Source organism: Urocitellus parryii, chromosome 4 (assembly GCF_045843805.1).
Source record: "Urocitellus parryii isolate mUroPar1 chromosome 4, mUroPar1.hap1, whole genome shotgun sequence".
NCBI classification, from domain to species: domain Eukaryota; kingdom Metazoa; phylum Chordata; class Mammalia; order Rodentia; family Sciuridae; genus Urocitellus; species Urocitellus parryii.
The window spans coordinates 184244625-184821340 of NC_135534.1; the positions used below are offsets into that span (position 1 = coordinate 184244625).

At 37.6% G+C, this 576716-nt stretch overlaps 4 protein-coding genes, 1 long non-coding RNA gene and 2 other non-coding genes across 23 annotated transcripts; 4 read left to right on the forward strand and 3 right to left on the reverse strand.

Annotated features, from left to right (window-relative positions):
• Positions 1-54114: 54114 nt before the first annotated feature.
• On the reverse strand, positions 54115-54185 carry Trnaa-ugc (transfer RNA alanine (anticodon UGC)). Its single transcript has one exon. It is a non-coding gene; the product is annotated as a tRNA-Ala (tRNA).
• Positions 54186-73378: 19193 nt separating this feature from the next.
• On the reverse strand, positions 73379-111642 carry LOC113175517 (uncharacterized). Of its 5 annotated transcripts, XR_003299984.2 has the most exons (5): positions 111531-111642; positions 91561-91720; positions 77376-77519; positions 76314-76443; positions 73379-73611 (listed from the first exon to the last, which is right to left on the reverse strand). It is a non-coding gene; the product is annotated as an uncharacterized LOC113175517 (long non-coding RNA). The 5 variants fall into 5 exon arrangements; XR_003299983.2 differs by lacking the exon at positions 91561-91720; XR_003299986.2 differs by lacking the exon at positions 91561-91720 and having other exon boundaries at positions 111527-111642.
• A 79920-nt stretch (positions 111643-191562) lies between these two features.
• Slc44a1 (solute carrier family 44 member 1) lies at positions 191563-377122 on the forward strand. Of its 3 annotated transcripts, none has more exons than XM_026415006.2 (16): positions 191563-191834; positions 239302-239391; positions 249688-249830; positions 277822-277958; positions 289637-289730; positions 296503-296672; positions 298614-298703; positions 302084-302223; positions 303542-303728; positions 304776-304941; positions 305677-305833; positions 307437-307520; positions 315515-315652; positions 322693-322929; positions 324651-324731; positions 327295-330199. In XM_026415006.2, the coding sequence occupies exons 1-16, from the start codon at positions 191799-191801 to the stop codon at positions 327316-327318; spliced, it is 1974 nt and encodes a 657-aa protein (XP_026270791.1). In that variant the 5' UTR covers positions 191563-191798; the 3' UTR covers positions 327319-330199. The 3 variants fall into 3 exon arrangements, with proteins under 3 accessions (XP_026270791.1, XP_026270782.1, XP_026270802.1); XM_026415017.2 differs by lacking the exon at positions 327295-330199 and adding an exon at positions 375557-377122 and having other exon boundaries at positions 191564-191834; XM_026414997.2 differs by lacking the exon at positions 327295-330199 and having other exon boundaries at positions 324651-324941.
• Positions 377123-383514: 6392 nt separating this feature from the next.
• Positions 383515-453758, forward strand: Fsd1l (fibronectin type III and SPRY domain containing 1 like). Of its 4 annotated transcripts, none has more exons than XM_026380364.2 (14): positions 383515-383629; positions 399587-399682; positions 404246-404377; positions 407362-407463; positions 413591-413613; positions 417999-418120; positions 424435-424644; positions 425850-425948; positions 429731-429860; positions 430503-430535; positions 437541-437641; positions 438110-438361; positions 440942-441030; positions 447765-453758. In XM_026380364.2, the coding sequence occupies exons 1-14, from the start codon at positions 383615-383617 to the stop codon at positions 447885-447887; spliced, it is 1527 nt and encodes a 508-aa protein (XP_026236149.1). In that variant the 5' UTR covers positions 383515-383614; the 3' UTR covers positions 447888-453758. The 4 variants fall into 4 exon arrangements, with proteins under 4 accessions (XP_026236149.1, XP_026236156.1, XP_077653195.1 ...); XM_026380371.2 differs by having other exon boundaries at positions 437544-437641; XM_077797069.1 differs by lacking the exons at positions 399587-399682; positions 404246-404377; positions 407362-407463; positions 413591-413613 and having other exon boundaries at positions 383536-383629.
• A 3316-nt stretch (positions 453759-457074) lies between these two features.
• Positions 457075-556539, forward strand: Fktn (fukutin). Of its 8 annotated transcripts, none has more exons than XR_003303105.2 (12): positions 457106-457359; positions 463438-463550; positions 467129-467312; positions 476086-476145; positions 480189-480392; positions 487741-488018; positions 490794-490926; positions 496696-496825; positions 499267-499400; positions 501108-501235; positions 522416-522898; positions 523317-528662. XR_003303105.2 is itself a non-coding variant. In XM_026414596.2 (12 exons), exons 3-12 carry the CDS (start codon positions 467208-467210, stop codon positions 556466-556468), a joined length of 1284 nt encoding a protein of 427 aa, XP_026270381.1. In that variant the 5' UTR covers positions 457106-457359; positions 463438-463550; positions 467129-467207; the 3' UTR covers positions 556469-556539. The 8 variants fall into 8 exon arrangements, 7 of the variants coding, with proteins under 7 accessions (XP_026270357.1, XP_026270381.1, XP_026270374.1 ...); XM_026414596.2 differs by lacking the exon at positions 523317-528662 and adding an exon at positions 556455-556539 and having other exon boundaries at positions 522416-522513; XM_026414589.2 differs by having other exon boundaries at positions 522416-522513.
• Positions 499639-499741, reverse strand: LOC113176012 (U6 spliceosomal RNA). The gene has a single exon (XR_003300029.1). It is a non-coding gene; the product is annotated as a U6 spliceosomal RNA (small nuclear RNA).
• On the forward strand, positions 556465-559689 carry Tal2 (TAL bHLH transcription factor 2). Its single transcript, XM_026414624.2, has one exon. The coding sequence runs from the start codon at positions 556465-556467 to the stop codon at positions 556789-556791; it is 327 nt and encodes a 108-aa protein (XP_026270409.1). The 3' UTR covers positions 556792-559689.
• Positions 559690-576716: the final 17027 nt, after the last annotated feature.

A 576716-nucleotide genomic window follows, 5' to 3' on the forward strand; every position in this document is an offset into this window, starting at 1 on the left:
AGCGAATGAATTATATGATTTGTTTACATGTCTCCCTCCCACTTTATTATTAAGTCAGTATTAGGAATATTGCCTTGTATATATCTTATTCTGAATATCTAGTGTAGTGTCTGGCATATCGCAGGCATCCAACAAATATTTTTATTAAATGAACAAATGGATAAATAAATAAATAAATAAAGCCTTTTGTGATATCTCTGACCTGACTTTATGCTTTCCCTCCTTTGGAAGCCTGAGGACCTTTCTTGTGTTTCTCCTGTGACATTTTCTTTAGCTTATACTTTTTATTGCCTCATTCCCCTTTTTGACATCAGCGCCTGGAGGACATGTGTTGGGCCTTATTTCCCTTGGTGTCCCCTGAGGCTCTGCCACAGTGCCAGACTTATCACGGGTGCTCAAAGTTGAATTTTTCTGAGAAAGCTGAAAGTCTCCATCCCTCAGAGCCCCTGCTTCAACGATGAGTGTCCACATGCAGGAACTACTGAAGCAGGCCAGAGACCCCCACTCATAATTAAGCTTCTCTTCTCCTCAGAAAAGATTTTTAAAAAGAGTATCAGCAGGTGGGATATCTGTGGAGGGAATTGTGGTTGGTAGTTTCCCCTTTCTGTACATGCCAGGTTTGCACACAAAAGCTGTCACCGAGAGTCTGGAAGCTTGTTGTGCAAAAAGATATTATCTCTGTTTTCTTGGTAAAGACTTATAAGACCTGTGTCTGGCCTAAAAAGCACTTTCTGGGAACTCAAAGGAAAAAAATAAATTATTTTTCTGTAAACCTCCAAGCCCCTCCTCCCACTGGGTATAAAATTCAAAGAATTTCTAGACTCATTGTCCAGAGAATGTTTTAGGCTATCCAATAGCCCTCTGGACCGACTGCAGTCAATAAACCTGCTTCCTGAAAATTCTTTGGGTGTCCAGCCTCTTCTGTGCCACAGCCCTCCAGGTACTGATTCTCCACACACTACTTCACCTCGTGCATGCTCAATGCTGCCAACGCCCAGATGATAGGAAGGCAGAGTGGAAAAGACCGTTTTATTTCATACGTGTGTTCGCTGTAGTGCTCTGAGGTAGCCAATGCCCAGTAAATGTCATTTTCAAATTAATAAAGGCTATGAAATCCACTAAAAAATGGATGAGTCCAAAGATACCAAAGAACAGCAGAAAGATGAAAACCACATTAGCCCCTGAGGAGAAATAGAAAGGCAGCTCAGCAAATTCCCCTTTAGGAATTGAAAAATGTGTTTTCCCCCATAAAAGATCAAGTGTAAACATATACTTTCAGCTTCAGAATGTGAAGGTCCCATCTCTTAACAGCTGTGGAGATTTTTCATGCTTGTTTTTTGCCTGAGTAAACATTACTCCATTTTCTTTCTCTCTTCCATTTTCTTTTTCCTTTCTTCTTTGTTTATTATTTTCTTCCACTCAGTACATCTTCCTTGAGCATTAACTACAGCTATGTGCTTGATACTTATTTTTCTAAGTGCTTCACACGTCACCCTTGCAACAATGCTATGGTATAGATACTAGCATCTTTACTTACAGTGTGCCACAACCCCGGGGGCTCAGATTCAAAAGGATGCCTGAAGCCACAGCCACCCAATGCTGGCATCATATCTGAACCCCGTTCTCACAAACTCCAAACTTTATTTGTTGTGACTTACATTATAATGCTTTACTATACAGATCAATGGTTTTTCTTTTATACAACTTATATGGAGTTGGGATAAACAAGTGTGTCAGGGGTTACCTAAAGGATGAACCAGACAAGGTCTTTTATGTTAGAGGGAGGTTAAGGATCTCTTGAATTGAAGTTCAAAGCATAAATGGGAGTTTTCTGGATCTAGACAGGAACCTCATCTGGACAGAGGTGCAATGAGTACAAAGCCTTGGGGGTTGGAAGAAGCCCAACATATTCAAGGAACAGTAAGTATTTCTTTGGGTAAAAATCTTAGTCATTCTGTGTATTAGCTTTTTATGACCATAACAAAATACCTGAGATAATCAACTTAATATGGGAAAAAGTTTATTTTGGCTCACAATTTCAAAGGTTCAGTCCATGGTCTCTTGGCCCTCATTCTTTGGCCCTGCGGCAGAGGAAGCCTGTTCACCTCATGGTGGGCAGAAAGCAAAAGAGAGAGGAAGAGGAGGGGTCAGGTCCCAATATCCCCTTCTAGGGCATTTCCCCAATTACCAATATGTCCCACCTCCTAAAGATTTCACCACCTCCCAGTGGCAACATGGCCTGGGGTCAAAGCCTTCAACACATTTGCTTTTGGAGGGACATTAAAGATCTGACTATAGTATTCTGTTTTCAAATCTTTTATTTATTTATTTACTTTTATAGCTTACCCTGGCTAATTGTCTTTACTTTTATCCAAAAGTGCTTAAGTGTAAGGATGGATAGTCATTGAAGTGAACTAAGGTCTTTCGTGTTGATTCTGAATGCTCTTGAAGGGATAGTGCATTTTGATATCCAAATAACGTGGTGAAGTGGCCAACACCACATGTCCTGTTGTTTGGAGTTCAGATAGCTGTGAAAACACACATTTGGATCTTCTTTTAGAGACTAGAAAATACAAAATCGCGTAGGCTCATATTGTTCTTCTTTTAAAAAGGAGTCATCATTACCATTTCCATAAGATATATTAAATATAAGTCATTTTATTAGGATGATATCAGTCATGAAAGATGAAGTTAATGTAAAGAGGAATGGTTTTACTAGTTATCCCAAACACCCAAATTGTATTAAAATCTATAAGGTGGTGGTTCCATGGGAATTCATTACACTATTTTCTCTAATTTTGTATAAGTTTAAAATTCTCCATAATTATTTTCTTTTATTTTAACATACCTTATTTTTAAGAGCATCTTTGGGTTCACAGCAAAATTGAGCAAGATATACGGAAAGCTCTTATAAGCCTGATTCCCAGACATGCATGGCCTCCCTCACTATCAGCATCTAGTACCATAATAGGTTTTTTTGTAAATCTAGTCTTTAAATCAGATATAGGTTGGTTCTACAGATTCAGTGCAGTCTTTATCAAAATACCAAGGATATTCACAGAACTAGAAAAAACAATCCTAAAGTTCATATAGAAGGAACAAAAAACTCAGATAGCCAAAGCAATTCTGAGCAAAAAGAACAATCCTGGAGGCATCCCATTACCTGGTTACAAATTACTACAGAGCTAAAGTAACTAAAACAGCATGATATTGGCATTAAAACAGAAGACACAAAGACAACCCCACACAGCTATAGTCATCTGTTTCTTAACAAAAGTTCCAGTAAAGTACATTGGCGAAAAGATAGCCTCTTTAACAAATGGTGCTGGGAAAACTGGATATCCATATATAGGAAATTGCAACAAGATCCTTATCTCTTACCCTACATGAAAGTAAACTCAAAATGGATCAAAATCCTAACTGGAAGACCAGAAACTTTGCAACTGTTAGAAGAAAAAATAGGGGAAACACTTCAACATTTATGTGCAGGAAAAGACTTCTGGAATAACATTCCTATAGCTCAAGAAATACATTATCAATAAATTGTATTGGATTAAAAAGCTTCTGCATAGCAAAGGAAATAATTGACATACTGAAGAGATAATGGAGAGAAAGGGAGAAAGTCTTCGTGAGTTAGTCTTCCAACAGAGGACTAATAGCCATAATATAAAAAGAACTCAAAACACTCAACATTAAAGAAACCAAATAACCCAATCAATAAATGGGAAAATGAACTGAACAGATGCTTTTCAAAATAAGTATAAATAAGCACAATTATTTGAAAAAAGTGTTCAGTATCTTTAGCCATCAGGGAAATGCAAATCAAAACAATGATGAGATTCCATCTTATTCCAGTCAGAATGACAATCATCAAGAATACAAATAACAATAAATGCTGGCAAGATGTGGAGAAAAAGAAATTCCTACACTCTGTTGATTGGAATGTAAATTAGTGCAGCCACCATGGAAATCAGTATAAAGATTCCTTAAGAAGTTAAAAATATGATCCAGCTATTCCATTTCTTAGTGTTTATCCAAAATAAGTAAGATCAACATAGACTCTAAAGAGATACATGTATTCCCATGTTGATGGCAACACAATCCACGATAGCCAAGTTAAGGAATCGGCCTAGGTGTCCATCAACAGATAAATAGATAAAAACCAAAAAAAAAATGTACACACACACACACACACACACACTGGAGTTTAATTCAGCCATAAAGAAGGAAATTATGTCATTTTGAGGAAAATAGGTGGAAAAGGAGATCATAATTTTGAGGACCAACATCAACAACAACAACAAATAGGGGTGTGTGTAGATTCATGAAATTAGATTGGAATATAGTGAGGTGGAGGAAGAGGATCAGGGGAAGGAAGAAAAGAGGGTGGAGAGTTTCTGGCAAACAAAATTGATCAAATTATGTTTTATCTATGCACGAATATGCCACAAGAAAACACACCATTCTGTATAATTAATATGCACCAATAAAATAACTAAATAAATCAGATATAGGTTATATATGTTTTTTATTTCTATTAGTTATTGATGGACCTTTATTCATTTATTTGTTTATATGCGGTGCTGAGAATCGAACTCAGTGCCTTACACACTCTAGGCAAGTGTTCTACCACTGAGCCACAACCCCAGCCCCTGCCCCCTATATATCTTTTTTATACCTAACAAATATATAGTACTTCACAATTTGCCTGGAATTTTCCTAGGTCTTAGGGCCATAATAGTGAGCAAAATGAACCTGGTTTGTACCCTTATGTTGTTTATAGTCTAATAGTAGAGAGATCCAATAAAGAAAGAATTAACCAACAACAACAAAAAAAATTACAAACTGTGATGAAGGAAAGCAGAATTATAATGGATTAGAATGGTCAGGAAAGTAACTGCCAAAGAAAACCAACAGGTAAACTGAGATCTGAAGGATAAGTAGGAATTAACTGGGCAAGATGTCAAGAGAACATGTTTAGGCAGATGAAATAGTGCATGCAAAGACCTGAGGTGGGAAGGAGGCCCGCATATTTTAGGAGCCCAAAGATATCAGACAAAGACAGAAAAATAGGCTGGAGCATCAGGTGAAGGCTGGAGCCCATGAATGCTGTAGATAGGCTGTGTTGAGGTGTTCTCTTTGTCTTTATCCAAAGTGCTGCGAAATAGCAAATGGGTTTTACATAGGAAGTGACATCAATGGATTTCATTTTAAAACAATGGTCCTGAATGCATGAAGAGCATTAGATGTGAGTGTGGTGGGAGCAGAATTGAGAAGACTTGTTAAGAAATGATTGGAATAGACTCAGAAATGATGGAGGTATAATGAAGTGGTGGTATTGGAGAGGCAGAGAAGTGAACGGGTGCCATAAACACTTACGAGGTGGAATAACAAGAGCTGATGTTTGTTTCAAAAAGTAGGAGAGTGACAAGTCTCTAGGTTTGCAGAAATGGATAGATTATGGTCTGTTTACTGAAAAAGGAGTAGAGGTGAAGGTAGATCAGAAATGTACAAATAATTATAGCTATTTATGTTTAAAATAATAACTACCCTGTGCAATAAGGTAACATACTAGATAATTCACATCCAATATCATAGACATCCTCCTCTCTGATACTACAGAAACTGGCTGTTGATTCCCATCTTACCAAATAACAAATTAAAAGATCGTATTTAATATCCTGTTATAATTTCAAGAGCATGTTGTTTATGACCTAGGTACAACCCATAGGTGTATGAACACCTCAAGCTCTAAGTATTGCTTCCAGCTCCTCTTACAATTATCTTTTTATGACTCACTGGGCTACTCCTACAGGGTTTTTCTTCTCTCTCTAACAGGTTTAACAAGTATACCTAGGCATATTCCCCCAAACACCGTGGGCAGTTTAAAGTCATATTGATTAGGTCAGGTGGTCACTGGTCAAGAATGTTCTCAAACCATTCATAGTGAACATTCATCTTCTTTGATTCATTATCCCTAGTCCTCCTTCCCACTAAACATTATGAGTTCCATTGTTTCCTGACCTCACTTACCTTCCTGAGGTGCTGTAGTAGTTTGTCCACTGTTATTCCTAGAACATCTCCAGATTCTCACCTTGCATTTCAGAGTTCTTATCAGAACAGACTATGGCATTATTTCCATCTTCTCTTTTTAAACTGCCTCCTGTATTTCTCTGATGCCCTTGTGTTATTGGTTCTCTTTCATACAAATCAAGAGGGTCCTAAGTGTTTTCATATATGATGTCCAACTTAAAATTCACCTCATCTCCCTAGTTCCTTTCTCCATGCTTGGCATATAGTAGTTATCTAAATATTTGCTAATTAATAAATGAACAGCGGAGCTGGGTAGGCAAAGGATGCCTTGGAGAAAAAATCGCTCTCTAATTCTTGTTTTATTTTGTTTTTTTTTTTTTTAGATAAACCTTAATTTTTAAGAAGTTTTCATAAATAACAGCCCACTTATGAACTATACTAATTTTAACTGTTTGTTTTTAATAATGTAGTTGATTCTATATGGATGTACTATTGAGTGTGAATCTGCCATTCCCCAGTGAATTATTGTTTAAATTAGAGATAACGTTATGCTAAAACACAAGAAAAAATTAAAATGAAAAATTAAAATTATTTATTATCTGATGGTGTCTCAAAAGACCAGATCCAGTTTTTAGCTTTGGCTGTACACTGAACATAGCTAGATGGCTATGCTTCAGTACTTCTTCTAGAGTTGCCTTGGACAGCATGTTTTAGCCTAGGTGGTGCCATATTATTGTTCTATGCATTTTTGTAGTACTTTATATTTGAAAAAATGCATAACAATCATATTCATTGGTATTTCTGCAAAGCTCTCCTGTGAGGTAGCTCAGCATTACTGAAGCCAAGCATAAAAATCAGTGTGCACTTATCAAGAAGATGCTGATAGCATCTAAATGAAATGTCAATGAACTAATGTGAAATATTCAGAGGGGTGGTTTCTCCACATACATTGCAGCAAAGCTTTCTGTTTCATTTGACTTTCCAACCTTATAAATGAATCCCGATTTTCAAAGAAATAAGTAATTATTATATGAGATCTTACTTTTGGTGTCAGGGTTCATGCTACCATTTAAAACTTAAGTACACAGAAGTCTAAGTCTATAAAAGGCAAAATGTTTTAATCAGGATTTCATATGTAGCCAGGAAGTTTTTCTAAAAATCAGATTAAGGTAAAAATTAGATTCTCTTATAGCAGAGAATCAGAATCACTCCATTAAATGGACTTGTTATGGCCTCAAATTGCCTGGAATTTATTATATTTAAGCTCAAATTTTAGTTAGCCAGCCAAAGACACTCACCTGTCCTTACCTATGCGTAGACCAACACAGCCTAAGAATCTGTTCTAATGGAAGAGAGATCCCCAGTCCATAGAAAACTCCAAGAAAGATACAAACAAGCAGAAGTAACTGAATTGACATTCTTACTATCAATTTGGGATTGAATTTAGCTGCATAAACAGAAACTCAACTACAAAGGCGTATTCAAATGCCTGCTTCTTCCTCTCACATAACCAGGGACTGCATGGGCCCTTGGGTTGGGATGGAGGATCCATGATGCCACCAAATTCTGAGGTTCTCCCTCTGTTTTCAGAGGCTATTATGGTCCCTGATCAACCCCTGACTGCAGGAAACTTGGACCCTGACAGACACCAGGGGAAAGCACGCAAAGAGGAAAGACCATGGGAGGACATAGCAAGCAGGAGGTCATCTTCAAGGTGGCCTCTGAAGGGATCGAGCCTACGGACACATCCATCTTGGATTTTAGAACTATGAGAAAATAGATTACTGTTATTTAAGCCACCCTCTCTGTGGTATTTGTTATGGCCGCCTTAGCAAACAGATACCTCCTGTCTTTTTGCTTTGACAGACTCCACAGTTATTCTCAGTCTCGTGGTTTAAGGTGAGGGCTCTACCTTTAGCTTCCCATCCTTATTTCAGAGAGAAAAAAAAGAAAATACATTAAGAAGAAAAGCCAACTCACAGGTTATGAGGGGAAAAAAGCTTTTCAGGCTCTCCCCAGCAGAATTCTATGTAGCTTCACCTGCAAAGCTCCAAGTCCCCCCCCACCCAGAAACAGAAAAGGGGGAGTAATGTGTTCTTTGTATCTTTTTACTTTCTTTTTTTCTTTTTTTTTTTTTTTTAAACTGAACATATTGCTATCCCAAGCAAAACTAAAATTCTGGTAATAATGAAAAAAGGGTGAATGGATATTATATCGACAACTACAGTATCTACTATGCCAGTTGTTGAAATGTGAATCATGGAGACACACAAAGGTGTGGTAAGAGAAAGAACATGACAATTGGTGAGAAGAACAATGAGAGGAAGAAGAGCTGATGCTGGGGAGATTTGGTGGAGTCTACCCCCCTTGATGCAGCATGGGCTGTGGGAGGGCAAAACACTCAGACCCCAGAATCCTGGCTTCAGGTTCTTCCATTTCCCTGTTAATTGACTTTGGCACTTGACATTTTTCAGCCTCTATTTACTTCCCTGGAAAAATGGGGGTAAACAGACCTTCTCTGAGTTGATGGTCAAGGCTACAATAAGACTTCCAGATGGAAGCATGTATATAATGTGCCTGAGGTGATGGCACACACATCACGTTTACCTCCTTTACTATGTAAAGTGTATTTAAAATGTTTCAAGTCTGCACAGGGAACTATATGTTCATTCTGACACTATCCACAGTTGTTAAAATCTGGGAGGGAAACCATCAATGGAAGAACAGATACATTTTGGTTTATTCATTTGCTGTGGAATATTTGGTAACAGGTAAAATAAGTGAAAATTGACAAAGCTAAGGGTAGGTACCAAAGAATTTGTTATGCTGCTCTCATTTTATTTTTCTCTAGGATCAAAATATGTTGTGAATTTACATATTAGGTGGGGGAGAAGAAAGCAAGCTTTGGGCAGTGTTTCTCAATATTTGGTTCACAGACCACCTGCATCCAAATCAGTCAGATGAATTCATGTTAAAACGCAGATTCTGAGCACTCCTCTCAGACCTAGACCAGACAGACTGTGATCTGTATTTGAAACAAAGCCACCAGTGATTCCTACAGGACCACTGACACAGAGTCGGGCCTGAGAAAGCAGTTCAGTGGGAAACAAAATGATAACACCTCTGAGTTGGGGAAACAACTAATGTGGAGCCCTGGATAAGGTGGACACTGTTATACCCCTCCAATACTGGGTGGAACACATGACCAGCTGCCACTCAGCACAGACATGGACAGGAATCCGTCAGGGAGCAGCATCTATTAGGATTAAACCAGGAGAAACGAAGAACTCCAAATATCAATGGCTTAAACAATCAAGACTTGCATTTACCACTCATGAAAGAAGTCTGGATAGTCAGGGCTATGATGTAAATGTCCTCACCAAAACTGATGTTGAAACTTAATCTCCACTGTGAGGTATTGAGAGACTAGAAGTTTGATCTGCCTATGATATTTTGAGGCTGGGCCTTTAGGAGGTAATTGGAATCAATGAGGCCATAAAGGTGGGTCCCCAAGCTGATGGGACTGTGGCTTCATTAAAAGGAGAGAGCTGAGCTAGGATGCTCAGTTTGTCTTGCTATCTGATGTGCTGTGCTGCCTTGGGACTCAGTAGAGTCCCCATCAGCAAGAAAAGACCTCACCAGATACTGTTATCTGATCTTGCCTTGCTGGCCATCTGAACCAGGAGTTCAATAAACCTTTATTCTTTATAAATTACTCAGTCTGGGGTGTTAAATTATAGCAACAGAAGACAGAGTAAGCCATCCGGCTTGTTCCACATTGTTGCTTCTGCATGCCTTGCCTGCCTCATGGCCTGAAATGACTGTTGAGCATCAGCCACCATATTTTGGTTTGGAACAATAGGAAGAAGGAAAGGGAAATAAAAGTTCTCTCCTCTCCCTCTAAGGATACTTCCTGAAAGCATTGCAAATCACTTCTGCTTATATCCATAATGCAGTCACATGAGCATAGCTAGCCAGAATGGAGATTGGGACATTTTATTTTTATTCCAAAGGGTTGGGTGGCTATCTAGAAATGGGGGATGGATCGCTTCTCGGCCTTTTGGCTAAGATCAAGTGTAGAAATGGGGGATGGAGAGGTTCTATCATCATGGAGAATAAACTAGAATCAGGAGGCAGGGAGTAGTTTCTGTCACACTGGACAGGGGGGCTTGAGGGTTGTAAAGGTCTGTGAAACTGCTTTGAAGACTACAGGATCATCACAGTGTAGGCCAGATGATTTCTGGAGTAACACACAGGCTAGATTCTCACTTCTCAAAGTGTGGTCCATGGGCCGGCAACAGCATCATCTTGGAAGCTGGTTAGAAATGAAAAATATGGCCCAAACCCATGGCTGTTAAATCAGAAACTGCATTTTAACAAAAATCTTCAGCTTAGATCCCCTGTGGAAATGGATGCAGATTGGGCCACAGAGCCAAGTGTTCGGACGTGACTCAGGGATGTGTGGAAGACACTAACAGTAAAGGAGAACTAGGAACAGGAGGAAGAGAGGCACCTGAAAAACTTGCAGGGAACATGGCCTTGAATACAAAATTTGAAAGAGTATCAGTGAAATAAAGATTCAACTACCCTTCATTGTGAACCAAGGGGCCCTTAATCTTCACATATCCTTGAGTGGCAGGAACTAGGAGTCCTCTCCAGGTGATGAAACTAAACTTCAGAATTGGTGGCTTGCCAAGATCACATGTTAAATATTGACATAGCTCACAATCATACCTCCCAGCGATACAACCCCTTTCTGAAGCACTATTATATGCATTATCTGATTTAAACCTCACAATCACACTGTGAAGCAAACAGAATGTTGCTATTATTTTAATTTTGCATGTAAGGAATTCCAGGACTTTTGAGTGTCCCTCCAATATTTTATTTTCTTTATTTTTGTTACCCAATTTCCTGTCATAGGATGATAATGAAGAAGGAATGGGGGTGTGGGGCTCAATCAAACCTGAACTTAACCATGAGAAACCAGCCCAGCAAAAGACACATAATAAATACTGCAGTGGTAACTGATATTGTTGTATGATTACAACTACTGGTCTTGTTCAAGAAAGCAATAAAATAATTTATTAGAGTAAGTAGTATAGAAGCCAAATATGGAGGGGAAGTGTGAACATACTGTGTTATAAACAGGGAGAAGCTCTAAACAATACTTCAGAGCCTCCAAGTAGACTTGCTGGTCCTGCTACTTACTGGAGTGTGGTATCAGACAAGGTGGTTAACATTCCTCTTGCCTCCACTTCCTCATCTTCAAGGTTGGGACTTCACTGGATAATATTATGAGGACTACATGAGAACAAGTATATAAGATGCTAGATAAATGCTCAGAATAAAATAAATGTTCAATAACTGTATCTATCATTAAATGTGGTTATGAATGATAGGATGGAGTTGGTAGAAGTCAAAGCAGCAGAAATATCAGGAATCAAATAACCAACATTCACTGCTTCAAGAGTTTATTAGTTTATCCGGGCATGGTGCTGCACACCTGTAATCCCAGTGACTCCTGAGGCTGAAGCAGGAGGATCAGGAGTTCAAAGTCAGTCTCAGCAAAAGCAAGGCACTAAGCAACTCAATGAGACCCTGTCTCTAAATAAAATACAAAATAAGGCTGGTTGAATGCCCCTGAGTTCAATCCCCAGTACCTGCTCCCCACCCAAAAAAAGAGTTTATTAGTTTACATTCTTTATTGATGTTGTATCAGCTTTAAATCTAAGAAGAATCATCCTTCCTCTTAAGCCCCACAGTCTTTACATGCTAATGATGCCTTTGGATGATGCTATATTAGTGGCTGATGTTTCCGAGTTATGGACTTTTAAAATCTTATCTTTCTCATAAATGTATTTGGTCACTCTGAATCTAGCAAATGAATACAAAACAATGTCCTTTATCTTTAATGTTTATGAAGTGAAAGAGATCATAAACTGATGGACTCTTATTGTCTCATTTATGAGAAGCTTTGGCACCATTTATGAAGGTGACAGATGATCTGCTTCCTAGAACCTTTTTGTTCCACCCCGAAAAAATCTATATTTTCCTTTAGCACATTGATTTCTTGTTATAGAGCGGGAACGACTCTTAAATATCTTTATTTGGGAGCTTAGGGGTACCAAAATATGAGAGGAAAAATTAGTCAATACCTAAAGAGAGTTGATTGGGCTGGTAGAGGGGGCCCAGGAGAAGGTAATCTGTATCCGGGAAATGATGTGCAATCTGACCCAAGGACAGAGAGACTTGCCAGAGGAGGAAAAGGGGAGCAAATGAGAAAAGCATCCAGTGGCGGGTAAGCCCTGTGATGGATGAGGGAGATGTGCTAATGGATGAGAAGGCACTTTCCCCTGTGGCCAGCTGGCTCGTCTCATTTCTCTTTTTGGCTTATAGAGCAGTGGAAAGATTCAGTGTGACAAATTATGGAATATCTGCTAGTGAGCAAGCTAATGCAAACTAATAACAAATTGAAGTGTTCTTTTTTGTTGTTTTGATGAGGGGACACTGATTTCTCTTTGGGGGTTGGATTTTTCACTACAAAATGTAGCTGGAAAATGGAGTGGACTGATCATGAACAATGTTCCAAACACCATTTTTTTTCTCAGCAATGCAAATGACATTCCTGTAGTGTATTTATAGTTTCAAAGCATGCTCACCTGCATCGTCGCATTTTATATTATAAATACCTCTGTGACATAGGTGTCATTTGCCTCATTTTGTACTTGAGAAAACTGAGGCTTAGAGAAGTTCATTTACAACAGCATCCAAACCTGCATCTGTTTTACCTTACTGCCTTTGGGGGTTCTTCCAGTAAATGTCAATCTGTGGCCACAGCTCCCACAAAGGATTTGGCATGAATAATAATGCCAATTCCGGTTAAAGGGACCAAAATTGTTGCTAGGTAGAATGCAGATTTGCCTGGCTGTACCACTTGCTTGTTGTGGTACTCAGGGTACATATCTTTGAAATAGGGTAATGAATATACATATGGGTTAGGAGGATTAAAAGTGCTTTATAAGTATATAAAGTACTTAGAATGGTTTCTATCGCACAGAAAAAGCTACATAATGATCGGATACATTGAATTTGAAAAATAATCAACATTTAAAATTTAAATCTACATTTAAAGCTTTATATATAGAAACTATATGCCAGCCTCTTGACATCTGAAGCTGGGATGTCAGATGGAGCTGTCCTAACTCTTTAGATGGACATAGAAAGAAGTTTAGACTTCCCCTTCCATGGAGACTAGAAAACCTAATAATCTCCCCGCAAGAGTTCTTTCAATTCCAAAGATAGTCTTGCATTTCTGGATAGCTCAGTCTTCAAATTTTTCAGAATTATTCTGTTTAGAGATAATTTTCCCTTTCCCAGAGTGTGTTATAGATGTTTAAGATCAATAACCACACCAAACTGCCAAGACATTCATGTGTGTAGCAACCTTTACTGGGCTTTTTGGTAAAGAGAGGGTCTATGTTACAACAACCCAATATTGATTTAAATTGATTTAAGTTCAATATCAGTCATACCTATTCTTTACAAGGCCTTTGCCCACGTCTCCATCTCCTGCTGGATTCCTTAGTTCTCCCCTCACTTCCTTTTCCTCACTGTCTCTAGTCATTTGTAATACTACCACAAAATACCTTAGGCTAGCTAACTTATAAACAATAGGAATATATTTCTAACAGTTCTGGAAGCTGGGAAGTCCAAGATCAAGGTACCAGCAGGTGTCTGGTGAGAATTCTTTACTCTAGATGGTGCTTTCTATGAGTTCTCTCATGGCAGAAGGGGCAAGTGAGCTTCCTCAAGTCTTCTTATAAGGGCACTAATTTTTACAACAGAATCCACACATGACCTCTGTATTAATCACTAGCTGCTTTTCATTGCTGTGACAATTACCTGAGAAAAACTTAAAGTAGAAAGGAATTTTTGTGGCTCAGTTTCAGAAGTTTCAATCCTCTGATGAGGTAGAGCCCTCGTGATTGATCATTTTCTAAAAGCCCCAATTCTGAACTTTGCTGCTTTGGGGACCAAGCCTTCAAACACATGAGCTTTGGAGGAACATTCCAGATCCAAACCATATCACTTTTCAAAGGTGTTACTTCTTAATACTACTGCATTGGGAATAAGTTTCATGGATTTCAACATATGAATTAGGGAGGGGGGGTACACATCGAGACCATAGGATCTACTATCTCTCCTCTTCTCCGATTGGCTGGGACTCCTCTTGTAGTGCATATGAATCCTTTATGTTCTAGGAAGCCCACAACTGTTTAAAAACCTAGCTCAACTCTTAAAGGCCACCACTTCAGGCACACAACAACCTTGCTGAAGATTTGAAATGATACTTCTTAAATTATTAGCCAAAGCTTAAACTGGTTCTCCCACCAGTGTTTTGTAGGGAATGGGAGGGATAGGAAACAGGAAATGGAAGATTATTAAACATACCTTATTTTAATTAGTTCTCATAGTAATGCTACAAGGTAGCTCTGATTCTTCTCGTTTTAAACTGGGAAAACAGGTTGAAGGAAGTTAAGGACTATACCCAAGATGATCTAGTTGGGAAAGGGTGGGAAGAGTCAAGGCCAGAGACCACATCAGTCTGAATTTAAGTCCCTCACAATTTTCACTACAGCCCACTGACTCATTTTGTTATACTTAATCTTGGGAACCTAAAGTGTCCCAGAGTGGTTGCAGGGATCTGAGAAGGCAAATGCAGCTGCTCCCGAGATCCTTCATCTAGGACAATGCTCAGTTGTGCTCCTGGCTGCCATCTAAGTATCCATGTCTTCATTTGTGGTAAGCAAACATGAGTCCAATCTTCCAGGTGGGATCTGGCCAGCACACAGGAGAGAAGGTCCCTGCCCTCTTCATTCTTAACTCTGGATTTCTAGTCACCCAACCCAAGGCCCCTATGGCTCTTTGAACCCAAATTGCACTTCTGATTTATCCCCAGTCTTCAGTCAACAGAAATCCTAAAAAACAAAGCTCTTCCCTGAGTTCTAGAGTCAGTCCCAAGGTGAATCCTTGCTTCACAAGTTCTAGTGAGAATGTGGACAACTCATGCCTTTTAAAAGTCCCAGTCGCCTTGGTTCTCTAAAAGAGACACTATTGTCTACCTCATAAAGCTGTTAGAATAATTAAATGAATTAATGCATACAAGATGCCACCTATACTAGCAACATTATAAAGTTCAATAAATATTAGCTGTAATAATAACAAATGCCCATTCTCTCCCTCGCCTCCAGATAAATCTGATCTCTCTACTGTGCCACTCTATACCCCAAACCTAATATTGGAAAGCAATCTCCTACAACAGAGGCCTGGCCTCAGAAACCTGGCTTCAGTTCTACTGCCTGCCCAATGTGTTACCTGGAGCAAGATGCTCATAAAATGGAAAACATAATTTTTTATTCACCTAACTCACAGCATTATCATGAAGATTACACAAGATAGAAATGCAAATAAGTCCCATTTCCATTCCCCTCATAAAGGTGCTCATGAATTTTTTAAAGTGCAGGACTTCTTACCAATCTGTGCTAAAATGCATAGATTTATTTAGCATTTATCAGATTAAGGTTGCTCCCAAATGCGTCTCTGTTCAGTTTTCCCACTTCATTCCCTCAAGAGACATATTTATCTGTTCATGTGTTTTTAAAAAATCTATTTATATTAAAATGGAAACACAAGACTCCTTCCCTTGCTAGTCACAAATTTTTCTTTATTCATTAAAGAGTGAATCCACACCAGGTGGCTGCATTATACATTGTACTGGGACAACAATAAAGTCAAAAAATATAAGGCTGTATGTCCTGAGTCTGTAAGTCCTTTGGGAAAATGACCTACATACTTAACCCTAATTGTAAATGTTTTGAAACAGTTATGTAACCTTTCAAAGAATCCTACAAAACCTCACAATGTCCACCCATGGAACCCACTTATAACTTTGATGGTAATTCTCCTTAACGACATTCCTTGGGAACCTGTCTATAATGAAGGAGACCTGACATTTTGGAACTGGAAAATCTTAGGGGTTCTCACCTAACTTGAATGCTGAAGGGCCAGGGCATCATCCTGACTAATCCTCTCCATTTTACAGTTGGTGGAGTGGGAAAAGAACTTATCTAAATCCCCATCTGTGGCAGAGCCCGGATCAATCCAGTCATCCTGCCTTCACTCGTTTGGAATTATTGCTGGACGTCAGGGATCTGAAGCAGGTGGAGAGGGAGACAGGCCATTGCAAGAAAAGGTATTTTGCAGGAGCCTGGTTCTGACTGATCCCTCCCCCAATGGGAGGGGGGACCTCAAGAGAGGAAGGATCCCTGAAGCAGAAGGGCTAACAGGGACTCCTGAAAATCATCATTGAGGGTGTTGTGGCTGGGAACTTAAAACCTCTGCAGACTGTTAGAAGCGTTTCTGCGACTGTGGTCTCGAAGACCGAGGAAGTCCTTCCCTGCGGCGGCGCACGCCCCGCCCGCCCAGTGCCCGAGAGTAACCCCGAGGCGCGCGGCAGCCTCGGCTGTCTTCCACGTAGCCTTTTAGGAAGAGACAAATAAGACTGTGCTCCTTCTTGTTTGAAATCTGGTGGTTAGGTCCAGCCCCTTGCTGGTAGAAACAGGAGCGTTAAGTTTGCGCCACGTGGCTGTTTCGCTGGCGTGTGCTCCTTTCCGGAGTGAGCGGGGTCTCCTTTTGGTGGGGGAGATATGGGGAGAGGGGCAGAGCTGCACTGTGACCAGCTGTGGGAGACCTGGGAGGGTAAAGATGACAGACAGGGTGTGTGTGGGGGGGGGGGGGGGACGAGAGCTAATCGTTGTCGGGCTGGATCACAGTTGAGGGGCCTGGGTCGCCCCGCCAGATTTGAGATTGTGCTCAGCCCAGCCAGAACCCAGAAATGAGGGCACGTCCGCAAGCCCACACTCTTCGTTTCAAAACGGAATCGAAACCACACAAAAAATAAACGCTCAAGATGCCCAGCTGCAGCCGGCAGCCAGCGCGCGCAGGCGCACGGGGTTCCGAATTCGACCTCGAGTTACCCCGAGCGGCGAGTCGTGTCGAACTAGGTGAAAGGTAACTAGCAGGCGCTGCTCGGGGCGACCGCAGAGGCGCGCGTGCGCCGGCTAGGTTGCTGGTTGTGGCCTTCCAAGTTTCTGCAAGTCTGCACTTCGTTTAACTGTGAGTGTGGCCTGGAGCAGTGCGTGATCAAGGGGTATGGGATTCCAGCAGATTTGGAAAATTCTTGTCACCCAGTCCTCAATGGGAAATGAGGTCCAGGCACAGTGCAGGGGAGAGGACCACTTACTCAGCATCATCGTGCTCCTTGTGTGGTACTGGGCACATCACATATGCTCTTTTAATTCTCATACCTTTTGAAGGAAGTAACTTGACCTCTTGTTTTAACTAAGAAAACAAGGAGATTCAGGGAGTTCTTTTAACTGCCTGAGGTCAGCCAGTCGGTAAGGGACTATGTTCCCTGAGTGAGGTTTGAGTCAAAGTGTCCTAGGTTAAACAACTAGTATATGTAGTGCATCTGCAGGCATCCACATAGGCATTATGCTCCTCTATCCTTCCCTGAAACCTGTAAGGTGGGTAGGGTACCCTGTGATCATTTCCCTTTTGTAGAGGGAGAAAGTGAGATCAAGGAAGTTATTCTAGACTCACACAGAGACTAGCAGAGCTGAGATTTTCTGCCCCATTTAAGAGGGATAAAAAGTTCAAGCTCAAGGTCACTTCCACTCCCAGCCTGCATGCCCACAAGACCATCCATCTTGTGACCTGGGCCACATCATCCATCAGATGAGTGGCCCCGGTCACAAAGAAATCAAGAAGTTCTCGTTATTGGAGTTTTCCTTTGATTGCAGGTTTTTAGTTTAGAATTATCTGGTGACTAGCTTTTCTAGGAGGTAGTGGGTTGTTAGTTTATTGAGGAAGGGACAGACTACCCTACTTTCAGTTGTTGAAGTTGATGTTTATTGGGTGAGCTTGTAACTGAATGGACACATTTGCAACCCTAGACTATCCTGAGGGAAGCTGCAACTGTGTCTGGCAATGGGTGAAGTGACTGCTTGTTTATGGCTTTTCCCACTTAAGAGCCCTTGCATTCATTCAACAAACACTTAGCATCTACTCTGTGATGTGCACATAACTGGAAAACAGGATGGGCACGCAGGGCAAGAATTCCTTGCTTTTCCTGAAAATTCTGTTCTGAGTCTTTGTGCTAGTCTGCTCAGCCTGCTATATAACAAAATGCCATTGATGGTTATTTCTCAGAGTTCTGGAGGCTGGAAGTTCAAATTCAAGGTACTAGCTGATTGCTTTCTGGCAAAGGCTCCCTTCCTGGCATGCAAATAGCCGTTTTCTCATTGTATGCTCATATGGCAAAGACAGAGATCTCTTTCTAGTGTCTTGTCTCATAAGGGTCCTAATCATAAAGACTTCATCCTCATCTAAATCCAAAAGGCCCCACCTCCTAACTGTCATACTGGGCTTCAACATAGGGATCTGTAGCAGCGCACTCAGTCCACAACAGTCTTGGTCATCTGGGAGTTTGTCCACCTTCATGCATGGTGGAAGATTTTTATTCCCCCTCCTCCATCAGAGTTTCCTGTGAAGCAAGAAGTACATCACTCAGGGAGGGCTCAGGAGCCCAATCCCCCCCCCCACTTCTGTTTACCCACTTGGTGCCCCAGCTATTCCTCAAAATCACAAAGATCAGGAAACAAGTAGTTCTCCTCCTTTTCTGAAAAGACATTGGAAACAGAGGCAACTACTCAAAGAGAAATGTCTGGGAAACAAAATGTTGAAGAAAAGGGGGTCAGCCCCCTCCAAACTCTTCTGTTTCCAAGAAATCCCATTCCTTGAGTGTCCTGTCAGGGAATTGGAATGTCATTGCCTTGTGCCCCAACTGTGTTGCTGCTCACAGTGATTAAGACAAAGAATGCAATTGGAGTGTCTTTGCCCTAAGGTAACCCTGCCTTGCAGCCTCCCTAAGTTCACCATGGAAGATCATATGTGGCTCAGTGCTGTCTAGATGCCTCTGTGAGCTGCCTGCCTGGTGGTGTTACCAGAAATAAGGCTTCTTGGGGACTTACATCATTGCCCTGTTGAAAGTCTCATGTGCTGAGAACTTTGACCACCCAGGACTCTGTGCTAGACAATAGTACTTGAATTCTCAAGGAATCCTCCACTGTCCTATGTAGTAAGTGGTGTGATTCCCATTTTGCAGGGAATAAAACTGAGACTCCGAGGAGCTTAAGTGATTCCTCTCATCACTCAATCAGTAAAAGGCATGGCTGAGACTCAATTCATTTCGCTGTTTTGTATTGAGACCTAAAACACCAGTAGGACAGATTCTTGGAGCTAGTTGGGAAAATTATCCCTAGGTTTTTCCCTTTATTCTTTAATTGTCCCAGAAGATTTCAATAGAAGTGTAGAACAAGTGAAAGTCCATGCCTTACAAATGGTTAAATGATTGAGTGAGTTTGTAAAGGAATGAATGAAAGAAGGTAGAGAATGGAATTGGATCAAGTGCCTAGCATTGTGCTTGGCTCATGTTACATGCTCAAAAAATAGTTCCCAAATACTTGAGAAAAGAAAGAAAAATAAATCAAAGTCTGAGCGATGGGAGAATTTCTACATGAGCTGCAAATATATTAGGAAAATCATTTTCCAATCTTAAGCTGACAGAGTTTATAGTCCTATTGAAGTTTGAAATTTTTCTTTTTGAACAATTGATGGAAAGTTTACTAATCCTGGCAGGTTATTGGCAAACAATATTGTGGATCAGGCAGCAAAACCCTGGTCCACATCCATTCCCTGTTGAATTGCTGCTCTTGGGGTTTCTTGTGTATGATTTGTGTGGCTAGCTTAGGAAAGGACCTTCATTCATTCTATAAAACCTTGCACTCTTTATGAGGTACAAAGGAGGGTGGTGAATAAGATATGGTTCTTGCTCCCACGTGAGGCAAACATATGATATGGAGTCTGAGGTCCTAGATTTGAGTTTCTGCTTTTGTACTTTATTTAACCTAAGCAATCCTCATTTCCCCATGGATAAAATGGGTATGAAATTCCTTCCTGGAGTAATTTTAAGAATATCAAGAAAATTAAGTAATATAGAATATGTAAAAGAGGGGGGAGTTTATAAGTAGCTAATATTTTTGATTTAATTTAATTTATAATTCCAAGATAATATGGGGAGGTTTGTCTTACCTAGGCACCGAGCCTAGTCCTCTCGAGGAAAAGTGGAATGGGCTGCTGTACAGTCAATACCTCAGAAGGATGCGGGCCTAGAAGTTTTCCAGCTAGTGTGAAGTATGGCAGGACATAGAGTTTCACTGCCCAGGGACAGTGGAGGAACTTAGCAGGGCCTGCTGGGTCTCGTGCCTGAACCTTGAGTCTATCTTCCTCTTTTGTACTGAGATATGGATGTGTCACTTGATTCCAGTGGCTGCAGGAGGAAGGAGCATCCCAGAGCAGCTATATTCAGTGGGAACTCTGCCATCTCAGTCTTACTGTGCTCAAGTCTGTCACAGTGGCCAGCATTTACTGAGCCTTATTGGATGCCCGGCCCTAAAATTCAGAGTGGGCCTGACAGTGGATGCTTGTAAAATCTACAAACATAGTAAAGTCTACAAACAGAATGATCAAAGGATTTAAGAGCAAAGGAGCCTCACTGATGAGAAATTCCCCAATGAGATGCCTTTGGCTGGGGTGCAAAAGATGAAGCCTATTTTGTCTAGGACAAACAAACAAACAAAAAGAAAGAAAGAATGAATGTAAAGAAAAATAAATAAATCCACAAACTCGGGCTTATACCTATGTGCAACAAAACAAAACAAACCCAAATGGAATCCCACCTTGGCCACACAAAATACTTTCTTTGTTTTGCCCCAAGACTTTTAGAGAGCTGGAAAGAGAAAACACGAGGAGATGCCTTTTGATCATTTTGCAAGAAAGTTAGGAGCCAGGCTTTACTGCACAGGGTTGTTAAACAGCTCTATGGCCTTAGGGCATCATCTTCTCTTTGTTTATAAAATAAGGACTCTCATACCTTCTTCACAACATGTTGTGGGATTGGACAAGAAAAAAAAAAGAGGTAAAGATGTCAGGAAGGGGAGAAACTCTAGAGAAATGGCAGCTTCTTCCTCCTTCCCCATTCTGAGTCAATGCCAGATCAGAGGTCAGAACCCAACAAAGCTGACCTCATTCATTTGCATTTAGCTACACAGCTTCTTCTAAATGTATAGGTCCAAGAAAACTTCAGAGCCTCCTAGTAGACTCAAAAATGTCTTCTTCTTCTTCCTCCGCCCCCCCGCCCCCCGCCTTATCCACAGAGAAACCTGTACAAGTGTTGGCCCCTTGGGAAAAAAACAACTCTGTTAATTAAGCATAACCCCATTCTGTCTGAAGACTGTAATTACCCTTCTGTGTAGATGTCATGCCTTGAGACTTCCCCTGCTCCCAGGGGTAGCCTGTCAGATTCCAGCCTTTTTAGGGTGGAGATGCAGAAGGACTGGGATCTTAAAAACTGTCCATGGAGGACAACTCTGGTCTCCCTGGAAAGTTGCTGTAAATAATTAGCACGAGCCCCATTTCTTCCTTGAGCCTTGTGGCAATTCCAAGGACAATTACTCTGAGGAAAGCCAAGCCTCTAAAGCATTTCCTAAATAATCCAAATTGTTGAAGTGTCAAGGAAACGTCCAAGTTCAACCCTATCTGCTCTTTATCCCTCTTCACATTTGAATTCACTGCCATGAGTGTATCAAAGTCATTTCATTTCCCTTCTCTGAGCTTTTTTCGTAACTGTAAACTGAGAGATGTGGATTAGTCACTCCTTACATGCTCTTTTAATTATTGATCACCTCTGGAATGGACTTGTAGATACACTGCTTACCTCCAAAGGAAAGGAGAATTTTAAATCTAAAAGTAGAGTTTTCAAAAACTTCCAGTAAGACTTGAAAAATGCTGATATGTACTGAAATTTGAGCACAAAACCCCACAAACATCAGTCATAATCCAGTAACAAAATCTACTTCAGGAAAAATATGTATTTGAGAACAATGAGGATATTATTTAGTTTCATTGCCAATAATTAAACTAAATTAATTTTTTTTGCTAAATTTGTTTTACTTATGTTTCTGTGTATTGAGTTTGTGTTTTAAAGGTAAGAAGCAAACATAATATTGTGCCAAGTTTTATTAGTTAGGGGAAACAACGAATTTGTTTGCTTCCCTCACAAGTATATATAATAGATAAGGAATGAGGACTTTAAAATCAGTAGCTAGGAAAGAACAATGAGTACATTTATGAATGAGCTTTTTTATATGGATAAAACTAGGAAATGGTTGAGCTGGTATAGTGGACACTGTTGGTTCCCTGCCCAGATTTCCTGTAGACCAGGCATCTGTTTGGCCCTCAGCTGCTTCGAGTATTCACTGTTAATGGTTCACAATGGCTCCCTTTTCCAGAAATTACCCTCTGTAGAATGGGAGCTGATTCCCTGAGGAGGTTATATTCCCCACTGACTGATAGGAGGTTGGGTATCTGGTACCTCTCCTTAGGGTGGGACCAACTTGGCAGTGTGATTTATGCTCCCAAGCTCCCTTGGGTCAGGTCAGGACTGGACTTGACCTGAAGCGACATCTTTGTCTGACTCTCGTCCTGCCCAATCCTGCTTTCCTCATTCCTTACAGGATTCTTTGGCCAGCACTTTCTCAATAAATATACCCAAGTCCCCATCTCAGGGTCTGTTTCTAGGACAAGAATGCATCGTTACTATGAGTGGCCAGTAATGAAACCTATGTTTGAATTTCATTCGTTCATTTATCCATTCATTTATTTAATCAATACTTACTGAATTACCTTTTATGAAGCCGATTCTGTTTCAGAGACTTGAAGAAATTTGCAATGAACAAGAGGATATCGCCTCTGCAATAAACTATAAATTATTTGTATTATAGTGGCAAGACACATGAGGATAAACAAAACAACCAAAATAATATTTAAGTAAAAATAAACTAGGTATTTAGAATTATTATATTTGAGGCTTCTTAAAAACTGTATATCTGGACCATTTGCTATAATTAGATAAACTTTAAATTTTATGCATATAATTTTTTGTTATGTAAATAAGCCTTTGACCCAGTGATTTTAAATCAAAGAATTTATTGCACAGATACCTAGGCCTATATGTAAAGAAAACATACAAGTTTGCTTGTTGTAACATTGCTTATAGTAGCAAAAGATAGAAAACAGTTTACATGTCTTAAACAACTTAAATAGAGTTTAAAGGGTTTAAACAGATGAAATAAAACAATATTACACTCATATTAAAGAATACTATACTGTCATTAAGAATAATAAGGTACGATACTAGTATACATGTATTGAAAAACCACATGGAACCCATAGATATGTACAATTTTTATATATTAAATTAAAAATAAATCAATTTAAATATAAAATAATGGGCTTGCTGTATACTTGTTCGTGTGGAACAATTTCCAAGATGTATTACTAAGAGAAATAAAAATGAAGTGTAAAACAGTGCTTGTGAAATTCTTCCATTGGTGTAAGAATTAATGTTAACCCATACACACACACACACATACACAGACACACAATTCTATAATACAGAATCTTTGGATTTTTAATTGTATTATATAGTTTAGAAACTGTATAACATACAGAAAAATAAACATCATTTAAAATTCCACCTCTTAAATGTACCATTATTTACATTTTGGTCTATTTCCTTTCTGTCTTCCTTTTACTTGAGGACACAAAATATTTTACAAATGTGTTCATAATGTACATGTATAGGTTTGTATTCTAAGTTTTTTATTCAATGTTAGATCCTAAATATTTCTTCCCAATAATGAACTTTTTCTAAAATATCATCTCTAACAGCTGTTTAGTTTTCTAGTATATAAACATACAATAATTTTTAATCACTTTACTGCTGATGGCAATTAAGATTGTGTTGTTGTTGTTGTTGTTTTAATTTTGCTTTTGTCCAGTGCTGGTAGGTAGTTGTTTTATTCCTTTGGGCATGGTTCTATTTTTTCCCCTAAAATAGACTTCTACATGTGTATTTACTGGTCAAAGTAAATGAATAGTTTTAAGACTTATTATAGTATTACATTGCCTTTCCCATAGTTTGTATCCATTTTCAGTCCCACCAGCAATATAAACAAGTATTAATGAGTCCTCATCAGCACTGAGTTATAGACTGTTGGCATTTGGGAGTTTATCATTCCCAGATTTCTACCGCTCAGGAACTTCACAGAAGGTTCCTGACATGTGGTACTTGGTAATTGGTTGAGACAGGACTAGGAAACTGTCAAGACTGCTCTGAGGACATCACTTAGCACCTGTGAGTCTAGCTGGGGGCTCAGAGTGTGCATTCACAGTAGAAGCTTAGAGGGACTCACTGGCTCCTCTTGCAGCAAATTGCTGGTTCCTCAGCCCTGCCTCCACCCCAGTGCAGTCCTGGGCATACGCAGTTGTCAGCTCTCATCATCATCATTTTTGCACATTCAGGTAAGCTCATCGTTTGCTTTATTTCAGTAATGATATTATGGTCAGTTTTATATCTGTAACAGAATACATTTTAAAAGCCTTATAAATGACCTTAATAATTAGAGACTTATTAAGGGTCTTTGGGGGTAACTTCCAATTTCACAGTTATTTTTTGATACATTTTTCTGGAGGAAGTTGATTTGGCTCAGTGACATTGGACACTTTGGAATTTCCAAATTCTGGACATATAGTCCTTACAGATGTCAAGAGTCTTCTGTTATTCTAAATGAAATGGAATTTCAACTCTTGAGTGCTTTCAGAATCCTTGACAATGAGTTAGTGCTCTCTCTCTCTCTCTTTTTGTATTTATTTATTTAGCAGCACAGGGGATTGAATCCAGGGGCATTCTACCACTGAGATACATCCCAGCCCCTTTTATTTTTTATTTTGAGACAGGGTCTTGCTAATTGCCCAGGATGACCTCAAACTTGTGATTCTTCTCCTTAGCCTCTCAAGTTGTTAGGATTACAGGGATGTGCCAGAGTGCCCAGTGCTTCTAACATCTTTATTCTGTGTCTGATCCTGGTGCGTTTGTGACCTCTGAGGACAGACTTCTAATTAGTGTAATAAATGCACAATCCTACATCCTGGAGGTTCTAGGGTCTAGGGCTGGTTCTGGCACTGACTAGCTGAGTGTCCTCGGGCAAATCACGCCTCTAGGTTTCCAAAATTCCTTGTCTTGAGAAGTTTATTCTCAAACAACGATTCCTGGAATCTTAAAATATCTTTGGAGTCTTGTGAGGTAGTAATGAGTTTTCATGAGCTAAAATATTGTTAAAGTTTTAGAAACCCTAGTGAAAAATGTGCATTTATCCTACATTAGGTTTGACAGGACCATAAGTGGAACTTTTTTCTTTGTTTGGACTGTGATAATTCAGGAGCCCTCACAACTCTATGATGCATGTCCTGTTGTTATCACTAATATATAAAGAAACTGAGGCACAGAGAGTTTGTGAACTTTGTCAAGATTATACAGCTAGTTAGTGGTGGAGGGAGGATTCAACTTCTGGTAATCAGACTCCAGAATCAACAGCTACACTATCTGCTGGGAAATCTCATTACCTTTTACCGATTGATTAGTAGTGTGTCTTTAATGAAATTGAGAAGATGAAATGTTAGTAATTAGTAATTAAATACAATTTATTTGATAAGTAAAGGTCTTCTAGGACCTCAATCTACAAAAAAGGGAGGATTTTCAAAGATTATGAAAAGAATGGAAATGTTTACCAGCATTGGATTAGAAGGTGCCTGAATTCCATCCTAGTTCTAAGGTTCTGTGAGTTTGAGAAGAAAATATGGATATCAAAATAGAAAAATCACACAGAATGGTGCATTTATAGTTTAAGAGTAATCAAAACACTATTTCTTTGTTAAATGGTGCAAACAGGTTTAATCTTAAAAACCAATAATCAAAAGAGATTCATTGGAGTTGACTATTAAGAAATTTTAAAGTCGAAAGCAAGAGGGGCCTTAGAAATGCAATTTCATGGTTGATTTTTAACACTTAATATTGTGCTGGAGAAGAGTCACATAAAGTTCTTACATAATACCTGTCAAAACATCTGAACTGCTTTACAAACATTCTCTACATTCCTTGTAGCAATCTGCATGTTTGATGACCAGGATAAATATAGTCAATGGAGAGTATTTAATAACAAGAAAGAAAAAATAAGGGCAAGGACAGTCTTATTTATCTCTCTATCAGCAATTCCTAGCATAATGTTGGCACATGGTAAAAGGTCAGTAAACTTTGGTGAGTGGATGAAAAATTTACCGATTTGCTATTGGACCCTGGGAAAAATCTCTATTCACCTGCTCTATAACCACTATGTAACTTTAATAGAATGTAATGCCAACCTATGCAATTAATCTTAAGAGTCATGTGTGGTAGTCCAATTTAATTGCTGCTAAGGTGAGACAACTTTACTTAAACTCTGTACCTATGGGAACTACAATGCTATTATTGTATCTCAATTTTATTTTATCTTTTCATCAACTCTACTAATCCTCAGCCTACTAAGAGTTTGTATTATATTTTGCACATATCTAATGGCTTAGATTTTTATCCTGGCATTCTCAGTGAAATAGAAAGGCCCAGATTTGAAGTTGTGTCATGAATTAATTTCTGTAAAGTGTCTTTTATCTGGAGGTAGGTGAATGACTCCTAATAACCCTGGCTGGTTTTAACATAGGGAACAGCCCCACCCTCCTCATTGTGCAACCGGGAAGTGGTTTGCTGAGCAGGCCTACACAAAAAAGGTCAAAACCGTATTGTACATTACATGTGTGAGTCATATCCCTTGCTCCTTGCTCAAGAAGAATTATATCCTAAACAAATGAGGGAATGCATGGGCCAGACACTGCTGGGGCCTCCAGGATGAATAGGATGAATTTCCAGCCATCATATGACTGAGACTGTGTGAGGCAGTGGGAGGGTGAATTAAAAAGAAAAGGAGGAAAAAAAAAGCTTACAAATAACTATGATTCCAGACACAATGCAGTCAGAGCACTCTGAGCTCCCACCAGAGGGAAAAAATTATTTCTAGTTAAAGGACCGAAAAATCATGAGAGAAGGATCACAAAGGCTGGAATTCCCACTTTCTATAAGCATTTGTTGATTTCTGCTGCTTGATAGACTCTGCCAGGCACTGGCATATTTGCACTCAGGGAAAAAGCTCTCATCCCAGCCAGAGAAGAGAAACTTATTAAAAGAAAAAACTCAACTCACTCTGGCAAATACTCTTAAGAAAAAAGAAAAAGAAAAAGTTACTAGGGCACCAAGGATAAAGCAACTAGTTCTGACTGGAGATCCTGTAAAGACTTCTCAGAAAAAGGATAAATCAGAGTTTGCAAGAGAACTGAATTTGGCCATTCACAGTGAAGCACGCGCTGTGCTTGGGGGCCCTTCAAGTATTGCCTCCTTGATTCTCATAACAACCACAGTAAGATACTTAGCATTTCCCCCAACTTACCAAGGGGAAAACTAGAGCTCAGAGGCGCAATAGTCTGGAAATCGCCTGAAGTGGTAGAGAGCTAATAAACAAAGAAGAATGAGAATTGAATTCCAAGTTCTGCTGACTCTCTCCAGCTACTCAAAAGGAAAGGGAAGAAAGCTAAAGAGAATTTGGAGCCTGGGGATATAGCTCACTGTTGGGGCTCTTGCTTAACTTGTGTGAGGACCTGGGTTCAAACCACAGCATAGAAAAGAAAGAAGAAAAGGAAGGAATTTCTTCTAATAGCTTGATCACAGACCAGGAAGCAGGATAGCCAAATTCTGTTTGGGGGACAATACACAGTACGATGGTTTAAATATGACTCAGCTCTGTCCCCCGCAAAGTTTCATGTATTGTTGGCTTGTTTCCCAAGGTGGTCCTGTTGGTATGGAACCTGGGGTCTAGTACTTGTGCAACCTTTCAATTCTCAGGAAAGTGTTGTTATAAAAGGAGTAACCTTGGCCCTGCCTTTTCTCTCTACTTCTGGTTCAAGATATAATCACTTGCTTATTCCCACATACACTGCCACCATTACTCTCTACATGGTGAGGTAAGGCACCCAAAGGGTGATTCTTTGGAGCCTGAACCATGCCATTTGGACTTTATCTCCACAACTGTTCGCTGAATAAACCTATTTCCTTCAGAAGTATCTTTATGATATTATCAGGTATCTCATTATAATGATGAAAAGCTGACTAATACACTATATAGATTTTCTAGCTGTGGACTGCCTAATAGTTCAGAATATAGTGATATATATATATATAAAACATAGATGCATGTATATATGTATATATTATACATATACTATATATCATTATAAATATATTTACACATATATACACACATCCAACAGATTTTATGTTGTGTATATACATATATACACATATATGTCATTATATGCCAATCTTGATATTGGAAGTTTGATTGTTTCCAAAATGCCAATTAAAAACAGCTAACACCATTAACACAGAAAAGGGGGAATAGGAAATGACTGGAAAGAGGAGGGTGGCTAATTTAAATGTAGTAATAAAAATCTCCCTCTGAAGAGGGGAATGGGCATTTAAAATTACATTAATGTTTATAGCAGCTTAATTCACAATAGCTAAACTGTGGAAGCAACCTAGATGCCCTTCAATAGACGAATGGATAAAGAAACTGCGTAGTATACATACACAATGGAATATTACTCAGCATTAAAAGAGAATAAAATCATGGCATTTTCAGGTAAATGGATGGAGTTAGAGAATATCATGCTGAGTGAAGTAAGTCAATCCCCACACACCAAAGGCTGAATGTTCTCTCTGATAAGAGAACGCTGACCCACAATGGGGAGGACAGGGGAAAATGGAGGAACTTTGATGGGGCAAATGGAGAAAGGGGTGGGGATGGGGCTTGGGAGCAGGAAAGGTGGTGGAATGAGTGGACATCTTTACCCTAGGTACATGTATGACTGAACATATGGTGCGATGCTACATCATGAAAAACAGTACAAATGTAAAGTTGTGTTGCAATTGTGTATAATGAATCAAAATACATTCTGCTGTCATATATACCTAATTAAAATAAATAAATAAATCTAGGATTTTTGTTTGTTTGTTTGCAGTATCAGAGATTCCACCCAGGGCCTCACGCATGTTAGACAAGCACTCTACCACTGAGCTACATCTCCAGCCTTTTTCTTTTTCTTTTTTTTTTTTATTTTGAGACAGGGATTTGCTAAGTTTCCCAGGGTGCCCTCAAACTTGCAATCCTCTTGCCTTGGCCTCCCAAGCAGCTGGGATTGCAGGTATGAACTACCACACCTAACAGGTATTGGGTTTTACTGGAAGTGTGATAGGAAGTCATACTTTAAATATAAATAAGAACATTTAAAAATAACTCACAAACTTTAATGAGGCCTAACCCTTCCATTTTTTCCTGTGTATGTAAATAAATCTTTTTAATGTTTTACTCTTTCAAACTTATGATCATATGGAGCAGGGATTTGTATCCCATTTCTATCTTAATACAATCTCCATTGATGAGTTTCAAGATAGTACAAAGAATCCTCGTATACCCTTTACCGAATACATTTTGCCTAACCTAATCCATCATTTTAACTATTTATGTATCTATCTAGGCTATTACTGTGTACAAGCCAAGAGAGTAAGTTGGGGACATCAGTGAATGTTTCCTAAGAATAAGGGTATTCATTCTTTATACAACTACAGAACAGCTCCCCCAAATCAGAAAACTTGATATTTATACAATTCATAGTCCACAATCTAAGTTTGAATTTTATCAGCCATTACATCAATTTCCTTTATGGATTTTTCTCCCTTGGTTTAAGATTTAAAAAATCTTAGGTTCAACTATTCTATTTAATTCTCACATCTTTTTAATCTCTCTCCATTTGAAACAGTTCCTCCTCACCTGTTTTTTGGGCTTCTTGACCTTGACATTTTTGAAGAGTAAAGCCATTTAGTTTGCACAATGTCCATAAATTTGCATTTGTTTGATTAGATTCAGGTTTTGCCTTTTTGGCAGAAATACCACCAAAGTCATACTGTACCCTTCTCAATGGATCTCATCAAGAGAAAAATGACATTGGTTTGTTAGATTTGACCACTTGGCTAAAGTAGAGTCTGCCAATTTTCTCCAGTCTAACATCACTGAGACTCCCTTTAAAATTAATAAGTGATATATGAAGAGATACTTTGGGACTATGTAAATATTCACTTGCTCATTAGATCTTCACCTGTTTTAACATCCATTATTGATTTTCCATCTGTATCATTCTATCCATATTTATTTGTTGGCATCCTACTCAAAAAAAAAAACCCATTCTTCCCAGCTCATTTTTTAACTTACTTTTATTTATTTTATCTATATTTGAATTTATATCAGTATGATCTCATAGATTTTAATTTTATTTAATGGATTATAAATCATTGTTATCATTATTTATGTTGATGCACAAATTATTCCATATTTGGCCAGTGGAAATTCTTCAAGTTGCCTTTGTTGTCCTTTTAATATGTCCTCTCTGTCCTTTAAGAAACTCCTTACTTTCCAGTATAAGATAACGTAGGCTCATCTTGCACTTCCCTGAACTGGCTCAGGAATCAGTTATTTCTCCAGTAAGCCTTATTTCTTTTTATTGGAAAATAGGATTCAGAAACTAAGTTCTGGGTGCAAGGTGTGAATCCAAGAGAAAACCTTAATGAAACTTCTAGCTTCACTTGCTTTTAGTTACTTGCTTTAAGTTGACTTTAAAACATCACTAATTCTGGAGGTCATACAGCTGAGCAATATATGGTCAGTCTCCCATTAGCTTTGCTGTAGATGACCCTCAGATCGTGCCAATATCACCATTTTCTGAATATGCATCCTATAAAAGTATAAAGTTGATTGTACACTCACAGACTACTGATTACTTCAACTCCAATTACCTTTCCCCATGACTTACATCACCTTGCTGGGAGGCAGAGTTGAGATCTGGTCTCCCATCTCCTCATGTTTGGCTGCCTTGTAAATAAACTCTTTATCACTAGCAAATCATTGCTTCAGTGATTGGCATACTGTGCAACAGGCAAAAACAGGCCTGGGTGTGTAACAGGTGTGCTCATAGTTACTACTTAGTCATTGCTTCCAGGTCCTCTCAGCAGAAAGCTAGGAAATATCTCTATCTATCTATAAAAATTACTTCTGTCTGTATGTTTATGCTCTTTCCATACTCATTTATCCATACTTACAATATATATTAAATACACACATATTAAAAGAGCACAAATTCAACTAATACCTCCAGTTCCAATCCAACCCTTTCAAGTTCACTCTAAACTTCCACCTATTCATGTTGGTAGCTCCCTTTCTCAACAACAGAAAAAAATGGCTTCCATTATTTTTACTTTATCTACTCACCTGCTTAAGCCTGGAATACACAGAAAATTTCAGAATTGCTAAATCATGCCACTGTATTAACTAGAATTGAATGTTGGTTTGTCGCTCTTTTTTTAGATGTGTCCTGTGTATGACATACAGGCAATGAAGTGCACAAGTCTCACATGTTCAATGTAATAAGTTCTGACAACTCCTGGATCCTATTTTCAACCCAATACAAGCAATTTCCTGTGGCATAAAACATGAATTATTTTAACTGGTAATTATTCTATAGTACGGATGAATTGTAATTGATTTTGCTTTTTCCTATAATTAATTATGTCTTCTATTAAAAGCAGTGTTGCAATGAATATTGTATTTACGCTATTTTTAAAAGAATGTAATATCACTATTAAGCTACAGTTCTGCAGTCATTCCTTTGCTGAAAAGATATATTCTGTTGAATAAATTAATAAAACATTCAATATTTTAACACATTCATATTGTTATTCCTACAACTAAATTGGTTCTGGTCCAGGGTATTAATTTTCTAAGATGACTTTAATAAATTACCACAATCCAGGTGGCTTCAAACACTAGAAATTTGTTCTCTCACAGTTCAGAAGTGCAGAAGTCTGAAACCAAGGGGTTAGTACAGTCGTTTCCTTCTGGAAGCACTCCCATCCCCTCTCCTAGCATCTGGTAGTCGCTGGCAGTCCTTGACTTTCCTTGGCTTGTATATGCATCACTCCAATGTCTGATCCCACCATCATGTGCCTTTGTTCTCCATGTATTTGCTTACAAGTACATCAAGCCATTAGATTTAGGGCTCACCCTAATCCAATATAACCTCATTTTAGTTTAACTAATTATATCTATGTAGATCTTATTTTCAATAATGTCACATGCTAAGGCTTTTCAACCTGCTGTATTCAGTAAGTGAAGACCCCCCTTTGGAACTTTATAATTCCCTTAGGTGAATTCTTGGGGCCTAGTTAGTTTAGGTTCAGATTTTCAAAAGGAAATGTCATGTATTTACTATTTATACACAACACTCCAGTAAGGTCTGGAAAAACACTCAGGCACACTACTGTTTTTGCAGTGAAGTGTGTGTGTATGTATTCATGGCAAGTGAGATAAAGATGATAGTTTTACATCATTGTATGTCCAGGTTGGCTGCCAAATAAAAATAAAATTGTGTTCTTTGAGGATTTCAGCATTGCAGACTCAGTGGTCTTGAATGAAGGCTTATTTTCATGTGTCAATGTTTAAAGCCCGAGTCAGAATGCCACCTATAAAGCAAATACTCCAGGTAACACCAACCTGTAAATATAAATGTGCAACCTCACCTTCAATCAGTCTCTCCAATCCTCACCATCCCCCACTTTATCAGAAATGTTCTGTTGAATAGAAAGTAAAGCAGCATAATCCGCCAGTCAAAATCTATGAAAATTTTATTAAGATTCTCTTCAAGATGGAATTGAGGAGGATCTTTAGCTCTTTCAAACAATACAGAATAACAAATATCACTTTTCAAACACTTTCTAAATTACAATTGGCACTCACAAAAACCTCATTAAATATATAGGTCAAGAATATCATACCTATGTAATGGTTAGGGACATGGAGATTTTGAAACATAAAGTCTCCTTATCAAGGTTATATTGTTAACAATCCATTCTTTCAAATGATGAAGAGCCAAAGGAAAAAGAGTTCCCACAAAAAGTGTCAGATTATGAAATCATAAAATATATAAATTATAGGTTATATATATTAATTATAATCTATAATAAAATAGGCCTATGAATGTGCTTATGTTAGCAGTGCACATGTAACACAGGAAAACCTTAAAACAATTAAAAAACTAGAAAAATGTCATTAGAACCCATAATTTGTTCTTCCTCTTCCTAGTCCCCCACCCTTCTCAAACCCTAGCTAACCCTAGCACCTTGCTGTAATCTTGCCCTTTAGCTACTGAGAATCCTTCTAGAATGACTCTGTCAAATGTAATATGCGAGCCACATATGTAATTTTTAATTTTTCAGGTTCCACATCTTAAAAAGCAAAAAAAAATTCATTTTCATAATTCCTTAACCTAATACATCCAAAATATTGTCAACTTGACCGTAAACAACATTAAAATCTCTAATGAAATATTTCCATTTTCATTTCATTGTGTTTCATTTAATCCAGTATATGTTTTATATTTATGGCACATGTTGATTTCAAATACTCCAGAGCCACATTCGGCTAACAACTACCATACAGGTTATTGCAATTCTAGAACCCCAAATATTCCAATCTTCTCTGTGATAACAGAGAAAAATGGTGCTGACCTCTTTCTTTTTCCCAGTGAAACCTCGAATTGGGATATAGGGAGAAAAAGGAAATACAAGAAAATGGACCTTGTGGACATATGCTAAGTATAATTAGCCAGACACAGAATGACGAGTGCTATGTGGTTGCACTTACATGTCTAAAGCAGTCATACAGACACAGAGAGTATAATGGTGGGTGCCAGGGGCTGGGAGAAGGGGTGATGGGGGAGTTGTTATTCAATATGTTTTAAGTTTTGATTATGCAAGATGAAAATGTTGTAACGATCTCCAGTACAACATTGTGCTTAGAGTTAGCAATAATATACTGTACATTTAAATATTTAAGAAGGTAGAAGTCATATTGCTTTTTTTTTCTTTTTAGATGAAGAAGAGGAAGAAACAGCAGTAAAAGAGGTTGGGAGTTGTATATTTGAAAACTCCAGAGCAATTTTGAGGTCTAATAGAACTGGGAGATGGAGGAAAAGGATTTTTGAGAAGTGCATTTCTGGGCTAGAAATTAGATCTGTTTCAATATTCCATAAAAGACTTGAATTTTAAAAGTGACTTCATTTTTAATAACTTCGGGAAAACTCTTGTTTCTTCTTTAAATGTGGTTGTGGATAGAATGAGCTGCATGAACTTCAGGGACTTCTTAAGCTACGTAGATTATGTCCTATCTAGAATTAGCATGGTGGGGGGCAGGTGGTGGTGGCAGTGGACAGCTTCTAAGTCAAGTGGTTTAGGATGTAAATGCCCCTGACTCTTACTAGGTCTGCGACTTTGAGCAAGTCCTTGGAACTTCGTTTCTTCAACTATAACCTCGGGGTCATAACACCTACCACATAAGGTTGTTAGGAGTACCTGCTATGAATGAGAATACATATATGATAGCATCTGTAGGGAGACTGACAGATGATAGATACTTACTAATTATGGTTACTTTTAGAATGAACCCACACCAGAGAACCTAATAGGGGTGCAAGATTCCAAACTTCAGAAATCATTCTAGAATGATTCGGAATCCTAAAACGATACTGAATGAAAATGGACTACATTAACTGTTTTGCAAGAACGGAAAACAAGAAAAGGCTCAAACTCTCCAAGTTCCACAATCTCATCCTGTTTCTCAAATCCCTAAAGTTTGTCAAGTTTAAAAGTTCCTCTGTACAAATTAAAATTCCAATGAGTTACTATTTATTCACCCATCAGATTGGCAAAGATGAAAAAGGCTAGTAACAGATCATAGGCAAGAGTGTGGAAAAATACTTTTATAGATGCTGAAGGCAAAGTAAAGCAGAACAGTTCTGTGAAGGGTAATTTGACAAGAACTATCAGAATTTTAAATATATATTTCCTTTTACCAACAAGCTTGTTTCTAGTAATTCAGCTTACCACGTTAAAATAATATATGTATTAGGATATTTACTGCAGCATTGTTTATAATAACAAAAGCTCATAAACAACACATATGCCAGTCAAAATGAAAGTGGTCAAATAATGTATAGCACATCCAGACAGTGGACTCCATGTAACATATAGTCAATGAGACTGCTCTGTGCATATTGAGGAGGAAAGATCTCCAAAATGAGTTCCTTTAAGAAAATCAAGGTGCTGTGTATGAATACTAAGTTACCATCCACTGGGAGAAGGGCAGGAAATACCTCTGTCTGAGTTTGAGAATGCATGGCCATCTCTGAAAGGACACAACTCAAATAGATAAATGGGCAGAGGGGAAATCAGGGTAGGGTACAGAGCAAATGCTTTTCATCCACTGTACTTGTTGAATTTTGCCCCTGGTGTATGATTACCTATTTAAAAATAGGATAACATCTTTAACAAAGAAAACACAATATAGAAGAACACACCATTTGAATTAGAGTGCTAGGTCTGGCTGCTGTTGACTGCCTGGATGACCCCAGTTATTTTTCTTCTCTGAATCTCTGTTTCTTTGGGGGGGGGGGAAATAGAAGAATAACATAATATTTGGGGGAGGACACTTGAGATATTGAATATAAGATTGCTTATAAGAAATAAATTGTTTCCATGTGTTTGTCTAAGCACAAAGCATTGGAAAACCCAAGTGTCCGCAGATTAAGACATTACTTGGACTGAAACCTGTGTCTTATGTTTCAGGTGTTTGTCACCAAGGGTCTTGAAAGTTTAAAAACAAAACACAGATATTGCAGGGGTTTCAAACTTTGCTGGTTTCAAACACAGTAAAATCAAATGTGGAGCTTTTTGAGAAACTCTGTCCCCCTCCTATTCAGATTAAGGAGTCTGCAGGAAGGCTGGGTGTTGTGAATGTGCATCCAGGTCTGGAGGTCACTAACCTAGTGAAAGGAGCCTTTCACAGGTAATCTCGGCACATTGGGTCATAACGTGGCTCTTGCACAAGATGTATGAATTTAGGTAAGTTAATTTACATTCCTGGGCTTTAGAACTCTTCGTCGGCATAAGTAACAGGTTAAACGTACCTAGCCCATTGCCTGATGTGATCTCTGAATAGCCTTATGGTTTTGAAAGTCCTCATAAGTGCCCCGCCTTGTGAAAACCCTCCCCCACCAAACACTCCCTAGTCCCAAGTAACAGAAGAAGGTCACACATGAAGAGGTACTCATCAGTGACCCTGACCCAACTAAAACCAGCCATCAGCCACTCTAATCAACACAGAAATTTTGATCATTTATGTCTTTTTTTAGGTCCACTGAACTTCAACTCTTGCTGATTTGTGTGAATGTGACAAGATGCACACAGCCCACAGTCCAGAAGAGGCTGCTTTTCCAAACAACAGAGGCGCCCACCTGTCTGAGACCCACATATCTTCCCTTGAAAAACCTTATGAAAGATTTTCCCTTAGGGCAAGGGGTCAGACGGTCTCTGAGGGTGAGACCAACTGCTTCCAACAATGTTGTCGTGTTGCTTCCTCCATCGATCTGCCTTTGGACTGATTCTCTTGGGTGGCAGCAAACTGAACCTTGTGTGGCTACTGTTTCAATGTCCTTGTAGTCACATTCCTGTCAGTTGGCACCACCCGCAAAGAAGCCCCTGGACAAAACTGCTGGGAGTCCTCAGAGAGACAGAGATGTGTGCTGGCAGGGAAAATAGAAATGCTCCCTAAACTCGGGCCCGTATCTGAGATGCTATTTTGACAAACAGTAGTGGCAGCTGTGAGCCATTTTTTTGGCACTAGATGGAACTTTGCATTTCAATTCACCTGAATCTGATTCTGCCTAGAATTCTTAACAGTTGGGGCCATCTTATTAAATGCCCTGGGTTTATCTAAACCCCGGTCTATTCTGGGTTAATGATCTAATCTTTAAGATTCTGGCTCTGAAACTGAATTGATTAAGGACACGACACCATCAACTCATTCACTTATTTACTTAATATTTCATACCTAAATATATGTTGAGCACTTACCAATTTTTCAGCTACATGTGTCCATGCCCACAAGGAATTAGAGGAGTGAATAATATTCTCCACTCATCAAAAGTAAGATGAATCTGATTTGTATTTGATTCTTTTGGTGAGAACCATTGCTTTGGGCTGTGAAAAAAAAAAAAAAAAAACAGAGAGTTGAGAGAGATTCAAGAGAAGCCTGCAACGTCTACAGGTAAACCCAGGAGCTCAAACAATGTCCATGTGCTCCCTGTCTTTCCAGCTCTCAGCTTTTCTTCCCTGTGCATTTGGCCAGATTTTCTGCGAGGCAAGTTCCTGCTCAGTGGCTTCCAACAGCTGGTGCTTACATCATCCACTCAGTTTGCACCTCAGAGGAAGAATCTTTCCTGATCCTCCCTAGAAACAAAGCTCCCATTGGGCACATGCCTGCCCCCGAACCAATCCTAGTGGCCAAGGACATGATTGGCCAGGTTGGCTGCTGGGGGTGAGCTAAGTAAACCCTACTTAGGGGAACCAGAGAGCTGTGTGCTGTTAATAGACAGGCTGAATGAGGAAGAGGAGGTAGATGAGGAATAGCGACTTGGACCAGGAGAAAGCAACCAGGTAGAGTCAGGTTGAGGGAAAGAAAAAGACACAACCCTGGGTCTGGAAATGGATCTCAGAGCTGAACGAAAAGATCACTGTGGCTCTGTGACAGCTGTTAGCACCACACACTTTAAATCCAGCAGATAATCTTCCAGAGCATCTAAGGCGGTACCCAGAGCACAACTGTGGACTACTCTGGGCACCAACAGGGATGGACTGAGCAATCTTTCTCAAACAGACAAAAGCTATCTCCTCTTTTGCTTCAGACTCTGAGTCCTAAACACTATTTGCCATCTCTTAAACCACTGAGGGCTTCTCAAAAAAATCTCTCTGGCCAGCATATCTGAAGGAAACGATACACTCCACTCTATAAAGTGGGCATTTAGATATCAGTGATTTGAGTGGCAGAGGGTGGTGGCATTTTTCAGAGGGAAAGGCATGCTCCAGGCTGCCCTGGCAGGGAATATTAGAATGCTGAGAGTAAGGTAGGGTGAATGTTTCCTGAGAGCCCTTGAAGGTCTTGCTGGACTGCCTTAGGAAGGCACTCATCCCTCTCCCCTGTGCTGCCAGTCAGAATCAATATTGTTCTAAATACAGAATGTTAACACTGCGGATCATCCAGCGGGACATTACTCATCCATTCACGGTCATTGACAAGGCGGCCACTCACAACAGTCTAAATCACAGTACTTCCAACATGTCTCGTGGGGACACTTAGAAACATCATGTTAAATTCTTAATATTACACTTACCCTCTGACCTGGTAAGTCTGCTTCTGGGCATTGACTCGAAAAGAAATGGAAATAATCTGTGCAAGAACAAGCTTTATCGACAAACATTTTCATTGAGGAATAACACATAATAATAAAAAAATGAAATAGATGACATTCATAGGAAGGAAATGATGAGCACTGTCCTGTGCATAGTAACTCATCTGACCCACTTGATGCCCCCAGCAAATCAGTGAATTGGTATTGCTTTTATTCTATGTATGTATTGTTTTACAATTAGTAATTCAAGGTTCATAGTAGCCAATACAGAATGGCAGTGTAATGCACTGATTAAATACAATAATTATGAAGAGCTTGTAATAACAGAAAAATTATTAATAGCAATACTAATTGGAAAAGTAAATAGATGGTATAATATTGAATTATAAAATATGCATTGAAAAGGACTTAAAACATATTAAATTGTTACCAACAGCTGTCCAGGGATGATGAATCACTTTTTTCTTTCTCATTTTCTATATGCTCTTTTTAAAAAATTTAATTAATTTTAATTGGTGCATAATAATTACATATAGTAGTAGAATTCATTATGGCATATTCCTACATACACACAAGAGACTTTGGTCAAGTTCATTCCTCAGTACCTGCCCTCTCATTTCCTCTTGGTCTCTTTCCTCTCTTCTACTGGTGTTCCTTCTATTTTCATGACATTCCCCACTCCTCTTTTTTTTTTTTTTTTCTGTTTTCTCTCCAGTCTCCATATGTGAGAGAAAAGACATGATTCTTGACTTTCTGAGTATGGCTTATTTCCCTTAATATAATGCTCTCAAGTTTCATCCATTTTCTTGCAGATGGCATAATTTTGCTCTTCTTTATGGCTGAACAAAACTCCATTGTGTATATGCACACCACATTTTCTGTATCCATTCATCTGTTGATGAACAGATAGGCAGATGCTATACTTGACTATGGTGAACAGGAGTGCTATAAACATGAGTATGCATGTATCATTGACTTTAATTCTTTTGGATAAATACCAAGGAACATTATAGCTGGGTCACAGGGTGGTCCTTTGTAGTCTAATGTACAATACCACCAGTGAATGTTTCATTTATTTTCTCTACATGGTGGACCTCAGTTTCAATGAGGACGACAGGAATATTTTTTTTTTCAAATTTTTTCATTTGTTCTTTTTAGATATACTTAGCTATAGAGTGTATTTTGACATATTACACCTACATGGAGTATATAACTTCCCTTTATTGTGGTTGTACATGATGTGGAGCTACACTGGTCACATATTCATATATGAACATAGGAAAATTATGTCTGAGTCATTCTACTATCTTTTCTATTCCCATCCCTTCATCTGTTGAAGTGCACCTAGGTTTGTTCCATATTAACTATTGTGAATTGTGTTGCTATAAACATTGATATGGCTATGTCACTATAGTATGCTGATTTTAAGTCCTTTGGGTGTATGCTCAGGAGTGGAACAACTGGATCAAATGATGGTTCCATTCCAATTTTTCTGAGGAATCTCCACACTGCTTTCCAGAGGGGTTGCCCCAATTTGTAGTTCCACCAGCGATTATGAGTGTCCCTTTTCTCCCACATTCTTGCCAACATTTATTTTTACATGTTTTCTTGATAATTGCCATTCTGACTGGAGTGAAATGAAAGCAGGGAATTTTTTTCTATACTCTCTAAACTATCTATAATGAGCATGATTTCTTCCTTTCTTTTATTCTTTCTTTCTTTTAACAATCCAGGGCATCACACGTGATAGGCACACTCTCTACTACTGAGCTACACTCCCAGTCCTAGCACAATTGATTTCTCATGTTAATAAGAATAAAACAAATTGTTTAAAACTTATCTTTATATTCAATATGAGTCATATACATTACATTACAAGTCATATATATTATAAGTCATTATAGTGGATATCCCTGAGTGAGTTTTGTTCTTTGTATAGTGTCTTATTTTCCAGTAATAAATATTCATTGTTTTTGAGAAAAGGCAAAAAATAATAAAAGAAACATATTTTAAAAAGGAAAAATAAGAAATGTCACATTGGACCATACAAAACCAATAATTCATTCAAAGCATTTTGGTCTCCTTCCCTACTTCTTCGCTACCCAACTCTTTGTAACTTAAAATAATAGCCCATTATCAGATTTGCCTCATAGAAAGTCATCCCTTGCAGCCTTGTAAGCCACAAGCAGCAGGAAGTCACATTCACTGAGCTCTGCATTTGCAAAATGTATGAAGTCAGGAGTCGTGTGAGCAATGTTCCTCCAAGAGAGAACAATATGCCTAACCCCCATCTGCAGAAATGTTTCAGCAGTGCATCATAAATGTGGGCTGATGTCACCGAGGACAAAAGAAATCTTCAGGTCCTAGGAAAGAAAAGAGTATTCAACTTTCAGAAACCAACATAGAAGGTTCAGTTTTTTCAGAAATAAGAATCTTCCATAAGATTTCACCATGTCCAGCCAGTAAGGTATAATTTTACAGCACAAGAAAGAGGAAAGATCGTGGAGGGTCACAGTCCTATCATTTATACCACCAAAAAGCAAGTAGATCAAAAGAAAAAGAGAGTCAGCAAGACATAGAGCAAGAGAGGAGGAAGGGAGAGAGGGAAGAGGGAGGGAGACAGATCTGGACTTCCCTCCCTCCTCAATAGAACCATCTGAACCCCAGTCCTCATCATCCCTAACCCGATTTATTGACATGTCAGCCTTGCTATCTCAACACTTCCACTCTTCCCTCTCTCTTTAACCTTTTCTTTACAGAAAGGTCAAAGTGATTATTTAAGCCATAAATAAGAACATTTTCTCCCATTTGAAACCCTTGAAGACTGTCTCATTCCATGGCAAATAAAATGTATATACTTCTTCATAGTCTAGAAAAAATCCCTTAGGGTCTTAGAGCTGCTATCGCCCCACCCTCCTCTCTGGCCTTTCCTGCAGCCACATGGAAATCCTTTTGGTTTCCCAAGTATGCCAAGCCCCATCCCCCTCCCCATTTCAGAGCCTTGGAACTAGCCATAGACTCTGCCTGGAAGAACTCCGCCTTCTCTTTTCATGGATTCAGCAGAAAGCCAACTTCTTTGAAAAGCCTCTCTGGCCATCCAGCCTGAGCATCTCTAACAGCACCCTCAGTCATTTCCTTTTCAGCACTGTCACAGTTTATAATGGTGCATTTCTACCTTTGCTTACTTGTTTGTGTCTGTTATATAGGGTATGGGATTTAGACCTGGTTTATTTGTCACTGTATTACTTACCAATGTGACTGGCATAATGGATGGTGCTAAGTATGTGCAAAACAAGTTTTTTTTTTTAATTTTTTTGAGTGAATGAACAAACTCAGTTCTACAATTTATTCTTTATGTGTCCATGCAAAAGTTACATAATTCTCTAGTGCTGTTTCTTTCTCTGTGTTTTGAGAATACTAGTTCCCTATCTACGGATAAGTGCATATAAAATGTCTAGCACAATTGCTGGCACAGAACAGGCCCTCTTGAAATTATAGTTCTCATGATGAAGGATATTAAGGACTGGGCAGTTGATACAAAATTCCCATTTGCATTTTGTGAGCTGATAGGAGAGGCTGCTCTTCTAACTAGTTATGTAAAAAGCACAAGGTCAGGCACATAATGGATTTTTGATAGGTATCTGATCAATGACTCAATTGTCAATTAAAAACTTCTAGCCATTAAAAATATTCACTATGTACATTCTTTATAATACTAAAGACTGAATAAACTTTAAATGTCAATCAATAGAAAAGCAGGTAAATAAGTCTAATACAGCCACACAAGGGAATTTTATCCCTACATAGATTAGGGTATAAAAACTTAATTTGTAGCCAGGCATGGTGGTGCACGCCTGTAATCCCAGCCTCTTGGGAGGCTGAGGCAGAAGGATAGCGATTTCAAAGCTAGCCTCAGCAAAAGCGAGGTGCTAAGCAACTCAGTGAGACCCTGTCTTTAAATAAAATACAAAATAGGGCTGGGATGTGGCTCAGTGGTCGTGTGCCTCTGAGTTAAATTCCCAGTACTTAAACAAACAAAAAAAAAAACAAAACTTAGTTTGTGACAACTATAGAAAAAAATCAGCAAGACACAAGGAAAAAAGAAACTTGACTGTTGCTATGGTTTGACTGTGGCTTCCACGGGCTCATGTGCTAGAAGCTTGGTACCCATGGCAGTGCTGAGATGACGGAACCTTTAAGTGGTGGGTCTTATGGAAGGTATTGCGGTAACTGGGGCACCATTCTCAGAAGCAACTGACTGATGCTGGTCTTAGGAAGTAGATTAGTTCTTACTAGAATTGGTTGTTATAAAGCAAGTTTGATTGTCTCAGCTTGGTTCTTGTCTTTCTCTCTCCCTCTCTCCTTCTCTCTCACTCCTCCTCTCCTCCTCTCTCTCTTCCTGTCTTGCCATTCAATCTCTTCTGCATGCATTTTCATCATTGTGATGCCATCCACTCTGAATTCCTCACCAGAGCCAAGCAGATGCCAGTGCCAGGCTCTTGAATCTGCAGAACTATGAGCTAAATCAATTTCTTTCCTTTATAAAGTACCCATCTTCAGATATTTTGGTATAGCAACACAAAATGTGATACCAAAAGCTTGGTTCTTGTCCTGATGCAGATCCCATAATGAAGACAAGGTTTTGAGAAAAGAAAGGAGAAGAAGTTTTTTATTGATTTGTTGGCAAATGAGAAAATGCAGCAGACTCATGTCTCAAAGGCTGCAATTCTAACTGCCAAGGGAAATAGATGGCTTTTAAAGTGGGGGAATACAAGGGCTATTCTAAGTATTCTTATCTGTATATCTAATTAATGTTCAACTTATACCCTTGAGTGAGCTGTTTTTCTAGTTTCTAGGTTCAGAGTTTCTTTATCCTGTGGACAGTGAGCACAAGGACAGATAACTTGGCTTAGGAAAGGAAGAACGTTAATCTTGCTTCCCCCACAATTAGGAAGAAAAAGAGGAAGAAGAGGAGGGGGAAAAACACACCAGCATTAAAATAAGGTGCAACAAGTCAAACCACAAGGTTTATAAAGCATTAAGTGGACCCCACTACATGAAAGAGACTATGAATGGGCTAATGGAACAATAAACAAGTGAATTTACTTAATTTTTTTAAAATACACTTTTGTCCTGATGTGTCCAGATTGACGGTGAACTACCATCATATTCTTGAAGGTAGCTTAGAGTAAATTGAGCATTATTCTAAGTTAAGGCCTGGCTTCTCTATCCTGGCTCTGGTATTAAGTAACTTCTTGACATTTGCGTTGGTCTGTAGATTCTGCAGATTCCTGAGAGATCATGCCTTCATTCTCTATTCACAGCCCTCATTGCCAAACTTCCTAACTAATGAGAATGGCTTATCTACTCACTTACCTACTTCGTTCAACTGCAGGAGATCATCACCCCTACTCTATCAGGTGGTGGAGTAACCCAAGTGGAATCTATAAATGTTGCACATGAGGAATTACTATACCATCCTAATTCTTTATAACCCCAAATTCATATTTGTAATCTAGAACACGAGCTCAAATGACTGTGTATTGGATGCTCCCAAACTTGGAAACCTTAAAATTTCCAGGTTCATACTCTACAGAATAGTAATTCACCAAATAATTGCCAGTTCTGACCAAGGACTTTACTTGATGATCTTATTACTCTAACGTATCTAATAATTGACTAGTACTCAGATCATGACATGTAACTTGTATCAGTAAAACATGGTAGCTTCCATGTCAATCAGACTTGGGTTCAAAACCCAGCTCAGCCCTTTGTTGCTGCAAGATCTTTGGAAACTTCCTTCACTTCATGAGCTTGTTTACCATAGAATGAAAATAAGAAAATCTCTCTCATACAATGAATGGGATTATATTAGGTGATATTTATAATATCAGGCACTAGCATTATTATCTGGTATTTAGTTTTCTTTTATTGTTACAAAACTGGGCTCTGCTATGGTTTCCATTTGTGGAAAGATAGATGGAAGCTCAAAGTAATGGTGACCCTACCCCTGTTACAAGGCAATTCCAGGGACAATGCCAACCTTTCCTGGTTCTAAGTCTTGGTAGAGAGCCATGGTAGGTTCACACTCATGCTTCATGACAAGGTATTCATCATTCTAACACTTCTGAGCACTTACCCTAGTCCAATCACTAATCTGACTGTTAGGGATTAGATGAGAAGTAAGGTACACTCCTTTGATAAGGCCACATGCCAGTGAGGTCACACTACAAAACAAACAATAAAAAACCCACAAACAAATAAAACCTCAACGTGATAGATCATATAAATAGAGACAGAAACAGTATCTGGGGAGCATCAATTCCTGCCTGAGAATTTTAGAAAGGCCTCATGGAAGAAAGGGCATTAATGCCTCTTTGGGGATAAATAGGAACTCACTGCATAAAGAAGAGAATCCTAGGCAGAGAAATAATATCCTCAAGGCCACAAAAGCTCTAGTGACTCAAATTGGGCAGAGACTAGTACAGAGAATGCTGGGAGGTACTGAAAAGGTATGTGTTGAAGCCAGATCACGTCTTTAAAATAACTAGTTGGCACAAGTGTTTCCAGAATAGGAGAAGGAGGAGCTATACCAGAAAATAGTTCTGATCCAGGCCCAAAACAGGTCTGCATGACAGAATTGGCAGCAGGAATGGAGAGGGGAAAATGGATTCAAGAATCATTTAAAGAAACTGAACAAAAAGGATTTGTATCTGAGTATATTTTGGTTGCCTGTTTGCTTCTTTTGCCAAATTGAGCTGCTTATATCCCAGGTCATGTCTTAATCAGCATGTCGTATGTTATGGAACAGTATCTGACAGTGTTACGCAGTAAATATTGAGTAAGTATTTACTGAATGAATGGTACTGGGTGAAGGAGAAGGATTTGTTGAGGATGGTTGCAGATTTTTCAGCTTGGGTACTCAGATGGTTGATTAAACTGAGTGTGAAATATAATAGGAAGAGCAGCTTAGGGTGGAGGAAAATGATTTGAGTTAGGTTTGGGTCCTGTGGAAGTGGTGTGGGACAACCATGTAGCTGCTGGATATCTAGAGTTGGGGTTCTAGACAGAGGTGTGGGCTAGAAATCAGGTTTGAAAATAATGGAGGAAAAGTTGATGCTGGGGAGAATGGGGTGTAGAGGTCAGCCCTCCCATGTGTAGAGAGAAATTTGGGATTCTTTTCATAGATTTTCCAATCCTTTCTCTTTTTACTACTTATCTTTGCTCTTCTCCCTCTCCTTATCCAAACACCAGCTCTAACCTCCTTGGATATCATCAGACTCAAATTGCCATGGTGGATTTCATGGAAAGCACCCCAGTTAATTCTGCAAGGACTCTATAACTTCCTCCACTTGCTCATGGTCCCATTGCTATAAAATCTAGATTTTAGAGAAGACTTATAGCCATCAATTCCACCATTCCTCTGCATCTTTAGCACTCTCTGTTTTCCAGTTGATTGAGAAACTCACAAGAGTAATGTAAGAAAGAGAACTGGAAGACCCAATGCTACAAGAGTAAAAAAAAATCATAATTTGCCCCCCAAAAACAAAATATGCATTCTAAAACTTCCTGTACAGAGGCAGGAAAACTAATATCTAATGAAAATGTTAGATCAATGGTGGATCACTACCTTGCTCTCCCAGATAAATAAGAAATTAGTCTACCACTTCAAACACTCTCAGAGATCTCAATTTTGATATAAAAAAATGAGATGGTTTAACCTTGTCAATTATAGATTTCCATATGATTCTCTAGCTCATAAAAATAATATGACCTTTCATTTAGTAGAGGCCATTTTATTTCAGCAAAAATCAAATTGCTTTAATAAATTTATTCCACTGTGCCTCCAATTTTCCCTTGACGGCAAAATGAAGGCCTGGGTAGTAATACCTTAATTTTGTTGAACAAACCTAGCCACAGAGTTATCAAATCATGGTCACAGTGATACAAGGTTGCATATTGAGACCACACAAAATTAATATTTCAAAATTCAAGCTAGAGACTGAAAACCTGGTTCAATCTTTGCCTGTTAGGCTGGGCTGCCTTTCAATCTTCTGGTATTCCAATTAACTGCCATCTCAAAAAATAATCTTACAAGAGCCTTTTGATTCAAAAGAATACAAAAAGATCTTTTAAGAATCTTGAAGTAGGAAAAATCATCTAAACCATCTCTGATTAGGAAACTGAGGCCCAGGGAGATTAAGTGACTTGCCTACAGTCATACAGATATTGAGAAGCAGAACTGGGTACAAGTCCAGAACTCTTTAATTCATTTTGTAAACATTGTGGCTCTTGCTATTTTTTACAAAAATAGTGATAATGCATAACATTTACTATTTGGATTAAATTGTCAAACACCATTCTAAACATTTCCATGCATTAGTTGATTTAATCCTACCATTCTGTTCATTCTATCAGTAAAGACACTCAGTGTTCAAAAGGGTAAATAATTTGCTAAAAGCTACATAGCTAGTTGAGTAAAAGAGCCAGAATTTGAATCCAGGTCTATACGGTTAAGTTCAAGTTCTTTGCCATCATACAGTGTTGCCCAGAATATCACAGAATTTCAGAATTTGAAGAAACCTTATTGAACATGCTTCTCCCTCCTCGTCTCTGATACATAAATAATCAAGGCTTTGCTTGACTAGCAAGTGACAGAAATTTTACTAAGAAGGCAACTCCTCTTATTTTAGGGCAGCTAAGACTCAATTCTTTGAGCCTTCTACTTGCTGGTACAAGTTCAGGATAATAATGGAGCAATGTCCCCAAGGACATAAGAAGAGTGGGGAGGAAATCTGGCAACTTCAAGAACAGTCATTTATGTGGTCAATATGCAAACAGATGTAACCTTTCTAGTTTCACTTTTTTTTTCTGATCTCATGGAGATTTTAATCCAGCAAAAATTCAAAGAAGATATTCCAACGTGTAAGGATAGCTTTGAATTTCTCAGAACCAAGATGTAAAATATCAGTCAGCACCTGTGCTGCAAAAAATCCACAAACCCTGAATGACTATCCAGGTACATGCAGAAGCTCTCAGGAGAGGGCATCCGTAAGAGCTTTCCTGCCACTCTCTGAGAAGACCACGTGACTAAAGCCTCCAAAATCTCCAAAGTTCACCAACTGATTGTATTTTTGAAAGACATTTGGCTTAATTTGAAAGTTAACTGAACTCTGATGATGGGAGTAGACAAATTCTGGGGACTGATAATCACAAGATCCAAACTAAACCCCAACACTTTTCTTCTCCTCTTTCTTCTCAGACTTTCTTTAGAGCCATGAATGTGCCCAAGATGGGACTCAGAACAATGCTCAGAGTGTGTGGAAATGAGGACACATCAGGTTTCTTCCACTTGGGGCCTGAGGGTCTTTGAAAGGTTTTGTCTAAAATAGAATAATTACTAGTGTGTTAACGTTAAGTGGGTACTTCATAGTTCTAGAATTTCTCTTTGGGGATAATAGAAAAAAAAAAGTTTTAAATTCTGGCAATGGTCGTAAAACATTGTGAATGTAATAAATGCCATGGAATCATACACTTAAAAATGGTTAAAATGACAGATTTTGTTATATATTTTACCACAACTTTGAAAAATGGAATATATTAAAATCCACTGAATTGTATACTATAAATGGGCAAATTATATGGTATGTTTATTATATATCACTAAATATACTTTTAAAAAACCTCTATATGAAACCTCAGGAATTACGTAGTCACCAAACTTCATTTTATAGTTGAGAAAATAGAGGCCTCCAGAAAGGGGTAGGACTCCACAAAAGTTGTGCACTTTTTTCCTATTAAAAATACTTCACTTTAATTTGATGTTCACGTATACTTTACCACAATAAGAAAGAAATACTTCATTTTGTATTTTGCCATGAGACTTGTAGAAATTCATTGCATCTTAATGAATCTCAGTGAATAAAATTGTAAGCTGTGACTGACTTATTGAGATTTTCCTGATGCCTAGACTGCTGAAGATATCTTAAATGAAATGTAGCTGAATAATTTCTCTTTAATAATAAGCTGTGAGACAACTGGAACTCCACGACCAAGGAGAGAAAGCACAGTTCCCCAGGAAGAAAGAAAAAAAAATACCCACCTATACCCTAACTCACACAGTCTTTTGGGGACCATCACAAAAGAACTCTGAGGTTTTTGGCCTTTGGACCTTTGCCAAAAATGAATGTCACTAGACCCCCATATGGTGTTGGCCAAAAAGAAGTCAATCACATCCTACGAACCATTTACATAATCAATTGTGAGTCAGAAACTAAAGAGCTTATGGACCAAGTGAAGAATTTAGAAAACTTCCTCTATAATTCAAGCTAAAAATAAATGTTCCACCACTATAGAAATCAGTATGGAATTTCCTCAAAACACTAAAAAATAAAACTGCCATATGATCCAGCTATTCTACTCCTTGGTGTATACCTGAAGGAATTAAAGTCAGCCTACTACAGAAATACCTGTATGTCCATGTTTATTATGGCACAATTCCCAATAACCAAATTATGGAATCAGTCCAGATGCCTATCAATAGATGATAAAGAAAATGTGGTGTCTAATAGACACAGTGGAGCAGTATTCAGCCCTAAAGAATAATTAAATCATGTCATTTGCAAGAAAATGGAACTAGAGATCATTGTGTTAAGTGAAACAAAGGAGACTCACAAAAACAAGATCGCATGTTTTCTCTTATAGGTGGAATCTGGAAGAAAAGATGACATAAAGTAGAAGACTCTTAAAGAAGAGAAAAGAGATGGGGGAGGAGTGGGTGGAGTAAAAGAGAAATAAAGGAGTTGAAATATGATCAAAGTGTGTTATATGCATCTATAAATATGCTACAATGAAACATTATTCTGTGCAAATCAATATGCATTAATAAAAATATGTTTAAAAATAAATGTTTATTTTATCGTTGATTTTCAGTTTCATTCCATTATGATCAGATAAGATGCATGGTATTATCTCTACTCCTTTATATTGTCTAAGATTTGCCCTGTGACATAATATATGATCTATTTTTGAGAAGGATCCATGTGCTGCTGAGAAAAAAGTGTAACTTCTTGATGTTGGGTGGTATATTCTATATATGTCAATTAAGTCTAGGTTATTAATTGTGTTATTGAGTTCTATAGTTTCCTTATTCAACTTTTGTTTGGAAGATCTGTCCAGTGGTGAGAGAGGTGTGTTGAAGTCTCCCATAATTATTGTATGGTGGTCTATTAGACTCTTGAACTTGAGAAGAGTTTGCTTGATGAACATAGCTGCACCGTTGTTTGGGGCATATATATTTATGATTGTTATGTCTTGTTGGTGTATGGTTCCCTTGAGCAGTATGTAGTGTACCTCTTTATCCCTTTTGATTAACTTTGGCTTGAAATCTATTTTATTTGTATGAGTATGGACACTCCTGCTTGTTTCCGCAGTCCATATGAGTGATATGATTTTTCCCAACCTTTCACCTTCAGTCTATGTATATCTTTTCCTATCAAATGCGTCTCCTATAGGCAGCATATTGTTGGGTCTTGTTTTGTGAGTTTAATTGGTGAGTTTAAGCCATTAACATTTAGGGTTATTATTGAGATATGGTTTGTTCTTCCAGCCATATTTGTTTATTTATGTTACTAAACATGGTTTGTTTTCCTCTTTATTTTCCCTCCTTTACTGTCCTACCTCCCACTGTTGGTTTTCATTGTTATTTTCCATTTCCTCTTCCTGTAATGTTTTGCCAAGGATGTTTTGAAGAGATGATTTTCTAGCTGCAAATTCTTTTAACTTTTGTTTATCGTGGAAGGTTTTAATTTCATCTTCCATCCTGAAGCTTAATTTCGCTGGATACACGATTCTTGGTTGGAACCCATTTTCTTTCAGTGTTTGAAATATGTTATTCCAGGATCTTCTAGCTTTCAGAGTCTGTGTTGAAAGATCAGCTGTTATCCTGATTGGTTTACCCCTAAATGTAATCTGCTTCCTTTCTCTTGTAGCTTTTAAAATTCTCTCCTTATTCTGCATGCTGGGCATCAAAATCATAGAATTTGGAGGGAAATGGATGGCATTAGAGCAGATTATGCTAAGTGAAGCCAGCCAATCCCTAAAAAACAAATGCCAAATGTCTTCTTTGATATAAGGAGAGTAACTAAGAACAGAGTAGGGACGAAGAGCATGAGAAGAAAATTAACATTAAACAGGGATAAGAGGTGGGAGGGAAAGCGAGAGAGAAGGGAAATTGCATGGAAATGGAAGGAGACCCTCAGGGTTATACAAAATTACATACAAGAGGAAGTGAGGGGAAAGGGAAAAATAATACAAGGGGGAGAAATGAATTACAGTAGAGGGGGTAGAGAGAGAAGAGGGGAGGGGAGGGGAGGGGAGAAGGGATAGTAGAGGATAGGAAAGGCAGCAGAATACAACAGACACTAGTATGGCAATATGTAAATCAATGGAAGTGTAACTGATGTGATTCTGCAATCTGTATACGGGGTAAAAATGGGAGTTCATAACCCACTTGAATCAAAGTGTGAAATATGATATATCAAGAACTATGTAATGTTTTGAACAACCAACAATAAAAAAATAAAATAAAAATAAATGTTTATGTGGGAGAATAAAACAAAAAGTTTAACTAAAATTCCTGAGTTCCTTGACTAACCCCAAAATTCTCAAAAGAAGTGTCCTCATACACTTGAGCATAGAGGTCAATTGAAAGATGTCTCAGTTTATTCAAAATTATTAGTGTGTCAATGTTTGAGTTCTTTTCTTAAAAACAAAATATTCCAATGATATTGACAAAAAAAACTGAGTCAACCCATGACCCAGCCTCTACTGGGAGCTGCATTAAAATGATCTAATATAAACACGGCAGAATGGAAGTTATATTTATGTCCACTCCCTTCTAGAACCCAAATGAAATGACATTCAAGGAATAAAAAAGACTTTCCAAAAACCACAAGAATAAAGGCAACAGGTAAGATAAGGAAAGGATGATGGATATCACAGAATTTTGGAAAGATAGAAAGCAAGTAGAAATTACACATAAGAGGTTGTGAGGGGAACGGGAAAATAAACAAGGAGAAAAATGAAATACAGTAGATGGGGTAGAGAGAGAAGATGGGAGGGGAGGGGGGAATAGTAGAGGATAGGAAAGGTAGCAGAATACAACAGTCACTAATAGGGCATTATGTAAAAATGTGGATGTGTAACAGATGTGATTCTGCAATCTGTATTTGGGGTAAAAATGGGAGTTCATAACCCACTTGAATCTAATGTATGAAACATGATATGTCAAGAGCTTTGTAATGTTTTGAACAACCAATAATAATAAAAAAAAGCAAGTAGAGATGATTTTTCCTTAGTGACTTAGCAAACTGGGGAGTTTCCAAAGTTCCTGGAGAGGGTATAAAGATAACCTATGAATTGAATTTTCCAATGGCTTCCCCCGCCCCCGGCCCCCAGAAAAGCCTCAGGACTTGGAAATGGCTGCCCAATACTAGAGGAATTTGAAGTCTGGGGTGCATTGATGGGAATGGTAACAACGAAATCCTAGTGTTCTTAGGAAGAAATCCACTGCCATTTCTTGTTCCTGACCACTTGCACACAGAGCTCCTTCTCCTCCTCCTTCCTCCTTCCTCCTCCTCCTCCTCCTCCTCCTCCTCCTCCTCCTCCTCCTCCTCCTTTTCCTTCTCCTTCACTTCTAGAATCCTCTTTAATCCTGATGATGCAAAGTTTCACAGTAGGGTGTCTTTGTTGGACCTTTTCTCCCTTATTGTTTTGGGTTGCTAATGGATCTTTCAATCTGGAAACTCTTACCCTTCAGTTCTAGAAATTTTTCTTCTGTGGCATCTTTTGTATTTTGCTTCCATCCACTCCACCCAAAGGAAGCCTTTGCTAGACTCCTCCTGATTCTGCCTGACATGACTCTCCTTTGCTGATCCTGCTGTGTGTCCTTTCTGTGTAATAGATCACAGCCATGATCACAACTGTCTCTGAAAATGGAGTCCTGGAGAACATGTGGGTAGCCATGAGAACAACTCAAAATTTTTACTTCTTTCTTTCTTTCTTTCTTTCTTTCTTTCTTTCTTTCTTTCTTTCTTTCTTTCTTTCTTTCTTTCTTCTTTCTTTCTTGTTGTAGATGGACACAATACCTTTATTTTATTGGTTTATTTTTATGTGATGCCAGGGATCGAACCCAGTGCCTCACTCATGCTAGGCAAGCACTCTACCACTGAGCCACAACCCCAGCCCCTACCATGTCTTTTTAAATTTTCCTAAGTTCTGTTTTGTTTTCTTACTGTACCTCTTTTTTAAAAAGTGCAGAAATCTTATTTAAGGCATGCATATATTTTCTTTCTTCTTGGAAAATATGGCTCCATCTATTCTCTTATCAACCTCCACCCCCAGTTTGGTTTAGTCTCTCTTTTAATGTTGGAGATAATGATGTCTGACTGTCCATGCATGGCTAATGATGAGGAACTGAAAGTCTGATGGAAACTGTTTGCTCAGGTAGGACTTGTTGAATGGCAGGTTTGACTGCCAGGTTCAGCTGGCTTTCTTCATTTGGGGTGTTAGTACCGTTGGCTTTGTGAGTCCATGCCTTCTTCTTGGATTGAAGTGAAGGTTGAAAATATTTGCAAAAAAAAATTTTGTCCATATTGAACACGTACCGACTTATCTTTCTTGTCCGTATTCCCTAAGTGAAACTGTTGAACATGACCTACATAGCTTTTACAGTGTGGGAAGTATTATAAGTAATCTAGGGATGAGTTAAAGTATACAGTAGGATGTATGTAAGTTATAGGCAAACTCCATGCCATTTTATTTAAGAGACTTGAGCAACTGTGGATTTTTGGTATCTGCAGGGTATTCTGAACCCAATCTCCTGTGACACCAAGGCACATACAAGCCTGCCTGGAAACAGTTTCTCCAGAGAAGAATCCTTTAACTTTTTCCTTGTGAATTTTTGTGGGGCTGTTGGATTTTCGTGACTGGACTTCATGGTGGCTTTCAAAAAATCTGGAATAATGTATATGGGCCTCTTCCTCTGGAGTCGGCAAATATTTAGGGTAGGCCTGATGCTCAGGTATCTTGTCCCAAATTCCTAGCTCCTGGAAGGTAGGCTTCCTCACATGTAATAGATCACAGCCATGATCACAACTGCCACTGAGAATGGAGTCCTGGAGAACGTGTGGGTAGCCATGAGAACAACCCAAATTTTTAACAACCATGGAAGGCCATTCCACCCTAATTAGACCCAGCCCTGTGCTCTTTCTCAAGGACCCAGGGATTGCCTGCTTCCAACTCTGCCCCAAGAGGGCTGCCTCAGGCAGGTTACAGGACAAAATGCCATTTCCTTTGCTTCCTCCAAACAAGCTCATAATTCTCATAAATATTACTGCTAATCAAGTCTGGGAAACAGAAAAAAATGGCAAAAATAACAAATATGAGGTTTCTGAATTCATATGGTTTTTAAAATTATTGCCCTTAATTTTTGGTTCTTAATTTTTTTTTTGCCTCCACCCATATCTTGCTACCTCCTCCATCCCATACATACTATTTATTTATTTTTGGTCATGCTGGGGATTGAACCCAGGGCCTTGTGCATGCAAGGCAAGCACTCTACCAACTGAGCTATGTCCCCAGCCCCATCCCATACATACTGTACTCTAAAAGGCAAGAATAAAAACCCTTCTTCTCATTACACAGTAATAGAGTCATAGTGGAAAATCGCACATACCTTTCCCTTTCCCCACCCCTCCACAAGCTCAAAAGAAAATTAAACCACTCATAATCCCACCACCTACCATTGTTAACATGTTGGTGTGTTTCTTTTCATGCTTTCTTCCATTCAAGAATGTTGGAATATATACATCATGCTTTGCAAAATTGTGACCAAAATGTGCATATATTTTTGCGACTTCCCTTTTCTTTAATAAATAATGCATATTTGCTCAGCTGAATAGAGTTCATAAGTCCATTTTAATTGATTATTTTATTTATTTAGATTTACTATAATCTCTTCAACTAATATCGTATAGGTGGACACCAAGGTGTCTTGCATTATAAGCTGTTATAAATACTACAGGGCTTAGCACACTTCCACATGTATCTGTATGCATTTGTCCAATCTTAGGCATGGAAATCCAAGGTCTAAGGTGATGTGTACAAATTTGTATCCATAATGGTGGCCCATTTTGCCACATCACTGCTAGCATTGCTTATTAGTATGCTTTAAGTTTTTGATCACCTAGGCAAGAGTTGCAAAAATTACACTTGTTCATATTTGCATTTTTATATTTAATATGTTTCCACATGTTTATTGATCACTTATTCTTTTTTTCACTTGCCTATTCATTTACAAATAGGGCTGGGGATGCGGCTCAGTGGTTGAGTGCCCTTGAGTTCAATTCCCAGTACCCAAAACAAAAGGAGAAAAAAAAAAAAAAAAAGACCTTCACTACCTCCCATCCCTGCCAAAATATTTACCAGTATTTCCTTCCAGCACTTTGATCCTTTTATTTATGTTTAAATCTTTAATCCATCTGAATTTATTCTGTTTTGTGGTGCGGTGGTTTAGGGTTCTCTATAGAAACAGGACTAACAATGGGTGTATATGCAGGGGTGGGAGAAGGGGAAGGAGAGAAATTGATTTAAGGAATTGGCATATAAAATTTGGGAAGTGGCAACTGCAAAACCTGCAAAGCAGGAAAGCAGGCCAGAGATCCGGGGGGAAAACCATGTTGTAGCTTGAGCTCAAGGGCAGCCGAGAGCCAGATTTCCCTTTTACTCAGGATACCTCAGTAATTTTTCTGTCATGGCCTTCAACTGATTGAATGAAGCCCACTCACATCATAAAGGGTAATTTGCTTTACTCAAAGTCTACTGATGCAAATGTCTTATCTAAAAAACAAACAAACAAACAACTCTCATCCCACCCCCCACGGCAACCTCCCCAAAAAAACTTTCACAGAGATACTCTGACTAATGTTCAAATCTCTGGTTATGGTAGCCTGTCCAAGTTGACACATAAAACAGCCATTGCAGTGGGGATCAGGGGTTGGGGAGCTAGCTTTATCCCTTTTCTACCCTTTTTTTCGGAAAGTGGGACCCATAAAGCCCTGATACCCTCACATTTATTCTGAGGGGGTTAAAAGCAGGAATTCAACAATCTCCTTCCTCTCCCTCAGCCCAGTCTTTCCTGTCCAGGTGCTGCAGATGTCTTTCCAGGATAGGGAACAGTTGATACGATCTGATGCTCTCTTGTCCTCAAAAGCTGGGAGTTTGAACCACAGCAAAGGCATGCTTCACCTTGATCCCTGGGAGAACGTTGGTCTATAACCGCTTCCTCTTACTGATCCTGAAGAAATCGGCACACGCACATGAAGTTTCTACGTACCTCCATATGATAGAAGCCCCCATTATCCCTTGTTTCTGCAGAATCCAAGAACTGCAGAGTTTTGTAGCCAGGGCATTGCAAGGACATGGAGCCTACAATGAATGATATACTCACACATATGATATTGTTAGTAAAAGGCATTAACCATTAAGTACTTTGAGAGATTGCCAGTATGTCACATAAGGATTATAAGTGCCTAAGTATTTTGTGCTTGCCTTGTGATGAAAACAGAAATCTGTATATACACACTATTAAGAAATTCAGATGCCTCTTTAAAGTTGTTCAATTAGGTCTGCTTTTTCTTGAGACCTGATCACACTAATGATTTATATCTTGATCTGTCTGCCCCAGAAGCCCAGGCCTTTGTCCCCTGGTTTGGCAGAATCTGCATGTGAGGCCAGTCTTGGACCTCTGTATTAAGGGTCACCAGTGGGGCATCATCCCCTGCATTTTGGAGGGTGCTAAATGACAGCTCACATTGCCTGGGGAACAGAGTGGACTTGGGAGCATTGGTGGCAGGCCAAGATACCCAGCTTCCAGTCAGCATTGTAGCCAACCTGCAACAAACGCTGCCTGGTCTTGCTATTGAGAACGGAATAATTGGCACGGACCTAAATGCCTGCTGACTTGCATTTGGTGCCCCTGTTTGAATTTTAATTATTTCATTAGACCACAAAGCATCCTTTTTAAAGGTTCAGATCCCATGATAATTAGCATCTTCCTATAGCACCTTAAAGACTGAATTATTCTTGAGACTTTCCTGATCTGGTTGCATTTAAACAAGGTGGTACTTTCTGGGACAATTAGAAGAGAAGGGATAGGAAGAGTGAATCTTGATTCCCTTTTCAATAAAAGGACAGACAACAGCTCTGAAAAGGCCTCCTGCTGTCCAGATCACATGGATGTGTCTTCTTGGAGGATATAGGAGAGAAGCCTTGAAAAATTGGCCTTTTGGTGTGTGTTTCCCAGTGAACTAGGGCACTAACAGCCCCGGGAAGCTCTGTAAGGTTTTGGCAGGATGGTTTGTGTGTGCCAGGAGGGAGTTCTGCCGGTTTCAATGCATCCATAAGCCCTTATTGAGACAGCAGGTGACTAGAAGGGAAAGGGCTGTTTAATGTATTAAAAAAAAATCCTTTAGGAAGCTGGATCAGGCTACATGGAAATGTAATTGTGATTCTCAGCAGGCTGAGACTTAGCAACAAAGAGCCAGAATAATGGGGTTTTCTACAAGGCATTCATTCATTCATTTTTATTCATTTATTCTTTTACTGAGTACCCCTGTTAAGTGCCAGGCTCTGAGTAGGATCTGGTGTCTATCCTCAATGAGCTGAAATCATTTATATGGGAAGAGTGGTGGGTGTAGACAGCACAGGGCGGGGGAGACAGACAAGAAAATGGGTTATTAATATCGTGGGATAGTAGGTACTAGCACCAAAATTCAAATGGAAAAGAATATATTCGGAATGTCGTAGGGAATGGGTCGGAAAGAAAGGAAAGTCTTGACAGAGGACAGGAAGCTTCAGCTGAGTCTTGAATGATGAGGAGAAGCTTGTCAGGTGGATCAAGCAGGCAGAAAAGAAAGAACATTCCAGTCAGAGAGAGAAAACAGTACAAAATATAGGGAGAAGAAGACAGCATGGTGGGAGCACAGTCGTATAAACTGAGGTGGCTAAACACTGGGATTACGGGGAAGCAGGTAGCAAAAGTGAGACTAAAGGGGTAGTCATGGACCAGATCTGGAAGGGTCTTCAATACCTTGGAATACATTCCAGCAGCCCTGGAATTTGGAGTCACTTGGTACAAATGATGGCTGCCTATATCTATCCCTTTATCTGCGAATGATAATCAATGGACCAAGGAGCTCCCCAAAGAATAGAAAGTATGGTACATCCGTTGCTTGACCTGATTAGTATGCTAATAAATTGTGGACAAGCTCAGGCTCAGGTCCAAAGCCCTGCAGTAGCCACCAGGGATCTGCTTCCCTATCACTGACATTGGTTAATTGGTAACCACAGGGCGTAACTGTGAAGCCAGTGCTCAATTCCTGCATCCAGCCTGTCTTTCCACATTTGCCTTCAATGATGTCAAAAGAGTCATGTCTTGCTGTCATCTGAATATACTGTGCTTTCTTCCCGTATCTGCTCAGCCAGTCTAATGGCCTTAATCAAAAAAGGAAATTAGATTACTCTGGCATGACCTGTTTTACTGAAATGCTACTGGCTTAGAGGGATTGATGCTTAATTTGTAAGCTCTCATAAGCCATTAGTAGAATAATCTTTTATGGAGTTTTGCCTAGGACTGGTGCCAAGCTCACCAATCTATAGTTGATGGAGGAAGGAGGGGAAAATTAAATTAATTGTATTTCCTGAAAATCCAGGCATTTGCCCTTTCTTGGTCTTCTGATATGATTTGTATTTTCCATGAATCTGTCAGATAATCAATCGTGGTTCTATGATCTTACCAGCAGATCTCCTGATAACTTGAACACTGAATTGCTCAGGCCAAGAGACATGAACCATTTTAAGACAGCTCTTGCCTCACTTCTTCCGTCTCATGATCTTTCATGCCATTTATCAGTTTGTTCCAGTCCTTTCAGTCAGTGTATCCTTAACCTTGACAGAGAAAAAGCTGCAAAATTGGAGTTATCTATCTTTCTGATGCTTTCTTTCATCCCGTCTCTTGAACAGTTGTTATGTGTTCTTGGTGAGTGTAAATTTTTTTTTCATATGTTGACTTGCTAAGACAATAAATTCTCACATTCCATATATTTTGTTTCATTATTTGCTATTCCCCAACATCCAAGTACACAGGGCAAGTGCATCCAAAGAGACAACTGATGGTCTCTGAATCCACACACTTGAACTTGGTCTGAGTCACATGGGGGAATTTATTTGCTTCAGGAATCCTCTCAGAGATAATACATCAGGAGGAAATCTGCAGGAGCAAGAGTCTTGCAAATCAACCTTGACAGAAGAAAGCCCTTGAACTCATTCATTTCTGTAAAATTCCACTTCGATACATCTCTTTTGCATTACTTAAGTCCAAGATAGACTTAGAGTTGAGAAGACAAATGAGCTCTATGACCCTCAATCTCTTAATTTATAAAGTGAAGAATTCTGATGAGATAATTGTTATGGATCTTTCCAACCAGAAAGTTCTACAGCTGCAGAAAACTGAAGACAAGAAGAATTAAAATGGATGGAACAGGCATTCTACTAAACTCATAATACCTCATTTAATGCAGATAAAAGTCTGAGGAGCTGACTCCATTTGACAATGTAGGAAGGTGAAATTTAGAGATATTGCATACTTTGTCCAGGATCACAGAACTGTTCCTCATAAGTAAGGGTCAGTATAGGAATTCAAATATTAATCCATGTACATCATTGACTCTCAATCAGGTCGAGCAATGGATTTACCATACTCTCTCCAGTAAATGTTTAGCAATGCCTGAAGATATTTTGGGTTGTCACACCAGGACGTAGCTACTGGCATCTAATGAGTAGAGGTCCAGGATGTTGCTAAATATCTTCTAATGCCCAAGACAGCCCCTACAATAAGAAATGACCTGGTAGAAAATGTTAGTATTGCTGAGTCTGAGAAACCCTAATCTGGATAACAGAACCAAGAAATATGCAGATACTCTAACTTGTCCAATTCAGAAAATATGAATTAGTTGTTGCTATACATAGTTTTCTATATCCCCCAACTGAAAATGGCTTTTGCCCAAGTCTGGGAATTTTGCACTGTGTTCCCCAACATACCCACATTATGTAACAGAGGGCAGGATTTTCAAAGGCTTCCCTCCCAAATCTTTGGAAAAAACTCTTGGCCCTAGAAGACTCATATGCTTTTTTTGTGGTTTCACTTATCGAATGACTCATCATTTATAAGCCCCATGAATGTGGGAGTCCCACCTTGAAAAGCATGGCTTTGTGTGTTAGGGAATATAGCTAAGTCATTTGGTAAAAGTAGCCATTTCTAGAAGGCCTTTGACAGAAAAAATTATAGTTCTGAATGTGAAAGTGTTACAAAAGAGAGAAAAGTGAGTGGAGGGGCTGAGGTTGTAGCTAAGGTTGTAGGCTAAGGTAGAGCGCTTGCCTAGCACAGGCAAGGCGCTGGGTTCGATCCACAGCACCACATAAAAATTTTTAAAAAATAAATAAAAATAAAGGTATGTGTCCAACTACAGCCAAAAAAAATTTTTTTTTTAAATGAGTGGAAAGTGAGGACAAACCTCAAAATCATCTTTGATGGCCATCTCATTCTAGAGATATGGAAGCCAAGGCCTGGAAAAGTTACATGACTGCCAGAAATACACAGAAATTAATGGTCAGGTCCAAAGATTATGCAAACACTCAGTGCTAATTAAAAATAATCCCTTCGGAAAATCATTGAATCCTACCAGACCAGAATCAGCTTTAAGGCAGGACCTTGTCTGTCACATATCCCACAGTTAACATTCACACACCCCCTTCCTTGATACAGAGCCTTCTTTTCAGGCTTTAGATAAACAGCAAAGTGCTCAGAGAAGATTGAACTCTTCTCCGGGTAACAGACTATCTAAGCTAGACAGGGTGAGTCCTGTGACCATTATAGGTGAGTCCATAAAATAGCCATGGCCAGTGAAACCTAAAATAGTGAAAGCCTTGACTGAAAAGGAGGCTCCCTTTTGCTGTCCTACCCAACTTGCCACTTGAATGATATGAGAAAGCAGTTTTGAAAGGTCACAATGCCCAAGGCTATCAAGGGCCACCATCATCTTAGCCTGAAGCTAAAAACTCAACAAACTGTGCAGGAAGATTCAAAAGATAGAAAAGCCTGGGTCTATGATAACATGGAGTTACTTAACCAGACTTGGAACTAACTGCCTGCCTCCTGCTTTCTTGATAAATGACAAAACAAATACAAAAAGATGGTGGAATGAGATGAATTTCATTACCCTAAGTATATGTATGAAGACAAGAATGGTGTGAATATATTTTGTATACAACCAGAGAAATAAATAAATAAATTCCTTTGGATGAATAAGAAAAAAAATACCTATAAGATTCAAAACAGTGCTAATTGAAGTTTTTATTGCTTGCATCCCAGAGCATGTAGTACAGCCTGGCTGCCAGAAAGAAGAATATCTTCTTGCACCATTTAATCTTTAAAATTTAGTTCAGCTGGGTGTGGCAGCACATGCTTATAATCCCAGCTATTCGGAGAGCTGAAGAAAGAGGATTGCAAGTTTGAGGTCAGCCTCAGCAACTTAGCAAAGAGACTATCTTTAAAAAAAAAAAAATAGAAAATAAAAAGGGCTGGGGATGTAGCTTAATGGCATAGTGCTCATCTAACAGACACCATAAATAAATAGATAAAAAGTAAATAAATAAATAAATAAATAAATAAGCAATTATTTCAGAAGCTACTTCACTTCACCATGTAACTGCTAATCATTTTCCATTTGTTGGAAGTGTGTGCGTGGGCTCTCTCTTGTCCAGTGAGGAGGTCCACAGAACAGGGAGAGGAGAGTGTGGCTTTGGAGTCGCCAATCAAGACCTCCGGAGACCAAGCAGGAAGCAGGTCTGATTTTATTTCGCAGTTACCATGTATATATATATATATATATATATATATATATATATATATATATATATATTCAGGCAGTAGCTAAGCAGATTACAGGCAGCCACCAATACAATTTCTGGCCAACTGTCCTTGCAGCCAGCAATGGAGGAGCCAGCCATGCAGCAAGCACAGGAACTGCAACATGCAGCCTCACACCCAGGGCTGTGCCTTCGGGGTAAGTGGTTTGCTGCGCATATGCCTAGCATGGGGGAATGGTTTGCCACTCAGATGTCCTTAAAGTAAGTCATGTATGCAGTACTCCATGCACTGGGGATAGAGGAAATCAAATTCAGAATGTAAACTGGGCTGGATGACCTATAAGGCGGTACAAATCACAAGCTTCTCTAACACCAAGACAGTGTAGGGTAGTTATTTTGAGCATCAGGTTTGGAGTCAGACTGTCAGCTTCAAGCAGCTACTGCAACACTTGCTGGCTGGGATACTTCAGCTTCCATTTCCTCATTAATACAGTTGGGACGGGTTGTACAAGAAATGAGTGAAGTGTGAATCCCTTAGGAGAGTGCCTTGTACAGCATAAAGGTTACTATATATTTGTAATTACTCTGCGGCCATTGTGTGCCCTTTTGAGGTAACTAGTTACCTATTTAAAATCGGAACTATCAGAGAGGAGTGGTCTATCAGTCAGAAATTTAATGGCAAACAAAATCACTTGACCTAGTGTAAGCAGAAAAGAGATTAATTAAAGTCTGTTTAGAAACCCATAGAAGGCCTGAGAGGACTAAATACTATAACTCTCGGAAGAACCCCCAGTCACACCATGGAGCTGCGTAGGGTGACATCATTATTCCATGGCTGGGCAAAGACACAAGCTAACCTCATGGGAGTCATCTCTAATACGTCTGCCTTTGATACCACTAGGAAAAATGCCCCTCCAACCACCATTACCAGAGTGGATTTTAGGACACCCTTTCTTGGTGCCACTAACCTTAAAAAAATTCTAGTGTCTGATTAATGGTCTCTTGATAATAGAGTTCTATGTCTGGGTCCCAGCTGCAAGGAAAGATGAAAAGACAAGTTTCAGGTCTTTCTCTTCGGTTGCATGGGACCAAAAGAGAATTCTCCAAACTGGGTTAAGTGTGTATATTAAGGATGTCTAAACTTTAAAAAAATTAAATTAATTTAATTATCATCTTGATGTCAGGAAAGAGTGAAAAAGAAGGAAGTACAATTTGAGAGCCCCACTGTTTGCCTAGTTACTCAAGCAAGAACCTTCAATGCTACCTGGTCTTCTCTCCACTGCTATGTGAAGTCCTGCCAATTCTATTCTTCAAGCTTCTCTGCTGCCGGATTCCCTCCATCCTCTCTGCCCTGGTTTAGGCCCTTGCCCTGGTTTAGGCCCTTATCATTTCTCACCTGGACTGCTAAAATGGTAACCTACCTTGTCTTCTCACTGTAGTTTGTGTTCTGATATCATTCAAGAATGATGGCTGTGAAACACAAGTCTGATCATGTCACTTCCCTACTCAGGGGTTTGATAACAGAATAGTGTGCAAATCCCTCCATTACATGACCCTGCCACCTTTCCAGTTTCATCTCCCACCACATTCTTTATTATACATCTGGTGTTGAGGGCAAACATCCTAATCAAGAATCCAGAATCTATTATGATATTTTGGGCTTACCTGGCTTTTCTTTTATTCTTTTTCCAGACTACCTGCTCTGTCTCTGGAGAAATCCTTTTCTCATTGATGACCAGACTGAGTGACATCTCCTCTGGGCAGCTGTTACCAAATTCCTCCAGAGAAGGTTTGTCATTTCTTCCTCTGTGCATCATTAGCACTTTGCATATAAGTCTCCTGTAAGACCCATCTTGATATGTGCTTCTGGCTTTTGATTCCACAGCTGTTCCTTCTCCAGACCATGAGTATCTTAGGAGCATGAATCTGAAGGAGTTATAGCAAAACAGATAGAAACTTGGATTTGATCTAACTTCCCTTCATAGACTATTCTGGTTTTAAGATGAAGGTTTTAAAATTCAACTTTTCACACTAACTCCTTTTATGCAAATACAAAATCCATGACCTTAACCTTTCAGGGAAACTAGAGTGTTGACTTCACTCTGTTATCAGGTGGATATGCACCCATTACCTGGAAGCAACTTACCTAAGAAGTCCTTTAGAGAGTTTTGAGTTTAGAGAGAGAGTATCCCCAAAGGCAGGTGGAGTGAGGATGATTAGAATTAAAATTGTGGTTGCATAAATGCTACCTAATGCTCAGGATCTTCATTAGCTACACTCTACAAATACAGGATCATTGGGAGCAGTTATGTCTGCCTGATTTGTTCAAGGATACATCCCAAGTGCATATGTAGCAGCATGGTACATAGAAGGCCCTTGGTCAATATTTATTGAATCAGTGAATGAACAAAGAGTTGGCATTCAAGATTGAAACTTCCTCTAACTTCATTGAACTCAACATAACTTTACATGCATTAAAATCCAGGAATAGAATTCCCAGGACTAGCAGGAACCAAAGAAGAGGGGCGAGGATTGTAATAGTTCGGCTGATGAAAGCCTGGCACAGGTGGGGATTTTGAACAGATACTTGAATTATGTTTGGGAGCATGTGAACCATGAGCTTCAGGGAGAAGTGTCCAGTTCCCCTCCCGCTCCTGCAGACTGCTGCTCTAGCAGCTAAATTATTAAGACAGCAAAATGTATCTTATTGCATCCAGAGCAGCCCTCAAGTTTTGCCTCAATTTCTCGTTAGTTAGGCATCCGTGGGTATTGATGCTCCTCCAGTTATGATGATCTCAAACTCCTCACTTAATTGTTCTGTGGCAGTTCAAAGACCTCCCTTCTATACCCCTCTGGGGGCTTACAACACTCCTAGAGTCACTCCTAGATCTACATCTTATTTCCGCATACCTGTCGTCTCCAAGTTGACCCAGGTATCCAATAAGACTTCTTCAAAACCTACCCCCCTCATGGGCTCAAGTAAATAAATCCATTAAACCAATGATTTGTACATATTTCAGACTTCACTGAATATTGAGAAATTGGGGGGAGAGAAGGTTGAAGTTGTTTGCCTCCATTAAGAAGGAACAAACAAACTTGATGTTAAACATGTGGCCTTGTCTATTTAAATGGATTTTTGCCCAATCCTCCCCAGGGGATTCTTCACTGCCCTTCACCCTACAGGGTCCTTTGTTCCATATTCAGGGCTTCTCTCACTTCCCTCTGCCCCTCTCTCTCTTCCTCTTCTTCTTATCTGGACAGAGTATTTTGCCCGGCATAGTTTACTGCCTTGATTAATGTTCTGTGGGCTCACATTCCACCCAGACAGAATCTCAAGGCATTTCTATGAAAGGAACAAACTAGTGGTACCAGCTGCATGATCAACTTTTCCATTTATTCGTACATGGGGACAGGCAAATACAATATCAGTTATACTGTAGGGGATCCCTGATCAGTTATACAGAGGATCCCTGAGGAGGTGTCCAGAGCCAGGCTTTGCAAAGAAGGTAACATCTGAAGAGGAAACAGGAGTTAGCAAGGCAAGAAAGGAGATGGTGCAACCATGGATCTTGATCAATTTAGCATCTGATAGAGCAAAACATGCACATGGAAAGGTGAAACCAGAGAGCAAGCAGGGGCCAGCCCGAGAAAAATGTAATGCATCAGCTACAGAGTTTTAATTGCATCCAGAAAGCATTGTGGAGCCATCAAAAGATTTTGAAAAGTATTACAAATAGAATTGCACTTACTTTTTTTTTTCCCTTTCTAAAAATATGCCTGCAAAGACTCCCTTAGAGATGGATATATTGGAAGAGGGAGGACAGCCTGGAAGCAGAGTGCCCAGGGACCTGAAAAAGGAATCACAAGTCCAGAGTGCTGGCCTTGGAAATGGAGAGGAGGGTACTGACCAGGGAGCTGTGCAGGAGCTATGCTGGAGGTAGACAGGGCAAGGGGTGGGGGTGACATTGAGATGAGAGGAGACAGGGATTGTGGTGAGGATTCCAGGTTAAAGACTGCAGAAGGTTCCAGCTGGGCAGCGGGTGGCTGGTGTGGCCCTCTGCTGGGAGGTGGAACATAGGAAGAACCACAGACAGGCAGGTCTGGTAGAACCGGTAGGTGGGTTCCCACTAATCCTCCTGTGTGGCCCATCGTTGACTCAATGGACTCCCCACCCTGCAGGGCATGTGCTCCTCCCACATCCTTGTCAGCTGCAGGAGGGACTCCCCCATCCTCTGCCCCACTCTGTGCCAGCTGCAGCTGGGCGTCTGTTGAGCACTTCCTCTCCTGGCTGATGGCTGGTGGTTTGTGGCCTCCCCACAGAGATGGGAGACTGGAACAGCTGGGGCTCCAGCCAGACAGAGAGGCAGCTGAGCAGAGAAAAAGACACAGAAGGTACTGAGAGGAACTCTGAGCCGCTTAATGGCTGTGTGACTCCAGACAGTTCCATCATTCTCTCTCGGATTCTCTACCTACAACTTAGTGACAGGGAAGAATACTTCAGACAGGTGTTTTGAGGATTTCCCATAATGCCCACAGAAATGACTCTCAGCACGTAAAATCCTGTGAGAGGAGTGAAGGGAACTAATATTTGTGGTTGAATGAACTGAGATTCTCCACCTGCCCCCAGCTTCTCTCAGGGAAGATGCAGGGGTCACAGACATGGTATTTAGGGATGTTACAGTCCATTTGAATCGACTCAGGGTCCCTTTGTAGTGAAAAATAGGCCCCAAAATGGAATGTAGTAATCACAATAATGTCAAGGTTAATATTTCATAACATGTTTAGGGTCAAAGAAATTTTAATCGGAGTAATTTCATGTCATACTGGGCTATGCAGTCTTCATAAGAAGGTGGCTCTTGTACAGATATTTGCCTTAAGACTAATTGGGAAGAAAAAGTGTTTGGTCGCTACTGACAGAAGCCAAGCTGAAGTCCAGCTTTGACCCCCTTACACACACACTCCCACCCCACCCCCTTTCCCATGGTGAGAAACTCTGCTCTCCCTTTATGGACAAAGAGGCTCAGAGGACAGTTCCCCACAAGATGAGCAACATCTGATTCAGCCAGTCTGTGAGAGAGCAAGGAATCATGTCCATCTGGGTAAGAAGCCCAGGTCCTTCCTGCCACACCAGCAGGACTCTTGATTCCTTCTCAGGCTGGGATAACCACCTGTTCTGTTTCCCCCTAAACCACACACAACACCCAATCTCCAGTCCAACAACTGAGCAGGGCCTTCCCTCAGGAAAGGTGACAATCCTGACTCCTTTCCTGACCCTGCCTAGTGCTACCTTAGGAGAGGAGAGATCCTGAGCTGCCCACATCAGAAAAGCTCCCAGTATGAAGGCAAGATAGTTCTACAGGCATGTGACAGTGACCTCCCTTAGATGCACCAAGGGTCCTAGGACCCTCCAAAAAGACCCAACAGTTCTCCCCTACTCCATCCTGGCAAGTGGATTCCTGGGAAGAGAGCATGTTCCCAGGAATTCCTGGAATATCACACCTAAAACTCCCTGTGGGAGTGGTGTATGTCAGAAGCACTAAGGAGGAGTGGGAATAAATGATCCCTCATGCCCTGTTATCTCCACTCCACCAGGAGCCTTGGGTCCCTTTGCCCCTGCCTGGCTGCCTGGCTGCCTGCTGTCCTGGGGGCTAGCTGAGGCTCAGCCCTGGAGATGGTAATGCGGCTGGAGGAAGACTGGATGGTGACCGCTAGTAACCCAGCTGCACATGACGGTGGCCAGCTGCCAGCTGGCTCCCTCCTGAAGCCTCCCAGCTGGCAACAGCTCTGAAGTCAGACAAGCCATGGCTCCTGGGCTGTCCCAAGGGCATGGTAAACTCAGGACCTACACACAAAGCTGGCTTCTAACACCCACCCAGATGACAAGCTAGGTCCAGGCAGGACTTCCTAAAGGCCTCTGGGTCTCAGGCCAGCTGGTGCATCTAGACTAGAAAAAAAAAAAATAGAGCATGCAAAGCTTATTCACCACCCCTCCCCAGCTAAAGTACAGGGACAATAGTTCACAAAGCTGTTTCCCATCCATTATGTCACTTCGTCTGTCTTGTAAGCCAAGAGAACCAGCTCTGCCCACTCGGACCCTGGGCACACTGCTTAGCCTTTCTGTGCCTCAGTTATTTTCTTGGTAAAATGGGAAGATTAAGAGCATCTATGTCACTTTCTAGCTGTGTGTCCTTGGACAAAGTATTTTAATTTAATGGTCCTTCAATTTTCTCACTCATCAAATGAGGTTAAAAATAGAACCAACCTCATGAAATAGGTAGGGAAATTAAACATGTTAATTTACTTAGAAGCACTTAGAACAATGGCTGGCTACACAGAGAGTGTTCAGTAAATGCTAGCAACTATTACTGCTTCTGTTGTTTTTATTAATTATAGGATTGTTGGGAGGATTAAAAAAATAGTAGCAACTGGCATTTATTACATATTGACCATGTTTCTGGCACTGGGCTCAGTCTTTTATAAGAATTACCTCATGGATAATGTTGAGTACATGCTGAGTGAGGACCTAACACATGGATAGCTGCTATCATTATGATTCCCTGTCTCCCCGATTCTTCAGAGGAGAAAACAGCTCAGAGGTTTAATGGGTGCCCAAGGACTTATACTTAATTCCAGATCTTCTGGGAGATAGATCTCCATGATCCTGCAATGCTTACCTTCTTCTCATCTCTCCTCCTGTCTCTCAGCATTTACTACATAACTAAAACTGGCTTCCTTTCAAGGAATTTTCCAGGGACACATCTGCTTTTCAGTTGTAATATGCCTGGGCTGCTCTGCACATGACTATTTTCAGCCCCTACACTGGGCCAAGCTTGCCTCCTAATGGATTTCACCTTCAGGAGATAGGAACCAGGCTCCAGCAGGCACAGATAGGAGTAAGAGAATGAGATGGGATTACAGGGAGGAGACTTGACTTCAACTCTATCTCCACCTTCTACAGGAAAGAGATGGGGTCAGAGATGCTTAGGGGCTCACAGCTGACCTCAACTCCATCTCTGTTCTTCTATTTGAATGTTCCTCTGCTGAGATCCTGTGATGGAGTCCTTGCAGAAAAGAGCTCCAGATCCTCCCTAAATTGAATAAACCCAGTCTACAACTAACAGCAGCCAGCTGAGGGGTAGAGGTGTTTGCCCGCGCTTTGCATATCAAAGGCAGCATGTCCCTGAAGAGGTGACTTCTGGGATGCAGGCAAGTCACTTCCCCTCTCTGAACCACAGTTTCCTCCTCTGAAATAGCAAGACTCATCTAGAAGGGTTGTTCCAAGACTGAATGAAAGAATAATGTCAGCGCATAAAGATCTGGCGAGAGGAGTTAGCCAGCTCACAGTTAAAATTCGACAGCCTGGAGCACGGAGGCAGCTCACAGTAAAGTGAGCATGCATGCACATGAAGGACAGAGAATATGGAGATGTGGGAACCTAGATTCTCACCGAGGAATGAAAGCACGTGCCTAACCTGGTAGCTCTGATCCAGAGAAGGACATTTGTCCAGAAAGCTTACAAAAGAAGATGGAGAAGCTATGTGACAGAAAACCCAAAAAAGTAGCCATGGGGAGGTCTCAGTGGGGAGCTGTCTTTACATTTGATGCCCAGGTAGTCATGGCATAAGCTGGACCTTGTCAAGAAACAGGCACACACTGAGAAGGACCCAGGAGCAGTAGTGTGCTGGAGTTGCCATGTTCCTACTCATGAGAAACAATAGGTAAATGAACAGAACTATTGCAAACTAGTTGTTAAACGTTGACATTGTTAAAAATAAATTAATTAAATCATATTAAAATCAATGACAAGCACGAAGAAATCACCACTTCTTATTTATTTTACTATATATGACTACCATCTATGCTTATGAAGTTGTTCATCTCTAGTTTATGTGTGTGGTGGCAATACTGTATCATGATGTGCTACTGCACATCTCTTCTCAAGACCATGTTCAGTGGTGTCACATTTTAACTCATTTCCACCACAGAAATGGGAAACCTTACAAAATCTCCCTGCCCTGAAGAGCCCGTTGTTAAACATTTACCAGCACACCACTGACAACCTCTCCACTGTTCTAATGCCTCCAAAGGAGTGGGATTTTTATGAGATTTTGAGCCAGGCTGTGTTTAAGGCTGAGGCTATACTTCCTCTGTTGATTAAATCTCTTACCACAACTTTGTACTAAGAGGGCTTATGGAGCATCCAGTGAGGACTAATAATCCCAGGAGTGGTGAAAGGGCACAAGTGTGCAAAGCTTCATGATGCATGCAGCTACAGGGAAGTTGCCGCAGTCTGGCTGGGCACAAATCACGAGCCACTGAAGCAGGAACAAACTTTATTTCTGAACCCCACCAGCACATTCCACACACGCTCCCGGGGGAAAAAATGCCGAACCACGCATCTCCCAGGATACACTCCTCCAACAGGAAATCCCTCCTCCAGAATTCCCTCCTACCGCATTTCCCCAACCAATGGGAACTCTCCTGGATTCCCAGGAGAGCTCCAAAGTAGCTGGCCTAGGCAGACAGCAGGGGTCTAATCTCCAAACCAATGCAGATCTTAACATAATCATTATCATCTCAATGGCTTTCTGGGGTCACCTTTCAACCAAAAATGCCATGCGGTCATTCCTACTTGGCTATGGCTCTCAGCAGGAAGTTATACAGGAAGAGACTAAAACAGAAATGCAAACCCAGAGTCTTTTCTTGTCCTCTTCAGTCTTCACAATGTTCCTGCAAGAATTCAGCTCAATTAAGAGTTGGCCTGATGGACCACAGTGGATCTCAGACAGTCCCCAGGAGTTTGGAGAGCACCTATTACTCAAGGCCCATTCAAGGCCTAGACTTGGGGGGCATGATTTGATACAAGACACAGAGTAACTCCATCCAACAGAATGTTAATTCTCAGCTGTCATTTGACTCTGCTTCTGGTTAATAACTTCCCATCCTGATGATTATGACTTCTTGATGCCTGGCCTGCCTGCTTACCACCAGAAGAAGCAAGATGGACCTGCGAGAACAAATTAAATAAATCTGCATTATCATTCCGGAGAGGAAATGACTTGAGTTTCAGTGGTAACAGGGATATTACCAACTTTCAGCTGCATCTCATTATTCTTCTTTGCCTTTCTCAGCCACCTAACAATGAGGAATGAAAGCACGTGCCCAACCTGGCAGCTCTGATCCAGAGAAAGACATTTTTTTCCAGAAACCTTACAAAACCCTGCTGGTCTCCTCACCTCAAAACCAATTAGCTCCCAAGACCCCTATCACCAGACACCTGAATGATTTAGAAATAATAATGCAGGGCTGGGACTGTGGCTCAGTGGTAGTGCACTTGCCTTGCATGTGTGAGGCACTGGGTTGGATTCTCAGCACCATGTATAAATAAATAAAATAAAGGTCTATCAACAATTAAGGGAAACATATTTTTAAAAAAGAAATAATAATGCGGACTCTGGAGTTAGAGAGATTTGGAGTTAAATTCCTGCTCTGCCACTTGACCTTGCATAGGGTCAAGTGTATCAGTTCAGTTGGGACAGGAAAGTCAACAATGTGGGGGGAAAAAAAGATCTTCAGCAACTTAAAATAAGAAATATTTAGTTCTCATCACAAAATACACATCCCACAGTTTAGTGGAAAGCAGTGCTCTGTGTAGTCACTCAACAACCCAGGCTGGAGGAGGTTTCAGCTTATAATGTCATTAACATGTAATCCTCAGGGATACAGAGACAAGGGGAAGAGTGGAAGGGTCAGGTTTAGGCTGTTAGCCATTCATCCCATAAGTAGCTCAATGGCATTCCTGTTTGTGTTCTGTTAGCCAGAACTAGTCATATAGCCCTGCCTACGGTTTAGGAATCATAGCTTTCCATATTATCAGGAAGTAAGGGAGACCTGAATATGGGTAAATACATCTACTACATCCAGGCTCTCAGGGATACTACTGTGTAGTACTGTGTTTTTCTAGGTTCTTGCAGGTCCAAGAGACTATGGATCCATTAAATGAGGAGAAAGCCCTACAGTTTGTGTAACCACTCATCAATAGGCTTTATTCTACTCTCTCTCTCACCCTCAATGCTGTCCACAATGAACTGGGTCAGTTCACCAGCCTGTATTTATGCCCAGGGCCCTTCATTCTGGTTATTTTTGCCCTATTGTCTTGCCTGATTTTCTGCCATCCGTCTCCAAGCTTGATCCCTAAGAAGGGATTACTCTGAAAAGAAGGACCAGAAATTTTGTTTCTTGTCAGCCCTTATCAGTTCCCCTTAAGACCAGTTAATTAATGTGTTTAGCAGCTAAGTCATCTTAGATCCTCAAGCTTCTTAGGTGCCAAAGGATAAAAAATTTCATAGCCATGATAAATTTACTGGTGAAGATAAAATAAATTTAAGCTGAGCTATGTAGAGAAATACTATGTACAAAGATGCTTATTGGAGCATTGCTTCTAATAGCAAAACATTGGGAATAACCTAAATGTCCAGCAAAGGAGAATGTTTATAAATATGAATCATCTATCTGATGGATGTGTTCGTTCTGCCTGTCAAGTTCATCAGGGTTAAAGAGAGAGAGAGAGAGAGAGAGAGAGAGAGAGAGAGAGAGAGAGAGAGAGAGAGAGAGAGAGAATGCACACAACAAAGCCAGATTACTTACTGTGAAGTTCACTGAGAGCTCTCCTGGCCCTGTAGGTCACAATGTAACCTTCTCTTATTTTGCTTGCTCTGCAATTAGTCTTTCCCAAGTGGATTTTATTGCCTCTTTTGGGCCCACACTTACAGAGAGCATATTTCTTGGGCAGCCAGTGCCCAGCTCATTCATAACTGGGTAGTTTTTGCTAGTGTATTGGTCCCTAGTCTAATTTTTTGTCATTAGAAAGCAACAGGCTCTCCTCCCAGTTAGAGGTTGTTTTGGTTTCTAATGAATCCCTCTTCAGTCAGTCAAAGTCAATGGAATATTATGCAGGCTTTAAAAATTGTATTTGCCAGAAGTTTTTTAAAGACATAGATACAGATGAAATATTGCTATGTTCTAAGAAATTATAAAATTGAATCTATGGTATGACACATGCTATAAATAAATGAACCTTTAAGACATTATGCTAATTGAAATAAGCCTATCAAAAGGGGCAAATATTGGGTTGGAGGTTGGAGCTCAGTGGTAGAGTGCTTGCCTCTTACACTTGTGAGGCACTGAGTTCAATCCTCAGCACCACATAAAAATAAATAAATAAAAATAAAGGTAAAAGAAAGGGCAAATATTGTATGATTCCACTTATATGATTTCATTTATATGAGGTATCTATGGTAGTCAAGTTCACAGACAGAGGAGAATGGTGGTTGCTAGGCGCTGGGGTAGTTATTGTTTTGTGAACCTAGAACTTCAGGTTTTTAAGATGAATCAAGTTCTAGAGATGGATGGTGGTGATAATTGCACAACATGAACATACTCAACACTATTGAACTGTACACTTAAAATGGTTAAAATGATAAATTTTGGCATGCATATTTTACCATTGTTTTAAAAACTAAATCTATGGTGTCACTTCAGATGTGTAATTGTGCATGTGTGTGTGAGTGTGCATGTATGTGTGCATGTTTCGAGGGGGGATATTCTGCCTTCAGCAAGGGGGGGAAATATACTACAATTTCTTCCCAAATATTCTTCCATTATCAGGTAAATTCCATTAGCAAACTATGGCTCTTCAGCCTATTCCTGCTTCCCATCTCTTTCATAAAAATAAAATTTGCTTTACTGGAATGTAGCCATGCCTGTTCATTTGTGCATTCCCTGTGTTTGCTTTGTGCAACATTGACAGGTGGAGTGGTTGTTATGGTTCATTCAAAGCCTGATATATTGACTATATGACCCTTTGCTGAGTCCTGCTTTAGTGCATTGAGAACATACACAAAGACCAGAAGAATGGGCAAAACTTTACTGTGGGTTCCAAATCCCATATTTCAAACTAAACAGACTCCGTAGTCTTGGAGATTCCAGAGTTGGCATCGATTCTCTATTCAATTGTTCTCCAACTTTTCAACAGGCTCAAAGTCTCATTCTAGACATGCAAGACACTCAACAGGGACTCTGCAGATGAGGAAGACAAAATGAAAAAAGTGTTCGCATTGTGAGTCTCTTTCTGGATTAGCATTGCCCAAGACCATCCTCTATTACCTGAAACTTGGAATGTACTAGACAAAGGAGAAATGGAACAACATGTCACATTTGCAAACATAGACATATTTTTTTTTAATCTGGAAGGCAATATACCAATAAAATCACTGTGATATCTTTAAATCATGGTACCATGAGTATTTTTATATTCTTCTGAACAAAATTTTATGTTTTATGATGTTATAGATGGCCTCACTTTTATAACAAAATAAAATTACTTTAGTAGTTTTATAAAACTAGTGTTTTAAAAAGATGGTGGATTGAAACTGAGGAAGAATCACATGAAGACATTTTAGAGGGGTCAGAAGTCTGGGTAACCCTTCACCCATCTAAGTTTGTTTTCTTGTCTGAAATGCTTCTCAGAAAGAGCTGAAATCTGGCAAGCCCAACCTCTGAGCCACATGACCCATAAATTTCATTTGTCCTGGCACTGTCTGCTCCCCTGGGAATGCCTGCGCCCTCTAAAAACAGCCTCTAAGCTGCCGCATACTTTTTCTCTCCACTTGATCACAGGTTCTCTTTTCAAAGGACACTGGCATTAATTCCGCAGAGCAGGAAAAGTCAGACCTGGATTAGGATCCGCTGCTGAGCTGAGCGGGGATGAATTGTGGAATCTCTCATCTATAAAAGGGAGCTAATCCTACCTTCGGGAGAAGAGGAAATTTTCTGCTGTTCTGCCCACTTCCCTTCCTCCTTTTCCCAAGAAAGACTAAATGTTAATCCGAATTGCACACAGTGACTGAGTCTTCTTGTTCATGGTGGGGACTCTGGGTTCCAAGCTCAAGTAGACTGATGATTCCACCTTCCCCTCATTTGCTGGGGCGAGAGGATCCTTCCTCCATACAGAAAGAGGCAAAGCCACCTTGCACTCATTCCTTTGATTTCCTGCCAAGTAGCTGATCAGAGCGTAGTGACATTCTAAGGTTTGAATTTAAGGAGAGGGGAAAAAAAGGACTTTCAAGTCTTTATCTTACCTGTGTCACAGGGATATGTACTAGGTTTTTGGCATAAGCCTAGATATTTTCTTCATATTACAAAACCAAGCCACGCTTCCTACAACATTAAGACAGAGTCACTACTCTTATAATACTTACCTCACAGAAGTCTAGAGAAGACTCACTGATACTAAATGAAACAAAGGAGCTAATAGACAGGCAGGTGCACTATAGCATCTTAAATCATAGACCTTTTTATTTTCTTCTCCTCTTGCTCTTCTTCGTTTTGATCTCAGGGTTCCTTCTTCTAATCACAATAGCATTTATCATACTTAACTGTAAACCACGTATTTACTAAACTATGTATGCCTAGGAGGACCAAGTTCTTAATCACCATATAATTCCCAGAGCCAAACACAATGCCTGATAGTTACTTATTTAATATTTGATTAATTGAAAGAATGAATATATGATAAAATAGTGACTTTACGCTTATTGATTCTCTAAACCTGTTCCTCTCCTAGCCCAATTAATAGCAACTTAATCTTTCCAGTTGCTTAGGCCACAAAATATGTTCAGACTCTCTTCCTCTAACAATTCATATCTCATCCATTAGCCAAATTCAGTTGGTTCAGTTTACTGCTATCATAAAGGCCAAAGCCATCATCTTCCATGAGCCTATTTTTAATATAAGAGTGATCTTTTATAAAGATTGGTCAATCCAGTTACTTTTCAGCTCTGGCTTCTCATTTTGCACACAAGACAAAACAAATTTTTTACCATAACCCCCCCAACACTCCTTTTATCTCCCCCTCCCTCACTACTCTGACTTCACCTCCTACTTCTCAGGAACAGGCCTACTCTGCTCCAGCCATGTCTGCCTCCTGATTGCGGCTAAAACACACCAGACATTCTCACCTCAGCCCTCTGCAATGTACAGGTCCTCAGCCTAGAATGCTCTCCCCTACATATCAGCCTGTTTCACCTCTTTCAGGCCTCTATACTCAGACCCTCTACAAGTTGTTCTTCTAGGCAAATCCCACCTCCTGGTAGCAGAGTCAGCCCCAACCCTCACCTATCAAAATGTTCTCCAAAGGTTTGCAGGCTGGGAGTGTAACTCAGTGGCAGAGCACTTGCCTAGCACGTGTGAGGCCCTAGGTTCAATCCCCAGCATCACAAAAGGTCTGGATATTTTCAACTCATAAATGGTCACTTGGTCCTTTTGGGGATACATAGGTAGAATATTTATCAAATGTGATTAAAATGGCATGGTAGGATTTCTCCTTATTAAATAAGTTCTGGCTTAAACCTGGAAAATGGGTTTAGAGATAATTTTCCTTTTGACAATTGTAGTTGATCTTGCTCAACAGCTCTTGATTTTTCTCTTTTCTCATTATGGAAGTGAAACAATATCATAGGCATTGTTTATCTATCTTTGCCTCTAAGGCTTAAGTGCCTCTAACTTCAAGGAGTCCCATCAGACCAATTGATTACAGGGATCCCTATCTATGGCAGCATCTCCCTGTAACCTCAGGCCATAGAGGACCCTCATCACTCAGCCTTTTGATGGTGCCAATGATCCACTTGCAATGCCTTAGGTGATACAGGTATCTCTGGGCCCTGAGGGAGAACATAGTCTGCTGGTAGTCCCACATAATAACTCCCTTCTAACACACCCACCTTCTTAGAACTTCTGGCACTTTTCTTAGTTCTTTGCCAAGGAAGTTTGAGCTTCCCCACGTCATTTATTATGTGCTGTCTTCATTTAGAAGCCACTCCAGCAGGGTAATGAAGTCAGCTCCAGTTGTCCCTGGTAGGATATTAATCACCAAGTCATGAGATAGTGCTCCCACATCAACAAATTCTCCTGCTACCCTTATATTCTACTTCCTCCTGATGCAATATTCCCCAAGACCCTTTCCATAGAGGTCACGTTGGCTCTAGTTAACCAGCTCCTGCAGTTCTTTTGTAAGCACATTATTTCCTCATGAAGAAAGCATTATTTTTCCATTTGGGTTTGGGTGCAGCTTGTCCCTAGTTTGAGGGCTAAGGACAATGACCACCAGGAAGAGCAGATCTTAAGAAGTACAGGTATCATCATGCACGGGACTTGTCTATGGAAAAAATTTTGCCAGGCTCCAATCAAAGGGAGATTGCTTTCTTCTAAAAAGGGTAAAGAGGCTGCTTCTATTACCTTCAGTGTTGATAGGAAGCTGTAAATGCAAGATTCTTAGTCCAATACCCCATATGTTCCCTCCAAGGTGTTGCTTCTTACTCCCTTCCTATCAGAACTCCTATCCGTGAGGAGTTCACTGTGTTCACTATGCGTGAACATAGGGAAGCTAGCTTTACATTCTGACTTTTCTGGAGCTCTGCCACTCTTGAATCCTGGGTCTGATTTTCACTACAGTCTGATCTGAGGCTACAGGAGTTGAGGTTCTCCCTAAAGCTGCCATGGAGTCCCTTTGACTTTCATAACATATTTTGACTTGATTGTTAGCTGACCAAAGTCTATCATTTGCTTTTGTCAGAGTTTCTTTAAAAAGGCAAATCCAACTCGACAATCCTTATAATAAGAAAAAACAGTCCTATTACCCCCATGCCGTTCAGAGTCTCAGCTAAGCTAATAATCCAATGCTTTACCTTCTGCATGTACCTCCTCCTAATCTACCACTAATCTACTACTAGTGAAAGTTTCAGCAATTGTGAGGCCCCAGAATGCCAGGATTACCACTATCATACCTACTACCAGCTAAGGATGATTGGCAAGTGAACCAGTTCTGGAATCCAGCCTGAGAGTCAGCTTTCTGGAGTCACTCCTGTCTCAGCCTGGGCTCCCTCTCCAAAGCAGAGCCTGCAACAAGAGCTCTCAGCAACAGCAAAGAACTACAGGGAAAGAAACAGAGTTTAAACCTACCAGGACCTTTTGAAGAGGCATATAGACAGCAACCCAGAATTATCTGCAAGGGCATAGAGGGAAGCAGGGAGGCTTTCATCCATCACTCCCACTCTTCACTGTCACGGGTTGCCCTCAAGGCTGTTAAGGAATTCACATCTCTATGCTGCACATGTGTGAGTGTCAAGTGGACTTCCATGGAGGCAGGCAGGGGGAAGAAAGCAAGGCATGTTTAGTACATCTGAGGCCAGATGCTGTCAGATTACACCTGTGTAGAGCTGGTTGTCAAAGCAATGGCATACATGGTGGGCCAAGTCTGCAAACTTTCCCTGAAAAAAGGTCAGATAGTAAATATTTTAAATTTTGCAGGCTACATATGGTCTCTGTCATATCTTTATTATTTGAAAATCCTTTACAAATGGGAAAATATGTTCCTAGTTGGTGGCCTTGGAAAGACAGACCTCTGCCAGATTTGTCTGGTGGGCTGCACTTTTCATGGAAGGATGGAGACCTCTCCTGTGCAGAAGCCCTCCCTGACCACTTTATTAATAAATGTGCCTGCCCTTCATAGCTCCCAATCTCCCTTTTCCTGTCTCTCTTCAGCATTTATCACTTTCTAAATATTATATAATTTACATATTTATTTAGTTTATTGTCTGGATACTTCAATAGAATGTCAGCTCTGTACAGGAAAGGATTTGTCATCTGGTTCATTCATTGCCTATTTCCGCATGGAGAGAGTGCATAACCTATAGAAACCTTTTGATATATTTTTGTTAAACAAATTAAAATTACACAATAGCGTGCTTTGCATTTAGCTCTTTACAAATGCCATGTATATTTGACACGCATTTTAATATTCATTTTTTTGTTATGTCTAACAATCACTTTTTTCAGGTAGGCAAAGCAGGTGCTTGCATAAACTGCATACTCTCTCTGTAATCAGTTCCTTATCAGTGAAATGGATATAATAATATTTGCTTTATAGGGCAATGTGAAGATTAAATGAAGCAATATACTGGCAGAGGTGATAGTAGAATCCAGTACAGAGGTTGTCAATTGGCAGCCTTTGGGGAGGGTGAGGGAAGGGGTTGGAGCACAGTGCTTATCTCTTTGGGTTCCATTCCATAAGAAAGTGGTGAACAGCCACATCAATGTTTATTGCAGCACAATTCACAATAGCTAAACTGTGGATCCAACCTAGATCCAACCATCTGATATAAGGATGCTGATTGATAATGGAATGGTGGGGAGCATGGGAGGAATAGACGAATTTTAGATAGGGCAAAGGGGAGGGAGGGGAAGGTGGGGTATGGGGGTAGGAAAGATGGCAGAATGAGACAGACATCATTATCCTAAGTACGTGTATGAAAACACGAATGGTATGACTCTACTTTGTGTTCAACCAGAAACATGAAAAATTAAGCTCATTTGTGTAATATGAATTGAATTTCATTCTGCTGTCATATATAACTAATTAGAATAAATAAAATTTTAAAAATTAAATAAAAGAAAGTGGTGAAAACCCCAGTCTTTGCAAATTCTAGCCCCACTGATAAGAAGAAAAGGCAGAACCCCATCTGTACCATCCACAGGCACCATTCACACCATCTACAATACCGCCTTCAGTCTGGGTTTTGTTTTAACCCCATGCATGTTCAAAGGTAGTTTTTTAGGTAGGTGCTGCTTAGTTGCAATATAAAATGCTTCTTGCCAGTTGTGTTTAGTTTGACACATTTATTAGTCTTCTCTGAACTGTAGACATGTTGAGTAATGTACCCCTGGCTTAGAGATAAAAGGTTTTGGTAGAAGTCAGGCCTAGGTTTGAATCCACTACTAACTGAAACATTGTGAACCTTGTTTTGTTCATTTATATGAAACTGGGATACTTTTGCCTCCTTAATTGCCTGCCATGTGTTCCAAAGTATAACACTTAAGACCCCAGATTTACATGTCTCCCAGGTCAGTCCCTTTTCTGATTTTCCAAAAGGACTTCAACCTGCAGAAATGTGGATGAAAGGAAGAATCACTTGTTTGTTCTCAAGACTATTGTCTTATCTACACTAGAACCTCTATATTCCAAAGAGATACCTCCAATCCTTGTTGCTGCCTCTACTGATGCCAAAATAATCACCCTAAGCTCAGGATGGTTGTTAGTCTCCAAACATGGTCTCCCAACAATACTTGGTACTAGATATTCACTCCCTCTCCTTAAATTTAGGCACACCTAGACTAACTTTAGACAAATGAATGTGGCCAAAGTGTTACTGTATGACTTGCACAGTTAGAATAAATGATGCAACTTCCATCGGGTCCCCTTAGAAAATGAATTTGGGGGGAATCTAGACTTCATGTTAGAATTCCAACTACTCTATGAAGTCCAAGATACAGAATTATTCCCTATGGAAGAAAATCAAGCCCCTGGTTAATAGCTTCAGTTCTGCTCCTATTTAATAGCCAGCACCAACTTTCTGGAATAAGAATGAAGAAGCCACTTGAAGTAGAAATAATCTAACTTATTCCTATTTCAGAAGACCCCAGCTCCACTACCATCTGATTGCAATTGCATGATAGATCACAGACAAGAACCTTCTTGCTGAGCTCAGAACAATCCTACAGCACAATGAAAGGTAATAAAATTGCTATTGTTTAAGCCACCCTGCTTTAGGAACATTCAACATGCAACAACAGATTATAGGTAGAGGATGGTATATACCATCATGGTCAGGTACATCTGAAGCCACATGGTTGGGGCCAAAATTTGCTTCCCATTGCTGCCAGTGTGACTGGTGGAAATTCTTACCCAGAAAACCCTGTTCCTCAAAGGCAAGGGAGGATAATTCCTCTCTCTGCATCATACTTGGACAAGGTTGTCCCATGGCAAAACTTGAGCTTCCAATGTTACAATTCCCTCAAACTAGTCCTTCAAACACTTTTACAGGCCATAAGCCTGGCACAAAGATGGCTGGGTTAGGACAGATTCTAGAGTCCACTGTCAAAGAGATGTATCACAAAATTATAAGAGGTTATGAGGGGCAAGGGGGAGGGGGAAAAAGGGAGAGATTTGAACAACAGCAGAGGAGGTAGAGGGGGAAGATGGGAGGGGAGGGGAGGGGGGATAGTAGGGGATAGGAAAGGTAGCAGAATACAACAGTCACTAATATGCCATTATGTAAAAATGTGAGTATGTAACAGATGTGATTCTGCAATCTGTATTTGGGGTAGAAATGGGAGTTCAAAACCCAATTGAGTCAAATGTCTGAAAGATGATATATCATGAGCTCTGTAATGTTTTGAACAATCAATAAAAAAAAAGTTTACACAAAAACCTAAAAGAATACTATTAGATTGTAATTCAGTGAAAAAAAAATCTTTCAGTAACAATCTTCATAAAAGAAAAAGATCTGCTTCAAAAAATAAGACCAAAATAGGGCTGGGGTTGTGGGTAGTGGTAGAGTGCTTGCCTAGCATGCATGAGGCACTGGGTTCAATCCCTGGCATCACAAAATAAAAGTTTTTAAAAAGAGGCCAAAATATTTAGTTCTTTTCTTCCAGGTACTGATATGAACTAAAACATGTAAGAAAGAGAAAATAAAGAACTTTCTTAAAATATTTTAAAAAAAGAGATGTATCAAAAAGGATCACAATAGGAAAGAGATGGTGCTTTCAGATTAGAATAATTTGAGATCTTAATAAAGAATATTTTATAAGAAATGCATAAAAAAGGACCCATAAGGGATAGTGAAGTAACTTGAACCTACTAAGTGGAATGTTACTACCTTTATGCCTACAACCATGAGAGAAAGGACAGCTACGAAAAACTTACAGAGACAGTCGAACAGATAATACTATCTTAAAAGGAACTATGCCCTTCAGTCTAGCAACATATTCAGTCCTAGGTAACACTGCAGGAAATGAGCAAGAGAAATAAATGTCCAGACCTCCTTCCCATGTCCTTCCTCTTATTTCCTGCTGGAGCTTTTCATTTGCCAAAATCAAGGAGAAGTGAGAAGCAAGAAAGCCTGCTGAGGTCTTATATTTTTTTCCCATAGATAAATCTCCTGGGGCTGAAGTCAGGGTGGTCAAAGGGCAAATGAAAAATATCTGTCACATAGACTCAGAGCATCATTACTTACCACAATCAGCCCCCAAATCCATCTCTTTCTCTCCTGATGGAGATTTTATCCTGTGAGTGTTGATGTCCTTCCCTGTCAATCAGGTGCAACCAAATTGATTTCAACAATTTTAACTTTGGATAGGTCTTGAGGCATTTTGAGAGAACAGGACTGGAAGGTGGGCTGCATCTCAGAGCTACCAGAGCAGTTAACGGCATAGGGTCAAGAGAGCGCACAATGGGTGGGGTTCAGTAGGGATGACAGGAAATGGCATCCATGTGTGTATTCTTGGAACAGCAAGGTCACAGGTATCAGACTGGGGAGCAGGCAGTCTCCAGATTTGGGGCAGTCAGATAAGCAGGGAAGCAAAATCCAAAGCGAAGGAGTCATGGCTTCTGGGGTATCATAGGATCCCAGGAAGATCATGGACACCTTCAGATCTGAAAGAGAAAAACCAAGCTTCTTTTCTCTTGTTCAGACTGGCCTGGACAAGCTGAGCCTTCAAATATAATGATGAATGACAAGCTGTCAGAAGCCGAGAATGAAACGGAAGCTCAAACACCAGGTCTCTAGTCATGCTTCTCCAGGAACACCTCCTCACTATACCACCGCCCATATCTTTCACATATTTATAAGCTAGTTCCTAGCCTCTCTAACAGAAAGCCAATGGAACATGATTTACTTCTCTGCTAAACCTCCAATTATCCTGCCCTGTACTTCCCAGGGAACATGTCACATTATACCTTTCATTTGCAGTCACGATTTTGCCTCTATGTTATAGGTATCTGGGGGACAGTGATTACTAACATTTTAATGGATTTTCATCCCATATCTGCAAAGAGCTTCATAAAGCTCAACAGCTCCTTAGCCTTTTGGAACCCAGTTCCTCATCTGTAAATAAGCCCAGCAAAACCTATCTGCCACTCTACATAGAGGCAAGGAGTGGGAGGGAAGAGAGGGGGCATGGGGGTAGGAAAGACGGTGGAATGAGATGGACATCATTACCCTAAGTACATGTATGAAGACACAGATGGTGTGAATGTACTTTGTGCACAACCAGAGATATGAAAAATCGTTCTCTATATGTGTAATATGAATTGTAGTGCATTCTGCTGTCATGTATAACAAATTAGAATAAAAAATTTTAAAAAACAGATATTATTGGTTAGGCATCAAGAATGCAAAGATACATAAAGAGAAGAAAATTAAAGAGTAAAATCAAAATGCAAAAATAAAAATGAACACTAAATAGTAGATAACCAAGACTATTAATTCTTAATCAGTTATTTTGATGTTACCTGGTAAACCAGCAAAGATAGATTTCTATTCACTTTCATTGAAGAACATATAATTTAGGCTTTTTGTAAAATTCAAGGAGGAACATAGAAAAGAATTGTTACTCATAAGTGGGGTAATATCAGAGGGAAAAATGGAATATGAGTTATGAAAATCAAATAATTCCTGATATATAGTTATTCGCAGGGAAAATAGTTTGTTTTTAGCCTTTATTGTATTTTCCTCATTTTATAAATTAAAAAATAATGACTTAATATTCTTTTAAGTGAGAAGTTAAAGGTAATATCTTATATTGTGTCAACTTCAAGTTCATAACTTACTAAAGTTAAAGGAAAAAGAAAAACCCACCCTGCCTATTCCTCTCAAGGCTGTTCTGCAGAGCCACCAAAGCCAAACTTACTAATATACTTTATAAATGTTGACGTGTTTGGCAAACATGACAACAGAAGGGAACACAGAGACGCCAAAAATGTTTAAGGAATTTCTTTACTAGGTCTTGATAAAATCATGGCAGGATTACAGGGAGACTACCCATCTGACTCCCACCTCTGCTTCTCTAAAGAACAAAATAAAGAACATGGACTCAAGAGCGCTGCACTCCTTATAAGCTCAGCAAACCTGGGACAAGTTATTGAGCTCTTCCTCCAGTACTATTTACTATTCACTTTTACATCTCCAGGTGCATAATTGACATCCAGTGTTAAGGGGCCAGAGCAATGTCTGAAGAAGCAGAGGGCAGTCAACTATCAGCTGCTATCATGGGCATGACACCTGACCTCTCTAGGAGACTTCCTCGAGTTACACCTCAAGGCCTGGAGCTAGATTAGCTGCTTTCAAATTCTCCTATGTAATACTTTAAATTTCTTGTAATAAATCATTCTTAAAGATCTGTTTTATTCTTTATACTGGAGACTATAATTTCAGTTTTTAAAAATGAATTTAGTGCGTGTTAAGTATGTTTGAAGAGCAAAAATCTTGCTTGGCCTCTTACTAGCTTCATGAACTTGACCAAATATTAAACTCTCGGGTTCAGTTTACTCCTTGGTAGCTTTGTCATAGAATTGTCATGAGGATTAAATATTTAAAGCACCTAATACCGTTAACAGCACATGATAAATGCCTAATAAATTAAAGCCACAGAGCCAAACAATAATTACAATTTAGCTCTAAAAATTACCTTTAAAAATAGATTTTTAAAAGCTTGAAATCAGTCTTCATAAACCAAACAGGTTGAAATGCCAGTCATTCACATTTACATTACCAGCCACCAAGAATTTACCACCCACTAGGGATCCATTCCTCTTTAACTCTTTGTGTTTCTCTTTCCTCTGGAATAACTTTCCTATTCTCCGCACCTGACGAATTCCGGTTCTTCCTTTAATGCCCAGATAAAATGTCATTTATTCCAGTGTGTTCCTCACTCTCCTGGATAAGTAGAAGTTCCCAGTACCCCCACATTTCTATGACAACAGCCATCATTTATCATGTGAAATGCCATATTTATTTATTTATTTATTTTTATATGGTGCTGAGGATCTAACCCAGGGCCTCACACATGCTAGGCAAGCGCTCTACCACTGAGCTCAGCCCCAGCCCCAAATGCTGTATATCTTAATGGCCACGTGCTCTACTAGACCATGACTCTCTCAAGAATAAGGCTAAGCACAGGGCCTGGCACACAGTTGACACTCAATACTTAATATGTTTTTATTGTTTGAATGAATTAAAGCAAAAAAAAATTTTGTTACTTTTAGCTTAAATTTAGTAAATTTAGTCATTACTTATAAGAAAATAGAGCCAATTGAAGGCCTGGTAGTAACTACAGGTTCAGGTGGAAGTTAAAAAGAAAAAAGAACTAATCAGAACTTTTAGAAATTCAGTCTCACACAGATATGGGAATGAGTTCAGTGATTGTTACTCACTGCCTCACAACCAGAAACATCCTAAAATAGACACTTTCTGTGCTGCTTTATTGAAAGCATCAGAAAAGCTTCCAAACTCTTGGAAATCACATGGCTCATCTTTTCAAGTCAAAGCAAAGGTGAGAACAAATAAATCCAGGATTTAGCACACTATAACTACTGCCCCCGACAGGATTTAAGTTTCAACAACTTTGGTGGAAAACCAAAGTTTTCAGTCATTTCAGTCATTTTTTTTTCCCAAAGAAAATCATAACTCTTGCTTTCAATTATGGACATTGAAATCTCAAGCTGAATCACACACATTTATATTTTGGGACCTATTTACCCAATATGTGAGGAGTTCAGTTCAGATATAGCAGGTTTATAACTATCACTAATTACCATGGAAAGTTAGTATAAGTTACTTTATCTTTCTGGATATTAGTTTTATTCATTGAAGAAAAGAGAACATTGGAATAAATAATTTTCAACATCTATATGACTTTCAGCAAAGTTGCAGAAAAAGAAGAAGCAAAGGGGTGTCATTTGGAATAAGCAGAATTGGCATCTGCTGATATAATATTTTTTTTAAAGAAGGAAGAACCTCCATCCAAAAATATCTCTGGCACAGTAGCTGAGGACCAAACCCCACAAGTGAAGTGGTAGCAAACCTTGCAAGACACAGACACTTTGAATCAGCTAAATCAGCTAAATCTCCAATCACATTCTAACACTAACTTTCTGTCAGCAAACAGATCTTTCTGAGCCTTGGTTTTCTCCCCTGGAAAGTAGCCATGTTCAGGGTTACGTTCTACTATTTAGGGTGCATCCGTGGCAGTAAAAGTGCAGCTGAGGTCCAAGAAAGGCAGCCCTTCCTCCCAGCCTGCAGTAAAGAAGGAAGGAGCTCAGATCACCATGCTCTGCTCCAACAAGGGACAGGATGAGAAGGAACCACTCACTGTCTCTGAGCTTCCCTGGATGTATGATCTTATTCTGGCCTCACCCAAACCCCAGGCTCACTGAAAAATGAACCCTTCCAACTCTAGTCCACCCTACAATTACAGTTAATCCTCTCCAAATCATGGAGGGTTGACTGTAATATTTGTTTTAACTGTAGTTTGTGGTTCTTCTGAACCTGACATTTCCATCCTTACCTGCTAACATCCCTGCTGAATTGAAAGTTGATGACTACAGTATATATGAAGAGGTGATTTTATGGATTATTTTCTTTTTGTTCAATGAATGACACAGAAATTGCCTTAATACTTTTTTGGAGCCTGGGAGACTAAAGCCCAGTTTTCGAGTAGCAATTTTAGAGTGGTAGAGGGATTCCGACAAGCCCCAAAAGCATCTGGGGAAATCTGCCAGGTGGGGAGAAAATGGAAACACAGCGGTGCCATCCTTCCCACATATGATTTTGGACAGGATAAAATGAGAGAATTTTTGCAACACATCTCACGTGACATCTCTTAGGTTTTAGGAGCAACATCAAGTGGCAGTTACCATTATTAATCACAGCTGATCTGTGTGGCTCCTGAACGCACTGATGTTCTGCTGTGCATATTGCCTCTCTATCCTAAATGATGCTCTCCAGAGTTTTGGGATAATATATCACCATGATTTTTTTTTTTTTAGTTTCAGTATACATACTCCAATCTATACATATCTATTTATATAATATACATGTGCTATTTTACATGTTAAAATTCACACATGGAAACATTTACATAGCAAGAAAGTAAGAAATAAATAAAACCTTTAAATTATCCTTGTTCTGTTAATTTCTTGAACAACAAAAAAGCCTTTGAACAGTATGTTTAAATATGTTTTATCATTCTTTTTAGAATCTTGGTTTAAAGATTAGTGACACAGCAATTTGAAGGTCTGCCGTCTAAATTTAGTTCACAGCAACACTTAATGGTTGACTAGAAAAAGAACCTCACCCAGAGGCTTCAAAAGGAACCCAGTGGAAGAAGTTGCTTACTTGGCTGCTTTGCTAAATCATAATACCCCTTTTTAAAAACTCTGTCCTCGGTTTAGAATTTTTGGTTGAAGTTTGGCTAATAAATTTCCATCTTTGTGGGGGGGGGGTACATACTGAAGATTGAACTCAGAGAAACACTGAGCCACATCTCCAGCCCTATTTTGTATTTTATTTAGAGACAAGATCTCACTGAGTTGCTTAGGGCCTTGCTGAGGCTGGCTTTGAACTCGTGATCCTCCTGCCTCAGCCTCCCTAACTGCTGGGATTACAGGCGTGAGCCACCGTGCCCAACATTTCCATGATTTTTGTTGCTAAAAATGTTATCACTACAAATTAGAAGGGAACGTATATTTACATTTTTTAACAAATAAAAAATTATCACTACAGATTAGAAGGGAATGTATACTTATATTCTTTAACCAATGAAATCAAAACCCACTAATATTCTTTGGGAGATTATTAAATATATTAGAAAATTCTTTTTTTACAATTATTAAGTATAATGGAAACAGACATATATAATTTCCACAACTAAGCACTGTAATAATGGACACATTCTCCCAGAGCCTTTTTTTTTTTTTTAGAATGCCCCCTGGGTTTCTTTGAAAAAGCAGTTTGTTTCTCACCATTGTCACTTTCACTTTAAAGAAATGAGCTATTTAATCTGTGTTGTTGTTGTTGTTGTTGTTGTTGTTGTTGTTTTATCTGCAAGGTGGCATACTACTGACAACTACTTGTCATCATATGAGGGATCAATAAATTGCAAATTTGTCCTTGAATTCAACAATCTTTTTAAATGCTTTGTTAAAATATAAACAGTAAACCTCTGTGTTTATGGTGACCCCTATCTCATTAATAAAGGGGTCAGCAAACTATGGCCCTTGAATTAAATCCATTATACCGCTAATAAAAACAGGAGTAGAATGAATTTGATTCAAGGGCCGAAGTTTTGGGGGGTTTGTTTTTGTTTTTGTTTTGAACACTGACACATTTATTTCCATATTTCCTGTGGTTGTTTTCACCTAACAACAGCAGTGTGGAACAGTTGTGATAGAGATCACATGACCTGCAAAGTCTAAAATATTAATTCTCTTTCTCTGTTATGGTTTAGATATGAGGTATTCTCCTGAAAGCTCATGTGTGAGGAAAAGGCAAGAAAATTTACAGGTGAAACAACTGGGTTCTGAGAGCTTTAATCTAATCAGTGCATTAATTCATTTGAATGGATTAACTGGGTGGTAACTGGAGGCAGGCAGGGTGTGGCTGGAGGAAGTAGTGGGTTTATGGGGTGGGGGGCACATGTCTTTGGAGTGTATGTTTTGTCCCTGTTGAGTGGAACAGTCTGTTTCCTGATTCTCATGTCCTGAGCTGCTTTCCTCTGCTGCACCCTTCCATCATAATGTTCTCCCTCATTTCAGGCACACAGTAATGGACTTGGCCATCTATGGACCGAGACCTCTGAAACCACGAGATCCAAATAAACTTTTCCTCCTCTAAAAGTATTCTCGTCAGGTCTTTGGTCACAGCAGCAAAAAAAGCTGACTAAAACATCCTCTTTACAGAGAAAGTCTTCCAATCCTTGCTATAAATCATTAAAGTATTAAAAATTAAAGACTCTGTTTTCACAAATTTCACCATATCTATATTCTGGGAATTTTAACTCCCTATAGCTTTGAACTTTTTCCTTCAATAGCTGCCTATGAATGATGTAGTCATTAAATTTCACTGTGCTTCAGTTCCTCTTGCCTTACCCCTTATTTTATTTAGGAAATCATTAATACATTTATAATTAATCTAGCCCTTCCCAGATGTATTTTCCTTAGTTGAAGTTAGTTGAAGGAAATAGAAAGAATTCTTTTTCAGGTATTTCATTTTTGAAAAAAAAATAATCTAGCAGATATCATAAACTGAGACAAGTCAGACACATCTGTACTTTCATCCAACCCTATGGGAACTTTCCCACAATGTCAACTCTAACCTGCTTCAGACATGGCAAACCATCCATCCCACTTGAATTAGTTCAGATAGATGGGTCATGATCAGAAAAAAAAATTTTTTTTGGCTTCCCAGAGCTTATTCTCCTGTGCTAATAGCATTTCAATTTCCTTTTGAGTAACTATCTCTCCCCCATTTTGAGATAAGGAACCAAGGGGAAACTACAGGGTCAAAGGCACCATCAATCGGGGCAAATGTAGCCTCTGCAGAGAAAAGAAAAATCCAAATAGAAACCAAGATAAAAGAAGAAAAGCTCTTATAAAAATAACAGCCTTATTTCTTTATTTTCTCTTTTACATTCCCTCTTAGGCTCAAATGTACTTCACGTCTTCTACCTCAATGTCTACAGCATTGTCTCCTTGTACAGGATATTGGTTGTTGTAGCAATACAGATAAACAGGCCATTTTACTTGAGCTAATTCAAGGGACTTTCCTTCCTAGCAACTAAACAGTTCAAATGGAGAATACTTTGAGCCCAGAAAGAGAGGTTGCAAACAAGGAACACTCAGAGGAAATCAGGAATGATGGCTACAGCAGAACTGTGATGCTCTCCTCCCTCCCTATACTACCCTCACCTTAGAGGGGAAGCTGGAGTAGAGAACCAGCTGTTTAAACTTTTACTTCCAGTCTCCAACTCTGTGCAACTTTAGCCAAAGAGTAGAAACAAAACTCAGTTCTAGATTGCCGGGCTTGAAACAGATTGGGAATAAAGAGAACATCTGGGGACGCATCCATTCATTCCTATCCCAGTTTGGCCACCTGGAGGGCTTAGCAAACTCATTTAAGTACAGGTACAGAAATTCATGCCCATTATTTCTTTGACAGCCTAGGGATTCCCTTTATCAAAACAATTCTGGTAGAAACACTCACAGGTACTTAACCACTGGCAGAAGCAGTCTTATGGTATAGGGTAGGCATTATTTCTGCTGGAAAGGAAACTGCTGAGGACAATGGATATATAATGAGCAAGGTTCCATGAAGATGAACACTAGCTCTTCAGATGCCCTGGGAAGAGGGAATGTAAGGTTTTCAATCCTATGAAAACTGCATAGTCATCAAACAAGGTTTCAGGCCCAATGTGACTCCAGGGCACAAAGACAAGGCTCCTAACCGAAGGTTCTGTCAATTCACTTTGTCTAGGTTTTCAGGTGGTGGCCCCAACCTTGAAGCCACTTCAATGGCCCTTCTTACTTTATTCCTAGGTTCCTTTCATTCCTTCTCTTCATCCTCAAAGTGTTCAATGGATGGGCCAGAAACTTCAGAAAAAAACTTTGATGGACATTAAAAAAATCAAAGCAGTGTTAAGAAAGGCAAACAACCAAGAACCCTTTACTTAAGAGCATGGACGAGCTTTTGAAAATAATAGTATTTAAAATACTATGGCCTAAATTTCCACTTCCTGTACAGGAAGGAAGATTAAATAGATAACTAATTGATTGATAGGTTTGTAGGTAGACAAATAGGGGGAGAGAGAGAGAGAGAGAGAGAGAGAGAGAGAGAGAGAGAGAGACTCTTAGTGCATTTTGTATTGCTGTAATAAAATGCCCAAGACTGGATAATTTATAAACAACAAAAAATTACTTTCTCACCATTCTGAAGGCTAAAGAGTCTGAAATAAAGGTTAGTGGATTCAATTGTGTGGTGAAGGCTTCTTTTCACTTCCAAGATTAGGTCTTGTTGATGCATCCTCTGAAGGGAAGAAATCCTGTGTCCTTACATGGAGAAAGGCAGAAGGACAAGTGAACCAAACACTATGTGAAGCTTCTTGTACAAGGGTCATAATCCTATTCATGGAGGGAGACACTCTCATAACCTAATCGCCTCTTGAAGATCCCACATTGGCCACTGAGTTTTAAAACCTGAATTTCAAAGAGGACATATTCAAAATACAGCATAGATTCTATTCTGGATAAGAGCCACTAAAATGAGTTAAATGATGTTTCCAACTTAAAATAGTAATAAGACAGTCTGGGTTTCCATTCTAGTACAAATTAAACATCAAACCAAAAAATTACAAATCTGTCATTGCAAAGCCCTTTCTGCCTGCAGATCGTGTGTTAAGTGCCCCTGGTAAGAAGGCTTCTGTTGAAAAGGACTGGGGGTCTAGGTTTTGGAATGAGGGTATCTGAGAGAAAGCAGAGGGCCTGAGAAGCTTGACCCCTAGGCCTTTCACAAGGACATCACTTTGGCAAGATTCCTTCAAGTGGGGAGAACCTGAGGCTGCTGCACTCTGCGTCTACGAAATTCAATCTTTCACCAAAGAAGTGGTTCTTTGCAATCCCTGTTTAGCAGGAGGTAATGTTTGTGATAGAAAAATTACCACTGTATGTTTTGCTGTGTTTCCTTTTTTTCTCTTTGAAATTGAAGTTTTTCACTGTGAATATTCTATTCCTTAATTAGACAAGAGTTAGTGAACAAAGAGAAGCCACACTCAAAATAGTTTAAGAAGGAGAAAGACCCTGCTCCCCCAATTTTACCTTCATTTGGTAAAGATTTCAAATGGTTTTGCTTGGGGAAGGGGTCCATATATTTTAGGTCTCTGTATGATGGCTGGGCTCTTTTAGCCTGGAACTTTCTTGGGATACTATTTATGGGGGAATTTTGTTAGACTAGGCAGTCAAGGGGCAGGCTCTAGTAGGTATGGTAATTTATATTTCCTTCCAGGAAGCTTTCACAGATCTCTTCTATTAAGAAATTCCACTACCCTGGCCACATATGGGGCAGATGATCCACGTCTCACCATTTTTCCTGGCAATAGCAGTGGTTCACGATACAGCATGGGACATAATCAGAAGCAATCAGGATCCTTCATCAGGACTGAAACAGAGACTTAGGGGGAAAAGATTTTTTTTTTTCTTCTTCCTGGGTTTCCTCAGCTAGGACAGCCCGCAGCCTGGTCCCTATGGAGAAATAGGAGAGAAGAACACCAACATGAAAATGGGAGTAAATATGAACAGAGATGATAATGAGAGCCAGAGAAAGTGTGTCCTGGAGTTCTGGCCCCCGAGGCCGTGGTTCTTCCTTCAGTTCTGTGAACTGCTCCTTCCCTGCTTAGTAAGCCACCCATCTTTTGTCTCTGTGATCCAGTGAGCCACCCCCACCTCATGCTGCCCCTTTTCTGCAGACACCTGTTTACACTGAGTTCCCATCACTAAGGAGCCCTGGGAATACACACCATTATGGTGGGGGACTCAGAGATAATTCAACAAAAGTTTAAGGGGGTTTGTTATTGATGTTTTAGGCTATAATACATGCCTAGGGCAAAAATTTGAACAGCACACAGAGGAATATTATGTAATAATAAAATAAGTCTTCCTAGTACCATCCCCAGAAGCCCTCTGCATAGAAAACAAAAACAGAGAACTGTTAACAGCTTCTTCTATATCCTTTTAGTTTTCTTGAATTAACTTTATAGCACTCTAAAGGAACAAAAAAGAGAATGAGCCTGGTGAGATGTATTATTCTCAGATCTACCTCAGCAAAACAGGGATGTATCAAAATTACACCAATCTTTCCCCTTTTAAAATTATACTGGGTTTAAATTCGCAGTTGTAAGATTGCCTTACCATGAACTTCTACATTTCATATTTTATAAAGTGAAATCCCAACAGGGAAGCACTCGCTAATGAGTTTTGTTTTGTCATCATGTAGGATTTTTACAGCATACTTTAAGACATCCAACATCTTGAAACAATTAGCAAAACCATTGAAATTTTTTTTAAGGTTTACAAACATAGAGGGATTTATTTTTAACTTCATGTCTAGGCTGGCTTGTTTGAAATTTCATTTCTGCAAAGTACTCAGAGGTTAGACAATGTATTCTGTCACTGTGTGCTCTCTCTCTCTCTCTCTCTCTCTCTCTCTCTCTCTCTCTCTTTAAACTTAAGGGGCAAAGGAAATCACTGAAGACTATATCTAAATGATACAACTGATGTTGACGTATTTTGGAAACATCTGCACAATGTAGGTATGGTAATTTATATATGACCAAAACCAGATGCTATACGACACCGTAAATGTACTAAATGCTTCACTTTAAAATGGTGAATTTTCTGTTAAATGAATCTCACCTCAATAATATTTTTTAAAGGTGGCATTTAAGAAAGTTCTACCTTTTGCAATACAAATGTACATTAAAAATTTTTTGAAGACATCATCTCTAACAAAAACAACAATAAATCTTTGTTAACAGTCTAATCCAGGAAGGACACTGGGCTGAAAGTTTTCCAATAAATAGTAGACACATTAAGTAAATCATTGTAATATGTTAAAAGGTGAGAATTACTATAACAAATGAAGTAGAATAAAATGAGAAGAATCAGAAGAAACAGTAAGGTAGGAAGTAGAATTTAAAATGATGGCCCTGGTTGGCCTCATTGAGAAGATAACACTCAAGAACAGATCATAAGCATAAGAGAGAGTTGGTTAAGCTCAGGAATGTCAGATTCCTGAGGGAAGAAATCTAGAAGAGGGAAGAAGGAAGAACGGTGCAAAGGCCCTGAGGCACAGTCATCCTAGTGTTTAAGGAATAGCAAGGCCAGCATGGTTAGAATGGAGTAAACAAAGAAAGATGAGATCTGGTGAGTAACTTAGAGCGGGAAGCTGTAGAAGGCCATAATCAGGGTTTTGCCTTTATTCTGAGTAAATTGGGGAGCCATAGCAGACTTTGGGACTCATGGCCACAGCAGAAGACTGTACTGAGAATAAAATGGAAGGAGGAAAGAGAAGAGGTGTCAATGGTAAACACAGAGAGACCTATCTATCAGGAGGCTGTTTCCACACCTTTAGTAAAAGATAAGGATAGTGATAATCAGGGAAATAACCATGCAGACGGTGGGGAATGGTCAGCTCCTCAGTGTATTTTGAACACGGAGCTCACAGAATGCCTGACAGATTGGATCTCAGGTGTGAAAGAAACAGAAGATCCACAGAGTGGCTTAAGGTCTGGGCTTGAACAACTGCAAGGAGAGAGCTGGCATGCACAGAAGTGAAGATGGCTTTGAGTGAAGCAGGTTGGAGAGAGGAAAGGGGAGAGAGGAGACGGCGGTGATGATCCAAAGTTCAGTTCTGTGGACCACTTGAGATGTCTATTAGAAAACCTCCTGCAGATACCTCACAGGACTGAGGTGGTTTTGGAGGTGCTGAGCCATCCAGCTCATGCAGTGGAGGTGAGTTTGAGCTATCCAGCCTCTTGGCCTCCCTAAGCAATAACATCAAGCCCAGGAGTGATACTGGTCAAGCTCAGTGCTTCCTTGTTCCCTGAAGTGTCGTGTCCTTACCTTGGCCCATTGTCAAGTTATAACAGTGTTCCTCTCTACCTCCCCTTGCACCCTCACCTGTTTTCCAGATGGGAATGTTGTTTTACTTCAGCCAATGTGCTATTAAAAAAAAAGATGCTGTTATTTTAAGAAATCTACTGTTATTTTAAGAAAGCTGTAACAAAATATTTTCTAACAATTATATTGAATCCACAAATGGTGACGGTCAAGATGCATTTTCCCAGACCAGTGTGACACCTCTCAAAAGCAACCTGGGCCCTTGTGCCACAATATACCTGAGATAGATAGATGATAGATAGATAGACAGACAGACAGACAGACAACCTGTATCCATTTCCTAGGGCTGACATAACAAAGAAGCAACAGAAAATTATTCCTTCACAGTTCTGGAAACTATAAGTCTAAAATCAAGATCTCATCATGGGTATGTTCACATTCATCTCCTCCCCCCATCTCTCTCTCCTCTCTCTCTTTCTCTCTCCTGTATCTCCTTGTCTTCACATGGAATTCTTCTCTTTGTATGTCTGTGTCCAAATTTCCCTCATCTTACAAGAGCACTAGTCATTGGGACCCACCCTAATCCAGCCCAACTTCATTTTAACCTCCTTACATCTACAAAGACCCTATTTCCAAAAAAAGGTCACATTCACAGGTACCAGGGATTAAGACATCAACCCATCTTTGGGGGTTGGGGGACAATTCAACCCCAAACAACACTGAATATCAATCATTCATTCATTCATTGTTTCATTCATTTACTGGGAACCTTCTCTGTGCTTGGTACACTTATAGGCTCTGGAAATACAGGAACAAACAAGATAACACAGTCTTTGTCTTCAAAGAGACGATGGTCTGTGGGAGACAAATACTTTCAGTACAGTTTTGCAAAAGAAAACTAAGTAACATGGGAATTTGAAGAAGAGGCACTTAGACTGGAACATCAGAGAAATGCTACCTGGAACAAGTGACGTCCAAACCAAGACCTCGATGATAGAATGGGAAAGAGGATCCCAGCTGAAGTTTTTGTCCAATTCCAGGTGTCAAAGAAATCATGCTTCCCCCTGGGACCCTTGTAGTGCTGAGTGGTGATAATGATCACAGGAAATAAGGATGGACATATACACAGTGGTTGGTCATGAAGTCCTCTGTACACATATTAAGGCTGGGACTTTGCCCTTCAGTGTGATTCCCCAAAGAGTATCCTGTCACTCTGAGGTCATTTGTCACTACAGCAGTAAAGCACTTTTGCCAGTAGTCTGTTTCCTATATAAGTTAGATCAGATTCTATGATGCACCTACAATTCCCATCATTTGCCTTCACTTGTTTTACAATCGTGAAGAAAAGGAGGGGATGTTTCAACCATCATGCAGGAAATGTGCATAGTGTGGTGTGCCCATAATGTGTTCTGAACTTGAATATCCTCCTTCAGATATGGGCCATAGGAGGTTGTGAACGACGTCGCTAGGAAGTGGGACATTACTGAAAGACATCTGATGGAGGGGTGCCGTGATCAGATCATTCAAGTGGCCTTTTAAACTTTGGTTTGGAGAAAGTGGGGTTTAGAGAGCAAATGAAGGACTATGGTTATGCCCCAGGTAAGAAGTAATGGCGGCCTAAACAAAAGTACTAGAGAGACACAAATGGATTTTAAGGTATTAAGAAGGCAATATTCATAATACAATTAAATATGGGAAGAAAAACTAGTCATGGGAGGGACAGAATAAATCAATAAAAATTCTCCCATCCATCAGTCCTTTTTTATCCAATTAGTGTCAAACTTTCACACCAAACCTCTTAAAGAGCATGTTAAGATGAAACCAAATGGATTTCTAGCTTTGGCATGCACACAACACTACAGGCATCTCCCAGCCATGCAGAGCAGACAGAGACGAGGCGACAAAACAAATCCTGGCCTTGTGTGTACACAGCCAAGCCTTTAGCAAAAGGAATAAGCTCAGCTGCGAAGGCAAATATCAGAATGGTAGCCAGATGGGTGAGGCAAAATGGCCAAAGGACACAGCAAGCCCAGGGGTGATTGAAGGAACTGGTCCAATCAAATGTGTGGAACGCAGTGGAGAGGAATCCAAGTGTCCTGTCTGCCCTCCCCACCCTGGCAGGCAGGCAGGCAGGAGGTTATTTGTAGACAAATTGTCCAGGGGCCACAATGGCCTGGTATAAAGATCCAGGTTCCTGTCCCAGGGAGAAGGGTTGGTGACAGCTATATAATGTCAGGGCCTGATCTCAAGCTAAGTTCAGGGTCTGCGTCTAGTCCTTAAAGGAGACTATGCCTTTAGGGGTGATTGAAAGCCAGAGATCAAATAGAAGCCAGATTTGTGGGTTAGACCAACAATGGTCAAGAGAAAAGACAGATGTCACTTGAGGAAATGTGAGTATCAGACTATGTTGATAGATCATCACACCCAAGTTCAAGTGGATGACTGGCCATCAAGTCCCAGCAGAGGCACTGAGGTGGTCAAACTACTTCTTGCCTGAATTGATTTGGGCTCAGAAATATCAGAGGGTCAAGGAGGCAGCTGAGAGTGAGGTATATCCTCAGACCAAAGTGGGGCGACTGGGCAACATAAAGGCATGGAAATTGAGGCAAGAGGCCAACAGGTTTAAGTTTATTCTGCTTGATGGCACGACGCCCACCCTCTGATGGATGTACTCATGGGAAAGAAATGGCTACCACTGAATTACCCACTTGGAAGTCTAAAGGGGTGGCATTAAGAAAGTTGTCTTAATTACGCTGACATTAATCGAGCGCCTATCGTATTCACTCCATGCAAAGATGCCAAAGACATGGTCTCTGCCTCCAAGTATCTTACTATAAAGCAAGCATGATAAGAGACTCAAAAGTAACAGTGTGAGAAGTCCTGGTCAAATGCTGTGGAGTGTAATGGAAAAATGAAGAACAGCAAAAAATGACAGGAGTCTGTAAGCCTCTTGAGAAGAGACCGTGGCTATTTTTGCCTGAAGGACGAAACTCTAGCCATTTTTCCAGCAGAGATTCAGTCACCTCTCAGTGCTACCAGCTGCCTGTAACTCCAAGTGAGAAATCACAGCCATTGTTACTTTATCCATGTTTCCCTCAACTATCTAAGTCTTATAGGAGAGGGGGGCACCTCTTATAGCCAGGACTGGAAATCTCTAGCTCTATTCTTACGGAACAATTAGCCATCTCTGCATTTCCTAACCTCCATGAACTTCAGTTCCCAGACAATGAGAACAAAGACATGCTTGCTTCAAAGAGGTGTTGCAAAGATTAAGTAAAGTAATCCACATGAATGGGTCTTATAAACTTTAGAGAACTGAAAATACATTTATTATTTCAGTGGTGCCCTAACTTGAGCCTCAACTGGATTTCAGCCATTCCTGGGTGGGTTTGATGAACTGGCACTCGGGGCATCAGGGAGGATGGGGAAGTGGTTTTGCTTACATAACAAGAGAAAAAGACCCATGGGCAGCAAGTGGGAGGCTTCAGATATCCATGCCCAGCTCAGCCCCACTGCTAGGAGTCAGAATTCAGAGAAAGGAGCGACATGTAGGAGCTGGAAGAACTTCTTTACCAAGGGGACATTACCACTGCCACCTTAGGACCTATTGACAAACCAAGATGCAGAAAGGGGTGAATGGGGTGCTCTTTCCAGCATAGGGAAAGCTTCAAAGCAAAGATGCTATTTAATCACCCAGTTTCTTTATAGGGAAAAGTGTTTTGATCCAGATACCATATAAGGCATCTGCTACCCCTCACCCTCAAGCTGCCTGGGGACTTATAGACATTGTCTGCATAGAAGGAGAAAAGGAGAATAAGAGGAAAAACTGTGAGTGGCCATGTGAGTGCCTGGGGTTGGCAAGAGTCAGCAAAGATAGGAAATTTCCTCACATCTGACCCCAAGAATGATACTCACAGGTGGGTGAGCCCTGAGAAACTCGAGTCACAATTAAGTCAGGATGAGTGTTAGATGCCACATGAGTCCAGGTACCATAGCTGCTGTTTCTAGTCATTTCAATTGTTTCATTTTTTTTCCCTAGGGGGCTGCGGAAAAAGATGTGTTACCCAGCAAAACCAGAAGCCCCTCTGATGAAGACCACCCAGAAGTTTTTGCCAAGCATCTGCCTGTGCTCTCTGCAAATGCTGTTCAGATCAGCTGCCGTGTCCAGTAAACAACTTCTTTTGGATTTCATCTCCGGTGTTTTCCAAGTCTGGGAGAAAAGGGAAGGGCAAGGGGAAGGATGTGTAAGATTATAACATGGGAACTGCAGGGTGAGGTGGGAAAGGCGGAGAGAGGAACAGCAACTGTACAACAAGAAATTGCAAAACATCCCTTTTAAGTGGAAATGGGGCAAAGGTGGGCCAAAGACAGCATGTAAAAATAGGATAGGAAGTCTGGCCTGAGGTGGAAACATTGGATTTTTTTTTTCTCTTTCTCTGCATCCCACCACCATTAAATCAAGAATTTTCACCCAAGTGTCTTAAGAGGAGCTTCAGACATGTCCAGTATTACCACACAGACGCCTGCATTCCCTCAACAAGGAGAGAGCAAATAATTCACCCACGGTCTGCCAAGACAGCTCTCTGGCTCCATAAAGCTCTCTGAGGTTGAAGGTTGGTGCATGCCAGACAAGGCGGAGCCCAGCAAACAACAGGGGTCTCCTTAGCAGTTTGGAACTTTCACACAAATGCCAGCTTGCAGGCGACTCTGACCCGTTCAGCGGTGGCCCAGGCCCCTGCAGTAAGCCTCAGTTCAGCTTCATCCAGCAAATCCTGCCTCTGACAGAATCTGACGCCTATTTCCCCAGCCCATACTGGGTGGCAACCATGATTCTGAGTCAACACGACCTGGCCCCTGACTGCCACGGAGAAGCTCAGACTTAAGATGGACGGGGTAGGAAGGTAGTTGACCCCTAGATCCCAAAATGGATAGTGAGCAGCTGATGGGTGAGTGGGTTTGGTGTGGGTTTGGGGAGTGTGGCTTTCCCAAGATGTGGAGTTATTTTAGCACAGTTTTAAATAGTAAGTAGGAGTTTCCTAGGCCAGACCAGAAGGGAAAGAGGAATAGCTAATTTTGTTAGAGCTCAGCGTGTGCCAGGCAGAGTGTAAAGTATATTTCAGGGAGAAAGAACAACAGCAGATCCAAAGTCTCAGCAATGTGAAAGTGCTTGATGTCTGTTATCAAAGGCGAATTCTGTGTGGAGAAAGTGTAGCGCACTGCAGGACTCGTCAAATTATAAGTCTAGAAAGGCAAGACGCGACAAGGCCTTGAAATCTAATATATGTATATTAGATTTCTATACACAAGCACACACAAATGTCTAGCCAGGTATCTAATATATATGTATATCTAATAAATATTATATATGTATAGATGGATATCTGTGTGTGTGCATGTATTAGATATAGTGATGAAGATTCTGATGTATTTCTATTTTATACTTTGTGTATCTATATTTTCTTTCTTCCCACCAACAGAAAGAAAAGAGGCTGAGATGAACACCATTTGGAAAGCGTGTGCTTCATTCAGCACATACTGAGGAGCCACTGACAATTCTTAAGCAGAAGACTAAGGTAGCCAAGTGTGAGCCAGGGAGAACTGCTTAGGTAGGAGGTCTTCCCTCAGTGACTCCCTTCCTTTCTGTTTCTCCAAGATCATATTCCTGGTGCCACCTGCAGACCCAGAAGTCAAGCTGGTGGGATTAGACCTCTCAGTCCATGGGCTGGGAAGCTGCCAGCCATGAGCACAGAGGCACGGCCAGTGAGTACATTTCTCTGCCTACTCGGAGCCCCCAGAACTTGACAGCAGGCACAAAACAACCTGGCTCTGCCCCAAGCCCAAACACAGGGGGGAAAGGACAGGTGGCGAAGCACTTACAAAGGCTGAAAAAGAAGGCAGATTTTTTTTCCCCCTACCATGTAGGAGCTTTTATTACTAGAAAAATAAAATCCTGACTGAGCAAATGCCAGGAAAACGATTAAGGGCTCAATTCAGATCGGGAGGTTCGGCTGGGCACTGCTGAGCAGGGAGCTAAACAATGTCAGCCCCTCTCTCAGTGCACATCACGTTTGGGGTGAGCGGCCCAAGCCCCAGCCAGGCCTCTTGCCGCCAGTTTTGCAGAATCACAGTTAAGCTTTGGCCACTTGGTTTCAGTTGAAAGAATTGTGTGGAAGAAGGAATAAAAGGTTCTTGCATGCACACCAGCTCTTGCCTCCAAGGACTAAGAAGAAATGCAGCGGGGACGGTGCCAGGCCCTAGAGAAATGCTTCTTCCTTATGGTTCTCAGGCTCCCCAACCTGACCCAGGAAGGGCATGAGATGGTAGAGGAGCAGGGCTGGCTTGGGAGCCCCTTTATACTGCCTGTGGGGACTTTAGGCAAGATTTTAATTTCTCTGAGTCTCAGTGTCTTCATCTATTAAGTGGAGATAATAATGCACAGGGTTATTATGGGGATAAAATGACATACTATATGTAGAGTACCCATAAAGTAGACATTTAGTATTTGGTAACTTCTTCCTATTATTATTATTATTATTATTATTATTATTATTATTATTATTTGCCAGGGCCTCCTAACCTCCTAAATCAAAGAATTGTGGCCAGAGGTATATGATTAGAGATTGGGAAACTAATGTTTCAGTCCTAATTCAGCTACTAACGAGCTGTGCAATCTTATGTGAGTCACTCAGTCTTCCTGAGCTTCACTTTCCCCTCTTAAAAATGGGGATATTGGGGTAAATAATCTCTAAGGGCCCCTTGTATCTCTGACTTTCAATATTAATTATAATGACCCCTATGAAGCAGTTGTTTATGAGTGAGGATGCCCAGCAATGCACATGTGTTACCTATTCAAGTATTACTATCCTTCATCATTATACTTCATTTTACAAGTGAAGAAAATAAAGTTTACAGAAGCTTAGAAACATGTCCCTGATTGCATTACTAGTAACAGCATGTTAGGAAGTTTTTGCCCTGACTTTTTTTTTTTTTTTAACGAATTAGTCTTTGCTCCAGGGTTCCAAGGCGTTATTCTAAACAGGTAATAAAGTTAAACTATTCTACAAGTTCTAGGTCAGGTTTAAACAGCTATCAGTTCTTGAAACTAAAATTGGAGTTTCAAGCCTGAGAGATACTGATCCCACTTTAGCAGTGTGAAATGGGCCCCACAGAGAAGAAAGTCTCTCATCAGGAGGGAGGACAAATTTACTAGAAATGACCACTCCTGGGGCTTTCAATCCTGGCAGACACAGAGCATTGTGCTTGGACCCAGGGAGCCAGGCAGACAGTCCACAGCAAGGGGGTCAGCACAAGGATGCTAGAACAGGCCTCTCCTTGGGGATACACCACTGTGGAGGAGATGCAGAAGAGAAAGAACTGTGACTTTGCAGAGAGTTGCTACCTCTAGGGATACAGGCCTGCGTCTGACTAACAACAAGGAGACACTGGAAGAAGTATCAAAGCCCAGTTCTCTTGGCCATAGAGCCCTGGAACGGGAAAGTCAATGGTTGCTAAGCCTTATATCAACTGTCTATTGTTTTATGACAAACAATAATTCAATTGTTTAAAACAACAGAGATGCATTATTTTACACAATTTTTAGTTGGCTGAGCTCAATTTGGGCAGTTATTCAGCTCCATGTGATATCAACTGGATTTGTTCCTGTGGCTGCATTCAGCTAGGAACTCCACTGAGCTAGAACATGAAAATGGCTTTTCTCATATGTCTGGCAGTTGGTACTGACTACCAGCTGGGACACATCAGTTGTCTGCCACATGGACTTTCATCTTCCAGGGCCTCTCTCCACATGGTCTCTCCACCTGCCTATCCTGGACATGTCAACATAGCAGGTGGCTTCCAAGAAGGAAAAGTCAGAATCAGGTCAATAGACAAATAATTAAATGTATTTCTTTACACTAGCTATGAACAATATGAAATTGAAGTTTGAAAAAGAAAAACAGTGCCATTGACAATTCCAAAGCATTAAACACTTGGGTATTAACTAAAACTACAAAATACAGATAAAAGAAATTTTTAAATAATAAAATAAATGGAAGGATATACCATGTTCATGGATTAGAAGACTCCATATTGTTAGCACACCACTTCTCCCCAAATTTATCTGTAGATTTATGAAAATCTAAACATGCCAATCAGTAGAGTGACTTTTATAGATATTTACAAACTGATTTTTAAAAAGGCAAAGGAACAGAATAACCAAACCAACTTTTATAAGGAACAGGAAATGAGTGGTTAAACAAACTCTGGTACATCCCTACAATGAAATAGTAGTGAACAATAAAACTGAACAAAATATTGAAGTACACAATGACTCAGATAAATCTTCAAAGTATTCATTATTCTTTCCAAAGCATTCATTACTCTAAGTGAAAGAAGCTAGACTCAAATTTTATATACTATATGACACCATTTACAGCTCATTCTGGATTAGACAAATATAGGGACTTACTCAAGAAAATGTAATATTGGGTATAAGACAGATAAATAGGTCAATGAAACAGAATAAAGAGAGCAGAAACAGACCTGCACACATATGATCAATTGATTATTTGACATAGGTGTGAAGGCAATTAAATAGAATAAGGATAGACTTTTTGGCAAAGGTTTCTGGAACATTGGATGCCCACATACAAAAATGTGAATTTTGACCTACAACTCACACCTTGTACAAAATTTAATAAAATGGATTAAAGACCTAAGAGTAAAAAGTAAAATTAGAAATTTTAGAAGAAAACAAGAGAGCCAGGTTCAGAGATACAAGCCTGTAATCCCAGCAGCTCAGGAGTCTGAGACAGGAGGATTGCAAGTTCAAAGCCAGCTTCAACAACTTAGGAGGCCCTAAGCAACTTAGCAAGGCTCTTTCTCTGAATAAAATAAAAAATAGGGCTGGGGATGTGGTTCAGTGGTTAAATGCCCCTGGGTTCAATCCCTGGTACCAAGAAAGAAAGAGAAAAAGAGTGTGTGGGGGGGGGGAGGGAGGGAGGAAGGGGGGAGAAAGGGAGGGGGAGAAAATTCATGATCTTGGATTAGGAAAAGAGTTTTCAGTACAACAATAAGAGCACAATACACTTAAGAAAAATACTGATAAATTTGATTTAATTTCTTTTTCCATTAAAATACATATCATTCTAGAAAATACAAAAATATAAAGACATAGACTACATCAGTGGTTACCAGGGACCAAAGGTTGGCAGAGGGTTTGACTACAAAGAGGGAATTTGAGGGACCTTTTATATTCTGATTTTATCAGTGGTTACACAATTCTATGTATATGTCAAAAAGCACAACACTATACAATGAATACAAATTTCACTGTACTGAAATTTAAAAGTAAATAACAAAATCCATCCCCCCAAATAGCAAGCTAGTTAATTAGTATTCCTTCAGACCCACTTTGGAGAAGACACCATATATTCTCTCCATGGCAAACCAACAAATATTTTTAAATCGTCAACCTTCCCATAAATAAAAAATAAATAAACATTTAATCAAAGAAATGTCATTTTTGCCTCTCTCCTGTATTTATAAAAACTTTTAATACTCTCTAGTAATGGCAATGGTTTGACAAAGCGGGCAAAATCAACAACAGTGAGTGTGCATGTGTATCAGCACAACTTTTTTGGAAAGCAATATGGCAATATGTGTCAGTCAAAAGCCTTCAGAGTTCTTTTCCCCTTGGAAAAATAAACCCACTTCTAGGAGTCAATACTCAGGAAATAATCAGAGATTCTGATGAATATCATTAGCTTATCTACATTGAAATGCTATCTTCCTATCACAGAGACAGACGTGCAATGAGTCCAAACAAATGTTGCTGACTCTCTGGATGCTGACTGACTTCCATAAAACATCTGCTTCCAGCCAGGAACCTGGTGGAAAGAGAAGACTTCTACCTCTTGGGCCCATTTAGTCAGGATGCTGCCTTCTGTGTAACAGTGTTCAATGACTGACTACACTTGCTGTGGCTGACGAAAGTGATGGATGTATTCCCAGGGAGTTAGCAAGTGTACCCCTTTCCATGCACATAGAGACCACAGGGGTTCCCCATCCAGACTGCTGACTTCATGAGAGGCAAACCTAGGAGACCAGATGGAAGGCAATCAAAGAGGCAAGAGAGTCAGCTTAGTAGACACTGAGGACTGCTGAGAAAGCCAGGGAATTCTGGGCAGTTGCTGCTCATCCTAAGCCCAGGCTACGTCAGCAGATTTAGACAAGAGCTGACATCTAGGGTGGCCAGAGAATTCAAGAAAACATCTCAGCTTGGCTCAGCATTCAACAGAGAAAAGAAACATCTTGTTCATCATCCAGAGAGAAGAGTCTCAGCTGAGAAATGTCAGGCACTGGCTTGTGAACCATGAACTATTCTCTTGATCTCAGCTAATGTTGCATTTATTCGCTGCTCTGCATTATTATTTGGATGCTGCAATGCCATTTCCCAGCCCTCGCTGTTAATACAGCTGCCTCTGCTCTGAACTTGGTGCTCCAGAGACCCTTTCAGTCCTGATACCCAAGCCCACTCCCTACCCCAGGTTCCTCTAGCCCCCACCCCACCTGCCATCTGCACGGTGTGCGTGCGGGCGTGCTTGCGTGCGCGCGTACACACACACACACACACACACACACACACACACACATACCTACACCATGAGAGATTACAGCAGACACTGTGTGGGCTTAGTTTATGGGACCAAGTTATTAAGGAAGCAAGAAATCATTCCATAATGGTGTATTTTTAAATTGGAGGACACATAATTCAGTAACGCTAAGTAATGTTTCCAGGACAATGGGGCTAATAAGCTAACCAAAGACATAACTTTGAACTCATCCATTTACCAAGTGCTGTATTTATGAGTACCTGTCATGTGCCACTCATTATTACGCAAGATGCAAACATTAGTCTACAGTGGGGAACAAGACAGACTCAGTCTCTGCCCTCAAGAAAACCACTGTCTATCTGGGGAAAAACACAGGCTCTGTTGCTACCCCAACTGGCCACAGAAACAAGATTAAACTTGTGTTTCCTACACCAAGCTCAGAGCCACAGCACTGTCTGCTTCTTACTAGAAGCAGCCCCCCCCCCCCACTGTAGGAAGAACAAAGTCTTAGAAGTTCTCTGGGAGAAGTCAAGCTGCATACCTGTGTAACCAGGTATGAATATTGAGCAGATGCTGGCTGGAGGTGATGATGCTTTGAACCAAATTACTGGACTCATCAACCCTTTTCAAGACTGTTCCCAGGACACATTCTCAATAAGGACACTCTGACCACTTGCCTCCTATCTGCAAGGTCAACCTTCTGTCCCTACAAACTCTTTTTCATCCTGCTTATGACCTTCCTGAATGGCATATTGTTTATTGACTATGCCTATTGTTTAGCGTCCACGTCTTCACATTCTAAGTTTCCCCAAGGGCAGGGAATCCTTATGTGTTTTGTTCATTGATGTGTTCCCAGTGCCTGGACAACCTGGTACACAAAAGTACTCAGTAATTATTTTTTTTGTGAAAAATCAATGAACATGAAGATTACGTATTGGGTTAAGCAGACAGAGGGTTCTAATCAGATAGGAGGAGCGGACAGAAAAGGGGGAACCGAGCTGGGAACTAAGTTCCCAGTCTGTAGGATAGGGGTCAAGTCTTGGCAGCTAAGAGAAGTGTGCTGTGAGAACTAGAAGGGGGTGGCCAAGCAGGTCCCAGCCTAGAAACAGAAGACCCTGCAGGAGGCAGAGTGTCTATTCTTTTCTGTGCTCAGAAGCAGGTCAGATGTCTGACAGCCAGGAAGCCAGGGTGGGTCAGGAAGCGTACGGCCATCTGTGTTCTGCAAGGTCCAGGGAGTCCAGGGGTGAGATGAGAGTCAGGGGTTGGGGATCAAAGCCAGGAAAGGCTGAAATTCAGGAAATCTGAGAGAACAAGATAATGGTACCCATGCACCACAACACTGAGAAAGCCCAGTCCTGAGGCAGGAACAGTGGGAACCAAGATTTCTTTCAAGCTTCTCCAAGAGGTGTGTGGTCCCTGAGGCCGCAGGAGTGAGCAGGGCAGAGGGCATGGTTTAGAGGTCTCCTCCCTACCCCCAGTGTGGTGGCTTCGTGTTTGTAGCTTGAAACTGGCCATGGCAAACATATTTACAGCATGGAAACAGGAAAATGCTATAAATCAGGGATCATTGGCTTGTTTGTTGGGCAACTGGTTGTTAAACATTTAACAACACATCCCTGACAGAGTTAATTATAAAACTAGGACTGCAGGGAGATCCTGTTCTTGGCTAAAACAACGGGCTGGAATTAGAGGTAGGCACTCAGTATAGTGAAGTATACCCCATGGAAAGATCCTGTGCCCTTGAGTAATACAGGTAAAGCAGAACAAGATTTATGGAATCCTTCTAACTAGGAGTCTTCTATTCACTACAGAATCTACATAGGGATTCTGTCTTTTAAACTGGTAATCCAGAGACTCATTGAATCCTTTTATCCATTCACTCATTCAACAAGTACTAAGAGAAGATCTATCCTGGCCAGCCTAGCAGCTAGAACACAGGTAACGAAAGACTCACTCCTGCCTTCCTGGAACTTGTGACCTAATACAGGTTTCCACAAATGATGGCCTGAGTACCAAACGTAGCACCTGACCTCTTTTAGTTCAACCCTCTAGTTAAGGATGGTTTTTACAAATTTAAAGGCTTGTAAAGATGAATAAAGAAGAAAGAGGGAAAGAAGAAGCAAGAAGGGATGACAGAGCCGGGCACGGTGGCACATGCCGGTAACCCTAGCAGCTCAGGTGGCTGAGACAGGAGAATTGCGAGTTCAAAGCCAGCCTCAGCAATGGCAAGGTGCTAAGCAACTCAGTGAGAGCCTGTCTCTAAATAAAATACAAAATGTGGCTCAGTGGTTGAGTGTCCCAGAAGAAGGAAAAGGAGGAGAAGGAGAAGTCCCTGTGTAGCTGGCAAATCCTAAAATATTTACTCTCTGGGTCTTCACAGAAAACGTTTGATTTGCTTGGTCTCGCAAAGCAGATGAACCTTGCTCCTTTACAGCCACCCTGTCTGACTATTAAAAGGGAAAGGTTTGGGTTAAGACTGGGCCTGAGGAAAGAACCAGAAGCAGGCAAGGTGATTCTTACAGATCATGAGGCTGGGAGTTTCTGGGCTACAGTTGAGTTGCCAGTTAGAAATGTGTTATTTGCAATTCTTTGGCTGAGTGCCAGAGGATGACACTGAGGACTAAACACTGAGTGCAAGGAGAGGGCAGGTCAGGGGTTAGCCCAGGAATGCAAGAGGGAACAAAGTCAGAGGACACTTGCTGGAGTAAATAGTGAAGATGGAGAGCAAGAACCTCGTCAAAGTCCTCTAGAATGCCGGCACTGCACACACACTCACATCTAAGGAAAGACTGGTCCTATTGTCATTCCCATTTGACAGATGAGGAAGTGAGACACAGAACAGTAAAATAACTTACCAATAATCACACAGCTAGTAAGTAGAGAAGTCAGGACTTAAAACCAGAGAGGCTGATTTTAGGATCCATGCCCTTAACCACTACTCATCTGGTAGGGGAAGAAAGGAAGGCAGATGGAAAAGAAGGACAGAAAAGAACGTGGAGATCCGGTTGTATCCCAACCCAAGGGGTGAGCAGAGGAAAGCAGGACTCGGGCCCCAGTCAGTCAACAGAGAATGTCCCCCAACCCCATGACAAATGTGTCTGAGCCTTCTCTGTGCCAGGTTCTCTGCTTGATGCTTCAGGTTAGGAAATAAATGGACTACACTCTGTCTCGAGGGGATTAAACAGGCCATGCCAATACGGTCCAGATTAGGATCTGTAGAGACCATTGGGGTTCATGGAGAAAACAGCTCCACTCCGAAGGCAGCTGACCTATAAGTTTGGAGTCAGGTGCAAGGGAAGGATGTGGAGCTTGGGCTGCTTGGCATCACCTGGATGAACCACTTTCTGGTTTAGGTAACAGAAAAGGCTCAAAGGACAATTCAAGGAGCCAACAAACATCAATGTGCAGAAGAGAGATGCCAAAGCACACATCCTGACGAAAGGCCAAGCAGCTGGTAGAGAGGGATGCCCTTAGGAATTCAGGTCACCTGGCAGATCACCTGGCAGAAGATGGTGCAAACAGAAATGGAGCAAAGGGATCAAGACACATTTTTCAGGTCTTTGTCACACCATCATCCGCACCTCACAGGTTTTTTTTGCTTCCTCTTATTTCCTAAAAGCCAACTCTCCCTCTACTATATGATCTTGCAAATTACTGTCATTAGCGCCCCCTAGTGCTGGGGAAGACCTGGGCGGCACTGGGCACTTGATGCTCAAGCTCCTCCTGCCCTCCTCCCCAGCCAATTGACCTTCCCAGAATGAGCTCTCGGGGCCTTCCTCTAAAATAGTGACAGACTCCTTTTCTTAAATTTCTCCCCATCAACACTCCAAGCACAGCATGAGGTTGCTGGGAACCTGTGCTGGCATTGGTGACTTCACCTTTCTCCCTCTGGGAAATGAAGCCACGCTGTAGTCACCAAGGCCATGATAACAGTGCAGGTCATCAGCAGTTCTCGGCAGAGCAGAGAAATGTCAAGGTTGTTGGATGTCTGAACGGAGCTGGAGGTCCTAGGGTTAATGTAGCAGAAAAAAAAATGACAGTGTTCAGAGTCACAGGCTATTCCAACAATTGTCAAGTCCTCAGGAACCACTCTCATTAAAAACAGACTCTTTGTCTGACAACAGGGAGGGCGGTGCACTAGGCTACAGTTCTTTTCTGGTTTTTAACATATAGATGGATGTGCCTGTGATGAGCATTACCGTGGGCACAGTTGCTGCTGGGCCACCATATTGGACAATCATGGGACTGTTGACCCAGAATTCCCTCCACTGAAGAATTACTCACCCCAACCCCGTTCATGTGACTGGGTGTTTTTGTGGCCTTGTCATTCCTGCCGTGCTTGATCGGTTAAATTTCAGTACTTAACCAACATGGGCCAATCAGGGCTCTTGCTTGGGTTTCTCCCTTCTGGAATTAGAGGGTCAGTCTCTTTGGTGGTAGAAGTTGGACGATGTAAGCGTCAGGAACTTTGAGTAGCTGCATAGACAGCCACAGGAAGGAAGACTGTCTACAGTGGGAGAAGATGCAAATGAAGATATCAAGCAGAGATGAGTGAGGTGAAAAAGAGCCTTGGCAGCACACAAGTCTGGGGATCCAGTTGTTCCTGAGGCCAACTTGCAATCGTGTCACCTGCAATTTGGCAGTCCATTGTTCCCTGGATTCCATAAGCAGGGAAATCAATGTATTTTTCCTGTTCTGCTTCCAGCTTGAGTTTCTTTTACTTGGTTGTAATCAGCATCTGAATCCTCCTGTACGTCTGGTGACACTGACTGTACGGTGGCATGGGAAAAAGTAAGAGTTCTTGGGAATGTCCTTGCTTTGCTCTCACAGTTGGGGTTCCAGTGTGCAGTGACCGTCAGCCCCTAGCCCAGGGGAACACACAAGTCCATCCAACAGCCACACCTCCCCGTGTTTGCCCATACCCTGCCTGCTTTAGCTTCTATCTAGTTCTCATTTGCCCCGTCCCTCCAACCCAAGTCTGCTTGGGCAATCTCCCTGGACCTGAGCCCACTGCTTCATTCCTAGCTGTTTCTTCTCTTTCAGCATGAGAGGTATTCAAACCCTCCAGCCCACAACCTAAGTTTGCCTTGATCATTCAGTATCGAGGGCCAAACCCCACACAAGCACAGTGAATCACTTAATGTTAAAATGGGATGGTATAGACCAGAATGTTCATAGGAGGCCAGAAAGGGGGGGAATGAGTGTGGAAAACAAATCGCTTTAATCTGGAGCAACAGAAAAGATATTTCAACCTGGAAAAAATAGAGAGAGAGACAAAGGCATTGAAACAGAAAAGAGCTTAGGGGACAAGAGCACTACAAACAAGAAATAAACCAGGCTAGAGTACAGTGTTCTCAGAAAGGGACCAGCATTAGGTAAATCTGAGAGGTAAAATAAAGTCAGATTACATAGGGTCTTAATAATCAAGCAGAGGAGGTTAGTCTTAATATGCATGAATGCATCACGGTAGGTTTTTGTTCAAAGAAATTTCATGCAGAAAATGATTTTTTTAACTATGTCTTTTTCACAGAAGACAAGAAAGATATCCCTGATTTACACCAAAGATATGAGAAAAGATAATGCTTATTCCCATATTCCCACTGCCGAAACTATTCTTCACTTTCTTAAAGGTCTCATTTTTGGTTTAGGAGTGCTTTTTCTCTTTTGGAGTGCTATTTTAAAAGTTGAATGTGTTCGATGCAAATTTTTGAAAATACAGACAAGCAAATGTAAAAAAAAAAAAAAGAAAGATTTGCCCCCAAAATTCACACGCAAAATAAGCATTAAGACAAAGTTTGTTTACATCATCCTATAATGATTTATAATAGACCAAAAATTATTTGTCTTATAAAATTCTTTCTCTCAGATTTAGTAATATATTTTCCATTGGTTGCTTTTGAGCTAACAAATCCCTCCTGTTATAATTAAAATATTATTTGATTCATAAAAATTAAAATTACATTTACCTTTTCTTGAAAATATTTTTAGTTGCCAATAAACATTTATTTAATTCATTAATTATTTATATGTGGTGCTGAGAATTGAACTCAGTGCCTCACATGACAGGTGAGTGCCCTACCACTGAGCCACAACCCCAGCCCATACACTTACCTTTTTTAGAATTCTAACCCGTAGCTCGAATAAACATTTTCCTACATTTGTTCTGTGATACGGTTAGAGTTACAAGATATTCAGCCCCAAATAAGGGGGTTAGGTTTAGGAAAGGTCTCATTCTTTGTAGAAATCAAAGATTTCTAAATGTTCTAGAATTGAATGATCAAACCTAAGTGAAATTTGCTCCGAGAAATGCCTTTTCAATGAAAATTCATTAATTTTAGAATTGTATAATTCTAATTGAAATAAATATATTCAAAAACAAAGAGCTGAAAACACGGTCCTGGCCCAAATGTCCTACACCCCTGGAATTTATAGAACAAAGCCCCATTCCATAAGAAAGTCATGGTCTCCTGTCACCCAGTGAGTCCAGTAGTGGCCACATGGCCACTTTAAGAGGGCATGGAGACTAGAATTCAAGCATCTGCTTGAGGTTGGATGCATAATTATTAAGATCTCTTTCAACCCTGAGAACCTGAATTTTAATTGAGAGCATTTAATTAAAAAAAAAAATTCCCATTTCAGATTCAATCACTCATTTGCCAGCCTGGAGCAAGCCATATCCCCTCTAGATCTCTGTTTTTTCATCCATGAAATAAAAGGACTTTTTTTTTTTTTTTTTTTTTGGATGAGGCCAGAGCTGTCATCTGACACTAAGCCACAATCTCTACATTTCCTCAGGGTCCTTTCCAACGGGACATACTCACGTCCCTGCTCCCTTGACTTCCAGGGCCTCACGGAACACCTCTGTTCTTCCTCAACATAGAGGAAGAAATGGTGTAAGCAAACAAAATCATCAAGGGTTGCTCACTTGTGCACACAGAGCACGCACCCAACAGCTGGAAAACAAAGAAAGTAGGTGAAAGGTGAAGTTGTTTGGCTGAATGGGTGTCAGAGGTTGGCTCACAAATTCACAGGGAGGCCTGGAGCTCTACTAAAGCCAGCCTTGCTGTGAAAAGTCTTTATATCCCAGCAGCCCAGCATCTAGTTCCCTCCCAGGCTTCTTCCGAAAGACCTAGAAGCAAGGAAAGCCTTCTTTGGAGGGGGTGGTGGCTGTTTTGTTTTGTTGATTTCTCAGAAAAATAAATAGAATTTTTTTTTCTTTTAAGGCTGAGGTTCAGTCAGAGACCCTTCCTCTTCCTAAGGGGGAAAAAAAAAAAAAAAAGCCCTTCCACTGTTTCAGCACAGCCCCAGAGCCCCTCGTGATTTGGCTTCTCTGACCCCTAGGAGAAGTCTTGTTGTTTTGTGAGCTTCTCAGAGTCCAAAGAAAACCAATTCCAGGCCTCTTTTTTCTTCTTGGTGTTGAACAAGAACAAGGGGAAGATAAAGAGTATTTATTTCATCTGGGATACTTTGCAACGGGGAATGAAATATCTTTGAGTTGTGGTCACTTGTGGAGATGAACTTCTACCCATCCTCCAAGCAAAATATCACAAAGACCAACAAATCCTGGATCTAATTAAGTCTGAGAAAGGCACAGAGTCTGATTCCCTGGCTGAACCCAACACTCCTGAGACAAGCACCCTGATTTAAAACCCTTGGGGCTCCTCCCTATGCAGAAGTGTTACCAGTCTTGCAGTTATACCACTCTGCGTGTTACCAGCTCACCCCTGGGTGCTTTTGCTCAGCTTGAGATAGAATCCAAAAAAATGCAAGCAAGCAATACCATCTAACAGGGCTCTGCTAGGGTTTATGCTCAAGCATAAGGGAAACACTGCATGGGTGAGTGATCCCCAGACTGGTTCTCCAAGGATGTGAGGAGTAAAGCATAAAAAGACAAAAAGCAGTCTGATGCAGATGCACAGTAGCTGTTGCACATGGCCCCAGGACTTTTGCACACATCTTGTCACTTCTTGCTTTGGGCACTAGGATTTGCACTTGATGTGGTGACCTTCTCAAGCACATTGAGTCTTGATGTGCCCCATTCACAAAAGATGATGGAGACTCTCCTCAACATGTATCAGTCAAGTTCAGGCATATTGTGCATGTGGAAGGCACTGGAAAGCTTAGGGAGATATCATTCTTGACTGGTCAATGATGGAAACAATTTTTGAAAGCAGGTTGTGTTAGGCAAGAAAAGAATTGGGGCTTTCCCTCCCTGCTCTGTCTCAGAACCAGGCCCCTTATTTGTGTCTGCATGCAGTATATACACTCAATAAGCAGTCTAATATTTTTAGTGCAGTGCCCAAGGTCTAGTGTTCCCTTGGTCCTGTGTCTCTATCCTTAGAGGCTGTCATCTGAATTTACTTCAAGGTTGGTTGGTCCTGTGTCCATAATTACCTGTGTTCACTTTAGAGAGAACTTATCATGCTTAGTTATTTATGCCTAAGACAGAAAAGGGGTCTTCCCCAAAGTCTCAAGACCAGCTGGAGGACTGTCCTGTTGTCCTCAAGAACCTGCTGGCTCATTCATAACTCTAACAGATTTTTGTCAGGACGTCACTTGATACAAAGGTTGTAAGCAAGGGGACGTACACCAGAGGTAGGGTCCCCAGGACTTTTCCAGTTTTAGCACTGAAGTTCCCATGTCCCCGGAAGCTCAATAACATCAGGCAAACTAGAAAGCTGGCCATCTTCATATCTACTAAAAGACTCTAACCACTGCCAAGTATCAAATCAGCTGGAGTCGGTACGAGACATCTCATGACCCTTTTACAGACTTAACTTTCCAACAAGGAGCAAAGGAAAGATGGGATCTAGAGTTTTCTACTCAAAGTATGGTCCACAGATCAAGAGGATCCATATCGCCCCGGAGGTTGTTAGAAATGTAAGAACTCAGGCCCCATCTCAGACCCACTGAATCCAAGTCTGCAGTTTAACAGGGCCTCAAAGTGAGTCTCAGCACAAGGGCTCCAAGCACATTGAGGTGCCAGGACCTCACTGAGTAAATGACAGCTGGATCCTGAAGTCAGTGGGAGTCAGTAGGCGGAGAGGGGTGGGAGGAGGCACAGGGAACTGGAAAACAAGGGCAGAAAGGCGAAGAAAATAACAATGTGTTCATTAACCCTGAGTCATTTGTTGTTTCTGGGTGTGAGAGATGGAAAATAACTTGGGAAGACAGGTGGGGAAGATGGTGGAAGTCCTGGACCATCCCACTGGGCTATGGCTCTGTATCTTCCCTGCTGTACCAAGGTTCAGTGAGCTACAAACTGTTTATGTTCTGAAAACTAGAGCCCGTCCCTTCCCCTGGCCCAGACTGGCAGCTGCTGGATTCCCAATCTGCCAGCAGAGAAGGTCAAAACAGGCCCAGGAGCTGCGTTCAGGTTTAGGGTCTTCTCTTCAGGGTCCTTTGAAGGTCAGAGCCCTGAGTTCCTTAGGGAACTGACTCCCTAGCTGACCATTAAAGGCATGCAAACCCAAGCCCTCCATTTCCAAATGAAAAGTTAACAAAATGAAGAAGAATGAGGAGTCTTGAGGAACGTCTCTTTTATTCTGACACATAATATGGAGTAATGATTGCTAACTACTCTGTTTCCGTTTCTTAAATCACAAAAAAGAATAACGCTTGGGCTAACCTCGTGAGTTAAGTTTCACTGAATTATGCATGCAAAGTTTTTAGAACAATACCTATGTAGGTCCTACTAGGAGCTCCCTAGAAAGCAAGTCCCCAATTAAATCATTGCCTTTATCATAGCAGAAGTTTAGAGACGTGGCTTTTTGAGTAGGGGGACTCTGGGGGCGACTGCCAGCCTCCAAGTTGAACTCCAATCATCCCCTTCTGCTGGTATTCATACCCTTGTGCAGTTCACTCCCACTGTGTTCCAGAGTTGGCCCGTGGGACCAATAGCACTTGATAAAACTGATAATATATCACTTCTGAGATTAGGTCATAAAAGACTATGGATTCCAACCTGGGCTCTCTCATATCACTCACTTTCAGCGAAGCCAGCCACCGTGTTGTAAGCTGCTCTGTGGAGAAGCCCACATAATGAGAAATCCAGAGAAACTCCAGCCAACAGCCAGTGAGAAACTGAGGCCTCCAAAAGCCAGGTGAGTGAGCTGAGAAATAAATTCTCCAGACCACATCCAGCCTTGACATGACTACAGTCCAGACCAATAGCTCAACAGCAACCTCAGGAGAGATCTTAGCCAGGATCACTCAGCTAAACCTCTCCCACATGCTTGACCCACAGAAAATGTATATAATAATAAATGCTTGTTGTTTTAAGCTGATTAGCTTAGGGATAATTGTTGTGCAGCAATAAATAATTAAAGCATCGGGCTTGATGAAATATATGCACATCACCATTGAGAAGAGACTAAGGAAATTAGCTCAAATACGCCAGGGCTTACTCCAGAGGGACCGCCACGAAGTCCAGAATCTGTCTGAAAACAGCAGTCTTGAACAAAATTCAAGAAGTGGACAATTTTGCTCAACACAGTTTTTACCAGGTGGCCAATGGTCAGGTATAGACATTCCAACCTAGTATCACTACTCAGAATCCAGGAAAGGGACCATTGACACCCCAAAAGAACTTTCCAGAGCGACTGTTCTAGTTCTAGAATTAAGTCTGGCCCAATTGTGCAAGGTATTAGAGTTCTGGTCTGTGCACTGAGGCCCAGTCCAAGATTTCTACCTTAAACCTGGAAATAAAGCACAGTGACCAAGGGATAGATGAGTTCTGCAGGCTGAGCCAAGCCAGGTGGCCACCAAAGTTAGGATAAACATTTACATTCAACAAATCAAATCTTTCAACATCAAAATAAAATTCAGCATGCCACAATTATTAACAAGATATTTTTAAGATCTATTTTTAAATTAATTTATAGTGCATTGTTGCTAGAATAATAAGAACTTGTGCAATGGAACACGAGTTTATAGTTGGATAATGAATGTCATCTTCTTAGCCTCTGTCTCTTTGTGTATAACCACAATTGGAAATAACACCAAATGTCTAAATTTAAGGTCTTCTATGAAGAAGAATCCACCACCACCATCTAATAATCTCTGGGAAGGAGGGCTAGAAAAGATGCCTCTGGGCTATATGATATTGAGAAAAGGAGTGTGTTAGATTAAAAAAAAAAAGAATTGGATTCATAGCAAAGGAAATGCAGAGACAATGTAGAAGCCCAGTTATTAGGACTGATTCTGAGCATGTCACCCAGTTCTAAGTCCTTAATGGAGGGATGTTAAGCTCAGAACCAGGCACCTCCCAGGGAGGGAGATGTCAGGCAGAGATCGGAGATCCAAGAAGGTGACTGACAATTGGTGAAGAAGGAACCTAGCTATAGATGGTTGTATTTAAAATCTTTCAGAAACTTCACATACCCTATTGTCTCCCCCCACCCCTGCCATGATGGAAAGAGGTTTAAAACTTTGGACTCTAAGTTTCCATGGGAGTGAGTTTCCAGAGGTTTCCCAGGTCCTCAGCAGCCCAGGTCTTCCGTTTCCAAGATGGTCAACTGGGTCAACCTCGTGTTACGTTGGCTCTCGGGGCTCCAGGTCCTCCATGACATTTCCCATTCCTGGGGCCAGTCTCTCCACTCCACCAGCACTTCTCCTAACACTGCAGAAAAACAGAGCAGAACTTCAGCTTCCACGCTGAACCTCAAGTGCCGATCAACCCCTCTGACACATCTGGGGCTGCTCCCTCCCAGTCATATAAGTAATCCTCTTCACCCACCCTTCCCTCCACTGCAGGAAGAAGAAAGAGTGACACAGTGCCAAGTAAAAACTGGGGTCAGGGCACCCACACCACTGGGACTGGCTTCCTCAAACCACAAGAAACCTTAGTACATCCCTCTTTGCCTAGTCCCTCTGTCCCCTTTGAAATAACAACGTTAATAGTAATAATAATAATAATAATAATAATAATAATAAAGCTAGTTGCTCAAAAAAATTAAAGATAGAATGGCCATATGACCCAGCACCTCCACTTCTGGGTATACACCCCAAGGAATTGAAAGCTGAGGCTCAGTCAGATATTTCCACACTTTCATAGCAGCATTATTCACGTTAGTCATAAGACTGAGCAACTCAAGGGTCCATGGATGAAGAAAAGGATAATGAAAACGGGGCACAGACACACAATGAAATATTATTCAGCTTTAAAAAGGAATGAAATCCTAACACATGCCACAACATGAATGAGCCTTATTAAAGATGTTATGCTAAGGGGTGGGGATCTAGCTCTGTGGCAGGCCTTGTCTGGCCAGCACAAAGCCCTGGTGCCTCGGATTCCATCCCCCAGGAGAAAAAAAAAGTAAAATAAAAGATATGGTAAGTAAAATAAGCTAGAACAAAAGAGTAAATACCGTATGGTTCCATTTATGAGGTTCCTTGAATATATAAACTCATAGAGACAGAAAGAATGGTGATTTTCAGAGGCTTACGGTGAGAAAAGGAGAAAAATGAGGAGATACTGTCTAATAGGTACAGAGTTTCAGTTTGGAAAGATGAAAGTTCTAGAAGGGGAGGGAATGGTAATGATGGTAACACAACAATGTGAATGTGTACTTCATACCACAGAAATGTAGCCTTATTGGTTAAAGTGGCAATTTCCATGTTGTATGTATTTTACAATTTAAAAAATGGAAGCTTATTGAGTGTTCACAGTGTACTGGGAAATATGCTAACGTGACACACATTGTATCATGCAATCCTCACAGCAACGTTATGAGAGCAGTATGACCGGCACCAATGTCCTTTATAGCCCAATAGAGCTCTGAGGAACCATCACGTGCTAATGGAGGGGAAGGACAAATGGGGAGAGGATCATTTCCCCAGTCCCAGTCCTATTTGTCACTCATGTTTCTCAAATGTGCATTCTCCAAACCATTCAGGACCTCTGGCTTTCCAGAGTGTCCTGGGATTTGGTTCCGATGCGGCTGGCTCAGGAAAAGAGGGGAGAATAAAAAAATGGGGTGACCCCTCCAGGAAAAGCAATACTAGAACTTGCCCCTCGAGAGCTTCCCAGAGCCACCTCTGTAGACACTGGCATTTGCAAATTCATTATTGCTTGCTACTTAACGTGATCAAACATGGAATGGTACTCAATCAAACGCAGGGTGACCTGAGACCAACCATCTGTACCAGCCAGGGATCCATCGGAGAAACAGAGCCCTGAGGAGCAATGCAGAAAAAAGGATTAGACCTTAAGTTAGATGGAAATAGTAGAAATCCACCACACTGTGTACCCCTAGCACAGATCAGCCATTTTGAGAATCTCACCCCCCACCCTCACCCCTCAAAAAACCTCTTATTCCTTGTACTAACGTCTTTCCAGTGAGCCTTTGCTTTGGTCCCTTGCTCTTGGGATGCAGTCATCTGTGCACCTCTGTAATAGAACCTGTATTACTATTACTGGTGTCCACCTCCTCCTGGACTCTATAAGCTCCTTCAAACCAGAAACTATGTTTCATCTCTGCATCTCCTGCTCCTGGCATGATGCCTGTCATATGTTGGATGGAGTTTGTGAAATTGATACTCTTTTATCATCTTTAGTCCACAAAAAAGAGAGGGGGAAAGCTATTTCATAAACTTCAGGTAATGGAAAGCTTGGGCAAATGTTTGCTAAATAAATGAACATAGGACAATCAAAACCACCCACAAATTCTGGTCAAACATCAAAGAAAGAAGGCACTTCACTGTATTCTTGGCCTCCTCCTCACATGCCTCAGTTATCTCTGGGTTCTTCATTGTGGAGGTGCCATGAGTGATCCCACACAGTGTTTGTACCCTTTTCCTGTTTTGGAGGCTGACTGTGTCTCCACACAGAGGACAAGCAGCCCAACAGGTCTGATGCATGGTCCCCTGCCCTGTTTTCAAGTTCTGAGAGGCTGGCCGCATCTCCACACGGCTGAGAAGTGGCAGACTCCGATGGATGGGATGAACGTCGGAGATGGCAAACGTCCAGGCTGACTCAGAAGCAGCTGCCAAACTCGGCTGACTTTCCGGCCCAGCATCACAGGGCGGCAAGGAGCCACAGAGGTCACGGATCTCAACCATCTATCACTTGGAACTGAAATTGAGCAAAATCATTTTTTAAAAAAAAATCAAGATGTGTCAGTAAAGGCGATATTTAAAACAAAAAGAAAATGAAAAGGGAAAGAGGCAGCTGGTGACAGACTCTTTAGTAGCAGGCTGAGGCACCTGCCAGATGCAGCTCTGGGCTTCACTCTACCTGGCCTGCACTGTACGAGGTCTAAAGTGAAGTAGAGGTGTGTCAGGCTCCACCAGCCAAATAGACCCAGGAGCCACCATTTGAGTGCTGGAAAGACCTGAGTGAGTGGAAGGAAAGTCATTCTGGAACTTCAAAATTAATTAATTAATTAATTAACAGTTCCAGAGAAATTCTATCCAGACAGACATGCATCTGTCTTGCCCAGCCCTGCAGTCCCCTGGGTTCTGGTCCCTCTCCCTTCCCTTCCTGCTCATTCGTCCCAAGTACCCCGACCTTCCCATCCCTTTGCCTGATGACCCATCCTTGCACCTCCACTCTGGGCCCTGCCTCTTAATCCCACCGGAGGGATGGAAACAGGGAAAATGAGATAAGAAGAGCTGGCTGCTTTGTATATGCTACCTCACTTCATTTCACTCCTACAGTGCGGTGAGGCAGGAATTATTAACCTTCTTTTAAAGATGAAGAAACAGCCAATCAGGGAAGTTAGGTAACTTGCCTGGTGTCACAGACTTGCTAAGGAATCAAAACGCAGGTATGTCACACTCCCAAGAGCACCCTCTCCAGCAGGCTACCCTGCCTCTCCAGGCTTCCTTTCCTCCTTCTCTGAGGCTCACTTGCATATCCCCCATCCCTAACATGATTCATCCCTTCCCCTTCAGCAACTCCCCTTCTTCCTGGACTCTGCCCAACTCAAAGTGTCTTCTAAAATAGAAGAGCTGCCCACTATTTGTAATCCAAAAATGAAATGAGGGTACCCCTGATCTCACCTCGCCTGCCCTCCAGGAGTCTTCCCTGCTCTAGGCAAGAATTCGAATATCACAGCATGACATAAATGTCATCTCCAATGTGACCTTTACAGTTCCCTCTGGTCTCACCTCTCACCTGGCCCTTCTCTCTTCTTTTTTCACCAGATTTCAACCACACTAAATTTCCTACCTGAACAAGCCTACCACAAAACTAAGCAGCCAGCATTTCGGTCTACAGTATTTATTGTAATAACACGGAGAGCTTTGTGTTACCTTGGCATCTGTTGCTAGAATTTCTCTTTGGGCAGAAACATGTTACTGGGAAATTTTTTGAGAACCTCCATTGCTGCCATAAGTTAAGGCCATAAGGGTTCCAAGTGCGGGTAGTTTGCAGGTCGTGTCTCCAGAAATGGGTTTGAGGCATTTGTTGTTGCTATTTTTATTTTGCAGTTCTGGGGATCAAACCCAGGGCCTTGCCATACTTTGGGTAACACTCTACCAAGAGCTATACCCCCAGCCCCAAGATGTTTATTATTAACCCAAGAGTATATCAACCAGTGGATGGATAAACAAAATTAGAATCTGAATATATATCACATTTTGGAATATTATTCATTCATAAAAAGGAATGAAGTACTTGTTAGGTGCAGGACAGGCTGAACTAAGTTGTCTGCAGGGCAGGCTGAATGAATGTTAGCTGCAGGATAACCCACGCACTCAAACCCCCCTCTGTCTTGACCTTTATCACCTGTTTGCCTCAAGTCTGAACACTCAACCCGTCTCAAGCTGAACACTTGACCCCCACCAGAATGGTGCAACAGAAACCCACATCTGACCCCTGCCCCATCTGCCTGAAGGCAGAAGATGACACCCTTAGCAACTACTGTATGATCCAATCACTGTACGCCAACAAGGCAGCTTGCAGACCCAGAGACCTCATTAGATTTAGGCTATAAAAACTCCCTCCTGCCAGGCCCCTTTCTCTTGCTGTCTCTGCTCCCTCTCTTGCTTTCGTTCTCCCTTGCGCTCGCTCTCTCTCTCTCTCTCTCTCTCTCTCTTTTCTCCTCTTTTGCAGTGCTGCAATAAAGATCTCTTGGTTGCTCCGAGTGTTGTGGTCACTTTCCTTTCAGTACTGATACATGCTACAATATGGATAAACCTTGAAACCACTATGTTAAGTGAATGAAGCAGGCCACATATTATATGATTTCATTCATAAGAAACATCCAGAATAGACAAATCTATAGGGATAGAAAGTAGATTAATGGCTTTCAAGGGCTAAGAGAGGAGGGAATGGGGTATGACTGCTAATGGGTATGGAGTTTCTAAGAGTCATGAAAATGTTTTGGAATTAGTGGTGACAATGACACAACTTTGTAAACATTAACATCACGAAGTTGCTCTTTAACAGAGAAAATTTTATGGCATTTAAATTTTATGATGTACAAATCTCAATAAAGCTGTTATTTTTAAATGCTTTTTAAAATGTATTTATTAGAGATTAGTATCTATAAAAGAAAAAAAGAGGAAGCAAGATTAGGCAGAAGAATGTGACTGGTTATACTGTCCCAAAGAAGCCTCCACTAGCCCTGCTGGGAACAACCAAGAAGTGGCACCCATCAGAGTATCTCACATCAGATGGAAACAGTGCAGCCTCTCCACCCTCACCCTGCCCAGTCACCCCGAGGTGAGATGGGACAGACCCTGAAGAGCTGACGATGGGTGTGGGCTGACTCACTGCCTGGTGATGGGCAGCAAGTTCTTCTTAGAAGAGAGTCTGGGATTAGACATCCTGCAGGCCACCAGGGAAGGAATGTGACAGTGTTCCAGAAAGGAAAGGAAAGAGAAAAGTCAGTGAGTAGGACAGAGCCAGGGAGATACCAGGAAGCTGCACCCCATGCAGTAGGATCCCACTTTAAAATACCTCGTCTTCAGTGAAGTATAGAACAGACTCTCGGCATTTTGTCAAATAATAATTCAATTCTAATGCTCTATTCCCTCTTATGCTCTCATTTCTTCTAGCATCTCAAAGAGCAGGAGCCTGCATTCAGTGAAATTTCTTTAAATTTTGCGGGGTAAATGAAGTCCTCTTTTCTTTCTCCCTCGTCTTCACAAACATGTTAAGAGAGAGTAACATAAAAGTGTGCTTTATGAATTAGGGCTCATATTATGCTTAAGTCCTATATGGAGAATAAGAAGAGTGGTGAAGGGGAAAATGAGAGGGATTAAACCAATGAAATCAAGTGGATTTGGAATCAGGTGTTTGGTCTCTGAGTTTTTTATAAAAAGCACACCTTCATGCTGCAAGAAAGACCGAATTTCATACACTACACCTAGTCAAGGCGAAAGCAGTAGGGAAACCAGTGGGGAAAACTGAAAATCCAGAGATCTAATAGTGATGTTTTGCAAAAGTATTTTCCATAAATCATCCAAGTTGAGCCTTCCAACAACTCCATAAAGTAGAGAAGACAAAATTATCATAATCTTCATTTTGTAGTTGAGTCAGCTGACATTCAGAATCTTAAGTGATTGGCTCAAGGTGACATAGCAACTAAGCAATTGAGCAGAACTTGTACCCAGTCCTCGTGACTTCCAATGCCGTGATCCTTCCATGACTACACCAAGCCCAAACAGTACCACCTACCAACTCTTTATGGCCAGAGAGGTAACCACAAGAGAACAGAGAGGAATCTGTTCAGCAATCCAAATACATTTCCCATGAGGTAATGACCCTTTGAGAATTAACTTTTTAGAGGAAATATTTCATCAGCAAGTATGGCTTTCAGCCAACAAATAGAATGAATGAAATTACCTCAATATACCCCAGAGAGGAGAGAACTCAGTTGGGTATAGTCCTTGGGAAGATTAAAGAGGAAAGCTCCACACAGCGACCATTTTTAACCACAGTGCTGACAGCAAGAGGGATTTCAGAAGGCAAGATAGAGGGGAAAATTATTAAATGAAGGACCTTCATAGGACAAAGTAGCATGCAGCCCCAGGGTTTCTCTTCTCAAAAAAGGTCACTACAACACCTTTTTGTAATCAAAGACACTCATAAAGAGTGACTGGGGACATTTTTACAGAACTGGAGCAAAGCATTGATGTCAGTTGTACAATTAACAATGAAGAGACAAGATCCCTTGGAAAAAAAATCATGTTTGAGAAACTGTGATTCAACCAAGTTAAATGGATTTCCTGCTCCAGGACTTCCCAAGAGGGGAATAGCTTATGCAGTGATTTAAGAAATGGCGAGTTAGAGCAATAACATACAGTTGATGTCGTTTGTAACAATAGCAGAGGTGTGACAAGTACGTGGTGGGTTTGCCTTCATTCCCCCCCCACCTGCTTCTGTGGCAGGCATGACTGATCACCACACTTGTGGCCACTGACTCCAGACACAGCTGCCATGGTCTTTAAAACAGCACTCCATGAACCCCACCCCACCCTGGCTAATCGTAAGTGCATGATCAGGTTTGAAACACAAAAAAAGGCTGGCATACACCTGTGTGGGGTGAAGAAACAGATGCCATATTCCTCGGGCACAACAAATGAAGAAAGACCTGCTACTTAACTTCCAAAGGAGGAATTAAGGGTTGGGGACCAGATCCCATTTGTCATTGTTTCTTCAGCCCCTAGCACAGCATTTGGTGAACCAATAAGTTAACACCCAAATCACATGGCTTCTACACAGTCCAGTCTATGTAGGTGTGTTTGTGAGTGTATCTGTATGTATAATTCCATGTAACTATTCCCTAGTATGCACTTGGTTTCTTTTTCAGCTATTTTTTTTCTATCTTTATTATGATCCCCAGAAAAGAATCTCATCCATGGTTCACATGGATTTTAAAAAGACCAGGAGGGGCTGGTGTGGTAGCTCAGTGGTACAGTACTTGCCTAGCATGTGTGTGGCACTGGGTTCAATCCTCAACACCCCATAAACAAGTAGATCAATAAAATAAAGGTATTATGTCATCTATAACTAAAAATAAAATTAAAAATAAATAAAAGGACCAGGAACTACAGAGAATAACACAAATGAATCTTGATTTGAATCTGGGCCCTAAAATTTGCTATATGGGCTTGGGAAAATGACTTAATCTCTCCAAGGCTCAGGATCCACATTTCTAAAGACAGGATAATATCTTCCTTGTAGGGTTGTGCTATGATTTGAATGTTTGTAACATCCCAAAATTCTTTACGTTCAAATTCAATCTTCAATATGATGGTTTTAAGAGTGGGGTTTTGATTTTTTTTTGGTTGTCTATTGTATTTTAATTCAGTAATGTTTCATGATTAATACAAAACCACTTCACTTAATTAGCTTGAAGCACTTACAGTAACAAAGTTAATGGCTTTTGTTTCTTTTGTTAGAGGTGTTGACTAATAACAGAGAACTGGCGGCAGCCTTCTGTAAAAAATTTTGAATTAGAAAATTTGGGTTCCATTTCATACAGGTCCTACCCAAACAGTTCCCTAAGAAGGTACCTAAGAAGATGTCAAAGAGCAATAATTACCAGATGGAAAAAGAAATTGTTGTATACATACACAATGAAATACTATTCAGCATTAAAAGAGAATAAAATTATGGCATTTGCAGGTAAATGGTTGCAGTTAGAGAATATCATGCTAATGAAGTAAACCAGCCCCCCCCAAATCAAAGGCTGAATGTTTCCTCTGATAAGTGGATGCTGACCCATAATGAGGGTGGGCACGGGCAGAATGGAGGAACTTTGGATATGGGAAAGGGGGGGATAAGGAGGAGGTATGGGGGGAGGAATGATGGTGGAATGAGAGATATGGACATCATTACCCTGAGTACCTGTATGAAGACACAAATGGTGTGACTCTACTTTGTGTACAACCAGAGAAATGAAAAATTGTGTTCCACTTGTGTACTATGAACTGAAATACATTCTGCTGTCATGTATAACAAATTAGAACAAATAAATTAATTAAAAAAAAAGAGTGGGGTTTTGAGAAATGATTAGGCCACCTCCCAGGTGGATTAATGCCCTTATTAAAGAACCCACAGGAAGGTTGATGGCCATTCCACCATGTGAGGACACATAGCAAGTGCCATCATCCTTTAAGTCCTCATCAAGGGACCAGTCCTATCACCCAGTAAGCATAATATAAAACTTTAAAATTTAAAACAGTATAGTATAGGTTGCCACAGTCTGGCTGGGCATAATTAGGAGCCACTTGTCAAAAGAAACGAACTTTATTTTTAGAACCACACACGCCAAACAAAACAGCTCCTCAGGAAAAACCTTCAGAGCCCAACTGCCACCTCCGGTTTCCCACAAGCCTCTCAACCTCCCCCACTTCTCCTGCTCTTGAGGCCGATTGGCTGGGTTGCATGGGCGGAGCCAAAAAAAGTCCCCCAATGAGCAGCTCCGTAGTCTGAAAGGGCTGGGAAACAGCCCAATGAGCATCACCGCAGAGGAGCCAATCAGCTAGAAGTTGCTGGGGCCGCTGTGAGCCAATCATCAGCTGGCAGTCTGAAAGTTTGCTGGGGCCCCTTCGGCTGTGGCTCTCAACAATAGGTGCCTGGACAGACAGACCAATAGAACAGAATAGAATGTCCAAAAGAAATTTTAGTATGTGATAAAGTTGTGTAGTTTTGTGCATGAAGTACCTGATGAAGTTTATTACATGATAAAGTTACAAGATTTTGAAAGCATCACATACAGATATAGCAACTAAGGCACAGAGAGGTTAAATAACTTGCACTTACACTACATTACAGATCTGGGATTTGAATGCAGACATTCTGATTCCATAGTCTATTTTATCAATTAGTAATTGATAATATCAGGTTTAAAGAGAAAAAAAAAAAAACAGAGTACACACCAGTAAGTATAATATGCTACCTTTGGGAAGAAAAAGTTATTTATGTTTACTCAGATATGCATACAAATTCTGGAAGAACACACAAGAAACTAATAGCAGCTATCTTTGGAGAGCATAGGGATTGGAGAAAATATATATTTTATGAATTATGTATAATTTATAAAATTGAACTATATGTATGTATAACCTGATTCAAAATTAAAATAAATACAGACACAGAAAGCAAATGCCCTTCCTGGGCAAACCTTTTCTGCCTACCCCTCACATAATAAGCCCATAATCCTTCTTCAGTGTTCCCATATTGCCTGTGCCTGCACTTTTCTGGCCCTTATGTTGTACCACCCTCATTTATGTTCTCCTCCCCAACTCACCTGGGTCCCCAGGCACCTCTGAGCTCTTCAAAAGCAGGGTTCTGTTTCTTTCATTCTTGTACACCCAGCCCCTGACAATGCCATGAGCATCCAGGACATGGGGAATAAGAGTGGGGAAAGAGAAGAAGCAGTTGGGCCCACCAACCCACTTTGTGGTATTTGCATTCTAGAAAGGGGAATTGATTGGGACCGTCATATAACAGTGGGAGTCTGAGGAGGAAGTCAGAAGAGAGGACAATACAGCAGCACTTCCAACCCAGCTAAGGAAAGGATGGAAGAGGTTCGTGGCCAGTGCTAATCAGGGGGAAATGAGAAAGGCCAGCACCCAGCCAAGGAAATGAGCGCTGACCCTGGCTCTGGAAGGGTGAGAAATGGAGCATGAAACTAAGACCCCAGAAGAGAGGGCTCAACTGTGTACTCTGCACCTCTCTGATGACTGAAAATGGAGTAGAGGTTGTGTGAAAGAATGGGCATTGAAGGAGATTCTTGGCTTGCCTCTGCCATCCACATGGTTGGTCTGTTACTTTCTGTTCATGGAAACTTTTTGTATATAATCATCTGAGGACAGAAGGGAAACCCACACTTGGTCAGGGACACATTTTGCCCAACTGAATAAATTTCAGATTCTATAGGCAGGAAATCTGGTCAGACCACACACACACAAACACTCACACACACAATGCTGTGCTTCTGTGGGTAATCGTGCATATATCCTCACTATGATGCACAGAAATCAGCAATTTCAAAATGTTCTATTATTTTATTGTGTTGATCATGAAAACTGCACGGTAGTTCTTATTTTAGAGATTCACACTGGAATAGCTATAAGTGAAGTGGAAAAATATTGGATTTGTTTCAAAATAACCTAGACCAGCCGGGAGAAGGGATGGCATGCATTGATGAAATAAGATTGGTCGTGTATTGATACTTTTTGAAACTAGATGTGGATATCAGGTTTGATATGAAGTTCTCTCCACTTTTTTGCATATGCTTTAATTTTGCTATAATAAAATATTAATAAAAACAGCCTGCATCATAAGCACTGACCTAAGGCTTCAAGTAGCCAAGGATTATATTTTATGGGGCATATATTTATCTATGTGGGTTTTAAGAATTTTGCATCATCAACTTGATAAGAGTATACCTCCTTTTAATTGATCTGTCTGGATAATGGGATTTCTATTTTTTCTTCTTTATACATTTCTGTATTTTCAGAATGTTTCAAATGAGTATCTATTTTCTTCATAATTAAGAAGATCAATAAAGCTGTTTATCATCCATATGAATTCATGGATTTTTATTCTATGAAATGAATTATCACATTATGTATTATAATAAGATTATCTGAAATTTTACAGATGACAGGAGGCTATTTATTTCTGTCCTCCGAAGAGTAACAAAATCATATGTAAAAATAAGAAGCTTGGGTTGTCCAAACAGTGGTCATTAGGAAGAAAATGTGCTGTGTATTAAGGATGTTTCCTTCTAAGAGGCAGGCCAGTTAAATAAAAAAGTAAAATCCTGGATAAATATAGGAAGTGTTTGCAGAAGAAAATTTTTATTTCCTTGCCTCAGCCCCAAATGGCATTAGCAAATATTGCCAAGTAATGAAAGAGGTCATTAAGAAGGATCTAGAAATGACTTCCAATGTTATGAAAGAAATGCTGACATCTTAATTATATTCTGCCACCTAGTGACAAAGGGAGATTAACATACTTGTTTAGCCAGGTTGCAGCAGCAGAGGGAACTGTCCTCCACCACCGGATACCAAAGTTCTGGCCTGACCACTCTGCAATAAGCCTGATCCTGCAAGCACTGGGGACACAGCCTTCAGTTGCTGCTACAATTATATGGATGTTGCACATAAGGGTCAAAAGCCACAGAAACTGTTCAATCTGTGGTTGGACTCATGGAGCAAGGTCCCCCCTCTCCCACCTACACGGCACACAGCCCACACACTACCATTTCTCCTTGCTAAAGGCTTCCAGGAAAAAAAGAAAACGAAAGGTTAAAAGGGCATAGCTCACGGTGGACATGTCAATGCTGAAGTTCCACTGGAAGAACAAAGAGCAAATACGGTGATACCCTTCTTATCCAGTGGAATCCATTTTATTCACACGTCTTTGAGATCTCACAAGATTAGGAGCACAAACTCCTACTAACTCCCCAATATAAATAGAAGAAGTGAATGTTTTTCAAGCCATGCCGGGGCAGTGACACAGCGCTCCCCCGACTTCCCGGAGGGAGGCAGGGGACTCCAGGGCCTTGCAATGAGGTCAGCTGATGGAGCAGAGCCAGGGCTGGAATTGGGAGATGGTCCATCTGACCTCTGGGGACCTGAGGTTTCTGTGCAATAACCAAAGAATCATCATGCTTCGTCACAGGCTTTTGGGGTTCTCCTTTGTCATTCAGTTCACAGTTTCAGCCCATTTGTAAAGGAACTGTGGTGTTACAGCAGTAGCATTTTAAAAAGAACTGGATCCTGTGCAGAAACTTCATGGATGAGATCAAAGAATACAAATCCGAGAGAATGGCATCTGGAGGACCTTTTGATACTGGCCAGAGTATCACAAAAGCTTGGAAAGGAGCTTTTTGAACTTAAGTAGGTATATGATGGCATCAGAATAAAGCCTTGTCCATCCAAGACAGCGTCTGGGATGGGTCTAAGTCTGCAAATTTATCACCCCACTTTGGAAATAAAGTTTTATTGGACTGAAGACATGCTCATTCCTGCAAGTATTGTCTGTGGATGTCCACACACTTTAACAGCAGAGATTAGTAGTTGCAACAGAGACCAAAATATTTACTCTCTTACCCCTTACAGAAAAAGTTTGCCAACCCATAATCTATATGAATTTCTCGGGATAGAATATTGCTATCAGTCTTTCAAGAACATCAATTCTCCCAGCCGACTCCTAATAAGAATTAGAAATTATACAGTGCTGAGGTGTTAAGAATTCACTCTGGGGGTTAGTGGCTAATAAACCGGAACTCAATAAAAGGGAGGGCAGCAGGCCGGCCAGGCTTATAATGTCTGCCAACTTCTAAAGTCTAAGTCAGGATTTCTCAACCTTGACATTATTTTGCTGTTGGGGGGTTGGGAGAGGTCACTGTCCTTTGCATTAGAGGATATTAAGTAGCATCCCTGGCTTCTTCCCACTAGATGTCAGCAGCCACACCCCAGTTCTGATCACAAAATATGTTCCCTTGGGAGCAAAAATGTCCCTCACTGAGAATCACTGGTATAAATACTCCCTCAATGACCAATTTCAAGCTACCAGTTCCACAACACTAAACACAGATATATGTGGGAAAATGGGTAGCACATCACTACATCAGAACACACTTGCACACCTAGTAATGGTGTTGCCCTATTTTAAAACTGAGGCACCTAACCATGATCCACATAGAGATGAACCCACCCGCAAAGCTTATTTCTTATTCAGGAAGTGGCCTGGATCCCTCCGCACAAAGCTATGCTCCACAAAGCCCTGTTGATATTATTCTGAACTAGAAAATATCCAAAGCAGATGTTAGCAGTAACCTCCATGGTTATTAAAAACAGTCAATAATATATCAGTGAATCACAAAGCTTTCCACTGGGTTTGACAGGATGAACTCATCCCCAGAAAACTGAATGGCTGTACTTGGCAGATGGATTTGCATTCTGCTTTATTGGGATTGTTAATTTGGTTTTGTTTTGTTATTTATTAAAATCAGTTGAATTTGGGGAAATGTCTGACTACCATAACATTAGCTTTGGAGTACTTTTCATTAAAAGCACTGACAATGGTTAATTACTCAGAACCAATTACTGAGGCCATTCTTGGACCTTGACATTAAAACCACTTCCTCAGCTCTCAGGAGGATAGTTGCCCTCCTGGAACAGCCATCTATTTTTATCTACAGTTTCAGATCATTAGGACACAAGACTATTTCTATCAATCCTGAATACTTGAAGCCTATTAAAATGAAAGTTTTGTAAGAACATCGATAATGTAGTATCTATATTGAGCTCATGCTACATAGAGTCGCAGGCCAATAGAAGGTCAATAAAGGCTATGGTCCTCTCATTCTTGCCCAATTTCTGCACAAGATCATTCTGCACAATGATCAATAGTGTGACCACTTCTGGGATATCCTTACCCTAACCAGCTGTGACCTCTCTGAGTTCCTTGGAGAATGAACCCAAAGAAAGCCTGGCTTATAGAATCATAAGAATTTTATCAACTTTTCTCAACAGTGAGAACCATGCTTGTAGTCCCAGCTACTTCGGAGGCTGAAGCAGGAGGATCATTTGAGTCCGGGAATTGAAGACTAGTGTGGGAAAGACGTTGTCTCAAAATTTAAAAAAGAAAAAAAAAAAAACTTATCAACTTTTTAGCTTTCAGTATTGTGATTGACAATGTAACCTCTCCAGCTGGGCACTCCAGTCAATTTGAGATGTATACACACATACTGAATCACAGACAAATTTGAGCTTCACCTCCCAGCTAGAGCCATTAGTTTTCCAGGATCTTGTTTGTTTGCTTCATCTTCTTATAGGATCCTGTTGTCTTGTGACAAATTGTTAACACCTGCTCACAAGCATTTCAAAAGTGCTCAGGTGAATCATGCTTCCAACATCCTGGCATCAAGATATACTTAAATATATCTTGTAACTCAGTGGTAGAACATTTGTTTAGTACGCATGAAGCCCTGGGTTTCATCCCCAGTACCAGAAAATTCTCTCTCAGTAATAAATAAGATGAATACCAAAATCTGTATGTCAAATTTGAGGAAATTGAAGAATCCCAACTTGAATTACCTAGACAGTCCAACTACTAGAAACAGGGAAATCGTACTTATTCTAAGGTGACTCTATGAAGTGATTTTTACATACACACATGTAGGATATAAAAGTTACGGATGCCCTGTACATCAGGATATTATTGCAGATATTTGCCTCTCATGCTGGGTGAGCACAATTGCCCCCATATCCATTGTAAATGTGTGTGTGTGTGTGTGTGTGTGTGTGTGTGTGTGTGTGTGTGTAACTGGGGATTGAACCCAGAAGCTCTACCTCTGAGCTACATCCCCAGCAATTTTTATTTTATTTTTTTATTTTGAGACAAGGCCTTGCCCAGACTGGCCTCAAACTTGCAAACCTTCTGCCTCAGCTTCCCAGGTAACTGAGATTACAGGTGTATGTGCCACTGCACCTGAATTCATTGGAAATCTTATTTGTGTAGTTCACCTCCAACAAATAGTGTAGTAACTATACCTAAAGCCCATTTGCTCTGCAAGTAAAATTCTGGCCTAAAAATCCAGATAAGCAGTTTCTTAAGAATGAGGCTGGCATAGAGATGGAAGAAAAATACAGCAAACCACCGCAAATAAAAATGTAGTTTCGAGAGCTGGGAGATTTCTCTTAATGAAAATCTAGTGTCCTGTGTTTTGAGTGTGTCCAAATTTAATTGTACTTGAAAAAAGTTTGATAAGGATCAGAGGTCATCAACAATAATAGGCTTTGAAAAAATGAACCAAAATAAGATATTATTGAAGGTTTTAAAATGGACTTGAAAGGAGTAATAAATACTAATAAAGTAATGCAAGATCTACAAAATCTGAAGTGGTTGGGAGAATGATTCTTCTACACATCAGTTGATAATCTTTATTTCCATACTCCCCATTATTATAGATTCACAAGTACAAAAGTTGAAGTTTTCCAGAACTTAAAATACGTTTTTTAAAAAATTTTGGTGGTTGTATCAATCAGGATAGGACAGGCTTCGTGGTGATAACAAGCAACTCCCAAATTTTAGTGACTTAACAAATATTTATTTCTCACCCACACCACCAAAGTGGTTTGGCGGTGGGTCTCTGAGCCTATTGTCATAAAAGTGACAGAAGCTTCATCTCAACAGGTGTTTCCACTATCCCCAGGGCAACAAGAATGGAACATGCAAATTGCACACTAGATCTCAAAGGTTCTGGCCAGAAGAAGCTTGTTTCACTTCCACTAGCATCCTATTTGTCAAAGCAAGTCATATGCCTATGTCCAGTGTCAAGGAGAAAGGTGACAGGAGTAATGGCAAGCAGCTCTCATGACTACCACAGTGACACTTAAGACATATATTGAGTGTGATAACACCTTGAGTCACCTCCCATTCCTTCCCCTTCAGCTAGGTAGCGTTCTATGTGTAAACAGAGACTGAAATTCTAAATTTCATAAAATGACATCTACCTCCCCAGTCCAGTGATTCCAGTGTGCTGCCAGCAAAGACAAAATGTCACATGGCCTAGGGACTCCAACACTGAAGAAGAGGATATTATTCAGGATTCTTTCCGTTCCCAATGAAAGAAATCCAGCTTGAACTAGCATGGGTAAAAACATAACCAAGTTCAAAAAGAGCTGTGGCCAACCAGGCTTCAAAGTGAGACTGGATTTAGGGACTTAAATGCTATCAGCCCTCTTTTCCGTCATCTCTTTCCTGCCCCTCTGTTGTGCATCTTCGCTGCTCCCTGCTTTGTCAGCATCTCCCTCTCAAACCAGCCTCTTCCAGCAGGGGAACAGAAAGAAAATATGACTCCAGGGAGCCCTAGACTTGCAATCAAAAAGGAACTGAGGGCTTTCCTTCACCCATTTGTCTTACAAAGATCATGGGAAAGGTACTGAAGTTGCAACACGACCAGATTTGTGTTTTTAAAAGAACTCCCTGGCTGCTGTTTGGAGAATAGATTGGACAGAGGGAAAAGTGGAATCCTCACTTGACCCCGTTGGCCAGTTCCTTAACAAAATCTTCTCCTCTCTTGCTTTCTGTGACACAGAAATATTACAGGATCTGGGAGAGGCTAAAAAGCCCTGTAGGCTCATTTCTATGGTTACAGAACATTTGTTGGGTACTTCATGAGCTACAAACCCTGGGACAGGAATCTAGAGGGCACTATTCTGACCCCCAGGCTGGAACTCAAGAGGAGAATTTGTTCAGACTGACCCTAGGTATCTCTCCTTTTCATATGTAAATCCAAACCACACTATACCAACCTACGTTTCTCCTGAGCCTGTGGTCAATCCTTGGCTCAGATACATCCATGGCTTCTCAAGTTCACTAACTTAAATATAAGCTTCTCAGGTTCTCCACAGTTCTGCTTTGACTTACTTTTCCAAGCAGTTTCTCCATTTTGATTACCCAAATATAGAAGACTCAAATTTCAAAGCATACAGAGGAAAGAAAAGGTGGCAGCTCTCCTTTAGCTTTCCCCATTTCTTTCTCCAGAAGTAACCACTCACCACACTTTGGCAGGTATCTTTCTAGTCTGCTTTCAATACAATATGCATGAGTGAAAATGTTTATAAATCTCTTCATAAATGTAAACAGATCATGTAATAGGTATTATTTGGTAGACTGTCAAGAATCATTACATATATGGTTCATTACTTAGTATCATGCCTTAATATTCCCTTTCAGTATGTATAGATCTATCTCATTCTTTTTAAAGACAAACTAATGTATGTAAAGTTGATGTATTATAATAAACACTCACAATCCTTTATATGCAATTCCAGGATCCAAAACACTTTGAAACTGAAAGTGTCTGAGAAGTTTACACCAACATTAGTAGACAGGAAAAACTGACCTGAACTGAAATGAAACTTTCTAGAATATGTATTTATTCCACTTAGTGAATATTCATAATGGGCTAGACAAAAATTATAATGTGTTTCGTGAGTGAGGTTTGTTCCAGCCATCACTAGTATTGCTGTATAATATACAACTAAACATTCTGTATTATGAAACATGTTTTCCCCAAGGGTTTCAAATAAATGACTGGGAACCTGTAGTGTAGTGTCTTGTGGTGTGTGTTTGTGTGTTTACCATTTCTTAAGAAAAGTTCATGAAATGTGGAAGATTCACCACTAATAATAATAACTAATACTTATCAAATGCTTATTACATACAATATTATTCCAATATTTCCATAAACCAATTAGTGCAATATTCACAGCAATACTATGAATTAAATATCACTTGATCAACAATTTGCAGATAAGAAAAACTGAGTCATGGGGAGACTAAGTTGTATGGTTTCTGCAGTTGATAATTCAAACAACCAAAATTGGTCTAAACCAGAATATGTGCAATCAGCCCATCATGCCATTTTTGCCTTTATGTCCTCTGGGAATAATACAAAAAGCACCAAGTAAGATCTTGTTATTTTGCCCCTTTTTCTTGACATCTTTTTTAAAAAAATAAAACCTTACAAATATAGTAGAAATCCGTATGTGTCCCAATCCAGTCTCTTTTTCTTTCTTTCCCAGGGGTAATCACTCTGATAGCAGAGTGTGAAAGCTTTGCTGGCTTAAAGTATCTGAGAATTACTTTTGTCCAATTCATCAGCCAAACTGCTAAACTACACAAGCATTGGGGAGATCACTAGGGATCCCGACTTTAAAAAACTGAACAGAGACATCAGTGACTAAATTCTCTGGGGAGATGTATTCCACAGTTTAAGTCCAGGAAGGTTAATTTCCTACCTCCAAATAACCCCAAAACATTCAGAAAAACTAGGTTATCTAAAAATGTACTATCTACAATATTGGTTTTCAACCAACAATGGCTAGATATGCAAAAAACAAGAAAATGTGACCCACCTGCAGGAAAAAATATAAATAGAAATTGACTTTCAGTGAACCCAAATTTAGGAGACAAGGCGTTCAACATAGTTGTTATAAATATGTTGAAAGTATTAAGGGAAAATATAATTGAGGAACTAATCGAAAATGTGCTCATTATGAGCAAATAGAGAACTTCAACAGATAAAAGGAAACTATTTTTAAAAGGAACCAAATGTGAAGTATAAAGCTGAAAAGTACGGTGACTGTAACAACAAGATTCGCTAGATGGGATCAATAGCAGATTTGAAATGGCACAATTAATGAACTTAAAGAAAGATCAATCAAGTTGCAATGGCCTGAAAGTTGATGTCACTGAAAAAAAAATCATCTGATAAAATCGTCATCTCTAAGGTAATAATAGTAGGAGATGGGGCCCTTGGAAGTGATTAAGTCATAGGAACAGAGCCTTCATGAATGAGATTAGTGCCCTTATAAAAGAGGCCCAAGAGAGTGACAAGGTGGGCCCTTGTCACTTTCTATGAGAAAGACACTAGATCTGCTGGTTTCTTGATCTTGGATTCCTAGCCTTCAGATTTGTGACAAATAAATTTCTTTTGTTGATAAGTCACCTAGATTGTATATTTTGTTAATAGCAGCCTGGCTGGACTAAGACAGAAATTATCCGATCCAAATAACAGAAAGAAAAAAAAATGAAGAAAACTTGATCAAAGCCTCTGAAATTTGTGGGACAATGCCAAATATTTCAATATACCTATAAGCAGAGTCCCAGAAAGTGAGGAAAGAAAGAAAGGGGCATATGATGGTCAATTTTATGTGTCAACTCAGCTGGGTTATGGTACTCAGTTATTCAATCCAGGTGTTACTATAAAGGTATTCTGTAGATATAATTAGCATTTTTGTTTGTTTGTTTTGCAGGACTGGGGATTGAACCTAAGGCTTAGCATCTGATAGGTATGCACACTACATTGAGTTCTGTCTCTGGATCATAATTATCATTTACAATAAGTTGACTTATTTACAATAAATTGACTTCACATACATTATTTTGGATAATCTGGGAGGTTTTTTTTAATCCAATTTGTAGAAAGGGCTTCAGAACAGAACTCATCCTTCCCTAGAGGAAGAAGATATTTCACCTGTGGACTACAGCATCAGTTCCTGCCCAAGATTTTTTAGTCTGCTCTTCTAGACATATGGCTCTATGGATTTCAGACTTGCCTAGTCAACCCCCACAATGATGTGAGCCAAATCCTTGAAATAAATCTTTTTACACACACATGCACACACATGTCATCTATCCTAATCACCTCCAAGGGCCCCATCTCCCATAACCATTACCTTAGAGGTGACGATTTTATCAGATGGTTTTTTTCAGTGACATCAACTTTCAGGCCATTGCAACTTTTTTGGATCTTTCTTTTAGTTCATTAATTGTGCCATCTCAAATCTGCTACTGATCCCTTCTAGTGAATCTTTTTGTTACAGTTACCATACTTTTCAGCTTCATACTTCACATTGGGTTCCTTTTAAAAATAATTTCCTTTTATCTGTTGAAGTTCTGTATCATAATATCATCTATTCTGGTCCTCTGATGGATACAGGAAAGAAAGAAAACTATTTGAAGATAATATCCCAAAACATTCCGAAATTTGGTGGAAAACATTGTTTTACAGATCCATGATTCTTTTTTAAAATTTTTTTTTAGTTTTAGGTGGACACAATATCTTTATTTTATTTTTATGTGGTCCTGAAAATCAAACCCAATGCCTCATGCATGCTAGGTGAGCATGCTACCACTTGAGCCACATCCCCAGCTCCCAGATCCATGATTCTTAATAAAACCAAAATAGGATAGACACAAGGAATACCATATTAACAGTGTTTTAAAACAAAAATAAAGAAACACTTTGGCGAATCACATTGATGAGACAGAAAAGTATCACCCTTGGAGTGAGTGCATCTTCAACTGTTCTATAGGATCTGAAGTGGCAAGCCCACTGGAGAGTCTTGCAGAAAACACACAGTATTGGTCTAATTTAAGTGATCTAAACTTAAAGAGGTAATTGGATCTAGGAGTAAGTTCATCAGGGATAAAGTGGTAGGTTCACCTTAAAAGAAAAAAAAATGGAAAAAAAGATCTAGACAGCAAAAGTTTAAAGAATGAAACATGTTTAAGGCAGGATCAACAGTAGGAACTGGTACTTAGTGCTCTTGCCAGTACTTTTCCACAGACCCTACTCACCCAGGCAAAGAGAGAGAGCTGGACAACCACAGCTCTTCTCTGTCCTACCCCACCCACAGGTTTACTTTGTGAGGAAGACTGGAGGATCATGCATGCACTCCCCATGGTCTACATACAGTTCAGGGAGAGAGGCCAAAAGGTGCTGAGCCACTTTGTTCAATCCATTTTTCCAAGCGCCATCATTTAAGTTACTCCTTCTCTCTTGGGAAAAATGAGAAAAGAAACAAAGAAACATTCTATCTTGGTTTTGTAGGATAGAAATGTCTTCCCCAGTATAGAAACATGGAGGGTAAGGAGTAAATTGGTCTGATCTCCCAAGTAGCTTTTACATTTCTTAAAAGTCAGTAAACTGGAGCTGGGGATATAGCTCAGTTGGTAGAGTGCTTGCGTCATATGCACCACCCCTCACCAAAAAAAAGAGTCAGTAAACTGTGGCTTATATAATCTTCCACATCAATCACAGTCCTAAGCAAAAAGCTAGGCATAAAATAGACAGTGAGCCAATATGTATCCAAATGTCTATCAATCATTTGTATTAATAAGGGTCCTCCAAAGAGACAGAACCAATGAGATATATAGATAAATTACTTTTTAAAAATGGCTACACAGTTAAACAGTCTGAGAAGTCCCAAGAGCTGCAGTTGGAAAGCTGAACACCCAGGAGAACTAATGATATGGTTCCAGACTAAGCCTGAAGGACTGAAGGAGAGGCCAATGGTCAAAGTTCCAGTTCAAAAGCCAGTAGGCTCCATACCTAAGAAGAACCAATTGTTTAGTTTGAGTAGAAAGGCAGGGAAAGACTTGCATCCCAGCTCAGTCAGGCAGGGGGAGTTCCCTCTCATTCTGCCATTTTGTTCCATTCAGGTCTCGTGAAGTTTGCAGACAATCTTCTTTACTCAATCTACCAATTCAGTGTTCATCTCATCTATAACACTCTCACAGACACATTCAGAATAATGTTTGACCAAATGTCTAGGCATCCATGGCCCAATCAAACTGACACATAAAATTAACTATCACATCATTCTATACTGTGTATGGGCATGCACGCACATGCCTGTGTGCTATAATGACTAAAAGTAATTTTAATATATTCTAATAATACCTGACATTTGAGCAGTGCTTTGCAGCATATAAAACTCTTCCCTGTGCACTATCTCATTCAGTCTCCACAACAACAAATATTATGAGTGAGGAAAATGTGGCTCAGAGGGTGACATAACTTACTCAAAGACACACAGCTAATAAGCAGAATGAAGACCCAAATCCACTTGACCTGACTCAGATCCAATTTCGTCTTCATCATCCTGTGGCTTCTTTATTATTGCTATTTGTTTGTTAAGCATTTTGACCTCCTTTAAGAATAAAAGGCTGTTACACACGAAGTCTGAGGCAGCAGCTGTATCCCCAGCTGTCTGAAAAGCCTCCACCAGGTTTGGCAACAGCTGTCTCAGTTTGACATCTCACTGGGTTCCTGTCAGAGCCCCACCTTAGGGAATGACAAGTTTAATGAAGAAAAATCCAACCTTCCACCTGCACTCCCAGCTTTGCAAACACAACTGACATCTGACAGGTTTTGAGGCTCTCGCTGCAGGGAATGGGGTGACCCCCAGCCTCTCTGCTCATAGATTATATGTTTGGCAGCCTTCACTGCAATTGGCTGGCAACATTTGTGCCCTCTCTGGATTTTACTCTCTAGTCCCAATGCTAATTTAGATGCAATTCAAACAAACACTATTTCCTATGTGCCAGGCACTGGAGATATATAAAAAGATGAGTAACATAACATTTCTGCCTTGGGGGCACTCAAAGTCCTACAGAAGGGTTAGAAACTTTCCACTGCCAGTATTTCTATGGAGACCATGCTCACTGCTATTGGCAAATGGGCCCCTTTTGAACAGAGAAACTCTAATGAGATTGCTCAAAAAATTAAATACCATGTTGACTATTTCCTTTGGCAGCAACAATGAATTCAAAATGCCTACAAGAATCTCAGAAGGGCGCAGGAGATTCAAGCTGTGGAAGGGACACTTTAAAACTTGTATCTGAGAACCAGAACCTTATACTTTTTTTTAATCTAAAAAAATACAAGATAGTAATCAACATGTCAAAAGGCTACAGTGGGAACCAACTGGCAGGGCGGACCATACATTTTGGAGAACAGAGTACTAGGAGGGCACTGCCAGGAGGTGAGATTAGAAGGGAAAATAGTGAAAGGGCGTCAGCATCACACCAGAATGTTCAGAATATATTCTGAATGGAGCCAGGGAAGATTGATAAATTGGGCTGAAGATAGCATGATGAGATGTAATTTAGAAAAATGATGCCAGTACTTAGGAGAGGAAACAGCACTAAGAGACTGGCCAGAAAGAATACTAGAATATCCCAGGTAAGAGATGCTGAGGGTCGAAACCTAGAAGGTCAAAATGGAAACAAAAAGAATAGACTGGAAAGATCATTCCAGAGCGGAATAGTTAGATCTGGGTCAAAGAGAGGCATAAGATCTGTAGTTATCCAATTGGGCCGGGAGGAATGTATGGACTGAGATGGAGAACCCAGAAAAAGAGAAGATTTAAGGAGAAGTCACTGCGTTTTGTTTGGACTGGACAGGCTCAAGGGGAAGAGCATGCAAACCTATAAGCACAGACATTTGCTGAGCAGATGGAAAGGAAAGGGAAGTGGAGATGCTCACAGGTTATGACATGGGAATGGATGGAGTCCCAGGAAGACAGCAGAGAGAGTAGGAAAGTGCAGGAAGGACAAGGCCCGCAGGGACACTGACATTTAGAATCCAGGTTGGGAATCCAAATGGCACAGTCACAAGAGATAAAAGGAGAAGCAGAAGACAGCAATGGCAGAGAAGGAAGAGTGAGCAATAGAAACAAATGCTACCGAAAGATCACAGAAGATTACAGGACAATGGAACCTCTGGATTCCTCTGGAAATTGAAAGGTCATTAGGTTTAGAGAGACAGGAGTGGTATGTGGGCCTCAGCTTTCAGCTGTTGCGTCCACTGAGCGTGACTCTTCTTTGCAGGTCAAGCTCTGGTCTGTTCACATGTGTTCCTTCTGAGGCAGAGATTGAAGAGGCACCGTTGCCCAGAGTTTCCAGAGGCACACAGATGATGTGACAGAAGATGTGACACTTCTTAAGGTCTGGGCTTGAAACTTGCCTAGACGATTGGGTACCCTCACAGTTCTTGACCAAAGCAAGTCATAGAACCAAGCCCAAGGGCAGAGGGCAGTAGTACACTTCTCCTTTTATAAGAGCAACTGTGAACTCACACTCAGGTAAAAAGCATACAATAGCAAAGAAATAGAGCTGACCATTAAATCTCCAGCACACTTTGGAAGCCACAGGAAGGAACCCGTAGCAGAATCCAGAGTCACAAGGACAGGACCCCTTGAGAGAAGCTCTGATATTCCATCTGATAGAACCTGATGAGATCCCACAGGGAGGACATCAGGGAAATAAATGTTCTTACCTCCCACACACCTTCTGCCTGGGATGCTCACTGGCTGACCCCAACCAGAAACCAGAACGCAAAGGAGCACTTTCCTTTGCTGGGGTCCAAAAAGGTCAACCTTTCAGGGCAGATAGAAGTATGGGGAAAAGTGAATTTGAGTCTACAGGGACTAAAAGAGAAACTGGACTCAGTATTGGTCAGTGACTAAAGGAGGATACAGTGAAGGGGTGGGCAGGATCATCAGAGAGGCTCAGCACATGAACAAGACACTCAGCTAGGTGGGGTGGGCACACCTGTAATCTCAGCAGCTTAGGGGGTGAGTCAGGAGGATTGTGAGTTCAAAGCCAGCCTCAGCAACTTAGTGAGGCCCTAAACAACTTCATGAGACCCTGTCTCAAATTTTAAAAATAAAAAGGGTGGGGAATGTGGCTCTATTGGTCAGGGTTCTCTAGAGGAACAGAATCAGCAGGAAGTATAAAAGAGGACTTATTATAAAAGAGTATTAAAAGAGGACTTATTAGGTTGGCTTATGCCACCAGAAGCTGGATAGTCCACAATGGTCATTTACAGGCTGGAGAGGTGGGAGAACAAGAAGCCGTGCTGTCCAAGAGGCTGAAGCCCCAGAACAAGAGGTATCAACAGTGCTACCCTAGTATGAGACCAAAGGCTTCTGGAGAATCACGGGCAGAGTCCGCTTTGGAAGAGTGAAAAAGTGAGAATCCGATACTCTCAGAGGACGGCAGCAGCAATCAAGAACCCATTCAAGAAGAACCGAGCTTGAATCTGCAGGTGCTTTCTTGTTCTTCCAACTTTTATTCCATCCACGGCAACATCCTATGAAATGGTGCTGCTCCATCTCAATTGGCTATCTCACATGCCAATCATTCCTAAACACACCCTCACTGATACATCCATAATCTTTTAATCCTCATCATCTATTAATCCAATCAAGTCGACAATTCAAATTGACTGTTACAGCGGCTCAGTAGTTAAATGTCCAGGGTTCAATCCCTGGTACCAAAATAATAATAACTAAAACAAAACCAAAAAAAAAAAAAAACCCTCATCTTCCAACAGGCTCATCCCAGGAAAATGGAGAACCTCTAAGATCAGAAGTTACAGAAAACCCTATACATGGCCTGCGCTGCCATCCTGGGCATCTAATCCAGTCAGGCACCAAAAAGGCTTTCCCTCACACACAGAAGAGTCACAGCTGGAGGTGGAAAACTGCAATTAAGTCTGATTGTCTGACTCAGCAGTAAAATGAGGCTGCAACAGCTATTGATAGCCAAGAGCAGGCAAGTTGCTGGTAAGAGCAAGGCAGGCAATCAGTGCAGAGATTGACGCTTGAGAGGATTGGGGAGTAGTTTCTGTGTCCAAGGGCTCTAGGGAGTCACTTCCCAAAAGGAAATCTTTTGCTGAGATCCACCAACATTTCCCTGATAGGATATAAGGAAACTATTAACATTTGTTCTGATTGTTTCGGGATAAGTTAATATCAAATTATCCAATGTAATAATATCAGCAGCAATTTTAAAAACAATCAATTGTTGTTCTATAAGCAAAGAATTCTTCCTATGAGGGTGGGGGAAATGAGCCCCTAAAACTAAGTTCTAAGTATTGTATGTCCAGAGCCTACATTCAAAGCTCACTTGCTTTACTGGGCCCCTAAAGTTGAAGTAGTCCTCCAATCAGGGATTAGAAAGGTGAGGGTTATACTGTAGTCTTCAAGAACATTGGATACTGAGCCAGATTCAAATTTCAGCAGATCTGCTTACACTGTGTGAGCTCAGGCAAACTCCTTAACTCTATATCCTTGGTTTCCCCACCTGGAAAATGGAGGTGAGGTACAGCCTAGACTTGTGAATGTGGTGAGTTAATGGATGTGAGCCCTTCCAAGGCTGTTGGGCATGTAGTTAATGATATTTGAAGGTTAGTTCTCATCATCATTGGCCGCACCAAGCAGATTCAGGGGCAATCTCTGCCCCATCCAGATGGGTGGGTTCCATTCCACTCACCCGCTGAGCCCAGTTATCCTTGCTCTCAGTCCAGCCCACAATGCCTGAAGGGATGGAATGGGATTTCCTTTCCCAGTGAGGGCTCTGGCCGTCTCATCCAGCAGTGACTCAAGGCAGATGAGAACAGTCACGGAACTATGAAGAGGTATTAGCCACAAAAGGAAATTGGCATTTTCATGAATGACATAACAGAACTACCAGAAGGACTTCAGTCCAAGGTAAACGACGGGTCTTCCAAAGTGTAGCTCTGTACACAGTGCTTTAAGAGCTGCTGAGTGTCCCTGTCCTCTGAAGCTTTCTGTCCCTCTGTTTTCACAGTAAAGACTCTCTCACCTTCTCTCCTCCCTGTCTCTCCCTCTTGCTCTCACTCACGTTCTTTCTTCTTCTTCTTCTTCACTTTTCCTCTATCCAGTCTAAGCTTCCGCTCTCTGTCTTTGTAAGCCTGTTTCGTGTCAGTGTTTACATGTATTCTGCCCTTGGTTGTCCGTGCATCCAAGTTCTCAGTACCCACAAATATTATTTTTCTTTCAATCAGAACACCCGGGGTCTATTTCACTAGCTCTCTCACTAACCCACTGTAGGATGGTCAGCAATAATAATAGCAATTAGTATGTTACAATTAGTGTGTGTCACTCACACTTCTAAGTGCTTGAGCATATGGTTAGCTCATTTAGTTGTCATGGCAACCTATAAGGTAGGGACTTTTACTATCATTGTCATCACCTGCGGTAAACTAGATTGCTATTAATCTAGTACTTAATCAGTACTTCTGCCTGTAAGTGGTTTAAACGCCCCCACCACGTTGAATACAGGAGTGAGTTCGTGACTTTCTTTGACCAATGAAGGTCAGAAAGGGTTATTTGCAGAAAAAAAAAAAAACTTTAAAAATCATTGTGAGCTTTGCTATTGCTATGATTTGGATCTTAATGTTCCCCCAAAGTCTCACGTGTTAAAGGTTTGTTTCCCAGCGGATGGTACCATTGGGAGCTGGTGGAACATTTAAAAAGTGGAGACTGGTAGAAGGAAGTCAGGTCACTGGGGCTGAACTCCTGAAGGTAATATTGGAACGTTGGCCCCTGGTCCCCTTTCTCTCTCTCTCCTTCTCTCTACTTCCCAGCCACACCATGAGGTGAGCAGCTTTACTCTACCATGTGCTCCTCACTGAGATGTTCTCCCTCACCACAGGCCCAAAGTGACACTGCTAAGCATCCATGCCCTGAAACCTCTGAAACTGAACCAAAATAAAATCTGTCTTCCCTTTAAGTCAATTTCCTCAGGTGTTCCCTCCCCCCCCAGCAATGGAAAGCTGACTAACATAGTCATTTTCTCATTCCACTGTGCCATGATGACCAGAAGTGCTCCAGAAAGTGGCTGCCTTGCCCACTGGGATCTGAGGCTGAAGCAGAGCCATAGCTAATTCATGGAGGACAAGAGGTATGAACAAGAAGTAAACATCTCGGGGAGGGGGTAATCAATTCTTTTTGTTTGTTTGCTTTTCCACAATGTCAGAATTTATTGAACAATAATTAATTAACAGGCTGCACCACTTTAATTTCTTATTGCAGCATAACTTAGCTTATCCTGACTAAACCCCCACTTTCAGGTAAGAAATCTGAAGCATATTCAGAGAGTGTCTAGCTCCAGAATCTGAGCTCCTTGTCCCTGCTCTGTGTTACATCTATGAGCCTCAGTTCCTGGTATATGAAGTGAAGTCATCTGTACCCTAGTGGAAATCAGTGAATGCTATGGGTCTTTCAGTCCAACCCTTCTGATTCTCACTTCTTCCTCTGCCTGCTTTCTTTGTAGTTTTAAATATGCCAGGCAAGTTTTATTTTACAGCTTATGCTGGTTAGTCTCAAGGCGACTAACCTGTTCCTGCCTATGGATACTCCCAACAATTTCCCAGCTCAGGACACCATAAAGGAAAGAATTCCCAAACAACCACTTCTCCTTTCCAGGCCTCCTATCTTTGGTGTTTTTAGAGAGATGCTATCGTTTATCAAGGATCTGCTCTGTTTCAACAAGTTTGCAAACATTATTCTTTATTCTTAAGGTCTTACTACAAAGCAGGTATTTTTTGCATTCTCCTTGATGAGGAAACTGAGACCCAATAACACTAAATAATATGTGGAAAGCACACATCTAGCATGCCTGGGCTCCACGTTTCATTTCAGAGCCATTCAGCAATAAAGCTTGTGTTCTTTACACCAGACTGCTTGCTGTAGAAAGCCAATATTGTTCCCACTTGTCTTCTGGTACAGTCATTTTTATTATTTGTGACCTTGGAGGTATCTGAGTTTTTCAGGATATTCTATGCCAAATAATGTTAAAATGCTCCAAGGAATATAAAGAAGAGTTTTCTGAAGAAGAAAGCAGAGGAACAGAGAGGCAGAGAGGTAGATCTAGGCGAATTCCAAAAAAAAAAAAAAAAAGCCTTTATGTAACAGAAAAAGAGAGGCTAGAAAAAGAAACAGACTTAAGTAGTATGTGGTTCTTATTTAAATGAGAAGGCCAAGAACAGCGCTGAGGAGTCTCACTCAAAGCTTCCTGAGTTCTCAACCAAGCATTAATGAATCAAACTTCCAAGGGAGTATCCCAATTAGCCCTGTTTTCCAGATGATCAGTCCAGGACCCTGAAGCCCGATTCCTGTCCCTGGTCCTCATCTTGGAACAAAATTATCCCTGTTGAGAAGCTGTGCACCAAATAACTGCCTGATTTTCACAACAGGCTTACATCTTAGGACTCCTTTGCTGCCACTTTAGGATAATGAGCCTATTGATCATTGCTGTGTTTCGATAAATATTTTTTTCCTGATAATGAACCAATTTATAATCTAAAGTCAGACGATGTCAGCCTTTGGATTTTCTTTTATTTTTTAACATATCATCATAATTATTATTATTTGGTATTACCATTTGGGTTACATCTTAAAAAATAAAAGGCCTTTCTATGCTTATGAAAGCTACTTCTTCTGGGGTATTGTGTCCTTGAGACATGTCCCCCTCCTCACACACACACACAGCACGGCCTCACAAATGCTGAGTCATTCCCCTGTAGCCTTCTCAAAACGCTCTCCTGCATGATCCCATTTCTAACAAAACCCCCAACTCCTAATACCCACTTTATAATTGTGCGGCTGCTGTTCCCAAAGTGCCTATAATACGCCAGGCCTAATGCCAGATGCAGTGGAGAATGCAAAGTTTCACAAGGCTCAGCCGGGCCCTCAACACTCAGTCTAAAGGGCATTAAATAAAAATTAGTATGATTACATGAGGTTAGAATATAGGAACCATGTAGGGTATCTTGCTCTCCCAAGGGAAATCAAGGATCTATCCACTCTGCCAAGCCTCATTCTGCATCATAGCCAAGGAAAAGGGTGTTGATATGAGCTGATCAGGTTTAATTTTGCTTGGGCCACTGGGCCAGAAAGTGGTGCTTTTGGTGTGAAAAAGAAAAGAAGCCAAAGTTCAAGGCTCCCTGGAGCTCTTTACAGACCTCCCTTTTAATATCTCCTTACTATCTTCTCTTCCTCCCTGATTTCTGAAGTAAGAGAGGCCTGGGGATACCCACCCCCAAGAAAGGACTTTCTGTTCCTTTAAGTGGAATCAGAGTGGACCTGGAGGAGGCCTCTCTGCCTACCTAGGCAAGCAAAATGCTTTCTTATAGTTCTACAGGGGATGCCGTCAGGTGTAAGGGGGTAAGAAAATTTTTCCCAAACACTGCAAGTTCAAGAGACTGCAAACTGTTTTTTCAGTGTCGTTATGGTTTGGATGGCCCCCAAAAGCTGCTGTGTTCATGCAGGAATGTTCAGAAGTAAACAATTAGATTTTAAGAGCTATGACCGAATCAGTCCATTCTTTGAATGAACTGACCTGGTGATAACTATAGGCAGGTGGGGTGTGGCTGGAGGAGATGGTTCCCTGGAGGGGTGCCTGAAAGATCACAGGTCATCTTCCCTGTGATCTTTTCCCCCTTCTGCTCTCCTCTCTCTCTGCTTCCGGGCTGCCATGAATGAAGCAGTGCCCTTCCACCATGATGTGCTGTTTCACCAGGAGCCCAAAATAATGCCCCTCAGCCCACTAGGAACTGAACCTCTGGAAGTGTGAGCCAAAATGAACTTCGCCTCTTCTAAGTTGTTCTTGTCAGGTGTTTTGATCACAGCGACACCAAGGTGACGAAAACAAAGGCCATACTAAACTTCTGTTTAAAACATCCATCCAAGAAGTATTTAATTTCCAGTGAGAAGGTTCCATCTCTGACCTTGCTATTTACTATTAATTAAAGCTCAGAATCAGTGACATTGCTTATTAACATGGGTTTGTGACCAGTAGAGAAGCAAATGATTTCTGACAAATAGATAATCCCACAGGTTGTGGTTTTATTGCCCCGTAGCATATTAACAAGTTTCATATCTAACCTAGAAACCTCATACCGAAGTTCCTTTTATAAAATTGCCAAAAGTTATCCCATTCTTCAAACATTCTATGAGTAAGATTTGTCATCTGGGACGTTTAATTTTACGTGTCAATTTTCTTGGCTATGGTACCCAAATACATAAGCAAATATTATTCTGGATGTTTCTGTGAGTTTGGGGATGAGATTAACATGGAAATTGGTAGACTTTGAGGAAAGAAGATTATCCTCCATAATGTGGATGGGCCTCATCCAGTCAATTGAAGGTCTAACTAAAACAAAAGACCTCCTCCAAGCAAGAGAGAATTATATAGATGACCTTTTAACCTTGAACTACATTATCAGTTCCCTCTTGAGTCTCCAGCCTGCCAGCCTATCCTATAGATTTGGGTCTTGCCAGCTTACATAACTGTGTGGAACAATTCCTTAAAATCTCTACCCTCCCCACTCCAGTTTGTACATCTTAGTGGTTCTGTTTATTTAGAGAACCCTAACTAATATACCAGTTTACTGATTCCCTCACTAATGAATGTGTTAAATAACATCTTTGACACACGCTTATTCTATGGCTTTAAAGAGTCTTATTTTCATTTCACTTTAGGAATTTATTATTTGACAGAGGACAGAGACTGATGCAGAGATGAGGAAAGTTCCTTTGCCTGGCCTTGTCCCAGCCTGCATTTCTATAGAAAGCTTCCAAAGCAGGGAGTGGCTGTGGCAGGAAAGGATCCCAGTGTCTGAGAGCTTATGGCAACTCACGTCATCTCATCAAGACCACAAGAAACATATTGTGAAAAATAGAAATTCAAAATAAAATTATATGCAAAAAATTAATAAATGAGTTTTTAATTATAATCCAACATATAGAATAAATACACATGCAATCATACTGAGAGAAATAGATGATTCAATAAATGAGAAAACCCTCCCATGCAGAGAGGAATTCCAAATACTTTATGTATATTCTCTGCACTTTCAGAGGTGGAGTGGAGCTCCCCATTTCTTTAATGTGGGCTGCACACTGTGGCTGACTTTCAAAGAGTACAGTATGAAAAGAAGGGGAAAAGAGAAACTTCACAGTGGAGAAAACTGACAATACTAACTCATCCAGGTGACAAGGACAACAGCCACTGTGAGAGCATGTACCCTTGATTTGATGTAATCACAATGGCATCTTATCTCTGGCTTTGTTCCCCAAAATACATCACCCAAATTAATCATGAGAAAAGCATTAGACATGTCCCAACTGAGAGACATTCTGCAAAAGGCCTGACGAGTACTCCTCTCAAAACTTTCAAAGCCATTAAGAATAAGAAAAAGTCTGAGAAAGGGTCAAAAATTTCAAGGTCATCAAAAACAAGGAAAGTGCTCTTCAGAGAGCACTGAGATGCTGACTAAATGAAATGTGGTGTCCCCCATGAGATCTTAGAACAGAGGGGAAACCAAAGAAATCTGAGTAAAGTATGGGCTTTAGTTAACATTAATGTGTCACTATGGGTTTATTAACTTAAGTGCACCAGGCTAATGGCAGATATCAATAATAGAAGAAACTGAATGTGGGTACATAGGAACTCTCTGTATTATTTTTTCATATTTTTCTGAAAATCTAAAGCTATTCTAAAGTAAAAGTTTATTTAAATAATACCATCTGCAAATTTTAAAAATAAAATCAACCTGATTTGAATCCCAATCCCCCCATTTATTGACTGTGGTCTTGGACAAGTCTTTGAATCTTCCTTAGCCTGGCCCTATGCTATGATATTGTTGACAACCTCACAAGGTCATCATGAAGATGACATACAGAAGCACCAGGTCCCCTTTCAGTTTGACTTTAGGGCTATTAAGAGCAGTTGAAACCGGGCGCAATGGCACATGCCTGTAATCCCAGTGGCTTGTGAGGCTGAGGCAGGAGGATCACGAGTTCAAAGCCAGCCTCAATGAAAGTGAGACACTAAGCAAGTCACTGAGACCCTGTCTCTAATAAAATACAAAATAGGGCTGGGGATGTGGCTCAGCAGTCAATTACCCTTAAATTCAATCCCAGGTACCAAAAAAAAAAAGCAGTTGAGTGAACCGAGAGACATGCACTTTATTTTACCTAGAAATATATCTCCTTTGCACCTTTATTCCTGAAACACTCCTGAGTAGGGCCAGGTACAGGGCCTACCCAGGACAGTGGGCTGAAAAAATATAACCTCAATAATTCCCAAAATACAGCTCTTAGTGCCTCCCAATCTCCAGGGTTCTGGGCCTATAGTGTGCAAAGATATGGTTGAGCCTCCCTGGGCTACAGGGGAGAACAAAACCTGAGTGTTCTATGTGTGGGTACTGTCCTCACTTAGAATAAGCCTAACTTTGAGGAGTGACCTGCTAGGACACTGAGACCAGCTTACCAGGATCTTCTGCTTGGATGTGGGAGTCAAAGAGCACTCGCAGGGCCTAGAGTTATCTGGGAGGAGGCTCCTGGAACAGGTGCCCATCTTAACCCATGGACTGAGCAGTAGGAACGTGTCAGTCTTTGATACACTGTCCCTCCTAAGCGGTCCCTTTTCCTTTTCCATTGTTGCTCATGTTGGGTTACTGCGTGCAATCAATTTTTTTCTGCACATTTCAGGGGACTTTGGGTGGGGTGGGACTGGTCAGCTGAGTCTGCTTGCCTCTAAAGAGAAGAGACCCCTGTACGAGGTTGGCATCCCTATTTGTACAGCCTCATTAGTCAGGATTCAGACAACCAGATCCTTTCTCAGAAAAAGTGTTGAGCTCACAGATGCCCTTTATCAGAATCCACAGCAGAGGGCAGTGTGGGTGCTCCATTCTGGGACACCCTCTCCCAGAGCTACAGCTGAGTAATGGGTCTTCTGCTGTTTTCCCCAGAAATAAACGGGAAAGTAGGAGTGTGTGTTTTCTATTACAGCATGGCAAATAGCCACAAAGGTCACCACAGACTGTGTGGCTTGAAGCAACACCCATCTGTTAACTCAGAATCTCATAGGTCAGTAGTCTGTGCTTTCATGCTTACATCCAGAGGACAACAGTGGGTGTGGCTGGCCGGAAGGAGTGATCCAGGAAATAAGGCCCCTTTGCACTGGAACCATAAACTTGACCTGCTGACTCTCTAGGGCTATGGCCACATCTGTCAAGAAAAGAAGAAAAGGATAGGATTCGAAGTCATTTGGAAGTGTGTAAAGGAGCAGCCAGATTGGGATTTTGCCTGGTTTGCAAACTTTTCTGAGTGTTCCTGAAACTTCATTTCAGATGACAATTCCATTTCCAGGGGTTGTGGATGAAGCTCCATGGTGGAGCACTTGCTTAGCATGTGTGAGACTCTGGATTCAATCCCCAGCTTGCTCGCTCTCGCTCTCTCTCTCTCTCTCTCTCTCTCTCTCTCTCTCTCTCTATATATATATATATATATATATATATGTATATATATGTGTGTATATATATATATATATATATATATACACACACACACACACACACAAGATAACTGAGACTACTGGACTCATCAGCACACTGAAGTTTGTCTGTCTCCAAAAAAAAAACTCCTGCCTCTAGAACTTTTCTTCTGTTGGTCTGGCCCCTCAGGCTGCTCTTTATTCTCTTTTCCAAGTACTCATGAAGAAAAATGGAAACCTTAGAACTTCAGAATGCAAAAGCAACCCAAATCCCTCCCTTCCACTGCTGTTGCTATGGATCTATCTTCAGGCTTTACCTAGACTTAAAAGCAAGTCCCCGAGCAGAAACAGAGTTGATTTTACTATTCCAGCTTATAAGCCAGAGAACCTGGCAGCAGCCTTCCTCTTCTTACTTTCTCTAACCTGCTGTGCTCTCAGTTTTAAAGAATAGAGGCAGATGAAGACAGATCTATGTTCTTTCTTGGTTTGAAACACTATTGACAACCAGTTCGGAAGCTTTTAAAATGAACACATTTAAAGTGTGCTCAAATTTGAAGAGCAATCATGGGCATTGAAGTCATGTGTTTGGTCCAAGATATCAGGAAACGGTCTGTTACCTTGGATCCTTGGGATTTAAGATTCCCAAGGAGTCACAAGAAGAGGAATGTGTGAACAGATTATTCCAAGAGAAGCAGCAAATGATTCTCTCTTTGCCTCTCCTGGTGATAGTCCCACATAAAGGATACAGTTGTTAGTCTTCTACAGGCTGGGGGATGCTAAATCTGGTGAAGAGTGAAGATATTACAATTAGGAAAAAGGAATTAACCTATAAAGTCCCTGGGGGAAAGGCTTATTACTTTGAGTTGACTTTGAGGCATTTCATTGTCTACTTCTGCGCCACCAACTGGCTTCACCAGGGCCCTAAACTCACCACACATACTCAGCACAGAATTATTGTTTGTCTTCAGTAACTTACCCTGGTGAGCCCAGGTGGGACAAGATACAGTTCCAGGACAGACACCGAGCCACTTACTGAAGTGTGTCAAGTTGTCATAAATAGATGGTTACCCACAGCTTCCTTTTGGGTAGTCTCCCCAGTGGTTATGGCTGCTCCCTACTTCCCTACCAAATCTGATTTTGTCTTTCCAAGTCTGATTAGCATATTCCCATTCAGCAACCAAGGAATCCCAGACCAAGAGCACAGTCTCCATATGACCAGCTTGTAGTAGCAAGGACTTAAAATTCATTAATTGAATCCAAGACTTTCTCCTTTACTTCCAAATGAGGCTGTTCTCTCATCTGGATCGGACTTACTCCTTAGACCAGATGTTATTCTCAGCCTCTACTCAGATTGACCATATGAATAAGGAAGACAAACTGTCTTTACTTTCAAAGGCACTGCTGCACCTAGGTGTCACATACCTGAAAAGACCTTAGGCACTTAGTTTATTAAACCCACCTTGAGAACAGTTGTGTTTAAATGGTGGTTGTTCCCTGGTTCCAAAGGCTATTTAGGCCCTTTCTGACAAGTACATTGTCAAAGCATGTGGCTGTTTTCTATATTGACAGCACAACCTTTCCCTTCAGGTTGACACCAGAGAAAACATTATAAACTTTCAAGTGTACGATCTTTATCCAAGTTCCGGTTGCAGGAACTAATATTTATGAAGAATTGCCTAAAGGGTGTGTAGTTCACCCATTCCTCTGAGCCGTCAAAATGTTACCTTTCGATCAAGTGAAACCGTCAGAAAAAAATTGATTTGTCTTTTGCTAGTTGTGTCTGGTGTTTTGACATTAACCTATGAGGAGGGAGATCATTTTTAAGAGGCCATAAAAATTTTGTTTGGTAGCCTTTTATAGACATGTTGTCAAAGGCTGTCACAAAGAATTTTCTTGCAGATTACACAGGAGCAAATTTCTCTCCATTCTTGGTTCCAGGAATTTGATTTTATCTTATGTACATTGTGAATGAGGCCTCTTTGCAGTCCTTGCTAGGAAACTCAATGTTAAATGGGTGGCCCACCTTTAGCAAATGTATGGGACCTCAGAATCTTGTGTACTAATCTTACCTTAGCTTTTTAAATAATTTTGCTGCTCTTATTTTTTTTTTTCTATTTGCTTGGATATCCCCACTTAATCTTATACTCAATTTTACTTACTGTATTTTTATTAACTGCCACAAATTCTTTGGAGAAAAGGTAAACATAGATATATTTCAATTTTTATTAATCCAAAGATCCATGTAGATCAGGCTCAAAATGACATTATTTTCAAATAACATTGTAGATTCTTCAAAGCTGACTAAAAGGAAATTCCATTTTTCACCTCCCATTTTTGAAAACACAGTATAGGGTATAGCACAGTTTGCTAAAATTTCATTTCCTCCATTACCCATATTTCTCAGGCTTCTCTAGTCTTTTCTTTCCTACTCCATCAGACTGACCAACATCTCATTTCCAACAACTACCTTCTTTCTCTGCTCATTCTCTCGGCTCCATCCATTTATTATGTGATCTTTCTTCATCAAGCAAGATTCCTTTCGTTTTTGGACAAGGGGAAATTTAAAAAAAAAAAAAAAAAGGCTGGCTACTAGAGGATTCTCTTTATTTTTCTTCCCTGTGGTACTAAGATTAAACCCAGGTAGGCCCTATCATCAAGCTACATCTCTGGCCCTTTTTATTTTTAATTTTGAGACAGGGTCTTTACTAAGTTGCTAAGGCTGTCCTTAACTTGCGGTCATCCTGCCTCAGCCTCCCAAGTCACTAGGATTGCAGATGTGTGCCACCAGGCCTGGCCCAGAAAATCCCTTTTGACAGGAAGAAGAGAATAAGGAAAACAATAACACTCCTGGGTTAATAATTTGTCTCAGTGCAAGTAAATTAAGTTTATCAATTACTAGATCTTTATTAAATCTTACTTAATAAATCGCATCCCCAAAAGTCAGTAAGCACCTCTGATTATGTAAGAACCTTGAGTTCTCAGGAAGAGAAAGAGCCCTTCCTAAGAGTTTCCTTTCTTTCCAAAAATAAAAGTAAAATGGAAAAAAAAAAAGAGAGACCATACCGAGAAACAACACCGAAAGCAGGAAAATTCCACGTGCAAGAAAATATTCTTGACATTCTTATCTTTAAAAATTAGTACAACAGGGCTGGGGTTGAGGCTTGGTGTTAGAGTGCTCACCTAGCATGTGTGAGGCACTAGGTTTGATCCTCAGCACCATATTAAAATAAAATAAAAATAAAATAAAGATATTGTGTGTCCACCTACAACTAAAAAATAAATATAAAAAGATGGTACAACATAAACATCCAATATTAGAGGAATAATTAGGTAAATTATAACCTATTCATGTAATGGGTTATTGTGCAGACATTAAATGTTTATACTGAAGAATATTTCACAACAAAGAAAAAAGTTCATGCAATGATAACTGAAAAAAAAAAAAAGAGAGAAACAGCAAATCACATTGTGCCGTAATCTAAGGATCAATGTGTGTTCGCACCTCATGAGGGAACAGTAAAGGGTAAAGGAGGGGTGAGTCACCACAAGATAGAACTCTGAAGAACACTGACATTTTATGGAATGTTCCAGAAAAAAAAAATACCTTGAAAGGAGACAGGAAGATATAGCAAAGAAGCACAAGAAGGAGTGAACAGAGAGCATAGCATCACATTTATTTCTTACCACATTTAGTCCTTATAACAGTCCTAGTGGGAAAACCTATGATATACCCATTTTGCTATTTGTTAGATTTCAAGAGATTAAGCCAGAGGTCAGGGGGTGGGGGCAACAGAGATGGTGCAGGCCTTCAATTCCAGGTACTTGGAGAAATGGAATGTGAGCTGAGGTCTGCCTCTAGGCACCACCCAAGCTCTTTGCTTTCCCTGACACACAAGAAATCACTTCTAGATGTGGATGAGTTTGTGGGCTAGGTGGGATCAATCAGTAGTATTTCTTACTCAAGAAGTACAGTTGTGATGCAATGACAGAAGAGGGGAGGAAGGGTAGGAGAATGGACCCCAGGGTGAGGCATTGTATGGGGAATGCTAACTCCACTCCCTACAGGGCAGTCAAGGTAAAAGGGGAGGAGATGTGGCAACTCGGAGCACACCCACTGTCTGCTGGGGACAGAGTAGGAATATGACTCAGTGTCCTCACATGTTCCAGTTTGCTTACAGAGGCACAAACTCTGGATTGGATCTTTCTTTGTAAATGTTTTGATTTTTTTGATCTTGGGAGCTAATGGAAAGCATTTTTAAATACTGTGTAGACTAAATCTGTGGTGTAGAGAGAGCCTCATTGTAGAGCCCAGCTACCACCTCCACTGGTGGTCATTTGTCTTCAGGAACCACACCCTCCGCAGTGTGGACCCTAGGCAGTGCCAATCCCCAGGCAAAGAAGAAACTCCTAGGCTGAAGGTAGGAATCCAGCAGGCCTGGCTCTGGGCGCTTATTCTTCCATCTTCCTTCCCCCGTTCGTCTTATTGGCCCATCATTCAGCCTCCCCTGATGAATGCTTTGTTGGGTTCTGTTCCATGGAGTTAAAGGAGCATGGAGTGTCTCTCATCACAAGCCTTTTCTAGGAAAATAAATGGCCAGCTCCCTGGAGTTGGGGATTTTTTTATGCAATGACTTTCCTCTATGAGATTTATTGCAGCAGCTTTGTGAGAGATTTGTAGTAAGTAGTGTTCAGGCTGTAGGTCTTAAATCCTCAATGCCACAGTCATAACTCTCCTGGAAGGAAATGATAGAAGATCACAGTAGCTAATATTGCATTATGATGATACTGTCTCCGCAGAAATGATTGCACTCTCACAGCTACTGTCTTACTTAGGAGACGGGAACGCTTCAAATGTGCTTGAGATATCTGTCCTGGCAGTATTCTCTGAGATCCAGGACCTATGGACTGTGGAAAAAGAGCTAACATTTACCCAGCACTACCACCCACTTTTTACACATGAGGAGATAGAGGCTCAGGATAGTTAAGTCATTTTCCCAAGCTACAAAACTGCAGATTCCAAAGCAAGGCTTATCTAACATGCCACCTAGAACACATTTTAATTTTAACATATAAAAGAAGAATGTTTAGTTAATCAAAATGGACAGAAGTGAATGGTGAAATATTTTTATCATTTTAGGTTTAAACTGAAATGATTTCATTTTTAGATTTAGTCTACAGAATTCAATAAAACTGCTGAAATGACACCGTGAGGAAACACTGAGACACACCCAGGCGATAGCATAATGATAATCTGAGTCTCTTCAAAAAGTCAACATCTGGGGGTGGGGGGAAGTCAGCCTGCAGTTTTAGATTTTAAAAGATTGAAAAGGCAAAATAACCAAATGCAATAATACATAAACCTTAATTGGATCCAGGTTCCAAAATGGCACACATATAAGATATTTTAGGAACAATTGAGGAAATGTGAATGTAGACTGGATGCTAGATGATATTAGGGAGCTATTATTAGTCATTTTAGGATAATGGAATTGTGGTGGTGGAGGAAAACTCTATTCTTCAGAGATAGATGCTGAAGTACTTAGGAGTGAAGTGTTGTGACGTCTGCTCTTAATTTCAAATGTTCTAGAGAAAAATTATGCATGTGTGTATCTGTAAGATATAGCCAAATGTTATCCAATGCTGAGTGTAGGTCATGAGTATTTAGGTGTTTTTTTATATTATTCTTTCAACTTTTCCATGCATTTAAATTTTTTTTAGGGAAAATAAGCAAATAATATTTGATTTGATGAAATCACCTTAGAATCATAGGGGAGGGGCTGAACCAAACAGGATAAAAAAAATTTTGAAATTCCTGTAGAAGAGCAAACCTCTGAGATAGCTGGAAATATGTGTTCATTATGGTATATATAAAAATATTTTAAAGGATATGGACACATATTTTCATTCATGTGAAAATGTATTTGTAGGTAGATAAACACTTCTATAACTGTATCTGTTTATTAATGGAACTATAAATAATATTTTTTCAAAATTACTTTTGGGTGTTTTTTGTTTGTCCTGTTTTGTGGTACTAGGGATTGAACCCAGGGCATTGCACATGGTAGGCAAATGTTTTACCACCAAGCTACATCTTCAGCATTTTATTTTAAAGTAAGGTCTTGACAAGTTGCTCAGGTAGGCCTTGAATTTGTGATCCTCCTGCCTTAGCTTCCCAAGTAACTGGGATTACAGATGTGCACTACTGTACCTGGCCAAAATTAGTCTTGTTATACCACCTTTTCTATTAACATAATAATCAAAAAGTATGTTCGTGGACCAAAACAGAAAAATATTATAATAACTTTTGCTGTGTTGTGGGATTACAGTAAATATTTTTTAAATCCATTCTAGAAATCCACTCTAAAGAAATCTTCTATATTTTTATAACCAGTAAATGCATTGAATATATTGCATTACTAAAAAACAAATCATGTGGGCATTCCAGCCCCATGATTCTAGCATGCTTAATAAGATCAGGGGAAAATAAGAAGTGAAAAATTAAATAATATTTTAAGTAGCCTCAGAAAGTTAGAACTTTGGTTCATAAGTGCTCAAATAGTTCTAAATAAATTATAAGAACAACTGGCTGAAATGCCTCAGCAAACACAGGCCAGGTGCATATTTTTGTAAATAAAGTTTTATTGGGACACAGCCACTCATTTATTTACATATTCCCTGTGGCTGCCTTCAGGCAGTAATGTAGAGTTGAAGAGTTTTTAATAGAGACATATGTGACATGAAAGCCTAAAATATTACTATATAGTCTTTCAAGAAAAAGTTTGCTACACCTAGTCTAAAAGTTTTTATGTATATGGAAAATGTATATATACACATTTTTATGTATATATACATATATTTTAAAATAAAATAAAATAAAATGGTGGTGAGAATACATAGTGCATACTTATAGAAACGTGACCTGGAAAATTCTCATTCTCAGAATTGAGCCAGAGAAAATAATCAGAAAGGCAAGGGAAAGTTAAAAAGGTAGCTCATTATAACAACAGTGGAAATAATAGGGGCAACCACTAAATAAATGATAAGCATTTACATTTGTATATGATGGAATATTACACAACCATAAAAATGATACTTTTTTTAAAAAAGTACTTATTACTTTTGTAATCAGGAAAAAAATGAGATTTTTAAAGAATAAAAATGAGATTTTAAAGTATCCACTTATATAACATTTATGATGGTATTTAACAAAAATAAATTAAGGAATACTATTTACAGACCTTACATAAACTTATAAATGTAAAGAACAATGTCTGGAAAGACATAAACAATACCATCAACAGTGGTTCAGGAGGACTTTTCCTTTCTGCCTAATATAATCCTAGAGTATTTCGCTTTTTTACAATGAGTATGTATACCAAGAGAAGTATGTGTTATATATATATATATATACGTGTATATATATATATATATGTGTGTATATATATATATACGTATATATATATATATATATACTCACACACACACACACACACACACACACACATATATATATATATATATATATATATATATATATATATATTCACACACACATATATCTCCATCTGTAAAAATAATTCTTATTAGAAGTCTTATTAGAAGTCTTTAAATGACTTAGTAAAATGTTTATGAAAAGCTGAATGCAAAATTACAGAACTAGTTTGATATGAACTTCAGGAAGAAAATGCACACAGGAAAGGTACTGAGAAAAATGTCAAAATATTTAGTGACTGATATTCACCTCAAGCCTGTGATGCACATAACAACAGTTTGGGGGAAGACGTTGGCTTTCACCATCTCCCAGGATTCGTATTCTCCCTTCAGCACCTTGCTGTAAAGTCTCAGGGAGAAGATACTTCTCATTTCTGCTCCTATCTCCACCTGAGGACCCAAGAATTTTAGGCTGGCCATACCTACTCTGTCCTATAGAGAGGGAACAAACTGTTGATCTCTGAAGCTTATCATTTCAAATGAGTCTCCCTCAGCTTGGGTGGTGGGTTAGATTTTTGCAACCCAAACTACTACTAGTAGTAGAAAAGCTCCATCTCCACAAAGAAATAACGGTCTCCAGGTAGAGAAAGTCAGTCTTGCTTACTTTTCCTGTTTCATTGATATCTTTTGACCTCTCTTAGTCCCTTTATGCCTTCATCAACTAGCTCAAATGTTCTATTAATTGGGCTGGGGTGTCACTCTATGGTGGAGCACCTGCTTAGCATGCACAAGGCCCTGAGTTCAATTCTTAGTGCGTGCATGCATGCACAACACACACACACACACACACATACACACACACACTCCATCATGAAATGTTCTGGGTTTGAATAGCATGAGCTCTTAATTTTAGGAGACAGCATTTATAATGTGTTTATCTATCTGTATATATACTGAGCGTGTCATATGCCTCTGAGTACATGTGTTCTATGCATACCTTTATATGTTTTGTGTGTATCTGTATGTTTATTGTATATATCTGTATATCTGCATATGCCTCATACGTATGTATATTTTTATGTATGTAGGCTTCCTATGTTTTATTTGTGTGTTTATCATTTGTTCATGTGTGTTGAATGTATCTGTATTGTTATATGTGCTTGTGTGTTTATCTGTATGTGTGTTGTGTCTGTCTTACGTATGTGTGTGCTTGTGCATGCATCTAGCTTCACTAGTCTGAGATTCATATGACTTCCCTCCATGAGGACACCTAAAATACAACTAACTGATTCTTCATTTTCATGACCACACCATGATCAAAGGTACTAGACTAGGGGAAAGAGAGAAGGGTATATAAGAACTCTTCTGTAAATCTAGAATGTTTCAAAGACAGAAGAATGGATAATGAAAATGTATGTGTACACCATGGAACATTATTCAGCCACCAAAAAAAAAAGAATGAAATTCTGTCATTTGTAGCAACATAGATGGAACAAGAGGACATTAAGTGAAATGAGTTAGATAAAGAAAGACAATTACTGCCCTTTCTCATTTACATGTGAAAGCTAAAGTTGCTCTCAAAGAAGTGGAGAATAGAATAGTGGTTACCAAAGCCTGGGAAGGGAGTTGGAGAAGGAAGGATAGAGCAAGGATGGTTAATGGGTACGGGGTGCAGTTGGACAGAAGGAATAACTTCTGATGTTCTGGAGTGCCGTATGGTGCCTGTGGTCGACAACCATTAATTGAGCATTTCAAAATAGCTAGTAGAGAGGATTTTGAATGTCCCTATCACAAAGAAATGACATATGTCTGAGGTGATAGTTAGGCCAATTACCTTGATCTGATAGTTACACGTTGTGTACATGTATTGAAATGCCACACTGTAACTCTCCCCCCTTACTATATGTCAATTAAAAATGGAAATATATTAATTTTTAAAACTGCCCAGATTATCAGATAATGATATCAGATTATCATTTCCTCTTCCTTGGTGCTTAAACTTCTCATGGATACTTAGCTTTTGTTCCAAGACACCATCAAAATTGTGAATTCCTGACCAGAAGAATTAGAGTCAAGCCTGGTAGCTCCACAACCACAGACCCGAAGGCCAGCTCCCTAACTTGACAAATTGCCATTCCTATTGGCTCCCCTACAGTGTGATCATCTGTGATCCAAGTCCCCTTTCATATGTGTGTCCTGAAGCATTTAAAAGAACATAGAAATAAAGAAACTCAAGGTGAAGCACTGGTGGCTAATTTAGGGCAGAACTGTACTTTGAAGGGACTGGGGGAGAGGGATATGGGTGCTGGGCCTGACTGAGTCTCAGCTTGAGGGTGGGCTAGGAGGAGGGTCTGGAGAACAAGAAGCAAAAAGCCGCCTGGTTAGGGAACTTTGGTCTTAGATATTCGAATCCTCCCTTGGACTGTGTGTTGCCATGGGCTCACATTTTACAGATGGCGACTGTGGATTTAAATATTCTTCCCTCTTCATCCCTCCCAACAAGTCAATTAAGACTTCTTTGGAGAGGAGTGGATCTGCCCTGCCCTGCTTCCTGCTAGGCTGGAAGCAAAGTGCTCAGCTCCTGGAGGGCGAGTGGTCTGTCCTTGCTCTCAGCTCACTAAGCAACCTGTTGACGAGCTTATAATTACCAGAACTGTGTGCCACACAATGAATGCTCTTGGGGATTTTAATGATCGAAGTGAATGAACATGCTTCAACATTTGGAAACGTGCTTGAGAAGAGTAATTGCTTTAAAGTGTTTCACAAATTGTTGCTAGGAGACCACACCAAGATGGGGGCCCTTTTTTACTTACAACTCGAAGTTCAACTGGCAGGAAATTCTCATTCAAAATATAGACAAGCAAATGGAACAATTCAAAAAAAGGAAGAATGAGAGAGAATCCTACTAGCTATTAGAGAAAATCTTCCGCTGGGAACAAAATGGAGAACGGGAGGCAAGAACGATACTGATGACCATTATGGACTTGCATCTCTGTTCTGGTTGGTCATGTGATCTTGGAGAGTTCTTTCCATGTCTTTAATTCTCAGTTTTCTCTTTTACAAAATGGCAATATCAATAGCTCCCTCAAAATATTGGAGATACCAAACATGCAGATGTACCTAGCATATAATGCTCAATATTGTAGTTATTTAATTATTTATACACATTTTTTTTCCAAAATATAACTAGCAGAATTATTTTCTGTCTTAATTTGGATCATTTCAAAATGATCACCTGACACAAGGAATTGGGTATATATATATATATATAAGTGGCCTGTTTTGGAAGATGATTCCTGCAAACTAAAGTGAGATGGTAGAAGAAAGTTAGACTGGAAGAGGAGAAAAGTTGTATTAATGAGCAGGAAAGTTCGCTATGGAGAGGTCTTGCTAGGAACTCTCTGAAGGATCAAGAAGGACCAACCTTGGTACTGTTCCACTAAATGGTGGGGAAGCTGAGGTATTTATCCACTGATTCTCATCTCTCTGTGGCTGAGGGTTTCCCGGGGGGTATCTGCAGTTCCCAACACCTCCAAGTGTCCAACAGTAATTTCTGGTGGAATAAAAGAAAACCTTCAGAAAGAAAAGCAAAGAACCACCAGCACATGAGGCAAAAATTTGCCTGTGTACCCAGGACTGTCCTGTTACAACTGCATATAAACTCAAAGGTAGACCAGAGGACTGTGGGGTGAGGCATTAACAGTATCTGCAACACTTGGGATTCAAGAAAAAATTAGTTGAAGAAATTGAGGTAAAATAGAAACAGATGCTTTGTAGATATAGCTGAATCTTTTTTTAAACATTATTTTGTAGGAAGGTTGACAGTGATGACTAGCAATATTTTTTTCTTCTTTTCTAGACTTCCAATCAATAAAATTTAGCCTGGAATTTGGTCAAGGATTTCATATTTGTTGGGAAATATATGGTTGAGCAAATCCTTTATATATGAAATTCCCTTGTCAACCAAGGTCTAAGGGATCTGGAAAATGCTTATGGGCTTCAACTATGGCTGAACTTCAGGCCTCAAGCACTACGTGAGAACTTTGGGCACCAACTGTATTTGGCAATCGCATTCTCCTTCTGCATGGGTCAGGAAGGAAATACTTCAGCTACTTCCCTACCTAGTCATCCCTCCCCACCTAACAGCTGTTCACCATCTGGATTACTAGCAAGCCAGGCAGGGCTCAAACTTGGTGCTCCCTCGTGTGAAAGAGCAAAAGCAGTTGAATGTTTCCCACCAAAGTTTTCTCAACATGTCTTTTCCCCACCCACCCCTAGGAAGCACTTGAGCATTACCATGATGTCCCCATGCTGATGGTTCTGATAGGAAACAGGGGATAAGATAGGACAATACCTTGGGCCGGAGCAGAAAGACTGGCTGCCCTCCCAACCCCAATCCCAACCTCTCTACTTCCCTTCCAGGAACCATAAAGATGAGATATGGAAGTCTGAAAAGGAGCAAATGAAAAAACAAGCAAGAAAGAGACAATCAGACATTATATGCCCTGGATGGAAGAGCACAACACCACTTGTGAAGAAGTATAGCTGAAAGTTGAACCTGATACTTATCAAGACTCTAGTTTTAGGTGCCAGGGTACAGGTAATGGAATACCATGTTGAAGGCCACCCCCAGGAAAGAGTAAAACCCAGACGGTGGGAAACTCTACAGAATAACCAACTAGATTTCTCCAACAAATAAAGAGAAACCTATAGATTATAAGAGACTTAAAGTTATATTAACTAATTGCAATGTGTGACTCTTATTTACATAATAAGGATTATTTCAGTCATCAGTCAAATGTAAGTTTATGAGAAAGGGAATTTTATTGGCTTAATATTATAATATTATGAGTAATACTATGATATTGGTAACACAGGAGGTGGGGTGAATGGGCAAGTTTCCACATGGGTTGATGAGGAACACCTGGAATTCTTGAATTATTTTTGTCTACTTTTGTGTATATTTGAGGTTTTCCACATTAAAAATTTTAAGATAGTCAAGCACAGTGGCATAGGCTGTAATCTCAGCAGCTCAGGAGGCTAAGGCAGGAGGATTACAAGTTCAAAGCCAGCCTCAGCCATTTAGCAAGATCCTAAGCAACTTAGTGAGTCCCTGTTGCAAAATAAAAAATAAAAAGGTCTGGGGATGTAGCTCAGTTAAGTGCCCCTGGGTTCAATAAAATAAACAACAACAACAACAAAGGTAAAAATAAAAAGCAAAACCACAGACTCAACAGAGAGGTGTGGCTATCTTCAGGGCTGGCCAGGAGGCAGTGAATCCTATTTCAGCAGGAGGTGTATTTTGGATCTGAGGAAGTAGGTACTCTGTGTGAGGAAGCTTTGGTTCTCCAACTCCAAGAAGGATCAGAGCGAGGTCTGGAGTAGAAGGAGCAAGAAGCTTCTCAGATTGACACTTGATCTTATGGATCCAGCCCCTTGCCATGAATTCCTCTCTGCACCTTGAGGGGACCTGCCTACCATTTTTCATTAAAACAGTTCTTCTACCTCTGACGTGGGAGACACACATAGCTGGTGTGGCTACAGTCGTGATTGTGAATGACGAGGAATAGAATCAATTAAAGAATTTTGATCCATTTAAGTTTCATTACACTACATCGTGAAGCTAAAAGACTTATCACTTAAAATAATACTAATAATAGCAACTAACGGTTATTGAGATCTGACTTTAGGTCAGGCAAGAAACTACGCGCTTTTTACGTATCATTGAATTGTCACAACATAGCTTTGGTAACTGTCCCTGTTTTACAGATAAAGGAAAGTGAAACTCTGCCAGGGTGACAGAGCTGAGATGTGGCCACGCTGGAGTTCAGACGCACTGTACTAGTTTTCTAAGGCTGCCTTAACAGATTACAACAGACTGAGTGGCCTGAAAAATAAAAAATTTATCCTCCCACAGTTCTGGAGGCAGAAGTCTGAGATCACAGTGCTAGTAGGGAGGGTTCCCTCTAAAAGCTGAGGGAAGGAGCCATCCCAGAGCCTTCTTCTTGACTTGGAGATGGTCTTCTCCCTTTACCTTCAGGTGGTCTTCCCTCTTTAGGGGTCTGTGCCCACATTTCCTCTTCTCATTAGGTCATCAGTCATTGCAGATTCGAGTTCATTCACCTTAATGACCTTAAATATAAGTAAATATCATTTTCTAAGGTACCGGGGGTTAGGACATAGGAATTTTGAGATGACACACTATAATCCCTTTGTAGCCAGATTCCAGAATCCACACTTTCTCTCCTCTCCAAGTTGCCTCCCATAAACAGACACTGGCCTGGGTAAACCCAAAGACACTCAACTCATATTTCAAGCTGTTCGTGTATGCCAAGTGTGACCCTCAGTGCACTGTTGCAATCCACCAGAAGTCCTTGGCTTACAGCTGCAAGACAGAGAACATTAAACTTGCTTAAGCAAATAAAAAAAGGTACTGTGAGTTTATGAAACTGAAAACTCCAGAGGTATTCACCTCAGTCCAGATGCGAAACCAACCTCTTCATCAATACCCACAAGATAATCACCCCTTCTAAACATTTCATTGATTGCGTCTGTTTTGCCAAAGTTGTGCACATAGACACCAAGTTTATGTGGGGCAAATGGTCTCTCTGCTGTCACATGGGAAGCCTCCTCCATCCCTCCATCTCCTATCTTAGGGACAACATGATTCCTCTCCTGTTAATGCAAAAGTTTAGCAGACACCTTATCTTGATGGAGAAGGGCTTTTTGACTTCCCCTACCACCCCAAATGTCATTTCGAAGTATTTCTTCTCATCAAGTAAAAAATTCACCTTCAGAGGATTCTGGCAAGCAACATTTTCCCCACATCTTTGCTTGCAACTCCTCACAGTTCTGACATTTGGATGTGGGTAAAGCTTATACCCCGGGTCTCAAATAAGAAGTGTTGACATTTTGTAGAATACAGGGCTTACACACAGGAAATCAGCCCTTGGATGAGGAGCCCAACCTGTTCATCCCACTGAGTCACCACAGGGCAACACATGATGCATATTTGACACTGTTTGTGGAATACAGAGTAGTTTGTGTGATTAATCAGCATTTCTTATGAGGCAGGAAAAGATGTCACATAGCACTTGAAGAAAGAGAGGCCAGGCAAGATGTGAGAGGAGGCAAATCAGCCTTTAGGCAGGAAGTTTGCTACTCCTGGAAAACATGTTCAATTCTCTGCATTAAGTGTCTTCGGTAACTGTATATCTTTTTTGTATTTTTGTGCTATGGTCTGAATGTTTATGCTCCTTACCCCCAAAATCATGGTATAAAATTTAATCCCCAATGTTGTTGATATGAAGAGGAGAGGTGATTAGATCACAAAGGCGTTGCCCTTGTGAATGAGATTAGTGACCTTATAAAAGGGAGTGTCTCTCCCCTTCCTCCACATGAGGACACAGCAAGAAAGAACCATTTATGAAGCAGGGAGCCCTCACCAGACACTGAATCTCCTGGTGTCTTGGTGTTAAACTTACCAGTCTTTAGAACTGTGAGCAATTAAATTTCTGTTGCTTATAAATTACCCCATCTAAGGTATTTTGTTATAGCAACTCAAGATTAAGAAACTTAGTTTTTTCATTTTGTTCTTTTTGGAAATGTAAATCTATGAGAGATATTTTATAGGGAATCAAGATACTGTGAACTGGTTGAAGTTAATTTGGTCAGTCAGCAACTGCCAAGCTCCTTGAGGAATATTATGGTTTGTATCTGGAATGTCCCCCCAAAAAGTTCATGTGTTGAAACCATGGTCCCCAATGCAGCAAGGTTCAGAGGTAGGGATTTTAGGCAATGATTGGATCATGATGGCTTTGACCCCATAGGTGTGTTAATCCATTTGATGGATTAATCCATTGATAACTGAATGGATTACGGAAAAGTGAGACCAAGTGGGAAGAAGTGGGCCACTGGAGGTGTGACCTGGAAGGGTTTATTGTGTCCTTGCTTACTGGTTCATGCCTATTCTCTCTCTCCCTCTGTTCCCTGCTACTGTGAGCAGAGCAGCATTCCTCCGCCACGCCCTTTGCCATGTGGTTTTCCTCAGCCAGAACAATGGAACTGAATCCTCTGAAACTATGAGTCAAAATAATTTTTTCCTCTTCTAACCTTGTTCTTGTCAGGAATTCTGATCATGGTGACAAAAAACTCATTAGTTACAGGTAAATATTAGTAGCGTGTAGTAGTTATTAGTGAGTGGTATCATACATTCTCTACCTTACAATTTCCACACCAGGTGAGGTCTTAGATGATGTTCTGCCAAGGCTACAAAACTTTCCTAGCCAGTAGGTACATGGACAGTCTGACAACTGGTTATTGATTTTTTGTGGAAGACCCATTCTCTGCCTGAGGCACTACAAGTAATATTGGCATGATAAGGTGGACATGAGGATAGTCTGAGGATTATGGCAGGACCAACCAGCCTTTTGCACCGTCAAATCACAGACTTCATTTACCAGTGACAACAAGGCCTTGAGTACCAAAAATATGACCAGTAACTTGGACCCGTATACCTCATTTATGCAAGAGCAGGGGAGCCTCAGTCTTTCTAACCAATCATATGTCTTGAACCACGTTCATATACTTTTTCAAGAATATCTCTACCATTTCTTATGCTAATTAAAAAAAAACTCTCGTGTGAGATTTTGATAAAGATATTTGAAGTGCTATTTAACCATCTTTGGGGTTTTTGTTCCTGATGAGAGAATTTTCAATGCTAACTACCTGTCCCGTGATATATATTATAGTTTATTTGAAAAAAAAAATATATATATATATACACACACACATACACATATATATTCACTGAATATGTATACATATATATGTATATACATACACACATACATACACATATATATATGTATGTGTGTATGTACATATACATATATATTACTATGTACTAAAAATACTTGTAAATATCACAAAAATTATTTTTATTTCATAATGGGACAAAATTTATAGAGGTATAAGAAGAATCTTGGGGAAAGGAGGTATAAGGTATAAGGAGAATCTTGGGAGAAAGAAAATAACACATGATAAGGCTGGCAGGTCAATTGATAATTCAAAACTTTCCTCTGCTTAAACATGAAATGACTTGTGTTTGTTTTCCTGTTAGAGGATGTTCCACCATGGCTAGACTTGCAAGAGCTAATTTCAACCCTCCTTTTATAGCTCCCCATTTTAGAAAGGGTAGTTTATTTTCCTGCTGTCAGCACAAATGTAAAAATTAGGAACACATCTGATTGCACCTGTAGTTACCCACTTGCAGCCACAATTAGCCATAAGCATCCTCCAAAAATGGCAAAAGCTGTTAAGCATGCCTGCAATTAAGTAATTGTGGGCATCATTAGTTGCATCGTTAGTCGCATGAGTAACTTTTATGGTCGCCATGGCTACCTCATGATACAAAATTACCCACCCAACCAGGGAGCAGTAGAGCTGAAACTGACCCCCCCCCCTTCTTTTCCCATTTTGTGAAAATTGTGTGCTTTTCTCTGGTTATTTCACACAAGTGAATAGGGAATGTTTGCAAATATGAACTGTGTAAAAAAAAAAAATTGTCACCCTGGGTCCCGTGTGTTATCTGTTTTTGTTTTTGTTGTTAATTTTAAATTTTTTTTCTTTGGGTATTTTGACATATGACAAAGTGAACCAAGCCTCTCTCCCCCCCAAGAGACTAACTCACTTGTAGTATCTAGGTGACAGCATAATGTTTCATCTATATATTCTGTCCAATAAAGAAAGTTTATTTCATACCATTGTGAATAGTTCCCAATTTGAATATCTACTACAAATTTTCAACTGGAGAGCTTTACTTCCTGTTAGAATTGAAATGTTTAGCTCTTTCTCTCAGAGAATTTTAATCTGGAAGGGAAATGGGTCCAGAGACCTATTAGATAGTTCCTGCTTAGAGAATAGAATTATGATCTGTGGAAATGTCATTGAAAAATGTATGCTTAAGGAATCTACAGCCTGAGAATGAAACATAAGATTCTTCTAAATCTTTAGAAATATATACTCACAGTAGAATAGGGAGATGCATATTTTAATTTATATCTATTTATATCATGTGTTCAAAGGGCTTTATTGAACAACAGGTGAATCATCCCTAAGTAGCAAACACATTTCTGATTTACCCATCCCAGAAATGAGAAGCTAGGCTATCAGTTCCATGTAAGGGTTTAGAAAGTATAGAATAGGGAAGGTGACTCAATAGCTCAGTCTGCCATCTCTCCATTGGCCTCATTTCCCACTTGAAGAGACATAAGATCTTATCAGACTTTCTGACCCTACCGTGGACAAAAAGAAATCTCCCTCTAGAGCCCAGCCATCCAGTAGAACTTCTAGCAATGATGGAAATATGTGCATTGTCCAATACAGTACTCATTAGTCACATGTGCCAAGTGAGTACTGGGAATGGGACTAGTATGGCTAAAGAAAAAATTTTAATTTGATGTGATTTTACTTAATTTTAATAGCCAAATTAAGTTAGTAGCTACAATATCATGTAATGCAACTCTAAAATATATGGCTACAGCCAAAAAAGGGAGATCCAAGTGTGATCAAAAGTGTGATAAATGAATGGAAAGTATTTATTTATTGTTTTTGGTACTAGGATTTAACCCAGGGGTGCTTAACCACCGAGCAATAGTCCCAGCCCATTTTTTAATTTTATTTTTCGACAGTATCCTGCTAAGTTGCCTAGAACCTCACTAAGTTGCTGAGGCTATCCTTGAACTTGCAATACTCTTGCCTCAGTCTCCTGAGCCACTGGGATTGTAGGCATGCGCCACCACACCCAGCAAAAGTATTTAGATCCAAAATCATAGGACATGGTCTTGAGGCTTCTCCAACTATTGGCAATATGTTTGTAAATAAAATGCTTCTCTCTTACCCCACACTGCATTCAAAGAGATGAACCTGGTGGTAGCATGGAGATTGGAGAGCAATCAGAGGGCATCTCAGTGAATCACATTGTCTTCCTGTCACCTGGGGGGCTATACTCTATACTATATAAAACTGGGGAAAACACAGAAGAAGTGAGAGGAAAGCTGTTCTTGTACAAGTTAGGACCCTCCTGACTGTGACCAACAGGGAACCCAACCTACATCATACAAGCATACTATGAAAAACCCAAAGCTAGTACTGACTCCAGGCAAATGGATTCAGGCTTCAATGCGAGTCACCTGGATTTCGTTTTTCTCCAGTTGCTTGGCTCTGACTTCTTACCTGTTAGTTTCTGTGGTGAGTTCCAAGTGGTAGCAAGAAAGCAGCAATTGGCCAAGTCCCTACAAACTCTCAAGTCTACCTTCACAGTAAACAGGCCTCTCTGGAGTCCTTTGGCTTCTGGGAGGAAGGTGAATTGAAGCACTGTAGAAAAAAAATAACAGATGTCCTCTAGCATCCTGCTTTCCACTTTGAAAGACAAGAGCATTGACCCTTTGAGTAATCACAGAAGAATGAATCTAATTCAATTCAAGTCAACTCTTTTCAGCAAACACACCCTAAGACTCCCTAGGAGACTTCTGTTTCTAACCAGATGCTTGTGATTACCATAAAAAGGCATCTCATTTTGGAATTGCATCTGGCCATCAACCTTCATACATGATATTGCTTATACAACAGATCAGAGTTAATCATTTCTACCAACGGGTTCTGAGATGTTTGCATCCTTTAGGATTGTGCTAAGAATGGACAATAGTTCTTCACAGATTCAATTTCCACTTGATTGAATAACTTGAGTGGCAGAAGACTCAAAGTTCATTCATTCGTGCTGATAATACTGTTTGGAAACCCCAAATACATTCTGCTGGTTTTCTTTCTTTATGCTGCTATTCTAGAGGGAAAAGAATTGAGCAATAGAGTGGATATTATTTGTTTATTCAGTCAACAACAATTATAACACTACTATATGTCAGGAATGGTGCTTGGTGCAGAAAGAGTCCATCAAGAAAGTCAGATACTGCTAGGCATGGTGGCACACACCTATCATTCCAGCTGCTCAGGAGGCTGAGGCAGGAAGATCGCAAGTTCAAAGCCAGTCTCAGCAAAAAAGCAAGGCACTAAGCAATTCAGTGAGACCCTGTCTCTAAATAAAATACAAAATAGGGCTGGGGATGTGGCTCAGTGGTCAAGTGCCCCTGAGTTCAATCCCCAGTACCCCCCCCCAAAAAAAGAAAATTAGATACCATGCAGAGTGATGTGGTACAGTAAAAGCAGTGGGCTTTCTGTCAGGCTTGAGTTCGAATTGTGACTTTGGCAGTAATTATAACTAAGATTTGGAGCCACGGGCTTCATTTGAAAGATTTCTAAAAACCCTTGAGCTGCGAAAATCTCTGATTCCATGAAAGGTTACATCCTATCAGCATGAGTAAGGCCTGCTGCCTGACCTTTGAGAACTAACCAGCAAGCAGAAAAACACGCCTTCACCCTCAGAATTCAGCACACACATCTCTTTTGGGATTTAAGCTGAGAGGATCAAATTAAAGCAAGAGACACAAAAGGAGCTTTTCATTAACTCTTAGAAGCTGTTTTTCTTCTTGGGACCAACTTAGTATAAAAGAATCCCCAGGAGCCTGGACACACCCCTGCTGCAAGTTTGGATTCAGAGAAAGAAAGGAAACTGGGCAGGAACTCACCAGCTAAAAGGGCAGGGAGAAGGGCATAGCGAGCTAGGCATGGGGCAAGCAGGATGCAGTGGGAGGCCAAAGGCAGGAGTGGTTCACCTGGAGTGAAAGAGGAGTGGCTCCCCAGAAGTAACCCAAGTGGACTTTGCAAATCTGCAGTTTCAAAAGCTCTGCTCCAGAACCTGTGTCCAACTGCTTACCTAAAATCATGGTTGGAGGTTTCAATGGCATCTCAAATTCAACAATTCCAAACTGAACTCATGATCTAACCCCATGACCATCAGTAGCAACCTGATTTTTCTCCAGTGCCCTCTCTCTTAATAAGTGGAACCACTGTTTTCAGTCAGGCAAGTCAGAAACCTAGCATTCCATTCACTAACCACTGTCCTTTCCTCTCTGATTTTACCTCTTAAATTGGTCTACTTCACACCTGACCTGGTCTGAACAAGTTGATCACCTCTCCTCTCCAATACTACAAAGACTTCCTGATTGGTCTCCTTGCGTCCATGATAAGGAGTGTCCTCTAGTTTCTAAAAGTGCAGCTAGAGTGATATTTTGAACATGCTAATCAGGCTATGCCATTCCTCTGATAAAACCTTTGAATGACTTCCATTCCTCTTACGAGGTTAATCTAAAGCAACACACACACACACACACACACACACACACACATACACACACCCTACACTCTTCTTGTCCTTATAGAATTTACAATTTAGTGGCTCTAACCAAGTACACCAGTTCAGGTAATATGCAAAGAACTGAGTTCAATCCCAAGACTGCAAAATTAATTGACTCATGAAGAAGCTGAGAGATGCATAGCAGTATGTAGCAGCTTACCTAGGCAGGGAGGGGAGGGAAGGCTTCCCAGAGGAAGCAAAGTTTAAGCTGAGATGTAAGGTAAGATTTAATTAGATAAAGAGTTGAGAGAGGGTTCCAGACAGATGAAGTAATATGTTTAAAGGGTCTGTGGCAGGAGGAAACAGGCTGAAAGCATGCCATCCTGATCCTGTTTCCAAGGGAAATATGGTTTAAGAAAAAGCAGAGGGGAGCAACATGTGGTGGGCATACATTTGTAATCCTAGCAACTCTGGAGACTGAGGCAGGAGGATTGCCAGTCAGAGGCCAACCTCAACTACTTACCCAGACCCTGTCTTGAAATAAAAAAGGAAAAAAATGGGGGGTGGCACTGGAGATATAGCTCAGTGATAGAGCACCCCTGGGTTTCATCCCCAATAGTGAAAAGGAAAAAAAAAAAAAGCAAGGGGGCAGGGAGGAGGAAGAGGAGGAGGAGGAGAGGCAGGCAGGCTGTATATGTCTACCATGTTACCATTTTGACTCCTTTTTTTTTTTTTTTTTGGTACTGGGGATTGAACCCAGGGCCACTTTACCATCAAGCTACATTCCCAGCCCATTTTTTAATTTTTAATTTTTATTTCAAAACAGGGTCTTGTTAAGTTGCTTAGGCTCTCACTAAATTGCTGAGGCTGGCCTTGAACTTGTGATGTTCCTGCCTTAGCCTCCTGAATTCCTGGGATTACAGGCATTCACCACTGCATCTGGCTTTGACTCTATCCTAAAGTAATTGGAAGATACTGAAGAGTTTTTCCAGATATAATATTTTTGATTGGCAGTTTTTATTCATTCCCACTTTGAATATTTTGTTCCACTGCCTTCTGACTTCCAAAAAAAAAAAATCAGCTTTTAATCTTATGAGAGTGCCCTTGTATGTGATGAGTCATTTTTTTCTTCTTGCTTTCAAATTTTTCTCTTTGAAAATTTCTCTTGCAACATTTTTATTCTGATGTGTCTGGATATGGATCTCTTTGCCTCCCATCCTTCTTGGAACTGTTGAATCTCTTGGATTTGAGATTTCTCTGTGCCTTGGTAGACTTTTTTTTCATTCTTTCTTTCCTATTTTTTAGTCATACAATTTTTTATCAATTTGTCTTCACATTTGCTAATTCTTTCTTCTTCCAGTTCAAATCTACCCTTCTAGTGCGCTGTTAAATCTCGTTAATGAAATTCTAATTTCAGTTATTGGACTTTCCAAATCCAGAACTCCAATTTTCTATTTAGTTCTTTTTAATAATTTCTGTCTCTTTATCGATATTTTCTATTTGATGATACTTTGTCATCAGACCTTTCTTTACTTCATTAAGCATGATTTTCTTTAATTCTTTGAACATATTTATAATGTCTCCCTTGAATATTTTGTCCATCAAAATTGACATCTATGTCAGTTTCCTCTGGGCAATTTCTATTTCTTGTTTTGTTTTCCTTTATTTCCTTTGTGTATAGATCATACACTCCTGTTTACTTGTAGGTCCTTGTGCAGATCTTTTGAGTAATATGTTGTAAAATTCAGGATATTGATTCTCCCCACCACCCCACCCTAGAGCTTGTTTTTGTTAGTTTGCTTATTTATTGGTTTAGTGACTTCCCTGGATTATTTTAATGAAGCCTATTTCCCTGGCAATGTGAGACCTCTGATGTGGCTCCTCAAAGAACATACAGAGCTTGGACTTGGGCGGCCACCATGGATGACAATAGTTTTAGCACGAGTGTTTTGTCTCTTTCCCTGATCTCTCTGTGAAGCTGCCTTGCTTTGTTAGACTCCAATCATTGCCGGCTGATGGCTTTATTGTTTTTGACAATGCCCTGTAACTTAGATGGCTTCATAATCTGATCCAATTAAATTTCATCCCCAGAGGTATTTTTGAGAAAGTCTTTGAGGTTTGTTCTGACCCCAGGAACATTCTTCTTAGCTGTGTCTTTCCCTGATTATCTCTGGTAAACTAATTGGCCTATAGGTTAACTTATCACCATATGGATCTACCCACTTTCTCTTCTGCTTCCCACCAAAATTTCAATTGTTTTTGAGATCATCTTTACACTTAAATTTCTCTACAGTCTTCTTCAAATAAAGTAACTATCTTTGGGGGAGAGCTTCAGAGGTCTCTATTCTTATGGACTTTCGCTTCCCCAAAGCAAAATCTCTGAGCCACTACCATCCAGGGATGGTAGTTCTTTCTCTTACATGGACCTGCCTACTTTACACACAAGGTACAAGCAGCAGGTAGTAGCCTCAGGTATAGTTTTGTCTCTTCTGATATGAAATCTTCACCCTACAAGTGAGCTGGAGCAAGTGAGTTGCCATCTTTGAAATTAAATTACTGGGACCCCCTGTATTCTTGGCCTACTATATCTAGAATAGAACCTCCATTTGTAAGTGGGAGCTGGTTGGAAGAAGGGAGCCTATAACCTCTGGAGTCTGGGCAAATCAGAACTACCCCTTCTAGAGTGGTACCACATCCCTTGACTGAGCACAGAGGGGAAAGGAGTTCTGTTTTCTTGGTGATGTTTGACAAGATTAGAGCTTCTGTCATCAAGATGAGATGGGAAGGAGGAGGAAGAGAGTAATTTATGTCAAAGACTTGCTGTTCTTCCCAAAATCCAGTAGATTTTCTTTAATAAGTGTTTCTTCATGTGCTATATGCTCTTTGAACAATTCCCAGGAATTAAATAACTAAGATACTGTTTTTGTAGATTGTTCACCTAGTTAAGGCTGTTTCTCTGGGGAGTGGTTTATTCCAAGAAACTTCTCAACACTACTGTTCCAGAAGTGGAAATCCTGAGAAGTTTAAGGAGGAGTTTTAAGCACAATCAAAAGAGCCTTCTGGCTGTTGGGTAGAGAATATATCAAAGGGAGATGAGGGTGTGAGCAGAAATGTCAGTTACAAGATACACAGAGTTGTGCAAAACATTGACTGACGTTGTGGTGTGAAAGCGATGAAATAGACAGGTGCCACATATTTCATTCATTATTGTCATTCCAAATCTTAGCACATGGCAGGCACGTACGAAATATTGTTGGGTGAAAGAATGAGTGGCCACTGCCATTTTTGAAATTAAACCTACCCATCATCTATCTTCTCATCATTGACTTCTCTTCTCTCTGATCCTAGATTATGGCAAGTCTTGTTTTGGGGAAAGATTGGGGAATTACAGTAGGAATTCTAGTATTCCAAAAAGCCTTGTGAATGCTGAGATGGATCACCTCATCTGAGCCAGGAAAGTTTCACAGAAGAGAAAACATTTGATCAGGGCTTGAAGGATAGTATTGGTGATGCTGCAGAGGAAAAGGGAAGCTATCTCAGCTCTGCAAACAACTGTTATTTTTAAGACAAAAGCAGCATTTTAATTACCAGAAAGTCTCTGGAATATTAGCTACATTTATAATCCTAACAAATTCATCTTTGTCCTTTCTTTGATATCCTTAAATATAAATAAAGGAGGTTGAATGAGCCCATCTCTATAGATCCAACTAGTTCTGACATCCTAGATCTGTGCACCTCTGAATGGAAATATGCAAGGAATAATTTATGAAAGGAACAAAATGCTCTTCCTACTGGTTGCTAAACTTGAACCAGAACCAATGCATTTAATTTGGATTATGTGTTTTTTCCTTCTTACCCTTGAGCTCCACACATATGAAACTTTGGAACAGAACAGAGAAAAACATGGTTTCCTTGAGCATATAATCGTTAGTTTGGTCAATGGTTTTGGTCATTTCTGAATTTAAAAATTCAGAAACATCTAAATGAATAAACAGTAGCTCATTCTTCTTCCCCATTCCTTACTTGTTTGATTTTAACTAATCATTTCCAGTCTCAAATATTATAAAAAAAAATTTGGTTTCAATCTTTTCAAAATGTTACATATATGGTACCTCTTTACATGCACAAAGAAAATGCACATATTCACAAATAACCAAGTAAATTGAAGAAGTTCCCCCAAGCCTTAAGGGCCCAAGATTCCAAAATTGTGATTTATAACTTACAAAGAGCATTTTGTATTTTAAAACCTATACTCTGACATATGAAGAAATTAGACCTTGGAGCTGTTTATTACTCATCTTTTTCCAGGAAGGCAAGAGAAAACACTAAAGCTATTTTCTTTTTTCTCAGAATGTTGTTAGCTTACCGTGGCAATAAGGAAGGAAATCAAAGCCCATGCCCTGCCCAAGAATGACTCCTTAAGGAGAGACCCACTAATTCCAAGGAAGCTGGGGCACCAGAGTTATGCCCCTTCCTAACCCCAGAGGCTACAAAAACACTGCCTTGTTGCTGAGTCACAAAAAGAGCAGGGGATGAAGTTTTAACTGTTACTCAAATTTGCAGCCTACCTTCATATCACTGAATTTGGTTAAAAAAAATGCAACTGCCGAATTTATTTTCAAATGATCCTGAGTGGTCAATATTTTGGAACAACTGACATAATCAAGTATATATCCTTTCTAGAGGAAAATGTCTTCATTCTATATCATAAAGGATTTTATACATAATTTTTCAAGTAAATTAGTAGCACACAGAAATAAGAAAGCATACAAACAAGGTACCATGAACAAGAAACTTTAAAAACCGTAGAACAAATATAACCAGAATTTCACAGATTTCTGATGTTGGAATCATGAGATCCAGGCTATACAACAATCATACTTAACTAGTTTTTTTTTTTTTTTTGTATTGTGTGTGTGTGTGTGTGTGTGTGTGTGTGTGTGTTTGTCAAAAGCTAGGAAATGGAGCCTTTAGGGGAAAAAAAATCCTGGAGAAAGCTCACTTTGGATTGGAGAGGGAAAAAAAGGAACAAGAAAGTATAAAAAGTAATCTAACATATTTTAAAAAGAACTGAAAAGAATGTCCATAAATAAAAATTAAGATCAAATTAAACACTCAATAATATGTTAAATATAACTGAAGACAGAATAAATGAGCTAAAAATAGATTAGACAAAATTACTCAGAATGTCACATGAGAGATAAAAATACAGAAAATATGAGCATTAGGAGACATGAAAACAGAATGAAAAGGTTCTACGGATACTCTGCTGAAGCTATGTAAGAAAGGCACAGGGGCTAGGGCTATAGCTCAGTGGTGGAGCACTTGACCCATACTTGTGAGGCACTGGATTTGATCCTCAGCACAACATAAAAATAAGTAAAATAAAAGTATTGTGTCCATCTACAGCTAAAATTGTAAAAATAAAGTAAAAAAATAAGTGGGCAGAATGACTTCAGGCATGGTGATACATGCCTGTAATCCCAGCAATTTGAGATGATAAGGCAGGAGAATCACTAGTTCAAGTTCAGCCTTGGAAACTCAGTGAGATCCTACCTGAAAAAATATATATATAAAGGGCTGGGTATGTGAGTGTGGCCCAGTTGTAGAGCACACCTGGGTTTGATCTCCAGCACTGCATAAAAAAAAAAAAAAAAAAAAAAAAAAAAAAAAAAAAAAAAAAACGGTGGTGGTGGTGGTAGTTGTTTTTCCCTTTATATCTACTTTTATTGTAAAATTATTCAAGCATACCTGCAAGAAAAAAAATTAGAGAATACCTCTATAAACCTCATATGTCCATTTCTTAGAGTTCAGTTACAAGATTTTACCATATTTGTTCATTTTCTTTCTCTTTATTTCTGTCTTTGTTGATATATTCTAACACCATTCTCAGAGATCATATCATTTTGCCATTAGAGGTAGTATTTGATTATTGAATTGCTGGGACTTAAAACCAATAAAAGATACTATCCATGTAGATTAAAAAATTCCAAACATTTCCAATCAGGAAAAGCAAAAATAAATGCATATATGACACTTTGCACAGAAACCTCAGAATACCAAGACAAAGAAGTTTGCAAAGCAGACAGGGGTTTTCTAACTTGCTCCAGTTCAAGTACCAAATAAATGGTGGTCATACCTCCTCTGGGGGTTAGTTAGGTCTGAGCTCAGCATCTTCCCTCAATATTGCACGGAAACTCTGTACGGCAGCCCCTTGCTCAGGTGCCATTAAGAGAATTTTTACACATCTTCCTTCACAATTAGGACCAGAAGGAAGAACTAACACCCAGTTAGTCTGTTCTGTTTTTACCTAAGGATTAAGATGAGGCAGGGACTTTACAGCTCAATGACTAAATCTTCATTTTACAGACGAGGAAATTAGGTCCTAAGTGAAGAGACTTACTGAAGATAACTACTAACAACATATTATTACATGGATAATCCAGAAAGCTTATGCTTATGTTAGAAACTCCCAGCCATGTTCAAAATTTCTGGAGAAATCTAGTTACAAAGAAGATGATTTTAAAAGATGGTAAATAAGGGCTGGGGTTGTGGCTAAGTGGTAGAGCGCTTATCTTGCACATGCAAGACCCTGGATTTGGTCCTCAGCACCACATAAAAATAAATAAGTGAAATAAAGGTATTGTGCCCAAGCTAGAGAGCCCAAGCTTATGAGTGGCAAAACTGAGATTCAAACACAGCTCTGTTTGACTAAAAGCCTAATCTCTTAACAACTCTGCTATTTCATAACAATTCTGTGTTCCCTGCTGACCATTATTAATATTTTGGTGTTTTTCCTTTCAGTTTCTTTACTATACATGATGTGTGTTCTTTAGATATGTATGTGGTATTTTGAACAAAATTGAGATCCTGTTGTGTATAATGTTTCCTATCATACTTTTTAAACCCAATGTTACATTGTAAGCTTTTTCTGCACCATTACATAGGCTTCCAAAGTATGATTTTCAATGACTGCGTAATAGTCCATCATGTGCTCTACCATCACTCAATGAACAAATCCCATAGCATTGGACTCCATGATGTTTTTACATTAAAACAAGTTCTTAGAAACATAAATTGTTACAGCCTTTCTGAGTGTCAGTTGAGTAATATATCATGAACTTTACAAAGTTCTTACCTTTATAATCTCACCTCTAGAAATTTTTTCAGAGGAAACAAACAGAATTGTGGTCAAAGATTTATGAATGAGGATATTTATTACAGTAGTTGTAAAAACTTACTCTAAGTGCATGGAAGAAAGGGGAGACGGAAGCAATAATACATTAACTGTGGCTAACTCTCACTGAGTTATAGATTTTTATTGCCTACATTTTTAAGTCTTTTCTGAAATTCCTACAAGCATGTGTAACTTCTGAAATTTTGAAAAAGGAGTTATTTGAAAAAAATTTTGGGAACTTTTTGATAAACCCTCAATTGTTGAGTCCTTATCTTCCATAAGAATTTGGATTAAAATGTTCTGTTTGGCTCACACTTCAGCTTGGGCTACATGTATAACTTCTCTAGGTCTCTGTTATCTCCTTTGAAGACAAAGGAAGGAAGGAGGAAAAGGCAAGGCAGGAAGGAGGGCAAAAACGAAAAAGATGAAAAATGTAAAAAATGAAAATATTTCATAGATTCATGGTAAGGATTAAAGTAATGGAAATTAATATAGAGCTCCTGCGGTACAGCAAATGATCAATAAGTGATTGTCATTATTTGTTGTCTTTTGTATACATTTAAAAAACTTTTGTATATTATCTAAGTTAAAAAGCAACAATTGCTGGGCTGGGGTTGTGGCTCAGTGGTAGAATGCTTGCCTAGAATGCATGAATACTGGATTCAATCCCCTGACTCACATTAAAAAAAAAAAAAACCTAAATAAACAAAAGTATTGTGCCCATTGACAACTAAAAAACATTAAAAAAAAAAAACATTGCTATTATCACAGAAAAAAAAAGTGGTTTTAAAAAGTAAATTATTGGGTCTGGGGTTGTGGCTCAGTGGTAGAGCGCTTGCCTAGCATGTGTGAGGCCCTGGGTTCCATCCTCAGCACCACATATGAACAAACAAAGTAAAAAATCCATTGGCAACTAAAAAATATTTTTTTTTAAAAAAGTGAATTTTGTGTGTGTGTGTATTTTCACTTCTTTGTTTCTCTTTCTTCAAAAACCAAAGTACAACCCTAGGGATCTCTCTGGTTTTAAAAGTCTTGCAGTGAAGTAATGCCAGGAACCATGCAGTGGTATGCCCAACCCAGTACAGCAGTGGGGGGTGTGTTGCCTGCAGAGAATCTAACAACAAAATAAAAAAATAAAAAAGTCCATCTGTCTGGTTTTGTTTTGGTTTTTAGAGATATCATGAAGCCTTTTTAAATTTTATTTTTTATTTTTTGTGATGCTGGAGATTGAACCCAGGCCTTGTGCATGCAAGGCAAGCACTCTACCAACTGAGCTATATCCCCAGCCTCTGTTTTTTTTATCATTATCATTTGCCCACAATTTTAAACGATGTCAGTGACAATATACTCTTCTCTTCAAAACCTTTGGTTGGTTTATCTTTAAAACTGTCAAGTTTTCATGGGGGTATACTTATAAATATACAAGTTTATTACATAATATGCATATATAATGCATAATATACATACATAGATGCTTCAAATTAGTTAGTGTTCATTTCTTATCTCTTAATTAGCACTTTATTCTCCATGGAAATTAACCCAGGCAGCCCCTAGTTACATAGTCAACCCTGACTCATGTGGACATACTACATGAGTTTGCTTCAAGGGTAAGGTTACTCTTTTGAGTAATGGTTAAGCATTACTCAAGTTTACTGAGGGCATTTCTCATATCTCCAATTCCTGTAGTATGGCATAATTCTATATTTAAACAATAGGTACAAATAAATGATGGTAGTATGGTGGTTCTAAACATGAAGAAACAAAACCAGATTAACTTAATAAATCATTCATTGTGACAATTTGAATTGTCACTTAGGTTTAAAACTTAAAAGCAGTGAAAATGTAAACTGTGACAGCCAATGCTTAATTTTAGTAAATGTAATTTTTAGTTCCTATGAAACATACATTATCATTTTTAAAAATTGAAATGTATTCTTTTATTTATTCATTTATTTTGCAGTGTGGCTGTCTAACCCAGGTCTTCCCCTATAAGAGCTTTACCACTGAGATACGGCCCCAGCCTGATATGTATTCTTTAAAATTATTAGTTTCTTTGAAACTAAAACATATGTAAAGCAATTGATTGTTACTGAAAATAATTTTGTCATCTAGAGCAGTGAATTAAAAATGATCTGTTCCAGGTCAAACAAGCCAGGTCATTTCGAGTATTTACAGAACTCACACAAGGTCCTACAGCTAAAAATCTGCAGAACTGGTTATCAAATTCACATCTGTCTGACTCCAGAGCCCAAAAACTGAGACAGTGTGTCAGGATGTTTGGTTTGCTAACAAGAAAGGCAAAAGGAGGAATAGAGATTGTTGAGCTTCCAGCTCCTTGAAAGGAGACTTGCTTGGGGAAGTTCATTACTTTTGCCATGAACCTTGGCTCCTAGATTGTAAATTATCTGCACCAGTACTCTCCTGAGCGAGTTTACCCTGGGGCCTGAAAGAGTTTGTGCATCCTTTCCTGGTAAGTAATTTGCTTTGCTTTTCCACAGGAAGAGGGGAGCAGGAATAAGCCCATTTGGTTTCTGAACATTCAAAACATTTTTCTTCTTTTACTTAGTCACTTTAATTGACATTTAATTTTTTTCTAAATCATATTAAAATAATACAGAGGTCCTATTTTTGGAAATTGGAAGAGAATGCGATGAAGAACCAAAGAGGCTGACACCTGAAGGCATGGGTGCTCACTCTACATTACACAAGCCTTGACATTTACTTGCTAGAGACGCTCCAACATTTACAGTGTTTTTAAATGTGAGTCGGCTCTCAAGCCACAACTTTTAATTCCACAGTGACATTATTGTTTTCTTTTCCCTGAAGTCATGAATGAGTTGTGCTTGGCAACAAATAAAGAAAATTGCTGATATCAGGAAAAGGACCAGTAATAGAATCAAAACCTGAATACCCAGAGAGTTGGGAGAGGTAACTAAAGTCTTTCCTCTGATGAAATTTCAACTGGAACTTTTAACAAGTTTTCACTATGGAAGCCTGTACTTTTCTAGGATGACATTTGTAGGACAGAAAGAGGGGTAGGAAAAAGAAATGATGAGAATTCAGACTTAAACCTTTATGAGGGTGTGCTGTTTCCTACTTTCAACTTCTCAATGACTAATGAGAATTTTCTTCATCCCTACTTTATAAATGGGGAAGTTGCTTTTAGCAGAAAGGCCAAGGGACTTGTCCAAGATCTCAAAACCAGTAAGTGGCAAAATGGGTACATAAACTCACTTGTATTGAGTCCAGGACTCTTTCCCCCACATGACAGCTGCCTCCCCACACCATGTCCACTTCTGTCCTCAAAGCAGCTTTATGAAGTTGAGAAGGGAAACTGCAGTGGTTAAGGACCTGAGCTCTGGAGTCAGACAGATTAGGTTTGGATGCCAGTCCTGCCCCCTGCTAGCTGCTGCACACTAGGCAAATGATTACCTATTAGAGCAGTGACAGTCACAACATAGCTTCCCAAATAATCCATTTCTCCTTCTTAGATCATGTGAGGACATGTGACTAAAATTAACTAATAAAATGCAATCAAAAGTAATGTGTGTCATTTTGGGACTGATGTAGTAAAAAAATACATATATCCATAGATAATTTTTTTGAGCTTTTAACTTTCCATTTATGTGGCAAATTGTTTTCATGGTTTTTTAAAAATACTTATTTATTTATTATTGATTTTATTTTTTAAAATACATAACAGTGGAATGCATTACAATTCTTATTACACATATAGAGCACAATTTTTCATATCTTTGTATATAAAGTATGTTCACACCAATTCATGTCTTTATACATGTACTTTGTTTTTTTGGGGTTTTTTTTGGGTTTTGGGTTTGGTTTTTTTTTTTTTTTTTGCATTATCCATAGATAATTACCTAATCATTTCTTCCACCTGAGAAGTTGGAAAACCTCTAGTTATACAGAAAGCAGCTAAATATCTTAGATCCTCCATAAGCCTGGGTACCCAAATGACTCTGTGGAATAGACACTACCAACCCCTCTAACCTTACCTCTCCCCAGGTAGGCCAACTGTAGTGTCATACATACTGCAGGGAAGAAAGGATAATTTATTCCTAAAAATATTTTATTCAGTAAGATATTTCATTTTATTAATCCACCTAGATTGAGTGTGATTTCATTATAACAGCATAATCCAGCCTATCTAGACCATTTTTACACCCCATTTTACTATCTAAAATAGTGATAATAATTTTTACTTAATAGAATTACCATGAAGATGAAATGAGACTTTTATGTGTCATACCTGAATAGGTTATCAAACTAGCAAGAAGCAAGAAGAAAGTATTGAATATATGGCAATCTTGGTGAATTGTTCTCTCTTTCCCACACCCACACAGAAGTAAAAGACAATGAACTGCATGATCTTCAAAGATTCCTTGCCACTAACTGCAATGATCTGCTACTCTATCTCCAAATTTCTCTCTGATTTTAGGAGTTTCCACTGTTCAACTAAGATTTATTGGTGGCTATTGTGTGTCAAATGTCTTGGTGGGAATTGATTTAAAAGACAAGCCATAAATAGGGGCAATGTGGATTTTCTCTTAATCGAAACTGAGGACAGGCACACATTTTCTGGGAATGCAGAGAAGATGGTCTGGAGAAACTTGACATAGTTTCTTTTTTTCCACTTTTAAAGAAACCATAAATGAAACTCTCCAGGAAGGAGCCTAGGGAGGTTGGTGACAGTCATGAGCAGGCCCTTCGGGAGGGGAACAGCATGTCATTTTTGCTTTAGTACTCTTTTTAAATGTCTTTCTACATCCCTACAACTAGCTGAGGGGGAGTAAGAGAGCAAAGCTGTCAGACCAGCAGCATCTTAATTATGGAGATTAGAAATATTTTATGCAATTGACATAGCCTCTTCTAAATTACATAGTATTAGGGAAAACGACTCTGTCTAACACCAATGAGAAAGGAAGAAAGGAGCTCTGAGAGAAAGAATAGGTGGGTTTTGACAGTTTGTCCAATAAAATAATAATAGTTAGGGAAAGAAACTTAAAAAACCAGGCTCATGCTACAATTTTCATTGCCTGACACAAATCTCTTAACAGGACTTGAAGGAAGCAGGGAATGACTGTAGCTAAGCTTCAAAGTGCTAGTCCAGCCAGACAGACCTCCCAGCGTCCCCAACCCTTTCCTCCATTTTGTTCTTCAGCTCTACACTGGAGCACTTGAGAAGTGAGAGAGTTTGAGGTGAAGTCAGACGGACCTGTCAGGGAGTCTGTGTTCTTCGCTGAGTGGGAGAATATCAGTTAGTATCCCTGAAGTGATACCTCAGTATGTATTCTTGAAAAGTTCAATTACTACCCACGGCCTAGTAATTTCCTGCCCAGGCATAGGAGCATCTGGTTCTGCAAGAATTGAGGCCCATTGAGAGCATTCCAAAGTCTGAATGCTTTAGTAAAGAATATGAAGGCCTCCATCAATCACACTTAAGCATCATTTTGCTGTATCAAGCAGGAGAGTTGATGAGTAGGGGTAGAGCTTTGGCACCCACTGTTTTTATTATTTAATCTCTCCTCCCTCTAGTCCACCCTGTAAGTTATCATCATAGAGATCTTTTTGAAGCAAAAAGCTCAGTCTGTTACCACTTTCTTCAAAATCTTCTGGTTCTTCTTCTCTGTAGGGAGTGCAAATTCCAAGGCCTATGGATGCCAGGAGATAACATATATGGGAGAAACTGGCCTTTCTTGGTCAAGACTTCAAAGAGTGTTGAGAACTATGGCAAACAAGAGCCTATGCCATGACCTCCCATCTCATGTGTTTTTCTTACAGGGTGAAAACTGATATTTCTTCCATCAAGGGTGGAAGCTGGGAGCAATCTATGATACTTCCCTTGAATTTGTGACTATAGCAAAATTGATGATATATGCTTTCTGAGGCAAGGTTATAAAAGGTGATGCAGGATTAGGGATGTAGCTCAATAGTAGAAAACTTGCCAGGCATATGTGAGGCCCTGAGTTTGATCCTCAGCACTGAAAAACAAAAATAAAAGTATTAGCCTGGTCCTTTTGTGATACTCACGCTTGGAGCCCAGCCACCATGCTGCAAGTACACCCAGGTCACATGGGGGGCCCCAAGTAGATATTCTGGCTGACAGCCCACAGCCAGCATCAACTGCCAGGTACATGAGTGAGGAAACTTTAAGATAACTCCTGCCTCATCCACTATCTAACTATAGCTATAAGACAGCCACCCAAGTGAGAAATGCCTAGATGAGCCAGAACTGTGAGAGATGTTCAGGAATGATTGTTCCTGTTGTAAGTCATCAAAGTTTAGTTTGATCTGTGAGGCAACAATTTACAACTGGAACATTCAGTAGATCTTGTTCATTTCTTAGCCTCACCTTTGCTTAAGTCATTTTACACCCAAGAGTCCTGTTTCTCCCCCATCTTCACTTCTTCAAAGCTACCTGTTGTCCATGGACCAATTGAAATACCACTTCTTCCACATAGCCTTTCCTAATCATCAACCTTAATTTTGATCTGTTTTTGTTCTAATCTGCACACTTGCATATTTTTTCCATGACTGATAAGTCATTCAGGGAGACCCTTTATCTACATAGTGATATTATTGAAATATTCTAATATAGTTTAATTTTTTTATAATTGTAGATGGACAGCATGCCTTTGTTTTCTTTTTTATGCGGTGCTAAGGATCAAACCCAGTGCCTCACACATGCTAGGCAAGCGCTCTGCCACTGAGCCCCAGCCCCAGCCCATCTAATACAGTTTTAAAAAACAGTACATGTCCTTGTCAAAACTGCAATGAAAAGTCTATAATTCACAAAGTGTCTGTTTGTCTTCCTTCTTGCTCTGCCTTGTCTTAATTTACCTCTTTATGGACTGAATGTGTCCCCACTGGGTTGGAAACGTAATCTCCAGTGCAACAGTGTTTGGAGGTGGGGCCTTTTGGGAGGTGTCTAAGTCACAAATAGATTAATGCCATTATAAAAAGAGCTTTGTGCTAGTGGGTTCGGTTTCTTCTGCTCTTCTGCCATGTGAGACACAGTGTTCTTTCACATTTTGCCTGGTTGCCTTCCATCACATAAGACATGGCAAGAAGACCAAACCCAGGATCTCTCATGTGCCAGGTAAGTATTCTACCACTGAGCCACATCCTTAGCTCAGTGCCAGTGCCACCGCCGTCGTCCTCCTCCTCCTCCTCCTCCTCCTCCTCCTCTTCCTCCTCCTCCTCCTCCTCCTCCTCCTCCTCCTCCTCCTCCTCCTCCTCGTCTTCCTCCTCCTCCTTCTTCTTTGTTACAGTTGGGCACAATACCTTTATTTTATTTGTTTATTTATATGTGGTGCTGAGGATTGAACCCAGTGCTAGGCGAATGCTCAACCACTGAGCCACAAACCCAGCCCCTGATCTTGGACTTCTTAGCCTCCAAAACTGTGAAAAATAAATGTCTGTTCTTTATTAATTATCCAATCTCAGGTTTTTTTTTTTTTTTTTTTTTGGTACCAGGGATTAAACCCAGAGGCGTTTAACCACTGAGCCACATCCTCAGCCCCCCCTTTTTTCATATTTTATTTAGAGACAGGATCTTTCTTAGCTTCTTAGAGGTTTGCTATGTGGCTGAGGCTGGCTTTGAACTTGTAATCCTCCTGCATCAGGCTCCCAAACTGCTGGGATTACAGGCATGTGCCACTGTGCCTGTTTCAGTATTTTATTAATAGCAGCACAAAACAGAATAATAGGACCCCCATCACCTCTCCAAAGACATCTGCTGTTAACAGATTGGTATATATTCCTCAAAACCTCTTCTGCATGTATATGTGTGCACACATGCAATTTATATAAATAGGGCTCCATCATAATACCAATTTAAAAATTGCTTTATGTAGTTGAGTATACACTGTAATAATACAGTATACATGTCAGGAATACAGATTAACTCATATTTCTAAGTACGTGTATAGTATTTCCTATTATTTAGCCAATTACTTAACTAATGTACCTGTGGAAATTTAGGTTTTCCTCCACTTTTCCTCATTAAAAACAAGAATATATTGCTATGGGACATTCCCAAGAGAATTGCTTGGTTAAAAGAAATACACCTTTTTTGAGACAAGTTCTTAAGTTCCTGTCCAGGAAAAGGGTAACTATTTATATCCCCATCAATAGTAAAGTGAGAACTGTGATCTTTCCTGACAATAGTTGCTATTAAGCTTTTAAATCTTTGCCAATTTGTAAAGTAAGAAATGATGGCCCCTAATTTTTAACTTACAGTTTTATTATTATTGAGGTTGAGCAGCATTGCACATTTTTATTAGTCTTTGTATTTCTTTAACTGCAGAGTTTTTTGTTGTTGTTGTTGTTGTTAAATGGGAGATTCATGTGTATTGGGTAAACCTTTCATATAGACTTTACAAATATTATCTGTCTGTTTGTTCTTTGAATTTTTGTGGTATCTTTGCATCCAGGAGTTTTGAAATGGTCATATAGTTAATCCTATCTGTATTTTGTTGAAGTGTTAGGCTATATTGTCATCCAAGAAAAGCTTTCTATTTAAAAATAAACATTTTATTTCAGAAGTTTTATAGGAAAAATCATGCATTTTTAAAAAGGTAATCTAATATTTCAAAAATACTTTCCTTTGAGACATTCTAGGCATTTACAAATATAAATTCCTACAGACTCATTGACAAAATGTATTTATTCATTGAAGAAATATTTATGAAACATTTCTGGATACCAAGTTCCTTTTTTTTTTCTTGGCATTTGGTACACAATGGGAATTTGTCTAGAGGAGGGCAGACTATACGGATAAACAGGAAAAAAGGTAATGTATCATGTTAAATAAACAAAATAAATTGGTCTCTGTAGACCTCCTTTCAGCTTCCATAGCATATGGACTCATTTCTCTTGTTATATTTAAACTATACTCTGATTCTTGGTTTAAATTTCTTTCTACTCAACTGGGTGTGATAGTGCACACCCACCTTTAATCCCAGTAGCTAGGTAGGTTGAGGCAGGAGGCTTGCAAGTTCGAGGTCAGCCTCAGCAATTTAGCAAGTCCTGTCTCAAAATGGAAAATAAAAAGGACTGCGGATGTAACTCAGTGGTAGAGCTGCCCTGGGTCCAATCCCCAGTACGCAAATACATAAATAAATTTCCTTCTACTTCACTAGAATGTAAGCTGCTTAAGGACAAAAAACATACCTTACTCATCTTTGAATTCCACATATCTAAGTAGGCATGTGGTCTGTTATAATGTCTCAAGAAATACACTCTTAAGTAAATGGATTCCCCAACTTTACAAATTGCCTCCTATCTAATCAAATTAATACTCATAACCTGCCTCGTTTTTTCCTTCCCTATTCAGCCCACCACCCCAAAATAAAAACCAACACTAGTTTTAGGTTGGAATCAACTCAATTCCCCAAGGACTGATGTTTGAGCACATGTTACTTCATCCAAATCAAGCATGCCGAGTTCATAGGAAGGAAGGAATTTAAAAAATATATGGAATGACTTGAATGTCTTCAATTTTTAAAGTCATTCAGTGTCGAAAGCCATCAATGGGCTGTGTGTGGGCCACTGTGTATTGAGCCTAGTAGACTGGAACATCTGGTGTCTGGGAATGACCAGTAGACATTTCTGGTTAATTGCCCTGACACATTGTGAATTTCTATCCTGCTCTGCCTTGTCCCACAGAACACCTGAGATAGGTGTGACCTGCCAAGATGCCAATCAACCTGCTAACTGCAAGACATCAGGAAGCAAGACTCTGTCCTTGAAACCTTATCCCTGCCTTTGATGTACCCCCTTAAATAAACCACTGAAGCCATCTTTTCTTTGTGTGGTTCCAGCTCTTGTGTAGACTGGATCTATCAGGGGCTCAGCTTTTGTATATACATTTCTGACCCTTTGTCTTTTGTTCTTCACTATTTTAGACTTTAAGTTCTCAGGTGGCTTACACCCTCCTCAGCAGGAAGAAAAACCCACCAGTGAGACGCTGGCCATTCTTCCCTATAATTCAGAAAAGTAATAGGTAATAGGGGAAATATTACCCCCCCCCCAAAAAAAATAAGTTTACTGCCAGCATTTTGAGATAACTTATAAGTTGTCTGATCTTGCAACAAAAATCCAAGTTAAGCCATAAATAAAAGAGTTAATAATTAACATGGGAAAAAACATCAACTTACAAGTGTGGGCAGAAGCAAAGTTGCAGAGCTAGGATTTATGAATCTCTCCAAAGTTTTGCTGGGAACAATGTTGTCTTTTTTCTGTTAACATGCTTGAATTCAGGCAAGATCTTTTCAGGTGGGTCCCTAACTTCTGAGCTTAGCTGGGAGGCTGAAATACATCTGTAAAGTTTCAAATAGAGACCTGCTCTTGCCTCTTGGTATGAATGAACAGTCACAACCCTTGGTTACAATTAGTTTTCCCTTTTGGAGCATCTCCCAGGGGCAACATGTGAATGCTCTGAGGAGGAGGTTGTGAGGCGGTTCTGGAAGCTGGAAGAAAATGTGCTCTTGTGGGATGAGGCTGTGAACACAGCATGTGCTAAAATGTAAATAACACAGCTACGGCACCAAATGCCATGGTTTTGAATTAGAGGACTATTCTGAGCAGTTACAGATATACATACACACATTTCTATGCATATATGAATCTATATTTCTATTGCCCAAAAAACTGAACAATGAATCAATCTTTATTAAAATCATTGGAAAGACCATTAGTTTTCCATCAGTGAATGACCAGCACCAAGCATCCCTATCTGAAGCTGGAAACCCCAGAATTCACACAGTCAATTATGCAATACTAGACCACTGGGAAGCATTTCTGGCTGGCTCAGCTGGTGATCCGATTTTACCCTGCAGCCCCAAGATTGATAGACCTTATAATTTTATCCTGGTTAGTGCAGATGTTCTTCTTACATAAGTTTTTTTTTCCTTTTATGTTTTAAACCCCTTTTCCCAAAAGATGAAGAAAACTAACTAAGTCTTTCCTAAGGGGCTTGCCCTGATGCCATCCCAAGTTGGTGAGATTACTACTGATTACTGGCTAGGGGGGAAGAAAATCTTTCTGAACTTGCTGTAGTTAAATTTCATTGAATGTTTTGTATACTTGTTTATGAGAAAGAATGATTTGCCTCCAAGTCACTCTTTTTCTTTTTTTAGACCTGGTGATTGAACCCAGGGTCTCTGGAATGCTAGGCACATGCTCTATCACTGAGCTATATCCCCTAACTGCTAAATTACTCCTTTTATGAGACTTATTTGGGATGGGAGATGGGAAAGAGACTTGTTCTTAGAAGGTACAGAATATCAATGCAGGAAGCTTTAGTTTCTCTTATGCTAATGGCAAGGTATAATTTTTAAATATCACATTCATATGCATATATGGTGCATACATACATAATTAGTATGTTTACAAAGCACCCTGCAGAACCTTAGGACTCTGAGTCAAATTAACCCTAAAAGGGAAAACTAGAGTTCAAGATCAAGCACAATGGAATGTTCCCTTTCAATCATATCTGCCCATCCTCCATGTCTAGGAAAGAGATTTCCAAAAAAGTAAAATACATTTTTATGAAGCACTTCTACAGGCTGTTACATATTTAACTGCTTCTACAGTTCTAATTACAAAATAAGCATTAGCTACTATATGGAACAAATGCACTAGCCAAAAAGATTTTTATAATCTAAGAGAAATGCTCCCAAATTGACTCTGCTAAGAGAAACAACTCGTTTCTCCTCGATTATAAAGAAGGAAGACAGATGGCTTCTTGTTTAAGACTGTAATTTTACTTTCAGCCTCCTCCCTCGGTTAGAAACAAGATGTACTTTTCTGGCTTTGAGGGGAAAAATCTCAAGGGAAGGATTTTTATTCCTGGCTGTATTGAATAATTCAACAAACATTTGAGAGAACTGAGGGAGATACAAAGGAGAAGATACTTTCCCTTGTTCTCAAGGAGTTTACAATCTAATTGTGGAGTTTACAATCAGAATTGAGAACACACTAAAGTTTTATTTCTTCATCCACATTTAATAGCCTGACGGTTACCAGTAACACACTTCAGATTCACCAGCACTGTGGTATGGTAGAGGCTTGGATCAAATTGGAATATAGGGCAAAAGCAGAGGAAGCAGAGATCTCAAGAAGGACTTGGTGAATGGCTTACTCATGGGGCTACCAGCTGCTTTCTTGTGTTATTTAATCTTAACAACTCTTTGCAGGCATCCCTCTTATCAGCATTTAGGGAAGGAGGATAGTAAGGTCTAGAAAAGTAATGCATCCATAGTCACAGACCCCTGAAATGGTAATGGAACTCACCAACCAAGAATTCTTCTCTTTCTTCAGTTTTTGTCTTTGTCCCTAGCTCCCATTCCAACTTTTCTGTGCTTAGATTTCCTTTCAATGCACATAAAGTCAACTTCTGTACTCTTTTCCTCCCCATAGACTTTGAGTGTATAATCTTTAAACCTTGCTTTCATTTATTTGGTGACCCTATTTTACCCTACAGCACCAAGACTCCAGCACTTCTGAAATCTCACTCCTTTGTAAACAAACATTTTCTTTTCTTCCTGTTCTTTGAGACACTCTTTGATAAGAAGAAATAAGACATAAAGAAGACTTATGACAGTGCCTGATATGTTGTTGTGTTACTATTAATCAAGATCTTTATTCCTGTCACCCTTTAATTGTCCTCACACTGTATTTCTAAAGACTCTTTTGGGGTTGATAATTTCTTGAAGATAGTGACCATGTCTACTTGTTGCTACCCCCAGAATGGATTAATTTAGTAACAGGGACTTATCTCTTTTGTTTATCTCTTTATTTCCAGTGCTGACAAGTTATTTGATCATAGTATCTTTTCTGTAAATATTTTTATATATGAATTAGTGCCCTTTGTTTTTCGTGGACTAGCCTGCACTCAAAAGCTTAGTTCAGATTCAATATGGCTTTGTTTTGAAAGCTTGGAGAACTTTTTGCCTTTTCCCCAGTTCGGACTCTTTATTACAATTTCAACTTGGGTACATTTCTTTACGTTCTTGGTCCCTTCAAGGCTCAGTTTCCACATCAGCAAAATGGGGACGGTAGTAACAGATGATTGTGTGTCTTGGTCTTCTATCATCTATCCCTTCTCCACGGAAGGTTTATTACGTACGCTTTCTTCTGAATTAAAAATGCAGACGACAAAGAGGTGAAAAGTCATCAGAGAACACGGCTGCCTGTCCAAGGGGTAAAGAGAGAAGTCCCCTATACCTCCTCCGTGCCTCCCGGGTCCGGAAGCAACACGGTTCCATTTCGACGGTGAGCCAGCCCGGTCCTCGGGCGCCTCAGCCCTAGATGCCCTCTCGCCCCGAAGCAGCGCTCTGCCTCGGTGCCACCGCGAAACGGGCCCGGCGCCGCGCAAACTCCAACGCGCGCCCAAGGGCCCGGCCTCGTTTTGGCTGCCGCCGCCCTGCAGTCCACGCCGCGCTGCACTGGGGGCGGGGAGTCTGATGGGAGACGCGCGCGGCGCTGAGGAGGCGGCGGCCCGGGAGAGGGAGCGGGAGAGGGACTGGGCGCGGGTGGTGGGAGGCGGGGGACAGGGGGAGGCGCCGCCGCCGCCGCCGCCCGCCCCTTTCCGCTGGGGAGCAGCTGCAGCAGCAGGAGCAGAGCAGGAGCCGCGCAGCCGCCGCCGCCGCCGCCGCCGGGGGATGTGGCCGGCGCCTGCCCCGAGCCGCGCTGCCTCCTGAGTACTCGCCGCCGTCGCCGTCGCCGCCAAGTCGTGCGGGGCCAGGCCGCGCCCTCCCTGGGCGCCCGCCGGCTCGCATGCCGAGGGGCTCCGGGGCGTAGCTGCGCGCCCGGCGCCGCCTCCGGGCTCCTCCGGCCCCGCCATGGGCTGCTGCAGCTCCGCCTCCTCCGCCGCGCAGGTGAGGGGCTCCCGCCTCCCGGCCGCCCGCCCGGATGCCTCCCCCGCGCCGCGCCGCCAGCGGGTGCCCGTTCCCGGTGCTTCTCGCTTCCCCAGCCTCCCTTCACCCACCGTGCACTCCAAAGACCCCTACCGCTCCTCTCCCTCCCGCGCGTCCCGCAGATGCCCCTACGCTGGCTCCGGTAGCTGCCGACCCGCAGGCGCCTTTGCGCGGCCCCCGGTGCGCCCTCAGCTCTCCCCGGTCCCTTCCCGACTTGGCCTCCTTCTCCCGGTCACACCTGAGCGGCCCGTCCCGCCCGCCTGCAGGTAGAGGCTACACAGGCGCCTCCTGTCTGCCCCAGGTGGCATGCCTTTCCCGGCCTTGCTCCTCGGTTCCCACCTCGGTGGAGTGTTTCCCTCCCATCCGCCGACTATCTTCTGGTTCCAAGAAGGTGTACCCCCAGCTTGGGCTCTTCACCTCTTTGCTTGATATCGAATTCCAGTTTCTGCTCCATTAGATAATCTGTCCCTTTTCTCTTGCCCGCCGTCACCCGGCCGGGTTCAAGTGTTGCATCGGGTCCCAGAGCCCTTCCACGGCCCTTTTCCCAGCTCCCACTCGCTCGCTTCCTACCCCATCCCCCCTTAGTGCCTTGACCCCGGGCACCCGGGCCTCTCTGCACACCGAGGCCCCTGCGGGAGCGCCGGGACTGGGCTGGGAAGGAGATTGGGCACCTGGTGGGTGACGGGAGCAATACGGAAACTCCCTCTTTGTTGCCAGTGTAACAGGAGGAAGAGGTGCCGAATTTAGTTTTTCTGTGGGCACTGGCTGAATGTTGTCGCTGAGATGCAGAGATTTCTCCCAGTCTGTACCCTGCCCCCATCCAAATTTCGCTAACCTCCTTCCCTTCCAATCCAAGCTCTTACCCTGGGTGGAAATGTTTAGACAACTGTTTAAGGATCAAATGTAATAGAACTTGACTGCTGGCCACTAATAACTGAGAGGACCTGTTTGTAAATTACCTAATTTAGTGGATTAGTGAGTGTATTTACAAATACGATAAAAAGCAATCAGGAATACTGCATCAAACTGTCTGGTGGTGTTGTATGAAAAATAGGCTCTGACAACGCCTGGGATGTAATCTCCACAGTTTCATTAGCGTAGAATTTTAACAGTGCTCTGTGATTTGCGTGGGGGGGGGGTGGTGGTGAGAAACGGACTCTTGTTTTTAGAAATAAAGGCTTGTTGGTTCTTGGAAAAGCAAAATGCTAGTTTGGGGAAAAAAATTCCTCCGGAGATCTAGCATCTGTGATAATGCCAGAAGTGTTTTGCTGCTGCTAAATGACTATATATAACTCAGTTTTAAATAACCTGCATTCTTGATCTGCAAATCTTGAGATCTGTTAGAGAAAATGCCTAGAATTGCAGATGCATGGAGAACATTTTATGCTTTATTAGGTATCCATCCTATTTGTCCAGTTGTTATGCTGATGGGTTTAGTTAAACCTTCCCATTCAGTTAGAATAGCAAAGAAAAACTATGTGTGGTGGTGTTAGGATAGGTCAGGGTTTTCATATTAACAAATATAGGTGGAAAATTATAGAGATCTTTCAACTGCTTAGGGATATTTTGGGACAGGGCTTCTAGTTGGGTACTGTTCATTTAATATTTATTTAAATATAACCTTCACCAAGAGGTGTCTTTCATATATATATTGCCTTTCTTTTCAGAATTGGGTTACTTTACTTTCTCTATTGGTGATAAAATGCCTTTAAGACAGGAAAGTATTGATAGTTTATGGATAGTATGTTCAGTGCATGAACAGTTTAATTTGGGAGGGATGGATTCTGCACTAGCTCTGTTCAGGTAGTGGATCTTACATTTGTCTGTCTCCACATCATACTTTTCAAAATGCTGTCAAATGCATCATTTTGCTTTTTTCCTCCTCTTCACAGCCACTGTTTCCTTCATGCCGTGTTCTACACACAAGATGCATGTCATGCACCCAAGGGGGTATTTTTTTCTGTGGATTCCTATAGCCAATCAGCAACTGTCACAACCTTTGAGTTCAGCTTTGGGGACTTGTAGTGTTCAGTGGAGCATGGAGAAGGCAGGTTTTGTGCCAAAGAGCTGGTCATCTTTTTTTTTTTTTTTTTTTTTTTTTGTATTTGAGGTTTTGGGCATCATTTTTCATTTGTGAAGTATTTCCAATCTGCTGGCATTTTAATGCTCCTTTGAGAAGCATCACATATTTAGAATTGTATTTTATCTATCTATATGTGTAGTTGAAACAAAATAGGGAGTGCAACTTTAAATCTTCTTTATCTGTAAACCTTCATATCATCCAGCCTCTCTTAGGGGCATGGAATGTACTTTCAGGCAGAATATGTTTGTTCCTACTGGATTATAAGCTTCTTGAAAATAGCAGCTGCTTTTGTTTCCTTATCTTTGTGTTTTCTGCAGTGCTTCACTGTACCTTGTACATAATAGTTGCTCAGCAGTAGTCATTGAATGGAATCTATACACACAAATTTGAATCATCTAGCTGGTAACTGACATTGATTATGAATGCAGCCCTGACCTATGTTTCACTTGTATAGGCTGGTTGACTAATTCCACCGAGCCATCCTCTTCTGAACTCAAACCTCAACTGTGTAAATTAAAACTTTCATCCTTTCCCCATTTCTTTCTATTCTGTCATTGGTATCATTAGCTTGTAAAATTGAGCAGATTTTCTCTTGATTCCCTGCTCAATATTTCAATTGGAGCCATGGCTATAATATCTTATAAGATCTTGTCTGCAAACTCTAATGATAACCTGCCTAGTACATCAAAATGTTATTCTTTGAGGTAAACTGCAGTCCAGTATAGCTTTTCTCAGGGGTATTGTCAGCAACTTTGAAGCCCAGGTAGACTTTATCAATTGAAATATATTGTCTTTTTGTAGTAGGGATTCACTTTTGAAATGTATTGTGTTTTCCCTTATAGCCTCTTGCTATGTTTAAGATACTCATAAGAGTTTATAGTGTCCCAAACTTTTATCTCTTGTAATTTGTCTTGCTATTATTTTCATTATTATTTTCTTGCCAGGGTCTGGATATTAATTTCCCATCCAAAGAATTATCCTGATTTAGGATTTAAATTTACCAGGTGTCACATTCTATACTAGTATTTCATTGCTGAAGGAGCAAAATCTTGGCAAAATAATTTGTACTATATCAGGCATCCAAGAATCTTAACTGTCTTAGTCTGGGCTCTTATAGACTCTTAATTAGGTCTGTCTGTCTGTCTTTTTTTATTAGTGACCATTACAAGTTGTTTAGTAATTACTGAAAACAAGCTGATACATGTTAGTCTTTACTTAAGTCTCTTTGAAAAGAACATAAAAGTAAGATAGTTTTGGGTTTCTTTTTACAGCCCTAATCCTCCCTAAGACTCTTAAAATTTATTCCCATCTCTCCATAATTCGTTTCTTCTATTATAACCTGACATAATTTCTATTCTTGTAGTGTTAAACTTCAAAGTTCACTTGTAAATCTTCAGATTTATTAAATGTTCTTTCCCATTGACAAACCAGTTTAAATGAAGGAGGCTTTTGAAAGATTACTTAGCAAATTGCCGTAAGTCTTTGTCGTTAATGGCTAGATCATTATTTCTCACAGCAGTGCTTTGGAGGCCAGGAGATTTCGCAAGTATTCTGAAGTTCTGTGTCCTTCAGTTCTATCCTTAGAAATTAAGAATGGAATAGAGGAGAATCTTTCCGGCTGAACAAATGGCTCCTTATCTGACTGATTTTAGCAGAATTTTGTCTACTATCTTATCCCATGGTCTTAAATTGAGGGCTGTATGTTTAACTGTCTTATTCTAGCTCTTACATCTTGTTTAAGAGTAATGAAAAGTAATCAGAAATAGTTCACAAATACTGGTTAGTATTTGAGTACCTTAACTGCCTTAAGATAATTCTGATAGAATTTATAGTCTATACCTGCTTTGTAGAATTTGAAATCAGGTGGAGAAAATAAAATTTGAAGAGTATAGTGGAAATTTCCAACAGAGACTAAGTTGTTCAATTAAAATATGACCTGCAAAATAAATCTTGTTGAAAGTCATGGCATAAAGATGTTTTTTTTTTTTTTTTTGCCTTAAGAATACTGTGCCGTTAGCATAGAGGATCATAATAATTGTTATGTGCCTGTTTTTTTCATATCCATTTCCATGTTTTAATCTCTGCAGTAACTCAGGTTGATTTTACTTCCATTTTACAGATCAAGAAATTGAGACTTGGAGATCAGGAAACATGGATCAAGTTGCAGAGCTACTAAGTGATAGATAGCTTATCTTCTGAATATGGATTGTGTGCTTCTTCATTTATGTTCACATACATAAATCGCAGCTCACCCCCACTTTTTTTTTCATTTTTAGAGAAGGTCAATTTTGGATTAAAGAGTTTCCAAGTTAAATTTTATGCCACTATTTTGAACTTCCTGCAGGTACCACCTGAAGAGTAACATTGTATAATATAGCAAAGTTAGTACAGTTAGAATGTTTCCATGCTTACCAAATTTTATGGGATACCTCTAGATGTGTTAACAACTCTATCATATAAAAATGCTGTAGATTGGGCTGGGGTTGTGGCTCAGCAGTAGAGTGCTCACCTAGCACATGCGGGGCCCTGGGTTCTATCCTCAGCACCACATAAAAATAAATAAGTAAAAGGTATTGTGTCTTAACCACAACTAAAAAATAAAATATTTTTTTAAAAATGCTATAGATCTGGGAAGATAAATATGTTTAAAAATATATTCTGATACTGGTTATTGTTTAATAGCTGTTTTTCTATGCAGCCTTTGTCCCCCAACTACCAACAAAGAATGAAATACTTTAACTTTATAAGTTCTGGTTGGGTTTTAGGGACTCTGGGAGAACTAGAGATGAACTGGTCTTACCTTCTCACTTTTCTGTATATTTAAACTGGACTTTAAAAATGTGAAGTAAAGAAAGGTACTATAAAGTAGCTGGGACCAGAACCTACTTAGTCTCATAATCTCTTGCTCTTAATATTTGTTTTTGGTACTAAGGATTGAACCCCTGAGTGCTTGCTGAGCTACATCTCGGCCTATTAATTAATTAATTAATTAATTAATTAATGTATTTTTCCATTATTTTTTGGAGGGGGCATACCAGGGATTAAATCAGGGGCACTCAACCACTGAGCCACATCCCCAGCCCTGTTTTGTATTTTTTTAGAGACAGGGTCTCACTGAGTTGCTTAGTGCCTCCTCGCTTTTGCTGAGGCTGGCTTTGAGATCCTCTAGCCTCAGCCTCCCAAGCCACTGGGAAGTGTGTGCTACCATGCACAGTTTACTGTTAATTCTTAATGTTTTAGTTCTTTACCTTCCCAAACTTTGCTACATATTACAATCACTTGAAGTTCCACTGGTAATTCTTACATGCCACCAAGGAACCACACTGTTCTTTACCTTTCCCTAGGTGATTTCATCTCTTCCAGTGATTTCAGTTCTCAGTTACAACCTGTATGCTGTTAATTCCCAAGCTGAACTACGGAATTGAAACAAACCTTTTCTTGGCATCTAATTGTCTTAAGCAATTGATTGACACCAGAACATTGTATAGGTGTCTCAATTCAGCATGTCTAAAACCAAAACTGGACTCAACACTTGTGAATCTGTTCCTCACTTGCATGTCTTTTTCCTTATGTCTTAGTCACTGAATGAGACCCATGTCTTGATTGTGGAAACTGGAAACCTGAGTCATAGAGGGAGACCACCTTCCACTTTTCCATTGTAGTCACCACATCTTGTCTCACTTACCTTTCAACTCCACTGCTAACACCTCTCTTGAAGCCTGTGTCTCCTCCAGTCAGGACCTTGGTTACAGGTTTCCCTATATTCATTCATACTGTCTTCTGAACTTTTTCTGTACTGTAGACTTTTTTTTTTTTTTTTTTTTTTTTTTTGGTACCAGGGATGCTTTACCACTGAGCCACATCCCAATCCCCTTTTTTTGTATTTTATTTAGAGACAGGTTCTCATTGAGTTTCTTAGGGCCTCACTAAGTTTCATACTACACTGGCAAAGTTGAGTAGTTGAACTCACGCTCCTCCTGCCTCAGCCTCCCCAGCCACTGGGATCACAGGTGTGCCTCCACCCCCGTCTTATACTGTAGTCTTAATGATTTTTGAAAATCCAAAGCTGACTGATTGTGTTCCTCTCCTACTTAAAACCGTTTGGCCTCTGATTGCTCTTGGGACAAAGACCAGAATCCCTGAGCCAGGCCAGCATGACCCTGTGTGGACTGGTCTCTTCTCTGTGGCATCCTCATCTTATTTGGAGGCTTTTGTTTTTTAAATTTTTTTCCTGATTCAGCCTCATTGGTTTTCCTGCCAGTCATGTTCATTCCTCTGTAGGGCTTTTGCGCGTTCACTTTTACAAAAGGGTCTTTGCTTCTCTCCCTGGCTGCCTTTGTCTGGTTACCTTGAGTTTCAGCCTCAAGTTCACTTCTTTAGAGAATGCTTTTCTGATTCTTCAAACCAGGCCATGTTTCTTCATTAAACTCCCCAGACCTTTATTTGTTTCCCCTTTGAGCACTTAAAGCAATACGTAAGTAACTATGCAGTTACTCTCAATGTCTACACCAGCAGTTGGCAAACTAGCCCATGAACTAAATCTGACTTGCTCACCTGTTTTTGTAAGACAAGCTAAGAATGGTATTTGTATCATTAAATAGTTGAAATAAATCAGAAAGTTATTAATGAAAATTATATGAAATTTGAATGTCATTGTCCATAAGGAAAGTGTTATTGGGACACAGCCCTAGGAATTCATTTACTTATTGTCTATAGCTACTTTCATACTGCACTGGCAGAGTTGAGTAGTTAAGACAGAGACCTCATGGCCTGCAAATGTTAAATATTTACTTTGTGACTCTTTACAGAAAATGTTTGCTGACCATTGTTCTGGGTTGGATTGATGAAGAGGCAACCTTATCTACTTTGTTTATTACTGTTATTCTATGTATTTAGCTGTACTGGCACATGGTAGGTATTCATGAAATGTTTGTACAAATTGACAAATATTCCTTTTCCTACCATCGACAGATTTCTACCTTAGCAACTCTGGTACTTTAAGATCTTGATGCAGAAGTCTTTTTGAAAAGATTGATTCTTTAGAAGAAGATAGTCAATAAAAATGTCAGCAGTATTCTGACTTGGCTTGTGGCTAAGTCTGAATAAAGTTTTTAATATAGTAATATTTCTTTCCTTTTAATATTTGTTTTCTCATTTATTTGGAACATGACATAGCATAATGTTCCAAATTTGTATTTATGTTTTATATCAAATTCAGTATCTTTTTAAAAAGATATTTGCATTTTTCAGTGTTTTAATATACTCAACAGAGGAGTGTCCATTTTCCCCCTTTGCTGGACTCCTTTCTAACATCACAATATAGTAATAGTTGTATAAGAGGACTTATTTATTAACAAACATTTATTTGATAAACTTGAAATTTTTGTGTGTGTGCATGTGTGAAAATAACATTACTTCCTCATAGGTGCTTTCTATAACATCCCACAACCACTATTTAGACATTTAGAGACACTCTAAAGAGTGATTTTTATTTCAATTTTTAGGGTTACCAGATATGTTGAAAATTATTAAACAGAAGTGTTTTATTTCTGGATACATTTGTATAATGTCAAGTAAGGAAAACAGAAGATGGAAAAATGGAAAAGAGATGATTACTTCAAGATACTTAAATAGCAGTAAATATATCTGGTAGCATTGTGATAATATGATCAGGATCTTTTAAGATTTGTCATTATAAACCACTTAGGATTTTCCAGCTGTAAGAAATAAACAACTACAACAAAACACCCTTAAATCCGAACAATGGAAATATTAAGGAAGATATATTATTTATTTTTACGTGGTGCTGAGGAGTGAACCCAGTGTCCCACGTGTGTGAGGCAAGCGCTACCCCAGCCCTCTTCTGTCATTTTAAGGAAGGTAACTTCCTCTGATCCAGAGATGTCTATGGCTTTTGCTGAGCCAACAATCTCCACTGATTTTCCTTTAATAGGAAATAGGGAATGCTGCATATTTATTTCTAAACAGTGTCTAGCAAGGGAGAGGCAAAGGACCCAATAATTAGTTCAGACCCACCAGGATTTCCCTGAGTCTAGTGGGGTAGGTGGGGTGGGTGAAATAACATCACAAAAAAAAGTAGGACTTAGCCAGCAAGGCAGAGGTGTGTGTGGCTGGGGGAAGTGGGGTCGTGTGGGAAAGAGCAGCTGGGTAAAGCAGTCACAGTAATCTTACTCTGCCCCGACAGGGTTCTAGCCATTGTGGAAAACCCTGACTTTCTCCTTTGCTCGCTCTCACTGCCTTTCCCCATCTGACCCAAGGATAGTTCCATGTGAAGAAGAGCTGCTGAGGCTGGAGTAAGGTGACAAAGCTAGTTGGTATTCCTGCAAGCAGTGGTCCCTAAGGAAGCCTTAGAGGTTTGAACCTCTTCTCTCAGTTTTTCTAAATCCTCACTTTTGTCTGCATTTATCCATTTGGTATTCATTTTTTCCCCTTTCCCTAAAAATTTCATTTTCCTTTCTTCCCACTACCATTTGAGACACTTAACGAACTATAATACAGAGTAGAATATATTCAAATATAGTAAAGAGGTAAAAAATGAGTGCCTCTATTTTCTTTTTTATTTACCTGCTTAATTTCATTTTTTTCTTATAAGCCATTAAAAAAACCCTGAAAATTCCCATTATTATTTGGGCTTCTCTGATATTAAAAAAAAAAAAAAAAAGAAGAGCTTTTCAGCACGCCAGATTCATCTCTGCAATAAATAGATAATAAGAGACAGGGAAATAATGAACTAATATGTAAATATGTTCAATCTTGCTACTCAGATTAAATCATACAGGCACCGTTTTACACTTGAAACTTTGGTAAAAGTTAACAAAAAATATTAATTGCCTGTGTGGTTTTTGACGCAAGTATACTTTTTTGATTGCTGAGTAAATTGGAATGACCCTCCTGGGATACTGCTTGACAACATACATTAAAAGACATTTTAAAAAGTTGACATCCTTTGTTTAGTAATTCAAAAGCAAAGAAATATGCAGGAGTCTTTCTATTGAAGCATATTTATAATAGCAAAAGAGCTCAGTATTAAACATTACATTTCTGTTGTCAAACTTTGTTTTTTAATGCAAAATTTATTAAAATGTAATCTATTACATATCCTCATCCCCAACTAGATGATCCTTTAGTGAGTAAGTACCTTTTTGCCTTCTGCATAGGAAAGCCCTTCCCCACTTCTCTCAAAGAATATTCAGATCTAGAGGACTGAACACTGTTGTACACTAGCAGGAGTATGAGCTCTAGCTAGATAATAGACATTTGAATCTTGACTCTGCCCTCAGCTGGACTATTCTTTAATGCCCCAGTTTTACCAGGTGGAAAATAATAGAAACAGTAAAACCTGTCTCATAGACTTGTCACGAACTATTCAAACCATGAAAATACCTTAGAAATTACCATATTTATGTAAACAAAAATCTCTTAAATGTTCTGATATCCACTAATCCTTTCCTTAAAAAAAAATCTTGTTTGAGTTTTGGAATAGAGACCTTGACTTTCAGAAATGTTAACATGTCAGGGAGATGAGTGCTGAGAATGAAACCAACAACAGTAAAAAGGAGAGGCCAGGTGGAGTGGTGGGGAGCTCAGGGAATGGGGAAATCAAGGAAGGATGGAGAGTCAGAGAGTAGGCTTCCTGAAAGTACTCTTCATCTGGCCTGGAAGACTGGGCTTGGAAAATGAGGAAGATGGACAGATTTTAATAGAAAGGGAGAAAGAACGTTCCAGTGGAAAGGCCAGCTGGACCCAAGGCAAGAGACACACAGTCAGATGCTGTGTGGAATTTACTATGTTGTAGTGTGGAAAGGACACCTGACCCGAGAAGAGAGAGGAGATGTTACCTGTAGGAAAGGCATTGGTATTTGAAGGGGAAGGGAAATGGGTAGCCATGGAGGGTTTTTCCAGAGTGGTTTAACGAAGTCTAGGAGTATGCTTGTGCCCGAAGTGGGAGAGATGGAAAGCAGAGGCCACACAGGAAGCTGTCCGATGACTCAGACCAAACAGTATAAATGGGAAACAGATGTTATGGACTTTCCTGACTTCTGGATGTGAGGGATAAAGGAGCGTGTTAGGATAGAGGTTTAGAATGCCATATAAAGGGAGAAGGGAATTGTAAGTGATGAAAGTGGAAGTTGAGACCTGGGGTTGGAGGAATGATAGTATGTGGGGAGGGGAAGGTGAATTCCATTTCTTATGGACTGGATTGAGGTGATACTGTTGTTAATGCCTTCAGCTCGTATTTCTCGTAGTCAATTGAAGACCCACAACAGGATTTTAGAAAATCCTTTTAAGTCATAAGTATGGAGGTGATGCTTTAAGGATGAGCAATACCCAAGAGGCAGGAAAGGGCCCTGAATACCAGAGCTGGTAGATCGCTAGTGGATAAGCACAGGGAACATGGATGGCCAGTCATACTGGGGACTTATTGTTTGAAGGGCTCTAGGCTAGATATCTTATATACACTTCCCATTTTATTCTCATAACTCTGAGATGGGTACCTCAGATGGAACTGAGGGTCAAAAATGTTAGGTAGCTAGTCCAAGATCAGCAGATCGAGTGAAGTGTGGGTATTTCCTGCTGCAGTAGGGTAGGCCTTCTTAATGAGAACTAGTAAGTCAGTGATATTTTGAAAGTACCTTAATTCTGTCACTTTTGTCACTTAAATTCAGAGATTGTGCTATCTATTCTCTCTTTAAATTATATGTAGGTTGATTTTTAAATCAGCACACCTCAAACTAGTGGTCAGGGTATGACTATTTGGGGGCAGAGTCCATGTAAATGGTTTTTTATTGAACTTGAGACTCTAAGGGACTGTCATTTTCTTTTAAGAGCTTTCATAAGTTTATCATGACTCACTGATTCTTGGTTTTTTGTTTTGTTTTGTTTTGTTTTGTTTTTGGTACCAGGATTGAACTCAGGGGTGCTTTAACACTGAGCCACATCTCTAGCCCTTTTTATATTTTTCATTTTGGGACAGGGCCTCACTAAGTTGCTGAGGCTGGTTTTGAACTCATGATCCTCCTGCCTCAGCCTCCCAAGCTGCTGGGATTACAGGCATGAGCCATCCTGCCTGGTGTATGACTCAACTGATTCTTGAGAATATAGTTTTCAGTGTAGAGTATATATTTATATGTTTCAGCCTTTATCAAAACCTGGCCTCTGAAAGTGTTAATGTAATTGATGCTCATGTTATTAAATATTGAGTTTCAACAAGGCTCTGGAGAGCTGTAAGAAAGGAAAGGGTGAAGAAATGGCCACAGTGAAGTTGATTTATTAGCACAGATTATTAGATGCACATTAAGATCAAATTACAAAGGCAGAGATTCTCACCACTAGGGCAAGAGATGGAATTGTTTTGTTTGGTTTTAACTGCACTTTAAAAACTCAGAATATTTATAAGAGTGTTATCCTTGCTTGCAAGGCCCAGAAGTTCTTCCAGATCTGTTTTGCATGTGATTCTATATTTTTACAATTCTAAAAGCATCAAGTATTAGAAAACGGCTTGAAGACATTAAGTTTTAAAATCCAGCATAGTAAGTATATTTTCCTCAGGAAAACATTTTGGAATGGACCCTTCTGGTTGAAGCATATTTCCGTTATGAAGGTTTGGAAGTAAAACTTTAATAAGATATTTCATTTTAAAAGTTTATAGTTTAGTTTGATCTGAGAACGTAAACCAAGACCAAATGGAAATACATGTTTCTCTTGAGGTAGTTACAAGCAAAAGGAATAGAGAGTCTCCTGGGCCAGTCTCTAGGACCTGCTGCTTCTTGGTAGGTGTTTCACGTTCTGCCCCATTTAATGATAAAATGTTACTTCTGCAAGAATACCTTAATCAGGGTTTCCCCAAGTATGTGCTTCCTAAGCACCAGGACTCCAAGATGGTTCTCCACAAAAGCGGTCTGATGTCAGAAAAGTTTGGGAAGTTCTTGCTCACTCCATACCACCTCCCTCACTATGCTCCCCGTTCAAAAAGTCATTGTGCATGTTAGTGTAGTGACAGGTCTTTACCTTCAGGAAATCACTTTAACTTGGACTATCTGACCTTCTTTGGACTCATCCCTCCTTAAATTTTGTTTTCATTGTATTTTCAACTACTGGCATATTATAGAGCACCCTTGGAAAATCACTGCTTGAAATGTTGTTTCAGAATTCCATTCTCCTGGCCACAAAAGTAAGAAGGTTGTTGGATCAGGTAACTTGCCACTCCACAGATTTGAAACTCAGTCCACACATATCACAAACTTCAATGTGTTCTTTGAAATACTGGCCAAATAGTGTAAATAGATTTCAAGTCACTCAAGTATATTATAAATTAAAAGCCTTTCTTGTGGACTATTGTTTGTACTATGAGTAGTTTGAGATCTCCAAGGAAATTAGAGAAGGAAGAGTGGTTTACTGAAGGAAACTTCAAACTTGAAACTTTAGGATCTGAACTTCTCTGGGGCCACCTAAGCCAAGAGCAAGAGGGGAACCAGCCCTCTGTACTTGGGGTTTCCTCCTTTCCTCCAGGTCTGCTGCAGAGACATTAGGGGCAGTTAGTTATCACTTAATACTACAGATGGTCATGTAGAGATGGGACCAAGTTAAAGTGATTTCCTGAAGGTAAAGAGGAGGAAATGACCCTTCACTACATTAACATGCACAATGACTTTTTGAACGGGGAGCATGGTGAGGGAGGTGGTATGGAGTGAGCAAGAACTTCCCAAACTTTTCTGACATCAGACCGCTTTTGTGGAGAACCATCTTGGAGTCCTGGTGCTTAGGAAGCACATACTTGGGGAAACCCTGATCAAATCATGACTTTTTTTTTTTTTGGTTGGTGCCCAAGCAAATAATAGGTTCTCAATAAATGTTTATTGAACAAATGTGGAGGAGGAATGGGGGTGGGTATTTGGAGACTAAAATTTTAGTTAGTGATACTGTTAAACAGAACCTGTCAGTGGAGGGAAATAGAAATGAACTTAAAAATGAAAACAGTTAACTATTTAAAACGTTGAAGTTAATTCTGGTGGGCTTTTGAACCTGACCTTGCTAGCATGTGTTCTTCTGTTATAATGAGGTCTCTGTGAGCACCTCACAGTCAAAGAAAAGAAAAAAGCTCATCATAATAGATACCTCCGGGCTCATCAACACTTAAGTATGCCAGGTCAACTGCATAGGTCAATAGATTTACAAGAATGAAGGTTTCCTTCCCTTCTGTCCACTCCTATCCCAGCCCAGACCTATCCTTGTTTCTGGCCCACAGTGCAGAAGAAATGATGAAAGCCCTTCTGGTCCAGCTCACTGCCTGCCCGGGAGCAGAGTGAGGAGAGCCACAGATCCTACAAATTTTGTTCAAATTGCCACCTGGAGGGTGGAAGCAGCAGCTTTGCCAAAACCAGCCCTGCTGCTGATAAGCACAGGAGAGAGGAATCTCCAGGGCAGGGACAAGATGCGGAAAAGAAATAAAAAATGTCATTAGAATTTTAAAAATTCCAAGCTGGCCACACGTGTTGGCTCTGTTCTGCTCAGGCTGCTCCGTACTGGGTTCAACAAAGAATGAGACTTCTGCTCTGAAAGCATGCAGTCTATTAAGGAGACACTACAGAGGAGAGTTGCTGCTTTGTTAGGGTGCAGAGCCCAGCTGAATCCTTTTTAAATAGCCAAGTGTTACTCTGGTTTACAAGGTAAAGTACAGATAATTTCTAGGTAGATTCCAAACTAATTTTCAAAACTAAGAGCCATAATTACAAAAGTGTCCCTGAAAAAGCTGGATGTTATTCTTGAAGTATGATTTGTGTTGATGCTTAACTGGGGAGAATGGAGTTCAGTAAACTTAGGATAAATTTATTGTGTCTAGTGACACAAAGTGAAAGAGAAAATACTGTCCTTAAATAGAAAAAAAAAAAAAAAAGCTTCAGATGCCTATAGGCAAGTCACAGTGACTCTTCAGACAGTCCTGTAGACAAGATGATAAGTACTATGCTTAATATTTTAATCTCCATATTGAAATCACTAACAGTTAAGATGTGATTTTTGTTCTTTGATAGAGCAAGGCTCTAGAAACTTAGAACACATCAAATTTTTTCTTTTATTTGGCTAATCCCTTTTACTGCCTTATCCATTCTAGTCATTAGTCTGCCCTGTCACCTACTAGGAAACCCAGCTGCTCTTGTCATGGCCCTAAAGTCTCATATATAACTAGGTACAGAGCCCTATCTAATAGCCCAAAGCCACCAAACAGGGTCCAGAGTGGATTCAGAACCCCCGGTTCTTCAGTTCATTTCATAATGGTGTATCAGGCCACCTTGTTTCTCATCCAGCTTTCTCCCACTCATGCTTTTCTCATTTACTCTTTAAATATTTATACCTCATCTGCTTCCAAAAATATTTTTAGATGATTTGTAATCAAATGTAAATATATTTAAGACTTTTGAAATGAAAAACTGAAAGCTCAGAAGAGGTGGTGGTGGGATAAATGGAAGAGGAAGCACGAATGTGCTGAATGCTTGAACAGCTTTACCCACCAACATTTCTAGTCCTGTTTTAGAATGGTACCAATTCAGAGGACATTTTGACACAGAATCCTTCCACAGAACTGTACTACTGGCACAGACATAAGAGGTCTATAGAATAACCAACCAAGATAGTCATGAGTTTTATATCATGGCCACTAAATGGGTTTTATTCAGGCTCTGCTTAGATGACTCCTGCTATAGAGAGCTGCTGCTGCCTGGTAAAGTTCATTCTATTCTCAGGTGTTAGAAATTTATTATTGTATGTTGAGCCCTGTGTCCATGTAACTTCATGTTGGTCCTGATTCTGTACCCATTAGCCAGAATAGAATGAAAAGCTGACATCAAGTCTTTAATACGTGCCAAGTTGTGTGTGTGTGTGTGTGTGTGTGTGTGTGTTTTAAAGTTAAAAACAGTATATGCAACCATTCTAAAATCATGCTGCTAGTCCTTTGCTATTCTGCGCTCCTCCTATGCTTCGATTTTTAAATTCTTTATGCATTGATGTTTATTTACTTTTCATTAAAGCTATGCATGCATATATTTTAAAGAGCTTTAAACATTTCTTTGTGCTTGTTATTTAAAACAACAAAATTGATACCCCCTCATTTTCTATTGCCCAGAGGCCATCAGTTTTAAATCTAAGAGTTGTTGTTGTTGTGGTGGTGGTGGTTTTTTTTGCTTTTCTCCTCTTTATCATGCTTATATGGCTGCTTTCTCATTTTTCAGTTTTTGAGATTAATTTTAGCCTCCTCTCTGGAAGATAAAGATCAAGCTCTCTTGCAACACCATGCTCTTCCTCTACCCCACGCACACACTTATAGAGGGTTGCTTTTATTCTTCCACTGTAGGTATGTCGTGACTGGATCAGTTTTCAGTCTTTACATTATGACTAATAAATGCTCTCACAGCTGAGTCATGTAGCATTTTGTTATTTGTTGCCTTTGGAGACAACAGTTGTCTTGTTCTTCTCTTTTACCTAACTTTCTATGTACTCTTGATTAGTTGACTTCTAAACTCTTGCCTACTTATATGAATTGAAGCTGTTAATTTAAGATATCCCTTCACATCATATCTGGGATTCCTTTAGTCTTTCTTGTATCAATTATTTTGTACTTTTAAAAAAATTGTTTAACTTATATACAGTAGAAGTTTTCTGTTGTTCAGTTCTGTGAGCTTTGACAGATGCATAGAGTTTTGGAATCTCTACCACCATCAAAATGTAGACCAGTTCTATCAAATCTAAAAATTCCCCCAAGGGCCCTTTTGTAATCAGATCCCTTCCCACCCACTGGCAACCACTGATCTATTTCTGTCCCTGTAGTTTTGCCTTTTCCAGGTCATTTAAATGGAATCATACTGTATCAACAGCCTTTTGATTTTGCCTTCTTTCCTTCTGTATAATGCATTAAGGTTTCATCCGTGTTGTTGCATGTATCAGTAGTTGGTTCTTATTGCCTGGTAACGTTCTATTGTGTGAATATACTACAATTCATCTCTTTACCAGTTTCCAGTTCATGGTGATTAGTAATAAAGCTGCTATATAACTTACATGCAAGTTTTTATATGAACATAAATTTTCACTTCTCTTGGGTATTACCTAGGAGTGGGGTTGCTGGGTCATAGGGTGTGTTGGCTTTCTGTTACTATATCAAATACCTGAGATAAATCAACTTAGACAAAAAAGGACTATTTTTGCTCTCAGCTTTGTGCCAAGGTAGCAAGCACATCATGGTGGGAGTATAAAGCAGGGCAAAACCACTTGCCTCATGGCCTGCAAATGCAAGAGAAAGAAAGTGGAAGGAGCCAGGATCCCAATATCTTCTTCAAGGGCACACCCCAGTGACCTAAAATCTCCTACTGGGCACCCCTTGCAGGCTCCATCACCTCCCAATAGCTCTAAGCTTGGGAATAAGTCTTTATCACATGGACCTTTGGGATCACTCATGATCCAACTACAGCACAGAGTAAGTGAATGTTTATAGAAGACTACCCAGCTGTTTCCAAAGTGGCTGTACTGTTTTGTATTCCCATGAGCAGTATATGACTATTGAGTTGTTTCACGTCCCTCTCAGCACTTAGTATTATATTAGCAGTTTATTTTTTCTGGTGCTGCCATAGGTGTATAGTAGAATTTCTTGTCTTTCCTTTCTTTCTTTTTCCTTTTGCTTTTCTTTCTTTCTTTCTTTCTTTTTTTTTTTTTTTTTTTTTTTTTGGTGCTGGGGATTGAACATAGGGCATGGTGCATACGAGACAAGTGCTCTACCAACTGAGTTATGTCCCCAGCCCTGTATAGTAGAATTTCATTGTGATTTTTGTTTGCACTTTCCTGTGACCAGTGATATTATGTGCTTATTTGATATTCACATATCTTACTTGGTGAGGTATCTTTTAAATCATTTGCTCAATTTTAATAGGGTATTTTAATTTCTTATTATTTAGTTTGAGAATTCTTTACTATCTAGATGCAAGTCTTATCAGATGTGCAACTTGTACATATTTCTTTCAGTATGTTTCTTGTTTTTCTTTTAACAGTGTCCCCATTTTTAGTTTTGATGAAGTTCACCTTTTCACTTTTTTTTTTTTAATGTGCTTTTGTTGTCATAGCTGAGAACTCTTTGCTTTGTTTAAGGTCACAAATATTTTCTCTTGTGTTGTCTTCAAAATTTTTCTAATTTTCATTTTGCACTTACATCTATAGTTGAGTAGAGTTAATTTTTGTATATGGTCTAATTTGAATTAATTTTTGTATAAGGTTCAAGCTGTAAGTTGTTTTTGTTAGATTATTTTTTTGCTTATGAATATCTAATTATTCCAGTATGCTTTGTTGAAAAAGACTTTTTCCATTGAATACTTTTTCAAGTATCAGCCATACATATTTGGGTTTATTTCTGAACTTCCTGTTCCAGTGATCTGTTTGTCTTAACACCAATGCTACATGGTGGTCTTGATGATTGCAGTTTTATGGTATTATTGAAATCAGGTGAGTGCTTTAACGTGTTTTTTTTTTTTAATTTTATCGTTTTCAAAATTATTTTGGCTATTTTAGTTCCTTTGACTTTCCATACACATTTTAGAATCAGCTTATCATTATCAGAACTATTACAAATGTCCTTCTGGGATTTTGATTTGACTTGCATTGAAAGCTTGGATCAACTAGGAAGGAATTGTCAAAGAATATGAGTCTTCCAGTGGGAGTGTGGTATAGTTTTCCATTTATGTAAGCTTCTCCATTTATGTAAGCCTTCTTTGATTTCTTTCAGCAGTATTTCTGCCCGGTGTTTTCTTTCTTGGTATATTCCCTTCATTTGGCAGAGTATCTCTTTCAGTAGCTTCCTCAAAAGGGTACCTGCAGGAAAATTTTTGACCTCTTACCTGTTTTTATTCTTATCTCATACATATATAACATTTGGCTAGATGTAGAATTCTAGGTTGGAAATTATTGTCCCTCAGAATTTTAAGTGTGTCATTTCACTGTCATTTAACTTCTAGGGTGGCTGTTGAAGTCTTGCATTCTGATTCTTGATTCTTTGTATTCTACTTGTTTTGTTCTCTCTGAACCTTTTTTGTAACCCACGTTCTGACATTTTTCAGTGATGTGCCTTATGTGGATCTATTTTCACCCATTATGCTGGACACTGTGTGGGCTCTTTAATTCTGGAGATTTATGTTTTGTAGTTGGGAAATTTTTTCCTGAACTCTTCCTGATTTCTTCCCATATGTTCCTCCTGTTCCTTAACTTCCTTAGGTTTTCTTTAATTTTGAATACCTTGCTTTACTCCATTTCTCAATTTATCTTTCAGTATTTCTAGTACATTTTTATCTCTGCTATGATTTATTAATTTTCTAGGGTATTTTTTCATTCTCTTCAGCATTCTTTTGTTTGTATGTTTTTGCATCATGTGTTTTTATCTCTATGTGGATGTGTGTATTTAATTAAGTTCACTTCTGTCTGCATTTGTATCATCTTTTTCTCCCTAGTCATTTTTCTTCTTTAGTCTCTGCCATTCATACTAAAGGATTCCTTACGAGTTTGGTGATCCTTAGCTATCTGCTCATTATTTAAGGACAGGAATCTCAAAGGTTGTTTGAAAGCATTGTATTATTTGAGAATGAGATTGTTGACTGTGAGGTTTAACAGTGGGGTGGTCTTGCTGGTGGGTTTCCTTGGGAAACTGGAGTGTTGGGATCATTGTTTAAGGTCACAAATATGGACTTTACTCTTGGACTGGCCAGGTTCTCCAAAGAAGTCTTTTCTGGTCTCTTACTACATATTAGTCTGGCTGCTAGAATTCTTTTTTTTTTTTTTTTTTTTTTTTTTAAAGTACCAGAGATTGAACTCAGGGGCACTCAACCACTGAGTCACATACCCAGCCCTGTTTTGTACTTTCATTTAGGGGCAGAGTCTCACTGAGTTGCTTAATGCCTTCCTTTTGCTGTGGCTGGCTTTCCACTCACTGGTGAGCCTTCTGCTTCAGCCTCCAGAGCTACTGGGGTTACAGGCGTTGGCTACTGCACCCGGCTGGCTGCCAGAATTCTGGGACCCAAACAAGGCAAGAAGTTGTGATAGGGGTTAGTCTCAGCAGTCAACACATAAACTTCCACTTAATCCTTTTGTTTTCCTTGGGGTCGCTCTCTATGGTGCAGCTCTCTGGGTAGAAGAGGGGCAGCTCATTTCCCAATTGTTCAGGGGTCTGTCTGCCCTTAAGCAGCCTTTCAATGAGTCCTTCTGTTCTTAGCCCTTTGTCACCTCCAGTTCTGGAGATATACTGTCCCCATAATTCCTGAGTTTGGGGGGAATTGTGTGACATAACTTTGTTTCTTCCCATATTTTCCCACTGTTGGCTCAGAATTTGGCATTTTGGAATAAGTCAATTTTTTCTTTCCTGCAGCTTCCTAAGGCAAATATTTTAAATTCCTTTATTATCATTTTAGTGGAGTTTCAGAAGGGAGGAGAGTCAGCTAGTTATTGTTTACCTTAAGTATACTGAAGTCTCTAACCTGCTTGAATTCTAGTTAACAGTCTTCTTAAAGTGTGATGCACAAATCTGTGCTTGATTAGAGGTAAGCTGTCCGTGCTTCTAGATTTTAATGTTGCCTGCGGTTGAATTAGCCTGTTCAGTCACTTCACTTACAATTGCTAGCTGTTCACTAACAGCCGGCCCTAAGCCAACATTTTCCTCTGTGCTGGTATTTCTCGTAATATCAGTAAATTAAAACCTGAGTTCAAAACTTTAATTTTCCCTGCGAAATTTAGAACTGTTGATTTTGCCCAGTTTTCTAGACTTTGAAGAGCTTTTAGAATTCCAGTTGTGTTCTACAGTCATTATCCAGTATATTTACTATTCCTTTCTTTTCTTTCTGATAATTGGGTCTGTGAGCCAATTATGTCTTCTTATTTATTGGGGGCAAAGGCCTGCTGATTGTAGTATTCACCTAATATTCACAGGTCTGGCTGGCCTGTTTCCTTGGGGAACTCCTGTGGTCAGTATACTTGGGCCTTAACATTATTTGTCATTTTATTTTAGTCATTGCTGAAACTAGTTTTAATTTCTTTTCAATACCTCTTTTTTAGGTAGTCACTTTCTTTGGTAGGTCAGCTCTTTTCTCAAGACCATTCTCACACTTTCATATATCCTTGACCCTTATTTCAGTCCATCCCTCCCATCTTATTCTCAGAGATATTAAAAGTGGTATTGACAAATTTTAATAAAATTCAGTTATATCATGTGTTTCCCAACCTTCTCTCCTAACTGTGAAAAAACAATGTGAAGTTAGCAGGAACTGCTTGCTCAGGTACACGTGCTGGCTCTTACTTGTTGTCTTTTTCTTTCTTTATAAGTTGTCCAGGCTGGCTTCAAACTTGATCCTCCTGCCTCATCCTCAAGAGTAGCTGGGATTACAGGTGTGCACCACTGTGCCTGCACCTTTTTATTTTCTAAGTGCCCGCAATTTCTGTTCTAGAACTCCACCCAGAGTTGAAGTGATGCTCAGTTACAAAGTGTGTGGCATTCTCTCTTCCCACTTTTTGAAAATGGGGATACTGCCATGTTTCTCAGTGTTGTATTGTTCTGGTTCTCTACTGTTGCTTGAGGGCTGTGGGCAGCTGCTTAGCAGCCTTCTTTGCACAAGTCCTCTTGGGGCATGGGCATGCAACTAGACTTGAACCTTTTCCCTGGGAGGCAGGAGAAGCAGTGTCTCACCTCTGTGTTCTTGGTGCATTGCCTAGTAGCCTGTAGAAAACTTGTAGTGTTTCAATATGCTCATTTATTTGAAACATCTTGAGGTTCGTTCTACATTTCTTCACCTGTTCACCTGTTAGGGCTTCTGTGCTTACAGGCCAATGTGGAGTCTCATTCCACTAAATTTTGGTGATATCTATTAAGTTGTACTTTCTTGGGTTAAAAGTGTAAAGATTTATTGAAAAAGTCTTCTTGGAGTACCTGCATGTTGATAGAGCTGCTGCCCTGGAGCTCACCATCCAATGGGGAGGACAGGTTTGAAGAAGTGTAATTGTGAAGTCTGCTGCATTGACATTACATTGACATTGGAGGTCAGATATGTAAGGTTCTTTTCCAAAAACTTTTCTCCTAGGACTATCTCTGATTTTTCTTTACATATCATATCTGACATGTCCCATTTTGCTGCCACCATCCTCGTCCAAGTCACCACCATCTTGTGCTTAGGTACCTACAGTCCTTTCTTCATACAGCTGCCTGAGTGTTCCAAAAGGTAAACCCAAACCCTTTGTCCTCTCCCCTCCAGTGGCTTCTGTCACACTTAGGCAGACTTCCTCTCTACCTTAATCTGCTGTTTCCTTCTTCACTTCCCTGCTCCCCGCCTCTCCCCGCCACCATGCTTCTCATTTATTATGTTCTGGCCAAGTTCACAGTCTTCAATCAAGGGGAGATCCTTCCTGTCTCAGGGCCTTCCTCTCCATCTGGCTGTCCTCAGCTCTGCTAGACTTGTCACCTCAGTTCTACAATAGCCTTTTGCCTCTACTTTGTCATTTTCTTTACTCTTGCTTGGCTGTATTTTTCTTTAGTGGATCATTATCTGTAACCATTTGCATATTTTTTCTGGCATTCTCCTTCTATACGTTCCATAAACTCGGGGATTTTTTTTTTTTTTCTGTTCTGTTGGCTGCTGTATTCCCATTGTGAGAAGGGGACTTGGCACCCAGGAAATGGTCAGTGTTGAATGGAGGATGCAGTATGGTACCAGTTCGCATTGTTTCTTTCTGCCCTTCTATTTTCAGCTCAAAACCCTTTGGATGAGATGGGCCAGTTTCTGGCCATGGTTATTCTTCCAGGTTTACTTATGTTCTCCCTACTAGAGTTAAGTGCTTCATCTTTATAATGTCTTAAAATTGTACAAATCGAATTCTATTCTTTGATGTCATCTGCATAAATAGTGGTTAATTTAATTTTTCACATGCTTCTTTTTCCTATTGGAATAATAGGTGAAAAGACCACTGGTTCAAAGTTATTTAGTTTTCTAATTCCTAGGCACATTTCTCAAATTTCACTGCTGTTTTTCTTGTAATCACTGTAATCTTGACAGGCTTTTTCTCACCTCTTGGCTTCTTCCTATTGGACCTTGTTAGGCTTGTTAATTTTCTATGTAGCATGGCATGATGGTTTTTTGGAAAGTTCTGATAACTCCTTAGTCTCATGGTCCCCTATTTCTTATAGCTTCTCTGGTAGTGCATTGTTTTTCATCTAATTCTATATTCTCTGTTTTTTTTTTCTTCCTTCTCCTCCCCTTGCCCTCAACCCCTTATTGATGATTGGGCTTGTGAAAGGCTTTGTGAGAGAAAAGGAATGAAATTGGGTCTTGAAGGATGGATGAATAACTTGAGTGGGACACAGGTAAAGGAACTCTAGCCTGTAGGAATAGCACAAGCAAAAGCTTAGACACTTGAAATGCATAATTTGTTTGGTATGAGTGGTTTGAGGTGGCTGGAGTGTGTGTTTGTCTTTAGTGGGGTCTGGCCAGAAGGGAGGCTGACCTTCAATGTTAGGTTCGGGATTATGGGTGTTTGTACTCTGGTCTTGTAATATTTTTATATTTCTGGTGTAGAAATAACATTGTTCTATTTTACATAGTTAGTTGAGGGTGTTGGGACTATTTTTATGCCCCCAGACTTCAGCATTACCTTATAGAATAGCTTATACGTGATAGATGTTCAATGTTGAGTTGAGTTGAATTCTGAAAAGAAGGTTTAATTTTCCCAAGAATCTAGAAGGCTAGAGTTTTTCTATGGAATTAAGTTTTAAAAGGAAATACATAATTTTTATTGCATATGTTATAAAAGTCTGTATTGTGGATATTCATTTTTTGTCTTTGTGTCTCCCACATTGCTTTCCTTACTTATAATATGTAATCATTACGGCAAGCAGTCCCCGGATCAAGGCAGAATTTGGAAGATACTTGGCTTCCTCAGTATCTCTTGTTAAGTTCCTATTTTTTTTTGATAGAACGGTAATATTTTTATATTCTTCTGTGCAGTCTTGTGCAGATGTATTCTCATGCACCTCCTTTCATCAAAGAATGACTGTGGCCTAGTGCAGAAAATCAGGAGACACCTAAGAGCAACCTATATATTAGGTATAACCTGTTTACAGATGAGAAAACTGTTAGCAGTTAAAGGACTAAGATTATTTAGCTGGTAAGCAATTGGAATTACAGCACAGATCCTATGTTATTTTCTTTCCTTTATTTTTTAAGTACCCCAAGTTTCACTTAATGATGAGTGGTCTAGAGGACAGTGGAAACAAAACACAATTTGTGAAAGTGCAGAAAGTGGGCTTTCCCCATCCACTAAGGGATGGAAGCAGATTCAAAGCTTGTAGACTGTGGTGATACATGCAGGAAAGTGGGTAGTAAAAGGAAAAACAGATACTTCATAACACATTGCATATTATGTAGAGTCATTTCATTCAATGTTTTAATTTTCATACGTTTTAGATAGTGACATTGTAAATCTTGAAGGGGATTTCTCCATTCGGCTTAAATTATTGCTATTGACTGATGATTGTGGTTAGGGTAAGAGTTAATTAGGGAAGAGTTACTAACATTTATTTCTAGGACATACAGTGATGGTAAATTGGGTGTTGGGGGGTCATTCCTTAATGTCAACATGGTTAATGTGGACCTTGGAGCTGAGTGGACTACATTTTGCTTTTATTAATGCGTGTGAGCTATGTTTTCCCTTTTTTGTTTTTCCAATTCTGATTGAACAGATCCCCATTGATTTGAAAAATCTATATGTAAACTTAGGATGCTGGGCTCATAAACCATTTCATGGTAAATGATTTGTATAAAATTGCAACTAAGTGAATTTCATTCAAGCAGTGGGAATCTTTCAGATCAAGTTCATTGCTAGCAAGTGTTGTATTCTGGGCAAATTGTCTGTTTCTTTGCCTTCATTCACAGAGCAGTGGTAGTTCATATCATTGTACATACCCCATCACAGTTCATAAACCAGTTTGGCTAATTACTCTAAAATTACTGTTTTTGTTTTTTCCTCAACAATATGTGTCTATTTTTTTTTTTGCTCTTAGTATTATTAATAATAAATTGCTTTCCCTGGCTCTCAAGCTCTTTAGAGATCAAACAGCATTTTTAAGGTGTAAGGAACCCTCAGCTCTGTTGTCTTCTGCTTTTTATCCACACCCACACAGTCACATGTTCATGACTATGATATTTCTCTATGTTGTTATTTCTGTATACATATAAAAATGCTTCGTGGTGCGTAAAGACAGGGTAGGATAGAAATACTGACGCTGACATTAGAGACAAAAATAGTGAATAAAGCTAATAAAACAATAAAGAGTATAAAAACATAAAGGGTATGTTTGTCAATAAGATTTGCCTTAGGTAAACCACTGATTTGCATTTTACTGGACATTTCCCTTAAGCAATATGAAGCTTCTCCTTTTCCACTTCTGTTTTGCAGTGTCTCCTTTACACCAGCATCATACTTAAAATTCTCTCTAGACTCTGCCCTCCAGTTTATTGTCACTTTATTGTCACCTTTATCACTGAGTGAGAACTTTATTGGAGGCAATACTGGCTTTTTTGAATCAGCATCTTCACTCTGCTTCGCTGCTTTTAATTATGATGTTGTCCTTGTTTGGAATTTTTCTCCCTTCTATCCAAATTCTGTCCTGATGAGTCAGCTCATATTCCCTCTTTTCAGGAAGCTTTACTCTTTAGTCCATGCTGATCATGAAGCAAGTTCTCATGCATAGACCTTAACAACATACCATTAAACTAAAGAACTACTTACCAAGTATTGACTTTGCTGTATGTAGTGCTGTGCATTTTACATATGTTATGGTGCTATGTATTTTACATGTTATGGTTAGCCTCACACTTGTGACAGATGAGGAAATTAAGGCATGCATTGATTAAGTGAGTTGCCCTAAGGTCGTATAATAGCTTCTTTGAAGTAGAACAGGGTTGGGAGCTTCAAATCTGTGCTCTTTGTACTGTTGCATGCTGAAATTCTTTTTGTCTAATTCCGACTTTGTTATTGTTGTTGTTAACAACTGAGAGGATTAAGTATAAGTCTGGTTTTCCCCAAATATGAGGATCTTTTTTGGATCAATATTCATTTGTACTGCTACCCTATACAAGGCATTATGGGTCCAGTTGTTCAGGATAATAATTTAGCTGTGTTCAAAGCACTTGGGCAGTGCCGGTGTGTACATTGTTACCTATAGAAGGGGCAGGATGAAATCTGTAGAAGGAGATTAAATAATCACATGGTTCCAGGGAGGAGATAATCATTTTCAATGGGAGGAATTAAGGATGGTACTAGGAGTTAGCATTTCTCCTGAGATTCAATGAAAGGACTGAAGTTGGAAGAGAAGATTATGTTCAGAGTTTAGACTTTGGAGATGTCGGAGGTTGTGGTTCAAGTTCTTAACATCACCACTTACTATTCAAGTAACCATGGGAAATTAGTTAATGTCTTGACCTTAGCAGCAATACCCCTAGAATTGGTGAGAAGACTGGGGTGGGGCTGGGGAGGGTATATGAATCTTTTAGCATTGTACTTACCCCATTATGCACTCAGTAAATGTTAGCCCCCAAAATTAATTTTTTTTTTTTTAATGAGGAAGAAATTTGAACAAAGGCCTAGAGGAAGCCTGGAGGGTAGGTATGGAGTTTGTAGAAGAGTTTGGACTTTTGGGGACTAAATATAGTGGACATAGTAGGCTAAGCTTTGAAAAGCAGATTGGCAATTATGGCTTTGGTGAATCCCTTCATTCTCAGACTGCTATTCTCTTCTACTTTAGACAATGGGAAGTGCTATTAGAGTTTTGGTTTAGGTATAGCTTTGTTTTAATAGAGAAGTAATACATTAAAACCTGAATTTTAGGAAGAAACTTACAACAACGGGAAGAATAGAGTGAGGATGAGTGCAGGGGTCTAGGGGACCTGCCTATGATGCAGAGATGGGGGAGTGCTGATAAGAGTCGAAACCAACTCAGTGATGGGAACAGAGAGGCAGCTTGCAGGAATAGACACACTACCCATTATTTCAGCTCCAGATCATGTGTACCAACAGCAAAGTGTTTTTGTGCTTTTTAGATTATACAGTTCTCATAAGTTAATTGTAAAGTTTAAGTAATAAAACAATCACAATTGTTATGGTTAGAATATAAGGTGTCCCCTAGAAGTCATATGATAGTGTAGAAATGTTTGATTAGATTATGAGAGCTATAACCCACTTGGACAATTAATCCATTGATGGATTGATAATTTGAATGGACTAATTGGGTGCAAACTATAGGCAGGTGGAGTGTGGCTGGAGGAAGTAGGTCACTGAGGGCATGCTTTTGGTGATTGTATTTTGCCTGGCTCCTCGATTGCTTTCTCTGCTTCTTTGGACTCAGCATCCTGTCTGCCATGAGCTGAGCACCTTTCTTCCACCATATCCTTCTGCCATGGTATTCTGCCCCATCTCAGGCCCAGAACAATGGATTCTGCCGTCTGTGGACTAAACATCTGAAACTCTGAGCCCCAAATAAACTTTTCCTCCTCAAGTTGTTTTTGTCAGGTAGCTCAGTCGCAGTAGTGAAAAGCCAACTAACACATAATTCCAACAGAGATAACCACTATATACTTTAAATCCCTTCCTTTAGATGTCCTTCATACCCAGTATTAGTTAAATAATAGTTTATTCTAGCCTTTATATCATTTAAAGTCTATATAGGTGTGGTCACTGTTATTATTTTGAGGTAATTTGCCTTTATATGGGTTTGAGTCTGTTTATATTTTGTTGTACAAATGGAAGATTTTGTTGTTCATTTTGTCTGGTTTTGGAAATTCACATATTGAAAGAACCTAAATTTCCAGATTTCTGTAGACTTTCTTTTTTCCATGTTAATAACTTTAAATAACAGCAACTTTGACATTGTCTTGCTTTTATTTTTTTTTTTAATGTTACCCTAAAAATGCCTAAAATTTTGTTGTGGTTTAATTTTTATTTTGAAATGTTAGTCTTACTGAGCAAAAGAGTACACAGTGTTGTCATATACCCTTCATCCACCTTCCTATAATCATAGAATCTTCCATGACTAGTACATATATCAGTACTAAGAAATTAACAGAGTCATAATACCATTCACAAAACTACATACTTTATTTAGTTTTTTCCAGTTGTTTTACTATCATCCTTTTTTTGTGTGTGTGTCCAGTATCCTGCATTGCATTTAGCAATTGTATCTCCTTAGTTAACTCTCCTATCCTGTAACATTTCTTCTCTTTCATAACCTTGACCCAATTTTGTTGTTTTTTTTGGGGGGGGGGATGTACCAGGAGTACCAGGGGCACTCAACCACTGAGCCACATCCCCAGCCCTATTTTGTATTTTATTTAGAGATAGGGTCTCACTGAGTTGCTCAGCATCTCACCATTACTGAGGCAGGCTTTGAACTAGCCAGCCTGTCTCAGCCTCCTGAGCCACTGGGATTACAGGTGTGCACCACTGGTCCCAGCATCTTGACCCTATTAAGTATATACTTATGCTTTTAAAAATAATAAATTGTTTAATTTGAAGTCCACATGTGTGGGCCTATATGATGTTTAATTTCTTAATAATGATGTAAAACAGATGTATTATATTATGGTTTCAAAATTAATTAGAAATCAGTTTGAAAAATAATTTAATAAACTTGTTTTCCCCAAAGTACAAAGTTAAAGGCCTGGACTGTCATATAGCATTATTGATGTAATGATAGGAAAGTGATATTTTAAGAAGCAAGCAACCATACTATATGACCATAGGGTGAACTATGACTTTGGCATATCTTGATTTGTCATGACTCTAGGTTTAGCTCACAGATGATAGCCCCAGCTTTGATTTCATGAAAGAAATGTGTTAAGCAGTGTCAAACATTAGAAATGCATTCCCAAATTGAGCAGAAGTTTTAGGATAGTGGAAAGCCCCTATACTTTGTAAACTCATCTTCAGAGGGGCATGAATATTGACTTTTTATTGGCCAAATTCTGCTTTGGCGCTTGCATTTTGTTTATGAAAAAGTGCATCATGCCAGAGGGGTACATGCTTAGTACCTCAGGCCTATCCCTGAGGTATATCTCAGAGGCAAACACAGAGAGTGGAAGTACAAGTCCTCTTTGCAAAAATTAGTGACCTTTTGAGGTTCATTTCTAGAAAGTATTCTCCAGTGTTTGAAATCTGCACGGTCAGCTGTGGAAAACAAGTGTAGCCTCCAGTTGCTCTGTTTGCACGTCCAGTTGGAGTCAGAACACTGGTATTTCCTTGATCTTGCCCATAGTGCCCCTGTTTTTTCCTCCTGCAGTTTCAGTTTTGGTGTGTTCAGATGCCATGTCACGTCCGAGGAGAACAATCTTGAGAGTCGCCAGGGGGTCTGACAAGTTGAGCCACTCAAAACCCTTTAATTCCAAGTATCCTTGAACTGAGGAAGCAGCTCAATAAATCTCTAGAACAAGTTTTCACAACTTAGCCATATGACCGCATTAGAATAAAGCCAGCTTCTGTGCGCCACTTCATCTTCTTCCAAATATTTCTTGAATTTGTGATGATTAAGGTGGTAGCCTCAAGAGTCACAATCTCAATCTGTCACTTCATCACCTCATGCAGGGAACATTCATTCAGTAAGTAGAAATTAAGCACATCTAGCCAGGGACTATTCTAGGTACTGTGGATACAGCACAGAACACCGAGCTTCAGTAAAATGTACAGCATAGCAGATGAAGATCTGTACTGCTGTGAAGAAAATTAAGTTAGGGAAGGGGTGACAACTCTGTGTGTGTGTTTGCAGTTTATAGCAGGCTATTTAAGAAAAGCTCCCTAAGGGGAAGGGACAGGCCAGCCAGATATCCAGGAAAGGAGCATTCCAGGGTGAGGGAATAACTATAAACTTCAGGAGATGAAAATATCCTGAGAGGCCAAAGGGGTAGCAGGAAAGCCAGAGTGGATGAAGTAGTGGAAGGAAGGGACTAGGTCAGAGGTGGTTGGTGCCAGAACACTGAGGATATTGTAAAGCATTACAAAAACTTGGGCTTTTGCTCTGAGCAAGGCAGGAAGACATTGAACAGGGGAGCAACATGCTCTGGCTTTCTGATCGTGAGTCTCTCACTTTATTAAAATGAGTGCTGAGGTGTCATGGGTAGAAGCTGACAGAAGGCAGTGACAGAGGTAATGGTGGCCTGAACTGGGGTGGTTGTAGCAGACAGGTGGTGAGACGTGGTCAGTTTCTCATCATATTTGGAAGACAGAGCCATTAGCATTTCCTGATGACTTGGACATATGCTGTGAGGAAGTGGCAGTCAGGTTTTTGGTCCTGAGGAGGTAGAATTACTGTTTTCCTGATGGGGAAGGCTATTATGCATCCTGAACAAGAGGGAGGAGGTTGCGAGTGGTCTGCCTCATCTCATTAATACACTTCAGAAATTTGTACCCCCTTCTCTTCTCTATAGCCACTCTATCAAGGATTAATGATTTAAATTTTCAGTGTCTAAATCAAGTGTCTTAAGTTCCTTGGTGGCAAGTACTCAAGTTTGTTAGCAAACTGGACTAAAAACCCTGGATCTCAAATAGGCTACGCTTTGGTAAGCTTAGGTGGCCTTAGACCCAGTGGCTTAGTGAGGAATATAGATGTTTCTGCTGCCACACCTTTTAGTAAACCTGGAAAAATATCAAGCAAATGAAGACAGAACAAAGTTGAAACCTCAAAAATAACTTAAAGTCACCCGACATTTGCAAAATCAGTTACTGAAAACAGCAGGGCTGATGTAGAAAATAGAGATAGAATAGAACACTGAAAACTGAGGAACGGTAACCAAGAAGTTCTAATAACGGTACCAATAAACAAAACAAAAAAGAACACAGTTAATTATTGGTGTTTACTCTGGTGTCATAGGAAGTTTTATGTAGCCTTAAATTCTGGGGCTTGTGCTTTCTTTGACAATTGTCTTCTACCATTTTTTATGAAAAGTAAAAAGTTGATTTGGCATATCGCCATTGTCTTAATAAAAGGGGGAATGCCTGTCCGCTTCCTCATCTGCATTCATAGCTTTGCCAGATAACTTAAAAGAATGGAAGTGCAGTGGTTTAAAGCCACTGAATCAGTCACCAGTTGAACCAAAGTAAGTTACTTCTGTTGATTTTCAGTTTTCTTTTTTCCTTGAGATTCTCTTTTATTGCTAAGGCTTTCTCTTTAATAATCATGAGGTAACTTGCCTTGGCTTGAAAGTATTACATGCTAGGGGAAAAAAAAAGTCACATGAGCTGATTTGACCTCTCTGTTATTCAGACTCCATTCATTCACATGTTTGCCAGTCATGTATGAGGTAATGCTCATCCAGGAAGCACAGTGTGGCAGAGCAGACTGTACTGCTGCCCTGGGGCTCCTTATCTAACCCAAAGCTAGGACCAGATTCAGATCTGCTTCTTTAAAGATAGTCTAGAATTTTTTTTTTTAATTAAATAGGTATTCAGTAAGAAACACCCTAAAATCAATTTGACAGTGTACTCAAAAAAGTGAAAAAACCCAGCATTTATTTCTTTTAAAAAATCATTTAAAGACTAGAAAGTTAAAAGTACATCTTTAAGAAGAACCACTTGTTTAAGAGCTAATGTCATACTTGACAATGACACATAGAGGATTTTTTGTTTACATTAGGAATGTAATTACCTAAGCCTTCTATCATCATTAACATTGTTCCAAAAGATCTGACTAGTGCAATAAACCATAAAACCAATGTAAGTATAATGATCGGAAAGGAGATAAATCATAGAAAACAAGAAAATCAACTAAAAAATTTTAGTAGGTTCATGAAAGATAATACCGTAGTATAAATATAAGGAGCCATTCTGAATGAACAGACCATTGGTTAGGTATTATGTTAGATAACTCCCACTCTGTATAAAAATAAATTCCGTGAAACCTTAAGCAAGTAGATGAGAACAATATCAAATAGCTGAAGAGCTTAAAAGCAGAGAAAAGGTCCAAAGATACATCAATTTGGCTGTACAAAACTGTATTTCTAGAAACTGTATTTCTAAAAAACTCAGAAATGGGATGACAAACTGAGGCATAGCTCATTTCATAACCAGCTCTCCAAGGGAAGGAAAAAGTATGCAGATTTGCAGATTTCCATGATGTAAAGGCTCCCACCATGACTGATTTCAAGTGAACAAGTTCAAGAGCAGGAGTTGGCACAGAATCTTGCACAGTTGGAGCTCACTAACTGGCTGAAGCATAACAAATGGCAGAGCATGCTGAGAAGCCACCTCGAGATCACCTGGTCACGGAAGTGAACTGTGGCTCTCAGCCCAGATCACATTCCCGCTTGAAGCTGCCTTCCCAGGAGGCATGAGGTGGAGATAAAATGCCCAGTGTCACCCTGGAGAACACTTGGTAGGGAGCTGCTGCATCTCTGAGTGGAGAGAGCCTGGTGGGGTGGCTGAGGCTTACCTTCAGAACAGCCCCTTTGGGGACCATCATACAATGGTTGAGGATAGAGGCAGAGAGAGGTGTTGCTAAGCAAGTGCATAGCAGAAAAAGAACAGTTGGATCAAAGCAGAGGGGTTTCTCTGGTGGTTTCCTTTGAAACCCCTGATACTCTTGGGAGCTGTACATGTGTTTCACTGTGTTCCTCTGTCTCTGCATGTTTATATTCTCATTCTCTATTTTTAACTTTTCATTTGACTTGGTTTAATTATTGCCTGTAATAATTTTCATAAGTGTCATCTCTAGAAAGATTAATTGTGAGGAAATGGCTGTGAATAATCAGGAAAGAGTGTCTGGACAGTGACAAAGTGACCTGTAGTATAGGAGGTGCCTCACAATGGCCAGGAAGTCACCGTATTGTCAGGAAGGGAAGGTTTTAGGTATGGAGGCTTGGAGTCCTGTGTGTAGGGCTTCTATCAAGGGTCTACTGTTCCACAATAAATGACTACTAGCCGCTCATTTGGCAACCCCATCTTGTATGTGCCATCTTAGGATGGGTTGTTCCCTTGTGGTCTGGTCTTTAGTTCTAAGGGAAGATTAGTTTATTCTCTAGAGCAACTTTGTGGAAAGAAGAAGGATTTAATTGGATTTCAGAGATGTGGAGACTTTGAATATGGCAGCCATGTTATTAGGAGTTGTGTAGTTATTTGAAGGCTGTGATTGAAAATCATTATTTGGGAAGATTATCTGGAGGATATGATTGAGAATTATTAGTTTAGGGAGTACAGAGAAAACCAGTTGGCATGAATTGGGATAGAGGTACAGAGAGGAAAGAGGGGGGAGAAAGTACTTATTTTTAAGGGGTTTATAAAGATTAATCTTACATTATAATGAAAGTACCTGTATACGTATACATAGAGGGTTGACTGGTGGGCAAGTGGGGGTGGCCAGAATTGCATACTAACCTGTTAAGGTCTGTCTGAGCTTGGAAGCTAGCTTTTGGACAAATGGTCTCTTATGAGTAGGATTTTTTTTTTTTTACTATCATAATTAAAGATAATGTATTTCCATAGAATGATAAACTTAGATTAGTATCTTTTTAGCCTTATAAATTTTTTTGTTTGTTTTAAGTAGTTATACATGACAGTAGAATGCATTTATGCACTTTGATATAAGATATATAAATGGTAAAATTTCTCATTTTTCTGATTGTACATATTGTAGAATCACATCAGTCCAGTCATACATGTACATAAGGTAATAATGACTATTTCTTTCTGCTATCCTTTTTCTATCCCCATAGCCCTTCCCCTCTCTTCACTCCCCTCTCCTAATCTAAAGTAACTCTATTCCTCTCTACCCACCACCTATTGTGAATTAGCATCTGCATATCAGAGAAAACATTCAGCCTTGGGTTTTTTGGGATTGGCTTATTTCACTTAGCATGATCTTCTCCAACTCCATCCATTTAGAGTGGGATGTTTTAATGACTCATTGGGTGTGCAGACTTACAGATGGTTGTTTTTAAAGCACTTATTTATTCCAGTTTGGTCCATTAACATTCATTTTTCTTTGTCAATTTTTTAAAGAACATATTTAGTATCAGTCATTTACAGGGGTATTAATTTGATGATTCAGTGTTCCTCCTCACCAATTTGGGTAATTCTGGTATTTTTCTGTAATAATTTTATGGATCTTTGGCTGGTTTTCATTACTTCAAATTCTGATGTGCCCATGTATTTTCCTGCCATTACTGATTGTGGAACCACTGAATCTCAAGGTTGGAAAAGATTATAATTGTCTTCTAGTCAAGCTGTCAATTTGATATTTGAATCGTCTGTTATTTTCTTTTCTAATTTAGACTTAAATAATTGGGTCTTAATTTTCAATAGTTGGGTTTTATCAAGAAATAGGATTTGGAGACTTAGTGACCATATGTCATCCTCACACTGAGTAGTCATTTGGACATAACCAGCTGATCATTCTTTGGGTAGCTGAAGGCCACTGGTTTATCTCATGCTGAATTTTTTGCCTGCTATTCAGTACCCATGGCTGCAGGGTGCTATGACCTTTAGCTCTACACTCTTAGCAGGTAAGAGTGTAGGTAGACTTAGGACCCAAATCCTATGGCCAGGCTAAACTCAGCTCTGTCATTTTCCTGGGGTTTCATCCCTGGTTCTGGTCTATTTAAGGGCAGAGAGAGGGTAGTAGAGGTTGACTATGGAGAAATATAACCTCTTTGCTTTCAAAGTTAGCTAAGGCTGGTTTGCAAGTCCAGGAGCTGCCTGTTTGTAAATGCTAGGGGAACTTCTCTAGCTGTGTTCTAAATTATAGCTCTTCAATATTTTCTGCCTAAAGTATTTAAATGGAGAGTACTTGGTGTGGTTCAGGTTTTACCAGAGAATGCCAGCTGACAGCTGCCAAGAGGCTTTACTAAGGATCCTTGACCTTACAACTCATTAAGCCCTGGGGCTTTGGAGGCTATAATTTTGCTAGTACATTTAGCGTGCATCCTTCTGTTAATAGTAGATTCATGTAAAACAGCATCGTAAGACACGTGTCAACCCAGAAGCCTAATTTATTGAAGATTTTAGCTGACATGCAGGATAGAAAAATTTTGTCAGCTTGGCTAGCATGAGATAAAACCAAGTCATTATTGAGAATTATTTTGTTTTCTCTCTCTCTTTTATTTTTGGTAGTACTGAGGATTGAACTAGAGCCTTGCACATGCTAGGCAAACTACACCCCCAGCCTTTTATTTACTCTTGATAGAGAAGTAATGTGGTTTTTTAAAATCCAGTTCAAATATGTATCTGATCTTACCTCATGAGATAATGATGGTTAACAGCTTAGTATGTGTATATTCTTTCAGACCCTGGGTAGATGCAATAGCCTCTGTTGCTCCATGGTTTTATTTTTTTGTAGCCCTCAAGTTTTGTTATACATACATGCTTATCAACTTTTGGGAAGCCAGAGGCCAGTCAGAAGGTGCCTGATGTCATGGGATGAGAAGAAGGGGAACAGATTGGATGATTCATGGTGTAGCAGCAACTCAGTTGCCCAACTGTCTACTCAGTAGTAATGACATTTCTGCATGAGTCTGCTCCCCTCGTGCCCCTTTCCCAAGACAGTTTGGAAGGACAGTATCAGGGTTGATTTCTCAGGCTTCCATTTTTCAGTATAAATGATTAAGTCCAGATTCTGGCACCTAATAAGTACTAATAAGTAAATAGTCCTTTTTTTTTTTTTTTTTTTCCTGAGAAGCCTGATCTTTCTGTAACTGTTTATATCACAGTCCAGTTTTGTTTTGGCCTATTTTTCCTTTGATCTCTTTAAGATGACTCTACCCTCCCAGCTCTACTGTGATCTGTTTTATAATGTATTTTAATTCTCTGTATCTTTATTCACCTTTTACCTTTGTAATGACTACAAAGGAACTGAACTTTTCTATGAAAACCAGCACTTTATCTCATTATTCAAATAACTTCTGATTTCTCAGTAAATGCGTTTCTTCTTTAAATTTCATTACTACCCAACTTTTTACTTTAGTTAAAGCTCTTCTGCTTTTACCTTATCATATACCTGATTTGATAGCTATATGAAAAGTGTTTTGCATGGAGGTGTTGTGAAATTAAGAGAACACTACATGTGAAGTGGCCAACATACCCCTTATCAAGTATTTTTAGGTGATTTATTTTATATATTACAACTTTATTGACAAGTAATTGCACATTCTACATGTAATTCACCCATCTAAAGTGTCCCACTCGGTGATTTTTTTTTAGTATATTCACACAGTTCTGTTAACTATCACCACAGTTTTAAAACATTTTTATTGTTCCCGAAAGTATCTTGATATCCATTTACTGTCATTCCTTATTTTCCCTTAACTTTACCCAGCCCTAGGCAAGTTTTATTCTGTTTTCTGTCTCTATAGATGTAGCTATTCTGAGTATTTCATGTGGAAGGAACTGTATGACATCTGGTCTTTTGTGTCTGCTTCTTTCACGTATTGTTTTCACAGTTCATCCATGCTGTGGCCTGCATCACTACTTCATTGGACCACACTATATTTAATGGTCCATACTATATTTAATCATTTATACATTGATAGATATTATTTATGATTTTTAATAGTAAAATAGCACTTCATATTATTATATTTTTTTAAATACAATCATTTTACAAAACATAGAAAAAAGTTACAGGTGCCTAGGGAAAACAATAGTTTGTTAATTTGTTTCTACCTGTTAAACATCACTGTTTTCTTTAAATATTAAAAATGATATTTGGACATTTGGAAATAATATCATGCTTGGTTATGTTCTATAGTTTTCCTATAACAAAAATTAACAATGTGAAAATATAATTTAGATTAACTCAGCTACAGAATATAACATACTGTGGTATCTTTCCTGCAATTCTTATGCTTCCAATTTTTTAATTTTTCCTTCTCACTTCCACACAGATCATTCCACAGTGTTACGTGTTATATGCTGAGGACAGTAAACATGGCAGAGCAGAGTAGTCATGGTTCCTAGACCCCAACTGCCAGCTTGACGTCCCTCTAGTAGAACATATTGTAGGCTGTGTGGCTTGGGCATGTTACTTGGTCGCTTTGGCCACTTCCTTATCAGTAAGATGGGAATAATACTGATATCAACCTTATTGTTTTGTTGTGAAGATGAAATGGGTTAATAAAGCAAAGAGTCAGGTACATGGAATATGTTCAGTGATATTAGCTATAATCTGCAGCTTCATATGGTAATAGTGTCCCATAAGTACTTTATGTGCATATATTAAAACAAATTATTTTGGTAATATTCCTAATTATGTTTGATCCAAACTTTTTCCACCTTCAATAAAATATGCGCAGTTTTGTTTATCATTTCACCAACCATCACCTGTAAAGTCAAATGGATCATGTTTTAAAAGCGCGAGAAAAAAGCAGAACCTGGAGATGAAGGAGGTATTAGCAAGAGTAGAGGAGCTGGAAGGTGAAATAAAGTGACCTAATCTCTTAAGCTCCAACATGCCTTCATTCGTGTGAAGATAATTAACTATTTACTGAACAAGTGGATATTTTAGTAGTTTGGTTGGATGTAGGATTCAGAATTGGAGTTTCCTTCAATTTTCATTAAAAAAGTGACACTTCTTATGCATACAGTATCAAAACTTCATTGTACACTTTACATATATACAATTTTTATTACTCCATTATGTCTCAATAAATCTCAGGGAATTTTTAAGATATAAGGAAGGCATTTCAGTTGCTCTTATTGTATTATTATTTAAAAGTCACTGTTTTTTTTATCACAGTTTTCTATACAACTGTACGCTAATTCATTTCCGCTGGTGGTATCTCCTTTACACATTTTATTTATTTTTTCACGAGAGAAAAATTTTGTCCTCTTTATTGCAGTTTTTTTTCTTTACACATTTTAGAATGTATATACGGTATGGGAATAATTTAAAGATGTCTGAGATGAATTTTGTGGGAATTTACTTTTTTTGAAGACTCACAGGGAAGACTTTCTCCTAGCTCTTTGGAAAAGGGCATTAACAACCATTTAGGGCCTGGTCTTAGCTAGAAACTTAAAACCCCTTCAAAGGGATTGTTCCTTACCCTACAAATAGAGAGCCCAGGTCAGCTGATCACACCCCTGTGAAGAACAAGAGCTAGGACTGAAACCCAGGTTTGGGCTCTTTTTCATTTTTCATCACTGCACCAGTTTGACTTTCTAAGGTTGCCTGTTCTCCCATTTTTCTTTAAGAGGGGCCTTGCTCTGCCAAGGTGAGTCTCAGCATACAGTTTCTAATGAAGTTTGAAATGTTCTGATCTCCCATCAATAAGTGTCAGGTAGAATGACTTAAACATTTGGGGGGGGGCATTTCATACTCTATTTCTTTATAGCTGTCATTATAGTGAGGAAGTAGAGAAAGAATAATCTGGATAAATGGAAGCCAGTATATTTATATTCTCATATTCTCTCTCTCTCTCTCTCTCTCTCTCTCTCTCTCTCTCTCTCTCTCTCTCTCTCACACACACACACACACACACACACACAATTAAATAGCACTAATAATAATCAAAATAGGGTTTAACTTTAAAAATTACACCATCTCTTTCCAGTGCTTTTTTACACTTGCATGTACTGTTTTACTTAGCTGTATGACCAGATCAGAGAGATAATTTCATGCCCTGTTTTTTGCCATAACTTTTTATCATAATCAATTTTATATGTTACTATAGAGCCTTCATAGTTATTTTTATGATTGTATAATATCCCACTCTCATGTTCAACTGTTTTCTATTATTGTCTAGTCAATTTCTAATTATTTCTCATACATCCCTGCATTGAACATACCATGTGCAGCTATTATAATGCTGTAGATTATTTCCTTTGGTTTTGAAACATATTGCTAAATTAAAAGGGAATGTCTAGTTTGTGTTACTTTCAGTTTTCAGCATGGTCTTAACCAGTGTTGCCAGACTTTGCTTCTGAAATTTGTTCAGTGGGAGTAGCATCCTAACCATTGAAGGTTAGGGGCTAGGGGTTAAAGGTTGCAGTAAGATTATGACCAAATAAATTTTGGAGAGTTTCGTGATTTAAAGGCTCAAAGAAGTCACACACAAAAGACTAGACTTCATTAGCTTGCATTTCTAAAACTTATTTAAATATGGAACTTATTATTCTCATAAAAATGAGCAGACATCTTTGGGAAATGCCATACTGTATGTTGATGGTGAAAGGAGCCAGCCTCTAGTGCAATAGGATACTTTTTAGGTAATTGATCTCATGCACAAGAGGCAGTAAGTATGTCTGCCTTAACATCTTGCCACCTGACCCTCAAGAAGCTCATAATCTATTGGGGAAACAATATAGATGATGGTGTTTATATATAGATGTTATTAGCTATATTTATTTCTATGCATGACTACTGTGGACTAAACACATCTTCATCAACTAAGACAGTACCTGATTTTGATTTAAAACAAATTTACTCATTTCCAACCACTCACCTGCTATGATCGGTGTAACTTTTGTAGAAGGCATAGAGCCTTCATAAGTCAGTTTTTATGTGTTCTAGCCTGGAAAGGAAGTTAGATTGAAGTAAGGATATTAGAATGGATACCCATGAAATAAAAAATACAATAGTAAAACCAAGAAAAGTTAGGAAACCTATTAGAACTCTGGAGACTCACTCTAAAAAAATATCAGGTAGGAGGTTTAAAGAAGAGCTTTGGTCCTTCCAATCTGTCTGCAGCGTTGTCAAGTTCTGAAGAAGTTTTAACACTTGTAAGATGTGACGGGAAAAAATGAAGCCCATAAAAACCATAATTTTCGAAAGTTAAATAGCAATTTTAAATTTAAAGGGCTGCTTACCACTGATTCAGGAGAAAGACAAACTAGAAATACTGCCTGAAGATTGCAGGCAGGACTTGTTTATGTAATTTTGATGGTGTTTCATTGATGATGGAGGCAGAAGATGTTATTAGCTATGTTGCAGAGCAGGATTAACTCAACTTCTGCCCAGTAATTATCATGGGCTTATGTTCAAGAGAGAGAGTCGTTGAGAAGTCAAAAGGCCCACAATTACTTTTATGGGAGTTGGAAAAAGAATGAAGTCATTGCCTACATATCTCCCTGTGATCTTCCTATCATGGTGTAAATGCACAACTCATAAAGCAGCTGTAGTTGCCATTTCCTCCCTTTTCCTTAGATGGATGAATGTGATTTAGCATAAAGTTCACGAACTAAGAAAAGCAGTTGGACACAAATGCCTGTATCTTTCCACTCAATGTATCTTATTACCTTTAAATGCTTGTTAAAATCATGCTTTTATTTTTACCTTTCCAGTATAAATTGCCATCACCAGGCTTAGCAAATGAAACAGATTACTTATGGTAACCTGTACGAAGTTATGTACTCCAGGCCCTTGACAGAGCTTTCCCAAAGGACAGGCAATGTCTTTCAAAAAATCCTATTACAAGATTTTATTTGCAGGTGCGATGAACAGAAGGCTGCAAACCTCCATGTTTTATTGCTACCCAACTTCATCATGTCTGCTCACTCTATTGAAAACTGTGGCAAAAATGATACACATCAGCTCTTTTATTCTTTTGTAACTACTCTGTGCAAATAAAATTGTATTGGAGAATTTAATGAAGCAGTATGTCCTTGGAGGCAGCTTTGGAGATTTTCAGTGTACAACAATTTATCTTTAATACTGTAAAACAGATTGGCAGGAGCAAAAGTTAGTCCTCACAGATTGGCCAATGTTTGCCACATATGTGCTCAAGTCACATAAGTAGCAGGGACCTTGGAGATAGAGGCATTCAGTGACCATTCCAGTAACTTTAGGCTGTACCAGGAAGTGGTTGGGATAGTGAAAACTGCAGCACAGCTGTGGAACTGTGAGGCTGTTTTGGAAATGATCTGTTTACCCAGGAAATAAAGACTGATATTCAAGAAAAAAAAATTGAGTTGAGGATTAATTATTCAACAGATTACCCAATGCTATGTCAGAATACTTCTGGGGATCTGTGGTAGGCAAGAGGTCATATTTGAGCTTGCTTTAGCCTTCACAGGCATAGTGGGCCTTTTGCTGGAATCTGAAAAGGCAGCAGTAATGGACCTGTGCTACAAAGATCTGGGCACACATAACGTTGACATTCATGAACTTGTCATCAGGTGTCAACTTCATGTTATGTGCAATTCTTGACCCATCTGCTTAGCTCTCCTTGCTGCTAACCTGTAAGAATACAAGCATGTGTCACTGACCTCATCTCAAGGATTATATATATATATATATATATATATATATATATATATATATATATATATATATATATATATACACACATACACACACACACATACATACACACACACACACACACACACTGGGTATTGAAGCCAGAGGTGCTCTACCACTGATCTGCATCCTAGCCCCTTTTATTTTTTATTTTGAGATAAGGTCTTGGTATATTGCCCAGGCTGGACTTGAACTTGTGATCCTCCTGCTGTAGCCTCCTGAGTCACTGGGATTCCAGGTATGCACCACCACGACTGGCATAAGGATAATCTTAATTCTGCTTAAAGCTCTAAGCTTCAGTACTTTTTTTTCTTTTTTAATCAGTAATAAATATTTGAATAGCTTCCAACTGATGAAGAAAAGTGTATAGGAAGTGCTGTCATTGTGAATTTCCAGCTCAAATGAGGTTGGAATCAACACCAGTTTGTCCTTTGTTTGCAGGCTTGACCCTGCCTGTCTACCACTTTTCTTCTTTTGGATCAGCCTCCCAGGCTGCCATTTTTTATTATTTGAATGTAGAAGAAAACAGTTTTCTGGCTTATGCTGGGTGAATGACAAGGGAGTCATTTAGCATGTCAGAAATTCCGAGTTGTAGCACTCTTGATATGTATGACCAGATAGTACTTAACCAGGGTTAATAGATATCTCACCAGTGACATCTATGTGAAAATGTAGCTTGGTAAATACAGCCCTATACTAGTTATGTTGGAAACAAAGGAAATTATTTTTCCTCATTTCAAAGACCTCTTACTAATTGCAGCCATAAAATCTTTTAATGTATAAAGAAATTTAACACAAAGTGAGAAATGGTTGATTAAAAAAAAACAGCCTAATGCTCTATATGCTCTAGGAATATATTTACTACTTAACATTTTTTAACGGAACCACTGCCATCCCCAGTATTGGGGATTGAACCCAGAGGCACTCAACCACTGAGCTACACCCTCAAGGTGGAAATTGTGCAGGCTGACTTGAACTTGCAATCCCCTGCCTCAACCTCCTGAGTAGCTGGGATTACAGGCATGCACTGCCTCACCTGGCTCTGAGTAGAAAAATTCTTATTTGGCAGTCAATATTTTCTCACCACAGTTTGCAAAAATTTTTAGTGTGTTTTGGGGCAAACCACACAATTCTATTTTAGACATTTCAGTGTTTGCCTCAGAATATAAGCTGTAAAAGTTTATAAGGCAATTTCAACAGATCTCAGAAATGTTTACTTAATGGCTCCCCATCTCTTGTTTGTGCATACCTCTTACATGTCTCCATTTTGACATTGTCCATGATATCATAGTACTTTGTTTGTATCTTTCCCACTAAACTAGAGCTCAGTGAAGGCAGGGACTATCTTACCCTTCTTTGAATCTCAAATATAGGCATTTCTTTTATGCGATGCTTAGTGGTGATTTAAAGAACCAAAGAAATGCTTAAGAATATTATCTGAAAATCAGTTAGCTGAGAATAACTGACTTAACCTTTTCTTAGCACATTTTCTGTTATTTTGGAACCTTGCAAAAAACCTTACAAAAACCTGGTGTATCAAGGAAAGATTCAGGGCATTAGGTAACATTACCATAACAATATTTTGAGCAGCTTTATACCTCTGTCTTAATTAGGAGGAAGTAGTCTACAGATAGTGTGCATAAAAAGAATACAAAAATGGGGTAGGGAGTGTTCACAGTCTTTGCCTTTAGATATTATCTGGGTTCCAGGGCTTTGCACCTTGTGTGCCTCCATACTTGAGACCTATTTGACTCTTTTTGTCTTAAATCTGGATCGTTGCTTTGCCTTTCTGATTCAGAATCAAAGCTGCCAGACTTTTTTCTATGTAATCACCCCCTGGCCTTGGCCCCCCTTACCTGCCCTGTTGTTGCTGATGCCTTCCAGTGAAGTCAACTTGACCTAATTGGTAATGACATATCACTTACCATACTTATGTGTGTGCATATTATCCATAAATAAGACACAGTTCTTAACAACTGTATCTTCATTTGAAACAACGTAGAAAGTTAGGTTAAAAGTATTTACAGCCATGAGTGTGGTGTCATAGGTTTATAATCTCAGCTGCTGGGGAGGTGAAGCAGAAAGGTCACAAATTTGAGTGCAGCCTATGTATAAAATAGACATCCTAGGGATGGGACCCAAGTCTAAGCATAAAATTTCTTTATGTTTCATATGTACCTTGCACACCTATCCTGAAGTTAATTTTGTACATCTTTTATAAGTTTGTGCATGAAACAAAGTTTCATGGTGTGGAAATTTACTTGTGGCATCATGTCAAACAGTGCTCAAAAAGTATTGGGTTTGAAACATTTCAGATTTTGGATTTTTTAATTAGGGAAATTAGGAATGTTCCACCTATATTATAAATTATAAATATGTTTTCAAGAATATTAATCTTGTATGCATGTGCAAAAAGATCATGTGATGTGGATGCAGTTATACAAATATATTCACACCTATATTTTTCAACATTGAAAAAGAACTTTCGGGCTGGGGATGTGGCTCAAGCGGTAGCGCGCTCGCCTGGCATGCGTGCGGCCCAGGTTCGATCCTCAGCACCACATACAAACAAAGATGTGTGTCCACCGAAAACTAAAAAATAAATATTAAAATTCTTTAAAAAAAAAAAGAAAAGAAAAAGAACTTTCTACCATGGAAAACTTCAAATATTCATTGTATCTAGTTTTGAAAATCTTTCTTTTTGTATCTTCAAGTTTGTCTGGTATCATATTCCTTCTACCTGAAGAACTTCCTTTCACATTTCTCGTAGTTTAGATCTGTTGCTAATATATATATATTATATTATCTGTTGCTAATATATATATATAATCTGTTGCTATATTAGCAACAGATCTAAAATATATATATATATATATATATATATATATATATATATTTTTTTTTTTTTTTTTTTTTTTTTTGTCTAAGAAAGTCTTTGTTTCTGAGAGGCATTCCTCTGGGTATTGATGCTGGGCATGTGATTCTTTCAGCAACTTAAAGATGCCATTCCATGGTTTTCTACTTGCATAGTTTCTAAAGAGAAATCTGATGTAATATTTGTTTTTCTGAATGTAATGTCTTTTTTGTTTTTTAAACAAAAAATAATACTGACTACCTTTCATTATGACCATTGTGTCTTTGATTTTCCACAGTTTGAATATGTGTGTAGGGATGTGTGTGTGTGTGTGTGTGTGTGTGTGTGTGTGTGTGTGTGTTTATCCTGCTTGGGATTCTCTAATTCTTTAAATCTGTGCTTTAATTTTTAAAAATTATTTTTGGAAAATTTTCAGTTATTATTTCTTGAGCTAGTTCCTCTGGCTTCTCTATGCTCTACTTGGGTTTCAGTTACACATATGTTAGCTTATGTGACATTATCCAGTAGTTCTTGGATTCTTTAATGTTCACTCTTGTTTTGATTTGTCTTTAAGTTAGGATAATGTGACATATTTTGAGTTTACTGATGCTTTTCATAGCTGTATTTAGTTTAGCAGTGAGACTGACAAAGGCATTCTTCATCTGTTACTATATTTATTTTTTAATTTTTAGCATTTCCGAGGCTGTTTGTAATAGTTTCTGTCTCTCTGCTGGAGTTTGAGGATTCAGGTTTCTGACATGGATTTTCCATGAACTGTGGTTTCCCCTCTACAAAAGGAAAGTTGGGAATATATGATAATTATAGAATTGTTTTGAGAATCAAGATATCATGGATAAAATACATGTATTCCCTTGGACAAGTCCCTTCCCTTTCCTTCTCTGGGTCTCAGTCACTGTTATTAAATGTTTGGACTGCATGATTCTGTGATGGGGGAAAGACCTAACATTTATTAACAGCCTGTATTAATCTCATGTAAAATTTGAAAAAGGCATAAAAAATCACATTTAAGAAGTGCTTTTACAAAATGTTTTAGATTTGCTAGTTCTATGTGGAATTTTAATTGGAAGAAACATAGCATTAAATCTAGTTGCCACTTGGTTAAATCTGATAAAGAATCATTAAAATTTTTCAACTGTGGGGTTTCCTGACTCACTTGAGAAATTTCATGGCTCATAACACATCTCACTCAGTCTCTTTGCACTTATAGAATTTTAAATTATCAGCCTGGCTTCCAACTTTTGCAGCGAGGAAACACTAATGGGAGTTGTTGCTCTTAACTGACTAAAGGACAATAATCTTGTTGGAGCTGGCTTTGGCATCACAGACTTGTATTCATATTCTGGGAGCTCAAGAGTGAAACCTTGAGCTGACTATTTATTTCAGAGCTTGAGTTTCCTCCTCTGTGAAATAGGTATGATGCCTACACCAGAGAGCAGTTTTGAAGATAGAAGACTACATGTAGATTTAGGCCTACTCTGATTAATGGTAATTGATCACCCACCCGTAGCATTTAGAGTGTTTGCTAAAATAAAATAGGTCACTAATAAGTCAAAATTTCAGTACATCTATAGGTAAAGGAAAGTCTAATATTCATTTTAACCCCTTTTTTGGAAAGAACCATCTGGTAAGAGGATATTATAACAATATGGAGAGGATTAACTGAAAAGATTATTGGTAAGTAATAACAATAACCAAGCAACTGAGTACTCACTAGGCAAGGAATGCCACATTTCTGTCCTCAAAGCAGCCCTGTGAAGGAAGCACCCCTCCTCTGAGCAGCCTGCCTCTGTTGGAGTGAGGGTGACCATACTGTCCTTGTGCTCTTCCACTCTGGATTCTATCACTGTTTTTCATACATAACTCCACTGCCTCCCCACTTCTTGTCTCCAGTGACAGACTGCCTGTGTGTTTTGCACAGCGGTGGCACACACAGCAAGTTGAACTGTTGAGATGTTGAGTCTTTGGGTTTGTCTTGTCAAGAGTGAAATCCCTCTTCCTGATGTTGTAGATGAAAATATAAGCATTAGCAAACTGTGTGTTGGCCTAAAGAGAAAATAGTAAGAAAATTGTTGTAAAGAAAGTACTTGATCAACCTGAGCCCACCCCCATACTGTTTATTAAAACCAAGTATTTTAAGGTAGCTGTTGATATACAAATTATTACAGAGTAAATATGATGAATTTCAAAACCAGTGTCCAAATTCTGTATGTGAGTAGTTTTACTAAAATGGGCATTATTCAAGACTGAAATTATTTAATACAAAGAAACATTCTTTGTTCGCACTGTGAGCCACTGTCTTCCAAAATGAACACTACAATACCGGCATTCTTACTCAAACTTGAATAACACAGGGAATACTGTCAGATTATTTTACAGTTGTTTTTCTTATCATCACAAAAGTTGTCACAGAACTTCATTCCTGATCATAGATTTTTAGAGTTGGAAGGAACCCAAGAGATCCAGTCTAACTCCTTCCTGCCACCCAAGGGATAAAGTAATTTTTTTTAAAGTCATGTAGCTAGCTGATGTCAGAATGAGGGAGAGATAAGTTCTCTGCATAATGCCACAGTTCTGCATTCCTTTGGAAAAAAAACTGCCTACTCATTCTTGGTTTTTTAACTCTAGTTAGAGTCTTGTGGCAAGGTTATTTTCCATGACTAACTAGTGTTCTTTTGTTTTCTCATGTGGGTGTCTGGGAACAAGCTCAGTGTTTTTGTTGCAACAATTGAACAGTGGAAGGTGGTAACAAGACACTTGTCTAGTTAACACTTTAGGAGTCGGCAGGAGAAAGTGGTTTGGAGCTCAGATTCTCTGTCCTCATTGTCAGTAAGGCAACTATTTTAAAGTTGAATTTCCTAAACTGGAGCCTGAATTCCCCCTAAAGTTTTATGAAGATTCTGTGAATATATATTTCAGGAAAATAATCTGTAGCTTTCGTGAGATTATCAAAGGATCTACGGTTTAAGACTATTGTTCTAGAAGAAGGGAGAACTATACCAGTTGCATCCAAGCACTAATTATAGGAGAGGCTTCCCTTATCTCCAGCCCCCTTGTATGCCCTTCCTACTGACAAGCCTTCCACACAGCTTCCTGGATCTTTTCTTGGAAGCCACTGGAGGACTCCAGCTTCTTGATGCAGGAACATTCCCCAACTTTCTCAGGGCTACCTTCTCTGCTCTGTTTCCATGAGATGCTGTGAGACTCAGGGATGTTTGCTCATTAGAAAGCTCAGGGGTGTCACTTCAGATACATTTTGATTGAAAAGAATGTGTGAGCTGACCTGAGAACACAAGACTATTGCAAATAAGGGGGGAGAGGGAAATGAACTTGGAATTCCAATCAATATTTTGCAAATTAGCTTTCAGAATGCCTCCAGTTCTTTGGTTAGGGAATCTGTGTTTGATCTAGGAACTATTTAATATTTTCTAGGAACACAATGAAAGTCCGAGTAGGCTTGTTCAGGAGTTGTCAGAAATATTGAATTTTTCCTTCTCAAATTTTATTTCACTTGGAAGAATCTACCCCTGAATAGCAATTCATTTTGATGGGAATTCTTCCCAGAAGAGAACATATAGAGAGCATGTTCTAATCTTTTTTTTTTCTTTTTTTAAGTCCAGCATCTGGACACACAAAAGAAAAAGCTAGCACTAAGACTGAAGTTGGAAGAATTTGTTCATTTGTGAGTTTATTCATTTTAAAAAGCCTTTTCTGAGAACACATCATAAACACTTAGGAATCATGTTTGATGCTGGTAAATGAGATGCCCTCTTCCCTTGAAAGGCTTGCAGTCTGCTGGGGATACAGCTTGACAACTAAGAATAACAAGTTTAGCATGCTAAACACTCCAGCAGAGGTACCAAAAACGCACTAATCTCATACTGTCCCTGGCCTGGAAGTGGCGTGGGAGTGGAGCCAGTGGAGGGTCAGCTGAGGAGTTTAGGGTGAGTTTCTCTGAAGAGGTGACTGTTGAGTTGTGTAAACTTGTCTGGCTAAGAAGAGAACTTGGTATATGATGATATGTTTGTGCCCTTCCCACTTTTTTGGTATACTGGGATTGAACCCAGGGTCTTGTGCCTGGTAGGCAAATGTTCTATCACTGAGTACATTCCCCAGTCCTGCCTTTCCAATTTTAACTAAACTTAACATTGACCAGGCTCTCTTATTTTATGTTTTCAATTAGAGCTCCAAAAGAGAATGGAAGCCACTGGAGGACCGTAGCTGCACAGACATACCATGGCTGCTGCTCTTTATCCTCTTCTGCATTGGGATGGTAAGGAAACTCACAAATGATCCAAATCCACGCTTGTAATCCAAGGGAACATGGGGAGTTGGTTTGAGAGGGGACTTCTTATATATGTGTGTGTGTATGGGTTTTGTCCCTTTTGTATTGCTTATAATTGGAGGGACTAAGATACCATTTAAGCAGGCTATTTCCCCCTCAAAACAGTTCATTGGTATCTAGTAACCCTTGATTGATTGATTGACAGTCGGTTTTTTTTTTTTTTTTAATGAAAAGTAAGATCAAAATCAAGGAGCAACTGGGACACTTCTCTCATTTGCTAGATCATTTCAGAAGGCCAGAGCATTTGACCTAAGTTTCTATGAACTGTGATCTTGACAGAGTGGTGAACAGATCATCCCTGGCCCTGGAACTGGGAATCCTGAGGATTTACTCAACCCATTCACATAAGCCTGAGTGTTATCTTTTTGGACCAATCAGTTCTCTCAGAGGCTTGGTGTTCCTTTGTAGAAAAGTAGATGTGTTACTAGATGATATCTATAGTACTTCCAGTTGTGACATTTTTTAGTTCCTCCTGGATAGGTGGTTCCCCACTGCTTCTTTCTCCTTTAGTCCATGAGAGGCCCCTGTAGCCTACTGTATAATGAGTACATTTCTTGGTGGAAGATCAAGAGACCTGGTGATTTTCCAATGGGATGGGGAGCACAGTCCCTGGTGCATGGTGCTGGGTGTGTGGTTATTTGCTGACATTCCACTCTGCCTTGACAGGGTGCCTGACGCAGACTTTCTTGGCTTTGGAGTCACTGCCAGTGTGCTGGGCTGGTAAAAAGACAAACACCTGTTTTAGAGCTATTTAGAAAGGACTTGGAAGTCCTCACCTGGTCCATCATCTGTACTTTATAGATTAAAACATCAAACCCAGAAATGGAAATGTCTATCCCCAGTCAACACAGCTAGTTAATGGCAGAGCTGGGAACAAAGCCTGGTCTCTACTGGGGCCAGTGCTCTTTTCTACCTCCCTTTTCCTACTTGTGGAGGGGACAGAGTGATAACAGTATTGCTCTCTTTCATAGTCTTCTGCTACACAGAATGCAAGTACACTTCCTCAGGCAGCCTTTGTCTTACTCAAGTATATTTTCTTTTTTTAATATTTATTATATTTTTAGGTGTAGATGGGCACAACACAATGCCTTTATTTTTATGTGGTGCTGAGGATCGAACCCGGGTCCCGCCTGTGCTAGGCAAGCACTCTACCGCTGAGCCACAATCCCAGCCCTCAAGTATATTTTCAACTCTCTTCTTCTCATACTTTTATGAAGACCTTTAGAAAAACCTTATTTTGTGTCTCTCCATAACTGCTCACCTCACAAGTGCCATCTGTGAATCACAGAACAACTGTAATCTTGGCTAGTCACAATTATAGGTACCAGTTCTGCCCCTGAACCAAGGAAAAAAAGTAGTAAATTTTAATGAGATATAAGAAATTCAATAAAGTAAGAAGTGTTTAATTTAAACATAAAAGTGCAGGTTCTCCAAAAGAAAGATATTTAGAAAGGGTCAAAATACCCATTTCCTAACTTATGATGTTTGGGATACTGTTCAAGAGTTTACTTAATGGAATAGCATTCTAAGGGAATGGCAACTGAAATGCAGTATGCACAAATATTCATGTAGATGTGGAGAAGATTTTTTGTTAACAGAATTAGTCCATAGCCTTTCCTTACCCCCTAATGCAACCCTGGGACAAATAGCAGCTGACCTTTCAAAATTATGTTTATAAAAACATGTACCATGCCACCCCAGGTGCTTCTGATTTTCTGTGCTAAAATAGCTCAGGAAAGTGCAGTCATTAATGTTAATAGACTGATTTGGGAGTGACTTGAGACTAAGGAGTTATTTGTTTACTGAAACGTTTTAATGCAATGGTAATTAATATAATGTTGATTTCAGTATGATGGTAATTAAGACCCACTGTGTGTACTTTTAAATGCCGGGCATAGCATCATTTGTTTGGGAATGATTTTTTGAATAGATTACTTTTATAGGATTCAGATAACATCAAATTTTGCCATATAGAAACTGAAGAAATTGCCATGTTCTATTGCCCATTATACTGGCATAGCAGAGGTTCAAAGTTTTTTTGGTTTTTGTCTTCTGAGTATTTGTTTTATATGTTTTCTTTAGAAGATTTTTGCCCCCATGGAGTTCATTCTCTACTACAGGTTGAATGTCTCTTGTCCCAAATGCTTGGGACCAGAGTGTTTGAGGTTTCAGATTTTTTTTTTTTAAATTTTGGAACATTTGCATATACATAATGAGGTATCTTGGGGATGGGACCCAAGTCTAAACATGAAATTCACTTTTGTTTCATATATACCTTATGCATATATCCTGAGGTAACTTAAAAAAATTTTTGTTGTTGATAGACCTTTATTTTATTCAGTTATTTATATATGGCGCTGAGAATCGAACCCAGTGCCTCACATGCTAGGCAAGGGCTCTACCACTGAGCCACAACCCCAGCCCCTAGCCTGAGGTAATTTTATACATTATTTCAGTATACTTGCATTTGGGCTGCAGCGCATCACACTAAGTTATTTGTGGAGTTTTCCACTTGCGGCTCATGTTGGCACCGAGAAAGTTTCCAATTTGGGCGCATTTCAGATTTCAGATTTTCAGATTAGGGATGCTCGCCCTGTATTTTTAAAAGAAACCTTCTCTACAGATTTTTTGAGCATTGATTTATGCTCCATACTTTCATATATGTGTTCATCTTGTTAAATTCTCCCAGTTACCTGGTGAAATAGGTTTTATCTCCAGCTTATAGACAAGGTGTACAGATGTAAAGCTTAGCTTGTCTAATAAGTGGCAAGGACAGAGCACAACTGGAACGTTCTGAGTGTGTTCTTTTCACCGACTGCTCCACCTGCCTGCTTCCTTTACAGGCTACTTTTGTTACCTTGAAGCCTAATGTTCAAACCATGTGTATGTTCTATTGTCTTTATCTGCAATTCTTTGCTCACTTCTTGGTACTCTCAAAAGCTAAAGCTCTTAAATATTTTAAATATTGTCATCTTTTACTCCTGTCTATCATTAAATCCTTATTTATACGCATTTATCTCCTCATTATTGATACTTCTTTTTTATTTCTTCCCTTAGTTTCAAGGATTTTCTATGCTTGAATTGTCTAGAACGTGGGGTGTTTTTCAAAATAAATTGGCATCAGACTTCTTGAGAGCTATCATCTCCCATGTTTGAACTTTCATCACAATTTTGAAATTAGTGGGCATATGCTTACCCTGCTCTAAAAAATTACAAGTAACGTTGCACTTCTAAATTTCTGTTTTCTATTAAGGTAGTAAACAAGTGGTTCTCAACCATAGCTGTGTGTTAGAATCAGCTGGAACACCAAAACACAAACAAAAACAAATTTCTTTCCTGGGACCCACCTCAATGATTATGATATAATCTCTGTGATTCTGGTGTTCAGCCAAGGTTGAAACCCTCTGTTATGGGCACTGATGAGCCACAGGAGTGTTGATAAGTGATTTGTCTGGGTTAGAAGTGTGGCCCTAGAAGCTACTGTTGAAGATGGAAGCAGGAAGAGATTTTAGAAAGGCCACTTTTGAGGCTGGGGCAACAGTAAAAGGTGAAAATTTTTAAATAAGATAATGGTAAAGGAGAGAGAGAGAAATAAGACCAGTAACATCAATGGTTATTAATGTTGCTGGCAAACGAGAGACAGAGCAAGGAGGACTGTGAGGTTCTTGTGTTACAGGTTCAGTGTAGAGTTTTTCAGCTCAAATCCTACCCCAGTTCCTCCTGGGTTCCCAACCATGGTTTTTGTACACCTCAGGAGACAAGAGCCGCATGAATAAATAGTCACCCACGGGCACTTGATTATGCCCAGGGAAGCACTCAATGGTAAAAATGACTTGGACCCTGTGGGCTAAATCCTTCCCATCTGGGACAGTCTTACTTCATTCTCAGAGTAAGGTATATCAGGAAGAGAAGAGAGGAAGAGAAAAGGGAGAGCTACACTGGCTCAGATCAGTTTACGCCACAAAGGCAGGAAAGAGAGGAGGCTGGATGGCCTAACAGGAGTGCCTCCATGGAAAGTGTCATCCCTGCTCACCAGAAGGTAGCCATTATTTTTAGCACCAGACACAGATATTTAACACTTGCAACTATTCATTGCTGCATACACTATTGTTATCACTTTCCCCATTTTATAGATTAGGAAACAGAACTACAGAGATATATTCAATATGTTCAATAACTTATTTAAGATTTCACAGTGGCACCTCTGACCCCAGGAAAGAAGAAAAAGTCATCAAGGTAAACTTTATACTTTATTGCCTAGAATCAAGAACAACAGAAAAAGTTGTTCAGAACATGGTTCTGTAGGACACAGTAATCTTATGTGCCAATAAGCTGTGGCCTCACAATGTCTCAAACTCTGACCAAATAGCTAAACATTACTCCTCCCTCTACTGTGGAGTTGGGAAGCTAGGGTGAGGGGCAGAAGGATGGAGAGAAGAAACCAAAGAGTCCTCCCACTTTAAACCTTGCATGTGGAGACTAGCAGATAATGCTGCTACTAATGGAGATAAAGTATATATAGGAAAGGGAAGTGGTTTGGGGAAGTGTGGAATCAGAATATACGGATATATAGAAGTTGTGGGTAAGGATAAGATGGAAATGCAAAATTGGAATTTTAGGCAGTGATCTGAATGGAAGCCGGGTTTAGGAGACATTGCATAGGTTGTCCCTTCAGACTGCTTTCAAGGACCTTTTTATTTTATAGCATTAGTCTAGTTCCTGGGGCATGATGTTTCTACCTCATTAACCATGGTTGAGCATGCAGCAGAGAGAGAGATTCATTGCAGTATTTAGTTCACCTGTTTGATGGTCTGTTCTTAGCCAGGATCATAGAATACAAAAAACAGCATGCCAAGAATTACCCTAAGGTTGCTTGATCAAGTAACTACTCATTTTTTGTTAAGTCCATTTCTTGTTTAAAAAATTGTGGTAAAACATACCTAATGTACAATTTGTCATTTTAACCACATTTGCATATATAGTTCAGTTAAAAACATTTGTTTTTAATCTACTCTTTATTTTTTTCTCAGTCACAGTAGTAAACCAAATGAGTTTATATTTCTCCCTGCAAGAATACTCTTAAAATTTTAACTTTTTTCTGCTTTCCCATAGAATCATAGAATTTTGAATGAGGAAGGATTTAAAAGATTCGCCTAGTCTAATGGTTGGGACCAGTAAGGAAGTGGGCTTGGAGAATTCAAAGCTAACCTGCCCAGGCTCAAAAGTTGTAGTAGTGGCAAAGCCAGGATCAGATACCAGTATTCCTTGTCTGTGTTTTATTCATTGTTCTAGCTGTCTGTGAAACTGAGCCTCTGATTTTGCTTCTACATGCCCCATTATTTTCTTTCTTTTTTTAATTTTTTTTATGTGTGTGTGTGTGTGTGTGTGTGTGTGTGTTGCTGAGAATTGAATTCAGGGCCTAGTGCATGTGAGGCAAGCACTCTACCAACTGAACTATATCCCCAGCCCCCATTATTTTCTTTTTTGATTGAGAACATTTCATTGCTTTTAGGACTTTTTTTGAGGGGTGGGGTGGGGGTGGGGCTAAGGATTGAACCCAGGGGCACTTAACCAATGAGTCACAACCCCAGCCCTTTTTTATTTTTAATTTTTTGAGTTGGGTTCTAAGTTGCTTAGGGCCTAAGTTGCTGAGGCTGGCTTTGAACTTGCAATCCTCCTGACTCAGTCTCCTGAGTTGTTGGAATCACAAGCATGCACCACTGTGCCCATCTGCTTTTAGGACTTTTAGGACCTTGCATTTGTTTGTGCTCAATAAATGTTCATTGAGTGGAGATTTCCTAGATTTATTTTTATTTGTTTATTTATTTGCCTCTTTTCTCTTTCTTAGAGTAATAAATTCTATTATACTTTAAAGGAGTTCAGAAATTTGGCACCCTGGCTAAAGTTTTAAGTCTATTTTTTTAGTGTGTTTACAGAAATATTAATACTGCACCAGGCCTTCAGCTTTTGTCTGTCTCCTGGGTCCTAATAGCCTTTCTTGTCTCAGGACTCTCAGAAGAGGAGAAATAGAAGTCAAGTGCTACCCTAAGTTTAAAGTTATTAAGAGATTGACCCCAAGCATTGATTGAGATATGGGACATAAATGAGGTGATTTTTGACAGAAAGATAGTCAAGAAATGTTTTCCTTAACCCCTGGGAGACAGCTATAACCATAACTCATTTCCCCTCATTATTTTATTATTTTGAAACATTTTGTTATATTCACATACTACCTCTGCCCTTCATACATTATTTTTTTGTCTCCCTACCCCCAAAACTGAGGCCATCCACCTTTCTCAGTTGTCTCATAGAAGCTCTAGGTGTGAGTTGGGCACATTGGTACTTGCCTGAAATCCCAGTGACTCCACATGCTGAGGCAGGAGGATCACAAGTTTGAGTCCACCCAGGATAATTTAGTGAGGCCCTGTCTCAAAACAAAACAAAAAGTAAAAAGGGCTTGGGGTTTAGCTCAGTGGTAGAATGCCCCTGAACTCAATCTCAATACCAAAAAAGAAGCTCTAAGCGTGAAATTCAAACATGCTTGTGAAATTAAAGTGTATCCTATTTTTTCTTCCTTTTCCCTCCCTCCCTTCCTTTTTCCTTAACTCTTCCCGCCCCCCCCCCCCACTTTCTCTAGTACTGAATGAAACTAAGCAAAAGCTCTTACTTAAGTAGAACTAGACCTTGTGATGTGAAGGGGAAATGAACACAGTTTGTTAATTAGCAAATTGTCTTTCCCCACTTGGGCAGTAAGTACTTACTAGTTGCTAGGTCTTGCCCATCACCCCATCTCCTCATCGCCCTTGTATGTCTTTATCTGATTCCAGTCACCTCCTGTGAGTAGATTTTTCTGCTCTTCCTCTCTCCCTTAAAATAATAGTCCTGAAAGCACTTCAGCAGCTCAGTCATTTTAAGATTTTAGCCATGGTTCTCTTCCTTACTAATAGGCTTACTTTCTCTCTAGTGATTGCTTTCTATTCCATGCTTATAAAAGCTTTCCTTACCTCCTCATCATTTGCTTCATTAATGTGATTTCACTCTGTTGGAAGCCTTTTCCCTCCCCTCTCTGTGGAGCCATTAAATTATTGAGTGTATTTTATAAAGTTTCTCTCACCATGTTTTAATTTCATGTACTGTATTTTTTTCTCTTCTGAAACGATATTGCTTCCTGAATTTGGGTTTTAGCATTTTTCTTTTTAAGGAGATTGTAATTTTAATTGTATGTGGCCTAGTTCCCCATTGTCATTGCTTGTGCTGTAGAGGAAGTCCCTAGGATAATAGTCATGGTTTCTTACCATCTTATTAGCTTTCTATTTTCCTTTCTTCTCCACCTTCAACTTCTCACCCTCTCTATTCTAATGTTTCTGAAAGCTACTAAGAAGTTTAAATGACCTATACGAAAATATGTCAGTGTCCCATTTTAGCATATATATGTAACATTTATAATTTATGTCCTGCCTACATCCTGGAGGGATGTGACATAGCTTATGATAAAGAAAAATATCCATATGTCCAACAGTACTGTTAAAAATAGTCAGAAAGGGAAACCAGAAACTGTTTAAAGAATATCTAACAACATACTTATTAAACATAAAAAACAATTCCTATAAGAAGTAAAAGAAGTTTACTTATGTAATAGCTTTGCTATTCAAGAGTAGTAGTCAAAGAATATTAATTGTGGACTGAGTAGTTTGTGTAGCAATAAAATTACTGATATTGTTTTTCACCTTTTTTCCCTAGAAATTTTTGCTCTAAAATAGAGAAGCCAAGGGACTTTTGTTAGTCTCCAGTTACCATTGTTAACCCCTTAATCTGATTTCCCCATTCAAATTTACCATGAACAGCTGCCTTTTATTGATCACCTGCCATGCAGTAGAATTCAGCTAAGGATTGGGTATATGTTACTTCATTTAGTGCTCATCATTAGGCTGTGGGGTAAATGGTATTGCTCAGTGTTGGAGATGTAGAGAGAGCAGAGTCTAAGTAGGAAATTGGATCAAAATCACAGGTAGTAAGGAAATGGTGGAAAGAATTTGAATTCATTGTTTCTAAATCCTAAGTCCATTCCTTTTCTATTACTCTGATGCTTCTTACTAAAGAAATACATTGGAAAGTGTGTTAGTATTCTGGAATTATAACGAATATCTGAGATAATCAACAGATAAAGAAAAAGATTTGTTTTGACTCATAGTTTTGGAGGTTTCATTCCTTGATTGGCTGGCTGTGTGCTTCTGGAACTATACTGGCACCTCATGGTGGGAACATGTGGCAGAGTAACAGGAAGGAAAGGAAAGGTCTGGGGTCACACAGGGCACTTCTTCAGTAGCCTCAAGCCCTCCTACCAAGCCCACCTCTTAAAGGTTCTACCACCTCCCAGTAGCATCATGGGACAGGGACCAGGACTTTAACACAAGGACTTGATTAACACCGCTGGGACTGACTGCCCTTGGTGTCCTTGGAGGAGTCAAAAGAGAGGGAGGCAGGCAACAGGGGAGTATAAGTACTGACCAGTTATGCCTAAACTGGTGCTAGCCATTAGTTGCTGCTTTGAGACAGAAGGGTATTAACATGTATTGAGACATACACTTTACATATACAATCTCATGTGATTCTCTTAACAGTCCTTGTGGTTAGTGGTTAACTTAACTTATAAGTGGGTAAACCAAGGCACAGAGAATTAAGCAAGTTTGTCCAATATTACACAAGTAGGAAATGAAGTCATCAGTATTTCATCAATAACACAGGTTTATCTATCTAGCCCCAAAGCCCATAATCTTTCCCATATAGCATTTACTCATTTCTAATAACATTAATAGCTAATATTCATTGAGCTCTTCCTATATGTCTGGCAGATTTCTTACCAAATAAGGTTGTGTCATTTATCTTTACCACAGCCCGATGAACTATTTACTCTTTGTCTCCATTTTAAGGGAACTAACTTGAGACAGATCCTTGGCCAAGATCTGAGAACCAGAGAATAGCAAATCAGGGAGTCTACTTTCTCACAAAGTGTAGTTGTAAGAAGTTTCTTTTGACAAGAGCTACACTCATGACTCTTCTCTCTCACTTCCCTTACCTGCACAATGAAAGTAGAAGGGTTTTGTTTACTTTTTTAGGTAAGTATACTTACAGGGGGAAATACAGTTTGAGGAGTGTGTATGTGTGCATAGTGTTTACCACTGTGGCCTGAGATCTAGCAGCACTATTTAGATAAGTACTGCTCCTAAGAGCTGGCAGTGATGATCTCTGCCTTCCTAGCCACTCTACTGAAGATAACAAAAACTTACCCTTTTAATGACCAGGTTGCACAAAATTTCTTAACCTCAGTCTTTCCCCACAGTATAACCAGTTCATCAGCAGTGATTCCCCTCACTTCTGCTTCCTATGCCCAGTAATCTGCTGTTGAGTGTAGGCTTTTACTGCTTTATTTTGGTCAGCACATGCCTGACTTAGCAAGCATGATGTGGTTCTGAAGTTTCTCCCCTTTGCCCTTGGTACTGGGATAAAGCGTATTCCCACAAGATGAAGTGACCCTTGCAGTACACAAAGCCAGTGCCTCACTTACTGTCATTCAGTTTCTAATATGAAGAGCTTGGCAGTGCTTGGTGATGGAGTTCTTTGGCTTGTATACAGCTTTAGTGCACAAAGGAAACAAAAAAAGTCTTGTGCACTGAAGTGAGAATGATTCAAAACCCACATACCTATTTCTTTGTTTTTTTAAAAAATTTATCCTTTGCTATTATTCATTTAATAGAATCCCTTTACACCCAAATAAAACAAAAGAATGAACAAAGCTGGGTTTGATTCTGTGCTCTCATCTTTATTGGATTCTATGGGCTTAGGTAACTCATTTAACTTCTCTTGGCCTCAGTTTCTTCATCATGGGGATTAGAGATAATGTGTGATAAATACCTAGGACAGAGCCTGGCATTGAGCAGGTGTTCAACATAGAGAGGCTGCCATTATTATTATAAATGCAAAGATGAGCTAATGATGTGAAAGCTTGGGATTTGTTTTGTTATGGTAGTAAATAGTATTTCCCTGTGGACTTCTTTGTGCTGCTCATATGCAATCCAAGGAAAACAGTGGAATAGTGTTTGCAATGAGGAAAGATAGCGCTTTGTTCCCTTCAGCAGACAAAAGAAACTCATTATCGTATCAAGTAGTGACTGTTGGTATTGAAATGGTTTATTTGTGTGTGTTTTTTTTCTGTTTCTTTCCTAGGGATTTATATGTGGCTTTTCAGTAGCAACAGGTGCAGCAGCGAGACTAGTGTCAGGATACGACAGCTATGGAAATATCTGTGGGCAGAAAAATGCAAAGTTGGAAGGAATACCATACAGTGGCATGGACCACACCCAACGGAAGTGAGTAGACTGTTGCTGAATGATGAACACTGTGGAAACTTTAAAGGAGGCACAGAGAAAATCCTGCTTTTTTTTTTTTTTTTTTTTTTTTACCCAGAAAATAACATTATTTTTCTTTCTAAGATTATACTGGATGGGAGATAGGGATAATAATAGATATTGAAAAATTAAAGTTATAAAGTAACATTTTGTGATGCATCATTTATAGGTACACATCACTTTCCAATTTTATAAAAGATACATTTTCCTTGTCAAACTGTGAAATTTGTTTTGGGTCCTCAATATTCATCTTTTGGGTTTCATGAGATTGCTCATTTAATTGCTTTTTTCCTTCAAAAGCACTACTATTTAATTTTTAATGTCCGGGGAAAATATATTTCATCTAATATATTTTATGTATGATGCCAATGTAATTGTTCAAACTGTATATTTATACCCCATCAAAATTTATTAGAATTTTTTCCAGTATCAAACCGTATCTTTAGAATTAACAAAACTAATTATAAGGTAACCAGGCTAATCCGTCTAATACACTTTATAGGAAAAGGCTAAACAGATAAAAACATTTTTAAAGCTACATCAATTCTTTCTAGGAAGATAATTTGTAATACCTATTTATTGTTATATAAATCTATGGTTAAAATTTGATCTCTCTGTATAAGATTAATTTGATAATTTTGCAGACTTGAAGAAATTCAAATAACTATTTCTCAGAGATACTCTTCCCTTAAATGAAGGAGAGAGAATGCAGCTCAAGTAAACAAAATTTCAGTAATAATAATGAATATTTGTATAGCATGCCAGAGTGGACAAGCATATGCCCCCCCTGTGAGGTAGATCTAACAGAGGCTTAGGGAGACTGAAGTGCCTTTTCTGAGGCCATGTGGCTGGTGGGCAGTAGAATATCCAGAGCAGACTATGAGCTTCTCTCTTAATAGGCACCTGCATCTCGTAAGAGAAGCAAAAATTAGACTTGAAGTAATTTGGAAGATTGCTTAATTTTTTCTTCTTTATGATTGCTCCTTGAATTTAACACAAATTTTAGATCTTGTGTTATTTCTTCTAGCAAAAGTATCCATATCTCTTTCGTTTACTTTTTATCTTGAAATAATTTTAGACTCAATAGACATTGCAAAAGCAGTAGAGTTTCACTTTTTTATTTTTTTTAATGTAGCATGTATGCGGTAAAATATTGCTTAATTCTTTAATGCTGTTGACATGTCCCAAATATAAAATTAGGTAACTGAGGAGATGAGAAGCAAAAGGTTCTCCTCTATTGGGTGCACTGCTCACAAGGGTTGTAATCATTTTTATGGCTCTCTTGGTAACTTGCTAATGACTGTGAGCATATCCTTATGGTAAGGTTTGTGTAAATGCCACTCTTCACATTTAACCTTATTGTGGTTCCTCAGACTATGGAAGAGATTTCAAATCCTTGGGTTATTCTAAGTACACTTTGGCCTCTTGTAAAGAGGAACTGCATATTATTCTGAGAAAGTGGCCACTCTTCCCTGAATACTTATCTTCATTGAGAGCCATTCATGTATAACTTTAAGGAGTATAATTTCTCAACTATAGCTATTCTTTAGCTCATATGTACATGTTTAAAATTTATTTTCCATCTCTGATTACCTTTTCTGCATTATAAGCTTTGTAGTGCTATCCCACTTAAGTATATCTGTCTATAAATGGCAATTATTGTCAATGAATGGTAAATTTTTGAACATTCCTTTTGTGGATAAATCTACAGTATTTGGATTTGGAAAGTGAAAGAAAGGTAGTAGCCTTCATTTTTATTTTCTTTATTTCATCCTCCTCTTTCTCCTGTCAAATGCATTGATTTCCTTCTTTTACCACTCATTTCCTTATACGTCTTTTATGAATTCCATACCCATCTGTAGCTCTGGAGTGTTTTTATACCTGTTTCTCTGCTTGGTCACTTTCTCTCATCCTTGATCTCCTCAACCTCTGTTGTATTACTTAATGCCTACTTGAACCTCCATACATATTTGTTGAATACATCAACAGATGAGTCCTCTAAAGTCTTGGATAAGGCTAATTCTCTATTTGATAAGTTTTCCTTCCTTTGTTAAGAAAAAAAAAATTCTTCTTTTTTTCCTGTAGCTAAATTCTACTGATCTTCAGCTTTCAGCAAAATGTCACTTTGAAAGAGGTCTTCTTTGATCTCAGAATTTAAGCATTGTGTCCTATAATATGTGCAGTTGTACATTGATTGTTCCATGGAGGGTTGGATGTACATACGTCTCTCTTAAGTGCCAAGAGAGAAGCATCTCTTACTCACTACTGTATCCCCAGGGCACATCTCAAAGCCTGAATGTAGTAGGCACCCAGTTAAATGCTTGCTGAATGAGAAAATAAATCTACTTCAGCAGTGTTCTAAGAAGTGAATAACTGAGTTTGAGGATCTGAATATTTTGAGTTTATTAATGCATATTGCAGAATGGATTTCCATAAAAAACGGTTCCATTTACATTCCCACCAACAGTGTCTGAGATTACTTTATTTTTACTGGTATTATTAGTTTTTATTCTTTACTGTTTTGATAGACCAAAGAATGGTGCTTTATAGTTTTAATTTGCATGTGTTTGATTATTAATGAGTGTGAACCCCACCCCCACCCCCACCATGTGTTTGTTAGCCTCTCATGAAAAAGGTTGTGCAAGCGTATCTATTCTTGGTCTTCTTATCTGTAATCTGCTCCATCCTTTATGCTGTGATAGGATTAAGTTCTTTAAAACAGGGCTTTTATTTTGTCATTTCCCTGTTCAAGAGCCTTTGCCTTCTATTTGCTGTCTGTAGTATCAAAGATGAGCCTGTTCAGCCCCCACCATTTCAGGCCTTCTGCGATCTGGACCCATTTCACTTCTCCAGCCCTCTCTCACTGTTCCTCAGTGTGTGTGTTATTATTGCCCATGACCTTCAATTAATTCTACCTCTGTGGTATTCCTTCTGCCTGTCTGCCAATCTGGGTCTTTGAAACACAATGGGACTCACAACTCATCTTTTTATGAAATGTTTCAAAACTAACCTTATCCCATAGTGAGTTTACTTTGATTACCTGAACTTTCCTATCTCATACTGGTTATTCTATTGACTTCAATTTGCTCTCTAATTATTCTGTGTTTCTCATCTGTCTGTATTAATTATTGGTTGCTAGGTAACCATATTACCATAAACTTAGTGGGTTTAAACAAGAAGCGTTTCTCATCTCAGCTTCAGAATCCAGATATGGCTTGCCTTGGTCTTCAACCTTCCATAGCTTACTCAGGGCTGTAGTCAGTGGTTCATTTGGGTCAATCAGGGTCAGAGTGTCACTTGAGGCTCAGGGGGACAAGGCATCCCTTCCAGGTACAAGTGGTTGCTGGCAGCATACAGTTCCTTGAGGATTGCTGGACTTGCTGGCTGCCACTGGAGGTCCCCCTTCAGGTGTAGGCCACCTGGATGGGCAGTTTGCCCCATCAGAGCCAACAGTGAGAGCATCAGTAGAGAGTCTGCTAGAAAAATGGGAGTTACAGTCCTATGTAGTGTAATCACAGAAGTGATATGCGTCCCTCTTTGCCATATTCTACTGATTAGAAGCAAACTCAAGGAAGAGAGGATGACTCAAGGGCACGAACAATAAGACACAGGGATAATGGAGGCCTCTGAGAGTCTGTCCCTCTGCTAACTCTGCTTCCTGAAACACCATATTTTCTTTAGCCCTCAGAGTTGAGCACCTAGGAGTTCCATAAGAAGGGCTTATTTAATTATAGTAATAAAGGAAGGAAGGTAATCAGGAGAGGAATCCAAAGGAGAACACCTTTGACCTATTTTAACCAGAATGTTTAAGATGCCAAGATGAATAAAAGAATTCTATTAGCATAAAGAAAAAGTAATATTTTCTTATCATTCCGATTATAATGGGTTTTTTCCTCCAAGTAGTATTTTTGACGTGATAATACATTTGTTGCAGTGATAAGGATGCACAAAAAGACAGCAGACAATATTTTGTGAGATAATATGAAAACCTTAATTTCAAATAGATTAAGTTGATTTTTAAATTGGTTGTTTGAGATACTTAAAACTTTTCTGCATAGAAATAGTGCTTAGATATGGTTCTAAGGCTAAGTGAACTCAGAAAAGCTCATTTATATTAGAACCAAAAAGTGTCAGAGATTAAAGGAATCTTTAGATTATTTAATGTGCAAGCTCCTTAAAGCATCCCATCAAGTATTTGTGAGTGCCAACTAAATCCTAAAATGAGAATGTCTTGCTTTGTAGCTGAGCTATTTTTTAATAATACTACTACAGAAGACAGGTAGGGTTTATAATTTTTTTTTTATGTTGAGGAATAGGATGGTGGCAATATATTTTTGAACTCTGGCAATTCCGTAAAACATATCTCTTCTGTCACATCTAGATCTACGATTTTTCAGGTCTATAACATATAAGCAACCTTACAGTGTATGTGTCAATTTTGAGACCAAAAATTATTATTACTCTTTTTTTTAATAAAGAAAAATGTTTATTTAGCTCACAATTTTGGAAGTTCAAGTTTCAAAATCAGAACTGTCCTCTAGTGAGAGCTTAATAGCAGATAGCGTCATGTTAGAGTGGGAGTAGGTGGGGGGAGCCCTTGTGGGAGCAAACTACCACATCTCGAAATGGGAAGCTAGAGGGTACTGTTATTATTAAAATTCTTGCTGTTAGAGGAAGCCCCCTGTCTTCCATATCAGTTTGGACACAGAGTGGCGATGCTCCTATTTAGTTCTAATGCACCTGAATTAGTGGGATAAAGATCGTGCTGGGACAGAAGGTCTATGGGTCTCTGGGGAGAGGATTGGGGCAGGGGTGGGGTATGCATTCCCATGTCCTGAGTGCCTAGGGTGGGAGAGGATATGGTGAGGTGGCATTGGCTTTTAGTGTGCACAGGTCATTATAAAACTGGGTGAGGCTGGGGAACTGCTTTTAATTGTTTTAATTTAATCACAATATTCTTATTAGAACTCTTCTCCATCTTGCAAATAATCCTAACAGAGTTTAGTGTTCACATTCTTTGTTACTCTAAGAAGTTCTCAATGTATTTTATTTGTATTGATTTGTACATCGAGGTTCTAAAGATAGATTTTTGCACAAATTTAATTTTTTCATTATATATTTTTTTGTCTTTCCTCTGAGGAAGCCATTTAAAGTTCCAATCACTGGTAAAAGCTCTGTGGTCATAAAATGCCTCTCCCATTTCATATCCTCTGTGTTAACAGGACGTAGATGAACTAGAGGTCTGAGGAGGGTGATGGCATCCATGAATGAGTACAGTATCTATAAGAGAAGCATTTTATTTGACACCACTTTCAGTTTTCTTCATCATCTTAGGATACCAAGTGAAAACAGAATTGGAGTGTGTTTTACTTCTTTTGTTCTCATTCTCATTGTAAGTTCACAGCTGAAAATATTTGTGCTGGAAGGCCCTTGGGATCATTGAGTGCCTGCATTTTACAAGTAAAAAAATCTGGGGTCTGGGAAACATGAGAGACATGAAACAGATATAGTTTTTCCTCAGTGTCCACAGGCAAGTGGGACACACACACACACACACACACACACACACACATCAGTGGATGCTCAAGTCCTTTGTATAATCAGTATTTGCATGTAACCTACACACTCCTCCTGTATACTTTAAATCATCTCTAGACTACTTATAATGCCTGGTACAGTGTAAATAGCTATTATACAGTATTGTTTAGGGAATAATAACAATATTAAAAAGTCCATACATATTCAGTACAGATGCACTTTCTTTTCTAATATTCTAATTTCTCTGTTGGTTGAATGCACTGGCTCAGAACCCAGGGATCCAGAACCTATGGATCTGTAGGGCTGTCTGTAAGAAGAGGCTGGCACTCGAGCCTCGCCCTCCATTGAGTGCTCTTTGTGTTAGTCTGCACTGTGCCTGGTGAACTGTGCAGTGATCCTGGTTTCCCATCTTTTGTATTTTGGGTATCCTTTCCTGCCAGCTTTGGAGATGAAAGAAACTTATGGGAACATGGAGAGAAAAAAGGGCAGGTTATATAAATTGATAAAGTTATAACTAAAGAGACTTTGAAAGAACCACAGCACCTCTACAATCTGTGAAGGCTTTGAATAATTTGAAGGCTATCTTGTCTCTTTCTATCTCTGTCAGATAAAGAATATGAATAGTGATGATGAACTACATTATTCTCATTTCATATTTTTTATCATTTGTATGTTTTAAATATTTACTGAAAAACACCTAATTTAAAACTGATAGTGGGTTTTGTTTTGTTTTTGGTAAGACAGTTGATTGGCTTGAACAGTGGGGTTGTTTTAGAGAAACTCTTCATTTTTATAATCTTCGCAGAATACAACAGTTACTAATAGGGCATTATGTAAAAAGGTGAATGTGTAACTGATGTGATTCTGCAATCTGTATTTGGGGTAAAAATGGGAGTTCATAACTCACTTGAAACTAATGTCTGAAATATGATATGTCAAGAGCCGTGTAAGGTTTTGAACAACCAATAAAAAAAAAAAAAAAATAAAATAAAATAAATAAATTTAAAAAAATAAAAAAAAAATAATCTTCGTGGGTGCAGTATAGATAGGGCTTTTGTGATCATTGATCACCTTTAAAACTCAGAGTTCTGTAAGTTCAGTGAATCTGATTCAGTCTACCCTAGGATCACTGATTAGCTTACTAACTTATGTAAAGGGTTATTTAGGTGGTTGATAGTGATATTGTACTAATATGAAGAATGTATTCATTCTTAAACAATTTCTAATTTCTGAGTTCTCCATGCCTATACCATGTCATATAACCACTTATTTTAGGGAAACCATTTTTCTTTAATTTGTCAATGTATAAAACATGCCTCTTTTGAAGAGTCACCAAATCTTATTGAGTGTGCATACCTCTCCATGTTTGAAAAAGAACTAAAAAAATAATGATAATATAAATGAAATTTGCTAAAATACTTGCTTTTAGGATCTCTTTATCAGCTAAGTATAGTTCTTTGTGTTTATGTGACTAGGACTTATTTCTATGCCTTCTGATTTGACTGGAATTTCTATGTATTGAAGAAATATTCTTTACCATTCCTGGAAATTCTGCCTATCATTTTATTTAACCCTCAGAAAACATTAATTGAAAATTCAATTGTGTGCTGGAGACTTTTTTTTTAGGGAAATATTTCCAGTTTTTTGTTTGTTTGTTCATATTTATTTTGTGGTGCTGGGGATACAACCCACAGTCTCATGCATGCTAGGCTGGCACTCCATCACTGAGCTACATCCTCAACCTAGAGACCTCTTCTAGTATTAATAAAAATAGGAAACAGCCAAAATGGTCCAAAAAATGGGATTTGTTTAAATTCACTCATTCACAACTATTTCTTGGCTGTCTTCTTTGTTTTAGGGACTTGAGATTATGTTTGCTCTCTAACTGAATCGGCACACTTTTATCTCATGGAAATTGTAATCTAATAGAGAAAGCAGGACTTCATAAACTCATCATGTAATCACAGACTTTTCAGCTGAAGGAAGTCTTGTGAAGAGAGGTGTAAGGGTATAAGAGAGACTACAATGGGAGGACCAGTCTGAGGCACTGTGGAGCCAGTAAAAATGATCTGTGGACGTATGTACAACAGCAGGAAGCCTCTGCATACATTATTAAGGGAACAGTAAGTTATAACACAGTAGAGGCAACTCGACTTTATTAATATATGTAAAAATGTACATGTCCTGGGGCTGGGGCTCAGCGGTAGACCACTCCTCTCACATGTGTGAGGCCCAGGGTTCGATGCTCAGCACCACATAAATAAAATAAAAAGGTATTGTGTCCGCCTACAACTAAATAAATATTTTTAACAATGTACATGTCCTTAGAAAAGTATGGAATGACATGTAAATGTTAACAGTGTGATGAACTATTGAATCATAGATGGTTTTTCCTTTATGTTTATCTTTTTTTTGAAGTGTTCTACAATCAATATCTATTACTTGCACTAATTAAAAATATTAAAAAGAAATTTGTAGTCTCTGTCCTTGAAGAGCTTGTTCTGGTGATGAAGACAGATTGCAGAGATAAATGATGACAGTGCAATGGGAACATCTTGTATCAGTGTCTGCTGAATGCCGGGTGACTCCATTTTCCTGGGTTCCTGACAGCAGGCTGGTGAGGAAAGAAATATAAGGCAATTTGATGGAAATACTGAGACCATCATTAGTTTTCTATTGTTGCTGTAATAGATTACCACAAACTAAGCAACTTAAAACAATAAGGTTCTGTAAATCAGAAATATGAACAAGCACAGCTTAGCTGGTTCTTTGGCCCAGGTTTCATAGGCCTTGTTGTCAGGGCTGTAATTTTTTTCTTGTGACTCTGGCAATGAATTGTCTTCCAGACTGCTTCAGATGTTGATAGTTCTGTTCCATGTGGCTGTAGGGCTGAGGTATGTTTCCTTGCCATCAGCTGGAAGTCATTCTCAGCTTCTGGGGTCAGCCTGAATATTCTCCAGCCTATTTTCTGTGACTCATGACTCCTTCCCCCCTATAAATAGGTTCTTTACCTATTTATATTTATCTGGGTATAAGAGTTGAGAGCACTTGAAAGTTAGAAGGCAGAAACCCTTCTCGTTCTTGAATCCCTCTGACTTTCTTTTTTCAGGGCAGCATCTTGATTATAGGTTATACATGTGGATTGAAGAGTCAGCCAGTAACTGGCAGCTGAGGGACAGTTTTAGGTGGTATTAGAGCCCCAGTTAAACAAGTTGAGGGTCAGGGCAAGGCTTGCATTCTGTACAGGAAAAGTCACACAGAGTTGGTCTAAGTGTTACCTGTAAATGATGAGACAGAAGCTGACGAATGGATGGTCATGTGGACTGTTGGGCTGACAGGTGGCTCCAGAGCCCACCTTCTAATGAGGATGGGATTCTGAGTAGAAGCCCAGGCCTGGTTCTTGTTGGCTGAGGAACAACATGGTCTGAGTCTATAGGGTGGAATTCTTACAGTCCAGGCGAAAGCAGGTGAAGACTGGCTCACATGGGAAGGAGCTCCTGACTGTTGCATGGAGTTGTAGAAACATAGAAGATGGGAGGTGGTACATTCATCCCGTGTGCTGGGGCTGGCGTTTGGCAGAGGTTCTACCCACCTGTCATTAAGGCATATTCCTTAGAGCAGCTCAGGAGCTCATCTCTTGTTCCTATACTTAAGGACAATTTTGAGCAAATGGAGGTATTCTAAATCCTTTAGGATTTTGATCTTTACTTCAAGGGAAAACACCCTCTTCTCTGTCTCCTGTCAAACACTTTGATTCCAACATTAACTTAACCACCTCTTCTAGTTCAGCTTAATATGAGAAAGAGCAGCCTCCATAGATCCCTCCCGTGAACTTTCATTTGTGGGCTTCCACAAATTTACAAGTATTCAGGAACAGTAACATTTCTGACGTTCTAAACTGAAATTTAATGTATTATTTATGAAATTTTTTTCAAAACTTTCATCTTCTCTCATGGAAAATATTAGAAGTTATGAAAGAGAGCTAAATTTTCAGAAGGCAAATTTAAAGGAAATATCTTTGGGGAAAATACTTTTTGTTATATTTCGTGACCACACTACTCTTTAGTTTGAATTTTATCTCCTTGTGAAAGTAACATCTGTACATCTATTGTAATTCTACTTCTAGGACAATACTTGCTATGGATCATGCTAGCAATTTGAAAGATCCAGCTACATGCTTCGAAAATGCAGGTGTCAACAGTCAAAATGTTTTACAGATTCTGAATAGGGAGATGGAAAGCTACTTAATAGAATTAGATGATATGGATGCAGGTAGACAAGCTTGGGGCAATTGGGTATGTCTCTGTGCTGCCTGCCTAGGAGTGAATGTATACTTGCTATATCTAAGTTAGACAACTGATATACATTCTCAATCTAGCATTTCAATATGTAGGTTATTTCCAAGTTAACTTAATACCTGCAAAGATTTTTTAAAAGTTTTTTTCATTGTACATAAGCTCATACATCATGATCTTTGTAGTACATAAGCTTATACATCATGATCTTTGTAATACACTTTAGGTAATTATTAACCACTGTAAGTATGAATTTTACATTCACTGGTTCTTTACCTATTTATATTTATCTGGGTATAAGAGTTGAGAGCACTTGAAAAGTTAGAAGGCACATGGTTAACACCAGTTGCAAATTTAGGATTCCTTAGGACCACCTTCAGGTTCAGTAATTTGCTAGGAAGAAAGACTCATAGAACTCACTAAAAGCTATTATACTCCTGCTATGAGTTTAGAACGGGAGAAGATGCATTTTAAAGTCAGCCAACAAAAGGGAGTCAGATACAGAGCTTCCAGTATTCACACTCTTGGAGAGTAGAACCATGTGGAGTCAGAGCACCTTAATTTCCTGGCACTGATGTATAACAATCCACAGAATATGGCCAACTAGGGAAGCTCAACTGGGCCCCAGTGTTCAGCATTTTTATTGGGACTTTTTTATGCTGCTGATTCAGTCCTTATTCTCCAGCCCCTCCACATGTGATCCAGAACTCCCAGAATACCTGAGGCTGTTGGTCTCTCCAGAGTGGTCAACCCCTGCCCTACATACTATCTGATGTGGCCCGCCCTCACTAGGAATCACATCATTAGATTATCCATGGTGACCAAGACCATAGGTAAACAAAGACACTCCTAAGAGGTGTAGAGATTAACTCCCAGAAATCAAGGTCAAAGTCCAGATCTCTTTCTGAGTAAAGTTAAATTCTTCCTACACACTGGGGCTCTAGATTAAATTGCATTTTATAAAGCGTACATTCAGAAGATATTTTATTTTTATAGTTTTATTGAGGTATAACTTACATATGAAAAATTTCACCCATTTTAAGTATACACTTTGAATTTTGGTAAATATTTGTAGTGTGCACCTTCAAATTAGGTCCTTGCCTCCATCCTTATCCCCAGGCAACCACTGATCTGTTCTTGTTGCTATAGGGTTTTTTCCCTAGACCATCATGAAATCATAGAGTATGTAATATTTTGTCTCTGCCTTTTTTTACATAGCATAAAGTTAATGAGATTCATCTGTGTTATTTAAATACATCAGTAGGTGGATCTTTTAAAATTACTGAGTAGTATTCCATTGCATGGTTATACTACATTTTTTTAAATCTATACATCTTTTTAAAATTTCCATATTAAAACTGTTTTACTATCATGAATAATACTGCTTTGAAAAGATGTGTACATGATTTTATATGGGCAAATATGTCATTATATTTGGCTGGATATTTAGAATCGGAATTGCTGAGTCATATTGTGAGGGTATATTTAACTTTATAGGAAGTTGTCAAAACTGTTTTTCAGAGTGGTTGCCCCATTTTGCAAGGAAAGGAGGAGGGTTGTGGGCTGTACCTCCCATGAAAATTCTGTATTATCAGTCTTTTTATTTTTAGCTATTCTGGTGGGTGTGTAGTGGTATCTCATTGTTTTTAATTCACTTACTTCTAATGACCAGTGGTGTTGAGCATCTTTTTATAAAATATTTTTTAGTTGTACATGGACACAATACCTTTATTTTATTTATTTAATTTTATGTGGTGCTGAGGATCAAACCCACTACCTCACACATGCTAGGTGAGCATTTTACCATTGAGCCACAACCCCAGCCCTGTTGAGCATCTTTTTAAGTGCTAATCAAACATTCATCTATCTTATTTGTATTTATACCTTTTGCACATCTTTTAATAAATTGGTTTCTATTAATGACTTGCAAGAGTTCTTCATATAATCTGGATATAAGACTTTTGTTAGGTATATGTTTTTTTTATTGTTGGTTGTTCAAAACATTACATAGTTCTTGATATATCATATTTCACACTTTGATTCAAGTGGGTTATGAACTCCCATTTTTACCCCGTATACAGATTGCAGAATCACATCAGTTACACTTCCATTGATTTACATATTGCCATACTCATGTCTGTTGTATTCTGCTGCCTTTCCTATCCTCTACTATCCCCCCTCCCCTCCCCTCCCCTCCCCTCCCCTCTTCTCTCTCTATCCCCTCTACTGTAATTCATTTCTCCCCCTTGTATTATTTTTCCCTTTCCCCTCACTTCCTCTTGTATGTAATTTTGTATAACCCTGAGGGTCTCCTTCCATTTCCATGCAATTTCCCTTCTCTCTCCCTTTCCCTCCCATCTCTCATCCCTGTTTAATGTTAGTCTTCTTCTCATGCTCTTCTTCCCTACTCTGTTCTTAGTTACTCTCCTTATATCAAAGAAGACATTTGGCATTTGTTTTTTAGGGATTGGCTAGCTTCACTTAGCATAATCTGCTCTAATGCCATCCATTTCCCTCCAAATTCTATGATTTTGTCATTTTTTAATGCAGAGTAATACTCCATTGTGTATAAATGCCACATTTTTTTTTTTTTATCCATTCGTCTATTGAAGGGCATCTAGGTTGGTTCCACAGTCTTGCTATTGTGAATTGTGCTGCTATGAACATCGATGTAGCAGTGTCCCTGTAGCATGCTCTTTTTAGGTCTTTAGGGAATAGACCCAGAAGGGGAATAGCTGGGTCAAATGGTGGTTCCATTCCCAGCTTTCCAAGAAATCTCCATACTGCTTTCCAAATTGGCTGCACCAATTTGCAGTCCCACCAACAATGTACAAGTGTACCCTTTTCCCCACATCCTCGCCAGCACTTGTTGTTGTTTGACTTCATAATGGCTGCCAATCTTACTGGAGTGAGATGGTATCTTAGGGTAGTTTTGATTTGCATTTCTCTGACTGCTAGAGATGGTGAGCATTTTTTCATGTACTTGTTGATTGATTGTATGTCCTCCTCTGAGAAGTGTCTGTTCAGGTCCTTGGCCCATATGAGGTATATGTTTTTTAAATGCTTTCTCTAACCTGTGGTTTGCCTTTTTGTTTTCTGAAAACCATCTTTTGATGACGAAAGTTTGTAATTTTGATGAAGTCAAATTTATCCATTTTTATCAATGGTTCATATATTTGTGTTTTATTTAAGAAGTTGTTGCCTTTAAGTTCACAGAGATTTTTTTCCATGCTTTCTTCTAGAATTTTTTTGATTTAGTTCTCGTGTTTTTGTCAATGATCTATTTTGATTTAATTTTTGAATGGTGTGAATAAAAGCCAAGATTTATCTTCCCCAATTCTCATACAAAATTACAGTTATTCAGCAGCATTTATTGAAAAGACTATCTTCCCCTTTGATTTATCCTGGCATCTTTGTTGAAAATAGATTTTTATCTTAAGTCGAAACAAAAGGAGTTCCTAGTAGGGGTAGCCACCAATATTACAGAGTAGTAGAAATAGTTTTCCTCAAATTAAACAAACAAGGATGTCACCTTTTTTATACTACTGTTTCAAATAACTAGTTGAAACAAATCATATAAAAGAGATAAATGGAATGTGTATAGGTCATTACAGAGAAAATAATACTATTTGCCAATGGCAAGGGACTATCACATGGAATGTTTAGGAGATGCAATAAAAACACCTTGAAATGAGGTGCTTAAATTATATGTTATAAAACATGTACCTAAGTAAATTTAGTCATTTATCACTATGCAGAAAAATATAAGGAAAAATATAAAACTTGATTTTTTTTACAAAAAACTAAAAGCCAAGAAGATATATGTGTGTGTATACACACACATACATATATATGTATATATGGCTAAATATAGAGATTTATAATACTTTAATGGAAAGAAGAGAAAACAAATAATAAGAGAAATTTAATCTATTCCTGGGTAAATAGTCTTAATAAAGATGATGATACTAACAAAGTTAATTTATAAACTTAATGCAGTACCAGTTAACATCCCAGTTGGATGTTGACTTTAACTTGATTGATAGCATAAAATGCAGAGTAAAAAAGCAGCTAAGAATTTCAGAGGAAAAAATAGTTTTTTTAATTCTTCTTAAAATAATTTGAAAGGATTACAATGAGTTGCATTTATTATAAAACAATGAAATAGAACTTGGAAGCCACGGTAGAAGTGCAAAAGAGATTAGACCAGAAGTCTAGGCTAAGTATAGTTACTGAAGTTGACACCAGATTAGCTGGAAACCGTCTGGCTTTCAAGGCAGAAAAAGAAACTTGTAGGTTTTTCACCAAGGAATGAAAATTGAGAAACCTCTAGGCAGACACTATAAATGGCATAAGTGGGCTGGGCATAACACAATAGGAAATATTGGACCTCTGAACTTTGTATGTGTGCCCCATATAGAGGAGATAGCTCTACTTGGTTTTAGCTGAGGTTTGGCATGTACACAGGAGAGTCTGTGATGCTAAGTTTTCAGGGAGTCCAGAAGCCTGTTGGGAGGAGCTCACAAGACTTGTTAGATCTCAGGATTTTTAGATGTTGGCATTTAGTGTACTGGCCAAACAAAATATGTGGGAGTGAAGGGTTCCTTATTGAATCAAGATTACATATCTATAGTTTTCACTCTCCTATTAATAACTGTATACTTTTGAGCAGAACAAAAGGAGTTTAGCCATTCTAAACTAAAACTTTTTCCAGAGTATATTTACAAAACCTAAATATAGGTTAATAACAGTGATGTTGGAAACAAAATAGAAGTAGAAGAAATAAATTGATAGTAGATTAGTACATATGAGAAGCCAACTAAAATAAAACCTGTGAAAGCAATCGTGTTTAACAAAAAATAGTAGGTTGAATGATATGACAAAGAAAGCTCCCTTTAGATGGATTTTCATTTCATACCATGCAAACTAAATTCCAGATGAATTAAATATTTTGAAATGAATATTATACTTATCTTTGCTTTGGAGAGGAGATAATTTATACATTGTTAAAGCTATAAAGAAATTAAGTAGTACCAAGGTTGGCATGTTTGATTATGAAAAATTAGATTTTCTGGTACAAAGATAAAAGCAACACAATGGAAACAGTATTTGCAGTTTTTTTATGATAGTAAGATTTTTCATGTAATCGGGGATGTATCCATAAGGTTAGATGTAGTGGACAGCCAAAGGATAGTTTATACCATAGAAAATAACAATAATATTTGACCTAAAGGGCTTCATTTATAATATTAATACAGTAGTAGTAGTACTCTCTTCCTAGGGTATCTGGGGAAAAATGTGCAGTGCCAAATGGGGAAAAGCAGCTCTTTGAACCAACTTCACATGTGTATTGTTTACAAAGCCCTTTTTATCATCCTTCTCATTGATTCTCACTCTAGCCCAGGGCAGTTTTTAAGTTTTCTCAGTGGAGACTTTTAGGGTTCACTTCTTCCACAGTCACAACTTAGTCTTTGTCACCACCTTAACTGATCCACCTGTAAAATCAATCCAGAAAATTCAAGAGCTCACCATTCTGGCCTCAGGTTTCTCTTTCAAACTCACATGTTCTTTTTTGCTACTGCAACCATTCTTTCATCTCTAGTCTACAAAATACTCCCTTATTTTCTCCTGAGTGGTCTTTCCTTTTTACTTTTACCCTTGTTTTTTCCTGTGACATTTTTTTCTTTTCATAATATTGTGACAATATATAGTATCTACCTCTGCCTCACTCTGCCTTCAACAAAGATCCACTTCTATTTTGTTTCCATTGCTGCTATAACTTATAACCTAAGTGTGAAGGACAAAGGAATTGAATGGACATTGCCCCCAAGTAGATACCTGAATGATTAGGTACATGAATAGGCACACGAGAAGATGCTTAATAACATTAGCTATTGTGATAGGCAGCTTTTTGTTGCTGTGACAAACTACCTGAGAAAGTCAACTTAAAGGAGGAAAGATTTATTTTGGCTCCTGGTTTCAGTCATGACTGGCTCCATGCTTAGGGTCCTGAGGCAACCAAAACATCTTGGCAGCAGGAGCATATGGTAGAAACCATTCTTCTTACAGTAGCTGGGAAGCAGTGGCAGCGGGAGGGGCAGGAGACAAGATACAATCCCCAAGCATATGGCCTCAAGGACTTACTCCCTTCAACTAGGTCCTGAATCTGCATTTTCTACCACCTCCCAGTTGTCCATTCATCTATGAAGCCCTCAGTGGATTAATCAGTTGATGAGATCAGAGTCCTTATGACCCACTAACTTCCCCAAAACCGCATCTCTGAACATTGCCTCACTGGGGAACCAAGCCATCAAAGAAAAAAAATACAAATCAAAACCACCAATCCACTAGAATAGCTAGCTGTAACAGAAAAATACAGTTGAAAGTTTAACAAAAACATGGAGAAATTGGAGCACCTATATGTTGCTATGCATTGCTGCTGGAAATGTAGAAGGTGCAGCTGCTGTGGTATACAGTCTGGCCATTCCTTAAAATATTAAACATAGAATTACCATGTATAGCAGTATCACTCCTTGGTGTCTACCCAAAAGAATTAAAAATACATGTTCAAGCAAAGACCTCTACATGAAAATGTTGATAGAATTATTCACAATAGCCTACAAGGAAAAATAGCACACAAAGTGTGGATGCAGGACCTAGTTGAAGGAAGTGAATCCTTGACGCCATATCCTTGATGAACGAATCAACAAAACAAGGTATATCTATAGAATGGAATATTATTCAGCCATAAAAAGGAATGAAGAACTGATATTTATTATAGCATAAGGAACCTTGTAAGTGTTATGCTAAATAAATTAATGCAGCTACAAAAAGCTCATCTTGTATGAGTCCACTCATATGAAATGTCCAGAAGAAGCAAGTTTATATGGGGGAAAAAAGTTGATTAATAGTTGTGTAGGGTTGAAGGAGAAGAGATATAAGAGAATGTGACTGTTAATAAATAATTTCTTTTGGAGTGATGAAAATACTCTAAAATTAGATTTTAGTGAAAAACTCAATAAAATATACTTAAAACATTGAATTGCACAGTTTATAAAGGAAAACTTTATGGGATGTTAATTATACCTCAATCAAGTTGTTAAATTAAAGAGAAAATGAACTCTCTTGCCCTTGTCTCATGGCACATACTGTTTCTCAGTATGATTACTAGAAAAGTTGATTTTGAGAATACCCCTGATTATGTAGTATGAACAATGAACTTGTTTTGGAGGTGTTCTTCCAGTTAACTTGGCTAAATAGAAAAAAGTCTTTTTTTTTCTTGTAGCTCTTGTAAAATGTTTTTAAAGATGTTTTATTTATTTTCTTGCCTCCGCTTAGTATGAGAAACACAATTTATAGTTAGTGATTCCTGGATTTTATTTTGGCAGTGATTTCTCCCTTGATGGTACAAGGAAGAGACTGGCTTTGCAGCTAAACAGAAAAATCATTTTTCTCCCATGCTTTTTCAGTTCTTGCCTTTGTCTTGTTCTGTTAGTATATCTTTGGCTCGTGTGTGTGTGTGTGTGTGTGTGTGTGTGTGTGTATGGGCGGGGTCTTCCTTTTAATCTCTTTCAGTGGTACTGACAGTTGGTTCAAAACTGTGAAGTATAAATTCTCATTTGAGGAAAATACATGTCAAACTGTGTACGATTTCAGGAGGGTCACAGATTACGAATCTCAGCGGCACTTGCTTTGGTGACCTCATCTACTTCCAGGTGTAAATTACCATTTATATGCTGAGCAATCCAAATTCCAGGTTTCTCTGCTAGGATACTATAGCTAACTGTCTGGGTCTACTTGGATGTCCTACAAATACTTCGTATCTTCTTATCCTTTCTAAACCGCCCCCCCCTTTTTTATATTAGAATGGATTCCAAACCAGAACACCCCAGCCACCTGGTCTGAATTGATACTAAGCATGATCCTTAATTTTTCCATGTCCTCTACATGTATCAGTCATCAAGTTTTGTTTGTTTGTTTGTTTTCAATCTTTTGAAATTTGTTCCTTCTTGGTACTATTCCCACCATGGTTGAAGGCCTCATTTCTTGGTGGAAATCCTGTAGCTTCCTGACTAGTCTCCTTATGTTCTGTCTTGTTCATTCTCCATATTGCAGCTGATAAACTCCCAACAGCTTCTCAGCATCTTTAACATGGACTCTAAACTTGTCAGCACCATTAATAGCACTTAGAAGGCCCTAGCCGACTGCACTCCAGCTCTCCTGTCCAGCCACCATGTCTCCATCACAGTGTGTATCTGTCATGCTGACCTTTCTTGTTTTCTTAGCTGAACCCTGTTTTCTCTCACTTTATGCCCTGGTGGGCTCATTCCGTCCTTACTTATCCCCTTTCCTCCATACCTGGCGAACTCTTATCCTTCTTTACATCTTGGCTTTAGATATTTCTTTTGTGGGCATCTAGTCTCCATTCGCGAGACCCATCTGAGGGTCTGTACACATGGTTTACAGCTGTCTCCTTATCTTCTGGACTGTGAATGCTGGGAAGCAAGATGCTTGCTGGTGTGGTTCTATTTATCATTCTATCTGTAGTGCTTTCTTAATCCTATATCTGGCAGAGTGGGTGTTTAATAAATTTCTGTTGAATAAAAGAGAATGCTTTTCTCTACCTAAAATATCTAATTACCAACTTTCTCTTGACCTCAGCTTCACTTGAGAAAATTTTGTACAATTACCATCTGTTTATGAATTCAGTAAATGATTATGGAGCATCTTCATTGTACCAGGCATTATTTTAGGCACTAAAGATGTAGTGATTCGTAGTCAAATATCCCTGCCTTTCTAAAGCTGAGATATATATAAATAATACATATATATATATATATATATATATATATATATATATAGAGAGAGAGAGAGAGAGAGAGAGAGAGAGAGAGAGAGAGATACATGTATACATATATTTTGATATATTTTGGTGGGGACATAATAAACAGATAAATAAGTAAAATACGCAGTGTGTAAATGAAAGTGCCGAGAAGAAATGAATGAAACAGGGGAGATGGAGAAGGCGCGTCAGAATAGAGGGTTGGCCTTTTAGACAGAGTTGCCCGCAAAGTCTTCAATGAGGAGGTCAGTTTTGGAGGAAGACTTCAAAGAAGTAAGGGACTAGCCTTGTTGCTCTCTAGAAAGGGAAAATTCCAGGCAGATGGTACAAAGGCCCCAAGGTATGTGCCAACGAATTTGAAGACTAGAAAGGGGACTAGGGGAGACCAGTGGGAGTTAAGGTCAGAGAGACAAATGTTCCCTGAGTGTTGCTTCTCAGTCTGATCCCTGGGGGTCCTCTGCTATTTGAACTTGTTTTCAGCTGTTGATGCTCTGAACTACCAGAAGGAACTATGACATTCTCCCTTCTTAGCAGTTATCTGTAAGTCAAGGGCCAGAGAAGTGCTAGCAAAGGAGGCTGTGGTGCCAGTTAGCTTCACTTGATTCTTTGGGGATTGGTAAGGTTCGTTCTTAGTATTTGTGGCACTTTCCCCCTGCCCCAGGAGACTTCTGCCTTTTCTTCAGGATGGGGGACACAGTGATAACATCCCTGTCATCAGCCTAAATAGATGAAGCTTTCCAGTTACCACAATCCTCCTCTCTTTCTGTTCTCTGGTCAGTTTTAGTTCATTTTCTATTGCTATAACAGAATACCAGAGCCCAGGTCAATTATAAGCAATAGAATTTATTTGACTCACAATTCTGGAGGATGGGAAGTCCCAAGATCAAGGGGCTACCTCTGATAAGGGTCTTCTTGCTGCATCATAACATGATAGAAGGCATCTCATAATGAGTGAGAAAGAGAGAGAGAAAATGAATAAACATGCCTGAGTGTGCACAAGAGGGCCAAACTTCCAGTTTTCCTCAGGAGCCCACTCCTATAATTACTAATCACTCTACAAATAATGGTATTAATCCATTCATGAAGGAGGTACCTCTTAAAGGCCTTACCTCTTAATACCATCGCAGCAACAAGTAGATTTCAATGTACAGGTTTGAGGGGACAAACATTCAGAGCATAGCTTCATGCAGGCTGGGGGTGTTGCGAACATTGTACAACTCCCTCTGCCACTGTCTAGGGTTGATGTATTGGTTGGCTTTTTGTTTTGTTTTGAGGCTAGGGACGGACTTAAGGCCTCCTGTATGTTAGGCAAGCAGTCTACCACTGAGCTACACCCTCAACCCCTGCAGTTAACTATTTTGAAGACAAATTGCTGCTCTCAACTTGTTTCTTAGCTTTGTTCCTGAAAGTTGGGGCCAACAGGATTTAAGTTAATTATGTGTTGCGGTTAGTTGGGTTTTCAGTTGTGCTGGCCCTGGAGCTCTCTCCTGTTATAACACAGCTCTCCATGGGCATTTGAGTCCCACCCCAGAGGAGATGACTGGACTTGCCTTGCTGGCATTTCCCACCCCCAGGAAATAAGAGGCCTCCTCTGTGCAGAATCCACCGTGGGTGGAGTGTAGCCTCTTGGGGCTCTCTGTAACCTCTAGTTAGTAATAGCAGAAGCCTCTGCTAGACTGCGGGTGCTTTTCCTTTCATGTGATTCATAACGGCAGCATACTCTGTAGAAAGGGGCTATAAATTGTAAATTGATATGAGGTAATAATTGGAAAAATGATCAGACTCCATTTTTATTCCCCTTCGGGGAAGACACGCATCAGGAATCACTAAAGCAGAAGACGACGGAGGGCTTTTCATCCAGCTCTCTAGCTTCCGTGCTGCAGTGCTTCCGTCCTGATTAGAGAGGAGAGCAGCCAAATTCGGCAGGAGGCGGCCAGCAGACCCAGTATCTGCTTGCCACCTCTTGCTCCAAAAAGCCTTGCCGCAGAGAGTTACCATGGCAGCAGGAGGCAGTTTAATGGCAAAGGCTCATCTCTGGAGCAGTGCTGCTGCACCCCAGCCATTCCCACCCTGGCCTTCAACCCAAGGGGCTGGGTTTACCAGGGCATCACTGTGCCAGGGCCATGTGAGTGCATGTCGCCCAAGGGGGTAGAGCTGTAAGATCTTCCAGAGTCTGAGGGTGGCGACCTCTTCTCTTTTTGTTTCTCCTTGGTGCATAGCTCTTTGATGCCTCATCCTATAGTCGACCTTATCAAATCATTTGCAGTTCCTTAAATATGCTCTTTCATGCTTCTCTGCTTTTAGGCATGCAGTTTCCTTTGTCTGGAGTTCTCCCTTCCCCATCTGTCTGGAAAATTCCCACTCAGTTTCAAAATGTAGCTAAGATACTGCCTCCTCCTTCTTAATGCTTCCTCTAACCCCTTACTGTCCAGGCAGAGCTATACAGTTTCCACTGCCATCTCAACCTTGCCATGAATCGCATGGTTTCGAAATAATTGTTATATTTTTGTCTCTTCCTCTCTAGACTATAAGTTACTTGCATTCAAAAACTGTTTTATGAACCTTTTATCAAAAGGCCTTACTGCAGGAGTAAATACTTAGTAATGTTGATTGAATGAATGGGATGTTTTCCTTTCACATCATCTGGTTTAATCCTTATCACAGGTGTCGTCCTACCTGGAGCAGAGCCCTGCATCTTATCCAGGTGGTACTGTCTGCTCAGATATCCTAGAAGAGTAAGCTGATTTAATCAGCCCCAGATCACTCTCCATTGCATGTATTCTTACTTTCTAGTTTGAATTGGAAAGAGTAATACTTGGGAGTCAGTCTCCCCAGCAGTCAAGCTAATGTGGCCTCGTGTTGGTTGCCTGACTAATCAGTTCCCCCATTTGTTGGATTAGGATGTTGTAAGGACAGAGCCTAAGATGCTTTGTGACTCAGAGTGAATTCTTGGTCAGTCTTCTGTACCTTGTCCTCTCTTCAGCGACGAAATTAAAAGCAAAATCCAGCTTTAAACTAGCTTTGAGCCCTCTCTGGCATCATGTCATTCATTCAGTTTTACCTTCTTGCTGTGCACACAGGTGCCTTTCAGAAGTCCCCTCTTTGTGTGGCTCTTGAGCCTATTTCTGAGCTTTTGTGCCCTCCTTTTGCCTCATTGTTTTGTTTCATCTCGTGTGCATCTGTCCTCTTGTTCATTATGTAGACAGAATGTTTTATTTAGATATTTCTTCTTTTCCTGCCTTTTGGACATAATTTGTTCTTGTATTTCAAAATCACCAATTTAAAGTGAATTTATTTTCTATCTCCCTCAAATAATACTAGAAGCCACCTCCACCATAATGTGTGTTTACATGCCCTACTTGCTACCCTCTGTATGTTGGCTTTGCACTTTGGTCTGAGTATTTTTTTTTCCTACTTCCCTCTAACTTTTAAGTTCAAAGCCTGCTTAGGGTATTTTGCAATTCCCTTTGCAAATGCGTTCTGTGTATCGTGTTATCGTCTGTGTGTGTGTTGTGCGTGCCAATGTCCGCAGGTATCTAGGCTGTTTAGTTTCTGGCGTATTTTTCTCTAATATTGCTTCCCATCTTGCTTTCATTTCCACTTTTGGTATTTTGTTTTATTGCAGTTCCTCTAAAGGATGTGAAACTTAACAAAGCTATTGTTTTTAATAAGTTTAGTAAAAGAACCACTAAGAACAGCAATGAAAAACCTGCTTTTAACTTATATTTATGAATTATCTCTGACATTGGTTTGCTAATATTGGAGGGATGCAGCAGAGAGGCCAAAGTGTGTCATCAGTATTGCCTGAGAAGCTTTTGCAAAATTCATGTGCCCATCCTTGTCCCCACCATTTGCCTGGTGGGACTGAAACTGGGCTGGGTTTTGATAAATCTTTCTGGAAGGTTTTGTGGCTTTTTTACCTGTTTTTTTCTTTACCCTCTCAGTTGAAAATCACTGATTCATAGTTTTAGTTACACTCAGCAGTCCCTCCTTATCTTCAGGGAATACATTCTAAGATGTTAGGCAGACTTCCTGAAACCATGGATAGTACCGAACCCTATATGTATATGATATTCTTTCATAAAATTTAATTTATAAATTAGGCATGGATAGAGATTAAAATATTGACTACTAATAATAGAACAGTTGTAACAATATTCTATAGTAAAAGTTATTTAAAACTTATGAATCCTTTGTAGAATTCTCCATTTAATGTGGAAATATGAATGTGGCTCCGCGGTTAAGCACCCCTTGGTTTAATTTCCAGGACCAAAAAGAAAAAAGGTGCAGTGTTAGTTTTACATTATTATATAGTCATTATGGAATTCCCCTCATCCTCCTTTCTTATTTCCTTGTGCTGGACCTGTTCTGGAGGCCTGCTTAGTTCTCATTAAGGTTAGTAACCTAGCAGTCATAAACACTTCCATGCAGATTTTTCTTTCAAACGAAGACTAAATATTAGTATTGTAGTCCTGTTTTATGTTCCTATCAGAAATTATTGAATGTAGTGCCTTGCTATCAAATGTAAAATTTGTGAAAGGCAAGTAGTTTTCTTAATAATGATGGGAATCACAGAGCATATGCTATATGTTAGGTATTTTATATATATTATCGATAACATTCAGCAAACTCTGAAATAGGTCATGTACAGTTTTACAGAAAAGGAAACTGAGGCTTAGAAGGATAAATATGTTTCCCAAAGTCAGGGAACTATTAAATGAGAAAACCAAAAGTCAGGCATGGTGGTGAGCTCCTTAGGAGGCCGAGGCAAGAGAATCACAAGTAAAAGGCTAGCAAGATCCCATCTCAAGAGAGAGAACCCAAAGCAAGTTCAGGTTGGTCTAACTAAAGCATGGTGTGAGGCTGCTGCTCAGTCACTAGTGTAAATCCAGGGAATGTGTCTTAGGGTGGAACATAAATACAGTGGGAGCACTTTTGGCAGTGGAGGAGGCAGAAGTCCACAGGACAATGAGTGTTTCTGTTCTCAGGAGGCTGTCAGTGAGAGCCTCAGCCCAGCTGCAAGGCCTTGGCAGCCTCTGTCCTTTTCCTTTTCCCTAAGCCTGTTTTTCTACAGTCGTGTGATTTCTCCAGACACTTCTCAGGGCATTGCTCATCACTTAGAACTTTGTACTCCTCTCCCCCACCTTGTATCCATCTCAACTCCCACCTCCCAAGACACACCACAGTATTGTGAGGATAAAATCATTGATACACGTGAAGAGTTCAGTGTAGCACATGGTACCCTGTACCATGTAAGTACACAGTAAATTTGGCTACCATTACTGTTATTGTTAATGGTATTAATAGTGGTGTTGGTGTTAGCAATGGTCATTGATTCAAAGGTTTAGGACTCCCTACACAAGGACCTGGGTATTTCCTGTCCAAAATCTGGTTTTGTGCAGTTCATAGTACCCACACCCAGGCACGGACATGCTCAATTGGGTGCAAAGGATAGTTGGAAGGAGAATTAGTAAGAGAATGCTTTTTTCTACCCTAAGGTTGCCAGAAACATTTCTCTCTATGTCCTTACTGCCTCCTGTCATTAGTATGGAAACTATCCATGAATCCCACTTTTAAACCACATTCCTTTTCTGGCTTCTTTGCATTCTTTTTTTTTTTTTTTTTTAGAGTTGTTAGGATTTATGTATTTTTTTTCAATTTATATATGACAGCGGAATGCATTACAATTCTTATTACACATATAGAGCACAATTTTTCATATCTCTGGTTGTATACACAGTATATTTACACCAATTCATTTCTTCATACATGTACTTTGCATAATAATGATCATCACATTCCACCATTATTAATAACCCCATGCCCCCTCCATTCCCTTCCAATCCCTCAATCCCTCTGCCCTATCTAGAGTTCGTCTATTCCTCCCATGCTTCCCCTTTCTACCCCCCTATGATTCAGCCTCCTTATATCAAAGAAAATTTTTCGGCATTTGGTTTTTTGGGATTGGCTAACTTCACTTAGCATTATCGTTTCTAACTTCATCCATTTACCTGCAAATGCCATGATTTTATTGCTAAGTAATATTGCATTGTGTATATATGCCACATTTTTTAATCCATTCATCTATTGAAGGGCATCTAGGTTGGTTCCACAGTTTAGCTATTGTGAATCGTGCTGCTATAAACATTGATGTGGCTGTGTTTCTATAGTATGCTGTCTTTCAGTCCTTTGGGTATAGACTGAGGAGAGGGATAGTTGGGTCAAATGGTGGTTCCATTCCCAGTTTTCTAAGAAATCTCCATACTGCTTTCCATATTGGCTGCACCAATTTGCAGTCCCACCAGTAGTGTATGAGTCTACCTTTTTCCCCACATCCTCGCCAACACTTATTGTTGTTTGTATGCATAATAGCTGCCATTCTGACTGGAGTGAGATGAAATCTTAGAGTGGTTTTGATTTGCATTTCTCTAATTGCTAGTGATGATGAACATTTTTTCATGTATTTGTTGATTGATTGTACATCATCTTTTGAGAAGTATCTCTTCAGGTCCTTGACCCATTTATTGATTAGGTTATTTGTTTTTTTGTTTGTTTGTTTGTTTGTTTGTTTTTTTGGTGCTTAGCTTTTTGAGTTCTTTATATACCCTAGTGATTAGTGCTGTATCTGATGTGTGAGGGGTAAGATTTTCTCCCAAGATGTAGGCTCTCTATTCACCTCACAAATTGTTTCTTTTGCTAAAAAGAAGCTTTTTAGTTTGAGTCCATCCCATTTATTGATTCTTGATTTTAATTCTTGTGCCACAGGAGTCTTATTAAGGAAATTGGGGCCTAATTCCACATGATGGAGATTAGGGCCTACTTTTTCTTCTATTAGATGCAGGATCTCTGGTTTTATTTTGAGTTGAGTTTTGTGCATGGTGAGAGATAGGGGTTTAATCTCATTTTGTTGCATATGGATTTCCAGTTTTCCCAGCACCATTTGTTGAAGAGGCTATTTTTTCCTCCAATGCATGTTCTTGGCATCTTTGTCTAATATAAGATAATTGTAGTTTTGTGGGTTAGCCTCTGTGTCTTCTATTCTGTACCATTGGGAATCAACTTAATGAAAGAGGTGAAACATCTGTATAATGAAAATTACAGAACCCTAAAGAAAGAAATCAAAGAAAACTGTAGAAGATGGAAAGATCTTCCTTGCTCTTGGATAGGCAGAATTAATATTATCAAAATGACCATACTACCAAAGCATTATACAGATTTAATGCAATTCCAATCCAAATTCCAATGACATTCCTTATAGAAATAGAAAAAACAATCATGAAATTCATCTGGAAAAATAAGAAACCCAGAATAGCTAAGGCAATCCTTAGCAGGTAGAGTGAAGCAGGTGACATCACTGTACCAGACTTTAAACTATACTGCAGAGCAATAGTAACAAAAACAGCATGATATTGGCACCAAAACAGACAGGTAGACCAATGGTACAGAATACAGGACACAGACTAACCCACAAAACTACACTTATCTTATATTAGACAAAGGTGCCAAGAATATGCATTGGAGAAAAGTTGGCCTCTGCATTCTTTTTATCTATGTAGAACATTAATACATTAATGGTTTTGGAGTCACTAAGAGGGTGACTATTTTTGTTTTTGTTTTGGTTGTTTGGTTTAGTGCTTTATACTATAGTTTCTACCGGCCCTTCTTGCTGGGTTCCGGATCCCCTGGCTGCACTGAAGTGTGCAGTGTGCAAAGGCTTCTCTGGTGGCCCGCTACTTTTTCTACTTAACTGGTTTTTTTTCCCCCCTGGTGTTCTTTTATGGCCTCTATCCTAGCACAGACATTGGCTTTATTCTTTTTGCTTCTCAGTTTTTTCACTTTATCTTCACTTAATCATAGCCAGAAAGCTGAGAAGTGATTGCCTAATTCATACATTCGGTTACATTTCCAGTTGCAGATTTGAGTTACATTATGGTAAAGACTATGACATATGACGCAATTTTATAAAACTTTCCAACGACTCAGTAGATTTGAGCTCGGGGATGGAGGTTCTTTACTCAAGCCTTCCTTCTTTTTTTTTTTTTTTTTTTTTTTTTTAAAGAGAGAGTGAGAGAGGAGAGAGAGAGAGAGAGAGAAAGAATTTTTAATATTTATTTTTTAGTTCTCGGCGGACACAACATCTTTGTTGGTATGTGGTGCTGAGGATCGAACCCGGGTCGCACGCATACCAGGCGAGCGCGCTACCGCTTGAGCCACATCCCCAGCCCTCAAGCCTTCCTTCTGACACTCCCTCCCTCCATCCTTAGTGTCACCCTTTGCTTCTCTCAGCTGAGAGTGTTCTGGCCTCACTTTCAATTTGGGCAAGAGATAACATCTGTAATCTTTGTCATGTCTTCTGCTTTATCACATTAAAATTATCTGTTGTCCTGTGACTTTTAATTAATCTTCCCTTTTTAAAAATACAAATGTCCAAGATCCAGGGAGAATTATTTAGGATTGAGGGATTATTTTGTCTATCTGTAATGGACCTTTTAAATAAATAATATTTATTGCCATTATCTCAATTCAAAAGTAATTTGCATTCTTTGTAGAAAATGAGAATTCTGAAAAGTAAAAGAAAGGAAATCAAAATCACTTTATTCTAACACCTAGAGATGACTGAGATGTTGGTGTAACTTTCTTGTTTCCATTCAACTTTATATAATCATTTCAGTACGTATTAATTTATATACACATATTCATACTTATATATTTATTATTTTAAATATTTTTTAGGTGTAGATGGACACAATACCTTTATTTTACTTGTCTTTTTTTTAAATTTTTATGTGGTGCCAGGGATAGAACCCAGTGCCTCACACATGCTAGGCAAGCACTCTACCACTGAGCCACAACCCCAGCCCCTATATATATTCATTTTGATAATTAAAATTAACTGAATTAATTAAGGAGCATTTATAGCTTGCATAAAAACTATAATTCATGTCATTTTGCTGTATTGGGATATTCTAGTAAATTTTTTAGTACAAGTTTGACAAAATGAGACCACTAAATAGATAATTTCTCATGATAAAACCTATATGCACACATCACAAAAATGTTACTGTTAGAAAAATACATTCTGAAAACTTTGTCCTTCAGTTACCCCATTCCCACTTTATATGTGTAATTGGTTATTTTCTAAAAATTACTGATGATTAGATTAGTGAAATGTTTATTGTGAAAGAGTATGTTCTTTGCTTTTAGGCTTAATCAAATACACAGTGAAATAGAATGTGTTTTGTGAAGTAATATCTCAGTTTTTTTCTCCATACTTTAGGTATGTGTTCTTTTTGGATCCATGCAATCTGGACTTGATAAACCGGAAGATTAAGTCTGTAGCACTGTGTGTAGCAGCATGTCCAAGACAAGAATTGAAAACCTTGAGTGATGTCCAGAAGTTTGCAGAGACGAATGGTGAGATTTTAGGCCATCTACATCTACACTCCAATCCTTTATCTCACTGTTAAATATTATGTCTTTACATTCCCATATGAATTTGTCCTGACATTAAATAAGTGATCAAAGAACCTTAAAAAGAAAAAGAATTGAAGTAATTTTGGATTTCCTCATTAAAAAATATTGGAGTCAACCTAGGGAGCTTACTAAAACTCTAGATATTCACCGTACTCCGTGGTGTGTACCTGTAGTCCCAGCTATCAGGATACTGAGGCAGGAGGTTCCAGGTTGTGTGAGCAACATAATAAGATTCCATCTCAAAAAGTGAAAAAGCAAAAACTGACCACACCATAGATTATTTCACACCTTTACTCAAAAACAAAACAAAACTCTTATTAGATTCCTAGGCCCCTGCTGGGGAACTTCTGAGTAGGTCTTTGGGTTCTGGAAATTTGTGTTTTTTCTAAATGCTTCAGGTGATTTTGATATATAGCCTGATGAGTATTTGGAAATTATTAGACTACTCTGTAAAATTTGGATATTTTCCTTTCTTGACAAGTGTTGATTAAAAGTATTTCAGTTTGGGCCTGTGTGTGTGTGTTTTAGCCTATGATTAACAGGGTAATATGAAAAGGAAAATTTCAGACAAAAGTATAAAGTAAAAATCAAAAGTCTTCCATCAGTTCTTTTTTCAGTGTGTTAGTGTACATATAACTTTATGTTCTGCTTTTTAAATTTAACATTATGTCATGACTGTTTCTGTAAGAATAGGTTTGAGGAACTTTGAGGTTAAATGTATGGGAATTAGCTGAGAAAACCAGAAGAGCCATTTTTATGTAATCTAGCTCTGTTCCCTGGAGATTCTTATCTTCAAATGTGTTATCCTCAGCTCCAAATAGCTTGTTTCAGTTATCTTCAGAGAATTTTTGTTTAAACCACTTTGGAGGGCTAGTGCTGATGGCCCCTCAAGCCCAGGTTTTTGAACTTCCTTGAGTTTCATGATTGTGTTTTGTATTTAGTACTCCTCAGGCCTTCCCAAATCCAAGGCTGTTTTTGGTTCCTTGGATAGCAGCTGACTTGATTTGTATTCACCCAGTGTAACTCTAGTTGGGTGGAGATACAGCCTGGGGCTATAGCTATGCACACATCAGCAAGACTCCTGCATCTCTTAGGTGGGGTGGGATAGGATTGCTGGCCTTCTGGGGCTGCAGGACTGGCAGCATTCCTGGGCTACCACTTCATGCCCTAGGCATAAGATGGTAGAAAGGGCATGCTGTTGATTTGAATCTGGATTCCAATTCTGATTCAGTCACTAATTGGCTCTGTAATGAGTGGTAGCTTCTCTGAATCTAGATTTCCTAATCTGAAAAAAAGGTGAATTAAAAATAATACCTTGGTGGGGGGTTGTGGCTCAATGGTAGAGCCTTGTCTTGCATTCATGAGGCATTGGGTTCAAGCCTCAGCACACATAAATAAATAAAATAAAAAGTATTATGCCCATCTACAACTAAAATAAAGAAGTATTTTAAAAAATAATACCTCATAGGTTATGAAGATTAAATGAGATGGTGCATGAATAATACTGGGCATGTGATAGGCAGTGAGTGAAGAGGTGCCAAATACTGTTTAAGATCTCATTTTCAATCCCCACATGATATCCCCACATTTGCCTTGCTAAGCCTTTTTTCCAAACCTACCAGCTTTATCATTATCAGGTTTCTTAGGGAAGTCTGAGTTATTCCTGAAGGGTTTTTCCAAACTCGTACACATTATGAGTAGATCAATATACCTGATAGGTGGTATTTTTTTAATATTTATTTTTAATTGTAGTTGGACACAATACCTTTTTTATTTATTTATTTTTATGTGGTGCTGAGGATCGAACCCAGGGCCTCGCACATGCTAAGCGAGCACTCTACTGCTGAACCACCACCCCAGCCCTGAGAGGTGGTATATTAAGAGTATGGCCTCTGAAGTCAGATTGTTTGGGTTCAACTGTTGCTCCTTCTGCTTAGTAGTTGTGAGACTCTGGACAAGTTGCTTTACCTTTCTATATATCAGTTTCCCCATCTGTGATGCAGGGATAATGTATATACCTAATGTGCCTCATTAGGATTTTTATAGTAAGTCAATACATGGAGAAAGAATACTTATAACAATATATGGAATATAGCAAGTTGCTAAAAAATGGTCTTGGCTGCTGGTGTTGCCATTATTATTCTTCTACTGTAATGTAATAGTCTTTCTGCCTCCAATTTTTGTCTAGTTCTAACTCTTTTACATACTGCTCTCATGCGAATGTTGCTAGAGTTTTAATTAACACCAACTCATTGCTCAGAAATTATCAGTGGTGAAAAACAAAAGTCTCTATATGTCTTATACTGGCAATAAAATCTCTGATATAATCATAAACTTGTCCACTTTGAACATGCCCTCTCAAACCTACTGGATGTAAGCCTTGGCATCTTGAAACTTAGCTGCCATCTGAAAGGCCAGGCAAGAGCTACCTCTAGCTCAGTTATATGGCCTTGCTTGATGGTTCCTTTAGGAGAGATGACCCATGCCTTCCTGTTGGCCTGTGTTGCCCGCAGGCCAGTGTCCTCCCAAATGAAACTGATACCGAGTGTGGTCTATTTAGGTCTAGTTTAAGAAGATGCTCCTGGTGTGTTTTGCAGCTTTGCGTTTCCCACAGTATTTTGCATAAAGTAAGTGTTCAAGAAGTTTTAATCAATAAATACTCTTTCAGAAAACAGACTTCTTAAATCAGTGCCCAGCTACAAAAGCACCCTTAGGCTTTGGAGTTGCTGTGTATAAAATAAACCAGTAAGTTCAGTATAAAAAAATAATGACAGCATCAAGAAGCACATAGTAGAGGATGGTAACTTCAAAAGGCAAGTAGAAAAGCTGTATAGTTCAAATGGAGAGGGAGCTTCTGGTGTGGAGGCCTACCTATCTTATTTTAGGAAAAAATCCAAGTTGGAACTTCTGAATTAATTTTTCAAAGAACCTCTGCTGTTTCTTTGGATTGGTGACTTAAAATTGGACCTGGTAAAATTTAGTTGCAATATTACCTTTATCACTGAGAGATTTCTTTCTCTGCTTTTTGCATTAACTATGCTCCCCTCCTCTGATCTTTATAACTTATCTTTTCCATTATTTGAAGCACAAGTTGATTGAAAAGGAACAGGTAATTTTTATTGGTATCTATAGCCAAGGTTCTAACAGAAATAGTTAGAAAATACAGAGGCCTTTTTATCTAAAATATATAAGCCTCAATTATTAATTTCAGAGGAGTATCTTTGAGGGATGATTCGGGTTTAAGTGGGAAATTTTCAAATCTGTAAGATAAACTAGTTAAAAGTCCATGAAAGAGTCTAAATGTAAGAGCTACAGCTGTAAAACTCTTAGAAACAACATAGGGGAAAACTTATATGGTATTGGATTTCATCATTACTTGCATGGAACTAAATGATACCAGAAGTACAGGAAGCAAAGGAAAAATTAGAAAAATTGTGATGTCAAAATTAAAAACTTATACGCATTAAAGGACAAAATCAACAGTGAAAAGTCAACCCATATATTTGGGTTGAGAGAAAATATTTGGAATGAGAGAAAATATTTGCAAATAATATATCTGTTAAGGAGTTATGAAAGAAAAAGAAGTGTTGATGAGGCTATAGCAAAACTAGAAATCTTGTGCACAGTTTGTGGTAATGAAAATGGTGTAGCAACTATGGTAAACAGTATAGAAGTTTCTTAAAAAATTAAAAATAGGACTAATATGATCCAGTAGTCCCACTTCTGAGTGTATATACAGAAGAATAAAAAAGAGGATCCTCAAGAAATATGTGCACATGTATGTTCATTGCAATATTATTCAAAAACAGCCAAGAGGTAGAAGCAGCCTAAATGTCCATGGACAGATTAATAAAGAAAATGTGATATACACACACAATTAAATATTATTTTGCCTTAAAAATGCTGCAACATGGATGAAACTTAAAGATACTATGCTAAGGGAAATAAGCCATTCACAAAAGGACAAGTGCTATAGGATTCCACAGTTATGAGGGCCCTAGAATAGCCAAATTCAAAGAGACAGAAAGTAGGATAGCAGTTGCCAGGAGCTATGGGGGGTGGAGGGTAGAGTAGGAAGTCACTGTATTGGGTTGAGTTATACAACAATGTGAATGTATACAATGTACTAAATTTTACAATTGCAAATGGTTAAGACAGCAAATTTTATGTTATGTGTATTTTACCATAATTTAACAAAAATGGATACTGGGTGAGGTAGTAACTTTTTATATGCTAATTCTAAACCTGATTTTAAAATGCAAGGTAAAATAATATGTTTCTTTCTTAACACAATGAAAATACAATATAAATCCTTTTCAAAAAATTTCAAGTTTCCATGACAACATTTCAGAGTACTTTTTAGCACTTACCAACATCTATTCACATGAACTTTTATTATCTTTAGAAATTATTGAAAATTTTATAAGGGGAAGCTGTTGGGTCCTATAGCAATATTTAAAAGAAATACATTTGTTAGGCAAGTAAAACGTTCCCTCAAATCTTCGTTTCTTTGACAAGAAAGTGGAGTTGTTTCTTGGATAGAGTTTATGGGAAAGCCTTTGTCAAGTATGTCTGACTACAATAGAGTTCAGAAGAAAAAGCTGGAAATTAGATTAGTTTTGTGGAGATGTTGCCTTCTACAAAGAGCTTTGAAAGCGGGCAGGAGAACTTAGATGAATATAAAGTTACAGTCTAGACTGAATTGGGTGGTAGGTCGACAAGTGTACATTTTGGTTTTATGGTTCGTAATTCATATATGACATGAATAACATAAACTTGATGCTAGAAAAGAAAATAATTTTAAAATGTTCATTAAAGGGGGGGATAGGAAGGGCAGCAGAATACAACAGACATTAGTAGGGCTGTATGTATAAACGTGGCTGTATAACCAATGTGATCCTGCAATTTGTACACGTGGAAAAATAGGAATTCATACCCCATTTGAATCAAATATATGATATGTCAAGATCATTGTATTGTCTTGAGCAACCAATAAAAAAATGTTCATTAAAAAAAATCAGAGTTGTCAAGTACCATAAGGACTCAGTATCAAATTTCTTTCAGTTCTTTATCATCTTCCTGCAGTCATGTATAAATTTTCAGGGGGCAGGATCATGCTCCATTTATCTCTGAATATCCAGGTCCTCATATAGGAGCTCACAATGTAGATATCCATAACTGTTTTTTTTTTTGAAAAAAATGATAGACTGGATTTCCCTATTCATCTCTGTTGCCACTTAATAATTTCTCATGCTCTCAACACTTTTTGTCCTCAATTTTGTATCCCATGTGAGTTGCCACCAGCAGGTAAATTGTTTAGCTTCAATCCAACCAGAATTGCTCTGAAATCAGTTCTTTTTTATTCATCTCTAAATAATTCATCCTATTCACTCATTTATCTCTCTTATACACACTCTCCAAGTGATTATTCATACCTTTTCTTCCCTTAAGCCCTCTTGTTCATCCTCTTTGCTAACCTAATGCCCTACAGAGAAAATTGAAACCATCTGGTAAGAGCTCCCATCTGAGTTCTTATTTTCAGGAGAGCATGAATGTCATCTCACTCTCACTTTCTTTCCCTCCAGTTTCTAATGAACAGTTTTCTTTTCTCCTTTATTTAATCATTAATTTTGAAAACTCAAATAATACATACATTGTAAGGGGGGGGGAATGAATCCCCCTCCTTCTGAAGCTGACTTTGGCTTTATATGTAATTTTGGCTTCAACCCAACCATGCTTTGTCAGGTGGTGAAGGAAGGGGAGATGGCGCAAGTTCCGGCAATTCTTTCTTTCTCTCCTCTCTAATTCTGGTTAGGCCCACCACCTCTGGTCAGTAGTCCACTATCATCCCCATTATTCTAAATTCTGCATCTGAATTTTAGATAATTTAAGCCCAGAGTTTTGTTTCAATTTGTCATTTATTGGTGCCTACTATATACCATGCACTATGCCAGATGCTTTGCGTGTTGTTTTGTTCTTTTCCATTTGCTATCTAAATACTAACCAGTGATTTAGAAATAAATGCATATAACCTATGAATTAGAGGATGACTGCATATTCTCAGTTGGTGCAGATACTAATCATGAGATTCTTATTATCTTTTCCATTATTCTTATTTTTCTTTTGTTTGCATCCCATTTATAGGAGTGAAAAAGCAGTACCATTTGAGAGTACTTCTTTAATGTACTGTATTTTGTAGAATTCTGAGAGGTTTATGAACTGCCATTTGGACATGTTCACTTTTTGATTTTTTGGCTTTTTTGTTTGTTTATTTTAGTACCAGGCATCAAACCCAGGAACACTTAACTACTGAGCACATCCCCATCCCTTTTTAATATTTTATTTAGAGACAGGGTCTTACTGAGTTGCTTAGGGCCTCACTAAGTCACAGGCTGGCTTTGAATTTGCGATCCTCCTGCCTCAGCCTCCCGAGCCACTGAGATTACAGGCATGCACCACAGCATCTGGCCCATGTTCACATTTTGAGTATGACTGTGCAGTTTGATCATTAATGATCATTGCTTTGGCCATTTAAAACTTTGACAAATTATATGATCCATTCAGATAAAAATTGTTTTTTGTGAGAACTAGTAAGACTTTCGGTTATCATTATCCAATCATTAAGCTTAAAGTCAATATCAGTAGAAGATTAGTATATTGTCCTTTTTCTTACCAGTTAGTAACAATATAACTTAAACCACAGAGTTAGCATGGATTCTTTTTGGCACAGTCAATCAAAAGTTTGGACTTGAAAACATTTATAAATGAATAATTATAGCAATTAATTTAATTTCCTCCAGGTCAAAGAAAGCAGGGTAGCAGGGAGACACTTACATTTGATAATATAATTTAAACTAATTCCTTCCTCCAACAATTAGTATCTATTAAAGATGCCAAAGATGCAAGGTACAGTCCCACATTTAAGGAGCTTGAGGTATAGTAAAGTTAGACTTTCCTTGTCCTCCATAATACCTAGTAGAAGTCTTACACATAGATGTTCAAAATTAATTCATTTAGCAAATATTTATTGTGTACCCAGGATATGCCACTAGTAGTTAACAGGTAATGTCATACCTCAGCTAGCTAGTAGATGGTACTTTTTGGAAATTACAAATATGTCTAGATTTTGGGGGTTACTAGAAATTGAAATTAGGAAAATTGTCTCCTGTTCTTCCAGCATGTAAATATATAGTTTTCTAATTAGAGGATGAGAGATTAAATTCACTGGACATCAAAAAGCAATAGAATTTGTTTTTCATAATGAAAACTGATCTGCATTGAGATGTTTTTCTACTCACTGAAAATTTTCTCCATCATATTTCAAGGACTATATCTTTTGCCTAATTTTAATGTATTATGCATTTGTGATAGCAAATTAAACATAATTTTATGGCCCAAAAAATAGCCCCCAATACATTAGCTCTTCTTTATATATTTTTATATCAAGTAATTTGGTGTTTAAACCATTAGTTCACAACTAAGAGTGCCTCTGCCTGCCCAAAAACATTTGGCAATGTTTAGAGAGATTTTTGGTTGTCAGAACTGGGCAAGGGTTATCTAAAGGATGGAGATCTGTCAAACACCAGTGACACACACATACTAGGCATACATATTTGCTGAGTGAATTAATGCACAGGACAGCCCCCTATAATCAAGCATTGGATCAGGATGTCTGTTTTTATTAAATAAAAGGCATTGGAGTGTTACTTATGTACCAGTAGATGGGATCGAAGATATTTCAAAAGCACCAGGTCCCAGTTCTCAAAGAGTGTACTCTAAAAATGGAGATGATAGGTAAACAGAAACAAAGTACAAAATAATATGCTATGTTTTTTAATAGCGCTAAGTGGCAAATAGCTTTGTTGGGTGGGTCAGAGAAAGCTTGACAGAGAAGGTGAAGTGTGAGTGAGTACTGTGTAGGAGCTCTGCTCAAACTTTTAGCACTCACTCAGATGCTGTTCCTAGAAGGACAGAGCAAGCCGAAGGAATAGCATGTTAAAAGGTCAGGAAGCCTGATAAAAAGAAAAAGTTGATTATATGCAGTTCATTGTATTTAGGTGAGCCTGGAGTTTTAGCTAGAATCCTGCTTTAGGAGGCCTTGAATCCAAGAAGTGTGGACTTTATCCTGAGGATAGGACTATAACAGAAGGGATCTGCAATTTTTGAAGACCATTCTGAAGGTCATATGCATAAAAAGGGAGATGAGAATCCCTTTTGGGAGAGGATTTAAACTGACCTTCCCTGATCAAGAAGATCTGAGATTCTATAGGAAGGTCTGATCAAGCACCTTGAATGGTATGGGAAGGTGATAGGTAAAGAAGAGGACATGTGTCTTGCAAATTTTATCTTGGGGACTTCAAACCATTAACCAGGATAGAAAATATACAGGAGGAGAGTGAGTGATTGAAGTAATTTTTTTGCAAACATTATTTTTGAAGTATCTGTGGAACATGTTTTTGTGGTTTGTTTTCCTAAGAACTTAATATTTGTTTGATTTTGATTATTAGGAATGACACAAAAGAAGCATAGTGACCTAAGAGTAAAGAATTCTGTTTCTAAATATGCCAGTGATTGCTTGTATTACTTATTTTTTTTCTCTGCATCTGTAAGTTTTGGAGTGTAGTGATAAAAATGTACCTTTTAGGAGAGTTGATATATTTGATATTGAGCTGGAAAATAAATAATTAAATGTTATAAGCCATTTGAAAATTATAGTATTTAAACATTCTGAAGATCCTAGTAGCCATTTGCCATGATAAATATTTGTATACCCAATTGGGTTCCTAAGATCTCTCATTTTGATAGCCTTTGAATAACATTGGCTAAATTACCTGGATTGCCTAGATAAGCCTTTGTTTTTTAGTTTTTTTTTTATTTTATTTTTCATTACTCAAGTATGATTTTTACTTAACTTTTGCATCTAAAGGAAAACTTCACGTCTTACTTTTTATGTCCAAACCTCTCATGCTAAGTGTTGTTTATACTTTCACTGTAAAAAAGTAAATGATACTACCTTTAAAATGTTCACTGAATATGCATTAGCTGATAAACATGAAAAGAAAAACAATTTAAAATATTTGTCATTACCATTTTAATGTTCTTCCTCCTCTGTTCATCAACTGTTTGAGCAGGAAAACAGCAAAATGACTCTTCTGGTTGTTACTACCAACACATTGTAAAGATCTTTTTCCTTAAACCTATTTAGTATAGGATCTGCTTAGTACTGGCCTGTGTCCCAGAAGACCATCAGAGATAAGGCTATTATCCTTTTATTGAGTATTATCCTGGGAAAGTATTTATAAAATTGAACTCTGTGGCACCTGCTGACCTCCTTTCTAAATGAAAAAGGGTAGGGATGGAAATTGTGTTCAATGAATTTAGATGAAGCAGTATGTTTAGCAGCACTGACAACAGAGTGCTTTAGTTAGTGCCTTTTATACCGTGCAAATTGATTCCATCTTGGACTCTGAAAGAAATAAGTTGACAATTCATATCAAGAAGTTGACAGTCACATTCAGGGCTCTGCAGTTATTGGCATGGTTGCTATTTTTTCATAAGCAGTTCTAAAATAGAACTCACAGCTATTTTAGGATTAATCTAAAGTGTTTGCTTGCCATTGCTGTCATGTTTTTCTAAAATTGCTATAAATAAAATCTAGTGGTATTATCTTCAAACCTGAGAGAATATTTTTGGAAGACTTAAATATTTAAAAACAATTTTCATCCTTAATGTTTTTCTTTTCCTTTCCTCTTCCTCCCCTTCCCTTCTTTTTCCTTGCTTTCTTCCTTCTTTCCTTCCTCTGTCTCATGGTGATGGAGATAGAAATGAGGTCCTCATATATGTTAGGCATATGCTATGCTATTGAGCCACATCCCAGTTCATGTGCTTAACTTAAAAAAAAATTGTCATTAAAATGAAAAAGAACAGTTTTAAAAAAAATAAACCTAGTCTCCTATGAAATCTTATCAAAAGCTAAAAATGTGTGAAGAACAGTGCTATGTAACTTTCAAGTATCGCTCTAAAAATACTATTGTGGCTTGCCATGGTGATACATGCCTATAATCCCAACGACTCAGGAAGTCTGAAGTAGGAGGGTTGCAAATTCAAGGCCAACCTCAGCAATTTAGTGAGACTGTCCAAAAATAAAAGGACTGAGGCCTGGCTCAGTGGTAAAGGACCTCAGGGTTCAATTCCCAGTATGTTTAAATAAGTAAGTGTGTGTGTGTGTGTGTGTGTGTGTGTGTGTGTGTGTACACCTATATATATGTGTGTGTGTGTATATCTATATCTATATATATATATATATATATATCATTCTCAAATTACTTGGATTATATTTGTATAAAATATATGCTACATATATTTATGTAAATGTACAATTATGGCCCACATATTTAAACACTGATTTGAGGCAGCTGAGTTAAATGGTGGTTTATGACTTTTTGAAAATTATTTTCATTGGTCAGACAAGAAATAACTTAAATAAACTCACTCCCAACTTTGTTGTCCCAGCATACCAGGCTGTGTTCATTTTTCTGTCTTCCTTTCCATTTCCTTCTCATGCTTACATGCCTTTTCCATTAATTAATTCAGTGACAAAGTCTGCCATGTTTGCCTCATATTTTAAGTGTCTTCCATGGTGGTAACAGTGTGAAGTCCATCATCACTATAATGCGAATGCATATTTATTCTGTTTATATTTAATAATAAGGCATTAGTTCAAACTAGAAATCTGACAGGAACTTCAGTTAATCAGATATAACCTGTTGTGTAATAGAATGCAGTAGATCATTGGCATCTTTAAGGCTGGAATGTAAATCTCCTCGCCTACCAACACCTATTGTGCAATGACCCTTCCAGGATCCCAGTCACTTCATTATAGAACTAGCAGGTCAGTAAAATAATGCATGCCAGATCTGCTGGACTGTATCCATCTGAATTTTTAATACTGCTTAGATATGTATTAGCCAAATAATCAGAAAAATATATGGTTCTTTGTTTAACCAATCTTTGGTTAGATTTAAGTTATCTTAAACTATCTGAAAACTAGGGACTGCTTATAAATTTATCAGTTTTATCAATTGTTCAGTTTATTTACAGTTAGGAGTATTTCCTGAAATAAGAAAAAGTAATGTATTATCTGAGTGTATGTGCTTTATGCAGTAATTTTAAATATGTAGTAGTGGGAAGCATAGGAACAGAGAATGTTTGCAGTTGAGAGATGTGGTATTTTGTTCCAACTCTATCACTTACTAGCTCTGTGTTCTTGGGCAGGTTATTTACCTTATGTCTTAGCCTCTATTTTTATGGTAACGATGCATACATGTATGTCATCTTGCATAGAACCTGACATGGGGCAGATACTCAATAGAAGTAGTTCTAGTACTTATAGTTATAATCTTTAATATTAATTAAAATTTGTACAATTAATTACATTATCAGTAATAAGAGTTTTAAATGATTGAGGGCTAATGATATAGATCATATCAGATGCTTATGAATTCTATAATGTTTGAAAGTTATATATAAGAGTATTAACATCTAAAATTTAACAAAATCAGAAGATAATTTGTCTAGATTCTGTTCTGCCAGTTAACATGTAACTTTTCTTTCAACAGGCTCAGCACTATGTAGCTACAACCTAAAGCCTTCTGAATATACTACATCTTCAAAATCATCTGTTCTTTGCCCCAAACTTCCAGTTCCAGCGAGGTAAATTTTATTGCAAAGTTGTTAACTTGTGACTTGTTTTTATAGGTAAATTTCACATTGTATGTGTTATTCTGAGAAAGGAGTTACTTTGATAACTTGTTCTAGTACTTTTACCACAAAATTTTAGAAGTAGGAAAAGATATAAAAACATGTATTTATCTTTAGAAAAATGCACACCCAAACAACTTTTCTTATTCTGTTATTTTACATTTCTTTAGAACCTTACTTTTTTTAAAATTTTCATACCATAATTTTCAAATACACAAAACTGCTGAATCATTCTCAAATTTGCAACAGACTTAGAAACCAAGTCTCACAGTCTCCAGAGATCCTTCGAGGTTAATCCTAGTATTACTTCCTGGGATTGCTTTTTAATTTATTTTGTAAATTTAAAAAGCATGCCAGTGACTATTCTCCATACATTGTTTGAAGTTATATCCTTTACGTACGTTCACTGTATTAGGCTGTTTGCCACGTCTTATTCAATAAACATTTATTATTAAGTATCTGCCACATGTGATGGATATAACAGTGATCTCACAGTAGTTAAAGTGAAAGTAAATTTTTAAATTTAAAGTAGATGTAAAAAAAAAAAAATTCTCAAGCATTGTAGACTATATCCCAGAATTATGTATGTACGTTTATGGAGGTATGTACATGTATGTGTATATACACATATGTGAACACTTGCAAGTATGTCTGATGTTGAGAACCATAGTGTGAACTGCTGACAGAATGGCATGAGAAAACTTCTCGGGGGGGAAACTGACTCTAAGCCACCTTTATTATATCTTAATATATTATAGGGAACAACTGAGTAAAAAATTTTGAGATTTGAAACATGAAAGCAGATCATGTCTACATTTCTTAGGAATATTTATGGCTATAACTTGTGCTTTATTAACTTGAATTTGAAATTTTCTGTTAGTAGGAAAGGGATATATCAGTTAAATTGATTTCTAGCTCTTTTAGTCTTGTGAAGTTGCTATTGAGAATCAAAATTTATAGCCTATAGATATAAAAGTAAAGGGACTATTTTAAGAGATACTCAGTAAAAGGAACCTAAAAATTATGGCCTTGAAGTGACAGGTAAGGAGGTCGAACTCATAAAAATTAAGAATATGAGGAAGGCTGCCGCAGTGAAGCAAAGGAGATCCTTTAAATACAGTTACTGGAGAACATTTATTGATATAAAAACAAGAAAAGCCCTATACACTTATCTACCTAATTGCTATAGTTTGCTTTATCTATACTTTAAGTATAGAGTCTTTCTTTCAAGACCAAAACACACTGAGGTAGAATAATCAGAAAGCCAGGATATGGAAAGAAGGTTGCTCTGCTCCTGGGTCATTGTGGGAGGGCCAGGATGGGTGGCTGGGCTCATACTGCAAATCCTCCCCCACTTGGATCTCTGACTCCCTTGTGTTGAGCACTGACTGTTCCTGGTTATCTTGGATATCCCAGTCCTGACTACACACACACTTCTCACAATATCCTCTAGACATTTACTAGAAGGCAAAGGATGGTATCAGGGGTGTTAAGTTCATAGCTGGATGGACCTGGCTTCTAACAGGGTCATTATGTACCTCACTAATCTAAGACAAAATGCTGAACCTGTACTATCTGCAAACTCACTCCCACTGTGTTCAAAGATCCTTATGTTTTACTTAGTACAGTACCTCCCAGTCGAAGTATCTTAGCACTTTTGTCTGAACTAAGCTTGTTGGAAAGTAAAACAGAAGGAAGAAAAATAGAAGCTTGTAAATATAAGTTATTTAGCATTTGGCAAACAAAGTGAAAGGATGAGAGAACAAGATAAATTTGTTTTAATAACAAAAAAAAAAATTGGAGACACTACCCCATTCTACACATAGCATTAAGCCACCAAGTCTCCAAAAATGAGTAAGACCAGAATTCTGACCTTCAATTCACAGTCTAGTAATGACTGCATTTTTGTTAACATTTTCTAACACCAGGCAAAACTGGTAAGTAGCCCTCAGCATCTTTCACATCTCACACAGGAACTTGAACTTTGAGTCTAGATCAGTATGGTGGTGAATATCACATCACCATTTTCTATTTGTCATCTCAAACAAGACTCAACCTCTCTAAAAAACCAAGGTTTCTTGTGTATGAAATGGGAATATTCATACTTGTTCTATAGAGTTGAGACTCAATAAGATAATATACATATCTATTATTGTGCTTGGCACCTAGCTTAGGAAGTATCATTTCTCTCAACTTCCAGAGCCAGCAATAGCTGGTTTAGAGAACACAACCATAAACTAATTTGCAATGAAATTCTAATGAGGCATAATAACCAAAAAATTATCATTCCTAAGAGCAGATGCCTAGATAGACCAATACTTTATCCAGATTCATAACTCTTTATTGGTGAAATGCCAAGCATGGTAGCAATATGAACAATAGCTATCCTGTTTGTTTGTGATGCTAACTGTTGCAATGCTAACTGTTGCCCACAACCAGAGAAAAACAGCAGAAATAGAAATAGAGTATATAAATTCAGTTTACTCATCATTAGAGTACCTCTGGATGCCAGAAAGGTTACGAGATACTAGGGAATTAATAATATGATATGGAAGCGAAAAATTGACACTCAAGAAAAAATGTTTTTCATATTTTTAAGTAGAAGATTCAAGAGTAAGTTAATATTTACAAATCATCTACTATGTGCCAGCTAATATACTTTCACATGCATTATTTAATTTAACCCTCACAAAAGCCTTTACAGATACTGCCCCTAATTTATAGATAAGGAAATGGAAGATGAGGCCAAAGCCACTTTGTTGTTGTTGTTGTTGTTGCTGTAAATCAGAGTTTGAATTCAGCATCTTGTAGCATCTATACCATAGTTAAGTGTTTATTTATTTATTTATTTATTATTTTTTAAGGAGTAGAGGAGTGAAGGAAGGGGAAAAAACAAACAAAATAGAAATGTATGAAAACCACTGTTTATTGCCATTAAATTCTTATCTTCTTGACTTATTTACTTCCTGCCTTTTGTATTCTGTTATAGGGATCTTAATGAAACCCTTTACTGGTATTATTTCTTAAATAAAACTTTTAGCTAGAAATCATGGGTGATTGTTTATTTTTAGCCTGAGATTCTAAAATAATTATATGAGGTACAACTCATATGAAGCATATGGACAAGAAATAGTAGATACTCTTTGTCCTTATACTTTAGGGAGTTTATTATCTGATAATCTGGACTTAAAGGCAAATGGATGGTATATTTGCCACTGTAAGATACAATTTGCCCATGATAGTTAATTTTAAAAAATCTTTAAAAGATTCATTGTGAATTCATTTTGTTCTTGTTGACTCATGTTTCAATAATGTGAAACAACATCAGTTCCTAATGGGACTACATTGACTTCTTAAACATTCAATAGTCTGTGCCTTTGAAAGGTAGAAAAACTTACTGTAAATAGAATACTTTATGTTTTTCCTCTTAATTAAGAAGCAGAAAATTTGTCATTTAGGTTAGACACTAAAGTAGAAATGATCTCATGCACTAAGTTCTCAGCAGTATTATTTCCTCAGAGGTACATAAAATGAGCTAATTCATCTTAAATTCATTAAATCAAATGGGATTTAAATGGTAAAATATAAGAGAGACATTTCAATGCCATGATTACTCACTTTTTTTTTTTTTAATAAGAAAATAAATCCAGGGACTGAGGGTGTAGTTCAGTGGTAGAGCACATACTTAGCATATATAAGGCCCTGGGTTCGGTTGCCAGCACAGAAAAAAAAAAGAAGAAGAAAAGGAAAAAAATTCTAGTTTCAAAATCACATGACCTGTAGAGTTGTTTCTTTTTTGGGAAGAAGTGGGAAAAAGAATGACGAACAAGGGAATCTGCTGCTTTTTAGCTAAGCATTTAATTTTCTTTTTGAATAATGTGTTCATATATTCTCTTATCTTTTATTTACCTTCAACTTCTGTTATTCGTTAGGACTAAGAGCAGATTTTTACTATAAAATAAACAAAGCAGTTAATCAGCTTGTGCTAATTTTATATCTTTAAACTTAGAGCCGTCAGATTGAATTGTAGAGTCAAAGATTATTGTCATTTTGCCCCAATTCTTTGAAGGATACTTTAAAAAGCACTCCTTCCAAAAGGTCAAGAGTTTATATACATTTTTAAAATGACTCAAAAGGATAAGTTCTGGGCAGATGTTACTCACCATTTCCTCCTAAAGGAAAAGAATTAGGATTTTGAGAATGCAGTCCTTCCCTTTCAAATCAAGGATCTTCGTCCTGAGTTTGAAAAGCAGAATATACTGGCTCTGCTGCTCCTATATACTTTTAGAGTCATTGATTTGTAGGTGGTCTCTTTTATGGTGGTGATCTGAAGAGACTTACAGAGTCCTTACTCCTACCCTTTTAGCAAGCAAATGGACAAATGAAGAAGAAATGGAGTAACACACAGCTCTGCAGTGTTAGGAGAATGTGGGTTTTACAAGTTATCTGACAGGAAAAAGGAAATGAGTGAGTAGGACCAAGAAAATTAGTGGCATTGTCAACAAGAAATAGACAGCAATATCCTTAAGGTAGACATATTTTATATTTGGGGTTGAAGGCAGGTGAGTGAAGCAGAGGCTTCATCAGAGATGATAGGGTAATATAGACCTATGAAGACTTAGATAATTATGGAGCAGAGAAGAGTTTAGTTTTGAAGAGAGAGAGACAAGCTTTAATTAAAAATAGGGTTAGAGAAGTTCTTAAAGGTGTTAACTTTGCAGAGACAACATCAGAAAAGAAAGTCGTGTTACAACAAAGTTGTCAGTAAAGACTTCTACCCCAAATCAGCCTCCATTAACTGAGAAATTTAGGGTCCTTTTTGATTCTTCTAATTAAATATCTTTTTACATCATTAGCAAAACAACTTTTGATCAAAAAACAATGACTTACCTGCCTGTAATTCAAACATTATACAGAATGGTCTGGCTTTTAATAAAAGCCAGTTTTTAATAAAATGTCAAATCTTTGGCATTAACTTTCACTAACACCATTTTGGAGCTACTCACAAATCCACAGCCAAGGACATGAGATAATAAATGAATAAATTACATTGTTACATCATCATTTTTGGATACATTTTATTGAAGCATAACTAAAATAAGGCTAAATCTTTCAGTTATTTTGTTTCATGAGTATAAAAGCATAAGAGATTTCTTATTCCTACTACTGGTGGTGCTCACTTACTATCATTTAGGAAAAAATGATAGGTAGTTATTCTCATTCTTATTTGAAATTTTTTTTTATTTGAGGGAGAAAAGAAAGTGTTTTGTTTCAGGTCAGACAAAGTTGTTTTGCTGAGATTGGAAACCTTGGAATTTGATATCCAACCGCACAATCATATCCACTAATGGACCCAAATACAGTGCCAGCCAAGAATGAGAACACAGTTACATCATTCTAATAAAAAATCTTATGTCAGACCTGCTAGGGCTAGTTCTATGAACAATTCAAAAACTGTGGTTTCATATTAATTATGGCTTCATTTTAACTTAATTCACCCACTAATGCATATCTGTGCACAGACAATGTACGGGTTCTGTTAGAATCTTGACAAGTCACAATGAAGGTGTATCTATAGTCCTTTGTTTAAAATTCTTTCACTGATTAGATGTGTATTGTCCTCTCAGAAGTTGAAGCAGAACCATGTTGTTACAAACCAGATTTATGTCACAGCTCATGCACAGTTGTTTCTTTACAAGTCAAAGCTATAGTCCATGTAAGCTTGGATTAAATGTTAACTGATTAAATAATTGGTTGTTTTCACAGTTTTTTGAACACATATAATCTTGAATTATTAGTAACATATAAAAAGAAAATAAAATGGCACAGAATTCCAGATGTGTCAGATATTTTTCACTTTTATAATATTATTTTTCTTATCCCATTTTTATTAACTTCATAACTCTTTTATGGAGTGATATCATTGTCACATTAGATATAATTTCCCTTTTGTATTATTAAATTATAAGCATTTCTATACATTAGCTCCCACTGTTATTGTTTTGAGTAGCTGCATATTATGCTGTATGTTGATATGTTGGCATGACTTTGTTTATATAAGAGTTACTGAGGGACCTGGGACTTGGGCTGTAGCTCAGTGGTAGAGTGCTTGCCTAGCATGGTTGAGGCACTGGGTTCAATCCTCAGCACCACATAAAAAGTAAATAAATAAAAATAAAGTTATAAAAATTATATTTAAAAAAGAGTTACTGTGTGCCCTGAACACTTTTATTAATCTGAAATTTTATAATGCTGTTTTGTTAGAGAACACATTCTATTAATGGTGGCACATTTCAAGTACAAGCATGTGTGTTTTTTACTTTTAAATTGCTTATGGCCAAAATTCATTTTTAGTTCAATGAAATATATGTCTGTAAGCTTTGTCATCTGCCTCTTGACTGGTAGATGAGGAGTTTTAAGTGGTTTTGCTTCTGGTAGCTCTGTGTGTGTATGTGTATGTGTGCGTTTCTTTTCAGAAGGGGAGGGTAATGTCTTCTGTTGGAACATGCACTCCACCCTCTTTGATAAGGCTTGTGGTAAGATTGCTTCACTACCCATAACAGTCATCTTCATAGCATTAAGCACATAGCTCTTAGCACCCATAATGATGTGTGGAGGGTGGAGTGTATTGCAGCCATATTCACCTTTCATTTGTGTGTTTGATGTGGCATTTATATTAAGTAGGAGTAATTTTTTTTCTGATTTTTTTTTCTTGTGTCACCAGTGCACCTATTCCATTCTTCCATCGCTGTGCTCCTGTGAACATTTCCTGCTATGCCAAGTTTGCAGAGGCCCTGATCACCTTTGTCAGTGACAATAGTGTCTTACACAGGCTGATTAGTGGAGTAATGACCAGCAAAGAAATTATATTGGGACTTTGCTTGTTATCACTAGGTAATTGTTTTTCTCATTATTAGCTATTGCATAATACTGCAGTAGAAGATTGTTCTTTTAGCCAAAATATGAATACAACTGGGGATACTTGTAAAATGTTTCACTTCCCATAATCAAAATAATTGTTTCAGATTATATATAATTATAAACATGTACATAAAAGTATGTATACATGTATATATATCTGAAACTTATTTCCCTTTTTTTCTTTCGTTGGGGAAAACTTATTTTTCCAAACTTCGGTGACTCAGTCTATGACTACCTTTAATGTGATAGCAGGAGGCTTCTTTTAATGAATCAACAACCCTATGTTTTTGGTTATGATTCTAAAAGGTCTAGTTATTTATAAAGAGGCCACCTGTTCTCTTATATATTTACATCTAAGAATATAGATTTCTTACTTTTGAAGTATGTGATTTTCTTTTCATTGCTACAGCTCATAGTATCATTATTGCTGGAAAAACTAGGAAATCTCCACTCGTTAGCCACTGAGTTTCTATCAATAAATAGATAATATAATTAACTAAAAATTTCATTTTCAAGGTGAAAGCTCACTATATTAGTCTAGAACTATATGAGGGCGTATTGGAGTTTATAGACCTTAATAGTTGAGAGAAATAACTGGTAGGAACCAACTATTTCATTATGTAAGTTAAATTAGTATTGATGCCTGTTAATAACAATGGTCACTGAGAAGATACAAATTTTATTTCCATCTTCCCTGTCATTAAAAAGTTTTTCTTTTTGCTTAGGTAGTACTTGACTCAATTGTAATAATGCTTTCCATATGAAAATCTAATTCTGTGATATTTGAAGGGCTCCCATCTGTATTTTGTTCCTGTATATTTATTACAAAAGTGAGCACCTTAATAATAGTTCTAGACAGAGATCCTAACCATTTATTTGGCTTTACAAATGGCCCAAAGAAGCTTGACAATTAGTCTAACTTTATGTAAAAACTACCTGGTTTCTAAAATAACTGAATTCATAAAACCAAAAGTAAAATCCGAACCTTAAAAATAGTGACAATAATATTGTAAAGCATCAGAATTCCATTTTTTATTAGAATGATTATCTTTGGAGACTTAATAACATAATAACATAATATAATACCCAAAATACTTTTGCTCATTTGTTTGTAGATCATTAAAGATATACAAATTATTATTTCAGAAATATATTTCCTTTTGAAGGGTTGAATCATCCCTTTCTTTTTTGAGAATTCTACCTATGATTTTAGCACATTGGGAGTTTGGGACAGATAAAGGGGTTGGCTAAGTAACTCAAACTAAACTTTGCTCATTTTTGAGGACAGACTTTTAATCAGTTGAGAAATGAGGTCAGAGGGATTTTGGTCTCATTAGTCTTCAAGATATTATCTTGTAGGGTCATACTCTCCCTTGGAGCTCCAGAGTTAAAGATAAAATGCCAGATAAGGATAAAATGCCATCTAGTATTAACTGACCATCAGAGAAGTTGGTCCTAAAATGCACACATCACTCAAGGCAATATAGCACTAACAACTGATTTCTGTCTACATGTGATATTTTTTCTTGTCACCAACATGACATGTCATTCTCTACACTTTGTGTGCTGGCATGTATGTCTGCATGTCTGATGTTTTCCTCCTGGTGAGTCCACAACAGTCTTGTGCTGTTTTTGAGTCACCAATTGCATTTGCATGAATTCTTTTCTGTAGTTTATAAACCCACACAGTTAGGTGCCTTTGGTTTCAAATGATGCTATTTAAGTGGTACAAGTAGCAAAATCAAAATGCAAGAGCAGCCAGTTTCCTTTCTTACCTAAATTGTGGTCATGAAGTAGTCAATAGCTACAGATTATTTCCCTGGGGTGGGGGGGAACAACAATTAAAAAGCCTTCTCTTTATATTTTATGTTGTCAAGTAATATTCTGCATGTTCTCTATTTATCTTTCCTGCAGTTCTATCCATGATTTTGATGGTGATAATCAGGTATATATCAAGAGTACTTGTGTGGATCTTAACAATTCTGGTCATACTGGGGTCACTTGGTAAGTTATTTATTTTATTGTTTTCATGGTACCTCACTAATTCCATGGTAGCAAATGGAAATATAAAGAAGAAAATAGAAATTTTATTTCTACAGGCTATATCTTCTTAAAGCTTTTTTTGTTTTTGCCTTAAGAATTTCATAACTATCAGAGATTGGGGGGCTGGGGTTGTGGCTCAGTGGTAGACTGCTTGCTTTGCACATGTGAGGCACTGAGTTCGATCCTCAGCACCACATAAAAATAAATAAACAAAATAAAGATATCTACAACTAAAAAAAATTTTTTTTAATTTCCTAACTATATTCCCCTCTTCTTTTCACTGCTGTTACCATTTGAAGTCTAGAACTTTCTCCTGTGTATGTATGTATAGGTAGATATAAATGTGTATACACACACACACACTCACATCATTTAGGTAAAACTTTTTAGCTGAACATGAAACTCAAACTTTTAGTAAAAATATCTGCCCTCATTTACATTTATAATCCTAACTGCTATCTTTGGTTTTACTGTTGTCATCTGTTTTATGTTTTACTGAAATTTATGCTTTCTTATTTTGTTTTCTCCATCTTTGCTATATGACTGTGTTTTCTCTGATTAACTTCACCCTTTCTTTGGATGATATGTTTTATGTTTTTATATTTTTTCTTCTATGATTGGTAACATGTGCTTTCAGAAAAATACTATGTAATCAAGAAATCTATGATTACTAAAGGCTAAAATGTCACATGTTGAGTTTTTCCCTGCCTTTTTAAAATTTAACATAAACTTTTCTTCCTTGTATCCCCTACTCCCTTCTACTTATGCCTACTTTTTAGTCTTGTCAAGTAATCTGAGCTTTTGTATTCAAGTCATTATTACAGTTAAAATATTATTTTCACCATTTTTATCTTAAAAAATTATTTACATTTGCATTGAAAAGTTTCAGAAATATATTCATATTTAAGTTTTCCTGGACTAGTTTTAGGAACTACTGGTCCTGTTTGCATACACCTTAATTCTTGGATTCTTAACTTTTAAGTCATCTTTATATTGACTGGAATTAAAGTAATCTATTTATGGAGGACTTGTGGGCTATATATTTCTCAGTTCTTGTTTCTTTAAGATTGCCTTTTCTTTCACATGTGAATTTTGAGTTTGTTTGGTGTAAAATTCTTCAGGCACAATATTGTATCTGTACTTTTATTTCAGAAATGAACTCAGAGACCAGTCTCAATTTTTTTCCTTTACTCATTGCAGGCTTCACCTACCTAGATGTTTATTTGATTTTAATGTAGCCTTATAATTTAAAGATGGTTCTGATCCTGGATTCAAGATTGTCCATAATCTTTTGGGGGAGGATCTTTTTCTAATCTGAAATTTTTTCTTCATCTTTATATTTGATTGCCATTTTTGTTTCAGCGGCTTTTTTCTTAAGGTAGTTGTTATTCTTCAACCATTGTCTTCCACATTATCATTTCAATGTTTTTATCATATTCTTTTATATTCAGGAGAGTTCTTCAAGTTTGTTTTCACATTACTGACTTAGTTTTCCACATTATCAGTTCTGTCCCTGGCTTCCTACAATGAGGATCTGAATTTTGTTGTTCCAGTTTTGTTGTATTTGTAGTTCTTCCATCTCTATCACATTTGGTTTCATTTCCGTTTACAGCTGTAGTATCTAATTCTGTGTTTACATGAACAGGTTTTATAATAAATCTTAATTTTGAATCATAGCTCTGCCATTTCCTACATTCGTAACATTTGGCACATTATTTAACTTTACTAGATTTCAGTTTCATCATTTGTAGACTTAATAATAACTACTTAACAGTACTGTGGTTAAATAAGGTGATAACCATAAAGTGATTAGCTCACTTTTTAGCACCAATCTTAGCATTTGGTGAACATCCCCATGGCTATAGTGAACAACGTCCCCATCCTCCTTGACATAATCATCGTTATCTCATCTGTTTTCCTTGAACTTCAGCTTTCCCCATAACTTTTTATTTCAGTTTATAGAGAACACATTTCCTTCCATTTTTTGAATATATTGCATAGTTTTCCACACAATTTTCTTGAATCTGCAGGATTTCAGAGGGGAAGAAATTTTTTTTTACAGACTCCTAATTGTTTTGAATTCTTTATATCTTCAACAGAAGAAAAGTTCATGCTTGGTATTTGTCAACAGGACGTGGGTTTTCCCTTTGACCTATTAATTATTTATGTGAATCCAGATGCAGGAAGGTCGATGTGCATGGAGCTTAGCCCAGTTTTTTTGTATCTCCTTGGCATTTATCTTATCCAATGTAAGCTCACAGCTCTGCACTGAATCTCCCTTCCTAATTGTGGCCTACAAGGCCTTTCAGGGTGGTCCAGTTCCCTGCCACCTCTCTGCCCACATCTCTAGCACTTTCCCCCTTGCTCACTGCAGATGTCACAGTGGTCTCCTCCTTTCTCTATACTAGCCATGGTCCACCTCAGCGTCCTAGAACTTTGCCTGACACGTTTTTTCCTGAGATAATTTCATAGATTGTGTTCTCTCTCTCTCCTCAGGCTTTCAGTTCTCTTACGCAGACATCACCTTCCAGTGAGACCTTGCTTACCAGTGTTATATAAAATTGCAGTGCCCTCCCAACACAAGCACGATCCTTCTTTTACCAAATTTTTTCCCTTAGACTCAATATACTGTGTTATCACTTGTTTCCTTATTTTTTGTTTCCCTGTTACTATATAAGCTCATGAGCAATGAGAGTGGAGACTTGGTTTTATTTACTCCTCCATCCCCAGATAGAACAGTAAGTGCTTTAGGCTCTCAAAATATCTGCTGAATGGATTGAATGATGGTATATAATTCAGCTTTCTTATATAGAGTTGGGCTTGCCTCCCCCTTCAGTCTGGTTCTCTGATCAATGAGACAGCATTGGAAATGAAATAAATACTTATTCCTGACTCCCACTGCTATCAGATATTTCCTGTTTTTGCCTTTATCCTTGGTAGGAACTATTCCTTTGATCTTCATTTATTCATTGTGCAAACATTGACACAGAATCAGTGGTACGACTATGTATCTATCGGCACTAGGCATGAGGGTTACTATTTACTTTCAGAGGTACCTGTTAACTGGCTATCTCTCAGCTTCAAAGTCAATGATAAATATATGTGGAGGTAGTTTATTTGATACACTGAAAGATTTGTAAATGCTTAATGTGAAAGACAATCATGGAATAATTGGTATTTCCCTAAAGCTGGCAAAAAGTAAGAGCCATATACTTCCCTGTTTAATGATTTGCCATAGTATCAGTCCCATGATGATATGCAGGAAAGGTCCAGAATATTGAGGACTTATGTCACAGATTTTCTTTTGCTCATTATTGCAAAAAAAAAATTTTTTTCTCCAGGTGGCACAGGTGTACTATGGTGGCTATATGCAAAACAAAGAAGGTCTCCCAAAGAAACTGTTATTCCTGAACAGCTTCAGATAGCTGAAGACAATCTTCGGGCGCTCCTCATCTACGCCATTTCAGCTACAGTGTTCACTGTGAGTACAGGCTCAGATGTATCTTTCAGTTCTGTTTTTAATAGCAGGTTATCATCAATGAAGCAGAAACTCACCTCTAGCCTTTGCAGTCCTAACCCTGATTGCCATTAGATGAAACTTTTGTCCCACAGTATACAAAATGCTCTCAAGTCTGCCAGAGGCTTCCCTAATTAACGAATCCTCTTTTGATCAACATTTTCCTCTGTCCTGTCTGCTTTTTGAGAGATTTCCACTTGGAATTTTTACATTATCACTTGCTAAGAACATATTTATTATAGTCATAATATAATTTCTAAAAACCAATTCTCTTAATGGTATAATAGTATGTTGAAAAATATATCACTATTTACTTGTTCATGAATTATTTTTCCATTTTTTTCTTTCAAACCTATCTTTTAATGATGTATATTATATCAAAAATATAGGTGAGATTCACTGCTCAGGTGTTACACAGTAAAATTATAAATTATCATGTGGTTAAATAATCTATCTTGTATCTTTAGTTCACTGTTATCTCCTTTCTGAAGAAGGGGATGGGAGCAATCTATACATTTCTAGGAGTAATCCCAAGCATTTTATGAACATCAAAAACAAAAAAATAAAGCCACCATAGAACTGTTGTACCAAAAGATAACTTTGTAGTCATGATTTAAGTACAGTTCTGTGTGCTATCTACTAGGGATAGGGATAGGAGGGGAAGGAGGCAAAGGGTGAATCTGCTGGGACTCTACTATTTTTTTTAATATTTATTTTTTAGGTGTAGATGGACACAACTCAATGCCTTTAATTTTGTATGTGGTGCTGAGGATCGAACCTGGGTCCTGCCCATGCGAGGCGAGCTCTCTACCGCTGAGCCACAATCCCAGCCCCTGGGACTCCATTCTTAAGGAGCTCTTGGTCCAGTAACAGACATGAGATACAAATAAATATCTCCCAGGCTTTTAGGGTGATGGCATATTGTCCTCTCACCTTTTTTCAGAGTGACAAGAATATACCTATTCAAATGAAGAGTCTCATCTTGACTAATAAATAAACCCATTTTGATGGTAATGAATGGTAAAGGGAAAGGTAGAGGAACTCTTGGTTAATAAATTGAGAAATTTCCTATGGTTAGCTTTAAAGGACACTTTGTAACCATAATACAATTGAGAACCATTACTACTTCAAGAGAGATCCCAATTTAAAGTATTCTTAGGATTCAGAAAATGATACTTCCAGGTTTAGGGTTAATGACACTCCCAGGGTTGAACTAAACACTTTCCATTTGTTTCCACTGCAAAATAGTAACTGGACCTTTCCCTCCCTTCTTCCCATTCAGGTTATCTTGTTCCTGATAATGCTGGTTATGCGTAAACGTGTTGCTCTCACCATCGCCTTGTTCCACGTGGCTGGCAAGGTCTTCATTCACCTGCCCCTACTGGTCTTCCAGCCCTTTTGGACTTTCTTTGCTCTTGTCTTGTTTTGGGCATACTGGATCATGACACTTCTTTTTCTTGGCACCACTGGTAAGAAGATGTGTTGCTTCTTTCTCTTAGAGATAAATCTAATTTGCATTTAAATATTCTAAAACATCGGATTGAGATGAGAGTGTAGCTCAGTGATGGAGCACTTTCCTTGCCTGTGTCCAGCCCTGGGGATTCAATACCCAGCAAGACACACACACTCACACACACACACACAATCAGAGAGAGGACTATTTGTAAGTTTGCTGTTAAAGGTCCAATAACCAATAGCAGTGGTATTGGCTCTTCAGTAATCTACTTCTTATTTGTGGTTTTTAGAGCAACCTAGCAGTGGGGGTCTAGACCAGGTAAAGTATAAAATTTCAGCCTAATTTTAAGATGCTCAAGGATTTGAAGTGAGTTCTATACTGGCTCAGCTATCCGGATCCATTCTGAAACAAACTAATGAGTGCAGCACCTCTCTAGAGTTGCTTAAAAGCCCAGTTAGTGCCAAAGACCAACTTGCTCTTTGAGATTTCCAAGTTTGGAAATATCCTGAATCTAACTAGGGCTCCTGCAGATGATACGGTTCATAGTTAGACTCTCCAACTTGCTGGTAGCTTTATTTAATATCAAAGGCTAAGCCTACATAGAATTAATTATGAGGAGCAGTGTGGGGATAATAAACTTGTGTGCAACTTCTCTTTTCATTCACCACAAGGAATATAATCTTAATTTCTAAACTTAGTTAATAATTTAGATCTATAACTACTATAAAAGTCCTAGCTCTGAAAACATTTGAAGTGTTTGAAAATTCATGCCTAAATAACAGATAATGTAATAAATAACAACTATATTCAAATAGAACAACTTTGAAAAGCTTTATATGGTACCTTTGAGGAAATCAAAATGCTTAATTATGTGTTTAATTTCACAACCTTTTAAAGGAATCATTACTTTTGTCTCTTAATGAAATAGCAGTAGAAGCATGAAGTTTGTGGATTGGGGTAGGGATCTATTGTTGGAAATGAGATAAACTTATATTTAATAGCCACATTTTTTGGTTTGTACTTCATATGCCTCCTCTTTCCTTCCTTGACATTTTCCCAGGCAGTGCTGTTCAGAACGAACAAGGCTTTGTGGAGTTCAGAATTTCTGGGCCTCTGCAGTACATGTGGTGGTACCATGTGGTGGGCCTGATTTGGATCAGTGAATTTATTCTAGCATGTCAGCAAATGACTGTGGCAGGAGCTGTGGTGACATACTATTTTACTAGGTGAGAATTTGTACTTGGAAAACTTGGGTTCACCTAAGTGCTCACGTCTGCGGTGGGGAGGAAAAGGGAACAGGGCTACTTTCACTTCTTTAAAAAAAGCAACTGGAAATGAATATGACAGTGTTGTAGCTGATAATTCTGGGAGGTAGGAAAGTAGAAGGCTATTATTTTATTTGTTACCCTTTTCTATAATTGTCTCAGTTTATCAGAATAGCAGGTCAGGATATAATTTAGTTAAAAAAAAGTGAACTTTGTAATAATACAAAATGTACTTTTGTTTTATATAAATGTCCACTAAAGGACTTGTCATTTGAGTCAGAAGTGTTGTAAATCCCCTTTGCTGACTTCAGAGCTGAGTATTAAAGCTATAATCTTCACAGTTTTTTATTAAAATGAGGTACCAGATCTATGTTAAACATGTTTTAAAATTCCATTTTCTTCTTATATAATTAACTCCTTCAGAATTCATTAATGAAAGCTTTGAAAACATAGTTTTATTTAACTTAAAGTCATAGAGCATAAGAACCACATGAAACTAGCATAAGGAAATGAAACATTAATTTTACCTGATGCATCTATAGCATTTGCATTAGGAAAATATTACTTTGCCATTTTGTCATAAAGCTGGAATAAGAATAATGAACTGACTTTTCACTGCATTGAGCTTTAAACCATGCTTGTGTTTTCACCCTGGTCTGAGCCTTGTTTTAATTATCTTTTTGGTCATTAAAATAGGGATAAAAGGAACTTGCCATTTACACCTATTCTGGCATCAGTGAATCGCCTTATCCGTTATCACCTGGGTACTGTGGCAAAAGGATCTTTCATTATTACACTAGTCAAAATTCCACGAATGATCCTTATGTACATTCACAGTCAGCTGAAAGGAAAGGTAAGGGGAAAATATTTTTTCTATGGGCACGTGCCGCACTTCACCTCTCCAGTTAAAGCACCCAACAATGCTAAAAGTTGTGTGTGACTGTTTTCTTCAGAGTCTTCACACAGTGGAATCTAGTTCTTCCTCCTTGTTTCTCTTCATGCACTCTGTATGCTCTGGCAAAATTCATCAAATCACTGGTCATCAAACACATCCTGTGCTGCTCTTGTGTTGACTCATTCACTTTCCTCCTTAGATCTTCTTCCCTTTCCGTTTTTTTTTGTTTGTTTGTTTTGGGTACCAGATATTGAATTCAGGGGCACTCAACCACTGAGCCACATCCCCAGCCATATTTTGTATTTTATTTAGAGACAGGGTCTCACTGAGTTGCTTAGCACCTTGCTTTTGCTGAAGCTGGCTTTGAACTCATGACCTTCCTGCCTCAGCTTCCCAAGCCACTGGGATGACAGGTGTGCCTGGCTCCCAGCCCCTTGATTTGTTTGTTTGTTTGTTTGTTTTTGAGATAGTATCTTGCTAAATTGGTTAGAGTATTGCCAAGTTACTGAGGCTGGCTTCGAACTTGGAATTCTCCTGACTCAGCCTCCTAAGCCACCAGGATTACAGGTCCTGTTTTTCTTTTTAATCTTTTTATGAGGTATAGTGTGGTCCTTTGATACATTTATACATTGTATAATATGCATGTCCCTGTGTTCAGCATATTTGTCACCTCATATGTTTATTGTATAGTAAGAACTTTCAAAATCATCTCTTCTAGCTGTTTTGAAATATCCCATATGGTATTGTTAACAATTGTCTCCCTGCTATGTAGTAGAACACTAGAAGCTGGTCCTTCTATCCAACAGTAACTTTACACCTACTGATCAACACTACTAGAAGGAAACAGGAGATGCCCATGACATTGGTCTGGGCAAGAATTTGTTAGATAAGGCCCCAAAAGCAAAAATTAACAAATGGGATTACCATAAACTACAAAAGCTTCTGCACAGCAAAGGAAACACAAGAGAATGAAGAGACAGTCTACAGAATAGGATGAAATATTTGTAAACTGTACATCTGACAATGGGTTAATATCCAGAATATATAAGGAATTCCCTATCGTTAACTGAGAAAATAGCATGCAATTCAACATAGTTTTGCTCAAATGCCACCTCTCCCTGGAAGCCTTTCCTGATGGTCTATTCTCTCAATCTCCCATGAAATATCCATATTCCTTCTCTCTCTCTCTCTCTCTCTCTCTCTCTCTCTCTCTCTCTCTCTCTCTCTCTCCATTTTCCACTGTAACACTTAGTATTTTTACCATATTCTGTTTCTAATCTTTTATGTTTAGTGTTTTCTTCTCCTAGTAGATTATAAGTCCCTGGTAGTTTTCCATACCTCACTGAATCATATATGCAATGAGGACTACATAAATGTTGAATTAATTAAAAACAATTCAGCCATTCTGTTTTAAAGAAGAAAAGGGTAGATGTGGAGGCTTTGAAGTTAATTTGTAATTCTTAAATTTTATTTACATTTATTTTTCTAACATTTGAAGTCTTCTGTATGATGGTTTGGTTGTTTTATTTTTTAATTACTTCACTTTTCTCCCTCTGTCCAGGAAAATGCTTGCGCACGATGTATACTGAAGTCTTGCATTTGTTGCCTTTGGTGTCTTGAAAAGTGCCTAAATTATTTAAATCAGGTAAAATATTTTAATTTCTTTCGCTTTCAAAAGTAGATTGTTGTTTCTGCTCCCAAGATTAAATGATTGAACTTAACTGAAAGATGTTGTATTTTTGTGGTATTATATTGTACATGTTACTTGATCAAATATAGACATACTTGAATCCTATTCTTCTTTTATATTACTATGTTTTCTTACCAGATTCATTATTATATTAATCTTAATTTCATTTATGAATAAAATGTCATTACTTTTTTCTGAGACATTTATCTCTTAACAATTCACATGCTTTTTAAATTTTATCTAAGAATCTTTACTCTGTCATTCTTGAATTATTTTAAATGTTGTTTGAAAACTTCAGTTTAATGTAAAGCTATTGAGACATTTGTTTCTTTTTTGCAATTATCTACTATCATTCAAAACCAGTGTATTGTCTGTTGTTCCTTTTTTTGTTCCAACTGCTAAGCACTGTAATGTTTACCAGAGAAATATTATCAAAGAAGTGCTGTTTCTAAGGTTGAGTGGAATTGATACTTATGGGACACTTACAGTTCTTGGGAGACAAGGTTGACTCTCTGTCATTCTCTATTTGAGCATGTAGGATTAGCTGTGGAATACTCCCCTCTCCCTCCCTCCCTCTCTCTCTCTGTCTCTTTCCCATTCCCTAAAAATCAATTCTAATGTATTGATGTCCTCATCTAATAAGCCAAAGACAAAATTGACTTTCTCACCATTTACCTCTAATGATTGATTTTCCCACCACTTAGCTCTAGCATTGCACTTTCTATTCTCTCCAGGATAGCTGAAAGGATGCCAGTCCTGGGGCCCTGGTATTGAGCATGCCTGGACTTTGCTTTATTGGGCTGTATGGTTAATACAAGAACATAGGTATGACATTTTATTAGCAAAATACATATTTTGCTGATTATAATATTTCTATGGATGTACAAGAGTTTGGAAGCTCATTTTAAAATAATAGTAACACCCATAACAACCTGAAAAATTATTCTTTGAAGTTTGGTTTGAGGCCAAGTTATTCTTATCAAAAATATCCTTATCAAAAAGTTGATGGATTCACTAAAAATCATCATCACTACAATTCCTGCCTCCTTGGCTCAGTTCCTACCACCTTTCCCAGGCACCCTTTGCTTTTGCAGTTTCTCAGATGTGCCTGGAATGAATTCCTTCCAACAGCTGATCATCTCCTACTGAGCTTTAATGATTTTGCCTGAACAACACCTCCAAGAAGCTTTCCCTCATCACCCAGCCCCTCCACAGCTTCCAAGACACCAGTTTAACCCCATGAAAATACTAGGACATTAGAATTATCTGTTCCTTCTTTATTGTCACTTTAGACTTTCATCTCCTTAAAGGCAGGAATCTTTTTTTTTTTTTTTTGTCTTCCCAGAAGCTAACACAGTTCCTGGTACACAGTTCCTGGTCTTTGCTTTCTGAGTGAATTATGAGTTTTACTAATGAATATTTGGTTTCAAAAAGACTAACAGGGTGACACAAAACTACAAATAAGAATCTCAAAAGGAGATATGCAGTTATGCTGAAGGAAGGAAACGTAACATCAAGCTAATCAGTAACGAGGTGAAAGAAATTTAGAGTTTCCAGCATATCTCTAAGCTAAAGGTTAGTCACTGACTTAGTACTGTAGTCTTATGAGGCTGGTCTTTCTTGTACCAGTTTTGTCCATCTTGGATCTTCATTTTGTAGGTATGATGTCTGAGGTTTGAAAGGAAGCATCGAAATAGTAATCAAACCTGTGAGCAATGATTTAGGGAGAATTCCGAACTCTTAGTAGTTCTTTTGGGGAACATGAAATGCTACAGTGTGGGGACTGCTCATAAGAAAGGCTTCATTCAAAATGTAGTCAATATATTAGAAAACTTCCTGCCACGACAGTTTGAGAGCATGGAAATGGGTCGCCCATAGAATGTTTTAAACCACCTTTCTATGAAATGTTTTCCAGCTAGGTGAGCATCCACCAGCTAACATTTATTGAGTGTTGGCCGTGTACTGGGTTCTGTGCCTCATGCTCCACATGCAGCATCTCCTATTTAGTAGTCTGTTTTGTTTTTGGAAGATGAGTAATGATGAGTTAATGTCCCTTCATGTTTCCTCCTGTCCTCTCTTTTGCTGTGTCTTCTGAGGCTATCAGAAGGCTTGAGCAGGTGAAAATCCAGACACATGCAAGGCCTAGTTGAGGTAATATCATGAACTAAACAGGCAGAGATCTAAGATAATGGAGTTGGCTGGAGACCGTGGTTAACTGGAGAGCTCATGTTTCCTCCCAGGAAGGCAACCAATGCACCAGTCTCACAGACTGCGGCAATGTGAGAATTTATAGACAATTTATTTCTTTTCTAATATTTTAAGAATTCCAAAAATCTATGTTTTGCCTCCTGCTATTAAAATGTTGATAATTAATGAAACAAACTGAGGGCACCAGAGTAAATAGATGTTAGGACTACACAATATGTGTTATCCAGGGGCCACCAGCTCACTGCCACTGCTTTAGAGAGTTTACAGGATAGTCGTAGAGAAGAGTGTTGATAGGCCTTTTGTTATTTATAATAAAGGTGCTAGATTTTGCAAACACAGAGTGAACTGTGAACTGCTCTTTGTTCTGCAGGTGCATAAAATGACACAAAAGTGATGATATATCTAATCTAACAGAATTCACTTTAGGTAGAGAGATTGTTACAACCATAATGTGTTTTTTGCTGGGCATTGGATCACTCAGGCCTTGTTTTATTTTGCCATTTGTAGATAGTACCTTCAACACTGGAGGGTATCTGTTCTCTCACTTATGAGCTCTTAATTTTATAAAGCTTTTCTCTACATAGTGTAGAGCAGGAGTTACAGAGAATGTGTTTTTAGTAGACTGCATACCTAGTGCTACACTAAATACCTTATATACATTACCAATTTCCACAACTCTGTGAGGCAGGCATTATTTCCTTTATCATACGTGGGAAAATTAAAACATCTTGTAACAGATCACATGACCTAGAGGTAGAGGAAGTTTCAAATCCAAGTTTGCTTAGTTCTTTCCTTTATGTCACACTGCCTTCCACCTTTATGCACATTTATGTACACACACACACACACACACACACACACACACACGAGTTCAGCATAGAGAATATTCAAACTTCTCAAATTTTCATGTTTCAAACTGAGACAAGTAATGAATTTAATGAACATTTAATTAAGGTTTGTATTTTAGTTAGCTTTTTCATCACTGTGACCAAAAGACCTGATAAGAACAACTTAGGAAAAGAAAAGTTAATTTTGGCTCACAATTTCAGAGGTTTAGTTCATGGTCGGCTGACTCCATAGCTCTGGGCACAAGGTGAGGTAGAACATCATGGCGGAAGGGTGTAGTAGAAGACTTCTGGTCAGTTTATGACAGCTGGGAAGCAGAGAGAGCTCCACTCACCAGAGACAAAATATAAACCCCAAAGGCGTGCCATCCCCCCACATCTACTTCCTTTAGCCACACCCAATCAACTACAGTTACCATCAGTTAATCCATATCAGTGCATTAATCCACTGATCAGGTTACACCTGTGATCATCTAATCATTTCACCTTTGAAAATTCTTGCATTTTCTCACACATGAGCTTTTGGGAGAATACCTCATATCTATAAGTGATAACATACTTTTGGCAACATACTTTTAATTCTCATGATCTTTAAAAAGGTCTAAGAACTTTTTTAAAGTGTAAGAATTTGAACAAAACTTTTATTAAACCCTTTGGTGTGGGCTTAATGTCATACCCTATTTCAGTCCATTTGGGCTCCAGTAACAAAATATCGTGAACTCAATATTTTGTATACAACAGAAACATGTTCCTCATAGGTTGAAAAACTGAGAAGTCTAAGATCAGGGCAGTGGCTGCTTTGGTGCCCTATGAGACCAATTTCCTGGTTCATATATTCCACCTTCTGGCTGTGTCCTCACATGGTGGAAGAAGCAAGACAGCTCTCTAAGGCCTCTTTTCTGAGGGTGTTAATCCCATTGGTTCACCTTTACCTTCCAGTATCATCACTTTGATGATTAGGTTTCAACTTATGAAGAGTTTAGGGGAGAGCTCAGGTGTTCAGACCATAACATGGCCCTCCATCCCTGGTTCCAAATAAGAAAGGAATATTTGTAGTTCACTTTCCTCAATTTATAAGAATCCACACAGGAGTTGCCCATATTATATTCTCCTTTTCTTACCACTGCTGTCCAACTTTCCCCTCTAAAGGGAGTCATTATGTAAGTAATTTAAACTTTAAGAGAGTTTCTGTGTCCTTCAGTGAAAAAAGGAAAGGTGTGGAAATTGTGCTCTGGGACAGGTGTCCAATAGTCTTGATTATCTGCATGGAGACCCTCTGCCTCAACAATTTTTTCCACATAACCATAACTTTTCCTCTAAACTTTATCATGCAAAAATACTACCAGGGGTCACTGGGGATCATGCATTCTTTTAAAAAATATTCCTGGATGAGGGTCATCCTTTATCTCACTTCTGGGATTTGGGTGATCTCAAGCCTGGGTGCTGCCTGAGAAGATCTTTGGTGTGGGCTAAATGTTGAGCCGATGCTTCTCAGGAGCAGTTTAGCTCAGGTTAAGGAAGGCTGTCTGAGAAAATAGGTGGACTATCAAAAAATAGTCTGCAGAAAGCTCAGAGAACAGTTATCAGGGAAAACCACTCAGAATTTCTTGAGAACCTTAGCCTGAACCCTTTTAGACTAGGAGGTATAGAAACAGAGAAATTTCTTTGTCCTGCTTGTGATCTGTAGCACATTTTTCTTCCTGAAGAGATCATCTTGACCTTTTGTGTATTTCACACAGTTTCATCTTCCTGCCCTGGGAGTAGGTGAAAGAACTAGCAAAATAATCACCGACTTTTTTTCCAGTTAGGTGGTGCACAGATTGGCACAATTAATGCCAACATGGTTAAATTCCTGTTAGAGTATCCTACCCTGGAACTTGCGGGTAGAGAAAAAGCATTACGGAAGCTTCCTTCCTATCTACAAATAAATAGGCTTCTGCTCCAAAAGCAGTGGGATTCAGCAGGATGCGGGGGAAAGAAAGAAGCAGAGGGAAGAATAATAATTCTCAGATGAACTCAGAACCTTTTATAGTTTAGTTAGAAAGGGTTAGGCCCCCTGCTGAAGTCAGCTGGCCAGAGATAAGAGGAGAGAGAATGGGGGTGCCTGTATCTTCTTTTGCTTCTGTCTCCAGTTTCCAGGAGGCTCTTGGTGAACCTGGAAAAGGTAAACAGCACAGTGAGAATGAGTTGTTCCTCATTTGGGGTTTGGTTTAAATAGGTCATCCAGTTTCCTTGAGTCTGGACATAATGATGCTTTTAATATTAGGAAGTATCTCATAATCGATATAAATAGTAAATATGATAGGGTATTTTCTGCCTGAAAACCTGTTATTAATAACTGGTTCATTAGTCCTATGGAAAATAAGGAGTTAACATCCCTGATCATTAAAGAGCTCTGTCAGTTAAATTGTTAAACTAAAGAATTACTGTGGAAGATGCTAAAAGACTGGATGTTGTAGAGGAAGTTATTTAAACCTGAAATGAGCACATGTGGTTTGTATTTTTAAAAGGATAAGAAGGTGGTCCCACTGTAAATGAGATTGATATTGATCTTTGGTAGAACAGAGGTCAGCAGATTTTTCTCTGTGAAGGACCAGAAAGTAAATACTGTGGCTTTATGGGCCACATGGCCTCTCACATCTGCTCAGTTTTGCCTTTGTAGCCTGAAAGCAGGCATCAAGAGCATGTAAACAAATGAGCGGGGCTGTGATCTAGGAAAACTATATTTACAAAAGCAGTCAGCAGGCCAGATATGGCCTGCAGGTGGTGGTTTGACCATCTCTGCTCCAGAATAAATTGGTAAATGGGTATTTTTGTGAGTGCTTAGGAAACTAGTTGAGAGCTGGGAACTGTTCTGTATTCTTTGAGAATAGGTCTGGCTAGGGCAGTTCTTCTTCGGCGTTTTTTTCAGCAGGGTTACTGTTACACAAGATCAAAAGTATAGTTTATTTTTACATCACTGAGGCATTTTGCAGAATGTTTCAAAAGAAGTTTTTGTACCAGTTGGAAAAAATGTGGAGCACTGAAGTTATGTAGTTAACTGCTTGTTCCCTCGTATCTATAAAAGAAGCACTGGCAGATGACAATACAAAGGAATAAGCAGTGAATGAATGCTAACAGAAAAGCTTGATAGTATGATTTCTTAAAAATAGTTTATATGTTAGCTTTTCAAATAAAAAGACCTAGAAATGTAATATAGTAACATTCTGATAGTAAATTACCCTAATTTATACAATTACACTGTGATTCTCAAAGAAGGCTATAATTTTCTACTGTTCAATTTCTGAAAAAAAGTTTAAGGGCCACAGTTAGTGACCTGTTCAGTACAGTTCTATTCACTTGGCTCTGAAATATATTTCATTTTTCATCAGCGAATTTTATCATTTAATGGCAAATTAAATTTTTAACAACTGAAACATTATCTTCATACAGGTTCATAATAACTAACAAGCATACAATTAGAATACTCATAAGTTAAAGACTTTCTCTTCCAAGATTCAGTATTAAAAGTTTAACAGGCAGCACAGTATGAAATAAACCCTCAAGTCTAGCAGTTTTCCAGCAATTACAATAGTTTGCCCGTACTAATCATTTAAGTCAGCACTAACCCCAAAATTCCTCAGGACCAAAAGTTTTAATCACTAAGTCCATATACTCTCTCTTCTGAAGACTCAGGTGGATTTGAGGTAGTGGTACTGCTTTACATTTTCCAGAAATTAGCAATACAATTCTACTTTCAGAAAATAAGATGTCTTGCAATAAAAATAAGAGTCTGTAACCAGTGGTTCAAATAGACAAGGGCTAGAGAAGCGAGTGTAATTAATGAAAGTTTATCAATTGGGACTTGGTATTCTACAAGACAGAATGCCCATCTCAATCTAGCCTAAGCAAGGGAACGATGATACTATTATTTTTTTTTTTTCAGGAGCAGCAATATATTAGCTTATATACTCAAAAAGTCCAGAAAGCTGGCTAGTTTCCCAGTTTTCTGGTGGATGCAAATACTGTCACCAGATTCAAGTACCCAGATTCTCTGCTCTTGACTTCAGCCTCAGTTTCACACTGTGACCTCCAGTAGCTTTTCCTGTTAGTTGCCAAAACAACTATGCCCATTATACTCTGCCCCTTTCGGTCGACCCATGCGTGTGGAGGTGAAAGGAACCCTCTTTTTCCCAGAAGTCTCAGGGACCATCTTTTTTACCTCATTGACTCTGACTACTTATGTAATGACAGTCTGACATTTGGCCAGGTGGGCAGAGCACACTGATTGGCTTAGATCAGTGACCACCCATGCTCTGAGCTGGAGAGGGAGTCAACCCCACTTAGACTCATCAGGAAGGGCTATTTTCTCAAATGAGGTCTGGGGTCCTGTTCCCAGGATGGGAAGGGGTATAAAGTGTCAGGCATGAAATAGCTGTCTACTGTAGGGCCATGAGAAGCAAGAGCATAGAGGAAAGCCACCAAGGAGAAGGCGATGGGTATTCTGGATTAAACCACACACTGATCTGAAGCTCGTACTTACTGCTGCCATTTATAAAGCATCATTGAAGTGGTTTAAGTGTGTCACTGATATTCATAATCATGAACCTGAGACATCTAGGAAAGATTAAATTATGTGTGATTTACTAAGATGGGGAAGAGGTTAATGGATGTTAGAAAGGTTTGTGTATGTTTTAATAAATAACTTTTTAAAGGGCCGAAACTAAGCTAACTGGAAGCTCTTTTTGTCATATCAGGTGTTTTTCCCCAGTGTTTCATATTTCTTTGTGCTCAGTCTCAATTTGTACCTCATGGATTTGACTCCAAAGTACTCTTAAAAGCTGTGTTTTATTATGCAAGGCTTATGTCTTTAAAAAGTCAGTTTATTGTTGAAATACTGTGTTTTCTTTTGTCCAGAATGCTTATACAGCCACAGCTATCAACAGCACCAACTTCTGCACCTCAGCAAAGGACGCCTTTGTCATTCTGGTGGAGAACGCTTTGCGAGTGGCTGCCATCAACACAGTGGGAGACTTCATGCTATTCCTAGGCAAGGTAAGACCAAGTTTATTGTCTGAGTAAACTTTTTACAAAAATGTGCCTTTTAGTTTAAAAATCCCCTACCTCCCCCACAAAAAAAACTAGCCCAACTAAAAGTATTTAAACCAAAGCATGCACTTAAAAAGTCTTTAATATGCATCAGATACTTTTCTATGTCCTTTACATGTATCATGTTTATTTAACGCTCACAACAAATTTATATTCTAAGTACTATTATTCTTGTCGGGGAACAGAGACGCAGTGAGGCTAAGTATCCTGCCTTACATATTTTGTGTGTCACCTTACATATTTTAAACAATATAGAATTCAGAAACAGTCTATGTTATGATTAAGGGTAGCACTCCATCTGGAGCCCAACTTCCAGGCTTTCAATCTTCACTCTGTCACTTACTAGCTGTTTGACTTGAGGCAGTTACATAACCTCTCTGTGCCTCAGTTTGCCCATTTGTAAAATTAGGATGATAATAGAGCCCAACTCCTAGAGTTGTGAAGATTAGACTGGTTCATACACGTAGAGTGTCTAGGACACTGCTTGACACGTTGTACATTTTTAGTGAATGTTAGCAGTTTTCTGTGACTGTTAGCTATTGCTGTTGTTACTCTATATAAACCCTTTTAAAATAGAACTCTTAGGGAATAAGGCTTCTACTTTCCATAAAAGTATCTAAGAAGAGAAAATTTATTCCATACTATTAAAATCTGCAAAATAATAAATAGTATTCATTATAATTCAATTTCATTGTACCTATTATTTCCAACCATAAAATAGAAAATTTTTGAAAAAAAAATGAGGAAAGAATAAGACTTGCAATATCTCCACTATAATCTGCTGACTCTTACCATTTCTGTATATCACCTCCAGTGTTACTTCATGGGCTTTTATCCTACAGTATAAAAATCATTACATACATATCTGTCTGTCCTACCCTTTTTACTACATGGTGTATCATTATATATTTTCTAGCTTACATTGATAATCTTCCTAGTTCCTCATTATCATTATGGTCCATATTCCATCAAATGCTCTTTTTAAATCATCTCTTACTAATGAACATTGAGGTCATCCCAGCTACTGCATTTTTTAAAATGTTTTTGAAATAAAAAAAATCTTTGGTATGGAAAACCAAAGCACTGTGTAGTTTGAAGTGAGTAGGATTGCAGGCAACTTTCCTCTGAAAAGAAGAAGAAATGACAGATAATTATTTTGAAAATTTGTGATTAAATTTATATTATAGCCAATTTGTTCTTATTATGTTTTTACCTGGAAGAAAATTTTTACAGTAAAGATAGAATGAATTAATCTGAGTTAAGAATTGGGAACATCTGACACTGTTACTGTTATTGTTTATGTGCTTTCTGTTTAATTCAGAAAGGCTTCAGATTCTTTATTTTTAAACATATTTATAATCTGTCTCTAGAGCTAAGAAGGGGATGAAGCAAATAGAATAAAAACATGTATATACGTGGCAATTTTTTTTTAAGAGAAAAACCATTAAGAAGGAAAGGGAGAATATTCTAGTAAGTGGCGATACCAGTGATGGTGGTGATTTTCATAAGTTCTGATTGAGGCGCTTCCACTAGGCACTGAGCGAGGAGCTTTAATGAATGCAGCACTGGCCCTCCCTGTGAGGCGGGCTTCATTTTATAGCAGAGGAAACCAAAGTTCAGAGACAGAATTAAATTGGCCAGATTTAGAGAACTGGAACATGGCAGAGCCAGAGTCCACTCAGGTCTATCTGACTTCCGAGATTAATCACTGTGTGCTATAGTTGCCTCAGAGACATTAAATTTGCCCTCAAACCTCCCCCCCACACACTCTTCTTTTTCTTTTTTCTTTTTAGTCAATAATTTTAATAGTGGTAAACTACCCCAGAAAGTAATTCTAAATATAAAAAAAAGGGTAAAAAAGGTATTATATATAATAGTATAAGAGTGACCAATTGTAAATAATCTGAAGCCTAATAGTAGGGAATTGGTTAGGTATAATAGTCTGCTGACTGTTATTCACCTATTAAGCCATGTTTCATTATGAGTTTATAGTATGAAGAAGAAGTGCCTATAATATAATAATAAGTGAAAAAACTGAGTAAAACTATAGTAAGACTATCACAGTACTGTTTAAAAATGTGTACAAGGGGCTAGAGTTGTGGCTCACTGGTAGAGCACTCACGTAGCATGTATGAGGCACTGGCTTTGACTCTCAGCACTGCATATAAATAAATAAAAATAAAGGTAAACCAACAACTTAAAAAAATAAAACCTAAAAGTCTTTAAAAAAGAAAATGTGTATAAGAACTGGAGATGTAGTTCATACCTAGCATGCATGAGGCCCTGGATTTGATCCCTAGCAAAAACCTCCTCCCCCTCAAAAAAATAGTTAATTAATTAAAATTAAAATATGCATAAGAAAAATAATGAAAATTAATATCACAAATGTTAACAACAACTACCTTTGGAAATAAGGATAACTCAAGCCCCTTCCCTTATTTTACCACATTGAGTATGCATTCTTTTTATAATGAAAAAAATATAGAAGATAAAATATAATGTTTTAAAATTGGCTTTGAGTTTTTCAATAGTCTATGACTTGTTGGTCAGAATTTTTCCTATAGATTTTTAATATCCTTTTATTCATTCAACAATATTAAGTGTTTACTAATAAATGCTATGGGCTATTCTGGGTGCCAATTATATATTAGTCAATAAATTTGATTTAAAACTTGTGGAAAAGGAAATTTTATATTCTTGCTTTTACTTGGTATTGTATTTTGAACATTTTCTGTTATACTGAAATTTTTCTAACCATAGTTGTACAGCTATTGTTTCATTTATTTAATCTATCCTCTGGTTTGTTTTGCAACTAAAATGTTCCTAATATTTTACTAACATACACTGCAGTGAAACATCCTTGCCCACATCAATTCTGGCTTCTTTGAATCCTAAAATCCTACAATTGGAATTAATTAGAGTTCTTGGCATGCATTGCTAAATTGCTTTCCAGAAAGATATATTTTTAACATGATATTAATAACATCATTGAAAAGGACTTTAAAAACCATTAAAGATTAATTTTTATTAAAAAATCCAAAAAGAAAAAAACTAAAAGGAGAAAAATACCTTCTGGTTTCTAACATACTAAGATAAGATTATTTAGTTTTCCCTTTTTTAGGAATATACTTCTGATTATAGAATCCAGTAAATCTTTTGAAAAGAGTTTCTTTTATTACAGTTGAATGGCTGCTAGTGTGCTAGTGTGTATTTTCTGAGCAGGAAGCCATAGTAAACATTATAAAAGATAAATGCCAGGAGCCTCACTATTGATACTTGCAGCAACTTGAATGAATCTTGAGAATTAGGCTAAGTGAAAAAAAAAAAATCCAATTCCCAAAGATTAATACTGTATGCTTCCATTTGTATAACATATTGAAATGACAACATTGTGAGAATGGATCTGTGGTCGTCCACAATGGGGATAGCTGTAAAAGGGCAGAGAGCAGGATCCCTGTGATGCTGTGGGTATTCAACCTGTATCTTGACTGTGTCAGCCTCAGTATTGGTTGTGATATTGAAGGGAACTGAGTGAGTCATACATGGAATCACTCTGTGTTACTTCTTACAATGGCAGTTGGATTCACCATTACCTTAAAACTTAAAATCCAATTTTAAAAACTTTAAAATTCAAAACAGAACAAAAAAGTAATGTCATAGGTTCCATTTCTGTAGAGCACCAATGATTTTTATAGAAGAGTGAACTAGATTTACAAGAAACCATAGGTCCTCTAGGTTTGCATAAGAAAAGAAATTTATAAGCTCTTAAATATTTCTAAATCTAAAAATATATTGATATTTGCCCCCAGTAAAGCTATCCCTCCAAAAAGACAAAATGTCGATTTCTTCTGTGTAAAAGTATTTTACCTCTATCTGGTAAAATCTTTTCTCACATTAATTATACCTTCTAATTGACAAGTTACTTGACTTGGATTAATAGAAATGAGAATGTGGCCGGACACAGTGGCACACATCTGTAATCACAGCGGCTTAGGAGGCTAAGGCAGAAAGATTGAGAGTTCAAAGCCAGCCTCAGCAACTTAGTGAGGCACTTACCAACTCAGCAAGATCCTGTATCTAAATAAAATATTTTAAAAAGGGGCTGGGGAAGTGGCTCAGTGGTTACACACTCCTGGGTTCAATCCCCGATACCAAAAAAAGAGAGAGAATGTGAATTATTACTTATAGGTGCTAGTTTATTGTAAACAAAATGTTTCAAAATACAGGTTCCAAGATGAAAGAATATCATAAATATAGGACTTATGGTGGCAAAAAAAGAAAGGGATGGAGGAACAAATATTGCCAGGCGTTGAGTTGAATACTGTTGTAATCATGGGATATGTATATTGTTGTTTCTTTTGAAGATGGAAAAATAGGATCAGAAAGGTTAAATGAACTTGCTTAAAGTCACAAAGTTAAAATAATAACTCAAATAATTCAAACCTACATCTGTAAAACTCCAAAACTAGCATCCTCTCTCCTTCCTGTTTCTTACACCCTACACTGTGTTTGAATCTCTTCTACTGTATCCCCAATAACTTGTCCTCTATAACAGGAGTACCTCAACTTTTAAAATCACATGCCCTATTAGATAACGAAGTTTGAGCACAATTCCCCAACACATTTACCTTTATTTATTGGTGACATGTATATAGCTCCTACTAATTAGTGCATTATAAAGTGTACTAAAAAAGGAAATTTTAAACGTATGAGAAATAGAAGTTCCAGATGATTCTGTTGAATACACATTAGAGCACATGTACCCCATCGTGGAGATCACAGATCTAGACCAGCATTTCTTGAGATATATGCTATGTACCTTATCAGTGCCTGAGATATTTTTAAAATGCATTTTGCTGGGCTTTATTTCACATTCAGTGAATCAGACTCTTGGGTTCAGAGTCCAGAAATCTGCATTCCTAGCTTCTCTATAGTTTGAGAACCATTATTATATCCTGCTTCAATAAATGCATGACATACATTTCTTTGACTTTTTTACCTAACCATCACTGGTTCTTGAAGTTGTTTCTCACATGACATAATATCCAGGCTTCAATCTCAACTTTTGTCTCATCTACTTTGTTTGAGCCACACCTTCTTCCTATAGTTCATTTTAGCATTTCCAATGTGGTTTGACTTTTCGGAGCATCATAAGGGCATAAAGAACCCCAGCCTTCTAATAGGGTAGATATATAAAACTTGAAGACAGTATAAGAAATAACTCATTCTAAAATTGAAACCACAAGAGGGAACGAAAATTAATGTAATTAACCATCTGAGAAAACCACCCCAGAAAATAAGCCACTGTAAGAGGTGATTCATAGGTATATTGCCATAAAAATGGTGGGAGGGGTCTTCCAAAACTTGGACAAACCCAGATTTGCCCCCATAAAAATATCTGAGAGGAATTAATTTATAGTTGAACCAATGTATATTCTAATGCATTATAACTCATGGTTGAGATAAAGTGAATGAGAGGTTGATAAACAGGGGGAATACGCAGGAGTTTGCCTGTCCTTAGCACTAGGTAAGGAAAAGTGGCTGTGAGTCTTAGAGTACTCCTTCATTTCCTTTATTTAGTGTGTGATGCTAGGGTAATTAAAGGGCTAAGGAAGTGTGTATCTACGATTCAGTACAATCCATTACTAGTATCCAAGTATTTGCTAAGTTTTTATCTGGAAAGAGCAGTGGGTTGGCATTTTAAGTCCTTTATTGAATGGAATCTGTTCTTTTCTCTGCTCTGTGACCTTGCACACATTGGCTTAGAATCTCTGAGCATGTTTCACAATCTACCAAGTGGGATTGCTGTTTACCATAAACTATTATTATAAGTTATTGGAAAGCTTAACTAAAATGTATTTTAATAACCATAAAACACTGAAAATGTGATGTATGAAATGATGAAATATCAGAATAGTTTTCTGACAATAAACACATTAGTTATTTCTCTTATTTTTCTAGCATGAGTGTTTTTGGCAACCTTTTCTTCACAATTCAAACCTAAACTTCATAGAAAGTTTTAAATATTTGCCACATATCTACATAAAGTAAAATACAAAACAGAGGAAATTTTCTAAGAATAGAGATGTTTGTTACAGCATCATTTATATCTTAAAACAATATAAATCTCAAACAGGAAGGAGAATGAGTAAATAAATTTTAAATCACCCATAAGGTGAAATTATGTAGTGGAGTATTTATGAAGCACTTATAATGATGCTATAAATATTAATGAAGAGCATTTTGATTTGTTTTTATAATATGATTTCATATATGTAAGAATACCAAAGAAAAATACATACCAATACCAATGTCAGTAGTTTTTTGCTGAGCGCTAAGATTATGTATAATTTTTTTAAATATGCATATATTTATCTTAAAAATTGCCACAGATTCTAAAGAAGGACCAGCATAATATTTGGAAAATTGTGTTTTCTTTACCATAAACCAAAATAATTTAAAGTATGATTTTTAAATTTGTATTCTATGATATATAGATAAGTAAATGTACAACTTTGTATATGGGTATTATGAATTATACTTTTTGTTTTTTAGTTGGACACAATACCTTTATTTTATTTTTGTGTGGTGCTAAGGATCAAACCCAGCGCCCTGCACATATTAGGCGCGCGCTTTACCATTGAGCCACAACCCCAGCCCCAAATTACACTTTTTAAACTGAAGTTTGCTCCCAGTGCGCTCTATCAATGAGTTACATTGCCAGCTCTTTTTATTTTTTGGGATGGGTTCTCACTAAATTGCTGAAGCTGACTTCAAACTTGGGATCCTCCTGCCTCAACCTCTCAAGTGGCTGGGATTACAGGCGTGCACCACCATATCCAGCTGTACTTCTTAATTTGAGATGGCATGACCCTTTGCAACCATCCTTTATAATAGTAAAGAGAATTTTAAGTTTGCAAGTGATGAAGAAATGGTGGTTTTCTACAGTAAGATATTAAGTGTGCTCTTTGCTCTCTCTGCTTCAGGTGCTGATAGTCTGCAGCACAGGTTTGGCTGGGATTATGCTGCTCAACTACCAGCAGGATTACACAGTATGGGTGCTGCCTCTGATCATCGTCTGCCTCTTTGCTTTCCTAGTCGCTCATTGCTTCCTGTCCATTTACGAAATGGTAGTGGATGTATTATTCTTGTGTTTTGCCATTGATACAAAATACAATGATGGGAGTCCTGGCAGAGAATTCTATATGGATAAAGTGCTGATGGTAAGTACTTCAAATGCCCCTGCTGCTGGAGGGACAAAAATACTAATAAAAATATTTTGCAAATAATTCTCCATATTTAATTCCCTCTATATGCAACAGAATAATTCAGAATTAAATCTGTAGCACTCACTCATGAATGAGACTATGCATGGAAAAATCAGGGAAGAAGGCCTTCCTGGCACAAAGACCATTTCAGATCCACCCAGCTGGAGCCATACTCATTAGTGGTCCTAAATACACACTGTCCTAGACTCTGATCCTACTCTCTGAAGTTAGACAGATTTGAATGGACTTTTAAATTTGCCTTGTAGCCCTTGAATTAGAACACTGGGCCACTGCTGTTCTAAGTACCTTTTCCTGAAATGGGGCTTAAGGACAAAAATATCTTATTTGCGAGTACCTGTCCTTCACCAGTCACCACCTTTCCAAATGCTATTGCTGTCAACCCTAGTTAAAAGTCATTGCCCTAAAAATACTAGTCTAAACTGAGGGCATTTCTTAATGAATACAGACAACTGACTTGTGACCAATATGTTGTTTTGTATTTTCATATTAGTCTACATCTGAATCTTTACACAGATACTTTATTCAGATGTTTTTTACAGTTAGGGAACCTCTGTAGATCCCCTAAACTAAATTCTGAATTAATACCATGTTAAAATGGTTTAAGTACTATTTTATTCAGTATTAAATGATACAAGATTAAAGGTATTTTTTAATAATGATGTGAAATATTCCTTTCTCCAGAATAGGTAATGTTAAAAAGAAAATACTGAAATAATAACTTATTTTCCAAGAGTATGATTTGCCCAGTTAAATTGAAAATAAATATATTAATAAATGAACTAGATTTGTTTCAATAGCAAAAATCCAAATGCTTTAGCTGACCTATTTGGTACTAATTATCACTTTTTCTGAGAAAATCATCAACTAAATTTTGGACATTTTCCTAATGCCTAAATTAATTCTAACTGGTTGTTTTCATAATGGATGTGATTTAGGAGCACTGCATCTCTCTTGTGATTAAAGCATTTAGAAAATGTTTTTTTTTTTTAAGCTACTGATCAAAAGCAGAGTAAAAAATAGGTTTTTTTCTGTTCAGTTTTCTCTGTATGAATGATAATGATAAGGATAAGGAAGTGTTCCATAAACTTTGACAGAATAGAAATGTTTCCTTTGGGGCATATTTCTATTTTAACTACTTCTGACCACAATTCTAGACTCTTGCTTTAGGAAGTGATGTCAAAACCAGATAGACATTTTTTAAGTGGCATATTTATAGTTTAGGTGTTTAAAAAAATGTAGATTATGCTTAGCAGTATTATTGCTTTTAACTCCTTGGGTCTTTTAAAAGTGGAGACTTATGAAATAAATTGTTCTTTTTTCATTTAACCTTAATATGGAAAAAATAGCGCAATATTCTAAGTATAGAAAAATAGTCTCTTAAAAATATTAGGTGTTTTTTCTTTCCTCAGAGTAGAACTAATGCTAACTCCTGGACCCTTGATGAGATTGCCACAGTACATGGATGGAAAGAAGATTTTTATGACAGCAGATTACAATCCATCCCTACAAATTTAGCAGCTGTCATGTATAATACTATATGTTATCTACTGCTATACCAAGATTGAGTCAAATATGCAAATGTTCTTTAGAATTCATCTACTGACCAAAATCTGAAACGATCTGAACATTTATGCCATGTGGTCCATATTTTGCAGGAGTTTGTGGAAAACAGTAGGAAGGCAATGAAGGAAGCTGGTAAGGGAGGCGTCGCTGATGCCAGAGAGCTAAAGCCGATGGTAGGTGGAGATGAGGAGGCGGCCGCCCTCCAAGAATTTCACTTTCACTTCTTCTCTATCTCTGTCTTCACTGACTGCACTTCTTCAGGAGAAGCTTTTGTTATCTGTATCACGCAGGATGTGCTGCTTTTTCTGTTTGTGTGCTTACCCATCACTTGGATGGCAGAGTTCTTGTCACAGCTGAGACCACCTTCTGTAAAAGTAAGCTGAAAGGAACAGCATCTTCTCCAGTGTCATGGGGCTAGAGGGGACAGTTTTGTCCCTAAGATGCAACTGCTGTTTCTCTATTTTTTTTTTTTAACTGTCAATGTTAAGTTTTCATCCATCTGAACATTTGGGTGTTCATTTGAACTGACGGTTTGATTTTTATCATTTTGAAAAGTGGTAGTACCAATTCCTTTCAACTTGCTAAAAGTTCATATTCCTCCTTTTTATAAATAATGTTCTGTTTACATTCTGGTCTTTTGCCCTTTGCTGATTTTTTTCTTCTATTGCCTGGATTGTACCTTCTTTGTTTCTTAAGCTATTTTTCTTCCTTTTTTTCTTTCTTTCTTTTCTTTTTTGGTAGCAAACAAGGCTGTTTCCATCAACACCCACATTCCCTCTAAGTAAGACTATCTGGTCTTCTCCCAGCTTACTTGTGAAAAGATTGAATTTCTCTGGCAATTTTATACATATTCCCACTCTACTCTAATTTGAAAAAAACAAATTAAAGTTAATCAGCATGCAAATCCTGAGTTGCTTTTGCTATAGACATCCTCATTGTGGCCTAACCACAGATGTCTCCAGCAGGTATGTTGTCCTGCTAATCAGGACAACAGCAAAGATGCTGCCCACCCTGTGGTGGAAGGGAGGTCTCAGGAAAGCTTCCTTCCCCCTGTTTCCGGATTGTCCTCATTGCTCAAGAAATAAAGATTTCAAGCCTAAAACTTAAAAAGACATACATAAAATCTTAAAATTTTATCAATTTGCTTTTCCCTCCTCTTCTGTCTTTCCAGTGATTGAGACTTTGATTAAAGCATTCTCCAGTAATAAGCATTTAAAGAAAGGGAAAAATATTTAGAAGCTGAGATTTAACTAATTTGGCCACATCCTGGTATATATTTCCATATTATTCTTTAGTAAATGATAGATGAATTGTGGTCGACTAAAATGCAAATATCCCTTTTTTTTTTTACTCCTAATTTATAGGCAATAATCCTAAAAGAATGGCCCAAGTTATATGGCATTCTGCCAGAAACCAAAAATTTTAGGAAGAGTTTTTTTCCTAAGAGTATTTTCAGTTTTAAATCGGTGTCTTTTAACCCAACAATGCATTTAAATCTTCTTTCAGTTTTTGTTTTCATTTTATGTTGTTCATCAGTTCATTGCCTACCAAGGAATGGCAAAAACCCTCCTCCATTGTGTCCCCAGATACATCTTTTCTGTGCATTGTTCTCTTGATGCTTCACACATTGCATTATTTTGGAACCTAAGAATGATGTTTTAAGTGGTTTTAAAATTCCAGAAGAGAGAAATGTGAAATGTTGCTCACAGAGTAGCTTTGTTTGTTTGTTTGTTTGTTTTGGGTCCTGGGGTTTGAACCCAGAGGCACTTAACCACTGAGCCACATTCCTAGCACTTTTTTTAATACTTGATTTTAAGTTCGAGTCTCACTAAGTTGCTTTTTGAACTTTCAATTCTACTGCCTCAGCTTCCTGAGCTACTAGGATTATAGGTTTGCACCACCACACCTGACCAGAGTAGCTTTATTTTTTAAGCATTAGTACCATATCTTTCTTCTCTCTCACACTCAGTATGCATGATTAGGATTGACCCCTACCATCACTATCCCCTGTGTCATAAAGAATTATCAAAGAAACTGCCCCCAAAGTTTGGGGCTTAGTAGACTGTAGATTTGCTTATTTGTATTTGCTCACATTATTCTCTTAGATGATAAGTTCTGTGGAAGAGTATCATGCCTATTTTGTAATATGTCTAGAAACACTTCTGCTGTCTGCCTTCTTCTTGAATATGGGGTATTTTACCTTAGGGTTTATTTTTAGCCTATAAGATAATGTTCAGGAAAGTGAGGTTTATATTTTTCCTTTTGACAGGGGATCATTGAACTAACTAGGAGAACTGCCAGTATTCTTGGAATTTTTCTTAAAAGAGCCTCACAAGTTCAGAAAGTTTAAAGATCTATCAGGTCTTCCTACAGTTCCTTAAAAATGATTTTAGAAAAATTTACCAAACGTGATGAAGACGTTTAGGAAAATCTCGCCGTCTGCTATTGTATAGGTTAGAACTTATAGGGAAAAAGGAGGAAGAGACCTGGGCTCTATAGGGACATAGGCCAGAAAAGGATGCTGTGCATATCTATATCTCTGAGATAATCCTAAAGGAAATGTGACCTTCAATATTCATAGGAATCTCAGCCCCAAGAATACAGGGGCAGGGAGAAGGAGTCTCGACCCATTTTGCTCTTTTACTGTCTGTAACCATGTGTATCTGTAACATCATTCATGATCTCCTTTTAATGGTAATTGTCTAAGATTATACTCTGTATGACTTTGTTTTCTAGGCTTCGGGAGCAAGTTCTGCTTGAACCTAGCCGACGGTTATGGAACCCATTGACATTCCAAAACAATATATACACATAACTATGTATTTGTGTGTGTGGGTGTGTGTATATATGTATATGTATGTGTGTATATATATGTATATGTATATACACACACACACATAATCAGCCAAAATCAGAGAAAAGGAACAGGGATTTAATACCTTTTTTATGCTTATTTTTGTCAAACATGTACTCCTTTCATACGGGTGGCTTTTACAAGGCAACTTCCGTCATTTAATGTTTTCAATTGTAATTGTCTTAATGGAAATGTTAGATTCATATCTGATTAAAATTTTTAATAACTTAGAGGAGATTTTAACTTTAGTCACTTAAATTAGATAAAATTATTGTACCAAATTCTTGTCTAAAGTTTATTCAGGGGTGATTTCCCTGACGTGTGTATAAAATAAAGATCTTATTTTACTGAGGCATGAGTCCTAGTGCCTAGGACTCATGTGCTTTCAGATAAATAAGCAATTTCTGTAATCAGTTTTCCCCAATCAAAGAAGCCATGTCATTTTACTTTTAGAAACATAACAGGTGGACCCATTATGGGAATTTTCATAATAGCTCATACATTTGTCAGCCAACATTAAAAAGTAACCAACTCCTCAGGTATTTGTAGTTTACCCTAATGCTTCTATAAAAGAAAGTAGGAAAAAAGAAAAGGGTAGATAATCTTTCTTATGCAAACTCTTTTCTTACATTTTGTCTTTTTTTTTTTTTCCACATTTTAGTAACATCCTCCACACATTTGTGTGCCTGATTTGAAAGGAAGCTGGGGCACCCAGCAAGTTTAGCCTTTAATTTTCTATGTATTGATTTGTAGATTAACAAATGCTGGGAGGAATAAAAAAGGGATAGAAACCCGGAACATAAAGCATTGAAAATTCCAGTGCTTGGGCTTCTGCTTCAGAGGAAACAGTGGCTTAGGGTTAAACGGCCATTTTATTCAAATGCTTGCTATAAAATCTGAAAAAACGCTGGCAGGTGCTCCTCTCCTTGGCAATCCATTGCGTATCCAGAGTTCTACAATGTTTAACTAAAGAATTGGTTAATATTTTGATCCTCAAGTGTGAATGTTCTTTATGTTTGGGAGTGGGCTTGGGGTTTTTTGGGGTTTTTTTAATTCCTGAAGCTTACCAGATATGAATGGCTAATATTCCATTGTTCTGCTTATTGTAATGGTGAATGCTTTAAGAAAAAAAAAGTGTAATTTGCTAAGAATAATTCATGGTCTGTTTATGCGATAACTCCTTTTTGTTACAATTTTTTTAAAAAAGGCTATTTTTGTTAATGTAAAGTAAATATTTCAGAGCAAATTTTTTAAACTTATTGCACTAAATACAGGCTCTGTACAAAAAAACAAAAAACAAAAAAAAAAAGCCTCAGCATTTTATCATTCCATGGAAGGAAAATCTTTTGAAAGAAAGCATTGCCTCCTATCAGAATTAGACAGTGAAGTAGACTGGTATTATGGAAATGCATACAATTAATGTCACTAGGGCTTAATAAACAGCTGTTTGCTAATGTGCTTCCTTTCAAAGGGTTGGACCTTTAAATTGCTGCAAAAGGTAAATTGTATTTTTTTTTTAAGTATCCGTGTTCTTTATCTAGCTAGGCTAAAATTTGCTAAATGCCTTGGTTTCTTTTCAAAGCTCATGTAATATTTCTGATTTTTCAGAATATTTGCAATAAGAATCTGGATTTTAAAAAAACAACTTATACACACAATTAAGAGTTCATGTCTTAGCAAGATCTGGGAAACCAACATTATGAGCGTAGCTATTTTGAAAAAATAATTCTCCAGAAGTTAACATTTAACATCTAGTGTCGCCAAACAGTGTCACTGTACTCTTTTATATCATTTGAAATGGAATAAATATAATTATGTAACTAACAACTGTCCAAATAGGTGAGAGAGCAAATCATGTAAGAAAATTCAGAATACCGTCTGTTCCATAGCCACACAGATTTTGGACATTCAGAAATATTGGGAAATAAATTTAGAGATGGCAAAAGTCTGGAAGATGGGTATCAAAATGGAAGACATTTCGGGAGCTAGCTATTTTCAGAGGTCTTCCTCCAAAGTGACCTGACAGAAGTCTTGAACTTGGAAACTAGGTTCTACTCACTTGGACATCCCTGCATCATGGACTTTTGCTGCCCCCTGTTTCATGTGCTCGCAATCTCAGCTATTTGGAAGCCACCAGGAATGCTTTCTAATTATCATTTGCAACTAGAACTGTAATCAGAAAGAAATTTTGTATTTTTGTATAACTTGATTGTGTGCCATTTTATATAACAGGTCCTGTTTTACAAATAAATTTTGTTATTACTAACATTGTGTTTAGAAATTATGATCTATGTGTAACCATGTCCTTTGAGTTCCAAATTAATTTCTAGGCTGTTTTCCCTAAGTAAATTTGTGTGCCATATAAATATATGCAAATGTGCATATATATTACACAGGCACACATAGAGAGATATTTGATATATCTCTCACTCTCACATGTGCTTCACTCCTTGATTAATTTGATAAAGCCTCCTAGAGGCTTTTCAGCAATATTCAAATGTTTTGCAGTTATGTTCAGATATTTCTGCTGCCTCCTTCATTCATTGCAAATCATTCTTCAGCTAGCTGTGGGCTGCCTTATTGCTATTTGCTCACTGCCTCCATCTTCTGCCCAAGTGAGAAGAATAGATGAAGATCAAAAATTATCTGTGAAATGTGGATACCTGAAAAATTTTATAAATCATTGATTCTATGTTGTGGTTCATGTCCTTTTCTGTGATGGTTCTACAAAACTTGTCTATAAGAGTCCTATCTCTAGAGTTCTAGTTAGGGTCCCCTATTGTAAATGGTAGTACTGTCCAGAGTGTCACTATGGTTTCTGCCATCAGATAGTTAATACTCTGGCATATAGTTTAGACCTTCTAGATTCCTTCCTCAAAAATAAACTATGCTGTAATATAATAGGGAAGGTAAAAGGTTCAATTTCAGTGTAAGAAAGAGACCCATCTTCAATTGGAGGCTTTACCAGTGCAATAATAAAAAAAAAATAGTAATTTAGCAAGGACACTGAGATTGTATAATCTTTGCATGAATGAGCAGAGTTCAAAGTAGATTGTTGATCTAAACCACTTAGTGCAATTGTTAATGTTTAAGATTAAAGTTTTTATCCTGTCATACAGGATAATTAAGTCCTACGTCACTGGAACTTAAGTAGCTTAACTGTGTGTTGGTCCTAAACTTTTTCCATAATGGTTAAGGAGGAGGGACTTATTGAGTCTATTTAAAAATTATGCTGGAAATATGTTTCTTCTTTACAGAAATGATCTCTTACTCTTTTCTTCTCCCCCATCCCTCCAGTGAAGGGCTTTAAGCCCCTGATTATAAGTTCTTCCAACACCATTGACCTTGGTATTTGCCAAGGGCTCTCTTGCCTTTCCAAGGCAATTTCAGAATTTAACCCAGTAGTAAGTGATGAGGAGCTAACCCCTTTATCCTGTTCCTGAGCTCCTTTAACACAGAATAATACCTCTCTTTCCCTCTTACTAAAACAACCACAGGAATTGCGTGCACCAAATATTTGCAAGGCCATATAGTACCCCTGAGCCTTCAAACATTTCCACCATGCAGACTCACTCACTACTTACTAAAGGCTACTTCAAGAGGTTTCCTAACATACAAAGTAGTATTGTGGGATTAGTTCCAAAACCAGAGCTGTCAGTTACAGTGACTTGAACAATTTATTTTATGTTGCTTTTGTTCAGAAACCTTTTCATTTGAATTGGAGTTTCCAATAGCCTTAATACAGCCTCTAAGAAGTTTCCTTCAAAAAATGTTCGCTTCTCAATAAGTAAGTTTGCTAGCGCTTTCTTATGGCTACTTTGAAAAGAAAAAAAAAATCTTCAGAGTCTGGAAGCTTATCAGTGCACCTGACATGGTTAATATTTGTATTCTTTTTATATATTTCATCTGACAGATAGAAATGCTTACTGAGAGTTAAGATGTGGTCTGTGAATATAATTGGAGAATTGTGGGTTCATAAGTAAATGCATAAAGCAGAGATTTGTGTATGCTATATTCATAGCACAGAATCCTTTTGCTTTAAATGTATATTCATATAGCTCTGTGTACTAAGAAATGCATGTTAGCCCTTTGGAAAAGTAGGCATTGTTCATAAACAGTGACTGTTTCGGGAATTAACTCATCTTTGTTGAGTGGCACGCCTAAACTTTGAAAAAGCAGAAACCTTGGGTGTATCAAGAGGAAGTTTAAAGCTAGAAATCTTTAAAAACAAAACAGAAACTAATCATATTTTATATACTAATAAATTTAAAATAGCACACTTTTCCCATTCAGATTTCACAAATTTTAGCCAAATTATTATATTCCACATTTTAATTCAAGAAGACAGTTTTAACCCAAGATTTAAATCTTTGAAAATATCTTTCTTATAAAAAAACTTCAATGTGAAGTTTTTAACATTGTGAATTTCTGTATAAAGCCATTCTTTTCTATAAAAATACTATAGAGCCCTTTCTTCCTCCCCCTCTTGATTTTTATATGTATAAAAATAGACAAATGATGATTCAGTTTCAATTTTATGTGAACAATTGCCACTTTTGTAAATTACATGGACAGAATTTAAGTTTGGTATTTTCTAAGGGAATTCACTAGAAAATTTGCTTAAAAGATATGAAATTGTTAGGAACCCAACTATTAGGCTATTCTTCAGTTTTGATGCTTTACAACCTAAATTATTTTCTCCAGACCAGAGAACTCAGAATAATGAAGCTTTTAGTCATGTTCTAATCAAGATCCAGTCGAACACATAAATATTAATTTATAAATGTTCAGAATTTTTTCACTTATATTTGCTAAGACCTGAATTCAATATTTAATATTCAAAAGTAGGTACATTTGAGGGACTAATTGTCCCTTCCAACTTATGAAAGCTGTGGACTGTCTTTCTCTTTAATGCACATAGCACATCGGTTTTAAATATTTTAAATGCTCATGAAGCGGCTAGGTGTCCACTAAAGATCCTTTTAAGATGATACTTTTCATCTCTGGTCTGGAATCTTTTTATAACTTAAGATTTTGTATAATTTAATACCAGATTTGGATAGAGAAACTACCCTGATCTCAATGAATAACAAGATGGTCAACACTGAATTTTCACAAATAGTAAGATGTCTTGCCTTAGACGTGTGAGGGTCTGTGTGTTCTGGGGGTCTTTTTGCAAGATACCAAATTTTTAATGAACAACAATAGAAAAAAAAATCCAAGAAGTAATTAATAGAAAATCTTTGTAATTATCCATCTACTTAAACACTTCCTTATTTTTATTGTAGCTCATATATGACATTATGCGATATAGTGTCATCAGTATATCACTGTCTTAAAATATATCTTTAAGTATCACCCAGAATAGTTGAAGATGATGAAAAATTAGCAAACTCACGTGTATGGAGTACATACTTGCCAAAAATTATGAATGGAAAATTGGAGTAGATGCTGGGAGTAGAAATTTAAAATGTGTTTCCCCAACTTCTCCCACCCCAACTTAAATCAAGGAGGTGTTTACTGTTTTTTGAGTGTCTTCTCCTCTTTAGAGCAGCCTTGAACCACTGTGCCAGTGGGGCTGGGCCTCCACTCCCCATGTCCACTCATCATCCTTCTCCAGGGAAGCTTGTGGAACTCTCCACATCCACAACTTACCACTAGGTGAGTGTGCTGCAGCTACAAGGCAGCTCTTCAGGAAGGGCCCTTGAAGGGCAGGAAGCCTTAAGGGAGTTTGAAGTTCTGTTGAGATCTGATTCCAGTGGATCATGGTTTACATATTAGACGTCAGACCACTCCTTACATTCTTGGGCTGAAGAAAGCAGAGGAAATTTCCTAACTGGCTGGTTAAAGAAAAAGGAGAAAATTCAGCTTCCTGTCCCCTACACCTCTAAAAAAGATGTAATGAACCTTCAACAACAGCAAATGGAGAGATACCACTGGTACAAGTTTCTGTATGAGACAGAAAAGGGCCAATGTCCAGCCTAAATTTGATAGGTCCTTTTGTCATAGACAGGTATGACTTTTAAAGAGAGTATTCTGACCTTTGTGTATGAGCCTTATCCCCATCCTGCTAGCTGGAGATGTAGTTTTATTCAGTTGTTGCTCAAGAACTGTGTATTAAATCACTCCATGTGAGTTAAGATCAACATTGAAAAGACTTGGAATAAATGGGCAGATAGAAGGCATGCCACTAAAAAAAAAAAAAAAAATGTAAGGGACTTATTTATTTATTATGCTGATAATCAGGTCAGGACTTTTTCATAAATTGTGTTAGAATGTGACAATAATAGAATAGCTTTGGAGACTAGTGGTTTGAGACGGGGACTATTATGTAAATTTCCCCTACCTTGGTACCTGTATGTACTATGCTCAGAACTTCTTTTTGACCCTTCTTGATTTTACTAGTTTTGATTTTTGGAGGTAAATCATGTAGGGAATGTTCCCTTTTTTTCTACGGGGTTGTCCTAGTAGTACTAGATTCTGTTATGTTGATGTTTCCTAATTTCTTTCTTCCCTTACGAGAGTCCTGGGAGTTCCATAACGAAAAGGAGTTTCAATTTTTACTGTCAGAATATTCATGACTACTTAATACTCTTCTAATAGATCTTGTACCTAATGAAGTAAATTCAAGTAGATTATTAGCTGATCTCATTACAGGAGGAAAAAAACCTTCCTACTAACAAAGGTGAAAGCAAGTAGAAAAGTGTCCAGAGTATCTAACAGGATGGCAGAGGCTCTGGAAAAACAACCAAAGACAAAAGCCTTTCTTCTAAAAGCCAAAGGCCCAGCTTCCAAATGCTGGTTTGGCATAGCCTTTCCAAACTTAAGTTTAGGACAGAACTCTTAGGATAAGGCAACCAAATTTTAAAGACCAGTCAATATAATGGGGACCTGCTACTGCTCTCTCAGGCACATCCAGTGTCAAACCTGGCCCGTTATATGGAGTAATATAAACAGAAAATGGCACATCGAGCTCTCCTGATGTGTAATCCAGCATGAGAAGTACATTGTGGTGCCACATATTCCTGATGCCCTTTTGTTCATTTGCCCCCCATCTGCATCCTATTTCAGAATGTCATAAATCTTCATGTCATGTCCTGTCTTTGTCCATTACAAACTGGAGGACTGCAGCTAAGCCTTCCATAAAGTCCACAGTGTGGGATCATTTACCTTAGGATTATGTGGGGGTTTTTTTTTTCCTTGTTACAGTGTCACTACACTGTATGCATGTGGGGAAACAACCATGTAGGTGCTTGAACATGCCCCACACACAGTCATAGCCCTGGTATTTGTGACTGTCGTCGTCGACACAGTGCAACTCTACAGATGGAGCATTATGCTCTCAGAGGACTTAAAAATATGTATATTAAGCAATTAACTTTCTGGAGTTATCAAATCTTGCTGGGAAATTAACTTCTAAGAGCTCTGAATTGGATGGCATTCCATCTGGCTTCAGAGTACGATGAGCTTATATGAAATGGAGCTTTGAAATGTTTTTCTTGTGCAGAAATATGAACTAGAAAAAAAAAGTGCTGATTTAATGCTAAGTTTTCTCTGTGTACTGACTCAGTTGCCAGAATTATAATGAAAACTGTATTTTAGTCTAACAAATGTATAGAATTTTTTTATGTAATAAATAAAATTTTATAGGAAAGAATGTCACTGTCTACTGTGTTGTAACACCTCCCCATGCCCATAGTGGTGACTGATAGGAAGTGATCATGGTTTCAAATTAGGTCCGTGTGCTGCAAGGATATCCAAGAATTTCCCAGCTATTCTTTTCTAGCATCTTCCAGGATCCATGGGCTATGGAATATAGATGTACTAAAACCAATTTGTGAAGTGCAGAGTTCATTCACTACACAGCCAGGGTTCATAGCTGAGGTCTTGAGTGGCCATGAGAATGCTAAGGTTGCAACTGAATTCAGTTATCAGGCAGAGTAAAAGATGTCCCCCATGGAAAACATTGTGCCTGGTGCAGTGCCGTAAACATGAACTGAAGCCTTGACTTATACTGAGTGGGTATATACACTATGGGGTGCTGTCACTTCAGGCATAGCTGTTTCCCTTTATAGTCTAAAAAAAAAATGATTGTTTAAAAGTAGTTTTTAAGTGATATTACAGACTAAGGAAGGGATGTTCTTCCTAAGTAGAAGACCTGTTGAAATACCAATAAACGTCTTCTAATTTGTTTCATAGTTTGGATTTTCCCTGAGAGGCTAATCTACAGAATGCCCTTCATTAGCTAATGTTATAATGATAGCCCTGGTGTTGATGCCATCCTGCCAAAGGAGCTGTTAGAGAACACTTGTGAGGAGTCCTCAGACATGGGAGGTGTTTGAAATACTGAATAGTACTAACCAATCTGGAGCGTTTTTCCTTTTGGGGACAGTTCTGATTCTGTTTGCATAATTTCTCTTATATAATCTTCAAGAGTCTGAAAATTCTCACATTTTCCTAAAAGCTATCCAGAAGTCTTTCTCTGTATGGCTATGAAAAGTACACTCTGTAGTTAACCTCAGGCTTCCCAAAATAAAGACAAATCCAGAGGGTTCAGGAGATACAATGCAGGGAAGGGACAGGAAGGGACACGTTTGGAGAAATGCATCATTAGACAATGACATTGTGCAAGTGTCACAGAGTGTATTTACAAAACTACAATGGCTTCAGCATCACTAGCTGATACAGTCTCATTGGACCACTTTTGTGTATATGGTCCATTATAGATAGATAGATAGATAGATAGATAGATAGATAGATAGATAGATAGATAGATTCAGTTGTAGGTGGACACAATTCCTTTTATTTTTATGTGATGCTGAGGATGGAACCCAGTGCCACACGTGTGCCAGGCAAGTGCTCTACCACTGAGCTACAGCCCCAGCCCCTATATGGTTCTTTATTGACTGAAATTTCATGAGGTGCTTGACTGTACTTGTGCACCCCGGCTCAATATATAAGTAGTGATTAAAATTCGAGCAACTTCAAATAGCTGTACAGCTCAAAGCTTTTATAGATGTTGAACAGTTCAGAAAGAAGCCAGTGGCCTGTGAGGCTCTTTGGCTTCTATCTTAGATCAGGTTCTGTGAAACTAACTCATGGGATTGTACCATTTCACAGGGGTTTCTTGTTTGTTTTAGTTTTGGCAAATGGAAGTGAAATTTAAGAAATGCTTTGTGATTTTAATTTGGTATTATGCCTCATTTGTTATCCAAATTCTGGAAAAAAAAATAACTTAGGAGTTTCACCGAAAGTTAAATTTAGGATTCCAAAAAAAGTAGACCTAGCTATCAGACCATTTCAAAAAATTCAGTAGAAACCTAATGCTTTCTAGGTGTTTTCAAGCTCCCTGGCCAGGTCCTTCAGACTAGGGAGGCCACCTTAAGGAGGAATTGCCTTTAATGTCAGAAGGACGCTTTCAGTCAAGTTCACATTGCATCCTCTAACCTCTAATTCCCAGCTCTTTGTCAGTCCCGGAAAAGAGGAAATCAAGAAAGATGCATAGCTTAAAATGGTAAATAAGAGAAAGCATAAATAGAATTTCAATTGGATGGACTGGGCAGACATTAGCAGTAACAGGAATAGTCAATGACTTGGAATCACATTCACAATATAGTCAGTAAAAGGGGGGGGGGGATAAAGCAATATTTATAGCATATTCTCATGTAAAATAAATGGGAGATGCTGTATTTATCAATTCTAAAGACCCTGTGTTGAATGGGTTAATTGGAAATTTTGGTTAAGGAAAAGAATTATTTTAAGACATTCACCTAAGATTAAATTTAGGATTCCAGAAAAAGTAGACCTCACTATTAGACCATTTCATAGGCTTTTCAAAAAGTTCAATAGAAATCTTAAAGCTCTCTAGGTATTTATAAGTTCCCTGAATTTTCTAAATCTACAAGATATAATGTTCATTGACCAATCTTTGACATAGTTATATCAGTTCTCATTTTTATGACTTTTGACTCCTCTGAGGTTGCATTAATAATATCAATAATGTAACCACCCCAAAATGTAATAAGGTGAAATCAATTTTTAAGAAACAGATCAAGAATTTACAGGTACTTATGAAGCCCATTGATTGTAGACTCCAGGATTTTTCTATTTCTTCCCAGTGTTTATGTTTCTAATCCAAGAATAGTATTTTTAGCATTTTACCTTTATTGAATCTTTCAAAAGCATTCAATTTTTCAAAGCATTAGTTTTCACAGAAACTACTCTTTTCCTATTCATTGTTTTTATCAGTATACATAATATTTAAACAAACCATTAGAGTAACCACCACACCTGGCATAACATGCTGGAATAAACACAGCTAACTCTTGCCAAGCACGACCCACTGATGCTGAGAACAGAGTACACAAGGCTTCAAATATAGGCTCCTCTCCAAGAACATTCAGCATGCTATAGACATCAACCAGTACATTCTACAGAAGGTAGAAGAATGTCAGTTAATCTGGCACAATATAGTTAGCTAAGGAAATCACTTTGTTTACATCAAAATGATAATTATGATTATCTATATTATGAGATTATGGGTGACTTGAATTCGTTTTTTTTTTCTTATCTATGTTTAAAAATTTCTCTATTGTATTTGAATATGAAAAAATAAATGATATTTAAAAACAAATAGCCAGGTAAGATGACAATAACTAAACTAGCATTATAATAGAGCAGTGGCAGAATAAAATAATAAGTCTCCACCCAACCCTATTATTGAATATTCAAATGAATAAAGAAGGGAAGAATTTTTAATAAATGGTATTTAGGACAATTGGCTTTCAGCTTGAAAACAAATCTAAGTCAAACCAAAATGGATTAAGGATTTCTTTTTAATTAGACAGGGAAAGAATGGGGATGATTTGATAAGTTTAGAAGGATTACAAAAAATAATAGAAATAATAGACTGTGGGAGTTGATGAGACCCACATATCACATTTTGTGGAAGATGTGGTGAGCAAGCCCCTTTCAGATGCTTTTCCTAAGTATGTCCACCTCAGTAGTCACTTCATTCAATAAGCATTTCCTGAGGCTTCTCTGGTCAGGCAGAACTGAGCTCAGCAGTAAATACTCCCTGATCTTAAGTAACTCACAGCCTAATGAGGGAGACAGACAGCAGCAAGTTATGATGAGAAGTTGAAGGTGCTTTGGGAACACAAGGGAAGGTGTTCAGGTCATCAGAAGAAGCGATCTGAGGCTGAGTCTACAAAGAAGAGCAAGCATTAGCCCAATGATGAAAAGACAGTGGGGTGCCTCTGCACAGAGAGAACAGAACAGCATGGAAATCAGCAGCAGGAGGAAATGCACGCAGAGCAAAGAATATGTGGATGTGCAGCTAGAAGTAACACGAGAGAAGATACAGGAGTCTTGCAGGTGTGTGTACAGACCTGAACTGTGAGCTGTGGGAAGCCTCTGACTGGTCCTAAGCAGAGTCATCTAGTGGTATGAAGGCTGGAATGGAGGTAGAAACAGAAGAGGGAGAGTTGGGAAAGGAAGAGGTCTGGAAGGAAGATGGAGAAGAGGAGAGGTCCAGTGGGAAACCCAGCAGACCTGGTAACCAGATTTAGGGGGAAATTGAGAAATAAATCATGGAGGCCCACACTCAAACAGAGCACACCATCTCTTTGTTGAAAAAAGGGGGCTTGTGCCAGATGGTCAGCTGCATCCAGGATCTGATTCTCTAATTCACTGAATATTGGAAAGGTTTACATTTTCTTTTCAATACCATCTTTTGCAAAATTTCTGTAATAATACAAAGGAGCCAGTGAGACAAGAGTGGAAGTCCTCAAAACATTTCTCTGCACCAGCAAAAAAAAAAAAAAAAAAAAAAAAAAAATTCCATTCCCTGATGAATGAAATCTACCTAATTTCTGGTTTTCAGTTGAAAATTCCTAACCTAACAGTGGCTTATGTAGCTGCAAACAAACTTGGTCTCAGTGGCTCCAGCTCTTCTCTTCTGCGTTGTTACCTTAACCATCTGTTTGCTTCTATGCTAATAAGAAATAACATTCAATGTTTCAATATGTGTGTATATATACAGATGTAGATATATTTAAACATGTAAACTTTTTTCCAAAAGACAGATATACAAAAAAAATCTATTAAAATAAAAATATGGGGCCAGGGTTGTGGCTCAGTGGTAAAGCACTTGACTAGCATGCGTGAGGCCCTGGATTCGATCCCCAACACCACATAAAAAAATAAATTAAAAAGGTGTTGTGTCCATTTATAACTAAAAAAAATTTTAAATATCTGAAAGCAAAGACATAGGAAGAAACAAGTATACAAGACTCCAGAATTCATATGGTCGCAGTACATTGAGGCATTAAATTCTTTGAGCTTCTTAGCAACCTGAAAAGAAAGGAAAACAGCAAGATTTGTAGAATTTTATTCACTGGTAGAAAAAGATATATGCATTCTTCAATCTATTGTGAAAGCAAAAATAGTCTGCATATGGCTTTTGAATGGGGGTTTGGAGGTGCTGAGCTGGTAATATTCCAACATGTAATTTTCTGATGCTTTAACTGAATTTTTTATCATATATTTTATCCAAATCTGACTCAGGACTTAAGTGTAAGTAAAAGAGAAAGGATTTCTTTGTTTATTCTAAAGACATTTAATGAGCCCTGTATAACTGAGGGTACAGGAATGAAAGACCCAGTCTCTGCCTTCCAAGTATAGTCTGTTTAGGAAGGCAAAGGGATAAGCGGGTGATTGTAATAAGATATTGTGCCAGCTGCTGTAACTGAGTTAACTCAGGAGGGACAAGGAGTCCCCCCACCCCAAAGTTGCAAGCAGTAAGGAAATAGGGATATAATAAGTAAATAAGTCTTTGAGGAAAGGAAGGTAGAGAGTGTTCCAAGCAAAGCAATAGCATATGTGAAGACTCACATCAGTGAGTCTGTACTGAGGAGTGGGTGTGGGATATACAAATGGAGAAGTCAAAAGAGATCAAATGTATCGGGTCTTATGGACCATATCAAGGGACCATATGTTATGCTGAAGAAAAAGGAGACTTACTGAAGAATTATAAGCAAAAGAGTGCTTGATGTTATTTGCAATTTAGGTCAACTTATGCGGGAATTCACTCTTAACCTCGAAGTAAGGGGGCACAATGTAGAATGAGTTTATTCTGGTTCAGGAAAACCAGGCAGGAAAAGCTTTTGTATTATGCCAAATAAGTGAGGTTGAGGTCTTCAGCTAGGGCACCAGCAACAGAATGGAGAGAAACGGATATTTGTAAGAGCTAGTAGAAAGGTAGAACCATCAGATAATTGATTGGTATAAGGGGCCCAGTGAAAGATGGGAGTCAAGTATGCATCCCCAGGCCCTGGTTTGCATGCAATACTGCATTGAAAGATCAGTTACTTTTCACCTAGAAAGAACCATGTAAAGATTGCCAGGCGTGGTGGTGCATGCCTGTAATCCCATGGGCTCATGAAGCTGAGACAGGAGGATTATGAGTTCAAAGTCAGCTTCAGCAATGGCAAGGTGCTAAGCAACTCAGTGAGGCCCTGTTTCTAAATAAAATACAACACAGGGATGGGGATGTGGCTCAATGGCTGAGTGCCCCTGAGTCCAATCCCCAGTAACCACCCCCTTCCCCCCCCAAAAAAAGAACCATGTAAAGTTGAAAAGCCCTGTTTACTTTAGTAGAGATAAAAGATGAAGTAGTGCAAAAGCACTGAACTAACAGTTGGCATATCTGGATTCATCTCGTTTCTCCAATCCAATTACAGGTTATTTGTCCTCTCTATGCCAAAATTTCCTCATCTGAAAGATGAAATATGTTCAGTCCATGCAGTAGGATTGTTATTATAATTAAATGAAGTAATGCATAGGAATATACTTTGAAAGCTGTTAAATGAAACGGAGTTGTTACCTCCTTATTTCTGATGCCTAAAGGAGCCAGCATAGTATAAGAGATTGGGATCATGAATATGGATTTGAATCTGTCTCTGCCACTTGCATAAGATAGGCAAACTGAGAAAGTCACAAAAATCTTTCTGAGGTTCAGTAGCTTCCTTTGTAAAATGGGAATAATAATGTCTTATGGATATTTTGTAGAGTCAAGTGATAATTTGTTCACCCACTCAATCATCACCTAATAGACATTGAGTATCTACTATGTGCTAGAAGCTGAGAATACAGGATTGAACACAACAAGATGAAGTGTCTTCTTATATGTGAAAACTAATGGTGGGGTGATGTGGCTAAAATGACAGATTAGGAAATTCAAAAACTTTCTCCTTCCACTAAAGGAAATGACTAAGCTGTCAAAAACCATTAAATCAATTTTTATCAAACTCTGGAATCTAATTTAAAAAAAAAACTTAAAACTTGGAGAATGCTAAATGAAAAGAGAGAGAGAGAGAGAGAGAGAGAGAGAGCGCGCATCAAAGCATTTTTAACTTGCCTGTATGGCATCCCCAGCTCAGTAGCAGCTGTGGGGACAGTGGCATGGTACATGTTTCTGAGGTGACTTCCTGGTGCCAGAGTAACCAGCGTGAACCTTGTTTTCAAAATAATTGTGGTTGTTTGTTTTGACCTGTGTGATGGCTTCCTGAAGGATCATCTTGGAGATTTTTTTTTTCTCCCACCTTCTTTAGAACCTTGTTAAGTCTGAAGTAATTGTTCCAGTGATGTTTGTCAAAAATATTTAAAGGCAAATATTAGATGATGCAACCTGGTGTGAGGAATAACACATGCAGCAAGAAACAGATGAAAAAGCATGGGCAGAAAGAAGCTAAAGAAGGACTTATATGGGGGAGTGAGAACTTTGAAAAGTTCCTCTGTTTACAAGGAAATTTAGAATGCCACACATCCAGGGCTAGATTGGGGGGGGGGGGGGCAGGATGGACAAATGAGAAGACCATGAATATTCACCTCTGACTGGTATTTAGGATGCATTAAGGAAGAGAAAGCTAAAGCAGAGTTGTAGGATGCCTTGCTAAGCATTAAGTGGTTTTTATACACAGGATGAATCTACAAAGATGGAAGAAGATCTTTGTTTGTCTGTTTTATTTTGGCTCTAAGTATTTAAAAAAATATTTCAGATCACTAGTTGAGTAGAGACTTTGGTGACCATGCAGACCAATCTTTAGGGAGGATACAATGTTTTTAATCAAAAAATAGTTTAATAAAAGTCACTGAATAAATAAGCAAATATGACCCACAGCAAGCAGGAAAAAAAATAAAAAGAACAAGTGAAAACCAAGAGCAGCACAATGTCTTACTGAATGGAGACTATCAACAAAGAGATAGAAATTCTAAAAATGGAATCAAATAGAAGTTCTGGAGTTGAAAAGTAAGCTGAAATGAAAAAAAAAAAATTACTATCAGAGTTCAACAAGGGATTCGAGCAGAATAAAGAATCACCGAATATCCAGGCATGGTGGTGCCTAGCTACTACTCCAAAGGCTAAGGAAGGAGGATTGGAAGATCAAGAACAGCCCGGGAAACTTAGTGAGACCCTGTCTCAAAATAAAAATAAAAAGGGTTGGGGGTGTAGCTAAGTGGTAGAGCACTAAGGCTCTGGGTTCAATTGGAAGGAAGGAAAATAATCACTGAATTTAAAGATAAGTCAACAGAGACGCTTCAATTGGAAGATTTAAAAAAGAAAAGAATGAAGAAAAACAAACAGAGTCTAGGAGACTTTTGCAACACCATCAGACATCCACATATACATAATGGAGTCCCAGAGATAAAGGAGAGAGAGGAAGGGCGGAAAGAATGTTCGAAGAAATAATGGCAGAAAACTTCTCAACTTTGATTAAAAAAAAAAAAAAAAAAAACATAAGTGTGCACAGACAAGAAGCTCAACAAACTCCATCGAGGATAGATAAAGAGATCCACACCAAGACAGATTGGAATTAATGTATCAACAAAGACAAAAATACCAAATGCAGCAAGAGAGAAGCAACACATGGCATACAAGTGATTCTTAATAAAATTACATCCTAATCTTTTATCAGACACCATGGAATCCATAAGACAGTGAGATGACAGAAAGTGCTGAAAGAAAAAAAGAAAAGTTAATCCACAATTCTTTTTTTTTCTATTTATTTTTTAGTTGTAGATGGACCCAATTCCTTTATTTTATTTATTTATTTTTATGTGGTGCTGAGGATCGAACCCAGGGCCTTACACCTGCTAGGTGAGTGCTCTACCGCTGAGCCACAAAGTCAGCCCCCAGTCCACAATTCTTTATCCAGAAAAGTATTCTTCAAAACAAATGGGAAATGAAGATATTTGCAAATAAACAAAAGCTGAGAGAGTTTGTTGCTAGCAGACCTGCCCTTGAATTCTAAAGAACATTCCTCAGACATAGATGAAAGGACACTAAACAGTCACTCACATACAGAAAACTGGTAAGGTAACCACATAGATAAATATAAAACTTAGTAATATATATATATATATATATATATATATATATATATATATATCTCATTTTTCTTTCTATATGATTTAAAAGGCAAATGCATAAAATAATAATTATTAAATCTGAGTTGGCATACAAAAAGGTGCTCAACAAGAAGGCCACGTTTGCCTTGAACACCAAAACTCTGAAGCCCAACACTGAGAAGCTGGATAAGTTCAACATCTCTCAGCACTTCTGGAGCTGGAGAACTTGAGCAGGGTGCCGGACATGACAGCAGTCGAGGAAATGAAGTTGTTGGTGTTGGGAAAGCTATCGATCTTTTTATAGATCCTCAACTGAAATCTTATCAGAAATTCTAAGTCCAGCTAGTCACTGAATTGGAGAAAAAAAATCCAGTTGGAAGTATGTGGGCTTTATTGCTCAACTAAATCAATTTTTAAAAGTTGTGTAAAAAAAAATCAGCCAAAGGATCCCAGGAGCTACACCAGAAACCTGTGCACAGTGCAATCTTGGATGACTTGGTCTTTCCAAGTGAAACTGTGGGCAAGAGACTGCACAGGAAACTGGATGACAACTGGCTTGTTAGTGTTTATTTGGACAAAACACAGCAGAATAATGTGGAGCAAAAGAATGAAACTTTTTCCTGTCAATAACTAGCTCACAGGCAAAGATGTTAACTTGGAATTCCATAAGTTTTGATTGTTGACAAAAATGACTGAAGTATCATTCACAGTTTAAAGAAACGTACCATATATTAATTACAGCACAAGGGGGGAGCTTGGAGCTGCATAAGAACAGTTTTTATGTATTATTGAAGCTTAATTGGTGTCAAACTAGATTTGTTATTAAAGTATTAACTGTACCACCAAAGTAACATTAAGAAAATGACTGAAATGTACATTCAGAGAAGGAAAGGAGAACAAAAAAACAATAACACTACAAAATAGATTAAACACAAGAAGGAAAGAATTGAGGAATAAAAAAAGATATGACATATAGAAAATAAAAAGCAAAATGGCAGAGCAAGTCCTTCCTTGTCAGTAATTACTTTAAATGTGAATGGATTAAACTCTCCAGTTAAGAGGCAGAATTGGCAGGATGTGTTTAAAATCATAGTCCAAATATAGTGTCTCCAAGGGACTCTGTTTCTTTTTTTTTTTTATCCAAATAGGTTGAAAGTGAAAGGAGGGAAAATATATTTCATGAAAATAGTAACCAAAAGGGATCTGAAGTGCCTATACAAATAACTGAAAAACCAGGCCTTAAGGTGAAAATTATTACTGGAGAAGAAGAATGTTTTATAATGATGAAAAGAGTGTCCCACTGAGGTTGAAGCTCAGTGGTTGAGCACTTGCCTCGCATATGGGAGGCACTGGGTTTGATCCTCAGCACCACATATAAATAAATAAATAGATAGATAAAATAAAGATCTTATGTCCATCTACAACTAAAAAATATTTTTAAAAATTAAAAAATAAAAGAGTGCCCCATCAATAATATATAGCAATTACAAACACAAGTGCACCTAATAAGGGAGCCCAAAATATGTGAAACAGAAACTCAGAATTAAAGAAAGATAGAAAAGTCAACAATAATAGTTGGGACTTAACTATGTCATTTTCAAAATGGATAGAACAACTAGACAAAAAGTCAAGAAAATAGAAAACTTGAACAGCACCATAGCATAGCTGGATCTAACAGATATCTGTAGAATGTTCCACCAACAACATTATTCTCAAGTGTTCATGGAATAATCCCTAATTTAAAACTATATATTAGTCCATTAAACAAGCTACAGTATATTTTTAAAAATTTAATCATCTAAAGTATATTCTAAGTCAAAATGGAATGAAATTAGAGATCAATAACAAGGAAATATGCTAAATTTACAAATTTGTGGCAATTCAACAACACTTCTGAATAATCTCTAGGTTGAAAAATAAATCAGGGAAATAAGAAAATACTTTTGGTTACATGAAAACATAAATACTACTTAAATTTATGAGATGCAGCTAAGTCAGTACTTAAAGGAAAACTTATAACTGTAAATGCCAGCATTAAAAAAGAAGAGAGCTCTCAAACCATTAACCTAAATTTCCACCTATGAAGCTAGGAAAAGAAAAGCAAACTAAAAGCAAGCAAAAAGAATAAAATAAAGGTGAGAATGGAAACAAATGAAGAAATAAATAAAGGAATCGAAAATCAATTATTTGAAAAGATCAACAAAATTAATAAACCTTTACCTAGTCTATCCAAGAAACAAAAGAAGACTTAAATTATTTAATCAGAAATTGAAGTATTAACATTACTACTGTCTTTGTAGAAAAAAATTTTTAAAAGTTTATAAGAGAATTCTATGAACAATTGTACCATAACAAATTAGATAATGTAGATGGAATAGACACAGTCCTAGGACACACACATACTACAAAACTGACTCAAGAAGAAACTGAAATTCTGAAAAGACTTAAATAGTTTGATTTAGTACTCAAAAACTCCCCCCACAAAAAAAGCACCAGATGCCCTAACTAATGAATTACTAAATGTTTAAAGAAGAATTAATACCATTGTTTTTCAAACTCTTCCCAAAAATGCAAGAGAAAAGAATACTTCCTAACTCATTCTATAAGACCAACATTGCCTTATACCAAAAGCCAAATCAAGAAGAAAAGAAACTACAGAACAGTTTTGTTTCTATGGAGTAGCAATGAACAATCTGGAAAAGAAATGTAGAAAATTTCATTTATAATACTTTCAAAAGAATAAAATACTGAGAAATAAATTTAAACAAATTGGTGCAAAACATTTACACAGAAACATGCAAAGCTCCATAATAAGTAAACGGGAAGACATCTATGTTTATGGATTGGAAAATGAATACTGTTAAGATGGTGGTGCTACCCACAGTGATCTATGGAGTCAATACAATTCTTTCAAAATCCCAATTTTTTTTCAGAAGTGAAAAACGGTGTTTGAAAATTCATGTGGAACTTCAAGAGTTTCCAAATAGCTAAAGGAATCTTCAAAAGGAAAAATATGGTTAGATCAAAATGGATCAAAGACTTAGGCACTAGACCAGAGACCCTGTGCCTAATAGAAGAAAAAGTAGGCCCAAATCTTCACCATGTCAGCTTAGGATCTGACTTCCTTCACAAAACTACTAAAGCGTGAGAAGTAAAATCAAGGATCAATAAATGGGATGGATTCAGACTAAAAAGCTTCTTCTCAGCAAAGGAAACAATCAATAATGTGAAGAGAGAGCCTACAGAATAGGAGAAAATCTGTACCACATGCACCTCAGATACAGCATTAATCTCCAGGATATATAAAGAATTCAAAAAATTTAACACCAAAAAAAAAAACCCCAATCAATAAATGAGCTAAAGAACTGAACAGACACTCCACAGAAGAAGAAATACAATCCATCAACAAATATATGAAAAAATGTTCAACATCTTTACAATTAGAGAAATGCAAATCAAAACTAAAATTTCATCTCACCCGGTTAGAATGGCAATTATCAACAATACAAGCAACAATAAATGTTGGTGAGGATGTTGTAGGGAAAGGAGTGTACACTCGTATGTTGCTGGTGGAAATGTAAATTGGTGCAATTATTATGGAGAGTGGTATGGAGATTCCTCAGAAAACTTGGAATGGAACCACCATTTGACCCAGTATCCCACTTCTCAGTTTATACCCAAAGGACTTAAAATCAACACATTGCAGTGATACAGCCACATGAATGTTTATAGCAGCTCAATTCACAATAGTTAAACTATGGAACCAACTAGATGCCCTTCAACAGATGAATGAATTAAAAAAGTTTTATATATATGAAATGAAATATTATTCAGCCTTAAAGAAGAATGAAATTATGGCACTTGCTGGTAAATGGATGGAGTTGGAGAATATCATGCTAAGAGAAATAAGCCAATCCCAAAAAACAAAGGACAAATGTTCTGATAAGTGGCTGCTAATTCACAATGGGGCAGGGGGCTAGGGAAGAACAGAGTTACTTAGATTATGTAGAGAGGAGTGAAGGGAGGAGAGGGGATATGGGGTAGGAAAGTTAGTAAAATGAATCAGACATTATTACCCTATATACATGTATAACTATAGGACTAGTGGAATTCTACATCATGTATAACCAGAAAAATGAGAAATTATACTCCATTACATATGATGTATCAAAGGGAAGTCTACTATCATTTACAACTAATTAAAACAAATTTTTAAAAAGAAGAATATGGTAGGAGAACCAAAGCATTCTAATTTCAAAACCTCCTACAAGGCTTCAATAATCAATAGATCAATAGATACTGACATAAAGATAAACATTGAAATTGGTACAGGTACAATAGAATTAAAGTACAGAAATAAATCCATGTGTCTGATCAAGGATACTAAGACCGTGCAGTGAGAAAAGAACCGTCTGAAATTTCAATAAACAATGCGTGCTCAACCTGATATCTACAAGCAAAAAAAAAAAAAAAAATGTGGACTCCTACCTCACAAAATACACAAAAATTAATCTAAAATGGATCAAATGCCTAAATACAAAAACTAAAACTACAAAACTCTTAGAAGAACCATCGGAGTAAATCTTCATGACTTTGGATTTGACCATGGTTTCTTGGATATGACACCAAAAACACAAGCAACAAAAGAAATAGGTGAATCAGACTTCACCAAAATTAAGAATCTTTTAGTTTGAAGACATAATTAGACATATGAAAAGGAAACCCATACAATGGGAGAAATATTTGTTCCTCATCTAGTGTCTAGAATATATAAAGAACTTACCACTTTAACAACAAAAAAGATAAACAACTCAAAATGAGCAAAAGTCTTCAATAGACATTTTCACAGAGCAGGTTAAAAAAAAATGGACAGGAAAAACATGAAAAGATGCCAAATGTCATTAGGTATTAAGGAAATTCCAATCACAACAATGAAATACAACATCACACCCCTAGAATGGCTATAATCAAACAGACAATAACAAGCTCTGATTAGAGTGTGGAGAAATTACCAGTGGAAATGTAAAGTATTGTAGCCATTGTGGAAAACCAGTTGAGCAGTTTCTCAATAAGTTAAACATGGAATTACTGTATGACCCAGCAAATATACGCCCATGTATACATAGACCCGAAATAATTGAAAACAGATGTCCAAACAAAAAGCTGTACACAAATGTCCATAGTAACATTTTTCACAATAATCAAAATTAGGGAACAACCTAATGTCCACCAGCTGATGAATGAAAAACTAAGTATGGTATCCACATGATGAAATAGTCAGCCATAAAAAGAAATTGGTTACTGACACATGCTACAACATGAATGAGCCTTAAAAACTGGTAAGGGAAATTACCGTAAAGGAAAGGAGCCAGACACAAAAGGCCACATTTTGTCTGATTCCATATATATGAAATGTTCAGAATACACAAAATTCATAGAGAAATCTAGGCTCTCCGAAGAAGGGGAAATAGAGAATTACTGCTTAGTTGATACAGGGTTTCCTTTTGGAGTGATGAAAATGTTCTGGAACTATGGAGTGCTACTGGTTGCATGACCTTGTAAATGAATTAAATGCCAATTTTAAAATGGCTAAAATGGTAAAATTTAAGATTGTATGTATTTCACCACAATAAAAGTAAAAGCCAATGATATCGTTAGCTATTACTTTTAAACTGTATCTTGAAATCATTTGAGACATACAGAAAAGCTGAAGGAATAGTATGAAGAATGTTTATATACTCTTCATTCAGATTCCCTAAATATTATTATTTTATGACATTTGCTTTATCAGTTTCTCTCCTTCTCACTCTTCCTCCCCTACCCCCAGGCCCCTTCTTTCCTTCCTCCACTTCCCATGCTCTGCAGACCTTTACATTTGGACAATTGTCCCACGAATGTCCTTTATGTTTGTTAAAGACAAATTTTGTCCCAGTCAAGGACACCCCTAGCATCACACACGTTACATGTAGTTCTCATGTCTCTTCCATTTCTTTTAATTTGGAACTGTTGCTCAGTCTTTGTCATTCATGACCTTGATATTTTTGAAGAGACCACCTCCCTTATAGAATGTTCTTCAAGGCGGGGTTTGTCCTAAGTTTTCCCATAATTAGATTCTGTTTTGCATTTTTGCCGAAGAGAGCAGATAAATCGGACCCCATCCTTCCCAGGGCACCATATCCGGAGGCACAGGATATCAGCTCGTCCATCATTGTGATGTGTAGGTCACTCATTGGTAAGGGGACCTTCCTGACCTCTACACTGTAAACTCACTCCTTCTCACTTTGTCAATAAATAGGAATCTTATGGGGTGGGTATCTTATGGAGAGAGATTTTTGAGACTCTGTAAAAGTCCTATTTCTCATCGACATCTCACTCCCTAGCATTAGCATGTATTCATATACCTCTTCAAACAGCTTTTACTATAGTTTTGACCAGTGATTTTCCAATTCCATAATTATTAATTCCTACCTGTATTCATAGGGAAGAGCTTTCCCTGTTCTCTTATTATGTATTTATTCACCGAATAAATATTTATAAATAAAGTCAATATGGATAAATATTTATTCGGTGAATAAATAAATGTCACAGTCTGGATTCTTTCATTTTTTATTACTGTCATTTATTTTTATGCCCTATTTGTCTCTGATTTGACCAATAAGAGCTCATTCATGCTGGCTCCTGTCCTTTTGACCCGTCCTGTAATTCTCCGAGTGTTCTTGTTTATTGACACAACCAGATGTTCCAGGGTCATCTTGTGCTTTCTGTAACTCAAGACACTCTAATCAGCCAGGTCTTCAAAGAGTCCTAGTTCCCTTCAGTGAAAATTGGTATTTAGAAACCAAGGGTCTGGCTTCATTGTGAAAACAATTACTAAAAAGACCAAAAACTGACTTTCTACCTGATGAAACTTTGGAATACTTCATTAAAATGTTTTTGTTTGTTTGTTTGTTTGTTTTGTGGCACTGGGGATTAAGCCTTGGGCCTTGCACCTTGTAGGAAAGTGCTCTACCACTGAGCTACACACCCAGTCTCCTTGTTTGCTTTGTTCAATTGAACGGGGTATGAAAATATTGGAAATATTGCGATTTTTCCACAACCTTATACCAAATCTGTTTTTATTTTATTTTTTTTAAGTCAGTAATCAATGTTTTTATGAACGTTTACCTTCTGTCTTTGTCCATTTTGTGTTGCTCTAACATAGTCTCAGACACTGGGTGATTTATAAAGAACAGAGATTTCTTTCTTAAAGTGCTAATGGCTGAGAAGTCCAAAATCAAGTGTTCTGTACCTGTTGAGGCCTTTGTGCTGCATTGTCCCAAAATCTCTCTCCATAAGAAGGTGGAAGGGAAATAGAGGGTGAGAGGAAATTCAACAGGGGCCAAACTCATCCTTTTAGTCCCACAATAACAAATTCACTCCAATAATGACATTAACCCACGCAGAGCCTAGTCCCTTTTAAAGGGTTTCACCTCTTAACATTGTTGCATTAAGGATTGTTTCCAACACATGGGTTTGGGGGAACATATTCAAATTGTAGTTCCTTTCTTCTACTCTTACATAGAAATAAACATTTCTTGCATAGAAATAAAATGTACGTATAGTTGCAAATATATATCAGGCCACTTATGTCTTCCTTCTTTCACTGATATGAAATCCTAAATATTTCTCCACATTGCAGCAGGGCCTCAAACCCTCTTCTCTTGCAGGGCTTCCCACAGTTCCACTGAACTGCTGTGCCCTGTGCACCAAGACCTTCCTCCCCCAGTGTTTGGTAGGGGGGCTTGAGAGTTTAGCTGTTGAGATAGTTCTGAAAATCTAGCACCTAACTTTTTGTTTCAGTTGAATTTGTTCCTTCAGTTAACTTCCCAGAAGTCAAGATATATTCTTAAAAAGATGTGACAATGTTTATCCCCTTCACCATCTTTTCTGCCTCGAATCCTTCCCATTTCTTTCTCTTTCATGGATGCTGGAGCTCCAACAGTGAGTTGGAGCTTTCACTGGTCATGATCAAGTAATAAAACACAGATACCTGGTAGGTGCCAGACCCCATGCTGTGTGGTGTACAGATGCATGATGCGTGCGCTTCTGCACCAGCATTTTACTCCTCACAACAAATATACAAAGAGTTCTTATCCATGGAAGTTGAGAGGTCAAGGAGAATTCGCCCTGAGGTCTTTCTTGCTCCAGAGCTTTTGAAGCTGCCCCTCACTCCCACAGCCAGCCATGTGACGTGTTTGCACCCCGTATGTAGGATGCATCATCTCCCCTTCCTAAGCATAAACCTGGTTCTGGGACCTGACCCTATTTTTTCGTAATTATAAAGGGCAAGGCTCAGCTGCTAAACAGACCTGAGAAGAAATAGGGATGGAACAGTCATTAATTGAAGGATTGCCTATGGCTCGCTAATTAATTTCAACCCAAGGGAGGCCTCTAGCAGAGAAGGCAGACTCCAGATATGAGTGACAAAAAAATTCCAAAATAAGACATGCTTACACCTCTCTCACACTGCCCAAAGGCAACACATTGTACTAGTTAATTAAGAACTTGGATTCCAAACTTAGCAATAACCCTTATAAGCTGTATGACCTTGGGCTCTAGGATCTCTTGACCTCTGTTTTCCCATCTATGTAATAGGGTAAAAATAGGATCTTACTTAAAAGAATTTTGTGGGAATTAGCTACATGATTCCATGGAAAGTGCCTAGGGCAAAGCCTGGCACGTAGTAAATGCACAATAAACATTAACTCTTATTGTCTTTGTCTTGATCAGTTTAATATTTATATCACCAATATGAATAAAGAAATGGAAGGAGTGGTGGCCAAGACTACAGGCTATCTTCAAATATCCTCTCAGCCTTTGATGGTAGAAGTCACCTATTTTTAAATGGATACATAGCCACACTGAACAAAGATTACATTTCCCTTGTAGCTAAGTTGTAACCATGCAACTCGGTTCTGATCAGTGGTATATAAGAGGAGATGACACGTGACTAACAGGAAATGTCTTTAAAGCCCTTTCCTGGATTTCCTCCTCCCTGCTGGCTGGGTTTCAGACCGGAGGGCTTGAGGTCCAGCAGCCATCCTGGATAAGGAAGTGACCTTGAAAACAGAAAACCCACATGATAGAGCAACAAGATAGAAGGGCACTGTGACTCACCATATCAACTCTGGGCTGACCACCTTCAGACTACTTGAATAAACTTCTGTCTTATGGTAGCAGCTGTTATTTAGGAGATATCCTGAATGGGTGAATAAGATTCTAACCAATACCAAAAGAATAACTTGCTTTTAAGGGGACTTAATACTGACTATATAATTCATTGAATAACCGAGCTCAGGAGCAATAGACTAAATCTGATAGCAGTTAGGCAGTGGCAATGTAAGGTACTTCCCAGCATCCATAAAAGCAGCCTCTCAATGGCCAAATGAGATGAATGTGGCTTGGGGATCTTTTGAACAGAAAAGCCTTATTAAGGAGATGGCGGAGTTTCTGTCATAGGGTAGGAGATGTGTCCCACTTCCTCTTACCCTTTCCCCAGAAGCATCTGACTTCAAGGCATACTTCATACAAATTGGACTGTTTCAGTTCAGGTGATTTTTAGCTCTGTTCATAGCAGGGCATACAGCAGAAGGAAGGAGAGGACTCTGCCTTACTTTTTGTAGGTCAGTCAGCACCTGGAACATAAAGAAGTGGGAGTGTTTTCAGAGAAAGCCTGGAAAAAAACATCTATTTGGAAAAGAGACATCTTGGGATAGGCAAGAAATGATCCCTGATTTAAGTACCAAAAGGACGTTAGGGAAAAAGAGTTTCTATAATCACGTCCTGTGCCTGTAAAGGGCTCTAATGTTGCAAAGACAGATTTCTATTTCACTAGTCAATGAACATGGGTCAATCATCTGTAACTATCAGACTGTGGCTGCTAACTGCCCTACCCAATATTGCCTCTGCCCTTCTTCCTCCTGAACATAATTCAGATATCATTCTGATTAGTACAGTGCCCAACTGAAATACCTTCCCACAGTACCCTGAGGCTTGAGGTGGCCATGTGACATAGTGCTGGCCAATGAGATGTAAGCTGAAGTAGAACGGGGGTCTCCTAACTAGAATGCAGATGGCATATTGCAGGAACACCAATAATCTTACCAACAAGAACAAAAGCCAGACACCGAAGATGGCACAACTAGAAGACAGAAGGAGTGGGACAACTTTGCTCTCTGGACTTGAGCTTGCTGCCTTCTGGACTTGTTACGTGGGAGAGTAAATCCCTTCCTTGTTTAACCACCATAGCAAGATTCACTTAAAGGCAGATGACCCTCAGTCCTAACCCAGGCATTAGGCTTAAGTCCTCGGGGTCGATAGTGTTTCTGATGGAGGCTTTCCCTGCTTATTAGACAGAACGTGAAGAAAACTTCCTCAAAACTGGAGGAGTTGCAAGATGGACTTAGTTCCAGGGGAGTGAGTGACCTCTGACCACAGAGGAAGGAGTACAGGGACTGGCAGGCACTGTCGCAGCTGGGATGGTGTGAAGCAGGACTGAGCAGAGTGATAGGCTTTGTTCAGTGACCTTTAAAGTCTTTTCTAGTGCAAAAAAAAAAATTATAATGATCAGAAAGTTAAAAACAAAAAAGACAACATAGGTGGACACAGGGGATACCAAATTTGGTTCACCTGCCATAGAGAGGTGTTGGTGGTATTTGCATTGAGATGCATGATTTTGTTACAATTTCTAAAAATGCATTTTCCCTCAACCAACCCTCCCCCCATAACTATATCGTGACAATTTTAAGTTCCTAATGGAATTTTTGTTTGTATTTCATCTGTTGTCATGTAATGTATCCTACTTTTTTACCACTAGGATTTTTTTTTTATCTTAGATTCAGAAGAGTAACATGGCGGTAAAACATAGCAGTGTTTTGATTCTCAGATACTAATAGATGTATTATTTTTGTGTGTGTGTTTATAGCCGTAATAATAAGGCACATTTTCCCAACTATGTTATTAAAATGCTAGTATCCTATAAACTAAATACTAGGGATTGATTTATTGGCAAAAATTCTGTAAATATATGAATACTTTTAATGGAAAAATGAGATTATTTTCCTCTCATGCTGGAAACCAGATTCTTTGATGGGGTAGATATAAGAAAGTTTGAACTTTACTGGATTCCATGACTGATCCCTGATGGTAATCTCAAACTTGAGACAGCAAGGATGAGCTGCGTGACTTTGTGGAAGTGTCCGATGGTGACAGGTAAGATGGAAATGCTCAACAGATGTCTGTTGAATGAATGAACAATGATTCTCTTTGCAGCCTGGTTATCTCTGTGTCGAGGCTATTAGATGATAATAAATACTGTGCATAGGGAACCAATTAGGGTTTCTGAAAGTGCTTCACAATTGAGGATTCAGGGAGGGTGAAGGATGATACTTAAAATGGAAATTACACAGAGCCTCACTCCATGCTTATTAAAATCAGAATCTTTTCAGTTAGGGCGCAGTACTCTGCATTTTCACATACACCTCCATCCCAGAGGCTTCTCCTGTATAATAAACCTTGAGCACTCTGGGCATGCATGCTAGTTATTGCCGGGGCAGCTTTTGCAAACTGACTGGAAGAAGACTACCGCTGGAGCAGGATTTTCTTTGATCCTTGAGTTGGCAGTAGTAGCAAATGTGCTTGTCTCTGGCGACACCTGCTGGTTGAGAACAATAATTAGCAAACAGCCCTTGAAACTACCCAAGTATTTTCTCTTTTGGGACCTGCAATACTCAGGATAGGATGAAGCATTTTAGTGTGTAAATTCTAACAGTGATAATCAAAGATCCTGATATCTGGGGGAAGGTAGGTTTAGGTTTGTATCTCCTTTTGATAGCTTTCAAGTAGAATCAATGTCTAGTAGAAGAATATTGTCTTTCAATTCCTTACATGTTTTTAGAACAAATGTTCCTGTATTATGCTTATTCGAAAAACTACCAACTTTTGGAATTCCACTGAAAGTATATTCTGAAATTTTCAACTGGGGAATTTATTCCTTGTATTTGTGTTAGGGAAATATTTTAAGAAGTCAATTCTTATCTCTCGTTGAAGATTTCAAACAAGATAAAGAAAAAAATTTCCATGGTATGGTAGCCATGGAAGTGTGCATGGTGGGTCACGACATTGGGGAAGGTGGTGACACTTCATCCTATTTGGAGAGAGTGGGGTCAAGGAACAAGATGGGGCAGATGTTACCAGGTAAGAAGTTCCCAGAAGAGAGACTCTCTATACTAAGGAGAGGTGTGAAATACTATTTGTGGTACATTCAGTTGGAAAGGGATCACCTCCCAATCATTTGCTCTTATAAAGTATAGGGCTGGCAGGTGAGGCTAAGGAGTCAGGCCAAGCCTCACCCGCCTACCAGGAAGATTCTATTTTATCCTATAGGTGGTGAATAACCTCAGAAGAGTTTAAATTTAAGATTTGCTTTTTACTGAATTGTTGATCCCATTGGAAATATCAATGCCCAAAGTATACCCCCTTTCATTTATCTGACAGTGATCAAATCCAAGTGGGTTAGAATTCCTGAATAATACTGGGTCTGTTAGTTAAATATTTTATGCAGATTCAACACAAAAATCACTAGTCCATTTGTCAAGTCCCTTAACATTCTGGAAATTAGATTTGAACTGTGTGCTGGAACAGAGGGTTCTTTTATGTAGATATTTGACAGAGATGGATGTCTGTGCCTTTTATCTTAGAGGTTCTGCCTCCTCTCCTTGTCTTAGCACTGCTACACAAAGCATTCCCATCACAAAGACCTTAGGAAAGTTGATATCCTTATTGGATCCAAGAATTTATTCAGAAACTGAGGTACAAAATAGACAAACTCGTAATTTTCTACATAATTTTGCACCCTTTAAAAATAAGTGATAATGCTGGGTATGGTGGTGCATGCCTGTGATGCCAGCGGCTCAGGAGGCCGAGACAGGAGGATCGTGAGTTCAAAACCAGCCTCAGCAAAAGCGAGGCCCTAAGCAACTCAGTGAGACTCTGTCTCTAAATAAAATACAAAATATGGCTAAGGATATGGCTCAGTGGTCGAGTGCCCCTGAGTTCAGTCCCTATTGTTTTCCACAGCAGAGTGAGTTGCTCACTTTGTGATCATACACACACACAAGACCTGCCCTCATACAGGATAGCTAAGTGGTCCCTTTGTCTCTCTCTCCTGCTTAGTCTTCAGTCATACCATGCATATCCTGGTCTAGTGAGAAAAGCATGGGATTCGGAATCTGATGGACATGAATTTGGACCTTCCCTGCCCCATTATGTTGACAAGTCACTTCTCTCTTTCTTTACCTGGCAAAAGGAACTAATGATACTTTCTCTTGAGGATTGAATGAGAAAAATGTGTGTGAAATCCTGACACCAGTGCCCAACATTCATAGTCCTCAAAAAAGGTTAGTTCCTTTCCCTTCTTTTTCTGTTCTTCCCTTGATGCCAGTGAGTCATCAAAAGACCCAGAAACACACAGGCTCAGACTGCAACAGTGATAAGTGGTCACTAGTTCATGCTGTTCTGTGGCTGTCCTGTGGAGCTTACTCCTAGAACAGGTTAATTAAATAAAAGCACTCTTCTTACTTACAGAATTTCTCTCCCAACCCCTCTGTAAAGATTCTGAGCTCTTTCGGGTATGGAACCTGACAGTCATTAACCAATCTGTCCCCCAACCCACCCCACACAAGAGGACTGTCAATATTTGCTCACCGGATGTGAGCCTCAACGCTGATGTGATCCCCAAAGCCAGGATTTCCTGGCCTATGGGCTGGGCTGTCCTATCTGCACAGATAAGCAGCTTCTGCCTGACTGGCCCAGCCCCAAATCAGGAGAGGGCTTCAGCCACTCCTGCCAAGGTCTGACTTTCTTATTGGCAGATATTGCCTAACAGAATGTGGCTTCTTGCTCATTAGCTAAGTCAGCAGCCTAAAGGACATTACTCTCAAAGGTCTGGTCCAAAGTTAATCTTTGACTTAGAGGGATAACACTTGGAGGGACGGTCTGCATTGCACATAGTCTATTTATCTACTCTTAATAGCCTGGAAATGCCAAAATGTTGGCAAACTGTGACTGAAAAAAATTTTTGGCAGTAAACATGACAATGAAAATAGAGCCAAGCAACAAAAGACTAAGACACAAAAGAAAAAGATTTACAAGCTGAAGAATCCTAGTGTTAGCACAGACACGCAGTAGGAAGCTAGGCAAAGCTTTAGTATTTCTGAATAGCAGTACCCAAATAGAAGTACCTGCCCACGGGCGACTGCAAGACAAAGCTGGTGCCTGATATGGGGGAGGGGGGGTGATAATGATCATCCTGAAATATTTCCCGGCTTTGTTTGTACTCAGATGATTTTAAAGTATGTCCAAAGTCATTTTTATTTTAGTGTTTCAATAAGCTTCCCAGGGTGGGAAAGGGATTGTGCCTTCATTGTAATTTTTACAAAGAGAATATCTTGCAGGAAATACACATCAGGAGAAAAAGCCTTGGGGTAGATCACAGGTCTCAGTCTGGTATTTAGAAGGATTGAACATATCGCACTCTGGGAAGCTTCTCGTTTGCTTCGGAACACATGACTTACAGGAACAGCCAAGCATTAATTCTTAATAGAAATTAACTTAGCAGTTCCTGCTTTTTCCCAGTTGGGAAGTCCTCCTAGGAGGCAGCATGCTTCCAGGCTGCCTGCTCTGATGGTGAGAGAGCAGAGCTGCTGCCTTGGACTGTCTACACAGAGCTCCTTGCTCTGTCTCTGAGCAGCTGGCGTCCATACAGTTCCTCAGCCCTTCATATACTGGCCAGTCTCTTTGGTTGGCCATTATTCAGAACAAATGCATGGTCTGCAGAGCCCTGCCCATTCCAGAATCCCCTGATCTGGACAGAATGTACTCTGTTGTCATGCAGAACCCCAAGATTTTGGCAGGAAGAGATAAAATTGGACCAAATGTCCTCTTTTCCTTCTTAATAGATTCCTAGGAAAAAGGAAGAAGGTTAGAACACTGGATTAAATAAATGTCAGGGTCACCTGTGACTATCATCTTTTTTTTTTTTTTTACAAAATGTTGGTCTCATATTGGGCATGGAAAGTTGAAATTACAACATTCTTTCATTTGTCCCAGAGACATACATGCATGGTGGGGTATGAGGAAAGTTACAAAGACTCTTCTTTTACTGGGAAACAAGCATCTTTTTTTAGATGTCTTTTTTTAACTTCCAAACTATGGAAGTCTACAAAGTGCCAGAAAATTGAGTTCATTACAAGTCAACACCATGCTTATCTAAAAATAATGGTTTAGATAAGTCTGCCGTTGTGTTGCTTCAGTAGCCAACTGAGCAAGGCTCTGCAAGAGCCCATTCAGAAAGAGGCAGATCTACAGTATAATTTTGTGAAAAAACTAACAAATATCTAGAGTTCCAAAGGTTTGACCACTTCATATCTAGATTAAGTATCTTTTATCTAAAATGCTTAGAACAAGTGTTTCAGATTTCAGATTCTCAAAATTTTGGAATATTCACATATACTTAATGAGATATCTCAGGAATGGAAACCCAAGTCTAAATATAAAATTCATTTATGAATTACACACATAGCCTGCAACTTGTTTGGTTTTGTGGGAGGGAGAATTGAAGGGTTGAACCCTGGGGTAGTAGTCTACTACTAAGCTATATCTCCAGCCCTTCACATTTTTTTATTTTGAGACAAGATCTCACTAACTCGCTGAGGCTGGCCTCAAACTTGTGATCCTCCTATCTCAGCATCCTGAGTTGCTGAGATTACAGGGACACCACACCACACTCAGCCTGAAAGTGTCTTTAGTGTCCCTGAATTATGACTGTGACCCATCACATAAAGTCAGATATGAAGTTTTCCACTTGTGACATGATGTCAGTCCTCAGCATTTTGGATTTCAGATTTTTAGATTGGGGGTGCTCAACATGTAGTTTTATAAAGGAAGATGTTAAGCCTTTTAAGAAGCGTTTCACTTTAAAATTACTGGGTTTTTTTCATTACAAATATAACCTGGAAATGGTTCCTCTAGTTTTCAAATATGCAATATGATAAAATGCATTACTATGTTATGAATTGGATTACTGGAATAGCATACATTGCTTCAGGAACAGCTATCATGTCCAAAATATGCAAAATGGTACTATGGTAAGGGCTTTATGTGAATTATCTCTTTACTTTCTTATAAGAATCACAAGACATAAAGTTGTTCCCATTTTAAAAACGGGAGCACAACTCAGAGACCCAAGAAATTTAATTACTTAAGTAAGCATCACAGCCCCAGTCATTAATTGTAGCCATTCTTGATCACAGGAGCTTGCACAATAGATAGATATGTTTAGAATAGCAGCAACACTCATAATCAAGTCTTGTATTAGGTTCACAATATTCCAGGAATCTTCTTTCGATTCTTTGAACACATGGATGCACGATAATTATTTTCCAGCATTGCAAAGGTCTAAGTCTTCCCATGTCTTTGGACTCCTGAGAGCAGTAAACATGGTGCTTGCTGTTCATGCTCACATCTTCCACTAAGCACCAGTGAGAGCAGAGCAATTTTGTAGTTAGGTTGGACTCTCCCGAGTTACAAAGGTAAAGAAGCCTGCTCACTCCTTAGTTTCCTCAAGGTCAGAGTTAACAGCTGGCAACTTAGGTACTCAAGTCAAGAAGTATAAGATTTACTCTCAAATAAAGGGTTAGGAGCTTGTGCTACTGTGCCAAAAAGGACCCTCACACTGAAGGACTCCTGCCTTGACCTTGGGTCTCCTGCTCCATCCTTCTCTATCAGGAGCCATGAGACAGATCCCTGAATAGAGCAGTCCTGCCTCATGGACTGGCATGTTGATGTGGCCATTGGTTAAGGGACAAAATTTGCATAATGTTCTAAAGACTTGCTATAAAATGGTACCCTGTAAATCAAAATTGTTAGGGGTAAAGCCTAATCTCAGCGTCCTATTTGTAGTATACACAAAAGTGAGCATTTTATTTCTTTTAAATTCTTAGAGTGACATCACCAACCTGAATGAAGAAAAAAAATTCAGTTTTTTTTTTAAATTTTGGTCTGATATTCAATGCCAAACAAGTTTATGGATCAGATATCCAAGTCATCCAAATTCAAAACTTCAGTCTGATGCAGCCCTTTCTTTTCCCCAGTCATCTCCCAGCCCCCAACAAAGAGCAAAGGTAGATTTATGTCAAGCCTTGTATAAGATATGGTAGGTACTTAACAAAAGTTTTATTTTTGAATGGTCAAAGAAAACATGGGATAGAAGGGAAGTGGGAGTGATGGAGAGTTTGAACTCAAATATTCAAATCTATCCTAATATTAGCATTAGCTTAATGTTAACAGCTCCTTTAAAAGTCATTTGGTGGGCTGGGGTTGTTGCTCAGTGGTGGGAGTGCTTGCCTGGCATGTACGAGGCACTGGGTTTGATTCTTAGCACTGCATATAAATAAACATAATAAAAGTCGATTGACAACTAGAAAATATAAATACTTTTTTTTAAAAAAAAAAGTCATTTGTCACTCCTGTTCTTTACCCAGAAACTGTTTAGAAATTAGTGATGTGATTTTGCTACAAATCAGAGTATTTTTCCTAGTTATAACACAAACAACCCAAGTGTCCAAGAATAGGAAACTGGATGAATGAGTTGTGTTCCATCTACACCAGCTTTTTCCATCTCAGCAGATAGTACCATTGTTGAACAAACTGCTCAAACTGGAAACCTAGATTTATTCTTAAATTTCTCCCTGTCTTTTTCAACATGTCATTCCAAGTCTTATCATTCTCCAAAGTATACAGGAAGATACAGATATATTAAAGTGAGCATTAAATGCCACCAAGCCTAAAAGACCACGTATAAAGAAGGTATTACTAACTGTAAGGGTTCGCTTACGGGGGATACAGAAGGAAACACGTTGTCCAAGTAGCCAGTTAAGAGGGAGTTGACTCCACCAAATACATGGTAGGTTAAATTGAACTGAGAGCCATAGAGAAAAAGAAAACAATGATATTGGTTCACATATATTCAACATATGTGCAATACTGCATGGATGACTTAAGATATTTTTCACATCTAATGCTAATGAGCTGCAATCAGTACCCACCTCTAGATCCTGAACAGTAGGATCTCTGCTCTTGTCCTCTTCTTTCCAGTCTCCTTCCATGGGCAAGAAGAGATATCTTGAGAATGGGACCCAAGTCTAAATATAAAATTCATTTATGAATTATACACATAGCTAATTATACACATGGGGCTAGGGAATGTGCCCACCCAAAGCCTAAGTTCACATTCCAGAAGCCCAGGATCCTAGAATTTCCCTCTCCCCCAGAAAAGGCATGAAATGGTCTCTTAGGAACTTCCTCCTGAGCGGATTCTAGCTGTGGCTATGGTAGGTGATGTGGATAAAGCATGGATCTGAGAGCTCAGGTGTTCACAAGTGAGACCCCTCACCGTGTGGGCTAGAGCAAGGGGTGAGGAGAGAATAGGGATGGGGTCTTCTATTTTTCCTCTTACCTCAGAGCCCATAAATATTAGCAGCCATCTTGATGCAGTATCCACTGCTAACTATTAGGACTAACCAACTTCCCCCCTCCAATGTAAGATAACACTCCTTTATATCTTGAGTTATCCATTATGTCTACCCTGATTCATTCCCCCATCATCTCATTTGGATTATTGCAGTATTCACCTAACTAGTCTCCCCACCACCACCGCTCTTGCCTCTCACTCCATTCTCCAACACATAACAGGTGAGTGAGCTTTCTAAACCATCATTCATTATGTTACTCCCACAGATTAAAGTATAATACACCTTACGAGGACACAGAAGGCCTTTAACTTCACCTGTCCCAGCCTCACCATGTTAGCCACAGTGACCATTTACTAAGAATTTTTCTACCTGAGGTCTTTCAAATATGCTGCATCCTCTATCTAAAATGTTATTCCAGTTCTTCATCCTTGAGTCCAAATTTCCTCTTTTCCCTCAGACTTTCTGCAACCAACTTGTATATCCCTGTTATTTTCTCTCATAGTATCCTGTTTTCTTCATGGTGTTTAACCAAAATTTATGCTGATGTATTTTTCCCTGTTTATTTATATAATGCCTGTTTCCCCCATCATATTGTAAACACTGTGTTCAACAATGAATAAATCAGAGCTTAGTACTGTGCACTGCATCATTTTATGTGTGCATTAACTAATCTAGATAACAAGGACTGGAGCTGGGGATGTAGCTCAGTGATAGAGTGATCACCTAACACCCCAGGCCCTGGGTTCAACCCCCAGTACTGAAAGAAAATATAATGAAATATGATTTAGTCAATAAATAATGCTTTCAATAGACATAACTGACAAAAAGTTATATGTGATATAATTTCAAGTTAAAAAGGCATGTTCTAGTAATATGATCCAACTTTTGTTTTAAAATGTCAATGTAAACCACATGTGGTGGTGCACACCTATAATCCCAGCTACTTGGGAGACTGAGGCAAGAGGATCACAAGTTCAAGACCAGCCTGGGCAACTTAGTGAGAACTTGTTTCAAAATAAAATAAAAAGGGCTGATGGTGTAGCTCTGTGGTGGAGCACTTGCTTAGCATATACAAGGCCCTGGGTTCAATCCCCAGTACAAAACAAAATCAATATATACTCTCTATGTTGTAAAATATCTTCAGGGTGTTAAAGTAGTTATCTGGGTTGGGAAACTGTGACTGTAGTTTGTTTTCTTATTTTTGCTTATCTTTTAAAATACTAATAACACATTACTTTGTAATAACATTTTAATTTTAAAAATAAGTAGATTAATATCTACATTAAACAGTAACTATCAAAATAGGCTCCTTTTGGTTGGAAGCAGTCTAGATGTCCAACATTAAGGGACTATTGAATCAAGGTCTGGCACATCCATTCGATACAGTGTCATACAGTCATTAAAAATCACTATGGAAAATGCAATAGCATGAAAAATTCTAACAATATTATATTAACTTAAAAATAAAATGGGATGAAATAAAAATAATTTTAAATGATGTTATTACAATGATAGGATTATGGTGATTATCTTTGTTTGCCAACTTCCTGTAAAACCACTTTCTATAATGAAAGAAAATTACTTTAAAAATGAATATGGGCTTCAATGTGATCTAAAGTTTTCATTCTTGATTGTTATGGACATTTTCTTCCTTTTTAGGTCTTTCCTTTTCTTATTGTTTTTGCTTTTTATATGATAAAATATTTCCCCAAAATAAAAAAAATTAATATGGGCTTGATCGACTTACATATGATCTCATTGTATTAAATACTATCTTTAACATGAATTTTTGTTAATTTAGCCTTTCTATATATTTTGCTTCAAAATAAAATCTCCGTGGGATATGTAATGTGTCACTAATTCCACAAGGTGGCAATGTGAGAGTTACTAAACATCTTTGGACAGTTTGCTGGGGTTACCCAGAGCATTGCATTATTCCTAACAGTGTTTGGTTTTTGGTTTGATCTTTGATATACGTTGACACTGGCACTCACTTTAGGTTACAAAAATGTAACATATTTTATAACTCTTGTTTTGATATTATTTAAAAATAATCCTCCTGATCACACATTTTCAGTTAGTTCCTCACTACTTCTTTGTTTCTTAAATCTTTTTCCACTTTAAAAACTAACACTAATCAAATAATACCAACTGCTATTTCTTGAATGCCTTTTAACAGTGAGTCATCATGCAGAGCTTTTTGTATACATGACATCATGTACTCTTGCAGATCAGGTATTACTCTTTTCATTTTGTGGATGAGAAAAGAGGCTAGAGAAGATTGGAAATTTGTCAAAGTCATATTTATTATCTGCCACAGCCCAATTCAAACTCAATCTTCTTACACGAATTATTATATGGATAGATTAAAAATAAGTAAAGAAATGAATAAGTAAATAAAATGACTGAACATAAATAAATGTACCATGCATGTCTGAGTTTGTCAGGATGAACCCAATTACTATGTATAACCATAAAGATCTAATATAAATAAATAAATGGATGGATGGATTTAAAAAATCACCTGGCTCATTGTGGATAATAAAAATTACCAATCACAACAATAAAGTTAAAAATACAACCCAAAGGCAGATGTGGTGACAAACACCTATAATCCCAGTGGCTCATGAGGCTGAGGCAGGAGAAATACAAACTCAAAGCCAGCCTCAGCAAATGAGCAAAACCCTTAGCAATTTAGCAAGACCCTGTCTAGAAAGAAAGAAAGAATGAGAGAGAGAGAGAGAGAGAGAGAAAGAAAGAAATTATAGCCCAAAATATACATGTAAAAAAATAGTCATATTCTTTTTTTTAGCTGTATTTGGACACAGTTCCTTTATTTTATTTATTTATTTTTATGTGGTGCTAAGGATCGAACCCAGTGCCTCACACATGCTAGTCGAGTGCTCTACTAATGAGCCACAACCCCAGCCCCCCCAAATGGTCATATTCTTATAATAACCAAATAATAACTATTTTCATGCTCTGTCATAATTCCTTCATGTGTGTATCTGCCTACTATCTCTTGCTTAATTCAGGTAATGCTAAACATAAAAAGTTAGAGGAAATAAAATATATATTAACAATTTTCTATCTTCTGTTTCCTTAATAAACCTAATATGTGAGAGATTCAAGAGTTATTTGAAAGCAGGACTCATAGATTTATAATATTTTTCATTAAAATGTTCTTTATTTTATTCAATCATTCTCCTATAATCAAATTTAGCAATTTCCTCAAAAAATTAAGGGGTTGTTGATAATGCTACAGTGATTATCCTTGTGTAGAAATCTTTGTTTATCTCTGCACCTGTTTTTGTTAAGTATAAGTTCCTGGAATCTAAATGACTTATTGGATAAAAATAAATTGATTTTTAGGGGCTGGGGCTGGGGCTCAGCAGTAGAGCACTTGCCTGGCATGTGTGAGGTACTAGATTCGATTCTCAGCCCCACATGTAAATAAATAAAATAAAGGTCTATCAACAACTAAAAAATATTTTAAAAAGACAGAAATTGACTTTTAGATGACACTTATTTTTGTTAAAATTTTTAACATGATTATTAATACATGCTCATTTTTAAAAACATAACAAACCCTCCTTTTCCTACTCCAAAATCCTTCCTTAACCCTCAAATCAGTAAAATACTTACCTATATTTTATCTTAAATTTTTTTCTTCTATATATTTATTTATTTTGGGGGTGCTGGGTCTTGGACTCAGGGCCTCATACACACTAGGTGAGCCACTCTACCATTGAGCTATGTCCTCAGCTCAGCAAAGTTTTTCTTTTTAAAAAATAAGGTAAAAATTTATATTGTATTTTTAATAGTTTTGTTTCCCTTACTTTCACTTTCCTTATGTGTTATTAGCTGGAAATAATTGATCATATAACGAGGAGTGAGGCCTATTTATTAAGTAATTTGTGGAGATGTTTTATCATGTGGTGTAGATTCTTAATATTCCAAGAAGCCTACCAATTAAGAGTTGGGGCTTTGTGATTGGCCACATCTAGGTTCAGATCCTGGCACTACTGTTTTTTTCCGGTTGTGAGCAAGTTACTCAGTCCATTTTTCATCCTCAGTTTTTCCACCCATAAAAGGGGGATTTTAGGGTCGGTTCCATTGAAGGATGCATGTGGGGCAGTTAGCAAGGAGTGAGCTGCCCAGGAAACATCACAGTGAGTATACATCAGCTGCTATGACAGTGACTATGATATTAATAAAGTTATTCCATAACTTTAACAAATGGTGTAGAAAGCATTCACTTCAAATGTTTAGTGAATTACTTGGGAATATAATTGAAAGCTAAAAGAAAGCTGCATTCACACCTCCACAGGGTGGACCTGTGCTTGGTGCACTCACAGCTGAGTTATACACAACCACATCCACAGGGCACACAATTCACATCTTGCCTTGGAAGAAAGATTTGGAAGGATATTAAGGTCAGACTATCTCAAAACTTGGAGGGGTGGTAGTCTGCATTGAAAAAAGTGCTCATCTCAACAAGGTTATGAGTCAGCATCCAAGATTTAGAGCTTATCAAAAATAGCAAAAACATCAGCACTTAAAGCTGCAAGTGCAGAGAGGACCTGAGGAACTGTTTCAAGGTGAATCTCTTGTTCCGTCCATCTCTGTTCTTTCTTTTCCACTTTATTTATTGTAATTTTAGATTGCACATCATCATCTGTAAAGGCAATGCCCTGCATTCATTTACATTTTGAAATTTTACTTAGCAACTTTTGCCCCTTAGTTTCCAGATGAAATTTAGATTTCCTTCAAGCCTTCCTAATTGCCTACTGCTGTCTCCACTTGGATTTAATAAGAATGTCAGATGTAATATTCCCAAGCCAAACTCCACTCTCAGTAACTGGCCACCCTGCCTTCCCGTTTGCTGACAATGAAACCCTGTGTTCATTCTTAACCTTACTTTTTCTCTCAGACCCCGTATCCCGCCCATCGGGTAATGTAGTAGTCTGTTTTTTCCACAGAGATCCATAAACCAATCACTTCTCACTTCCTCCACTGCCTTCATCCTTTATCCCTTGCCTAAAAAAATTCAACAGTCTAGTAATTTGTCGCATAGTACCAATGTCGTCCCATTACACATTATTCTTAACACAGGAGTCAGAGTGATCCTTTAAAACCCAAATGGGGTCTCATTACTCCTCTGCTCAGAACTCTCCAGCATCTCGCCATCTCACTGAGATCAAAATGCAAAGTCTCCACATGATTCATCTCCTACCCACCTGCCTATGACTGCTCTCAACCTATTCCCTTCCACTCTCCTTGCTCTAGCCATAGGATCACCTGGACCCTGGCTTTTCCATATTTGTACCAGGCATACCTCAGCCTGTGATTTGCTTCCACAGCTGCCTGCCCTCAGTTGTTTCAGAGCTCAGCACAAATATAGCCCATCCCAGAGGTATTCCCCGAACTACTTACAGAATTCAGTAACTCCATCACTACATTCCTGGTCTAGGCTAATATCCTTTGGTTTTCTACATTAGCACCTATTACCCTTTGATATATAAAACCACTTATTAACTATTATTGCCTGTCAAAGAAGATTTCTGTGAAATAACGTAGAAGACTCTTCATTACATAAATTAATTATGGAAAAAATAATTTTTGAAATTATTATTCTTCCCATGGAGAACTTTGCTACCTTTAATTGTATTTAAGTCTTTTGTGTCCTCTGATGTGTATGAATCCTAATTATAGTTCTTGTCATGTAGAAATCAATGACAAAAACTTTCTCACTAAAGTTTTTCATAGTGTATTTAAAAATTGAGACGTAATTCACCATTCTAAAGTGAACAACTTGTATTTTTTGGCACATTCACAAAGCTGTGCAACCATGACCACAAACTCCATAACATTCGCACCCCAAAAAAAGTAACCCTATGCCTTTTAGCGGTCAATGCCTATTTCCCTTACCCAGTACCTGGCAACTGCTAATCCTCCTTATTTCTCTATAAATTTGCCTATTCTGAACATTTCATGAAAATCTAATTACATAGCACATAAACTGGTTTTTTTGCCTGTTTTCTTTCAGTTAGCATAATGTTTTCAAAGTTCAACCATATTGTAGTTGCAATGGTTTGAATGGTTTGAGTGTATCCCCCAAGAGTTCATATGTTGAAAATTAATCCCCATTGTGAGAGATAAAGAGGAGAGGTGATCTGACTATGATGTTTGGAGATGGGGCCTTTGGGAGGTGATTAGGATTAGATAAAGTAGTCAGGATGGAGCCCCCATGATTGAATATCAGGGGCCTTGTAAGCAAAGAGAAACCAGAGGAGACAAAACACATATATACACTCTCTGTCTCTTGCCATGTGATGTCGTGGACTGACAGAAACCATCACCAGATGTGGTCCTTCAACCTGGACCTCCGGAACCATGAGCCAAAATAAAACTCCTTTCATGAAAACTTATTCAGTCTGTGGTATTGTGTTATTGGCAACAACAACAAAAAAAAAACAGACGAATACAGTAGTATATACCAGTAGTCTATTCTTCTTTATGGCTGAATAATAATCCACTGCATGATACACCATATTTTGTTTTTTTATTCATTAGTTGGTGGATACTTCAAGTTGTTTGCATCATTTAGCTATTATGGATAATAATACTATGAACATTAATGTGTAAGTTTTGGTGAGATGTGTGATTTTAGTTCTCTTGGGGACATATCTAAGAGTAGAATTGCTAGGTCAGATGTAACTCTGTGTTTAACCTTTTGAGGAACTGCCAAATTGTTTTACACAGCAGCTGCAAATAGCAATGGTAGGATTTCAATTTCTCTATGTCCTTGACAACTTGTATTATTTCCCATCTTTTCTATTATGTCCTCTCTAGTAGTTATGAAGTAGTATTTCATTGTGGCTTTGCTTGGCATTTTCCTAATAACCAATGATATTAAGTACCTTGTCATATATTTATTAACTGTTCTTTGGATAAATGTCTATTCAAGACCTTTTTGTTGTTGTTTTTTTAATTGGGTTGTCTTCTTCTTGTTGAGTGTAAATATTCTTTACGTATTCTGTATTCTGGACACTACACTCTTAACAGATATATGATTTGCAAGTATTCTCTCCCATTTTGTGGGTTATCTTTTTTTCTTTTAATAGTGTTCTTTGAAGCATAAAATTTTTTTAAATTTTGATTAAGTCAAATTATTTATCTTTTCCTGGGGTGCTTACGCCTTTGTTGTCATATCTAAGAAAACATTGTTCAATCCAAGGTCATGAAAATTTAGCCCTAAATTTTCTTCAGAGAGTTTTATTGTTTTAGTCTGGGAATTTATGTCTTTGATCTTTTTGAGCTAATTTTATGTATGGTGTATATAAAGTGAGGTAGGTACCCAACTTTCTTCTTTTGCATGTAAATATCCAGTTGTCCCATTACCCTTTATTGAAAGATTTTTTTCCCCTGCATTCAATAGTCTTGACACCCTTGTCAAGGTCAAAACCAATTGACCACAGATGAATGGGTTTATTTCTGGACTCACAGTTCTATTTCATTGCTTTATATTTATTATCTGGGTTCTTGAATAAGTGTATTTTATTCTCTAACAAGCTCCAAAATTATACTCTTATACCAGTTCATGCTTGTTCCTTGTATACTGGTATGGGGAGGAGATTGAGGACTATAAGGGGTTTGCACCTGAAAAGAAGATGGAGCTCTAAAACACTCTTTAAACACAAGCCCAAATTCAAGTCCATTGAGCTTGACTTAAAGAATTCAAATTTTAGGGTGGGAATAACTCCATAGACCAATCTCATCACCCTTAAATTCATCTGAGGAGATATTATTGAATGCTGTCTTTGTGTTCTGCTTCGTAGAAGGTTAGAGGTGGGGAATTGCATAAAACTTACCTAAATTGCAGAAGACTTACCTGTCTGCGATGCACAAAATAAAGGATTTAAGGATTTTTATTTCCTTGCATACTTATAACATAAACAATTTGCAACAAGTCACCAAAATAGTAAACTGATTATATGAAATTATTTTTTTAAGAGGTCCAGAACAACAGTGGCTCTAGTTTTGGAATGGTTAATTTACAGCCCTTCTCTTTGTCAATAATTAACTAGTAGGCCAACGATCTCTGTAGGCCACTCCTTGTTAAAGATAATAAACATTATTGGTGTATAATAAAATGCTGTCTTTCTGTTCTGCTTTGTAGAAGGTTAGAGGTGGGGAATTGCTTAAAACTTACGTAAAGTGCAGACTTACCTAAAATGACATTAGATTGTTAACAAGCAGGCTATAACAAGGGGTACGAAAACAAATTATTTTCTGGATTGAAAACTGTCTTTCTGTCTTTAGAGACCAAAGCTATGTTGACAAATGGGCTTCTGTAACAACCCAAGATTGATCTCTTTCTTCCCGTATATGGTACCAGAGAGCCAAAAAATACCAAAATACCAAAAAGCTATTGCCATAGTTTTTGTGTTTTTACTGTGTTTAAGCTATAACTAAACTTTAAAAAGCATTTTTTAAAAATCATTTTCTAGCTACCATACCCCTATTCTGTACAGTCAGGCAAATACCATTTGTCATCTTCAGCAGACTAGAGAATATTCTCTAAAGAGGATAAAGTAGGACTTGGGGAGGCATCAGAAATAGGGGACCATATTACGTCAAGGGGATTAAGTGGAAGTCTGAAAGTAGAAGAGGTCTTCTCCCCACTCCCACTTCCCAGAAGTCTAGCAATGATACCTTTACCCATTGAGTGGGAGATTAGGAAATCATTCTCTGGAGAATCTGACTAGCCCAAGAAAACACCAAAATAGGTGTATTGGGGTAGGGCGGGGGCTCCAACTAAGACTCAGTCATGTCACCTGTAGGGAACTATTTCAATGACCAAATTTACCATCAAATAAAAAACTTCCAGTTAATTTTGGTGGTCCTATTCTTAAATAAAAACGAACAGATCCTTGAGGCAAGTCTCCACTACGAAAGACCAAAACAAAGAAGAAAAGAATAAAACAACTTGGGCGAAATAGATTGCAAGGTAAAGAAAATGTTTCTAAAAATTATTAATTCTACTCGAGGGAAAATACTTGGCTATTTGAGAGGAAGTTTATGAAAACAAAAAGGAGCTCTCAAAAATTAAAAATGAGGGACTGGGGCTGTAGCTCAGTGGTGGAGCGCTTGCCTAGCAGATGTGAGGCACTGGGTTCCATCTTCAGCACCATATAAAAATAAATAAGTGAACTTAAGGTATTGAGTTCATCTACAATTCAAAAATTAAAAAGGAAAAAAATGTAAAGCTCGTGAGAAGGTTTGGAAGATGAATTTGATGAAATGTCTCAAATGAAGTTGGAGATCCATTCCAAGTGATTCACCATCAAAACAAGGAGGAGGGGCATGAAGAGGTGGAGGATATAAGAGGCAGCACAGGAGAAGCAAGAAGAGAGGAAATAGGAGAATCTAGGAGACGTAATTCAGGAAAAGGGAAGCTTTCATAAATGAAAGACATGAACTTCTAGATTAAAAATGGCCACTGATGAGGCCCTGGGTTCAATCCTCAGCACCACATAAAAATAGAGATGTCGTGTCCACCGAAAACTGAAAAATAAATATTAAAAATTCTCTCTCTCTCTCTCTTTCTCTCTCTCCCCTCTCTCTCTCTTTAAAAAAAAAAAATGCCTACTGATTGCCTAGACGAATAGGTGAATATAGACCCATTCCAATTGTGTCATCAAGTTATCTCGAAACACCTGGGCAAACCTTCCAGGAAGACAGAGCCAGTGAGAAGGGTGATGGTGTTGTGTAAGCAGAGGATGTTACATACAAAAAAGTATCAAGAGTCAGAATGACATCAGCTTTCTCAAAAGAGTCCTGGGATGTTGCCTTCACATTTCTGAGGGGACATAATTTCCATCACAGAATTCTCTATCTATCCAAGCTATGCAATACATGTGAGGGTAGGACAAAGACATTTCAGATATGCAAAGGATTTCCATGGAATTGTACCAGTCATGCCAAGATCACAATCGAAGAAAACTGATCGATGTTTTCTGTTTGTTTGTCTTTTAATCAAAAGGTGACCAAGAAAGAGTAAGTAACCAAAAAAAGTAGGACACATTAAAAATAATACATGAGAAAAATAATTCAAAGCCATTGAAGTTTACTTTTTATTCAATTTTGTCATGAATATCTACTTTCCCTCCATTAAATGCTGAGTGTACAGTGGTGAGGAAAAAAAAGACACTTATCTTTGCCCTCATACAGCACATTAGTGAAATGTTTAAATGATTATACATACACTTAATGGAATATTATATGAACACTAAAAATACATTGAAAATAGAAATGTAGGATAGGTTTACAGGATAATGTGAGGCAAACAGAATGCATAGTATAGCCAAACATGAACAAGAAGTCATAAAACTGAAAATAAGTGTTGTGGGGATGGTACACTTATGAATACATTTTTTTCTTTTTTCAAAAAGCCCTTGGATTTTGTATTGTGTTTTCAAATACTTGGTGGAAGCATCAAAACATAGAATTGATGAAAGTCCTACATTGCCTGTTTAAAATTTTATAGCAAGCATTTCATTTGGAAAAAGTTGTTGCCACTTTGAAAAATATGTAAATTTTTCTGAAAGCTGTGTAACTCTTCATCCTTTACAGGATCTTATATTTGATTCCCCACTTCTGGTAGGAGAAACAGGGTCCCTTGGTGAGATGAACTTATTCTAGCCATGCAGAGAAACAGGCGGATATGAGAAGGCATGCAGATCCAGAATCAGAGGCTAGAAAAGCCGATTAGACCTCATCTGTTAATTAGCTCTCTGAATCTCTAAGCAGGTGAATAAAATGCCTGCCTGTGACCAGATCAGAGAAAAGTCACTGGCAGTATGAGGGCAGTTGATGCCATAGTTCCCAGAGGGCGCATTTTACTATTCCTGGCCCCTGAGGTATGAATCATGCCTGAAGGGATGTTACTGAAGTACTTTCCTTAGGTAGTTAGTGAATGCTCATTTTAGTGCTGTTTGTGTCAAATACGAGATTCCAGGAATCTCCAAATGAGTTGCTGTGTACAGAAGTCTTTTATACTCTATAGGAAATAAAACTGTCTTGGACCAGCTCATTAGATGTAGCCTTGGACTTTGAGTCCAGGAAGAGACTTTGAACTCTCAAAAGAGACTGACCCAAAGAAAACTCAGGAATCCTGGAAATGAGTGTTCTAATCATTCCTTGGGATGAGCTGGAGTATGTTGTGAATTTTTTCATGTTCAAGGGAAGAGGAAAAGATAGAACATCAAAGTGTCTTATTTTTAAGTGTAGCATTTGGTTTTTTACATATTTTTAAATTTGAAAATAGGAAAGCTAGATGTAATATGGTCTTCTGGATGGGAGCCTGAAACAGAAAAGGACATGGTGGAAAACTGCCGAAATCTGAATAAAGTATGGAACTCAGTTAACAGCTCTCCAACACTGTTGGTCCACTAGTTGTCTTAGTGATGTCAAAAGTTAACAGCAGGGGTAACCATGTGTAGGGTACATGGGAGCTTTCTATATTATCTTTGTAAATTTTCTGCAAGCCTAAAACTACTCTAAAATAAAAGTTTATTTAAATTTTAAAAAAAGAATAAAGAACTTTTATCTCAATCTCAGTCAAATCACAACTTTGGCATAAGCCTAGAGTCCAGCCATGTGACCCTAACTAAGCAACAACCAGTATTGAATGTCAGTCTAATTATAGGACCTGTTATTTTCAATGGTCAGGGGGAAAAAAATCATAAAAGTTGAAACTGCAAGTCAAAATATGTAAAATTATCAAACATGAAACTAATAACATAGCACCATTTAGATGAGGTATTGTAGAAAACAGGAAATCATTGTAACGTCCGTGGTGAGGAACTGATATAGTGAAAGCAATGGGTTAGGGATTGATTCTATCTGCAGTTTGCCAAATGGAATGATGTTGGAAAGAAATCTGAGGTAGGAGGATCAGCAAAGAGGCAGTACGTGGAATTTAAAAATAAAATTTCAACATTAACCCTGAATAAACAGAGCCTGTTATGGAGACGGATGCCTCTGGAGATTTTAGCCTGACATCATTAGATAATTGAATGACTGAACTACTTCATATTCTCTTGTTCCACGTCTGAGCTCTCCTGGCACTGCCTGGTCAGAACTATCTGGTCACCTTTTGTCCTGCAGTGGCCCCATGCTTACTTGAAAGTCAAGCTGAGTCTACACTTCTTTCATTGTTAATCCATCCTAATGAGTTTTTTAATAAGTTATTAAAAAAAGAAAATTATCATTAAAAGAAAATTATCTCAAGCTTATAGAAAAGCTGTTAAATAAGAATGGTTCACAGAACACCAGGTGATATAGAGTCACACCTATTGTTAGACATTCATTTTCTTTCATTTGCATCTTCTTTTCCCATCTCTCTCTGCCTACCCTTCCCCCACTTTTGAATCCCTTGAGCAGAATGTACATACATCGTGGCCCTTCCGTTCTAAATACTTCAGTGTGTATTTCCTAAGATTCAGGATATCCTTCTGCAAAACCACAGAATCATTATTATCTTCAGTTAGTTTACTCAGTCACTGTTCCATGAATTGACCTTAACTATGGGAACACCCATTATCCTGGTTTGACTTGTCCCACGGCTAACTGAATTACAGGAGTGAAAAACCCAAAGTTTTGTTTGGACTTCAGGTTTGGGTCTTTGAGAGTACCACAGAATCTTCAGAATAGCTTCAAATTTGATTCATGGTTCAGCCTCTAAAAATCTCTTTGTTAAAGAATAATGCTGATACCAATACTGATGAACCCGGCGCTAGCATTCCTTACCACGTGTCAGGCATTGTTCTAAGCACTTTGTATTTATTAATGCATTTAATCCTTAAAGGAACATACCATGATTATCTTCGTTTTATACTTAGGGAAGTGTAGGCACAGATGTTAAATACCTTGACCACCATTACACAGCTGATAAGGAAGTAGTATCAAGCCTTGAACCCAGGCTCTCTCAGATATTCCTTTTATTTATTAATCGGGGCATGTATGTGTATGCATTTAGCCTTCTTACATTTCGTAATGTCTAAAGATTATCCCACGTTATTTCTGGTTACTGATTGATTCTCATTGTCATGTCCCCCTAGGAGAGACACATTCATTTGCTTGATGTGTTTGTTTTCAGCTAAAGAGAAGATGACTGGGTTCATGAGACCGGAAGAATGAACTCAGAGGAGGCTGTCTACATTGGGTTCTCCCACTCAGCAGCTGTGGAGCGTCTGAGGATGAAGAGCAGGATCTTATTACTTGAACAGAGGCATGCCTTGACAAGGTTCCCCAGCCATGAACAGCCAAGTGGATTTGCTGCAGTGGGGCAGTCTAATAAATGATTAACCAGAAGCTTTGGTAATAATCTGCCTTGCAGCAGTGTCTTCAAACTTCTCTTCTAATCTTGTGCATGTTTAGAGATTCCATTCTAGATTCCACTAGATTCCATCTAGAGCCAGTACTGCTACAGTCTGCATCTGCAAGGGAATTCTCTTGGTGCAGGCTGGGTCTGTCCTCTTTGACTCTACTATTTATAGAGCTGATGTGGGTTAACAGCTATTATTTATTCAGGGCCTCTTCCAGGCCAAGCATTAGGATCAGTGCACTACATACATTTAGTCCTTACAACAGCTCTGTAAATTTGTGCCTATTATTTTCATTTTGCCCATAAGGAACTGGAGGCTCAGAGAGTTTGTGTGCTATGGTAAGATCACAAGGTTGCCAGGGTTAGTATTCAAATCAAGGCTCCTACACTTTAACACTCTGCTTTACTCATTATTGTTTCAGAGAAAATTACTCTACAATACCATCACAGGTATCACTTCCTCTCTGAGTAAGGGTGGGGATGGTGATGTATGTATGTGGGAAGTGTCTTCAAGGGAGCATAGTGAGACCGTAGAGGTGCACAAGAATCACAGAGTGATATTCTAGACAAAATAATTCTTAATGTTCTTTTATGGCCTGAGTCCAATCCAGCCCCCAATCTATTTTTGTAAATAAAGTTTTATGGGAACACAGCCACACCCAATCCTTTATATACTGCCGATGGCTACTGTCTTCTATAGTGGCAGAGTTGCATAATTGTAACAAGAGACCATGAATAAAATATTTACTATATGGCCCTTTCAGAAAAACATCACCAATTCCCAATATAATGATTTTGGAAGAAAGTCATCCATTTTCATTAACACCTTTTTCTTACTTTGTCCATTTGACTGAAAACTATTTAAAAATTTATAACGCTTAGATAATCCCTATATTCTAATGGATGTGGTGGTAGTGGTGGTGGAGTGGGGGTTGTGAGCTATAAGGATCTAGGGAAAGGAAGGGGCTAGGGAGAGACCTGGGCGTCCTGGTCCCCCTAAACTCTTCACCCCAGACTCCTCCCACTCACTTCCTTCCTATTCCTCCTGCCAAATTGTGTCCTAAAATAACTTTTGGTTCATAAACATGTAAGTGGCTTCCCACATACTACCTGCTCAAATCCCAGCGCCTTGGTCAGGAATTCAAAGACCATGACAGTCTGATCTCTACTAATCTCTTTTCTCAACCCCCTCTCCCCCCCTTTTCTTTTTAACCATGAGGAAATCATGCCAAATTAATTTAAATTTAATATGTAAATTTATATATTTCAAAACCGACTTGTCATCGATTCACTTTTATGAAAAACAGAAGAATAAATACAAATACATACTTACTGGTGTTTGTCCTAGTCTGTTTAAGCTGCTATGACATGATAACATAGACTGTGTAGATCATAAACAACAGAAGCTTATTTCTCGCAGTTCTGGACACCTGGAAGAGCTAGATCAAAGTGCTGGCAGCAGATTCAGTGTCTGGTCAGGTCCTGTTCTCTGATTCATAGACAGTACCTTCTTATTGCATCCTCACGTGCTGGAGAGAGCCAGGGTCCACCTGGAGCTTCCTTTCTTTCCATCCCATTCTTCAGAGCTCCACCCCCATGACCTAATCACCTCACAAAGGCTCTTAATAGCGTCATTTTGTGGGTTAAGATTTCAACAAGTGAATTTTGACATAAATATTCAGACCGTAGCAATGCTATATTTGATAACATGAAACTAAGCTTAGATTTCACACCTGATACCCGATCTTAGCCAAAAGAACAATTATGAATGTATTAATCAGTTTCTACAGATGTTGTCCATTGTCTTTTTAAAAAATTCTAGCTGTTTTTAAGACTGTAATATCATGAGCTTTCTCTCACATTGCTATGTATTTTTCATAAAGATAACTTTTTATTTCCTCAGACTTTTCCATCTCGTATATGTTCTAAAGTTTTCCTAATACTTCCCCAGCATTTGGCCATTGAAGGTTTCTCTCTCCATTCAATTAATTTCATCTCCTACTTTCATTCCTTGGAACTGTTCTCTCATCATTTTCTACCTCGGCTTGGAAAGGATCCTATTTCCCTTCCTGTCTGCTGCTAGGTCAAGGTGTAGCCTATGAGATGGACGGAAATGGGCTACATTTTCTAATCAAAGAATATTACACCCTGTCTACCTTGTCCTTATAGTTCTTCCTGTCACCTTTCTGCCTCTGACTGTTTTGTCATGGAAAAGTACAGATTGACCTTTAGAATGAGAGGAGGATTTCAAAAGGCTTATTTTCCCAGGAAGTGCTGACAGAGAACCAACTCAACCTGACAGCGAAGGCATTGCAGTATCAAAGAACACACAGACACTATTATTTCCTGGTGCTATGTACTTAGGAGAGTGGTTTACTCCAGAAAATAACAATAGATATTTAACACATATTGCACATTTTCTGTGTATCTGGCATTAGTCTAAGAACTTTATATATATTAAGTCATTTATTCTCATAGTAATCATATCAAGTGGACACTTTTAATACACTCATTTTATGACAGAATGAGGTATGAAGAAGTTAAGAATTTGCTCAAGTCCACACAGTCAGAAAGTAGACTTGGGATTTGAATTCAAACACCCTGGCATCAGAGTCTGGGTCTCACCCAGTAAGTGCAGTGAAGCATACACTCTGGCCCTTTATCTCCCCAATCTCAACCAGACCTCGAACATTTTAGAGAATAGGAAAAGGGAGAGGGCAATGATCCAACAGGGAGCCTGTTTTTCTGAGTTGGAGGGATCTGGCTTCTGGCCATCATCCTGGGTGGATTTCCTTTCATGAGGAGATTGACAGATTTAATTTACTTTATTCATGACCATCCTCTGAACATGGTGAGCCCAGAGGTGTGTCTAAGGCCTAAGTAGAATATGTTGGAAATCTCTGAGCCTCCCAGAGCTTACTCATCTCAGTGTCCCTAGTGTCTAGAATAAACAGGCCATCATGCATGATGTTATGACACAGTAAAATCCTAATAGCTAGGGTTTAGTGAACTGGCTCTCTCAGGCCCTTCTCCAGGAAGCAGTGGGGCCTCTTCCAACCGAGTGAGGGTGAGGAGAAGAAATCTAGAGAGCCTTCCAAAGGTGAGCACAATTACATGGTCAAGTCTGAAAGGAAATAAATGATTATTGACCTGAATTTGGGAAAATAATGGAACCTCAAGGTTCAGAAAGAGGTTAAAAGTTATCTCCACCAGTTACCCTTCCAGTGCCCATATCCCCCCATGACAGCTCTAAGCAAATGCCCAGCCTCTGCTTGGATACCCTGACTGATGGGAATCTCACTTACCAAGCCATTTATTCCAGTTCTGTATGGATTTCTTAGAAAGTTAGACAATTTGTGGAATGGAAGTCTGTCTTCTGAACTTCCCCCAGTCGGGTGTGATTCTACCTGTGGGATGGTAGACGACATGTCATCTCTGATGTCCACACAACAGCCCTGGGGAGACTTGAAGTCAATGATTACATCTTCCCTGAGTTTCTCCTTTCAGGTTAAAGACACGTGGGTGTTTGTGTCTCTTCTCACATGGTTTTCTGGTCCTGGGCCAATCAGGTTTGTATCTAGTGATTGCTTCTCACTTGGCTTAGACCTCTCCAAGTATGGAGCCAGACCACCCCATAGAGTGCCAGCCCACTTCAGGGCAGCACTGTCCTTTTCCTCCTAGAAGACCCTGTCCATAATGAGTGTCTAGGGTCAGAAATTCGTGCTCTAACTTCCCAGAGGTTCCAGGGCTTTGGAGAGAGTTTGGTCTTTCATCAGAAGAGGGCAGAAAACATAATTAGTTAGGTTTTTATGCTTGGGAAGAGAGGATCATGGCAAATTTTTTTGAATGATTACTATATTCCAGAAACTGTACTAACCACTTAACAGGGATTATTTCATTTAATCCACTCAACAACCCTTGTACATGCTAGGGCTATGATTCCTACTTCACAACTGAAGAAAATAAGGCTTAGAGAAGCCTCAGGGTTTTCCCAGTCTGGGTAGCGTATGTATACTAAGACCCTTGCCAGATGTTAGCAGGGAGCATGGGTAAAGATGTGGAGCTTCAAAAAGAGCAACATTTGGCTAGTGATGCTTCAGAAAAGTCAAGCATAGCAGTGAAAAGGGGAGCTGGGGTAAAACTAGATCTCCTGAGGCTCCAAAGACCCAAAGAGAGAAAGAACCACGCAAGGGTGGCATAGAAGGACACGGTGTACAGGAAGTATGTAACTGCTACTTATTAAATGCCAAGTAAGCCAAGCATAAAACATACATAATCTCCTTTAATCCTCACAACAACCCTAAAAGGGAATTATGATCACTATGTTACAGAGGAGGAAATTGAGGCTTAGTGAGGATAAGAGACTCATTGGTGTCCACATAGGTGGTAAGAAACAGTGTCTGGTTTTACATGCAGACATGTGACTCCATGCCAGTGACCCTAAACTGACATCCAAGGGGAAGACTGTTGGAGACACAGAAAGGAAGGAAATTTTTCTCCCACCAGATAGGAGATCCCAGAACTTATGAGGCAATTCAGGGCTGCAGGCAATGCCTGCCTGGCACTCCTCAGAGTGACAGAGAACCTGGTCCTGGGAGGGGTTGTCAGACATTAGCAGTGACAACTATGAGGTTATCCTGACTTGGAGTTTCTTTAGAAAGAGGTTCATGGGGCCCAAAAGCCTCATTCAAAAAATTATGGCTAGAAATGCTACATCAGAATCAGAAAACTAAGGTTTTTGGGGGAGTGGGTGGGTACTGGGGATTGAACTCCGGGGCATTTAACCACTGAGCCACATCTCCAGCCCTATTTTTTATTTTGAATTCTCTTTAGAGACAGGGTCTCACTGAGTTGCTTAGTGCCTCACTTTTGCTGAAGCTGGCTTTGAACTCATGATCCTCCTATCTTAGCCTCCCGAGCCACTGGGATTAGAGGCATGTGCCACTGAGCCCAGAGCAAACTAAGTATTGAAACAACATCTGTTTTTATTCCCCTGTAGTTTCTTTTTTCCGTTTTTTTTAAAGCAATTTTACTTCTCTTAATTTAATAGTTTGCAAGCATTGGTGTGCATCAGAATCACCTGGAAGACTTGTTAAAAACAGATTACTGGAGCCCATCTCCAGAGTTTCTAATTCAGTTAGGGAAGAAACCTGAGAATTTGCACTTTGATGTTAGCAAGAAATGCTGAGGCAGCTGCTACAGGGGACCCATTTAAGAGCTAGTACTTTATTGGTAAAACTATTTTTGAAAATTTCTATCTTGAAATGATGAGTGTAGAAAAAGTAAAGGATTTGCCTATAGGCCAGAGACACTGAGAGTGGGTTGGGGTGCAGAGTTCACCAATCTTGATGAGTGATTACGGTGAGAGAACCTATATGAACTGGGGAAGAAAGAAGTCACAGCCAGAAAGAAATAGCTGTTCCCGTATGGGAACAAGGGGGAAGTAAGGGAGCCAGGATGAGTTTGGCAGTGGAACCAGACCAAAAGAGCCATAAATCTGGTGAGGGCAGAAGTCACTTAGGGTAAAGCAATTGTCGAAATCTGCAGGCTCCTGGCTGGGCTGAAGGAGAGAACCGGAGGAGCTGGAGGCAAGGAGCCAGGGGTGAGCTCCTGGAGGATGAGCCTGTGACAGAGTCACATTTCAGCTGCGACTCACTGTCTCCCAAAGCCTCTCTCTTTCTCCTCCTGTGGTGGTGTCCATCAGTCATAAAGTGCCCAAGATTTGCCCTTTAATAGGACTGAGGTGAAACCCTGGCATCTGAAGAAGAAAGAATGGCATGGAATGTTCTTTCCGTCTCTTTGTGGGGGTCCAGGTGGCAAGCAAGGGCAGCACTGGGAACCATACAGTCAGTCTGGTGGTTTGACCTCTGATGCTCTTCATTTCCCAGTCTACATTTCTCTCTTGCAGGGAACTGACTCAGCCTCAGTGCACAGAGCATGGTGTGAAGATTAGTCTTTGCCACTGCAGCAATAGGTGAGTGGCTGGGCACCTGGCTGCTCTCACTGCTCCTCGTGGAATTGGAAAGATTTGGTTAGAAGGTTCACTTCCCTTGGTACCAAGACAGGTGGGGGCATCTCTCTGCAGGACTGTATGCCACTTCTGCTTTCAGCTGACAGGAACAAAATTGTTCAGAGGCCCTTCCTGGATCCAGGCTTTCCAATTATTACCCACCTAGTCTGAACCAAACTCTTGTTTTCCTGTTTGTGCCCTTCATCCCATTTCTTGTACATCTCAATGCAGATTTAAAAAGAATTAATTGAGGAGCTGGGGTTATGGCTCAGCCGTACAGAGCTTGCCTACCATGTGTGAGGCACTGGTTTCGACTCTAAGTACCACAAATAAATAAATAAAATAAATGTCCATTGACAACTAAAAATTATTTTTTAAGAAAGATTTTATTGAGTGCAGACTGTGTGGCAGGCCCTATGCTGAGGATACAGATATGGGTAAAAGAAGATACGGCCCTCAAGGAAATCACAGTAGAGTTGGGGAGACTCATAGGTAGACATTTAGAGCATACCCTCTTTCTGGCTTTTGTATCTGCTGTTGCTTCCCACTAGAATGCCCTTCCCCGGACTCTTGCATTACTCATCCTCCCACTTACTCAGGTCACTCCTGAGAGAAGCCTTCCCTGACCTCCCTATGGGAAACTGAACCCTCCCAATTCTTAAGTCCTTTACTCCATGTAATTTTTCTCTTTATCACTTATAATATCATTCATACGTTAATTCTTTTTGTAAGTCTTCCACACAAAGATTGTAAGTTAATGGGAGCTGGACCTGAATTCTAGACTGAATTCTCAGTTTGCAAAACTGGTACACAATAGGTACTCGATACTTACTTCTCTTTAATGTATTCGTAAATGATTGCCCAGTTGAGCTTTTAAACCTCTCAAGTCATCTTAAAGGAGGATGAGGTCTCCATGGGGAGAAACATTTTCAAGCTCACCTGCATTGCCCCCTCAGGACGGACTGAGCAGGTTCTAACTCCCTACCAATAACAAATTAATTTTACTCAGCACAAGCTATACAACGCACTTCATATACATTATCATCAATATTAAATGCAATATATTCAATCCTCATAATCCTCAGCGCAGCCTCTCTTATTTCACAGAAATTCAAACAGGCTCAGGGACAGTGACTTGCTAAAGATCATTCTAGTAGCAAGGAGCTGGTGGAGACAGGCTCTCTATGAAAGTTCTACTTGGCTCCCCAGCCCGTTATTAGTCCCATACCCACATTTCTGCTGCATCCCCATCCTAGCCCCTTTCCTCTCACTGGACAGCTGGGCCTGGTCTAGCCCGGAGGTCCCTCCCAGGCTTGTCAGTGTGGGCGAGATGCTTCAGGTGCGCGTGGAATGTAGAGTGGACTCGTGAATCTCTGGGACAGGGCTTTCCCTCCCGAGGGCCCGGCTTCTGGATGCCCAGTGGCCCATGGCAAGGCCAGCAGAACTCGCGCTCGCGGAATTAAAGGGATGGGGGAAGGGAGGAAAGGCTGCAGACGTCCTCGTGAGGGCGGACGCATCCCACTCCCTGCGGCGCAGACCCCAGGCACCTGAACTCTGGCGGCCCGGCCGCAGCGCGCAGGCGCGAGCACTTCTCTCCCTCCCTCCCTCCTGCGGGCCGCCCTTTCACCCTGGCAACCGCTGCGCGGCGACGCGCGCGCGCTGGCTGGGCGCGGACGGGCGGGGCCGGGCGGCGCCGGTGCGGGCCGAGGCGGCTGCGGCGGCTGCGGCGGCGGCGGGTAGCGGTCTCGGCGTGGCCGGCCTTCTCCGCCTCTTCGTGCGGTTCCTGTGGCCGGCTCTAGCCAGCAGGCGTACTCCTCGCCATGGACTCCCAGAAGGTAAACCGGGAGAGGAGCGCGGGGCCTCCGAGGCGGGCCGGGCCGGGCCGGCGATGGGTGGGCGGGGCGCTCTGGGCCCGGTGGGTGGTGGGCGCCGGCCATCGGGGCTCCCGCGGCTGAAGGCGAGGCCGCTGGGCCTCCGTCCTGGACCTGAGCGAGCCGCGCTCGCGGGGATGCAGGAGCCGCGCCCAGTGACCCCGGCTGGCCTCTTGATTCCCGAGAAGACGCCAGGAGCGGTCGCTATCTTTCAATCACTTTCTGCAGCGCTGGGCCCCTTTTATTCCTGCCAGCGTGCTAGGGAGAATGTTTCCCGCCCCAGCAGATGTGGAAACCGAGGCACAGCCTGATTTGGGGGTCTCCCTGCTGACGTCGAGCTAATGCTCTTTCCTTGAACAAGTCCCCTTTTTTTGGCACAATGCAAGCTCTTTAGGTCAGGGACCCAAACTCCTTTGTACCCCTTCCCTCCCCTCCCCGTGACTTGTTCATAAGCAGGTCACTGTTTGTTAATTGAGGGAAAAGACAGTTGTCAGGGTAGCCGCCCCACCCTCGTTGACCAATTGGTGTTGCTTGTCACAGTTACCTAGTTGTGGTTGTGGAATGTTTCATACTTTCAGAGTAAGTTGAGAAAAGCATATATAGAACTAGCCTTTTGACTTAAGTAAAAATGTTTAAACAACATAGCCAGTATGTCAAATGACAACTGAAAGTGAGTTTTTTAACATTTCGTCATAATCCTTGTATAGAAATTAACTGCCTGTTTCTCTTTGTTATAGTGTAATTGAAATATAGTACAGTATAGGAAAGAAAAACAAGCATTATCAATAATGCAGCAGGGAAAAACAAGGACATTTTAGAGACCATTCTTTTCTATTATTAGGTAGAAAACACGGGAAAAACTTACTAGAACAACTTTCTATGATTTTGCGTGATTTCACCTTCTTGAGAGTGGGGAGCATGAGAGAATAGTGCCATGTGTTAAGCATTAACTGTTATAGTAGCTAACAGATGTGTGTGTTAACAAATGTGTTCATTATATGCATTTGTCTTGAAACCCAGTTGGATGTATTCAATTATTATTTCCAAGAATATTAGTAATTTTAAAAATTCCATATTATGTGTTTTGAATATGTATAAGTTTAAAACATTATCTCTGCCTAAATTTGTAAAATATCTCACAGCTTATTAGATAAAAGTCATATGATACTTGAGTGGACAGTAGCAGAGGTCAAATGAAAGAGTAAAGACTTGGGAAGTTCAGAGAATTGGGTTCCAGGGCACTATTTACTGACTGTGATATGGAGCAAGTCATGCACTGGTGATTAATTTATTTTCTCATCTATTCTGTAAAAATAAAAGTATTTCATAGTGTTATTGTAAAAATTTGATAAAATAATCCCTTAAGAAACACAAGGCATTTTAAAGTTTATGAAGAATTAGTCCTGAAAAATTCCATTTTTGTAGGAAAAAATTTGTTTTAATGTGGATCATCTTAATTATCAGGGAATGTATATTCCTTTTGAGGAATCAAAAGTTGGAGGTTATGACTCTTGCAAGGTCATGCTGCATGTTGATAAGTTATTTTGAACCTATCTGTTATCATTTCAGATTTATGTATTTATTTATTTACTTTTTGGTGTACCTAGAAAGGGTATCATGTGCAGTTTCTCAGAGATGACAAAGAATTAGCTGGTTTTTTTATTATTGGTACTGATATGCCTTATTGAGGATAACTTTGAGAATCACTTCTCAATATTAGAAAATAAGTTAAATTTCATTGGTAGTATCAAGAGAATTTTCCTAATTTAAAAACACCATGTTGTTTTATAGGTCACAAAGAGTATCTGGTATTCATGCTTGTGAACCATTTAATTGTTGAATTTAAGCTTCCTTTTCTCATAAACTACTGCAGAATCAATTACTTGCCTCAAATAGTAATGAACTAAACTGATTATTGTTTTTCTCTTTAAATGAGACAGCAGTACACCCCAGCATGAGTCTAAGAGACTATTTCCTGTTATAAAATGTCTTTACAGTAGCAGTAATAGTACCTCATACTAATAGCAGTTAGTATGAGGAAAATGGGTGCTGCAAGTGGCAAAGGATAAGGATGCCCTGGATATGTACCTGTTCATTGTAAGGTGTTGGGACTTGAACTCTTAAGAAGATGACTCCAGAATCAGGTTTTTAGTGGTGCCTTTTATGGGCTATGTTAGCTTAGGTAATTTGTTCTATAAAAATTGAGATAACAGTTTTATACTTAATCCTCAAAGGGTTATTTAAGGATTGTGTTCATTTTTTAAAACATCTTAACAGTGCCTAGCATAAATTAATACTGTTAGCTATTGTTATTAATTTTATAATCCCAACCTCAAAATAACTTTGTTCTTTTCTGATTCAGTTTATATATCTTTAAAGCATGTTTTCTGTTTTTTGTATTTGTAAGAAATTATTTGGTGATGCAAAAGAAGGATTGTTAAATCCTAATTGAAAGAGGATTGGAAGTTCTGCCTCGTGTAATCTAACAATGAAGGTTAAGTTAACTGGACAGTCTTATAGAAGCTTGATGATGGCTAGTCAGCAAATGGATTAGCTTGACCAGCTGCTTTTTTGTCTGTGAAAATGACTTGGCCTTCAGTATTTTGTTAGCAACAGATGCTCTGTATGAGAGAAGGAAGAAAACGTAATTGCCTTGGGTATGTAAGGCATACTGTTGGATATAGAAAACCACAGTACTATTTCCCAGAAAAAAACAAAGGGATTCTGTTTATATTGAGTTTCTGGGGCACTTTTGTGAACAGGATGTGTTATGGATAGGTGGCTTTGTTTGATGATCAAACCTTTTGATTATGTCTGTAAGAGGTTTTAAGATAAAATCCCAAAGGTTTCTTTACCCAAAGAAATGTGCATATTCAAAGGAAACATTGAAACAAGACATTTGCATCTTTCTAAAACCTTGGAGATTGTAATTCGATAGTTTAAGTTAAATTTTTATGTAGATCACTCATATTCATAGGAATCATTGTTTCTAGGAAAGATACTTTAGGAATAACTGAAAGGGTAGAAAGGATAGGGAAAGAGATCCTAGAGGAAGTAAGTTACCAAGAGCATACATTGTCATTTAGTCGTGCCAACTTTTTGTCTGTGTATTCTTTTTTTTTTTTTTTTTTTTTTTTTTTTGTTTTTTGTTTTTGTCTGTGTATTCTTAACTTCCTGCTCCGAAAAGGATAATGACAGGTGAGGCTTTACTGTATAAGACTGGACAAAGCAGTGGGGAGCTGTGATGCATGCCTGAAATCCCAGTGACTCTGGAGGCTCAGACAGGAGGATTGCAAGCTCAAGGCCAGCATCAACAACTTAGTGTGACACCCTGTCTCTAAATAAATAAATAAATAAATAGGATTATATATTGTAGCTCAGAGGTAAAGTACCCCTGGGTTAAATCCCTGGTACAAAAATAAAAAATAAAAACCTGGACAAACCCAGACTGGGAGTTTGAATTAAGCAGAAATTTTAAAGCCCAACAATCTGCAGCAAGTAGCATATGTACACTTGCCTTCTATATCCCAGTTTTCTCTTCTATCCTGATTTTTTATTTATTTTTTTGCCTTCACATTGTACCATAGCAATTCAGACATTCTCTCCAATCCAGATAATTAACCAGCCATACTATATTCCAGATACCTCTCAGTAAAAAAAAAAAAAAAAGTTTCCTGAGGAAAAGGAGGGGAAAAATTTTTGAGTATTGTTTTATATCCAGTATTGTGGTAAACTGCTTTAAACTCTCACAGTAGCTCTTATTTCTATTTCACAGATATGGGAAAATGAAGCTTAGAGAAAACAGCTAGCAAGTGGTATTTGGGTTCAAATCAGATCATTTTTCACAGCCCAAACTTTTTCATTACTACCCTTGCTTGAACTCTTTGCTTTTAAATGCTGGTAGGATTAATTAAAACTGCTAAAATGTTAGCAGGGATAAACTTGTACAAAGTAGTTGTTTTGTTTTCTAAGCTAGTTTAAGTCTAGTGAAAAATAGTTGGTAGGTGATATAGAATGTTATTTAAATTGAAACCAGGAATTTGGTCCTATTTGCTGCCCCATATAAGATCACTAGTTTTTCTGTAATGTATATCTATCTTCCTTCTCTGTAGCTCTTTCTTTTTTGAGGGTTGGTCTTAGCTTTCTAAAGCTGAATTGGGCAGTTTTTAAAATGAAATAGGGAACAGAGTTTTTTTTCTTTTTTGTAGTTTTAACACAATGCTTTTTTTCAATGCTTGGCTGAATGTAAGCAGGATTATTCATGCAGCAAACACATATTGAATGTTTGCCATAGTGATGGATATTCCACTCTGACCTAGGGTAGACACTGTTGTGAAGTTGGTGCATTTGTATCCAGCCTTCTTTTGTATGTTTTCTCTCTCAGCATTTATTTCCAGTCTCAAGATTCTGACAGAATCTGAGTTTTTGATGTTTATTAACTGACAGTTAATTATATCTTGAATTTGTAAAAAAAAAAAAAGTGTTAGCACAGCCAGTGTTTGCTATTCTGTTCCATTATAAATAATAAATGTTTATTGTAGGAAAATGGGAGATAGAGATAAATTAAAGTAAAAATTACCCATAATTCTGCCATCCAGAGATAATTACATTCAACATTTGTATTACAATCCAGTCCTTTTGTATGCATATAGAAACTTAAAAATTATAGCATCATAATGCATATTGCTTAACAACTTACTTGCCTTTGACATAATATTTCACAAACATTTTTCCATGTTAATACCATTGTACAACACTTTCAGTGATTCAGCAGAATTTGTGTGGACGTATTACTAGATTTTATTTAATCATCACCCTTGTATATTGATCTCAACCTTTTATTTTTTTAATTTGTTTTAATTAGTTACACATGACAGTACAATGACCTTGACATATCATACATTTGAATCAGATGGGATATAATTTCTCATTTTTCTGAGTGTACAGGTTGCAGAATCATATTGGTCATGCAATTACATATATACACACAGTAATAATAATGTCTATTTCATTCTACTGTCCTTCCTTTCCCCCATCCCCTCCCCTTCCCTCCTATCACTTCTCTCTACCTAATCTAAGGTGATGTTATTTTTTTTCCTCACATCGTCATACATGTATTTTGTATGATGATGAGGGTCTCCTTCCACCTTCCATGCAATTCCCCTTCTCCCTCCCTTTCCCTCCCATTTCTCTTCCCTATCTAGAGAGAATCTTCTTCCCATGCTCTTCCGGGAGGAACAGCATTTTGAGTCACCTCCCCCCCTTATATCAGAGAAGACATTTGGCATTTGTTTTTTTGGGATTGCCTAACTTCACTTAGCATAATCTGCTCTAATGCCATCCATTTCCCTGCAAATGCCATGATCTTGTTACTTTTTAGTGCTGAATAATATTCCATTGTGAATAATGCCACATTTTTTTTTTATCTATTCATCCACTGAAGGGCGTCTAGGTTGGCTCCACAGTCTAGCTATTGTGAATTGTGGTGCTATAAACATTGATGTGGCTGTGTCCCTGTAGTATGCTGTTTTTAGGTCATTTGAGTATAGACCAAGAAGAGGAATAGCTGGGTCAAATGGTGGTTCCATTCCCAGCTTTCCAAGGAATCTCCATACTGCTTTCCAAATTGGCTGCACCAATTTCAAGTCCCCCTAGCAATGTATGAGTGTACCTTCCCCCCACCTCCCCGCATTCTCGCCTGCACTTGTTGTTTGACTTCATAATGGCTGCCATTCTTATTGGAGTGAGATGGTATCTTAGAGTAGATTTAATTTGCATTTCTCTGATTGCTAGAGATGATGAGCACATTTTTTCATGTATTTGTTGATTGATTGTATATCCTCTTCTGAGAAGTGTCTGTTCAGGTCCTTGGCCCATTTGTTGATTGGGTTATTTGGTTTTTTTGGTGTTTAGCTTTTTGAGTTCTTTGTATACCCTAGAAATCAGAAGTCTATCTGATGTGTGAAGGGTAAAAATTTGTTTCCAGGATGTAGGCTCCCTATTCACCTCACACATTATTTCTCTTGCTGGATCTCAACCTTTTAATGTAATAAATAACACTGAGATGGACATTCTTTTTTTTTTTTTTTTGGTACTGGGGATTGAACTCAGGGACACTCATCACTGAGCCACATCCCCAGTCCTATTTTGTATTTTATTTAGAGTCAGGGTCTCACTGAGTTGCTTAGTGCCTTGCTTTTGCTGATGCTTGCTTTGAATTTGTAATCCTCCTGCCTCAGCCTCCTGAACTGCCGGGATTACAAGTGTGTACCACCACGTCTGGCAAGATGGACATTCTTGTAGCCAAGACATTGCCTACATTCTTAATCATTTTCCTAGAAGAATTTTTGTAGAAGGAAATTACTGAGTTGATATACATATACTTTAAAAATGGTTTTGGACACATATTGTAAACTTGCCTTTCAGAGGGCATTTTATTACTATCAGCAATCCCCAGAGTGCTCCATTCACACCACTCCTCTACTTTCAGAATATATGCCTGTTTAACTTTCTTGAGTGTAACACCCAGTTCAAAGGCCACTGCACATGATTAAGGCTCTGTCTTCAGTTCTGTCATACTGTTTCCTCCAATCCTGAATGGGAGACTACCTCCTCATTTGGCTTGATATCTTACAACTGAGCTCAGGATGGAAAGGCAATATTTCCCACCATTTTTTTTCACTAGCTAGCATTAGATTGTTTTTAGGGGATAAATTAGATGGGCAGAGTTGATTATTGGTTCATTCTTGATTATATGGGTATTCAGGAAGTGCTCACAATTGATTGTTAATAGAGGGTATAGCTTTACGCCTGTAAACCATTTATGATTATCAACTTCCTGGATTTCTTAGTTCTCCTTTTTTACCTTCTGATTTCATTACATCTGGGTATGAAACTCCTATTAATTTTGTCATAAGCTGATGAGATTTTCTAATATCTGGCTTACCTGATGGATAGTGCTTTTAAGATTTTGACTGTCACCTAATTCAAGGAGATGTCTGTGGTGTGGGGTTATGCAAGTGACCTCAGTTCTAGTGGCAGTTAGGCATTGTCTAGGGATATTACATGCTGATTTCATTGATCCCTTTGCTCTAGTTGGTGGAATCCTGTGATTATTTCTTGTAGTCTCCAATAGTGTAAGCAGCCAAGGTTAGTATAAAAGCAGAGGCTCTGGAGGCAGTCTCCTGGATTTGAACTGTGACAAGTTTCTTAATTTTTCAAACCCCCAAAAGTGTGAAGGCTGTTGTGATTTAAAAAAAAAAAAAAACAAAACTTCATATTAGTATCTCAGCACAGTGCCTAACAAATTGAAAGTGCTTAATAAATAATTGCTGATTTGGCTATAATAATAGTTACACCCCCTTAAATTGTACCACTGGTGGTGATTCTAGATTTGTATACTTAACTGTCTGAAATACTAATGTAGTATTTGACTCAGAAATCTTCGGATTTGCGTAGATGCTGGTGAGAAACCCATATGTCAGAGTGTTTCTATAATGATCACTTGGATGCTGATTCAAGGTATAATGAACCGTAAACCTGGATGTGAAGGTTTTTGGCCACTGACTTTAAAAATAGGAAGTGTATGCATCATAACTTCAGGGGCCTGTTACATTCAGTTTTTGGATAAGTAGTCCAAGTTGGCAGCTTTTGTTAGATGCAGCAAAATTAAGACACAACATTTTAATTCCCACATATTAGGCTAAAATCAGTAGAACAAATGCCATTTCAAAACGATAAACATCATTTTGAAACATCATCTTATTCTGAGACTTATAAGGTGGTATTTCTATAGTAAGGTTGTATAGTTTGGATCTATAATGTCCCCCAAAGGCCTGTGACATGGTTTCGAGGTATTGGAACCTTTAGGAGGTGAGTCCTAGTGGAAGGGCTTCAGGTTATTGGGGACAGATCTTTGAAGGGGACAGTGAGTCCCTAGCCCCTTCCTTTCTTTTACTTCCTGGCCAACAGGTGACCGGCATCCTCTTCCTTGGGCTCCCACCATGATGAGGTGCTGCCAAAGGCCCACAACAATGAGGCCAACCAACCATGGATTGAGACCTGTAAAACTATGAGCCAAAATAATTTTTTTTTCTTTAAGGTAGTTTGTGTTACAGTCTGTTTTGATAGCTCCAGTTTTTTCTAATCTTGAATTAAAATCTTAATCCTTTTGGTGTTCTTATATGTTCTGACATCCTTTTAATGAACCTTTGATCTTTACCATATCAGTTAGTACAGTGTAATAGTTAAGGCTATTAATTGCCATTACTTGAATTCTGGCTTTGTGACATATTAGCTCTGAATATCTGGGCAAGCTACTTCACCTCTCCATGCCTCAGCTTCCTCATTATAAAATGGGAATAATAATATCTTACCTCATAGAATTCTTGAAAAAAAATAAATGAATTAACAGTATGTAAAGAACTCATGGTAGTACTTGGCACTTGAGAGTCTAAAAATATTCTCATTTGTTCAGTCTATTGTGTGTTTACTTCACATGATTAATAGAAACTATAAATATAATTGTTTTTAAAGTCTTCCCTTTTGCAGAGAGTGCCTTATGACTTATTTGTCCCAGATTACTTTGATCCATGCCATGGGAATGTTTGCAATTGTGCTTGACTGGAGTGTATAAAACCCCTTTTTTCTTGTTGGTGTAGCAGTTGCCTTAGTCTAAATCCATAGTCAGGCTATTGAGAGGCTTAATCTTGATGAAGTGGCTTTTTTGAGGTTCTGGTAATAGTGCTGCATGACCAAAGCACAGTGGCCAAGATAGCCTGTGCATATGTCCTCTGGAGACCTGTGTCCTGTTTATTTTAACTGTGGTCTAGAAAAACTGGCATTTGTCAGACCTGTATCACCTAGAATTTCTACAGCCATCTGAAGGTCTTACAAAATATAATTATCTAGATATGCCTCAAATAATTTGTACTTCCTTTATTCATCTATGTTTATCACTTTATCCATCAATGTTTGGAAGGTAATGGGAGACTTGAGATCTGATATGAAATCTGACACCCTTTCAGGTTAATAGAATCTCAGGGAGTGGATGAAAGTTGTTTTCACAATGGGTGCTTTCCTTCACCCATGAGGCATTGGTAAGTGACACAGATGTCACAATGTGCTCATTTTATAAGTGCTTTTTTGGAACTTATTTTAATAGCATATTGTGTATGTTTTAGAATAGTGGTTACAGCATAGGAACTGATAAATGTGAGAGCTCCCAGGTAGGAAACAAAGCTTATTAGAGAAACAGCAGGCTACTGGAAGTGGAATATAGCAAGAAAAAGTAAGTCTGTTGTGAATTGAAGCAGGCGAAGTAAGCAAAGCAGATTATGTAGAGTCTTAAAGATTGTGTTAAAAATTTTCTGTTTTATCCAAGGAACAATGGAAAGCCATTTGAGAATATTGAGCAGGAAGTATGATGGTATCCTATGACCCTAGCTGCAGTATAGAGAACTGATTATTGGGGAGAAATAATATATGAGGCCTCATAAGAAATTTTACTATAGTATGGGTTGAGATATGATAGTAACTTGTACTATGATAGTAATAGATATTCTAGAACTGTTTAGGAGGTAAAATTAATAGAACTTGGTGGCTACATGTAGAGCACAAATTAGAGGAAAGATAATAAGGGTGAAGTCTAAAGTTTTAGCTTGGCAGCTGGTAGTGCCATTTATAGAGGTAGAATTCTGGAGAATGACCCAGGCTCGGGGGGAAGGCTATGGCAAGTTGACTTTGAAGGGCTTGTGAGACACCCAAGTAGAGATTTCAAGCAGGCAATTATATTAACATGGTCTGGAATTCAGAGGAGAGGCCTCTGTCTAATGGCCCTATATCTTATCATACTTTGTGCAGAGTTTATATCACATATATTGAGACTTCTGGTTTTGGCTTTCACCTTGACAACTTCTCTGTCACTTGTGTTTCCATTATTAAAGCTGTGGATTAAACTCAAAGCCCTGGAGGGATAAACTTGGATAGAAAACTCATTGCATTACAATTTTCTCTTTCTCTTAAGTTTATGAATTCAAGGAAAAACATTCATATACACACACATAGGTACGCACGTGCACACACACACACACACACACACACACACACGGATCTATTTGATATCTTCCCTGGTATGTTGCCTGCTATATTTAGAAAATACTTTTTTAAAAAATGCTGGATTTGGTACCTATCCACTCTGCCTCTCCTTGCATATTCCTAGATTAGGCATGTATTATCTCTATGTGTACTCTTCTCTGACTCCTACCACCATGCAAGCTAAGTTTCTGAATTCAGCTCATGCAATCCTTTTAAGTTTTTATAAGTTTTGGTGTTGGTGAGAGTTTGTCTTAGCTATTTTTATTTCTTGTACAGTTCTACTGAGTTCCAAGTTCCTTAGTTCTTATTATCTTCATGCCATTTCCACACTAGATTTAGTGAGTCCCCATTTCTTGGAACAGCCAGAATGGTTGAAGCCCTGTTCCTCTTCAGAGTTTATTTTTCAGCCCTCCCGATGAATTTTCACTATTTTAGAATACTTAGCTCTTGATTACATCTTTTGCATTTTGCTCATCCTCCCACAACAATAAAAAGTTAAAGAGAAAGTGGATTCAGAGCTTCTGGAGCTCTTGTCAGCACTGTACCCTGGGGAACTTTCAGAATACTGCCCTTTTTTTCCAGTAAGTGTAGAAAAGTTTAGGATGAAGCAGCATTTTATCTGCATTCACTACCAAGGTCATATTGGTTTCTTTGGGTTTCTGACTCTTAATGATCCTGGGTTGTTGCTTCTTTAGTAGTTTATAAAGCATTTATTTGGTGGTAGCTTTGAAAATATATGTGATAGTACCTGGGCATGGTGGTCCATGTCTGTAATCCCAGCAGCTCAGGAGGCTCAGGCAGGAGAATCCCAAGTTCTAGGCCAGCCTCAGCAATTTAGGGAGACCCTAAGTAACTTAGACCCCATCTCAATATATAAAAATAAAAGGGCTAGGGATATAGCCCAGTGGTAAAGTACCCCTGGATTCATTCCCCAGTACCAAAAAAGAAAAAGAAAAAGAAAACACATGTGATCTTAAATGCTAGGGCTCTAAAGCCCTGTACTGCTGGTTTATCTATTCTTACAACTTCTCAGTGGTATTTTATAGCCGAGGCTTCAAAACTCTTCCCTCCTACATAGTATAGTGCAGTCCTCAGTTGCAGTCTTGTTTGTGTCATCTGCCAACCTTGGCATATTTGTAATTTTACAGAAAATTTTCTCTAAGCAAAAATATTAATGAGCAATATAAACTTTATAGGCAAGTAGAGTGTATTTGTCCCTTGTGTTGTGGTGTTTAGAAGAATCTTTTTTTTATTTTTTATTTTTTTTAGAGAGAGAGAGAGAGAGAGGGAGAATATTTTTAATATTTATTTTTTAGTTTTCGGCGGACACAACATCTTTGTTTGTATGTGGTGCTGAGGATCGAACTCGGGCCACACGCATGCCAGGTGAGCGCGCTACCGCTTGAGCCACATCCCCAGCCCTAGAAGAATCTTTAAGGAGAGTTGCTTTTGCCCCAATTTAAGAATCTGGGATAACATAGAACCTAAAGAAATTCAAGTCTTCCAAGAAAAAAGTTCAGAAAACATTTAGGTTGTTTATTTTTAAGTGCAAATTAGAATTGATTGAGGATCTTTGCTCTATTGCCATTCTTAGAAATATATGGACTGGGGCTGGGGATGTGGCTCAAGCGGTAGCGTGCTCACCTGGCATGTGTGGGGCGCTGGGTTCGATCCTTGCACCACATAAAAATAAAATAAAGATGTTGTGTCCACCGAAAACTGAAAAAAAATAAATATTAAAAAATTCTCTCTCTCTCTCTCTCTCTCTCTCTCTCTATCTTTTAAAGAAAAGAAATATATGGACTGTTTTAATGGTATAATAAGTGTGTAAATCTGTATTGTCAGGCTGGTTCTAGCCACACGTGGTTTTGGAGCACTTAAAATGTGACGAATGTAAACTGATAAATGTTGTAAATTGAAAGTAGACATTGGATTTTGAAGAGGTAGTACCCTCATTTCTTAAAAAGAAACTCGTTGAAAATTGTTCACTTTTTTTTTGAGTTGGCGGTCTCATTTTGTTGCTCAGGCTAGCCTTGAACCCCTGGACTTAAATGATTCTTTTTCTGCCTCCCAAGTAGTTAGGATTTACAGGCATGCTCCACTGCACCCAGCTAGGTAGTTCATTGTTAAATGTTGATTAGAAATGATAATATTTTGAATCTCTTGGGTTAAGAATAATATTAAATTAATTTCACCAGTTTCTCATTTACTTTTTGTTGTTGTTACTGGGAATTGAACCTAGGGACACTTAATTTTGAGCCACATCCACCTTCCTTTTTGTTTTATTTTATTATTATTATTATTTTGAGACAGGGTCTCACTAAGTTGCTTACGGCCTCATTAAGTTGCTGAGACTGGTTTTGAATTTAGAATCTTCCTGCCTCAGCCTCCTGTGTCACTGTGATTATGTAAGCTACCACATGTGGCTTTCTTTTACTTTTTGATGTGGCTACGGTTGGCTCATTTTGTATTTCTATTGAACAATTCTGCTCTACGAAGAAGAAGAGCATTGTCATTGGTAAAGATTGTGTTCTGACTTTTATCATCACTATTCGACCAGGGGCTGTTAAATTTTAACAGATGGGTAACTCTTAATGATATAGAGGAATTAGTTTAAAGACCTCATAACAATGAGAGAACATTTATAAATCTGACTATATCTAGTAAATAAAGGAGCTTTGAAAAACAGGCTGCTTATTAAAAACCTTTGGAGCTCACAGCTTACTTAGCTGGGACAGTATGCTTCAGCTGTCTCAAGAGTTTTTTACTACCAATCTTCAAACACAAAATTTGCTGCTAAACTTAGACAAGATAAGTAAAAGTGGGAAGCTATATGTGCTCAAGAGATTTTTTCCCCTTCTGAAGTAGATCTGCCTCTTTTATGTTCCAAAATTTCACTTTTTGCATGTGTATATATGTAAAATTTCCTTCAGTTTTTATTGAACTCACACATCATGATGATTTTGAAATTTTGTTTTTGGACTGACTTCATCGGGACCTGGCTGCTTGTTTTCATAGTATATGATGTCTTCCAGAAGATCTCTGTCCCTTGTTCTGGTCCAGCTTTATTGTCTTTACCTTGATTGATGTCTGCTAGGTATGCCTAGCAGTGGACCATTTAAGCTCAAGTTGTGATTCTGTAATATGAATTTTCCAGCAGTTTTCTATGTCATTGAAAACTTAGCAAGCCAGATGTTTAAAGACTATATAATTTTATGGTATGAGTATACCATAAAATAGGATAATTGATTGGATTCAGAGGTAGAGTTCTAATGCAGCAGTTAAGAGCATGGGCTTGGGAGTGGGACTGAGCCTAATATTTTATCTAATCAGCAGTATTTTGGGCAACTAGTTTAATCTCTGTTTTCTCATCTGTCCAGTATGAATGTAGCCCTGGCCATGTTAGTCAGCTTTCTATTACTATAACAAATACTTTAAATAACTTATCAAGAAAAAAGGTTTATTTTGGCTCACAGTTTTAGAGGTTTCAGTCCATGACTGGTCGGACCCTTTGCTTTTGGTCCTGTGGTGAGGTAGCAGTATATCATGGCAGAAAGTAAAACTGCTTACCTCATAGCTAAGAAGCAGAAGTCAGAGAGGAATAGACTGAGGTTCTATTGTCCCCACTGAGGGCATGTCCTCTTTGACTTAAAGACATCATACTAGGCTGTACCTCTTAAAGGTTCTACCACCTCCTGATAGTGTTTTTCTGGGGAACAAGCCTTTTATACATGGGTCTTTTGGGAAAAGTTAATATCCAAACTATGGCCCTTGCCATTGTGAGGAATAGAAGGGGAGGCAGATACATTCACCAAAAAGAACCCAATTGTTAGCTTTGGGTCACTGTGACCAAAATACCTGACAATAACAACTTATTTTGGGTCCACAGTTTCAGAGGTTCAGTCCGAGGTTGGCCAAGTCCATGGCTCTGAACCTAAGGTGAGATAGAACATCATGGTAGAAGGGCATTGTGGAGGACAGCAGCTCAGCTCATGCAGCCAGGAAGTAGAGAGCACAATTGGAACCAGGACAAGACATATACTCCCCAAGGACATACCCCCAGTGGCCTACTTCCTTCAGCCATGTTCCATTTGCCAACAGTTAACCATCTAGTATAGTAGGCCTTTCATATTATTAATCCACCAAATGGATTAATGCACTGATTAGGTTATAGCTCTTATAATGTAATCATTTCACCTCTGAATATTCCTACATTCTCTAAGATGAACCTTTGGGGGTGGGGTACAGCTCACATCCAAGCACTAACACCAATCATATCAATTGAAACTTACTATAAAAAGTATGAAGATTGTGCAGAACAGTTACTATTGTTTCATTATGTTGCTTCTAAGTACATATAGATCCTATCTTGGATGAGTACTTGGAAAACTTGGAAAACTTCTCCTTTAAATATTCTTACCTTTTCAGTATCTGTATCACCACTAAGACCCCTTTAACTGTGCCGACTCTTCCCCAAAGTCCTGGCTCCACTATTCTTTTGTTGTCTTTGGATTTGACTGTTGGTGCATTAGTTCTGGGAAAATCACTGACAGGGATAAACAACTAACTCTTGGTGTGTCATTGGTCTTTTTCATAGCACAACTTCACTGTGTTACTATCTTAAAATATCATAAGAAGGAGGATGGGAAGGTATAGTGTAGGTAAATGAATATAACAGAGAACCCTTAGGCTGAGCACAGGGATGATAATATCTCCTTATTTTTAGGGATTGTTTGACACTTAAATTAGACCTGTTGTAATCTTAATTTTTCACTAATACGCTATATGAACATTTATAAAACATTTCTTTTAGATTATTCCTGGGCTCTTCATATATATATATATATATATAAAACCTTTGATTGACATAATATTTTGAGGAGAATCTTTGTCCCACAAATTTTATGAGTTTTATTAAACAAACTTGTAGGTACTTTCAGAAATAAGTCTTTTGTTTTGGGAAAAATTCTACAGGAAAAGTACATATGATATTTACTGAGACTACAAGTACCTTGTTGGGTTTTTGCTGTTATTAAGCATCTGGACTTGTGCTGGCACTGGTCCTGTGTGGCTATGTAAACTGAAATTAATTAAAGTTAAAAAAATAAATTTAGTTTCTCAGCTGTGCTAGCCACAGTTCACGACCTTGTTAGCTGTATGTGTCTGGGGACTACCACATGAGTACACATATAGAACATTTCTGTCATAGCAGAAAATTTTACTTTATAGCACTGAACTTGAGTTTAAGGAAGTTAAATAACCCTGTGTTTAAGTAGGAAGTATTATCAAAGTCTTGGGTATTTACTACTAAAATTGCTTACTTTGTTTTATGTGATTCTATAGCATCTATAAATGTTACTATGAATATTATTCTAGATGCAAATTTACTACCTAGATTAATATTTCTAAAATGTTTTTTAATTTTTATAAGTAGATACAACTTTTTAAAATTTCAGTGTTTCTTTACTTTTATTCTTCATTTCCTGATGCTGTATTAGAAATTCTATTTGTTTTTATAGCATTTAAGGATTTAACTCTATTCCATTGCCATGGCCTTATAACATCAAATAATAATATTGATAGGAATAATACTGATCATTTTCAGTCTGAAGGGTGATTAAGGTATATACTTAGAGAGTTAAAAAGAGTACAGATATATCTCATTTTTTGTATTAATAGGCCTTAGGAAAATGTGAATAATGAGAAGAAACTTGCTCCTATTTATTATGCAATATGCTGTTACATAAAGTTTGTTTAGAAAATGGTTAGAAGATTTGTAGTTCTTTTTCATTAAAAGGAAATATTTAAATTGTTTTTTAATCCTAGGAAGCTCTACAAAGGATCATTTCAACTCTGGCAAATAAAAATGATGAAATTCAGAACTTTATTGATACACTAAATCAAACATTAAGAGGAGTTCAGGTATGAGTCTTTATTAAATTTATGTAAATATCACAATGAATGAGTATTGAGTCAAATTATAAGTATAAATATACTTTACATTTATAAATACAAATACATTTACATTTATAAATACAAGTACACTTCTGCTAATGGAGCTGTGAGCAGGGTGTTTTAAATGGGAAATAAAGTAAAAAATGCTTTCCTTGCCATTCCTGTGTTATTTGTGGAAAAATCAAATAGTAAAGGAGAAGGAAAACTCTGGAGTACTTGCTAGGGAATATTACAGTGCTCACTTTCATATTTTTCTATTTGATATTTTTCTTTTCTAATTCCAACTAGGAACAAATTGTATCCTTACAATGTACCTGCAAGTAATTTTTTTTACAGTAAATAGCAGAAAGAAAATGTAGATGGTGAGAGGTCTACATGAAATAGACGAAAGTAAAACATAAAAGTTAAAGTGCCCAATTAGGAGGAAGAGGAATATTTAAGGAAGTGGTTCCAGGTTTGAGTAGACAATCCATGTGTTTTTCACCAGATGTTGATTGTAGAAGGAAACTTAAGGTAAACTGATGATTCTTAGGCTGCATCAGGAAGAAATAGGAAATCTGAACAGACCAATAAGTAAGGAGATTGAATTCAATAATAATAAAAAAAATCTCAGATCTTGATGACTTTATAATTGAATTCTATCAGATATTTAAAGAAAAATTAATACTAGTTCTCAAACTTCAAGAAAATTGAAGAGGAGGGAATTACTTCTAAGCTTATTTTATAAAACCAGCATCACCCTGGTGTCAAAGCCATACAAGGATACAAGAGGAAAAAGACTATAGACCAACATCCTTGATGAATATAGATGCAAAAATCCTCAACAAAATATTACCAAACTGATTTCAACAGTACATTGAAAAGATTATTCACTATGGCTAAGTATAATTCATCCTTATATTTGTATGGTTCCTTATAAAAATGTAAATCAACAAATATAATACATCATATTAATAAAAACGAAGGACATAAACCACATAATCAACTCAATAGATGCAGAAAAATAATTTGACAAAATTCAGGATCTTTTCATAGTTCAAAATTCTCCCACAAATTCAGTGTAGAAAGAATGTACTTCAACACAATAAAGGTCATATATGACAAGTGCACAGCTAATCTCATACTCTGTGGTGAAAAATTGAAAGTTTTTCTTCTACCATCAGGAATAAAACAAGGATGCTTGCTGTTACCACTTATATTCAAAATAGTATTGGAAGTCCTATTCAGAGCAGTTAGTAAGAAAAAGAAATAAAAGACATCCAAATAGGGAAGGAAGAAATGGAATTGATAATATAAAATTATGTGTAGCAAACTCTAAAAACTGTAATGAAAATCTGTTAAACCTATAAATTGGGTAAAATTGTAGGATACAAAATCAACACAAAACTTGGTAGTGTTTGTATACTAACAACAGACTATCTGAAAAAGAAAATAAGGGGAAAAAATCTCACTGTAGTATCAAAAGTGAAGTAAGTAAACTTAACTAAGCAAGTGAAAAATCCATATACTGGAAATTACAAAACCTTGATAGAAGAAATTGAAGAAGGCATACATAAATGGAAAGATGTCTCATGTTCATGGATTGGAAGAATTATTATTTTTAGAATATCTAGACTACTCAAAGCAATCTATAAATTCAGCGTAATCTTTATAAAAATTCCATGTTATTTTTCACAGAAAAAACTTCTAAAGTTAGTCTGAAACTATATAGACTCTGAATAACCACAGTAATCTTGAGCAAAAACTTCTGGAGGCTTTGAAATAGTTCCTGATTTCAAAATAAACTATAAATCTATTTTAATCAAAGCACCATAGTACTGATATTAAAATGCAAACACTTTTGGTGGCTCACACCTGTAATCCCAGCAGCTCAGGAGGCTGAGGCAGGAGGATTGCAGGTTTGAAGCCAGCCTTAACAACTCAACAAGGCTGTAAGCAGCCTAGCGAGACCCCAACTCAAAATAAAAAGGCCTGGGAATGTGGCTCAGTGATTAAGCCCCTTGAATTTAATCCCTGGTATCAAAACAAACAAACAACAACAACAATAACAACAAAAAAACAGATAATTTGACCCATAGAACAGGATAGAAAGCCCAGAAATAAACCTATGCATTTATGGCCATTTGAGGCACGGGGCGGGGCGGGGGGGCAGTCTCTTTAATAATAAAAGTGTTGGGGGCTGGGGTTGTAGCTTGGTGGCAAAGTGCTTTCCTGGTGTGTTTGACGCACTGGGTGCGATCCTTAGCACCACAGAAAATTAAACAAAGGCATTCTGTCCATACACAACTACCAAAAAATTTTTTAAAAAATAATAAAAGTTTTAGGAGAAATGGATATCCACGTGGAGAAGAGTGAAGTTGGACCCTCTTCTCAACAGTGTACACAAAAATCAACTCAAAATGGATTAAAGACATACACATAAGACCCGAAATTGTAAAACTATTAGAAGAAAATGGAGGGAGGAAGTGCTATGATTTTGACCTGCACAATAATTTTTTGGAAAGGACCCCAAAAGCATAGACAATAAAAACAAAGAGCTGTTGAGTTTGAAACTCTTGATCAGTGAACAAAAGACTCATCACATTTGACATCTGGAAAAAGATGTTTTAAGTTAGAGCTGGTACAAACTTATAATTCTGATTAACAAATTACTAGAATTCTTGGAAGTCCCAGAAAACAAACAAACAAAAAGGACAGTTATTCTATATAGGCTTGTCACTAGATGAGGGTATAAGCAATGGTAGGTACGAGACAATAAAACTGGTAACTGAGAGGAAGAGAGTAGTCTAGCTCCTTTTTTCAGATAAATAAACTAAGGCACAGGAATTTAAGTAGCTTTTACAAGGTTGCACTGTTACTAGTGGTTAATCTGCCTTCCAGACTCTGCATTCCTTCTCCAAAGCTTGTTTTTGCTTCTATAAATGAACTAATAAAAATGGTGAACACTACTTTTTGTGAGACTCCATTGAGATGGTGTCTGGATTTTATAAACATAATCAAAAGTTTGGATATATTAAAATACATCTTAACCAATGCCAGTTTGCTTCTCTTAATAGAATGTCTTATCAAAGCTGAAAAATGCGTTAAGGGAATTTCTTCTCTCATAATTGTTGAAAGGTGGATTTGCTATCTAGGGATTTCACAAATATTTTAAGGTATTTCTTGTTAAAATAGTGGCATCCTGCTTAATGAAACAATAAGAACTTTGGAAAGTCGAGATTTGGAATGCTTTATTGATGATGCAGCTACAACTAGTTGTGTAGCTTTGGAAAAGTCACTTATCTATATTTTAGTTTGTAAAGTGCAGGAGGAGTTAAATTACAAATTCTAATTATGAGATCATTTCTGATATTCCTTCTGGCACAAAATTCAATGTTTGATAAATCTCATAGGATCTAGTAGTGAATTGCTTATAGTCTTTTAAGTTCTATATATTTTATGTAAATGCAATGTTTTAGATAACCTAAAGAATTTTAAAATTTACACAAAATCAGCCCTATTCCTATATACCCAAACTGTTCTTCAGAGTTGCTGAATTAAACTCTTTGCAATATTTTATTAAAATTCTTTACTGGCGAGGACTTAAAAACAGCATACCATAGGGACACAGCCACATCAATGTTTATAAAAGCACAATTCACAATAGCTAAACTGTGGAACCAACCTAGGTGCCCTTCAATAGATAAATGGATTACAAAAAAGTGGCATATACACACAATGGAATATTACTCAGCAGTAAAAGAGAATAAAATCATGGCATTTGCAGATCAGTGGATGGAGTTAGAGAAGATAATGCTAATGAAGTTAGCCAATCCCAAAAAAAACAAATGCCGAATGTTTTCTCTGATATAAATAGACTGATTCATAGTGGGTTAGGGAGGGGGAGCATAGGAGGAATAGACGAACTCTAGATAGGGCAGAGAGGGTGGGAGAAGGGAAGGGAAGGGGGCGGGTATGGGTTTAGAAATGATGGTGGAATGTGATGGACATTATTATCCAAAGTACATGTATAAGGACACAAATTGGTGTGGATATACTTTTTATACAGCCAGAGATACGAAAAATTGTGCTCTATATGAGTAATAAGAATTGTAATGCATTCCACTGTCATATATAAATAAAAAATGATAAAACATTCTTTGCTGGTCATTCTGCTAATACTTCAAAAGTTAAGAACCACTGGCTTAGGAACTGCCTTAGAGCCTGAAGGTCTAGATAAAGGTGGGAACTTTAAAACAACCTATTTCTTGTCCTGTAGAAGCAGTTTTATAAAAGTAAAGAGTGTTTGGGTTAGTACATAAAAGGCAGTTTAACTCCAGCAGAGCTAAAATACCACCTTCCTCATTAGCAGCCAGCTTTTTGTATTCATCTCTTTTTAAAGCCTTCAATGAAATTTAGAAGTTTTTACTTTTACATTAGGCTTTGGCAGTTTGTAATAGAAACCTGTCCTCCCCTTTGTGTATACCTTTCAGTTCTTAAATGTTTGAAGGCTTTTCATTAATAGCATTCTGTTTTGTTTTTTTAAAACAGGAAAATTCTTCTAACATACTTTCAGAGTTAGATGAAGAATTTGATAGTTTGTACTCTATATTGGATGATGTAAAAGAAAGTATGATTAATAGTATCAAGCAAGAACAAGCTCGTAAATCACACGAGTTACAGGTGAGACCCTCAGCTATTTAAGTCTGAATATTCTATTTCATGCTTGATGTGTTGAAAGCAAAAATTAGTGAATTTGTGAGTATTCACTAACTATACTTTTATTCAAGAATGGTTTTTAACTTTGCTCAAACTTTCTTTTTTAAATTATGGTTAAGAAATAACAAAATTTACTTTCAGATGTTTTTTAAATGTTGTAATTATGTTATCATGTAACAGAGCCTAAGAACTTTTAAATTTTATTACAAAGCTGAAACTATGTGCCCCTTGAACAAAAACTCCTTATTTTCCTCTCCTGCCAGCTCCTGGCAATCATACTGTTTCCTCTTCCATTGTTTTGATTACTCTTAATATCTCACATGAGTAGAATTGTAAAGTGTTTGTCCTTTTGTGATACTGTTATTTCACTCAGTATAATGTCCCTAGGGTTCATCTGCATTGTAGCATGTATCAGGATTTCCTGTATTTCTGGTTGGATAATATTTCATGTGTGTACATATTTTCTTTTATCCATTCATCTGTCTGTCAACGTTTGTGATATTTCTACCTCTTGATTATTGTGAATAATGCTTTGGTGAATTTTGTTGTGCAAGTATAAACCTAAGATGCTCCTTTAATTCTTTTGTTGTATACCCAGAAGTCAGATTGCTAATCATATGGTAGTTCTCTTTTTAGTTTTCTGAGAAAATTTCATATTGTTTTCCGTAGTGGCTATACCATTTTACCTTCTTACCAACAGTACATAAGAGTTCTGTTTTTTCTACATCCTCACCAACGTATTTTCTGGGGGTTTTTTTTGTTTGTTTGTTTGTTTTGTTTGATAGTAGTTTTTTTTACAGTTTAGATTTGCATTTGTCTAATGATTAGAGATGCTGAGCATCTTTTTGAATTGTTGATCATCTCTGTTATTTTCTTTGGAGAAATGCCTATTCAGGTTTTTCTCCACACCCATATTTTACTTTGCATTTTGAGACAGAGTGTTGCTAAGTTGCTAAGGCTGGTCTCAGCAACTTACCTCAACTTCCTGAGTCTCTGAGTTTACAGGTGTGTGCCACCATGTCTGGCTAAGTTGTAGGAATTTTTTATACATCCTGGGTAAATATTTTTTTAAATATACTTTTAGTTGTCAATGGACCATTATTTTTCTTATTTATATGTTGGTGCTGAGAATTGAACCCAGTGCCTCACACATGCTAGGCAAGCACTCTCCCACTGAGCTACAAAGCCCAGCCCATTCTGGGTATATTTTAATTTAACTATTTATCTAGAGAACTTCACTCATGCTAGGCAAGGGCTGTAGTACTGAGCTATATCCCATAACCATACATTCAGGATATTAACCCCTTATCAGAATTTATTGCAAGTTCCATTTATCTGTTTTTGCTTTTGTTACAAATACAGTTGCAATATGTGGTGTAATGAAGATTTCCCCCTGTGTTTGAGCTTTAAGGGTTTTGTTGAGAAAGTTGGTGCCTACATCTATATGATGGAGTGTTGACCCCATGTTTTCGTCTAATACTTGTAAACTTTCTGGTCTAATTCCTATGTCTTTGGCCTATTTCAGTTTGACTTTTGTGCAGGGTAAGAGATAGGGATCTGGTTTCATTTTGCTACGCATAGCTGTCCAGTTTTCCCAGCACCATTTTTTTTTAATATTTATTTTTTAGTTCTCGGCAGACACAACATCTTTGTTGGTATTTGGTGCTGAGGATCGAACCCGGGTCGCACGCATGCCAGGCGAGCGCGCTACCGCTTGAGCCACATCCCCAGCCCCCCAGCACCATTTGTTAAAAGTCTGTCTTCTCCAAAATATATTTTTTGCACCTTTGTTAAGTATCAGATGGCTATAAGTATGTGGGTTTGTCTCTGTCTTCTACTCTGTTCCATTGGTCTTCAGTTTATTTTAATGCCAGTGCCATGCTGATTTTGTTACTATAGCTTTGTAGTATAATTTCAAATCAGGTGTTGTGATGCGTCCTGCATCTCTTTTCCTGTTGATTATTGCTTTGGCCATTCAGGGTCTCTTTCTTTCAAATGAATTTAACAAAAATTTTTTTCTAATTCTGTGAAGAAAGTCATTGGTATTTTGATGGGGATTGCTTTGAATCTGGATATTGCTTTTTGGTAGTGTGGCTTTTAATGCAATCTTAAGGGGAAAATAAGTAGGCTTGAATATGGAATAGAGACTAGTTAAATATTCTGAAGAAGAATCTTATATACATTTAAAAGCCTAGTAGTTGGTTTGTTTCTCTGTTTGTGGAATCACTACCAATCTTTTCACATGACCTACAATTGAGAAGGAAAGAAGAGAGAGTGAAAGAGAAAACTAAATGAGATTGTATTAGGTGGAATTAATAAGTAAGCATGAAGACTGAGCATATCACTATAACAGTTCACCTCTTTTGTTTCTCTTCATTCCTATTTAATTCTAGGTACTTGAATTGTAGTTCTTATGCTATCCAGTCTTGGAAATTTTAATTAATATTTTAGTAGTATGCATTTCTTGAATAGTGTGATAAGTGATGCTCAACTTGAATGTACCTGCACCTCATTTCACCAACTTTAGCTTAAATAGTTATCATTAAGAAATTTAGTCTTCATTACAGAGGATGTTGTCTGAAGGTAGATTGTTATTTTAATTTAAATTGTAGATAGTTTTCTGACTACTTTTAGTAATAGAGAAGAATCTTCAAATAAATTTGGCCCCAGTAGTTTATAATTCTTTTCTTTTTTGTTTTAAATTCTATCTTTATACATACAAAGCTAAGCTCTTTACATAAATTATGGAAAGAAATACAAAGTATTAAAATAATATAAACTTATTGAATATATGACTGGTCATGATTATCTTGCTTCAGCAGCTCTCTGAATTTTTTTCATTACTGCTATTAAAATCACTCATAAATTTATTATAACAATGTATATTTTAAATTTCTGATGGCAATAAGAAACTTCATATTAATGATTTAGTTTTTTTTCCCCCTTAGAATCAGCTTAGTCAATGTAATAATGCCCTGGAGAATTCTGAAGAATTGCTAGAATTTGCGACAAGGTCCTTAGATATAAAGGAGCCTGAAGATTTTTCAAAGGTACAAAAAAAAAAAAAAAAACACTTATGAAAAAAATTTACTCTAATGCACTTTATAAAGGAGTTAACTCCTTTAGTTTTGGATTTGTTTATTCATTTCTTTTTAATTTATTTTGTTTTTTCCCTTTTTTTTATTTTGTTGTTCAGTCATTTCTAATGTTGAAGAAGCTTGGGATTTCTGGATAATTAAAATGCAAGCTTCTCAAGCTGCTTTGTTTTAAAGGAGACACTTATTAGTATGTATCTTTGGGATCATGAAAACGTTAACTATTTTAGTTTAATTTTTCTTTACTACTCAATTCAGATGAATCAAGTTACTTTTCTTTTAGTTATATCTCTTGGTAATTATTTAAAGGTACTTATGTACTTGAATGGAGTCATAACTTTCTTTTAGACTTTTCATGACCAAGGAAAGAAGATTGATATTACCATTGATGTGGTTCAAAACTAGTTTTCCAAGAGTTGATTGGGAAAACATTATCAATTGATACATATAAGCATTGTAACCCTGTGAAACTTCTTATTGGAGACAAATGTCCTGTTATTTAGCCTAAGTAATTGAATGTTTTATTAAAACATGAAAAAGTAGGTCCTTGTTAAAGGGTATGTTTGAATAAAAATAAAAGGAATAAAGAGGTAGCTAGCTTCTGTTTTAACTTAGAGTCTCTCATTTAAAGGATTCTGAATTATATGCTTTTTTTAAAATTTTTTAACATTTTTTTTTTTAGTTTTTAGCGGACACAACATCTTTGTTTGTATGTGGTGCTGAGGATCAAACCCGGGCCACACGCATGCCAGGCGAGCGAGCTACCGCTTGAGCCACATTCCCAGCCCCTATACTTATTTTAAATAGGGTGATTTTAAAATGATTTTCAGTTTATCAATTTAAAACTCAAGGATGTAGAATTAGCAAAGACAAGATATGAACAAGGGGAAATTAAACTATATAATTAACAAAATGTTACTGTATAGTTTATCAGGATTAGATTTAAGTTTGATGTTCCTATTTGTGGACTAGGCAGTGAATTGTATTAATGTTAGAAAGGTACTTTTATAGTCCATTTGTATCTAGTCAATGTTTTCATTCTATGACTTTCCTGTGAACTTGAGGTAGAAAAAAACTCCTTGATAACATTTTTACTCTAAAAATGCAAAGATTTAAAGATGAACTTTAAAAATCAATTTATTCTTTTAACAACATAAATCAAAGTAGACTACTACACTAATTAATTCTTAGATTTGTAGGTGAGTTGTAAAAAGTTTACCTTTGCATTTGGTAGGACTTGCTGTGAAAAGGAATTATGAGGAAACTTTTTCTTACTTCAAAATACTTTAGTAGTATGAGATGTCCCCTATATACAGGGCATTCACCTGATAAACTGAAATATCTGGAACATAGCCAAGAAACATGCAGAAAGTTAAAAAAAAATGTTTTGAGTCATCAAAATCATTGTCATGGAGTTCATGAACAGGAATTTATATTCCCTATTCACAATGATGACTCAGAGTCTGTTGACTATTAATTTGAACACGGTTCTTCTAATTTTTAGGGTTTTTTTCTTTTTTTTTTTTAATAATTCCTACTTGTCAACAGATTCCCCTTCTGGTGGAGTAGGGTAGCTGTTTCTGGCCAGTGTAATCCTAACAGCAGGAGTTAGTCCTAGAGTGAAGAAGACAGGAAAACTAAAAAATGTGAACACAAGAACTCAGTTGTGTTTAAATAGGGCTATTATTTGGAAAAACTGTGATAATTGTTTATTTATTTCAAGTTTCTCATTCTGTTGGCATTTTCAGTATAGGTCTCTCCTCTTCCTCTCAAATGCTGCACATTTATCTTTCTCTCTTCTTTGTTCTTTCTAGCTTTGTTTCTGTTAAATTTTTTCCCAAAAATTGTAAATTGGAAAGGTTCTGATAAATCACATTGTGGTTTAAAAATATTTTCTTAATATGCCACTTTGTTTTTTCATTATCTAATTTAGTCTCTTCTCCCAGCATTTTATAGTACTTCTTTGTATCTTAAACCATTTGGAGAGGTGAAGAAATGAATTGTCAGTCTTTCCTAACCAGAAATGTGAGTTTATTCAAGAAAAATTCTTAACTGCTTGAAGTTTTTTCTTAGTATCATTTCCTTATCCATCTGCAGTGGTTTATAGGCCTGCTTCAAACACATAGTTGTTGACAAAATAAGGAGAGGACTTTTAAGATTAATTATAGACCAATAGCATATTGTTATATCTGGAAAAAGAAATTCTTTTAAGGCATACTATTTGTGAATATTTAAGTGCTTAAATCAAATTAATATGAATAGTTCATGGGGACAAAAACAAATTATTAAGGAAAAATCCAGGCAAAGGGTCCTGTCATACTTCTTATCTTTAAGAGTATCTTACTACCAATATTTACATTATCATGTTACCTTACCTCAGCATGAAGCTGCTCTGTTCACCACCATCATACAATCTCAAAGTAAGCAAATAGAAATAGCACAAATAGGATAGGATTTTTGAACATATTTTTACTTAAAAAAAACTACTAGAAGTTTGGTTAATAGTAAGTATATGCAGAATGATCACCAGCAAATGGGATACAAATTATTAGGTTTATTCCTGGATGAACAAGTTGCCAAAGCTCTATCAAATCTGACTTCTCTGCTAATAACTTGCCTGTGGAACACTGCTTGGATCCTTTTCTTCAGGTGATATTCTTATCCTAACCCTGAATGTAGACCTTGAATTCTCCCTATGAAAAGAGTTGGGTCAGCAGAACAGTTTCCAAGTCAATGTAATAAATTTGCCACCTCATTACAATGCAGTTGTCAGACTAGAAGTGAGCGAATTGTTTTCCTGCCCATGAGTGCCCACAGTAGAATAAAAAGTGCAGAGTAGGGTAAAAGGGGAGCAGTGCCTTCTGCATTTTACCACAGATAAATACATTAAAGTGGGTTTAATATATTTCTCTCTTCTAACTCAAAATAACTCACTACTGGAATATTGTTTAGCAAGTGTCAGGCTCTGGCCACTGGGAGGAGAAAACAAGGAAAGAACTCACGCAGCACTTTCAAGGGAAAATTATTGGCGGAAGCTACTCATGTAGGCTGAAGTCAGGAATGCTGGGAGAGGAGAGGACCTTCAACAACATTCTTTCATTTTGAAGGCAATTTAAAAACAAATATTTATTATGTATAGCTCAATCTATAGTTTTCACCTTTATATGAATTCCTCAGTTTCAAAGTTTGTTTCAAGTTATTTACTGTGATTTTGTGACAAATACTTTAAACAATTGTGATTTTTAAAAGTTCTTTTATGAACAGATAAATATATGTGTAAAAAATATAAAACTTTTGATGTATGGAGTCATTAGAAGTATGATGATTTTTATCTAAAGGAAAATAGTATTTTGAAACTATCTTTTTTCCCCTTTATGTAACAAGACAAAAATGATAATATTACGAATAAATGAAGTAATGAGTTGTTTCAGAGACTTAAATAGTGATGTTGAGTAGTGATGTAACTAATGACTAATGCTTCTTAGAAGCTTTCCAGTGATATACAATTCCATAACCTAAAATAAGTTTAAGCATTTACTGAGACTTCTTCATAACTCGTTAAATGGAGTTATGCAGATAAAAAATAAATATGCTAGCAGCAGAGCTATGGTAAATCCTGGGATCAGTTGGTACTTATTAAACAGATGCTTAATTCTTAATTAATAAAATTTATCATTCTTGAAATTGAAATAGAGGAATCAAGCTGTGTAGTAATATGTATCTTTTGGTTAGCTTTCTGCTTTGAGAGAAGAAATTCTAGAAAAAATTTATTTTCCATTTTAAGACATTTCTTAAAATTGGACACTTTTAGAAAAATATCTTTAGATTTTGAAACTTTTCTTTCTTATTGTACAAGATAATTTCTTTTTCTTTTTTCTTTTTTTTTTTTTAATGGTGCTAGGGATTGAACCCAGGGCCTTGTGCATGCAGGACAATCACTCTACCAGCTGAGCTATAATTTCTTAAGTTCTGCCTTCATACAGTATACATACAATAAAATTTGAACCTTTGGAAGAGAAGTCACAGAATTTTCAATTTTATCAACATATAAATATATAGGACAACCCTTTTTCCTAGATTATCTGACTTTTCAACTATTCCTTTACTGTTTTTTCACAGTGTGATATATGTAATAATACCATAAAAACTTTGTATGCATGCATATGTGCACATACACACAAACACGAAAAATGATTCACTAAATTAAGCAACACTAGAAATAAAAAAGAATCATCGTGGTCAGTTTAAAAAAATAGTAATGATCTTCATATCATTGGGTTATATAAGGGAGATTGATAAGTAGCATTCCTCCAACCAAGTTCACAACCAATTAGGAGTTAAGGTAAAATAGTAAAACTGATAAAAGGCCAAATGCTGATGATATAATATTGTATAATATGAGTTATTCCATTGGGCAAGTTTCTTAGTATTGAATCCCAGAATTAGACAGACTAGCCCTCCCACATTTGTTCAACAGTGGCTACCTCAGTTTACTGTGGGTGGGGGGTCCTCTTTCAGTGAAACTGAAAGCAGAGAGGGAAGGAACACAACATGTATTCTCTGTGGGCAAACAAACTGCCAGAAAAAGTGGAAGATACTGAACTTCTCATTTCTATTTTGTCCTTTCAAACTCATAATCAAATAAGTCATATTACTTACCAAGAAGAAATGAGGGACTAGAAAGGCTAAAGGAGTAATGCTAATGGCATTTCCTCCATGTGTAAAGAAATATCAGGTATAGAGGAGTCCCCTCTTTTCCTCCCTTGTATTTAAGATCTTTGTTTTGTAATTCTAGCTATGACAGTAATTTTTAAAAATCAGTATAATTAACTTTCTTTACATTTCTTATCCCTGGTACCAAACTAGTTTCATGTCTTAAAACACATATATATGTCTTCCACAGAATTGGACCGTTTGCTGTAGAATAAAGACCTTGGAAAGAACTTTTAGAATCATTAAGGATCAAAATCCCTTAGTAAAGAAATAAAATGATTAGTATACAAGGTTACAGAGTTGAACAATGGTAATGCTGGAACTGTGTAACATAATTATCTCTGAAATCTCAGTGATATTCAGACTAAAATATTTTAGGGTGGTTATAAAAGTGACCAAAAGTAGAATCAGTGTTAGAATTGAAGGAGAAAGGCCAAAGAAGCATTGCTATATACATCTAATTAACATTAAATTTAATTAAATAATACTATTACTGCACACCAGGCATTATGCTAGGCACTAGGGATAGAGTTTTCAGCAAAATGGCCATGTTCTACCTTTGATATATTATTAACTGTGCTTAATAGTGTGAGAGAAAACTTTTGGCTATATTATATTGTATACAGATGTAAAAGGCCAATAATTTTTTCATTTTCATTGTTTTTCCATGATTGGACCAATACCAAGTTATAACTCTGTCCCCTTCTTAAACTTGTACCTAAAAAAAATAAGACATATGTATAATAGGTTAAAGTTTGCAGCTTCTGTGAAATCACCTGAGGGAAAGAAAGACCCCATTTCTAGAAGTACTTCTCTGGTCCCTCCTCATCTGAATTTCTGGCACTACAACCTAATTCTTTGGGGTAAAAGATCGTAAGCTGCAGCCTAGTTTTGTACATTAGCAGGCAAACTCTAGAATGCAAAGTTCTTATCTACTCAAACATCTCTAAAGAAAAATTAAAGAACAGATTTGACATGTACAAGAAAATCACTAGGATGCACAGAAATGTGTGTCCCATAAAGAGATTTATTCTAGTTGAAAAATGTCAGACTGAATGAAATGGAGATGTGTTTTAATGACCTTAAGGTAAGAAAAAACATTTAAAGTCATTTAGAATTAGTTTGGAGTGTTAAATTTTTCTCCTTTTAAGGGATTTATATGGGGTCTGGTTTTTCTATTAAGTTCTAACATCACATCATGCAAACTTATGTGAACTGTACAGATTTTCTGTAATTTATGTTTTGGTGAATATGAACAACTAATCTATTGCAGGGTTTATATCCTAACTTTTCTTGCATGTCACTGCCATTGAAACTCGCATGAAAAGCACTAACTACCTTCTTTCTCTTCTCCCTGATTTGCTTCAAGGCTGCCAGACAGATCAAGGATAGGTATGGTATAAAAACTATATTTTATTTAAGTATCAATATTGAAGTCAGAAATGAAATTCAGAAATAGTTTTTTATTAGAATTTTGGTTTAAATAAAAATGCCCAATGGCCAAGTATTTTTACAAAATAAAGATATCTCTATATCCTCTTGGAATAATCAGTAAGATTTTTTTTAAAAAATGTGTTTCAAGAACATAGTTGTGGACAATTATGTGCTTCCAAAAGAATTTCATTTCTGGTATAATAATATAGTTAGTTTTAGAAAAGTTCTTAACTAGTTGTATTAGTGGAGAGGGTACTATTTTGAATAATTTAAAAATAAGTATTCCTGGAATGCATTTTCATTGTTTTTAGATTTAAATATAAGCAGATCTTATTTTCAGAGAAGTCATAGTATTTTAAAATAAGTCCTCAATAGCTAAAGTTCTCATACTTCACTCTTTAACACCTTTGTATTCTCATTCTATCCTGTTCCTGGTGCCATCTCTTTCTGTTTCTAATGCCATCACTATCTAGTTTATATTCTGTGGGAAGAGAAAATTATTAAAGATGTTAGTTTAGAATGTTTTTCTCATTGGTAGAGGTAGTAATAAAAAAGAGAACTTAGTAGTTGTTGAAATGAATACATCAGAATGCTTAAATTGCTGCTGGCTACATTTGGATTGTGTTCACACAGCAGGAATGGATTTGGTCTGCTTGACCAGTCATTAAGCATTGTCTGTAGAGAGAACATAACTTAAGGTTCTTCATCTGAGGATCATAAGAATTTCTGAAAGGCAAAGCTCTTCAAACATTACTCTGAATCTTATATTAAATTGTTGTTCATCAGATAATTCATGAAAGTACTCCTTTTGGATTGTATGAAAAAAATCAGTGTAGCCATTGTTAATATTTGCAGGAATTTTCAATTCTGGTTTCTCTTATTTTTTAATTTGACTAGAGGCAAGATTTACACAGTAGTAAAAGCATTTTTAGCACAAATATTAATTTTTTATCTTTTATATTTTACATCAGGTAGTAGTTAAAGGTATAGGTTGTTCTTATACATCCGAGATATAGAAAAAAGATTATAAGAAGTTTTATTTTATTTATTTATTTTTTTTAAGAGACAAGGTCTCATTGTGTTGGCCAGCTGGACCCAAACTCCTGGGCTCAAGCAGTCCTGCTATCTGAGCTTCCAAGTAGTTGAGATTATAGGTACATGCCACGATGCCTGATGTGATTATGAGAGGTCAAAGGTGAAACATTAGCAATATGAGTAATGACTAATAGAATAGTTTATTAATGAAGTAGATTTGAATTGTATCTGCTGGAATTTGCTATGAGCAATCCAAATTCCACCCTGCCTAGATTATTTTTCCTGTGTAGCTACTATTCTGTTACATTCTCCTCTGGTTCCTTATTTTTTGTATTAGAAGTCACTTCGTAATCAGACTTTGGGCTGTCCAAAGACCTTGTGAGAGACCTTGCAAAATCTTCATTTCAAGATTCTGTATGGTTGTGCTTCCCAGAATTCTTTCCTTATTCCTGATCTCTTTCTCTTTGTCCAGATTTGGCATAATTTTATTTTATGAGCACCTTTCATGACTGTATTCTTCACTGAAGCTTGACTTTACTTCTTCTTCTCAGCCAGCAGGCCAGGATTCCTTATTTCTGTTTGGGAAAATTCCACTTTTTAATTTGTTTTGCTCAAAGTTTATATTTTTTATTTTTTTATTTTTTGGCTACTTACAAACTATTTGCTTCCTGCCTGAGGAGAGTTTCTGGGTCTTAGCTTAATTATTTAAACACGATTTTAGCTTCATAAAACCCAGATTTCCCTAATATAGTTTCTGATCTCTCAGAAAACGAGTTTCTAGAATTCCATCATTACCTTTTGAGTATGAAAATAGTTTTAAAATATAGTCATAATGAAATCTTGTTTCATCAAGCTAAGAAGGGATTGTTCTCTTATGTAAAGATGAATTTTAAGGAAGAGTTTAAAAATCTGAGCAAGGAATCAAATTTTTTAAAATGACCAAATTATATTGTTGTATTATGTGCATGTACAAAGATGTAACAATAAATCCCACTAAAAATTTTAAAAGTGAACTAAAAGTATATTGAAACTTCAGTATCATTGCTATGATTTAAGGTAAAAGAATGGCAGGAGTGAAAAGGAAAACTGAAGACTGAGAAGTAATACATGGCATATTTCCAAAAATTTAAAATCACTGGAGTATAACTTAGGGAACTTGGTAATTTTGGAAGATGATTAGTTGAGAGAGAGAGAGAGAGAGAGAGAGAGAGAGAGAGAGAATGAATTATTGCTGGGTGTGAGAGCACACTGAGAAAGGGGGAATCATAATTTTAAGGCCAGCCTCAGCAATTTAATGAGGCTCTACACAACTTAGCGAGACCCTGTCTCAAAAAAAAAAATTAAAAAGAGATGAAGAATGTAGCTTTAGCGGTAAAGTGCCTCTGAGTTCAATTCCCAGTATACCCCCCACAAAAAAGGGGGGGAAAGGGAGAGAATTATTGGTTCTTGGAAGAGAAGGATCATGAAAGGGAGAGGCAAATTAGGTTGTTTGAGAAAATTAAAGGTGTTCATATGTTTTATATAGTTGCTTTCTCTTTGCAAAAAGAAGGAAGCCATCCTTGAGTTCAGCTGATACTATTAGAAGTAAACTAAGCAAGTCAAGGTGAAACATGCTTAACTACATGAATCTCTAGAGATGATTTAGAAATTTGAGATTTGTAATTTGGGCTTTGAGGCACATTTGTTTAAATATATTCAGTTTAAAAATAAAAGATATCGAAAGAGTGTAGCATTGTTGCACATTTAGGAACCAGTTTTGTTTTAGGCTTTGCTAAACCTTTCTAATCCACTTTTGGTAGACATTCTTTTTGTTTGTATTTATAGTGATTAAATAAAGTTTTATAAATTTTGTAGGTTTCATAGTTTAAATTTTCTAAAATACTTTCTGATAATTTCCCTCAGCATTTCTCGTTAAAGAGCCATGTTGTTTATCAGGCTTAGAAGAAACCAAGTAAGTTCAAACCCAATCACCGATTCAGAGAGTGTTTAGTAAGAACCTATTTTAATGTAACTCTTACTGATGTCTTCAAATCAAAGGATACTTGAGATTATAAAGAACAACATACAAGACTAAGTGTTTATTCCTAACTTCTTGATATAATTTGAAATTTATTATTCGAGAATCAACAGCTTAATGTAATAAGTGTGGAATACTAGCATTATATTTGTCAATACAGTAAGCAGTCATTTTGAGTTCTCTTCCGTATAAATTGATTTTAATGTAGCACTTTCTTTTTGGTAAATAAATCAACTGTTTATTCATTGTTGTGTAGTGATTACTTTTTTAGTTGTAAATAACTGAAAACAGCAACATTTTGACATTTTTTTATTTCCAAATAAGTGAATACATCTCTGTCTTGGTTAGATTTGATAGATCTCATTGACTAGGAGTGGCCTGGTTCCCTTTGTTCTTCCATCTCTATTTACTTTCTCTCCCAAATTATGTACTAGGAGAATGCATTCATGAATAGTGCTTCTGTACCATTCTTTGATCAAAGATTATATGTAACACCTGTGGAAATTTACTGTTAATTTGAAATAAAATGATAGTAAAAGGGTTTCTTTTGATCCCCAGTTTTAATTGAAAATAGTTTCTCTGCACTATTGACAAATTAAGATCTAGCTTGGCTTCATTCTTTTTTTTAACTTCACATTCATCTAGTAAGTGTGTGTTGAAGTCCTATTATTTCCATGGCATGTAGTTCCATGGGGCTGTTTCTCTTAATATCCTTCCATGTATGTAGCTAATGATGACAGATCAGTGACCTCTGCTGGTATGATATTCACTGGTCATGATTTCACCTTTTTCCTTTCTCATCCATGGCCTGTCTTTAACAGGTACTACTATACTAAAAATATTATATCCATCTGCTTCAACTCTTGTTGTAGGGCACACGATGTAGCTATTTCTACAGGGGAGAATGTTTGAATCAGGTTGTATATACACTTCACTATTTGGCATGTGAAAAGGAGTGGGGGTGGCATCAGGAGGTCAGTTTGATTGAGTGTACAGCGGTTCAGATGAAGGTTGGGTCTGGTAAGGATTATTTATATGGGATATTTCTTTTATTGATATTGGCATATTATATGATTGTATAAAACTGGATGGAATTGCTAAGTTATCTTAGAGGTCTTTAAAAGGCATTTTCAGATTTTTACTTAATTTTCAAAAGACAGAATTTATATTTGACTGTTCTAGTCTCTGAAATTATTAGAATGAAATAATTTTTGTCTTTTCATTTTATAAATTAAATGATTTGATACTTCTTGTTCTTCTGTTTTAAAAAGTATATTTGTGTTTACCATAGAGTCACAATGGCTTCAGCCTTTCGCCTTTCTTTGAAACCAAAGGTCAGTGACAGCATGACTCACTTAATGGTGGATTTCTCTCAGGAAAGACAGATGCTGCAAACTTTGAAGTTTTTGCCAGGTAAACAGCATGTATTACATGTACAGTTTTGAATAAAAATTTTCCTGCAATGCTTTTCTGTAATGAACATTGGTATATAAATATTAAAGAAGCATAGTGTGATTTTTTTCTTCATTCCACTAAATATTTAAATTTGGTAGTATTTATTTTTAGAGAATTATTTTACTGGTAGTAAATATTCTATTTCAAGAATCCCATTAAGGAGTATCATTTGATGGTTAACAGTGGGTCTTTAGACCAAACTTTTTTAGATTTGAATTTTGCTGTATACTTGCCATGTAATCCTGAACAAGTTATTTGACTTGCCTCATTTCTGCTTCTTTAGAATATGATATTATTCTAGGGTTTTTGTAAGGATTAAATGAATTGATACTTCTAAGGCATTTGTATAATAGTATATGGCACATAGTTAAAGCTCAGAGGATGTTAGCTGTTGGCATATTATGTGATTGTATAAAGCTGGATGGAATTGCTAAGTTATCTTAGAGGTCTTTAAAAGGCATTTTTCAGATTTTTACTTAATTTTCAAAAGACAGATTTATATTTGACTGTTCTAGTCTCCAAAATCATTAGAATGAAATAATTTTTGTCTTTTCATTTTACAAATTAAATTTTATATATGTGTGTGTATATATATATATATATAAAACAGCAGATAGCGTTATAATTCATATTACATATACAGCACAATTTTTCATATCTCTGGTTGTATATAAAGTATATTCACAACAATTCATGTCTTCATACATGTACTTTAAATAATGATGTCCATCACATTCCACCACCTTTTCTAACCCCCTGCCTCCTCCCTTCCCCTCCCACCCCTCTGCCCTATCTAGAGTTCATCTATTTCTCCCATGCTCCCCTTCCCTGCCCCACTATGAATCAGTCTACTTATATCAGAGAAAACATTTGACATTTTTTGGGGGGGGGATTGGCCAACTTCACTTAGCATTATCTTCTCTAAGTCCATCCATTCACCTGCAAACGCCATGATTTTATTCTCTTTTATTGCCGAGTAATATTCCATTGTATATATATGCCACATTTTTTTATCCATTTATCTATTGAAGGGCATCTAGGTTGGTTCCACAGTTTAGCTATTTTGAATTGTGCTACTATAAACATTGATGTGGCTGTGTCCCTGTAGTATGCTGTTTTTTCGTATAGACCAAGGAGAGGGATAGCTGGGTCAAATGGTGGTTCCATTCCCAGTTTTCCAAAGAATCTCCATACTGCTTTCCATATTGGCTGCACCAATCCCACCAGCAATTTATAAGTGTGCCTCTTCCCCCACATCCTCACCAGCACTTGTTTTTGTTTGTCTTCATAATAGCTGCCATTCTGACAGGAGTGAGATGAAATCTTAGAGTAGTTTTGATTTGCATTTCTCTAATTGCTAGAGATGATGACATTTTTTCATATATTTGCTGATTGTACATCAGAAGAAAGATATACAAAAATTAACTAAAATGCATCAAAGACCTTGCAAATAGACCAAAAGCTATGCAACTTATAGAGGAAAGCAAAGGTCAACACTCCAGCATAAAGGACAGGTAATGATTTTTTTCATTAGGACCCCTAAAGCTTGGGAAATAATGCCAAGAGTTAATAAATGAAATGGTATTAAATTAAAAAGCGCTTGCACAGCAAAGGAAAGAGTAATGTGAAAAAAGAACCTACAGAATGGAGGAAAATCTTTGTTAGCTACATTTCTGACAGAGGATTAATACCTAGAATATATAAAGAACTCAAAAAGGTTTGCACCAAAAAAACCACGTAATTAATAAATGGGCAAATAAATTAAACAGACACTTCATAAAAGAAGAAATAAAATGGCCATTCACACCAGTCAGAATGGCAGTCCTCAGGAATTCAAACAATAATAAATGCTGGAAAGGATGTCGAGAAAAAGGAACATTTACACTGTTGGTGGGATTGTAAATTAGTACATTGACTATGGAAATCAGTATGGAGGTTCCTCAAAAGACTAGGCATGGAAGCCCCATACGACACAGCCATACCACCACTCCACAGTATTTATCCTAAAGAATTAAAGTCATCATAGGGATACAGTCATATCCATGTTTTTATAGCAGCACAATTCACAATAGCCAAACTATGGAACTAGCCCAGGTTCCATCAACAGCTGAATGGATACAGAAAATGTGGTATAGATACACAATGGATTTTTATTCAATCACAAAAAAATTATTTATTTGCAGGAAGATGGATGGAATTTGAGACAATTATGCTAAGCAAAATAAGCCAAAGTCAGAAGATCCAGGGTCATATTTTCTCTCATATATAGAAGCTAGAGAGAAAAACGGAAAAGAAAGATAAGGGGTGATCTCATGAAAAGCAAAGGGAGACCAGCAGAGTAGAGGAAGGTAGGCCAGCGGGTGAGAGGAGGGGAGGAAAGGGGAAAGCTCTGGGGAAAGATATTGATCAAATTATATTGTAACAACAGATTCACCATTATGTGCAAATACAATGCACCTGTAAAAAAGAAAAGTAGCTCCTTTTCATTTCAAAGTTAGTTTTCTTCCTAGAGCAATGTATGAGTGTGCCTTTTCCCCCACAGAGGGTAGCACTGTTACTAACATCTGTTTATCTTTCCTGAAATAGTCTAAATCTATACAGACATCACCACATGTATAGGCAGAATCAGGTAGTTGCTAATATTTGGCAGTTTTTACCCTCAAAAAGATAAATTTGTTTCATTAAGTCTAATATATAATCCACCCCCTTTTGAAAATGGAAGCATACATATACACTGTTAAATACTTTCTCTTTGCCACTTGACAATATGTAGGAGTTCTTTCCAGATCATTATAGATCTATTTAATTTTTTTTAATAACTGGATAGTAGGAATTTAATTAGTTCTTCTTGATGGATATTTAAGTTTATGGTCTTTTTCTAGTAGTGGCAATGATGTGGTAACAAAATGCTTAGGTATTTTGCAGAGATAATATATCAATATGTCTCAAGGATAAATTTCTAGAAATGGAAATGTATGTGTATTTTAAATTTGAATAATTATTTAAATTGTCAAGGAAATTTCACAATTTATGCTTCCCTGAAAATATTTGAATGACTGTATTCTTATACAGCTACAGTTTTCAGAGTTTTTATTTTTTTGTTCATTCTATTCTAATAGTGACATATGGGTTATCTGATTGTTTTAATTTTCATTTCTTTAAGTGTGAATGTATTTATCCTATCTTCATAAGCCACTTTAAAAATGAACTCCTTATTTATGATTTTTCACTTTTTCAAACAATGGTTTATATTTTAATTAGTGATATGTAGCACCTTTTAGTATATTAAGGAGGTTAGCCTTTGGTCCTATATGTGGCATAACTCCCTCTTAGTCATTTGTCTATTGGTTTATAATGATTTTTTTTCCTAGCAGAAATTTTAATTTTTATATAATCAAATATGTCACACTTTTTCTTTGTGACTTTTAGGTTTTAGAAAGACCTTACTTGGACTTCCCCATTGCAAGATTATAAAAATAGATATACTTATTTTTTTTAATATTCTTTTTTGGTTGTAGATGGACACAGTACCTTTGTTTTATTTATTTATTTTTATATGGTGCTGAAGATCAAACCCAGTGCTTCTTACATGCCAGGCAAGCTCTCTACCACTGAACCACAACCCCAGCCCCTAGATTCATTTTCTTATGTTTGTAGCCTTTTAAAACTAGACTTTAATATTTAGAACAATTTTAGGTACATAGTAAAACAATGGAAAGTATGAGGATTTCCCATATACCCACAAAACATGCTTAGCGCCCTCATTATCTACATCACCCATCAGAGTGGTACATTTGTTATAACTGATGAATCTACATTGACACATCATTGTCACCTCAAACTCTATAGTTTATAGTAAGGTCCACCCTTGGTGTTATACATTCTATGGGGTTGCACAAATTTATAATGGCTGGTAGCCTTTTCAGATTGGTAGCTTTTACCTAGTGATAGGCATTCTGTCCTCCATGCCTAGTTTTTCGTGGCTTGATAATTCATTTCTTTTTAGCACTGAATAATCCATGCACCACAGTTTGTTTAGGGCAACTTGGTTTCTTCCAAGTTTTGGTAATAATGTGTAAAGCTGCTGTAAACATCTATAGGGAGGTTTTGTGTGGAAAAAGGTTTTTCAGTTCCTTTGGGAAAATACTAAGAAGTGAAGTTTCTGGATACTATATAAGATTATGTTTAGTTTTGCAGGAAACCTCCAATACGGTCTTATAAAGTGTCTATATAATGTTGCGGTCCCACCAGCAATGAATAAAATCCTTGTTGCTTTACATTTTGTTGCTTTACAGCATTGGTACTGTAGTGTTATTTCATTGTTGTTTTAATTTGCATTGCTTTAATCATGCGACACATGAGGTAGAGCATCTTTTCATATACTTCCTTGTTATTTGAACATCTTCTTTGGTGAGGTGTCTGTTTAGATCATTGGCCTATTATTTTTTAATTCTTAATCTGATAATTCCATCATCTCTGCCATATCTGAGTCTGTTTCTGATTCTTCTTACAGTCTTTTCGGACTGTATTTTTTGCCTAGAGTATGCTTGTAATTTTTTCTTTATAGCCACATATAATATATTAGGTTAAAGAAACTGTTGTGAATAGGCCTTTGATAATGTGATGGTAAGTTATGCAGAGATAGGAATCATTTTATGGTGTTTTGATTATGTCTCAGTCTTTTTGTGAATCTTTGCCTTTGAACTATGAACTTTACAGGTGCATCTCAGTAGCTCCCGCTCTTACTTGCCCTTAGGTAGAACAAGATGGCTAGAGTGCACTAGAGTGAGACTGCTATTTCCCTTTGTCCTGGTGGAGTAGCCAGCTGGAGTTTTTTATTTCCTTTCACCCAGCTCAGTTAGGCTCAGATAATCCCAAACGGTTAGACTCTAGTTAGTTTCTTTTTTTCCTTTTTTTTCTTTTTTGAGAACAGATCTTGTTAAGGAAAACATAAGCTCTGGTGTATTTCAAAATGTTTCCTTTTCTACTCCCTATGGTGTAAATATAAGGGGATCTTCCTCCATTGTTCCTGATGACAAACTGTTAAGCTCTTAGAGGAAAAATTCACAAATAGTAGGTGCCCTTCTATAATTGGAGCCACCTGGGGTTTTTGACTCAAACATACCCACACTGAGCCTCCGGCAGCTCATCAATTACAGTTTAGGTATCCTTACCCCAGCACTGGTTTCTGCTCTAGTAAATTGTGACTCTCTGTATTTACCTGTTTGTCTCTTCATATTGAGGCCTTTTAATCTCACTTCTCTTACAGATCTAAGAATTATTATTGATTTTTCAGTTTGTTCAACCTTGTTTATTGTTAGAAGGGGGTGGCCACTACCAGATTTCTTATGTATGTGCCAGATTGTAAAGTAGAAGTCCCTGGGTTGTAAAATCTGGGTAATTAGTATATGTATCATCTCAAGCATTTAGAATTTGTACTGGGAACTTTCAAAACCTTTTGCTATTTTAACAGGTCTAATGAATTATTGTTAACAATAGTTACTCTACATGTGAGGCACTGGGTTTGATCCTCAGCACCACATAAAAATAAATAAAGGTATTATGTCTATCTACAACTAAAATCTTTTTTTAAAATGTACAGTGGGGTAGAAGGGAAGAATAGAAGTTCATTGGATTAGACAAAGAGAAATGAAGGAAGGCGGGGGTGGGTGGAATAGGAAAGAGTAGAATGAAACAGACATTACTTTCCTATGTACATATATGAATACACAACCAGTGAAACTCTACCTCATGTACTTGAAATCCTAATTAGAATTTGTCAAGATACACTCTACTATCATATACATCTAAAGAACAAATTAAAAATCAGAATAGGGCTAGAGATATAGCTCAGCTGGTAGAGTTTGCCTTGCATGCACGAGGCCCTGGGTTTAATCTCCAGCACCACACACACAAAAAAAAAAAAAAAAAGAAAGAAAAGAAAAAAAGTACAGTATGTTCAGAAATAACAATTCATTCTCGATTATTTATCCTTAGCATGTTTAGAATTTACCTTTTGCCATCTAAGATTTTAGTGAACGTTGAATAAGTTTATGAAAGATCTTAGAAAACTTTATAGATTTTTTTATAGCCTATCATTAAAAGGTGCTTTGAAAATAGTTAGTTTGGGTTGGTTTATTTATTCACTTTTGAATAGTTCAAAAGCAGGATGAAAAAGCAAAGTTTGGATGACAAACATAAATATTTTATTAGTGCTATAATAAATGAGGAATTAACTCCCCTACACACATACTTTTGTTTCTTCTCTTCAGTCCCTAAAGCTCCAGAGATAGACCCAGTGGAGTGTTTGGTGGCTGACAACTCTGTAACAGTAGCTTGGAGAATGCCAGAAGAAGATAATAAGATTGACCATTTCATACTGGAATACAGAAAAACTAATTTTGATGGACTGCCACGTGTAAAGGATGAGAGATGTTGGGAGATAATTGATAACATTAAGGGTACTGAATATACATTATCAGGTAAAATGACAACATCTCAACAGTCTCCTTAGAAAATAATTGTAATTATGAAAAATTTGTTATTTTAAAGCTTAAAATTATTAAGTTCTTTTTATCCAAATTGACTTTTTAGATATTTATTGTAGAAGTAAATTTGTTTTAAAATATCAAGAAAACTTTGTTTTAATTACTTAAGGACATTTGTAACCTGCTAAGATAGGATACATGTAAAATAAATATGAAGTGGTATTCTGAAAATAATATTTCAGAGTTACACTTAGTTTTCCCTTTGTTTTCAGATTATATAAAAAAGCTGTTAATTTTTTAGATGTACTCACTACCCCACAATTCACTGGTACTACAGTACCAGTAAAACTAAATAATAAAAGTGATAATATTTACAAATATTATCACTTTTATTATTTAGTTTTACTTTAATGTTGATAGTTAAAGTAGAACTGTGATTTGGTTTTAGAAATTTTTGTGTTGGCCTTTTGAAAGAAGTTTTGAAAGATATTTCAGAATTATACTCCATACTTGTACAGTTATGTGAAAATGAACCTCAGTATTATGTATAACTAAAACAAACTAATAATGCAAAAATAATGGTTAACAAACACAAAAATGATCTCTGTATAGTGGGGACTTTAGATATTTTGGGGGCAAATATTGCCCTTGGGAGGCTGAGGCAGGAGGATTGTGAGTTCAAAGCCAGCCTCAGCAACTTAGCAAGGCCCTAAGCACCTCAGCAAGCCCTTGTCTCTAAGTAAAATATAAAAAAGGGCTAAGGATGTGGCTCAATGGTGAAGCAACCTTAGGTTCAATCCCTGGTACCAAAACAAAAAGAGCAACAACAAAAAAACACAGTGTTTCATAAATATAAAAGTTCCTGAGAGCATCTCTTTTCCAGAAATCAAATGTGTTATTTTGTAAATTTGTGACATCTCTCATTATATGAAGTACTGCTTTTCATGATGCATAAAAGAGTACCTTTTTATCCCTGAATTAGGAAAATCATAAATTGTATATTTTACTTCTTCTGAAGAAACTAATAGGTAAATCATGATTCCTCTTATTGCAGGCATTATCACCATTTTAACATAAATTTATACTTTCCTTAAATAAAGAGATACTTCCAAGGAGGAAAAAAAAGTCTGAAAATTCATTCTAATATTTTGGGGGATGAATCCTTTATTTTGTGTCTGAAAACCATTTCATTTTTTCAGGCTTAAAATTTGATTCAAAATATATGAATTTCAGAGTGCGAGCTTGTAACAAGGCTGTGGCTGGAGAATATTCTGATCCAGTGACCTTAGAGACCAAAGGTAAGATTAGTAGCTATTTATACAACATGAAACATCTGAAGTTATTCAAGACTTTGTGACAGGAAGCATTGTGTGGCTGAATTCCTTCCCCACCTCCTCTACCATCCCACCTCTGACTTTCCCCACAATAAGAATTATAAGGCAGGGAAAATAGGACTATGGTAGTGGTTTCCATTTATGATTGTATTCATATAAGCAAAATAGACTTGAGATGATAGTGTTAACATCTAAGAACCTAAGTCATTCTAGTCTCTCAGAGTAATTTGGAGTTAGTGGAAACACCCTAGTATAACATATTTGAACACAAATTTTTGCAACATTTACTAATTTGAAGGCCATAATGCCAAAGTTTTTCCCAGTTGTGACATATAGTAATTGACTAAACTCTGTACATTTTTGTAGGTACTTGGGACCTGGAGCTTCCATTGGCCTCTAGTTTATATGGCATTTGAATAGATTTGTATGCCAGAAATTTGATATGATTTGGAGGATGATATAAAAACATATCAGAATAAAACAAACTATGAGGCTTGTAAATTATTTTGTGTTTTACAGTGCTGGGAATGGAACCCAGTGTCTTCCACATTCTGGGCAAGTACTTTACTCGAGCCCCTAACGGTCCATAAATTACTGATGAGACCAACTCAGAAAAATGTCCAAAAATATCTAAAAAATAGGTGTAATTTGAGTAATTTGTTTGAATTAGCAAATGTTTTTACTGGAGAACTACAGATAATGAAGACATGCAATTACTTTGAATGACATGTTATCAAACTGAGAAGTTACTGTGGTTTTTAATGAGATTTTTACCAAAGTATTGTCATACTTACAGGTAGATAATCTTTTCTGTATTACTTGAGCTGTTTTTAGCCCTTGTCAAGTAAAATTGCATTATTATTATATTCACCCTTAGGAGCATTATCTTTGTATTATTCCTTTTCATTATGCTTTACAGGTTGCAACCAAACTTGGTCATAAATGTGGTAAATTATTGATTTTTATGCACATTCCCTAAATTTAGAAATATGAATAGCTGGCTTATGGCTTCCTGGGAGCTGGGCTGGCTGCTTCTCTTAGCAATATCTGGATCTTACTAGTCACTCTTGACTTTGAGGTTTGTAGAGGCAGACTAAGTTGATTAGTCCTTTGAAGCATTTTTTACTGTTGAGAAAACCCCTTGAGGTGTGGGACCAGACTGAAACTTATCCTTGAGGGCCACTAATCATTGATTCTGATCTTCAGGGAGTAACAGAATAAAATTCATTTTACATGACTATGGGTCACGGATTTTCTGGAGTTTTTTTCATAGTATTGGCATGACTACAAATTAGAACAAGAGCTCCATAGAAGTAGTTCTACTTTTTAAAAATTACATATTAAACAATTGTTTACTAATTTGACCTGCTGTAGTCCTTTTTGGCCAACCAATAGAAATAAGCCTGTGGACAAAGATTGAAGGGAAAGGAAGAAAGATGGAGATTAAATAGTTGAGGCCTATCAAAGTTTCATATCCTGCCACTTATAGTTCTTGGTATGGAAAATAATGAAAGTTGTTTATTTGTTCCTTCAGTATATTTGTTCTGGTAAGAAAGTTGTCAAAAGTGATGAGTAATAATATTTCTTATGGCTAGAATTTTTAAGATGTGTTATCATTTACTTCCTTGTAAGGATAAATGATGTTATGTTAATACAAAATTTTCTATAGCCTCAAATAGTAATGACTGTGATATAATTTTATAGTATCATGAAAGCAGCTACTAACTAACATAAAACATCTGGATTCTGATTTTGGTACCCTGTTTTCACAGACTTTTAAAGATATGGAAACAAATATGTTGTATATTACAGGGCTTATCCAGGATACAGGATCTCACTTTCAAAGAAGACTTTATTTTTTAATAATGAAGTATTATTTCCTATCTTAGAGAGGCTCTATAACTTTACTGAGGTTCAATAAAAGAACAATGCCCCTCAAATAGAAATTAAAGATGATACCTCTTGGATTGAAACCTAGACCACCTTATTTGTTTTTCTTTTTCTTTTGTTTGTTCTTTTTAATTACCCATAGCAATAGGACTCGTTTTGACGTAATTATAAGCCTTCTTGTTTGGATGCTGTGTTATTCGATAAGTCTGATCACGAGTGGTTTGAAGATAGTACTTTTTTCTTGCTATCCTTGACTCCAGATTGCTGATGGCCCTTTTTTCTTCATTATAACAAACATTAGGGAACAACTTTAGGAGACCTTCTTTATCCTTAGAATTTTAATAAGCCCTTGGGAATTGATGGCAACCTCGGAGCTAAAGCCTATTTTTCTTTCTCTTAAAAAAAAATGTAGATAGTGCCTCGAATGCACAAGGCCATGGGTTCAATCCCCAGCAACCCCCACCCCCCTGCAAATGTAGGTAGCCTGACTTGCTTAATAACTTAAATATAGAAGTTAACTCTGCTTTCTTAATGGCAGTTCATTTTGGACATTGAGAGTCTCAGTGTTAATCCTACCTTTTTAGTAACCTGCCTATTAAGAAATTGTTTCCATTTTTACTGAAAAGCTTCATTATTTCTAGTTTCTCTAAATTTCTGTTTAGATGAAGGTTTTGTAAGTTATTAACTTCCTTGTGTAGTATGACATTTACTAGAAGCTGTGTGGTCAGATTTGTATTGAGAATGTGGTTTTATAAATAAAGACAATGAACAATGGCTCTGATACATAGTTGAACTTGAAGTGTTCTTTATAGAACAGTGGAGGATAAAAGGATTTTTGATTAACTAGGTAAACTTCAGGCTCTCCATATGCTTTTTTTGTTGTTTGGTGATTTACACTTCACAGCCTTAGCTAAATTAAGTACTATACTTAAGTGAGATGTAATGTAAGGAGTATTCCTTCAATGAATAATTATCAGATATTTAAATTTTGGAGGAAAATATAACAGAAGCAGATTAGTAGATAGCTTTCAAGATAGAGCTTCCAGAAATTACATTTTAAAATAGAAGAAACTACTCATTGTACAGCTGTTAATACATTTCAATGCTTTTCCCTGAGTTCTAAAAGAGGGAAGCTTAATGCACTGATCTAAATTAGCAGTTTGACTCAGCAAGTCTTGTGAATAGTACAGATACTTCCTGATAATACCAAGTAATCTGAAAGGCATAACTTTGTTTCATGATTTTTTTTTTGTTTTTGTTTTATTTTTATATTAGTGGAACTTTTCACCCTTCTACTCTTTGCCACATAAATCATTTATCAGCTAGATCAGTTTCCTCACTTCTGCCAGGCTACCTCCAATTTCTTCGTACTCATCTTAATTTGAAACTAAGAAGTGTTTAAGTATGAAATTATTAATTATTATACTGTCAGAGAAGACGTGTGCACCAGACTTTTACCCTGTGATTTTCTATATAATATCACTTTTTCCTTCTTAATTCCTACCAGTTCCCTTTCCTATTTACTCAAAACAATCAATTGATAACCATCAGGTATTCTATTAACAGGAAATTGAGGATACTGTGTGTTGATATAGATTCTTGTAGAATGAATAGCAGAAATACCCTGAACATTGCATTGTATTGTGTTAGAGTACGGGATATTTAGAGGAGAATAATGGAAAATAAGTGAGGAATTGTAAATTATAACCTAATGATTGAGAACTTTAAATGTTAGCATTAGTAATTTGAATTTTATTTTCTGTATACAGTGTTGAATCAATTGACTAGAGAAGTTATTGCTCATAGGTGTGCTTCAGAAAGTGGAGATATATAATATTTTATATTGTCTCGAACAGCACTTAATTTCAGTTTGGATAATTCATCATCCCATTTGAACCTGAAAGTTGAAGATACCTTGGTAGAGTGGGATCCTACTGGAGGAAAAGGTCAAGAAAGTAAAATCAAAGGGAAAGAGAACAAGGGCAGGTAATGTAGCTCATTAAATCTGTTATATGGATAAATGCTTGTACATTGGTTCTTATTTGATAACATTAAAATTCTTATTCTGTATACCAGTATGACTTATGATACATTAGTAATTCCAAAGTGAAAAATATAACATTGCTTGTCAATACATGAATCTGTCATTAACATTTTCATGTTACTTTTTTCTTAGTTTCTTTCCTAATCTCCTTATACTTTTAAAAAATTTCATTACCCCATTTCCTTAAAGTTATATATACAGTAACTTGAACTAATTAGATGTTCCTAGAATAATTTCTGAATATTGGGCTTATCACCTATCTCACCTAAACGTCTGCATTAGATGACAACTTTTACAGTTTATAAAAGCCCCACAGACTTGCCCGTGATGGTAGAACCCAGTGAATCCAAGAGTCAGGCTCAAGAATCTTTTGTTATTGTCATAACTTACCTAAATAATGTCAAAGTTTGGGAACTTTTTTCTTTTTTTACACAGGAAGTTTTTGCTGAAGTTGAGTATCTTTGTGAGTTCTAACAATGAATTTTTTTTTAATCCTCAGCAGGCTTTTAATCTAATTTTATTATAAGAAGTTAAACTTAATTTGTAAAGCAGTCTCTTAACAGTTGCCTATTTTTATCTGACAGTGTCCATGTTACTTCACTGAAGAAACATACAAGGTGATGATCTATGTCTGTCTAGTTTTAGGACTTAGTATATCTAGCTTGGCTGAGTAATTTTTTCTTTTAACCAGTAAACAGAAGCCACTGCAGCAGGCTTCAAAGCTAAAATATTGCTCTGTGTAGACTGTCTGTATTTTTTGTAGCTTATGTTTTGAATTTATAGCATTATAGTATGCTGCTTATCATTTGGATTATATTGTATAAAGATAACAAAATAAGCTTTAAAGTCTTATTTAATTATTTTTTCTACTTTATTTATAACTGGCATCTTTCCTATCGTATTGAGTTAAATATATCTAACATTATTGCTTTGCTTTTTAAAATATTTTTAGTTGTTGATGGACCTTTATTTTATTTATTTATTTATATGTAGGACTAAGAATTGACCCCAGTGCCTTACACACATGCTAGGCAAGTGCTCTACCACTGAGCTACAATCCCAGCCCTTGCTTTTTTTTTTAATATTTATTTTTTTAGGTTAGATGGACACAACACAATGCCTTTATTTTATGTGGTGCTGAGGATCGAACCCAGGTCCCGCCTATGTTAGGCGAGCGCTCTACCGCTGAGCCACAATCCCAATCTCCAGCCTTTGCTTTGCTTTTATTTGTATTCAACACGAAGCAAGTTTGAAATGTTCTGTATTTTATAATAATCATGCAGCTTCCAAAGTATCAAGGTTAAGAAATAAAAGTCACTGCAGAAATTATTAGGACAGTGCCAGAAAAAAATGAATAATTTTAAATTACATGGTTAATAACATGTTTATTGAAGATACCATATATCTTTACCAGAAACCAGAATATATTCTCTTTTCAAAGTTATCTCCTCTCTCCTTTTCAGTTTGTTTATTCATTATTGGTAAAAGTGATTTCACAGTGTGCTGTAAATTATAAAATGCTGTTGGGTTTAATAGTCTTACAAAGTTTTATTTGGTTACTTGGACGATTTTTAGACTGCTTGTATTTAGCATTGCAGGTTTATTTCTTTCTCTCTTTTCTCTTTTTAAAGGTATTTTATATGTAGGCCACTTCCGGAATGTTATACAGGTTCAGATCCCTTATTTGAAATGCTTGGGACTCAAAAAGTGCTTTGGATTTCAGATTTTTTTGGATTTTAGAATAGTTTCAAATACATAATTAATTATATTTGGTGGGGATCCAATTCTAAATCCAGAATTCATTTATGTTTCACATATACCTTTATATACATAGGTAATTTATATAATATTTTTTAATGTATCTATATTTTGGCTGTGACTTGTCACATGAGCTCAGGTGTGGGATTTTTTATTTATAATTATGTTGGTGCTTAAAAAGTTTCCAATGTCAGAGCATTTCAGATTTTTGGATTAGAGCTGCTCAAACTACATATATTCATTTACTTTAAAAAAAAAAAACAAAACATGGTGTCATTTAAAAACAAAACAAAACTTTATTTTGTTTATTTATTTATTTACTTTTATGTGGTGCTGAGGATCAAACCAAATGCCTCACACCTGCTAGGCAAGTGCTCTACCACTGAGCCACAACCCCAGCCCTCTTTCATTTTTTTTATTTTTTCATTCATAATTGTTCATTGTTAAATGTGTGCTGAATGTTATGGAGTTTATAGGGATAAACACTGTTCTTGCCTCAAGAAATTGGCTTTAACTCATGTAGATAAGATTGCAGAAAAAAAGCAAGATAAACATCATGTGTTAGGATAAATGTGAATAAAAGGGTTCAGAGGGGGAAGATGTCCAGAGCTCTCTGGTACTGCAGTATTCATTTAGGACAGTGAGCCAAACTGAAAGTCAAGCTTTTGCTGATTTATGGTGATAAGAAGTCATGAAGGAATGAGTGGGTTCCTCCAGGGTTCCATTTTTCCCAGCAAATGACACTAGTTGGAGGTCCAATGACTCAACCTACATCACAGTTAGAGGGTCTTCTCACTCACTGCCAGGAGGTCCCAAATAGAAAACTTCTGCTTTATGGACTTGAGAGCTAAAAAGGTAGGGACAAGAGAGTTAAAAATGGAAACATACTAAGTGAAAGGTCCTTACCGCCTTACTTGCTCTTAAGGAGGTCTTCCTGAAGGTATTTAAAAAGAATCTCAGTATAGGGTTTCCTTCCCATGGGGGGCCTTTGAATAGAGTGACAAGGCTAGGAATGCAAATAGCCCATGAGCTCACCGTTGGGGAAGAGGGTGAAATTGCAACTTCCTGTAGAAATCATGATGCCCTAACTAACTATGCACCAAGTCTGGTGTAAGAAGGGAGCCCACCCTATCCTTTGTCTTACCCCTGCAAGTCCTGTCACATAAAGCCTGTGTAATTGCCTGTGATTGAGTATGAAAGGATTTTGGCCTGGACTAGATTGCTAAGAAAAGTTATTTAGATGGTAGAATTTGGAAGACCTTTACTAAAGGAATAGTATTAAATTGCTTCTTGGGGAAGAGGGAGAATTTGTGGTATTCAGATTTGCAGTGAGAGTGGGGAACAACAAGAGGAAAAACACTTAAGCAGACTGAGTGTTGGTTGTGTAATACTCTCTAGGGTGAGAAGGGTAGGAAGGCGGACTAAATCATTTGTAAATAATATGGAAGTACATGTTGATTTTGAAGTAGGGGAATCAGAGCTAGGTTTATCTTATAATAGTGAACAAGATGAACTGGATAACAGAAAGAACATTTGGGAAACTGTAAAATAATCTGGCCCAAGGAACCTTTATGAAGCGAGGTGGGAGGTCATGTTTTTACTTAAGATGTTAATAACTATTGTACCTCTTGCAAAAATGTACTTAGAATTGGAATGCAGCAATGGAAGAGTAACCCTTTAACTTTTCTCTGAAACTCAACTGCCATTCTCAATAGTTATGACTGTTTTTCTTTTCTCCATGCTTCCCTTTGTTTCTTTACTACTGGTAAGTCACAATTTTTTTCTTAAAAATTATTTTTCTGGCTATCAAGTGAGCTCTTACATTTGAAGCAGTGCTAAGTAAAAATTTTGTTTATTTATACATTGTGACTTTCCTTTGCTATTTGTAACTCTGAATTACCTGGGAAATATTTTTCAAAATGCGTATTTCTTCTAAGCAGACAATTGGGCCCACTAACTGAGAAGGGAAACTGTCCTATTTTTAAAAAATTATTTTATTTATTTATGTGGTGCTAAGGATTGAACTCAGTGCCTCACACAGGCTAGGCAAGTGCTCTGCCACTGAGTTATAGCCCCAGCCCTGCCATTGTATTTTAAAAAGGTTTCCTGGTTGCTTCTGATTTTGTTGCACCTTCTCAGTTGATGATTGATTATTTATTACAAAATCCCAAAGCCCTGTGTTTTTCCAACTCAGGATTATGGTTCAGTAAAGGTTATATAGTCCTTAGTTAATAATATCACATATTCCACTTCCTTAGTTTGCATTCATTTTAGTCAAGATATTGCGCACCTACTGTGGACTGAGGATGCAGAAATGAGAGATGGTTCATGGCAATTGTTAACTTCCCTTTCCATCAGTTACTCAACTGTTTCCTCGTTTCCCATAGCAGCCATGTACCAAGGGCCCAATATAGTAGATTGTATAATAGCTATGTTTTCAACATCACCCTTTTCAACTCTGCCCCTTGTTAAGTGGGGTATTTATTAACTTCAGTGGCCCCTAGCCCTTCTGAACAGCAAAATCTGAGGTGAGGCCTGATATTTGCATTTTTAAAAGTTCCCAAAGTGGGCTAGGTATAGCTCAGTGGTAAGAGTGCTTGTGTAGCATGCACAAGTCCCAGGGTTTAATCCCCATCACAGCAAGGGAAAAAAAAAAAAAGTTCCTCAAGTGGGTCTGATGGATACCCAAATTTGAGAACCACTGGTTTGGTTTATTTAATTCCTCCTCATCCCTAGTTACATATTTACTCTAACCTCTCATCATCTTTCATTTGATTCTTACCCACAGCAAAACTTCTTGACCTTTTTTTTAGCTCCATCTCTCAGTTGAAAAACAGTTGTAGTTATGTAATTGTAAGGTTAGTACCACCACTACTAAAAAGCACTGGGGATTGAAGTGGAGTTAGATATAATGAAGAGCTAGTTACAAAACTAATTTTCTATAAATACTTATAATTAAGATTAATTAAACCAGGCATGGTGGCTCATGTCTGTAATCCCAGTGGCTCATGAGGCTGAGGCAGGAGGATCTCTGGTTCAAAGCCAGCCTCAACAATTTAGCAAGACCTGAAGCAACTAAGCGAAAAACCCTATCTCTAAATAAAACAAAAAGGGTTGGGGATGTGACTCAGCATCCCTGGTTCAATCCTGGTGTCAAAAAAGGAAAGGATTAATTAAAACTACTTATTTTGTATAATTATCAACATTCAGAGTTGAATTAACTTGGAAGGAGGAAGATTAATGTGCAATTAATATTTTGGTGACTTTGTGAATTGGGCAATTTTTGGTGAGCTATCCTGAATGACTACTCATTTTTTTCTAGAGGAGAATTTCATTTTAGATAAGTGGTTCAATGAACTTTTGAAGAATAATGGTAAATCATACTAAACTCATATTAAACAGATAATCTGAAGACTTAAACGTTTTTGATACAATTTACAAACCATGTTAAGCCAGTCTTATTTTTTACCCCCTCTCTTCTTATGTCTTTCTATTGCTGTATCAAAAACAGTGGTTTTCATACTTTTTTTCCTCTTTTTGTATACAACAGAATGGTTTTTTCAAATGAAATGTTTCCAGAAGCCTGAGCTGAAAAGAGAAGAGGATTGCTGGTTCAAGTAGGGAAGGAGCCCTAGAGCAGGTGTCTTCCAGAGTCCTGTAGCAGCCTCTGTGGCATCTGTATAGTTCAGGACATGGTTTGAAAACTACCTATTTCAAAATACTTTGTCCCCCAACAGATAAAAATAATGCTACATTAAAAAAAAATTCAGAGGAAATGACTGTTATCTTTTCCCCTTAGTTTCAAGATAAAATACTTGAAAATACACAGACCTTTTATAAGGTCTTTTGTGTGTGTTGGGGAGCGTATTGGTAATTTAATCCAGAGTTGCTCTACCACTGAGCTACATCTTCAATCTTTTTTATTTTTTGAGATATGATCTAACAAAGTTGCTGGCCTTGAACTTGTGATCCTTCTGCCTCAACCTCTGGAGTAGCTAGGAAGGTTTTTAAACATTCCTGATTAGCTTATATGAAAAGTATCAGAAAGAAAATTGTGATGCAGTGTTTTTTTCTTAATGTCAACTTAAGATGTCATTGACAGAATGTTTATAGAATTTGCTTTCTTACTACTTAATGACACCCCCCCAAAGGCATATACAAATGTTTATTGTGGAAAGTAGATAACACATTCAAGAGAGAATGGGAGCAGTCTCAAAAAAGAGATGTCTTGGGGTAAAGCAAGGAATATTCCTAGGGAGCTTGTGGGCTATCTCCAGAGGGAGAGACAGCAACCCATTAGTGTGGGGCACTCATTTTTATAGAGGGCAAGTGCTAGGGGTTGAACTAGAGGTGGAGGCAGGGTGGAGCTACACAGTTTTGCACCAGTTTCCCTTTGCTAATGCATTTCCTTAACATGGCATGGGCCAAGAGCATGTAGCTCAAAATTGACAATTGTGCTTTCTGCATGTCAATGGCTAGTGGGCATTTCCTTTAAGACTCTCTCTCTTTATCCTAAATCCCTGTGTCCTATGTAATGACTTTTAATATTATATAATAAGTATTAACTTAGAAAACTTGGTTAAATCAAACTTTAAGAAATTAAAATATGTATTTATTCAGAATAATGAGTATAAATTTTTCTTCATTTCTATTTATTTGTATCCTCTGTTTTGGAGAAGGTCCCCAAAATGCTTCTAGATTTCTTCTACCCATCAAATGTTTGTTCTCCCCCTTCCCAATAGGAAGCAACTACTAACCGCCTACCTGAACACAAGTTTCAGAGAAAATTTAATCTACCTGTCCTTAATCACCTCAGTTCATGCTGTCTGTTCAAATAGAATTTATAATTAATTACTTAAGTATTTTTTTAAAGAAATATCTTTACAAAAAGAACTTTTAACACCATTTTGGAAGAATTAAACCAACTCATGTAAATGCTGTAGGTATAAAGTGCTGCTTAATATCATTTACTAGATTGTAGACAAAGTGGTCCTGAATTCACTGTTTAATTCTCTGAAACTGCTTAATAAATCTGCTAACATTGACAACATTTAAGTAATGCATAATGCAGTCACTTAATCATGTAAAATGACTTTAAATCGTATCTTTATTCTTATTTTGCATTTTTATGGGATTTTTATTACAATATTATTTGATAGCTTATTAAAATTTACTAAGTTGATTTCTCCTTAGGAAGAAAAATTCTAATGCAAATATATTGAAAAAGTGTTATTTTTTCTTTTTAGTAGTAAGAATATACATTTCCCCATTTTTTAATAGCAGAAATGCTTTATAATACTTGATAAGCTTGTGCATGGATTTGTACAAGCAAGTGCTTTTTATCTTTTTAAGAAGAAAAGATCAAGATCAAAAATACCTACTGCTAATAAAAAAGATTACTTAGTTATGATTATAAGAAATCTAGCTTTCCATTCCTTTCTTTTATTAGTGCATATTAATTTTACAACATGATGGGTTTCATTGTGGTATATTCTTGACTTTTCTTTATTTAAATTTAATTGCAAATATATAAGCTGTAACCCAATTTCTTTCTTGATTTTTTTTCTTTCAGTTAATCTTGTCTCATTTTGGCATTGTTTCTCATTTCAACTGTGTGTTCTTTGTATAAATCTTGCTCAGTGTGCATGACATTAGTGTTTTCTGCCTGCTTTGTATTAATGGCTTCTTACATTTGAATGTTTATAATTGGCAGTTCTCGTCAATAATAATTCAAATTAAATGATGCTGTTTCTGCAACATAATTAGAAATATTTTTAAACATTATTTCCATAATATGTAATTTTAATTTATGAAACATTTCCAACATAAAATACTTGTTTTTCTTTATTTTCCTATTTATATAGAAGTGGTACACCATCCCCCAAACGGACATCCGTAGGTTCCAGGCCACCAGCAGTAAGAGGCAGCAGAGACCGTTTCACTGGGGAATCATACACAGTGCTAGGTAGGATAAAACAATAACTCTTCACAGTCTCAAATTAAAGGCACCACAGTCACACTGATAAATTTTCTACTCCTCAGAGCTAGAGCAGTTTCCTGTTTATTGAATGAATCTTTGCAGAGGTTTATCCCTATTGAAGCTTAATTACTTGGGGGCTTTTGAAATTTACTCATTAGTGATACTTTTAAAATTCTTATTTTAACTTACTAGTGATTCCTAATATATGTATAACCCTTGAGAGGTTGGTAAGGAAGAAAATTCTGAAGAATTTTGTACTCAGGGAAAAAAAACCACAAAAGTAAAGTTAAGCAAGTACTCTGCATTTAGTGTCTGTATGTTAACATGATTATTTTCAAAGAGAAATTGAATTTAATTTTTTGAATTAAATTTGTGGAATGAATGATACATAAGAATCTGTGTAATTCCTGAGAAAGAGATTAGAGTCAAGTCTACCTTTCTTATCTTTTGTAGGAGACACTGCTATTGAAAGTGGACAACATTATTGGGAGGTCAAGGCCCAGAAAGACTGTAAATCCTACAGTGTGGGAGTAGCATACAAAACTTTGGGGAAATTTGACCAATTGGGAAAGACAAACACTAGTTGGTGTATCCATGTCAACAACTGGCTACAAAATACATTTGCAGCAAAACATAATAATAAAGTCAAAGCTTTGGATGTTACTGTTCCGGAGAAAATAGGTGTATTTTGTGATTTTGATGGGGGTAAGTTTACTTACTTTTTCATAAGTCATTTCATCATAACTACTGATGTTTCAGTACTTTTCATTGGTAATCATCTCTACAGAATTTCCGTTAATATCATGGTAAGGACATTTTGGCCAACTAAGTTTTGATCACAAACATAATCTCAGTACCAGAGTTAGACTGGAAGGGCATATTATGTCTGCCTGGAGCTCTATTAAAAGCACTCATTTATAATATGCTAAGTCTGAAATATTTTGCTAATTTTAGTCTTAAACACTAAAATTTTTCTTGTTTTTATTCCTTCCTTACTGTTCTATTACCTGTGTGTAAACAATGGTGAAGTCAGATTTTTTGAGTTGGAATAAACCTTAGAAATTATCCAGTCCATCTTCCACACAATATAAAATTTGTATTACACTATTTCTGCAGGAGTTGCCACTTCTTTGCTCAAATAACGTTTTAGTCTGAAGATTATTGTCTTAGAAGTCCTGTTTCTTGGGAGGCTCTTGATTAGGTTTTTCTAAAATGAACTCACTTCACCTCTCTGTAATTTGTGAAAGTGTTGTTTTTAAATTCTGACACCTGAATAAACACAGAATTATATTTTGTAATTCACACAATAATTCTTATTTGTTAAAATGCATTAAATTGATTTCTTTTCAAATCCTTATAATCTCCTAAAGTGATATACTATGTCAATGCATTTCTTAAAACATTGGTTCTACAATGTTTCTTTCTAAGTTGTCACTTTAAGCTAATAATGGAAAATTTTTATCATTTTAAGTCACATTGGGTCCAGATAATCCCATGCTGTCAACTTAATCACTCAAAAAAGGAAAAAAAAATAATTTGGGCCAATTTATTTTTAGTGATGACATGTCAGTTTGGTACATTCTTTTTTACTTATTCCCTTTGAATAAGATAAACCATTATCTACAGAATGACAAATTTATTGGTGCACTTTAAAAATATATATATTTTCAGCTACCAGGACAATATTTGCTATCATCCTCTCTCCTTTCCCATATGGTTATTCTATATAGATGATAGGGAGAAGTAATTTTAGCTAACAGCATAGAGTACAAAGGGGGAAGCTCTAATGTAGGATGTAATCAGATTCTGAGAGCCTTGAAAAAATGTTTATAGACTAGTCTTTTGTAGTGGGGAGGGTTGGCTGTGTACATTTTAGAAAAATATAGTCATATGATGATAATCTTGTATTAGAAATATTAGAAAGTAAGTGATTAAAGATGGAAGAGATTACAAAAATAAAGAGCATAAGGTGTTTTAGGAATTAATCTAAAGTATAAGGCATGACCATGTTTATTTTGTTAACTATTAAATTGTTATTGCCTGCTAAGTGCTTTTAACACAGGAAGTCCTAATAAGTATTTGTTAAGTGATTGGCAACAAAAACCCAAGCAGTTGGAAATCAAGAATGAAATTGATGGTGTAAAATTTATAGAACTTGGTAATTAAATATAGATTGGGGGAAGTGACAAAGAAGAATGGAAGGCAACTCTGAGGTTCCAGCCAGTGTGACAAAGAGGATGGCAGTGTCAATGGGTTAAGGAACAGAGAGAGTCCAGTGGAAAACTGAGATTATAGCAGGACAACCATGTGACATATTTAGCAAACATTTAGAAATTCTTGAACTCAGAAGTAGAGCTGAAACTAAATATTTGAAGCAGCAGCACAGAGTGACTACTGAAGATTACACAGAATAATATGCTTGAACATTATTGCACTGTTGTTACTAACTTTGCAATCATGTAGTTTGCTTCATGTTTTGACATAATCATATATATAAATCACCAAGTTCTTTAACAGTATACATAAATGTTAGTTACTTTTTCTTACTCTCTGGTAGCAACTGGTTTATTAAGAGAGCATTTCATAAATGCTCTCTTATACAGACAAAGCAGCGTCAAAGCAGAATAGGAGGAAAAGGAAGAGAGAGAAAGTATCTTTAGGGTTAGGATTCAAACCAAGAACATAGTCATTAAAGAAAGGCTTCATGAACTAACAACAGTCCTAAGGAGGTCATCAGATCAGATTAGATAAGAGGTCAGATGGAGTTATTTTAAGGCATGATCCTGCTGAAAGACAGACTGTGAGGGGATTTGAAAATTAACAAAGCTGAAGCAGTGATGAATATACTACGATTTCAGAGACTGGAATATGAGTCTGGCCTTAAGTAGTTAGTATTTTAAGTATAGTAAGCCTTAAATAAATAGAAGATTTGGGTAGAGTAAAAAAAGGAGGAAGAAACTTCCTTGTTTTTTTTACTGGGCTCATGAAAATTTTTGTTAAATAATGATAAATATTTTATAGCTGAATAAGTACAACAGTGTCAGATTATGGTGAAACAGTATGGAGATCTTAAAAACAAGGGGAAGAAGAAGAAAACTGGATTTGGGCATTTTCTTAAGCATGTTCACTGATTTTTCTAGTGAAAGTAAGTTCAGTCCTTAGAGTTTGTAATAAAAAATTAATGCAAAAATGGGCCTTAAGTTATGATTTTGCATGACTATACATTAGACTTTATTAGAGTTATAATTTCTTGTATAATAAATAAGGCTTTTTTCCCTCTTTTAGGTCAACTTTCTTTTTATGATGCAAATTCAAAACAGCTGCTGTATTCTTTTAAGACAAAGTTTACTCAGCCAGTACTGCCTGGTTTCATGGTTAGTACCTAATTTATATTTTATTTGGTTTGACAACTTTAGGAAGAATAATCTTTATTATTTGGGAAGCAAAAATCCTATTGTTTTCTTCATATTCATCTCCCTTTCTCCATTCCACTCTCTGAAATATGCAATTTTTCTGTACAATTTTGGTATGATTTGTTGAAGTCAATGTTGATAAATAAAGGTACACAAATCATAAGCATGTAGTTTAGTGAACTGTTATAGGACTGTATTTGCTTTTGTAACTAGACCCTAGAATAAGAAAGAGAACATTACCAGAACCTCAGAAGCCCCTGTGCCCATTTCCAGTCCCTAATGGCTCTTCTCCAAAGTGTAACCAGTACTGCAAATTTAAATACTTAAGTTCATTTGCCACTTGTTTATATATAAGTGGAATTATATCTTTCTGACTCCATATTATATATGTGAGATTTATCCATGTACCATGTTGTAATTCCTTCATTCTCACAGTTATATAGCTTTCCGTTATATGACTATATAATAATTTACCCATTTTAATTTAATTGAATATGTGGATGGTTTCCATTTGGGACTGTATACATGTGTATATAATTTCAGATCTACTCAGTTATAGACTTATTTATAAAAGAAAAATTCATATTTCATACAAATTGAAAAATGGATTTGAATTCCTTATTTTTAAGCAAATGTTGTTTGCTCCTTCCAACACCTTAACATTCTACATTTCTCCATAAAGTTAGGCTACTGTGGGAAATTCCAGGATCCAGTTAAGGTCACCATTATTTTGGTGAGAACTTTACTTAATGTGGTTACTCCCTGTATATAAATCAGATGATATAATTCAAGTACAGGTTCTATGGAATGTTTTGTGTGTGTAGTCTTTCATTACCCCTAAATATAATCCCCCAATATGAAGAGGAAGTATTTAGGATATATATGGGTTGAAAACACAGTGCTTTAAATCTCATGACAAATAGTATTCTTTTATTCTAGACACCCTAAAATATTAAACTTAATGCTAACAAAGACTCCTGGATTTTCACTGAAATCAGAAGTAAATAGTGAATAAAGTTATTGCTCATGGAAAAATTATTAGAAGATATTAGATGGATTGTTTCTCTCTTTTTTATTTTTTTATTGCCTTTTTTTTTTCACTTCACTACAAATAGCCACTGTATTGGATATTTTGGGCTGTTTTTCCAAATTGGCCAATTAGAGACAAATTGTTTACCATATGGAACTCGAAGAGATTTTTTTTTTCAATTCGTAGATGTACTTTTATAAAAGGTATTTCACTTGTAATATGAATCTATTTCATGTAGATAGGTACTGAGTTTATTCATTGTTATTTTCATTCCATATAAGGAGACTAATTACACATCTGCATCATAAGATGCTTTAGGAAATTATTTTAAACTTGTTTTTTTCTTTTAAGTCTTTTGTTTATTAAGTAAATGAGTATTAATATTTTCATATATAAGATTAATTTTTAAAGCCAGGTTTATGAGCTATAATTTATAGTACTGTATAATTCTGTGGGTTTTGACAAATGCAAAAACAAAACCACCATCATGATCAAGATATAAAATATTTCAGCACTATAGAAAATTTCTTTATATTCCTTTGTAGTGGACGCCTCCCATTACATCCAGCCCTAGTAATACGTAAACCATTTTTAATCCCTGTAGTTTTGCTGTTTCCACAAAGTCATGTAAACGGAATTGTAAGGTGTATAATCTTTTGTTTATGTAGCATAATGCATTTGAAACTCATCCATGTTGTTGCGTTTGTTAGTTTTTGGGGTTTTTTTTACTGCTAAGCGGGTTTTCGTATATGTATACACCACAGTTTATTCATTCATTCACCAGTGGAAGGACAAGTTTTTTCCAGTTTGGGGCAATTATGAATAAACCTGCAGTAAACATTCACATGAGGTTTTTGTGTGAACACACAGTTTCATTTCTCTTGGGCATATATCTAAGAATATATGGTAGGGTTCCTGAATTACATTGTAACTGTATGTTTATAGATGCAAAAATTATTAATAAAATATTGGTAAATCACATAGAAAAACACATTTAATAGATACTGCACCATGATCAAGTGGTTTTCATCCCAGGTGTGCAAGGTTGGTTCAACATATGCAAATCAATAAATGTAATTCACCACATTAAGTAGAATTAAGGACAAGAATCGCATGGTTATCTCAATAGATGAAGAAAATGTATTTGACAAAATCACACCCATTCCCATTTAAAACACTAGAGAAGCTAAGGATAGAAGGAACTTATCTCAACATTGTAATAGCTATATTTGACAAACCCAAGGCCAGCATTATACTGAATGAAGAAAAACTGAAAGCATTTTCACTGAAAACAGGAACAAGACAAAGATGCCCACTCTCACCACTCCTATTCAACATAGTTCTTGAAACTATAGCCAAAGAATTCAGGCAAGAGAAGGAAATTAAAGGAATACTAATAGGGGTAATTTGAGCTTTTTTTTTTTCTGTTTACTAATGACATGATCCTCTACTTATTAGACCCAAAAAACTCTACCAGAAGATTTCTAGAGCTGATAAAACACATTTAGTAAAGTAGCAGGATACATAAATCAATCACTTTCTTATACTCTAATAACGAATCTGCTGAAAAAGAAATTAGGAAAACTGCTCTCATTCACAATAACCTTTAAAAAAAAAGTAAAATAAAATAAAATACTTGGGAATTAACCTAATGAAGGATGTGAAGGACCTCTACATTGAAAACTAGAACACTGGGCTGGGGATGTGTCTCAAGTGGTAGCGCGCTCGCCTGGCATGCGTGCGGCCTGGGTTGGATCCTCAGCACCACATACAAACAAAGATGTTGTGTCCGCCAATAACTAAAAAATCAATATTAAAAAAAAAAAGAAAACTAGAACACTGAAGAAAGAAATTCAAGAAGACTTAGAGGATGGAAAGGCCTCCCATGTTCTTAGATATGCAGAATTAATATTGTCAAAATGGCCGTACTACCAAAAGCATTATACAGATCCAATGCAATCTCCATCAAAATACCAATGACATTCTGCACAGAACTAGAAAAAGCAGTTCTAAAATTCATTTGGAAAAATAAGAAACCCAGAATAGCTAAAGTAATCCTGAGCAAAAAAAGAGCGGTGATGGAGGTACTGCAGGCATCATGATACTGGACACCAAATTATACTATAGAGCTATAGTAACAGAAACAGCATGGTACTGGCACCAAAACAGACATGAAGACCAATGGAAATGAATAGAAAAAAAAGAGACAAACCCACGTAAATACAGTTATCTGATGGTAGACAAAGATGCCAGAAACATGTTGGAGATAAGATACACTTTTTAATAAATAGTGCTGGGAAAACTGGAAATCCACATGTAGAAGAATGAAACTTGACCCCTCTCACTCTACACAAATAAACTCAAAGTGGATCAAAGACCTAGGAATTAGACCAAAAATTCTGCAACTACTAGAAGAAAAGGTAGGCCCAATGCTTGAACATGTTGGCACAGGAACTAGCTTCCTTCATGAGACTACTAAGGTCCCAAAAATAATACCAAAGATCAATAAGTGAGATGGCATCAAATTATAAAGCTTTTGGCCGGGTGTGGTGACACATGCCTGTAATCCCAGCAACTAGGGAGGCAGGAGGATTGTGAGTTCAAAGCCAGCCTTAGCAGAAGTGAGACACTAAGCAACTCAGTGAGACTCTGTCTCTAAGTAAATACAAAATCGGGCTGGGGATGTGGCTCAGTGGTTGAATGCCCCTGAGCTCAATCCCTGGTATAGAAAAAAGAAAAAAAAAATTTGCATGGCAAAGGAAACAAGAGTATGGAGAGGGCCTTGAGAATGGGAGAAGATTTTTGCCACCTGCTCCTCAGGTAGGACGCTAATATCCAGAATACATATAAAGAACTCAGAAAACAACATTAGGAAAAACAACACAATAAATAGGCAAAAGAACTAAATGGACACTTCTCAGAAGAAATACAAATGGTCATAAATATAAGAAAAAATGTTCAACATCTCTAGCAATAGGGCAATGCAAATCAAAACTACATTGATATATTTCCTAATGGCAGTTAATAATAATGTTGGTGAAGGGGCTGGGGATGTGGCTCAAGCGGTAGCGCGCTCGCCTGGCATGCGTGCGGTCCGGGTTCGATCCTCAGCACCACATACAAACAAAGATGTTGTGTCTGCCGAGAACTAAAAAATAAATATTAAAAAAAAATTCTCTCTCTCTCTCTCTCTCTCCTCACTCTCTCTTTAAAAAAAAATAATAATGTTGGTGAGGATGTTGGGGGGAAAGTATACTCTCATTGTTGGTGTGATTCCAAATTATTGCAACCACTCTCACTTCTCAGTACATATCCAAAAGATCAGCATATTATAGGAATGTAGCCACGTCAATGTTTATAGCAGCACAATTCCAACAGCTAAGTTATTAAGCCAACTGAGGTTCCCCTTCCAACAATGAATGGATAAAGAAAAAAAATACACACACACACACAATGGAGTATTACTAAGCCACAAAAAGAATGAAATTATGACATTTGCTGGTAAATGGATGGAACTGGAGACTATAATGCTAAGTGAAATAAGCCAGTCCCTCAAAGTCAAAGGTAATATGTTTTCTCTCATATTCAGAAGCCAGCCCAGAATAAGGGAGGAAGGGAGAGGGGGAGAGAAAAGGTGAGGGAATTCCATCAGAATTGAAGAAAGATTAGTGGACTATATTAAGGGGCTTGAGGGGCAGGGAAGAGGGACAGGATAAGGGAAGAACAGTGGAATGAATCTGATCTAACTTTCCTATGTACATATATGAATATACAATCTCACCCTCATGCATATCCATGACATTAATAAAAAAAAAGTAATAGATCAGGAGAATAGAGGGAAGGAACATGGGGAGGAAAGAGAAGAAGGAAAGGGCAAGTACTGAGGACTAAATTAGAGCAAATTATGTTCTTTTATAATTATTTCAAAATGAATCTTAATGTTACATATAATTAAAAGAACCAATAAAAATTCTTTTTCCTTAAAAGCTTTGTAAAAAGCTACCAAAATGTTTGCCACAGTGGCTGTACCATTTTTGCATTACAACAACCATGTTTAAGTTTCTCATATCCTTGTATCATTTGGTATTGTCAAATTTTTCTTACTGTCCATAGGCCATTTTCTTACTGTGCATAAGCCATATATAGTGGGTTTTTTATCCTGTTGTTATTTGCATTTTCCTACTGACAAACAATGTTGAGCATATCTTTTCATGCACTTATTTTCCACTTGCATAATTTCTCTGGTGAAGTATGTGTTACAATTCTCTACTCACTTTTTTGGGATATGAATTTGTTTTCTTATTGTTTTAAGAGTTCTTTATAAATTTTGGGTATAAATGCAAAAGTTTTTGCAGATATTACCTTCCAGCTTGACTTTTCATTTTATAGACATTTCCAAAGTGAAGTTTTTTATTTTCAGATGAAGTCCAATTTATCCAATTTTTTCCCATTTGTGGATAATGCTTTGCCTATACATGCCTGTACATATGAATGGCATACAGGTCACAAAAGATTTTCTCTTGTGTTTCTTCCTAAAGTTTTACAGTTTTAGGTTCTATTTTTAGGTCTATGATCCATTTTTAGTTAGCTTTTGTATAGTATAGTTGGAGTTTCATGTTTTCTGTATATTGATATCCAGTTCTTCTAGTACCATTTGTTGAAAAAGACTTTAAATTTCTCATTATCACCTTTGTGCTATTTTGATTAAATATTTTTCTAAGTCAGTTAAATAAAAAGTAACCTATAAATTTTATAATTTGAGGATTGATTTGTGTTTGGGGAGTTTATCATTACTGAGCCTGCTAGTTTTAAAAATTTAGAATGTTAATTGTATTAGTTATAAATTTTACAAAGCAGTAGATTCTTTGGTTAAATATGCTATATAGTAAATACTGAATGATACAGGATATAATTGAGAGTGTGTATACATAAAGAACTTGAATTTTCCTTGCACAAACTGATGATAATTTAGATGGTCCATATGTTCATATTTTAAGCATCTTGACTTTTTCAAATCTTTTTTACTTTATCAAATCAGTATTTTTTCACATGCAAAGCAGTTATATCTTTCATAAATTCATTCATATTTGTCATAATTAATAGAACATGGCAAGTGCATATGGATGTTGTCATTTGCAATTTTCTTAGAAGTCCTTCTCAAAAAATTATTCAAGTTCTTATTGTTAAAAACACAGGGAAGAAATCAAATGGTTTTTATTCTGTTAACACAGGGTTGTTAGATTCCTATGGTAACATCAAAACCAAAAGCAATGATTGGAATAGGGAAGTTGGTTCTTTGTACACTTCCCTTGGTTGTGAAGGTTAACATCAGTAATGATAGCCAGTTTCGTTTGCACAGATTGATCCAGTTCAGTTTCTCAATTTCTGCAGCCATGAGTTTCCACTCTTGGGTTCAGCTTTGTTAGCTTCAGCTACCACAAAGATTTCCTTTTGGCCTTTGCAGCTTTAAAAGAATACTGAGCCTCTCTACTTCCCCTCAGCTCAAATATGAAGGTTATCAATTTGGGATCTGTCCATTTTCATATACATGGCATTTTGCCTTTCAAATAGAAATTTAAGAATCATTTAATTTCTAAAAAAAAAAAAGAATCATTGAATTTCTGATTTGAGTTGAAATCTGAGATTTGTTTTTGTCTTTTCTTAGGTTTGGTGTGGTGGACTTTCTTTGAGTACTGGGATGCAGGTTCCAAGTGCTGTGAGAACACTTCAGAAAAGTGAAAATGGAATGACTGGTTCAGCCAGCAGCCTGAACAATGTTACTCAGTAACGCCTACGCAGAATGTTTACCCTCCCTCTTGACTGGGTGGCCTTTTCTGTGCAGTTACCTGTCACAGAAATTTGTGAGTGGTGGAAATCAGGTTTGCTATGTTCTGCTTTAAGGCCTGGAATCTCTTAGCTTAAGCATCTAGTATGAAGCATTTACAGAAATCTACTGTGCAATATCATAGAAGCAAGCAGTTCTGGAGCAAGAAACTGATGTTTTGAAGAGTAAATGGGAAAGAAGGCAGTGTTTAAATATTTAAACATTTTTGTGTTTCTTAAATTACTTTTGTTCTTTTAAAATGTTTAATTACATTTGGTAATCCTAGGGCCTGAGGTGAAAGGCTTTAAAAATTTGCTTTTCTTTCTTGACTTTCTTTTTTCCTATCTCATCACTACCTGTTACTTGGTATACACTAAATCTTTAAAATTACATAGCCCCAGCCCCACCAAGGTTTTCTAAAAATTGAAATCATTGATTGGGGACAATAGGTGGTTTTTTTTTTCTTACAATGGTTTATTTCCCCCTTTTATAAATAAGTTGAGTTTTGCTAAATTAACCTATTTACTGACTAGTTTTTATCTCATCTTCTACTTTCCAGAATATATTGGTATTTCTCTTGTAGTTATAACTCCAAATACAGAGTGGATATGAAGAATTTAAAAAGCTTAAAAATCACCCAGATTTCAGTTTTGTATCTGCTATAGTAACACAATGGCAAAGGGTTTGCTCTGACTACTTTGCATTCCATCACTTTGAATGTTCAGCAAGATTTTTAAAAGCCTTATGTTTTCTGGTATTGTTGTCTAGTTTAACCCTACCTTTAGTAGTTATCTTTGATAAAATTCCCCACTCATATTTGGCACTGATTATAATTATGCTGATTTTTTAACATTAATAGGAATGAAAAATTTTTTAACATGGTTAAGGGTAGAAAACCACCCAATACTCAGCTTTAATCTAAAAAGGATAGGTTGCAAAGGGATGTACCTAAAAGTATTCTTTAGTAATTATTTAATTCTTTTTAATAAGATGTAGGAAAGGTTGAAACAACTGGAAAAAAATCTACATAATTGGTGTGTTTTTCAACCAATCATTCAGAGATTTGGGGGTTTTTTACCCCCTTATCCTTTTTGCTAAAGTCATATGCTTTTTAAAGGGATATGAATCTTCTAAAAATCAACATAGTCATGTTTCCCAGCCTTGGGAGTGGTATATTTAAATTTAAACAATGAGTGGTATTGAACAGAACAAATCTATTCTTAAAAAATTGATCAAAGTTTGTTACTCAAGTCCTTTGAGCTAAACTAAAAGTTATAATTACAGTATTTAAGATTTCCTTGAGCATCTTAAAGAAATTAAAATTTATATTTTACTTAGTTTTTAATTTCTTTTATTCTTTCATTCTCATTCTAAATATCTTGTAATATGACAGCCTTCTTCCAGAAGTACCTTTGTTGCTTACATTTGAGTTGTTTTCTATAAAAAGGCCTGCCCTCTTAAAATTTACTGCTTACTGATATGATGTTTTGTTTCATTGATAAAAACAAATCTAAATGAGGACTTACATTTGACCTGGGGTATTATTTTCTTTTCTAGAGGACAGATATCCACACTATTATCTAATAATAGGTTGGTAATTTTAAAGACTGTAAGGCAGTTAAAGGGAATAAAGTATGTCAATAGATAGTCTTGAGTCTCCAAGTATAATTTTGGGTTTTGTTTGTTGTATTTGGAAAGAAATTTTTGGAAGTTCTATTCCCTATAGAAGGGCTATTCCAAGACCCAAGGAAACAGGAATTTATTCCCTTTCACACTCCAAAGCAGTAATTTAGTGGAGTGGCTTTGTGTGAAAAGCTGTACACAGTATATTTTAGCAAATACAAAACAAAAAAAACCCAGATGTTCTTGTATAGAATTTTTTTACTATTATGTATTATATAATTGTCTTCTCATTAATTCAGTGCCTTTTTCCTCTAAGCATGCTCTTTCTTCATGCCTCATGTAGTGTCAACTGATATTTAAGCCAGACATATTACAGTTGTGAGAGCCTTCTGTTGCAAGGGCATGGGAAAAATGAAATATTAATTGGGCTGAAAGAGTGCATACAATTCTTTTTTGTGTTCTGCCATCACTTGGAATTTGCATATAAAATTTTCTAACACTCATTTGGAAAATGTTCTAATTTCACTGGGAATTAATTACTAGCAGCTTTGTAGTAATAAATTCAGTAAATCTGGAGTCCAAGCTCACATCACATGTAATACTTGATATTAAATTATACCATCATTACATCAAAATTAGAATCTGAAGGCTCCCTCTCTGATTCTTCTTCAGGGTCTCTAAATTAAGAGCAAAATGTGAAGTGTTTTAGTTTAACAATTTTAAGTTGGACGAAAAAGTCTGTCATCCTCATTTTTAAACTAAAAAATAATTGAATATAGTGCCTATTTAAATAATCTAAAATAAGGTAACTATTAACTTGATAATATTTAACATTTTCATTGATGTTTTGAGTTATAATGAGCTCTCTTGCTCAATTCATTATGGAAAGTTGCTAAACACTTTTAAATATCCTTTATTGCTTTATTTACCTTTTGTTTTGACAGGTCAAACATGACTGCTTTCTATAAAAGAAATGCATGAGAAGTTGGCTATCGTAGGTGCAAAAATTATGTTTTATAAAAATATGCATTAGTATTGCATTTCCCTCTTACCAGTTGAATTCCAAACCAGTTGTATTAAACTGGATATAGAAATGAAGGAGCTGCCTTAAGCACTTTAGAAAAGGAAATTTTCTACAATTCATTTTGACACTTGCAGCTTACCATGTCACATACATCTTTAACTTTGGTAAATATGTATATACCAAGCATTTAATAATAATGCACATAGAAATTTAATATACAGTAATTATTTGAATGTTCCAGGTATAGGTGAATAAATTTACAGTATTAGGGGCATGTCTTGTCTGTACATGGGTTTAATTATTGGCATCTGTACCATTTGACAAACCATTAACTACTGCTATACAGCTTACCCTGTTCTGCAAATAGTAATCATTCCCTGTGTTATATAAAGTGACATATTAACTTGCATTTATTTTCTCATTTATGAAATTAAAGCATGAACAATATCATGTATAATTTGAACTGTGATCCTTGGTGGTATAAATAATAAAAGTAAATATTTGTGATAAAATCTTTTAATTAGGCTAAGATATTGTTTCATGACTTAGAATAATTAGTTTTTTTTTATGTTTCCATAAAATTATTGTTATTTGTATATTATTGTTTCTTTTAAAAACAATTTTGGAAAAGGATATATGTTAAAAATGATTATTCCTCAAAGAGTTTTAAAAGAAAGTATAACATCTTATTATGAAATATGTGATTCTGGGGATTAAAAATTTGGCAATTTTCAAATCATAATTTCTTAAAGAATGTATTTATTAGATCTGTGTTCATTGATAGGCTAATTCATAAAACAAATATTTGAGTGTCTGTGATATGGCAGTCAAAATTTTATTACTTTGCATTCACATTTTCAAAACTAGTGTATTCAATTTATTGTGCAGCTAGTTTTGCTTCTTTTTAGTATGTTGAGACTGCATTTTAAAAATAATGTTTTGTTAAAAAGTCAGAAGTGTTAAAAGTAAATTTGTTAGTTTTTAAAAAGCTCAAATTAACTGCATATAATATGGTTCACTTTTATGTAATCACATAGGTTCAGCAAAGCTTATTTCTTGAGTTTATTTTTACTAGATATAGTCTTTCAGAGAAGTGTATGGTCACTCTGTATACAGGTAATCATAAAATTATTTGTTATTTTTAACCAAAACATACATTTCATAATGCCAGCACTGGAGTATTATGAGAGATCATTTTTCTTAGCCATCATAGCAAGATTACCTCATGTTCATAGTAGTTTTAGTGTTTTTTTTACAGTATTTACATTTCTGCAATTATGTGTGATTTTTAATGTCACATATGATAGCACTGTTACCTGGAATATATGATTAACCTACATAAACATTTTTAATTAGTGTTGGACATGTCATATAAAGGTTAGTATTGGCTTAATAAACAGATACCAGAAATTGCCACGGTACTTTTCTCCTTGGACTACCCAATTATTAAGCTGAAAGTATTTGTTATTTCAGGGTCAGTATAAGGTACTGACTTTTGATTCATAATCATTTAAGTTATATTTATTTAAGGTGATATGTTTTTTAATAGTACCCAGTCAATATGTTAGTCCTTCGGAATGGATGTGTAGAGGATTTCACAGTAATGTAGGGCAGAAGGTAGGTGAATGTGTTTGCTTTGGCTTGGCACTTATTAAGTTTGGACTAATTTAAAATAAGTCAAATTGTAAGTGATTGGCAAAAGCCATTTTGTTAATATTGGAACTTTTTGGAGAGCACATAATAATGAGAATCCATCTTTTAAAAACATGTATAAAACATTTCTGATATCTCTAAGGTACCAAAGCACTGAGTCTAATTCACCTAATCTAAGGGAGACTCTTTAAAATCAAATTTATAACTAATTCATACTATAAGATACATAATAGCTAAAGTTTTAGAGTAATATAATTTTTATTAAAAACCACTAGTCTTTAAAATACCTATATGTGATATTAAGATGATTTTGGCATCTTTTTCAAAAGTATTCAAAATTTATCACCTTAGCTTTATCATATACTAGGTCTGTGACAATTGTGTAAATCATTCATCACCTTTGGGCCTCTGTTGCCTTACTTAACTCATTATGTCTCAATTTCCCAAATATAAGACACCTATAAAAACCTATAATATTGCTCAATTTAAGTTTTTATAGGTGTCCTATACATAGGAGGAGACAGTGGGTTAAAATAATTGTAACTTGTTCAGCCTACCTCACAGGGCTGTTGTGAGGAATAAATGGATGAAGTATGTGAAATTGCTTCAACAACAGCAAAGTGCTATGTAAATGTAAGCTGTTATTTTTAGTTAATGGAATTAAGTGTTCGGATACTTCTAAATGCCATTTACTTTGATAAAGCATGTTCTTAAAGTGGTATCATCAGTGATTTTAAATGTGATTTTTAAAATAAAACCTTTTATCAAGATGTCATATAATATTAATTTAGTTTGTGCATGACTTGTGGCCTTTTAATATTTTCTTATCTATTTTAAGACTTTCTAGAGTAGTAAAAGTTCTTCCATGGCATTAGTGTATCAGTGTAGAAGAGTAGCATAAAGAAACAGTTTTTAAGCAAGATGCTACTTTTCCATACAGGAATTTGAACTTTCAGCTTAAGACTACTTAGTGCCATGTGCAAAGAGTGAATTTGGCCTGAATAACTTTTTTTCCAAACAACTAAATGGTTCAGCAGTTTGTGTGCTCAGTGAACATTTGACAACAGTGTTGCATTGTCCTTTTTAAAAAACAAGATGCATTTCAAAACCTTGTTAGTAAACCTAAATATCATTTATTATCTCACATACTTGTTTTGCTTTAAATTAGATTTATTAATGGAGATGTTTTACAAGGTATCTTAATCTACAAATTTGGTATGTCTATTATCTGGACATGGTTTCACTATGCAGTAATAAAAATTCTAATTCCTCAGGTTTAACCTTTAAGTTATGGATGAAGACCATTAATAAACCACATATATGCTCAGTTCTGCAACACTGAGTTAATGAACATATTGCCTCATTTTCCTTAGAAACAACACAAAGCCTTTAAAATGGTTAACTTTAAAATAGAGTATTTCAAGTGTAGTAACTTGTATGTTTAAGTAATAGTATGTTCTGTACAGAATATCCTAGTTAAGTTTTTACAAAAGCACCTGGAATATCTCATCTAAAAATTAAACATTTTTCTCTTTCTTTTGCTTCAGTGCTTGATTTTCATTAATGTGTGCTTACAATGTGATTGTTGGAAAAGAGAGTATTTTTTAAAAGTCAGAGTAATATAGACATATTCTGTACACCACCCTCCAATAATGTTATAATATGTAGACCATTATGGGAGTTGGCTTCCTCAACTGGAGTCTTTTTCTTGGTAGACCAATCCTGCTGCACTTTGCTAGGATATCTGGATAAGAGCTTGGGAAACTTGGATTTTTCTGTTCCAGTTTTCCCTTATTCCTATTTTGCATTTATATTGCATACTAGTGGTGCATTTATGCCTACTTAAAAAGGTCAACACAGCAGGCACTGATTATGGTGCTTACATATAACAGATGTACTATTTTTAAAAAATATTAATTTTTTAGTTGTAATTGAACACAATACCTTCACTTTATTTATTTTTATGTGGTGCGAGGATCGAACCCAGGGCTGCACACATGCGAGGCGAGTACTCTACCACTGAGCCACAACCCCAGCTGCAGATGTACTATTAATGGAAAGTTACTCATATTATGAAACAAATGATTTATCCATCATATGATACCATGAGTGTGTGCATGAATTCAGACTTAAGTCAGAGGAGATGGATCATGGCCTGATTGCTACACTGTTGCTATGACTCTCCATGGAATAAAAAATTGAAGGAGCCAAGGGATTGTGACTCCTTGGAATCCATCTTCCTCTACCCACTTCTAGATTATGCTCTACATAGCCAGCACCTAAGAATTCCTTGCCTGATCAGCGTGAAGCTGTCCTCTAGGACATGTATAGGTCTCTTCCCAAAGTCCATCCTGTCAAAAGATTGCACTACGGGTATATACTACAGGTGAATATATCCTGTTTTAGCTTTTTCACTGCAATGACTAAAGGACCCGACCAGAACAACTGTAAAAGAGGAAAGGTTTATTTGGGGGCTTACAGTTTTAGAGGTCTTAATCCATAAAAGGCTGGCTCCATTCCTCAGGGATGGAGGTGAGGCTGAACATCATGGCAGAAGAGTGGCAAAATCTCAAGTGTGGTGATCAGGAAGCAGAGAGACTTCACTCACCCATACAAATATATACCCAAAGGCATGCCCCAATTCCCACCTCCTTCAGTCACACCCTAGCACTTCACTGACCACTCAGTTAATCCCTATCAGGGGTTAAATCACTGATTGGGTTAAGACTCACAACCCAATCATTTCTCCTCTGAACCTTCTTGCATTGTCTCACACTTGAGCTTTTGTGTGATACATCCAACCATAACATCCCAGTGAGTGGCAGTTTGTAGGAAATGTGAATGGATTTAGGCTGTGCAGACTGGGATGCCCACTTATGTCCAAGGTCAATCTAATATTCATGTTGTAATTCTTCAGCACATATCTGAAGAATCTGAGAATTCTATATTTGAAAATGGATTTCTGTTCCTTGAGATATCAATATATTAAGGTAGATGGAAATAACATTTGATGGTTAGCCCCAGCTTCATAAGAGACAAACATGAGGCTTGGCCTCCATTTGTATTTTTGCCCTAGATCCCACAAATGTTAGAAATGTGCCAAGATGTATATGTACACACGTACCTGAGTGAATTTTTTTAAACATGGATGTTTGCTTGTAATGGAGGCGGCTGTTATCCACCCTTGTGCCCCTCTTGTAATTGCATTGGCTAACCAGATATTAAAGCATACTGACTGACATGGTGAGCTGAAGGCTCATAGCTGATCCTCTAGTATACTTAATAAATACTGGTGTTTGTCCCCAGGTCTGTTAGACAGTGGCAGACATTGTTATAATTTACATAGTATTTAAACCAATGCAAACAATATGAAGTTATTTATAAGAAAATGGGGAAAGGGCTGGGGCTGTAGCTCAGTAGTAGAGCGCTTGCCTAGCATGTGTGAGGCACTGGGTTCAATCTTTAGCACCTCATAAGCATAAACAAAGGTATGCTGTCCATACACAACTACAGGAAAAAAAAAATCTAAAAGAAAATAGGGAAAACTTTATAGAGATGAAGAACTAAAGTTTCCAACAAGTTAGTTGCACTCAAGATAATTATAAATAATAACAGAGGATTGCACACCCAGCCCCACAATTTTTTTTCCAGGACTCTGAATTCAAGTTCCTTCACTTGTATCTTTAAAAAAAGTGGACCATAGGTCCACTTTACAAAACAAACAAACCAAAAAATAAATAAGAATTGTAGATGACACATTAGCCTGTGGTTTATGTAAGAAAAACAGAAACTTCAGTTGATCCATACTTAAAAAAAAAAAATTAGCTCAAATCAGAAAATTGGACAGGGTAATCATCTCCTTTAAACTGCCCCCCCCCCTTTTTTTTTAGGTTGTTACAGAACAAGTACTTCTAAAAACCTGACACTTTCCCCCTTTCCTAGTTACTCAATTATAATTTCCACTTGCCATGTTTACATTTTTTAAAAAATCTCACCGATAAGTATTGCAGTACACATCCATGATGGCTTTTTTAAATGAACCCACATTCCATTAAATTTTTAGAAAAATTAACTAATTTTTTAACTACTACCTATTGGCTTACATACGAAAACTTCCATTATTACCAAAATATCTTTTTATGGTTAGCTTATTATTCATATCAAGGTCTAGATAAAGTCCACACATAACATTTGGTTAAGTTTCTGATTTTGTAGTAGATAGCTCTCCCCTTTCTAACTTTTTCAACTTTTTTAAATGACAAAGAAACTAGGAAATTGCTAATATAGAATGTCTCACATTGTTATTTTAGTGGATCACTTCTCCATACTGATAGATGTAGAGTTTTAATTAAATATAGTTTCAGTTTGGGGGCAAGAATTCTTCATAGAAGGTATTAGCTACCTTCTCACAACACATCAAGAAGCACCTAATGTCTGGGTGTCATACAATGATATGAAGTCTATCAGTGGGTTCCAATGGTGCCAGCCTAACCCATCAATTATAGTTCCCATCAACCTTTTACCTTAATTTTTAGCATCTATTGATGAGTATTACTGTATCTTTTTTGGCGAACTCACACGCTTTGGGGACACAACTCGGCTGATGCATCTTTAGGTCATCGTCCCCTCAGAGTTTCCTAAAATCTTAGGTTGCCACAGTGTGTTAGAGTTGTGGCTAGATCCTAAAGTCACCGTAAACCTCGGGCGGTGACAAAGCGCAGGGACCGTGAACCAGGCGAGGCAGTGTGCAGAGTGACCACGCCGTCAGTCCGACACCACCCGACCCGGTTAGTGCGGCTCCGCGCTTGACGGCCTCTTTTGCAGCCGTTGCCGTGAGTGCCGTAAAGCGGACTTGCCGCTGCTGCTGTGGAGGGAGGTAAGGTGTGGGGAACCTCGGTTCGGTGGCTGGGCATGGGCGGTCGCCTTCGGACAAGTCTTGCGGTAGACTCGGGTACCCTCAGCTGGTGCCTCCCGCCCTTCTGAACACCCTCCTTTCTCTCCGCGGGGAGGAGGTCGAGGCCGGCCACAGGCTGAGCGCGCTTCGGGCTGGGTTCTCGACAGTGAATCAGTTGAGGAGCACCTCGTAGTAGATGTCCTTTCGGCCAGTTCGTCCCACGCTCCCCGGCGTGTCAGTAGGTAAACTCATCTTGTGACAAGTTCAGTTTTGGGAAGGCTTGGAGGAGCCGAGTTAGGGTTGTGACGTTAGAGCCGAGTTGTGGGAGCTGACCCGGAATTTGGGAGAGGATCTCTGGGGACAGCGTTTCAGGTCGTGGGAGGAGGACAGAAACTGCCAGGTTTAGGCAGCTTTGCATACATATTAGGGTAGTGGCTGGAGGAATGAGCCCACAGAAGAGAGAAGGCAGGAATAATGTGGTTAAAACTAAAGTTGGTCCCCAGTTGGGAAGGGCTTTGATGCCCTGTGAAGAAGTTCTGTGCAGTGGAAACCTGCAACCGCTTTGTAGAGAGAAGGTAATTAATTAACCATCTCGCTCCTGACGCCCTTTTTGGCGGGACCCCCACCCCCCGCCCCCCCAAAAAAATTAAGCTTTCAAGTCACTTGGAGAATTATATACTAAAGCATCCCTTTTGTGTGCTTATAATAGGATGGACACTGCCAAGTGTGCTAAATAAAGTTTTATGTGGCTTTGCTGTGTGTCTGTGCATTGCTAATGGGGGAATGTCGGGAAAGATTGAGTGGACCTGTGAAAAAGTGGCCATTAAGAGTCCAAAGAACTGCATTCAAATTTCATCACCGTCACCAAGTTCCCAAGTTACTTGAAGCAAGCTACTTTTCTCTGAGACTCGTTTTTCTTAAATATAAAAAGATGATCCACTTGATATATCAGAGTCTTTCTGCCTTTAAGGATGGCAGATTTCCAATGAATAAAAATCAGTCTGTGAACAAATATCAGTGAGTGAGAATAAAGTGGTTTATTAAAATTTGGGAAAAGAAGGAAGCCCAGAAAAAAAAGGCTCTTGAGCTGAAGTCTGAGGAAGAATGATTTGGTTTGAATGATTAGGAACCACACTAGGGATAAAGCTATAAACTCCAGGAATAGTATTCATATTTTAGAGTGTATTCATAGAAATAGAAGGAAGGATGGCACTGAATGATGAAGGAACTCCAAAGTGGAAACTGCAGTGTTCTGAAGAGGAAGAAGATGATAAGCATGAAATATCAAAAGAACGCAGCATTTGAGTTCATGGATCTATATATTTTGAACCCGTGTTTCTAAAAAGCGTGTCTAAGTGCTATTGACAAAAATGGGAATTCTGTCAAATTCCAGCATGCAATAGTGTGTTGAGAGTAAGGGGATTTGTATTATAAATCTAATGTTTCCCATAACTAACCTCTTGACTGTCATTTAAATCTTTTAGATCCTACTCGCCTTTGTAAAGTGATATTGTTGGGCCAGGTAGTGTCTCTCCTGTAAAAATTTGAGTCTGTGAGGATGGAGAGCTACCTTCTGAAGGGAAAAAGGAAGAGAGTTGATACAGAATAAAATCATTTAACTTTGAATGTTAAATTTGAGGTGTATGGTACAGAGTTGAAAACAGGCAGAGAGAGTAAGTAGACTGGATTTAAAATAGTAAGTTTTCTCTTGGGTTTGGTAATTAAAAGAGATATTGGATTTGTGTTGAGGGAGAGGTTTTAGAGACAGGAACTATAGGCTATACCCATACATAGGAGGCTAGAGAAATCATTGAATGAGGCCTGTGGATCTCAGATCAAAGAGTAAGGATTCCTGGGGCTGGGATTGTGGCTCAGTGGTAGAGTGCTCATCTAGTACCTGTGAGGCCCTGGGTTCAATCCTCAGCACCACATGGAAATAAATAAATAAAGGTAGTATGTCCGACTTCAACTAAAAAAAAAAAAAAAAAGATTGACTCCTTTTAAAAAAAAATTATATATAATTATAGGTTCTAGGGAACCAACATTGTTATTGAAGTAATTTACAAATAGCATTTACGGCAAATATTCTTCACCCACTTCTGGTAAACCCAGCAGAAAATGAATGATTGAAATAGATATTTACAGTTATATTATGATTGTTTACCAAGAAGCTATATCATTTACATATTTATTCACTAAATATGTGTTTAAGGCACTGCTAGGCACTAGAGACATGATGAACAAGTTAAACATTGTTCTTATTGTCCCTGTATGTAAAGGTCTTAATATGTAGATCAGTGCTTTTCAGAAAGCTTAATGCACATATGAGTCACCTGAAGATTTTGTTAAAAATTACATTATGAATCTAATTCTGATGTTGGGCCTGAAAATTCTCTATATCCAACAAACACCAACTGATGTTACTAATCTAAGGATCATACTTGTAAATGACAAGAGTCTAGATCCTGTTTCCCAAATGTGTCAGGTTATTAAACCACTTAATATTATCCATCATCAGTTTTAAAATGAAAAAAATTATTCATTATAAAAAGGATACATGCTCATTATAAAATTATTGGGATAGAAAAGTTCAAAGAACAATGTAAAAATCCCAAATTCTCCCCAAGAATAAACATTGTTACTAGCGGTAAACATCCATTCAGATTTTATATGTGTAAAAATATTTACATTTAAAGGTTTTACTGAGTACTTCACACACCTGGAACCCTGTGTTTAATTCTGTTAACTTTGCAGTTTTACTAATGTAAATATCCAAATGTCTTCAACCAAGGAGTTCAGTACTTGCATCTTTTTTTTTTTTCTAAGAGAGAATTTTTTAAATATTTATTTCTTAGTTTTTCGGCGGACACAACATCTTTGTATGTGGTGCTGAGGATCGAACCTGGGCCGCACGCATGCCAGGCGAGCGTGCTACCGCTTGAGCCACATCCCCAGCCCCAGTACTTGCATCTTGAGGGGAAAATTTTACTTACCTAAAAATAACTTGATTTAACACCATTCCCTTACTCCAAATATGGGAAAATGTTAGCATAATTAGTATTTTCATTCACATCCAGAGAAGTGAAAAATTGTGCTCCATTTGTGTACAATGAATCAAAGAGCATTCTGCTGTCATGTGTAACTGATTAGAACAAATAAATAATTAATTTTAAAAAAGAACAACAATATTTAGAGGAGATTGGAGAGTAGCTATGCTAGTGAGCCTTTTTTGGCTTCTGAGGACATCAGGAAATTGTTGACTTGTCTTACCTCTTAAATACATCTTCAGAATCATTTTGTCTTTATGCCTCCCATCCTGTTACCTCAGCATTCTAACCATAATTGCATTATCCTCTTCCCTTCGTGGTTCAACTTGTTTTATTTTGCTGTCAGTTCTTCTGGCTTATACTACACTGAGTAAGTTGGGACCTAGCAGCGTTGAAATGTCCAGGCTAACACCTAATTTTATAACCTAAATTAAATGTCAAGGCAGGTCAGTGCTTGTCCAAGAGGCCCTGATTTCAACAGAGGTGATCCAGAGGTAGGAGTAGGAAGAAGTGGAATTTTTAAAAAGCAGGGTGGAGTTGATAATCCTTCAAACAGACCCATGCTCAGGCAGTTCTCAAAAATGTGAGGGTCAGGACGTGTCTCATGTCAAGGCCAAAGTCTTTCATTCCAGTGCCTTCAAAAGAATAATAATGTAAAAAGGCAAGTAGGATGCTGAAAGAATATGCAGTGCTGATCTTGGCTATAGAAAGAGTCATCTGAAAACAGTTTTGAACTTCTCATTCTATATATTTTCCATCACATTTGTGGATGACTTTTATCTACTACCAATTTTTTCCCCAACATTTTTTGTGTCTTAGCACACAGTAAAGTTGATAATGAAAGATTAAAAGAAGGTGTTTGTTCTTAGATGAAGGTGGCCAGTCTTCGGTTCTAGCTCTTTCAGGCCTAAAGATTAAGAGGAATGATAGTTCTGATACCATAATCCGTCCATGGTTTAGCTGGGAAGATCTACCCATTTCTTCTTCATTTTCAGATTTCTGTTTATGTATTAGTTATGTTCTGTTTCCACATCATGTAAGAGTAATTGTGAGCTGTAATATACTATACTTATATTAACCTTCTCATATTTACATTAGAACTTCAAGATGCTTGGACTGCTTAAACCTCTTAATGAAGCATCCCATCAACTTTGTTTTTTTTCTACAAACATTTACCATTATTTTTCCTTTGTTTTCTCTCATCTTGATTTACTATCTCTGTAATACTTCTTTCTTTTTTCCATTGACACAATATACATCTTCTTTAGGAAATTTAAGTATATTTTCTTAAATTGCACTCTCTGCTTCCTGGCTGCCATGAGCACAGCGGCCTCCTCTGCCATGTTTGTCCACCATAATGATCTGCCTTACCTCAGGCCTAAAGCCATGAAGTTGGCTAACCATGGACTGAGTGAGAGCTGTGCAATTGTGAGCCCAAAATAAACTTTTTCTCTTCTGAGTTGTTCTTGTCTGGTATTTTGGTCACAGAGATGAAAGGCTAACACAGTAACTAGTACCAAGAAGTTGGGTCCTTCCTGTGACATACCTCACCATGTGATTCTGAAACCCTTACAACTGATTTGCCAGAGGATTTTGGAAAAGTTTGAAGATACAGGCTGGAGAAGCCTTAGAGTGTTGTAAGCAGAACTTAATGGCTGATTCTGATTGGAGCCCAGAAGACCACAATGCCTATAGGAATGTGGACTGGGAAGACTATGCTCATGAGGTTTCAGATGGGAACAGGGACTTCAAAGGGAATTAGTGTAGAGGCCACACATTATATTCTGATGCAGAACTTGTCTACATTTTGTCCATATCCTGAGACTTTCTGTAGACTGAATTTTAAGATGATGGACTAATTAATCTGGTGTAGGAAATTTTAAGGTGGTACAACATTGGTACCACCTTGAAACATTGAGTGGCATTGGTATTGCTGATGGCTTTTAGCCATGTTTACCATGATAATCGGGAGTAGAAAGCAGAAGTGAATGATTTGAAAAATCTGTGGTTTGACCAGAGAAGTCCCTTTAAAGTTGGGACCAGGAAAGTTGATTGCTAAAGAGATTATGACCATTGAAGAGAAACTGTGTGTTTTATGCATAAATAATAGCGAAGATGTAGGTATCTCAGGAATCAACAAGACCAGACCTATGGCAAGATCAAGGGTATAAAGGTGAAAACTCATTTAAGGAGCAACCATTGGGGCACCCTAATTGCCCAGCCAATGAAGTCCAGGAAGTTGCTTCCCCAGTGTTTTGTTTCATCATGCTCAGCTGTCTAGGTACTTGGGCTGATGCAGCCATGGTCTAAGGGGGCCCAGCTGCTGCTCACACTGGCAGAAGACTTTAGCATTGTCCAACATGTTGTTGGTCTCCAGGAAAGCATGATGCAGGAGTTAATTAATGGTCATGGAGGCTTCCACTGAGATTTCGTAATAAGGTCTTGGGAGGCTATGCAAAGTGTAGCAGGGTCAGAATCTTTTCAAGCAACCCATGAGAGGGCAATGTGGGATTAAAAGATGCCAATAATGTGGAATGTCTCCTGAGGAAATCTGCTGGCTGCAGACACAGCTGGCCTAAGAGGCCATGTGTGCAGCAACCCTCAAGGCCAAAGGGGCAGGGCTGCCCCAAGTCCTTTGGAGATCAATCTTCCCACCATGTGCCCCAGATGCTGTATGTGGAGATGGCAGGACTTGTTTTCCCAGCTGTGTTTTGGTCTTGCCTTGCTCCCATTCCTTCTTTCTATGCCCCTATTCCTCCCTCTTGGAATAGGAGTGTTTACTCTGTATCATTGTGTGTTGAATATATGTAATTTGTTTTTGATTTCTACAGGGCCTCACAGCGGAGAGTTTGCTTTGAGTTTCAGAAGAGACTTTGAACTTGAACTTTTGAACAATGCTGAAACTGTTGTTTTGTATTTGTGTTTTGCATTGTGAGATGGACATGAGCTTTGGGGGGGCCAGGGACAGAATGTTATGGTTTGGATCTAAAATGTTCCCCAAAAAGCTCATGTTTTGAAAGCACAGTCCATATGCTTTCTAAGGTTAAGAAATAGGACTTTTAGGTAATGATGAAAGCTGTGGCCTCATTAGTAGATTAATCCACTTAATTAATCCTCATTAGTAGATTAATAATTTGAATGGACTACTGGATGGTAACTATAGACAGGTGAAGTATGACTGAAGGAAGTAAGGCCCTGGGGGTGTGCCTTTGGAGATTATGTCTTGTGTCTATCTCTCCTCTCCTCACTGTTCCCCAACTGTCTGTTTTCTAGCTGCCATGAGCTGAGAAGCTTTCCTCTACCAGGCCCTTCCATCATGATTTTCTGCCTCACTTCAAACCCAGAGCCATGAAGCCAGCTGACCATTGACTGAGACCTCTTAAACTGTGAGCTCTAAATCAACTTCCTCCTCTAAAAAGAAAATGCATTATCTATCCTTCCTAGTGTTTTTACTTTGATGGAATTTGTACACCAATAATATTTTTACTTAGGTTCCATGCTATATCTTTTTATGTTACTTTTTAATATTTATTGTTTGATAATTGGAACCATATATGGCTTTAAACTCTAAAAAATTATTTTTTTATATTTCATATTATGTTTTATCGTAAACCTCCTGCAGGACAGAGACCTTTTATATAAATAGTTTTAATGTTCTTGAACATTGGGTAGTATATTATAGTATACTTATATACCTACTATTACTTGATATTAATTCAGTCAATTTTAGGTTTATGAGGGAAATGATTAATGTACACCAATTACTGTGATTCAAAATATAAATCAGTAAAAGCCTTAAAGTTAGTTGCCTTTCCTTATGCATCGATAGTGACTTGTACTCCAGCATAGCAATTGCACTATATTATTATTGCCTTTTATTATTTTATTATTATAGTTTATCTATGATTGAGTCTATTCAAACTAGAGTAGTGGGTTTTAGTAGATGAGTGATGATAAGGCAGGAGTCTTGCACATTTTGGAAAACCTTCCCATCCTCTTCTTTAGGTGCATCACATCCTCCACCACCATCACTACTGTCATTGTTCTTTGGGAAAGCTCCCATACTCATTTCTAAACTCTTAGAAATTGGGGAAGTGTATCATATTTATCATTTGATTTCTAGTGTTTACCATTATTTGGCATTGAGCTTAGAATTTTGATAATTGAGCTTAGGAGAATATAAGCAATGGCACAATCTGAATGCCACTAGGAATCAGCATATATTACATTGATGTATAATTTAAAATAGGTACAAGAAACTGAACTGAAATCTTGAAGTATATTCTCCTTGTTATCCTGTAAACAGTCTTTTTCAGAGTATTGATTTTATTTTAGCAGGTTTTAGGTGACAGCAGAAAATAACACCATCATCAACGTTGCTGCATGTTGATAGTTTTCACAGTTTTAGGAAAGGAATACCATGATTTATCCACTTGTCTATGCTTACATACATTATCTGTAGATGAGGTAGATAATTTACATTACTGCTGATAGCTATCATTTTTGTTAGGTAGTTTGCTGATCTTATGTAATTTCTTAAGAGTATTGGTTTTTCCTAGGTTTCAGCCTTATAAGCTCATTTACATGTTTTAAAACTTCAAACCAAGACTTCTGCTTTTAAGAGAGCAGAATAAAGACATTTGTGCCCTCTTCTATCTGAAATTACATTGAAGTAACAGAAAATGAGAGATAGAAATGTAATTACATTTTCCCTGAGACTAGAAGACTTGTAACCCCAAATCTAAATATTTGGGAAATGACTGCCAAGTGTAAGCAGGAATATGTTAAAGAGGATCCTTGTAGAAAGCAGTCTTAGAGCTGGAGGAGCAAAAAGTGAAAGGTTGTTTACAGTGGGATCTGGATACTTAGGAAAGCTCTGGGAACCTCCTCGTACTGCTTGGCAAAATGAACCAGCAAGCAAGAAAAAAAAAAAAATGAGATGACACACAAATACACTGTCTTTGCAGGTGACAGTCTTGCTGAGGCAAAAGAGAGATTGTAAGTGGCCTTTTGCTACCTGTTTCTGACACTTGGAGATAGTAATATGTAAACACCTTTCTCTCGCTTATTCTCACACAATTTCTCTTTTTTCACATTCACTTGTACAAAACATTTTGTCAGAAAGAGCTTTACTGTATGCCAGAGAGAGTACCTCTAGTCTAGAACACAGTTGTTTCTTCCTTTCACAGTACTCCTGCAAATAACTAATCCAAAGGGAACTCAAGTCATTCAAAGATAAATAATAATAAAAAGGAAATGAGCACAGTACACAAAAATCCTACAAGAAGAATAGAGAAAAGAAACAAGGGAAAAACAAATGATAGTGAACCCATGAGAAAACTGTACTAGCCTTAAAGAAATTACTAGAATAAGTTTATCCTTTAAATAAACAGCAAAGTTAATTGGCTCAAGAGCTAGAAAGAAATAGTAAGACAATAGCATATAATGAATCATAGTTTGGCAGAGCTCAGGAAAGAAAGACAAAATCAGAAACTTTGGAGGAAAATGGAATATTAATGTGGAAAACTAAGAAAAAGATATGATGACAGACTTCTAAAAATTGAGCAAAAGTTAATGAGAATGAAAAGAGATAAACAAATGCTTAATTGGGGTTCTTGAAATAGAGAATTAAAAACTGTTTGAACATATAACTTAAGAAAAATTTCCACAAAGGTATCTTTACTTAACAGATTGAAAGGACACATAAAGATTAAGGGGAAACTAATATACATATCATTACAAAATCTAGCTTAACAAAAATTGAATTTCATAGGTAAGGAATGCATCCTTTGCTTGTCTCATTAACGAATTAGATTAACTATAAGTGGTATTGGGGAATCGGATATTTTCAGATAATGTAATAGCCTATAAGTTATCAGGGAGATAAAGTGTGACCTCAAACCCAGACTGTCAAACTATTGACAGTTATTTTTGAACAATGCAAAAACTCAACATAAGTGGAAATTGTAATAAGTTCTTCTTGATAAATTGCCAAAAGATGAATATCAGTCATCCATAAAAGAACAGAGATAATACAGCAATAGGACTGACAGGGGACATTATAGGAATAAAAACAAAATGAGATTTGTAGTTATGGAATAGTGTAGAACTATTACAAAGTAGAAGTAACTAGTAAAAGTCAGGATTGAAAAAGGTAAGAAGGCAGAAGGTGGTATAAACTTGCCAATGTTTTATTTTTTAGGTAGAGAACAAAAGACATATAAAACTTAGACATCAAGTAATAAAGGTATTAGTGTATTTATAGGAATAAAGTAGATTATCTAGGGGGCTAAGGTTGTGGCTCAGTGGTAGAGTGCTCGTCTAGCATACATGAGGCACTGGGTTCTATCCTCAGCACCACATAAATGTAAAATAAAGATACTGTGTCCACCTAAAACTAAAAAATAAACATTTAAAAAAAGAGTAGACAGTAGACAATCTAAACAGCATATATTTAATCAAAAGCAAATATTGGAGAAAAGGTAGAAGCATAGTTATACTAAATTTCTTATCTTAAATAATCAGAGATAGCACCCAAGATGAAAAAACAAAATTATTTATAATGGTATTCATTACATTTGCAAAAAACTGAGAACATACATGGGACATTTATAAAAACTGATCACATCCTAGGTTCCATACTCTTGAAAATCTTTAAAATACTATGGAGAGCTATCATACATGTGTGTCTTGACCAGAAATTTTCTCAGTTTCTTCTGTGGTAATGGTTTTCAATATTGTCGGCAGCATCCATATCATCTAGGAACTTGTCAGAGTGCTCTTTCAGAGGTTCCATACCAAATCTGCTGGATCAGAAACTTTGTAGAAACCCTTCCCAAAATCCCTGTTGGTCAGACTGTTCTGTGGAACTTTAAATAACTATCTATGCTGTTGCTGATTGTTACAGGTAAAAATAATTAAAACACAGGTTTTTGTCTCTTCAGAAATACATTTTTATTCACAGAAAACAAGATTATCTTCCTATCCAAAAAGATGAAAACCTGGCTACATTTGAAAGACAACCAAGTGAACACCACAGACTAATGAGTAGAATCAATAAGAACGTGATTTTGGCCCTTTTAACATTGACAAGTTCAGCATTTCTGCTATTTCAGTTGTACTACTACAAGCATTATTTATCAGCAAAGGTAATTTTTTCTTTTTTTATCTTTAGACTTCCCTTTAGCTGTATAGTTTCTTAATATATTTCCCTTTTGCAGTACATAAATTAATCACAGTCTTTTAATTTTTATAGAAACATTTCTTACTGAGAGTCTTATATTTGTGTAATATGGCCAGTAATTCAGAATTATAGTTAAATGTTTTCATAATTACACGCTGAAGTCAAAAGTGCCAAGTTTCAGGGCTGGGGTTGTGGCTCAGCAGTAGACCACTTGCCTAGCATGTGCAAGGCCTTGGATTCAATCCTCAGCACCACATAAAAATAAACAAATAAAATAAAGGTATTGTGCCCAAATACAACTAAAAAATAAATATTAAAAAAAGTGCCAAGTTTCGGTGATGTTTATTGCAGTTTTCTCATATAGTCATATAAAAATTATCTGCTACAAAAAGTATTTCAGTTAAGAAATTTGGTGACAATTGTATACAATATCAAAATTATTTTACTATAGTATATACATTTTAATTTAGAATCTACCAGGGAAGAGTAATAATCTAAGTTGCCTTTGTCTATATCTATAGAAATAAAGAAGTAGAGATAATGTTTGGAAACTAATAGATTCTTCCAGTAGTAGTGAATGCCTGCAGTACCACTGTGTTGAGAAGGACTACAGTACTCTTCAGTGTCTTTAGGAAAGATTATACTAATACCTATTATTGGTTAAGGAAGAAAGAGGTATTTACTATCTTAGAGTTAAGGAGACCTACTTCTGTCTATTTCAGGGCCTGACCACAGAATCCTTTTGTCTCTAGCTGGTCAAACAAGGTTAGCTTTTCTGTGACCCACTAAATGAGGTCTGAGGTCTGAATAATTTAGTTATCTAATAACATTAAAAATGAGAAACTAGTATATCTATTGATAAAATTCTGTAGATAAGTAGAATAACCCTCTGAAGTACACACTGTTGTAGTATGGTAGCCTTGTGAGCATGTTCTATGGGCTCCAACTTTCAAGTACAGATTTACAATGAAGGTTATGTCCTTATAAACCCATTATGAGTTGAAAATATTATAAGTCAAAAATGCATTTTAATATGCCTAATTACTGAATATCATAGCATAGTATACAATAGACTATCAGTTGTATATCTTTGTGATCACATGGCTGATGACAGCTGTAGTACTATATCTTGCTAGCCTAGGGAAAGATCAAAATTCAAAGTAGTTTCTACAAAATGTTTATCACTTCACACCATCAGAAAGTCAAAATATTTTTAATCAAACCATCACAAGTTGAGGTTACATTGCACACCAAAAAGGCAAAGAGATATCTCTAGGACTGTCTAGGATATGATTAAATTGTTCATTGATTTTTTTACTGCACCTAATTTTGTGTGCTTATTCAGACTGTATTTATTGATCAATTGTTATACACAGGGTATTTAGCAGGAACACAGAGATAGGTAGAACAAAGTTCAAGAGACCTATAATTTGATAAATGTAGCAAGAGCAATAATTCTTGATTTGGATGGTTAGAAAGATAGTTCTGGGGTTTAGAGAGTTCAAATCCCTCATTCATTGACAAATCACTTAATCTCTTTGAGCCTCAGTTTCTTTAAATAGGGCTAATAGTAACTATCTGGTTGAGGTATGTGGTACATATAACTTAGGTTTTGATATATGGTAGATGCTCAGAAGATGATAAATATTAATAGCTTATGTTTTCTAGTCCTTTTAAGCTTTAATTACAGTTTGATAAATTGAATTGAGTTCAGTTGTTACAGTGTTCTTAACAACCCTCCATTTATCACTTTTTCATAAATGAGTGAAATAGGTTCCAGGTATATTAAGTTTCTTGCTCATAAGATTGATAAGATATCCATAATTACCCTAGGTTCATGTATGATTGCACACATGGTGTGGCGCTACATCGTGTACAACCATAGAAATATAAAGCTATGCTGCAATTGGGTACAGTGAATCAAAGTGCATTCTGCTGCTGGGGCTGGGAATGTGGCTCAAGCGGTAGTGCTCGCCTGGCATGCGTGCGGCCCGGGTTCGATCCTCAGCACCACATACCAACAAAGATGTTGTGTCCGCCGAGAACTAAAAAATAAATATTAAAAATTCTCTCTCTCACTCTCTCTTAAAAAAAAAAGTGCATTCTGCTGTCATATACCTAATTAAAATTAATTAATTAATTAAAAAAGATTGATAAGATATGAAAAAAGATGACTTTAAGGATTGCTGAAGCACAACAGAAAATGATAAAATATTAATGCTTAGGTGGAAGAAAGACAAAGCAATGTTTGTTTAAAACTCCAGTAATCCCAACCTTATGGTGTTCTTGACTTAGTCAAGATAAACCACACTAGTGCCTTAAGTAATCAGCTGTTTTTACTACTTAGGAGGCCACTTACAGGGTGGTGTGCTAGGATATCTTTGTGTTATATTTTGTAACCTATGTGTGTTTGGCTAGACGTAGGGAAGAGAGAGATGGAAGAGGAGTTTGGATTTCAAGTTTGTCAGTAATCATTCACAGAAAACAATTTTATATGCCATCATTAGAAATGGAAATTCATCTTGTAGTTGTTTATATCATGTGCAAGAAACTTGGAATTTAAAAAAAAATTTGGAATTTTTTTAGTGAATCAATTACTTATTAAAATTAAGAAACATGATTTTCCCTTCATCTTTGTTGTCTTGTTCCACTTTGCTCTGAAGAATAATAATAGGTCGTTTTTGGAGGAAGAATATTATGTTTGATAGTCGGATTTAATATGGCAAACTTATGAAGTACTACTTCCCTTCTTCTCCAACCCTTCCCACTTTTGCAGTATCCAGGAGAAATGTGAAAGAATTTCTAAATTAATTAGAATTATTAATAATTAATTTAACAATTAGAATTAAAGGGTATTTTTAAAATTTTTTCTACTTATTCTCAGACTTTCAACTATTTTTAAGTTGTCTGACCAAACAGTTTCAATTAGTAAATGTAGCTTTCTCACCATTACAAATTACATTTATGACTTCAGTCCACTATAAACTTCAGTGGCTCAGAAGTAAGTAGAAGAATGATGTTTCTACCATAAGGAAAGGCACTGACAGGCAGAGTGGAAGGCTACTTGGAGGCTATCATGTTGAATTCACCATAGTTAGTGTTTCTTATCCTTAGATTTGAGAGTTTATGCACAACTGAAAAAACTCAGTTATTGAAGACTTTAGTGTTTTTTTAAGTATTGGCATTTGATTCTATATGGGCATATTTAAAGATAATGCAAATTAAGGAATTGGAATTTTGATTCCTTTAAGAAACTGCATGTTGAACTCTGCCTTCAAAAATAACAGGATTAAAAGTAAATAAACACTGAAACCATTTTAAAGTAATTTTATCTTTTTCTACTAGTACAAAATATGTTGCTAATGAGTCTTAAATGTAGAATCTTCTCTTTTGAAATCCTTATATTTTATAATTTTGCAAATACCTAACACATGGAACATGCTCTCTGTGTGATAACTAGAAAAAGTGATTTTTATTGGAACTTTTATACTTACAATAAATATTGTGATAAGCACTAAATTCAAGTAGTCATGTCATATAACTTTTTGACCTTTGTAAGAGTAATCTAATAAAGCACAGCATTTAAAAAATGACAGTAAAGACTTTTGTTAGAAAAATAATTACAAAGTTCTAGAGTACTAGGAACTTAAAAGAAATGAGTCCTTATGTTAGTTTGGTATGTATTTTAACATCACTGATTTTTTAAACGAGCTTCATAGAACCTATAACTTGTGGTTTGGGGAAAAAATAAAGATTTTGTATAAGGTTAAAAAAAAAAATAACAGGATTAGGGCTGGGGATGTGGCTCAAGTGGTAGCCCACTCGCCTGGCATGCGTTTGGCCCGGGTTCCATCCTCAGCACCACATACAAACAAAGATGTTGTGTTCGCCAAAAACTAAAAAAAATAAATATTAAAACTCTCTTGATGTCAAAAATAAAATAAAATAAAATAAAAAAAGAACACATTAAAATAACAACCAAAAACAAAAAAAACAAAAAACTCTCTCTCTCTAAAAATAAATAAATAAATAACAGGATTAGGGTTGGGGATATAACTCAGTTGGTAGAGTACTTGCCTTACAGGCAAGGCCCTGGGGTTCTAATCCCCAGTACCACATAAAAAATAAAACAAACAAAACAACAACAAAACAGGATTTTTTCTTCTTATATGACAAATATTTATTTGACTCATTTCCTTCATGACAAATATTTATTTGATTCAGTTATCAGTGGAATTCTATAGTCACCAAATTTTTTTCTTCCAGTCTTTATTGGCATCTGATTTTTTTTCATTCACTCCTTTCCCTTAAATTTCACTATAAATCCCATAAAAAATGTTTTAGAATATATTTGGGCTTTTTTAAAAACCCCTTATTGACTCTAACTATATGACATATTTTTAATTTTTTCAGAACATTCAGTCATTTGTCAAATATTTGTTGAAAGCTTACTGTGGGGCTGGGGATGTGGCTCAAGCCGTAGCACGCTCGCCTGGCATGCGTGCGGCCCGGGTTCGATCCTCAGCACCACATACAAACAAAGATGTTGTGTCCGCCGAAAACTAAAAAATAAATATTAAAATTCTTTCCCTCCTCCCTCCCTCCCTCCCTCCCTCCCTCCCTCCCTCCCTCCCTCTCTCTCTCTCTCTCTCTCTCTCTCTCTCTCTCTAAAAAAAAAAAAAAGGATTTTCTTTAAAAAAAAAAAAAGCTTACTGTGGCTCAAACATAGTACTAGGCTATGAAATAAAATGACAAATACAATTTAATCCTTGCCTTCTAGGAACTCAGAAATTGGGGAAATTTGGTGTTATAGTTTGTATCTAAAAATGTCCTCCAAAAAGCTCATGTGTTAGGCAATGCAGTAATGTTCAGAGGCAAAAAGATTGGATTATAAGAGCTGTAACCTCATCAGTGGATTAATCCATTGATGGGTTAATAATTTGGACTGCTAGGTGGTAATTGTGGTGGTGGGGGGGCATAGCTGCAGGAAGTAGGTCACTGGGGGCATAGTATTGGATTCTATGTCCATGGTCCCTTTCTTCTTCCCTTCCTTTCTCTTCACTGTCTCTGTTTCCCAGCTTCCATAAGCTGAGCTAAATCTTTACTTAACTGCTATGCCTTCTATCATGATGTTCTGTCTCACCTCAAGTTCACAGCAATGGAGTTGGTTCATGGATGAAAGAATGTTTTGAGTTGTCCTTATAGGAATGAGTAGGAGTTCTCCAGGTGAACTGGAGGATGGGAACTCCATTACAAATAAAAGAAACAGCCTATTCAAAGAGAATGAGCTATGTGGATGTCTAGAGGAGTAGCATACTAAGTAGAAATCAAAGGAAGTGCAAAGGTTCTGAGGCAGGAATAAACAGGCAGTTCTGAGAACAGCATAGAGATTAATGTGACTGTAGAAGAGTGAGAGATGGGGAGAATAATGAGTAAGGCTACAAAATTCCATGTTATTGTAGGTCTAAACCATTAAAAGGACTTTGGTTGGGTCTTATTCTTAGTAAGATTGTGAATCATAGAAAGGTTTTGAGTTGTTACATGACGTGATCTGATTTTTACTTTAAAACAAATAATCTGGCTGCTCTGTTGGAAATGAAATATAGGAATAAAGGCTGAAACAGATAAAAGATTTACATAAGAGATGATAATGGCTTGGACTTGGAAGTTGGTGAGAAATGGAAAGCAGAACTGTAAGGATTTATTAATGGGTTAGATGTGGGGTATGAAAGACAGAATAGGATCAGGAATAACTAGTATTTTTGGCCTAGGTAATTGGAAGGGGAAAGTTGCTGTTTACTGAGATAAGAAAGACACAGAAGAGCAAGTTTGAGGGATGGTGAAAATCATTTGTGTGTGTGTGTTTTCTTTTGTTGGTACATTGTACCTTTGAGGTAGCTATTCAAATGAAGAAGGTGAATAGACAACTGGGTGTATTAAGTCTGAAGTTCAAAGGGGTAGTATGAGCTGGGAGTTGTAAGCAGATAGATGGTATTTAAAGCCATAGACTAGATGAGATACCAAGGAAGTGAATATAGATTTAAGAGAAAGAAAAAAAGCACAAGAAAAAAAGCAAGTTTCAAGATCTGAGCTCAGAAACCCTTCAGCAGCATGTCAGAGGTGGAATGAACTAGCTAGCGATACTAAGAAAGAGTAGCCAGACAGAAATAGTAGAAGACTGGAAGCATGGGAATTCTGAGAGCCACGTGAATGAAATATTTCAGTGAGGCAGAAGTTGTTCAACAATTCTTGGTAGGTCAAATAAGACAAGGACTAATAATTCATCATTGGATTTAGCAATGTGGAGGTTATTGGTGTTCTTGATGAATGCTTACTGAGTGAATTTAAGCTCAAGTGAGTTCATAGAAGAATTGTGGGCAATGAGTATAGAAAATCCATTAGGAGTTCTCTTGGTAAAAGAGTAAGAAAAATGGTGGGAAAGAGACACCAAGAGGTTTTTGTCTTAATTATTTTTTTTAAGATAGGAGAAACAATGTCATGTTGTATGCTGATGGAAATGATCCAACAGAGAAAGAAAAATTGCTAAAACAATTTCTTTGGCCAGGCGAGAGGGATAAGATATGTAAATGGAGAGTTTGGCCTTTAATAGGAATGTAGGCAGCTCATCTGTCAGGAGAGGAGGAAAGGTAGACTGTAGGGTTATAATTTGATTAGGTAGTTGAGATGTGGTAGGAACTCTTGAAGGTTCTTCTCTAATTTCTTCCCTCCCCCATATCCCGGGAAATAGAAAAGCAATGCCATAAGTTGAAGGATAGATAGGGAGGGGTGTTGGAAAGAGAAAAAAGCAGAAAAAGTCATCTAGGAGAATGAGAGTTAATACACAAGGGAAATGTAGGATGATTGCTGGGCAGAATTAAGATCCTATTTGAAGCTAGTAGTCATGAATCTAAAGTGACACCAGTGAGCAGCCATGTTTAGCTGCACAGTTGCATGTGTACAAAAAGTAGAGAGTGGATTTTTGCTAAGCATATAAAATGAAGTAAAATAGAGGCAGATTGTGAGTATACAAATAGGGAATGATATAAAATGTGAATGTTTGTGCTGGTATTTTTCATAGTAGCCAAATTATCTAAATGTTCATCAAACAATGAATACAATAGAATATTACTCAGCTACGGGGGGAAAATAATTAAATACTGATGCATGCTATAGCATAGATGAACTGTTACATTATGCAAATTGAAAAAAGTCAGATGCAAAAAGCCACATATTATAACTGCATTTTAATGAAATGTTCACTTGAGACAAATCCACAGAGAAAAATGTATAAACATTATAGTTAGAGCTGAGTGGAGGAAGGTTGGGGAGCAATATCTAATACGTTTTATTTGGGGCATAATGAAAATATTGTATATAGTGGTGATAGTTTCAGAACTCTGTAAATATACTAAAAATTACTGAATTCTACACTTTAAAAAGGTGGCTTTTATGGTAATGTGATCTATTTCTCATTGAGAGTGAACTAGTAGACTATCCCAAATGCCACAAGTTAAACAGCTCAGAAAATCAGTCTTGCCTACTAATATAAGACTGTGGTGAGCAACAAATGACTATATTGCAGAGTTCACAGTCTTTTTTCAGTACTAAAGATTACAAAGATGTGTCTTTGTTGCTTTTTCTCAAACATCTACATGTATTAAAATGTTATTGCCTAAATTGCAGAGCTTGTTAGGAGAGACTCTTGCTATACCTTAATTTCTCATTATATCTCAGTATATTTCTTAGTAATTCCTCATCCCTCTCTCCAATTAATAGACTCTTATTAATCCAGTGGGTCCCAAATTGTCAATTCCTTATAGGATGATGGGATATAATGAATTAAGCATTTACTACTTACCAATCCCTGTGCTAGGTAGTGGTGGTACAGAAATGGCATAGATTTATATTCTGCCCTTGAGTGTGTGATTAGTGGGAAGGTGAGTTTCCATTTTTTTTTTAACTCACATTTTTCTTCAGCATCCTACCATTTTTAGCTTGTAGGTAAACAACATATTAAAGGTATAAAAACCTTCTCGGATCTTCTTTGAGCTTAAAACATTCTTCTTCTTGTGTATTCCATCAAATGTTCACTTTCCTGTTCCTTTGAAAGTATTTTGGAGCTTATCAGAGGTCTGATTCTCTGGACCTAAAATTTTTAAAAATATTTTTAAAAAATAACTCAGCATTTTAAATAATGATGTGTCTTAGAAAAAGTATGGATACCGAAGCTATCTGTAAACCAAAAATAAAAATGTTTGCTTTGTAGAATCATTGTGAGAGATAGGAAAAAGTATATAGTTTATATATAGATGTATCAAATATAGTACCTGACATTTAGGAGCTGCTCGATAAATTTACTTACTCTTTGCCAGGACCTACAAATACTAATTCATTATATGGAGATAAGCTGAGGTTAGGAATATGTAGCTAACTTGACCAACTCTAATTCCAGAGAGATAGCAGAGAATTTGTTGTTTATTTGTTGACATTGATTAGTTTAGAGATTTGGGCAACATATACTTAGTTAATTACTGTATTCTGTTGATGTTTTATATCTTAGGTAGCTGTATTATAAAATAATAGCATTCTTAGCTTCTGACTACATGAAAATAAGTATTTGGGTGATGCCTTCTAATGACTATGAGCTAATATGTAGTTTGACTCTTATACTCACCCTAAATGTAATGTTGCATGCTGGACTTTGAATTTATTTCAGTATTCTTTTGTTATCCTCCTAGAATGGAATTGGTTTGTCAAAATCCAAAGGAAGCAGAATCGGATTTGATAGCACACAATGGGTATGTACAATAAAATTCCTCACTTACAATGTACATTTAGTTCATTTGTTTGTGTACTCAATTTTAAGTATTTGATGAATACAATGACTACCTTGGGGATGGAGGAGGTAGTGGCCAGGAAGGAGTGAGCCCTATACCAAGTACTTAGAGTATTATTTAGTCCTTATACACACCTTAACCAAGTCAATATATACTATTATTCTTGATTTACCTTAGAGAGATTCAAGTTAGTTGGCTAATAAGTGATTGAGTCTAGATTCTAACTGCCTGCCTCTAGAACTCTTTCATTGAGCTGTGCTGCTTCCCCGAATGAATTAATATATTTCAGAACTTAACTATGAATAATGAAAAATTAGTGATCAGGAATAAAAATTTATTCAGCATGTTTCCTTTATGAAATAAGTGAAACTAGTCTTACATATTTCCAGATCCTGCACATTTATAAAGTTTATTTTCTTACCTTCTATTCTAACTAAACTTAGAATGAAAAACAATGTTGGATAACTAATAAAAATCACAGTTCTCTTGTTTGTATACATTGTGGAAAATGACCAGATATATCTTGTGGAGACAGTTTATAACCACAGATGTGGAAGGCTTTAGATTAGAATTTTCAAGTAACCAAGTTTTATTTTAAGTCATTGCTGATACCAACTAGAATTACTGTTTTAAAAGTGAAGTCTGGGACATCCTACTAGCAGATGTCTTAGTTATCTAGTCTAGAAATATAAATGTGAACTTTAAATTTATTAAAGATAGCAAATGTTTTGCTTTGTGTATTTAGGATCATCTTAGGGAAAAGGGAATCATGATGTTCTTAGTATTTATATTATCAAGTCTCAATTATAAAGATTCTCAATTAAGTAAAAAGGGATACTTTGCACATTTCTTTCTAGCACTTCTCTACCTTCATCCCACTCTTAAGAAACACAGATATATACTACATACATACATACATACATACAGCTGGAATATGCCTGTGGTCTGAAGGCAATGGAATGGTCTATCATAAATGTTAACATTCTGTGATGTGATGATATAGTAATAAAAATTTTCCAAGTTTGCTGTTATTGAAAGTCTTCATATGTACACTGAAAGAACATGTTTAGGAAAAATTTAAAGCTATAATGGCTTCAGTGGGATAGAAGATTTTACTTTGTATTGATTGACAACTCTCTAACAATATCCTCATACCTTTTAATGGAGTAAGTTATGGTGACCCCATCCTTTTAGTTGGAGAATGATCCATGAGTTGGGAAGAATAGCAGATTTTTTTAAAGGTTTACTTTCAAGGTAGGTGAGCAAAAAATTAAAGAGCAGCTTACCACATTAAGGGAATTTTCTTTGTATTGTAACTTAATTACATTTCAGGGTACTAAAAAAATTGTGAATGTGGTCACTGAATTATTACAATATTTGCAAAATCACAGGAAAGGGAAAAGTATTAAAATGCCTTTGTCCTATTTTTTTGGAAGAAATAAAAAGTGAAAACTGACTAATACTGTGATATTGAGTCCTGATAAAATTCTAGAATGAATTATTAAGCAGATGACCTGACAGGCTTAGGAAAGAAAAAGTGATAATTAGGAATCCGGCTTTTGCTAAGAACAAGTTGTGTGCTGAAAATATAGCTCAGTAGTAGAGAGAGCTTGCCTAAGAACAAATCCCATCAAGTTCTTGTAGATTCTACAAGATTTTAATACACAGGCAGATGAATATGCTATTGTGGTCTCAGCACATCCTATTTTCAACAAGACATTTTTCATTCTTAAAGTGAATTATCGAGGAGTAGGTAGGTGATGATAGTCATGTTGATTTAGGATTAATTGGATTAAAAATCAATTGGACACCTATTTCTAAGGAGCAATGATGATTGCAGTATTAATGATTTGGAAGGTATATTTTTAAAAGATAAGTTATACATTCTCCCCTTGACCCTGTCCTGATCTATATTTATGTTAATAATTATAATGATGCCATAAATAAATTCATCAAATTTTTTAATACTAACCTGAGATTCATTTAACATGTAAGTACTTTATATGTACTAGTTTCTATCATCTCATTGTGTTTCTCCAAAAATCATTTCTCTTTCATTTTTTGTATCTAAAGCACAGAAAAGCATTAACCCTAAGAGAAAAAAAAATCAATAGACTATCAAAATTTAGAACTTCTACTTATGCCACAGAATAGAAAATATTTGTAAAACTTGCAGCTGACAAAAGAGTGATATCAAAGATTTATAAAGAATTCCTACAACTCAGTAATAGATTTTTTGTTTTGTTCATAGCCTTTTTCAAATTGAGGAAGCATCTTATTCCTTTTTTTGATGAGAGTTTTTAATCACAAATAGGGATTGAAATTTGTCCAATGCTTTTTAAAAAAAATTTTGTAGTTGTAGATGGACAGAATACCTTTATTTTTTATGTGGTGCTAAGGCAAGTGCTCTGCTACTGCACCACATGCCCAGCCCCACTCAAATGCTTTTTATGTATTGAAATTACCACAGGTTTTTCCCCTTTGTTCTGTTGATATGCAGAATTTTTTTGATTGACTTTCCAATATTAAATTAATCTCTGATTCCTGTGATGAACATTGGTTTTGATATTTATTTTCTGCTTTTTAATTACTAGAATTGAGTTTCTCATATTTTGTTAAATATCTTTGCATCTGTATTCATGAGTAATCGTGGTCTGTAATTTTCTTTCTTTCTTATTTTTGTTTTGTCTGTTAGGTTTTGCTATTAGTATTATACTGGCCTCAGAAATCAGAAAATATTTCCTCTAGCTTAGTTTTTTGGAAATGTTTTGATAAAACTCACCAGTGAACCATCTAAGTCTAGAGTTTTTCTGTATTTTGAGGGCAGCTTTTTTTTTTAAAAAAAAAAAAACATATTTGGTTTTTTTAATAGGCATTCAGATTTCTTGTCATCTTGTGGTAGTTTTAAAATATCTTTTTTTTTAATGTCTATTTCACTTAAGTTATTTTTGGCATACAGTTGTTTATTCTGACTTTTTACTTAGATGTCTCTCCCAACAAGAGAAAACAAACCTCTCTGAGGCAGAGATGATTATATTCTTGACATTTGTATAATACTCTACACAAAAAACAAATGATGAAACTGATTCCTAGCTTTATCTCATTTTTTCTATTTTTAAAATTCTTGATATACTTGTATATTTGTTATCTTGTATGTATTTTTAGGAGTTCCTTCTGATATTGTAAAGAAGAGTTTATTTTTAATTCCATGAAACATCTTTTTTATGTGCATACATCCCTTTAAATTTAGTATTCTTTTCATTGAAATAGGATCTTAAACAACGATGTATACTAGTATTCTCTTTGCTACTCTTAGATATTATTTACTCCTAAGTGTGATTTAATTTGTTTTCATTCTGATTTTGAAATTCTATTTTTTCAGTAGAGGTCCCTACTTACTTCCCAGCAGTATTATATTTTAAAATATTGCCATGCTATTAGAAAATTCACTATATTGCAAGATGATCAAGTAAGCAATATATTTTGGTCTAAATCTTTTGTTTAGAAATATTGTTAAGCAGCATTACAAATATAAAGAAAAGTGACACACACAATAGATTTTTTGGTTTTGAAAGGCTGACATTACTGATCTATAAAAACGGACAGTCCTGATATTTCCTCACTCAGTTTTGCTTGGAAATTTTAGCTAATACCAAGAGAATAATTTCTAAGCTCCAAATTTTTATATATACTACTTATTCTATGAAGATTTTTTTATGTTAATTGATAACTTATTGTTCTGTACTCTTATAGTATGTGGTATACATTTTTATTATAGCATGTTTTACCTTGTATTGTAACTATTTGTTCATCATTCCTGGAAGAGTGTATTGCTTGAGGCCAAGAACCATATGTGTTTATTTATTTGTTTTTAATGTAAGTGCTAAGCATGGTATCTGTTGGATAAACACCCTATATATTCTTATAAGATCAGTGAATACAAATTTAATACAATAAGTTGTTTTATTGATTGGTATTAAGGGTATTCTTTTCCTCTCAAACAGCGTGCAGTTAAAAAATTTATTATGCTAACATCCAGCCAAAATGTACCAGTGTTCCTTATTGATCCTTTGATTCTGGAACTGATTAGTAAAAACTTTGAACAAATCAAAAATACTTCTCATGGCTCCACTTCAGAATGCAAGTTTTTCTGTGTTCCAAGAGAATTTACTGCATTTGCACTACAGTATCACCTGTGGAAGAATGAAGTAAGTTGATTGCTTTTAGATAATATAATATTTGTCTTTCAAAATAGTATGGAATTACACAAGTTTAAAATGTAAAACACCTAAAATCATTCTTAAAACTTTGTTTGTATAAATTATATGAGGATCTGGGCACAGTGGCGCACACCTATAATCTCAGCAACTCGGAAGGCTGGGGCAGGAAGCTTAAGACCAATCTAGGCAATTTACTGAGACCATGTCTCAAAATAAAAAATAAAAAGTACTGCGATATAGTTTAGTGTTAAAGCACACCCTGGGCTTAATCCCCAGTACCAAAAATATGATAAATTGCATCAGGAATATTTGCAGCTATGAGTAACAGAATATTAATAATGGCTAATGCATGTAGTGCATTTATTTTTCTTGAATAACAAGAGGTAAAAGGCTGGTGGCTGTAGTTAGTTCCACTGCCTACTGATGTCAGGGCTAAGTGTGTTTCTTCCTTTCCCTCATCATTACAAGATTGGTCTCACAGTTTCAGCTACCGTGTCCATGTTCAAAACAGATGAGAAGAAGGAATGGTAACACCAATTTTTGAAGAAAAAATATTTTGAAGAAGCTTATGATAAACTACTTTTTATATCTCATTGTCCAGAACTGTAATCACATGTCACCTAATGGTGAGAGAGGCCTAAAATGCAGGTATTTAATATCTCCATTAGTGTAGGGCAAGTAGGAAGAGATTTAGTGATGAATTTTTAGTACATATTATATAAGGTGGACAAGACTATATTCTTTCCGTTTTGTAAGTGTGCAGTACTTGTTTGATACTCAAGTGAAATACTTTTTTAAATGTGCCCAAAACTATGAATTTAATCTGCTTTATGGTTAACAAAGTTAAAGTCAGATGGGAGTCAGCAAAAAAAAAAAAGGAAGTGTCTCAAAATTTTGCTTACTTCTTAACATAGTTTGGATATGGTTTGTAAGTGTTTTCCAGAGATTCATGTTTTGAAAGCTTGATCTCCAGAGTATTGATTAGGAGGTGGGGAACTTTTGAGTGGGTAGGCCTAATTGGGGGTGATTGAGTATCTTGCCCCCAGAAGGGATTAGGTAGTTCTCGCGAGACCCAAAATCAGTTTTTACGAGAGCGTTGTAATAAAAAGGGCAAGCCTGGCCCTACCCAGCTTTCTGTCTTTCTGTTTTAAAATATTTTCTCTTCTTCACACACACACTTTTGTCTTTTACCATGGGGTCTTTGTCAGAACCAGAGCTATGCTGTTTTGACTTCCAGCTCCCATAGTTATAAGTTAAATAAAAACTTCTTTCCTCTGTAAAGTCAGCCTGCATCGGGCATTTTATTATGGTAATGCAAAATAGACTGATATAACTTCTAAGTTCCAGATTTCTTTATTTTTCATTCCTAGGAATTATGCAAATAAGAAAATGAGCATCAGATTAAATGAACATAACTAGCCACAATGGGATGTTTTAGTTGTTTTGACCCCTAGTAGGCAGGGCTTACTTTCCAGAGTGATAGGGATATCTGGGAAAACACTATAAGCTGCACAGACCCTTGATTATCTCAAACTCTTGCACAGAGCAGCATCAGGAGAATGAACTGTGTTTTCTGGCCCCTGGTTCTTTCCAGGCAATGATGTAAGTGTTAAACAGATAAATACATCATTTTTGTTTGTTTATTTTTTCTTATTTTATATTTTGAAAGTGTTTAAACTTATGGAAAAGTTAAAAAGTGATATTTTAAATTCAGTTTTTATTTTTAAGCAAAATAATGCTAGTACTAATTTAAAAAGTCAAATAGTAGTGGAGGTGTAGTGGTGCGTGCCTGTAATAACAGTGACTCGAGAGGCTGAGACAGATGGATTCCAAGTTCAAGGACAGCCTGTCTGAAAATAAAAAATAAAAAGGGCACTCATTGGTAGTGTGCCCCTGGGTTCAATCCTCAGTACTAAAAAAAGAAAGAAAAAATCACTTAATACAAAGCTCTTGATTAAAAAAAAAAAAAAGGAACTTCTCTTATTCCTACTCTTAGAGCCAACCACTTTGACTTTTTCTCCCCTGTTTATCTTCTCATTTATAAATGTTTACATTTATCTTATTAATATTTCATTTAGATGATGAGTTATAGAGTTAGAAGAGTTTAGCTCTTGAATTTACTCTTTCATATATATATATGCATGCATGCATGCCTTTGCTCATCATCCTAAAATGACTGTATCTTGTAGTTAAATGAATGGTTAATATTTACCTTATTATGAATGTGTGGATATTCACATGGAAGTTATCTAGTTCACTCTGGTGATTTTCCTTTATTCATATAAATTTCTTATTCTCCTCTTTTTTGTTTGCTAGTTTTTTGTAATCTATCAATAATCCATCTGTGAACTTTGCAGCGGAAACATAAAGCTCTCAGTAGGATCTAATGTATCAGATGATCCTCCGTCTCCTTGGAGACATCACCTTGAGCTCTTGGTCTTTTTACTATAATGCAGACTGGTCTTCAGTGCTGGTTTTCTTCATAGCATTCAGTAATGTTTTCTTCATAGCATTCCAGAAAATCTTTTCATCTTTCCTGTGTTAAAAACTTCTGTTCTTTAGATTTTGTGTCTTCTTGTTGACTTCATCACTCTAAGGAAGCATATTTAATCTCCTGAGAAAGGTTGAAACCTTACATATCTGAAAGTGTTTCTATTCTGCTTTTATATTTGATTTCTAATTTAGTTTATTTATCATTTGGCTTTTACTGCGTAACAAACCTCTCCAAAGCTTACTGTCTAAAAACAACCTTTTATTTAATTCAGAATACTGTGACGCAGCAATTTGGGTGGGATTCAGCTGGACGATTATAGTCTCATCTAAGCTCACTCATGTAACTGCTTCAGGATAGCTGGCTGTCAGATGGGGCAGTGGAGGTGCCAGAACAATGTGTCTTTCATGAACCAGACTAGTTCAGGCTTATTCACAAAGCAGTAGAGAGAAAGAGGAAAAAAAAAAAAAAAAAAAGACAAAGCAGTAGGAAAGCAAAAGCATGCAAGGTCTCTTGACATTGTTTAAACATTGGGATTTCTCATTCATGAACATTAACTATATATCCTTTAGTTCCCCTTTCATTCTCTTTAATAGAATATTATAATTTTCTTAGAGATTTTGCTCATTTTTGGATAATTTATTTTTCGCTACCTTGTAGTTTTTAATTGGGGATCGGGGATACAGGTAAGATATTTTTCTGTTTCTTTTTCCAGTTCATTGTTATAGGTATATGAGACTGCTGTTGACTTTTGTATTTTGTTTCCAGATCTTGTTTTCTAGCTACTGTACTGAACTCTGTAGGTACACTTCAGTGGTTTACTCATTTTCTTTCTTTCTTTCCATAAAGACTGATCAGATGAGTATATTGTTTACAAAAAAAGACAACTTGGTCTTTTTCTTTTAAACTTATTTAGGTAGGATCTCTAGCAATTGTATTGAAAACATGTTCTTTCTGAACTTTTTTTATATGGATGATGGACTTGCAGAATTGATCTTCCAATTTTCTTATCTTTGCTTGTGATTTTCTCCCTTTTTCCAGCTGTTCTATTTTTTAACAAAATCTTTAATTGTGCCATTGATTTTTGTCATATTTTTATTTGTTCTTTTTAGATATACATGACAGAGTATATTTTGACATATTTTACACACATGGAATATAACTTCTCATTCTTGTGCTTGTACATGATGTGAAGTTACATTGGTTGTGTATTCATGTATGCACATAAGAAAGTTATGACCAGTTCATTCTACTGTCTTTCCTTTGCCTGTCCCCTCTCCCTTCTCTTCATTCCCCTTTGTCTAACCTAGTGAACTTCTATTCCCCCTCGCTTATTGTGTGTTAGATCCACGAGTGAACATTTGGCCTTTGGTTTTTTGATATTGGTTTATTTCACTTAACAGGATAGCCTTCAGTTCCATCTGTTTACAGAAAAATGACATAATTTTTCATTCTTCTTTATGGCTGAGTAATATCTCATTGTGCATATATACCACATTTTATTTATCCATTCTTCTATTGAAGAGTACCTAGTTTGGCGCCATAGCTTAGCTATTGTGAATTGAGCTAATATAAATATTGATGTGGCTGTGATACTTTAGTCTGCTAATTTTAAGCCCTTTGGGTATATGCTGAGGAATGGGATAGCAGGGTCAAATGGTGGTTCCATTCCAAGTTTTCTGAGTAATCGCCATACTGCTTTCCAGAGTGGTTGCACCAATTTTCAGTCCCACTAGCAATGTATGAGTGTACCTTTTTCCCTACATCCTTGCCAACATTTATTGTTACTTGTATTCTTGATAATTACCATTCTGACTGGAGTGAGATGAAATCTCAGTATAGTTTTAATTTACATTTCTCTAATTGTTAGTGGTGTTGAACATTTTTTATATAATTTTTGTATTTTGTCATATTTTTGTTTGAAATTTGCATATTTTCTAAAAGCTTCCTATGCTCTGTTCCTTATTGTATTATTCTGTTTTTGCTTCAGGGATACAGTTTAATCTTTAAAATGCCCTGTACATTTTAAAGGTTTACTTCTTCTAAAGTGTTTTTTTGATCTTTACTGCATTTTGTTTTGCCAAATCCCTTCTTTGTTTTCTGATATTTTTATCTTATTTTGTTCGTGTTTTTTATGATATAGATTTTATATAATTGTTGATCTTTGTTCATATTTAAGAATAAGAAACTTTAATTATATTGGATTTTTTTTTAATGGTCAGGTCTCATTAACTGTTTGACTACACTATAGAGCATGCTTGTTTTTTCATTGGAGAAACTCCTAAATGTCAGGTTTTGTAGGTCATTTCTATTGGGCTATTTGATTCTTCTCATGAAGAAGCCTTACAAGGCTTAGAAGCCAGTACAGAGTATTCTATATTTATTTTCCCAAAACAAAATTTGTAGAAATTACAAGCTTCCAATACACATAATCTCCCAAATCAATCTAATGCCTTAACTATAATATAATATAAAAATTAAAAGAACTAGTGTATGTTTTATTGTGTAAATACTCAACCATGACTACATTGGAAAACATAATAAAACAATTCAGATGCTTGTATTTATAAGTAGGGTCACAGACTACACAAATTCTTACTTTTAATGTTGTTAGTAGTCTCATTTTACAAAGCAGTGAACAAATTTCCAACAACAAAAAATAAAATTGTATCTTCACTAGTATGGCTATTGTATTGTTGAGAAATAAGGGTTCAGATAATTGTAAACATGTTTTTCACTCTGTGATCATCTTATAGGATATTTGAAATTATATAGGACAAAGGATAGATTTTCATATTTTAGATTATAGAATGTCTAGTCATTCTGGTGTAGACTTCTAAATGACAATTTTCCATTATGATAAACCATGAATATGCCCACAAATTTCAAAAATATCTGATACCTTCAGAACTACTGCTTTGGAAGAAAATAAATCTTCTCCAGCTGGCAAAACTGATAAGATTAGAGTCAGTGGAAGAAGCAAAAGGTCAGCTATGCAGAATATAAGCATACTTGTTCCAAGTTTATCCTTCTTTTATGTAGATGACATACAAACCCCTTGGATAGTCCTCCCTAAAACTTCCCCCAAAGTGGACCTAACTGTGGACTTCATTTTGCATGTGATTGTTTTCTTTACTAATATCATTACCAAGTGAACAAACAGCTTCCAAGGCAAATGGAAGTTTTGTGTTGAACAGTCTTGACTGAGGCCTTTACTCTGCTTGGTCAAAGTGATTACTTTATTCTTGACTTTTCTTTCTCATTGTTATAAAAAGGCAACCCTTATAGTTCTGCCTAGTTTGTCAGTCTTCCTCTCTTCCCTCAATCGTGGTCAGATTTCTGTTAAAATCTAGCTGACCTATTTAATTTTTCCTGAATTTACCAACTCATAATGCTTTTCTTTCATTCTATACCATAGTGCTTTTCTTTGAATTGGCAATACTCACCCTCAGTCAGTATTTTCCAATTTTTAGGTGTACTGAGAAAGAAAAGGAGTTCTGTAGTTGATAATTATAATTAATAAAGGAAAATCAGGTGAAATTGCATCTTGGGGTTCTTTTCTTTCATACATGGAGATGTAAGAAGAATATAGAAGATTCTTTGGAATATTGTGAGGCCAGTCCTGGAAGTGATGTATGATACTTGTGTCTACATTCTTTTGACCAGAATACAAGTTAGCTCTATATAGATAAATGGCAGGACACTTCTTCTTGTTACTAGTTAATATTCTGTACCAAACTTATCATCTTCTCTCAATTAACAATATAAACAACAATAAAATATCTTTTGACTACTTTCTGGATTCTAGGCACTGTTGATTCATGTATTAGAGGAAATTGAGTCTGTTAATGGTGTTTAATCATTGAAAGAAACAATTAAATGACATTACAATAAATAGTACAATACAGATTTATTTAATGAGAGCATAGATGAAGGTAGAACAAATTCAAATGACAACATTGAAAAACCCAAAGAATGTACTCATGAAAAATATTTCTGAATGCTGTGGTCAGTAAGACAAGCTTTAGGACACAGACCATCATCACATACCTTAATATCTGGTATTAATTACTTCTTCAAGCTTTATTTTTCTTGCATAATAGACTATGTATAATACTATCTTCCTTGCTGATCTCACATGGTTTCTGTAGATATCAAATGAGATGATGAATTGAACAAACTTTGTACACATTATATAAACCAGAGAGGTAATGTTATAATTGAAAGGAATTTGGATTTTTTTGGATAAGACCTTGGTGCTTTTAGTAGCTTTGAGCCTTATTAGTTATGTTTCTTTAGACAGGAAAACTGCTGTGAGTCTATCAATTATGTATTGCAACTTAATGAGACCCCTGTCTCTAAATTAGAAAAAATATTTAAAAAGGGGATGTGGCTCAGTGATTTAGCACCCCTTAGTTCAATCCTTGGTACCAAAAAAAAAAAAAAATACTCTAAAGATGTTGAAAAACGTACAGAATGTTTCAGTCTGTTTTCTAAAGATTTGCATTAGGTTGGTTTTATTGTAACATTTTAAACTGTTAAGATATAAGAATTGCAAGTTTAATTTTATGCTGTCCTAATATTAATATTAACTAACCATAGAACACTAAAATGAGCATTCTCATTCCAAAGAAGAAATACGTATTAATTTTCATAGAGTTCTTATATATAACTTCTATACTACATATTTTCTTTTTTATTCCACTCTGTTCAACCCCCTCATTTCTAAATCTTCTGGCAGTGAGTAGATTAGCACAAAAATGACTTAACTCAGTGTAATAGTCATTAGTGCTACTAATATTTTGTTTTAAATATTCAAGTTTGATGTTTATTCAATTCCAATAGGAAGGCTGGTTTCGGATAGCTGAAAATATGGGATTTCAATGCTTAAAGATTGAAAGCAAAGATCCTCGGCTAGATGGGATAGACTCACTTTCTGGAACTGAAATCCCCCTGCACTATATCTGCAGATTGGCCACTCATGCCATCCATTTGGTGGTCTTTCATGAAAGAAGTGGCAACTACCTCTGGCATGGCCATCTACGACTCAAAGGACACATTGACAAGAAATTTGTTCCTTTTCGAAAGTTACAGTTTGGTCGTTATCCTGGTGCTTTTGACAGGTAAGTTTAGAGCCAAAGCCAATAAATGTTGTCCATAGGTAGGTTCTTATACTTTTTTTTTTTTTACATTTTATAATGGGAGGGGGGATAGTAGAGGATAGGAAGGGCAGCAGAATCCAACATACACTAGTATGGCAGTATGTAAAAACGTGGATGTGTAACCAATGTGATTCTGCAATCTGTATATGGGGTAAAAATGGGAATTCATAATCTACTTGAATCAAATGTATGAAATATGATATGTCAAGAGCTTTGTAATATTTTGAACAAATAATAATAATAATAATAATAAAAGACCCTGTCTCTAAATAAAATACAAAATAGCACTGGGGATGTGCCTCAGTGGCCAAATACCCTGAGTTCAATCGTTGGTACCCAATAAATAAATAAATACATAAAAAGATATTGTGTCCATTCACAACTAAAGAAAATTTTAAAAAAAGAATACTACACATACTTAGTATTAAGAATAAGGAATAAATAATGGAAAAAAAAGATAAGTTTTACTTCTAGGGAGAATGGAGGGAATATATAGAAAACTGGATACATAGAAAACTGAAAGGAAGCTAACAAGATTCAATTTCTGTGGTGGAGACATGGGTGTTTGTAATTTATTATTTTGTGCCTTTGTCTTACGCAATTTCTTATATAATTTTATGTGTTTATTAGTGCATTATAGTTGTACATAATGGGGGGTTCATTTTGACATAGTCGTACATGCATGGAATATATAATTTGCTCCATTTCAGTCCCAAATACTTCCTTTGTCCCTCTCCTTCTCCTCCCCCCACTGCCTTTCCTCTACTCTACTGGTCTTCTTTCTATTTATTTTGTTGTTGTTTTTTAAATTTGAGCTTTATAGATATTCAGATATAGATATAGATATACAAAGGTCAAATATGTTGTGGCATATTCATATATGTACATAGCATAATTTTGTCATTTCATTCTATTGGTCAACTCTGTATAGAAATATGTCCTTTGTTATCTTAGTAATAGAAATGTTTCTTAATGAGAAACAGTTATTTGAAGGGATCCATGCAAAATTTGATAATTATATTAGCAATTACTGAATTTAAAAAATCTTGAAATTAGATGATGAACTTGAAGTTTCTGACCTAGAGTTATACTTTTCTTCCCATTTTGAAGTCACTAATAGTGATCTTACGGTTTGTATTAAATATCATAATCTTATATTTAGGTAGCAATAAATATTTATCATTTGCCTTAAAGTTGGACATCCTTGTAAGAATTTTCAAATTGTAATCCTTTCTTGGAAACTTCCAGAGAGACCATGCTTATCTGTTACACTTGAAAAATATTTTTTTGCCCTCTTATTAGTATCTAAAATCACATATTTGAGAAATGACTGAAAAAATTATCCAAAACTGAAGCTGTCTATACTTTTTTTTTTACATACCTTTAATTTTTATTTATTTATTTATTTTTATGTGGTGCTGAGGATCAAACCCAGGGCCTCACACATGTGAGGCGAGTGCTCTACCGCTGAGCCACAACCCCAGCCCCTTTCTACGCTTTTTGTGTAGGTAAAGTCAAACCTTTCCTAAACCAAACCAAGTTTTTAGCAGTAAAATGACCAATAACATTATAGAGGGTAGTGAAAAATAATTTGTTGTTAATATTGGCTCCTCTTATTATTTTAATCATAATTGTAGGGTTCTCTGGCCAATTCTATGCATATTTTTTTCATTATGTATTTCAAATAAGTTTCTTTAGGAAAACATCTTTTAGTTTGTTTTGTAAAGTCTCGTGAGTTTATTTCAAAGTTTCATTAATAATTTAGTATTGTCAGTCAACAAATACTTATTAAATATGTTTGCTAATAGATAAAAGCCATCACTATTTGTAAGATTTTATATAAAGAGGAATGGAAAACTCAAGGAATATTTTTAGAATGGGGGGGTCTAAAATATACATGGCTGATTCCCACATAGCATTTTGCCTGTTAATGAGTTCTAGACTATTTTAATTATTCAAAAGAACATTTATTTCTTTAGAAGTAAATCAGTAGTTTAAAACTAAATCATTTACCTTTCTTTTTTGTCTAAAATACTGAAGTATGTATGAACAAGTATAAAAATATTTTAAAATATATGAGCCAAATACTTAAAACTCAGTTGCTGTTTGATGTCAGATTTTCAAAGTCATATTAAAGTTACTAATTGGTACCTGAGAAAGAAAACACACTTCGTAAGCACAAACAATGAAGATGGGAACAAACCTCACAGACCAGCACTGTCTTTTATTCTCGGATAGGCTTACTTTCTGGATAGAAAATGGTCACCTGTTACAGAAGGGGTCTGTGTTTACAATGAGGGTGGCTTAATCATTGGAGAATGAAGCAGAATGTGTTGGTTTGAGCAGTCAGGATAAAAGTTGTAAAAAATTCAAAACTTATTGTTACTGGGAAGGGATGAAAGCTCAGAGCCCAGCATTCATTGCTTATCTTCTTCCTCTAGGATCCATTGTTACCCAGAGCTTTATTGTTTTCTTTTTTTCTTCTAGGACTCTTTGGCAATGGGAAAGGGTGAAAGTTCAGGGACTAGCACTCAGTCCCTTCAGGACTCAATGTTGTTAGGAAGGATTAATGTTTGCCTTATTTTCTCTCCCTCCTCCCTAGTCACATTGTCTTTGGGGTTGTCATTTTCCATATTCTTCACACTTGATATTTAGCTATTTTGCTAATGTTTAATATTTTAAAGAGACTGCCAGTGTTCTGAATTATTTCCTTATAATCTTAACTTTTGTTTTCAGGCCAGAATTACAGCAAGTTACTATTGATGGACTAGAAGTTCGTATTCCAAAAGATCCAGTGCACTTTCTGGAAGAAATACCACACTCTAGGTTTATAGAGTGCAGGTATAAAGAAGCTCGAGCATTCTTGCAGGTTAGAGACAACCAAATATTATACTTTTAAATTAAAGGAAATATGCTTATTTTTAATATTTTAGGGGGAAATGAAAGGACTTATGGACAATAGGTGAAATATAAGTTAATACTTATTTTTTTTTTAATAGACTTTGATGGGTTTACCATTGGTCTCTGCCTTTAGTTGCAATAGCTTATAAACTTGATAGAAGATGGTAGATTATCTTTCTGAAGCAATCCAGGGAGAATGAGGTTACTCTAGAAGATGGACCACATAGATTTAGAAAATATTTTTCTGAAAAAAAATTTTCAGAGTTTTTCCACTGAATATGAATTTTTGTGTTCATAAAGGGTTTTTGAAAGCAAATGCTACACAAAGACCAATTCTTTTTTAACTTTACTTTATTCTGTTGCTCTAGCTTTCAATGCAGTGAACATTTATTGAAAGCCTGTTTCCTAGGCTTCTGGCCCTGGGGATATAAAATGTGATTTTGAAGGGCAAGAAAGTTCGACTTTAAGAGCTAACATGAAGCCAGAGATAAAGTGAAAACAGACAAAATGACAGTGGGGTTTTGGTACCCTAGTCCTGAAACTTGCCCCTTTATTTTCTGGGGTTCTCTACCAAAACAACAACAACAACAAAAAAAAAAAAAAAAAAAAACCTGCACACACAAGGAGGAACAGAATCATAAAATGAAGTACCAGCTTTATAATTGTTGCTAAGTGCCTAAGACCACAAATACAAGGTTTCTCTGATATGATCTGCTGGCACTAAAGCCTAGGCCTGGCAGCCTGAGTGTGCCTTCCTAGCCCTCTTTCTTTAGAATTGTAACAGCAGGGTTATAAAATTTACTGAGCTTCATGGATAAAAAACTAAAAAAATCATACGTGTGGTTGGGCTTACTCTTGTAGGCAAGGGCTGCCCAGCATAACCTACCACATGGTAACAGGAAGCAGAAGAGAGTTTGGTGCTTAAACATATTCACTCTTCCTGCTTTAAGGAAATTGCTCTGGTTGCCACCTTTGTCATGGCATTTATCACAGTGTTTTGCAAATGTCTATCTTGTCACCGCACTAAATTATGTGTATTTCTTGATGATAATCTTCTTATTCACCTCTGGAGCCCCAGTGTCTATCACAGTATGTGACACAAAGAAAATATGCAAAAATACATGGAGAATTAGTGCTTATCTGAATCAAATGATTTTTTTTGAGACCTAACAAGCATTTGCCCACTCATTTGCCTTTCTCATTTGTGAAAAGACAGCACAAAATGTAAAATGATTCACAATAACTGAAAAAATAATGTGGAGAGTATCATACTTTTTTTTTCTTTTTTTAGTACTACCAGGGATTAAACCCAGGGGAATTAATCACTGAGCCACATACCTAGACCTTTGTATGTTTTATTTTTAGACAGGGTTTTACTAAGTTGCTTATGGTCTAGCTAAGTTGCTGAGGCTGGCTTTGAACTTGTGATTCTCCTGCCTCAGCCTCCTGAGACACTGGTATGATAGGTATGGGATTACAGGTGTGCAATGACAGCTGTTACTTTCTAATTCTATATTTCTTATCCCTGGTTTTGAAATATTAAAGCAAACAATCAGCATTTGAGTAAAGAACATGGATAAAGGATGTTCAAAGTGCAAATCAGCTTATAGCCATATCATTTGGGTATTTAAAGTACCATCCAACAGCAAAACTGTAATGCTGTTTGTAGGTCATATTCATGACACAAACAGATGGAACTTTGTATTCATCCACAATGTTTTTCTATATCATTCACTCACAATGAGGCAGATTTGTGATACCTAATTTGTTTTTTTTTCTCCTGCTTATGTATTGGTATTATTGAATGGTGTTGATAACATTTTTTTTTTTAAAGAGAGAGAGAGAGAGAATTTTAATATTTATTTTTTAGTTTTCGGCAGACACAACATCTTTGTTTGTATGTGGTGCTGAGGATCGAACCTGGGCTGCATGTGTGCCAAGCGGGGGCGTTACCGCTTGAGCCACATCCCCAGCCCACTGATAACATTTTTTTATCCTTATCCTCTTAAATGTTTCCTTCATTATTTCTTATGTTAGAACCATGATTAAAAAATAACAAGGAGAGTATGTTTTGCAATTGAAGTGAACATGTATATATTTGAACACTTGATGGCGCCAAATAGTCTTAAATATAATGCCCAGACAAACTGAATTTATCAAATAAACTTACACTCTAGACTCCTAAATTTTTTTTTTTCAGTTTTCGGCAGACACAACATCTTTATTTTATTTTATGTGGTGCTGAGGATCGAACCCAGTGCCCCGCGCATGCCAGGCGAGCACGTTACCGCTTGAGCCACACCCACAGCCCCTAAATTTTTTTAAATAATGATTTTTAAACAATTTTAGGCTTAGATAAAAGTCGTGAATACAATACAAATAGTATTTTGAGTATGCTGTAGATTAGATGTTCTACCACCTCAAATAAGTTAGCATTTTTTAAAAACAAGAAAAATTAGGAACTTTTTTTTTTTAAGAAAGTGAGAGAGAGAGAGAGAGTGAGTGAGTTCTCGGAGGACACAACATCTTTGTTTGCATGTGGTGCTGAGACTCAAACCCGGGCTGCACGCATGCCAGGCAAGCGCACGCACTACCGCTTGAGCCACATCCCCAGCCCCAAAATTAGGAAATTAATACAGATTATTACCATTTACTCCCATTGAAATCCTGATAATTATCTCATTAATGACCTTTATAATAAAAAGGAACATGTACTAATTTTCCTGTCTCCTTAGTCTCTTTCAGTTTGGGGTTTCTCAGTTCTTTTATTACTCTCATGACCTTGATACTTTTGAAGAATATGGTCCAGATATTTTGTAAAATGTCACTCATTTGAGGGTTTATCGGATTTTTCCTCATGTTTGATTCAGATTAAACATCTTTACAAGGAATACACAGAAGTGTATGCCATCAGGTGCTGCCTGATTTTGATTTGTCCCATTGCTGTTTATGTTCATATCATGAACTTGATTTGTTTTATCTACCAGCCTCACATTAAGTTTCTATTTTTCCCTTATTAACACCCAGTGTGAAGTTACTTTATATTCTTCTTCAGACTTTTTTTTTTTTTTTTTTTTTTCAGTGCTGAGGATTGAACCCAGGGACTTGTGCAAGCTAGGCAAGCAGCCTACCACTGAGCTACATCCCTAGACTTCCTTGTCAAACTTTCATGTGTTTTTATCAGTGTAGACTCAAGGTTTCCTATTTTATTTAATGGATTAGATTATATTCTTAAGATTTTAACCTAACAAGATGTTCTGGGCTTATTATGTAATTTCCCCTCCCCAACCCTGGGATCAACTTTTTCTCTGATTTCTGGTTCTTTAAAGAACCTGTTTTAGTAAATTATTTTGCTACTGTGACTAAAGGACCTGACTAGAACAATTTTAGGGGAGAAAAAGTTTATTTGAGGGCTCATGGTTTCAGAGGTCTTAATCCATAGAAGGCTGGCTCCATTTCTTGGGGCTCAAGGTGAGGCTGAACATCCTGGTGGAAGAGTGTGGCTGAAGGAAGCAGCTCCCATGATGGTGACCATGAAGCAAAGAGAGACTCCACTCAACCATATACAGATAAATATATCCCAAAGTCATGCCCCAATCCCCATCTCCTAGCCACATTTCACCACTTCAGTTACCACTCAGTTAATCCCTTTCAGGATTAAATCACTGATTAGGTTAAGACTTTACAACCAAATCATTCTCCCCAGAACCTTTTTGTATTGTGTTACATGTGAGCTTTTGGGGGACATCTCACATCCAAACCACAATAGAAGCCAGAATCTGGTATCCATTGCTATTTGATTTTCCTACACACAGGCCCTGTCAGTGGACAGGGATATGGTGTGTATCTCTATATTTTATCTTTTTCTACTAAAATCTGAATTTACATCATTATCTCTATTCCAGGTACGTTATAAATTTCAACTGAACAACATAGGGTTCATTTTTGTATTTCTGGCTCCCTTTTTAACTTCCATTGTTCTTAGTATATTTACTTATTTGTTTAGTATTCCCATATATAACCAATCTCTTGACAGACCCCCCTCCCCATGTGGATGTTTTTCTCACCCTGCCATGGACATTGCTGCCCTTGCTGGGCTGCTCCTCCGAGTAGGCACCATTGTCACCCTACTCAGTCTCTGAATTCCTACATCTGGCTGCTCACCTGCAGGGTGGCTCTCCTTAACCCTACTTTGCTCTGACATCCCATGATACTAGGCCATCCCTATGCACAAAAACCTCTATTGCTCTGCCCTCCCTAATGGCTCTTGTATTGAATAGTTCAGGAAGGAAGAAGAGGAAATTTTCTCCTGACTCTATTTACTTTTAATTATTTTCACAAATCACCTACAAAGTTCAGAATTAGGATACTGTACATTTTTCTGAACTTGATTTTTTTCACAGGAAAAAAAAAACGCATTACACAATAATTCATGAGCTTCACCAATAGAATTTCAGTGAAAAATCAAAGGGAATCTGGAAATATCTGGATAACTGACCTAGGAATATCTAGACAGTTACATTCTTGTTCTTTTACTAATTTGCTCAGAGATCTCTGGAAAATATTTGAGCCTTAGTTTCCTCGTCCATAAAATGAGTAGGTACATCCTATCATGTTATTCTTCTTTGATATTTTGGAGGATCTTTCTGGATCCCAGGATTCTTGTCTGTTCATTGGCTAAACAGGAAAAATTAAATGGACATATTTAAATCATGATACTAAATTTTGTCTTTTTCAAGAGGCATAGACCATATTGGGCAAAGAAAACAACATATATAAAGTCATAGAGGCTAGAAAAATTGTAGTATAATTGGAAAGTTACATTTTATTGCTGCAAAATGAATTGTAAGGAGGGCGGAGGTTAGATTGGACTAATAGTAAGGGACCAGAACATAATGTCCTTGTCTCCTAGGCCAAATAATTTAGGTCTTTGTCCTATAGTTAGTGAAGCATCACTGAAGAATTTATAGTGCTTTCCTCAGTCCTAAAACTCTAAACATGAAAAAAAAAAATCAGAAAAACAAGAAAACTGAGTAAATGATGATAATAATTATATAAAACTTCATCTTTTACAAGGCATTTTCCTCCTTAAATCTGCCCAGCAATCATGTAAGTATAATTATTATACTCAATTACAGATGAGAAAATTAGATCTAAGAGAGGTTTGTTTATTCTTTCATTCTCTCATTGATTCAACAAAAATGCAGGCTCTGTTCTAGTCACTGGGAAATATGTCATAAATAGCAAGAAGTAACCTTCACTGAACTTATTTTCTTCCAGGATTATATGCAGAGTGTCATAGCTAAAAAGAAATGATCATAAATTTGAACACAGATAACTTGATTCAAAATCCTCTTTCCTCTTTACTATGCAGTTTTTAAAGGACAGTAGCATCAATGAATGATGAAAGCACTATTTAATTTATTTTGTTTCAGTTATACTTGTAACTATCTTAATTAGCCTTCTTTTCCCCCTAATTGCCCACCCTGCCAAATTGTGACTGGAAGGAGGAAGTTGATAAAAGTATAAGTGTATTCCTTCTTGATTTCTCCTAAAAACTACTCTTATATTCTTATTTTAATGTGTGACTAAGAAGTAACTATAAAACTTGATATTTATTATAGAAAAATATATATAATATGGGGTTAATTACCAGATATAATTCAGATGTCACAGAAATGTTTCCAGCAATTTGGAAATGGCTCTAATAGCTGACTATTGTTTATTTAATCTGTAGCAGTACCTTGATGATAACACTGTGGAAGCTATGGTTTTTCGGAAGAGTGCTAAGGAATTATTGCAACTAGCAGCCAAAACGTTAAAGAAATTGGGAGTACGCTTTTGGCTGAGCAGTGGAACTTGCTTAGGTAAAATTCTTCCTGCTTTATGTTTGTCTTCTCATCATTTATCCTTTTTGTCTTTAGGGATAACCAATTAAGTTGACAAAACATTAATGACATTCAAAGTGTAATATTTATAGTCCAAGTAAACATTTTTGCATGTAGCAAAGATCAATATTGATTTTTTTAAAGAAAATTAATTTCAGAAATGTAAAGTAGAATCTTTGGAAGACTATGTTTGTATTTACCAAACAGTGTAAGTAATGTGTATAAAGTTTACATCAGAATATGTATGGAGACTATAGTTCATTTTCAGGTAATCTTTAAATTAGCATTTTATTATTTCTATTCTAAAGATTGTTTTTTGCTTTTTAAAAAAACTCCTAATTTTTTTTAACTTATATATCTAATGAGAGGAAGAGTGAAAGGGATGTCTTCAGGTATACAGACCTTTTCCATATCATTCAGAGTATCATTGATTAGATAACATTATTCATCAGCAAGGGAGAACTACAGACTTTTCTGTAGTCCTTAGACAAGTTGCTATTAGAACCTAAGAAAAATTTTCAAATCTGTGACCACTATTCATTAGATCAGACTTATTTGGAATTTAGAATTATTTAGAATCTTAAAAGTTGTTCTATTTTTGTTTCCTGTTATTAAAACTATGGTTGATTGTAGCTGTATTCATTGTTTCTTGATTAGAACTTCAACTTCATAGAGTTGCCATATAATTTATTGTTCAAATAAGGATACCTTTGAGAGTGAAATGAAATGCCATAGCTATTTATTCTGGTACAGCAAGTATAAACTCTGATATGTGGTTATCCTTCTGTTGGGCCACGTTGGACGATTAAATGATTCTTCCTATCAAGGAGCTTACAACTAGAATAAGCTAAAAGAGGAACATTGCTCACACAATTGTGTGATATTTGCTTTAAGGTTTAACTGTAGAAGCAAAGTTGTGTTATAGTGTGTATCATTAAAAATACTTCTTGGGGCTGGGGATGTGGCTCAAGCAGTAGTGCGCTTGCCTCGCATGCGTGCAGCCTGGGTTCAATCCTCAGCACCACATATAAATAAAGATGTTGTGTCTGCCGAAAAATATAAAATAAATATTTTTTAAAATTCTCTCTCTCTCTCTCTCCCCCCTCCCTCCCCCCTCCCCCTCCCTCCCCCCTCCCTCCCCCCTCCCCCTCCCTCCCCCCTCCCTCCCCTCCCCTCCCTCCCCTCCCCTCCCTCCCTCCCCCTCCCTCCCCCCTCCCTCCCTCCCCCCCCTCTCTCCCCTCCCTCCCTCCCCCCCCTCTCTCCCCTCCCTCCCTCCCTCCCCCCCCCTTTAAGAAAAAAAAATACTTCTTAAACATTTTTGTCATAGCTGGGCATGGTAGCATACACCTATAATCCCAGCAACTTGGGAAACTGAGGCAAGAGGATTACAAGTTCAAGATCAGCCTCAGCAACTTAGCAAAACCCTGTCTCAAAATAAAATATAAAAAGGGGTGGGGATAGAGTAAAGTGCCCCTGGGTTCAAAAAACAAAGTAAACATTTGTCATAGTTTGTTTTGACTTTTTAGACCCATGCTTTTCTTGATTTAAGGGTATTTTTGAAATAAGAAAGTTGTATTAGATGAGCCTTCCATTTTTTATAGTTTATAATTATTTAATAGATTATCTTGGAATTCCTATAGCACTGTCTATCAGGGTAATTGTTAATACTTATTTAGCAATGTCTGTTAGGGTAAATATGGAATATTGTTTACTTTTAAAATAATTTGGATGGAAAGATTAGTAGGATAATAAGGGAAACTCAGAAGACTTCAGTAATTTATTTTTTTTAGAACAATGCTCTAGTATCTTAGTGAATAGACATAGTAAACACTTAAATATCTTTTGGCAGTGTGTTGAAAATTGAAGCTAATGTTGCTCCTTTTTAAATATTATCCATCAGAAATGAGTTATTCAGAGCTGGTTAATTCTATAAATATTAACTCAAGAAAGGTATAATGATTAATAAAATTAAGTGTTTTTAGGACACCTTAAAAGCAGCCTCCATCACTAAATGTCAATAATTATACATTCTGAACAGCAACTTAACTTTTTAAATGGATGGCCCATTATGGGTTGGAAGCTCAATAATGGGCCATTTATTTACTCATATAAATGCCAATTCTCTTTAAAAAAAATGAAAATAAAGTAGATGACCCATTTAAAGCTAATGATTTATACAGAAATTAAATATGTCATGAAAGTTTATGAGGAAGTTGAGTGATCAGACCAGTGAAGAAATTTAGATGGACAGATTCCTATACCTGAGTCGTTTCATTTGGAATTTAATTTTCTAAAAAATAGTTTTGAAAAAGAATTCTCAGTCTAACCCTGTGAAGTAAAACCCATTGTTACAAAGATCAGCTATTATAATGACCAATTTTTAAATTTAAATTTTTAATAAAAATTATGTTTTGTTTTAGGATGGTATCGGCAGTGCAATATTATTCCTTATAGCAAAGATGTTGACCTAGGGATTTTTATACAAGATTACAAATCTGATATTATTATAGCATTTCAGGATGCAGGACTTCCACTCAAACACAAGTTTGGGAAGGTCAGTAACAAAACTTGTCTTTATTTTATAAGTGACATATCTCAATGATAGAGTTTATAGTATGTAACTCAGAATAATTTTTTTTGTTTTAATAGCAATAGTTTATTTTGGCAAGTGTTGCTGGTATAGATGTAGCAAAATTTTTTAAAAAATAGGTGAGTTGAGTAAAATATTTTAAATATAATTGGTCCAGTTCTGAGTAGATCACTACATTTGCCTAAGAAAACTGCTCAATATGAAAAAAATGGAACACTGCACAATTTGTGTGTCATCATTGCACAGGGACATGCTAATCTTCTCTGCATTGTTCCAATTTTAGTATACGTGTTGCTGGAGCTAGCAGTGCTTATATAATTTTGTCACTCCGTATCAATGGATGTTTGTTACCACTTGTGATTTCTGTACAATTTAATGAAAAGCTAGGAAAATCTGGCTTTTAATCTATCAGTGAGGAAAGAAGGATCTTTGACTCTTGTAAATGAATTTATTGTTACTTTATTAGGCAATATTTAATGTAAAAAAGTAATCCCACCCACCTTATCTGAAGTTATATTGTTTCTCATTAGTCATTTAATTTTATGTTTACCTCTGAATTAATGTCATTATAATTATCAACACAAAATATTTCACTGATTGCTAGGGGGTAGAAATTTAGAATCATTTTAAAGAAGTACTTCAATTTCTTGTTTATCTCACATGTCTTAAGTTATAGCAGTTTCCTCAGAGGTCTATTTCTCAGGGATAGGATATTATGGTGAAGATAAAATGTTACTCCAGACAATTTGATTTCTATGCTCCTAAGCCCATGACCCTTTGTGATCATCTTGCTCTTAATTTGCCTGTCCCAGGTAAGTATTATCCTGTAAAGCAAGTAGAAATATATTTAGTCTCTAGAAAATTATTTCTTTCATCAAAAATAATCATCCTATTTTTCTAAAAAGGTTTAATCAAATATTTTCCTGAGGTCTAAGTCAAAGCAATAGAGCTTTTGTCATTTAACCTTTACTGAACATTCACCATGTCTGGTACTGTTCTCTGCACCTGGAACACGAAAATGAATAAATTACAGTTCTTATCTTTGAGAAGTTCACTGATTTGGAGGGTGGGGGTGACACAAATTTTTATGTGACTAGTAATGAAATAGACAGCTACACCAAATCTGATGGACACATAATTATTTATAGGATAAGTACTTTAAGGAAATCCTCTCAATTTTTTTTCTGTACCTTAATTTTTTATTTATTCTTTTATCATGTATATAATGTAATGATCTGTGCTAGTATGTGGTTATATGTAATGCTGCTTTACTTACTTACCGATTGATGATGATGAGAGACTTATTTCCTGATTATTTTTCTTGGTTATTAAGGAAGTAATTTTTCTTTGGATCCTTTCCTTCTTTAGTCAGAAAGGGACTCTAGAGCAGAATGTTTCCATTTTCTCTGCAGTGATAATTTTAACTACCATAAGTCATTTACTTTGAGTTGTCATCTGTTGTAAGAAACATTATTTTTATGTGCATTTAAGAAAAAATAAACATTATTACTGATACATCCTAATTTCAGAGGTGCTACAACTTGAAAAAAACATGTATCTTAAAATTAATGCTCTGTATATATAAAAGATAAGAATCCTTTTAATTTTCTAAAATTTTTTAAAATGTATTGGCATTATTTCAATCTATGAAAGTTTTCATCTTCACCCTAGGTGGAAGACAGCTTGGAACTATCCTTCCAGGGAAAAGATGATGTAAAACTTGACATTTTTTTCTTCTATGAAGAGACTGACCATATGTGGAATGGAGGCACTCAGGCCAAATCAGGAAAAAAATTTAAGTACGAATCAGATAAGTATTTATTAAAAGTGGCTATAAAAGTAATTTCAGAAAGAAAAAAATAGGGGAGGGCTAGGGCTATAGCTCAGTGGTAGAGTGCCAGCCTCGCGTATATGAGGCACTGGGTTTGATCCTCAGCACCACATAAAAATAAATAAGTATAAAGTGTCCACCTACAACTAAAAAAAAATAGTTTTGGGGCTGAGATTGTGGCTCAGTGGTAGAGCGCTCACTTAGCATAGGCGGGACCCAGGTTCGATCCTCAGCACCACACGAAAATAAAGGCATTGTGTTGTCCATCTACACCTAAAAAAATAAATATTTAAAAAAATAGCTTTAAAAAAACAGGGGAATAACTGAAAGAAAAAGAGCCCACATTTGTCAAACTCCATTATTTAGTTTATGCTTTCTTAGCTTACCCATAGAGTCTAGTTATGCCTGTGAAGGCAGAACCTCCTATAAGGACAGTCTGGGAGGAGGAAATATTCCTAGGTTTATCAATGGAAGGAGTCATGATCAAAACTCTGAAGTCATCAAAAAGAGAATATCAAAGCAAGGCACACAAAAATCAAGCTCAGAGAATAAAGTAAAAAACACTGCCCATCACAGTTATAGGAGTCTGATAATTATATAGGAATGGGTTAGGGTTGGTAAGGAGATAGTCATGGTGAAATGAAGTTTAAGTGAAGAAATTGAGATTGAATGGGGATGAGTCCATGAGTGCTAGGCAAGCTTTAGAAATGTGCCTGTAATATAGAAATAAAGAATATACTTTGGGCATACAGCTATCATAGTTTATCAATGAATGATGTAACAGTATTTTACATGTGACTAATAAAGGGAAAACACTGTTATATGACACATGATTCACAGATTGGGAAGAGAGGTGTTCAGAATTGATGAAATTTAGTATGTTAGATTGGTATTATTAATACTTAAATTTTTAAAAATGCTGTCCTACTCAAACTCTTATACTGGATAAGACAAAAATGACATTAGAGTACCTGCTCTCTTCTGTAATGCACTCTGTCCATGGAGTGGGGTAGAATGGAAAGAGAGAGTGAGCAAGAGCACAGCAGCCCAAAGAGCATAGGCTTGGGTCAGGCAACCCTGAGAAATTTCATCTCCACCCTAACTTTGACAATTCAACTTCTCTGAACATGAAGTGCCTCATCTATTAAATTTAGGTAAGAACTACTGTATCAGCACTGTTCTGAACACTGCTATAGCACTGTTTCAGGCACAACCCAACCTGAGGATCTGTGAGGCTCTCTGAGAACTTAAATGTTATTTGTTCAAGTAAATGAAGCAGTCAGACAGCAGTCTGTATCTAGAGTTCAGACTTATACCCACTATTCACAATATCCCTTATATAACTTAACGTAGTGCTTAGTACTTAGTAAGTTAGCAGCATTTAGGGACTTATTGATATTGTTATCTAGTATTATTAATTTTATGATTATAATGTGATCACTATCATTAGTGCCATTATCATGTCACGTGACCAGTGGCATAAATTTATCTCACCAACTACCTGAGATTGGGGCTTCTATTAGTTAATCTATTTGAGCCATTGAACATAAAGAATTCTATAAATAGGAAGGATTTGAGCCATTGAACTTAAAGGAGAATTCTATAAATAGGAAGGATTTCCAGACTCATCCTGATTTCTTCTGAGTACATTGATCCACCCTCCTGGGATTCCTGAATTTTTATCTGAAGGCAAGGAGTCTTTATGTAAGACTGAACTTGTTCTGAAAGTTTGAGAGTACTTCAAACCTTTTTTCAGAGTCATAAAGCATCCCCAAACTGATGCTGATCCTAGAGCACATTCTTTTTTTTTTTTTTTTAGATTTAGGTCTATAAAACATCATTTTTTTTATATTTTTTTATTGGTTGTTCAAAACATTACAAAGCTCATGATATATCTTCTTTCATACATTTGACTCAATTGGGTTATGAACTCCCATTTTTACCCCAAATACAAATTGCAGAATCACATCGGTTACACACTCACATTTTTACCTAATGGCATATAAGTGACTGCTGTATTCTGCTACCTTTCCTATCCCCTACTATCCCCCCTCCCCTTCCCACCCATCATACCTCTCTACCTCATCTGCTGTTGTTCAATTCTCTCCCTTGTTTCCCCCCCTTTTCCCCTCACATCCTCTTCTATGTAATTTTGTGTAACATTGAGGGTCTCCTACCATTTCCATATGTTTTCCCTTCTCTCTCCCTTTCTCTCCCCCCACTCGTCTTTGTTTAATGTTAATCTTTTCCTCATGCTCTTCCTCCCTGTTCTGTTCTTAGTTGCTCTCTTTATATCAGAGAAGACATTTGGCATTTGTTTTTTAAGGATTGGCTAGCTTCACTTAGCATAATCTGCTCTAATGCCATCCATTTCCCTGCAAATTCTATGATTTTGTCATTTTTTATTGCTGCGTAGTACTCCATTTTGTATAGATGCCACATTTTTTTATCCATTCATCTATTGAAGGGCATCTAGGTTGGTTCCACAGTCTAGCTATTGTGAATTGTGCCTCTATGATCATTGATGTGGCAGTATCCCTATAGTAGCTCTTTTAAGATCCTCAGGGAATAGTCCGAGGAGGGCGATAGCTGAGTCAAATGGTGGATCCATTCCCAGCTTTCCCAGGTATCTCCATACTGCTTTCCAAATTGGCCTTACCAATTTGCAGTCCCACCAGCACTGTACAAGTGTACCCTTTTCCCCACATCCTCGCCAACACTTAATTGTTGTTTGACTTCATAGTGGCTGCCAATCTTACTGGAGTGAGATGGTATCTTAGGGTGGTTTTGATTTGCATTTCCCTAGAGCACATTCTTGAAGCTTTTATTATAGTTTTTCTTTTCTTTCTAAATGACAATAAACTCCTTTTTGCTGGGTAAGCTCTGATTCAAAGAATTAGAAATTAGTAAATTAATGAATCAGAAATTAGTAAATTAATAAGTATATATTTGACTGTCATTGCAACTAAATGAACATAAGGGTTAAATGTTTTAGACATTCAACTATAGTTTGTTTAAAATATGAAAGAGATGCCAATTTAATATATAATTATGGGTTTTTTGAAAAATTTGTTTTAAAGTATAACAATAAAAAATAGTGCATGGAGCCAGTGTGCTTGCTTTAGAATCCCAGCACTACATTTAACCAACTATATTACTTTGGGCAAGTTTTTTCATCTTTTTCCAGAGTTTTCTCAACTGTAAAATGGAAATAATATGATAAATTGCCACATAAAGTTATTTTAAGGATTAAAACAGGTAATTTTTTAAAAAGAAAGCTATGAAGAATGACAAGACGCATGGAGTAACCAGGCTTTGTGGCACACATTTGTAATTCCAGTAGCCAAAAGGCTGAGGCAGGAGGATGGCAAGTTCAAGGCCAACCTCAGTAATTTAGTAAGGCCATAAACAACTTTGTGAGATCCTGTCTCAAAATAAAAAGGGCTGGGGGTGTGACTCAGCCCCCTAGGGTTCAATAACCAGTATCAAAGAAAAAAAATGTCATGAATACTAAGTAATTGTTACCTGCTATTATTAGTATTGGTACTAGTGGTAGTAAACTATTCCTCCTCTTAGTCTTATGAGAAATGTATAGATTAGAGATCTGTGTAATTATCTCAGTATGAAAGTGCCACATCTGTTCTTAAAGAACTCATACAAGAGTGCCACCCTTTTTTTAAGAAAGATAATTTCTAGAGCTAGTATTAGAGTCCTTTTGTTCTTAAATTTCCTTCTAAGGGGTGAATTTTTCTTCTTACTGACATGATATGAAACTCACAAACCTCAAAAGAACTATTCATTTCCAACCGCTACATTTCTGGATAGAAAAAGCTTCTTTCATTCTGCTTCAACTGCTCTTTATAGTAGCAGTGTTTGGGAAGTGTGAAGTGTTCTGACTATTTAACAAGAGAAATGAGCAGTGATAGAACTGTCTGGACAGATGGTGTGAGTCCCAGATTTTCTATCATGTTACCGTGACCTTAAAAGGCAGAGAAAAGAACAGGAGATGGCTGTGTGAAATAGTTTCTTTGGAAGATTCCCCTAGCCATATGCCATTTTCATTCTTTTCGGCACTATTTACTTTAAGGAAATCTATTTTTAACACTACCATTCCTAGGGGGGAAGAACCCAAACCTTTAAAACTAAGGTAAGGGTCTTTTTATCTTTTATAATACTGTATTTTTTATTCATTTGTAGTTCATGCTGAGAAACATTATAGAAAGTGTGCCATTTTTTAAGAGGCTGAAAGGAACTCTGGAGAGAAAGATTCTCTTCTTTCTAAACTTTACTCTGCATGCCTACAGAAAAATGTCTTGGTCATAAGATTGAATAATAATTTGAATATTAACAGCAAAAACAAAGATACAGCTAGCAGAGTATCTGTTAGATATAAGGCACTATGATAGGTACTTTATGTATTTAATTTTAGATAATCCTTATATTGTCACAGTGGGCTAGGTATTTTCACCAGTTGTTAGACATGAGGAAACTACAGCTCAAAGAAGTAATTTTATTCAAGATCATTGGCCATGAATGTCAGAGCCAAAATTTAACCTCAGACCTGTTCAACTTGAGCCTAAATGTTTTCTGCTAAGAGTTAAAAGGGTAAGTGAGTTAATGTAACTCATTTAGAACAGTGCCCAGCACATTAAGTACCATGTCAGAATTAGCTACTGCCACTACTATCATTACTATGCGGCTATTACTACTGCTGGGCTGTATAGGCACAAAGCATAGCACTTCAACACAGCACTGACTTAGTTTTGTATTCTCTGGGCAAGCATTTTCTTACAGGTATCATAATACCCATTCTGTTTACTCTTTTTACTCCTGAACATAAAGTCATCTTTTATCAAATATTCAAATTCCAAATTTTGTTTTTAACTATTGTCTTCATTTTTAAAAAAATATTTTTAGTTATACATGAGCACAATATCTTTATTATTTTGTTTATTTATTTTTATATGGTACTGAGGATCAAAACCCAGTGCCTTACATATGCGAGGCAAACGCTGTCACTGAGCCACAACCCTAGCCCTTCATTTTTTGTATCTATTTGTCTTCTTGAGAATTTAGATCACTAGTAATAAAAAATGGTGAATATAAAACTGTGCCTCCAGAATGTGAAGTTTTTATTCCACAACTTTACAGTTACAGTTCGTGGTTAGGTTTCTTTGGGTTATTTCTTACCTATCCATCTAAATCAGCTGGTGTGAATTTTAGAGGTAATCATAATAGTTAACTTTTATTTTATTTTATTTTTGGTAGTGCTGGGGATCAAACAGGGCTTTGAGCACATGCTGGCAAATGCTTTACCACTGAGCACTATCCCCAACCCAATAGTTAACTTTTATTGAATTCTTACTATATGCTAGACACTATACCACACTTTTATGTGCATCATCTTGTTTAACCCTCAAAATAGACTTATAAGGGAGAGTTTAATATTGTTGTCTTTAATTAATGAATGAGGAATCTAGTTAGAGCTAAGACTCACACCTAGGTCAATATCACTTCAGAGCCTATGTCCTTACTATAAGCTGTTAGTATCACTATGATCTTTTTAGTGTTATGAATAATTCTTCCATGAAAACATAGTTGCAGTAATACAGCTACTGCTGCATCCTCAAATAGGAAATTTTCCATCCCTAGGCTGTGAGTGGTTCCTTATATCTTCTTATATTTTTATATTTTCAGTTTCTGCTTATTGGATAGATCTTCAGAAAATTTGGATTCATACTTGGAGAACTACATTCATATCCGAGTGTGACTCCTTTGTAATTTATTACTTCATTTCTATAAAATTTATTTCTAACTAGTCTATTTTCAGGATACTAATGTGAATATAACTTAGTTTCTGCTCTCAAGGATCTCATAATCTAGACCATAAAACAATATAACATTAAAGTACTTTATGTCAGCAGTAGAGTAATTGAACTATGTGTAATCTATAGTTGAGGTGCCAGATCAACCCTATCTAAAAACAACTGCAAGGAAGTGTAATTTCAAAACAGGTTGGTTAGGCAGACTTAGAGGAGTATGGAAAAAGTCCTAATAATAGGTTTAGTTAACTATTTTTCTATTCTGATTGTTCCTTTTTTTAAATTTAATAAAGTCTGATAGTATATCTTTGCATAAAATAAAAGCTTTATTAGGGATTTTTACATACACACAGGAATGTTATTGAACCATTTAAAAAAAAAAAGAATGAAATCCTATAATTTGTAGCAAAAATAGATGTGACTAGAGGACATTGTTAAGTAAGCCAGACCCAAAAAAGATAAGTACCGCATGTTCTCTCTTATATGGAAGTTTTAAAAAGCTGACTTGAGTGTAGAATACTGATTATTATCGTTTGGAAAGAGGTGAGGGACAAAGAGAGACTACATTTGATCAGTGCTCATCATATACATGTATTGAACTATCATTCCATTAATATGTATAATTAATACATTAATAAAAATAAATAAAAGGAAATAAGGTCAAATTGTCTTTATTTGGCCATATCATCATACATAGAAATTTTATAGCTTTGCCATTGAGGTCATCAATGATTATATATCACATTTATTATTTACCCGAAGCTAAACTCCATGCTCAGTAAATATGTTAAATGAATTAATGAATGAATGGATGTGTGGATTAATTGATGTTTACTGATTCTGAAAAAAAGTGAGCCTTTTAGAGCTTTGATTCATTGCCAGATTGCCTTTCTAAAAAGTGATACAAATTTTTGTGTAATCAGCATGAATGAGAGTGCAAACTTTACTACATGTTACTGCGTTTTACAATTTAATTATAGTCATTCATGACTCCCCTGATAGTTCCTTTAAGTAACTTTTTTTCACTCTTTCTCATTAATCTAATATATCTTTGAAGCATCATAAAAATGGATCAGCCATCCATGGCAAGTTACTAACAGTTATTACCTTTCTGTTAACTTTTCCAAACATCTATTGGCTTTTAGTGGTGCAAAGCACATCTTTTTCACAACCTTTCAGTTGCATTTTCAAAATTTATCTATAAAATATTACAATATATCTGAATATTTCATTTTAAATATTTGTTAGGCACTTTTTATTTAGAGACTTCTATATCTAAAATATACATGTGTGATTTTAGTTGAGTGAGCTTCAGGTTTCTCCATAACATGAAGATAACACTGCATACCTCATGGCATGTAATGCTTATATTGAATAATATTGTGAAATTACCTGATTCAGTGCTTGACACATAATAGATTCTCAGTTGTTCACTAATTCTGAGTTAAGCAGGCAGAACCTCGAAGTCCAGTTAGGGAGGTTCATTGCCATGTAATAATTAGGAAAAAAAATCACAAATAGTGAATTAAAGCCTACCAGATGTAACAAAGATGAATACAAACTTATACTACATAATTGCAGAGAGACAGTTTGTAAGAATGAAACAAGTACAGAGAATGCTAAGGTAAGGGTAGAGCCAGCACAATTTGAATATTGTTGAACGGCGGATTGCTATTAAATTAGATTGAGTTGGCTCTAAGAAAGGAGATTTAATCAGTGTAGAAAGATGATATTGAGCAATATTGGTGAAGCAGTTAATTGACAGAAAGACTTAATATCGGACTGCAGAGACTTTTATTTAAAGTAATAAACAATAGAATCTCTTAGGACTTTAGGTGGGGAATGTAATAAGATACAAGCCCTGTTGAGGGATACTGTTATAGCTAATATGTGTAGGCATGAAGAAGTGAAAGAGACTGTTAGTACAGAAACCTACAGAAAAAGCTGGTATAGTAAGCTAGACTTAGGTGTATGAGAACCTATGCTAAACAGGAGGTAACTGGGAAAAGCAGTAAAATGAAACTAAACAAAAACAAACAAACAAACCCTCCATGCCTGGCTATGAACAAGGGAGTCCTCAACCTGAATGGGAATTCAAGAACTCTTAAGGATTCAAAGTAAAACATAAATTTATAGTCTAGAGAAGATTAGGAAATAGAAAATAATCATTAATATTTTAATTGAAGTGTAACACATACACATAAAGGTACACACACAGAAAGTGTTTAGCTCCAAAAATCATCCAATAAACAATCATGTAGCTAGAATCTCAGTCAAAAAATAGATATTTGGAGCCAGGTGAGGTGGCGCAGGCCTGTAATCCCAGCAGTTCAGGAGGCTGAGACAGAAGGATTGCAAGTTCAAAGCCAGCCTCAGCAAAGTTAAGGTGCTAAGCAAGTAAGACCTTGTCTCTAAATAAAATATAAAATAGGGGCTGGGGATGTGGCTCAGTGGTCAAAGTGCCCCTGAGTTCAATACCCTGTACCCACCTCCCTGCAAAAAAAAGATATTTGGACCTGGTGTGGTGGTGTACTCCTGTAATCCCAGGAGGATCACAAGTTTGTGATTCTAGACAACTTAGCAAGATCACATCTCAAAATACAAAAGGCTGATGTTGTGGCTTGAAAATAGAGTGTTTGCCTAACATGTACAAGGCCATGGGTTCAATCCGTGGTATGGCAAAAAAACAATATTTACCCAGCATCCCAGAGGCCTTGCCCTCACAATCAACTCCTTTTTCCCTCAAAGTTACAAATGTCCTGTCTTCTAATATTAGTTTAGTTATACCTGATTTTTCATTTTGCAGAAATAGAATCGTGTTCCTCATCTTTTTTTTTTTTTTTTTTTTTTTTTGTGTGTGTGTGTGGTGCTGGGGATTGAACCCAGAACCTTGTGCATGCCAGACAAGCACCCTACCAACTGAGCTATATTCCCAGCCCCTGATATCTTTTCACTGAACATTATGTTTGTGAGACTCATTCATGTTGTTGCTATTGTTCATTTTCTTTGATGTATGTGTTTGTACTACAAGTATTTATTAAATCCACTGTAGTTGGCTACTGGGGTTGTTTTCAGCTTGGGGCTATTTTAGATGATGCTGTAGTAAACATTCTACACAGTACCCTTGTTCATGTTTATCTTAATCCATTAAAATACAATAAACTGGGTGGCTTTTAACAAGAAACTTATTTCCCACAGTTCTGGAGGCTTGATGTACAAGATCAAGTGCCAGCATGATTGGGCTCTGGTGAGATCTTTTGGTGCTTGCAGACTGTCAGCTTCTCCCTCTGTCCTTACATGGTGGGAGGAGCAAGCAGAATTCCTCAGGCCTCTTTTATAAGGATACTAATCCCATTCATGATACTAATCCCATTCACTCACCTCCTAAAGTCCCCACCACTTAGTACCATTGCCTTAGAGGGTTATGATTTCAATGTGAGAATTTTGAGGGGACAGAAACATTCGGACCATAGCAGTAGTGTGGGATAGCTTCCTCATAGGAAATACAAATATTCATTCTTTTGCTTACAAATAGTTTTCAAATGTTGGTTGTACAAATTTACACTTAATAGGACTTTCATTGATTCACTTTCTTGCCAACACTTGGCATTGTGAGACTTTTTAATTTTAATCATTTTGGAGGATATGTAGTGTTACCACGTTGTAGTTTTAATTTCCATTTCCCGAATGAGTTGGTGAGGGCCACCACTCTTTCATTTTTATAGATCATTTATTTGCTCTTTTTTGTGAGGTATCTATTAAATGTTTAATCAGTCTTTTATTTGAGTTGTCAGTCTTTTTCTTACTGTTTGTGGCTTAAATTATACTGAAAATAGCCTCTCAATTTGTTCTTTTTTTCTTTTCACTTTCTTAGTGGTAACTTTTGTTCAATGAAAGTTCTTAATTTGGGGCTGGGGATGTGGTTCAAGCGGTAGCGTGCTTGCCTGGCATGCATGCAGCCTGGGTTCAATCCTCAGCACCACATACAAAGATGTTGTGTCCGCCGAAAACTAAGAAAAATAAACATTAAAATTCTCTCTCTCTCTCCCTCTCTCTCTCTGTCTCTCTCTCTTTAAAAAAAAAAAAAGAAAGTTCTTAATTTTAATGTAGTTCAGCGTATTAGTATATTTATGGTTGATATCTCTTGGGTCCTTTTTATGTGATATGAAGTAAAGATCAAGTTAAGGCCAGGCGCCATGGCACATTGGGAAGCTGAGGTAGGACTGAAAGTTCAAAGCCAGCCTCACCAATTTAATGAGACCCTGTTTCAAAATTTAAAAAAAAAAAAAAAATGGCTAGGGATGTGGCTCAGTGGTAAAGCACCCTTGGGTTCTATCCCAGCCCTAAAAAAAAAAAAAAAAAAAAAAAAAAGATCAATCTCGACTTGTTTTTGTTCACCTGTTTTCTGCTATCCTTTTTTCTACTATCCTTTTTCTGTTCCATTCCAGAGTACCAAATTGCATTTAGACACCCTGCCTTTTGAAACTTGATTTTAGTCAAAGATTTTAAGTAAGTCACTAGTAATACCAGATTATCTTCCATTATTGTAGTTCCTAAGTCTGCCCAGTCAAAAGCATTGGATTTGCCTCCTCCTTTAAATTATTCCTTGGTATCTCTATCTGGATATAATCTCTTGCTCTGAATTTTTTTCCCTTTACTTCCCTCATGCTTTATTAAAGTACTTTTGCTGATTTGTCAGTCCTTTCTAAGTGATAAATAAAATCAGTCTTGGTACATTGGTACATCATCTATAGAGCTGAGTAAGATCTGAACCCTACTTGAAACTAAATCAAAGCCTCTTAAGTTTATTCCACATTGTTTTGTGAAGATGATAGGATGATACTAGATTAATGACTTGATCCAACCAGCACCTTTGGAGAATTAAAACCATAAAATTAAGTTGTTAGTTATTTTCAATCACTGTGCTTCCCTACAAGTTAAAAACTAGAGTTAGATATAGAGTCCTCCCTCATTGTCTCTCAGCTTTATAGATTGATACTATTCTACTGTAGTTACAGCTCTCAAAAAACATTTGTCTCTTTAGTACATACAGCTGTGAAGCTAAAAAGCAAATTTGAATAATTTCTTTAAATGAGTGTATTTAAAACATTGACTTTTCTAAAATGATCCTGTACTTCCTGCTCTATTTATGTCTTCATATTTTATAACATATAGATTATGTCTTAGGTCTCCTTAATTACACCTCCAAAGTGTTAGTCAGTAGCAGGTGTAAAATTGAGGGGTTGAGGGAAGAACTGTGAATAAATGTTACATGGTAAATTGTATACTTATACATTATAAGAACTGGTAGTTACTTATATAGTGAGCTTGGGGTTTTGTTTTGTTTTAAGAGAAGATGCCTTCAGAATGAATAAACAGCAAATCTTTCATTTGTGTAAAGTAAAAATTATATATTTTTTAAATATATATATATATGTGTGTGTGTGTGTGTGTGTGTGTGTGTATTTGAATATAATTCTCTAAGGGGTTAAGTTAGGTAGTATCCTAAGAGAAAAAAAAAACATGTTTCTACTAAAAGACTTAGACACAAATTTTCCTAGCAATTTTATTCATACTAGCTAAAAAAGTAAAATCATCCTAAATCAATGCACATAGTCTGGTGACCAGTTATACAAATTATGATATATTCAGATGATAGAATACAATGGATGGATGCATCTTCAAAATATTATGCTAAGTAAAAGAAGTCAGGAACAATACATACTGTGTATTTACTTTTATTTTATTTTGCTGTAGCACAAGCAAAACCAGTGATGAGTGTAATAAGATTAGGGGTTGCCTAGGGACCGGGTGGGTTGACTACTGAATGGCAAGGAACACAGGAAACTCTGGATGGTAGAAGTGTTCTCTATCCTGATTAAAATGGTGGCTACATAGGTTATACATTTATCAATATTTATCACTTAAAATTCGTACATTTCATTCTATGTAAATTATACCTCAAAAAATTGATTTAGGGGGCTGGGGTTGTAGCTCAGCAGTAGAATGCTCGCTAGCACGTGCAAGGCCCTGGATTCGATCCTCAGCACCACATAAAATAAATAAATTAAATAAAGGTATTGTGTCCAACTACAACTAAAAAATATTTTTTAAAAATTGACTTAGGTTAAAAATATTAAAAAATATTTTGTGACTTTGATATTAAGAGAAAAGAATCCAAGATTTCTATATTAAAATGCAGAGATACATGGGGCCAGAAACAATGAATTTGGCAAGGGCAGACCTAATTGTAATGATAAACTTCAAGACTTTTGCATTTGATTAGATAAATTGGGTTATCTGACATCAAAATAAAAGAAGCCTTCTGTATTTAGCATGAAATTTTTGAAGTCATAATTTTAATTTACATTTTTGGGTATTTAAGTTATTTCTCTGAAGAGAAATGCTAGTAAAATTGTGGAAAACAAATACAGCTAATGTCTGATTTTCATTGATGAGCTATAGATCTAGTTTTTGGAAATTATTCAGCAGACATAAAAATGTCCTGAATCTTTGTCCTCTGGCACTGAAGCAAATTTTATGAAAAGTATTTTTTTAGTTGTAGATGGACACAATACCTTTATTTATTATGTGGTGCTAAGGATCAAACCCAGTGCCTCACACATGCTCTACCACTGAGCCACAATCCCAGCGTCATAGTCTGCTTATTGATATACATTTTTTTTCTTGTTTCTCCTGTAGCACAGTTGACTACTAGTTTGGTCCCTGGGGCAGAGGTCCTATAGGGATCACATAGCAGAGTTTGCTGTGCATATTCCTTACTGGACAGTAGGGTAGGTAGGATCACTCAATTTACAGTGGAAGTCAGTGGCAAAATGAAGTTCACTAGGTAGAAATTTACCATATAAAACACATACATTCTCTCTTCTATCTGAGTATGTAAATGCACAGATAAATATGTAATATAGTAGTTTAGGACAGGCCTGAAGAATGAAATTAGTAAAGATCTTAGAGATACTGTATTTCAGCCTAGACTCTGAAAAGTATATTAGTAATTCCTGTATAACTCTTTTTACTCTTTATTGTCCATGGTGGGATTGTGAAGTATTTAGTGCAAGAAATGATTTTTTTAAAAAAATACAAGGCAGCAAAGTTACTATAACTTTGGTTTTCAAGAATTGAGTTTAATTTTTACCTGACTGTTTAAGAGCAAGATTGGAATGATGACATATAATTAATGTGACAGTAATTCCTCACTTTGTCATAATCTGTTTGCTACAGACACAAAGTACTGTGAATATGTCTTAAAGATACAGTTGAGCTAAAAGAATAAGTAATGATGAAGCGGTATTCAAATATAATTTTCAAATTATAAGCAGAATAAATAATAAATCTGAAATTCATCTTAAGGAAACTAATACCAAAAAATATTTATACATGCTATGTGAAAAAATAGATTGCTCACAACGAAGCACCAAGTATACCTTAGCAACAGTTGAGCCCAAAAGATAGCAGAGTGACATCTTCCAAAAGCCAAGGAGAAATAACTGCCAACTTATAATGTTATGTTTAGTTAAAACTAACATCAGGTGTGAGATAAAAATAAAGACATTTACATATATACAAAGACTTAAGAAAAGTTTATGCTTCATAAACCCATTCTTAAGAGACATATTAACAACTTGGAGGGAAAATGTGATACATATAAAATAGTGGTGAACCAAACAAAAATGAGAAAATGTCATTAAATTTGTTAGCCATTGCATATAAAAATAATGATGTTGACAACTAACTTAATATATTACCTATTATTATTTGTATTCTTGATAATTGCCATTCTGACAGGAGTGAGAGGAAATCTTAATGTAGTTTTGATTTGCATTTCTCCAGTTGCTAGAGATGTTGAACATTTTCTCATATATTTATTCTCCATTTGTATTTCCTCTTTTTTTTTTTTTTAAGAGAGAGTGAGGGGGGGGGCAGAGAGAGAGAGAGAATTTTAATATTTATTTATTTTTCTTAGTTCTCGGCAGACACACCGTCTTCGTTCGTATGTGGTGCTGAGGATCAAACCCGGGCCGCCCACGCACGCTAGGCGAGCGCGCTACCGCTTGAGCCACATCCCCAGCCCCTATATTTCCTCTTTTGAGAAGTGTCTGTTTAGTTCTTTTGCCCATTTGTTAATTGGTTTACTTGGGGTTTTTTAGTGTTAAGATTTTTTAATTCATTATATATTCTGAATCTTTATGCCCTATTTGAGGAGCAGGTGGCAAAGATATTCTCCCATTCTCCAGGCTCTCTCTTCAAGCTCCTTTGCTGTGTAGAAGCTTTTTAGTTTGTGGCATCCCACCTATTGATTTTCAGTTTTATTTCTTGCACTTTAGGGATCTTGTTAAGGAAGTTGGTTCCTGTGCCAATGTGATGGATTGTTAAGCATATATTTTCTTCTAGTCGTGTTATAGAGTTTCTAGCCGAATTTCTAAGTCTCTAATCCACTTACTTGACTTTTGTGCTCCATGAGAGATAGCGGGTCCAGCTTCATTCTTCTGTATATGAATATCCAGTTTTCCTGGCAACATTCGATAAAGAGACTATCTTTTCTCCAACATGTGTTTTTGGCACCTTTGTCTAGTATCAGATAACGGAATTCATGGGGGTTTGTCTCTGTATCTTCTATTTCATTTGTCTTTCTGTCTGTTTGGTGTCAATACTATGCTGTTTCTGTTACTGTAGCTTGTAGTATAATTTCAGATCTGGTATTGTGATATCTCCAGCATTACTCTTTTTGCTCAGAATTGCTTTGGCTATTTTGGGTCCCTTGTTTTTCTTTGCTTTTTTTAGTTCTGTGCAGAATGTCATTGATGTTTTGATGAGGATTGCATTGAATCTGTATAATACTTTTGGTAGTATGGCCATTTTGACAATACTAATTCTGCCTATCTAAGAACTTGTGAGTCTTTCCATCTTCTAAAGCCTTCGATTTCTTTCTATAGTTTTCAATGTAGAGATCCCTCATTAAATTAATGAGAATAGTTTTCCTAATTTCTTTTTCAGCAGATTCATTATTAGAGTATAGGAAAGCAGTTCCTTTATGTATGTTTATCTTGTGTTCTTCTACTTTATTATATGTGTTTATCAGCTCTAGAATCTTCTGGTGGAGTTTTTTGGGTCTAATCATGTCAACATCATCAGCAAATGGATAATTTTTAAGCTCTTTTTTTCCTATTTGTATTTCTTTTTATTTTTTATTGATATATGACAGTGGAATGCATTTCAATTCTTATTATACTCATAGAGCACAGTTTTTCATATTTCTGGTTGTATACACAGTATATTCACATCAATTTGTGTCTTTATACCTGTACTTTGGATAATAATGATCATCACATTCCACCATCATTAATAACCCCATATCCTCTCCCTTCCCCTCCAATCCCTCTGCCCTATCTAGAGTTCGTCTATTCTTCCCATGCTCCTGTTCCCTATCCCACTATGAATCAGCCTCTTTATATCAAAGAAAACATTTGACATTGGTTTTTGGGGATTGGCTAATTTCACGTAACATTTTATACTCCAACTCCATCCATTTACTTGCTAATGCCATGGTTTTATTCTCTTTTATTGCTGAGTACTATTCCATTGTGTATAACACATTTTCTTTACCCATTCATCTACTGAAGGGCACCTAGGTTGGTTCCACAGTTTAGCTGTTGTGAATTGTGCTGCTATAAACATTGATGTGGCTGTGTCCCTGTCGTATGCTGTTTTTAAGTCCTTTGGGTATAGACCAAGGAGAGGATAGCTGGGCCAAATGGTGGTTCCATTCCCAATTTTCAAAGAAATCTCCATACTGCTTTCCATATTGGCTGCACCAATTTGCAGTCTTACCAGCTGTGTATGAGTGTACCTTTTCCCCCCACATCCTCACCAACACTTATTGTTGTTTGTATGCATAATAGCTGCCATTCTGACTGGAGAGAGATGAAATCTTAGAGTGATTTTGATATGCATTTCTCTGATTGCTAGTAATGATGAACATTTTTTCATGTATTTGTTGATTGATTGTATATCATCATCTGAAAAGTGTCTGTTCGGGTCCTTGGCCCATTTATTGAGTTATTTGTTTTATTGGTGTTTAGCTTTTTGAGTTCTTTATAAACCCTAGAGATTAGTGCTGTATCTGATGTGTGAGGGGTAAAGATTTGCTCCCAAGATGCAGGCTCTGTATTCGCCTCACAGATTTTTTCTTTTGTGGAGAAGAAACTTTTTAGTTTGAGTCCATCCCATTTATCGATTCTTGATTTTAATTCTTGCGCCACAGGAGTCTTATTAAGGAAGTTGGGACCTAATCCCACATGATAGAGATTAGGGCCTACTTTTTCTTCTATTAGACGCATGGTCTCTGGTTTTATTCCTAAGTTCTTTCCTATTTGTATTTCTTTAATTTCCTTCTCTTGCCTGATTGGCTGAAGTTTCAAGGAATATGTTGAATATGAGTGGTGAGAGTGGGCATCCTTCTCTTGGTCCTGTTTTTAGAGGAAATACTTTAAGTTTTTCTCTGTTCAGTATGATGTTGGCCTTGGGTTTGTCATATATAACCAATATAATGTTAAAGTAAGTTCCTTCTATCTTTAGCTTCTGTAGTGTTTTAAAGATAATGGGTGTTAGGCTTTGTCAAATGTTTTTTCTGTGTCTGTTGAGATAATCATGTGATTCTTGTCCATAACTCTATGTGGTAAATTATATTTATTGATTTGCATATGTTGAACCAACCTTGCATGACTGGTATGAGAACCACTTGATCTTGGTGCAGTATCCTTTAATGTGTTTTTCTGTGTGGTTTGCCAATATTTTATTAAGATTTTTATATTTATCAATTATATTGGCCAGAAGTTTGCTTTCCTTGGTGTGTTGTTGTCTGGTGGGAATTTTTTAAATTGAGGGAATCTTTTAAACATACTCCTTAATAATTAATGAATTAAAAAGGAAATTATAATAGAAGTTATAAAATATTTAGGACTCAAAGATATTAATGTACTGTATACTAAAATATACAAGCTATAGTTAAAGGGGTAGAACTAAATTTACAGCCTTAAAACCACTTAAATGTGAAAAATACATTAAAAAATCAAACTTTGAACTTGGAGAAAATTAAATAACAATACAGACAGCTTGAGGAAAGTGAAAAAAGGAAATCAAAAGAAGAAATTAATGAAATAGGAAGCAACCAACAATTCCAAATGCTGATTCTTAAAAATTTAATTTTAAAACTAGTAAAATAAATGGCATCTAGCAAGACTGAGAAGAAAAGAGAAAAAGTAAAGACAATATGCAGTGTTCAAACCCATGATGTCTTACTCTTTGTGTCCTTAACTATGTTATGCCGACTCTCAGAAAATGCCATGCATGACTTTAGGCAAAAATGTGAAAAAGAATAATTTTCTAGAAAAATATTAACCAAAATAAAATCAAGAAAATTCACATAGCCTATATTCATTCAAGAAACTGAAATAGTGATCAAAAATCCTTCTTTCCCCTTCTTTTCCCTACTAAGACACTTATGCCTAGAAAGTGTACAGGAAAGTCTTACCATACCATATAAAATAGGTTACCCCAATATTATAACCTATTTTAGAAAATAAAAAAGAGATATCTAGGCAATTTATTTTATGAGACTAATATGAAATATGGACATGGGTAATCTAGAAAATTTTAAGAGAAATTATAGTCCCAGAGAACACAGATGAAAATATCCTAAGTGAATGAAAAATTTTTTCCAGTGTATATTTGTATAATTCTCCATATTAAAGTATTAGAAGGGGACTGGGGTTGTGGCTCAGCAATAGAGCTCCCGCCTTGCACATGCAAGGCCCTGGGTTCGATCCTCAGCACCACATAAAAATAAATAAATGAATGAATAAATCGAGTTTTAAAAATAAATAAATAAATAAGTATTAGAAGATTAAAGGGAGAAAAACTGCATGGCTGTTTAATAGATGTAACTTAAAAATATTGATAAGGTTTTGTAATTAAAAATAAAAGGCCTTTTAAACAAAATAGAATTTTTTTTAACTAATAAAGAAAATATAACAAAAACCTAGAATGAATAATCATATTTAAATATAAACTTTAGAAGCCTTCCCACTAATATCAGAATGTCTGCTAACCCAGTTTGTATTAAACAGTTTGCTAGAGAAGTTAGGCACTGGAATAACACAAGGAAAAGAAATTAGGAGTTAGAAGAGATAAGATCTATAATGAGAATAACCCATCTGTGTTTTGCAGGAAATTCCTATGAAATTATGGCCTACTCTTCCAACTGAAGAGTTGAATGCAAACTTAATATTTAAAAAGGTCAGGTTCAATTGTAGTCAGTGGTGTCTCTATCTCATTTAGGTTCAATAACTAGTAATAATAAACAGTGGTCTTCTAGAATGCTGGAAGAACTTCCTTTTCATCTAGCAATTATATTCATGTATTATAAAATTAAACCAAGTAAGTTACTTTCATCATCAACAAGGAGCTATGGATTTTAAGAGTTTCTGTTAAGAAAAAATATATTCTATACCAACTGACTCTTAGTTCTAATTACTTTTTTTTTTTAAGAATATCAATGGTTGGGGCTGGGGATGTGGCTCAAGCGGTAGCGCGCTCGCCTGGCATGCGTGCGACCCGGGTTCGATCCTCAGCACCACATACCAACAAAGATGTTGTGTCCGCCGAGAACTAGAAAATAAATATTAAAAATTCTCTCTCTCTCTCTCTCTCTCTCTCTCTCTCTCTCTCTCCCCCCTCTCTCACTCTCTCTTTAAAAAAAAAAAAAAAAGAATATCAATGGTTGTGGATGGACACAATATCTTTATTCATTTATTTATTTTTATGTAGTGCTGAGGATCGAACAAGTGCTCTACCACTGAACTATAGCCCCAGCCCTCAATGGTCATTCTTTTTTTTTTTTAGAGAGAGAGAGAATTTTAATATCCATTTTTCAGTTTTCGGTGGACACAACATCTTTGTATGTGGTGCTGAGGATCAAACCCGGGCCGCACACATGCCAGGCAAGCACACCACTGCCTGAGCCACATCCCCAGCCCCTCTAATTACTTTATTAGGCAAAAATCAAGCAAAGTAAACATGGTATGAAAAAAAATAGATGGAAGAATCTTGTGTGTGTGTGATAGTAAGATCCCTTAAACTTATTTTCTGACTTAGGGTTGCTGTAGTCTAAATTTAAATCACATTTTGGATCCTGTCCAAGGGCTTTGAAGTACAAACTCATCAGCCAAAATTAATCCTAGCTTTAAAGCCCAAGGTAATGTTGCAGACCCATGGTGTACTTTAGTCATAGGCATTATTTACTGGTAACCTGACAGGGTGGGTGGCATGTACTCTTCTGTGCCACTCACCCCCCTTCCTCTCAACAATCCTATTTTATGATGAGTGTTCCCATTTTATGGTTTGTTTATCTTTACTCTTCTCTTAGGAAACTAGATGGGGTTTTTGTTTGTTTCTGAATGGATTGAAAAATAATTGGGGAAAAGAAGCCACAGAAAGTTTAGAGATATTTCTGTTTGGGAATAAAAATTCACATTCTAGTTAAATTGTCTTTGTGTTATTTTTACGTTGTTTATATATTTAAATGGTTTGGGTTTTCTCACAAATCCTTCATTGTCCAAAACATGGCTTTCATAAAATCTTTAGCATTCTCTTCTATCCTGTCTATCCTAGTTCTGTTATTTTTCTCTTCCAGCTCTTTGATGAGAGACTTTAGAGGCTAATACTTTGAGGAGTGTTCTGGACTAACTTACTAGACAGGCCATGATCTCGCCTGAACTCAATTTCAGTGTGACAACTTGATAGGACAGGACAGGTGGCTATTCTGCTGACCAGCATTTGATTTGGGAGGGTGGAAGTTAAAGATGGGTGGATATGTCTGATGACAAAATAAGCAATTCCTTGAATAGGAGTATGCAGAATAAAATAGGGACAAGCAGCTGGTGGGTCTAAGCTATATCTTGTTTCTTTCTCAGCTATGAGATTTGCTGAGGCTATCTTTTCACAGGAGCCAGCTGGGACAGCCCTTTAACTGCCATTGGTTTTTGTAGAAGGCACTTGTTGCTATCTTTTGAGTTTGTTCGGTCTCATTTTTATGTATGGCTTTATGTTTCTTTGGTGGTAAAACATGATATTCAAAGGCAGAATATATAAGAAATGACCTTTTCTTGGAGAACATCTCAGGTCCTATTTCTACAATGTTATTTAATCTAAACTCTAATATGTTATTTTTAATTAATTTTATGGTACTAAGGAATTGAACCCAAGAGGCTCTTTACCACTGAACTTCTATTTTGAGACAAGGTCTAACTAAGTTGCCCAGACTGACTGAATTTGCAATCCTGCCTCACCCTACTCAGTAACTAAGATTATAGGCATATATCACCATGCCTGGCTAATCCTCTAAAGTTTTAAATTTCTGTGATATCTTCTGTTGCCACTTCAGGTTTCATTACTGAAAGTTCATTCTATGTTGTGAAGAGAAGCAGCATTTCTCAGGAAAAAAAACAACACCGAATATAGGGAGGTATATGTGTACGTGTACATACACACACACACACACACACACACACACACACACAGCTTACTTCAAGCAGACCTGCTAGTTTTAGCTTTCCTATGCAATACATTGGATTTAATCTACTTGATCCAAAATGCCTTTAAGAAACATGTCCTGGTTTAATTACTGAAACTTACCTTCTAATTGTTGTAGTTCTACAATAGATATAGTTAAATTCATTATAACTAACATTCCTTAGGCTAGTTTAAAGATATTTTTTAGCATTTGAGGGAAAAGTAAGAAAGACAAACTATAGGTAGGATCATGAAGATATGGAACCACAGGGAAAACCTGGGAATGCAACTTGGAGTCATGCTTATTCTATATCCTTAGGAAATTGAGGTTGTACAAGAAAAGAAAACAATTTTTCTTTTATCTTTTGGTAACTTTGCTTTGACACCTCTTTCCCTAGTAATCCCACAGAAATTCTAGGACTTTCATTTGTATAACTTGGATACATTCCCATCTCTGAACTGATTATTATAAATTACTGTTAGATCTTAGGGGATGGATTAGCTGTTACTCATATGAATTGGAAATAAGGGAGGAAAATTGGGGTGGTGTTAGCATTTGAAGAGAAAGGAATGTTGGACAATTAAAAGTATCAAATGTCCACTTTCTCTGTTCCCAAAGCTGCTTAGTTGGAAAGGGCTGTCCTTCAACCAAGAATGCACTAGTAACTGGGTTCTCCTGCTGGACTTTCCATTGTGGGAGCCTAACCCCTCCCCACAATGCCTCTGTTCTACCACAGATACCTGTTTCCCAAGTTTACACTGTGCTGGACTGAATTTGTAGACATGAAGGTCAATGTGCCCTGTGAAACCATCGAATACATTGAAGCCAACTATGGTAAGACCTGGAAGATTCCTATAAAGATATGGGACTGGAAGAACTCTCCCCCCAATGTGCAGTCCAATGGAATCTGGCCTATTTCTGAGTGGGATGAGGTCATCCAGTTGTACTGAAATAATAAGTTGAAATAGGAGAAGCTTTCTCTTGAAAAAAAAATGTTGGTAACTGTTTAAAAGACTACATGTCTATTTGTCAAACATAAGCAGGATCCAAAGGAAAAACATGACAAGTTTTAAGACTGAAAGAATCCTAACTCTTGAGCCATCTGATTTAATTATCTCATTCAGCATTCACTTAGTTTCTGTGTGTCAGATAAAATACTAGGTTACCGTGGAGAAGCAGAGACAAATGATCAAATGCCTGCATTGTTCCTGTCCCTTTGGTAAGCACCCCTGTTTTCCTTTGATGGAAATTTTCCACCTTTTGAAGAGCTGAATTAGAATATAATATATCCTATAATTTTTTTAAATGTTAAGTAATTCTTGGACTGGAAGATGAGCTTATCAGGCAAAGCTAATGAATGGTATATTCATGAAAAAGAACAATGTATTCCTGTTCTTAGTGTTGAAGCTTGTGTAATAGTGCTACCTTTAAGAATGTGGCATCTGAGTTAATTTTCAAGTGATCAGACTTTAGGTAGCATCAGGAAAAGATTGTTGCAGACTCATTTGACAAGCCATATGATGCAAATTGATTTAGAGCATAGGGTATTATTCTATAAGGGAAGGTGGGAGCTCATTTTGAAATGAGTTTTGTCAAGATAAGTAAATTTCATATATTTACTATTTTCATATTTGAAGTGAGAAGAAAGCTGATGCTTTTGTGATACTTAAATTTTCAACTATGGTGAGAATATTTTCATTGACCCTTGATGCACTTGTTGGTATATTATTCAAGCAAGACCATGCTACCAGACATGATTTTGAAGAGATGTGATTTCACAAAACTCACTTTCCTATTTCACTCTCAACCCACTGTCTTAGGTAAGAATATGAACTATTCATGGACATCTTCTATTTTCTCAGTTTATAACCCTTGCATTTCCAAATTAGTGTTGACCCTAAGATATTAATAGAAATACCTCTAATTTTTCTAAATATACCCTTCATTGTATTTATTCATCAGTCACGGCTCCTTATCTTTAATTTATACACAATAAACTAATTTAAGTGGCAAAAAGCTGTTCTTTTTCTCTTCTAAAACTGCTTCAGATCTCCAAAATGAAAGGTAAATAATGAACCTGACAACTATTCCCCATCCTGGACTATACTGTTTATAAAGCTGTGTGTCTCTCTCATTGTTCAATCTATGGAGTATCTATGGGGCAAGAACTCAGACTTCCCTGCTTTCTCAAGTACCATCTACTTTGGAACCCTTCATTCCCCTGCCCATCTCAAGATATACCCCTGAGTGGGCTGGGATGACTTCCCTACCTCTTTACTAGTAGTCGCTTGAATGATGTATTCTCATTGAGTGATAAAGGGAAATGCAGGTACAGTGAGCCTCAGGAAAAGAAGCTAAGTCTCATATCTTATCTGTGCTACTTAAAACTGTCTTCTGGGCTGACATGGTAGACTTTTTTCTGTAACAAGAATAACAGGTCTTAATTTGAAAAACAACACGAAGATTTTCTTTGATGGATGGTAACCAACATTCTATCTCTCCTAGGATGCATTCTCAATGTAAAATCATTGGGTCTTTTCATAAATAAACAGGTTTTCAGGGATCTTTATAGATTACCAGCAGTACCCAAATGATAGGTTATCGTAATCATCTTTCTCTTTGTTAGAAAATCAGCCCATAGATTATAAACCAAGTTTTTTTTATTTTTTTTTAAAGAGAGAGTGAGAGAGGAGAGAGAGAATTTTTAATATTTATTTTTTAGTTCTCGGCGGACACAACATCTTTGTTGGTATGTGGTGTTGAGGATCGAACCCGGGCCGCACGCATGCCGGGCGAGCGCGCTACCGCTTGAGCCACATTCCCAGCCCCCCCAAGTTTTAAATATCCAACTCTAATTTCATTTTTCACACCCCAAAACAATATAAGAGATAATAATTGTGTTCTTGGGTAAAATCCACTCTACTTAGAGTGCTGTTTCTTTGTGCTTGGCATCTGGAACTCCATATTCTTCACATTCCTGCCTAAATTGGGGTTTCCAAATGTTTGCCAGGAAATCCTTCCCAACAAGTTCATGTTGTTTCTCTTGTATCTGTCTCACGAGTATGAGATCTGGAAATGTGAAAAAACAAGATATCTTAGTCCAGTTGGTAAATATTCCATATTCTTCCTTACATAGATCAAGGCTGCTGAGATACCTTGTCTTCCTTCTGGTTTTACAGACGGCTTTAGCTCTTGGGCTCCATTCTAATTTGGAGAAATGAAAGCCTTTCCCCAGAATATGAAGAGAGCTGAACTTACCTCTGATACTGATTCAGCATTACTTCAGCCTGTGCTTCTTACCATTTGAACTTGGCTGAGTGTTCAGAGACCCTGAGTTAAGTGTATCCCTCATCAATATCTCATCAGATCACTTTTCTTTCCTTACTTAAGTATTCCAGCAGTCATTTTCCTAATCTGATCATTTTCAGTTCCAGTTTGCCTGGTTTATCCGAAGAAAACCTCTTATATTAACTTATTGGTATTTAGACACTGTGAATGTTTCCAGAACGATCCTAAGAAGCAAGAACAGTCAACTGAGTTGCAAGTTGACAATCAGTCCACTGAGAAAGCCTTTCAGTCCTTCTCTAAGCTTGAGCATTTGTCTTTATCCTCCATCTACTCCAACAACTGATTCCTGGCCCCTGGAATAAAATAGTAAGTTCCCCAAATTGAGTATTCCTAATAGCTGAGCAGTGAGAATGCATGTTTCCCTGATTCCCTAGCTACAAACCCTGAAAAGTGAACACTAGGTAATAAAATACATGCCAGCATCCCCCCAAATAACTTAACATTTAAGTGAAAATCATCCTGCTCTTGAATCTTTAAAACCAAAAGGAGCTTTAGTGCAATATTCATTGTAACTCTCTTATTTTATAACTGGTAAATAAGAAATATTCTGAGCAAGAAACAGCTGAAGCTAAAACACAAGAGTGCCATAATATCTAGTCCAGTGTTTCTTTCATTACTTACTTCCCCGCACAACATCTTTGACCCTTTCAAAATGCTTGACAGAGGAGTTACCCAGTGTTCAATGATACAGTTTCAGGGTTTTTTTTTTTTTTTTTGCCATTCCCCACTTACTATCTTTTTGCTCGGGTTGAAACCCCAAGGTGACAAAGAGGTTAGGGAAGGAATGTTTCTTTGTTGTCCAGAATTTTTAGGCTACCTTCTTTATCTGAAAAAAAACCTTGTATCCCAAAAATAAAATTGTTCATACCTGGAAATACCAGCCTTTGGTACCTGATTCTCCATAGCTCAAGATGTATTCCATTGATGCTTTACCCTCTTGTATTTCCCCAGAGAACCATCAGCACCAATTTGCTAAGTGCCCCTCTTTGAAGAGTCCCTCCCCTTCATGAAGCAGCCTTTCATGTGGATCTTTCTGTCTCAAGCCCTTTTCTTCCTGAAAGATCTTTATCCTTCAAAGAGAACAATAGTTAGATGTAAACAGAGTACATTGCAATTTTCAGGACTTTTTTTTTTTTTCTGCTTGGCTGGAAAGGAAATTGGAGTATCTAGTTTCTTTCTGCTTTTGGTTATTTATAGTGATTATTTCTTATGAATGCAAGTAGTTAACAATAGACTGTGCTCATTTCTTTTTAAATTTGTGACTCCAAATCATTATTTCTATTCTTACACAACAACAAAGCCTCAATGCATATAGGATAGGCCGAAAACTGCATATCTCAGCAGGGGTTTATAGATTGGATACCAAAGTTGAATCTGAAAGACACACTTGGAATAAGTTCTCAGCTCCAATCTAAAATGTCATCTAATATCACAAGCCTAAGGCTACAAATTTTTCTAAGTTTCCCCAAGTTTCACTTTCTAGAAAATAAACAGTTTCTTCATCCTAAATGTTGTAAATCCCTAGGGGAAATCTTATCTCAAAAACATCCCTCCTTCTAACACATATTCATAGTTGTAGCTGCTTAAAGGCATGGAAAAACTCCAGTTACTGACTGAAAGAATTTCTCTAAAGAAATGACATAGGAAAGACAGTAGAATTAATTGGACCTAACTTTCCTATGTTCATATGTGAATACACAACCAGTGAAACTCCACATAGTGTACAACCACAAGAATGGGATCCTAATTAGAATAAGTTATGTTCCATGTATGTATGCTATGTCGAAATACACTGTACTGCCATGTATATCTAAAAAGAACAAATTAAAAAAAAAAAAAAACGAAAGAAAACAAGGCTGGGGTTGTGGCTCAGTGGTAGAGACTTTGCCTAGCACAGGTGAAGCACTATATTTGATCCTTAGCACCACATAAAAACAATAAATAAAGTAAAGGTTAAATTCTTTAAAAAGAGAAAGAGAACATACCAATTATCACATCAAAAAAAAAAAAGTCACAGTGACTTTACTTTCCCCCTCTTCCTCTATTGTTAAAACCTGGGCTGGCTGGGTCACCTGTAACATCTCTATTATGGAAGGTAACATGTTAGTATAAAAAAGACCACAAGTGGGCTGGGTCTGGGGCTCAGTGGAAGCACACTTGCCCGGCACGTGTGAGGCACTGGGTTCGATTCTCAGCACTGAATAAATATAAATAAAATAAAGGTCTGTCAAAAACTAAAAAAAAAAATTTAAAAAAAAGTCTCAAGCTTTTGAGCACTGTAGGAGTTTGAATCTCATTTTATTATGTGGGATTTATAGCATGGAGATGGGGGGCTCTCAGCCTCTGTTTACATGAGTCAATTGGGGGAAATTGTGCTTAATTCTAAGGGATTTTAGAAAGAGTCAATGAAATGTGTAAACCTAGGATTAAGTAAATATTCAAGAAATGTGCCACTTCCTAATTCCATGTTGTTTTTTGTAATTATTCAAATGGGATTACAGAAATTGTAGGTCAGGATAAAGTGCCAAGTGATTTGCTTAAGAAAAAAATTATTTTATCCACTCATTGCATGTCAAATTGTATAGTTTTATGAAATTCAAAGACATTACCACATTGACTCTTTTCTAAATAGAACTTGTATTATCATTTTGTTGATCAAGCTGTTGTCTCTTAATACTATCTCTTATGAAATTAGTTTCTTGATCTCAAGTAGTTCTTTGATTTAGTGTCTGCTCTGACCTGAACTCATTTTTCAATATTCTAGCTTTACCCAGAGGATTTTGGAAAATGAAAGAATTTGGAATACTTAGTTTTATTTAATTATCTATGTTGTGATATGGGTGTAACTCAGTGACAGAACACTTGGCTAGAGCATGTATGCAGCTTTAGGTTCAATTCCCAGAACCACCAGAAGTGGGGAGATGATCTATGCCTTTTTATTGTCAGAGAATTGAAAATACTCCTATCCACTGTCACAAAATTTGTTTCTATCTCAACTAGACAAGAATCAGCAAGGTATGAGATACCATTTTAAGCTACTCACCATCAGACTGGAAACTTAATTATAATTTATAAGTGAAGCAGATCAATTCATTTGTGATATCTTTGTACAAAAATCAAAAAGGCAAGTACAAATTTTCTAATGAGAAATCTGTTTCTGAACTTTCAGATATAGCCTAAAATTCCCACCACTCCTCTAACTCCTGAACCCAATGGAGTGTAGGTAAAAAAAAAGCCTTTAGCCCACCAAGCTTCCATTTACTCATAAGCATCTCCCACAAAAGTGTTGAAAAGGGGCTATAAAGAGAACTAGAACTATAGTATTTTGTTGTATAAAATAAGGTACTCACACGCCTTTTAAAAAATTAAAGATCTTGCACCTTTCTAATGATTTATTCTGAGCATGGAGATAATTCATGTGTTTGTTATTTGAAAATCATGTAGCTCTTTGTGTGTTCCTTCCAATTCATAACTATAAAACATGTATAGGAATTTTTAAACATGAGTAGATTTCAGGGTATGCTTACCTGTTTACTATTTGATTTTATCTTCAGGTATAGATGCTTTGTGGTACTACTGAAAATACCTTTAATAATATTATTTTGACCAAAATTTGTAATATATAATTTACTTTGAAGTGATGAATAAAATTTTTTCTAATCTCTTTGAGATATCTTGTATTTATTTTCAAAATTTTAAGTAAGAATAACAACCACTAGCATTTCATAAATAATCTGGTAAAATAGTTATTTTACCATCAATATAGTATTTCTAAAAATTAAGTCCAGGAACTTCAGAGGTCTGCACACATGTACTTGGGAATTTTTTGTTTGTTTGTTTTGTTTTTTAAAACATTTTTAATTATGAAATATTTTTGTGTTTTTGTTTTTTTAAATTTATTTATTTATTTATTTATTTATTTTTTTTTAAAGAGAGAGGAGAGTAGGAGGGAGAGAGAGAGAGAGAGAGAGAGAGAGAGAGAGAGAGAGAGAGAATTTATTTATTTATTTTAGTTCTCGGCGGACACAACATCTTTGTTGGTATGTGGTGCTGAGGATCGAACCCGGGCCGCACGCATGCCAGACGAGCGCGCTACCGCTTGAGCCACATCCCCAGCCCTTAAATTTATTTTTTAAATACACAACAGTGGAATGCATTACAATTGTTATTATACATATAGAGCACAATTTTTTGTATCTCTGTGTATAAAATATGTTCATGTCAATTTATGCCATTCTACATGTACTCTTTTTTTGCATTACAATTCTTAATACACATATATACCACAATTTTTTCATATCTCTGTTTGTATATAAGGTATGTTGGCACCAAATTCAAGTCTTCATATATGTATTTTGTATAATGATGTACTTGGAAATTTAAGTTTTCAGGGATACAGTATGCCCTCCAAAGAACACCAAGAAGACACCTATAATCACACAAAGGTTTATTAGCTCTTGGTAGCAAAAGAAAATGCCTACCATGAGGAACCATAAAATAATATATTTCAGAAGGAAAGAACTAGAAACATCTTTTATAGAATTTGAGCCAAAGACAGATTGTGAAGAGTAACTGGTGGAACAGAAGTACCACAGGGCCTGGAGTTTTTGAAGTCTTAGTTTGTGTAAATTCAACAATGTCTAAAAAGGAATTATATACCAAGACCAGTGGTATTTATTCCAGATACAAATTGCTATATCAACGTATAAATCAGTCAGTATAATACAGCTAAAGAAGAAAATTATGGGATCATATAAGTAGACACGGAAAAGGGGTTTAACAAGATCTAGCCTCCATTTGTGATTGAAGAAAAAAAAAAAGTAAGTTAGAAAAAGGGAATGACCTCAACTCAATAAAGAACAAGCTGATAATCAAACACTTATTAACTTGATAAATAGCATCTAAAGTAAAAGATTGAATTTGTTTCCCCTAGCATTGGGGAGAAGGCAAGAATGTCTGCTCATACTAATTTTAACAATCTAATACTGCTCTAGCCACTACAATAAAGCAAGAAAAATATAAATTGGAAAGAAATGTATCTCTTTATTTCCAGGTGACATGATTGTCTACCTAGATAATACCAAGGAATCTTTTTATTTTTTAAAAATGAGATCAAGGAGGAAACAGCCTCATGGAAGGGACAATATCATAGCAGCTGAGAGTGAACTAAAACAACAGTTCTGCAGTGACCAATGGAGGTAGGAAGACTGGGAAACTGCCAATAGGCAACTCAAAGAGCTGCAGACCAGGTGAAAAACCAAAGTAATGTTTCCAGAGTAGAAAGAGAATTAATAAAAGTAATAGATGGTGGTCATGCAGTGGCTCAGCAGAACAGGGGAAGTTCTCCTCCAAAAAGCCAAAAGAAATTTTCTTTTTTTTTTTTTTTTTAAGAGAGAGAGAGACGGAAAATTTTTAAATTTTTTTTTTTTTAAGTTTTCGGCGGACACACATCTTTGTTTGTATGTGGTGCTGAGGATCGAACCCGGGCCGCACACATGCTAGGCGAGTGCGCTACCGCTTGAGCCACATCCTCAGCCCCAAAAGAAATTTTCCCAACAATGTTTAAGAAAAATCTGTCCAACAAATTTTTATCTAAGCAGAAAATAAGCTCAGGTACAATGCCCTTCACTAGTATAGGAGAAAGTCCTGGCACTTTCCAGTTGGAGAAAGCCCTAGCATTCTCCGGAGGAAATAAAGTGGCAATAGATCGTGCTGTTTGGACTTCATGAATGAGAGACTAGGAATCCTTGTACATTACCTTTGTTTTCACATTTTGCTATTTTTTTTTCTTTATACTTTTTGTCTTGATCTTTAAATAATTGTTTTTTGGATGCCCAAGATCTAACAGCCACATAGACTCTGCTTTTCAATGAATCAAAGGGTTCTCATGCCTTGAATCAATCTGTAACACAGGAGAGAGACTATAACACAGACTTGGGAGAAACTCAGGATAGCCATGGCAGCTGCAGTCGTTGGTATATCAGTGTAAGAGTAGAAGAGTAAAAGGTGCTTTCATTTGGAAATGGTGGCCTAAACTCTGGGATAATGAATATGACTGCTGGGAAGGGAAACTGGGATGAGGGTCAGAAAGAAAATAGTAATCCTCCCCCCACAAAAATCTATGACCAGACAGGCTGGAGTAAAGACTGTCATATTCCACAACTTTCCCCTAGCACACAGGCTTTCAGAATGAGAAGTGTGACATTATCCAGGTCAGTCTACAGGTAGAGCAAGCAAGAAGACTAATCTGCAGTCCTTCCAGATTTAGACTTTCTCTCCCAGACACAATGACAAAACCATTTGGAGGATGAAATCTGTTTAAATAAGATAATGCTTCCCCAACAGAGGCTGCAAGGCAGGGATGAGAAGCAGATATATAAATATACAGCCTCAGAAAATACAAGGAAACAAGCCAACAAGACACCTCTAAAAACATAATCCTGGGGCTGGGGTTGTGGCTCAGTGTAGAGTGCTTGCCTAGCATGCATGAGGCACTGGGTTCATTCCTTAGCAACACATACACACACACACACACACACATACGATATTGTGTTCACCTACAACTAAAAAATAAATATATTTTTTAAAAAACCTATAACCCCCCAATAACTGAATACATACACGATGATGTAGATGAAGTCCCTAAGGACTCAAAAAGTTAATGGCTAAAATGATCAGTGAACTAAAAGAAGACTTGGGGCTGGTGATGTGGCTCAGCGGTAGCGTGCTCGCCTGGCATGCGTTCGGCCCGGGTTCGATTCTCAGCACCACATACCAACAAAGATGTTGTGTCCGCCGAGAACTAAAAAAATAAATAAATAAATATTAAAAATTCTCTCTCTCTCTCTCTCCTCTCTCACTCTCTCTTTAAAAAAATAAAAAAAATAAATAAATAAAAGAAGACTTAAGGAACAAGCTAAGAGAAAATATAGGATATGAAAGAGATTTCAATAAAGAGAGATTCTGAAAAAGAACAAATCCTGGAAATGAAATAATAAATCTAATTAAAAATTTAGTTGGAAGTCTCACCAATAGATCAGATCTCTGAGATGGAAGAATTACAGATATTGAAGTCAAGGCATATGAACTGTAGCACTCAGTCAACAATAAAGAGGTTGGGAGAAACTCAGGATAGCTATGGAAGCTGCAGTTGCTGGTATATCAGTATGAGAAACCATGATCAAAATATATTAAGAAATCTAAGGAAATGTTAAGAAACTGAATGTAAGAATCATTGTAATTAAGAAGAGAACTGAGATACAGAATAATGGATTTATAACCTTTTCAGTGAAAGAAACAATAGCAGAAAAAAGCTCCAAGCCTTGGAATCAGATGAACATTCAAATATAGGAAGCATTTAGAACCTCAAATAGAAAAGATCAAAGATGAATCTTTTCATGACATAATTAAAATGCACAATGTACAGAACAAGGATGAATTTTAAAAAGACTTTTGAGAAAATTGTCCAGTTTCATTTAGTGGTAAACCAATCAGGATAATTGCAGAAACTCTAAAATCTGTGAGTACTTGGAAAAATGTTTTTCAAGCCCTGGAAGAAACTGCCACCCAAGATTGCTGTATCCAGTAAAGCTGTCCTTCAGAATTGAAGAAGAAATAAAAACCTTTCAAGATAAAAATAAACTAGAACTTATGAGTATTAAGCCAGCATTACAGAAAATACTTAAAGAAATCCTATGCACAGAACTGAAAAACAAACTCCACAGCTCATGAAAGGATAAGCCTCATTAAAAGAGTAGTTAAGCAAATAAAGAATAGGACCAAAGTAAACATCAGAAATAAATCAAAATGGCAGGAAAGAAATAAACACCTCTCTATAATAACACCAAATATAAAATGGTCTTAACTCTTCAGTTAAAAGACATATTAGACTGGCAGAGTGGATTAAGAGACAATATCCAACTATATGTTGTCTACAAGAGATTCATCTCACAGGCAAAGACATCCATGGCTGGCAGTGAAAGGATGGAAAATGATATTCCATGCAAATTAAGCCTGAAAGCAAGCAGAAGTGGCTACTCTAATATCCAACAAAGCAGACTTCAAGCCAAAATTAATCAGGAGAAACAAAGACCTTCATACTAGTAAAGAGAACAATACGAGATAGACCAATAGTATATGCCCCAAACTTCAGTGCATCTAGTTTCATAAAACTAACACTACTCAACATAAAGACTCAGATCCAAGTGCAAGTAATACTGGGTGATTTCAACACACCTCTCTCACTAATAGAAAAGTCATTAGAACAAAATCATTAAATATTTTTCAGACCTAAAAAATTCAGTAAATCAAATGAACTTAACAGACATCTGAATATTCAGCCCAATACAATCAAATTCACTTTCTTCTCAGTTGCTCACGGAATCTTCTCCAAAAGAGATCATATTTCAGGTTACAAAGCAAGTCTTAGCAAATACAAAACAACAAATATAATCCCATCTTAATAAATCATAATGGAATAGAATTGAAATAAACTATAATAAAAACCATATAAACATACATAAACACAGATTGATGAAAGGATCATAGAAGAAATCAGGTGAGAACATTTTAAATGCTTAAAATCAAAAGGAGTATAAAGATAACAACCAACATACCAGAATCTCTGGGACACTATGAAGGCAGTCCTGAGAGGAAAGCCTGTGAGTGCCTTTAAAAAAAAAAAAATCAGAAAGATCCTGTGTTATCTTTTCACTGCTGTGACTTAAATACCCAACAAGAACAACTTAGAGGAGGAAAAATTATTTGGACTCATAGTTTTAGAGGTTTACTCCATAGTCAATGAACTCTATTGTTCTGGGCCCAAGGTGAGAAAGAATACCATGGTAAAAAACATGGCTGAGGAGCACTACTCTATTCGTGGCAGTCAAGAAGCAGAGGGGAAGGCTGGGGTTGTAGCACAGTGGTAAAGCACTTTCCTCCCACAAGTGAGACACTGGGTTCAATCCTCAGTACCACATAAAAATAAATAAAGTATTGTGAACATCTACAATAAAAATATCTTTTAAAAAAAAAAAAAAGGCACAGGGGATAAGGGAAGGGTCCATAAGGAAGATGAACCCTTTCCAGGTACGACATCAATGACCCACTATCTCCAGCCACAGTTACTACTAGTAAGTTCATTTAAACTAGGACAAGCTGATTAGCTTACAGCTATCACAATCCAATCATTTCACCACTGAATGAATGTTCCTGCATTAACACAGGAGCTTTGGAGGGGCACCTACATTCAAACAATAACAGACTGTAAATAAGCAGCCTAATGATTCATCCTCACATCCTAGAAAAACAAGAACAAACCAATTATAAAAACAAAAGTAGGGAGGAAATAAGATCAGAGCTGAGATTAATGAAATAGAGAATAAAATAACAATACAAAGGATCAATATAGCAAAGAGCCAATTCTGAGCAAAATTGTATAAACTCTTAGCTAAATTAACCAAAATAGAAAAAAGACTCAAATTTTAAAAACCCAAAGCCAACATCATAGTGAATAGGGAAAAACTGATAGCATTTCCTCTGAAACCAGGAATAAGAAAAGGATGTCCACTCTCATTAATTCCATTAAAGGTAGTTTTTAAAACTTTAGCCAGAAAAAATCATGCAAGAGAAGGAAATAAAAGGAATACAAATAGGAAAGAAAGAAGTCAAATCGTCACTGTGTGCAGATGATATGATTCTATAATTGGAAGACCCAAATAACATACCAGAGGACTTCTTAGCACTGATAAACAAATTTGACAATTTGAAAAGGATAAAAAAGTCGATACACAAGAATCAATAAATTTTCTATATGCCAGTAATGAATCTGCTGAAGAAGAAATTGGGATGAGAATTCCATGCACAATAGCCCCTCCCCCAAAATATAATATTTAGTAATGAATCTACCAAGGTGAAATACCTCTAAATAAAAACTGTAGAATACAGAAGAAAGAAATTGAAGACATTAGAAAACAGACCTCCCGGGGCTGGGGATGTGGCTCAAGCGGTAGCGCGCTCGCCTGCCATGCGTGCGACCCGGGTTCGATCCTCAGCACCACGTACCAACAAAGATGTTGTGTCTGCCGAGAACCAAAAAAAAATAAATATTAAAAATTCTCTCTCTCTCTCCTCTCTCACTCTGTCTTTAAAAAAGTAATAAATAAATATTTAAAAAAAAAAAAAAGAAAACAGACCTCCCATATTCTTGGCTAGACAGTATTGATAATGTTAAGATGGTCATATTAACAAAAAAGTAATCTAAAGATTCAATGCAACCCCCATCAAAGTATCTATGACATTCTTCCCAGAGCTACAAAATACTGTCCTAAAATTTGTATGAAATAACCAAATACCCATGATAACCAAAGCAATTCTAATCAAGAGCAGTGCTGGAGTCATCACCAAACCAGATTTCAAATTATAGTACATGGCTGTAGTAACAAAAACAGCATGGTAATGGTATAAAATAGACTCATTGACCAATGGAATAGAATAAAGGACACAGAGACAAATACATATAGTCTCCTGATCCTTGACAATGGTACCCAAAACACATATATGATGGAGGAAAAAACAGCCTTTTTAACAAATAGTGCTGGAAAAACTCTATGTTCATATGTGGAAAAATGAAACTAGATCATGCTCTCTCACCCTGCACAAAAGTCAACTCAGAGTGGATAAAAAACCTGGACTTGGACCAGTAACTTTGTAACTATTAGAAGAAAATATAGAGTCAACATTTACATAAAGGTACAGGTAGTGACTTCCTCAATCAAACCCCTAAAACTCAGGAAATAAAACCAAGAATTAAGAAATTATATCGGTTTTAAAAACTTCACAGAAAACAAGAGCATTATGAGAGGACCCATGGAATAGGAGAAAATCTCTACCAGCTGCTCCTTCAATAGAGGACTAATATCCAGAATATATAAAGAACTCAACACACAAACACAATAACTGAATAAATGAACCAAACAGACATATCTTGAAAGTAGAAATAAAAATGGCCAATGAATAAAGAAAAATGTTCCACATCTTTAACAATCAGTGAGATGAACATGAAACCATGTTGAAATTTCATAGCACACTAGTTAGAATGACATTAAGAATACAAATAATAAATGCTGGTGAGGATGCTGGGTTGGGGGAAGGAACATTCATACACTGTTGGAATTGTATATTAATACAATCAGTATGGAATTTCCTCAAAAGTCTAGGAATGGAGGCACTAGAATGACCCAGCTATACTACTGCTTGATATTTACCCAAAAGAACTACAGTCAACATACTATAGTGATACATGCATACCCATGTTTATAGGTTCTCAATTTACAATAGCCAAGTTATAGAACCAGCCTAGGTGTCTGTCAAAAGATGAATGGATTAAAAAATGTGGTACTATACAATGGAGTTTTACACAGCCATAAAGAAAAACAGTTACATCATATTCAGGAAAATGCATGAACTGGAGATCATAGTGTTAAGTAAAACAAACCAGTCTCACAAAATCAAGGATCAGCTGGGTGCAGTGATACATGCCTGTAATCCCAATGGCTCAGGAGGATGAGACAGGAGAATCTCGAGTTCAAAGCCAGGCTCAGCAACAGCAAGGTGCTAAGCAACTCAGAGAGGCCTCTGTCTCTAAATAAAATACAAAATAGGGCTGGGGATGTAACTCAGTGGTCCAGTGCCCCTGAGTTCAATTCCTGGTAAGAAAACAAAACAAAATAAAACAAAAAATACAGGGCTGGGGATGTGGCCTAGTGGTTAAGTGCCCTCAACTTTAATCCTTGGCACCAAAATATAAATAAATAAATAATTAGTCAAGGGTCATATGTTCTTTCTTTCTTTCTTTCTTTCTTTTCTTTCTTGCCTGTTTTTTTTTTTCCTTTTTTCTTTTTTTCTATGGGTCTCACTGAATTCTTGAGGCTGGCCTCTAACATAGTCCTCCTACCTCAGCCTCCCAAGTCACTGGAATTTACAGTCATGTGCCCCACCATGGCTGGCCATATGTTTCTCTTATGAGTGCAAGTTAAAGAGGGAAACAAAGCTGTGTGTAGGGGAGAGAAACTTATAAAAATAGAAGGGATACCAGTAGAGGAAGGGGATCAACAGGAGGACAAAGCAGATGTAAAGGGGAATTACTGGAGAATTACACTGACCAAAGCATGTTCTGGTACAAATGTATCACAATGAATCCCATTATTATGTATAATTATAATGCACTAATAAAAACTTTTTTTAAAACACCCCTTTAGTGCTGGAGGTGTATAGCTCAGTGGCAGAGCACTTGCCCAGCATGCACCAATCTCTGGGTTCAGTTTCCAGTACCACAAAAAATAAAAAATAATAAAAACACCTTGTATTATCTCTTCTATGAATAAATCTTAAAGGGAAAAAATATAAACAGAAAACTCCTGGAGCTAGTAGGGGAGTTTAATATGGTTATAGTATACAAGATCAAGATCATACTCCAAATCAAATTTACATATATATTATTTATTTATTTATCTATCTATTTCTTTATTTTTGTGGATTGAAACCAGAGGCACTTAAGCACTGAGCCACATCCCCAATGCTTTCTAAATTTTTAAATTTGGGGATAGGGTCTCTCTAAGTTGCTTAGGACCTTGCTAAATTGCTAACACTGGCTTTGAACTTTCGAGCCTCCTGCCTCAGCCTTCCACCCTGCTGGGATTATTGGCCCAAATAAATCAAGATACATACCATGTCCATGCATTGAAAAACTCATAATAAAAATGTCAAGTTTATCAAAAAGTCTATCTATAGATTTAGTGCAATTTCTATGAAAATCTTGGCAAGATTTTTCTACAAACTTTATTCTCAAATGTATGTGCTGTACTTATTTATTGAAATAACTCAAGCAATCTTGACCAAAAAAAAAAAAAAAGTAGAAGGAAAGATTTTCAATCAATCAGTGGATCTGAGTTTGGCTTCATAATTTAATACACATCTTTTAAATTTTATTTAGTTTATTTTTGGTACTGTTGAAACAACCCAAGGGTGCTTTATCACTGAGCCACATACCCAGCCCTTTTTTTTTTTTTTTTTTTTTTTTTGAGACAGAGTCTCACTAAGTTGCTGAGGATCTCAGTGTTGTTGAGGCTGGCCTCAAACTTGCGATCCCTCTGCCTAAGTCTCCTCAGTTGTTGGAATTATAGGCATGTGCCACCCTGCACAGCTGGTATCTGATATTATAAGGTAGATATTATTACCCTTTGTTTTGCAGATGAGGAAGCTACTATTTAGCTAACAGATATAAAACTCTTGTCTTCTAATTTGAAATCCAGTAGCTACTCTCTGCCAAATCTAGTTACCTTCTGATCTTGAAAAAGCAAACAGATTTTTTTGAAATCAAAACTTTCAAAATTCACATTTGTTTTAATCCTCAATGTATCACAATATTGCTGTATTTGGAGATAAAGCCTTTAAACAGCTAATTAAGGTAAAATGAGGTTATATATGTAAGTCCCCAAAGGTGATACATGTCCTCATAAGAGTAGGATGAGAAGAGGCACTATGGAGGATCAAGTGAAGACAGAAAGAAGATGGCCATCTACAAACTCCCAGAAATGTGAGAAAATAAATTTCTGTTGTTTAAACCACACAGTGTGTGGTAATTTATATGGCAGCCCTCACAATCTAATGCAGTTATCATGACAGTATGATATGAATAAGGGACAGACACATAGATCAATGAAGGAAAAAAAAGAGCCACGAAATTGAACCACACAGATAAACTCAACTGATTATTTTACAAAAAGTGCAAAAGCAATTCAGTGGAGAAGGAGTAGCCTTTTATAACAGATGATGCTAGAGCAGTTAGACATCCATAGGCAAGATAGTTGTTTAAAAAAAAAAAGAACCTTCATCAGAACTTTACTCCTAATACAAAAAATGAACTTAAATGTATCACACATTTAAATATGAAATTTTTTTTAATTTAAAAAAAAATGGAAAATCTCAATAAGATAAGGCTATGCAAAGAATTTTCTTAGTCTTGGTACCAAAAGCTCAATCTATAAAAGGAAAAGTGGACAAATTAGACTTCATCAAAATTTTAAAAACTGCTGCTTGGCAAAAGCCCACAATGAACAGGATCAAGTCAAGCTACAGATCAGGAGAAAATATTTTCAAAGTACATATCTCCCAAAGGACTATATCTAGAATATATTAAAAACCTGAAGCCCGGCATGGTGGTGCACACCTGTAATCCCAGCAACTCAGGAGGCTGAAACAGGAGAATCGCTAATTTAAAGCCAGCCTCAGCAAAAAAGCGAGACTCTAAGCAACTCAGTGAGACTCTGTCTCTAAATAAAAAAAACTGAACACTCCATAGTTTTAAAAATAAACAATTAGAAAACGAGCAAAAACATGATAAAAACATTTCATTGAAGAGAATGTACAGATGATAAATTAAGAAAAAAAAGCTCAACATCATCAACCATAAAAATGGAAATTACAACCACAATGAGAAATTAAACTTAATAGAATGACTAAAATATAAAATAACAATTACATCAAATCCTGCTAGTTGTTTACTTTCATGGATTTCTTTTTGAATGTGTACTATGCATCTTTGTTTGTTTTTACTCTGATTTTACTTGAGTCTCCTTAAACATTTTACAAACATAATAGCTAACAGTCTTCATAACAAAATCAAAGGGGATAATCTTGTCTCAGTCTTTGAAAGGAAAGTTTTTTAGTTTTTAGTTTGTTCTAAGTAACTTTCTTTTTAAGTTTTATTTTCTCATTTTTTTTGTAGTTGACTTTTTCCCAATTATACTTATTAGCAACAGACTTTTACCAGCTGATTTCACTGTTCTTAAATCTCTGAAACTAAGTAATTTAATATTTATCACTAACTTTTTTTCCATCTAATACTTAAAAATAATAAAACTTTGAAATTCAAATTACTTTTTTTCTATTTAATCTCAATAGTTTGGAGAATATTTCCTAGAGAATTTTACAGGAAAGATCATTGGGCAGTCAATTTTCTGGAAATTTTGTGCCACTAAACGTCTTTCAAGTGTCTTAGAAGAATGACATTCTCATAGCTGGAGTGCATGAGTTTATTTTGGAGCCTAACTGGGGCACACACTAATCCAACCAGATTCTGCTTACCAGGAAAGACAAATTTATGGCATAAGATCTCAAAAACAAAGGGTAAAATTTTCCTTGTAGGACGATGTCTTCTTGCCTTATCATCTTCATCATAATGTGCTAAGAGCCGTCTTTCCCCAGTAACCCAGAAAATATCTAGAGCATTTTGTTACACAGGAAATAATTCATTTGTAGCTACTAGCCACATGTGACTGCTCAGTATTTGAAATGTGGCAAGTATAACTAAATAAATGTTTTTAAAAAAACTTAAATAGCATCATATAGATAGTAGCTAGCATGCTGGACACCAATCTGAAGGGTTTAATAGGATTAGCAAGGACTTTGGAGTTATGGACCCAAGTCCATAATCCATTATTTCCGAGTTTTATGATCTTAGGCTAGTTATTTAATACCTTAGTTCCCTTTTTGTTGTTGTTGTTGTTGTTGTTGTTCAACTAATGGGTCTAAAATTAATATCTACCTTTCAAGGTTATTATAAGAATTATAGGAAACCTGCAGTGTATGGTGTACCACTTTGTAGCTAGTAGACAATAAATATTAATAAATTGTTCAAAGTACCTTTATTTTCTTTTATTTCTACCTTTGGCATGTAATCAACTTGCATTTTCATGATAATCCCATGTAACAATTTTTCTGTAAGATTGGTGATTCAGAGCACTCGAGTAGGGCGCCTTGTCTTGAGAATTGGCTGTAAGACGTGGCCTATCATTCGGAGAGAAAGAACTTAGAGTTAAAACAATAAGAACAGAAATGAGCCTCAAAGCCAGGCTTAGGCAAGGGTACGGAAGGAAGGCTCCGTTCTTTGTAGATAGCAGATTGAGCACAAAAGAGTATTTAAAGCTCCAGGAAGGAGGTCAGGCAAAAGAGCAGCAAGGTTCACTTGAATCTTAAGACTTTGAGAGGACAAAATGTGAATAAATGAAGAAAGGGAAGAAAGCATTCCTGAGGAAAGCAGGAAAGTCACACAATAAGCTTTCTGGGACAGCGAGTAAGACTGAGCTGCCTACATAGAGATAAATATAGAAGAATGGGCAAGGAGCAGCTCGTGTGTGGACTGAATCACCGACTTCGAAGTTTGGATAAGAGTAAATAGAAAAGAGATGTAAATAGACACACGAAGCTTACAGCATTTTCTTACTACTCACTGGAACTGGACTAAAGGCTGAAGTTCCACAAACATTCATGAAGCCCCTTCAAGGCCGAGCAGGGATGTGGGAGAATCAACCTTGCTGAAACTGATCCCAGAGACAAGAACCCTATGTGGGCATTGACACCTAGTTGGCTCAGGTAAGGTCACTTATAGAAATATCCGGTCAGTGCCAGTCACATATACCAGGAGCCCAGGGTCAGAAAGTGTTCACAACCAGGTGGACAGGGAGCACTCTGGTGGTGATCTAGGAAGTAGGACTCTAGAGCGTTGCTTCAGTCCACAGAAAAGAAGCATGCGTGACACCCTAGGTTTGATCCCCAGCACACAGGGAGACAGAGGTATTGCTCTAGTTATACCAAGAGGGCATCTTATGTTAACAACTAACCTCATTCCCCCTACCCTAACTTTTATTTCTATAAAAAGGCTTGGGACTCCACTGGCTTTCTGGTCCATACTAAATCAGCAGGCCAAGTTCATCTTGTTTTCCTTCTTCCCATTTCTTTTTTCTTTCTTTTTTCTTCTAAACAAAAGCAAATAAGCCGGGCACAATAGAGCATGCCTGTAATCCCAGCGGCCCCAGAGGCTGAGGCAGGAGGTCTTAAGTTCAAAGCCAGCCTCCAGTCAAGTGCCCCTGCGTTTAATCCTAGTACCCCCAAATAAATAAACAAATAAATAAAAGCAAATAATTTATTGAAAACCAGTTTCTAATGAGTTGCTTAGGGAATCAAAGGAAATTTGATTCGTACAAATATGAGATTCCAAAGTTAAACTAGGAGTGACCTAAAACATTCTTTGTTTTTAATTTGTTCTTTTTAGTTTTGCATGACAGTAGAGTCAATTTTAACAATTTAAAACAAATTTCCACTACTGTCATGTATGTAAAAAAATAAATAAAACAAAACAAATATGGAGTTTATCTTATTCTAACTAGGATCCCAGTCTTGTGGTTGTACATGATGTAGAGATTCACTCTGGTGTATTCATATATGTGCATGGGAAAGTTATGTCAGATTCATTCCACCCACTGTCTTCCCTATTCCTATCCTCCTCCCTTCCCTTCCTTCTCCTTTGTCTAATCCACTGAACTTCTATTCCCCTGCCTTGTAGTGTGTTAGTATCCACATATCAGAGAGACATCCTTCCCCATTTCTTCTAAGCCTGAGATTCTGCTGCCTGACCCAGAAAGCTAAAGTAGGTGCTGTTGGCTGACAAGGCCTAGGTTACCCTGCGGAGACCATAAGGTGAGTGGAAGGGGACACAGGCACAGGTTGTATTTAGTTAAACCACCCTGGTTCAGCTACAGTTTGAGTCTCAGAAATGGGTCTGAAACCCCAGCTGACAACCTGTTCATTTCAAACAATGTACAAAGAAACCAAATCCCTACTAGCCAAAAAGATGGATGTACACTTGGGTAGTGCAGAAGTATCTGTGTTATGTGAATCAAACGTGAGAACAGTGATCAGAAAACAAGTTTTCCTCTGTAGGTTTTGTTTTGTAGGTTGAAATAAAAGTGACATCTTCTAATTTTCCTAAGAAGCTCCCTGAAAACATCTGCTGGATTTGAGGGATAAGGGGGTGATTCCTTCATCCCTCCTAGGCGTGTATGTTTGGTTTGGGATTTGTCAGTCTGGGAAGCTGAGGGCTCTGGGAGGCTTGAGCCTGGCAGATTTCCCACACCTGCCTGAAATATAGCTCAGGGGGGAAGAGGCCCCTCCCCAGCCCAATCAGGCACCTCCACTCTCAGCCCCTGGAGCTGTGCCCTTTATTTTCAAGTCTGGTCCCCAGAGGGCTGAGTGGAAAATGAGGACAGCTGATAAGCCTGGCAGTATTGACTTTATGGAGAATATTCAATGAATTTACTTTCTGCAAGTAGGCTGCACTTTTATCTGCTGCCCACAGAACATCTAAATCCTCATCTAGGGGACCCATTGATGAGTCATCTCCCTTATACAAAGACCAGAGAATAAAGAGGGGAAAGGGAGTCTAGCTTACACTTTTCTGTTCTCTAGTATCTGGTCCTGCCCAACCCACCCACTTCTTATTTTCCCCACTGTCCTTGGGTTTATTGCCTCAAAATAGAAGCACTCACAGCCCCCAAGCCTACAAAGTCAAGGCCAAGCCAGCCTGGTCTTGAGAAGTCAGCAGCTGGGCACACCCAGTGCTATGTGTCCCTCTGGTAACTATGGGAAGAAATGTCTACTTGAGGCAGTTATGTGGTGCATTTTATGTTTCAATGGTCAACATTTGCTCTGGACAGAAATACCCGGCTGGCCTCAACACCAGGTGTTGTTAGAGAAGAAATATGTTTGTGTGGTGTGCATGTTACTAAGGGGCCCTGGGCCCAGGGTGCTGGGAAGTGGATGTAAATTGTAAAAGAAAGGCCAGATGATCAAGCGAAGCTTTTCTTTCCCCTCTGACATCTCCCTCATCCAGTTCTGGGCTTTGTTTGCTCCAAAAACTGAGAAGAAATAAATAACTGCTTTTTTGCAGCACAGGATGAAAGTAACTCCAAGAAAATAAATGGGAGCCAGAATACTAGATTGAGCAGATGAAAAAGCAATTGAAAGTGCCCTTTGGAGGAAATTAGAGGCATATATTTTTATTTCCCCAAGTAGTTTTTGGATAAATTTTTTTCTGATATTAAAGATAGTTTAATTAGAAGCCTATTCCTATCATAGTATTTACTCCAAATTACTAAGTTTACGTACATTAGCTCACTGAGTCTTCACAATAACAAATTGTTCTTGTTTACAATTTATTACTGAGAAAATTGAGACTGGGAGAAGTTAAGTAATTTGCCCAAGAAGACAACTGGTATCAGAGTAGGGGGAATACCAGTCAGTCTGCTTCCAAAACCTAGTCAAAGGTCTTCTCTTAAGTACCATTGGCATTTCTTTTTTTCTTTTTGGCACTGGGAATTGAACCCAGGGGCACTTAACTACTGAGCCACATCCCCACCCCCTTTTAAATTTTTATGTAGAGACAGGGTCTCACTGATTTGCTTAGGGCCTCATTAAGTTGCTGAGGCTGGCTTTGAACTTATGATCCTCCTGCCTCAGCTCCCGAGCCACTGGGATTGTAGGCAATGCACCACCACACCCAGCTTGGTTCTTCTTAATATCTTACTCAATCCATGGAAAATTAATGAATATTTATTATTCCTATTTTATAGTAAGCAGGCTCAGAAGGATATATTAGAGACTCTGGCCTGCTGGTTCTAGACTCTCTACTTTGGTGTGACGACTAAGGAATAACCTCAGGGACTTCTGAAAATGATAAAACAAGCAAATCTCTTTTTCCTTATGAGAGAAAGCAATAGATCTCACCCTCCAACTCCCCTCCCACATCCCAGAGATGTGGACCATGTCAGTGTTCTTGTCACTTCCAAATGTCCTGGTCTTCAGTGTCACCTGCTTTCACCTGCAGCTACTTGCTTGGCAATTGTATTATTTAAGGGATGTTGGAATGGGAAGAGGCAGGAAGAGCCCAAGGTTGTGAACTAATCACTAAGTTGCCCTGTGGACTCGGAATGGAGTAGCAGTAACATTTGTAAGACTTTGCAGTCTCTGCTGCTATAGAAAGATGTCTAAGAACCACTAGTGAAACTGAGTCAGCTGTAAGCCCAAGCTTTGTTTCTTTGAGTATATGCTTTAGTACCTAACTTGTTTGGGAGCAATATTTTATTCTAACTACAATGATAACTCATTGTGTAAATCATATATATAATTTCTTATATTAAATGAGAAAACTTGAGTGAAATGTCTAGCAAAACATTTAATACTTAGGGTTAAATAATGGAAGGTAGAGAATGAGGCTTCTGGCCCACATTTGGTGCTCAGTGCCACCTGCCTAAGTCAAGCCATCATTCCTGTCAGGCCTCCAAATTAGTCCCCCTAGTGCCCTTTCTTGCCCCCTCCATTTAGCAGCCAAAAAACAAGCAATCACCAAAAAACCTCTTTAGTGGCCTTGAAAACAGTCATCTCACAGAAAGAAGTTATGTATCTGCTGACAGAAAGTAGGACAGGCTGGAAGCAGCTCTTTGCAGAAAAAAGCCAGAGCTTCCTTGAATTATTGAACAGTTGTCTTCTGAAGCAGTTTACATGTAAGACAGCATAGGGTCCTGGGATCTAGTGATTGCCGAAACTGAAATCCTTGCTCTCCTGAAGTTTGCAATGTAGCAAGTAAAGTAAAATGAAGTTTTGAAAAATTGATCTTGGAGATGGAGGCATTTTGGGGAGGGAAAAAAGTAAAAGGAGTGGGATAGGCACAGTGACACACACCTGTAATCCCAGCAGATTGAAGGCTGAGGCAGGAAGATCTAAAGTTCAAAGCCAGCCTCAGTAGCAATGGCGAGGCATTAAGCAACTCAATGAGACCCTGTCTATAAATGAAATACAAAATAGCTCTGGGGATGTGACCCTGAGTTCAATGCCCAGTACCAAAAAAAAAGTAAAAGGAATTTAAATTTACCAAAATAATTTCATACCAAGAGCCACCCCTCTCTGGACTAATAAACTGTAAAAGAATGGGCATAGTTTAATTTTAAAAAAGCAAACTTAAAAACTGGGGTGTAATATTAGTATAATGAAATTCATAACAAAGACAAAGAGGGTGATTATATACTGACATAGGTATATTTTTCTAACTTAACTAAACTTCTGTGAGTCTTTATGCCTCAAAAGCAGAACATCAAAAGATAAAAAGATCTAAAGCAAACACTTCTGCAAAAACAAAAAGGAACAGACACAAAATAGTAGAGGGGGATTTTCACATACTCTCTTTTAATAGATCAAATAGACCCAAACTTCCAAGAATATAGAAGAGTGACTTAATGGATATGTACAAAAACATTTTACCTTTTAAATAGGGAATATAACCTCCTTTTCTAGTACCTCTGAAGTATTTATATAAGCAGATCATAGTTCTACAAGAGGGAAAAATTTCAATAAATATTTCAAAGCAAAAAATCATACTGCATCATCTTTGACAACACTCCAGTAAGATTAGAAATTAATAGCAAGTAGCTGCCAAAAATACAACAATAAGGAAATTTTAAAAACACTTTCTAAAACAAAAAAAAATAGACATCAGACTTTAGGAATTAATGGCAATGATAATGCAAACCAAAACACTAATATTGCCCAAAGTCTATCAGGAGAAAGTTCATACCTGGAATGCTTTTATTAATAAAGAAGAAATAGTAAAAACAAGATTTAACCCAAGAATGGAAGGTAGAGAGCAGTAAAATAAACATAAGTAAATAAGAACAGATTTAATGAAGATTAGTAGAAATTAATGCATTAGAAAATCGTAAAAATGATAAATAAATCTTACAATCAGGATTTTTAAAAATATTTTTATTAGTTGTTGATGGGCCTTTATTTATTTACTTATTTATATGTGGTGCTGAGAGTCGAACCCAGTGTCTTGCATGCTAGGCAAGTGCTCTACCAATGAGCCACAAACCCCAGCCCTAGAGCCAGGATTTTTAAAAAGCCATAAAACGGACAAACATCTACAAAACTAAGCAGAGAGAGAAATTATAAACACATAATGAGAAAAAGTTAATAAAATTCAGATTTTTAAAAATTGAATAGCTATATAACAATGAATCTAAAAATGTCAAAATTTATATATCAAAGTATCAAACTGATTTAAGAGATAGAATACATCAAGTAAAACTATTTCACTAGTACTAGTAAAATAAAATATCAATTAAATAAATTAAATATCAAGAACCAGTTAGTTTATATTGTTGGATTCACGTAAATGGAAGAAAGACAGGATGGATAGATAACTGTATAAATGCAGATATGTATGAATGCATTGAGGTTGATACACAGAATTGTGGATTGAGAAATGGGGGAAACTTTAGAAGGGGCAGGGGACAAGAAGGGAGTTTTAAGATTGGATAAGGCTTATGCTTGACTACTAGCCAAAATGACCACACCCACCTAGGCTGGCAGATATCCCTTCTGAAATTTCCAGGTTTGGTCTTCCCTGAAGCTGACAACCCTGCATAAAGGACTAGAGGACCAGTGTTCACAGGCTAATCCAGACAGATCAATTAAAGCAGCAGAACCAGAGAGCCTGACAGCACCCAAATTCTTGGAGGGACCTGCCCTTCCCTCCCCAGTTCCCTGTTCCCTCCCCAGGAGCTCGCAGGTGCAGTCTCTCCAGGGGGCAGAGAGAGCCATGAATAGTAAGGGTTTTAGCTCAAGCACATAGAGGCGTTTAGCTGCCCAAACCTAATCCCTCAATAATCGGATTATGTAAATTCCTACTTCAACCTCTTCCCCTGCAGGACCTAGCCCCTAAATTCTCCCCACACTGGGAGATGGGGCTGGGAATGGCCCATCACTCTGAAGGGTCACTGCTAGTGGAATTATGCACCAAAACTGTTTCTAAAAGTATAAAGCCAACAATAACATTTAAGAAGCTTTCACGAAAAAAAGTCAACCCTGGTTCCAGTGTGCCGATGCAATAGTGCTCCTTTTTCGGTAGCACTGTCCTTTCTCTCAGTCCTTGTCCACTAGCCCAGATTTTATTTTACAGCTCATTGTTTCATTTAGCATCATACATCATTTCCAATCTTTCTGCCCACTTGCCACAATTCTAGTTCATAACTGTAAAATATGCCATTGAGAAAATATATCATCTCATAGTTTTTGCCTAAAATGAAGTGTAGGGCTGGGGTTTTGGCTCAGTGGCAGAGTGCTTGCCTAGCATGTGTGGGGCACTAGGTTTGATTCTCAGCATTGCATATAAATAATATAAAGGTCCATCAACATCTAAAAAAGTGAAATAAAATGAAGTGTAATATTGGTTCTTGGTTTAAAATCTAACATGTACTCCAGCAGAATTGTGATTGAATAGGATAGGATAGAAAAAGCATAGGCACTGTGACACTGTGATCCCCCTTCCACCATACACAAAGAAAACAGAAGGGCAGAAAAAAAAGAGCAAGTCAGGGATGTTTACTGCAAATGTTAGATTATGTTTCTACACACAAATTGACCAGTTTATTCTCTTCAGTCCACTCTAATCCATTCTCTATACTGCCACCAGAATGAGTCTTTTAACCTGTAGCTATATGTATTATTCCCATGTTCACAGCACACAGTTGTGTTCCTGTCCTCCACTCCTACATTTGTAATTTCCCAACCAGACTTGACCAACCTTCACTGAGGAACCCAAGCACCTAGGCCTTGCCTTGGGTGTGCTTTAAATGGCCCTGCTCTGGACTCTTCAAGTGGCCATGCCCCACCTTCTAGACCACACTCTGGATATCTGGGACCCATGAATTTCTGTTCAAGTGGCCCTGAGCCCAATTTCAGGACCTGCATAAGGTCCATGATGGGTGGAAGTCTACTTTTTATGCACAATGCCCTTCACAGAACAGAACTCAGCTTGGGGTAGAGGAGAAAAAATGGATAGGAATGGGCCTGTAGTCTGCATTTGTAACTTTGTCCTGAATCTCACAAATGTCAGAACCAGTCTTGCTTCAGGCCTAGTTTAAATGCCATTCCTCTCACAAGTACCTCTGATCCTCCCTCTAATCAGAATCCTTTGCTCTCTCTTTCTAACTCTAATTCCACATTCTCTGGAACCCATAACTGTCTGTCTTGTATTTGGTCTATTTGTCATGCCGTCTTTCTCCCCAAGATCATGAACTTTTTGAAGGCAGATATACAGCTTTCTTCTCCTTCCTGTTCCAACCCAGAACTTAGCAATTCAAACAATAGCTTTTTGACTTGTAATAAAACCATACTGTTTTGTTTGGGTAGGGTGGGGTGTCACAAACATTCCCAAAGTCTCAGTGGCTTACAACAACATTTATTTCACACTCATATTATATAAAGGCTATGATTGGCTTTGAGTATGTTCATATGGCACCTGGGTTGGCTGGACCCAATCACTCCTGCTAAAGCTTCTGCTCCAACATGGCATATATCAAATCTGTTCTATTCCATTGGCTGATGAAAGTCACTTGGCCAAGCCTGGCAATGGGGCAGGGAAGTATATACCTTCCACCTACAGGGAGCCACTGTTAGTCACATGGCAGTGGATGGAACTGTATAATCTTGTAGGGAGCCAATGTATAGTTATAACAATAATACAATCAACTACAATTTAAAAAATTGTGCTATGTGATAGACCTTGTGCTTATCATCTTACCTGGTTGTTTTTTTTTTTTTAAAGAGAGAGAGAGAGACAGAGAGAGAGAGAGAGAGAATTTTAATATTTATTTTTTAGTTTTCAGAGGACACAACATCTTTGTTTGTATGTAGTGCTGAAGATCGAACCCGGGCCGCACGCATGCCAGGCAAGCACGCTACCACTTGAGCCACATCCCCAGCCCCTGGTTGTTGTTTTGTTTTGTTTTGTTTTCATTTGATCTCCATAGTCCTATCATTGTACACATTTTACAGATGAGCAAACTGAGGCAGGGAGAGGTTATAAATTTGCCTAGGATCACACATATGAATAGACAAGGCATTTTAAGCCAGGTAATGCAATTCCAGAGTACTTTGCTCTTACACACCAAGCTGTATTGCATTTCTACATTTATTGTACCAAATCCCATACTGGGTCCTTCAGAGAAAGTAATGCCTAGAAATTTTATACTTGTTGATTTAGCAAGCAACTAATACTTGATGTTCATCAGTGGGGTAGACAGGGTGCAGAAAAGACAGAGAGAAGACAAATAAGTAAATATTACTGAGTAAGGTTGAGCAAGAAGAATACAGCAGGCAGAATGATGCAGTCTGTGTGTGGGTACGATTTTAGATACTGTGGTTAGAAACTCTTCACTGAGAAGGTAAGATCTGAGTGAAGACCTAAAGAATGTCTCCTTGAGGGCAGGGATTTATCTGATTTTGTTTGGAGTTTTGTCCCCAGCATCTAGACTGGGGCCTGACTCATTGTAGGCTCTGAAGAATAACTTTTTGGATAAATAAGAGGAGGTAAAGGAATCATGTGGATAACTTCCAGAAAGAGTGTTTCAGGCAGGGCTGTCCAAGGGCAGCATGAAGGCCCTAGGACAAGAGGGTGTCTGGTGTGTTCTTGACACAAGGAAGAAGCCAGAATGCTGGAACTGAATGAACCCCAGGGAGAGAAGATAGCTCAGAAGAGGATAAAGGGCATCTTGGGGGCCACTTAAAGGTTTTGTCTAACTGGGAATGAAATGGAAAGCCATCCAAGTGTTTTGAGCAAACAAGTGACTGGTACCTGAGGGGATTTCATAAGTGATGCAGGAGAGCCTATGAAGGAGGCAAGTGCAGAAACAGGACGACAGCTAGGAGACCCTTCCATCCCTGAAATAACCAAATCCTGTGTTCTGCAAGGTGGAAACTGGGACAAATTATTCCAGGAATCTGTCCAGTGCAATGATTGTTAAACTTTGGGGTACTTAGTAAAATGCAAGTTGCAGACTCCACCTACCCAAATCCTGATTTAGAGGGCCTGGGTTATGGGCTAAAATCTGTTTTTCCCCCACATAACCCTAAAACAGGTGGTTCCTGGGAGTCCACACTCCCTGGATCTTGAAGTAACAACGGATAAGAACTTTACCAGAATGTTTGTCCTTGTTTGGAAGGGAGCTTAGTAAGCAGCACCCCCTGACCGCTCCCTAACACGCTTTAAGTAAAGCAGAGAGAACTGGTCGGGAGAACTGGTCCCAAGAATCCAGGGCTCCAGAAGTGGGGAGGAACCGGCGGGAGACCCTAGCGGGAAGGGGCCCGGGCGCCCCGCGAGACAAAGGCGGTGTCCTATAAAGGCGGCAGCAGAGGCCGGCGACCAGGCGAGGGCGCACACGACTGGCAACAGCAACAGCGAAGGCGAAGGTGCCGGCTCCCGATTCTTGCCAAGAAGGTGCGTCTACTCCTGGAGGACGTGGGCGCCGCCCGGCTCAGGTTTGTGGACCCGCAGGTCCCTCGCTTGGTCATCGGAGCCCCATTTGCCCGGGAGGGCAGAGACGTGGGGGCGACTTGGTAACCGACACCAAGGTGACTACTAGGAAGACCTGCGGACTTTTCGGGGGTATAGGGACTGGCACGGCATCCGGAGAATCAGTTTGGTCCCCCAACGGGTGTTGATATAGCTGCTTCGGCTTCCTACGAGGTGTGGGGGACATGCCCCCAGTCCCCAGGTGCGTCTCCCAAGATATTTAGATAGCTCATGAGGCTCGGTGATCCACCCTGGATGTGAAACTTCAACCACGAGATTCTTTCCTGAACTCCTGAAATACTCATTAGGAAGGGCAGTGATTTGCGGAGAAACAAAAGGTAATTTTAAAAGAAAAGAAAAGCCAGGAAATGAAGCGTCCAAGGGCAGCAGGATGGGCGGAAAGAGCAGGGTAGGCTACTTTAGGTCTATCAGAGCTGCAACGCACAGGTGTAGAGTGCACCTTTGAACTGGCGGCTCCCCCAGTGCATAGCCTTGGCTAAGCGTGTCTGCTTTAGGGCTCTTCCCAATGAGCAGTATTCATGATATGTGTACTGATTCAGTATTTCATGTGAAGTTTTTTAATTAAGTAAGGTATGAATCAAATATGGTATGAATAGTGATTTTTAAAAATGTGTGTGTATGTGTAGTGTGCATGAAATATGTACATTAAACTGGCTGTGGCTAGGGAGTGAGACCTATTAGCTAGGTAAGCAGGTAGGGAGCCTTTTATGTTTTACTTCATGCACTTGTGTACTTGGACTTTTTGCTTAAATATGCATGCATTACTTCTACAAAAGGCAGAACTGTGCCTAGTGTTGGAGTTGAGGCACCTCTCTTTCACCTAACAAACCATCCTTCATCTCTTTCTTCCTGGCCAGTGTTTTCACTTACTTTCAAGAGAAAGAGAAAGATGAAAAAAGAAACAAATACACCCAACAAATGTAGTAAAAGAAATCGAAAAGTCATATGAAAAGCTTGGAACAGGACCTCATACAAATGTGAGCTGCTGACCCTTCCTGCATCCTTTCTAGTTGACCTGGGCTTTTTGTCCAGAAACCTGGCACCAAGGAGCAGCAGCTCCTGTTGATGGCATTTGTCACCTTCTCTGGAGGTGTAATTGTCACTCTTTTCTCCAGTAATGTGTTCCCTTGAGTGGTGATGGTATAGTTTGTACACATCCATTTCCATAGTGTTTGTCATAACATTCCTCCAGTCCACACATTCTTAACTGGGGTCCACAACCCCTACCCACCCAGAGAGATACAGATAAAAGAATTCAGGGTTCTGTGAATTTGGATGGGGAAAAAGTATATCTTTATTTCCATTAACCTTTATATATAGCATTTTCTTTATTTATGGATATGGGTAATAGAGTACAATAGTATTAGCATGGTTTTACTTTTATTTATTTGTTAATTTATTTATTGGGATACCAGGGATTGAACTCAGGGACACTTGGCCACTGAGCCACATCCCTAGCCCTATTTTGTATTTTATTTAGAGACAGGTTCTCACTGATTTGCTTAGTAAGCCTTGCTTTTGCTGAGGCTGGCTTTGAACCCGTGATCCTCTTGCCTCAGCCTCCTGAGCCGCTGGGATTATAGGCATGTCCCACTATTAACATGGTTTTATTTATTTTTTTGCTGTGTGGGGGATTGAACCTAGGGCCTTGTGCATGCAAGACAAGCACTCACCAACTGAACTATATCCCCAGCTCCCCAGCATGTTTTTAAATAAAGAAAGTAAAAAACTTTTGGTTCCCTTCTCAAAAATAACAATTTTAAATTCATAAGTTAAAAATACATAGACAAAAATAACCAATTATACTTAGAAGTTATTAAAATATTATAATTTAAAATGCAATAGAGTAATACAGTATTATATTGAGATAATGTAATACAAAGAATTTGTCACCAATAGAATCATAGATACTTGCATCTCACATCACAAATGTTGCAGATCTTTAGACAAATATTTATAAACATATTTCTTAGAAATTATGGTTGTAAGTCTAGTTATTTAAGTGTTAAAATGAAGCACATATATTATCATATTCATTTTAATTGTGTTTTCATAACTACTAAGCATAACTATTTTCTATGTACATTTAAAATCACTATTCTGAGAAGGGAGCTGAAGACTTTATATTTTATATGTTTAAAATAACTGTTCTGAGAGAATTGTGTCCTTAAGCTTCCCCAGACTGCCAGAAAGGTCCATGGAACAAAACAAGGTTGTGAACCTTAGTGGGAGTCCTCAGTGGTGACACAATGTATGAATACCCAGGCTTGGATTTCGGGGCCCTGCCATTGATTTCCTGTGTGACCTAAATACTCACCCTTGTTTCAGCATCTGTGAAATGTTCTCTGATTCTGTGGCATCTGGGCTGTGTGTGTGTGTGTGTGTGTGTATGTGTGTGTGTATTTTAGCTCTTACATTACTCTGAAATCAAGATTAGCAGCAATCAGTCCTTGCAACTGGAAAAACACTAAATGCAATTTTCCTTTGATTTAAAAAGTACTTCAGTCATTTTCCAGTGACCTCTACTTTGAGCTTTTCCAGCTTGTTAAATCACTGATTTCTATTTCCCCTGTGGAGAAGGAGAGTAATACACTTGAGGATAAATCAACAAGTAATTATCAAGCACCCCTAGGATGGCAGGCTGCATTTTAGAAGCCTGTCTTCTCTTCTTTCTATTTCTTCTGTCTGCTTCTAGTACAATAGGATCTCACACACTTAGAAGAGAACACCGCAGTCAGTTTATCCTGGCTAATCTTTTTTCCTCCCAGCTTGAAAGAAGACCCCCCATGGAATTAGAGTTGACTCCGTGAATGAGCTAAACTCTTTGCACAAGAGAAGCTAGAAAGTAACTTTGCTCCTGGTCAGTTTCAGTATGAACAAAACTTGATAGTTTTCTTTCTGTCTTAAAATTCCCTTGATTTGGGTTCAAACTTTCCTGTTTTAAGTATAGTCAGCGTATAGTTCTGACAACACTCATATTTTTATTGTAAAACCAAAGACTGGAATGTTCAGAACTACTTAGGTTAGACAAAAGGTAATGGGCATTGTACATTGTGGTATTTCAGAACAGAAAGAGACCTTGGGGATCACCTGGTTCCCCCCCACCCCCCACCCCCAGCCCATCAGTTTTAGAAGACATGGCCTGCCTGAAAGCTCACTAGAGTGCCTAGTTAGGTGTTGTTTCTGTCCTACAGAGCCTGTGTTTCCTTCTCTCATCTCAACACAGGCAGCCAGCTGCTAAGGTACCAGACAGCTGTTTCTCAACTTACAATGGGATTACATCCTGATAAACCTTACTGTAAATTGTAAAATGAAAATGCATTTAATATACCTATCTTAGCAAACATAACTTAGCCTGTACGTTAAACATGCTCAGAATAATTACATTAGCCTACAGTTGGCAAAATCATCTAATGCAAAGCATTTTTTTTTTTTCAGTACTAGGGATCAAACATAGGGCTTCATTAATGCTTGGCCAGCACTCTACCACTGAGCCACATCCATGAAAAGCCTGTTTTATAATGAAGTGTCAAATATTTCATGCCATTTATTAAACACTTAATATCTAAAAAAAAATCTGCCAACACAGTACTTTACACTGTAGAGGATGGTTGTTTGTCCTAGTGATAGTGAGGCTGACAAGTAGCTACAGTCCAGTGTCACTGCCCAGCATCTGGAGAGAGTATTGTACTCTGCCTGAAGACTCCTATATAGTCAGGCCTTGGTAGAAAGGGAAGAACAGAGCATCTATTTAAAGAATGTGTAGAAATAGCTAAGGAGAGTATGGGGAGAGAATTCATGGAAGAGAAAATGACATGTGTAAAAGGATAGAGTTAGCAATATATATTTTCCTTTGGAGGAATAAGAGGAGGCCCAATGCTCAGGGGAGCTGAGGCTGAAGGCTGATAGCAGTGAGCCAGGAGCACTCAACTGCTTGAGGCTGGGCTTTGGCTTGTTTGCCAATGTATGCTGAAAGTTCCCATTAATACATGTTAATCCAAGCCACCTGGAAAAAGGGGGCCCACACTGCTAAGGGTTAATGGTGACAAAATAAGATTTGGCAACATATGATGATAAACAACTCTCCTACTGTTGGAAAGGTCATCCAAGAAGCCCAGGTGTCTTCTATAGCACGTGTGCCAAAAGGTCATCCTTACCTGCCTCTTGTCGTTTCATTGTTGTCATGCTAAACATCCTCACTTCTGTTCTTCATACAACAGGGTGTCGAGGCCATTCCTCACTCTGCTCTTCTCCAAATGTAATATAGTTTCAACATTTTAGCTCTTGCAGAGTGAAGCCAAATCCTCTCGGTGAGATCTGCTACTAGCAGGAGAGCTATCCTATCTTCTCCAGTCCATATTTCAATATATTTACAAAATCAGAGATCATAACTCTTTCTTTCTTGCAAAAATTCATAATACACAGTTGATTCATACCCAACTCTCTATCTAGGATTTATATATGTATATACAGTATGCTATATAATATAAATATATAATATAGTATATTATACAGTAACTATACTATATATAGAGAGAGAGTTGGGCATAAATCAATTGTGTATTATGAATATACAGATACAGATATACATATATGTATACACAAATATATATTATACTCACATGTGTACTCAATCCTATACTATGCCTGACTGATAATTAAGAAGAGTTTGTTATAAAGGAAGTAAAGGGACTAAGGAAGTACTGGAATAAAGCAATCTTTTAATTGGGGGCTTCGAATCAGACAGAGAGAAAAAGTATGAAGGACATTGTTCTTTCCCTGCCCTTTCTTCTCATATTAAAAGGAAGATTCTAGCCGGGTATGGTGGTGCATGCCTATAATCCTAGTGACTCAGAAAGCTGAGGCAGGAGGATTACAAGTTCTAGGCCAGCCTCAGCAACTTTGCAAGTCCCTAAGCAACTTGGTGTGACCTTGTCTCAAAATAATAATAATAATAATAAATCACTAGAGATGTAGCTTAGTGTTAAAGTGCCTCTGGGTTCAATTCCCAGTACAAAAAAAAGGACATTCTAAAAACCTAAAAATAAGAAAATGAACTTCCCAATATCTAAGTGGAGAAGATCTAACATGGCAGGACATGTGATACCCACCAGTCCTCTTACAAGGTATCTGCTCACAGCGCCTTTTCTCTTTCCCATCTCAGGAACTCAGACATGACCAGGAAGATCTTCACAAATACCAGGGAGCGGTGGAGGCAGCAAAATGTCAACAGTGCCTTTGCTAAGCTGAGGAAGCTCATTCCCACTCACCCTCCAGACAAAAAGCTGAGCAAAAATGAAACACTTCGCCTGGCAATGAGGTATATCAACTTCTTGGTCAAGGTCTTGGGGGAGCAAAGCCTACAGCAAGCAGGAGTGGCTGCTCAGGGAAACATTCTGGGGCTCTTCCCCCAAGGACCCCACCTGCCTGGCCTGGAGAACAGGAGTCTCCTTGATGATTACTGTGTTTCTTCACCTGGCCCAGACCACCACCTTCCATAGTATGGCTTCAGCTGTCATCACCCAGGCAGCACTTGTCAGAAGTCACTGCTGTGAACAGCCTTATGCATGTTCCAGAGTCCACTGGATGAATGACTTGTGAGGCATGAATTGAGCCTCATGGGAGGTGGCTGACAGAGCTGCAGGGAGCTGAAAGGAGGCCACAAGGAATGTATCCCTGGAGCCCATGGCCCCCAAGACTTCAGGCCAAACCCTGCCTTCTGTCTGTTTTACAAATTCAGGTTCTGTATAAGATGTTTGAAAAAAAAATCATGAATTTAAAAATCCCTGTTTTACTCAATGTATTCAGTAATAAGAAAGAAGTTTTCTCATCATGGATCTCAGATGAATGAGCAGAATATGTTTCCCTCACAACATATTTAAAAACTTGTTTTTGAAGAATGAGACATATGTGGTCAAGGACAAACAAAATAAATTTTAAGATTGGTGTATGAAAAGAAAGTCCCTGAAGAACCAACTTGGGAGACATGGAAAAAAACTCCCCGAGGAGTGAAGATTGCATAGATGTGGAAGAGTGTTGTATCCTTTAAATGCTATAGAAATGTGAGTTTTACTTATATTGAGCCATTTATACATATGATATCTCTAATGTTAAGCAGTGGGTTTATCTATGAAAGCAGGAGGACCTGATAATTTATGAGTTGAGTTCATAGTTTTCTTATTTAAAAAAAAAAAAGTTGGCTAAAATAAATTAGCAAACCCTTTATTTCACAAGTCAGGTATTAAAACTTTTAATTCAGCCTGAGTTCCTGCTGACTTAAGAATCATGAAATTCTATTGTAATTATGAAAATCCAAACATTACCATTTAATGACTCATTTAACAGAGTTTAGTTTAAACAAAACATTTAGAGTAAACAATAGAAATGTAATGCCAGACTCTGGTGAACAAATGAATTTGTACTTTGCCTTCTTTGCTTTGGAACATTAGCTTAGTCTTATTCTGGGGGGTGGGTGTGGTACCCAAGTCAATGAAATAGTGTGGATTTTATAGAACTCATCACTGAGTGTCATCCTGAACCTGATGACACTTGGATTCAAAGATTAAATCCTGTAGTTGAGGCCAGAAATGTAAACAGTGTCATTGGATTATCTCTGGAACTTTTTATTTCCCCAAAATTCTAGTCCATGGTTTGGTTTTAAAGTCTTTTGAACCAGGGGTAAGAAATCTATGGATTTGAGGTTAGGAATTTCCAGTGTATACACAATAAAGGAATTTGAACTTTCTGCCACTCTAGAAAGAATTTTGTAAATGAAAGGTTGAAATAGGCCTTCTTGGTTTGACAATAAAAAGAAATCTGGGTGAGTCTCTCAGTGATCTCATTTTCCCAAAGTAGCAAGGTCAACATGTTATTAGCTCTATATAGACTTAGTACTTACAGCCCCGTGGGTCTATTTGAACCAGTAAGGTTTCCTTCTAGATTCTTTATTTAACCTGCATTTGGTAAACCTCCGCACATTTCCAGTATAGTTCAGGGAAACACACAAGCAGGAACAGGGGACTTTCCCCCAAATGTGCATTTCTTTCTCACCAGCTTGGGTGAACTCCAGCTTGTCCTCCAGTTATCAGGCAATTTCAAAGTTTTGAGGACAGTTATTAATTGAGTAGCATTACCTAATCTCTCAACAACACTTTCAACTATATTTTTTATATTAGTTTCATTTTAGCACATTGATAAGGAAAACACAGAGCACTTCTGTGCCTGAATATAGGATTTTGTTCCTCTACCCAGAATGAGTTCACTTTCCCACTGCTGAGCTGTAGGCTATGTGGACAAAGAGGGTCTTTCCACTGAAATGTAACAGATTCTGCAAAGACATTAGGAGGTTGAGTTATTACATGAGGGGGGTTGTTAAGGATTTTCTGCAGCAAATCCTTTGATAAATGAATACACCTTTACAATATTACTCTGTGTAATCCATTTCTTAAAATATTCATTTTCTCAGCTTGGCTTTTTGTATATCAATTTGTATTATATTAAAGTAACTGTCAAAAAAAATTATAGCTGGGCATGGTGGTGCATGCCTGTAATCCCAGCAGCTCAGGAGGCTGAGGCAGAAGGATTGTGAGTTCAAAGCCAGACTCAACAAAAGCGAGGTGCTAAACAACTCAGTGAGACCCTATCTCTAAATAAAATACAAAATAGGGCTAGGGATGTGGCTGAGTGGCTGAGTGCCCCTGAGTTCCATCCCTGGTACCGCCCCCCCAAAAAAAGAATTATAATTACATGTGGGCCAAAACCTTGATAAGGTATCCATGAGAACGAAACCTAATTAAAAAATCATTCTAGTGCTTTCTTTGGTGTCTATACTTAAGGGTTGATAATTGCAGTAATAAGAAATTATGGTTCAAACACATGGTAGGTCCCTGGATGATACACCCTTTTATGAGTCATTTGAGCACAAAAAAACAGTTTAGACAAATTGTCTAACCTGTGCATCTCTATTATTCGAATGAAAGTAAATGTTTGGTATGCTATGGATAACACTGGAAACTTCAGAAACAGGCCCAGTGGTCTATATAAATAGACCATGTGCTTGATTAATTCTACTCCTTCATTTTACAGGGGAGAAAACAGGTCCAAAGGTTTTTGAAATGACTTTTCAAAGGTCACATGGACTGTTACTGGAAACCCAGGGCAAAGAGCCAGGTCTCGTGGCCCTGCATCCAGCTTTTCCACAGCCCTGTCCAGCTACCAAATATATAGAGTTTCAAAATCAACAAGCACCTTATCATTATACTCGTCTTTTTTCAAAAGCATTCAGAAATCTTCTTCATATGACTTTCTATTGAATTGGCATTATTGTGCTTTTTGATATGTGAGTAGATGTATCAACCAAAGATTTCTATTTGTTGATGCATTTTGTGAGTTCTTAACCATTGATTATAATTTTGCTATTTAATTGTTAATTTATTGCAAATAAATTATTTAAGAAAAGAAATTGTTCTTTCCTTTTTAATAAGCATATCCATCCTCTCTCTCCATCTTTATAGTCACTGGCCTGGATTTGACAACAGCAGTCCCATTCTCTTTAGTCTAGGAAAAAAAATCCAGCATCAGCTGGCATCCCTTCCTTTCTCTCACCCCTGCCCACATCACTCACCTATCACAAGGCTTCCTAACTTCTCAAATCACAACCATGCTCAGCTCATTTCCTGGCTACCAAACCTTCAGACTGAGGCAAACGCCACACCCCTGCAAACCAGACCTGAGCAGCCACAGTATACCTTCCCCTGTCCTTTCACAATCCCTACGTGTGTTGCGTGTGCCCACTTGATGATACACAACATGCCCCCATTTTCAACTTTTGACTTTACTCTTATGATTCCAAATGCTTGGATAAATGTTTCCATCCTCACTCCTACTCACCCCCCTACTTGTACCAATTCTCTTAAATACTGTATCTTATGTGAAGTCCTCCCTAGATGTCTACTATGCAAGCTCTTCTCTCTTTTCTTAGAATGCTCTTATCTGACATTGAGAAACTGATGTGACTCCATTTTTGAGAAACCAGCTTCTACTTCAAGGCCTGTCCAGAGGGAGGGGGTGTGACCCTTGTCCTTGGAAAAACCCACAGAGGGCTCCTAGGCACATACCCATCCTGCTTAGTTGTTTGTCTGTAAATAACCGGAGAGATCTGTGACACCAGGTGTTCCTGACTCAGTTACACTAGATGAGTAACCACCAATCAGCGTGAGACAGGGAAAATACCTGAAATGCCAGGTGAACCTCCCACTAGTTTCTGTGATTGATAACATGTTAGGAAACCTGTAGTTTAGCACGTACACCCCTCATGGCTTAAGCCAATCAGTTCAAATGTATCCACCTCTTAAACTCACCAACCACCCTTACCCAACTTGTTCCCGCCAGTGAATGTGCTAACCAATGTTAAGAGTTGTTGTTTGATTTTCCCGCGGTGTGAAATTATTTACTGTGTGATGTTGTGATGCATGGAGTATCCCCCCAAAAACCTCACTGGACTAAGGGCCCAGGCTTACTCCTCAGGACTCCTGCATGGGAAACGGTTGTGAGTCCAGGCTCAAGCTTACAATAAAGACTTTTGTGTGATTGCATCGGATTCAGCTCCTGGAGGTCTATTGGGTTCCCATGAATCTGGCATTACAACTCCTTACCCTTATTTTCTCTGCCTTGTGTTATAGACATCTCTGTATATTTTTTTTCCTCCTAAAAAGCTAAAATCTACTTGAGGACAGACAGTTTCTAACACTTAATCCTTGCCATAGCCCTGCAAATGGTCCCCACTTTCAAAATATGAAAACTATACCAAGGCTGGTTCTATTTTTGGCCTCCTTAAAAAAAAATGGCATTAAAATGAAGCTTGAACTGGATGAATTTTCCTGAGAAATCCAAAGTCTATAATGTTCTTAAAAGTTTGTTTTCATAATTTTCATTCAAGAAATCTCTAGCACCTGCCTTATGAAATTTCATCACCTAAGAATGGCTTGAGATGGCCAAAACCAGTATAAATTATGCGCAACTGGCATTGTTCTTAAAAAGGCAGAAGATAAAAGGGGTTTGGAGAATGGACAGCTTAACTGCTGACCCCTAGGCCAAAGATCAGTGGAAAGTCACATCCTTAGATAAAGAGGTCAAAGATATGGGGGGAATCTGAAAGTCCAATGGCAATGCAAAGTGAGGGATTTAAAGCAGGTGTCAGGAAAGGAATGCCAAGGAATGGTGTCATTTAAAGGATTACAGGAGGCCAGAGGGGGTGAGGCAAGGTCTCCTGAGCCACATACCCACCTCTGAGCCTGTTGGACTGAAATAGGAACAGGGAAACTTGCCATTTATGGTCTCTTTATTACTAATGGTGTATCGCCAAGAAAATTTTGAAGCACTCTAAATTTTTATACAAGCCTTAGTTAGGTCTGTAATCTACCAGTAATGTTTATGCTAAGAATTTAATTTCCAGAGCTAAGAATTCCCTGGTAAACTAATGAAGAAAGCTGTTAAATTGTCTTTACCGAAGAAATTTAAAAATGGGTGCATGTAGTCAACAAGCTCACATTCTTGGACCTATGTAATTGTCTTTCTAGGAACCTAACATAAAGGAAGAATCATAATTATAGTCAAAGAATTATGTATATGAGCCAGGTGCCATGGTATGCACCCATAGTCCCATCTACTCTGGAGGCTGAGGCAGGAGGACCATTTCAACCCACAAGTTCAAGACAAGCCTGAGCAATATAGTGAGGCCCTGCCTTTTTTTTGCGGGGGAGGGACAACCTTTAAAAATTATGTGCCTAAGTTTCTATTTCAGAGATATTTCCAACATTTATAAAATTATAATAGTAAGAGTAAGATTAATAGTAAGTGCTTACTATCTACCAGGTACTAAACCAAGAATGCCCAGTGGATCAGCTTATTTAACCTTCATAACAATATTATATTTTACATGTAATGTTAATTAATATTATATTGACATTATTATTCCCATTTCATAGATGAGTATGGAAGGGTAGCTAACTTGGCCAAGTTTGTACTGCAGAACCAGCATTTGATTCTGTTGTTTTCGACTCAATATTACTGCCTTGTATAAAGCCAGCCTGGCTTTTCACATCTTTATTTACATCAGAGTAATTAATTCCTTTTGACTTCAATCATTTTAATGGAAACTCATGGACCAGATACACTACCCAAATACTGCAATTGGGTAAAGATACAACATACTGCCTGGGGAAAAGAGACTGTGTTCAGAACCACCAGGCTGGGGTTAACATCGCAATGAGACTCCATAGTCATACTGAATGTGATGGCTGCCAGTGCAGCTGGCTAGTTCCATGGGATGGACTTGGTGAATTGTCATCATGAAATAGTTTTGCGTTTTGTTTTGCTTTTCCAGTGATTGCCATCTACCATGCTCTACCTAGTCTTCTCTTCCTGTCCCTTTATGGTATATAGGCCAATTCAGGCCAGTTCAAAATGTCCATCTCATTCCATTCCCTTCTGCAGTCCAACCCTAGCTCCTCCACAATTCCTGGTTTTAGCTCCTCTGGAGTTGAGGAGGAAGGAGGGCTTAAGGAAATGCACCAACTGGTTTTTTATTCACTTGGTATGGATTGCATTCTTCTCTTTGCAATACTCAGTGTAGACATTTTGTTTCAATACTTGTTAATCATTTACAAGTCTCAGGTGTAAAAAGATTGGGAAACAGCATAGAATTAAGCCTCTTGGATTCAGCAAGACTACATTGCTCAGTTTTTTGGCCATGGAGATCCTCTTGTACTTGGAGGTAAGTGGAGTGCTGTGCTGACACAGTTCGCACCTGCTTTAGAAGCCAGAGAGCCTCAGTGCATTTTTTTATGTCTTTCATTAATATGTAAAGATTTAATTTTACCTTATGATGTGCGGTGCACATTTGAATATGTGTGCCACAGGTTCTCTTTCCACCTATATGTGGTACACTTGTGAGGGTACCATTACACCAGAAATTGTGCCTCTGAAGGGGATGTATAGATAGGCCACCACTTGGACTCCAGGTAGGCACTGCACAAAGAATCAGTTCTGAAGGAAATGTCAAACTTGAGACAATGGTGCTTGAACAATTCCTGGGAGGAGCTAGATAGAACCTTACAAGAGATTATTGAGTCTGTAAGGGTAGTGTCATGAAATCTGCCAGCATTCTGCTTCCTCCTTCCAGTTAGAGTTTGGAAAAGAGAAACAGGTGGCCTCCGACCCTGTTTTCTGATTTCCTCTAACATTCTGGTCAAGGCAGTGGAGATCATAGAAGATCTACCACCAGCTCCAAGTCCCACATGGAGGAGGAACCTGGAGTGAGCCTTAATCCAGGGGACTTGGGAGTGCCTCCCATCTCATTGTAATGGCGTGGTAATGCTCCAATGGGACAGGCCCCAGACATGCTCCCTCTTTGGCTTCTATTAGACTAAAGCTTTTAAGCAGTATGAGTAAAGCCAAAAGTGCTCTGTCTGTTCCTGGATGAGCAGATTTTGAAAGACAAAGGGGAGCAGGCAGCTAAGGACAGAATAAAGAGTATTTGCCAAATTGGGACTGGCATCTTCTAAAAACCAGTTTTACTTTGGAGCCCTATGAAAATATATTTACAGAGGAAATATAGAAATTTATAGAATACGGTTTGGCTGGGGCGTATAGCTCACCGGTAGAACTCTTGTCTAGCATTTGAGAGGCCCTAGGTTTGATCCCCAGCACTACTTTTGGGATGTAAAAATTAGCAAAACTTTAAAATTAAAAAAGTTTCAGAATTGTCATCATCCCCCACCTCCCCGCCCCATGTTCTTCTGTCTAAAAAAATAGTAAAATCAGTGTCACCTGTTCAGGTAAAACATTGAAGTGGGTGAGCCAAATGTGTAAATATATAAGTTAAAATTTATATATTCTATTGTTTGTGGTTATGTAGGTATACTCAAATTAAAATGGTCTCAGTTCAACTGCCATGTTTATAAATTATGAAGTGTTTCAAAAGTCTCTAACTTTTGATCCAAACCTGATGGTATACATCTGTGCCCTTGGTCCTACCTAGCTATGCAGAAGGCTGAGGCAGGAGGATTGCTTGAGCACAGGAGTTGTAGGCCAGCCTGGGCAAAATGGCAAGATATTGATAAACACTGGAAAAATCCTGGTTTATCCTTTATCCATCCAATCTACTTCTACTTTTATTCATCAGTGGTTTTTTATGCAAATACAACTATGAGGTGTCTCTCAGTCTCTTTCTCTCTCTCTCTCTCTCTCTCTCTCTCTCTCTCTCTCTCTCTCTCTCTCTCCCCCCCATGCTAGGAATTGCTTCCAGGGTCTCTTGCATGCTAGGCAAGTGTGCTGCCTCTGAGCTACATCCCCAGCCCTGTTTATCCCTCTTACTGTTATATTTTGGAGATCTTCCCAATTCATAGAGGACTTTCTTATTCTTTTTAACATCTATATGTATTACACCATGTATATCTGCATGTATTATATCTATATGTATTACATCATGTAGATGCACAATGTTAGTTAGTCCCTCATTAAGGGACTCTTGGGATGTTTCTGGTTTTGCTGATCCTAACAATGCTGCAATAAATATCCTTCAACACATTTGATTTCCAAGCTTGCAGGTGCTATACCTGTAAGCATGTATATCTGTAAGATAGTGCTGTTTTAGCAGCAACATGAGCATTCTTCTTTAAACACAAATTCACCGACAAGTATGGTTGACAATTGCTGAGATACTTGCCAAACTGATAGGAGAAAATGTTATCTGACTGTGTTTTATTTTGTTTTAATATTTTTACTTGTAGATGGAAGCAATACCTTTATTTTATTTATTTGTTTTTATGTGGTGCTGAGGATTAAACCCAGTGCCTCACACATGTGAAGCAAGCACTCTTCCATAGAGCCACAACCCTGACTATGGTTTTAATATGCATTTTTTTAAATTATGAATGAGCTGGCATCATATGTTTATGGGTCATTTATAATTCTGTTTCTACAGACTGTCTTAGATGACTTTTGCCTTTATATCTATTGGGTTGTTTGCCTTTTTCTTTCTAGTTTCTAGAAGTTCTTTATATATGAAGGATATCAACACTTTTTCTGTTATGTGAGTTATAAATATGTTTACCCAACATTTTATTTGTCCTTGGTTTTATTTATACTGTTTGCCATATATAAGATTTGATTTCACCCACATGCGTTGATACACACCTGTAATCCCAGCAACTGAAGAGGATGAGGCAAGAGGATTACTAGTTTGAGGCCAGTTTCAGCAATTTAGCAAGATCCTGAACAACTTAGCAAGACTCTGCTCAAAATAAAAAAAAAATAAAAAAATAAAAAGGAATCTGGGAATATAGCTCAGTGGTTAAGTGCCCCTGGATTAAATCCTCAATAACAAAATAAAACAAAACAAAAAGCAAAACATAAAAATCCCCCCAAAGAATTTGATTTTAATGTAGTAAAATTTGTCTATTTTATGGTTCGTATTTTGAGTCATATTTAGAAAGTTCCCATTCACTCTGAGACTTTTGTCCTTTTGGATTCTGGCTATTAGGCCCTGTCGTGAGGGAGACCAGAGTGGTTTGTAAGGTCCAACCTTCTGGGGCACAGAAGGCAGGACAGTTTTTACTGGCCCCTCCTGCAAATAAGGACCAGTTAGTAAATTTTATTGAGATATATAATATCAATATATTTCCATACATCATTTGATAAATCTTATTTGATCAGAGTTTTCATATAGTGAAATTACGTTCCTCTTCTACATCTTGATCACGATAAAAAAAAAATCTGCTTAAAAGTCAGACTTTTTGCAAAGGAATTTTGGTAAAATCTATGTGGGAAGTCACAATATTAATTTATATAGGTGAGTGCCTTGTCTACTAAGGATGCCTTACTGCACTCCTTGTATGCCATATCCAGCTGCTCTATACAAGAGGATGTATGAAATGCAGTGTTTCCACTGAAGCCTGAGGAAGATAAGGGCTGTTAGAGCTAATGAGCTTCCAAAGCTTTTTCCTGATCTGCTTCTTATTCTTTCCTCTAGATATGAGATTTCAAGATCCCCATCTCACACTTATGGTATTCTATATTCAACAGGTTCACCCTGGCTTTTAGCAGGTAGAAACTGTTTTCCTCTCTGCTTCACAGACTGACCTTCTTCACCAGGCTCTAGACCTTCTGAAACAACCCTGCAGCATCTCTTTTGTTTCTCCCTGAGAGGCTGTGCGGCACTTGGCTCCAGGAGCAAAGATGCTCCATCACAGAAATTGAAAAGAATAGATGTACTGGTAAAACAACAGGGAAGACAAAGTAGAGAAAACATAGCCCGTGGAACTAAAAAGCTCTGTGCACTGTGCTTGGGTATCATGGACACATGATGTGTGTGTATCTGAATATGGAAGGTTTCAGTTGGGAGGAAAGTCAAAGTACAAACACCTCAAGCAAGGGTTGTTAATACTCATTGTGTGTCTGTTTTGGGTCAGATATTTTATAAATGCAATCTTTAATCTTTCTAACATATATTTATTGGAAGTTTTTGCTCCAGCTTACAGTTTGGGGGACATTGTGGCTTAGAAGATTCTCAGAGACAAACCTGAGAGCACGCAGTTAGCAAAAAGGAAGGCTGGGCTCTGAACCTAGATCTGCTGGGCAGCAAAGGCCAAATTTATTTTACTATTTCTTCTGTCTTTAAGGACAAAAACTGCCTGTGAAAGAAATCTTCACTGCAGGCAGGCAATGATTGAAAACAAATTTTTTTTTTTTCAAACCACAGAGTAATCTGCTTGGTGTTCTGGGTTTTCTATCAGATGAAGATTTGGTAATAGAAAAATTATCCAAAAGTAGTGATGGGTTCTGTTGTGCTCAGGTTTAAATTACCTTGACTGGGCTGGGGATGTGGCTCAAGCGGTAGCGCGCTCGCCTTGCATGCGTGCCACCCTGGTTCGATCCTCAGCACCACATACCAACAAAGATGTTGTGTCCGCCGAGAACTAAAAAATAAATATTAAAAATTCTCTCTCTCTCTCTCTCTCTTCTCTCACTCTCTCTTTAAAAATAAACAAATAAATAAATAAATTACCTTGACTGGCATTTAGGAAGATTGCTCAATAGAAAAGAGCCATCTCTACTTGGAGGTGACTCCTTTACTTCTTTCCCTGACCTTAGATGTGAATCACATCATAAGTCAGTCCTCACAGAAGGCTTTCTGTTATTCCCATGGAGTTAGACACATTTAGATGTTCCCTGAGAATCATGTAAACTGTTGCATTTAGTGCTGGGTCCCCAGTAAGTGTATCTCAGTATTCCTTAAGATTTTTGGAAAGAAAAGTCTTTCTTCCACTAAGAATGGCAAAAACAAAACCACTTGCTTGAAACTCAACATCTACAGCACACCTAAGGTTAGAGTCCCTTTTTTATTTTCAAAAATAGTGAAAACTTCAATTTTCCTCCAAACTGTCCATAGTCAAGAAAAGGGCAGTCAACAGTTGATTGTTGGGTTTGTCTTTTGTGGGTTTTAAGTACAAATTACCCAAAGGCCTAAAACCATCACCTAGCTTTCTTTTTCTTTTCCAGAAATAAAGGAAAGATACAGAAGTCCAATTCAGAAAGTGCTAAAATCAAACATCCAATGCACTTTGTTCCCTGTAAGTAAACCCCTTATCAGTCTCTTGCAGGGATTCTAAGATGTTATCTCAATAGATCAGATTATGGGGCTGACCACTCTCAATGCTGAGTAGGAATCAAACGGACATTCTCTTCTGTCAGCAACCCCAGCTTTGCCAATCCAGATAAATCAATTAATGGGATGCAGAGCTGCTCTCTTGCCTTTCTCTCTACCATGCTTACCTCCTGGAGCTCCCTGGACTCCTCAGTCCCTCTTTAATACCATCTGAGAGTCCTTATTTACAAGAGGGTTTGTGCAGGTGCAAGCATTCAGGCCAGGGGCACAGGAGCAATTGTTCCCCCTCCCCTCCCATGCTCCAGGCTCCCCTCTTTGTGAGACACTTTTCTTCTCTCTGCTTTTCAGACCAAAGACCCCTCAGCAGCTAATCTAATCGGATTATGTTAATTTGTACTTCATGAACCTAAACAGCATAACTAGATCTGCAGAGAGCTAAGGCCAGGAAGAGAGGGACAATGACTTTGTCAGTAAACCTACCCCCTAAAAGTGCAAGAAGAATGCAGGTCCTGTGTTCAGCCGCACAAAGCTGCTCCTCTGGGAAACCTACAGAGCTCTTGACAGTGTAGAGTGGCCGGCACCGGCTGCCCTCAGGAAGGAACAGGGTACAGCAAGGACCACAATGACAGGGCTGTTTTCCCCTGTTATAAAGTAAGGCTGCTTTTTTCTTTCCTTTCCCAATTTCCTTATATTTACCCTCTTGGCTAATCAACATATAAATTTGGAAGCTACAGGCAGTGTTACAATTCAACAAATATTAATTGGCAGATACTCTATATTAAGGATGATGCTTACCAAGCCCTGGGATGCATGAAGTTGTCGAGATTTTTGCTTTTGCTCTTCAGACTTGATACTTTGGTAGGGAAAGATTTTGTAGGGACAGAAGTTAGAAAAAACCTCAATGAGGTGGTTACGAATCCTCAGCTTTCGTTACCTCATGTTGGCTGACTCTGCTAGTCATCCTCCATGGTTTGCCACTTGTTTTTTTTTTTAATATTTATATTTTAGCTATAGGTGAACACAATATCTTTATTTTACATTTATGTGTGCTGAGGATTGAATCCGGTGCCTCATGCATACTAGGCCAGTGCTCCACCTCTTGTTATGCTCGAATTCGGGACCCCCAAAAGACCACCAGAGACTCTTCCATGTAAGCAGCAAAGAGGTGTTTATTGCGAGCTAGCTCGGTCCTCCGCGCGCACACACAGCAACTGGTGACGCTGAGAGGCCCCAAGCCCAGGGTTTGCAGCAGTTTTATACACTCTTTGGGGAAGGCAGGGACTTCACATACATCATAGCATCTCTTAGCAAATCATCACACACTTCGGGAAAATCATAAAACAACTCTAAAACATGATTAGCACATTCACTGGCAGGAACAAGTTGGGCAGGGGTGATTGGTTAGTACAAGAGGGGGATTCCTTTGAACTGATTGGTTTAGGCCACGAGGGCTATACATGCCAAACTACATGGTTTCCCAACATGTTATCAACCACCATAAACTACTGGGAGGGTCATCTGGCATCCCAGGTATTTTCCCTGTCTTATGCTGATTGGTGGCTGCTGGGGGGTTGCTATGGGTCCTCACCTAGCCTGACTGAGTCAGGGACACCTGGCACAGCAGATCTCTCCTGTTATTTATAGATAAACAACTCAGCAGGGTGGGTATGTGCCTAGGAGTGCTCTGTGGGTCTTTCCAAGGATAAGGATCATGCCCCCTTCCTTGGACATGCTTGGCTCTGAGGTAGAGACTGGTTTCTCACCACATTCCCAGCCCTGCCACATATGGTTTTTAAAGTTAAGTTTGTATAAAGTTTTATAATTTATCAAAATATACACCATAAGTATATAACTTAATTTTGCTAACAGATTGTAAGGTAAATTAGACAAGTATTTTCAACGCCCGCTTTCAAGTACTGAAACTGGTACTGAAACTGAGACTCCAGAGATGTTAAAGGGCTCACTTAACAAGAATCTTCCAGTTAAGCACTGAACTTTTGACTTCAGATCTAACATTCCCCCTTTCCCAGCATGCTCCTCACAAAAGTCTGGAGGAGACCTTAGGACATGAACAACATTCTTTCACATCTAAGTAGGACTGTCATGTTTTAGACAAATTGCCTTTGAAAGGCCTTCATGCATTGTGATGTTGAAAAAGCCACTTTCAATTGTCAAATGGGTAAGAGAAAGTGTGCTAATGGAACAATCTAGACAAGTGTTCTGATAAACCTCAGCTCACTTTTAGCCTTGAACTTTCCAGTCACTATTCTTGTGTGTTTAGACCACTCAGCGCCTTCTTCTCTTGGTCAAGATACTAAAATAAACTCCCTGAACTGGTGTCTATCATCAGTCTGGAGTCTGACCCTGTTTGTTGTTAGGTTCTTACTCCCTTGGCTGATTGGCACTCAGCATTTCTGCTAATGAGCTTTTTTTTTTTTTTTTTCTTTGCAGTACTGGGAGTAGAATCCAGGACTTTTTGGTGTGCAGGCACTCTACCACTGAGCCAAACTCCCAACCCCTTTCTAATTAGTTCCTAAACTGGTTTTCCCCTTGGGTAATAAAGCCTCAGCAGTTGGAGACATCTTCCCTGGAGACTGTCTGCCACACACCTGTCCCTGTTACAGCTCGCAGAGGAACAAGTCTCTCTCCTTTTCCAGAGCCCTTATTCCCTCTGGGACCTTTCATTGAGTTCCAGTTCCTGTTCTGAGAGACTCTTGTAATTCACAGTTCCATTAAGGAACTGAAAAGATTGCCTATCCTAAAATTAATGAAAGATGGAAAACTTCTCAGTTGGGTGCTCACTCACTTCACCATGACCCGCTTCCTGCCACCCAGAAATAGGCTAAATGGGCAGCAGTGAACTTGCAACCATAATCAGTTCTCACCAAGAGAAGAAAAGAAAGGAGGATTTCATTTCTGCTCTTTCCTCCCCTCTTTAAAGCTAGAAAACATTTTTATAATCTCATAACCTCAGAGCTCTTGTAATTCACAGTTCCATTAAGGAACTGAAAAGATTGCCTATCCTAAAATTAATGAAAGATGGAAAACTTCTCAGTTGGGTGCTCACTCACTTCACCATGACCCGCTTCCTGCCACCCAGAAATAGGCTAAATGGGCAGCAGTGAACTTGCAACCATAATCAGTTCTCACCAAGAGAAGAAAAGAAAGGAGGATTTCATTTCTGCTCTTTCCTCCCCTCTTTAAAGCTAGAAAACATTTTTATAATCTCATAACCTCAGAGCCTGGTTGGGATGAAGAGTGGAATGTCAGAGTTAGAAATAGATTTCAGATGAACCCAAATATTTTCTTACCATTTAGATGTCTTTATTCAATTTGTAATTGATTTGGGACTTTTTTGCTTACTTGATTTTGTTTTTGTTTTGTTTAGTCTGAAAAGTTTTCCTTATTGGTATTACATTAATTTTCTTAGATGGTTGACTATTCTGGGTCAATTTCAAAGTTTTGTTGCTAGTTTAATACATAGCAATCTAAACAACAAAGAACACTTGAAAAATTTAGTCTGGATGCTAGTTTTCTGGCTTTGTTTTGCTGATGTAATGCTGCCTTGTCAGATTTCTGGTGCTCTATCCACATCCCTTTGTCAAATTCTCATCATAAACGAAGGGTTAGGGGTTGGCAGATGTGAGTTGCAGTCTTGGGAGTTTGATAAGCTTCAAATTCCAAAACTGACTGAATTCTAATCAATTATCACAGACAGTTTTGTGAAAAGATGACTTCTTTATGAGAACAGTAGTGATAGAGTCTTTTTTAAACCTAGAAGATTTAAAATTCTAATATATACTTTTTAAAAATCTTGATGAATAGAAAGTGCTTATATTTGCATAAGGTTAGTAGTTTCATAAAACTTAATAGACATTAATATTAAGCTACAGAGTTTATTACTGAATTTATTCTGGCAGTTTATTTCCCTTTGTGTCCTGTACATGGAAAGATACCCCCTAAGTCAGAACCCAGTGATCACTGAATGCAGAATATGATGTGAATGATCCTCTCTACTCGAGTTATACAGCATTATAGTCTCTAAGAGCTGCTACTATTAAAATGAGCATAATAAAAACAAACAAATCATGAAAAAGGAGTTATATATGAGGTTAGAGTTATATATGAGGTTATATACGAGCAGGATGCCAAAAGCCAAGTCCAAATAGCTTTGGGTGTTTTGCCTTGGATCAGTTTCTAAGGTAGCACAATGGAAATGACCAAAGGCAAATGAAATGTAAGAATCAAAGTTCATTGTCACATCTGGGATTAAAGCCAGAGAGAGCAAACAAACAGAAAAGACAAGATGGTTATCAGATCCAGTGGTTTGGTGTTGTTGGGGCTTGGAACACAATACCCCAAACTATGGCACTTTGGCATAGTGTGCACTATGAATTAAAGGAGGTTGAACGGCCTTAGAAGCAAGATCTCAGCTATGGTTTGGATATAGTGTCCCCCGCAAAGCTCATGTGTGAGATGATTCAAGAATTCGGTTATAAGAGCAGATATATAATATATATATATAATCAGCAGATTTGTTATTCTCGAATTCGGGACCCCCAAAAGACCACCAGAGACCAAGATCAATGTAAGCAGCAAAGAGGTGTTTATTGCGAGCTAGGTCCCTCCTCCGTGAGCACACAGCAATTGGTGACGCTGAGAGGCCCCAAGCCCAGGGTTTGCAGCAGTTTTATACACTCTTTGGGGAAGGCAGGGACTTCACATACATCCTAGTATCTCTTAGAAAATCATCACACACTTCGGGAAAATCATAAAACAACTCTAAAACATGATTAGCACATTCACTGGCGGGAACAAGTTGGGTAAGGGTGATTGGTTAGTACAATTGGGGAATTCGTTTGAACTGATTGGTTTAGGCCACGAGGGATATACGTGCCAAACTACATGGTTTCCTAACATGTTATCAACCACCATAAACTACTGGCATCCCTGGTATTTCCCTGTCTCATGCTGATTGGTGGCTGCTATGGGGTTGCCATGGGTCCTCATCTAGCCTGACTGAGTCAGGGACACCTGGCACAGCAGATCTCTCCTGTTATTTGTAGATAAACAACTTAGCAGGGTGGGTATGTGCCTAGGAGTGCTCTGTGGGTCTTTCCAAGGATAAGGATCATGCCCCTTCCTTGGACAGGCTTTGCTCTGAGGTAGAAGCTGGTTTTTTCAGATTAATCCACTGATATGAATTAACTGGGTGGTAACTGTAGGTAGGTAGGTAGTGGCTGGAGGAAGTAGGCTTTTAGGGTTTATGTTTTGTCCCTGATGAGCAGAGAGTGCCCTCCCTCCCTCTCTCTCTCTCTCTCTCTCTCTCTCTCTCTCTCTCTCTCTCCTTTCTTGTTTCCATGTCCTGAGCTGGTTTCCTCTGTATACTCTGCCCCTATGATGTTCTGCCTCACCTCCAGCTCAGAGCTATGACTGAGACCTCTGAAACTGTGAATACCATATAAACTTTTCCTTCTTGATGTTGCTTCTGTCAGGTCTTTTGGCCACAGTGATGAAAAACTGACTGAAACAAACTCTCTGACCTTCCCCTACACTTCTGTCTCTTGTCCCTCTTCCTTTGCCAAAGTGAATCATAGAAACCAGAATTCTTCCACAAGAAACCATAACCCCTTTCCCTAGAGTAAGGCATAAAATGTAAAAAGGTCAGTCCTCCTCTCCCTTGAAGGTTTCCATTCCAGAAGAATCATACATTCCTGGAGAAAGGAATACTGCACAGAGAAGCCAAGAAGAGTCAGAATTGACACGTTTTGCTGGATATCCCCAACCAAGTCCATTATCACTAGATCGTACCTTCAGCCCAATGACATTTCTGTACAGCAGACCATTCTTCATAAGCATAAAAACAGTTTTCCCTGGGTCTTTGGATCTTCTTTTCTGAAGGTTCTCATGTCACATAAAACTTGATTAAATTTGTTCGGCATTTCTCTCATTAGTCTGTCTTTTGTTATAGAGGTTATGTTGGCCATGACCTCTATGATGGATGAGGGAAGGTCTCACAGCTACAATGTATTCAAGTTTCTTATAAAGACATGGGGTCCCCTCTCTGTGATTGTCTCATCATTCACAAAGAGCCAACTTTATAAACTGATGTGCAATCCCACCCTTTCCGCTAACCCTATGCCAGTTCTCCAGTCTGAGTAGTGGCTGGTCTTTAAACTGTGGGAAGGTGGATGTGTAAGGGTGCCATACATCTGAGGTATTGCAGAATCTGGCAGCAAGTTTTTAGTTTCACTTTTTGACCATTTCCCCAACCTTCAATTCCTGTCCACTAAACACTGTGATTGCTCTGATACCAGCAGGAATCCTTGAGCACTTCACCGTTCTGAAGAATAGAAAAGACTATCTGCTTTTTGAGCCTAGCCTATGGTAGTTACATGGGTCGTGGAACAGAGGCCTCATTATATACCAATGGATATAGCAATGTGCCTTAGACAGCTCCTAAAATAATGCTATGGGAAGGCATGTATAGGATATCTAGGCCAAGCTCTTGTAGTTAGATAAATAAACAGGATCCAGCCATCCCACTTCTCAGTTTATACCCAAAGGACTTAAAATCAGCATATTACAGTGACACAGTCACACCAATGTTTACAGCAGCTCAACTCACAATAGCTGAACTACAAAACTAACCTAGGTGCCCTTCAACAGATGAATGGATAAAGAAAATGTGGTATATATATAAAATGGAATATTACTCAGCTTTAAAGAAGGATGAAATTATGGTATTTGCTGGTAAATGGATGGAGCTAGAAAATATCATGCTAAATGAAATAAGCCAATCACCAAAAACCAAAGCTGAAGGTTTTCTTTGATATGTGGATGCTTATTCACAATAAGGGGGAATGCTAGGAAAGAACAGAGTTACTTTACATTAGGGGAGTGAAGGGAGGGAGGGAGTATGGGGTAGGAAAGATAGTAGAATGAATCAGACAGACATTATTTACCCTATGTACCTATATTACTTCATGACTCATGGGATTCTACATCATGTATAACCAGAAGAATGAGAAATTATACTCCCATTATGTATGATGAATCATAGTGCATTCTACTCTAATTAGAACAAACTAAAAAATTAAAAAAAAATAAACAGGAGCATGAAAAGTAGGTTGCTCTAAAGAATAGTCCATCAAATAATGGTTAACTTGCCTGCAGGAGAATTGTTCTTCTACTTAATTTAAAAGGAAATTATTGTATCCATTCATCAATTTGGACTTGGGCTTTTAGGAGACATTTGCTATAAGACTTATAGAGCCCAGAACCGGTTGGCTTCAAGTGTCTCCATTTAGCCGGGTGGTGGGTACACTGTGAAATAAGATCTGGGAGAATATCTATTACTTAGTGGCCAAATTTTCTGCCATGTGATTTGCTAGACACCTCCTAAAAGAAAACCCCTGCTTGAACTGCATGGAGGGCAGGCAAACCATTGTGGTTTACAAAAACAGCCCCAGCGCTTGCCTAGCAGGCATGAGGCCCTGGGTTCGATCCCAGGCACCACATAAAAATAAAAACAGTTTTTACCCTCTCACTCTTACTCTCTCTCCTCTCCTCTCCTCTCTCTCCCCCCTCTCCTCTCTCTCCCCCACCTCTCCCCCCTCTCCTCCCCCCCTCCCCTCCCTTCGCTTCTGCTACTGGCCACTAGGATCCTGATAATAAAATCTCGGACAGGTAAAAATAAATAAATAAATAAAAACAAATGAAATAAAGGTACTAGGTCATCTACAACTTAATATATATATATGGCTCTAACTCTACTACATTTGCCACCTGGCCTGTTCTCAGACTCTCTTCACTTCTCTGACTCAGGTGAGCAGTTCTACAATGCCATGCATTTCCTGCTACTCTGCCACTTCTATGTTATGCAATCACTTGTCTTTGCGCTACTAGAGCAAAGATTTCTGAGAGTCTTGAGGTGTTCTTCATCTGGACCAAAGGTTGGTTAGGCACATGAACCAGCCTTTTGGAATTTCCCCTCAAATATTTCACAGGAGTCCATTGTAGGCAGTGAAGGTGGAGGTCATATAACCACTGAACCATTTGCTGTGCCACTTCTCCTGAATGGCAGTCTCTAAGGGAACTGACGTGTTTTCATCTCTATCCTCATGACCAAGCAGCCAGTGGAGAATAACTGTTCAATGAATTGTGAGCTGGTTTTAGGAATCCTTGCCTCCCAGGCCTGAGTTCTGAAGAGATTACACATATTAGCTCCTAGCCAGGCCCTTCCAGACATGTCTAGAGCTCAAATTATATGTTTGCTCAAGCAAAAACACCAGAGAAGAACCTTACTCCTGTTTAAGTGAAAATGTTTTTCCCTTTCAGGAAGAAGAGGAGAGCCCTTGGCATTGCACAGGTTGAAGAATCTAGAGGCAATATGGGATTTGATACTCTCCTGTACTTTATAAACAGCACGGCCCCCTGAGATTAAAAACAAAAAGAAAGAAAAAAGCAATTGACACTAAAAATTGATCATCCCTAAAGCCTTAGATTACTGGCACTTAAAGACAAGCCACAGGCTGATTATTATTAACCTCATCTACCTAGAGGGAGTTATTTGAGAAACAGACTCCAGGAGGAAGGAAATTACCTATAGTTTAGCTATTGTGTCTCAGGGTTCCAGAAGAAATATCTGACTGAGCCAATGACATAACAATGCCTTTGGTTACATTACAAACCATACATGATTTAGGATAGGCTCTTACCCTCCGTTCACTATGCTACTCCCTGGACAAACAGAAAAAC

Coding starts and splice junctions, on each gene's coding strand:
- Slc44a1 (XM_026414997.2), top strand. CDS start 191,799: ATGGGCTGCTGCAGCTCCGCCTCCTCCGCCGCGCAG. Junction 239,392..249,687: donor TCCTCTTCTGCATTGGGATG/GTAAGGAAACTC, acceptor TTTCTTTCCTAG/GGATTTATATGTGGCTTTTC. Junction 289,731..296,502: donor AAACTTCCAGTTCCAGCGAG/GTAAATTTTATT, acceptor TTGTGTCACCAG/TGCACCTATTCCATTCTTCC.
- Fsd1l (XM_026380364.2), top strand. Junction 407,464..413,590: donor AGCCTGAAGATTTTTCAAAG/GTACAAAAAAAA, acceptor ATTTGCTTCAAG/GCTGCCAGACAGATCAAGGA. Junction 418,121..424,434: donor AACTTTGAAGTTTTTGCCAG/GTAAACAGCATG, acceptor TCTTCTCTTCAG/TCCCTAAAGCTCCAGAGATA.
- Fktn (XM_026414572.2), top strand. CDS start 467,208: ATGAGTAGAATCAATAAGAACGTGATTTTGGCCCTTTTAACATTGACA. Junction 480,393..487,740: donor ATCACCTGTGGAAGAATGAA/GTAAGTTGATTG, acceptor CAATTCCAATAG/GAAGGCTGGTTTCGGATAGC. Junction 496,826..499,266: donor GAGCAGTGGAACTTGCTTAG/GTAAAATTCTTC, acceptor GTTTTGTTTTAG/GATGGTATCGGCAGTGCAAT.
- Tal2 (XM_026414624.2), top strand. CDS start 556,465: ATGACCAGGAAGATCTTCACAAATACCAGGGAGCGGTGGAGGCAGCAA.